Source organism: Chlamydotis macqueenii, chromosome 3 (assembly GCF_036417535.1).
Source record: "Chlamydotis macqueenii isolate bChlMac1 chromosome 3, bChlMac1.mat, whole genome shotgun sequence".
NCBI classification, from domain to species: Eukaryota; Metazoa; Chordata; class Aves; order Otidiformes; family Otididae; genus Chlamydotis; species Chlamydotis macqueenii.
This window is the reverse complement of record NC_141558.1, coordinates 85,913,304-86,347,219: the sequence shown is the minus strand read 5'-3', so window position 1 is coordinate 86,347,219 and position 433,916 is coordinate 85,913,304. Positions and strand designations below refer to the sequence as shown.

Genomic DNA, 433,916 nt, shown 5'->3' with positions numbered 1-433,916 from the left:
GCAGCTACAAAGATAAACGGGCAGCTCTTCCTCACTGCTACTCTGCTTCAACACACAGCACTTAAACCGAACCAAGCAGCTACACCCTTTGCTGCATAAGCCCTCCATCTGGTGCCATCTGCACCTACTAAAAAACTCTTGTGGTTTAACCCAGCAGGCAGCTAAACACTACACAGCCATTCGCTCACTCCTCCCCGTAGTGGGATAGGGGACAGAATCAGAAAAAAAAAGATAAAACTCATGGGTTGAGATAAAAACAGTTTAATAGGACACAGAAGGAAGATAAATCATTATAATGATAAAAGAATATACAAAACAAGTGATGCACAATGCAAATGCTCATCACCCACTGACTGATGGCCAGTCAGTCTCCAAGCAGCGGCCCTCAACCTCCAGCCAACACCCCCAGTTTTACTGTTCAGCATGACGTCACATGGTATGGAATATCCCTTTGGCCAGTTTGGGCCAGCTGTTCTGGCTGTGTCCCCACCTAGCTTCTGAGAAGCTGAAAAGTCCTTGACTTAGTGTAAGCATTGCTCAGCAACAATTAAAACATCAGTATGTTATCAACATTATTCTCATCCTAAATCCAAAACGAGCACTATACCAGCTACTAGGAAGAAAATTAACTCTGTCCCAGCCAAAACCAGGAAAAACCCCAAGAACCCAGCTCAATTGATGTGTCCGAAATCTGCATTACTACAGTAGTACAGTAGACCCAAGACAATGAATTTCCTGCAGCCAAGGGTAACTAAAAAGTCATTTAGCATGAGCAGAAGACCCAGGAACAATGAGCTAGCTAAATTTAATTCAGCGTGTTAAAACATCATTTTTTTGTTGTCAGATTTGATGCACAACTTAAAAATAAACCATGAAGAGCTTCAAAGACAATATTCTTCTCCCCTTTACAAACAAGAAACTAAACAGAAGGCAGCTGCCAATAAGGTAGCATTTGTTTTAGTCACATAAATAACATCTTCCATAACCTCCATTTCTTGATGTCAACAAATGACAGTAATAGAGAAAACTGAGATAACAGCAGGTCTCCATGAGCCCAGAGGTAACACTGGGTCTCAAGTGATGGACAGTTGAGCACTGTGTGCCAGATGGCTTTAAAACCTGTGCAGTGGCTCGGCTCATCCTAAATGGCTTCTCTTTACTGTAAAATGCAATGGTACGTGTTTACTACACTGTGCAAGAATCAAAGGGAGATGGTTTGTGTAACAGCTCTATTTTTTTTGTTTTCTTTTTAAGTGAGATGTGTAAACCTGTAATCCAATTTTTTTTTTTAAAAAAGCTCTCCCTTTTTACAGCTTCCTTTACTAGCTACCAACATGTTTTATATCTACAGGCTTTGAGAATTTTCATGATTGTTTGATTTAATAGCTTCAACAGCAATTGTGGGGTTGTTCGATGTCTGTAGATATATTCGATTAGTTAGCATGGGGATGGCCTTGGTTCCTAATTTGTTCCATTTCTGTCTTCTCCAATACATTTCTATTGAGATCAGAATACCAGAAACCAAGTCAAACTGCACAAGTCAATCAATGTCGGATGCTGAACCCAGCAGATGAAACTGTGAGAAGTGCCTTTGAATAGCAAAAAGAGATTTTTTGTTAATTACAGTTATGCAGCACCCTCTATCACTCGCATCTCCTCCCCATCCAAACAGGACATCTGAGATGGTGTATTTTGGCTAGGCTCTTTTCTCTCATTTGGAATAATTTCACTGACTTTCTAAAAGAGGCACCCAGCAGGTAAAACAATTACCCAGAAGGTTTCCCATTCAAAGGCAAGATAGGTTACAATAGTTAATCTTGGGCCCACACCCTCTATCTCTCAAGCAATTCTGTCATTCTAGATGCAAGTGAGAAATCAGTGTAATTAGTACACATTTCTCAGTGGTAGCTGAACTGTTCTACCTTGTACATGCCATTTTTCCTCCCTGTTCTAAGTGCATAGCAGCATCTTGGCTTCAGCAGTATAAAGGGAAGATCAAGTCAGTTAGTGATGAGAGGGAAAAAAGCAGATCCTCTTGTATATAAGAAGAGGACAGCAAGTACTGCACAGATTAAGTGGCTCATTACATTCTTTTTCATCTTAGATATTAAAAGGCAGGAAAAAAAATGCTAAAAATCATCAGAAGTATTTGCTACGAGTCTCTACAGTCATACCAAAGTCTAAATGCAACAAAGTACTATTAAAAATCCCACGTGAAGCCTAGGTGCCCAACAATTCCAGATCAGAGAAGTTAAACGCTTCACATGCCATTTAGAATGCCACAAGCATCAGAGATATGCCCTTTGGAAATGATATGAAGAATCAATACATCTCATTATTCTTTACACTAGAAAAAATCCAAACATTCACTCCACTATTAAAATTTTACTGCTAGACCTATCCTCACTTGCAAAGGGCCCAGTCTCAAAGAATTTGTTCTTACAGAAAGAAAACCTTGAATATGAAGAGCACTTCACTTCTGCTGAGTTTCCTACATTGAAGTAAACAAAGCCCGACCCTTTTCACACAGAAAAATCATCAAATGCCTAGATTAAACCCAGATTAATCACTATCCTTCTGAGCACACTGGCAACACTACACATTTCTTTGGCATGAAAAAAACCAATCGTGTTCAAGTGAGATTGTTGTCTCCATCCAGAATAGAACTGCAAGTGATTGAGTTACCATGGTGTACAGCAAATTACAATGTCTCCATTGAGCAGCAGTAGCCAAGGCCATGTATGCCCTTAACCCATTGCAAATGCAAAGTAAAACCACTTCCACCTGGTTCAAGCTAAAAACTTGCACTAAGTTACCATTTATCACCAGCGATTCAGTAACACTTCACAGGCATTCTCCTCCTCTTGCAAACATAGTCCTTCACACACAGTACCTCAAACATTTGTTATCATATGAAAATAGATTTAGGGAGGCAGCACTGAAGTTGTTTACATGGAAATCTGAACAGGCCATGGGAATAAGACTCTTGATGCCTTGGGAAGTTTTCAACTGCAGCATAAACCAGATGCAATTTTCATGTCATTCATGAATTATGGCACTTCAAGAAGGACAATATCCCCGGTTATCACACCAAAGCGTTGTCTGCACTTGAAGAAAGAGGAATGCCAGCTCCTCCATCAAAAAAAATACACTCCTTGCAGCACAAGATTTTCCCTTAGCATTCTCCCACCTGAAGAACTGACCAAGCTTGAGCCTGCATTACCTCACAGAAGTTAGCAGAATCACAACCTGTGGCAGTCTGCCAGTATGCCAAGTGAAACACTACTCTGATCTGTGCTGTCAGAGTGTCTTTTTTTCCAGCCTTGGATGATTGTGTTTGAGCTGGAGCCTCAGCTCCAGTGACATCTTCAAAGAAATCAACAGCTGCAAGGTATTACACACATTACTACAACAGACTAGCACTAAAATGGCTGTGAAATGTCACTGCCTCAGCATGAGAGATACTGTAACCCAACAGGGAGATGTGAACTGCAATGGACAAACAAGACATGCAAAAGGAATACAGCATTCGCTGATATTAAAGGGCAGTCATTCATAGTGTCATCGCTCTTTTCCTTCACCTGTGCAAGTCTGAGCCAGATCCAATAGCTTTGTGTAAGGTCACTAGTCAGGATGAGAATAAACCAAGAGCTGGTGTTTCTAAGCCAGCCTGACTTCTTACATTCAAGGCACAGCCCCACGTTTATATTGTGTCCATTATCTTTGGGGTGGAAGACATCTCCCTAGACCACAAAGTCTCTGGGATTCTAGATTAACACCAGGGATAACATGGCAGAACACAAGGAACACAGAGTTCACAAGAAGAATTTCTTAAGCAGAGCAGGTACACGCAAAGAATCACAGACCAGGATTCACAAACCCCAGCTCTCTGACACAGCAGCCACCTAAGCCCACTGACAATGCTAAGGAAGAGCACGAAAAACTAGACCTGCACAAAAATTTCAGCAGGTATATGTTCTGCCCAACTCATAGGCTGCAGCAACTGAGGCAGGCCTCAGCAGCAAGGTTTGCCAGCCGTAATGGTGTGGAATGGCAAAGGGGCCCATGCTAAGAGCTAACAAACTGCAACTGGCACTGTGGGAGTGCGGTGGCAGCAGTCACAGCTAGTCGTGGCACAACAGAAGCCTAACGTACTGTGGGAGTCTTGGGTGGTGTGGAGGATGAGACAAGCAGCATGACATGTACCTAAGAAACTCCCGGGATCCAACAGTCCAGTTGGCAAAAGCAGTGTGAGGGCTCTGAGAGTTTTATTTTAACACAGGTGCTTATAGTCTACAGACAGTTTTACTTTAAAGGTTACAGGTTTCTGTACTCTTACATCAGGGATGACCTGGGCCTGTCTACACTGCTGAAAGGAGCTAGACAGTAAAAGGAACCTACTCAAAAAGCAGACTGCTGTCTAGACTTTGAAAACAAACCAAATTCTGCTTCAGCTTTACGAAGAACAGCCAGGTGACTGGGAAATAAATGAGAAAAACAGAGGTGAGGTCACAGGATGAAACTATAGAAAGAGAGGTCTAGTCCAACAGAAGCTGCACACAGGAATCAGAAACACTCTCCTCTTCCAAGTGTTTTCTGTACTCAACAGCTGGAGGTGCAATATCTGCCCTTTGCAAGAGCTAGGCATGAGCATGTGCATCTCAGAAGTGGGAGAACAGACCTCAGGGTAAACTGAATAGCTCTGCCGTAGCTGCTGCTCAGACTCTGCATCTTGAGAGACCTAAGCTGGAAAGTACAACCCAGTTAGCTCTGCAGTTTAACTCTGCAGTAGAGGAGCTGTAAAATGAGAAACATTCCACTCATTCATCAGCTTAGGAAAGTAAAGAACTCATGCAGAACATGGATGGCACAGATGCACTTCGCCTCCCTTGTTTGTGGGTGTCAGAGACCTACGGCAAGTCCTTAAGTGTCAGTGTAGGGGGTGCTCTGAGCTAAGCACTCTCCCTACTATCCCAGATGTTAACTGCCACTGGGCTAGGAGAAAATCTCAGAAGCAAGTTCTTCCTTCCCCCAAAAGCAGCGCCCCTCTTACTAGAATACACAAAGAATGCAAGGTTAAGCCCGAGTGACACACCAGAAGACTTCAAGAATAACTGCACAGCCTAAACATGCCAGACACTGCTTCCTAAATTTGCTTCTGCAGTTGTTGAATCATCGGAAGAGCTCTCTTCATACCTGCTGCAGTTTAATTGGTTTGACCACAGTGACCAGGCTGTATACAATATTCTATGTATGGAAATACAGTATTAGTACTTCCCTCTTCTGATGAAAAGTCCTCACTAAGCATGTCTGGAAACAGGAATACAAAAGCGGTATCATCACAAGGTGCAGGTACAGCGAGCTCTGTCGTAACACCCACTATCTACATTCAGTTTATTGACAGTTCTTCTAGGGCAAAGGGCTGGCCACTGTCTTCCTCAGCCCACTCATTCCATTTGCATTACTACCACACATAAAGCAATGGTCTTTACTCCTTCGCAGTTCAGTTACTTCCACCTACAAACTTTTCTCCTAATATTGAGGTAAATTTAAGTGCTCATCAAGCCAAGTGTGCCTCAGACATACCTTTCCTGTGCTGCCCTTTAAACATGAAGGCAGCCACACAGTAAAATTCAAAAAGCCATTGAAAAAACTCGTCCAGTCTCATCTTTGCTGCACTGCCCACAAGATACATGACAGCGGTTGGACAGACCGTGCTGTTCCAACACTGGTCACTTCCCAAGCTGCAATTTTTTTTCCCCTTCTACTGCTACCTGGTGTTCCTCCAGCCTCTTGTACCCCTCTCCTATTTTTCTATAATTGTTCAAAGGTCTTTAGGACAGGGCTTAACTTTTCATTATACACAGCAAAGTCTCGAGTGTGATTAGAGCTCTTTGATGCAATGATACAAATGAATAATAATAGCTGCAGAATGGTGGTAATGCTCTCCAGTTTCGATGGACATGCTGTAAAGATTACTTGATGTTTATAAAGTTCTTTGAGAGGCTTGTACGAAAGTCAAGGTAGTGATGCACAGGATTTATTATTCTATTCAGCACTTCAGTATCCAAGGCTAGCATCTATTCTAGTTGAAAAAGATTTTTACTGCATTGTAAAATGGAAACAAAATGAAATATATACAGTGCACGGTGCTTTATATATAAGGCACAGGCAGCACAGAAACAGAATTTCATTATTGAAATGGATGTAGCTGAAGCTGTTACACACAGTAGGTAAAAGAACAGATTCAGTGACCTCTTATTCCATTTAATCAAAATTGTTAGTATATGGTTTTCCAAAGGCCAAACAAAATTTCTGGGTTTTTTTTCTTTTTTTTTTCTTTATAAGGTATTTCATCAGTTTGTAATAAACCTTTGTAGTTGCTTTTGATGTGAATCTCAAGCAGACTTGACCAGCAACAAAATGAAAATAAAGTGGATGTACATTTAACAAACAAAACCACAGTTCTTCTGTAATACTCTGTGCATTTAACCACCGGATCATAACCATTCAAAGAGGCTGCATTCCCTCTTCCCATCACAAGCTTCTGTTCATTTCACAGCATCCCCCACTGCTCTATTTAGACATGAATCCCTGGTAAGCTCCCCCCCCACCCCAGTTCTGTGCTTGCTGAGCACAGAGGGTAGATGATGCTGTTTTAATGGTGCTAGTTATGCTATATGTGGTCTTGCTGTTTCTAGGAATAGACATGCTCAGATGTCAATTAACATCTAATTGCAGGAATTAATCTTGTTCCTCTGCCTCAGACGCCACAGAGATCAAACCAAGCGCGTTTGCAGCTCTATTTTTAATTTAGTGGAATTACAGTTTTTTCCATCTGGTGAAAAATAATTAAGTGACATGCTGTCCAGAGAATATACAATTCAGGGATCTGGATGTTTATGAAGAAATGAAACAAGCAGGGAGAGATCATAACTGTTTGTGCCAAAGGAAAAGCATCTTCATTGCTGCAAATCTTTCTTCTCTTCTTCGCACTTTCTCAGCAGTATTTTCTTCACACCTTCCTGCTCGAGTGATCCTCACAGAGATAGTGAGGATTATGAGAGCAGCTCCGGAAGGAGCTGAATTTACCACCCTGGCAGATAATCTCTAATTCTCAGGGTCAGCCTGTGCATAGGGGCAAAACAAGCATGGAAAGCAGATAAAACAAGGAAGTGGAGAGAAAGGCTTTAAGAACAACAACAAAAAAAAAATCAGGCAAAATGTTTTTGCAGCACTCCCTTAAAGCAATCACCTATCTTCTTTATTACCTGCTGAAAAGAAAAATTGAAGGCCACAGACAAGACTTTGTACTGTATTTTGCAAGTCTTTGTATTGAATGAAGCCAAACAGTTTTCAGCAGATAGCTCCCAATCTTAAGATACTGCCCCCAAAAAACAAATCCTATGTGATAACAGCGAACCTGCAACAGATGCCAATCAGAAAGCTATCTGAGCCTGACCCTCTAAAACGGCTGTGGGAGATAACTCTGTCACAAGACTGCACTCTGGGACTGGGTCACACCACCTTCTTATATTAAACCTAAAGCAGCTGAAGCAAGCCTTATGTCCACCTACAACCCAGACTAGTGATCTATATTTCCTACTGTATGGAAAGGGACTTTGATGGCTCCTACAGTTTTCAGAAAGAACCGAACCATTCCTTCCTCATTCCTAGGTTAAATTGGTAAAGTCCTAGGTTAAATTCCAACGTCCACTGGCATGACACATAACTTCACTCCTTTTTCTGCTTATGCCAGTCCAATTATTCTCTTGTCTCCTCAGGACCAGTGGCTACATCAGAGTTGACCTCACCTAAGGCCATCGCCCCTTTGCTTCCTTTTTCTGTCATTTGCCAAATAAAGCATGCCTAGTAATGAATATACCTCAACTTCTCCTTTTACTTCCTCCTACTAAAGGAGATGTGGAACATACCCACTTCAATGCCTTCATAATAGCTCAGACTCCCTCTAGAAATGCAACTTAATGCAGAGGTGTATCCATGAAGCTTTCTGACACCTTTACGGGAGGTCACTCCCTGCGTTAGGAGTCCATTTGGAGTGGATGAACATCAGCCAGCCCTGCACCCATAGATATTTCAGAATTTACCAAGAAATAAAAAGGGTAGTGGAGGAGTAGCACCATTCCATCACTGGCTTTCAAGTCCCACTTTCTTACTTTAAAAAAAAAGGAATCGTTCCCAGAGCTTTGGCCACCCAACCCATCTTTCCCATATTGCACTGTAGTCCTAAACATGACAAGTGTTGGTGGAGATTTGCCATATGACACCTGATTCAAGAAACTCATGGTTCCTGTAGAAGGGGAAGATGCTCAAAAACGAGACTCAGTTTGGTGAGACTTTCCTAGGAACAGGTCAAATTTACACATGCTTACATGTGAGCGAAAGGCAGACAGGCTGTTTATAGCAATCCGCAGTAAAAACTAAGACAAGAAAACCAAACCCATTTATTCAATGCACACCATTAGTCTCTTAATTTATATTCCTACTAAGAAGCAATAAACATCCTTCTGCTGCCTCCCATTCCCCTCCCCCAGCCTTCCCATTAGGAGCTCAGCTGGAGGCAAGGAAGGAGTGGGAGAGGAGGGAAACAGAGAACCTATTTGCATAAGCCAATTCCTACTTCTCAAAATACTGATACATAATTCTGCCAATACGTGTCAGCCTTGACTTATAAACTCCATGCCCCGTACAGTCCTTACTTGTTGCTGACAGTAGAGCTCCAGACTGCTAACACCACATCTCAAGAACAATTTGACTTGCTTGCAACTTTTTCTACTACCTTATTCCTGGAGTTTTCCCCTGTCCCTGCTAACTGGACCCCCCCACCCCCCAAACCACTCCTCACCAACAATCCATACCATTACAATCCAGTACCTTGCTGAAGCAAAATAATGTGATCAGCGAGAGAACTGAAAGAATCCATTCCATGCTGTTTCATCCAATCCTACAGTAAACATTTTTTAGGAGACTGATATTGCAATAAAGCAAGCACATAAAGAAAAGTGAACCCCACCCAGCACATAGGTCTTAATTCTCTGTTCAGGTGAAACCCCCACAAAACACATAAATCAAGGACTATTGTAACTGGATGGTAATTACCTCATTTGCATATTTACACAGAATTTTCTGGTCAGAAAAAAGCACTTGCTATCTCCTTGGAAATATATCCTATAGTATGGAAGAAAAGAAAGAATACAGAATTAAAACTCTCAGATAAAGAGAATAACTTTAATGTAAACCCTAAGCACAGAAACAGTACTTTAAAAAGTAAGCCATGCACAAACAAAAACATTCTCACATTCAGAATCTCCTTTCTTTCTTCACAGACCACAAAGGCACAGACAGTGACACTCTGATCCAGGAGCAATCAGCTTACTTCTTCATAGTAACAGATACACACCTGAGCGCAATTGGAACAAACAGTTAAAGTGGAAGCTTTCTCATGCAAACGTGAGAAAAGGAATTCAAATTGCTAAACACAGCAGTGGTTCGGGGAACGTGCCACAGGCATGAAAGTAATGCCAAAGCCCACCTGCACTTTACACAGTCGTTGTAAATAACAGCCAAGGTTTTACTGAGTGGGAGAAAAAAGTGTTTAGATGAAAGACCGAAAGATTCCACTTCTGACTTAAGTTGCAAAGCAAACCAAAATGTGACTTACATTCCTACCTCAGTTTCCCATTTATATAATGATGGTACTAATATTCAGACGCCTTTTAAAAGTATTTTATTATTTTTGTTTGACAGATGCAACATTAAGTTTATTCATGATAGTCATTTCTATTATACTCATTAGCTCTACTTGAAGACATCACAGCTTTATTAGAGACACCAAAACTGCTTCATAAATTTCAATTACCTAGTACAAATCATTATTACTATTATTTTATTAGCTTTTGTGTAATTGCCTGTTCTGCATACAATTACAAAGTTAATACATGTAAATCCCACTTTAGAAGTTCTTTCTGTGCATGCTTAGCACATGTGTGTGCTTACATAAATTTTTTTTCATTAGCTTTAAAATATCTATTTTGAAATTTTCACTGAGCTTACACATACTGGTGTGATTTAGACACTAAAACATGATTTTTTCTTTTTGTGATATTGCTTACTTCCAAGGCAGCCAGTTGTGGCACTGAAAAAAAAAAATACCTTACCATTTAGATGCATGCAGAAATATTTATATTTACAGGAAAACTTGGGGAAAAAAAGGATTGCATGATTATTTCTTTGATTTTTTTTTTTAAGAGAAAAACAAAGAAAGCCTTGTAGTTGGGTCTTAGGCATAATTAGCATATCAAGATCCTAAATTACCAATCAACAGCTTGCACTCAGCTGTTGCCTATTGACAGCAATGCTCTGCTTTTACAGAACACCTGAGGACTTAAAACATGCACCTGAGAGAAGGCAGCATTCAGTTTTAAGCATTACTCCAAGGACCATTACTAATTGGTAAAGTAATTATGTGTTCTCTGAGGCAGGGATCAGAACTCTGGGCTCCCAGGTCATTGAAGTACTTCAGGTGAGAGCCAAATTTCCTTTTCCCGTGTATTGTTTTCTGCATGATGACACAGCTTCCGTAACACAGGTAGTAAGTACTCTGCCCTCTTTCCCAGTAAGCTACAAGCTTAGAGTATTTCTGGGAGTAGAGAGAGATGTGACTTTGAAAGTTGAGAGCTTGCAAAGAAAACAAACTCTCACTTTCTGCACAGTTTCTCTGACAAGGTGTTATATACCAAGCTTGACACCTCCATCTCTTCTACAATGAGGATATGTTAAGGAAAAAATAAAAGCTCTCTTCTCTTTGTAGGCATCTTTGCGCAGTGAAGAACTCCAAACGATTGAAGACGAGATTTAGAACAATAAAACACTAATCAGAATAATAAAATTATCAAATATATATCCTAGCAGGAACCCTGCCTAACAATTTAATTCTCGTATGAAAATATAAACTACTAACCTTGAGAGAAAGAACAGCAGAGTCATAAACTTAACATAATAAGATACTTTCAGGATGCTCTAGCAGGAGTTAGATAAGTTAAATGGGAACATCCTGAGGGGGTACAGACACACTGGCTGAAACCAATATAAGGGGGCTTGAGGAGTTTAGGAGCAACTGATAGGATTCACAGACACAGTGGCTGAAACCCAGATAAAGGGATTTAAGAAGTTTAGAACCAACTGATAGGGTGGAATAACCAAGGAAATTGGGAACCAGCAAAGATAAGTCAGCAAGAAACCAGCCTGGCAGCAAGAACAAAGCAGGACAAAGGTCTGAATCCACGCAGCTGGACATAGTGATGAGCAGAGAATGACCACCAGAGAGACTGTGACTCCTGAGCACAGACACGAGATGGACGCAGAGACCGGGAATAACCTGTCGTGGGAGGAAACTTATGATAATGATTTCTCAGAAACCTAATTAATATATAACCAAGTCCGCGGGAATTCTATCAATATGCATGTCTATGATGCATAAATGCTGTACTTGTTGCTTAACACGTTGCACATGTTTGGAGGAGCGATCCCCGGTGCTGCCCAGTGCTGAATAAACACACCTACTTTACAATCTTACAGATTGTGGAGTCTGTTTTCCACACGTCACAATAATCCAAGTGTTTCCAAATTAAACACTTGAACACTAGAGAGAGACAGGATGGATGATAAACCCCTCCACTCAGAATTTCCTACAGGCAAAATTCCTCTGTCCTGTGTTCAAAATATTGTTCTGGAAGTTATTCTGCTATATCCAGCTCTTCCTACACCTCATTCAAGGAGCGCAAATGGAATTTGATACAGATTTCAGATTCAATTCCAGGGACAGGTGATTGAGAAATAAAACATTCTGGCTTTTAAAAGTGCCATACTTCATGGTGCTGAATTATTTTTGGTATCTAGGTCTTAGAAACTGACATACTGACTTACTTGCCTTTCTTAACATTAACAAGCATCTGAAGGTAAACACAGCAAGTTGTTTTAAAAAAAAAAAGTGAGGTAAAAAGGGTATAAAACTAAATTGATGGAAAGCAAAAAAACACCTGTAATATTAGAACAGAAGAAGATATTTCAGGTAAGACTATAGCAGTTTTACCTAGGCAAGGGTGAGCAGGTCCTGTACAGACCCATACCCTTCCCTGAGCGTGGCACAAGGAAGCAAATGCAACCTCGAGAGCCATGACCCATGGCAGTCCCCAAGAATTAGATGGGAAATTACAAAACCATGATTGGATAAGCAAGAAAAACAACAGATAAAACCTGAAAGAATCACAGGGCATCTCTTGTAAATAAACATAATGACAACAGAATGACTGTCAAATCAAATTATACAAATTACAGATTGTAATCTGTAGCTCCAAAGCAGCCTGATTGATTACTCAAAATGAAACGAGAAGCAGGAGGAGGACACCTCCAGCATATCAAGCAGCTCCTCACCCAACAGCTGCAGCTCCAGCAGCATGGCCAGGCCCAGGGGCGAGCTGGGGAGGAACCACCTGGGAGGTGTCTTCATTTACAGCGTGACATTAACAGACCCCACGTTACTTCTAGCTCTCGTTTCCGCCCAGTGTGGTGCAGCCTTGGGTACGGGTGCAATGACCCGGTTGGGAAAGCATTGGCAGGGATGGTGTGTTAAGGAAGGGGCATAGGCCATGGCAGGGACCGGTTGCTGTACGCCTACCTACTGCTGCCGTGGTGGAGCTGCTGAAGCTAAAAAAAAAAAAAAAAAAAAGAAGAAAAAGAAGAAAGTAGCTTATTTCACCAAGAGAGAAGAGAGGGAAAACAAGCCAAAAACGAACCCTCGCACCACCACTACCACCGCCACCTCCTCCTCAGCCCGGCGGCCCCACCTCACCTCAGCCGGGGGCCCGCCGGTCTCCGGCTCCCTCTGCCGCTGGTCTGCGGCTCCAACCGCTGCCGTCCCCGGCTCCGCAGAGGCAGCCACCTCGGTGGGCACTGCCCCGGGGTGACGGGCGCGGCTGGAGCCCTTGGGGGCGACCGTTAAACGGCCGTTGGAGCCGCCTCGAGCAGCGTCCGGGGGGAGCTTGCGGTTGGCGGAGAGGAGAGGTGCCGGGCAGGCCCGGGGGAGCCCCGCGGAGGGGACGACGGCCTTGGGGCGTCTACCGGGGGAGGTGGAAACGATCGGGGCGCGGCCGAGGGCGAAGAACAAAGCCGGCAGCGATTGTGGAGAGGACGCGGGAGAGGGGTCGGACCCCTCGCCTGGAGCCCGGCAGAGGGAACGGGACTGCCGGCGTGGGCCGGGGCGCGGCCTGAGGGAGGGCGAGCGCTGCCGGGAGCGGGGTTGCCCCGGGCGGGGGCCCCTCCGGTGGCAGCGGCTCTCCCGGCGCTGCCGGGCCGGGCCCCAGCTGTGCGGGAGGGCGGGCGATGGCCTCTCCGGGGAGTTCCCTCCGCTCTGCCCGGCCCTCGCCCCGCGGAGGTCTCCCGAGAGGTGCTGCTGTGCTGTGTCTTTCACGGTGATATCTGATCCCTCTCCCTGGGACACATAAACCACCTTTCTTGTAAAAAGTAATCTCATTTTAAATTTGAATGGTCTCCTTCAATAGAATAAGTTGTTTTTATCGTTTATTCTGTCTGTACAGAACACACCAGATTTGTTGCTGGAGATAAAGCTATAGCAAAGGACAGTGTTTCACAAAGATATCAAAGGATTTCTCACAAAGCAGTGCTCAATATACACTTCACATTATTAATACCGAGGAAAGAAATAGATGGCCGTTGTAGATCATCCATCTCCAGAGGGAAAAGGACTTTCCACAGCAAGTTTTTATGTAAAATTTCCCCCAGTGCTCAAAGAATCCCAATCAGTTCTTTCAGCTGTATTTCACCGAGTATCACAGAACAGAATAGGAAACGCTTAAATCCATGATTGGCATTAAGCTCGCAATGTCAACCTTAACATGCCGCTGTTACCCATCTGCCGGGGTGTGTGGAGATCAGAAAGCATTACACACTTGGTAGGTTGCTTTCCCTGCACTCTGCTTGCCCAGCAGTTTGGGAGCATTTGTTTGGGATACTCTGCAACAAATTATGTGAAAGAAGCAAAACCAAATATTGCCTCAGCTTCCATAACAGCATGAAGCTTGTACTTTAGTGCAGCTAAATCTTCCTTTGAGGTCTTGGCCAGACAAACTGTTATTTAACTCACCTGCTTTTATTTTTTAATAAAATTGTCTTTAAAATGTATGAGGCGCATCGGAGGGGACAAGGTGTACAAGGACAGAAAGTGCACTGTCAGCCAAATAAGCAGCTAAATGCAATAAATAAGTAACGAGAGGAAGCAGAAGGCCCTGAAAGATGGGCCCATAAAGGTGTGGGAATGCTCAAGAGAGCAGTCTTGTAGAAAGGCAAACACTACAGCTTTGCTCTGAGACAGCCACCCAGCACAGAGGACGCGGAAGAGAAAGCTACCACTGCTCAGGGCACATGCAGCAAGACTCCAAACACAAGCACAGGCACTTCCAAGGCTAGGAATATTAATGCTTTACATGGAAGCAGTCAGACAGATGTTAATTGCAGGTCTCCAGGGAAAGAAGAATCAGTTCCTATTTGCAATGATGAGCTCTGTGTGACTGTCCTAGAGGGATCAGATAGTCTGCCATTTCAGTCCACTAAAAATCTATGGTATTGCTTTGTAATGACTGAGGCCAATTCAGGGAAAATCCCCTCTTCTTCCTTTCCCTTCCCTCGAGATGAGAAGGGCAACACCCACCTTTCCCTAACGCCATGTGCCCAGCAAGTCAGAGGTGCTACACAGGATTTCTAAACCTTTACAGAAGGGGCAGTAAGTAACGTGCCCAGGCTGCTTGGTTGTTCATAAGAAGAATTAAAGTGAAGATGGGGGTGGCAGGAGGGACACGACTGTGGCCTGCCACAGCTGATACATACAGAAGGACATGGGGAAAAATCCCAACATCCATCTGTTGGAAAGTGACACCATCATGAAACTGTTAAATTGGAGTTGATGCCATTATTTCCAAGTGTTTCATTGATTTGTTACATCGCCAGAAACATTATTAACTGCCCAGATCACTCTGTGCCCTTGGCTTTGCATTTTTCTATTTAAATAGATGGAGACTTGGGGAGATATTTTCAAGTAGAGGAGCTGTAAATTTAAGCAGTATTTGATTTTCAGAGGTGCTGAGGTTTCTTAACTGCTGGTGAAATGAATTGGAGGGGCATTTGCTCAGCACTGCTGAAATTAAGGTGGTTTTGTTCAGGTAGTGCATCAATTTGAAAAGAAATGCCTAGTTTACACACCCAAGTTGAAGATTTTGACCATGACTTTCATCAAGCATCAGTCTAAGGTCAAGTGCAAGATCCATGTGGCACATGGAAAAAAAAAAAATTATTTCTTTCTTCACAAATGTTAAGAGCAGCAATTTTGACTCAGCTTTTCTCTCTCAGTAGCACATGCTGCTCTGGAGATTAATGGGCCTGCTCTGTTATGTTAATACTTAGGTGCTCATTAATAGAGTTGTCCCTTTTGGGGCAGGGGGGTGGGAGAATGGATAGCTAAAATTTCTGACACTGGCTGTGGAAAGCCCTTTTCTGTGTTCCTTGAGAGGGGGAAACCTATAAAAAGATTTGTTTTACCATGAAAATGCAAAAGGGCCTGCAGTACATTAATTTTTCATATGCAAAAGATAGAAACAGGTTGCAAGTTTAAATAATTTACATAGAAGAGGTAACACTCTCTCTTTTATGTAAAACTCATTCATTTTTCAAATACAGATGTTTCTGAGGAACAGACTACTGCTGGCTCCTGAATACTTTGTAGTGGGTGTGGTTTTACTGGCTCAGTGGAAATCCCAGGTGATAATCCAGCCCCTAATGCCAACTCATCCCACCACAGCAGGATCAGGTGAACAGCAGGTGAGGGAGAAGAAAGCCCCCATCGGTCAAGACTTTTACAGTAAAATGCACAGCTGAAATGCCGTAAACTATCCCCTAAAGCAGCCTAAATCCCTTCAGTGATACCTTTTTGAATTTATTCTTGAACCATCTGGAATTGATATTATAATTCCCAGACTCCCATCTGTCAGGATTTTTGAGATACTGTTTCACAGTGTTAGGTGAACAGCAGGCTTGGCTGTGCTTTAGTCATCCTGCTTTCTGGGGTTAAGCTCCATATAAGGCAGAGGAACACCCCCCTCCCCCCCAAACCGTTTCTGGATACATAGTACAGTATTGTTGAATCTGATGTTTATGATTAATACTATGCAGAGTGTTATGAATGCAACAGTCCTAAACAGAGAACAAGAACAGAAAATTTTTGAAATGCACAAAAACCCATTCAAAATAAATCACAATATCAGAAAAATGGGAGACTATCTATTTACAAGTAGTCCCATCTTTCAGAAATCTCCATCCAAATATCAATGTTGGAAGCCTTTCTTTGCCAAGAATTCACTCTACTTAAGAGTCTGAATCAGAAAACAAATTCTCCTGCTGCTTTCAACACCTTTCCCAACAAGAAAGAGCATTACAAGCATAACAATAAAGTGTATTTCCTAAGGCATTGCTCTCACACTAGGAAAAGCAGCTTTGGAAACACCACCACCTCAAGCCTCCCACCACACTGGGAACGGCATTAGCAAAGAAGCTGGCAGAAGAGGAGCGTCTTAATCTCCGCTGAGTGGTGTTGGGGTGTAACTAGTCACAAAGGTCTTTCTACCATGCAAAGTCTTCTGATAAGGAATTAGATCAGTGTCTCTCATCTTTGGCTACAGAATGGCCTTTTTAAAATAAAAATGTGCAAAAACAATTGTTTTCAAAATTCCCCATTACAAAACCATCTGACAGATGGCAGCTGACATGGAATGTGGCTGTTTTGAGCTAACTTACACATCTGAGGAGCAAAAAGCATTCTGCACTTGGGATGGATAGTTAAATCATGCTTACACTATTTGCTAATGATTAGTTTGTGAGAACTGCTTATATGAGATACTAGCTGTTTTCCAACAACTATATGACCTCACAGAACAAGCCCATATCAATCTGATTTTAGATTGCAAGCATTACAGTGCCAAACAGTGATGGCTATGAGTACAGTCCCTCTGCTAAAATTTCTTCCCACAAAATACTCAGTGAGTAGCTCTGGGTGCGAGATCCACTTATAGAAACTGTCATCTGCTCAGAAACAAAATTCAAACTCAGTGGGTAAATAATTTGTTGCAGACAGCTCGGGTAGAGCGACAGTGGCAGGCTGGACATACTGTCGCTGTTCTCCTCTGTACCCACAAAAAACACTTGTAAGGGTACATGCTGCAGATCAACATAAAGGACAAGCAGAACATCAGGCATTTTCTTTATGGGAAAAAGTGAACGTGATGCTTTTGTCAGCTGCTTCCAGTAGACGACATGAAGCTGTGGGCAGGAAATAGGAAGCACTAATAGAACAAAGCTTTTCTAAAGGGCAAGTCAAGCAAGTGCTCTCTATAATTTCCAAAAGAACAAGCACACATTTTGCAGGCAAATCTGCTGTCCAGCTGGATCTGTTTACCACCTGCCTTATCTCAGAGGCACAGCTGAAATAATAGCAGGGATTTTTATGCTGGTGAGTTGCTCAAATATGGCTCATTAAAACTCAGGGTGACTTGGGAATGTGAAGTATTTGCTATAAGACACAGCAGTATCAGTGTCAGGGACTGGCAATTAAGAATGGCCTTGTTGCTGGCTGTAAGCTGGCCGTAAGCTGGCCAACAGTGAGGCCCATGTGCTCCAGGGACGTGGAATGGGACTTAGTTTCACTCTGATGAAGGGGCTTGAAGAGGATACAGAAAAAAAGGGAATATTAATAAATCTGAGAAGCTGCAGACAAACAACCTCATCTGCATCTACATCAGTGTCACTGTCACATTAGATGGTGGCCAAGAAAAGAGTTGCTCTTCCAGAGCTTTTACAGGGAGCTGAAGCTTCCAGGCAGGCTGGAGAGAGAACTGCTATGGCACTGGGTACAACACGGGGCTTTTCTTATTAAAGATATGTGATTAGCCTATTGCTTACTGTACTTCCTAACCTTGGTGATTTGAAACCTGTTTCATGCTGACCATGCCCAGCTATGATCCCAGTGCACAGGACCTTGCTGTGAAGGCAGCTGGCTACCCAGGAGGGATGATTACTGATTCCCTCCCCATCACCCTCAGCCAGAAAAGGAAAATAACTTTTTTATCTGATCTCTGCAGAAAACTTGAAGCCTTCAGCAGCCTTGTCAGTGAGATGAAGTAGATATTGATCAGTAGGAATCTTGCCACTGGTATCTCTGGTCCAATCCTGCCAGCCCTCAGAGCACACTTGGCTTTTGCATCCTCCAAGGAAGACCCATACTTTTCTACCAGCTCCTGAATCATCTTATTGTCATCACAAACACAACAGAGTAAATGGTTATTCAGTGAAGTTGGGGACTTTTAACCAGGACTTTTCTATTAACATTCATTCTGAATCCTTATTCACAAAGGTGAAATGTTGGGCTTATATTGTTTATTGCTTCACCTTAAGTAAAACAATTGATTCTTCATGGAAGAAAAGTACTGGCACTGAGGTGTCAATCAAAATCCTAGTCTCTAAGCCACAACTGTGTTAGCATGTGGGTACCAGAAAAATAGGTCAGAAGAATCAATGTGCCTTTACCCTTCATTTTATAGTAATAAAGAAGAATTTCTTATTCTGTATCTCACTTACTCTTCTCTCTTTTGTCTCTCTGAAGTAGGGCAACAGAACATACACACATTGAGTTACCCAAATCCAGTATTTAAGACAGCAGAAAACTGATTATAGCACTATGCTCTACCAGCTCTCCAGAGATCTTGTAACAGTTCATGGTTGCTAATTCAGCCTCAGAAACCCCAGTGAGATAGGCTGGAGCCATTATTTTAATTTTTAAATATGAGGAAACTGAGACAAGGTGAAAGGCTATGACTCATGGAGTATTGCTTCAGGAAGACATCTTAGAAATGTGGAATTACTGGATCAGAGCAGACTGGCTTATGAAGGCTCAGCCCCCATTCTCACTGAACTCCAGAACAGTGTGTCTGCCTTGCACACACTGGCAGTTGCCACCAACAGATAAATCAGAGAAAGGTATAAAATCCCATCCTTCCCAGGGCATACACTAATCACTTTTATAAAGAGCTCTGTCTTCATCTTGCTTACTTACTGCGTGTACCTTAGGTTATTAGCTGTACAGCAGCCAAGCTTTATCAGGCCAGAGAAAGGTGCCTTCCTCCTGCAGCTTGCTTCATGTCATTTTGTGGCACCCTCCTGGAAGACAGCTGTGGGGGTCCTTTAGATGGAGAAGCTAGAGCTCGGTTATCCAAGTTTCTAGACAAGTGCTGTAACTGTTTTTTTTTTATATATATATATATATATATATATTAGAGGCACCATCGCAACCACAATATTTTAATGAATTTGTGACTGCAGTGCTCTGTGCTGAACTCAGAGCTGTTTCTGTGAGTTAAGTATCTCTCCTTTGTGCCTTCTAGAGGAGATCCTACACCTGTTATGTCTGGTTCCTGTTTCATTGCTCTAGGCATTATAATTCTGGATATTCTTTGAAGGGTAAAAAGAAGTCTTCAAGTGGATTTTTGTGTTCCCAGGATTGGACAGGCATTGGAAAAGCAGGCTAGTTTTGCTTTTGTTTTCTGCAACTGCAATGCTGGACTGAAGTACCTGAAGTTGGACACCTAAAAGTCTTTTGCACTAGCTCATCTTGAGTCCAAAGGAAGAAAAAAATTGTGCTCTACATTCAAGCTTTGTGAAACCAGAGTAACTAGTCCTTTATTAGGGGAAAAAAAAAAAAAAACAAAAACAAAACATGCTTTTAACTTCAGGTTCTGTGTTTTTCCAAGAACATCTAGAAATTGAAATCCATAATATTTTGGATTGTTTGCTTTGTCTGAGAGCTCCTTGTTTTAACTCATCACCCACTAAAATCTTCTTTGCCTCCTTTCTCTAGGATACATCAAAGGGATGAAATAATTAAGTAATTCTGAGGGGAGGGATGCTGATGTTCAGTTTTCCTTTTCCCATTAGAGAATCACGATAGTCTATTAGTGCTGTTAGAGAGAAAATACAGCTCTCCTTCACAGTCTTTAGAATGACAAAGGAGCTAATTTTAGTGGCTGGTTACATATTCATTTTAATGGAATTTTCCTCCCTCCCTCATTAGGCAAGAAGGGGAATGTTTCAGATTACTGCTGTCCCCCCCCCAGTTTTCCATGTTTTTTTCAGGGAGGTGGATGTATCCAGGAGGAAAATTAAAACTGCTTTGGTTGTCTTTAAATATTTGAGTACCTGAGATTCCCTTCAAGATTTTTCATTTAGCTGCCTCTCCTTCTGCATATATATTTTGGTTGATCTAAGAAGCTTATCCTATTTTTCTGCTGAAGACACCGATAGTCATGTATCTGATTTACCATGACAGTGTAGAAGACAGGCATTTTTCCATGTTCAGGTCAAGACACCTTTGCAATCCTTCTTCTCCTGCATCTCCATTTCATCGTCATCCTAGCCTTGCAGAGCTGTAATTTGCAGAAATTAATGCCATGGACATTAGTATACAAACACCTCTCTGTTTTCTGGCATTGGATTATTCAAGCTGTGGTTTTTCTCTAGTATGGCTGCAGAGGTAGTTGGCTCTGATACACTTTATATTATAGATTAGATGCAGTGGTGGAGAATATAGACATAACTCTTACAGGCCTGGAAATCACAGAGCTGTTCTGTGTTGCATGGAGCCCCAACTATAAACCTTGCCAGATTCCAAACATCTTGGTGCCTGCGCCACACTGGCAGGACCAGGTGGACTATCAGGAATAGCGTGCAGGGACAACTTCCAGAGCCACAAGTAAGATGGAGTACAGCTGTGCACAGCAGCTCTGTGTAAGCTAAGTCTGAGCTTGCAAAACCACAGCCTCTGCACCTGCAGCTCCATGCTCCTGGGTCCAGGGCTTGTCCATTCAAGCCATGATGTAGCTGCAAGCCTGGATTAATGAATCCTCTCTTGGAAGACTGGGGAATGCCAGTGTAACTCTGCCAGCCAGCCAACTCTGATATGGCCAGATAATAAGCTTGACTGAACTCAGATCTGCACTGGACACAGACATTGGGTATATTACGCTGTGCTCTCAGGTGCAGCCAGTAGTACTTGTAGAGGTTTCTCATCTCATGAGTTTCTGCATTACCTTGCATAATGGAGACTTTACTATAGGATCTCTCTCCCATCTCTTATCTGATGGGATTTATGGATATGGGAAGAAGAACAAATATGGCAGCTGAGATCTGTAAATTTGCCAAACAGTGCCGCTGCAGCAGCTCGGCATACGCGTTTCCATTCTTAGCTGAATGCATTTTGCAAGAGATTCTAAAGATGGGAAACTGTCCAGATATGACTTTATCAAACACAGCTTCATTCCTGGCTCATTTGTTGCCTCTGGTGCTTTACTTGTTTACACAGAGATAAGATAGAGAGATTCAACCTGGAGTAGTGCCTGCCTTACATTTCCAAGAGGCTAGGGAATGACCAGGCAGAGTGCCAAGACTGAGTACGCTACTGGAGAGGCCACCTGACACAGAGAAAAATGGACTGGTTTCTCTAGCAGGGGTGCAAATTAATTAACTGTAGTTTGTAATACATTTGATATGCTTTGGGCCTTTCAAGTTCAGGAAAAATAACACTTTGGAGGCAAATAACAGTAAATAATTTTTTGAACTAGCTGATTATGGCTATTTCTCAGCTTCTAGCTCTACTCCCAAGTCCTTGGCTGTCTTTTTTTTTGCTTCATTTGTGTGCATGATTTCGTTCAAACTGATTTAACAGAAAGCATATTTGCATGCACATTTCGTTTCACTTCAGTTTCTCCAAAACTAAGCTTCTTTGGCATTTTTGGCTTTCTGTATTCTGCTTTTTGCTACAGCTTCTCAGTTTTCTCTTTGTTTTGGCTGAGATACAAAATCTGAGATTCTGAGCCGCTTTGCTTATTGAGGTTCAACTTTTTGTAAGACCCAGAAAATAACTCAGTTTCTTCAGGGAAATTCTGTTGGCTCTTTTCCTTTTTAATGCCTCTTCCATCTCTTTCTTAGGGATCTGTACTGCCCTTTTTATTTATCCTAGTTCTCCACATCTCTTTTTTTCCTCCTATTCTGTCTCACTTCCCCCCACCCCAACCTTTAATTTCTTCTTTCTTTCCAGCTTCTCTCCACTGTGGAGTAAAAATTCCTTTTCTTCTCCTCAGTCCCGCCGGGTTTTCCACTTAGCCATGCTTTGCACAAAAAGCCTTGCACCTTTAAAATGCCTTCTACCTTTAGAGTAGAAAAGTATACCTTGGTGTCAGCCATAATATTTGAGTAAGGCATGGGCTTTTGAGTGTTATACTTAAATTTTGCTACCCTCTGTGCTGCCTCCTCTTTCTGTACATCATTCTTCAGTACTGTCCTAACTTTCTGGGCAAGCCATGAGGAGCACACAGTCATGTTTATTCAGAAGTCCCACTTGAGAGATGGAGTCCACTTCATGGTTTGCTGAGGCTTATAGGAAGTTTGGAGGTGATTATTAGCTGATTAATAATTATAGGAGAATGAATAATCTCCCTAGGCAAATCATTGTCCTGCCACTAGCATCTGACAGGCTGAGAAATCCATTTGAATGCAGAGGCATGCTCTCAGATTCACCAAAGGGGGCATTTCAGGGGTGGATGTTTGAAATTAAAACTATGTTTTGGCAAATAAAATTTGTATCACTAAAATATAAGCCTAGAACTTTCCATCTGCAGTCAAATTACAGTCATACAAGATCCTCCGCCTGCCTGCAGCGACCAGTCTGGCTGTCAGAAATGCGAGTTTATTTTGAGTTTCACTCTTGAATCTGTTGGAGGAGGCTTAGCTTTACCACTTTTGAGATTGTATCCGACAGGGAACTTCAACTGTCCTACAGCTATGGCTTATAAATCCCTGACCTGACATTGTAATGAGCGATGCTTGCTTGCTATTTCCCTGCTACAACCATTAGAGAGTGCTTTCTCTTGATCAGAGTCCACAACATTAATTCCTACAGATCTCAGGCTAGCTGGTGGGTTAGTTAGCCTCTTCTTTTTCTGTCGTCAAAAGAAGAGTGTAGCATGAATAGAAAGAGGCCATGAAAATGGAGAACAGTGCAATTATTTCATGATTTTTACCAGCTGTTAATCATGCCAGCAGTTTTTTCCCACTCTGCTTCATGTGCTAAGCCTCCTCATTTCCTTTAATCATGAATTAGTGCCCTTGTCAAGCAAAAAGATTCTCCCAAAGTCCAAGGCTCTTCTGAATTTAGTGACTGTCAGCCCTGACAGCCTTTCAGCTAAGTTTATTGGGTATATTTAGCAACTGCATTCACAGTAAAGCAGTTTGTCACCAAGCTGAGATACCATATTGATCCCTCCTGGTTATATTGTGGGATAGCTACTTTCCTGACACCTACTAGTGCCAAAGGGAGACTTGCACAAAATGCATGTCATAAAATGATTGCCTAGAAGAGCAGTAGTAAGACCCAGGAAGGAGGAGACAAAAAAAACCCCAAACCTGCAGAGTGTAGAATTTATTAATCTAAACGCTCTCTTTCATTTGTTGGTTTCTCCTCCCTCTCTCAGCAGTTTTTTTCTCTGATAAAGATGTTCTTTCCCACCTGCGTAAATTGTAAATCTTACATCACAGACTGAATTTAGTTGTGCTGTTTAGTGGAAGTACACCAGGCTGAGCGTGAGAAGTAATACATAGACTTCTGTAAATGTCTTTTTTTTTTCCCTTAGTGAAGTCATAGGTCTTGTTTGGTAATCTAAATCCTACTAAAGGGAAATTTAGACAAAACTGTAATTGAAACACAGAATTACAATAGTGAAATATGAAAGACAGCTGCTACAATCTCTTTTGCCTCTAGGTATGAATGAAAAAAAACCCAGCACCCCAAGTTTCGTACGTTGTCGGATAGCTGCAGCAAATCTTTAGTAAAGGCCATCCCAAGATGGAATGTAATGGCTGCTTTCTCTAGATTTAAAACTGCGATGAAAACAGGATACTATGTTTTCTACTGAGAGAGACCACTGTTCTATGGATTCCATTTTCATGTAATAGACATTTGGACAAGTCCTTTTAAATCCTTAATCCAGTCTCTGGTATATAAAAATCAACTTTTTCATTTGCTCGCACAGACTTAACTGCTTTGCCACAGACCTGTTTTGCTACCTCACCTATTATTTTGTGTTTAAAATTCGATTTCGAGTTCCTTGAGACAGGAATCCCATAATATATTTTGCACTGTAGGGGTGTTTAGAATACATTGAGGTGACTTTTAAAGTGCATAAAAAAGAAGAAAACATAACATGGCAATGATTCTAAATTTCATGGGCCTTCATTAATGCATACCTGTACCAGTTTTTATTTGTTATACAAAGGACTCTGGGTTAGACTTGGAATTAAAGATCGCAGGTGGGCAAACTGTGAGGAAAGACTATAAGCGTAATGTTTTTACAATATTTTAGTTATAAGGATCTGCTAGTAGGGTGTTACCCATATAAGTAAAGACAAATCTTTCCACCTGGCTAACTGATCAGAATAGTGTTTTCACCACACACATGAGTTAATAACTGAGCTAATTAGCTTTTTACAGTGTTTCTCGGGTATTTAAAGATCCTTTTGTTTTGTGAAAGAGGTTGGGAAAGAGGTTGCTTTCAAGCCATACATGTTCCACTGTTTCTGTCTTTCTCAGACACCTGGTTTTGCCATTGCTGGGACAGCAGTATTTCCTTCTGCTTTTACATGGGGTTTTATTCCAAGCATTTTCTGTAATTTTGCATTATAGAAACTGCTGTTGATTCAGCCACAGAGTTTAACATTACACTCTTAGCTCACTGTGCCTATCTAATCTAGCTAGGCACAGGCAGCGTTCATTCCTATGGTACCTGAGTGCCCAGGCAGAAACTTCCACAACAGTTTTCATTAAGAGTAAATAGAATAGTAACCAGACAGTTGTGCAGTTATGAGATCAAAAGTGTCTCTCAAATGTGCCTAGAATCCACACTGGCTGTGCCACTCTTTTGATTGCTTTTGCCAGAGTTCATTTTCTGGGTGACATGGGACAACAAGAAGCAGAAAGAATTTCTGAGAAATCACTGCATTCTCAGTCTCTGGGCAGTGACAACAGCAGCACAAACCGACCTTATCTATCACTGATGAACACTCCCCATAAATACAAACAATGCAGAAAAGCAGCTGATATTGCAACTTCTTTGGTAAAACTCTGTGATTTAGTGTGTAATACACTGGCACTTACTGTGTAACTTTAATACAGAACTCCAGGATTTACAGTGGTTCACACTGTGCGAGAACATTGCCAAATACAATGTGTGTGAGGCAGAATTGGAAGAATAGAAACCGTGGGTAAATATAATACATGGTCTTTGCTTGTTTTAGCTACTTTATTAGAGCTTTGATATGTATTTGCCAGTTACTGAGAGACTTGGGGAGCTGGATCAAAGAACAGGCTCTCGTGTGTGCATCTGCATTTTTCCAAACATACGTGTGCATATATTCATACATACACGTGCATACATTTATACATCTGTAGCCTTATTTACCTTGAAAAGTGGGTGAAGAGTTGGACAGGCTTATACAGTAGTAGTTGTACAATCAATATTTATAACTAGTTAATTCTTCTCAGAAGAAACTCTGAAGGGTTTTTTTTAATTGTTTTTATTACTCTGCTATTCCTGTTTTTGTTATTGTAATGCTATTGTATATCTGATGCTTTGGAGGTGTGAAGTATAGAGTATAGGCAGTAACTGTAAATACTGCATATGCCACAGACCTTAGAATACACCTTTTGCTGATTTACAGCCTTTGGGTACCCACCATCTGCCTGATTTTAACTAACATGAGGAGGGAGAAAGGAAGAGTAGATTTGGGGGTTGAGGTGCAGAACATGACAGTTCTTTATATATTTTCTGTTTTGAAACCACCTGGAAGATACTCCAAAGGCAGTTAAGGTAATAAATTTCTCACACTAATGTTTGTTACCATTAATTCATCTTTGTTGACTATGTGCATACACTGTACCTCTCAAAATCATGGTGACATCTTTCACAGTGTTGCTTTCCAACATCTGATGCCATTCTAATAAGACATGATATGAAACTCCTTTATTACTATGGCTAAGAATAGAAAAATCTAATAGATGTCTCAATTATAAACATTTAATGCAATAAACCATACTATGCTGTGCTGTGGCGTTCTACCAGGAACTGGAAAAAGCAGCATCTACTTTGGTTTGTTTGGGGTTTTTTTTAGCTGTGGTCTGAATTGGTTCTTCTTCAGCACTGGAAACCATTGCATAGAAGCAGTGTGTTGCTCCTATCCTGAAAAGTCCCACCTAGTTTGCATTTCTTTGGACTCTGTTTTAGGATTTGTTGGCATTGACAATAAATCTGGCTTCACTGACTCCTGTTGGCCTCTGCAAGATGAGCCTTTAGCAGGCGGATGCACTTGTTGTCTCCAACTAGAATCACTGCATTACTAACACGGACATTCCCCCAGTACGATGCTGTGAAAAGGCATGGTCTTCAGGAAAAGGCAAGTGAGACAGCAGGACAAGTGCTTTATTATGAACCATATGTTTTAAATTTTTTTCCTTTTATTAAAAATCTTCTGAGCACCCAGATTTGACTTGCTACTGTCATTAAGAAACTTGTATTTTGATGTTGCATGGGTGGAACTATGAAGCAGTACTACATTACTGTAATAGCTCAGCAAAGAAACTTGAGCATGCAGCATGTTGTAAATTTGTTGTAAAGGAAGAAAATATTTCTGGTCACTTCAGGGGAAGGGGAGGTCTCTTTATTGTGATTCCACAAGTTTTGCCATAGAAATGAAGGCATAGTCAGCTGCAGACAGTAGGAAGTCAAAGCTGCCTGCCTGCAATAGCTCCCATCTTTGAACGCTCTTGTTCAATATATGAAGCCTTCTGATCACTCTCTGGTGTTTCTATGCCTTCAGTATTCAGATATTCAACTTAAAAAGCATTCCCCAGTTTAACACAGAGCCCCTGATACATCTCTAACTAGGGAGGATAATTAGATGAACCAGGCATACAATGATGTTCCACTAAGAACAGTCTCTGTCGCAAACCTTTGAAAGGCAAAAGATAAATTCCCACTGGAATACACAAAGAAGCAGTAACCATATGGGGATTGTGATGTTGAATATATCAGAGAAATCAAGAAAAATATATCACAGGATAAGTCAACATATGGCAGGCATCAGCAAGACTTAGACGTTCTCAGCTTGGGCTGTGTTTCTTACACAGGTCACAGAAAAAAATGCTAATGCCTGAGAAAAAATAGGAAAGATCAAAGTCTGCACATGAGTTAAAAGCAGCTCAACATGTGGGCACAGTAAGTAGTACATGAAGCAAAATGAGCAGCTGTCGTAGCTCAGGACCAAGCTACACAGTCTCTCATTCACTCCCCCTCACCCCCCTTCAAGAGAATAGGGAGAGATAATATAAGAAAAAAAAGGCTCAAGGTGTGAGATGAGGACAGGGAGAGATCCTTAAAATTACCGTTATGAGCAAAACATACTCGACTTGGGGAAAACTATTTATTTATTATTATTAATAAAACCAAAGCAGGATAATGAGAAACAGAACAAAAACTTCTCTCCACCCCTCTCTCTTCCTGGGCTTAACTTAATCCCAATTATCTCTACCGCCTCCCCGCCCGCCTCAAGCGGCACAGGGAATGGGGGTTAGGATCAGTTCATCACACGTCACTTTATGCGGTTCCTTCATCCTCTGGGGAAGAACTCTTCACATTCCTCCCCTGCTCCATGGTGGGGTTCCTCCCATGAGCTACAGTCCTTCATGAAACTGCACCAGCGTGGGCGATTTTTCCACAGGGTGCAGTCCCTCCGGAATGACTGCCCTGTCACGGGCCCTCCATGGGCCACAGCCTCCTTCAGGCATCCGCCTGCTCTGGCATGGGGTCCTCCACGGGCTGCAGGTGGATCTCTGCTCCTCTATGGACCTCCATGGGCTGCAGGGGGATAGCTGGCCTCACCATGGGCTGCATGGGAATCTTGGCCAGAAGCGGCATTTCTTCTCCCCTTCCTTCTTCACTGACCTTGATGTCTGCAGCTGTTCCTCTCACAAGAAATGCTTCACAATCAGCTCAGGCAGACGCCTCTCAGGATCTCTTCACATCTCTCTCCGCTTCTCTCGGCCGGGCCGAGTCAGGCCCAGACGGCCGCCCAGCAGGAGGCCAGAGGGTGTAGGCCACAAGGCCCACAAGGCTTGTGCCTTCCCCTCTCTGCCCCCGCTTCAGTTTCTTCATTTCTTTTTTTTTTTTTTTTATTTATTATTTTTCCCCTTCTTAAATACGTTATCTCAGAGGCGTTATCACGGAACATTCTGCTACCAATCGGCTCGGCCCTGGCCAGCAGCAGGTCCGCCATAGGCCTGGCCAAGTCCACCAAACAAGGGGGAAACTTTTAGCAGCTTCTTACAGAAGCTACCACCGTAGCCCCCTCCCACTAAACAAAACCAACACAGCAGCATAATATATTGCAAGCTGATGCTTCTAACACCTGATTGCAGCCACCGGAGTGCAGCCACCTCAGTTCCCCCAGCCTGCAGCCTGGTCTTGTCACCACCAGTACTTGCATCATGAAGAAAAGAGTAATTAGACCTCATATTGCAGGACAGTCAGTCATCACATGAAGGGATAATTAGAATTTCTCTTTGGCCGAAACTTATACCATGGTGATCACCCTATTTTCTGAAAAGGCACTTGAAACAAAAATTAAACTGTTGTTTCCCGCCCACCATCTTTTAGGAATTCTTTGTGATTCTTTATCTTCTGTCCACGACTGCTCAACAGGTCACATGTGTTTTAGAGAACGCTTCCCTCAGTTGAAGCATTGGACACTAGTCCCTGCCAACAGCAATGTAACAAACAGATTTGCCGGAGCAACAGATGGGTGACAACATCTATGCTACGAATAATTTCCTCTTTTTCTGGAGGCAGTTCATACATTCACAAACTGGTCAAATTTGTTTTGTGATGCATCAGTCTATCACTCAGTGAAAGTGAGTTAGCAATTTCCAAGGTAATTCCCCTATTTCCCCGCCAACAGGTCTGACAGGAGCCCCTGGGGAAATAACCATTAAGCAAACATCTGTGTACTTCCTATCTGTCAGCATCTTAACAGCTTCAGAAGTGGGGGCTGACATGAAGGACCTGCCAGCTTTACCAGAGCCCAAATTCTGAGGCAGCTGAGATTAGCAGAAACCCTGACTCAACAGTGATAAAGACCCAGAGATATACTGAACAGCACAAAGTAGCAAATTGCTGTTTTCCTAAACGTATTATGTTCACCTTGATAAAATATATGTCAATTTTTACAATAAAAATCTCCCTTGAGAACCTGCTGCAGGATTAGTATTGTCATCTGTCTAGTGTCATCTGTCTGGTGATGATACATCGTATTGTCATCTTGTCAAAATGATTAAGTGAGCTAAAAAGCTAAAATTTTAGCACTTTCATGAGAAATAAAATGCGGAGAGTTCTTTTTGTTTGTCAGCATCTGCTATGTTTTAGTAATTTGGCTCTGAAAGAGGAGGAAAAGAAAAAACAGTGTGGAGAAAGACAGGTAAGGAAAACCATTAGTCTTGAGAAAATAAGACTGTGATCTGCCCATCAACGTTAAGATTAAAATCACTCAGAAAACAATGGGCCATTTTATTTTCACTGGAAAAAGAAAATGATAAAGCAACTTGCTACTTCACATTCTCAGACATAAAATCTACACAACAGCTGTTACCTAATAGTTTCTACAATATTTTCAGGGGAACAGAATATGTTAGTATCTTCCTTGCCATAAATGGATCAGCTAATACTTCCAAACTACACCGAAATACACCTTTGCATAGCACCTAGCAGAGAATTTTGTCTTCAGTTAGACTACTAGTGAAACTGCGATCTTATGTCACCCTTAATATTTATTAAAAAAAAAAGGGAGGTGTTGCAAGTGACAGTGTGATGGAGGCTGTACTGTAGTTATTTTGATACAAACTCTTAATCAAGTTGAAAACATTTGATATTTTGGATTTAGGTATTACACAAGCATCTCTTCAACAAGAGTCAACCATTAAATTCAATGTAGGACTGCTAGAAGTAACTGTGGGGCATTCTCTAAGGCATCTTAGATTTATGTGCCTACTGTTATGTCTCAGCATGATTTGTCCTGCCAGCTACTGCAATCAGCAGAGAGGACTAGAGATGATAGTCAATACATATAATATAGATATCTACCATCTTCAGTGTTCAGCCTCCTTCCCAGTCACTACATAGTGAGCCAGGATTTGGCAGCCTTGGAAAGCAGATATCTAAGCTATTTTGTCGTCTCCTCATCTTAGAAACTGATACAGACACCAACCTTACTTGTAGATCAGTTGGTTGATGTGGCCCTGAATATTCATGTTTTGTCAGCTCCTTTCTGTCTCATCTCCTTCACACAGATAAAAAAAAACCTTGCAACCATTAGCAGAGCATCTCCTGAGGCATGATAGCCTAAAGTGAAGTGTCAGCAGGCCCTTTCATGAGCTCCTTCATATACATAAATCTGGCCAAAGGATCATTTTCTGAAGACGAATAATAACCCTTCTTCTTCTTTCCTTATCCCACTGAGATAGTATCTGAAGTGTGTAATAGTTAAGCTTTGTGTTTAAGTTATTGGGACAGTCATTTCCCTAAACAGCTACCACTGGGAGCTGTTCAGAGTTAATGCTTGGAAAACAAGAAAGAAAATGCCCTGGAGTATTACTAAACTTGCAGCCTGTGTTTCTGAGGTTGCCAGTATTAACAAGGACATGAAGGGAATAAAAGCATCCTCTCTGAGCAGATGTTTTTATCATCGTAGTCATGTACTGGAACTTCCAAACATTGGCCCATCACCCAAACAGATTATGTGCAAGTATGAGAGACAGCAGAAGTTCTTAAACACACCATCAGACAAACCTGAATCTGGCCAATGCCAGAAGATTATAAGATTTCTTGCTGTAAGTCATAGGTCCTAGTCTAGTTTGAAACAAACAAAAAAAAAAGTCAATTTAATGGAGAATCCAGATCTCATAAAATGTACAGGATAATATATGTATGCTTATGATATTGAAAGTCAAAGAAAGCCTACCTCCTCGGTTGATACCCATGGTATCAATACAGCCTGGGTGGAAAACGGATTGAGAGCAGTCCTGAGGAGAAGGACTTGGAGGGTACTGGTGGACCAAAAGCTGGCCATGAGCCAGCAATGTGTGCTTGCAGCCCAGAAAGCCAACCACATTGTGAGCTGCATCAAAAGAAGCATGGCCAGCAGGTCAAGGAAGGTGATTCTCCCTCTCTACTCTGCTCTCCAAGATCCCACCTGGGGTAACGCATCTAGCTCTGGAGCCCCCAGCATAAGAAAGACATGGACCTGTTGAAGCAAGTCCAGAGGAGGGCCACGAAGATGATCAGAGGGTTGGAGCACCTCTCCTACGAGGACAGGCTGAGAGAGTTGGGGCTGTTCAGCCTGGAGAAGAAAAGGTTCCTGGGAGACCTTATAGCAGCCTTTCAGTGCTTAAAGGCAGAAGGGGACAGACTTTTTACTAGGGCCTGTTGTGACAGGACAAGGGGTAATGGTTTTAAACTAAAAAAGGGTAGATTTAGACTAGATATAAGAAAGAAATTTTTTACAATGAGGTTGGTGGAACACTGGAGCAGGATGCCCAGAGAGGTGGTGGATGCCCCATCCCTGGAAACATTCAAGGCCAGGTTGGACGGGGCTCTGAGCAACCTGATCTGGTTGGAGATGTCCCTGCTTCTTGCAGGGAGGTTGGACTTGATGACCTTTAAAGGTCTCTTCCAATCCTAACTATTCTATGACTCTTGCTCCCAATTCCAGAGAAGTGAAAAGAACACTGGAGCTTGCTGGCTGTTCTAATCAGGGGCTAATACTAAACCATAATTGTGCCAAAACTTTCCCTTGCTTTTCTTATGACTTTGAAATTACCAACTCTGTATTCATTTTTCTCTGCCCAAATACTTCTACAGGTCTGCAGTTGTGAATGATACTTTTGACAAGGGAGCTGTCTATATTTTCTTGCATTTAAAAAAAACCCTTTTCACTAGTCCTGTATGAGAACATGGATTAAAAAATTGTTTGTGTAGTAATGAGATGTTTTAATTCCCTTTCAGTCGATTTAACTTGAATCAAAGTACAGAACTGTCAGTGGTAGGACGCCCCCCGCACTGGAGGTAAAACGGCACAAAGAGGAGGAAAGCTGCTGGGAGCAGGACAAGAAAACAGTACCGTTAAACATATGGGAAAGAGTGAAGTGTACATATCAACTGGAAAGCTGTTGACTGGGCGTATTTTTATACCCCTACTCTTATCTCCTGTGTTTTTGCTAAAAAACACATTTCATCTAACAGCTTCAATTGCAAAGGCAGTGCTTTTTATCCTTCTAGTATGTTTTAACCTAGACAATACTATGACAGCATTAAAACCATAGATAACTCCTTTCCTTATTCCAGTCACTTCCAAGGGTAGTTGCTTCTGTCTGATGTTGTAATTAATAACCAGAGAAATCAAAATTTAACTATAATGTAAGCTTACATATTGGCAGCAATCTTCTTCTGATGCTATACAGCTTAGAACATGGCTAAAAGAGCATCATGACGTATTTTCCATTTATATTAATAAAAACTCATTTACCTGCTTATTAATAGTGAAACTATTAGCTCAAAAAATACTTGTGTAAAAGTAAGTGTCACCTCCATTATGTGATGCTGAAGTCTGAACAGTGCAAGTAGCAATAAAACTATGTCAGCACCTTAGCAAAAATAACTTTTCACCCAGCAGTTGATAACAGAATGTGGTAATGTCATGTCTGAATTAAAACAACAAGGATATTTATGTAGTAGTCTAGCACAGAGCACGCAGCATAAAGAACACATCTGTCAGAAATGCATCTATTTGTACCACATTCACAATTCTTAAAAATACACATCTTACGTGTTCATTTCATTAGACTGTTAGAAAGACAGACCTTTTGAGATCCCTATAGTAGCATCAGTTCAATTCACTGCAATGATGGATTAATAGTAAGTTGCCTTATTAAACAGAATGGGCTTGTGGAACTGCACCAGGGCGCCTCAGGCATGCCCTAAGCCAATTTCTAATACTCTTACCATGCCCCTCATTGATATATTCAAGTACATTTGTTTGTGCATTATCTCTTCACACGTTGTGCCTAATGAAACTATGAAATTAGGCTGCAAAATGGCTATTTGTCAAAAATAAATACCTCTGAATAGAGCTCAGACTTGGTCTCATGCAATGTCCAAGGCAAGGGCAATTAGGAGTAGTTGTTGCTAGAATAATTTTTACTTTCATATGGTTTTCAAACAGCAATCCTGGAATCTGCTACAAAGCTCACTACCTAAGAATACAACAGTCCACATTTTCAAAGCTCACAAATTCTCTGAATCAAATTAGGGATCTCTCATTAGCCAAGCGTGTGTACGCACACAGCTGAGTTGCTTGTAGCCATTTGCATACATCAAGTATGCAGAAATATGTGCAAGTATGCATGATCCACAGGCAAAGAACTCTTTATATTAAATAAGCACAGCTGTGTCTCAACCTAAGTTGTGGCCCTGTGCGTGAGCTCCAGGCAGTAGGTCACACAATCTGAGAATAACTGAGGCACGAGGCAGTAGCTAAGGGCAGACAGGGGAGCAGACACACCAGAGAGCAGTTAGCTCTCCATGACGATGACCAAACCCCTTGGCTATTGTCGTAGTTCAGCCTCAATCGGGACCAGACTACGCAGTCTCTCTCTCTCACTCCCCCCACCCTCCAGTGGGACAGAAGGGAGAACTGGTAAACAAAAAAAAAATGAGCAAAAACACGTGGGTTGAGATTGAACAAAAAGTAAATTTAACAGCAGTAACAGAAGAAAACAAAACAGTGATGGAATACAAATACAGTATAATGGCTTACAACAAATCTCCACACCTAGTTTCTTCCAAGTACCAGGAGACTCCCCTCAGCACCCTCCTCACTTCTATACTGAGCATGATGTCAGATGGGATGGAATAGCCCTTTGGCTAATTTGGGTAAGTTAACCCCAGCTGTTAGCTAATTAGTTAATTATCTCAGCTGGGTGCCCCAGCCATAGGGGCTACCAGCTCCAGTTCTCCACCCAGCTCAGGTGAATATTAACTCTATCCTAGGCAGAACCAGGACAGCTATTCCATAGTTGTGCTTTCTTGGCTGGGGGGCAGGTTGATTACCTGCATACAGCACATGCAGGCCCCGAGCAACGGCTCCTGTCTTCTAAAAACCACAGCACAAGCAGTAGTGAAGGACTATGAATGCAAACTGGGGATAAACAAGCAAGTCTCAGTGTGTGTATGACCCGACAGATCTGAAAACGTAAAAGCTTTTCCACAGTGCACAGAAGCATGGGTCATCTCCGTTTCCTCGTCCATAAACACACAATGGGGAAACTCAGGATGACTTTTGTAGAGGAAATAATCACCTCACAAATACACTCAGTGCCTTGAAGAAGTCAATGAGCACAAGGATAGCAGGAATCTAGTTGGTATATTGTATTTAGGTTTCCCAAATCTTTTGATAAGGTTCTTCACAGAATCTCACTCTGCTATGGGTTACCATCAGAGACAGGATATAAGAGCAGGGAGACAGTATCACTCGCCAAATGCTCCAAGAAAAACGGAGCTGTCATAGGATACAGAATGTCCTCTCATAAAGAAATAACTGTTCAATAGATAGGAAACCAACTATAACTTTTATATTCTAATAATATCTCCTCTTGTGAATGTGATTTTATCCTGGGAATGGTGATATTTCAGTGCCAAGCATTACCACTGTCTCCCGTATGCACCTGCTGTGAATCTTCACATTCAAAAAACAGAGGAAGGTGTTTGATCAAACAGAGCTACAGAAGCAAGCCTTTCCACAAACACGTTGATAACAGCCAGCCCGCATCCTCTCTGCAAGCCAGAAGGGAACCTGCGCAGCAGTCAGACAGTTTGTTTCTGAGGGGAGAGAAGATTTGTGAATATTTCAGTTTCTCCCTGAGTCACACAGCTTTCCAGAAAAAAGCTTAACGATTTAAACGTCAGCCTTCAAATGCAACATCTTAAAAATCCGACAACAAAGAACAGTTGTTCATAAATGAGACTAAACTTGGCGCTGCATAGACTAGACTTTTAACTTCCCAATGACTCAGCTGCATTAAGGGATATTTTTGTGATGCAGGCACTCTTATTAAATGGGATATGCTGTTTTCCGTAAACCCTGGTTCTTCTGATGCTTTTGAGACAAAAAAAACCCACACACATTTCCAGCTGTAGAAGGTAAGCATATTATTGGGGAATAAAAAGGGAAAGAGAATAGCAAAACACAGAAATACAGAGACTCAAATAAGATACTACACAATTAGCTTTTCTGTGCCTTGAGCTATAAGACAACTATTGCCTACTTGCCAGGAGATTTAATTTGCTTAGCACAGCCCACAAGGATATTTAAGCAACAGTTAACAGAGGGCAAATTACAAAATGAGTAACTAACAAAAATGTCCTGTTTATGTGCATTTTGCTCCGTATTGTGAAGAGAAAATGATTGTGATTTGATATGTATCCATTCTTTCCAACTCATACCCAAACGATGTGTCATGGTGTTTAAGCTTCAGTTTCCACTGCTCATTAACAAGGGAGTCCATCACTTGGAATCAGAAACAACTTTGAAATAAACCCTCAGGCTGTAGCATCCAAACTGACTCTGCACTCTGCTACTGTTTGGAAAGGTAGCTGTATTTCCACTTCAGTCTGCACTCTTGTCATGATCCCTACCTGTTGATGATTTTACAAGCCTAGGCACAAAGATAAACTGGACTCTTACCAGAGCAAGGAGAAAGAATATTTCTTCTTAGCTCTGCTCTCATCTAACCTTTTTTCCTCCTCTCTATGCTTTGTAAGTGTATTTTTTCTTCTAGTATAATATATCCAACACTTGCTACAAATTGCATTATCTTGAACACAATGACAATTTTGCCTGAGGGCTGCAACGGAAATTTCCCAAAGCCCCCAAGAGGCCTCTGATATGTTAAGATAGAGCAAAAAGCATTTACCTTCTTTTTAACTTGGGCACCTGGCCTGGAAATCCAGATGGCTTCAGCATGTCATGTTTCTCATTGGCTGGATGATACAACTTTCAGGCTTACATCCAGCCTGTACTCTATTAGACAAAGGCCATCTCAAAAGTAAGGCTTCCTCGCATCAGTATTCCCACGTTAGAAGTGTCACAATTTAGTAACTGAGGTGAGTGGCAGCTTATGCTCCAAAATCCACACATCTGTTTTTTAGAATGAACAGTAGAATCTGACACTTAAAAAATCCCATTTTTACACTCAAAATCTAATAATAACTGTCAAACTTATTAACTATTGTATGGCTAATCAACACACAAAAGAAATAAAATCTAATTATATTATGGCATTGTATGGTTTGCTTGGTACCTCAGCTTGATCTCACAGCTTGGCATCGGACTTCCATCTTTCGAGTCTGACCTCTCCGCTTTCTAGTTAACAAAGGTTATACACATTTATGAAAGGAATAGCATGACACACCTACAATTGCTTAAAAGATTATACGATAGAGGACTGTATTGTTGTTACTGGACAACAGTCACTGCTTTAGGGCATGAAGTTCTGAAATCCAGGCAAGGTTTACAAAAATTCTGTTCAATATGTGAGGCTGATAAGTCAGGCAGATGAAGGCCTGATATTAATGAATCAAACACTTGGTGCTTCCACCTTTCACGGCAGTCCAAAGGAAATCAAGTGCTAAATACCTCTGGAAAATCAAGCCTTTTTTGGTTCACTTGAAAACAGAATTTCATCTCAAAATATTTGCCCCATTTTTTTTTTTTTTTTGTGAAATAAAGTGAAATACTCATTCATACACTTCTTCCAGAGAGTACCGTGGGACATGCTGGTAGCAACCTCCAGCAGCTGTTGTTCTCAACATTCCCAATAGCCTCATGGATGCCCACTGGCCTAAAAATCACTGCAAAAATCACTGGCGTTTTCTATGTTGATATTAAAACCACATCATTATGAATTAATACATCAGTGATGACGACAGTCAGTTCCTTGCCATGCTGGGAAATCAATTCAGTTCTGCCAAAACTCTTTGATTCACACATGCAATATGTGAGCAGCACCAGACAGGCTCTACCATTATTTTTAAAAAACTACAGACGAGCAGTTAAACACAAAAGATCACTTTATTTCTCAAATCACACCCTTCTCATTCTTGAAAAGGTGCATTTCTAATTGTCACTATTTTAAATATATTCTATATTTTCCTGTGAAGTTAAATACTTTAAAGAAAAATCCCCCAATAAATAAATACAAAGCACAACAGTTTCACTTTATGATTTCACTTTGAGCATTGTCTGGTCCTGTATCCACTCCTGTGAGTTTTGCTGCTCTTTGAAACTCTGAAATCCAGAGCCAGCCTTCCTTGCTCTCCCGAACCCTCTCCTTATCAGCGGTTAAGACAATGTTAGAGCATGCACAGAATAGCTTATAGCATCTTGATGATTCTGTAACTTTCATTACAAATACACACATCGTTACTAAGGATATAATTGTGATGCTTCTTTTCTAGGTGCTTATAGACAATTCCATCTTACAAAATGCTTGTTTGATGACGTGCACGGCTGCTAGCAAAAAGGAAATCAGTACTAACAAGATTTGCTGGGTTGTTCAATGGATTAACTTACAAAACCAGACAATTCCCAAAGTTATTGATTGGATTACTGCAGCACAATCTGCAACCATCACTTTACCTGAAACATAATTAGCCCAAATGTTTGGCAATGCGTATCTGTTGCAGTATAAAACGTTACCAAGGTTGTCGGAACACGCCATGTGGGGTTTGTTCTCCTATGATGAGCGCAGTCCAAGGCAATAGCACAGCTCCTGCCAATAGCACAGCCAGGAATGGAGGTCTGACGACGCAATTTTTACGACGCAATTTTTGTCACAGTAAAGGAGAAGTGAAAGTAGTCCAGTGCAGGCAATGTCATGTTCCTTCAAAGAGCTGGGAGCAGAAAGTTGAAGCACTTCCCAAGTGCTTGAAGCTGGGCTTCTGAAAAATTTTTCTTGAAAGAGGTATCAGTACGAGCCTGAATCAGTGTGGCTGTGAATTCATTCGTTATGTATCTCACTCGAGACAGTATTCCTGAAAATGCGATCAGGGTTTGGCAGGCTGATTTTGCTACATATACATGCAATTAAAGAACATTCAGAGACTATGGTAAAGTCTGAAAACTTTAGCTGAAACTCGTACCTGTGCACAAGGTCTGAGGTAATGTAGAACCACTCTACGTTTAAGAAATATGAGAAAGAAGGAAAGGGATTTAATGCACAAAACTTTCAAGATGCAATGATAATTGCTACAGAGAAGGGGAGCGTAACCATATAGTTTTAAACTACTGTCTGTTAAGAAAAAGGAGCAGTGACAGAAATGAGGGGAAAAAGTTCATTAAAAGCTGAACTTCTATTTAGCCTGGGTCCTTATATTTAATTTATGATCTCTGAAGGAACATTAAAATTCACTCCAGAAAGAAAACTAAGGATAATAATGAAATTGAGCACATCAGAAAGGAAAGAAAATTTTACAAGATATTGGACCAGGTTAATAGACATGGGCGCTGAATTGTGAAGTAATCCTGTATTTCTCAAAATGAGTCGACGTGCTCACTGTGATGTCTGAATCTCCAGACAGCTGAAGAAATATCTTCACACAGGAACGCTGAAAAGTTATGAATTCTTCCAAGGCTCGCTTTTGACGATGCAGTTTATTTAGAAAACAATACTTATATACAACTAACACACTGAGCAATGCACAGCTAACAAATTGAGTGTATAACTGGTGCATATGGTGAGAGAGAAAGACTTAAATTTATATTTAAACGTACTTAGATATGCCTGCACAAAGCCTGAGTTACTTCTGAAGTCAACAGAAAACCTCTTTTCTCTTAAAGGTAACAAACAAATTGCAAACAGATTATGGAAATACAAGCTCCAAAAGGGCTAGCATTTCCCATATCCAGAGACAGTTAAATTTAAATTTTGCTCACTCGCACTGGACAATTTAGTTGTAGTTGCCTTTAAAGTCTGATGTGAATGAACGGGGACAAGGATATTTTATTCAGCATATGATAAAGAGGTAAAAATAAATACATTTTAAAAATCCTTAATATTCACAACGTGGAGGAAAGTTCCAGGGAACACCATAGCAACAGTGATACAACGCTAGGTAGGGAGGAAAAGAAAAGCAATAGCAAGGAGACTGGGGGAAGCACGTAGGAAAACAGAACTAGACCACAAGAACCACATCTTCGTGTTGCTCTTCCCATAAAAGCTACTAAAAGCCTTGCTCCCTACGTTCTCCTCCCTTTTTTTTTTAGCACTCACACTCAGATGAGTGATAGATTCCTTAACAAAATTCCCTAAATTAAAAAAAAAAAGGTCATATAGAAATATATCTTTGCGAACAGTCACTTCAACTTGGGTAACACATACATTTTCTTAGCTATATGTGCACAGCTGCAAGTCCATACCAGTCTTTCTCCTAAACTGCGCCTTACAACTCCAGCTCTTGCTATAAGTGATATGCTTCTAATCTATTTATCTAAGTTCCATAAACTTTGTATTATTGCTTAAAAACATTCACTCAAAGTATCTACCTCTCAAAATGCGTGACGTAATTCCTGAAATAGATCCAAACTACTTAGCACCAACTAAAACATCAGCGTGTTATCAACATTATTCTCATACTAAATCCAAAACACAACACTGTATCAGCTACTAGGAAAAAATTAACTCTATCCCAGTTGAAACCAGGACATCATGCAATACCGATGCCGTTGTTATTAAAAATGGCATAAACAAACTTACAGCCTGTAGAAAGCAGGAGAAACCTGCCCCTGTTCTCTGGCAATGAACCTGCCGTGATTGTTTCAAAAGGTGTTTCCGAGTGTGACAATCTCTATGAGAAATTCCCGCGAGGAATTCTACTATCTTTTAGCAGCTGAAAATAACAAAAAAAACCCCAACAGACAGCTATAGAAGATGACAAAAAACCTGTGGTCTATGGCCTGACCATGCTTCAAGAGCACAATCTAAAGCTTTTATGTGCAGACAAAAACTTCTTAACATCTGTTGTTAAACACATTTATTGCATTTTAGGTATTAACCTTAAATCACCTAGTGACTATAGCTCAGGAGTACAGAGACAACAGGCAGGTGATGTAGACCCAAAATGATACGAATGAAATGAGTGATTTCTGGAAGGTGTGCAAGTTCCCTGCTTCCTCTACAGAAAGAGGCTGCAATAACTACTACTCACTCGGATTACATGGCATATCGTTTTAGACACACAGACTCTCATCTAACAGTAATACTGCCCAACTTGATATTTCAGGAGTCATCTGGAACTTTTTGGACACATAGCATTTGCTGTAAGAGACCATATAGGTCAGTTCTGTACAGTCCTCAGACTACTTAACAGGACTGAGGTGTTGATGTATATCTGCCAGTTTTCAAGAGTCACTGGATAATTCTGAAAATCACGAGAATCTAGGTTACCTTATTTCAACTCCGAGATGAGTATCTGGACAAAGAGAATAACATGCCAAGATGATAAATATGAAATAGATGAGTAAAAGTTGTAATGAGGAAAAGTTCCTACATTGCACCAAGAGTGCAGTTCTCCTCCTCTACAACAGCCCAGGGCCTATAGCAGCAGGAGGCACTGGAGAGATGTGCTTACACCTGTGCACGGTGAAGTCACCACTCATTCAGGTTTTAGCCAAAGTAATCTGAACTTCAATTCCCATGACATTTATGTAATTAATTGATTCCTTTTTTTTTTTTTTTTCAGAATACTGATTTGTATTATTCTATTAGGCTCGAAGGAACAGGAAAAGAAGTAATTCTCTGATTCCTGGTTGGGTGATAATGTCTAATATAAAGGATGCATGGAGCCTATTCTTCACTTCCTTCCACCATTTGTATATATCGTAGCAATTAAACATATACAGCATTATAAAACAGTAGGCAGTCAGTCTGTTAGCAAATGACAGATACTTGCAGTTTCCTCCTATTATACTACAGTTTTTAATTTGGCCTTTCTTTATTTAAGAAAAGTTGCAAGGTGACTATTTTTCTAGTAAGCATTCTCAAAGTTAAACACAGATCCAGACTCGATCATGGAATACAGGTGGAACTTCGACTACCTCACCCAAAGCTTTGCAATGAAAACTTGTGAAGAGCCAAAGAAAAGCCTACAGGGTTTTTTTTGAGCATTTAACAAAAGTCATACGAAGGCTCACTCTGTAACGCTGCAAGCCGTAGCGTACAAGGTAGCTATGAGGAATATAGGTGTGCTCTTTGGACTGCACCCCTGTCTTTGAGATGAGCATTTAACTTCCTCTATTTTATACACCTCACTACAGCCAAATTGCCAATACCTAACAAGTGGGCAAAAACCAGCTTTGGGCCTGCTCACCCCTTGCCTTGTTTAGACATTTGCACTTTTTAAGCAACCATAAAACAGAGTCAGCATCCTGCCGTAACACAATGGTAGCATTTCACACCTGCCTGCACAGAATTTTTTGTTTGTTTGTTTTGGAGCTTTAGAATCTGTTCTAAATTCAAGCTAAATATTTAGCTACTAGATCAATTTAATATGTATGAATATTTAGGTACTCCTAAAAATTGACCCACGACTTTTATTTCTATATCCTGAACAAAGCTTTGGGGAGCTTCTATACTTATCTGAGTTAACTAGTACAACTGACAATAGCAACAATCACTTCAGAGAAAACTAAGGATTCTAACCTAAATACACCATTAACTGAGAGGCAGGGACGGGAGCCAGGCCTCAAGCATCCTCTGGGATCTACCAATTATTCTTTCTGAAGCATGATTTGGTCCTCTGGCAACTGGTATAATGACATACAAGCCTTAATGTTTACTCTTAAATACATTAATGTACTGACTCTGATTATTTGCTGACTACTCCAGACACAACGAAAAAATTACCAATGCATTCACTTGTCCATTTGACAGTGTATTAATACCTATCAAAATAAAAGCCATTTAATACTTTCATAGAGAAATGCAATGTATAGCATGTCTACTTTCTGTGAAATCACATGTACATCCTAATTCCTTATTGAGCGTCTCTGAGTGCGCATCACTGTATAACCAGAACTACCAGCACACAGCAATCAGACAAGAACAGCGTTAACTTTGTCTTCTAGTTTTTGCACGGACTCTAGATGTACAAAACAACGCTGAATAATGAGTAGATGCTCACATGCATTTGGCTGTAAAACTTAATTTAGAGTAGAACAATTACAGACATCTTTTGCTTTCTTTCATGGAAACCAGCTCTCATCAAGTCAGATACTAAACTGTAAATTCTCCAATTTGATGTTATCATTAGTAAAGATGAAGATGCATTAAATTCATTTGAATTTTTCAGTAATGTTGAGAAGCACTGAGCTCTTTCATGAGTTGTCATAATAAACAAGAAAAAATTATTTTCATGGGGAAAAAAGAAAGAAATGGATCTCTAAAATAAGGAAACTGCAATGAAGAACAGTTCCTTCTCTAACAAAATCAGTGGTTTCACTCTGTTGTCTTTTAAATTAGACTTTGATTAACTTTGCTCATTGTAATTCCATCTAACATGCCGTTTGAACTTGTTTTAGAGCTGATTGGCAATGGCTTGGAAACAGTTGCACAGTTTTTGCTCACTTCAGAAATTAATTTTCCCAGATAACATCAGTTTTAAGGAGTTGTATATGGCTGTACATTTCTGTGAATAAAAATATTTTAAATGCACTTATAATAAGTGAATTAAATAGACTTTTAGAAAGAGATTTGTAGAGCTCCATGAGTTGAGCCTAAGTCTGAACTCAACCTATGAAAGAAAAACTGAGAAAATGAGGCCTGGGGAATGTAGAGATGCTAAAGTACTAAATAGAAATAACGTCTCAATAGTGACAATATAGTTAGTTCTATTATGTAGAAATCTAACAATGCGTCTATTTTAAGGTTTCTGACAAGAAAGCAATTAATACCTGGTCAGTTCTGCTCTACCCCTGTTGCAAATAAAATATGAATGTAAGTGATAACACAGTTCTGAATAATTATAGTATTTAATCAGTCTGATAAACTCTGATATTAAGCCATAACAGCACAATTTATTTCCACTAAAAGGAAAAAAAAATAAAAATTCAGAAGAATATAAGAACTACCTCTGAAATTGGGAGTCAATAAATATAGACAATAATTAAAAAGAATGAGAACATTCACACCAAACCACAAATCAGTTCTGTGTGATATCTTCCTTTGTTCCTATTAATACTTGCTGACACAATGTTTCAGACAGAGACCTACACTAGGCAATACAGGTATTACGAGTGCTTGTTGGTGGGTAGTGTTAGAAGATCAAGCAGAGTTCAGGTTCATTAAACATTTCAACATTATTTCTTTGAATACAAAGGTAAAGGGTTCCCTCTGGAAAATGTGAAGTTGTGGCAGGGCTTATCTTAAAAGCCTGGGAGCTCTGTGATCACACTGGACTCACCTCAGTGACAGGTTCTAAGAGTAACTCTAACAGAAGAAAATATAGACTGAGAGAAAGGCCATGTGTGACTGAGAATCAGTCTAATGCTAAAAATTTCCATTCACCTGTATGATTTTTATTTTGATTGATTTTTGGGGGTGAGGAACTGGAGAGTCTATGGGACCTGATAGTTTTTGCTTTGGGAATCTCTCAGATCTGTTCATTCAGATTCTTGGCAGAGAGTGAATGTCATGGGAAATAAATAGACATTTCTGTTCAACAGTGAGTCATACGACAAGATAAAAAGGATTTGCAGTAGGTTATAATCTACAAGACTTATTTGTATCATAAAAATTAATTGTGCACATCAAAGATAACAAATTGAAAATTCTGTTCCTTCTCTGAGAGCCTAGACTCAGAACAGCTGGCACAAACTTATTTTCTTTTTTTTTTTTTTTTAAACATTCTCTACAATGGTGACTACTAAAGACTAACAGCTAGGAAGTTACGCTTTTTGCTTATCCACAGCTTAAGAAAAGCAAACTTGTTTGATTAAACTGCAAAGAAATACCACCACTGACACGGAAGGACTTATCTACCAAAGACAAGACATGCTCCATGCATCTCAGTAGTTCCAGCATGGACTACAATCAGAATAGGAAAGTTTTCTGGTTTTACTTTCCAAAGGAAAAAAAACCATACCACTGTATTTTTGGACTATACTTAAACATGAGAGTTGCGTCCCCAGTAGCTGGTCTCAATTCTTTCATGCTCCCAAGACTGTTAAGCCAGAAAGTAATCAACACCCCAGCCTCGGTGCTGGCCAGCACGAGCAGTATCCTGCCTCAGAACTCCAGACCACCTGGGCCAGCCATGGCACACATTACCAGCCACCTGTAACACAATGGGCATGCATCTTCACCCACAGACATTCACAAGTCAGAAGACAGCAGTGGGAAGGGAAGAGGCTATATGCAAATGCCAGAATTCAACTGCAATTTGGCAATGAAAAATACTACAATATTATTGATAAAGCCTAATCAATTTTATTTGAAAGAAGAAAAAGGAAGCTTTCTCCTTTGAAGTTTCAACTGATTCATTGCTACCACTTGTTATATTTCTTCCTGTTTTTAGCACAACCGGTATCCAACAGGGAAATTCTTTCAAATTAAGTAGTGTAATAAATTAACATACTATTTGCTATGTTGATATAACTCATTTTATCACTATGGTTATGCAAAGGAAAACCGTATTTATTCTACACTAGCTTTGTTTCTTTCTGACAAGGCTATTTGTCACTACAGGAAATTCCAAGTTCATAAAACTGGATAGCTGACATTTCAGTATAATATACTTTGTGAGGAATAACCACCCTTCTAATCAATTTTGCCAATTACATCTGTGTTTCTCTTAATACAAAATCGCTTTATTCCATACTGAAATACCAACATGGAGCTCTTCCTAAAAGTCACATAGATCTGGACAGTAAGAGACTGCATCATCATCAGTGTGGAAACACTGTAGTATCATGTTTTATGAAGATTATGAGAAAAGTTTATGGACACATGGCCTTTGAATTTTTAGCTTCAGACTGTCAAACATTTTTCTTGTTGGAAAAAAAGTAAGTATCTGAAAATTTTTCTTTTTGTATTCTAAACAACTGCCTGTCAGTGACCAGATGCAGTTCCACTTTTCTACACCAAACATTTTTCATGATCTGTTGCGAGTTTTCTGAGAAATATAGGTAAAATTTAAGTAATTATCCTCAAGATTGAAAAATATGTTTTTCTTCAAGACGGATGCTTGGTTTAGGAATGTCCTTTTTGAATGTAATAAATAACAATTTTGTACTTTGAAAAGTCAACTAAGGTCAAGACTAATATAGCATCCATTAATTAGTTTGTTGATATCATGAAGGCTTTTCTTGTGATCCCACTGATGAATGAGGGAATTTGCATCTCAGCAGGTAAACATGTTTGATATTTCCTTAATCTACTGCACAGCATTTGCTACAGCCAAAAATAAAAGCCAAAGTTGAATACAGAGTCAAAACAATTCAGAAAACAGATTACTAGTTACAAAAGAATATGAATGAAGAATAACTTAAAAATAACATATATTCTGGACTGATGTGTTCCATAAGCATTTTCTTTGCTAATAGAAGCCTTCAGGGAAGAAATATTTATTTCATATGCCTTCCATTCTGCTTGAGTCATTTTAGATTTCCACTGTAGCTCTGCCTTTTATTTTCTTCTGTTCTCCTTGCCTTGGTTAGATTAGAGAGGTAGGGTGTTAACGGGGAACTTGATGAAGATTGAAGATCTATTTTCTCCCCCCTCGGAGACCAGCCTGATTTGAACAAACTGAGGAGAGTGAAGCAGTCTCTTCATGTCCTTGGGAAAAGCCTTTTCCATTTCAGCATTTCAGCTTTCAGACATGGTCCCCTTTGTTCACAGAGAAAAAGACAGAAAAGGTGCCAGCACAAGAAGGTTCTGAATAATTTTACACAACGTCAGCGGAGCTGAAAAAGCTCCTTTTCAATCTCCTTTACGGTTGGTGAGCATGTGAACGCGAGGTGGATCCAGGAGGGGAATGCAGGGAACTAGTGCTTGCAGCTCGAACAGGGCGAGAAACAAGCTGTTGTCCACCAGTCCCCATCTCTGTTGTTGCCACTTCCTTACTACTCTCATCCTTGTGGGCACTGTTTTGTGCTGGGCACTCAAAATGCACACAGTGAAACACCTGGAGAGAACAAAAAATGAAGACAAAGCAAAACAATTAAATGTTGGCAAAAGCATAATCAAAGTGAGATGAAGTTGGACTAGATGACCTTCGAAGGTCCCTTCCAACCCTAACTATTCTATGATTCTAGGTCTATATGAAAGTATGCAGGTCAGAACAGTGCCAAAGTACTTAGTCAAATTAGAAAGTTCCATCATGAGGTCAAAAACATCTATCCATAGGCCATAAACATAAAGTGACACAAGCGGAGCAAGAGAAGGCCTTCAAATTATATCAACCTTTACATGTGGCACTAAAAATCAGAAATATGGTTCCAAATTGGATAGAGATACTTGTAAATTATTTTTTTATTTGTCAAGTAGCATAAATATCTACTACACACTATTGGATAACAACAACAATTATATTGTCTTAAACGTATCTTATGATCTAATGAATTCCTCAAAAGACTGAATGTTCATACACACTAGAAATGAAATTTAAATCATTACCAATTTCATTCTAATTCAAGATTGCCCTCTGCTGTAACAGCAATGGCAGCTCTACAGACATATCCTGGAATATGCAGAATGGCATTCAGAGTGTCCAAGGAGGCTCCTGCTTCATCAGATGAAATATTCCATTTCAAACAGTGATAATTTTCTGATTTTCAAAGAATACCTGGCACCACTGTACAGGTGACTGTATCTTAGAGCAAGAGGATCGTCTATTTAAGCATTTTTTTCCAATTTATTTTCTACTTTACTTACGCTTACTTGTACTTGTTCTTGAAGTGCCTGGAAGAAGGGGGAGGAATTCTTTAAAATTGTTACAGAACTTCTTTGCACATGATTTCTTATTGCTATGAATTGCACAGCTTTGCTACACACTAAACAAATAAATATTTTCTTATACTGATTTAAAATTTACTATTTTTTCCATGTATTGCAGTTTTATAGCTCAAGCTTGATGAATATTAAAAAGTAAATTTTAAAATTATTGTTTTAACTCATTCTGTATGCTTTTATGACAAGTTCTATCATTCTTCTTGCAAGTAGATCATGTTTTTAAAGTTCTTCTCACAAAAGTTATCTCTTATAATCTTAACTGTCTTTTCCCAGACCCTTTCAAGTTAATTTGGGCAAAATAACATAAACAAAACCTAGGTATACTACATATTCATACAAGACTACAGAATATTGTATTTTCTATCCTTTCTTCAATACAATCAAAAATCCTACTATTCTTTTTGACCATCCCTCCTCAAGTGCACACTGAGCAAATGTCCACAATGACGTGTCTGCAATAGCCCCATGTCTCTTCTGAGGAGGTAGCTAGTTAATTCAAATTCTGACAGCATACATGAAATGAATAAAAAAATATTCACAATCACTGTTTTTTAAATCCCCTTTATATTTTCTTGTGTTTCTCGGTGTAAGAATTCTTGCAGTTTTTTATGCAGACACATAGCGATGAATGTTTATATTTCTATATATACACACATGCTCACATAAAGATGTGTCGCTATGCCTTTAACCATACGCATACGAACAGATTACAAATCTACACCCATATCCACACATATATAGGTGCACAAAATGGTTTTTCTCTGCATTTCTTCTGGGGAGTTTTTTCCTAAAGCCGAACTAATTTCTATGGTAGCGTGAATTCTTTCCATCTGTTACAGTTCTTGAGAAGTTAATTTTTTGCATTCAGTTACACGTCTTGAGAAGTCCCTTTTATACTCATCCCATTCCTATGTTTTTAAAATAACTGTCAAAAGTATTGTCATTTTTCCAGATGCACTTATCAGCACCAGGATTTGCAGAGAACACTATTAGACTATTAGAACACTATCTCATCAGTGCACCTCTGTAACACACTGCTCTCCTTGAACAGCAGCACAGTCTAATGAATGAGATGGAGGTCTCCAAGTCAGAAGATTCCATATTTCTACTGTATCCTATACCAATATTATTTCTCATTTAAAACTCTGCTTTATCTAGTGATGAATGCTTTTTAAAATACAGTATGGTTTCCAGTGAAATTTAGCTGATATTACTCTAAAAAGTCTGAAGTATCCAATTCTTAAATTGTAACTTTCATTTTTACTGATTCTTTCATACTAAATTCTCAAGGCTTCTCTCAACATTAACAAGCCTGTGATTTAGAACATCATTTTCAGTTACTCTGCCACTTTAACATACAGATTACAGCTTGTGAAAGAAGCAGAGGACAGAGAAGTATAATTGAGCTAATCTGCTTCATTCAATATTGGAATTACATATGTCAGAGCAGTATTACTAAAACAAACAATCCTGTGTGTGTTTCTCTCAAAGGGCAGAGATGACAGTGCAGCATCATTCTCTGATCAACGGCATGTTATACTTCTCATGGATATTTTAAGGAAGGTCTGACATAGAAAGGAGGAAGGCCAAGTACATATACACTGGTGCAGTAATTTGTAAGATAAAGCTCGCACATTAGCAACTCGGTGTCCTTTCCAGGTCAGTAATAGTGGAGAGGAATAACAAGATAAAACTCAAACCATCAAAGTATCAAGTGACCTCTCTGACAAATAAATGAAGACAAGGTCTAAGGAAAAAATAATCCCTTTATTTCTAAAAGTAGGATGTCTGGAAGCTCATGAAAACAAAAAGTTACACTGCTATCATATTTCAGCACACACACACAAAAATCAAATGCCAGGTCAAAAAAAAAAAAAGTGAACATTATGTCTTTCAACAGTTGAAAAACATGGCAAAGGAAAAGATGAGTTTAAAAGATGAAAACACTCACAAAATGGAGAAATTTTATGGGATTTTTTGCAACTTCAAAAATCAACGCATCCCCTTGGAAGCATGCAAATTGTGCTTTCGAGTTCAAAGGTATATGTTGGTAGAAGAAGTATGGAGTGTTACATTAAAACTCTTTGATGAGAACATGCTGCTATTAGCATCTTTTGTTTAAAATAATTTTTTTTTTTAATATAAAATACAACCATCTGTAGGTAAATAATTCTAGAAACTGCTTGTGTTCTTACTGAAGAGACTACTGAGCTCTATCAACTCCAAAGTAAACTAAGATTTTTTTATCACAGTGTTATTATTTAAATTCATTGTATTAAAAATACCTTACTGCATTCTTTGGAAAATGAAACTTTATGACAAAATATAATAGATCATCTGTTTAATATATATCAAACCAATGTAAGTTAGTAATATGTGCATTCTAATAATGTTCCTCCTCTATAAGCTTTAGGAGAAATAAATTGTTTCAAAGAAAAAACCAAGTGTGTGGTGTACAGATTTTAAAAGAAAAAAAAAAAAGAGGGAGAAGACCTATAACTGGATACCTGTAACCTTCATTTGCACATACTGATCTTCACTATAGTTACACGATGCTCCACATAAAAAACTACCCAGGATATTAAATTTCTTGAAAATGGTAACCAATGTGAAATTAGAATTATGTTTAAAGGCCTATTACTCTTCAGGGCTTAAAGTAACCTTTAAGAATTAAAAGTTGGAGGATAATATTTCTTACAGGCTGATTTACTAAATTTACACAATGCACCTCATTCTTTTTTAATAAAGAGATGAGAACTTACAGAGAATGGCGTGAGAGCAAACAGGACTGTCCATATGGCTCGCTAATGGAAAAAGCCTCTTTCATGCATGTACAACAACCCTGGAGGCAGCTTCTCACTACGTATTTCTGAGAACCCACTAATTAAGACTGAACTATACACCACAAGAGAGAGTGCTTAGAAAAGAATAAATTAATTGGTATTCCGAGTTCAGTTTATTGGTCAACTGTGTGCTGACAACTACTGGTGACATCTGATGGTGCCTACGTGGGCAATAACTGCTCTAAAATTGGACACAAACAATGACATTCGACCATTCTTTCAATGCCTTACCAAAGAAACATCACACGTGGGATGCAGACACGCATGCATACACAGAAGCAGCAGCTCTTGGTACGTCTTATCATCTCACTATATAAAGTCCTAATCTCACAAAGATTTGCATATATTCCTAAATTCACATACTGTGAATTGTTCCCCTGAAGTAAACTGTAAGATCTGGACTTTATCTGAGACAATACACAACAATTATGAAAGACAGAAGCAGAAGTATAGAAAAACAGGATGATGTTGCACTTGATCAGTTAGGGTAAAACATATTTTTTCTGTATAAAATGAACTGAAAGAAATCTCCTGGTTTGGCCAGTGATTTACTGATAACTGATTTACTAGATATGAAAATTAATTATAAGAGAATCTTATGCAAATAAGATTTTATTATGAGGAATGAGACTCTTCTTATGTTTTATTCATTCAGAAGATAATGTAAAGGTGATAAAACCAAGTAATCTGAGACTATACGCCTTTCTCTAGTGCACCAAAATGGTATTTTCATCATTCAACAAAATAAGGAATAATTTAAAACCAGATGCGACAGGAATGTTTGATGGCACTGTGCAAAGCTCAAAACCAGGAACTGTTTACTGTACTTTGTAAAACTCCAAAATATCCCTGACAGTGACAACAGCCCTTCGACTCTAGAGAGTCTGGGAAGATGATAACACAGTTCACAAATACTCAAATAAGAAACGCATTCATTCTTATTTTGCTAGATAGCTAGAGCAAAAAAAAAAAAAATGAAGTCCATTTTAGAAGGCATTATCAATGTCACTGTAAGATATGAAAAACTGTGCTGTTGTATGCTCATGAAGAATATAGGTTTTCTTAAAAGTTCCTTACCTCATTCGCTGTGTTATGAGTTCCGACTATTCTGATAAAAGATGCAGGCTGCTTATCAAAAGTGATTGTTTGCCAGGATCTACAAAACAGTCCAGAAAGACATACAAATATTAAACACTGTCACAACAGCTCGCAGTAAAACATACAGAGAATCCATTCAAGTGACAGTATGTATTATCACTTAATAGGACAAATAAACACTTTTCATCAGCTGAATTTCCAGTACTCCTTGTTCATTTTTATTTTTAAGTGCCTTAACTCTGCTTATGTGTGTTCATACATACCTTATACCACCATGTTTTGTATGCAGGAATAATACTTATACTGTTGCTGAAAATGGCAAAAGAAAATAAAAAAACTGAATCAAAGTCTATAATCCTTGAATAAAATTGACTGTATTAGATAAACAAAAGATCAGGTAAAGAAAAGTAAATGTGTTCATCTGTTAACTACGCATGAGAAAACATCTGAGTTCGGGTAAAGAAAATTACAGCTGTAGCAAAAACACCTCACCCAAAAACTCGGATAAACTCTTCCCACTCTATAAGTAGAGCAGTGGAGGCAGAGGAGCCAGGCTTCCCTTGTGTGGGCCAAGGTCCTTCCAGAGTGACATGAAGCATTCTTTGCTGTTCAGGCTGTCTGCATCTCCCTGTCCTGACACAGAGGCCGTAGGGAGAGCAGATCACCCCTGCCGAGGCAGACTGTAACTTTTTGGGCTAGCCTGAGACACTAGAGGTAGATTTGGGACCACTGTAACATTCCTTCCCCATTCATACTCTCCTGATCTTGGTGAGGTACAACACCACCTCAAGTAGCCTAATACACAGCAGGAAAAGAACACCAATTCCTACCACACCATTGTGCTTACAGAACACACTGACAGTTAAACAGAAGAAGCAAGAAGAATAACAGGAAGCAGAGCTTTCAGTTTGATGTCAGTTTTCCACTACACTAAGGTAGTACTTGAACACATCAGAATTTAAATGATTTTATATTCATAAAACTTGAAAGTTAGCTAAAGAATTTAACTTTTTAGCAAAACTAGACTCTATCACAGAAGGCTTCAAAAATAAAATGTAGTAAAGTATAACTTGATTAACTCACTACAGAAGAAAAACATTGGATACTTTTCCTGAATGTGTTCAGAATTGTTCATATAAGAAATAAAGGACCAAAGCAAAACTGGAATAAAATACCACTCACCATCAGTAGACTCAGGCACTTGAATTTTCCCTTAGCAGGAAAATCTCTGTCACAAACATAGCATTTCTGGGTTTAATTTAGTTGACTACTACTTTTATCACTGCTGGCAGGTTATATTTGCTTAAAGAAGATTATGAGCCCAATCAAGACCTGATTTCAAGTAGTTTACTGGTATTACTGCATGAAGTAATGGATGTAATTAGAGTTACTCATCATAATAGAAAGGTGAGGTCTGTGTCAGGTCTCAGAGGTACAGCAGTTATCTGTCTAATGGCATGGTTTATTTATATCCTTACGTGGCTATATCCTCCTTACTTTACAGCTCAGGCTGTTTCTTCAAGTTCTAAATAAAATATAAAATGAGAATGGACGATTTTGTTGACCGTCTCAAGGTCTGAAAGATTGCTATTATTTAAACATTTTTTTTTCCTAAAAAGGAGAACAATTCTTCTTGAGTTTCCTTCTCATATTACTCTAGTATAGCCAGTCAGTTAATCTTCATGGCCAAACATAATTTGCTACGTTGAAGTAGAGTCCCAATGATGAGTGGCTGGGACAGTAAGACGACTGCAACACTGCTTCTCATAATGCAGTACTGCCATGGTTTGCATTACGCATATGATTTTGCATTTACATGCACGCACTTTATGCAAGGAGAATGATGATGTAAAAATCAGATTTCTCTATCTACTGATTTGGAAAATATTCTAAAGCTATTTGAAATAAGAGAGTTTAAAATCCTAAAGAAGCTATTAAGACCAGCCTATGCCTTCCTAGCCTCCAAGGTAGAGTTTGTATTCTGTCACAAGAAAATAGGTTAATTAAAGATCATAGAATAGAATATAAGTGACTGTAATTACTTGTAGTACTTCTGAGCACCGGTCAGATACACACTGCAAGAGTTCAGCGTAGATTTTCCAAAGATGGCAGTAAATGCCACTGCCTGTTGTATGAAGTGACAACAACGAAGCTGATGTGTCTGTTCAGGAATACAGCTGAAGAACATGATAGGTATTAAGAGAGGTTGAGAAAAAAGCCTCCAAAGATCCTTTTGACAACACACCTCTAAGATCAGCTCCTCCAGGAAGCTCCTAAGTTCTTCCACTTCCCATTGCATTACAAGTCCTTACTTTCTGCCACAACGCTGTTATTAGGATTGGATTATAATTACCCTTTAAATGAAATTAAAACATGACAGAAAACAGTAAAAAAAATTATTGAGAATGTGAGACTTGAAGGGAGATAGGATTTTCAATAAATTTGGCCCTAAGAATATTTACTGGTCTGGTATGTATCCATTTTATTCCTTACGCATTGGAAAAGGAAAATCAAAATTATAGACATTTTGTAGTACAGTTATTAAAATTCAAGAATATTGCCACTAGCAAATTAGTACTTGATGGAATAATGAGAAAATTAGGTTTCTTATTTCCTTAGCAAAAAGGAAAAATCAAAGTAGAAAACAACCCAAATGGATCTGGAAAAAGTCACTTTTGAAATAATGAAGGCAAACCTTCTTCACTAGAAAGTTGCACTGACTTCGACTGAAAACACTACATTTGAGAACATCGATGTATACAAAGCATACCTGTCCAGTACAGATATAATTATGCAGCAAGGAGATAATTTATGCAGTGTAACTACACCCATATGGGGAGAGATTACTGACAGAACATTATCAAGGCATATCTGCCCTCTTTTTTTTTTGCTGACACAACAAATTCAGTAAGACTTCTATTTATGTATCAAGCCATAACAATTGTTCTGTGTTGTTCCTCAATTAAATTAAAGACATCATAGGTAAGCCTTAAGATTCTTTTAAATAATCTTTTTTTACTACTAGTTCTCTCTTCTGGTACTACTGTAATAATTTCTGTTTCTCTGTACAAATTTTATTTTGCAAAATATGCTATTTGTGTAGTCATGCCACACGCATGTGCTTCTTTTATACTTTCCTCACAAGAGCTACTCTTTCTATCCTCAAAATAGCTTTTGATGGTCTTTACAGAAACTTCCTCCAAACTTTATACATAGCACTGGTACTGATTCATACGTAAGTCACTGTATCCCAGGAACAGCAGCATTAAAACATATCAAAAGCACCTAATTTTTGGTCTGGGATTAGATACTCTTTACCTAGGGCATGGTCATAAAGAAACTACCAGAACTTACTTCTCCCATAAAATGACATTGTTGTCTTTGGACTTTCTGTACTAAGTACTGTAATAAGTACTAAGCTGTACTTATTAGTGACACTATAACAAACTGATTTTTTTAAGGGCTTAGCTTTTTTAAATATTCAAGAAGTGTTGATCTTTTTTTTTTTTTTTTCCTGCTTTCACACCTGTCTTGCTGGTTGATTCATTTTAGATTTCCTGCTCAATCTGCAGCAGGCCTGGACATCACTTTCACAACAGCAATAATCACTACCTCAAGCTGAGGTTTACATCTCTAAGAGAAGACTTGGGACTAGCAGCCTACTCAGTTTTATATCAGGGTCCTCAAGCAGAAATGCAGCACCATAAGTTGTTTGGCTAGCAAAGGTCTCCTGATACCTCAGCTCCATTTTCCGAAATAAATTAGCCTTGTTACAGTCCTACAGTGTTTTATTTAACAGCCTACATCTCACCTCAGCCACCTGACTTCTAACTCTCTCGTTCTGCCCAGCTCCCCTAAGGAGATGCACTAATTGATGATTAGCATTCCAAAGCCATGCTTGCATCCTGTGAGCCTGTCATATTTAATTACATTTTAACTATATTCATCTTCTGTAACAGCCTGAGCATAATTTAGATAATTATCTTTTTGCTCTCTTATTCTCTGACTCTGTCTGTTTCACTTAGAGCTCCTTGCAATGAAAACCACTTTCTCTCCTCAAACATATAAACAGACTCTTGGGCCCAGTGCTTTCATCTCTCCAACAGCAACAGCTATCACTGAAAACTCAATGGCTTTGTTCATCCTGCAATCTCTTCACCATATTTTATTCAGAGGAAGAAGAAAATCATTAGGAACCCCTCCGCTTTCATGTTTCTTCCTGTCCCATCCTTTATTAGGCTACTGCAAGAAGAATGCAAGAAATACTGATGGCCAGGTAAATTATAACAATGGCTTGCTATTGCTTAAGCTATCCTTAGCTCCAAAATAGCAATTCACCTCTTAGAGATTTAATGGCTTTTCTCAGCATTTGGAATCCTTGCCTAGTTATTTCTACGAAAAGCTGCTATCTTTCTACAGATTTATTACATATAATAGGATATAAATAGTGACCCTTCCCTGTTTTTTCCTTCTTTTCCAGAAAGAACAAAGTAAGAAAGAAGTGGAAGCTTATCTTTTATTGAGGTTTTCTAATGAGCCACTGGCACTGCAGAATACCATCACACTGTGAGATCACCAGAACAGCACTCATTACAGCTGAAAGCAAGTTCAGGCCAAAGATGTAAGACAAAAGAGAAAGCTGTTACATGTAACTAATGTTCATCAAGCTGTAATAACCATACCATACTCAAATCATGGCTTGCTTTAGGCTAACCATGTACATTTTGTGCATGCACATTGTGTCTCCTCACTTCTCAAGGTGACACACAACCTTCATTTTTTGTTCGTCACTCCAAGAAGAAAAGCAAAGCAGAGTTGGAAGCAAATGTGGAAATAAACAACACACCCTGAAAAATGTGAATTACCAGAAAGTAACTTCCCTTTTGCTTTCTAATGCTTGTCCACACAAGCCTCATTCTATACTAAGTGACAAAACTACTTAGCTTATTTGGATGTGGACCTTTTCAGCTGTGACTACAGTTTTTTAAAAAATGAAATACAGCATTCATTACGATGGAATAGCGAGGGGATATTTGTAAAAGCAGATGACAGGAAAAGCAAAGAAGAGTTGTGGTGTCTTTACGTCAGTACAGTCACCAGACTGATGCATGGAAAGACAGAAGCATGCATTAAAAATGCTATAAGAGTTATTGTTACGGAGACATTTTTCTTTAGAAAATATCAAAAAGGTCTACAGCTACTTTATAAATTGCCTATTAAAAGCATGTTTTCCACCATAACAATACTAAATAAAATGAAGCAATACTCCCTCTCCTGTTAAAGCTGTAATTTAACATACTAATTCAGAGAGACAGAGCCATAAAGCACACAAGTCAAACTGGGTAGCTGGCTCAGCCACCCACTTTCCATCCAGCCTCCCAAGCCACTGAGAGGGAAGACAAAGTATGAGAAAGAAATATTGTGAGGAATCAAAGGTCATCTATACTTTGCTTTTTAAATTAAAATCAAATTAAGTGCAGTTCTACCCCCGTCTACCTCAACTGAAAAACTGAGACCTTAAACTGAGTTTCCATCTATTCTGCCTGTCAAATGTGATTGGTCTCTCCCACCAATCCAAACAAAATATCTGTCCTCTGTAAGAACACTTCACTGAACTGCTGTGTTTTATTTTATATAATTTATTGTAGAAACCAAATGTGAGCTGGATAAAGCACACTTATTAGAATAAAAACTCTGACATAAAATAGATTTAATGAAGTCTACACCGACTTTCTGACATCTTTGCTTCTAATACAAAGACTCCTTAGAGTAATTCCTGCTTTCACAGCTTCAGTACTGACATATTTGCTGTTTTAGAGAAAATATTACATAAAGAAAATGTTAAAATACAGTCAAATCTAGCAATGGTAAAACTGAATGTAGTGATTATTTTTCTAACTAAATGTAGCAACCAATTTTCAATATATCCACGTGCCAATGTAAGAATCCAGTGGCATTTTTGCACTGTATAAGCCATGTAGTCATATCATTTAGCTAGCTCACACATTTTTTTTCAATTCCAACAGGTTATTTTTCAGTACTCCCAGAAACACAGTTTATATTTAAAAATCTTACACAAAATTAAATTATTAGCAATTTGCTGGCAACTGTCTGGCAGAATGCCATGAGTCAAATTTCTATGCCGTGTCAAGAACTGTGCATGTAGTATCTACACAGACACCCTTGGGGGATGGCAGTGATCCGATGAAGGCTGTGAACTTGAGTAACTTGACCCATGAGTTCATCTAACTTACATACTTCTGTGTGCAGCAGAGCATACAAGCAGAAGACGAGCATGCACAGTCCTAGAGGCTGAATTGGTTTCGTTGTGCTTGCTCATTACCAATAGTTACAGCTCCTCATGTTCATGGAGATAGCAAAGATACGAAAAGCCATTCAACTCATTAACATACCCAGTAATAAAACTAGCAACCTGCTTTTAACTTTGAAGGCTTCTTCCTCCCATAATCCTACAACAGATTGTAAGCTATTTTTATTATACAACTTTTCATACAAATGGGATAGTTGATTATCAGCATATAAACCAATATTTTTAGAGATATGAGAAAGAATCATGCTCCCTATTAATCAGTTCCTTTGCAGCGTGTAGACTAACATTGTATTTATCGCACTTCTCTCTTACAATCCCTTGGGTGTGATTTCATGGCCCACTCATAAAAACTTCACATTTACAGCAACCGCCCTTCTATTACTGTCGATAACATCTAATTGACATGTCAAACCTCCAAGGAATGCAGTAAATTGAACCACAGCCTCAAAGAAGAATAAAACAGTGGAAAAAAAAGTAAATCAGCGTGTGCTCCTCGTAACAGCAAGACAAATGTACTAAGGTTTGCTAATGGAAGGGAGGAAAATGAACCCTTTCTGCTACTACACTGAATTATCTATTAACCTCAAGGTCAGAAAACAAAACCTTTTAACCTCAGACTGAAACTCGCCTAGAAAAAAACTTGAACCTGTATCCATGACTGCAGTAATTTTAGATCTGAGACTAAAGTGAACTAAGACAGACAAAAATAACAAATACACCTTTTACTTCTATTACCTTCTATAAACCTAAAGATACAATAATTCTTCCATTTTGGGATTCATGGATATGATCTGTCCTGGTAAAAATATTACTGTCAGTAAATCAATGGCTTAATACTGCATGTATCTCAACATAGGATATTTGTAACACTAAAGAACATACTTGTTTTGGCCAGCACAGGAAAATTTATATTTTTCAGAGTTTTAATGAAATTAGAACCTGAATATCAACAATCTAATCAGGGCAAATCTCTAGATTTGATGTGTTAACATCTGACTGGCCTTCTGACTATACAAGGAGATGTCAACAGTTGCTAAATTTAATGGCTTTGCCTGTAAGAAAGGGCTACAGACAAAATAGTAACTTACCATCTAGTTCAGAAAGATTTGGGCATTTCCTGTTCATTGGGTTATTAGATGATCTTACGCAACAATGAATTTCAAACTAAACAAACATAACTGCAAAACAACGGTTTGAGTATTAGGCATTCCTTTCTTACCTCAGGCAGATAAATGGGCCAGTTTCACAAGAGACATCTGTAATCTGGATAACCTTTTTGTAGTAATATTTATTTATAAAGGTGCTGAGAGTGTGCATGTGTGGGTGCCTGCATGCATGTGGGTATGTGCATACATGCACAGACATTTTCAAAAGACAGAATATGTATTGGGTCTGGCTGAGACGGAGTTAATTTTCCCCACAGCAGCCCTCATAGTACTGTGGTGTTGATAACACACCAGTGTGTTGGCTACTGCTGAGCAGTGCTTGCACAGCATCAAGGCTGAGAACATGCTAGCTGCGCAGCAAAACAGAGCAAAGCAAAACTTCAATGCATACGGCACATGTAGAGCTGCAGCGAAATAAGTGTATGGCAAAACATTCAAGGGAGACGAAGAAACACTGCAGTTTGCAACTCCTTGCTACTCTGTTCAAGCCTCATTCAAAAGATCCATGCATACTTGTGGCTGAAAAGCAACCACAAGGAGCTGAAGGTAAAAGTGGAAAAAAAGAAAAGACAAATTAACAAAGTGAAAACCTTCTTGTGATCCCGAATCACTATTAAGAAACATAACTTAAAAGAAGCTAGATCTTTCTTCAATCAAACTAGACTCAGCTAAAATAAAAGCTAGCAAATGAAATGTTAGACACAGAGCTTCCACGCTTCTGAGAGGCTCCTAACACTCTGAAATGGAATACAACTCTGGTTTCCCTCTGTGAAATCTTGCTTCTTTGTGCTTAATAAGGCCGATCTGTGAAGCTGGAGTCTCTTTCTTCTTTTGCCTTATTAGAATCTTTCAAAATGTGAGCATCTAAACACAAGGCAAAATATGTACTTCAATGCCTCTATCGTTCAGGGCTTTTAAGCTCAATAATTACACAAAATGACCCTTTATATCTGTCTGACTTGCTCCAGCAGGCATTACTAGCGGCATAATGAACAGATTAATGAGAACCCTCAGTTTATTTTTGTGAAGTGAGACTTGAAATTGAGCTTAACAATGTAGCAATTTCCCAGACATCTTGCTTGAATATATTTCATCTTTGTAGTGTAGGAATGTGGCTACACTGAGTTCGACAACTCTGAAAGAGGCATTTGGATTTCACAGAGCTGCTGTGAAATTTGCTTCATGTAAAATAGGATGAACTGTGGTTTAAATATGCTCTGTTTGACAGAAGAGGTAGAAGCACAGTTTTGCTGTGAAATTAACTTCATGTAAAATAGGATGAAGCGTGGCCAAAATACCCTGTTTGACAGAGCAGGGACAAGAGCAGTTCCTTTTACCCTGTTCCAGTCCATCACTTGGGAACTGAGGCGTGAGACAGAATTAAGAATTTATACTACAATTAGCAGGAATGTTATTTTTATCATTCTAGGTATGACAGGACTGTAGATGCATGCAATACTGATGGGAAGCAACAGAAAAAGCAAAGTGAGCATACAGGCAGCTGGAAAGGCAACAAGGCTGAGAAATGTTCAAGATCATAGAATTGTAGAATTGCTTAGGTTTGAAAAGACCTTTAAGATCATAGAGTCCACCCATTAACCTAGCACTGGCAAGTCCACCACTAAATCACGTCCCTAAGCACCGCATCTACAGATGTTTTAAATACCTCCAGGGATGGTGACTCCACTACCCCCCCAGGCAGCCTGTTCCAATGCCTGATGACCCTTTTGGTGAAGAAATTCTTCCTAATAACCAATTTAAACTTCCCCTGGTGCAACTTGAGGCTGTCTCCTCTTGTTCCATAACTTGTTACTTGGGAGAAGAGATCGACACCCACCTTGATACATCCTCCTTTTAGGTAGTTGTAGAGAGCAATGAGGTCTCCCCTTAGCCTCCTTTTCTCCACACAACCCCAGTTCCCTCAGCCACTCCTCAGAAGACTTGTGCTCTAGACCGCTCACCAGCTTCGTGGCTCTTCTTTGGACATGCTCTAGTACCTCAATGTCTTTCTTGTAGTGAGGGGCCCAAAACTGAACACAGTATTCAAGCTGCAGCCTCACCAGTGCGGAGTACAGAGGGACAATCACATCCCTAGTCCTACTCATCACACTATTTCTGATAGAAGTCAGGATGCTATTGGCCCTCCTGGCCACCTGGGCACGCTGTTGGCTCATATTCAGCCAGCTATCTACCAATACCTCCAGGTCCTTTACCGCTGGGCAGCTTTCCAGCCACTCTTCCCCAAGCCTGTAGAGTTGCATGAGGTTGTTCTGACCAACCAAGTGCAGGACTCAGCACTTGGCCTTGCTGAACCTCTTACAATTGGCCTCAGTCCATCAATTCAGCCTGTCTAGATGCCTCTGCAGAGTCTTCCTACCCTCAAGCTGATCAAAACTCCCACCTAAGTTGCTGTCATCTGCAAACTTACCGAGGGTGCACTCCATCCCCTCATCCAGATAACTGATAAAGATATTAAACAGAACTGGCCCCAATACTGAGCCCTGGGGAGCACCGCTTGTGACCAAGTTGCCAACTGGATTTAGCTCCATTCACCACAACTCTTTGTACTTGGCTTTCTACCTAGTTTTTTATCCAGTGAAGACTATGCCCATCCAAGCCACGAGTAGTGAGTTTCTCCAAGAGAATGCTCTGGGAAATGGTGTCAAAGGCTTTATTAAAGTCTAGGCAGACAACATTCAGAGTCTTTCTGTCATCCACTAAGTGGGTCACGTTGTCATAGAAGGAGATCAGGTTAGTCAAGCAGGACCTGCCTTTCGTAAACTCATGCTGACTGGACCTGATCACTTGGTTGTCCTGCATGTGCTACGTGATAGACCGAAGATGATCTGCTCCATAACCTTCCCTGGCACCGAGGTCAGACTGACAGGCCTGTAGTTCCCTGGATTCTCCTTCTGGCCCTTCTTGTAGATGCGCATCACATTTGCTAACCTCTAGTCAGCTAGGACCAGAAAAAATATAGCAGTGCCTGAAAACTGGAAATGCACATAGCACATAATAGGACAGAAATATGAAACACTGGAGAAGAGCAGTTAACCTCGAAGTTGAAAATTATTCTTGAAAAATCAATCAGAAGACAGTTAATAAATTTTGTTAATGAATCTTGTATCCACAACCCAAAGGGCTTTTCATGTGAAAGTACTAATTACATTTATACAAAAACTATAAAAAAAAAATTGAGGGGAACTCAGTTGAGAATTTAGGATTTGAAATATCTATTATATAATAAAAACATAATAAGCAATGGAAATGTGAAATTCAGTTTGGAAGTTTTTAAACATTCATCATAACAGCAGTATAGTCTGAATAACAAACAATGAGTCCAGTGAGGTGTGTGGGGGAAGATACAATGCAATATGTTATAAACTTTCTGAAAATGAAGTCATGCCATCCACAAGAAAGTCATCAAACTGTCCCAAACCAGCCATATAGACAGTTGATATCAACTGCCTTAGAACTGACCATCAATAAACAATATTCCTAGTCTCCCAAATTCTATCAGAGTATTAGATTCTTTTTTTTTCTTGCTGCAGAATTGAACATAGTATGTCTGCTGCCCATGGAGTAGCTCCATTTCACAATAACTACAGAAGAGAACTTTAAAGAATGATACTGAGTTGATAACCATCCTGATAGCCTGTTTCATATTTGTCTTTATAGAGTTATTTTTACCAAAAGTGTCATTAACTCTGAGGTCTGACTCCTACTGGCCTTTGGTATTTTCTGTTTTTCATTTGACTTTCAGACTCTTTGTCAGCAAATTCTTCTAGCAAATGCAGATCTCTATTGTTTGACACTAACACGCTCAAGCCTACTTATCATAAATGTTTTAAAAAACAGAACAGAACATGACTGTTTTTCATTACTGTCATACTGTGTAGAGAAAAACAGCTTATTGTAGAAAAGAAAAAAAAATAGCGTCCACAGAGCATTTGAAAATTGACAATTACACAACCAGTATGCATTAATTGGTTCTCACTTAGGGAAGGTAAGCAAGTGTCCTCTGTGAAGATAATACACATTCAGTTTCTGTCTTCAGCTTTTTAAAACTGGCAGAAAAGGAGGCTAAGAGTAGCCTGTCAGTTCCTGCCTTTGAGCATTGAATTATTAATTTACACAAAATTCTACATTAAAAATACCATTAAAACAACACAAAGCAGCATACTGATAGTTTAAAGGGGAAGTTCATGCTTCTGTAGACTGCCAAAACCAATATATGCTATTTAAACACAATTTCATTTTCTTTCTCATAATTTTGTTTGCCACTTACTGATCATCAAAGGTGTCTATTGAGGTCTGTGTTTCCTACATTTATGGTTCATCGTACCCCTTGTGCCAGAGATTCGGCAAAATGATTTGGAGACCTCACAGGACACTTGCGAGGCAGCATGCTCATGACTGTCACAAAGGTCTGTAACTCCACTGAGGGACCAAGTAGACTGAAAGCCAGGCAGCAAAAAGCAAAGGAAAAAAACTCTTATCCATAAGTCTCTGAAGACAGGAAAGTGCACAGAGAATATCACTACCAAAGTAAATTTTCTTATTCCAAGTATTCTATCTCTTCTAATGTGGGCCTCTGAAATTTTGTCAAGTTTTAACTCCATCCACTTTCACTTGCTACTGCAGCATGTCATGCACAGAAAAGTGAGTTATTTTTCTGAAGTCTTTAATATATTAAACACAGACCTAATGCCAGAAAGGGTAAACCTGGGATTTCAAGACCTTATCAACAACCTAGACTGCACTCACATCTCTAAAATTTGTAAGAGAAAGACATAATTTGGAGTATACTTTTTGGAAGGAATTAATATTTCAGCCTCACACTAATACAGGTATGATGATTCTTAGTTGACTGTTGCTCTGAGAGGTACTTGTAGTCAAACAAGCAACCACAGTCCCAGGCGAGGACATAGCTACCTCTCATTTTCTTTAAACAAAGACACATAAGCCTAAATGATGACAATTTTTATACTAATGTAGGATTAGCCCTTTTTGGGCTGGGATGCCCAAGTATTAATCAAAAAAAATTAGGATTTGTCTGAGACAAACAACAGTTGCAAACTTTGACCACATTAGAAAAAGACTCGTTTAGTTTCTTCCAAGTGAGAGAAGGGTGTGGCATTCATAAACATACTGCAAACAAAGAGATGAGGGTGTTGCTTGCCTCCCCTTACGCTGTAATCTGGTTAAGGCAAATTGCTGAATACAGGAATTTTTAACTTCCTGCCTAAATCTGATGATGAGTCAAACCCAGGCACAGTGCACAAGTTTGATTCTTGCTTTTCCTCCTGAATCACTTGAGTAAAAGGCACTTCGAGGCAGATTTCTCTCTGTTGGAGCTGTGCTGTTTGCAGACAACACCAAGGTATTCATGGTAAGAGGAAAGACAGAGAAAGGGAAAAAAATTCTCTTGCATCCAGCAAGAGTATCTTTATCATTACACTATGATGGTAAACCAAGCAAACTGCACCACCTTCACAATACTACAGCATCTGTTAATTTTTGTTAAAATCCAAAAATCGAAGTCTTCATTTCCTCTTTTTGTTTTTGTTATTAAAATGACATAAAGTTAAAATAAATTGTTTGTTTATCTCAGGTAAAAAAAATCCACATTTTCAATTTGGTTCAAGATACCTTTTTCAAATTTTTCTTTTTTAAATTTACAGAAATTAAATCAAACATTCCTACCAGTAACTGGTTAAATATTCTCTTTTTCATTAAGATGTCTCCTTCACCATAGCGAAATCTTGCCCAACAATTTTTAAGCGAGGGGCTTCATTCAGAGTATGAGCCACTGAAAGATGACCTCTCTTCCATTCTACATTCAACTATTTTTCAGCACAAAGAATACGGCTTTTTATGGTCACAGTACCACTTTCCAGTATTTCTCAGTAAAATACAAGTGGTCCAGCTCTGACTGTATACAGTGATGATACTCTACTTTGCAAAACAGTTCTAACATTTATAGCACTTGACATTTATATAGTATTTTAAATGTTTTGTACACTTAATATATATAAACAGTTTAATATATAATTTATAAATATATAACTATAAATATAATATGATATATATTTATTTTCTATATTATACATATACTTATTTATATAATATTTGGAGTTATCAACCTGCCATTACAATCAAAGTAATTTTTGAGCTGAAGTCACTTCAGTATTTCTGCTAATTCTACTTGAAACAAAGAGAGATACATCTCTGAATTAATAAAATTAATTTTATTTTCTGTTGGCACAAACACATGATGAGTGGGGGCTGTCCCCACATGACCTGATGACTTCAATTTTTGTCCCAGGAAAGAAAGCATTTCTTATGGAAAACTGACTTGAGGAAAAGGAGAGAAAGAGACTTTTTTAAGTCCAAGCTTCTCTGGGGATCAGCCAGGAGATCACATCCTATCAACATTCACTGAATGCTAAGCATACCTGGCTTCAGAATATGTACTGTATACATTTGCAGCCTATCTTCCAGTCCTATAACAAGTATCTGGGTCATTCTTTACTTGGAATTAGAACTATCAAGAGGTTTAAGAAGGCTATCAACACTGAATTACTCTTCCACGCTAGAAAAATGGGTTTTATTAGTAGACCCGGTAATTACAGAAAAGCCAACAGAGAGTATACACGTGGAAAGTATTTGTGCTTGATTTCTCTTGATTTTAGTATACAAATGAAAAGGTTTTTCCTCTTTTAAATTCTCTTTTTAAGTAGCTTTTTTTTTTTTATGGAAAGGTCCTGTTCAAAACGAGTGGTCCATGCACAAAGGTCAGGTACTCTGCTTTTGAACAGAGACAGTCAAGCTTAGGTAACTGGTTAATCTGTTATGGTTTGGTCCCTACCCTCACTCTCCCCACTTCCTTCAAATATCATACAATACATTTATGTGATTTGATATGGGAGAAATGCATTTGATTAAGAAAACCCTTTCAAAAAAGAGAGCATTCTCTTTTCCTCTCCTACCATGCTCCCCAAGGAGGGATGATTTGACACCAGGGTCACCATAAATATGTGAACTCCAGAGAAACATGTTTTAACTTCCAGTGATCACAAAATCAAGGATATGATAGGCAGACTGTTTCTGAGAATGAACAATCAAACTGATTGTTTGAAGATCCAGTACTTATGTGGATCTTCAGAACTTCATTTTCATTTGAAAGTCTAGATATTCAGCCACACTAAATGCTGTTACCCCCTAAAGCCGTATTTACAATGGTCTAGAGTTAGAAATCTATAGGTTATGTAATGATCGTTCTTTTCTCAGTCAAAGGCTCACCTATAGAAGTACTGAACAAAAGGGTTAAAAATTCCCAGTTTTCCAGTTCTGACTTTGAGTAAATAAGTGGAAAAAATTAAACTCACTTGCAAGAAATTTTTGTGCGATCAGCCACCATAGTCCACTGCTGCTGATTTGTTGAAACCTCAATGTAGTAGCTGTAGCTCCGATCATCACAGTCCCAAAGTAGCAACCTAAGTATGAAGAAGAAGTTGAGTGATAATTAAAATAAAAATTAAACCAAGTTGCTTAAGTTTCCCAGTCCTTTATTTCCTCTTCTTAATCCTTTATAAATGTAGCTGTTTCTTTTGGAATGTGCCTCTAACACTCAACAAGGTCTTCACTGTTTCTGTCATCTCAAACTTGAGCATCTCTATTCTTATTATCCTAACGCCAGTAATAGACTTACAGGCTTATAATAACCATCCTACTAACATTAATCTATTACATTCATCCAATTACTTTTCATTTATTTGAAAGTCAATAAACGAACTCGTTTATTTGGCCTGTGACATTGCCTGCCTTATATCTGAATCAAAGATCTGTTTGGAAAGGTTAGTTTAAGAGGGGAAAGAAAGATTCTGGTGACTAAAAAGATTACATTGTTACATTGTCTTCTTAACTGTATTGTCTTTTTATTTTGTAAAGATATCAGAAATATTTTTTAAAAAGCAAGTAGGAAAATGGGAATTCCCAGTCCTGACTCATCATAATATGTGGAAAAATGCACCGAATTGTTGGCCAAATTGCTAAAAAGACAGAAGAAAAAGGAAGATATCAAGGTCTCAAAGACTCATTCCATACTCATTCTAACAAATATGCAGCTCTTCAGTAAGGACACTAAATGACATATTGAACAGCCTTCAATTTCCATCCTTGTCTCAAAGAGAGGAAAATCTAAAGCATTAGGGATGTGACTTAAGTATATAATTCTCAAAGAAAACATCTGGTAAGTGTTGTATCCTCTTTACAACTTCTCTTTATATGAGGATTATTTCCGTGTTGTAAGAGATATTTGAAACCTCATTCCTCAATTTAATTTTATTTCTAAGAATATGAATTAAAACAAAACTAAGAACCTTGCCCTTCCTCTCCTCTTCCCCTCAGCGTAATTCACCGATACAGGTACTTCAGAAAAATATCCAGCATAGAATGCCTTCTTTAGCAAAAAACAAGAAAAATTTAATCAAAAACAAAATTTCAAAACTCTATTTTATTTGAGTTAGAGGTAACTGAAGGCAAAAAGCAGCATGCTGCATTTACCATTCTCTGAAATAATGCTCTCTCATCAACCCATCCAAAGTTTTTGAATGGTAATATTCTAAGTAAACAATTCACACTATGGAAAATTATGTTTTGCTGATATTGTTTTTGTTAAAATTCTTATTATCTGAACCCATACTCAATATATCAATGGAAAATAAATACTCGAATGCAATATATTGGCTGTTACCAACTGCTCCTGTCTCTTGATCCTCAGGTTCTTGTCACAGTTAGCTAACACTTAACTAAAATTACTGCTTAAATCTGACTGTTTGTTACAGAAGTAAATTAACCTGCAGTCAAATAACCAAAGCACAGCTAGCTATCCAAAATATCTACAACTGCACCGATGACCTAAATGACACACAGAGAAGTGTGAAAGCCAGGCATTACCTAGGAACCTGGGTTCTTTCTCCAGCTATGAGGAAGAACTTCCATAGGTTCACATTTTTCAAAGTGCTATAGATAAGGATCCATTGATTGTCAATTAAAATAGTTGAGACATATATAAGAAAAGGAACTTGTGTCACACGACAGACTTTCCCAGGAACACAGTTTCAAGCTGTCTCTCTTTAATCGCCCTTCCAAAGGGTGCCCAAGTTTTATATTACAAATTCACTTCTTCCAGTTGAGAAAGTTTTTCTTGCTTTCAGCTACTACCTCTGCTGGGAGGAATATAACTGCAGAAATTATTGCTCGCTTTTAACATTTAAAAAACCCAACACTACTAGAGGCAGAAAATGACCTAGCCAGTTGCTGAATGCAGAATCCTTCCTCTTTCAGAGAGAGGCTGTCCCAAACAGGAGCTGGATAGTCTTTGGAATTTGGTTACTAAGGCCATAGGTGTCTGTATCTTTGCCCTAAAAGCCAGTGCTGTTACCTTCTTCTCAAAACAATTTAGTTTATCTCTTTTTTTAAAGGTTTTGGAATCCCCAGCATTCAAAGTGGGATTAGTTCTACCAGAAAAGCAGATTTAAAAAACACTCCCTAGCTGCTCTCAACGGAACCCATCTCATTAATATTATAAAAAATACTAATATATCAAAAATAGAGTTAAGAAGCTAAAATTAAATAATTTTAACATAAGTCTTTTAGCACATATTAATACTGTCTATTTGCAAATTTAAAAATTCAGAGCTGATTTAGTAAAAAACCAAAAATAGTTGTCTGTGACATCATGAAAGACTTAGAAAAAAAAAAACAACCAACAACCCACACCCCAAAACAAAACCACTCAACTCCAACCCCTCTTCCCCTGCTTCATCAGATCCTCCCTATTCTACTTTTCTTTAGCTTAAAGGTTTCCAAATATTAAAGAGACTGAATAAGGCACATTTTCTGTTAAAAAAAAAAAATAAAAAGTTTATGGATTAAAATCCTGGATTTGGTAACTACTAATAATCAACAGATCTTGAATTGATTTAACATCTATATTTAAACCAAGTCTTCTAAATGATAAAAAGAGGGAAAAGCAGAAAGATACATAAATTAATTTTCCTTTAAAAAGGCCATTACACTGTAGCTAATTATGCTTTTCAATAGCACCCTTTTCATCACGGGGGCTCAGTGCTGTTTCCTTGATCTATGTTTTCAATGAATTTCAATGTCAGAAGCACACTAGTGACTGTAATTTCAACTAGCAATATTGTAATTAAAACACAACTGGCTTGGCTTTAGAGGAAAAGGCTAACAGGACATTTGTGTTCCTACTAAGAAAGTGTATAACTGCTCTCTTACAAAACAACCTAGCCCAAGTTAAATAAGTTTAAAAAGCATATGGCTTAGAACTATTACAAACCAAACAATGAGTGAATTAAAGTTGGCAGAATCTTTCCCAAAGTGACTTAGCATGAATGCTAAGTATAGATTTCTGTTTCTTTGGGACTTGTGAAAGAAAATAAAAAGTTCTCGCTTCACCTTCCTGCAGTAGCTTTTTTAGCTGAGACTGGGGAGGCTGATGACAGAATGTATTAGGAATTCATGCTGCATTAAATGCCTGGATAAGCAGCAAAAAACTTTCAGGTGATTACATGAATATTCACCAGTGCACACCGGGCACAAGGGCCGCTTATTGTGCCAGGTTCAGTAATCTTCGAAACACGTTCCAAGCAAACTACTATGCTAAACTTTTGCAGAGAGCTTGCTGTGCACCATCCTCGCTGCCCTAAGGATCTTGAACTCCATCACCTCGTGGTCACTGCAGCCAAGGCTGTCCTTGAGCTCCACATTCCCCACCAGACTCTCCTTGTTGGTGAGAACAAGGTCCAGCATAGTACCCCTCCTTGTTGGCTCCTCTGTCACTTGCAGAAGGAAGTTATCATCAATGCATTCCAGGAACCTCCTGGATTGCTTGTGGCCTGCTGTGTTGTCCTTCCAACAGATATCATTTAATACAATACTGTTATTTACATCGTATATTGAAAATACTTCATTTTATAAAAGAAAAGCTTTTCAAATATAAATAGAATTTCATATTACAGGTGTGGGAAACTCATTATATTGGCTACCTGTTACATCAAAAGATGCCACAGTACTTTTTTTAAACAGTATTTCCCTAAATGTCATAGGTTTCCCTATGATTGATTGTTCTGCATTCACACAAGCATTTTGTGCTGTCTCTGCTTGCTTTTTATTCCTAGATTTCTGCAAAAAAAGCTTCTCATTGTTCAGTTCAGACTGCTGTATAACTACATACAGCCAAGGTGTTAGCAGAATACCAAACAATAATAGTCGTGCACCTGACAGGATGATACTTACTTTTTGAATACTATAAAGTCAGTAGTTACCATATACAGTATAAATATTTGATAGTACTGTGTTCATAAAGTACTTGCATACTTACAGAAACCCAAAAGACAGAAATTAAAACATGAGGTAGCGACACTTGTCAAAAGATGGGGAAAAAGATAGGAAGCCCCAAACTGTACAGAAAGAGTATTTTTATACAATTCTCTTTGCATTTTTGCCTCTGGTTGTCTAGATGCCTGTTCATTTTCTACAGATATTTATGTTTCAGCAGTTATCTTGCAGGAAATCAATCTTTTTTTCAGGATGCTACAAAGGAGACAGAATTCCTGCATATTTGGTATGTGCTTATATGACAATTCATTCTGTTACAATTTCACTCTCGTCAGGCAAGCTCCAAAAATGGGCAGCAAAGAAAGAAAAACATCAAAAGCAGAAGTGGTATGGAAAACTAGAAAGTGTAAGAGATATATATGATGATGGTATAAGCAAACAGAAAACACATTAAAGCTAATTGATACTGTTTGTTAATTTAAGAATTACTCTGAATATGAAAAGCAAAACAGTTGGTTACCACATTTTCATATTAGTAATAAACTCTTCAAACAGATTAAATTAGGATAAGTGGTTAATCTACTTTTACAAAGATGCTAAATACTTATATTTATTTTAACAGAAAAGCCACTATAGTATGGAAGAATTCTGTCTCTGTCCAACACATACATTATAACAAATTCTGTTCTTTTTTTTTTTTCCTTTTTTTTTTTTTTGTAAATTCATAGGGAATAAAAAAAAACCAAAACCCTATGAACTTATCAGCCAAAGATTGTGGCATAATAGTATTATATTTCTATCCCAGATAAATGCAGGGAGAGTTAGACAGAGAGCTGTTGTGATATGGCAGTCTTTTCAACACTAAAGTTTTAGCCATTTAAAAGTTAAATTATGTTTACTATGTTAAATACACCAATAGCTGTCTTTCTGTTCCTAGTTAAATACAATAGGTTTTCTGTCATTGATAAGAGCCTTTTCAGAGAGGAAAAATAGCAAGGTTATTTTCTGTCTAGACAGGCGACAATGTGGAAAAACTATCTAAAGTAACATATTTTCTCTATTAACTGTTCCAAGTATCTGGTAAGCTGTAGGAGCATTAAGACTCCAAATGTGAATATTAATAAAAGAAAAAACCTCTTTAAAATGTTTTAATTTCTATAATCTAAAAGATAATATTTAGTTACAATTATTTTAAAATATTTTTTTTCTAAGCACAGATTATCATTACATCAGTTTCAGAATTTCCGAGTGACTTTTGATGTGGAATTCAAGAGTTCCTAATTTATCTACAAACACCTGAAGCAGTATTTGATATTAACAAGGTGTCCTATAGCATCCCTGTATCCAAGCTGCGATGCTACAGTTCAGATGGGTAGACTACAACATGGGTAAAAACTGGCTAAACTGTTTAGTTCAACAGGTAGTGGTGAACAGTTCACCATCCACCCTGAGACTGGATGCAAGAAGAGATCCACCAGAGTCTGTTCTGAGACCTATCCTACTTGATATCTTTATTGTTGACAAAGGAGATGGACAAGGAGGTAGAATGAGCCCTCATCAACTTGTGGATGACAGCACACTGTGGGGTGCAATCGGTACACTCGAGAGTACGGCTGCCATTCAGGATGACTGATTGCCAGCCTCTGGGAAGACTTAAGGGCATAGGCAAAAAAGTATCTCATGAAATTCAACAAGATCAAAAGCAAAATCCTGTACCTCATACAGACTCATCCACTGCAGCAGTAAATGTTAACAGTCTGACTGGCTGAGCTAAAAAGAACATGGGAGTCATACTGAACAGATGATGCCATTAGTTGCCTGTGCATCTTCTCAGTAATGAAGGTCAGCAGCATATGGAGTTGTAGCAACAGGAACTGAGCCAGCAGAACAAGGGTAAGAGATTATTCCTCTTTGACACTTATTAGAACACACCTGGCATACTGCATCCCATTTTGGACTGAAGTACAACACTGACAGATCTACGCAAGTTCAGCAGAGGACCATCAAGATGGTCAGGAGATTGGAGCACATGCACTGTGCAAGAGGCTGAGGAAATTGGTTTCTTTAGTGTAAGAAGGCTTGGGGTTGGGGAGGAATCTAACAGCACTTTTCAATACCTGAGAGTAGGTTATCAAAAAGACCGAAGTGCACAATGAAAAGAACAAAAGACAATGGTCAAAAATTGAAACTGGACATTCCAGATGGACTAGAGGCATAGGAAACCAGGAACTACATGAGAAGGAAAAAAAAAAAAAAAAAAAAAAAAAAGCACACTGTGAGGATAACTGAACTTTGGAGCAGGCTACCCAGAGAAGTTGTGGAGCCTCCTTCCTTGGAGGTTTTCAAGACCTGACTGCATAAAGCCTTGACTAGGATGGTTGTTCTTCAGAACTGACCCTGCTTTGAGGAACAGGCTGGACTAGATGTATTCCTCAAGTCCCTTCCAACCTGAATAGCTTTAAGAGTCTAAGACAAAGGGATGAATTTTGCAAAAAGCACGCACACAAGATATACTCCTGAAACACTAAGCTCTCTATGCATTTCTAATGCATATTTGAGTACCAAGAGTTCTTCATACTCAGAATTTAGTTACCATGGTAACATGTTCTGACTTGCAGGCTCTCTCCAGTGGTATTCTGATTTCTATAGACTAAAAGCATCTACTATCCTTTTTTCAAAGGCTCATATATTTAATGTCTCTGATACAAATATATTTAATGGTACATTCATGTCTCTGAACTTAAAAGATACGTACTTTCATTCCTAATTATTAATATAGAATCCAAACCCACAGGTCTAATGACTCAGTTTCTGGTGGTAGAGCAATTCATGTCATTCTGCAGTCAGTTAGTACAGCTAGCCTAAGGAAAATGCTCCTGGAAATTATTTTTCTGTTGGGGGGAGGGTGAGATCAGGGGAGTTTTCAAGCAAACAAACAGCTGGAAAACAGGCAACGAATACATTTCAAGCAGTTGTGGAAGACATTCTGTTAAAAACAATCTCTTGCTTTCATTAAGATGAAATATTAAGACTTTTTGCTCTCATCTATGTTTATATGTAATTTGATTTCTGTACCAGTCACAGATCTCTGGTACTAAATAAAGAGACCGTTGTCAACATCTTTAGCATTGCACAGTACAGTACATGTTCTAGACCCTTGCTTGCCAAAGCTGTAGCTGCCACACAGCAAAACCTCACTTCCCCACTCAGAGTGGCATCTTTCCCTCACCCCTTTATGATCTCCAACATATGCAGTTACTACTCAAAACACTTGTTCTTCTAGGCAGAACACGAAAAGATGACATAGTGCTAGCATTTCTGTCTCCAGGCAATGGAGGTAGTCTCCTCTGTCAGGAGATACCCCAGATGATGATGTTTGTTGTTGTTCTTTAAGGCAATCTGTTCATCTTGTTTGTACTCTACATGCAGGAAAGCTGACAAAGAAAGATGAGATTCTGATCCTGTATCTGTACAATGCAAAACCACATAAATCACTAAATGCCTATTAGTTTAAAATTACATAATGTTTGGTGATTTTTTTTTTTAAATTTGTTCTAAACACTTGTCGATTATACAATTATCATTTCTTGGTAACGAAAATCTAGTTCATGTAATACACTATTTAGTAATGACACTTACTCCAAATCTTGTGGTCAAGAATGAACACTAGCATAGTATTTAATATAGGAAAGTCAGTTTTTTGCTCTGACTTTAAAAGATGGTATGAATCACCAATTGAAATATAGCAGAAAATGGTAAGATAGGACAAGAGACTATGAATTGAGAAGCTATGCATTTTAGTTAACATATTCTTCTCTTACTCCTTCATGCGGTCAAAGCTTCTGCTGCTACTTTAATTTAAGTTTAAAGTGGCATGAAAATGATGTATTTGTATTTTCAATTACCTCTTTTAAGAAATCTGAGTACTCTGTCTTCCTGGTTTTCTACTTGAGATGCAATACTTAACATTAAAAACATCAAACTCAAAAGCACAAAACATCGTGTGTGGAAAGCTGCCAACTATACTTAACTTGTTTCACACAGAGAGAACAATGCTGGACTTGCATTATGCATAACATCTACAGCTAGTACGCAGACAAAACAGTACTTTTGTGAGGTTAGAGATTTGCCTGGATGTCTGATTTTAAACTTTATCTTCAAAGTTTTATAACCATCATAACTATGCCACAAGCCAAAACAAAACCACATAAAACATAAATTGGCAGTTATAAAAGAGCTTTCAAGTCGCACTTGCTCATCAGATTTAAGAGGCAACTCTAATAGGAGGACGGCACCGAGTTAGTTCCTAGTGAGACGTACCTATGTACCTGGTCTCTGTTGCGAGCCAATACCTCACCTGGGGTTTCAACCTTTGCCCACTGGTACTCTAACTTCAGAAACCCTTCTCTTTTTTTTTTTTTTTTTCATTGTCACAGAGAATACAAATTAAGTTCCTGACAACATATTCTAAATTTACAAAGAATAGGAAGCAATTAAGACAAAGTTTTGTATGCTCAATTTTATGAAACAAAAAACCTATTTACAGTCAGAGTATCTGAAGTCAGCAAGAATATTTTTTGTCTTCACCTTTGAACAATCTCGCTCTCCAATCTATCTCCAAGTTTTCTACCCTGGACAACAGTTTGTTCTTCATATGTATACAGACATTCACTGTAGAAATAGCCCAATGAACTTCAATCCAGATCTAAATACATTAATTAATCCAACACTGTAAAGCAACATTCAGGTTACTGTGTCCTTATACACTCTATGTTCAGGTAAGAACTGGTACTAATTGTACAGTGAAAAGGAAACCTGGCTGACTCAAGATGATTGTTTTCTTCAATAAAGGTTTCTGTTTTCACAATGAGGCGGATATGAGGAACTGCACCTACTTCAACCACAAGTGAGGCTGCAATTAAATGTCTATTTTAGTTTAAGTATATACGTTTAATCTTACAATTTGACTATTACTATTATTATGCCTCTGAAATGTAATATTTTCTGGAATTATACTGCTATATGTTGAGATGTAATTCACACATTTCATTTTAACATGCCCATTATTCTGAAGTAAGAAGCGAAATGACAACTACTAAACTAGTCCCCTAATTACTGTTGTTTCCAAATGTCATATATTCTAAAGAAAATAACTATGTTCAGCAAAAGTTTCACTGCTGCCCTTAATTTACAGAAAAAGAAACCCTCTTACCGTATTGATCCAATCATGTAGGGCTGTGCTAGCTGTACTACAATAGCTCCGCTCCCCAGCTGATGGCACGTGTACCCAGAATCCCAATCATAGTTTTTTGTGTCTCCATTCAATAAGGCATTGCGACTGCGACTTACACCCTCAATCACACTGGCACAATCTGCAATCGTTGCAACATTTTCAGCAGGAACTGTGAATAAAAACACAAAGATGACAGACATACAGTCAGAAAACAGTTCAGTTACCAATGGTCTTTATTCCTGGCAAATATTTGGGGAAAAATAAAAGAAAAAAAAAAAAAAAGGATGAAAGTATGAGCAACATAAGGAAGAGTTTAACTCTTATTTAACATGAACTATGAAGCAGAATCAAGAGGTATAGAAAACTTTTATAGCATTGATATTGGAATAGCTTGATAAATTAACAGACAGATTTCTGTCTTGGGTGATATGAAAGCACTTTTAATAAAATTTGGAAAAAAATTCTTGCCCAGCAAATCTTTTGCAATTTTCAAAGAATTTCTTCCTGTTTTCACAATGAATCCCCCAAACTCTCCCTCCCACCCTCCCAACCACCCCCCCCCCCCGCTGCACCCCCCCCCCCAAAAGGAAAAAAAAATAAAAAAAAAAAAAGGAAAAAAGAAAAGGGAGAAAGAAATAAGTGGGAGATAGTTTAAAGCACTGATCTGGACTGTAGGAAGTCAGTAGTCAAAGTCTTTTAAACCAGAACTCGAAGTCTCACAGCTCAGGAGACTATTCTCAACATGTTCCTGTTGGTACTTCTGACAGTATCTCTGACTGTGATTAGAAATTGCACCTCAGAATTTAGAAAATGAAGATGCTTTTTAATACTTACAAAATCCTTCACTACAAGTATTGCACTACAAGACGGAAGGAGAGACTAATAGGTCTGCCACATAAATGCAACAGCAGAAGTATTTATCTTTCAGTTAAGAGTCAGGAAAAAGGTATGACTGAATGACACAAAAAATAAATTATAATATTCCAACAGCAAAAGAAAAGAAGCTACTTGGAACCCATCCTCTTAAAAAAAGCAAGACCGAAACACAGGATAATGATTTTCCTCCAGGAGATAGCGATGGAATTATTCAGTAATATCCCTCCCCACACACATACTAATTTAATCAAAGATATTTTTTGGATAATTCTTTTTTCTATCCTATATGCAGCCATAAAAAAATGCCAGCATACAGTAGCCTGCTATGCCAAAGAACGTCAAAGGTATTACTGTAGAACATTAAATTTGCCTTCTTTCATTCACTTATATAGTTATTTGAATATTACAGGGAAAATTAGCAAGTTAGGGAACGTAAAAGAATTTTCAAATTAGTAAAAGGATTCCTGGGAAAATCACAATGAGAGGAAGGGAGTTGCAGTTAAAAAAATGTAATATTACAATTCCAATTGTACAGGTCAGTGTTAACTGCTACCTTGTGCTGCAACATCTGTAATGAACTCTTTCTTTCTTTCACCTCACTCTGGCAGTCAGTGTACATATGCAATACTGTGCTTCACATGTCAGCATCGCCTAACTTCAGTTCTTCCTTCTCCCTGATACATCCAAAACTGAAGGCTCTAGCTTGGAAATTGGTGTTATAAACGGAACTAGATAAAGGATAACATAACCCTTTATGAGACGTTTTTAGAAGCAGGGGAACATTACATACTCGGCAATAAAAAAGTGTAGTATTGGGAGTTATTCTTCTCTAGCAAAGGATGTAACTTTAGTGTTGGTTTCTAGAAAACTTTTCAAGGAGAGGAATGCTCTTCTTGCACCTGCTTAGTTCTGCTTAATCTGATTTACATCCAATGCCAAGCAGTTTCCCCCTTCCTTTCAAATTCAACAGAATTCACAGTACAGTTAGAGCTTGACATAATTTCAGCAATTTCATCAAAGATCAAGAAGGCAGCAGGTCCTCTGGGACCATGCTGTAAGGAGGTGTATTTTCTTGTGCACGGAGTACTTCTCCAGCACTGTTTTACAAGTGCTTCAATACTTATTTTTAGAAATACTTATTATTTCCCTTTGTTAACATTTAATTCAAGTATGGTACTTTCTTTCTGTTTGTAATTCAGAGATAAACCCAAGCTTTTCAAACATCACCTTCCAGTAACGTGACAGATGAAGATAAAGAAACCTATTTAAGATGTCTTAGTCAGGTCCAGCATTTTTCTAAAAAGGTCAGTTTTTAGCTAACCTTCTCAAATTTTCAAATATATAGATGTCTCTATATTCTCTCTCTCAATTAAAAAAAAATATTAACAAGGCTGAAAAATTATGCTCTCTGAATATGTAAAAATGAAGGTTGCCTGCTGAGTCTGTTTTTTTTTTTTTGGAAAACATTAAAAGCACTGATTATTTTATCTAAATGATAATAAAAATTCTTTCAGCACAAGCTGTATTAAGAAAAAAGATTTTGTGTTTCAACTCTGATGAAGGACAACCAAACTCCATGGTAGTGCAATTTAAAGGACAGAAGTAGTAGTAAGTTACCAAAAATTATCAGAATGACAATGATCAATTTAACAAAATTTCCAAACTCACAATACAAAATTGATATCTCATACTAAACATTTTTGAAAATCAGAAAAAGAACAACAAACAGCCAAAACAAGAATGGTACAAAAAATTAGAAATATAGAAGATGTGCAACCAATATTATTTCAATTTTCACAAGAAAACAAAATATGTGCAAATGTACCATTTTAAGCCCACTGCACACTGATAACTTAATTACATACTTTTAATAGTTGTCTATAAAATATGTATTTAAAATACTATAACATCTGAAAATGGCTGAAATATAGCTATGTGAAATTTCAGAGCTAATTGTAAGTCTCCAGCACTCAAAAAAGAGATGGTTTTCCTTGAAGTGCTAAGATTCTGTTTTAAATGTGCTAGTGGTGTCAGGAGCACAGTTTTAAGAAAACCACCAACCAACCAAAACACCATGAAACACACAGGAAAAAAGTTCAAGCTGGTTGCCAAGTAATAATCCAAGGCAGTGGAAAGGCAACAGTTTCTGAAAAAATCTACGCCATTATCAAATATACTATCATCTCTTCCTTGCTCACAAAAAAATTACTAAACTTATGGTATTATTATTCTAGAAACCTCTTGTTTCCCTATTAATGAAGAGAGACATTCAGAAATTCCCAGATTCTTATGGGGGAGCAGGTGGCAGACATTAGAAGTACTTCACTGGGAACAATCTGAATAAAGCAAAGACTAACAGCACAAACTAAGAGTACTGGCACTGAAGTAAAATTTGCCTTGGCTTCCTTTTCTTCCCTTCTCCCCTTGCAGGAAGGGAACTTCTTTATCTTCTATATATTGCTGCTTTTTGTAGGAAGAGAAGCTACTGAAATCTAGGTTAAAAAACCAAGTAAATATGAAGCGTCAAAATCAATGTTCATGTTGAGGCTCTACGGCATACTCCAGACACCCTCTGGGCTATGTAAGGCATTAATTGAGCACAGTACAGCTCAGTTTATCCAATATTTTACCTGCATGCCCTCTGAGCATCATCCTGCTCCTTTACACATTTAAATTTCTGCACTAATCCGTGACCTCCTAAGATGTTACCCTGATTAGTCAAACTCCTTAACAATCACACAGAAACTGTCTTAGTGTGTTTTTAATAGAATTCTGTGGTCTTCCCTACAATGGTTAATGAGAAAGTGATTCTAACTAATTGCTGTGTGCAGAAGGTGCCATACTGTTCCTTCTCTCTAGGGGGGACTGCCACTCCCTATTTTGAATGTTCATTATCATCTTTTATATCCGCTTGATATATTTATTAAAAATACCATCTGGTGGGGACTGTGCTCTGTGCTGTATTTTCAAGTCTTCTGGTTCTCTTCCTTTTTCCCATTAGAATTTCTGCTCTAATTTAGGTCACTTGTTTACAAAAACATACTGCGAAAATCAAGTCTCAGTCTTGTTTCTATTTTTTTTTTTTTTTTAAATCTACCAGCTATCCAGCTTTTACAGTAACCAATGCTGTAAGAGAAAACAAAAGAGGGAATTACAAATATGGAAATTCTTCTTTTCCACTCTTCATGCAGTAGTTTTACTCTGATAAATCTGATTTGCTTTCATGGAGCAGAAAAGATGCGTGTTAGCAAAGCATACACATTCTGCAAAAGGAGAAGATGACTGAGGTTACAGGACAGCAGCATCAAAACATTTATTAAAACTTATTTTCTTGTCTTATGCTGCAGTATGGAGCGATGAACAGCTTGGCAGTATATTTAATTCTAGTAATAGTATTTTTATAAAGGACTGTAATTTTCAAGGCATGGCCTAAGGGCCACCTATACAGGCTATATTTAAAGACAAGACAGATATGTTATTCAACTGTCCTTGGAGATCCTCCAGGAGAAAAATGTACCAGGAGTGTGTGGTAGCCTCAGTCGTATTTATTGGTCACTACTTAAGCTTTTTGTTTCTTTTTTTTCCCCTTTACTTGATTTTTCATAGGATTTATGTTTCCCTGAGGTACTCAGAAAAAAATTAATGCAACCATTAACTGTCTTCCGTATCAGAGTGTAAAGTACTTCCTTTCATCTCTCATTCTGGACAGGTCAGATTTGGCTTTCTGTCTATCCACTGTAGCTTCACTGCCATCAATCGGTTAACATGGGGGAGAAAAAAAATGACAGAAAATCCTCAAACAACTCTTTGCAACACAGGAAGGAACAGAACAGAGTGGGTTCCTGCACCAGCTCACAAAACCAGCCATTAATGAACCTTAAATTCAATTACTAAAATAAACGTACAGAGAGATAGCAGATCTACTAAGTAGTCTTACTGTATAGGACAGCAGTAATTTTAAGCATTATAGACTGTTGAATATATTTATACAGCTCTCTAGGCAACAGTCAGTCAGAAGTTCTCAGCTAAAGTGTCACCACTGCAAGACAATTCTTCATTTTACTGAATTCTCTTAAGACACTTACAAAGCCATCACTTTGTGAAGAAACTATAAACAAGAAATTAAACTGGAAGAAATAAATTTTTGTTTTAGTTAATATGAAGAATTGAATTTTCTTTCATGCTGACAGCTGTTAAATGCTCAGCTTTCAGCCTCTCTGTTTTTAATAGTAAAATTGCATTTCTTCTTCACTTAAACATCTACTGAGCTGACAAAAGTTTCCCCTTTAGAAAGTGATGGTTAGAAAAAAGAAAGCTGAGAGCAAAGGAAAAAAAAAAATAGAATTAGGGATGTCATGATTATTCCAGGGTTTGATTTTATTGCATTAAATAATTAAAAGGATGTTGGGCATTTTGCTTTCATTATTTTCCACATGCCAAGAGATTTGTTAAGTCTAATCTTTATTCAGTATATGAATTAGCACTTGTTTATTTGCTACATGGTAGAAAATATTAAGTCTACAGACTTTTCAGTTAATTAAAAGTACAGTCACAAAATCCTGTCTCCTCTTCCACACACTCTTTCTTACTTTTTTGAGCTGAAACTTGTTGATGGAATTGCTATATTGAATCTTCAGTCAAGCAATATCAACTTCAAGCAAATATCAACAGCATTTCCACCTGTTTCAGTGAAAAGCTTTCTGCAAGCCATATTCAGTCAGAGAAGAAAACCTCACTAATATCTGTCAATGTCCAACTGTCAGTTTGGATGAGAATAACTTAAGAGAAGGCTGATTTTTCAGTTGGTATCTGCTAGAGTTTGTGATTTCTGATCCAATAATTTAGAACAAAAGCTTCAGGTCATTAGAACTGGCCATACTTTTAATTGCCAACCAATTGGATGGCTACAGGGCTCTTTCATTAAACCTTCTGCCTGAAGAAGGCTTTCAGAAACAGCAATTGTTTCAGAAGAACCCTGGGAAGTACGCAACCTTTGTTGCCGCACTGGAAATAGAAAGAAAAGAAAAGAAAAAGAAAAGTAACTGGAACCATATGAACTGATCTGTGTTAAAAAACGAGTAGTAGTAACTAAATTGACCACGTGGCTGTCCTTTCCTGTAGAAAGAGGAGAAAAAAATCCCCGCAGTATTTAGATCATCTTGAAACTTTCAGAATTTCCTAAGGCTATGCTTGCAGCAGAGCTGACTTACATTGCTGGGTAAACCTGCACGGTTTTGAAAGAAAGCGAACCTTTAAAAAAGAGAAGAAACAAAATATGATAGCTTTGTGTGGAGTCAACATTAAACTAGACACAAAAATAGCATCTCTCACTGCTTGGAGAGAAATAGGGCAATCTTTTACAAAGCTGAACCACACACTAGGAAATTGATATGACTGGTTTCTCTCTGTTATACATTTAATTTTTTTTTTCAATAACTACCAGTGAGTAAAAGACAAGTGAATGATTATTTATTCATTTCATTTTTCCCCTTTTAAAACAAGTTCTCCTAAGGCACTGAACAGCACACAAATGAAGGTTCACAATGATTCCTAAGTACTGAACAGCATTCCCCAGAGGGTGAGCAAGGACATTCCCGTGTTTTATATCCATCTCCTGCTCTTCAGTCATTAGTCACTGTTCTCCCTTTCTCGTGTAATGTACAGGTTACAAGATAGCCTGGTAGACTGAGACAGACTACAGAGAAACACAACTTCGTATAAAAGCCTTCTGCTTTGCACACCCTATGACCTTAACCAGGCCCAAAATAAGGCGGTCGGCTGGTGAAACCCGCATGCCTGCATAGTCCTTAACTGCCCTTCAGCACTGAGTACTGATTGAAGGACTAAGCAAGGTTATCAGTTTTTTCCCTTTGAGGCAGAAAAGAGGAATTGGATCCTATATTTAGGTGGGAAAAAAAAAAAGCCCAAACCCAAAGAGGCATTGCATAGAAGGCCACTGTTGGAGCTTGTCGCCACTGAGCACATCAGAAGCTTTTACAAAATGTCACATCATACTGGGTACCACTTCTGCCTCCAAAGGAGTATGTCTCTTGCTTGTGAAAGTTTAATTTGTTTTGGATTCTAAATCAAATATTAATGACTAAAAACCATTCATAATTTCAGAAACGCAAGTTCATTAAAAGCAAACATTATGCTTTTGACATTTAAAAATATTTTTATCTGTTAAATGAAACAGTTACGTCAATCTCTAATATACAGAACTGTTAACTAACTTACACATTTAGAAAGAATATTATGCTAAAGGGAAAATTACATCTCAACCCTAGAGAGAATAATTTCACATGATTGAATTAATTTCTGTCACTTAACCTTGTTTCACAAGACAACAAAGTGTAAACCAACACTGAAACACCAGGCAGTACTAGGAAGAGCATTTTCCTGCTACTTTTACTTCAAAACTGCTACTCAGCTACCAACAGGGCATGTCAACACCGCATCGAGTATTGTATAAAGTAACTGTATAAACCACCTTTCATATGGACTTTTAAACGTACTATGTCAAGTTAATATTTTGTGATGAAAACCTTGTACATAAAAGCATGGCAACTTAAAATTGCTGTTATCATGAAACAGTGCTTCATTTTCATTTGTTTACCCGCCTTCTAATCTTCACTTTACAGTGATGGCCATTACATAGATACTATGTATCTGTGGTAATATATCTGATAAATTACCCTCTTTGTATATAGAGCTTTCTGATGAAGTTGAATAGGTTTAAAGAAAAATAAATAAATAAATAGTCTTAACTCTTCACATAGGATTCCTAAGCTAATACCTCAGTGGCCTTATTTCTTTGGAATGAGGTTTCAAATGACAAAGTCTTTGCATGTTACATTCAGTGTTGTTTTGGTAGAAGTAAGGGTCACAAAGTCTTTCTGAAAGAACCATACAGCCTTCAAGGGCTGACCAACATTTCATTTTCTCAATAAAACACATTACAGAAACAGCAGCTGTACTTGTTCTAACCTAGTTTAATACCATATTTAATACCACACTACATAAACAATGAACCTAATATTACCTAATACTGCTTTTCAAGGGCTGAGGATGAAAGCTTCTATACTCAGTCAACCTTAAAAGAAACCTACTCTGATTACTGCACTTTCAGGTATTCTGTGGAGCTTTCCTAACTGCTTTCAGTTCAGTTTACCCTATCTAGTCACTGCAGAAATAGAAACAAACATTACAAATCCTCACTAGAGCAATAAAATAAATGTGTCAACTACCCCATTGGCAGTCACACAAATTTTTTTTACAGAAGTGGAACTGGGACAGTCTGCTTAATCAAGGGAGCCAGATAGCAATCTACCTTAAAGTAACCATCTCAGGTATGTAAAACAAAGCACTACATGGATATAAGGTCACTTTGCTGAATCAAAGCTGTTGAGAGTATTTTTGAATAGGTAACATTGATAGCCACAAATTTTGGCGGAACAGCCTTTGTGCTCCTGTCCTATTTCACAATGGAACTGCCATCAACTAGTCCCCAGATTTTCTCATTTGTCCCTTTCCCACCTTAAATTCTGCAAGGTGATGTATCCAACTGCTGCTGCCTTATTTACAATGTGGAAGTTGGTCCCCATCCCTCTTTCAACTAACTACTCATTGAATACTTACTCTTTTAATTTCCTATTTATTGTATTGACTACCATCCCTTCAATATAAAAAGCTCTACAGACTCCTCTTTGCTTACTGTAGACCTTTACTTACATGTACAACAACTTGATTTAACCACATGGAATGACCGCATAGTTCCACTGATCACCATGAACAACAATCCATAGTTACTATTATGTAATAGAAACCCTATTTACCTGTAAGATTCTGTAACTACAAAAAAAAAAAATCATAAGCAGATAAATTTTAATAAAGTCATATAAAGTCTCCATTCCCTAGACTATCTTTGAAACTCATGAAATGCTGAAACAGATCAAAATAGTTCACCTCACCAAAATACTCACGAAACTACAAAATATCATAGAGTATCTGAAAGACAAGTCAACTACGGTACAATTCCGTGAACATTCATGAATTCACTACCTTGCCTACTGTTATGACCAAACAATCTCCATGTTAACATAAAAAAGCACATATTTTGACTCCTAAATTAAGTACTTCCTAAATAACACTGATAATCTTAAATAAAATCTGTATAGATATATGCATCACTTATTTGCACACAGTAACTCTGATTTTGTATGAAGTTTTAAGAAGTTCATAGCTGGTAGTGCAAAATATGAAATTTAGCTCAAAGGTTTTATCAAACTTGAAATATTTTGTTTCTCCCCTAACTAGCTTACTGAAGATAGATGTTTTCTTTAAACACAGTTCTTCCTTATTGCTTATTCTATTTTCTAGTCAATAGCAACCGCAGTACTACTTGCAAACTCCCTAAAACAAAGGGAAAACTTTCTGTTGGCATTATGGGACAGCTTGTACACTTCGGTGCTACATAACATAAAAATCAGTAAACTGTGATTTGTCAGGTTATTTATTCCATGCTTATAAAAAAAATCATGAAATTACACAGCAAACCCCACAAGACCAGGTGTAATCACGCGATGCCTTTGTATAATGCATAGGGAACAGGCTGAAGGAGTTGGGTCCGAGTTTTTCACAGCTAAATATTATCGTTTCCTCAGAAAAAAACTGTAAAAGAAATATGTCTTACTAAAATCTTCCCTCTCACTCTTTTTGAAAACTTTTTTTTTCCCTTCCATCTACTACAGGTGCATACTTAAAACTTAAATATATGTTTATAATCAGCATGAACTCAGAATTTTGCTGAAATTCTCAATTTCATGCCAGAAGTAACAAACTGTGGGAAAACCCACCTACACAACTAAAAAAAGGTACACAAAACTCTTCCCAGTGAATTTCAAGATCTCACTTGTGTGAGTTTGTATGGAAGAAAGCACAGAAATCACCCTATTTGGTCTATTAAAAAAACCTGATATTAAATCTTACTTTGACACAGTTTATCATTCAGTATTGTTGGTATGTTGGGGATTTCTAGCTTCAGTAATGCAGTACTATGCACAGATTCTCCCAATTAGTATTATATAAGCTGTCCAGAGCTCCAGAGGTAACAGAGCTCCATCAATGGGGCGTTCTGACAATAAGGGTAGCCAATATAACGCTCTGTCACGGCTAAGCGTGTCTATGACCCTTTAGGGGAAAATCAACACCAGAGTTTACTTTCAGCAGTTAAAACTAGGCTGTGTAAGAGGCCCTAAATGCCCAAATCCATCTTAAATGAAATAAATAGCTCTGGTTACTCCATCCTCATTACAGAATTCAGGCTAACCTAGCAGGAGTCAAAAGCAACCATACTATGATGCGCAAAGAAGAATCGGATTAGCAGCACAGAGTGACTCAATTACCAGTAGCTTTGTCAGCAGCAGTTGATTTAATTTGAATTTTAGCATTCCTGCAGCATCACTAATTAATCCACAGAACTGGAATTTCAAAGACATCACAAGGACTAGCCAACTAATTCTATGCTTAAAGCATCATTTAACTCAAGTTATAGATTTCTGTACGGAAACAGAAGGAGAGTAAGAGCGCAGCGATGGCCACTCTGAAAAGGCACGCATTTGCAAGAGTTCACGTAGAAGGAAAACGTTTTTATCTCTTACCAATCAGTCCTTTTTCAAGGGTAAAGGTTTTGTTTGTGAACATACATTCAAATGCCACAATATGGAAAACTTTGTTCACTGTGTTGTGGGTCCCAACAACTCGAATATACCTATAGGGGGAAGCAAAAAAAAAAGGTAAGTAGCACAAGTTAAGCATGACAAACTTCCACGCACTAAAATATAAACAATTGAGTTGGACTATATTATGCAGATCCATAAAAACTGAGTAACTGTTAAAAAAATTAAAATAAGAAAAGGAACAAAAAGAATATAAACTTCACAGCAAACTTGCATCTACTCTGGATGCTGGCTCCAGTACAATCCAAGAAAAAGAAAAATATTTAAAGGGCTGTGAAATCTGTCAAAAATCTTTCTGGACTAATATGTCAAGAAAAGCAAAATGAGGGACTTCCTGGTTCAGAAATGGTCTGTTAGTGCAAATGTGTTCTCATGGAAACTTTAAATAATAATAACAACAATCATTTAAAAATTCCTTTGCCAACTACTTTTCACCACAATGAAAGACTTCATACAGCCAAGACAAACCCAACAAATCAGTGTGGCTTCTCTGCAGAGGCAAAAAAATTAATTGCATTTTAATATGACTGTTTCTAATTCTAACACTGGATATACAGGACATCAATGTCTTTGTTGGTGTATCTTTTATTAGTAACAACAACAAAAAAATCCAAACAGTCAAATGTTATGAAACAAAGCTAGCTCTGGGTTTCCTTCCTGGTTCTATAACTTCTGCTTCTAGACTCTAATTGAAAATCAAATAAAGCTGCTCTTGAACACTGGGACCTATTCACCTCCTGTATTACCCTGGAGGCTTCACCTTCTATAAACAGCCATTAGCCTTGTTCAGTTGGATTCCCACATTTTCTGAAGAGATCCAACAGTTCTTACTATCAATTCTGAAAAATCCTAAATGGAATATTGTACACCATCTCAATAACTGTTGATCAAGCAATGCGGAAAACTACTTAAACCACATACTATTACCCCACAAAATGGGTTACCCATGCTGTAGAAAGCTTTGTATTACAAGAATTCATTTCAATTAAGAAGTATCAGAATGTGTGACTCTTAAGCAACATCCTCAGTCTGTGGTATAAAACAAACTTTCACTTATATAGTCATAACTCATAGACATTACTCATACTCATTTGTCTTTACAATACATAGAAAAAAAATCTTCTAAAACAAATTTTTAAATGCACTTATCCCATGCAAATGACTGCAAGAGACAACTAAGTTACCTGAATATCATGACATCACTAAAATTGCCAAAGATTTTGACCTGTGCTCCTTTTAGCTTATGTAACAGTGTAATTAAAAAAAATCCCGCTATTATTTTTTTTTGCTAAAAATAACAAAATTTATATACAATATGCTTAAAATTTAACTTTAAAAATTATTTTAATTATCATCACTTGAAACAAAATGATATGTTATTTTCTTAATATTAAATTGCAGATCAATTAATTATCACAGCGGCAAACTTGCTGCAAGTCATTATAGATAGAAAAAGTGAAAGTTTCAAAACTGCAGAAAATATTTATTTTTCATAAAGAAGGTGAACCTATATTCTAAGAGTAAAGCAGAACTTAGCCCTCACTATGTAACTGTGACAAGTGCATGCAAAGAGCATCGCAGGAATCTCGGTTGACAGTCAGGGCAACAGCAGCTCTTTCCCCAGACCTGTACGTGTGTACCAGTCAGTTGCTGCAAGGTGGTATGTGAAATGCTGTATTTTGGGATTCACAGTATGAAGGTAAAACCCTATCAGACTCAGAATAATTTGCAGTGCTTTTGCAAGTGAGGCACAGTCAGGTACAGCTCTAGCAAAGGCACAGTAGAAGCAAGACCCCAAGGTTTCTACTCAGAAAGCTGACCCTCTGAAAAACTGACACTGAAGGTCCACTGAAAGGATTATCATTAAATTATTAAAGAGACTAACAGTTTGCTGTTCAGAGAAAGTTAACCTGAAGTTTGAAAGAATCTTTCTGTTTTAGAAGGTCTGGTAAACATCTTCAGCTAAGTGTATGCCTCCTCCTTGAAGTTACAGGAACAGACGTAGTTGGTCCAGTGTTTTCAGATTATTTTCTTTTTGTCAATTCACAAGCAAAGTATAAACCCTAAACACACAGGCAACTGGGGTCTGACAAGAGTACATGTTCTCATTCTATCCAGCATCAGAAGCACAGAATTTGACTAAACACAGGAAAAATCTTGGAACATTTATATGCACATGCAGAGGCTGGCTTGCCATTGAGACTCCTTTGCCTCTCTCAGGCAAGAAAGGTATTGATGGAGTTGTGCTGCTTGGACAAAACATGCTCTCAGCTAACCAACAGAGCATTACTAATGGAGATACTTTGACAGACTTTAGTTACGCTTCCTTGCTTTAAAGAGTTTAGAGAATAAACAAAGTAACAATATTAATAGGAAAACAAGAAACTGCTTCATAATTAGCTTTAAAAGCTAATTTATTGTTGTGGTTTAGCCCCAGCTGGCAGATAAGCACCAAATGGCCGCTTGCTCACCCACCCCTCTCCCTAGAGGGATGGGGGATTAAAAAATAGAACAAAAGGTTTATGGGTCGAGATAAGGACACAGAGGTCGTTCAGCAATTACCATCAAGGGCAAAACACACTTGATTTGGGGAAAAGCAACTTAATTTATTGACATCAAAACAGAGTAGGATAATGAGAAACAAAATCAAATCTCAAAAACACCATCCTCCCACCCCTCCCCTCTTCCTGGGCTTAACTTTACTTCTGAATTCTCTACCTTCTCCCCTCGAGTGGCACAGGGGGAGGACAGGGAATGGGGGTTGTGGGCAGCTCATCACACGTTGTTTCTGCAGCTCCTTCCTGCTTGGAGGAAGGACTCCTCACACACTTCCTCTGCTCCAGCATGGGGTCCCTCCCATGGGAGACAGTCCTTCATGAACTTCTCCAGCTTGAGTCCTTCCCGGGGCTGCAGTTCTTCATGAACTGCTCCAGTGTGAGTACCTTCCATGGGGTGCGGTCCTTCAGGAACAGACTGCTCCAGTGTGGGTCCTCCATGGGTCCACAGGTCCTGCCAACAAAGCTGCTCCAGTGTGGGCTTGCCAGAGGGCCACAGCTTCATATCCACCTGCTCTGGTGTCGGGTCCTCCATGAGCTGCATGCAGGTGGCTCTCTGCTCCACCATGGACCTCCATGGGCTGCAGGAGGACAGCCTGCCTCACCATGGTCTTCACCATGGGCTGCAAGGGAATCTCTGCTCTGGTGCCTGGAGCACCTCCTCCCCATCCTTCACTGACCTTGGTGTCTGCAGAGTTGTTCCTCTCACATATTCTCACTCTTTTCTCCGCTGCTGCTTTTCCCAGCAGGTTTTTCCCCTTCTTAAGTATGTTATCACAGAGGCACTACCACTGTCACTGATGGACTCAGCCTTGGCCAGTGGTAGGTCCATCTTGGAGCCGGCTGGCATTGGCTCTACCGAACACAGGCAAAGCTTCCTGTCTAGCAGCTTCTCACAGCCCCCTCTCCGCTACCAAAACCTTGCCATGCAAACCCAACACATTTATTTAGATTTATTTTTTCTGATATATAATTTTAACACTAGAGCAAACTTTTTGCCATGGGAAAAGCATCTCTATCATACTGCATGCTTCGGTTAAATAACGTATCACTCGGTGGTCAGCAAAGTTTTCTGCCAACAGGTAGAAAGAAACAAAGCTTATTCTTGTATGCTAAATAGCCTGTCAGTTATTTTGAACAATAGGTGACAATGTTTCATGTTGCTGGAAAGCTCAAATTTTGTGATAATGTAAAACAAAATCCCATCCATTGAAATAATCATAGAATCATGGAATGGTTAGGGTTGGAAGGGACCTTCAAAGGTCATCTAGTCCAACCCCCCTGCAAGGAGCAGGGACATCCCCAACCAGATCAGGTTGCTCAGAGCCTCATCCAGCCTGGCTTTCAACGTTTCCAGGGATGGGGCATCCACCACCTCTCTGGGCAACCTGTTCCAGTGTTCTATAACTTGCATTGTAAAAAATTTTTTCCTAATATCCAATCTAAATCTACCTCCCTCTATTTTAAAACCATTGCCCCTTGTCCTGTTGCAATAGGCCCTACTAAACAGTCTCTCCCCGTCTTTCTTGTAGGCCCCCTTGAGGTACTGGAAGACCACTATAAGGTCTCTTACATTAATGTAATGCATACATTAATCTTCTAAAGGATATTATTTCAATGTTCTAATATTATTGCAAGGTAGAATGTAATGATATGACAAACCCCATCCTTTCTCCCCAATATAATACATATATTTTATTCTTTCCTTATCTCTCTCAAGGTGAATGATCAGCACTATTTCCTGCCTGAATCTTTAATTTCTACTAAGTAGAAGAAAACAAGTAATGTAATCTTCAAAATTACTTTAAACACCCTAACTTCTAAAATCACATTCTCAGATTTTCCATAAAAATTGTACCTTATTATTCCACCTAATGCAAGATACTAAAGCAACCATGCCTGAGACTGTAAAGATAATCTTCCTTCAAATAAGGCGGAATGTATTAGAAATGCTCAGTACCACCAAGTAAACAAGCTGAATCTGAATTTCAAATATCACCAATGAAAAGTGATACTGAGGGTATCTGAACACCTTTTTCAGAAGAGTCAGATGAAGGCATTGTAAATACTGAAGTAGTACATTTTAATGAGAAGAACACTAAACAATGGCCTGAAAACAAAGAGTTGGCTTCAGTGAGGAAAAACTGCAATGTGGACAACTTTAATATGAGTGACGAAGTCTTAATTCCAAGCATACTGATTTCAGAAATTTAAAATGTCTATCATAAGCTCACGACAAGCTTGGAAATTTGTAAATTTTCCTAAGCAGTTTTCTGCCAGACGGAAATGCAACCGAGTCATGATTAAAAATAAAAATATCCTTCAGGCAATCAGACTATGTGTGCCATCTCATCATTTCCCTGGAGCAATTTATTATCTAGAATGTAACAGTACAGGTAACAAAATTAATATGAACAACTTTTCAGCACATGCACCTTTGACAAATACTTAAAATGCATGGAACGTGTTTTGTGTGATCACACTCAGTTTTTAAAGCATATTGTAGTGGTTTTGGCTGGGACAGAGTTAAATTTCTTCACAGTAGCTTGTAAGGTGCTGGTTTGTACTTGCATTGAAAACAGTGTTGTGAACATTGGGATGTTTCAGTCACTGCTGAGCAGTGCTTGCACAGCGCCAAGGCCTTTTCTGCTTCTCTCACCACCCCACCAGCGAGTGGGCTGTGGGTGCCCAAGAAGTCGGGAGGGGACACGGCCAGGATAGCTCACCCCAAATGACAAAAGGGATACTCCCTACCAGGTCGGAGGGATGTTCAGAGTGATGGTGATGCCTTCCCAACTAACTGTGTGATGGAGCTCTGGCTTTCCTGGAGATGGCTGAAGAACTGCCTGCTGATGGGAAGGACTGAATGAATTCCTTATTTTGCTTTGCTTGCACATGCAGTTTTTGTTTTATCAGTTAAACTGTCTTTATCTCAACCTGCAAGTTTTCACACTTTTACCCTTCTGATTCTCCCTCCCATCGTGCTGTGGGGTTTTAAGCTGGAGGCAGAGCTGCCCACCGGAGTTAACCCGTAACACCGTGATACAGCTTTTGGCTCTGAATGGCAGAGCAGCAACAGGCAAGGCTCTCAGACAAGATCTGAGGCCACCCAGTGAATCAGAGAAAAGCATCCAACAGCTCCTCATGCAGCAACCACAGGTCATGTCCTCTACACCGAGAAGTTACAGGTTGAACATCCCGCCCCATCCAAAGGCTGTCGTTTTGAAATGAATGTAAGACATCATCATGAGATCAAAGGCTATTCAAGATTGCAGAAGTGAACAATTTCAGTAACGCTGTATCTTTCAGAGTTCAACTTTGTAAGTTTAACTTCCTTAACATTTACTTTCTATTTACATGTTTAAACAAAAACTACATCCCATAAGAAAATAAATCAATCTTGGTTAACTTCCTATTTTCTTTCCGGCAACTAAGGAAAAAAGAAACAAGTACTTGCAGCGCTGGATGTGCTGTAGTAACTTCTCCACTCTCTACCTTCTGTATGCGATGAACAACAAATCAACCCTTATGGAAATAAAATAAAATCTTTAACTGCATAACAAAACATTTGATTTTATCTTGATTCCTTTAGGTACTTAAGAACAAGGTCAAACTTTACATAGTTTTGCAATTACTTTTCACCTGTTCAAGTAGTGAGAACAAACACGTTCATCTCTAAGATGAGTGGTTTTCTCCCACCTCCAACACTACATGCTTGCAATTACTGTAGTCCTCTGAATTAGTAAACACAGACAAAACAAGCTGAAGATCATATTTTTAACAGATGACATTTCTTGAAATACAAGTTATCTTTTCCGATAATTAAATCGACATAAATGCTAATACTAATTCTTTTCAGTAGCCACACAGAGTCATTTTTCTACAAGTACTTGGCAAGTATGTCATTAATTAAAAAGGATCACTGACCAGACTTACTTGTGTATGCTGAATTACAAGACAATTTAAAAGCTTTGATTACCACAAGGTGGAGAGGGGAAAAAACCAGCAGAAAGTCAAAACTCTAACAGAAATCTTTAGAGTACTTTGTTAGTGGGTGACACAAGCTTGGGCAAACTTGATTAAGCTGAAACATAGGAATGATGAAAAATTAACTGTATAATCAAAATCCTGGTGTCAAACTATGAATTTTAATTATATTGCTCACCGAGGAAGAACCATGGCAGACAAAACTAAGGAGGACAGATACTAAAAATACAGGCAGTTTTTCCAGTGAAATTAGATATAGTTCACTTTTCTGTCAGGAACAAAGTAGCTTTACACAACACAAAGTTATCTATAAATCTGTGTGTGACAGGAGAGTAAAAGAACCACAATTCAAGGGCTAGACTAGCTTCTCTGTCAACGGACTTTAGACTCAACTGGTAGACTAGGGGGAAGACAAAAAGAATTATTCTTTAAAAAAAACCCCAAGCCTCGATCACGTTGGGGTCTTTAAAAGTACTTCCCTGGCAGGGGAGCAGAACTGCAGCATGAGAATTTTGCCCCTTTAGAAGACAATTTATTTCAGTTTCTGGCCCTGTTTGAGAAGTATTTAAGTGCTGTAAGGGTTTCATCCACATATCACAGACTTCTGTAGACACAGTCATGCTACACTTGGCCCTGAGACTGCCACGGCAGGAATACAAAAAAAAAAAAAAAAACAAAAACAACCAAAAAACAAAAAAAAACCCAACAAAACAATCGGTATTCTATTTCTTTTTTTTTTTCCTCCCACTAACAAGAAAATTATTTTAACTAGAGGGAAACAGCATGTTCTACTGAATCTAGATAGAATCTTAAAACTACTAAAATTTGAATGTACTACTTGGGTTGATTAATTAGGCAGTCACATGACACTGCCCTCCATCCATCCTCTATTTTTCTCAGAGCAATTCTTCACCTTTACACAAAACTATGACTTGGGCAATCTGTTGTGACTACAAACACCCACATTTCTGAACAACTATATTATGTTTTACTTCTGCTCTTTACATTTGTACAGCTGACACATTTAATTTGGGTAACAGCCGCTGCTGAGCATACCACTGATTCAGCTGGGGATACCCTGGAGGACTACTAATACCAAAGCTCAGCTGCCTGCATCAGAGCAGTACCTAGGACATACGCGTCAAAGCATAAAAATATGCATACTCTATGATCTGTTTTAATCCTTCACTATAATAACATCAGCAAGATACAGAAAAACTCTGGAATATATTAAGCACAGATTTCAATCCCTTGAGAATATTGAGACAGAAGACTAAGTAAAGAGAGGTAAAGGAAATCAACTGGTATTTTACACTGATATCCACTCTAAGTTACTATCAAAGCAACTCAGAACAGCAACAGCAAAATAAAATAAAGAATTAAATCCAGTATGTACAAAATAGGCTCTTAAGAACTTGGCATTTCATTTTAGTTCGTGAAGCATTTGGTACGAGACACCAGGGCTAGTCCTATATACTTCTTATCTCCTCTAACTGCTTAGAAACCGCTAACATTCACATTCTGATCACCGTCACAGAGATGCATGAGATACAGCCCAGCACACAAGGGCATTAGAAGACATTCTGTTTGTCTTTTAGTGAAAAGGGAAACAGTGCTATTCACCGCCATCTAAACCCCATTTATTGACAACTGTGTAAAACGTATAATCCTTCAGACTCACACAGCTGAATCAACAGACTCCTAGCAGGAGGATAAAAAAAAAGCAAGAAGGAAAAAAAGAACCCTATTGCCAGAATTATATCATGTGAAAAAATACAGTGGGCATAAATAAATATATAAAATAAGGGATTAAGCCAGAACAAACATAGAAAGCATTTCTGTCTTTTGACAGGAGGCAAGTTTTCTATTAGAGGAGAAAGTCTAATAGAGTCTCTTTTATACGAAAGGAAATCCCTGCTGCAAATACAGAAAACAACAGTGACTAATCAAATAAAACACTTATATGAGACAAAATCATTGAACTGCAGTAGGAAAAGCATAGGTAACACCTGCAAAGCCTGTACAGCGACAAATATTTTCACCTTTGCAACTGATGCAAATACAAGCAACAGTGTAGTAGTTCGAAAACACAACGCATTCCTCTTTGTAATTTGCTAAAATGTGTATCTAGATATTTTATGCTGCAGCATTCAAGTGCCTAAAAATATTGATTTACAATAGTTACACAGGATATGTAATTGTTTGTGTACTACATATAAGCAGCATATCATCCAAGTAGCCAATGTTTCTGAACATATTTAATCAAATGAACACAGATGTGCATGGGAACATAAATAACATTTGCATGATGTGATAATACACTTTGTATTTTGAATGTAAGAATAATAAGCTTGCAAAACGGTAATGTTTTCATTACTGGTTTCCAATGTTTATTTATTTTTTTTTTAAACAGGAAACCCTACATTTAAGGTAAACTTGCTTGAATCTGAATCTTCACATTGCATGCATCTACAGTTCCATTCAACTTCTCAAATCAAATCTTCATTCTGCAGGTTTTGTTTCATGTAAGATCTCAACCCAAACCAGTTCTCTATTTCCCAGAATCTGTCTAGATGAGTAGGTATCTAATTTCACCTGATCTCATAATAGACTTCCCTTGCATGAATTCAAAATCTATATGGAGAAGACAGTAAGTTTTTGATGCCATGAAATCTGTATTTAAACTTTATACTTGATTCAACTTCGCAGTCAAACCCAACTTAAATATCACCTTCCTTAATCTTTATGCCATCTCTGTTGAACACACAAAATGGGACCCTAATAAATTATTTTTCATAGAAAAAAAAAAGTTTTTTTTTTTTTATTTTAACAGAGAAGAAAGCATTGTTTTGGACATGAGATTGAGAAAGCAGATGTGAGTTTGCTCTGTGTGCCTTCCAGGCTGGTGTGACACACAGACAGATTCTTTCCAAAATGCACATAATCTTCAACAGGACTTCTTTTCTTTGAATCACAGTATATCCTGATGTGGTTTCATGGCTTTGGATCCATTTAGCTTAGGCTTCATTATATAGATACATTGTAGTCTCCAGAGTTTAAAACATATTTAATAAAACAGAAGAAAATACTGGAAAGTTCTGTTCAATGAAATCTGAGAATGTTTTCCATTTTGCCTAGCTTCTCATGTTCCTTCAGCCTATGAATTTAACATGCAATAATTATTTCTTGCTCCAAGGACACCTCAGCAAGAGTTGTCTAGGTTTTGACTGGAATCAGACAATAAATGACATGATAAAGAAGTACTTGAAAACTATTAGAACAAAGCAATCCAAAAGCAAATGGACCAAAAAAAATAAGGAGAGGCAGAACAAAAAAAAGAAAGAAAGAAAGAAAGAAAGAGATACCAACCCACATCAGGGTAGATCAACAAAAAACATAAAAAGCAAGGAATTCAGAAAGTCTTCATTTAAAACTATAGTGAAGATATACACAGAAAATTGTGTTTAGCACTACTGCCTCAAGAGCTGACAAACAGTGGTAAAGAAGAGTGAATTTTCAAAAGAGGACAAAAATGATTTAAAAAAAAAAAAAAAAAAGATGGCAATGACCGAAAGAATCTTTTTTACATAAAGCTTGTTTGGATGAATCATTATGAATCAGAAGTGCAACAACTCTAAGTATGTGAGCACATAAGCACAGGATAATAAGAGAAGACCTCTAGGGCTCTCAGAAGGGGATCATAAATGCATATGAAGAATAAAATGTTAAAATAAATTAAAAAAAAAAAGGCAAAAAACCACCAAACAAAAAAAAAAAAAACCCAAACTTTTAAACTATTGAGAAATACATCCAAGGACACATGCAAGGAACCCTACCATTTCTTACATTAAAATTATCCTGGAAAAGTGCTAAGCAATACTCCAGTGGAATTAGCTAAGTACTGGTAACATAAAAATGACTGGATACATCTTTTTCAACAATAATTTTATGATTTGAAAATTGTACCTATGGAGACAACTCTTTATAGTTGGAGATGGTTAAAAAAAAAAAAAAAAATCGATGCAAAGTGTTGCTGGATCAATTTGTCATTTGCTGTACAAACACTTCTAGAATGCTGAAATGCAAGGTAATTCATTAAGCTCAGTTTGCCTTATACATTTAAAACATTTATGATAAACATTTAGTGTTAATATTCAAGTGGTTTAGATCTGAGGCAAGGACGGCTTTGTTAAATGATTCCTTAACTAAAGAAATGATCACAAAGTTATTAAAGCCACTGTACTACCCAGTGATTTACAGATAAAGGTGCTAACAGTAACAATGTCAGTTATAAGAAACATCAACTTAAATTCTTTAACAGTGGAGTTTTTGTCTTTGCAGGAGCAAAACTCCTAAAAAAAAAAAAAAAGTCACACGTAACGCCCTGCTTAAACTAGTGGAATGTGAGTTCTGATCGTTTTGGTGTTTCTTTTTAATATAATTAAAAGTGTGCAACACTTGTTCTGCTCCTGATACCATACCGTTAAACCAATCTCTTAACTATGACCACTCTTTACATGCATTTTAGAAATTGTTTAGTGAAGACTCAGATTCACATGGAAATATAGATCAGACACTATGAAATGGAAGAGAAGCTTCACTGGAAATTATAAGACATTTTTTTCAGATTGGTGAAAACAAGTGTTTGTTGTGAGATAGATCAGTGAAAGTATCAATCAATTATTACTAAATTCATCAAGTTCTGTGTTCTATGTGAAAAATATGACATAGTAGCAATTAGTAGTATCACCTGCCTCTCATATAGATGGTTGCTACCTCAATTAATCAGTGTCTCTAATCTGCATTGCTTACAGTTTCCAGCATATTCAAGACCTAACTGCTAACTACTCCAGGTTTGAACTAAGCAATAAAATAAACAACAAAAGAAACAGTATTTAGGGACAGTGTAGCAGATGGAAATCTTATAAGCTTCATAGGTGTAGTTATTTTTAAAAATCAAACTGTATTTTACTGGAAATAATAGATAACATGGCAAAAGAAGATAATAAATTTGCATTACAAGTAGGTCTACATTAACCTGCACAAACACTCCTACACAGCTCAGGAGCAGTGAGATGGTAGAAGAGAAGGGCAATGACTTCCAATATCTGAGTATGGATAATAAAATCTCCAGAAACTCAAGTTCCTGTGAGAAGAGTTTAATTGTGTTTATTTTAAAGAGAGTATGCAAGATAGACAACTACTTTAATGTAAGGATTTCTTGTTCTTGCTGCTTCTCTCTTCTTGCACTTTCTTTTTCTTCTGTGATTTGTTTTAGCTGTAGAGTGGAACCACATTTATCATATACAATTTGCCACACTTTTCTTGATGATTTAATAAGCAATTAGGAGAACTGTTTGATTAATTCAGAACAGTACTTCACATCACACCAACTCAACTGATTACAATGGATATTAGTTCACTGAAACACTACCATCAGGCTGGAGAGGTACATCGGGTGCCATAGCCCCAACCAAATTTTATCATTTTGTTAAAATGTAGTTCTTGCTCTCCTACAACACAAAAATAATTTGTTTGACATGTCTATGAACTACACCACTAAAACTTGTGAGCAAGTGAGCAGACTTGCAGAAGGCAGAAATATATTTACTGAGCTACTGACTTCAGGTCTCTTCAACTGGTTCCTTAACCAAAGAACAATTTGGGTTAGTAAGCAGTCAAAGAGTTCCCTTCATGTGGTAAAACATCTATAAATAATATGCTGTTTTAAATCTAGTGTCATAAAATCTTAAATCAATTTGGAGGCTGTCGTAGTTCAGCCCCGATCGGGACCAGACTACGCAGTCTCTCTCTCACTCCCCCCACCCTCCGAGAGAATAGGGAAAAAGGAAAAAGGCAAAAGGCTCGAGGTTTGAGATAAGGGCAGGGAGAAAATCCTTCAAGTTACTGTTACAGGCAAAACAGACTCAACTTGGGGAAAAACTATTCATTTATTACTAAAACTAGCAGGATAATGAGACAGAGAACAAGATAACCTCCCTCCACCCCTCCCTCCTCCCAGGCTTAACATTATCCCTACTACCTTCCCCCGCCGAGCAGCACAGAGGGGAAGAGGGAACGGGGGTTGCGGTCAGTTCATCACGCATTGTTTTATGCTGCTGCTTCATCGTCAGGGGAAGAACTCCTCGCATTCCTCCCCTTCATGGAGTCCCTCCCACAGGCCACAGTACTTCGTGAAACTGCTCTGGCGTGGGTCGTTTCTTCCAAGAGGTGCGACTGCACCAGAATTCTGCACCTCCAGAATGCCTGCCCCAGCGGGCCCTCCACGGGCCACAGCCTTCTTCAGGCATCCGCCTGCCCCCATGTGGGGTCCTCCACGGGCTGCAGATGGATCTCTGCTCCTCTGTGGACCTCCATGGGCTGCAGGGGGACAACCTGCTTCTCCATGGTCATCACCACAGGCTGCAGGGGAATCTTGGCCAGGAGCTGCATTACTCCTCCCTCTCCTTCTTCACTGACCTTGGTGTCTGCAGCCATTCCTCTCACAAGACAAATTCTTCACAACAGGCTGGCAGACGTCTCTCAGGATCTCTTCACATCTCATTCACATTTCATCTCCTCTCCATTTCTTGAAGCTGGGCCGAGTTGGGCCCAGTCGACTGCCCGGCGGGAGGCCAGAGGGTGAGGCCTGCAAGGTCCACGAGGCTCGTGCCTTCCGCTCTCTGCCCCCGCTCTCCATCTTCACATCTTCTCTCCTTTTTTTTTTTTTTTCCTGTTTTCCCCTTTTTAAATGCGTTATCACAGAGGCGTTGTCATGGAACATTCTGCTACCAATTGGCTCGGCCTTGGCCAGCAGCAGGTCCCCTCTAGGCCTGTCCGAGTCCATTGAACAAAGGGGAGCGACTTCTAGCAGTTTCCTACAGAAGCTACCACCTTAGGCCCCCCCTCACTAACAAAAGCAGAACAGAGGCAATGGAAGGTTACCAGAATAAGTGGTAACCAGAAAAACAAAGTAAGACTTAAAACAAACAAACAAAAATATTTAAAAGTAAAGTGTAACAGAAAATAAAGTTCTCAGCTCTCCAAAACTTGCTCAACATTGAGCAAGCTGCAGATAGGTTCCCTCTAGGTGATACTTATCCATCGTAATAAATAAGCACCTGAAAATCAGTCATTAAGTTTCATTCTGTTGAACCATACTTTAAGTCTAACAGCTGAAGTTACTATGCTCTTAAAAAAATTATAAAAACCATTACATTTCCATAAATCAGTTTGGTTGTGTGTGCTCTTTGGCTCACACCTTATCTTTAAGCTAATCCTTTCCTGCACTGGAATAGTTTGCAGATGATTCCAGGTCAAATAAAAGATGATTGAACATCTTCACCAATAAATGCACTAAAGACAAAGATGCAATAAATCAAACTTTGGCATGTAATTCTGTATTAATGTAACTCCTTCAAGCATTCACCAAAAAGCTTCCACTATTTCTGTGAATATATGCATCTCAAGCATACAAGGCAAGCTGGTGCTAGAAGTCCCTAAGAAAGAGAGCTGAATGAAGGAACTACCTTTAATTTTGTCTCAAGACATTAAACAATGTATTTCCAGTGAAAAACTAAGAAGTTAGGATGTATTTACATTCAAACAGTGTTTCACAACAGTTATTGCACTTTTTCAGGAAAACGGAAGAGTTACAGGTTGTCGCATATTATCACCTGCAACAGTGGTGGAATAAGTATCTTACTGGGGTGAATTTAGTAATTTGTCATTTATACAACACCTTCAGGTCACTACAGCTTAATGTAACAGGACACTAAGAACAAAATATATTTAGATTGCATTGCAGTGAAGGAGATTACCATTGTGAACACTTCGACTGAGAGAATTTCATGAAAGTAACTGAGCACCAATATTTCTATCAGTAACAACAACAAATCTGCCTTGATCTTCCCTTGTAATATCTCTCCAATTCTGAATAACAGATCCCGCAGAACATTGATAGGACATGAAAGAGTGAGTATCTGCTTGTGCACAAATATTTCTAACATTTGCAGGATGACTGCTTCTGCAGTGAAATAAGCTTCATGGCCATGGGAAAAAAAAAAAAAACAAACCTGAAGTAATAACTTCCTTTGCTACAAAGAATCTTTTATTTGGGAATCACCCAGAGCTTTGTCTGGGTACCTACTTAGAAACAGAATGCATTAAGCCATCATCCTTTTCGCTGTCTATATATTAAGGAATGCCAGAGAGAGGTTTCATCAACTGTTTCAAAAAAGTAACATAAACTCACTGCATATAAAAATTTTACTGAAAATGCTGCAAGTTGCAAATTGATTGGCTTAGAGCAAAGTTATGACAAAATACGGGCTCCTTAAATAATTTTAATTATCTACCTGAGATCCTTTAATGCAACAAACTAACTTCTCCATAAACCTGTCTTTTTCAGCCCAGAAGACATGTAGTACTCAGAAAGGATAAGCCTTCTTTTCCCAGCTTAATGCTGTCACTGAAATATTTCCATTACTCACGAAGGTACTGTATTTGGCCTTAATGCAGGTAAATATTCTTGATATTTTTTCCTCTATTATTAAATTTGGTACTATGTTCAAGATGAAAATTACTCAAATGTAGCTCTAAATACCAATTTTTTCCTCTCTCTATAAAAAGAAAACAAAAAATATTTTTTTTATGATCCATCTAAGCCCTAACCACAATATCCCTAATACCACCGTATAAACTTGGGTCCAATGTCTCTTTTCACCTCAATAGCAGTCGGAAAAAGAATTCTGCACATCTCTAGCACTGACAAATCTGAGCTCCAAAAACAAAACCAAGACATTCAGTTTAATGGGAAGTTGTTTTCTTTCACCTCTGTCTTCTTTTGAATATTGCTGAATTTACTTAGCTAACACTTTAAAATATGACTCCTCAATGAAGAAATAAACTACTATACTTGAACCAAAAAGTAAGAAGTAAAAAAAGGAAGGGGGAAATGTATTTTCCACAGCAGGTGAGACAGTGAGAATGAAATTAGTGATTTAGGATATTACCTCTACAATTTTACAGCCTATCAGAAACCTGCAGTTAACATTTGTGTTGGGGAAAAAAAAGTGCTGAGCAGGTGTACACGCCTGCATACCTACCCTCGGGCTATCTGATAGCTCCACTCTGTCATTACCTTGTATCTGGCCTTCCCCAAGTGGCTATGAGCATACACAACTCTCTCATATTGGAAATCCAATTAGATCATTACATCATTACATTGGAACAACTGCCATTGCAAGGCATTAACTTGTATAGTATTTTCTTCAAGAAGACTTTTACTCTAAATATGATTCTTGCCTCAGAAGTGACAGTAGTGCTCTGTGGTAAAGAGTATCTTTTAAAGGAATCTTACCATGCAGTTATGTAGACATAACCTTCATTAGCATATCAATTCAATTTACGTGAATGTGCCGGATTGCCTTTTAAGCCACTTTCTTAAGCTGATCATTTGAACTCAGTACGACATTATTTTGATATGCCGTTAAAAGAGAAGTTTATGTATTTTATTCTTATATGTTAATGTAGTGAAAACATGTTTCAGGAGGCAGCTCTTCATTATAGTTCAACACTTTATTCCTAGCTGCAATTGATGTCAGTTATGTCTATGAGGCTATTATCAGTCTAATATTATCTTTTCCTCCATAATGTTATTATTCTCACTATAATGACATAAATCTCTGTTTGGAAATAGAACCAGTCAATATTATTTACTGCTGCATTTTCATTAACTAGAAATTTACAAGGAATACAGAACTGTGACTTATTTTTGTCCTTCATAGAGTAGAACTTTTAAACCTCAGAACTAAGTTTCCTCCATCACATGCCTCTTAGGCCTTCCTTACTTATGTCTAAAGTCAAATTTTCACACTTCATTTCCAGATCTCTTACTACACCTCCTCCTCTCAGCTCATGCCCACTTTCATTCACCTTGGCAGCTCACTTAGTGTTTCCCATTTTCCTACAAGGCCATGTATCCTGAAATAGATGATGTATTTGATATATTCAGAATGAATCTTGACATACATAGAATACAGCCTCCAAATTTTAGGTGAAATCAGTAACTAACCTGCGTACTTTCCACCATAAAATATTTAAGAACTCTATTGCTTCCATATTTAGCAGGTAATCATGGTATTGATTTATGTAATGTATGTCCTTTCATGTATATCCTATTAATCTATTTCACATCTGATCATAGAACTTCCTTGACTTCCTACAGCTCCCAACGGCTCAACTGCATCAACCCCAAACTCAAACTTCCTGACCATGTGGTTTTTCTCATATTATTTTTAAATTGCTTTTTAAAACATTACTCCAGACAAGGCTGATCAGTGTTTCTACCTAAATACACAGAGCTGACTTTCACTATCTCACTTCCATATACTTAACATCAACTCAGGAAAAGGGATAGATAAACTAAACAAGTCAACAGTTTCAAAATGTTAGTGAAACATTGGTTTACAAAAACCTTTTAAATTGATTTCAGGGAAAAGTCCAGGAACATGCTTACTTAGTAAATGCGACTGAAACATAGGGAAACAAAGTCATGGTAATTTTAATGCCACAGTACCACTGGTTTTACACCCTACATTGTGGATTTTTGTTTTCCATATGTAATGATCAAGGCCATATAACAATCACTGTGTAAAAATGGTACAATTACATACTACTTTAAAGGTGTATGTCTGTACATGACAAACAATTTGGGAAATAGATAACAAAATGCATAGTGCTAAGAGAAATTTAATTAGCATAAGAGACTTAACATCTTCTTCAGGAGAGATATTTAAGACAAACAAAACAAAACAAAAAAACTCAACAACTAAATAACCCCTAAGCATGAATATAAATTAAGGAAAGAGTAAGAAATATTAGGAAGAGTGAGAAAAACAAAAAAAAAAAGAAAATTGAGAGAAAATTAATAAATAAGCAGTTTCATATTATTCTATACTTATCTCATTCCAATGCATCCTTTTAAAGCTTGCTTTAAGGTAATATAAAAAAGAAACCTTTTCAGCATAATTGGTTATCCCCTTTAGCACAACAACCTCATGTTTGAATTTACCTGGCTGGCACCCATCTGTGCTACATCAGGCCATTATGTGAACCGTGAAGTGGTATTACTACAGTTCTTTTGTTTCCTATGATACAAAACCTTGTTCTCCTGCACAAATGTAGCATAATTTTGAAAATATCTCATCAGACATGCATTGCAAATGCTAATTTGCAACAATTTCAATTATTTTATTATAAATAATACACTATTGTTGTAGAATGTCAGTATTTTAAAAGGTAAACTCTACGCATATGCTTTTAGTTCCACATCTACAGCTTCAGTTTTCCACCTCCGTTTCAAAGCAATAATGCTGCACATACATAAACAGAAAAGGACATCTAAAATGAATAAATAAAAAGTTAAAGTATGTTTTATTACACTGCAAATGGAAAGCACTGTAGCTGCATCTGTACTATGACTCCAGCCATGGTTTTGTTGCACATTAGTGAAGTCTTCTACAAATGTGTCTATTCTACATCAAAAACTTCACCCTCGAAATTACTCACATTCTCGTAAATACTCATGCCAAAGGCCTGATACATTTAAATTAGAAATCAAAGTTAAACCTTCATGACTTCTGAAATATTAAACCATTGTCATAAAAAAATACACGTTTAGAAATATTGCATCAATTTTATGCTGTGATGTCCCTTTCCAGAAAGAGACATTCCAGATCTGCACTTAGATAAAAGGTCTGGACTACAGACCAAACTTTATTCAAATAAAAGGCTGAGACTGACAATCTGGTGAACCCTTGGGCCAGGAAAAGCAGTCTTGCTTCCACAAGAAGCACAAGTTCACACATGGCTAACGTACTCCTTTCCTTTTAAAACAGAAAGATTGCTTGAAATATTCTATTAACCATTTTTCTCCTATATTTATTCATGTGCAGTGCCACAGGATCACAATTAAGCTCTCCACCAGCAGGATAAGTAAACTTAATTTTCCTTATTGCAATGGATTAATACTCTTTGGCTTGTCTTTTTTAAAAACTCTCTGTTCAAGATCTGTTTAACATCAGTATTCTCCACAATACAGACAATTCATTAATATATTGATAACCAACACTGGCTTACACTCAGTGTTCTTACTCTATAACAAATTCAGTCTGAAAATTAACTTTAAACCTGTCCCATGCTGTACGAGCATGTTGTTAGCAAAAAAAAAAAAAAAAAAAAACCAAAAAAAACCCCAAAAAAACCCCACAAACGCCCCCTCCCCCCACTCGTTTCTGTACCAGTGGAGATTAGAATAACAATACATCCTAAACGAGGATATATTCAGGACAGAAGTCATTAGCACTAGTCATCATTAGCATGCTCCCTGGGCAGAGGACAGAAACACACCAATGCTACCACCCACCTTTTAAGTCCCCATGCTTGATATTTTGTTTTCAAGTCGAACATTTACCCCATGGCCACCACATTCAAACATAAAGAAAAATAGTTTCTACAACTGCATCTGAAAGCTAACTGGTGGAGACTCCTGAAGGGGAAACAATTATGTCCAAAAAGTAGCACATCAAAAGTGGCATCATAACAATTTCCACTTCTCCCACCCATCATAGAATACATGATCATCTTCACCGGGGCTCCCCACTTAAAATTAAATAGGAGGTGTGTGTGTATATATATGTACACATACACATCTATGTACATATATATCCATACGCCTAAAATCTCTAAAGAAGTCAGCACAAAGCCACACTTGACATACTAGCTTACAAGCTTCAGATTTCAAAATAAAAAGTTGATTTAACACAGCATTCAATTGCAAAGATCCAATAAAAATGTTTTAAAAGCTTGAAAGAATAGGACTATGCCCCTCACCTGCTCAAAGGCAATCATAAACTAAGGGATGCTCATGTGATGAAGGTTAAAATGACAACATGCAATTGATGATTAAAGGAACTTTATATATATTCAGGCTCTCTGATTTTTTTTTTAAGGTGGAAAGAGGGGAGGGCTAACTTCCACAGAAATGTGCGTCAATCAAGCAAAACTGAGAATATCAAATACAGAGATAAATCATTCTTGGATATTACTGTTTTGATATTATACTTGAAAAAATATTTTTTCAAGGTTTTTGGTTTGCCTGTAGGGTTTTGTTTCGTTTGCTTATTTTGGTTTTTTAATAGAAATGTCTTGACTCAGAATGGATTAATCTTACAAAACAATGCCTTAGCCTCTTTCAAGCAGGAAAGAGGCATAAAAGGAATATCCTGGAATTTAATTGAACATCAATAGTATGCCAGTTAATGTCCACATTCGATAAATTTATAAGTTAAAATACGGAGCAGATAACTATCTAACATATGATGCAAGTTAATTCCAACTTGCCAAATCCATTGGTTTTGACAAGGACAAAACTCTTATAGGAAACAAATTCATTCCCTTTTAATGACATCAACACAAGGCAACAAAATATTTGCCATAATAATAAAAACTTCATCTTATTTAAATCTGAAAATATATGACAATAATTCTAAACCTACCACTTGACAAGAACTATGTATTATGATTATTTACTAACGGCTTGGGCATTTTTTATCCCCCTCAATAGGAATGAATCATTTTATGAAGGTACACAAGCCTACGAGTTTAACAGCACAGAATACAATAGACAACCAAGGGGGAAGTTTTCAAGTACCAACACGAAATTTCAAAGCAAACTGCTTCCGCCAAATACATACATGGCATTGTGCAGAAATCCCCAGTCACAGAAACAGGACCAGAGGTTACAAATTTAAAGGACAAATTACAAAGATCTTGTCATTCCCAATCTCACACAAAAGAGAACATGATAACGACTTAATTCTTTTAAACTATATTGGGTTGGTGTTTTTTGCCAACCTTAAAATAGCAATGTAGCGCTTATTTGATTCAAAGTCTCGGGCTGTTTCTTTTTTTCCTTTATAATCCTTGCTGTGCTGAATTTAATTGCCTTGGCAACATCAGAACACTGCCTAATCCTAGTAGGTCAGCATTGATCGCTCTAAACCAATTGGTTACTTCATTACAGAGAAAATGAAGTAAAGAGAAAAGGCAGGTGTGCTCTCGCAGAGTCAGCTGGACTTCAGCTTCTCTTCCCTTCTTCTCCCTCATTAACTAGCAACCAATCGATCAGGAACCTGCTCAGTACCCACAAAAACTATTCATCACTTCTGACATGGAACGGTTTGAACAGATCACTAAAGTAAAGAATATTTGAGGTATAGAGCCTTTAGAGCTCATACAGTTTTTAAACCAGTGTCCAAGAGAAAGGAAAGGAAATGTTACACTCCTATACAGTTCTAGTCTAAACCGCAAATTCAAAATCAAATCTCTGTTAGTTATTTGTCCAAGACAAGAATCTATGGTGTAGGGTACCTAATTTTAAGTGTTGTTTATTGTGAAGAACTTTGATGGATAGAAAGACCACAGCTGGGAGAGAGAGCGCAGATGTGCGCTCCCAGCTTCCAGCTCAGTGTCTTCTGCACTTCCATGGTCTGTAGTGAAAGAAATTCAAAATGCCAGTGAATATTCATCCTAGGTCACTCCTACCTCCATCTTTTTAAATATTTAAACACTGCTTGTATTTCTAACCATTTCACATCACTTTTTCTTAACAGTCCCTTTGCTATCAACCTCCACACTTTATTTGCCCATACAATTGCAAAAGAACTCCTTTACCTCATTTGACAAAAATGATGACCTGTTCAAATTACTCTTAAAAATTACTCTTCTTGAAAAAGTCATCTGTGCTGATCAGCTCTTACTCTAGTCAGATATTCATGTGTTTCCTCTCTTTCTCTGACTGTAAACTCTGCAGAATAAAACTTGTCAATATGCTTTGTTCACTAGAACAGGTTTGTAATTTCACATTACTATTGGTTAAAAATACAGCCACCAAGGTGACTCAGGAGAAGAAACCAAAGAGATACTGTAATAAATATGTAAACAGGGAACAAGATGTTAGAAAGGGGGAAAAAAACCTCACAAATAAAACACCTCAAGAAGAGAACTAAACAGAGCTTAAGAGAACAAGAAACTAATAAAGGGAAGAGGCAGCAGACAAACAAACTGGGTGAAGAAACAAAGGAGAGTGGCACTGCTTTGATCAGGAAAAGAAAAATTCCAGTGAAAGATACTGCATAAAAAATTCACTTCTACTAAACTAACTGGAAAAGAGAAACACAGAACAAATATGCTACTTTCTGGTATACTGAATGGGAGGTAAAATTTAAGGAGGCAGTAGAACATAGAGGTGTGATCCTTTTATTTGCAAATCAGCATAGGAGCCATTTATCTGCCAGTTATGTCTATCATCTCACAGATTAAAATAAAAAGGTTAGATTATTATTTTGAACAAATCTATGGAAATGAATTGATTGAACCTATAGAACATCATAAAGAAAATCAGATGTTTCATCTCTGCTCTTTGTAATAGAAACATGATGTGACCAGTGAAACTTATTTCAGTTGGGTAGAATTTTATCCATTACATCCTATTCATCCCAGACTACTATAACAATTGTCAATTATACTGTAAAATGAAATTACCAAGGACAAATAAATTAACTAATTCTTTTGCTAAATGTTTCCTCCCCTATGGTAACATACAGAATCAGCCTGCTTTCTGCTGTTGTTTTTCAATCTCTTCCCACCCCCCCGCCCCTTTTCTTTTTAAACCTTTGAAGCAACCGTCCCATGTATCATTCAAAGGCCTTGATTTCTGAAAAGATGATGTTGCTATTCAGGAACACAGTCTCTTGTAAAGCAAATCAATTTACCACTACAGTACACTATATAAAGGGCTATTCACATGACCTAAGTTAGCAATTTGGACTCTACCTGAGCTCCAGAGGATAATTCAAGTTCCCCAAGTGTGGCTGGGTTATCCTTTTCATTGAATCATGCACACACACACACACACACACGCTCATGAGTAGGTATCTAACTTGGACAGAAATCAGATGATTACACCTGCTGGGACCATTTAGCAACACATAAATAGCCATACAGATGTCAAAAGAGAAATATGAGCATGCTCAACAACTATTTTAAAGACTGTATGATGCGGGAACTTAACTGACCTTTCCCATAAATAGAAATTATCTTCTATCTGTAAAAATACATTCCAATGGATTTGTGACAACCTTGCTAAAAAAAAAAACCAAATACCTAAAAATTTGACACACTACTGCAGAAAAAAAAAAAAAAAAAAGCAGGATCATTTTTCCTTTGGCATTTTAAAAAAAATCAGTTAAATCAAAGATTCCCAAATTCTTTGGACAGGATGACCATGACAATCCTCCAAGTTTCACAGACCTCTGAATACTCTATCAAATTTACCAAAAAACCTAATCTTTATGAGTACCAGAATAAGGGAATTCTGTTTTTCCTACTGATGTGTGTCACAGATTTAATTGTTTTTGACACATTCAAACTCCAAATTAGGTTTCTCCAAAACTGGAGTATTTATAAAGCCTTTTACTATCTCTGTCTGACCCTCTTCTGAAGAGAGATCCTATGATATCTGATAATATTTAGGCCTTTTTCTAGTGAAGGCACCAACAGAATCTCTTTACTATATTTGGTGTCTGTCAGTGTAGACTTAATTTCTTTATGGAACCAGGTACATACACTGTAAAAGAAGTGTGCTTCACCATACTATGTCCCCACAAACAGTAATCAATAAATCATAGTTTATATACCACGGAGCTAGATTATCCCATGAATCACTTCGGACTCACGATAGAGATGCTGACAACCAGAATGCAGAAGAAATATCAGCTTTTAAGAAGCAATACTGTACTGACCCTACAGTCACCATGCTGCTTTTACTCAAACTACCAAACTGAGTCACACATAATCTAGATATCAGAGTCCAGAAGTCACAGAACAAAAGGCTTAAAAGAGAATTTAAGATGGTATTTACTCCATCTTTCCTGGCACATTGTCACAAAGAAAGATTAAACCACATTTATTACACTCCAGACAGATAAATATCTAATCACTTGTTAATTCTTCACTTACGAAGCTTTCACAGGCTTCACAGGTAACCAGTATTTAGCCAGCATGGCAGTGTTTCTTAGTGCCAAATCCAACTTCTCATTGCTATAATTTATGTCTATTACTTCTTGTCTTATTCCTTATAAAGATGAAGAATATATTCATCTCTTATTTTGTACAAGTTTTTTACCTCTTGAGAGGTTTTTCATGCCTCCTCTCAGATCTCTCTTCTGTAAACCAGCAGTCACGAGTTTGTCCATCTTCTCTTGTAGTTCAAACTGTGCTGGTTCTTGGTGTTCCCTTCCAGACTCTTCCTACACTTCTTGAAGTATGACATGGTAACCTCCTCAAGGGTCCAGAATTAGCAGCTGAGATATGACTAAACTGAACAAAAGTTGCTGATCTATATTACAATCTGTACTTCTCAATATATTCAAATAATATTTCTTTTTTTTTTTGCAACAGCTGATACTGCAGTCCTATGTCCAGTCTGGCATTCACTAAAAATTGCTGAAGTGCTATTCAGCCATTTGCTCCTCACCATCAATCTTTAAATCACATTCTCCTGCACATGTACAGATTCTTGCACTTGTTCTTAGAAAACTGCTTTCTATTTATTTCAGGCTGTGTCTCGAATATGTCAAGGCCCTTTTAAACTCTAATTTTGTCCTTTCACATAACTGCATCTCCTCTCACAGTTTCATGCTATTCTCAAATTTAAGAAAATATGGTGGGTTTTTTCACTATCCAAAGCATTACACATATACTGAGTAGTATGGAACACAAGAAAGATCCTATAAAAATTTCACTTCTTACATAATTCAATTTTCCATTTCCATATAACTATTATTACAACAGGTGCTGCTCCAGTTTTTATCCACTTTACCACATTTTCATTTAGACTATGTTTCCCTTGTCTGCATACTGAAATACCACGTTAGTGTCAAAAGTTTTACTAAGCACAAAATGTAACATGTACTGATTTCTTTCTTATCCATGCCCTGTTTTTCTCCCTCAGAAGGAAACGAAATTGACTATCTGTTTTTGACAAATCTAGTTCAGCTGACAGTAATTTTTTTTATCTTCTAGTGCCTACAAACAATTTGGTTCAATTACTTGCTCCAATATTTTTCTGGAAACTGAAATTGTGCTGTATGGCACAATTCCTCAGCTCCCTCTTTTTCCTTCTTTTAACGATGGGAAAAGAACAAACTTGGTGCCCATTACCTATTTTCCATGAGCTCATAAAATCAGTAACTTTTAGAAGTTAATAGGTATAAGTTAAAACTACTAGTTCGAAAACTGTTTTCTTGGGATTAGAAAGCAATTTACGGATTTATATAAATAAATAAAACAGGAATGAGATTATAAATTACAGGTACCAAGAGAATAAATTTATTCCTGATTCTACAATTATTAATTGTTAACTGCAGCTATTACTGCCAAGAAATTGGAGGTTTACATATTGCAGATTTTTAAAGACAATATCTGACAGTTATAGTTTAGCTTATTAGTCATATTTCACAATTCGCATAAAATTTTATGAATGATAGAACAAGTACTGTTGTTTAGACTACTGTTTCCAAATTCAGGGGCCCAAGGTAAGTGAGTAAATAGAAATTCAGCTGCGTCAATAACAACTGCTTGCGTGCTTTGCAAGAGAGCTGAGAGCTGCCTTCCCACTTTAAAAAAAGTGCAAAACACATTTCAAAACAGGCAACCACTTCAGTAACACCAGCCTATGGTGATGTTAACAGATCAGCATCTTTCATCTTGGCATTCTTAAGGTTATTTAGATGCTGTAATCTTTGGGCAAAAGAACAGACCTCAGACATCTGTGAGACAAATTCTTATTCCTGAAAATCTATACTCTAATTAGAGAGATACTTACAATTTGGCTGGGGCAGTTGAAGTTACTGCCCCCCAAGCAGAAGTTACAGGCTCTTCATATGAAGCCATTTTCCTCTGCATTACAAGAGACACGGTATACATAATTGCATCTCGCAGAGACACTTACACTCTACCAGAGGAAGCAGTAAGTAAGAAGCTAGTTAGATAAGGAGATTATAATGTATTAAATAATATAAATGTTTTAATATATAAGTGTAAAGAAAGAAAAGCTATGTTTGCTCCTTTAGATATACCACATATTTCCTGACAAGAATAGCCTCACAAAAAGCAAGAGGCTAGATAAAATCCACTAAGACACCTCAGAAAAAAGTTAAGTACTTTAGTAAATTTAATTTTCAAAATTATTATATTATCCTTTCATGATCACGACCAGGTAATAGAAGAATGCACACTATTCCACAAGACAGATTAATTACCACCTCTTCTTTTAAAATCCTGTTATTTTGCATTTCCTTCATGTGACACATAGATCTTAAAAGAAATCAACAAAACATACCATGATTTAAAAAATATTATTTCAAAAATTGTCAGCCTGAAACAACAGAACGTAAAAATAGATGAAGTTAGAATTTTGGGGAGATTTCTATCTTCTGATATCATGATCTCAAAGATACCTCAAAGGTTTTCCTTGGATTTTTTTTTTTTTTTAAGATATTGCAGTCCTCCTAATGAGGAAGGATGTTAGGTGAGAGACAGCAACAAAATTACAGTGTGAGTTTTCAAAGATGACAGGCGGAAGAATAATAGTTTATATTGCATATAAATGAAATCATGTGTTGATAACTGTGCATCATACCAAAAAAATATTAAGCTAAGTCTTAAAAAAAACCCCAACTTTAAGTAAATTCAAGTTCTTAGTTTTTGAATACCAGATCCCTCAAAAGCAGCCATACCTAGGACTTTCTGTAAATGTCCACGTATTAGAAAAATAACCAAATATTAAACATTTTCTCTCTTATTACTAATTGCACTACAGCAAACCATGATTTAGATAAATCAAGAAATATATATTCTATGAGTTAATTATGTGGAATACCAACTTATGTACACACATTTCGCTCTCCAACTACTCTTCCAGTAACTTGGAGAACATGGTCAAGAAAGAGCAGGAAAACTGTCAGCTAAAACTTTAACAAGCATGGAAACAAGCATTTCTAACCAAGGAACAGAATTTGAATGTATTTTTGGAAAACATGGTTTACTTTAATGAAAGACCAGTGCTATCCTTACTACAGGAAAAGGCATATTCTTTAAGTAGTTGCATAATTATATCTTTTTTTCAGTGTAAAATCCAGTAAGTATGCAAGGATATCAGTACCTTATTACATTCATTCCCAGTTTATTTTTTAGGCAATTGTCCCTTTGCCTGCAGCAGCTATTTACTGTTTCTAATTTAAAGGCACCTATTGCATCTCAGAACAAGATTCAAAATGTACATACCACAATCAGAAGCGGCACCATATACTGCACTCTGAAGAACACTATAGTAGAAAACGACCAACAAATATTCTGGGGCCTAGGCCAGCTGCTGGTCATGCTAAAGAACAACTGCATGCAAAACCTGTCCCAAAACCCAATACTACTACTGGATCAAGCAGCACATTGAACAGCATCATTGCTAAAAGAGTGACACAAATTTGATTTTATACAACAGAAATGAAATAAAAAGATTAAAAATCAGAAGTACTACTGAAGTCTCAGTAACTTCTGTTCCCCCTCTTCCACCAAGCAGGTCAGCTGTACTACAGACTTAAACTCTACTCACTTCTCTGTGCAGCATATTGAGTCTAACCTGGTTTGCTCAGCTCCCATTGCATGAACGCTGCTATACTGCCTGCATGTACTTGCACCTTCCTGATACTGAGCCCCAAATAAAAATATCAAACCCAGTTCTGCACATCAGTGCCTCAGCAATTGTAGAACCATGACCAGGAGAAATTACGGGTGTGGGAAGAACAGTATGTCCGTGTGGATTTAACTCAAGTGCATGAAGACTGTTCAGGCCATATCCAGGCTAACTTCTACAAGGACGCTCAATGTTTTCCACCCAAGTTTATCATAGTGGAAAAGCACAACACTGGTACAGATATTATAAACAAAGGAAAACAGGAAAACAGAAAAAGAGAAGTGACTGCACAGCTGAAGCTACCTGGTTAGCCAGAGTGGGAAGGAACACACGGCGGAGGCTTCCAAGCAGGTCTGCAGAAAGCAAGCTGAGCCTGCACAGGGGCTAAGATGGTGCCCTCAAATAAACCACTTCAAGAGGTCTGCATTGAACATGTAGTAAAAGAAGATTAAAAACCAGACACTAAAAAAATATTATCCCTGACATTACCGCCCCCTCCATTTTCCTAATTGATAACTGCACTTTAAGACAAGGTAAATGTATATTTGAATTCCCGAAGCAAAAAAGCAATGTCTCTCTCTTTTTCTGTAATAGTACACTTTACTTCACTGTAAGAAATAAAGCCTGCATGTTGTTAAACATAATACCATAGAATCATGGAATCATAGAATGGTTTGGGTTGGAAGAGACCTTAAAGATCATCTAGTTCCAAGCCCCCTGCCACGAGCAGGGACATCTTGCACTAGGATCAGGTTGCTCAAAGCCCCATCCAACCTGGCCTTGAATGCTTCCAGGGATGGGGCATCCACAGCCTCTCTGGGCAACCTGTTCCAGTGCCTCACCACCCTCACAGTAAAGAATATCTTTTCTTTGTCAACAGACTTTTCAAACTATAAAGTTACAGTAACAGTTTTCTAGCTTCAAGGTTTCATCTTCCTTCATTTCAGACAGACTGTTAATAAATTTTAGTACTAGAATTTCAAAGACTGAAAATATCCATATTCCATTGAGGAATTATGGGATCTATTTTTCATGTCATTATCAAGAAGAATACTAAAATGAAAATAAGACACTGATCCACAGTTAATTTTCACCCTGGGATCATACTTTCCTCTGTAGCAAATCTCTTCACTATGAATTCAACTAAAATAGCAACACACATCTACTTATCTTATTATTCTGCTAATAATTCTCTATTATTCTCTATTTTTAATACATACATATACATTTTTCTGCCAGCAGCCAGCTGTTCCTCTGTGAAATAAAGATGAGCTCTTGTCTTTAAGCACACCTTACTAGTTGACAATCCAGTCAACAGGGTTAAAATGCAAGAGACTGTCTAGACTAAAGTAATCAAACTGTGAGAAATTCAGTGCACTCTGGACATTTCAGAAGGGTCCCAACCACCAAAGGTTCAGTGACCCCATTACATTCTTTGCTGAATGTAATGAAAAAAAAAAAAAAAAAAAAAAAGAAGGGGGGGAAGGCTGGGGGGAAGAGACAAAAAAAAGAGCAAATATTACAAAAATAGTAAGAACAAAAACTGGTGTGAAAAGTTGGCTGAAATTTGCTTGGTTTTCTACTTCATTGATATTTTTGTTTTACTGATGACCAAGAGACGGTAATCCAACAAAAATCATCCTTTAAAAACATGTACACAGGCATATACTTTCAATTTTCAAAAAAACATTTTCACATTTCAAAGAGTGTATTAGCTCCTTTTTACTTAGTATCTCAGTCAAAACATGCAAAATGCACCAAGCAAAGCATATTTGGAAATAAAAAATTCTGAACAACAAACTAACACCTGAAAGTTATTTTCATATAGGCTGCTTGACAAAAGAAGCTTCAAGACCAAACACTAGATTCGTAGCTTTGATGCTTTGTAGTTTCATGAAACATCAATAAATGTCACTTTTGAAAAAATACTGTAAATCCACAAAATAAGAATTAGTTATATTTATTTTAGCACTCTATTGAGTGTATGTCTAAGACTTTCTCTGCTGCTGCTCCTATCATCCATCACCTCGGGTGATAAAAAGGTGTTAAAAAAGCCATCAGCAACAGATTCAGTATTGTTTTGCTAGTTACAATGTTGTCATCTCATTTGTAACACAAACTCTGGCTTTGATATGATAAGAGATCACATAACAATTAATCTGTTCAATCTTTGTCTATGTCAAATATTTACCTATTCTGCCCACTACAACACTATCTTACTGATAATATGGATGCAAGGATAAAATGAGAGCTTACAAAACTCATTCTGCAGCTTCCAGTAACAGCATTTCATCTCTAATCCGTACTTTTTTTTTCTGGGACAGCAGAAAGGAAACAAGTGGGCAGGCAAATTTTTCCAATTGAACTTGTCCTTCAGTATTAAGACACTCTATACATTTAATGTCCTTCCAGACTCAACAAAACATAATTTCCAGACTCATTCAATGGCACATTATCATTTCAACTTTCAGTATGTTTATTTTAGCTCCAAGAGATAAGGACCCAGAGCAATCACCTCAAATACGTCACTTTCCTTATCATACTGTCCTCAGCTGGGGGTCAATTTTGGTGATGACATAAAGGATGATGCTATAACAGCCTCAGATACTATTGACTTAGCAGGAATCGCAATGACTCAAATATATTGTCCTCTCAGAGAAAGAAGATTAACGTTAAACACCAAGATGCAAAGAACACACCAGCATTACTGCCAGACTCAGAGAAGTAACACAGCTGCAAAGCTTGCATCCTAAGTGTAAATGCCTAACTTTGCAACATATTTAAATCAGTTTTATTTTTAAGCTAAAATTATTATCTTCTGGTAAGAGACAGATACAAAGTCTATTTTCAATTAAATTCGCTATCCACCACATTGTTTCCGAACCAGGAATATCATATGGAAAGAATATTTTTCACAGAATACATTTGATTCTGAAAATATCAATGCCAACTAAAAACCCAAAAGAAAACCCCTTAAATCTATCTTTCAGAAAAAAAAAAAGCAGGACTTTGCTAAATAGATTTTTCTTTTTCTGAAGGAACTGGATACTCCAGCAGATACAGCAATAGTCTGTGATACACAAAAAATTTCCCAAATTCAGCACATCACATATTATTTTATATGTATTTACATTTCTGCTCTCTTAACGTTAGCTGTACAATAAACCAAACTCTCACTATTTAAAGTGTAATGCTTAAAAATCTGTTAAAAAAAACCCATCGCTATTCACATTGCTAACCAAAATTCTCAATGAAAAAGATTTCTATGAAAATGTACAGCAGAAGTTTTCAATTTACAAGGAATTCAGGAAAATTAAAATTGATCTTCTGAAAGGGAATGGAGTATCCTTTGTTTGTTATCACATTAGCCTGATCAGCACAGTAATACTTAAGAGTAAATCTTTTGTATAGTCATGTCAGTACCAAACCCAAACTATACCTCTGACCAACACGACTATGCTGGAAGAACTGCAGAATGGGTGTAATGTCTATGTTTGGAAGAACTGTACAATGGGTGTAACTGCACCAGCAAAATATTGTTAGGAAACCAGTATAATATATAGCAGGAAAACAGTGTTTTCTTTACAAAGGTCTGATGGTGGTATATTTACATTACAAACTGTTAAAGACACAAACAAGCCACTAAAATTTACTTGTAGGCTTAAGCAAGAGCAATCAAAGGCTACTTGATTTCTGCATGACAGAATCATCGTGCTGATTTAAGATCCTTAACTGATGTATACCACTCTCTCACACTTAAGTTGATTCACTTTGCAGTCCCCCTGCGCCACTCCCATGTCTGTGCAGCCTGAGTAGGAGCTTTTTACACCCCTCATAAAGGTTAATTTACTATACCACATACCACCAAGTATACTGTGTCATAGCATATAAAATCTGTGCCAGAAAAGAAAATGTTGCTTACAAGATACACATAACAGTAAGTTGGTACTGCTGAATTTCTACCAGGAAAAAAAAAATAAAGGGGGTTGGGGGGGAACCTGTAGAAATTTGGCTGGATTCCTGAAAGCAAATGTTTTCATTCCCTGTTTAATTTAATAGCAATAGCTATCTGTCACTTAACTCAAATTCTGATAATTTTCCAGTGGAACTACACTCTTTTTTTTCCTCTTCTCTTGCGCAAAATTGTTGGCAATAGTAGAACCTTCTGTTTATAGTATTTTGCTCATATTTGCCTGTCATCCATATTGAGATTTAAATAATGAAGACTACAGGTATTAGTAATGTTATGTCATTTTATTTGCAGTTTCTTCTGGCTCAACAGATGCACAGTGTGCTCTTCCAATATGCCATGTTTTATGAAAGTTAGCTTAAGCCATAGCAAATTATCAGTTGGTATCTTTACTGTGCAACTGTATATAGGCCTGGTCTAAAGCTGTGGAAAAGTAACTTCTGCTATTCTTAATACCACATAAGTCTGCAAATAAAGGTGAATAGAAGCATTAAATCTCTGTATTGCATATAAAAATCCCGGAAGTCCTGCATCCTTACCGGAAAGATTCCTATGCATCTGATCCCAACACACCTCAGTTCATTCAACGAAAACTCTTCCATATGTTCCACATCCCAGGGGCTACTACATCTCAATTCCCCACCGAGTTACTCATTCACCTTCCTCCATGGAGCCTCAAGTGCTTCCACTTCTTCTCAGTGCCTCTCTTCTTAAGACATGCAATTCATGTGCTTCAATCATTTGTTTCTATGCTAAGACAGGTAATGCAGTACTCTAAAGGGCAGAGCTCTGAGTTCATCCCCATCTTTTCCCCTACATTTACTGATGTTTATTCTTCTCTAGAAACAGTAGGAGATTGTGTGTGTCTACACATATATATGAAACTTAGGGTTAGATGTATAAGCTAGATGATAGGAATGTTCTATTGCCTAGAGGACAGGATATTAGCTGTTGTTTTAACTTGTGCACTAATTTTTATGGGAAAATCCAAGACGGAAATATGAGTGATTCAAAATCGAGAAAAAGCTCCAGCAGCATAGCCAAAGCTAAGCTAGTATTAGCATCAAACGGTGCCAGTATGATTCTCCCTCACTTATTGCACTTTTAAAAAGCATTTATAGCTCTTCTGAAAAGCTTCAACTCAACAAGACCAGCTAAAATGTCAGGTGGCAACAATCTGAAATCCAGCGAAAAGATCTTAAAGTCACATTTAGTTATATGATCCATTGCTGTTGCTTCAATATGCAATGAAGAAGGTAGTAAATCAGAACACAGGTCTACAAACTGTTCTGCTAACTTTTTTAGAGAAACTTTAAAAAAAAAGAAAAAAGCTACACTTTTTAGTCCTGCTGAAAAAAAAACATCTACAGCAGTGGTTTTATCCATTTTACTAAGTGCCTTCTGGGGTAAAAAGGCTATCACACACCAGTAGTAGGGTTTAGAAACTTTTATGGCTTCTGCATGAAATAAAATACCTAACAAAATACCTAAAATACTAACAAAATGTTGATGTCATTTTAACTGAATGAAGTCTGAAGTATTTAATTTAGAATCCTCTTAGTAATAGTAACTAACTTCCTTTATTTATACTCTCCATGTCATTTATCAAGGTATTTCATAAAGCTTTGGGGAGTCATAGTAGACATACATATGCTCACAAAAATCAGTAAACATTGCATTCTCAACTACGCTTTAATTTAAACATATTTTTAAAATTATAACAGAGTTAAGACTCTGATGTAGTTAATGCCACAAAAAGCAAGATTTTTTTTTTTTACTAGCCAGAAGGGAAAATTTGATGCTTGCAGTGTAGTTTTGAGCCTGCTAGGTTAGCTAAGTTTATCCCAAGAAGCGGGCCATTCACTTGTCAAAACACGATGTACACTCCCTGGTTCCTCACAGTAAAATATAATACAAGTCAGCAAATGATGTATGTATACAGTTGGAGCTGAGACGTTCAGGCTGGTGCAGAAAAAAAAGTGTAAGACTGACTGCAGGGCACTTGCTCCATTACTGCTGAGGACAAAAGTACAGAGTAAAAGAAGAATAAGACTACAGGAAATAACAGAAGAAAGTTGCATGTTTCAGGCTTTTGGATGCTGCATTGTTGAACTGGGAACAGTCCTTTCAAGGGCTGCAGAGCTCTGATCTGATGCTCAAAACTGAGGTAAAGCAGGTTTTTCTCAAGTGCCCATCAAGTGCTCCCCAACATTTCATAGAATCATAGAATGGTTTGGGTTGGAAGGGGCAATTAAAGGTCATCTAATCCAACCCCCCTTCAAGAAGCAGGGACATCTCCAACAACATCCATCCAAAGATCAGGTTGCTTAGAGCCCCGTCCAGCATGGCCTTGAATGCTTCCAGGGATGAGGCATCTATCACCTCTGGGCAACCTGTTCCACTGCTTCACCACCCTCATCATAAAAAATTTCTTCCTTATGTCTAGTCTAAATCTACCCTCTTCTATTTTAAAACCATTACCCCTAGTCCTATCACTACAGGCCCTGGTAAAAAGTTTGTCCCCATCTTTTTTACAGGCCCCCTTTAAGTACTGGAAGGCTGCACTAAGGTCTCCCCAGAGCTTCCTCTTCTCCAGGCTGTGGCTTCACTTGACAGTCAGAATTGTAAACTGAGATCAAGAGAAGCTGGGCAAAAAACATGAAATGGCAACTACATTAATGAAATACTGTATAATACAGTATAATAAAACATAAATTTAAGGAGTCAAAGTAAGGTTATAGATACTACCTTGATTCTGGCATTTCTAATCCAATTACTGGATTTGCAACTTTGCAGAGACAATTTACACTGAAAATTCAATAGTAATTTCTGAATTTTAAAGCCAGTATGTCAGTCTATCATATGGTACAATATTATCATGCAGATGAGAACAACATACACATTCATCATGCAGACTTGTTAACTAAAAGCAACTAAGAACAGCAGCAGGTACTCATTCTCCATCCAGATCAGTAGGACAGGTGAATGGGACACTCCGCCAATTTTAGACATTTGCTGCCAACAGAGGAATGCCAACATTCAAAATTTATTGGTGCTATTTTAAAACTAACTGGATGAGAGATACAGAGAGCAAGTCAGCCAGTCACTCACCTCCTGGAACTACTCCTACCCAACCTTTTCCAAATCAGTGCCTTACATGTTTATTAAAGTTCAAGGTATCTGAAGGAGCTATTAGTTACAAATAGGAATGTGACACAATTATAAGTTCTGGATTTGGTTTTTCTTTTGCTTCGTTTGTTATGCTCATACACATTTCAAATTTGGAAACGTGAGGTTTGTTAGTTTGGTTGTTTAAGTTAGCTTTGTGCTAAAAATCCTCCTGTATTTCAAATAAATATACAAGCTTGGGAGCATATCATCAACATATTTACTATGAAACCAATTAAGATACACATTATCCATGTTGCTAATTGTAAACTGCAAAATAAAGGTAGAAAAATACCATCACCACTGAAATATAAAGATCTGAACTTCATACTTAACACATTGATATTTTAACTTATTATATCTGTCCATTCTGTTATTAGGCCCACGAATTAATAAGAATCAAAATGAAACAGTGAACTATAATAAACTGAAGGACCAATTGTATTTAAAAGTGCACCTTTATCCAAAGCTTCATCTAAAAACAAAAGATTAAGTCAATACTGTTGAAAAGTAAAATATTTTAAGACAAATAAAAATGAAATACAGTAAATTTGTTCACACTACCAATACAAGATATGATTTCTAGAAACCTTAACAAAATACCTATTTAAATAATATTGATTAAAATAGGCAAAAGCCTAAGTGCTGTTCACACTTTAATGCATATTCTGACCTCCACATGATGACAGGAAAAAACCCTATCAGTAGATTATTGCATAGCTAAATATAGAGTATAATTTTTGTGTTACTTCCTGATACACTCAGAGACAGGCTATTGAGTGGCTCTGCAGATTGCTTTGCAAAGGCAAGTACAAAACCTCGTGAAAGTCGAATATCTCATTCCTCACAGTTTTGCTAGAAGAGCCAAGAAAGGGAGGGCAAAAAGGGATTACTACAGTATAGTGCCTACAGGCACTACAGCCTACAATTTAACAGTAATTCGATTGGACAGGTTTGTTCACAGAAACAAGGTTTGGGAAAATGCACTTCCAAAGCTTCTCCTCATCTCTTCCTCTCTATCATCCATGAAAATATGTCAACACAACCTCTGAAGAAGAAAGTAGATCACTTAATGCCATAAGTTTTTGAGATGAAGAAGTCATGCAACTATTATTTAGGGCATTAGTCATGACAACAAAAACCACGAGGAAAGGGAGATGATGAAAAAGAAGCAAGTTTCAGGTTGAACCAAGTATCACATGGTAAGAAGAATTTCCCCTGTTATCAACCACACAAGTCACAAGAAACCACAATGTTTTCCCCTTTATTTCAGGGGGTTCAAGGATGCAACATACAATCTAAGTACCAGCATTTCTAGCATACCTAGAGAAAAAACTTCATTTTTACTGACTTCCCACATAAACTATTGGGTATGCAGCAAATAACCCAATTTTTCTTTTGGCAATGTATGCACAATGTTAACTCTTACACATTTATGTAAACATATGAATGCACCTACAATCTTGCCTACTCAGAATGCTGTTGTCATAAAGCAGGCTCATGAGACACACCTTGACTATACAAAGCAAAAGCTGTTGCACTTCACTTACAAACAGTACAGCAGAAGTAAAAACAGATGAGCAGCATGGAAGTATCCATGACTTGCCTATCCTGAACGCTTCAGAAGCTTGTCCTAGAATTTTTTACTCCCATTCTTATGAAGTCATATTGTACTGCAAGATGAGAAAGCAGATAAGCAAGGAGGAGAGTATGGTTAATGGAAAGTCCTTCACCAGCTTCTCAAACTACAATATTACATGGAAGCTGATCAGCAGAATTGCTACTTTCTTTTTTTTTTTTTTTTTCAAAAAAAAAAAGGCTTTAGTGATAAGTTCTCAGGTGAGTCAAGCCCGTGAAACCGGTCCAGGGAAAATGTCTTTTACACGTGCACTGAAAGCTTAACTTCTAAAAACCTGTATGCAACACTTCTATAGTTCTTGCTGATCACTTAACAAAAAAGAAGAGAGAGAAAATGTGTATGAAGTAGAGCTGCCAGGTATTTGAAGTGGGAAGCCCTTAAATTCCAAGGGTTTGGTGTCTCCAGGACCACATAAAACAACTAGGAGCCTCTCCTAAACAATTCACATGAGTCAGGGGGCTCTTTTTTAATTCACCTCTAACATTATACAATACGATTTTTTTTTCTGACTCCCTCTCCAAGACAATCCTGGGAAGCTAAATTCCTCCTTCCTTATGTCCTCCTTTCTCTTCCTCTAATTTCTCCTACGTAAAGCTGGCTGATATTTAAGCTACAGCATATTTTTTTTCCCTTCTTCTTTTATTACCAAATACTTTCCTTCAAAGTTTGGGAATCTACATGCCATCAAACACCAAGGAACAGAAGAGAAAGGTGTCAATGAAAACATAAATATGCTTATCTCTTCTAGCTTATTTCCAGCAATAACTGCAAAGTTGTCTGATACAAACATGAATTTCAAAATACAAGCTTTTAGTTAAAAGTAGATAAAATAGTACACTAGACAATGTCCCCCAATGACATAAATTTCATGTTTCAATTAAAAACAAAACAAAAAACCAAACCGAAACAAATGCTTCAACAACTAATGGTCAAGTCATATTTACCTGACCAACAAAAGAAAAAAATGAATTTCATGAAGGTAGAGTCCCCTGAAATAGAAATTTCAACTGTGGCTACTCTTTGCATTTCATCTACTTCTATAACACACATAGTGCAGAAAAAGCAAAAGCTGACATTTTCTCAAAGTCTATTGGTATTCAACAGGGTTACTGTTAATTTTAAGAACAAAGAGCTCTACCTTTCTGCTTGGGGAAAGAAATTCAAGTCAAAGACAGAATTAATACAGCAGTCTAATCATCTGACAAACAGAGTTAGAATAAAGTAGCTCAATACAAAGTTTAGTGATAGAGACCAGTAGCTGCAGTGTGGACTCAGTTCTACTGACCACAGATGAGTCTACTGTCAAAACGCATTCAGTTTCAGAATAGTGTTACAGAAATATTTCACAGAAAAAGACTTTATTTGAACTTTCTGAAAACCAAATACTCTTTGAACCAAGCATGTTAGATTCATAGATATTTTCCTTACATTCAAAGTATCTCAATGTGACTGTTCGTTATCTCATTATCAGGTACCTCAACTTTCTATTGCTGAGATTCTGGTTACTCCTGTCATCAGTCTCATCTGCTAGCCTCAAAATAAAATTATCAAAAACAGCTGAGCTCATCTAGCAACTTCTCTACTATCTGAAAGGGAACGTTTCAATCCATTTCCAATTTTATTAAATCAAGCTTCCCACCACTTTTTCTACTTCCACCCAAGGAGATCCACCTCTTTCCTTGCAAGTGCTTATTCACTTAATCAAGTTAACTCATCAGGAAGCAGAAAACTGCCCTGTCATAGATCAGTGAGTTGAAGCTGTTCATGTAGAGGCCAGTCACGCACCAGAGCCAGCACAATGGAGAGAGGTGACTATGCTCACCCAAGAATGGGGAAGAAGATCTCCCATTCTTTTCAACCTTCCCAATATCCAGCTGAGGATTGTACTTCCACACACAGCTAACCTATCTTATGAACCAATTAGTATCCTAAGTTTCTTCCAAGTAGTAGGAAATAAACATTTCCTCACTACTGAGAAGAATTACTCTAACAGTGAGCATCTCAGGAGATTTAAGTGAGGAGACGCGATTCACATCACCAACTTTGAGCACTTCTCACAGCACTGCTTTGAAGCAGGGAATGAGCAGAATTCATACGGTGAAGCTGGGGTACTCAGGCACCTGAATAATAAATAACATACTTAAATCACACAAGGCACCTAAAGCAAAGTAGAGAACTGTACCCAAGACACTTAACTCCCATGTTAGTACTTTAAGCAGAATAACCTGACATCTTCCTAATGAATATGACAGCCAAGGGTCATCAACTGAGATACGATAGATGCAACGATATGGCTATCAGAAGCCAGGCAGCTGTACTTCGAAAACCACCTTATTCAGACCACCAGGTCATACTAAGCTGCAGAGCAACTGACCTAGATGGAGCATCACGTGCACGTTACTTGCTTTCCCATTTTTAAGCTACCCTAGCTATTTCTACATATTCTTATGAAGTTGAACCCACATAACCTCAACTCATGAAATTTACTACAATTATTTACGACTTTGTGAAATCCAAGTAAGCATCAGAATCCTAGATACAAACACTGTTTTTCAGAAATACTTCATGTCTTTTTTTCCTTTTCTTTAAAAAGGGAACAAAATAGGCATTTACTTTTGAAATTGCTAAAATGTAAGACAAAATGCAACATAAATTTATCTGAAGCAATGAAACACATACAAAACATTAAAATATATTACTAAAGAGACGTTTAACCAAGGAAATTATCCTTTGCCAAAAATTTAGTAGCAACACCTATTAGTTCTTTCCACAAGACACAACTTTTCTTATTCATGCTATGCCATTTCAGCTCTGGTTAAAATATAAAAACTCTTTAGGAAACGTTAAGCTGTAAATTGTGGTGTAATATAGTCTTATCTGTCAAACCGTGGTAACGCTGCATTTCTTATCAAACAACCTGTATGTCATCCGTTACTATGTATGAAAACTCACCCTAAAATAACTTCACAGCTGTCAGAGACGATTGTGAAAGTCTCTGAAATGCATGAATGCAAGAAATGCATTCAAATACATAATCACAATAGGTTGTGCTGAGCTTTATATCATGTACCTGTTTATGGGAAGACATATGTCAACATTCACTCTTACTTTCATTGCTCACTCTGTCCTAAGCTTTCTTAAATATTGTTTCTCTGTGTGACAAGAAAAAAGGGGCACACTGAAGTGTCCTGTGCACCTGGAAAATTGGGTTAGGTGGCTGTACTATCACTGCTGTTCCTCACCTAGACGAAAGATCGTTAGTGATGACTCTAAAGGAAGCTTCAATAAAGAATCCTGATTACCACAACTTTGAAGGTAACTAAATCAGAAATAATAGTCCTTATTAAAAGGCTTATATCAACAATTTAAAAATGGCAAACAAAATAGAGTAATAAAGATTAAGGTCAGTATGATGGTCTGGTTGAAGAGGCTAGAAAACTGAAAAGGACATATGTCTATAAGCATTTGATCATCACAGAAATGCTTTAAATGGGGAGAATAGTGGGAGATTTGGCTGACGTATTGTAGTTTTAAAAACATACATCAAACTTTCAATTCAGTAAACCAGATAACTAGTTTTACTTTTCACTCGTGGGCACCCTCAGATGAAGCATTCTAAAGCTAACCAAACCATAGTGACAATACACATGCCATGATTTCCCTCCCTCCCTCAAAAGAAAATAAATGACCAATTTTTTTCTGGCTGTACCTTCATTGTCAATAATGAGGTTGAGGAGCATTTTTTCAGCTGCTGTAGCTATGGACTCCTGATAACAAAACACTGTACTAGTGAGCACTCACACAATGTAAGCTATTGAATCCCAAATAAGAAAAGCAGCCAAGGCTCTTACAGCATTCTAGCAGTTATCTAATTTCAGTAAATTGAAACCTTTAAAAACAGCACAATAAAGTCCTTTTGTACACCTTTATTAGCTGAACCTATACCAAAGAGCAAAAACATTCCTGGTGCGATCCCTGGGCTTGAATGCTGAGGTTTTAACTTCAGCAACGGGAGATAGGAATTCAAGTACTACCACTGTCAGGTAAGCCAACATTTTAGTCCTTTATTTGGCAATTACACTGATTTTGTTATTTCAGCAATCACAGCATTCACTTCAGCTCAACAGAAGAAGTGTATAGATTTAAAAAGCCTATACAATTGGTCTGCAAAATCAAGATTTAGTAGAAACAGCATCTACATCAAATCAGCACTTACTTTAAATGTTTTCTATAAGTCTACTACAAAAGAATCGGGAAGAATTATAAAGAACTCTAAAACTGAAGAGAAAGAAGAAAATACTAGATCTGTTGAGAAAATACTAAATTTAAAAAGGAGGTCTTCAAAGTTAAGTTTACCTTCCAAATATTTTTTCCTAGTAACTTCTCATGAATCTGACTGCAAAATAAGAATTACAAAGTCTTATTTTAGGGGTTTGGTGTGGTTTTTGTGTTGGTTAGTGGGGTTTTTTGTTAGTTTTTTTTTTTTTTAAAGACATATAATGAAATTAATGTTAAACACAATGTCAGTAGCATTTTATTTTGATCTAGTAAAATAAGGAATTATCTGAAATTTAGTAAATTGTAACCTTAAAACTTGAAATAACTTGCAATGAAACCGTTACTGTCACTCAAACAAGTTTCTACAGTTAAAGTCAGCATGTTAAGTGTAAATTAATTTGCTATTTGAAGAATATCAATCATTTATCAGTTTAGTGTGAAGAAGGAAAGATGCAACTAGAGAATTTTTTTTCTGGAGAGAGAAAAATTTAGTTATTGCATAGCCCTCTCTAGTGGTAAATGGTGTTCAAGTCAACAGTCTTTGGAACAATTCTATCCGACTAAAGAATTTATCATTTAAATTACAATACACTTTTATATGACTGAATATCCATTTATATCCATTTACTTTGGTGGAAAAAATACGGTTATTTGGGAAAAATGCCTGAGTTTGTATCGTTTTTGTTATTTTGTACTGTGGTGTGTTTGTTTTTTTTTTTTTAACTACTTTACAATCTCTCACACACAACTTTTCTCATGGCAATGTTTCAAATATCATCTTTGGGAAGACTAAAGATGCTGAAACATCTTACATGCTTTGTACAACATTTCATGAACAACAAAACAGAAAGCATTTGCATAACTCTCCATTTACATTCTCTGACTTCAAGCATAGTCCATAAGGACAAAATACTTGGAACTGCTTGAAAACACTTTCTACAACCTGCATATATACTTCCTCCTGAAATATATTCCACGAGGTTGGTAACACACAGGTTACAAATGAGGATTTGGATACCCACACATGTAATTAAATTGTATTTTATATATAATAAATTGTACCTATGCATATAAACACCAGGATCATCTATTTCCATTAACGTGAACAAAAATGATGTCAGCTGTATTATTTATGTTGTATTTTAAAAGTAATTTCATTAATATTAGCTTTGCACATATCAACACAAATTTACTCATCTGTCATCTGGGAAAAAAGACATGAGGTTGGTTTCTGCTAGAAGTGTAGAGGAAGTTACTGGTCTTCCAAACAGCTGACTCTCTCTTCTTCTAACAGCAAATTTTCAACAGGGATCCTTATGCTCAACAGTGCAAATTTCCCATTATATCAGTGATGTATTTAAAAAAACCTTCTAGTATTTTTCAAATGTAAGATCAAGTCATTTCCATATTCATTAAATAAATTCATCTGAAATTCAACTGTGTTTGAAATGGAACAAGCCATGTCTTATTATTTAATGACTCAGGACATGCTGGTTTCTAAGCTCTCATTTTATGCTAGAACTTCAGATCAAACCTGTTTTAGCTTTTCTTTCTGGTAGATTAGTAAAATACTAGTTTCATTTCAGCAACAGAACAAGGGCAGATAATAATGGTTAACGCATTTTCATGACAAAACTGTATTTATTCTGTTAATAACTGTATATTACAATTCTGAACCATTAAAAGTGAAGTTACACCATAATAAAATATCATTAAAATAGAAATATTATAAGCATCTGACTTTCAATGTACTTTGTAATAAACTCCAAAGCAAGATTAAAAACCTGAAAGCAGACAAAGATTCCCCCCCCCCTTTAATTTTTTTTTAAAGAAGATGTAAGGATTAGCTTAGAAAGGATTAGAATTATAGTCAGAGTCTAGGAGCTGTAGCAACTTACCATATTTGTTAGTTCCTTGTTTAAAGGGCCCATTCTTAAGCTTTAATTATCACATGCAAAATTATGCTTTCTAAACAAGATTTTTACACAATAAAATAAGTTTAAAAGTATTTATCGGGCCCACTTTCTATCTCACACCCAAACCTCCAGATAGAAAACTAGAGCTCTGCTGGTTTGGTGTGGCATGTCCCTGAACAGGCTCACTGAGCTTTCCATCAGCTAGGAGCAAACAGTGCACTGCAACTGCTGACAGCAAGGGCTGAGTAGGCTTTGATCAAAGCAAATGCAAGAGCCATAGATACAAAAGATTCTGGCACATGAAAAGGATTTACCTATCTAAAAAATAAAAAAGTAAAAAAACAAACAAACAAACAAAAAAACCCCAGTCTTGGTTCAAGAAAGCAATCCAAACAGCTTACGTCCAAGGAACCACCCAGTGCTGGAGCAATGTACAACTCACGGGAAAGCCTTCAGCGAGATGAGTTTCTCTGCATGCCTAAAACTTACACTCACAAGCTCTGAAGTATTATTGACTTCCGATCCCTTTATCCAGCTGATGTTATGACCTAGAGACTAGCTAGAAAAGTCCTAATAAACCAGAATTTTTCTTAATAATTTTTTTTTTTTTTTAGAGCTTTTTATATTATCTAGGAGTAAGTAACTCCTGTTCAGAATACAGGCTGTCAGAACATCCTTCTGAAGACTCTCACCGATTTTATTAGGAGTTTCTGTTAGCCTTTTCCAAACTTATTTTACTGAAGGTGAAGGTGCATTATTTATTGCTTTGAAAAGCTGCCCTGGCAGTAAACATATATTTCTGGCACATCAGTATGATAGTTTCACAACTTCCATAAAACAACACAGATACAAAACCAGCCCTGGAGCGTACCAGTATCTAATAGGTATCCAGACAGCCAGAGAACTACCCCAGGCACAGCATGAGGATTCCTTTTGAACTCACAGCTCATGGCAGCTTTGGAAGTACAGCTTATTGCTTCAACAAGCATTGTATTATAAACATTTTGACGCTTTAAAAATCGCAGAATTTTTAGAATCTAATAAAAAACTTTAGTTCCACAATAAGATAAAGCACTGATCATCGTCAACATGCAAATTTAAAACAGGAACTCCTTCCCCATAAAGAACTTTTCCTACTATCTAGTCTGCTACAACAGTTTGTACCATTTGGTTTTCATAAGAATCCTTGTTAAGTCTTTTTAAAACTTCACAGAAAACATTCTCATTTCAGGTAGTCATACATTTATTCTAAATTAGAAGATTTTAAGCTTTTCTGATCTTTGAATTAATTTTAAGGAGTACATAACAATTACCTTGCAGTTGTTTTCAGAAATAAGACTATAGGAAAGGAAATTTACCAGTAGTTCATTCTGAATTTCTTGTTACATTTTATTTGATTAACAAATTCTAGTTTTTAGATACAGAGCCTTCTGGATAGAAAGAACAATTTTAAGGAGTCTTGCATTATAAAAGCATTTGTCTTAAAGTAATATTACACGTAGTATCCAGCTAACTAGATATTCAAAATTCCCAGATTGATCTTAAATGTAAGCAACCTTTTGAATTTAACGTTGTATAAGCTGAGTATTATACTAGCATACAATGTGAATAAAAAAAACAATTATTGATTATACTTGCAAAGGAGCTTTATTTAACCTTCCTGAGAGTAACCTCAAAATCCTTCTATATAGGTTTATGTGTGTCTTCATGTATGCATAGATACATAAATGTGTGTATCTCTAGGTGCTTTACACTGCCATTGAAAACACTGTGAAATACTGTGAAAATACTAAAGGCAAAATCAATTCTACATTTTTTACACATTTTTTATTACAAGACAACACCAGAGAAAAGAGTACAGGAATCAACTGCTTGTGTAAGAAAAACAGCTTTATTGAACTCCTACTTATTTTATGTCAGTAAGAAGGCTTTAAATTAGAATTCAATACCCTATATGGGGTTAAATATGTAAAAGAGTTTTGTTTGCTAGTCAAAGAAAGATGTGACTGTGTACATTTCATGTTAAACCTTAAAATTACTGTAAGGATGGAATACACAGTTTCTCACAGGCATACTGGGTTTTGCTATAAAAATACACTGTACATATATGATAGTTCTTATATGCCTAAAGCTCCAATATAGTGTCTTGAACTGTGCAGACTAAAAAGCCCAGTCTCTTGCTTCCAAGAGGTGATCTTACAGTATTTTGATAGGAATAGGATTTTGAAGTGTTAGCACAGTGTATCAGAACTGTGATGAAATTAAGTATTTTGCTGGCACCTTTCCTTACCATCAAACAAATGGACATCCTGCATGTAAACTGTCAGAACAAAAACGACTTGAGGTTTTCTGCTTACATTCCCATCTCAAAGCTGATCTGTCGCTGCATTGCAAATTTTAGGATAACACTAGAGCCTAAAAAGCAGCAGTTTTTAAAATTTGATATAATCATTTTTATCAACTGGCAAGCAATATAATACCAGTTTTCATCCTCCAGCCCTTGTACTCCTTTCCATGTGAGAATGCAAATAGCCCCAGTTCAACAGAAAACAGAAAGGAGTCCAACAGCAGAGACAGAAACCCCTTTTTGGGCCCTTAATGAGGTCTCCAGAGCCCAAGGCAAACCAATAACAAATTGTACTTTCCACACATTGGGAAGTGGGGGCTGTGAGGGGTGAGAGGAAGAAAACTCTGGAGCTTGTCATTTGAAATTAATTGAACTTAGCTGTGCCAGGAAAACATTAGTAATAAACCCTCCCCATCTAAATTAAAGTTTTACACCACAAAAAAAAAAAAAAAAAAAAAGAAAAAAATTATGGCAGTAATTTTATCTTGGGTTTTTCAAGAAGAGCTTGCTGATTTTCTTGCACTCAGTAGAAAAATCCCAGAGGAACAATGGAGGCAGCAATAAGGCAGACTTCTGAAAAGACATCACTTAATTTCTCACTCCTTTCCTTGCACTACTGCTCCTCTTCCACTTTTATTTAACTGAATATTAACTCTATCACTGCAATCTGCTACCACCAGGCAGTAACCCTCATGCTCCAGCATTCTCCTGAGAAGGTGTTAGATCTCTGCAGGTTCATCACTCATTCTATCATCCTAAAAGCAGTCCAGAGATGCTAGACAACTTGGGATTAACAAACTGGCATCAAAGATCAAAATAGAAAATATTTTAAAATATTGAATCTCAACTTAGGCCACGGGATAAACTTTCTATATAAGAGTAACTGACACTGCACTTATTCCCTACATGTCACAGAAATAAAGTGATCTTGGATTTCGCAACTGCTGAATACAGGTTTTGCTTCACTCACTTATTCATCTTATATCTTATTAAAAATCCAACAACGAATATTGCATCTATTTAATATACAGCACCCTAACCCTTAGTTCAAGCACTAAAAATAAGAGTTTGCGACTTTAGTCTGTTCTTGAAACAAACGCAGGTTAGCCAATATCTTTTAGCTTTATTTTCCTCATCTGCAAAAGGGTGAGCTAAAGGAATTTTTAAACATTATCTATGCACTCGACAAAACCTAAAGAAATTATCAGTGGCATCCGTTATTGCTTCACTCTGTATCACAACAGAAAATGAATGTATCTATAGAGCTCACCCATATATCTACTGTGTCACTGAACAGCTTACGCTGAGATGCTTTTGGCATGTCAGGAAAATGACTACCAAAGCTCTTCAAATCAATTATTTAACAAGTTGAAACTCACATATACAGCTTCTCTCATTCTTTAAAACACACTGTTCAAGCAAACTGAAGCCACACCTTTAATAGATCTGACAGGCCTCATCTTAGGTCCACTGCCACCAAGCTGCTCCCTCACTCTGCACAGCAGTGATTGTGCACAAAAGCACAAGGCCTGCTTGAGGGTCCACACAGGCCAGAAGCTACTCCCTCTGTGGGCAACGTGGATGGTCAATCCATTCTGGAAGCTGAGAGAGTGTAATAGGATGGACGTGGTCAAACTGTGACAGTTGTGACAATTCATTTCAAAATTAAAGAATGTGCCTTGGGACTATTTAGTTCATCAATGTAGATGTAGTTGTAAGGTTTCAAAAGTCTATTACAATAGTAATTACAATAGACTTAGAAACAGACATACTTTCTAGGCAGAACAATAAATTCTGTAAGTTTTTTCAGCATTCCTAAGCATTCTCTAGGCTTGCCTTGCACAATCCATGTTTCTACGTTTTGCACATCACACTTGCTCCAAAACCAGTCTTCCGTATACAGCCTGCTTTGCCCTTTGGCTAATGCCCTCAGTTTAAAAGGCTTTCTTTACTTTAAGAGCTTATCCTCCTATTCCTCTCTTCTGTCCAAGCTTTCTAAGCCTCTCCAATCTCTTCTGAGACCCACAAGCTACACAGTTCTTAAGATCTTATTTAATCCCCCTGATCAGGCTAATACTCTATTTTTGAAGAAAGTCTGGAGAAAGTCAGCTGCCTTTATCTAGGATGAAATAACCATGTTGTTATTTCAAGTAAGAGCTACAAAATTGGGATCAAAAAATACCACAATTGCTTCCCTTTAAATACAGTAATTATCTGTCTGATTTTCTCATAGTAACTTTGAGAATAAATCAGAGTGACACTGACAAGAACTGTGTTATCCTGCATTTATGTATTAATCCAATCATATTATCAAAAGATGCACAAAAATGCTTTACAACTAATCTTGGCTACCTGCAACATATATCTGCCATTTCAATTGCTGAAACAGTTCCAGATCTTACCTAGCACAAATATCACATCATTTTCACATCAATGAAACATTCCTTCCTAATTCCGTTGACATAATTTCACCCATTTTACCTTAAGTTAAGATTGGTACCTATGAGCTCTTGTATCATGGCTGACTATAGAATTCACTCTCCAAGTTTTCCTAAGCATGATCCAACTGACATCAATACGCTGCCAGAACAGCCAGTTGCAGGGACGGATTAAGGCTTGTCCTGCACCAAGTATGAAACTTTTCCTCTTCTTTTTTCCCCTCCCTCTTCTCCGCAGTATGACCCAGGTCTCAGTTTTACTGGGACAAATTAACAACAAGCTCTGGCTGTCTTTACCACCTCTGTCTACACCTGAGAGCATGTTTAGGCTATTAAGCTATACAGGGTATATTAAAAACAAAGGAAAAGCACAAACATGAGATTGCTTTAAACTGTTACTATCTGGCATTACCTCAGCAGAGAACTAAGACCATCAAAAACACAGAAGAAAAAAGATTGATGTGACAAGATACAGAAACCCTACAAGAAGCAGTAGAAAAAAAAAAGGAAGACAGTAGCTCAGCAAAATGAAGGCTTAGCCTGCTCCAGGAAATGACAAGATCAGCACCTTCCTGCTCAACTGATGATTGGCCTGCAGACAGTCACTAGGGGACTGTGCTGAGGGCGAGGAGCATATTCATGTTTAGTTTAAGAGCACGCTTTTCTCCGTTAATTACTGTGCATATGAGCAAGAATTATTCTTCACTCACAAACTGGGTATGATCCTGATGTCAAGCATCCACAGTCAGAAAAAAAGATACCTCACAGTGATCCAAAGATTTGATAACTGCACCATTTATCTCTACCACTGTGGAGAAAGTGGGGGAAAAGAGAAAAGGAAGTCTCAAGGTTGACCCTTGGAGTTCCTGTCTACACCTAACTCAGGAAATTGTTTTTCTTTCATTAAGAAGCTGGCAGAGTTTCCCCACACACTCAGCATGAGAGTACCAACTCCCAGTCCAAGCATAAGAGGTTAAGATAAGAAAGTGAGAGCCCCAAACTCAGCCTCAAAAATCACCACCTCAGTGCCAATCTTGAGCTCCGGGCAGAGGAAGACCAGGAAGGCTCTCTGAAGGAAGATGAAGTAGTGACAGATGGTACAGCATACAGGAGTTGTGTCTTAGTCACTAGTGCAAGAAACCAGCTGTCTTAACACTGGGTCTTCTGAACCAGAATGAATCACCTACAATTCAGCCCTGGCCTGGAAAGAGGATGCAAGCTTTAAATAAGAAATTAATAGTTTTTCTAACCATAAACTTCTCCAAAAAGATAGAGGAGGAATGTGAACATCAAGACATTGTTACTGTGCAAGTGAACCACTACATTTAACTTGCTCAATAGAAATTGCAAAGAGGAAAGCAGATTCAAAAAGAAAAATGTCTTCCAGCTGCAGATGACCAAGCACACCAGAGAGCAGGCACTTGTTCTGTTTGTACTTTTGGAAGTTGTCAGAAAATGTATTCTAGAAAACAGGCTGCAAAAATTACTCCAGTGACCCTGGATTAAATTATTATTCATTAAAGTTTTAATGTTACAGTAACTATAAATGACATTTCCTCTAACACAAAAGTGTGGACATAATTCTACAAAGAGTAAAATTTTCAACTTTATTTTTAAGACCAGCCTCCCCCTGTGCCTCTGTTCTGGTTTTGTTAGTGAGGGGGGGCCTAAGGTGGCAGCTTCTGCAGGAAACTGCTAGAAGTCGCTCCCCTTTGTTCAGTGGACTCGGCCAGGCCTAGGGCGGACCCGCTGCTGGCCAAGGCCGAGCCAATTGGTAGCAGAATGTCCCGTGATAACGCCTCTGCGATAACGTATTTAAGTAGGGGAAAACAGGAAAAAGAGGAGGAGAAGATGTGAAGCAGCTGAGCGGGGGGCAGAGAGGGGAGGCGCGAGCCTCATGTGCCTTGCAGGCCTCACCCTCTGGCCTCCCGCCAGGCAGCCGACTGGGCCCAACTCGGCCCGGCCCGGCTGCAAGAAGTGGAGAGGAGATGAGAAGTGAATAAGATGTAAAAAGGATCCTGAGAGGCGTCTGCCAGCCTGTTGTGAGGAACGGCTGCAGACGCCAAGGTCAGTGAAGAAGGAGGGGGAGGAGTAATACGGCTTCTGGCCAAGATTCCTCTGCAACTCGTGGTGAAGACCATGGTGGAGCGGGTTGTCCCCCTGCAGCCCATGGAGGTCTACGGAGGGGCAGAGATCCACCTGCAGCCCGTGGAGGACCCCACGCCAGAGCAGGTGGAGGCCTGAAGGAGGCTGTGGCCCGTGGAGGGCCCGCTGGGACAGCTGTTCTAGAGGGACTGCACCCGTGGAAGAGATGACCCACGCCGGAGCAGTTTCACAAAGGACTGTGGCCCGTGGGAGGGACCCCACAATGGAGCAGAGGAGGAATGCGAGGAGTTCTTCCCCCGACGATGATACAGCGGCGTAAAACAACGCGTGATGAACTGACCGTGACCCCCATTCCCTTTTCCCCCCCCCGTGCCGCTCGGGAGGGGAAGGTAGTAGAGATAATGTTAAGCCCGGGAAGAGGGAGGGGTGGGGGGAGGTTATCTTGTTCCCTGTCTCATTCTCCTGCTAATTTTAGAAATAAATGAATAGTTTTCCCCAAGTCGAGTCTGTTTTGCCCGTGACGGTAACTTTAAGGATTTCTCCCTGTCCTTATCTCAAACCTTGAGGCGTTTTTCTTATATTATCTCCCCCTATTCTCTCGGAGGGTGGGGGGAGCGAGAGAGAGACTGCGTAGTCTGGTCCCGATCGGGGCTGAACTACGACAGCCTCCAAGTACGGCACAGCATATTCTAATTACATAGTGGAAATTAAGTCCACTGAAATTTTTGCCTATTTCCCTCCTACATCTTAAAATTAATAAAATCTGCTACTCATAGAAAAGCTCACGTGTATTTCAGAATATCTGGATAAGAATTTCCCATTTTTTTTTTCCTTGATCTTGGTAGTTATTCCTTTATTTTAGCTACCCACTGTACCTCCCATATATATTAACTGTTATATAGAACTTTGAAAATATTTACCTATACTCATTACAGAAGAATTCCACTGTAAAGCATCATGTCTGTACACCTGAAACATCATGCACAAGTAAATACAAACTACAAAAAAAAAAAAAGTCTTCCTTCTCCTTCAGTGATGCTGATTTGTACATATTCCTCTTTTACGACAAGTCTTGCATGGTTAAAATGAGACACACTAGTCTATTCCATCTTCATGGAACTTTTGCTCTTAGCCAACTTCGACAAAACCATTGGGCTGGAAGTTATTAATAACTGAAGAACTGACATGTTGGTAGATAACCTTCTTGACCCATAAACCAAGATATCTACAAAGTCAACATAAAAGTTCTCCTTAAAGACTAAGTAGGTAGGAAAGCTCCACAGAACTGGCAAGTGATTTATTCTAGCCAAAGTCTGAAGTGGCACTGACTCATTTGGAAAACTAAATTTGTAAGAAGAAGGAAAAAAGTGTGCAAGGAAAAAAAACCAAAATATGTTCAGAGTACCCTAGAAAAAAACCTCTTATCTCCTTTTAGAAAGGCCACAAGAAATAGGAAAAACACTGCAAAGAGAACTAAAAAGCATAGTCCCTTCCTATCAGCCTGATACAATGCACCTTGTATAAAAGCAGTCTCCATCGTCTGTGACTCCTGTGGTGACCTCTGTTTTCTCTTAATATTGCAACTACTTCGAGTAATTTCCATGGTAACCACATATGGTTCCTAATTTTAATACCCCAAACAAATTTTTCTCTGAACCATTTAAATAAAATACATAATTTAGCTCCTTATGCAGATTATAATTCACTAAAAGCTAAAATGAACAAGATATTCAAGTCCAGTTATGTCTAAAAAAGAAAAGAACATAATTTTCCAGTTTTACAGTTGCTTTCAGAATTCTGCCTGAAAGATTCCACTTGGCAGTCACTCAGCTGCTAAATATTACTTCTATTCCATAGATTTTGAATACGAACTACTAAATCCATTAGATCAATAGTAATTCCTCCCACTTGCACTTAAGAAATTGATATAACGACCATAACGTTTTCATACTGAAACATCTCCTTTTTAGGTAACAGAGAAGAGAACAAAGATACTCAACTTTTTCAACTGCTTTACAGCAGTTGCATACAAGGTAAGCCATGAAGCTATGCAATAAAGATTACTTTATGAATTTCACCAAAATGGCAATTTTAAATAATGTACGACTGAGCTTACTTTAAAACAAAGTGGGATAACAGATGTTCTTTGGTGCCTAAATGCTTTCTTCTCTCTGTGTTTTTTTCTTTTAAATGCAATCACTAAATAAATTTGGTGGTTTATTTCTGAACAGCTCAAACACTGGTCATCAACAGTACAAAATGAGAAAAAGTGTCAAGTAAGTTCAAACAGGAAATATTTAGAGAAGATATATTTTAAAATCTGATAATTTTAAAAGGTTTTTAATGATACACCAATGAAGTCCTTCAAATGCTCAAGAGGCCGGTCAAGAACGGTACTTCCTCTCACTCTCCCCACTTCCCTTAAAAAAGTTTAGTTGCCATCATCCCAAAACACACAGAACAATGCATCACTCTGCAACATTTTTAACTGAAGTCCAATAGTTGCCAAAGCTAAGAGAGGAAACAGGCCAACCTGGGCAGACACTCAGTTTGCATTTCATGAATTGCTTTAAGCAATTTTCCTTAGCCAATGAGTTGGAGGATTCTTTAACGGTACTTTTTGGAAAAAATGTGCACTAAACAAGTTTATAGTACAGAATAAAATAGTTCAGTCAATTCCCCAGTTGCTAAATGTCTTTTTAGATTATTTCAGACACAAACTAATATTGTGTCTAAAATGTATCTTTTGAGAACTCCAATTCAGAAATTTTTATTTAATTTAACAAGACCATTTTATTTTAAAAAGTGTGTGATAATTCAGCAGACTTGTCATAAAAACCCACATAAAACCAGATTCTCCCAAAAATTCAAGTATCTCATCTTAGTCATCTTATTTCTGATAATCACAAATACAAACCAAACACAAAACAGAAGCAAATGCCAATAAAATGTAGACTGTCCATTGCCCCTCGAAAAAGACATCTAGACTCATCAGCATTTAGAAGATGTATTCCAGAGTACAATCATCTCCTCAGTTTACCAAACATAAACCTAATGGACTTTGATTGCACCCTCAGCAAGTTCGATGACGACACCAAGCTAAGCTGTGCGGTGCAGTCGACATGCTGGAGGGAAGTGATGCCATCCAGAGGAACCCTGACAGGTTGCAAAGGTGAGCCCATGCAAACGTCATGAAGTTCAACAAGGCCAAGTGCAAGGTCCTGCATGTGGATCAGGGCAATCCCAAGCACAAATACAGGCTGAGCAGAGAATGGACTGACAGCAGCCCTGAGGAGAATGACTTGAGGGTGTTGGTTGAAGCTCAGCATGAGCCGGCAATGTGTGCTTGCAGCCCAGAAGGCCAACTGCATTCTGGGCTGCATCAGAAGAAGCACGGCCAGCAGGTTGAGGGAGGTGATTCTCGCCCTCTACTCTGCTCTTGTGAGATCCCACCTGGAGTACTGTGTCCAGTTCTGGAGCCCCCAACATAAGAAGGACATGGACCTGTTGGAGTGAGTCCAGAGGAGGGCCACGAAGATGATCAGAGGGCTGGAGAACCTCTCGTATGAGGGAAGGCTGACAGAGATGGAGATGTTCAGCCTGGAGAAGAGAAAGCTCCAGGAAGACCTCACAGGAGCCTTCCAGTACCTAAAGGGCTTCTACAAGAAAGATAGGGAGAAACTCTTTAGCAGGGTCTGTTGTGACAGGACAAGGGGTAATGGTTTTAGAAGAGAGGAAGATAGATTGAGATTTGATATAAGGAAAATATACTTTACAATGAGGGTGGTGGAACACTGGAACAAGTTACCCAGAGAGGTGGTGGATGCCCCACCCCTAGATACATTCAAGGCCAGATTGGATGGGGCTCTGAGCAACCTGATCTGGCTGGAGATGTCCCTGCTCCTTGCAGAGGGGTTGGACTACATGACCTTTAAAGGTCCCTTCCAATTCAAACTATTCCATGACTCTATGGTCTGTCAAAGCACTCATGTTTTCTCTTTCACACTTGCCATATCTAGTGTGGATGTTTGATGTACAGTAATCCTAGGAGGTTATCTGAGCAGACAAGCCATTCCGTCACCTCTATGTCCTATCAACATCCTCTCTACTTCATTCGTAACACTTCTTCCTCCTCAAAAGTGTAAGCAATGCACATCTAATTAAACACAGAGCACTGTTTCTGAAGATACATTCCAACAGTAATTTTTCCCCCAAATCAATAAAACAGTCATTTCCTGAGCATAAGCCTTACTTGCACTCTGCCTTTGTACAAACATTCCTCCAAAGAAGTATTAATCTCTTCCATCACATGCATATCTCCAGCTCATAACATGAACACTCCTAACAGGAAACAACTCCCAAAGGAAAGAAGAATTATTCACATCATTTAGCTTCAGGCATTCAACTTGTAGAGCTACGTTGTGGGAATAGTCACCTGAGGTTCCCCAGCACTATCACAGAATACAAAAAGGCTCCTCTAAAAGCTACTAAAAACACCACACTTGGGTTCATGCTCTCATGCTTCCTCCTGGAAGAGGTTCTCCACTCTTTATTAAACATATATGCACTGTAGCAAGATTAGCCTCCTCCAGGAAATTGTGTTTCCTTACACTGGCCTCTGGAATTATGCTGCTGTGAAGCCAGCCAACATTTATCCTTGTCAGACTATTTCTGTGAAATGTTACATGGTTCTGTGCTGTAACAAACTTGACAATAGTGGTCTCCAAAAAATTCTTACATACTAGAAAAGTAAATATCTAGCAGCATATTCTTCTGCAGAGCATCTCGGGTCACGTGAAAACTAAAGTGAGCATCTGCACTTCTCCAGCATTCACACTGATGATAAGAAACAAATAAATACACAAACAAAGCTGGCTTAAGAACAGTCTTCTAAATTTTTCATTGAAGATGTAGTAACAAGAATTCTTAATAATTAACCAATTATGAAAAACATTTTTGTTAAAGAAAAATGGACTACTGGCGTGTATTTTGCCATACTATTACTCTATAAACCACACCATGCAAGCTAGAATTTAGTAACAAGTGATTCTCAAATTTCTAGCATATAATCATTTTCTAGCTACTTTGCCATGTCCATCTGCAGGAGGGAAAAATGTGTCATTTGAATGATCAGGAAAGGTTGGCCTTGATTTTCTTTGCATTCATGTAAGTGACAGGAAAAGTGTGGGTAGCTGCAGATACTTTTCCTGCTAGCTTGCTGGTGTGTCACTACTACAAACCCCAGAAGCTCAACTTGCACATGGCACTGTGAAACTTTCAAGGATCTCTCATTCTCCACATAATAATGTCAGTCTGTTGTGGAAACAAAGTATTCTAAATATGCTGCTGACTCCAGTCCTTCTTAGTATGTTAATTTCCAGATACCTGTGGGGAAGACCAGTTAGAAGCCAGATGGGATAGTGCTAACACATGTGCAAGTGCCAGAAGACTGAAGAGCCTTCAGTATCTTCCCAGAGCTCAGGGAAAATAGATTATGTAGATGAGGCACAGGTAACTACAAACTTTGCATAATACAAAGAATAAAAAGGTTTTATGAAGTCTGAAAAAATACATTTCCTAACAGTGAACAGCAGCTTCTGTTAAAATGATGAATTGCATGCTCTTCTGTCTAAATTACATGAGACTATAGTGAACTCCTTTTTCTCAACTCAGTATTCGTGAACGTGTCTGACTACTGTTGATGGTATCAGGAACATTCTCCTATTACTAATCTGCAGTATGTCAATCCGCACCAAGAGGATAAAATACATTTATAGTTTCTAGTTTCACCCAAGAGTGAATTATTTCAATTTCATTCATTTTCACTCGAAAGAAATAATATAGATTTGCCATATTGAAACAATTTGTTTCCCTTTCATTTACACACTTATCTATGAAGGCAAGATAAAATATGACACAGGACATCATCTCTCTTTACAGCTGTTATACCTGCTTTGTAATTTACTACAAACTGGAATCATCAGCAATAATGTCTCCCAGTCCTTCACTCTGTTTTGATCTACTGAAGTTTTAAAATCAGTTTTCATCTAAATAGGTATTAAATCCTTCCGTTAAAAAAAAGAGGAGATGAAATATAGCCTGCATGGGAAGTGTCTACGCATATACACATACAGTGTTCTACTTATCTTTAGTTCTCCTACTTACATCAGAATCAAGAATACTTTCACACAAGAAAAAAAACAAACCAAAAATCCAAAATAATCCTTACCCTCCAAATAAAACATTAATATCACTACTTAAAATTAAAAAAAATTAATTTGTCTTACGTCAATTAAAGCCTTCATAAATACTAATTTTACACAGAAAATTGTCCTACTACTGATACTGTAATAAGAATAATTTTTAAAAGCCAAGCTCAGTAGTTCTTAGAAGTGAATTTCATCAGACAACAAACTTATTAATATGCACTGAAGAACAAAACTGCATGGAAACACCCTAAGGCACAATTAAGATTGACTGTATGCCTTAATACTTCTAATATACTCCTATTTTTTTAGGAGTATGTGTCCAAACATACGACATTTAAACTCTTAATTTCTAGACTTTAAAAAGCTTTTTACAGAAACAGGAGTGCATTACTTTCTTTTTAATTAATTGCTCTTTTAAATAAAGCTACTTTCAAACTCCATTATCCAAATTTTGATGGCATAAAAAAGAGCAAGGGTGTCTGATAAGTTAATGTGAAAAATAACATGTAATGTCAAATCATACGGAAAGTTAGTATAAATTCCCCACACACATTTGAAAAATCAAGTCTCTCATTAGTTTGAAAAACTAGAGTTTTTTTTCTAAGGGCCATTCAGGATTTTTCCAATACAAGTTAATAGGAACCACTTAAAAATAAATCTGCAAACCTCATGAACTTCAACAAGGCGAAGTACAAGGTCCTGCATGTGCGTTGAGGCAATCCCAAGCACAAATACAAGCTGGGTAAAGAATAGATTGAGAGGAGCCCTGAGGAGAAGGACTTGAGGGTGTTGGTTGATGAGAAGCTCAACATGAGCTGACAACGCATGCTTGGAGTCCAAAAAGCCAACCACATCCTGGTCTGCCTAAAAAGGAGTGTGGCCAGCAGGTCGAGGGAGGTGATTCTCCCCCTCTACTCCACTCTGTGAGACCCCACCTGGAGTACTGCATCCAGCTCTCAAGCCCCCAACATAAGAAGGACACGGACCTGTTGGAGAGGGTCCAGAGGAGGTCCACAAAGATGATCAGAGGGCTGGAGCACCTCTGCTGTGAGGACAGGCAGAGGGAGAGCTGGGGCTGTTCAGCCTGGAAAAGAGAAGGCTCTGTATAGCAGTCTTCTACTATCTAAAGGGGGCTTATAAGAAAGACTGGGAGAAACTCTTTTGCAGGGCCTGTTGTGACAGGACAAGGGGTAATGGTTTTAAAATAGAAGGGGGTAAATTTACAATAGATAGAAGGAAAACACAATGAGGGTGGTCAAACACTGGAACAGGTTGCCCAGAGAGGTGGTAGATGCCCCATCCCTGGAAACGTTCAAGGCCAGGTTGGATGAGGCTCTGAGCAACCTGATCTGGTTGGAGATGTCCCTGCTCCTTGCAGGGGGGTTAGATGAGATGACCTTTAAAGGTCCCTTCCAACCGAAACTATTCTATGCTTCTAAATGAATGGACAAGAAATCTATGAATATAAACTGAAAGGATCAGAGGAGCATGGAACAGAGGATGGCTGGACTTGCAGGCTCTATCTGACCAGCACCTCCTGCTCTCGAGGACACAGGGAGAGATGCCTGTTGATCTGAGTCAACAAGGCACTTAAGTTGTTAATGAGAATGCAGCTTGATTAGCCAACTTTGCAATTTGCCACTAAGAGATGGCATAATTGAACTGAACAGAATATAGATTTAGAAATCAATATTCAATACACCTTCCATCACTGCTGTTATTCCCCAATACAAACAACAAAGAAAATGGTATGAACAAAAAGTAATGAAGCCACTACTTTACTGATCACTAATGATGTCACATACAGTATCTAATATTTCCAAGATCTTTGTTACATCTCCAGTGAAGTACGGAAATATTTGTCCCAATCTTACAAACGAAAAACAAGCATGAAAGCATAAAGTTGTAAAAATTGTTTTGTGGTAAAAATCCAAAGTCAAATGCAGAATCTGTTGTTTTACAAAGATCACTCTTTCCCTCTTTTAGAAGACATTACAAATAATAAACTAACTCCTTTCAGTAGCAGCCTAAAAATGATAAATCACATGTGATTTTCCTGTAGTTATCCCTACGATAAAAAACACTATCTTTTAAAACTGTTTTTCACTTGAATTGAGATTTCTTTTTTCCTCTCAAACATGTTGTATTATCTCCATGTGATCTCTCTCTTCCATTGCTTTTTTTCTTTCACTCATTCATTTCTGTCAGTTGAAGATCCCTATGCACGCTTTGACAGTGTGTCTTATTTCTTATAAAGTTGATCCACTACAGGACCTAATTTGTTAATTTTTTTTTTATTCATTATTAAGGTCTTTTCAGCCTGATTTTTCATTTTCAACTGTTTATGTCCTATCTTCTCCTGCATTAGAAGCTGAATATTCCTTTCACGGAACAGAAAGCCATTTAAAAGCTGCATCAAATGGAACCATCAGCCTAATCCTCCCAATCAAAATTGAGATGAGAAAGAGCTAGTACAGTCCAAGCTCAAGAAGCTCATGCTCAACAACAGTTCTACAAGCTTCCTTTGATGAGAAAAAGGACACTGAATAAAGCAGTTTATGGCTTTCTTGTTCATACATCAATTTATACCTTTAAGAAGAGCTACAAAAAAAGATAACTTGAGGTTTGTTTCGTCTAAACTATATTTTGTTTTTAAAAAGGGAAAAGAATGTACTATACTTTTTAATAATTCATATCCAACAAACTGGACTGGTAGGTTCTCTCACATTTCTCAGGTATTTCTATACAAGCCATACTGACCCCTCTATGTAGACTTTTTCAGACAAATATTTTCAGAGGGTGAGCTGTCTGGCAGGCTGTCATTGACAGCTTAAATGCACACTAGATTTTTTTCTTTTCCTCAAAGCCAAGTTGGGCTCTTTAGGTTAGGATAACTGAAATTGCAATGGCAGAGACACAGAAGGAATTTGAAAAGAAAAAAGCTGCCTTGATAAAGTTCTTGATGACAAATGTTACTGATTACACCTGTACAAAAACAAGCTTCTCTATCACTAGCACCACATATGGAGCTGAAATTAGAAGTGCAAGTTTAAGATCAAAACTATACATAAACTGAAGTGAAGAAAGATCTTATACATCAATAGCAGTCCATTCCTGACAAGGCAATTGCTTTCTTAATCCTGTGTAGATGATCTACTTTGTTTGAAAAAATTGAGACTATCACCTTATCTTAGGAAAAGAAAAACATGTCAGATTGAATACATACTGGAAAAGATGACATTTAAACACTGAAAGATAGAAAGACAATCAAGCAGTACTCAGCCACTACAACGAAAACTTCTGGAAATAATTTCCTTGTACTTCACAAAGTTAAAAAGCAAGGTATTGGAAACATGGCAATAAAGATTCCTCAATATGATTACCTGCTACCAGAAAGAGGGATTAGCTCTTCCCTCCACCTCCAAAAAAAAAAAAAAAAAAAAACCAGAAAAGAAAACTGCCAGCAGTGAAAATTGATTTGTGAAAATAACATCAGTGAAAACCCTCAAAGGTCTAGAATGACATTTCAAAATTGCTTTCTTTTAATAATATATTTCTGTAATACAAACCAAGATAATTTTTACTTATTTCTGGACATTACATTATCACTGTATTACATACAGTATTAAAATAGGCAAAATATTTTAAGATTTCAGTTATCCAGAAATTAAGGAAAGCTAATTTGTATTGTGCAGCAAGGTGTTTCTTCCCCTAAACTCTGAAATACCAGCCTCTGTGCACAGTTAGAAATAAAATATTTACACAACAGTCAATGCTTCCCAAAGCACAGTACAAATAAAATAACTAATCAACATGTTGTCTGTGTAACCATTTGTATTTCTCAAGTGTGGTAACTAAGGTAAAGATAGTTTCAGCCACTGAAGTTTAATCATTCCATTTGCACGAAGTTGTTTTATAAGGATATTACTGACTGATGAAAAATTTTTCAAACGCTTTTCAGACTGACCGAAGGCCTTATCAGAGCTCCTGCCAGCAACTCTTAGCCTATCTATTTCAATTAGGTCAGCAATGCAGCAGAGTTGCATTTTAAGTTAAAACAGTATTCAAAAGCCTCTTTTGGATGTCTATGTTCTTTTTCTAAACACCATTGTTCTCCACTAGGGGAGAAAGCAGAATTGCTTACAAAAGCTAGCGCTAAATTAGATCCGCAGACACTGCTTCCTTTTCAGTTTATTTCAAGTACCTGGGACAGTCCTTCAACTGCTTTTTCCTCAAGACTTCACCCCTCACTTGTTTCAACATCTTAACTGAACCATATTTGGACTGGCTTTTAGCAAATGATTATTATGAAGTTTCCACCAAACACAGGAAAACTGCAAAACAGGTATCTACTACAGACAAGGATGTCAGAGACCTACTGGTAAGGCTGAAAGTGAGACATTGCTGCCTAACCAGTAACTAATTTCAATGCGTGACTCTCTCAAGTGGAAAGAATATAAAATTACTGTACCATCACCAGTATAAAACACAGGTATTTGAGGTTGCCTAATCAAGAAGAGATTTAAAGAAAAAAATCTTGTTTAGCCTGTACTTGAAAAATCACATCTCCTCAGGTCACAACCTGCAAAATAATTGTGCACAACTACCAACATTTCTTAGTTTAGAACTGCATCAGTACTGAAGCATTTACTCTTTTTATATTTTGCTTTTTTTTCAATGCTCAGGAGACAGGGTCTACTATTTAATTTGTCTCCACTCAGGCAGAGGATTACAAATGGTGTAATCATTAGTAGAGCAAAAACTGGTGAAGCACTGAACAAAAACCCGACGTAGTATCATCAATGCTTAATAAAAAAGAAAGGCAAGAAATTATCTCTGCACCAATAAATACATTTAATACATAAGTACACCTTCTAAAGTAAAAATAATTCTACACTATACTTTCTATAGCAGCCAAGTACTTTAAGGGAAACACAGAATACTTAGACATATTATACCACTACTAATTCAACCTACTAGTATTAGAAAACATTTTTCAATTTAAAACAAATTAAAAAACAGGAAAAATGATATGCTTATACAATTCCCCCCACTTACAAGCATTATTCTACAGGCATCTATCAGTTCTTTTAATCAAAACATGCTTTAGGACCAAAAATGTACGCAGTAATAATTAATATTTTCCTTTGATTAGTCACATTATAATATCTCAAGAAGAGAGAAGACAATAAAATAGTAGCAAATGCAGATAAAAATTGACCCCTTTCTTCTTTCATTATCTTTTTCAAATTCTGATATTACTGACAAAATAGTATTACATTTTAAACTATAAAGTGGTCTGGTTAGCCAAATACTTCCCCAATTAAAACTCAGCATCATCCAATGTCAGATGAAACATGGGAAATGAATTGAAGAGTTTCCTTCTGATTTAATGTACAGTCTCCTTACTTGCTCCCTCTATAGCAAAAACAGCAAATCAGAACGATGCCATAAATCTGGGAAGGTTAGTACACAAGCACAACATGTACTAGGAATAACAAGTTCATGAAAGGAGTTTAAACAGAAAGACATTAAGTCTTCTAAACTTTTATTATAGTGACACCTTGTGGCTACATTTGACTTGTTTTGAGACTTTTCAATATTCATTTTCTTGCAATTGCTTTAATGAAGTTCTTCAAAATTTGCAGTCTAGGACAAAGTAAAAAGATGAAGCCACAAAACAAAAATGAACAGATGGAAAAAGTAAAGAAGATAAAACAGAAAATGACATTGCCCCTTTAAAGATATTTAGAGCTATTAACATGTACTTAATGTATTTGCACTTTTTTATCCCCCCAAAACAGCTGTGGCTTAGAATCACAACTCTGATTGCTATTTCAATTTGAAAATCTATCTTTTTTTTTTTTTATTGAACTATTGTGGCTTACCCATATTCAAACTGATATCCACACGGGTCATGAAAAATACCCTACAAGCAGCTCTTCTATGATTTTTATCACTGATTTATTGAAATGCAACACAATCCAACACTGTCAGGACTATGGACTGAATAAGTACTATATAAGAAAGTTAACTTTTTAATATAATCAAGAAGATGGTATTCATTTTTTCAGGTTAATGACAGGGTAAACAGTTGGCTTAATTAACAGGTATATATTAAAAATACTTGGAAATAGGAAAGAAAAACATTCCCTTCAAAAACAAGTAACAAATTACACAAGGAAAACAAACACTCAAGCATTCTCTCCTACATTGCCTAACTATTAAAAGAGGAAGCTGGAGTAACTATGAACCCGACACTTGTTCCTAACTTTGACAGCAACCTGCTTAAACAACTATTTTTATCTCCTATATTCCCTCTAAAGAAAGTCTTCAGCTATACAAGAAAATTGCTATCTAAGTGCAAACAATAAAAGTAGGACCAAAAGTAAAAAAAAAAAAATACAGTATCATATTAAAAAAGAAAAAAATTACCCTGTAATACTGCTCTCTTATTTGCTTCTTCTGCATAGTATATGGCTGTTCAATTTTTACAGGTGGCGGAATGCTTTCTAAAAGCATTTAAAGCAAAAGTTAAAAGTCTAAAATACAATTATGTCAATAAAAAGCCCAGGTATTACACCTGGCATTTTCTCTTACTAAAAAAAACTCCCCAAAATACAGCAACACTCTCCCACCTGTTACGCTAAGCTTCCAAGCCTTAGAAATAATCTTCCTCGTACAAATTAGTTTGTATATCTAAATTAAGGATTACATCCTACAAACCACAAATAAATCATCTTCTGTGTGTGAGAAAGCATAAACAATCTACTCATCTCCTTTTCATTATAGAATTTGAGAGTCCTTGGTCACTGCCCTTCCATTTTCCATCTATTAATCTAAACAAAGGCTATGGCTGGCAAAAAGTTATTCTGAACCTATTAAAACAGAGACTGGAGCATACAAGTAAGCAACAGGAAGAAGAGAAGAGTGTAAATAATCTTATTACGTTACTTACTTGATTCTGCCTAATCAGTTTGAATGGCTTGGTACATTCTTTGCCAAGTAGAAATTATCTTTCATGGGAAGCACAATAACTCCGTAACTCTAATACTATTGTCAATATTCCACAATCTACCATATATAAAAAAAAAAATCAAAGTAATTTTAAAGACCATGACACACATAATACAAAAATTGACTTGTTAAGGAGACTAAATTGGTCTTAATTAATTGTTGTATAAATTACTTCTTTTATTTAACAACTAACTGCCAGAAGCTTGCATTTTCTTCATCCAGCTAGTGTAAAAGACACAGTAGTTGTACACTTGAAAATGGATAGATTCACTTAAGAGAAAAGTGAGAGGTTTAAAAAAAAAAAAAAAAAGACAAAAAAACCCCAAAAAACCTAAAACCAGAAAAACTCAACCTGCACACGTGAAAATATAACATACGCTCCATCAATTTTTATGCTCATGGAAATGTCCAAATAGCTTCTTAAAACTCAGGTGAACACCTTAGTTCAGCTCTTGACAGCTCTCACCTTGCATAACTACTATTTATGTGAAAGGTAACTCAAAAAGGCAACTAACCTTGCCTAATGTTACAGGGCTCACATTCTCTTTATAATCTATTGAACAATTGCTCTGGTGTATCAGACACAAACAGGCTGTCCTTCAACAACACGCACAGAATATGGCATGTTTTACTCCTTCGCTTAGAAAAAAAAAGGTGGGTAAATAAAAAACCCAGCCAATAAACTTAGACTCCAATTCTTTGCTGCTCCTCAAAATGCCATCATATACAGTGATACTATAAAGCACTTTGAGCCAAAATAAACTTTTTTTTAAATAAAAAACCCAAACCACAACTGGTGGTGAAAGATACTTAGTTCATCATCATCTACTGAAAATGCATACAAATTGTTAAAAAAATTGCTACATGGTTCCCCAAGTGGCTGCTTGCAAAGAGATTATTATCTGCATTACTAGGACAAAAAGGGAATAAATGTTAAAACTAATAGCAAGAAGACAGAGCAAAGCATGATGCTTGCAATGCATTCCTCTGTACTGTCGCCCATGAACAGGAAAATTTTATCACTGGGACTTGTCACACTGACTCAAGAGTATACAACAGAAACAGTGTTGAGCAATATGAAAACATAACTAGTTTTGGATGTAAAGAATGTATTGATTAACCTAGTGCTAATAAATGTGAATGATTTGCTGAGTTACATTACAGTCTTCCTTTAAAAATGGAGCAGCCACTTACATCTTCAAATGGAATAAATGGAGGATTTTTTTCCATTATCTGTTGATAATCTGGTAACAACTTCTTTCTAGACAGAGCATATAAAACACTTAAAACATATCTGCTCTTTGGTAAGAATGCATAACTTATCTGTAAGAACAGGACATTAAATATTAAAAGAATACATTCTGACATAATCTCCTATTAGCTCATATTTTAAATCGGTGCTCACAACACTGGAGATCATCTCTTTGTTAGATGACAAAAAACTGCTATGTGTGTGTTTTAGGACTTCTGTTTTGTGTATGTTAGTATCCTAGAGATAACTAGTTTACCTCATGTAAGTAAACAAACTACTTTAAATACATAGTCACAAAACCCTGAAATTAGATGTAGAAAAAGGTAGTTTGCTACTCCTTGCTTACTTCTTTCTAAATAGAATATTAATTAAAAGCCAGATAAATAAAATTCTCAAATACTAATATGCATGCGTAGATAGCCTCCTCCATTCAAAGCCTCTCTTCTGAAGGTTATTTGGTCCAAATCCCTTACAAAAGCAGAGCCAACCTTAAATTAGACCTAACTATTTCTATTAATACAAATAAATAAATACTAAGTTTGCATAAAACCTAAAAAAATTGTCAGCAATTTCAGGTCTCCAATTACATTTAAAATAGCCTTTTCTTTTTATTTGCAGGAAAAAAATACATAAAAAGAACAGTAAATTACAGCCACAGTACTTTTACTTTACTGCACACTTACTGTAACGTAGGCTTCAATTCACTGATGTAAAGAGAGATTACAGAACAGCCTTATCTAAACTACCCTGAATTATCACGTTGACTCAACAACTGAGAACTCATATTGCCTTAAGGTTACTGCTCCTTAACAATAGGTACTCATAAATTTATGCTGCTACATGACTTTCTCTTTCGTTTTTTCACTCACTCTTCAAAGTAGCTGCACCTCCAGGGAATTCCCCAACACTCTGTGGGTATGATAATGAGGAACACAGACTTATAGAAAATAACAGGTTTCCTAGGGATCATGGAGCAGAATAGGAAAAATTAGAGGCATGAGGACTATGCAACAAGGTAATCTGTGCTGTATTTATGCGGACAATGGTATACTTCAAATATCTGCTAAAATAAAACTTCAAGGGGGATGTCTCCAGGTGTGCTTGAGTTTGCATTTAAGTGGAAAATACATAGCTATGCATACAAAAACACCACATGAAGTGAACTCTCTCCTGATAACCTGCTCAGGTAGAGGGCAAGTCATTCTAGTGAGACTCCACCTGGAGTACTGTATCCAGTTCTTGAGCCCCCAAGATAAGGGGGACTTGTTGGAGTGAGTCCAGAGGAGGGCCACAAAGATGATGAGAGGGCTGGAGCACCTCTCCCATGAGGACAGCCTGAGAGAATTGGGGCTGTTCAGCCTGGAGAAGAGGAGGCTCTGGGGAGACCTTATAGCAGCCTTCCAGTACCTAAGGGGGGCCTACAGGAAAGACAGGGAAAAACTCTTTAGCAGGGCCTGTTACAATAGGACAAGGGGGAACAGTTTTAAAATAGAGGGAGGTAAATTCAGCCTGGACATCAGGAAAAAAATTTTTACACTGAGGGTGGTGGAACACTGGAACAGGTTGCTCAGGGAGGTGGTAGATGCCCCATCCCTGGAAACATTCAAGGCCAGGTTGGATGGGGCTCTGAGCAACCTAATCTAGTTGGAGATGTCCCTGCTCCTTGCAGGGGGGTTGGACTAGAATCATAGAATGGTTAGGGTTGGAAGGGATCTTCAAAGGTCATCTGGTCAACCTTTAAAAGTCCCTTCCAACCCAGACCATTCTATGATTCTATGATTAAAAGATCACTGGAGAACTAGAATGTACAAAAGGTCCTTTTGTGCCAAAAATGAGTAAGGTACCACTTAAAACTCTGAAATAATGTTTTCCTCTCCACTCTTCCCTGTCTGCACTTTCAGGCAAGGCTACAAAGACCCTTCACCAAAACAGAACAACGATGCTTTCAAAACACAGCACACATACACAGATGAAGACAGCTGAGGCAGGGGATGACAAACAGATAAGCAGACAACGACACAGAAAAATCCCTTTTGGTCAAGTCTTTGGATGAGGTCAAAGAGCAGCTGCCCTTTTGAAAGAAGAATAAGAAAAGGCCCACTGTAACATCCTAGACCTCTTCAAATCTTGGTAACATGATGGAAGCAAAAAGGTATCCAATCCGTCCACTTTGTACCAAGTTAAGACCACATAGACAGAAAAAAAATATCCCCAGGAAATTTAAAACACCTATAAACTATATGACGTATTTCATCGTTGCTAGATGACTTATCACAGACACCTTTAAGCAGAAATTTATTAGATGCACACGCAAACTAAGGAACCATTTCAGAAAGAGAAAACAGTAAAACCAGGCTCAAAAAGCTTACAGGGAAAAGGTGAGACTGTATTTGTATCAGGAAAAATAAATTTCAAGTCAGTTACATTCTGTATGAATGTATTAAAGAATAGGGAGGCTGAGAGTGAGTTATCTGAGAAGGAGATACACACAAGTGATCCACCAGATTCTTTCCTCATAGACTAAACTGCTTGCCAGCAATCCCATGTTACAGAGCAGGAAAGATCAGAGAAAGAGGTCGTTCTCTGGGAAAAAGAAAGCACTTCCCCTCCTTGGGGATTCCAAGAGTTGCTGTGCTGATTAAAAAGTTTGTGTCTACAGAATTATTACAATATAGGGCATTTCCCCTTTGAGTCTACGACCCAAAACTTAATGACAATAACATCTTCAGAATCTAAAGATTGTGGCCTCTCTATTAACGAGCGCGGCTCAGTTTTTGGATAAGACAGTTTCAATGTGATTATAAGCTTTTTCCAGAATTCCCGGCACCTACAGTAAAAAGACATCATCACCTTTAATAACTATTAAACCCGTCTAGCTGCTTTGGTTTACACAAAGCATTGCTCAAATCTCCATAGTCCTAACTCTCCCCTTTCACTTTTTTCACAACTATTTAAAACACTCTTTCAATGCAACAGCAGAAAATATACAAAATATATAAAAACACATTTCCAAGTTCTATAGCAAGTATGTAAATCCATTTTAAACATTTTGGCAGTCAAGGAATGACATTTATTACTGAGTGAAAAAACCACATCAGCTGCAAGAGGAAAACTTGAGTATGACCACAAAAAAAAAAAAAGAAAAAAAAAAAAAAAAGAAAGGAGAAAGAGGTATGTAGAGACAGAAGCACCAGGGTTTTCAAAACGGGATGTCTGCAATTTATCACCTATAGTTATATTAAAAAAGCATCCACCAAGACAGACAAATTTATTTATTTTTTTTAAGATAGCTAGTGAAAGTTGTGTATATCATACACTATCAGAAATACATAATGCAGTAGCAAAATCCAGCAACTTATTCTGGTATCTACATTATGTAATGATAGCCATGCAATATTACATTGATGAACTAACCTGCAGACACGGGCAGGAAAATACAGGTTCTGCCAGGACCGGCAGAGGTATTTAGAGTGATCAATAACCCGAATCCAGTCTAACTCATCCATGGACACCTCAATGTAGTAGGAATAAGACCTGTGGATCGTAAAAAAACAAAAAAAAAAAACAAAAAAAAAAAAAACAAACCACAGTCAGAATATAAGCAGCCACATTTTAGGTTATTGAATTTTACACTTTCTTCTGGATTTTCAGTTGTGCTGAAAAGGTGGCTATTTGTTCCTATTCACAGACCTATATCTAAGACATCTAAAAGAGATCCTCATCTTCAAACTAGCTTTGAAAATAAATTCATATTCAGTTATGTTAAGACATGTTTTCAAAATGACTTAAAACATCCTAATGCTCACAATCTGCAGTAATTAGATGAGACCATTGTCCCTTAAAAAATGCAATGGAGACTTTCACCTCAGCCATTAAAATAATCATTTGTATTCCTTCTGTGTGGAATAAGTCTAAAACATCAGTGATACAGTTATTTCTACTGTCATATCAATAAAGAAAAATAAACACTGAGCAGATAAAAAATGCAAATTCAAAGCCTTCACTTGAAAAATGCAAATTTACTTTATGATCATTTTCTTACTGACATTCTTCACTTCTGACCCTTTCAATTCTTTATGATACATTGTTAAGCCTGTCACTACTTACATATCCCTAATTACCTCATAAAAAAAAAAAGTAGTCAAGAAGTAATCTTTAACTTCTTCTTGCTTATCAATTATGTTTAGCTTATAGTTTGCTGTTTGGAGAAAGCAAACTCTAACTAGAACTTAAAAGTCACAGCTATTTCTATATTATACCGACAACAGTGACAATTAAAATGAAGTGGAAACTCCACTTCTGGATCAGCAAATTGTGAAATATATATTTCAGAATATATTCTCTCTCTTAATGTACTAGTCCACAACATTCACAAGCATGTCAAAAGCAGAATGTTAGCACTTATCCTCCTTTCACACTGATTTCTAAAAGAAGAGTTGCTCTTCCAGAATTCTACATAGATATCTTTTGTTAAACAATAATGCCTTTGTTAATTTTTCCAACATTTTGCTGAGGACTTAGAGGGTTATAGGTCTAAATTGGTATCGTTTAAAAATTCATAAAATGTTAGATAATACTGTTAATACCAATTTATGCACTTAGAAAGGTAATGAAAAGTCTTTAAGATGTCAATTGCATAACGGACTTTCACATTTGCACCAACCAGATGTGTAATATTCACAATCCACTGTGTTTTAGCAACATTATTATTACTAGCCTACACCTATTTGACTGAACTAGGCTCCAGCATCTTAAGAGATTAATCAGTTCAAATCCAAACATTACTGTCTGTCCTCTCTGTGATGAGAATTTAGGGATTCTAACATCACCATCGCTAGACTAACGTAAATTTGTAACGAATATACAACACACTATTTTTTTTTGTTTCTGAAAGTACCAAGCAAATAGAAGTTATCTCAAAACTACAGTTCTGTTATCATACACAACACCATGCCTTTAATTTTTCTTAAGGATAGCATCTTTTTTTGCAGAGGTAATTTGGACAGCTAGTCTCTTCAGCACTTTTGTATCTAAGATTAATCTGTTAATTACACCTCTAAACTAGAAGTGCAAAACACACCAGTTAATTTGTAACTGGTTCTGTTAAGAATGTACATTATCTCTACAAAGATATCCAACAGATCAGAGCTTCACAGAGACAGTTAAGATGAATGAGTAGTTTAAAGAGACGTTCAACAAGAAGCCACCAGTCACTTGTACAGTTGCTAAAACATCTCTTTTGGAGACACTATTCATGTATCCCATGAAAAAGATGCATATAAGTGGTTGGTAACTCTTAGACTAAAACAGTATATAGGTTGGAAAGGATCTCTAGAAAAAGTAAAGACAATCATAGAGCAAGTTCCTTGAGGTCTTGGCTAGTAAAGTTCTGCATACCTACAAGGGTTGATATCCATAACCTCTCTGGGTAAACTCTTCCCAAGTTCAACTACTCCATTATGAATTATTTTCCGAACATTTAATAGGAATTTATCTTGTTGCTTGTGTCCACTACTCTTTGCCCTCTCAGCCTACAGCTGTAAGAGGAGTCTGGCCCTGTATTCTCTAAACTCTTTCAACAAAACAAGTGAAGATAGCAATAAGTTCCTCCTTCTAAGCCTTCTTCTCTTAAAACAGCAAGTTCTCTCAGTATCAAATTGTGCATCGTGTGCTCAAGCCCTCGTTATATTGGTGTCCTACTGAACTCACTCCAGTATGTCAGTATCTTATACTGAGGAGGCCACAACTACACAAAGTAATCCAAATGCTTCCTTTTCCATTTATCTTAGACAGTTGAGCTACTGGGGAGAAAAAAAACTTGACAATTCAAGTAGCACATTTGATAGGACGCGAAAGAAAGTCCAACAGCAAACTTTCCACAGAAAGCCAACATGTCAAGATGGCACAGAAAATAGATCCTAAGCCACTGTACCCTCAGTATTTTATGAAGACAAAAAGTCTACAGTAGAGGTCCATCTTGTCTGATATTTGGCCAGCAACAATGGTTTGTTCTACAAATTTTACGGGAAGGATCCAGGACACTAAGCTACAGATAATTTTTTAATAATCTGTCCCAAGGAAAAGGGGTTTTTCCCTGAGTTTCAGCAGCTGTTGATTTGTGCCTTTCAGACGAGGGGCATTTTACCAGTTAAAAGCTCTCTAAAAACTGCTAGAGAACTCCTTATTATTAATATATCTCTAATACTTTCAAAAATTTTATAAAATTGGTTGATAATTGGTTTATAAATTTGGTTGATCTTCTGAGACAAGTAGTTTAATATTCCATGAAGTAGTTCCTTGCATCTTCAAAGTTTTATTTTTCAATCTTTCCAAAAGGAATAGAGGAGAAGCACAAATCTCAGTTGAACTGAATCAGGAGAATTTACTTGAAACAATTAAACAGCTAAAACTTCAGGCAGTTTGTTTTCAATTATTAACAACTGTAATTCGTATTTTAAAAATAATTTAATTTAGTTAAGAAAGCAAAATGCAACTCTTCTGCAATTCTAAACTGTTAGTCTAGAAGTAGTATAAAATTAATCTTTTATCAGAACAGTAATAATGCGTTAAAAGTATAAGCAGTTTGTTTTATTGTTTTTAATAGAAAATTGCTTATGAATCTCTGCATGAGCTGTCTACTAAATTGTAAAATCTTTGTCGTGGCAAGTTGTAAAATTAACACATCCAATTTGTCAGACAGAAACAACCTTGCAATTTTCCTACTTAAGTACTCACTCAGGTATTCAAATATGCATAATTTGATCTTTCACACATTCCATAATCATCTAAACTAGCTGAGCATAATTTGGCTAGGGCATCCATGATAGTTCATACTTCACCAGTCTCACCATAAAGCGACTTCCATTAACTACTGTAGTCAGTCAGTAACTCACATTCTAAGTAAATTTTACTATCTGTGAATTATTGTCAACTTATGTTATTTCTTAATAACTTTGATATAGCAAGAAAATCTGAACAAAACATTCCTTCAACGTTTGGAACGTAAATACATAAAAAATAAGATTTCTGCAGAAGAACTAGAATATTGTTTTTCAAACAAAAATAAAAGCAGTTGAAAATTAAGTGGCAAATAGAAAACAATTAAAATTACGTAAACTTTCATTAGTAATATAAACTATTCAATGAAGACACAGTAAATACATTGAAATACTATGAGGTAGTTTAGTATTACAAAATATGGTCTGGTGTGTAAGTAACCAAAACTGCATTTAAAAACAGAGTGTTTTCAAATAAAACTTGTCATTGTCATCTCCAATACTGTATCATGCTGTTTTTGTAAAACATTTAATGAAAATTTTGCAATGATACATTATCACTAGTACAAAATGCATTAACTTCCCTTTTTACGTCAACTTGGCACCTACCGACTATCTCTGTCCCACAGAAGTATTCGTATGTGGTTGATTATTGACGGTTGGCCTAGTTTAATTTCAATTCCAGAACGGCAGTCATCATCGATCGGGTGTCGAGAGAAGCCGTGATCCAAATCATAGTTCTGAGTGTCCCCATCTAATAAAGCAGACTTCAGCTCCCCTTTCACAACCTGCGCTCCATACTTCATTGTTGCAATATTTTCGCCTGGTACTAAGAAAATGAAATAATTGATTAATATTTACGCTATCATACTGCAAATTAGATGTTCTGAACATCAACTGCATTAGATCAGAACAAAGATATCGCCAGTATCCCTTCTTGGCCACAAACATATGCTAAAGGGGAAAAGAAAAAAAAAAAAAAAAAAAAAAAAAAAAAAAGTACCACAAGAGAGGCAATTTAACATTTTGCTTCTTGCATTTGATGTCTTTTATGCTAATAACAACTAATGATAATTTACTACTATGTAACATTTATATTCTCAGAATCCTTCATGATTTTACATAACTCTGTTGTACCTTCCTCATTCAATCACCACTTTCCTCCTGGTTTTAAAGTTTTGGTCTATTTAGTCTTTCCTTATGATCAACCTCCTGCCATACCTCTAATAATATTTTTGCCCTTTCTTTCCAATATTTTTTTGTTCTAGTTTCAATTGAGTTTTGGGTTTGTTTATTGGTTTGTTTTTTTTCTGAAGTGGGAGGAAACGAAATATCACATAAAATGTTCAAGATGTGAAGGCACCATGAATTTGCAGAGTGGTATATACAGTGGTGTAGCTATACAAGCTATTTTGACAGCTCTACAAGCTTCCAGTACTCTGCAAAGCTAAACAAACCTGATTGAAATGGTAAACTTTTGGCTACTTCAGCTTTTAAGCAACATGGTAAAGCAAGTTTTTTATGCCACCATTTCACAGTAATAAACCTGTCACTTCCTAGGAACTGATCTTCCATCAAAATAACTGGAGATAATGATCCCTAACTCCAACTTCAAAACAGTACATTGATGAATCATCCTGTTAAAAAGACATCTTTAACAGTCTTGTTTGAGAAGAGGCCCTAGAAAACACGATCTGAAAGCTAAATGATGAAAAGCTGCCCCTGAACTCTTTGGGTAGGTTGGCAACAGAAGTATGAATTTTAGATGTTAAACTAAACATCCTGTTGAAGAACTGAATTTGAAGTGGTAAAATTTTAACTATATTGTAGTACTACTACATAAAAACATCAAATGCACAGTTATGAAATTGCAAGTGGTCATCAATGTTTCCACAACACAAAAAGTCCTAAGAGCATGAACTAGTACTAAAACAACACAGAAATTAAATTCTCTAAAAAGCTGTGATTTTGACAAAGCTAGAAATTTTGAGATTATGAGCATATTATTATTAAGATATAAATATGCAGGAAAGAAGTTAGAAAACACACATTTAACTTTTTCAAATTTATCTACAGCCCTGTTAACAGAACGTCTTGCATGACATACTTGTACAATATCCTAATACTAAACTCTTATGTTTAAACATGAATAACTAACTTCTTAGAGAGAACAAAGGAGAGACGCAGTTGAGAAAGCAGTTATGATTTTCAGGGCCCATCATGCATGACTAACAGACTATAGTGCAGGCTCTCAAAGAACATTTAACTTAATTCTTTGCTGTGAGGCAAATACTCTATAAATCATACATTAGACAGCAAACAAATAATATCTAAGGCTCTGTTATTCTTTTTGAATTAACAGAGAGCACAGACAAAACTCAAACAAAAGGGTTCTCATACTTTTTAGGCTTCCATTAATACAATTTTGGAAGACTTGTTCATACTATTTGGGCAAGCATGTAAAGAGTAACAGAAAAATTAAAAGTACTGGAGAAAAGACAAAAAACTTAATGAAGTCGAGAACAAGTCACTGTCAACATGAAATCAATTGAATATCATATATCCCACAGCCAACGCATTTTTATTTTTAATGTTTTTGCAAAAGTTTTTGTATTGAAATAGCACTCCCTCTAGGAAAATACACTCTCATTACAACATTCACGTTTGAGCAGTATCTGAGATACAAAGCAAAAAAATATGTTGACTATTATTATTTGAGGAATAGAAATGGCAAGAACAGTACCTAACAAGGTATTTAATTTTGTAAGGCTTTTAAAACACATAATAATAGATAAAAACTCAAAGCACAAATTAGCCATCTCCTCCAGACAACTACAGTCACTAAATGAGGAGGAAAAAAAAAAAAAAACAAACCAAAAAACCTGATGCTTACTTAACATGCCCCGGTAGTTGAGGTCCATGTCCCGACTCTCGGAACGAATCTTAATGGCATCTAGGATGGCATCAGGTGACAACAATCCAGAAGGCCTTACAACATTCAGTAGTTCTGTTAGACTCATTAGGGGCAAACGTACTGCTTGCATGATTTCAGCATGGTTTTCCTTGGGGTTATGTTTACACCAATTCATCAAAGCTTGAAAAATGTCCTTCTCAGGAGCTGCAAATGAGTCCCTCAGTACAATACTCAGAAGAGCAGGCTGGAAAAGGAAAAAAACAAAACAACTCAAATAAAGAGAAAGGGAAAAAGGGAAGGGAAAAAAAAAAGGAAATCAAAATAAGGCAAAAATTAACAGGTATTTCAACTTGCAGTTGAAAGAATCTCCAAAGGAGTGAGTACCTGAAACTGTAGCTTGTTTTAGTTACTTATGCAAGAATTACAGTATCCATTATGTAAATAATAGGTAATATTACAAACCCACTAGGAGAAATAAGTCACAATTGAAATGCAGGGAACTACTCAAACCAATTTAATTCCAGTTACTACTTCAAACTTAGTTTGGAATATAAGAAGTGATTTGGGGTTTTGGTAGCATAGTTCAAAACATTCCTTTAAACTTAGGCTAGTATAAGAACACTGATGAGAAAAATCAAGTGTGGCTTGGAATTACCTTTTTAAACCATTTCTAACTACTTGTGATTTCCCCCTCGACCCCTCCTCTCTACCAACTTAGAATCAGCAGACAAAAATCTCAGTGGCTCTTATTCATACAGAAAAACTACTGACTGCAAAATGACAACAAAAACAATTGAACAGTTTTTCGATTTTCACTTAGCTAGCAGAATAATTAGGCATTTGCCTAAGAAAAGGATAAATCTCGTATATACCAAGATTGGCTACGCCAAAGATGTCATAAAGTATGTGCTACCTGATGAACGACGTTTGCCAACTTCTTTACCGAAAATATGCTCTTAAATGTCCAATCTAACAAACTGTGCATGACAGAGTACATCAGAGAGAAAAATGGTTTTTTTCCCTACACAACTAGTAAGTTAGTCAGCAGGACAGAGTGTCTTGTATTTACTCAAGAAATAGACCCATCACAGCCTGGGTCTCTGACTCAGGCACAAATATTTATCCACATCTAACAACAACAACAAAACCAACACACAAAAACCCAAACCATCCTACAACACCACCATATTATGCAGTTTCAGAACATGATGACAATCAGCAATGTAAGTTACAGCAATCTCCAGAATGCTTTAGCTTACATAACAGAAAATCACCCATCACTGAAGAAGTCTATACCAGGAAATTAATAATATGGAGTATTTTCTACTGTCTTAAAATCTTTACGTTATTATCCCCTGAGCAGCACACAGAAGCCAAAGTATATTATTTCATTAACAGATGGAAAAAGATAAATTAAGATTAGATTTCCTGCTCCCACCTTTTAGAATACTCCATCAGATTTACTATGTTTAGCTATACCGGTTTGTCAAAATTAAATACCTAAAAATTCAGAACAGATCACCAGGAGTTTCAGTTCAGCTTGGCTTGAACATTTCCAACTGTCACATTTTCACTAGTGAAACTAGTGAATTTAGTGAATTTTAGAAAATTAAACCTGTTAACTAACATATAAACTTGTATTTGGTGCCCAAATAGTATTTTATAGTATTGGGGCACAAATAGTGCTATTTTGTAATGAAGTTGTATACAGATTAAGATTAACATTCCTGGGGAAAAAAAGTGTAAACAAAAGATATACCTTAGAAAGTGACAGGAAGCCTTCGCTGGAGAGTACCTCTTGGGCATTTCTATCCATGAACATACAGCACATACAAGTTAATTTGGGAAGCGAATAAAGACTGGCAACATCAAATGTCATACAGACATTCTGAATATTAAGTATTGTGCAAAGATACTCAGATGTAGAATCTTCCAGTTCTGGGAACCCATATTTATGTGCTAAGCTTAGGAAGTCTAGGAGAACCTCCTCTTTCTCATCTCGTAGCGTAGCACGACCAGTGTAAATATATTTCAATAGCATGGTAAATGCTTCTGCAGTGGTGTCCTGAAGAGGAATTTCTGCTTCAGGCTGAGATTCTCTCATTCCGCCATACAACAATGCTCTATAAGGAAGATAAAATTTGAGAAATTTATATCCTGATAAAAACTAGGCAAAAAAAGTAGAAAGAGAAAGGAATAAATGACTATGTACAGCAAGGGGAATACAAAGGGGACATTTACAAAAGAAAAGCCCTTATATTTGGCATTTAAAGTGCAGCTCTACTCAAGAATAATATTCTAATGCATGATGTTTTTATCCTAAACAACCGCTGCTCCATCTCCACTTTGAATAACAGCTTGCGGAACAGAAATAAGATTCTCATCTATTTCTTTTTTTTTTAATACAGAACTATCAGTGAGGAAAAAAAAAATAAAAATTTCAGAAAGGAAGTGAAACCAATCATTCACCATTATAACAGCAGTGACAGATTAGCAAATTTCGGCATTCTTGATCCTTTGTTCCTTACTCTAAACCCAACACACAGCAACTCTGGTGAAATCCTGAATCTTGAGAAAAATCCAAGTACTCATAATTATTTTTTAATATGACAGACTGTTTGAACACAATTTGCATTCACACTTTAGTTTAGTTATTAGCTTATTCCTCTGACAAAATTAACTGGAGAAGGATTATGAGGAAGTTCTATTAATTATATTTACAGTGAAAAATGCCCAGCTCTTGAAAAAGATGGATTATTATTATTATTCAAAGTTTTAAAATATATATTCTATCCTGTATCAGCCAGATGTCTTTCAATACTCAATTACAACATGTCAAGACTAAACTTTCTAATCAAGTGTATTCCATAGATGCACACCATCCATACTCTGAGAAATTAAAACAATCTTACAGCACAACTTTTCTGTTCTGAAGTTATCTTTCTCATGAATTTGTGAAACTACCTTCAAAATCCAATTTAATGAAGGTCAAAAGAATAACATCATGACACGGTATTTATCTTTTTATATTTGGACACAATGATTTGATGTGCTGGGAAACATTCACACAGAAAAGGTCACACTCAATGGACAGATGATTACACCCTGAAAAGTTCACAGAGAAACAATGTTTATCTTATCTGCATGAAAATTTCCTGCAAGTCTGATGAAAAGCTATACTTCACCTGAAATAATGGCATCTAGCAGCCAGGATCACTCTGTGTGCCGGAAAACGTTTCTTTTCTACAATAAAAGTAACGTCACTATATTCTTCCCCATTCATTAGAGCACCAATATGCTCTGACAGAATGTGAACGTGGTCAATCTCACCCACAGCTGTGTAAGGACGAAGCGGATGGCTGTTACTCATCTTGGAGGGATGGTGATATTGGTAGCCTAAATGGAAAAATAAAGCAACCAGTATTATAAAGGACACAAATATTAAAAATGGCAAAGATCAAGCTGCAATTATGAAAATAAAAATTAACTAGGGTAATTACCATATATTACAAGAAAAATTAAACAAATGGGTTTTCTATTAAAGCTCATTTACAAGAGTCTTTGATGCAGCTTGTATTAACAATTCTAGCTGACAGAAAACACTTCAGAGAATTCCGCCACCTTGCTGTTCTGTCAGTCCTTTCAACTTAAAATGAAAAAGCTTCTACAAAAAAGCTTCCAAAAAAAAGGAATTAAAAATTTTTAAAAATTAATGAAAATTATCATTAGAAAGCAGTTTTACCTGAATTAAAATGCACTTAAATTATAAAGAAATAAATAATATGAACAATTAAGCATAATCTTAACTCCCAAGTCTATACTAAAATCAGTGACAAGTGAAAACATTAGTGTTTTTGCAGAATTCCAATCAACTTCCCAGAACTGGGAGAAAATAAACAATTCAGATTACTTCTAAGAAATAACAGACAAAGTCTGTTAAACAGTAAAGTTTTACAACATACAATTCAATTTTCTTACCCTTTACACTCAATTTTCTTGATGCCTTCTTGTTCCCTCATATATGCAAGAAAATAAACCCCCTAACAGCTCTCAGTCATAACAGTCGAAGACTGTCCACTAATGTACAATTCAGATAAATGCATTAGTCATATCTCCTATGGAATTCTTTTGTTACTTCTTAACTCACAAGAGGTTTTAGTTTTGTGGTTTTGCTTTATTTCAGCAACAGAGGCTTTCTGTAATCTCAGTGGCAGAAGCATCCACAGGAGAATTTAAGTCTTAAATCACCTTCTATCGTTATATTTCAGTTTATTTTTAAATAAAAAAAGGTTGGTTGTTTCAGATAATAACCATCCATATTTTCAGAGACACTTTCTATGCTTCAAAGACCAGCCACTTTTCAAAATGGGCACATACTCACTGCTGAAGAAACATAGTGTACCAAAAGAAGCAGGAAAATTATTAAGTCATACTCTGCACACTGCTAACACATAAATCTTTTAACTGAAATATTTATGATATAAATGCATTTTAAGCTATATTTTAAAAATACGAGAAAATATCCATCTGTTTTCAGTCATTTCTACCCCAATAGAGAAAAGAAAACACATGCACACTAGGTTAAGCATTATTTGCCCTCCTGTAACATCTGGAAACACTTAACCCAAAATCAAGACACTGTAGAAACACAGTCCCAAAGAACTAGAAAAAGTGACAGAAACAGAAAACAAGGTTTGAGAAAAATACAGCATACTAAATTGATAATATAGATCACAGCACAAATGTGAACAAAAAAAAAAAAAATAGCTTTCCTCAAGCTGCCTCTACTACTTGAATTAGAAGCTGCGTGCCTGCGTAGCCGTTACAGTGTGGAACCAGCAATACTGGCCGAGATACTGGAGGCAGCCTAACCATGGGAACACAGAATACTGTACAGTCGTTCTTCTATCCTGACATGACAGTAAATTAATTTACGTGGTTTTTCATAATAACAGACTGTTTCTTCCATTTGCACTGGTTAATTTACAATTAGCTAAGACAACTCTGCACTAAACAGATTTACGCAACATACACTTCCAGTAACATTTACTTTGTAACAAGCAAGATTAACTTAACTGACATCAGTCCAGTTGCATCTATTTATAGTAGCAATAATATTTACCACAACATAATTATCTCAGTTTATAGACAACAGTAAAATTGAAATGTCCTCAAAATATAAAACCTTTTATTACACCAAAGGAGCAAACAAAGGGATGTATTTGTTACTCAGTTTCAAATCGCAAGTCTCAATACTCCTTCAAAACTTCTGCACCTTACAAAACTATAATTGCTGTTGTTGATTTTCAGTCACAATAGCCAGGCAACCAAGTTATGTGTGAGTTACATGCACATTATCAAGCAACTAGCTCTCTTCTGCTAGTTCCAATTCTGACTAATTAGGGAAGTTCATTTATGATACTTCATACACGTACAAGTACAGAAACATATTGGTTTTAAAACCTATTTTTAATTTACTTTTTTCTACATTCTGCTTCTTTGTTTCCTTCATCCACTCTTGTCTCTAAAAAAATAAGAACAGGTACTATCTTAACAAAACTTAAGAGACTATAAAAGTGGCAAAGATAAGGGAATGCCATCAGCTACACATTAACTTCACTTCCAGAAACTGTGGGTGTTGCCACTTACCAACAGGGTGAAAAGTTCAAGAGAAAATTGTTTCCATTTCAGGTTAAATAAGTAAATAAAGTCAGAAGCACACTTGCGTCTCAAGGGTACATAAACCTCTCTCTGGAACAAGAATCAATGTATAGAACAGGGCAAAACCTGAACTGTGGACACTTGCTAATAAGCTGGTGATGCCAGTCCTTACAAACTTCAAGATCCCAAACTACTGCAAGCAATGAAAGTAGAAATTTGGAGCTTACACACAGGGATTTCTAAGACTAACTTGATTCAATATTTAATATTCTGCAAATTGCTGGTACAATGTACTATTTTAAATTGCCAGTTTCAAACAAGAACATGCTGGTCACGGGAAATACAGGACTCAAAACGATGGCTATGAGCCTCTAGCTGAGGAGCTTTTCAAATGCTTGAATTACACAAAGTGTTGGAAACTGGTAATTTTATGAAAACTACGTACATACCTTACATGCTTTCTGTGGGTAACACTAGTACATTGAAGAAGCACTCAAAGTCTACAACTATGCATTTCCAATGCAAGCTTTGTCTGTATTGTGGATTTTACACAAAAAGCAGCGCAATGAGAGTCTCACCTTCAAAAATATAGAACCAAATAACACGACTTCAGATCTTCCCAGACTGGATTAATGAATGGTATGAATTCAGTTAACCCTTGAAGTCATCTGCACATTTCTTGTTCGAGGAAGTAAAAAGCAATATATACCGCTTTAATTGTGGCAAGCTGCTATGAGCACACAACTTCCCTGGACAGCTAAACACGTATTTTTCTAGTTGCAACTCAAAGTATTATTTATGATAAAAAAGATAGATGCTGCTGGAGGCTTGGCAAAACCCTTCCTGGTGATTAAAGAACACTTAACAAACTTCAGAAAAAAAGGCCACACCATTTACCAATCTCTTGTCAGCACCATAACCTGCTTCCAGGAGGTATTCAGAACTAATGAACTGCTTCAGGAGTCAGCTGCTGCAGCTTTGTTCATGCCATAGAACTAAACAAAGTAAACCAGTCTTCTCAGTGAGTCTGAGGCACCATTAAAACTTCAACAATCTCAAAAGGCACCAGTTAAGTCAGAAGGCCCACAAATCACTTCTGTCCAAGATCCCACCAGAACACATGCTTATTGGTGGCCATCTTCAACAGTGAGCACGTGAAAAACATGGCCTAGTATTTATTAGATAAGGCAATATGCCATATTACACAATGTGTGTCATGGCTAGAAAAACAACAACAAAAACCCTACAGTTTTCAGCTTGCTATATTTCTTTTTAGTAAGTAATCTGTAACAGGTTACAGCATACAAAAATACAATCTAGGAAATGCAGCAGCAACAGGAAAAACCCCAATGACATCTTTACTAAACAACTCTCAAAGCAGAGCTGCAATAAAGACCAGTACTCACTTTCCCCTCCTCATTTTGGCTACCACTAAAGAGTCCTCTCAAAAGCAGTGGTATTTCAAGGAAACATGGAAGGTTTGTTTTTATACCAGGCACAGAAAAAGGAATTTAAGAAATTGTTCATGAATAATTTGGAATTTTTTTTTTTTTTTTTACACAACATGAGTGACAAATGTTTACATAACTGATAATTCTATTGTAACTTCAGAAATAAATGCAAGTAAACAGACTATTACTAGAACTAAAAAAATAAATGAAATAAGGATTATAAACACCGAGCAAATAATTTAATACCCTTGAAACACTTAATTCCTCTAGCTTGTACCTAGCAAGACAATACAGATTTTGCCAGAAACACACAAAGGGAGTTTTCTTAACTATAACTCTCTTACACTGCTATTTTATCTAGAAATAGGAATTGGTTCTCAGTTGAATGGAAGGTATTTCAGTAGTATGTCAGTTTTTTAATTCTTTCCTATACTTTAAATAAATTTCAGCAAAATATTACTTTAGTTACGATTTCTATTACCACAGACTCATAGAATACGGCAGGTGTGACAGTAAGGCTACTGTACAAACATCAATGTTTCAAATCATATGGTTTGGTTTTCTAATGGATATACACATGCATTTTAATACTAAAATATTTTGTTCTCGTAAGTTCTGGTGCAATAAGCTAACATCTCAGGAAACAGGAATTTTTAGTAAATATTTCAACATATATAGAGTTTAACCCAAGTAAATACTTTGATTGTGTCAGAACCCTCACTACAGAAACTCCTTTGTACTTCTAAGTAACAACAATACAGTTGAGTGTGAGTGAAAATTGTAACAGAAAGGGAAAAAAAAAATGTTCTGATACTTAGTATCCAATAATAATAACATAATCAACACAGAATTTATAGCTGTAGAATATGAAAGATCAAGGAAGTGAAATTCACAGAACTTCTAAGTCTCATCTCCAATCCTTCTGTTGTGAAAGGACTGAAAGAAAAGCAGATGTTAACTCTGGTTAATGGTAAATAAACACATCATTCAATGACAGCATTATAAACAATTTAGTACCAAAAATGTTTTGACTGAAAGCATATGGGAAGTTATGCACTGCTCATCTGAAAAAAACATTCCCATTACTTAGATGCTGTAGTGCTAATGTTTTATGTTCTGCTCAGAGATGTATTCCTCTGAGAGAAGAGCAGTAATAAGTTTAGCTAGGTACAGAGAACAATACATTAAGGGCAGATTATTTATTAACACATATATAAAATAGGTATTAATGCACTCGATACAACCTAGTTACATGGCATACAACTAAACTCTTAAGTTAAGATCTCAACAAAATACATTGGTCCACTCACCAGTAAAGCTATCTGAAGACCTACAGTGGATGTAGCCTGTAGGCAGATGACCAACTTCCTGAAAATTAGGGTTCTTCGCCATTCTGAACAACAGACAGATTGAACAGCAAGCTCATAGAAACACTATTCAGCAACATCCAGCTGCACAGCAACAACAGTACCATTTCCTGAAACAATGCAGAAAATACATACCATCAGAAACTGGGGGCATGTAGCCTATGGCAAAAGTGAGCGAGATGTATATTTGTCAGTTAAAATTTTTATGGAAATAAATTCTTACAAAATCCCTCCATTCTATGAAGAACTTCTAGTAACATTAGAACACAGCATTAGAATTTCTGTTTTTTAAGCCATCCTCATTTAATTTTGACCACTAATTTTTCTAATCATCAAAAGAGATGGTAATATACTGCTATTCATTTGTTCATTATAAGCCTCAAAAATTTCATCCTGACAGTCTTGCTACAGCATTAATGTCCCCAAGAACATAATTTTCCCACGAGTGTCCTAATTAAACCAGGTCTATACAAACTCTATCAAACACTTTTTATTCCCGACACATCCAAAGTTCTCTAAGTGTTCTTGCCTAGCTAAAGGCTTTGGGGTTTGGTTTTTTGGTTTTTTTTTTTGGAGGGGCGGGGTGTGTTTGGTTTTTTTTTTGGTTGATTTGGTTTTTGTAATACTCCAGGCAGTTGCAGATCTTTCTCCTGTGCAAGACGTTAATTTCACAAACAGAAAAACAAAACTGTAGGCTGAGGAAACAGAGAAGCATAGAGGCTTTATTTGTTTAAATACATAACTAACATAATGAGCCTCTCTCAGCAAGTATAAACTATTGTTATTCTTCCCATCATAACTGACAGCAGGAAAAATAAACTGTATTTAATTTGCTAAACAGGTGATACCTTGATCTACAAATTATCTCATAAGAGACTCTCTAATCTTCTTTAAAGTATATGTTTAAGGGAGTAAGGTAGGAAAAGGAAGAAAAAAATATTTTCAGGTAGTCTCCTGAACTGGAAAGTAACCATACCTTAATCCAGCAAATTACAAACAGGTATTTGACAAAGACTATCTCCTGGCATTAGAGAATAACCTGTAATATGTAAATATTTGTTCCTATAAGTAACGTATATTATCAAATTGTCTTGTATTATCAAAATGTATTCAAAAGCTATTTATGAAAATTCTTGTCTTCTTTTTTTTTAGATAAATATGAGTGAACAGACTCCAACAGAACAGTATACCTCAAGCACCTGATTAACAGATTTGTGACAGAAGACACGCTAAATACACCTGCATTACAAGTAGGCTCAAGTTCAATTTTAAAATGTATAAAAAATTAAGCGATCCCAGCACAGGGCTTTGGGAGGGGTCTGCATGCTGCGCTTCACAAATAACACAAGCAAAGAGCATTGCCGGGCAAGCAAGATGAGTGACAAGTTAACATCACGTTGTTTTTTTTTATAAAGTCTGATAATATTGCAGCTTCTTCTAAGTCAAAAGTAATGTCCATGAATCACGGCAGCGCGTAACTTGCAAAAGTAGTTAAGCACTAAGACGCCAGAAGCAGCTGCGAAAATAGCGTACTATCAAAGCGTCAAAATATTGAACCAATGTGTGCGTGTATATATATACACACGCCAAAAAAAACCCGGCCCCAACAAAACAAAGAGGCCAGAACAGGGTTTTTCAGGGCGCGGGGGCTGGCGGGTGAGGCGGGCGCATCGCACCCGCGGAAGCGAGGGCGGCAGGGAGCCAGCGACCGCCCAAGGTCGCGCCCGGCGAAGCCAGGGCCACCGCCTCCCGAGTCCGCCGGCGCCCTCCGCCCGTCCCGCTCCCTCCCTCGGCTCGCGCCAGGTGAAACCCCTCCGTCGCCGGACAAACCCGGCTGCTGCCCGCCGGCGGCCCGCGCTGCCGGCACCGCGCCTCCTCGGCCCGCGCCCGGGTGCGACCCGCCGCGCCCGCTGGGAGCCACCGGCGGCAGCACGGCCGCCCTCCGAGGGGCCGGAGCCCAACGCCGGGCAGGTTCCTGGGGAGCCGTCGGCCGGCCGGCAGGAACCCGCTCTGCCGGGGGGACGGGGACGCGGCGGCCGCCGCCGCACCCGAGCGCAACCCTCCCGCGGGACTCACCGGCCCCACCGATGACAAGGCCTCCACCCCCTGCCCCGCCGCCGTCGCTACGTCAACCGGCGCGCTGACGTCACTTAGCAACAGCAGCCGTCCTCCTGCGTGCTGACGTACGCGGGCACCCTCGGGAACGGCGCGGCAGCGGGTCCCGGTGGCGGCGTGGGCTCGCTTCGGCCTCCGTAGTTTCGTTCGGGCGGTGCCTGGTTTCCTTTTCCGGCCACAGAGCGGCAGGCGACCGGACGCAGAGCGGCACCGGCGGGGCCGGGCCGGGGAGAGAGCGCTGGGGGGGGTGCGCGGTCAGGGCGGGCCCGCAGCGCTTCGCGCTCCACCTCCCCGCGCTCCGGAAAGCCGCGGGGCCGGGACGGCTGGGGGGACCGGGACGGCTGGGGGCCGGGACGCCCGCCGGCACCGCGCCTCGGGCCCCCTCAGCGAGTTGGGAGAGCCTGGCGGCCGCTGCAGCCCCGGCGAAGCCTCTCTACACGAGGGTTAACGTGGCGGTGTTTTCGGTGGGACCTTGGTGGCTGCATCCCGCCCGCGGGCAGCAGCCAGCCTGCCAGGAGAAGCCAGCGTTTGTCAGAAACTGGGCACTTGTTCAGACAACAGGGACGTTTAAATGCCCAGCCCTTATGAAACGGCAGCTGGTGTTTAGCACTCCCCGTCGTTCTCATGTGCTGTTACCCGGCTACATCCGAAATACACTTTCCTATGTTTTAAACGTAATGGTGGGTGCACTGGGCAGTCTCTCGCCGGTCAGTTTTTGTGTTCTGCTTCCCTGAGTAATGAGAACCCCTTCCTGCCTGTAAGGAGAATGAGGGCTTCTCTCTGTGTGACCATTAGATTAATTTCTGCTGTACTGCATGAAGCTAAATTTAGGCCCTCCAAGTAGCAGAGCACTACATGCTATTTAATTCCATGCTTTATTTAGCAGAAAAGACATGTTACCCTGGAAGAAGTAAAAATAGCATTGTCTGTAACCAGTGAGAACATAATTTATAAAGTTTTTACACTTCTTTAACATCTGCTGCAGGCTAAAAAAAACATCCTTAAGTGTTTTTCTTTAGTAGATTATTCCTGGTTTTCATAACTGAGAATACTGGTTTTAACTAGTTCTCAGTATGGCAAGCAGCAGCAATTTTTTTTTAAAACAAAAAAACATACCTTGCCCACTTCATGATATTGCTGTAACTAATTTGTAGATGCCAGTGTTTTTTTCATAGTTCCCTCATTATTACCTCATCATTTATCACATTGTCTACACTTTGTCAAGCAGGTAAAAAACCCAAGGGTCATTCAAAGATTAGCAAACACGCTTGACTAACTTTTGAGTAATAAGCAGAGAACCTTCGGGATAGCCTGCTCCTCCTCATGTAGTTATCCACTGAACTACCTAAGCACACCCTTTGATTTACTCATCTGATTTACAAACTATCCCACATTTAATTACTGCATTCCATACAATTGGGTCAATGGCTTTTCCAGTCACACCTGTACTTTGAAATGTACTGAAAGAAGTCTGAATGAAACACTGTTGATAAAAATGAACCACAAAGTTCATGCTTGTAAAATTTTTGAGATTTTCCTTGCCAACATCTTGGTCACAAAGCTTTAGATGAGATATCTGTATTGATGGAAATGAAACTTAGTTTTAGACAACTTCACTTAAGCTACTATTAGTTTAAATAATTTTCTACTCACACAATCTAATGAGAGATTCTGAATGGTAAGGAACTGCAGTTAGCACTTGTGCTCCAAGCTCAGTTTTACTTAAGTTCCTCTTTCAGAACACCAGCAGCAGAAGGGATCTATATGAAAAACACAGTTTAGCCATCAAAACCTACGTAAGCTGCAATCAACTGCTATAGCTCTCGTGCTTCTTGGCACTATTCTCATCCTACTAACTTCAGAAGATATCATAAAGTCACACTACAACAGTCTTCAAATTAAGAGTTTTCTTAATTGCTGCTGTAAGGTATTCTGCAATATTGTGTAGGGTGAGGTTTGAGTCAGCTGCGCTGACCTCACTTTCTGCTAAAAGGAACAGCTTTATTTACTCATTCAGGAAACTAAGGAGTCTTGAACTGGCACCTCCTTTCTGCGTAATAAACATGGCATAAAACTAACCCAGCATTCAAGAAACTCTTTGCAATTTTATTAAGCTGAATTAGCCTGCCTGGGGCAGGGGGTGCAATGTCAAAAGCCCCACATCTGGGAGGACGAAAACTATGAGATCACATGATGACAGCTGTTAAGACAGCTCACTTACTCAGGAGATCTCACTACAAACAGTAGTAACCATATTGTCCCTATCGAAATGACCTGACATAGAGGAACACAAGGAATAAGACAGGAAACAGACTAGGTATTAGTTCTGGAAGTACAGGAGGACAGAAATGGAGAATGCAACCATGAACTAACGGTGTTCAGGGAGAAAAAAAAGGCAACTTGGCAAATACTCAAGAAGGGAAAGCATCTGTTGCACATGAATGACACTGATAAGGCACAACCTAAAGCACAGTATCTGTAGATACTGTAGAGACCAGCCAGAAAATATCATACAAATGAAAATTTAAAATATCAGAGTTGCTTCATATACAAACAGAAAACTGAAAAAAAGATTATCTTTTGAGATACTATGTCCGCCTTCCAATGACTTTATGACATCTGTGGGGGATATTAAGCAGAGCAATAGTTTTCACATTCCTTATTCCAACACCTAAGGCTTACATGAAGCATATAATCTATTTTACTCATTTCCAAGGGTAAACAAAATATCTTTTATTAAGTTGTATGAATGATTTTTCATGCAGAGTTCTGTAAAATTACCGAATTCATATATGCTATGAATACCTTGTTAAGATGAGGCAGACAATTAAGGATTTTTCAGATGAGGAGAGCAGACAGTAACACTTAGCACTTAAGTCATTAACATCTACATTAGCATAGTAGAAGTCAAATGCAATACTTTCTACATTTCTGTTTTAACTCGTAAGCCAGGGAGTTATTGACAGTTATTATTAATTCTGCACATTATCATTAAGTTACTAAAACATCCTGCTAATCAAGTCACACAGTTACTTTCTTCACTACTGTACTCCCAATTCATATTCCATCTTTTATCACCAGATTTCTTCTCAAAAAGGAATCCATGAAGCAAAACAAATAGCCTTTCAGTTACCTAGGATTAAAAAATTAGCAAAGCAACAGGTCATACTGTTTTAAAATTATTTTGTAGTTTTCACCAATGCTTTATTTGGAAGAGAATTGCAATGCCATTACACTATTCAATAGTCAGATAACTGAAGACTTAGGAGGAGTTAAGTGCTACCTGAACCACAGTAAGAGAGTGCAGAGGGTTTTTTCTTTGTTGGAAGGAACACCAGGATTTCAAAACCTGACAAGTTCTGCACTGTAAATAACAGATAAACCGTGTAAAATCAAATAATCAGTGTAACATATGGAAGTGTTACGTGTTGTCCTGCTATTTACAGGTATCATTTCAGTAACTGTCACTCGTTTTAAGGGCAGATCAAAATGTCTACTAGTAGAAAACTGTTGTTTCAGATACTCGTTTTCATTAAATTCCTAATGCAGAAGGTAAAGAGCATTTAAGTTAAATACGGCCCCAGACTTTCATTGAAACAAAAATTATGAGCAAGTTCTTTGTAGTGTTGGAAGAGACAAGAAGGATCACTGCACGTTAGCTCTTATCTTAGCTGCCAAACAGCAGGCAGAAATTGAAAGACTGAATTCTTTCCGTAGGACTGATTTATTGCCTCCAGTTTCTTGTTCCAGGCAAGGCTGTTTAAGGCTGCTCCTTAAAGAGTTTTGCTTGGCATAATGTAAGTAAGATTAGGGCTTTCATAAACATGCTACTACTCAAGTCAAAGTTAGTCTGACATTTTATTTTCTAGCATACAAGACAGGGTATGAAGCCTTCAGGATCTTTTGACTTCATAAAAAAAAAATATTCTGAAGTTTGGAGTTTTTTCCTCCTTGTTGAAGCTTATCAGCAGTAGTAACATAGGATTTTTTGTTGTTGTTGTTAGTTTAAGTCTAAACAGTGTAAGATGCAGTGAATATTTTAGTGAATATTTTTAGATGCAGTCACATATTTTTATAGGGTTTAGTGAAATATTAACATAATCCATGTTCAAGAGGAAAGTCTGTTTAAGCACTCTTCCAAAAGATTTGCTTCCACTAATTGGAAGCAAATTGCCATGGCATCAAAGGACAAGAAAAAAGGAATTCATGTATACTGAGGTCCCAGGGGATAGTTTCAGAGGAGACTCTGAACATGACTGATTCCTCTTCATTAAGTGAGAATTTCACAAACACTGTTACAGATTTTCTCCAGGGGACTAAAACTGTGCATCTCTTATATAATATAATTCATTAGAACTAAGTGAGAGTCACCATGTGGTTAGGATTCAAAATTTCAATCCAGTAGCCATCAGGATCCTGAACAAATGCAAGTCCTTTCATTTTACCTATTAGAAAAAAGAAAAAAAAAAAACCAAGATAAAGTTAAGACTACATGACTAGTTCTTGAGGTCAAATATGCCTACTTTGACAACCATTTTCCTTTTTTTCCCTTTTGCATGAGAATTAGTTCAAATTTAGATGGCTAATTCTGAAAACATCCAGATTAGTTTTTAATCAGCATTAGACCTTGGTATGCTAAATTTTCAACCTTACTCTCAACAAAAATGTAATTTAAAGTCACTTTGAAATCCTATCTTTTGTTGATTGAAATAAGTTTTCTGCATGTGCCCCTGTAAGTGTTCATTCTAAACTAATAAAAATATTTTTGTGCTCCAGGATGTTTTGACATATTTTCTTGAACTGGCGTTGCCAGTATAAAATTCTGTGTTCCTCTGCCCTGTTCCATCTCCCATCATTCCTGCCTCCACACTGAAGCTTTACATTACTGGGTTTTGTTTGTTCCCCTCCCCTTCCCCCATGTGATTTACTGTACACATTTGCATCACTTCATAAAACAGCGAAATGTAGGGCAGGAATGTTTTAAATTTTACTGTTGGAAAAAATATTACTCATTGAAACAGGGTCCCCATAAATTGTCTTAAGCAGTAGATCAAGATAGCACAGCTTAACATGTTATCTGAAAGTGTGAACCACACACTTTTAATTATACTTGCTCTAATAGGCTATTTACTGTAACAGAACCAACCTAATATATTCCAGTTACAAAAACTTCTGAGAGAACAGATGTTTGAATCAGTAATGTAGGAAAAAAAAAAAAAAAATAACATTAGGTCTCTCAGCTTGTTCCACAAACAATGAATGTGAAGTTCAAAACTTCTTTCTCCTCCTTGGCATTTCCTGCATCAATTTTATTTCTTAACGTTAAAAAACAGCCTTTGCTCTCCTACCCCTCCCCACCTTGACGGCCTCAGGAGTCCTTTCCTGTGATTTTTTCCATTTATAGCCTAAGCTTCCCTCCCCTCCTACAAACTTGGAGCTGTGCAGTGGTAGAGAATCAAAGTTAGGAGCTTTCACTTCAACTCTCTCAAGGTTCACCAGGTGCTGAAAAAATTAAAAAGGGCCCCAAAACTCTAAAATGCTAGAAATACTAAGTTCAATTCCTAAATCACATCATCTGTGTTCAAGTTAAATTTTCAGGCACACTTCTTACATTTGCTTCAGCTGAGAACACAGTGAATAATATGAAAATCACTTAAGTTTCTTCTCAATTAGTTGCTCTTATTCCTCTAGCAAGGAATCTAGAAGATCAATATGTGTAAACTGAAGCTTCACGTACTAGTGTTACTTTCAAACTAAAAAAAACCCATCATTAGTACAGGCAACAGTCTAATTTCTACAGACAGAATGAAGAAGTATCACAGATGTGTACAAGCTGTTGAGTATCAGATGTCCGTTTTGGAACACATCAGTCCTAAAACTCTTATGAGGTCTCTTCATGAAAGAGAATCCAGTTGAAAAACGCAAGACTTCTCACCACTGATTTCTGCATTTTAGGCTATTTTGACATAGACATCCTCTGTTTATGTACTCTCTAGACATTAGAACTATACATTATGCATTTTTTAATAAAAGTTATACAAGTCAAATATGATATGGACTAATGACACTATTTCTACCAAAGCTGACAGAACAATCAAATAAGAACAGCTAAATAAAAATAGCCAGTAAATTCAAGAATTACTCAGTTTTGATGGCTGGCAGTAATTATGTCTTCCAGGTTACCCGATTTTCATGTGACAAGCAGCAAACAGATATGTAATGTGGGAATTCGATCCATGTTAAAGTAAATTCTGTAATAACTCTAGGCAGTAGCGCACATAGTAAACTATGACATCAATAGAGCATGTCAATTTTAGGGAAGGTCAGACTACATACAGAAGGCACGTAGCTAGATAACTGTTTAACAGCTTGGTAACTCTTGTTACTAAGATGGATCTATTGCCAGTTTTGCCCACTGTGTAAGATGGTGCAGGGGTAACTGGTTCTCGCACCTTCTAAGGAGCGACAACTACTAAAAACATATTACCCAGCTTTCCAGCAAGATCTACTAGACAGAATATACTCAAAACAAGGCGAAAATTGACTTGTATTTCTGATCAAGATTTACCATCATCTGGTTTCTTCACAAATTTCACTCCTAGTTCTTCAAACCTCTTACAAGCTTTATGGACATCAGGGACAGCAATTCCAATGTGTCCTGTGCAACAAGGTAAAAAGAGTGAAGTACACTGTTAGTATTGCTGGGCGTTCTAAGAAAAAGTTTGCTCAGCATTTCATCTTGTGCAAAAAACTTACATGTTGTAGTTCACATAAGATATGATGTATCCAAGAAAAACACTGCTTCCAGAAAGAAGAGCATTTTGGATATTAACATTATTATCCTTCAGAAACTTGGCTTTTTGATAATGTATTTTAAAATTGGAACTTCAGAGTTAAAACATCTCATACTACTTAAATTAGAATATTATCTAGTCTAGGAAAAAAAAAAGATTTTCAATCAAACTGTTTTATCTGTAATTCCTGTCTTGAAGCATGTCCATATAACAGGATTTTGTTGCATTTGCTCAGTTCAAGGAGTACAAGGAGTTTATCATTAATGTTGTATTTGCAGAGACTAATGCTAGCACTATGCAAGGCCTGAGCTTACAAACCAATTCAGAAGCTTTAAATGTCAAGTGGCTAGATAGAGTATGAAACTTATTTCACAAGCCAGTGACCTTTTGAGCACTCAAAATACCAAATTGAGCCACACAAATACTATCCTCAGTGCTAGAGACGAACAGAATTCCCCTTCTAGTTTAAAGTGGGTAACTAGTGGATTACAAAATAGAAATCCAAATGTAAATCAGTCTAAACACCATGATAATCTGATACACAAGAGCAATTACTGTTCTTCACTCAGTAGTTACTATTAGCATGTGTTTACTTGCCAAAGGATTAGATTCTTTATAAAAAGTGGAACTGTGGCTCATCACTCTGAAACACATTTGTTTACCTATTTTCACTATCTCTCACAGCATTCATGCTGGAAGGGAGATAAAGGATGAGATGCAAGTTGCCTTCTTTCCTAGTGCTACTATATTATCTTCAAAGTAAGCTACTAGAAAAGTGTTTTCATCCATACAAGTTTAAAATATTTTCTCTATTAGTTCTCATAAGAATAAAGCCTACCGTGTATACTTACCCAATAACTTTTGCACAGAATTCATACAGATGTTTTTTTGGAACCTCCATTTTCCCCCAATACACCAGAGGAAAAATGTAATCACAATAAAATAAAGCTTAAAAACTACAAATAGTAGTTTTTAAACTAAAGACCTACCAAATCCTCGAGGATCTGAATTGCCATTGTGATAAGACTGATTTTCATCATTTTCAGTGCCCCAGTTGCTGTAAGAAGTAATTATTACATAGTGAAGAAAAGCATTGAAATTAACAAATCCTAAATGCTCAGTTTCCTCAGGAGGGTAGGTTGTTTCTCCTAAGAAACCAGTGAACTTCAGCTGTTGGCTGCATTTATTAAACTATCAAGATCTTCCCCCGTCACCAGTCTCGGGGCTAATCCAGTCATGTTCACAGCCCTTCACCAGTATTCGGTTCTACATTTGAATAAGTCAGAGACACCCCTGTCTCATTCAGATTAGAGAGAAGGCTGTGCTGCATGAGTCAGCTTATCTACCCATCACTGGGAAACAAACAGTGAGGGTAGCAGGTCCTGAAGCTAAGCCAGACAGCGGGTTACTGGGAGATTCTTTCTGCACAATTACAATTAGTAGCATTAACTAAATTGTCCAGTTTACAGGAAGTGTATGCTTTGACTTAATACCTCTTTTGATTAGATTCCAAAAGCAATAGTTATCCATTATTAGGAAGCTCTGGGGATCCAAAGAAAGTTCTAACCACATTGGGTTTTCCCCAGTTCTGTGGCTTCCCTACCCAAATGACATGCATACTCAAAATACAGCAAGCATTATTTCATATTTATGTACCACTCTTCACCTAACAGTTCAAAAGAGCTCTGAGAAGAGCAAGATTAAGCTTGCCAGGTATCCAATATCTCTGCTGTATTTTAAGGCTATAAGACAGTGAAGATGTTTCCACATTGATTACATTTTTTACTCAATCCAACAGGATTTACACTCATCCACTTCTGTTTAATCGCTGTTAGCTAAATGTCATCTCTCACTACACTCATACTTACTGTGTCAGTTCAAGTGTAGCTTTTCTAGAGAAGGTCCAAGCTGTTCTCTCAGTTTTATCTTTCGGGATATCATTTTTATCTTCATACGCCAGAAAATAGAGTGAGAACTTCATAGCAGGAAAGTCAAATTTTTGAAGCAGTCTAAATGACAACAATTATTTTGAAACAGTAACTTAAAAAGGTAGCTTGCAAATAAATCAAGACATTTCCCTCATGGAAGAATTATTGTTGTGACTTTCTGCCATTCTGACTGTAATCCACATCTTAATGTAGCTACATTTTGAACTACCAAATAGAAACATTCCGGAACATACTATAAACTTAAAAAATTAGAAGAATCAGATGCTCAGAAGCCAAACTGTCAGTAACTGAATTGCAAAGCCAGTACAAAAGCTTACGTCTTGAGGTTGCACCTGTTACTTCTCCATATTTCTTCAGGAAGATTTTATGTTTATCCACTTTAAAATATCACCCAAGGAATAAAAATATTTACTTTGAAACATAGTCCTTCTGGGGAGCTCACTGGCACCAGACAAAGTTTAAGGACACAGCAGGATTAAAAAACAAACACACCTTTAGAATAAATATTTTTACAATTTCAATAGCTAGGTATAATGATAAAATGTTTCAGATGTGACAATTTAATCAATTAAAAAATACTTGAGTTCAGAAAAAGCTGCTTATAAAAATTATCCCTTTGCTAGATGCAGGAAGTTACCCACTTTCCTGTGAAATATTTGATACATCACTATTTTCACCTAATTTCTAAAGATGGTGTGGCGTACTTCAAATAACTTTTATGCGGGACATTTAACCAGAACAAGTAGGCATGCAAAACAAATATAATTAATTTTTCAGCTTACTAGGTACTTTCATTTTCTCACACTCACATCTTCACTGAAGTGGAAGTAGTTTATTTTACTTTAGTCTGGAAAAATTTTGAGATGTTTAAAAATATGCAAGAATTTTGTTTTTAAATAATTAATTTCAAATGCCAAGAATGTGCACAGAGCCTTAGCATAAACACGTTAGGCTACTGCAAGGCATCTGCCTCCCAACAGCCTTCTCCAAAAGACTGAGTTTGGACCTTGTCTCCAGCTTCCATTGCTTTGCGCTCTTATGACAAGAGGTGGTCATAAGCCACCTCTGAGAACTAGCAGAAAACTTAATTTCAAGATTTATAGCAACGACTCCTGATTATAAGCACTGTCATAAAAGTTACTAGTTAGCCACGGGCTCAGCAAGGAGGAAGTAAGCAAGATGTACAGAATAATTAATGAACTATTTAAGAAAAAAAAGAAAATTCTAGTCAAGGCCAATACTAGTTCATTTGCAACTTAGGCATTAACTGTGTTGTGAGAGTTCTCAGAGACTGCCAGACTGTCCAACTGGGCATCAGCTGACAGGCCAGCATCATTTATGTAGTTAGACCAATTAGTACAATTACATCAAATAACAAAAACGTTCCAGAGGAATAGTAGGAAAAAAATGAACTTATTTGGGCATACAACTTCTACTCACGTCATTCCAAGAACTCTTGTATAAAAATCCAGTGACTTCTTAGGATCCTTCACTCTTAACATTGTCTGTTGGAACAAAAAATCCTGTGGGGAAAAAAGTTTTATTATTCATGCATCAAGCAGAATTTAATCATGTGTATTAACAAAGATGCCAGTTAATAATGCATCTAAAATGAGCAGATTTAGAAATAGAGTCCTACCTTAAGTATAAATAAAACATTTGTCCTGATTCTAGACATACAGATTTGTGTTAAATAAATATGCCTTTGTAACATAATGTTTAAAACAAATAAACCATTCCATCACTTCTATCATTCAATACATATTATTAGTGGTATCAAAAAAGGGCACGATTCTTGTCTTTGTTATTCTTTCATGGAGCTGTACTGCATGCGAACCACTTTGCATGCAAGCATGCTAGGCACAGGAATATATTATGTTGGGCTAGCTACAGACACAATCTAAATAAAGCTAAACTTCTGAACTCATTATATCTATTATTTCATTGCCCTGTCAAGCTTGATGGTATTGTGACAGTAAAACTGGCATGCAATTCTGTAACGGTATTTTCCTCAAGCCACAGGGTAACCTTATACAGCAAGGGCTTATCAATAGCTACATGGATGAAAAGTGAACGGTAGGACATCCTTGACAGATATTTTTTAAAAAAAAGAAAAAAAAAGACGGATATAGAACAACTGAAATGCAATTAACAAGATTCTCCTAATAAAAGTGTTTGGGGGTATTTTTATTGCAACCCTGGCATGTACTGGCTTGCAGAGCCCCCAGAGCAGCCAGTCACCCCGAAGCCGCGCTCCTCAGCCCCGGCCTGACCGACTCAGTGCAGCAGCGCAGATGCCGTCCCGGAACGGGATGGGCCGGGCCGGGGGCCCACCACGACCGGCCCCGCGGGTCCGTCCTTCGCCACGGAACGTGAAACCCAGCCGGGATGGCCGACGGCCCGAAGGGTCTCCCCACAGACGGCGGGGCGGGGCAGCGCACGCCGAGCTCCTGAGCAGCTCCAGCTCCCTGCCGAGCAGCCCCTGGCCACCCCGACCCTCCCCGGCCCCACGCCGCCTCCCACCCACTGCACATCTGCCCCCCAAAAAGCTGGCGAGAGGCACCGGCGCTGCTGCTGCTGCAGCCCCAGGGCACCCTCGACACCCCAATCCACCCCACCTTCGTGCTAGCATCCGGCTCCGAGCAGGCGCCGTAGGCTGCCTCGTCGCTCAGGCCGCTGAGCTCTGCTGGGGCCGCCATGTCGGGAGAGGAGGAGGAGGCGGCGGCAGGAAGGCGGTGCCTCGCTCCACCCCGCCCCGGGCCGGGGGGCGGCCCTGGAACTGGGCTGCTGTTTGGCAGGGGATACCCCATGGTTGCTGCAGAGGTGCGTGGTCGGGTTCAGCGGTGCCTGTTCGTTAACGAGAAGGACCTCCCCTGCCAGGTGTGGAGTTAATGAGCTGAAGCGTGGAATGAAACCATGGCTCCTCCGTGTTGATGTGGCGACGCGTCCCTCTCTCTGCCGCTGGCCGGCGGGGAGCACCGTACAAACGGAACGGTGCCTGTTTTGTCAATCCTTCTGGTTGGCGGCATCTTTGGGTGGCTGGGAAACCCGGACTTGCGCCTTCAGCCCGGTTGGCAAACACACCCGCGGTTTTGGTATTGAGCGATGTCGGTTTCTGCCTTCGCCTGCAGACGCTGGGAGATTATTTCAAATTTGACGCCTTTTGGAGTTACGCAGTGACATTTTAGTCTAAACAATTATTTCAGGTCTAGAGGAGAAGAATAATCTTTCCTTCAAGCACTCGGCATGAAAAACAGGACTGAATATTCTGGGGAAAAAAAAATACACTTTCGTTAGTTGAGAGAAAAGCACTTTTGCAGTGCAGCATTCTCACGGCGTTACTTAAGTAACTCCCGTAGGTCCATTTAAAACCAACCCCTGAACAAGGGAACTTGCGGTCTGTCGCTGCGCAGAGCCGTTCGGTGCAGAGCACGGTCTTCACGAGGAGATAACGGTTCCGCTCCTGGGCGGTCCAATTTCGGCGGGGCCGCAGCAGCGCCTCGGGGCGGGGCGGCGTGAGCCCCAACACAACCGTTACGGGCCGCCGCTAACGGCCAGCGCGAGTCGGCTTCTGCCTCCGCCGCGCTGCAGAGCCCCAGCCCCGGGGCCGAACGCCTGCCCGCGGGAGCGCTGGCGCGGAGGCGTCTTCCCGCGGCAAGCGTTGGAACCGTTTGCTCTCCCTTCTGAGGGGTGGCAGCCGGCGGTTGTGCTGATGGGGGGCTGCTCCCTTCTCCCCGCGTTGTGAGGCGCAGCTCTAGCCAGGTCAGTGAGGCCCTTTCCCTGCCTCTCTCTGCCGAAGCCGAAGTGCCGGTTAAGGTTCCTCAGCTTTTCGAAAGAGAGCCAGAAGTCAGTATTCCTGATGCTCTATGCTTGGGATTCTTCCGCTTTTCCTTCCCTCCCTCACCTCATCCTCCTACTTTCGAAGACGTGTGCTGGAAACCAGGCTCGCTTTTCTTGCATGAACAGGTCCTGTAGACAAGGTTTAGGGCACTCTGGAGGGGAGGAAAGCAGGTTTTAATATAAAAGTTCATCAGCTGTTACAAGTAGGATAGGTAGAGAGCAGTAGTTCCTGCTGTTGTTAGAAAAGTGTGAAAATCTCTGCCACCAGATGTCTTGAGTACAGATACTTGGAGGGTCAGGGCGGATAACAACATACAATGTAGTCTTTGTTTTTAAGGAAAGCTGGGAGAACCCCACCTCTCTCATCGTGAGCTTTAGGGAAAGGTATCCATTTCAAGACGACCGGTTAAAAGGCAAGGAAATTATCATCCAACTAATTTAGACTTTACATTTTCCTTTTTTTTTTTTTTTGTGACTTTCCGAAGTTGTTTTTTTCATAGTATTTCTACCTCAAGAAAGAGATGAACATTTTCTATGATGGGTGATTGCATGCCAAAGTCCGTAGAGCCGTGGTCACTTTGCTAGTCATGGGCAAAAGTAAGACGTTTGTAATATAGTACAGGTGTTACTTTTCATGTCAGCCTTCCTTCTGATTTTTTATTTCCTGAACCAGGCAGTAGTATCTAAAAGAATATCTAACACGGTTACATGTGTGGTTGGCTGCTCTAAGGTTTTGCAAGAACTACTAGGTAATTCTTGATGGTTATTTTAATTCTTATAGTAATCTTACTCTGTGTAGAGTAACAATTTTCATGCTTTTTTTTTTTTTTTCTCCCAGCGTGTTATACTGGGTATGACCTTAATGCCATATCTTAACATTTGTTTTATAAGATACTTTTCCATTATGACATCCCTGTGAAACTGAACAAGCTATTTTTAGAGGAAAAATTAAACACAAGGTAAGGACTTTAGGAATAGCTCTACTGATTATTACAGTGCCTTAAAACTAGTTGCTCAATCCATACGTGGATTTTAGCACACTGTATAGAACTTTTAAATTTTTTTTATATATTCATAAGTATTAAGATATACTGAATGGGATTGATGGCAGCAGGCACATGCAAGTGGATGAGTGTGCTCCATAATAGGAAAACATGGAGTAAGAGGATTTAAATGCTTCTTTGTAGACCTGAGTGTAGGCTTGGGATTCACAAAGCAAACCTTTGTTAGGCTTGTGGAGTAAAAAGGGAAAGAAAATGGAAGGAGCCACCTTTGTATAATAGCCTGCTGCTTAGCGGGCAGCCATGAGTATGTTTCATTTTGGGATGTTTTAGAAATCCTTATCTAGGATGATTAAACTGCTAGTCCTCAGCCACCTGGAGATGGACTGAGAAATTCCTTTCTCCTGTTAAAGAATGCTGTCTCTTCCCTATGAACTGCAGTGTTCCAGGGTTTAGGCACAGAATTAAGAGAAAGTCTAATTCTGTTTCATTATGCTGAAGATGTCTGAATGCTAAATTATTTTTTTTTCCACTGAAAAAATACTACCCAGCACCCTCTATCTTGCGTTATTTCTGCAAACACACAAGTTAATGTTATGCATGGTGGGTCATTTGTATAAAAATCATGTGTAAGTGCTTATGTGAGCGATCCTCTAAGGCCTGATATGGAAGTGTATGCAAGTCTTTTTGTATGTTCAGTTGCTGAATATGTGTGTATATTTTACAAACTAAAATTTAAAGAAATCATTTGTATTCTAAACCATTTCTATGTCTCAGTAACCAGATATTCAGTGAAAGTATAAATGTTTTTAAAAATATATAAATTATATAGAAATATATACATACATATATATATAAATATAGAAAGTAAATTATTTTAAAAATATCTTTCTATAATCATCTTCAGCTTGACACTTGTAACCAGTCATAAAATGTATATAAATGTCTGTTATCTTAAGAACTTGAACAGGACTCAATGAGACTATTAAATTTATATACATGACAAATGAGTTTTGAGATGCTCTTATTTTTCTTGTTTTTATTCCCTACCTTGCTCTTCCTTCTGGCCTTCTTGAAAAGGTAGACTTGAAAAGTCTGGATTGTTGTAAATGAAAAATTTTTTTTTCCAGATTTCAGAATGGAGGGAGTGCAAAAAAATAATAAAGAAGGCTCAAACATTGGAGAAGATGCTGGGCTGAGTCTTGGTGCCACAAATAGTGCTAGGCCTAATCTCACTGCAGAGAGTTCCATGCCAGCTCCTGTTACATCAGAAGATGCTGTAGCCAGATCTATTAGTCATACTCCACAACTAGCAAGCTTTTCCTCTTCTCAAGATTCTTTACCTGTTGCAAGGTTATCTAGGTTTCGCCGAAGCACTAGTGGAGCATCCTTGCATGCTATTTTAAAAGAAAAACAGGTTTAGTATTCAACCTTAGGTCTTGAAATAGATTTCTAGTTCTTCTCTCAGATGATTGAATTCACTTTATATTGATTATTTATTTTTTCTTTTTCTTTCCTTTTTGTTCATATTCTATTCTTCTATTAAATTATTCCTGGTACAAAGCGAGTCTTTGTTTTTAATGTTTGCAGTATTTTAACATTTTACTTCAAAGTAATAGAGGAAGGAATAATTTACAGCAAAGCTGTACCCAGCTTACTTCCTGCAAATATTTACCTACTCTAGATACTTTAGTTTTACATTGATTTGTGACCTTTCTGTATTAATATAAATTGAAATATTGGTTGTGAAAAATAAAACCAGTTAATATGGCACACAAATATCTTAAAATCCAGCTTTAGTATACTTAATGTTTGCTTTTCCTTGATGTATCCTCAGAGTTGACTTTGTGTTTTGTAATAATTCTTAATAGTTTGTTCTTTTGTTAGCCTCTGAAAATTTAGATGTTTTTAAAGGCTAGGGCAGTTTTGTAGTCTTATAATACAAGATAGTATATTTCAGTAGTAGTTGCAAGTTAAGTAACAGGTAATTGCTGCAATAACTTTTGTGTATTTTTAGTTTGAAAAACATGTTTACTGTTTTAGGCTCAATACAGAGAAGCAAGAGAATATAGAAGAACAAAGGTTGATGCTTCCTATAAATACATATTTGAAGTTCTCAGTATCAGGCTAGGTTTAGACTTAACAACTGTGGAAGAAATGATTTTGGATGCCCCTTCGGTGAGTCTGTTCTGTATGTTTGTTGATTTAAATTTTTAATCAAAATAGGTAGCAGATTGCCTCTTTGATATGAAGTATTATCCATCATTTAGATTGTTTCTGCCAGAAAATGTGATTAATAAGGCACACAACTTATCTAAAGTGATACCTGACTAAATCATTCAGCTTAATTTCCTGGCAGATTTGCAAATATTCCCAGAGTTTTTGATTGTGGCTTTTTCATCTTACTTACCCTAAGGAAAATATAATTACTGCTGTTATTTTGACCCAAGGGATTCTTGTCACATCCACCAGTTCTAACAAGTTTCATCCATCTCAGCCTGACATTGTTATATTATAAATATAATAGTCTTTATTTGTTAAGCTAGTCCTCACTGAAGTGCCAAAGATTCTTCAAAAATACGGGAAACTTCTTAGGAACAATTTGAAAATTGAGTGTTATTTAGTAACAAGAGGGAAGATGAATCCTGCATCATTTATTTAATGTAATTACATTTGGAAAGACCCATTAAATAATTCCCAGTTTTGAGTGCTTTCTTCATTGTTGAATGAATAAAAGATGGGATAAAGTGTGTTTGCGGTGTGATAGATCCCAAACCTGTGGGACTTCTGAAAGCTCAGTCATTCTTTATGTGTCTTTAATGCTGTGTCTTTCATAGTGTTTCAAGTGCTTGAACAAAAGGGAGCAACGAGTTAAACAGTTTGTGGTGTTGTTTTTTTTTTTTAGTAGGGTATCAAAACTCAGTATGGCTGTATGTGAAAATATATGGTCCTTGCCTTCTCTGATTGCTTGATGACACAGGTGACATTATACTAGGGGTCTGCTACAGGCCACCTGACCAGGAAGACAAAGCAGATGAGGCCCTGTATAGACAGATAGGAGTGGCCTCATGGTGACAAGCCCTGGTCTTCATGGAGGGCTGCAACCACCCCAGTATCTTTTGGAAGGACAACATAGCAGGGCATGGGCAATCCAGGAGGTTCCTGGAATGTGTGGGTAATAACTGCCTTCTTCAAGTGATAGAGGAGCCAACAAGGTGGGGTGCTGTGCTGGACCTTGTTATCACCAACAAGGAGGGGCTGGTGGGGAATGTGGAGCTCAAGGGCAGCCTTGGCTACAATGACCACAGAATGGTGGAGTTCAAGATCCTTGGGGTAGCGAGGAAGGTGCATAGCAAGGTCTCTACCCTGGACTTCAGGAGAGCAGATTTTGGCCTCCTCAGGGGTCTGATTGGCAAAGTATAATGGGATAAAGCTCTGGAGGGAGGAGGGGTCAAGGAAAGCTGGTTGATATTCAAGGATCACCTCCTCCAAGCTCAGGAGCGATGCATCCCTGCAAAGAGGAAGTTGGGCAAAAATGCCAGGAGGCCTGCATGGATGAACAGGGAGCTCCTGGACAAACTAAGAAACAAAAAGGAAGACTACGGAGGGTGGAAGCAAGGACAGGTAGCCTGGGAGGAGTACGGAGAGATTGTCCAAGCAGCCAGGGATCAGGTTAGGAAGACTAAAACCCTGATTCAATTAAATCTGGCCAGGGATATCAAAGGCAACAAGAAAAGCTTCTATAGGTATGTTGGAGATAAAAGGAAGACTAGGGAAAATGTGGGCCTTCTCCAGAAGAAAACGGGAGACCTGATTACCCGAGATATGGAGAAGGCTGAGGTACTCTACGACTTTTTTGTCTCGGTCTTCACTGGCAAGGGCTCTAGCCACATTACCCAACTCACAGAAGGCAAAAGCAGGGACTGGGAGAATGAAGAGCTGCCCGGTATAGGAAAAGAGGATGTTTGAGACCATCTAAGGAATCTGAAGGTACACAAGTCCATGGGACCTGGGGAGATGCATCTGTGGGCCCTGAGGGAGCTGGTGAATGAAGTTGCTAAGCCACTGTCCATCATATTTGAGAAGCTGTGGCAGTTCAGTGGGTTTCCCACTGTCTCAAAAAGGGGAAACATAGCCCCCATTTTTAAAAAGGGAAACAAGGAAGAGCTGGGGAACTGCAGGCCAGTCTCACCTCAGTGCCTGGCAAGATCATGGAGCAGATTCTCCTGGAAACTATACTAAGGCACATGGAAAATAAGGAGGTGATTGCTGACAGCCAACACTAAGGGCAAATTGTGCCTCACCAATTTGATGCCCTTCCATGATGGATTTACAGTATTGGTGGATAAGGGAAGAGCAAATGACATCATCTACTTGGACTTATGCAAAGCATTTAACACTCTCCTACACAACATCCTTGTCTCTAAACTGGAGAGACACAGATTTGATGGATGGACCGCTCAGTGTATAAGGAGTTGGCTGGATAGCTGCACTCAAAGACTTGTGGTCAATGGCTCGATGTCCAGGTGGAGACCGGTGATGAGTGATGTTCCTCCGGGGTCGATATTGGGACCAGCCCTGTTTAAAATCACCGCAGTGGGACAGTGGGATAGAGTGCACCCTCAGCAAGTTTGGAGTGAGTCCAGAGGAGGGCCTTGAAGATGGTTGGAGGGTTGGAGCACCTCTCCTATAAGGACAGGCTGAGAGTTGGGGCCGTTCAGCCTGGATAAGAGGAGGCTCCGGGGAGACCTTACTGTAGCCTTTCAGTACTGAAAGGGGACTTATAAGGAAGATGGGAAGAAACTCTTTAGCACGGCCTGTTGTGACAGGGAAAGGGGTAATGGTTTTAAAATAGAAGGAGGTAGATTTAGACTGGACATAAGGAAAAAAATTTTACACTGAGGATGGTGAAGCACTGGAACAGGTTGCTCAGAGAGGCAAGAGATGCCCCATTCCTGGAAACATTCAAAGCCAGGTTGGATGGGGCTCTGAGCGACCTGATCTAGTCGGGGATGTCCCTGCTCCTTGCAGGGGGGTTGGAGTAGATGACCTTTGAAGGTCCCTTCCAACCCAAACTGTTCTATGATTCCATGTTATTTTTGTCTGGTAGAAAGATATAACTTAGCATTCAAAACTCACCCAGATATAGAATCATAGATTATGTCTCATTTCAGCAGACAAATAAATTGTTAGAATTTCACCTCTTCACTTGCAAGCCAAATTTAGTCCCAAATCAGATATGATTATTCTTTGTTTACTGATATTTATATATCATAAAATGTACTTAAATAATATGATTTTTTCTTATGCTTACACAACATAGAGGTTCTGTAAGTGTTGTCAATCAATTAATTTTTTTTTTTTTTTTACAGTTGCTAGGTGGTATATAGTTTTAGATCGTATTGACTTCATGTGAAATGTTGTTCTACATTGAATTTGATTAATTCAGACGCTTGAGAACCTTTCTATTCTCAAGGGTTTTTTTGTAGCTTTATTTTGTTTTCTTTTGTTTTTGCTGTCATCAGCACCATCTGAACTTTTTATGGTTTGAAATTTTCCAATTTTCAGTTTTAGCTTATTTATAAACAGTTTAGGCTGCTGGGGCTGTGTCAACATTGTCTTTTAATAAATTGTCAGTAAATTCCCATATACATATAATGTCTTTGACATCCATGAGTTAAGGTTTACCCTTTAAGGCGTTAGCCTGTATGTGTGTTCATGCAGTGAGTGTTTGTATCACATGAAATTGAACCAGAAGCTATTTACAGAAGCAGTAGCTGCAGGGACAGCTCACGTCTTACCTTCTGTGTAAAATCATACAAGCCCAAAAGTTCCTGTTCACCTTTCTCTTCCTCTCAAGTTGGAGTGCTTTTTGTAGTAGTGAATCTTTCTTTTTCTGATTTTTGTCACTGACCTTTCAGTATTTCACCAATTTTTCCTTTCTTTCACTATTCTTGGGGGGAATTTTTCTGTATTTTTCTGTTTTAACCCTGCTATTCACTAGTACCTGTTAACCAAAGTGAAAGCATGCATTTCTAGAGCTGGCTTGCTTTTACTTTTATTTTTCAACAATGTTGTCTTCTCAAATGACTAGGTTTAAATTCTGTCCACCTAGATGTCACTCATTTTCCTATCACTGTTCTGATTCAGATTTTTTTGGTGTTTATTTTGGGGAAAAAAAAATCATACTTATAAGACATATAACACATCTAGAGGTATATACTTTGTACTTCAACAGGTGGTGCATCTCCAGACATACTTGCTAGCTGAATTTCTGACTTTTTTTTTTTGATGAGGAGGAAACAGGAGGTCTTACTACCAAGGTTGAGCCCTTCAGTTTGACAGTTTGAATGCCCAGTCACAACTTGTTGAGTTAGTCATCCTTGCAGATAATTACAGAGACTGTGAAAGAAGCTGGACTGAGCAATCAGTACCTTCTGATCTCCTCCCAACCTTTTTTCAGAGCTTTGTTCACTTCCTGCTACATCACATACCCTGGTTTTACCAGGACACAGAAATTGCCTAGGGAAAATTCAGATTTTGGAAACCCTAGCTATAATTTTGGGCAAGTTCTTCAGAATGATAATCCATAGACAAACAGTGTTTATTTCAAAGCTTTGCATGCTTACTATCCAAAGCACTTTGTATAACATGACAAAATCAAAATAGCCATCTAGAGACCTGTAGTGTTTTAGGGTGGCTAGTTTATGGATAGGTACAGCAAGCTAATTTGGGGGCAGCATGGTCTCACTCAGATGGTCTTGCTCATTGTCCTTCCAGGGACTGGCAAAATATTTGTGGTCATGAAAAGGTTTTGGAGCCAATGTGGCCAATTCATGTCTCCAGAATAAAATCCTTGTGTGTCACGCTACTCCTGTTTTACAGATGAATCGTTTACATTTAGAGGTAGACTAGCACTAAAAGGGTATGTCAAGTCATGCAAATTTGCTGTGTATGTTTCTAAGTTTTGATATTACAGACATACATCTCTGTGAGTGACAGAACAAGACCATAAGCGTTTGATACACAGTTACAAGAAGCTAGGCCACCTGTGTGTGCAGGTTCAGTACTTGAAGGAAATATTTGAAATATCCATTGTGTTGTTTTGTAACTCCTCACAATATTTGAGGATAAGCATTACATGCCACCAAAACTTTGAACAGTTTTACAATCAAATTATTTTTACATGGCTTAAGGGCACATAAAAGTAATAATTTGAGTAACAAGTATTCATTTTTTGATTTACAGTTGGAAGCCTTTGATTCTTTTCTTGCCAAGGGAAGAAGTAAATCACTGAAAGTTTTCTATCAAGAAGGAGAAGCACCAGGAATAGGTAGATTTCTAGCAACATTAATATAGGCAGATATAATAGTGCCTTCTGTTGTTAATTTTGTTCAATGCTTCCTGGAATAAAATCTGCTTTTACTTCTTCATAATTTTGCAGTCCTTTGCTATAAGGACTAAAAATTTCATATTTTAAATGCTTGCTTTAAGTCTAATTGTTTAGAAAAATTTCGGTCAATTTCAGCCATTCTTGGAAGGAGGGCTATAAAAAGATAAATTCTTCTGAAATCTTAAAGTGATTGCAAGATTTTCTTACAGGAATTATGCCACCAATTCATTAAAAAGGACTTTCACAAGACCTGTTTGAATTTGCATTTATTATAAATATTTGATTTTTTTTTCATTTTCACATGCTTGCTAGGGAATTAGATTTTAGTGTCTAAAATCACTAATGATTTTCTAAGCACTGAACATGCTGTTCCCTTATGTATTTATGTGAAATGATCAAATTGCATAGGATCATATTCACAGAGGACAAGAGGGTATCTGGTCCCTCCATAATCTTTATTTTCTCACTTAGGCATGACATCTTGTGCGATAGGGTGAATGCAGATAAACAAAGTACCTCAGTCACTGCAAAATTAACCCAGAATGATGGGCCTGAGCAAATTCCCTTTTCAGTGCAGTATGATGTGCCAGAATTGCTTTGTAAGACATAGTTATGTGTTTGGTGTAGATTTTTAATTGTATGGTTAATTACATCCATGGATTCTGCTGGTTTTGCTTCTCTTACATGCAAAAGAAGAAAATAAATTATTTCTACATTGAATTTTATTTCACTATATTAATTTTAAACATTTTATAATACCCTTACTTTTAAAAATAGTGACATCTATGAATTTCTTTTCAGAATGTGGTCGGACAATACCAGGAGTTGTACAAGGAAGTAAAATGATGCGATTTTATGTGGACAGTACACCAGACAAATTCGTAGGACTATGCCTATTTTTCATTCGTTGTAAGAATGACAGCTCTATAAGTGCAAAAACGATACATGAGGTATTCTCTCATATATTCTAAAAACTAAATACTTTAAAAGTAGCTATTTTTGTTTCATTACTTGTTTCACTATTGTCACATAACTGAAGTTACTGGTAACTGCATTTTTTTGAATGTTAAATTATATCATGCTCTTTGCTCTCCTTTTTGGGTAGACAGTGAATAGCTGTGTTACTTCAGCAAATACTCAGAATATCTTGTGAATTCCATGTCTTATTGGCCTCTTGTCAAATAAGTCAGCATTTAGATTAATTTCTCGTTCTCCTTGCTGTTTTTGAAGAAGTTAAAGCTACTAAACACATTTTAGGAAATGTTTAAACTAGAAGTACTAGCTGAGAAGACTTTATTGCAAATACCAGGAGAGGAAAAGTTTACTTGTACCTGTCTCTTTTATGTATCTTTGAATGGATGAAATACACATTTATCCTATGTAAATTATGTAGCATGAGTTATTCTGCTTTACAACTGTATAAGACAAATTTTTAGATAAGTGTGGCCTTCATTCTCGTTTATAGACACATCTTAAAACTCGAGCAGTGCTCAAGGGACAGTAAATTGATAAGAATCAGTCCTATATCTATATATTCTAATCAATATAATTTCAAATTCTTCAGATGGAAACTCTATTATTCATTTATAGGCTTCATGTTATATATTAAAAATGTTTTATTTCTTTTGAGAGCTGAGAAGAACTGAGAAAAACACTAGTAGAAGTAAGATACAAGATCTGTCTATCAAAAGTCTCAATATTGGTCATAAATATTACTTTTGCATCAAATTCCATAATGAAGTGATGAGAAAAGGAAACTTATTTTCTAGGAAGTTTGTTACATAAAGCATGTTACTATTTATTGATTTGAAGGACATTTAAAATATTAGAATATTACAAGTCTTGTAAAGTTTACTTTTGGAGATTAGAAAAAAATTTCATCTGATCCAAAGAAGTATACATTCAGTCAGATGATTGCTTCTAATACAATTTCAGATATGGACATTCAAAACGTTTTTGTTACTTCCATTTCATTACTTAGTTTCTAATTATAGATGGGGACACTTTGAATTTTAATTGCTATGTACTATTAAAAAAATGTCCAAACTTTCTGTATGATAGTGAAGTAACTGAAATAACAAAAATATAACCTGGCAGCCTTTTAAAACTGTGTTAAATCATTATTGACAACCCTTTTTTTTAATTTAAAACAGTATCTTATGGTCACATTGTAGGTATCAGTATTTTGTAAATATTCTATGTCCTTAAATTAAGGTTTTTGTTGGCAAATTAGAATGCCTTTATAAAAAAAGACACTGATTTTATAATACTGTTTCCAGCCTAAGTTACTGCATTACTAACAATCATTCTGTTATAATACAGGATATATTCTTTGGTGTTTTGGATGCCACGGAAGGACTCTTACATGGTATTAGGAATATGATAGAAAAGATTTTTCTCCCTGCTATCCTCGCAACAAATAATTGGGGTGCTTTAAGTCAGACCGAACAAGATACAAAAGTCAAACAGAATTTCATGGAAAAAATTAACAAATACCTTTCATTTTTAGAAGGTAAGCATTGCATTTAGGAAACAATCAAAGTAGAGGAATTCTGCTTAAGAATTTCTGTTTTTAAAGGCAGCAGCTCATAGGTAAGGAACTTGTCCCATACTGTGAGGATAAAAAAGAAGAGATCAATTACTTGCATAATAAACACATGGGTAGATTATTTACTTAATAAAATTCTCTAGTGATATGTTACGTTTAAGGAGGAACACTGGATTTAAAATAAGAATTTTCTGGTTTATGTGAGTGGAGTAAAATGGCTATTATATTGAAACAACGCTGATTGCAGACATGTATTTCCAAATTTAAATTGCTTGTACTGGTAGAAATTAATTTTAGAGTCTTAATTGGTTCTGCATTGTACTTGCTTTTTTTTATTTTTTTATTTTTTTATTTTTTTCCCCAGCGGCTATAATAAGCATTGAAGGAACTGTTGAGTTGAAAAAAATAGATTACATTGATTTTTCTGAACTCCAGTCTCTTGAGAAAGTAATTGCAGCAGTTGATAATCCTGACATGGTTCGCCAGCTAGAGGAAGTACTTATGATATGGTATAGGCAAATTGAACAGGTAAGTTGTTGTTTTAATACGTCAGTCCAGCATGAATAAGGTTAGGTATTTATAGATGATACATGAGACTTGCCTGAAGTTAGTTTAAGGCTTCAGCTGCATCTCTACCTGAGTGAGACAAGTCCTTCACTTCTATACACAAGTGAAGTTAAGTAAGTAGTCCTTATCTCTAGGAACTTACAGTCAAGCAAGAATAAGAGTTTCTGAACAGTTAATACATAAATAGTAAGAAGGAGAGGACAGAAAAGTGCAGGAGTAATAACACTGGTGAGGACCACGTATATATACTGTTAGATATACTCTATACATTACCTGTTAAGTTTCTGCTGCCAGTCATGGTGTGAGATACTACTCTTAGCAAGATCTTTGACCGGGTCCATTAGGGCATTTTTTAATCCTGTGTGAATCTTACATGGTAAGGTCTCAGTTATCCAAGAAATTAGTGTCTGAGACTTCCGTAATAAAGCACAGAATACTTTGTCAAAATACAGAATCTGTGTAGACTAGGACATACTTTACTATGTTTAGTGTGTTTAGCTCACAAGAATAAAAATGTTTCTTTTCTTCTTTATAATGATTTGTCTATTCTCTGTAGTGGGCGTTTGGGTTTTTTTTTCGAATTGGTTGCAGGTTCTGATTGAGAGTAAGCAGATGAGGAAAGAAGCTGATGATTCAGGTCCACTGACTGAACTAGAGTACTGGAAATGTATGTCTGCTAAATTTAATTTTATTATTGAACAAATCAAAGGACCAGACTGCAAAGCGGTCATTAATGTTCTGAATGCTGGACATTCTAAACTGATACAGGTAATTATTTTTTTCTGGTTTTAAGTTGTTTTTACTACAATAGACAAAGCTTGCAATGTTTATTTTGTTTCATTGCATCTAAGAGAGATTTCCTGAGGAGAAATAAGAGGAGGAAATTTCGGTATGGTTCTGCTGTGCTTAATATATTAAGAGAAAGAACAAGACATTTTTAGAGATACAAATAAAAATTACTATAAATTAAAATAACTTTTATTGCCTGCTTTGGCAATGCCATTTAAAAATTAATTTACCAAGATTTACTTCTGGCAAATCAGTGCAAGTTGAAGAAATAGTTCACTATATATGAAGGATTTGCAGTACTGTTTTCCCTCTAGATGTGGCAAGATTTAGATGTCAGAATCACAGATGCAGCAAATGAATCGAAAGACAATGTCAAATACTTACGCACACTTCAAGAAGTTTGTCAGCCTCTTTATAACTGTGATCTTGTAAGTATGCCTTTTGTCATTCTTTAAGCATAGTTTAGGTATTTACCTAACGTAATGCGCAGAGCAAAATAAATTATCTTTGTATTTGCATAAAAGTAAATTTTTTCCAGTTTACTTTTCTGATTTTCTAATTTTTCTGATTTTATTTTCTAAATGCCTGTCAAGCTAAGTAGTTAAAGCAATAGTTTATTATATATGACATGAAAAATAGTATTTTAAAATATGTTTTTTATCAGTAAACATAAATACATGTGATTGCCTAGTAAGTCAGTCCTACTGCCAATATAATTTTTAAAATGAGCTAAAACAGGTACATATTTTATAATACAAGAATCTCAAAATTTGTCTTTCATTGAAAATTCCATGTGTCAATGAATAATCACACAGCTGTAACCAAAGTACCAAAATTTCAGTTATATGGAAAATAATGAAACCTAATGGAGTCCTAAATGGGTAAAATAGTATTTTGATATTGAAAACAGTATTAGCTACTTCTATTTGCAGAAGTACCACCTAGTCAGAATTTAAATAATTGGTTATCCATGTACACAAGTCAGCCCTAGTTCAAGGTATCAGTTATTAGGTGTATTAACTATTTATTATTATAACAGGTATATGTTTCTAATGATTGTTGCAGAATAGGATGGAAGGAGGAAATACCCTAGGAAAAATTGCTTGTTCTGCTTTGTTTTTTAATCCTCCTTGTTCTGATCCTACCTGCCTCCTGTCCTCTGTCAGGAAGTGTTGCATTTCTTTTGAATTTCTGACAGCTTAGGATCCTACTTCAAAGTTTTAACTGAGGGGAAGCAAAAAGACTGTGATAATATATGACATAGAGCTGATACTGCATGGAATAAGTAGGAAAGCCATATGATAAACAGTATTACTAAAAAGCTATTATCTTAATCTCTTCAGAGTATCACTAGAGGGTGCCAGGTACCAGGCCATTATGATGAGCTTCTTCATAGGTTATTAAGATAAAATTTTCTTTATCTTAAACAAAGACAGATGTCATCATTTTACTAATACAGTATAGTTAACTATAGTTCTTTGTTTAATCTCGAACAATTTGTATATACCTGAATTTCTATTTCATATCTTGGAACATTGTTCCAGAAATCAAGATAATTTAGGTAGGATTTTCTATGATATTCAACTTAAAAATAATGACATCCAAGTTAAATAAATTGTGTTTAAAAAGAAGTATTTTCTGGATGGAGTTGAATTTAGTATCTGATATTGAAATGTATTTTAAATATTAGTGGATCAGGAATGGAGTACATGCAGATTTAATATGATATTTAGTGTGTGCATAAAATATGGCATTTAGTGTATTGCAGTATCACACATAGTCACATTTGTAGCTGAAGTGGGTTACTCTATGAAAATTTAGACTGAGTGTTTAACTCAGGGCTTTGAATCAAAGAAATCTCTATACAGTCCAGTATTCAGGGTTTTGTGTTTTGTCCAGGATTAAGAAAGAAAACCAGTAGACTTAGGTTCTGTTTCAGAGTAGGAGTGGGGGATGGACAACATGTGGATGCAGAAAGTTGATTTTGTACCATATAGGCTTGTTTTCACACTCTTATACCAAATGCAAATGCCTGCTATGTCTATCCACAGTATTAGTGTGTTACTTTGAGTTTGCAGCCCAAACTTAATTCCAGGAGCTTGTCTTCTCTGTTGAGGAGTGACAGTCAAAATAATTTTTTCTTGGTGTTCTGAATTGCAACTCTGATAAGTCCCCAATAATCTTAATGAATTATCATTTTTTACCTTTTTTTCTCTTTTTTTTTTTTTTTCCAAAATACTTTGGAAGTGATTGAATTACAGAATACTTGTTTGAAATACAGAATACATGGTTTGATTTTAATTATATGAAAAATGATTTAATGAAATGTGTGAAAGATGTAGATGTTTCATATGATGATTGAATGAATTAGGCACTCATTAATGAAATTAACAGTATGACAATTATTTAATGAGCTTTGTGAAATGCCTGAATCAAAAATTTTATGTAATGTTTGTTATCACAATGTAATTGCGTGGAGTATATTTAATAGCTGTACTTGAAGGAAAACAAAAGCATTAATCACAGATAAGCACTGTCAGCAGCCAGAATAACACTTCCTTTTGTGCCAAAAAATGCAACCTGTACTTTTTGAATCAATGTTCAATGTCAATCATACAAATAGTGTATTAAAATATTCATATTAGTATCTTTAATCTGATTTCTTACCAAATCATCTAAGAGTTTTATTGTTTTTATTAGTTGAGGTTTAAAAGTTTATTGAGCATCATTAGCTTTTTTTACAAGAAACCTTTTCATAAGATGCCATGGCATTTTGAAGATTAGTTCATGTGATTTAGGGAAAAATGTAATTTAGAAGTTGTCAATAGAATAGAAATATAGTTGCTAAGAATAGAAAGTAAAATTTTTCTCAAAATTCTGCTTTAAGGTGTCCATGACACAAGGAATACCAAACTTGATAAATGCTATACGAATGATTCACAGTGTTTCAAGATATTACAATACTTCTGGGAGAATGACATCATTGTTTATAAAGGTAAATATATTAAGTATAATATTAATTACTAAAATTATGTGATTTTTCAGAAAAAAAAAACCCCTCATTTTGTTTAAGTAAGTATGACATTTGTTAAAAAATGGTAATAAATAGTGGGTGTCTGTGTCTGCATGGGAAAGGAACAGAAGTCTATTGGTCAGGCAAGGGTTGAACTTGGATTAGAGACTTGCCTTCTGGAAGGAACTTAATTGTTGTTCTTGGTTCAGAAAAGTTCTTTTTTTTTGCTTATCTTATTGATTAATCTCCTAATCTGAATTAATCTGCTCGGTTGTTTCCTAAATCACTGAATCCACAAAGATTCTTTTATTATCAGCCTTGAAGACCTAATTAAGCAGATGGCCATCAATCTGACTAGGCTATTCCTCCAAAAGGTATGAAAGACGAAAGGTTCCTAGAGGCAAGTCATACTTGAGAATTTAGTTGAATCTCAGGTCATAAACTTTGACACCTTAAACAGAAAACTAAGACCAGCTAGGTCATTCTACCGATGTCTTTTGCAGAATCCAGGTATTCACTACAGGGAAAGAAATCCCTCATACTTAAAATGTACGCCACCAGTAAGCACATAGGGGAAATTCACCGTAGACCATCATTACACCACTTTCTTTTTTTTTTTTTTTGCCTTTTTTTTTTAATTTATAACAACACTCCAGCTTTTAGTGTAAAGTTTTGTTACAATTCAATTTCAACTAGTATATTAAGAATTATGTGGGGTTTTTTGAGGCTGTATTTATCCATGGCTAGGGCTGTTTTCCATACATAGATATTAGATATAGATTATACAGCAATATATATTGTTTTTTATACGTTTGTGTATTGACAGTTGCTAGTGTCTATTATTTAATGGTCCAAGAGATTGAGCATTTCACTACAGAGGCTAATAACAAACTGGTTACATGAAGCAGTGCTAAGAAATAGCAAGGAAAAAGCTGTGTTTTAATACAGCAGCTTAAGGTCCCCATTACTGTTTGCTTCCATTTAAAGATCACCAGAGGCGACGCTGGCGGTCTTGTCCACAACTTCACCAGTCATTGTATTACAGTGTGAGGCTGCCCTTGTTGCCATACTTTTCAGTATTTATTCAATTAGAGATTCTTAAGACCTGCTTCAGTACTCTCATGTGTCAGGAGAACTGTTTTGAATTATTCACATTATTTAATAGACAAAAAAGATTATCCACCTGTAGCTGTTCTCTGAGATTTGTTTTCTATATCTGCATTCACTCCTGTACTCCTCTCTCTCTTTCTGTCATTACAAACTTTGGATTTTTGTGGTTGAAAAATAGAAGAATGTTCTCTCCTTTTCATAGCCATGGGAGACCAATGTAAAGATATACTGTTAGGATAGAAAACTCTTTAATGGCAGTTTTTAAATAAGGATGCACACACTACAAATTGTAAAGATGATAATGTAAGTGAAGAAAAGTTAGAGTTAAATAACTTGAGACTTACTTGTTTTCATTTCTCTGTGCTAGGTTACAAATCAAATGGTTAAGACATGTAGAGCATATATTACAGATGGTGGCTTGTCTCATGTCTGGGAGCAGGAGACATCAACAGTCATTGGAAAAATTAAGGTTTGTATTTTGGTGTTTTATCATTTACCTATCAAACCCATTGATTTCCTATTGATATGCAGAAGGAAGTCCATATCAATATGTATCAAGTACTTCACACCTTTTTACTGTGCTATTTTATGATGTTTTTAGTGTTTTCCCATTTCTTAGCCCACTGGCATATGTTGAAATTAGAATTGGCATCATCTTTATCAGGGTGATCTGTTACTGACCTTGGAACTGACATCTTCACCGTATGTGCAACTAAGGAATTTTGTCATTCTGCATAATCCACATTCTTCCCACCTGGGGGTGTCTGATATGGTACCATCTTCCTCTACCGTTGGGAACCTGGTATTTGAATAGACCCCCTCTTTGTTACAGTACCTCCTTGCAATACCAGATTTCCTTGGCACACCATTAGAGTTCAGTGCTAAGAGTCTCCCTCTTTTTCAGCTGATGGTGATATATTAAGAACAAATTAAGCACATGCAATATACCATGGCAAAATACATCCAGCTGTGGGGTTACTGGTTGCCAATACTGGCTTCATTTCCACCTTCTCTTCTGCTTTCAATGATAATTAAGCACTTTGGAATGACAGTAGGTTTGAGTTCTCCAGTCTCTCACCTGTAAGCATAGCATAATGAGTATGATATTTATTCCTTAACTTTTTAGAACTGCATGTTTCTATTGAAGGAATATCAGAAATGCTTTCATGAAACAAAGCAAGAGATTTGGGAAACTCTAGGAGAAAAGACGTTTGAAGTATCGGAAACGTACATTTTTGGAAAATCTGAGGCTTTGTGTAGGAGATTAGAAAAAGTGAGTATACTGTGAGCTGTTGTTATTGGTAGAGAAGAAGGGCTTCTCCAAAGAACAATTTACTAGGTGGACACTTGTCAACATATGTGCTCTTAATCATCCTGTGAAGGAATTTGTAACTCTTTATTGAGAGCTATTAGGCATTTCCACAGAGTAACTCATCCCAATACTTTAGGCAATTTCCTCAAAATGTCCTTCTGAATTGTCAATTTATCTCTGTTAGTGTGGAGAGAAACAATGTAATGGATTTAGACTTAGATCATTATTTTAGGAGGTTTTAAATTATGTGAAAAGTATTACACCTTTGCTTTTTTGAATGGTATCCTAAGGCATTAAAAACTCCTGTTACTGACAAACACAGTTCTTCAGATGATTCAGCTGCTTAGTGTGGTCTTAACATTTAGCTTGCTAACCTGATGAAACCATTTTAAAGTAGCATTCGTAGAGTTTGTGTGGAAAAGACAATAGGTGCTTCTTGGTGTACAATAAGGTCAGACAAGGGATAAAGAGGGTGGTGGGGCAGTCATCACAGGGTGGGAATTCTGTGAGTCTTTAATGTTTTTCGTTATATTAATCTCTATGATGGGTTTTTTAATTCTGTGTCTTCAGTATGCATAGGTCATGTTTTAACTTTTTTTTTTCCATAGTACCCTATTAAATCTAACAGTCAAATATAAGGAAGAAACCCTTTACCATCAAGAAAAATTAAGATGACTTTACTTTGTATTAGGTTGTGGTGAAAACTGATGTTGAAAACTAGATTAACCATACTCTATCGAAGATACTTGACTTAGAAGCTCAGAAGCAACACATTTCTGAATGCAGTAGTTAGAGAAGTGGCTATTGCTTGTTTTATTTTACTCAGGTTTTGGTTTGTAGAGGAAATAACAAATAATTTGTTATAAGCATGAATATAATGCTTATATTTCAGATTACAGAGGTGATAACTGTAGTACAAAATTTTTGTGCACTGAGTCTGTCTACCATTGAAGACATAGATACTATGGCAGTAAAATTCAAAAAGATCTACCAAAGTGTTCAAAAGAAACAATATGACATCCTTGATCCACGAAAAACAGAATTTGATGTGGATTTTGTGAACTTCATGGCAAAAATTGAAGATCTGGAGGTAAGTAATATTGCTAACTATAACTTACTTGGGGAAGAATCTCATCATTACTTAGTCAGTATCTTCCTGAATGTCAGTGAGACTTTGGACTGTGAATAGGCTGCATTATTCTTCTTCCAAACACCATAGACTTTGTATTTGTCTAGAGGGAGACTTTTTCAATTTTTATTTCTTCTTGCAAAGATAGGAAACTGTAGAATATATCATACAGTCCTTACTGAAGATCAGTCACTTTGCAGCCAAAATAACAAAAATTATGAGACCTGAGAGAATGATCTACATGGAGATGGTTTATTAGCCTGGAGACATGTGGTTAAGTTTGGGCAGAATAAAGCTGCAACTGTTTTCAGTACATGATTTGATTCTTTGCTAAAATTGTCTGTCATTTTAAGAGATTACTTGACTGACACTAGCTATTTATTATATTGAGCATAGACTGGTGAAGGCTGCTATTTTGTGCTTTAAGCAGTAACAGTTTCAAATGCTACTATGTTAAGAAATTATCAGACATCAAAATACTATTCTATATATAAATTATATATTCTTTAGATACAGATACAGGCATTTATGCGTACCTGTTTTGGAAGAATTTTGTCTTCACAGCATGCACTTCAGTTACTTCAAAGGTATTGGCAATTATGTTTTAAAATATTTTAAAGTAACTTCAGTTTACTGATTAGCACAATTTAAATAACCCGGCTAATTTTAGAACAAAAGGCCTAGTCAGGAATTTTTCATTATTGGTGTTCTGAACTCTGTAATAATCAAAAAAGGTGTATTTTAGCTTTCTTACGGGAATCAGTGTATTGTCAAGTTTCTTAAAATATAACTGTATTACCGTTTATTTTGTATATACAAGAGAATACTAAAAAAAAAAGTAAAAAAACCATAGCAGGAACAAAAAAACTCATCAGGGCACAACTTTTCAAAATGCTTAAACTTGCTCAAAGCAAAAAAAAATTCCCAAATCTGGTAGCATTTAGTAGATTTGGGCTTCTTTAATTTTATGTAACATTCATGTACCACAAAATAATAATATAAAAAAGATTTGTGTTCTAGAAATATTATTTTGGGTACTAATTTTTAATACAGGTTTCAAAATCTGAGAATGCCATGCCTTCAAGAAGAAACAGTACATACAGTTGGTTGTATTCTTCAACATTATGTAGCAGAACTTGAAGCTACTGAAAAGGTATTTAATTTCTTTGCCATAAATTTAAAACATCATATTAAAATACAAGCAAATATTTTAATATGAATAATTTTTTATTTATTCTGCCTATGACCATCAATGCTCAATTTATCATACGTGGCTTTATATGTCTGCAATATAAACATCTGCATCAGAACTATAAATCCGTACTCCCTTTCTACTCAAGAAAGACATGAGTATTCTAGAGTAAATTAATCTGATCTATTTTACCTATAAACCTGAAGATTTATGTAATTCCCTTGAAATGACCATTTTTCTTCAATGAGTATAAAGGGAATTTGGAAAACCAGACTGATGCAAATACTTTTTTTTTAGAGATGTTTACATTTTGTCAGATGAATGACGCATGTTTACATGAGGAGCCAAGTATCTGTAAACTCTGCACTTACTTGAAAATCATTCCTCCAAACAGTGACTTAAAACTCTAGCCTTGCATAGCTGCTCTGAACCACTCTTTACGGTGTCCTCTCCCTGTCTACTCACTGTATACAGCACTTCCTGAACCTCTAATTACCGGCTTAATTTGATGAACATACTTTCAGCAGCACTGCCTGCTTAAGAAATCACTCACCACACCCCTGACTGCTTTTTCCCAGCCAAAAGAATAGGTATATTTCCTGAGGGGGTTTCATCCATGTCGGTTCCTTTCTTAAGTTCACCGTGAAGCTTGGGTTTCTTTTGTTGGCACTGTGCAGAAGACAGTATAGGGGTAAGAAGGCGTGCCAGTAAGTGAAGAGTCATGTCTGCTTAAGCAGTACAGCTGTTTGTGTTGTCAAAGCAAGAGTTTGCATGCCTAAAGTTGGATGAATACAAATATTCTTCTTTCTTCTGTTGAAGAATATGTCACTGATATTCTGACTAGTTCTAACTATTTATTAGATATTACTGGATTGCTTTTGTCTTTGCCAAGCAAGTTATTTCTAATAAAAAGCCACTCCCACTACAGTACTGATTCTAAAGTGCTTGAATAATTTGTCAGTGCAAATTTGGTATGTGCTAATTTTAGGCCAAATTTTTCTTGACTGTAATGCAGATATTAAGTGAGTAGGGCCCCTTTTTTTTTGCCTCAGCTTGAGTACAGGTAAAAGCATGGGCTGTGTACCCAGGATTCTCTACATGCATTTTGATGAGAAAAGAGCATATCATAGAATCTTGGATTATCCTGAGTTGGAAGGGGCCCAGAAGAATCATGGAGCCCAATTCCTGAAATGTTAGCTATTAGTCAGATTTATATGTCTGAAGAACAATGTTGATATTTCTATTCAGGTAAAACCTCTCAGTTAACAATATATTTTAGGTATCAGTATGTGCATCTTAGAAGAGTAGCAAGTGGGGGAAGCAATACATTTTTCTCTCAATGAAGTGTTGTGTGACTCCATGCAGATTTAATCTGTTGGGGAGGAGAAAGAAACTGTAGTATCAGAGGAAAGAGTTAAACATTTGAAGAGATTTTTTAATCCGTGTGTTTAATGATATTGTTCTTATCATAGCTTTACAGAATTCAGAAAGATAACCCTCCTCTTGCTCGAAACATGCCGCCTGTTGCAGGAAAGATATTGTGGGTGAGACAGCTATTCAGGAGAATAAGTGAACCAATCAACTATTTCCATGTAAGATGATGTGGGGAAAAATTAAGTGTTTTGTGTAACTGAACTGTCTTGCCTCAGTAGAGTGACCATAATATTTTTGGCTCTGATTATGTCATTTCTCATATGCTAGGCAACCTGTTTATTTGTATGTGAATAGTTAAAAAAGTATGCTCTGCAGCAACCACGGTTGTAGATCCAAGATGTATTGTTTTTTTGACTTAGCACTGAACTAGTATCCCAAGCTGGAAATACACACTGAATTGTTAATACGTCTACCTTCATATTGCCCAAAGGAACATTTCACCATTCCAGCCAGTGGTGCTTTTCTTCTTTTTGTCATGGAGCAGGGAAGGACTTGTATGTAAGACCTGTGTCTTGTATTTTAACTGAGTACCCACCTCTTCTGTTCCTCTATCCCCATAGAGTTCTCTATGGAGAATCATGTCTGTTTACCAAGCAGCTGCTAGGAGTAGCTTAAGGCATAAATGTGGACTGCCTGACATCCTGAAATTGTCTGGTGTGTATATTCTAGTAGCACTGAAAAAGCAAGTTTATTAGAAGGACTCACACAATAGCTGCAGTGCTGTAACTGAGAATCTGATCACCAGTTTCACTGTAGATGATCTCTGAACTAGTCTGAGAACAGGGAATTCCAGTACTGAGCTTCTCAGTTCTGCATTTTCTGCACCAATAAACATACAGCTGAAGGTTGGTACCAGCCGCATAAGCTTTGACATTTATGGCCCTTAGGAATTTCTCAGTACTGGATTTCCTTCCTTCATTGGAATAGTCAGAATCTTGCTATACTAGGATCCACTATAGCAATAATATTTCTTTAAATGTTTGAGTGATTCTCCTACACAGTATCTAGAGTCTCCTGCCAAGTTAACTTCTATGTGAGAGAGGTCTTCACTTTCCTGTTTCCCTCAGATGGGATTAATAGTCACCTAAATCTGCTCCAAAGAAAACAGACATAAATATCATTACTGATTAAAAAAGGATATTTTTTAAAAAAACAATTTTTAGTTACTGTTCAATTTAGAGTAGAACTGAGCATCCATTTCACTGGTAGTTGCAGGTGTTCATCACAATATAATAAAGTAATTGCTCTTACATATGTTAAATATTTAGTATTAATTACTTGAAAGTTCTTACTGACTTTATTGCTCTGTATATTTGAATCATAAGTATTTTATACAGCTTTTAGGAACTCTGTAAGTATAATTTGTAATAACTTGTGTAATGTATAGTCAATAGTAAAATTGAAAAAATCCAAATAGTATGGTTTTCTCTTGATATGGTTTTAATTTGAATGTACTGTGTTTTGATAGAAAAAGTCAAATATCTTGGCAAGTCCAGAAGGTAAAGCAGTTGTTAAATTATACAACAGAATTGCCTATGTGTTGGTGGAATTTGAGGTAGTCTATCATAATGCATGGATGAAGGAAATGTCACAATTACAATATCGTAAGTAATTGAATGTGTAATTGGCTTTTAAAAAACTTACTAAATTCTAAGTTAACACAAATAAAATCAGATAAATTTTAAAGCCTAATTTATCCTTTAAATATGCAAATTAACCATGATCCAATAAGCAGACCCAATAATACAAATTTTTGTCCCTTACTGACCTTGAAACTTGATTTTGATGCAGAGGATTGCAGTGGTACACATGACTGGAAACAGTAGTGAAACAAACTTAAGGCACACAGTTGTTTGTTTTTTAATTCAAATTCTTTATGTATACCATTTAATAATTCTTCCTATTTTCCTTCCACTATAGTAATTTATACAGTTGTATTATCACAGTCCCTCTCAGGACGAGTATTACTTTATGCCTAGAAAAAGAAATGTTTGATAATTGAGCTTTATAATTTTAAGAGCAAAGGAGAGTCAAAGGTTTTGAGTAGGCTTTTCAGGTAAATTGTAGGCACTCTGTGGGCTTCAAAACTAGGAATAGTTCTGTAAGAACAAAGTCTTGCTATCATACCTGTGGTGTTTTCTGGTCCTTAGAAAATGAATTTAATAATTTTTCTAACTTGAGCTAAGAAAAATATGCCACAAATAAGACAGGATCTGATACTTGTTTAGCTTATGAAGGGAAAGGCTATTTATGGCAGAAAGCTAATATGGTGAAAGTTAGTTGTATATTTTAACTGAAAAAAGTGAAGCAATTTCACAAGTAACCATACATATTTAATCACTATGTAGTAATATTAGAAATCTGTTTACCATAATAATTTATGTAACAGAAAAAAATGTTTGTCTTAGAAACTGATATAAAAATGTCTTTACAGCCTTACAAGCTACAATATTTGCACGTCATCCTAAAACTGGGAAGTTCCTGGTTAATTTTGATCCCCAGATTCCAGAGATTGTGCGAGAGACCAAATGTATGATCAAGTTGGGTCTGGAAGTACCAGAGCAAGCAAAAAAGATAGTAAAAATAGAAAATAACCTGAAGTCAAACAAGTTGCGTTTAGAGGTAAACTTAAAAACTATCATAATTACTGTTTAAAAAATAAGACAAAACATCTGATTAACCATAGATTTTTTTTCTATTGTTAAATAAAGATTAAAGCTAGGTATCAGGTAGTTTAAGGTATATTTGTGGAATGTACAGGTGAACATAGACAATCTCGTTTGAAAAACCTCTACTAACTGCTGTATGGGCTAGTATGTACTTAAATATAAGCATATTTATTTCTCATACCCCATGGCTTGTTAAATATATTCTGATGATGAAACAATTAGAGCTATCCAAAATATAGTCATTCTCTGAAAATCAGAAAAATGCAGTTTTACAGAGTTTTTGAGAAGCAAAGATTGGAATTTTTCTGTATTGAAAAATATGGTGAGCCACAAAAACATCAAGAATTGAGCAGGTTACCTACCAGAGAAGTCAGATTTCTGATACTTGTTGTAGTATTTGCTAATGTTAATAGTGTTTAGAGAAGCTTGTATCTTGGGATGAGGCGTACCACACAAGATTTGTGTGTGTAAGGCATAAGACAAGAGGATGATTTAAAACTGAGTTTGTATGTGACTTTAATTACATAAAGCATATGATACTCAGTTTCAAGAGGGTATTGCAAGTTACACTCACTAAAGCTCAATCTGTCTTTAGCTCTAGAGAAAGTTAATACTTTCTCTGTCTTTGTGCATAAAGACTAGGAATGCATTGCATGAAGACTGCTTTTATTCTTCCTTGTGTAGCATGATACGGATTCATTACATTACAGAAGTGATGTACGTAGGTATGTAATGTCTGTACAAAATTCTACACTTGTTTTTCAAATGTAGTCTTGTACTGCTTTCCATATTTTTTTTTTCTGATTATTTGATTGTCTAACAGGTTGTTCAGTAAGGAAAGCACTTAAAATATTCTTGATACTACTCTTTCTAATAATTAACAGGATCTTCTCCAATATTATGAAGATTTGTGTCAAGAAACACCAGTGATTTTTGTAAATCTAATGGCACCAAAAATGAAAAAGGTTGGTGTTGCTAAATGCACTTCAGTATACTTCAGAAGTTAGAATAACTTAATAATAGTTTATAATTTTAAAGTATTTAGTTGGATCTGCATGTTGTGAACTTAATGAATTTTACCAAAACCTTTAAGACCAAAAATTTGTTCTTTTCATTCCTCATATAGTACTCAAGTAATGTATATTGCAATAAAATAATCTTAGTGTCTGTGAAACATAAACCCAGTAGAACAAAGAATATGGACTTTGTGGGTCTATTTATCTACACAGATCTCTGTCTTTGATATGAAAGTAAATTATCACTTACTTCAGTTTTAGAGGTTTTCATGGGAAGTTGTGCATTTCATTTAGCTGAAATACTGAATGTCATGATCCTCGTCTTGGAGAGAATTATTAGCCTTGTGAATTCAGTCAGTCTCTTCAGTGATGTAGAAAGGTTATGTGCTAAACTAAAGGTACTATTTTATTGGAGATGCAGAATGTCTATCCTAAAAGACATTTTATTTTGCCAGACACTTGCAAGTGTACATATGTGGTAGTTCTAAGTATCTCTTCCCTGTTCGATTGTAAAAACACCAGAAGGTTGCAGAGTTTACACAAGTTTGTGTAACTACATAGCTGACGTGCCGAAGTGTGAGAAACAAAAAACTTATCCTAGCTCTTAAGAGTTAAATAATAAAAGACAAAGAGAGAAAGTGATGGTGGTCTTTGCTTCAGTGGTACTACTGTAAGCATAATTATATATTAGAGAGAATCCTAAACCTCTGTATTTTAGAGGAAACAACCTGCAAAAGAGAAGGATGAATATTGTGCAAACAATAGAAGATGGAAGTGTTTTTTGAGAAAGGGAGAGAAGTCTTTGGTGTATAGGAAGAACAGAGGAATGCACAAATCCAAAGATGGAATGAACCAATCTAACCAATGGCTACACCGGTGCCATAAGTTGACAGCAACTCATGTGAAGCCTTAAACTGTTTCTAGATTGGCTGTGTTGGTTACCAGTAACAGTACCATCCCAGCTTTGTGAAGTTAAATATATTCCCCCAAAATAAATATTCCAAGGGGATAGTAATGTCTGTATTTTCAAATAGCTGTGTGTCTATTTGAGCTGAATTTGTTGTTTTATCTGTGATATAGACATAGCAAAGAGAGGCATTAAGATTAAGAGAATGCATGAAGTCCAGGCAGTGACTTAGTAAATGTCAAGATGAAAGAGCAGCTATGATAGGTGGCAATTAATTAAATATGAGTAGAATTAGTTCAAAGTTTCTCAGCAATTAAGCAAAAATAAATTTCTGTCACTTCAAGGATGATGGGAATGGCAAAATTTAAAATTGTGGTGGCTGTATACTGGTAACTCACTGAAAAGTTTTGGAGTGCTAGGCAAAAATTTCAGGAGAGCTCTGTGAGAGTCTGGAAAGGTTGATTTTCCAAGCCTGGTGGTAGTATAAGATTTCCTGTTCCTCGGAGTCCCATCTCCTTCGAAGGTACAGAATCTGCAGTGAAGGAAGGACCTTGGTGTGGATTACCCAGTAACAGGGAAAAGAGCCAATTTCAGCTACATGCTGAGCATCTTGGTGGTGACAAATGAATGTTTGATGAAACAAGACTACGGAGAACCAAGATTTCAGTAACAGAAATAGTAAGGAAGAGAGGACTTTTAAAGTTAGCATTGAGACTGTGTCAACATTTGGAGAGGATCAGTGTGGTTCAAAAAGGGATGAATGAAAAATGTCATTAGATAGATACATGAGGTTGAAAGACAGGTAATTATGCTGTTGAGGATGGTCAAGATATATGTAAAAGGACAAACTGTAAGATCAACAGTGGACTTGATTTTAATTTTAGAAAGTAGTGGGAACTACTAAAAGACACTACCCAGGAGAGCAGGAAGGGGGAGATCTTTGCTGAGTATGTACGCTTGACAGATGTGTACGGAGCCTATAGTATGCGCTACCCTCCCCTGCCCTCATATTGCGTAAAGTTATTTGATATTTTCCTCGAAAACTTGTAACCTTTCTTGCAAAACTTTGACACAACTTTTTCATTCATCAGTTACATTAGTGATTCTAATAATAATGACATTTGGTTTAGATTATGCTTCTTTGTTTTTATCTATGAAATTATATTTTTGTGCTTAGATGGAAGCTGTGTTGAGGCAAGGACTTACCACATTGACTTGGTCATCTGTGACACTGGAAAGTTTCTTTCAAGAAGCTGATCAAGTTCTGTATATATTTAAACAATTTTTGAAAAAGGTATACATCTGATCACTGTATAAATGAAATGACAGTTTAGAGAAATTATTTCCAATACACTGCTCTTCATATTGGAAATTAATCTGTACGTATTTTTGTACTGCTTGAAATACATAGAAATTTTGTTTATTTATTAAAGTATGTTATTATTTTGAAGAATTATGTAGTCAATGATTCTCTCCCATTATTACCCTCAAATCTTTGATTTTTGCTTCCATTCTATATTCAGTAGAATATATTTCCACTTGTTGTCCTCAGATTCTGTGACTACCACTCTGATTTTCAGTCAACCTCTGCTTCTTTTTGAGTGCTTGTCCATGAGTGCAGTTGCATGCAACATACCTCCATGTAAACACTGTCTAGTGGAGAACTTTTTAGCATTAACTGTATTTATAGCAGGCATGCTGTGAAACTGTTTCCTCTTTGTGCAGTTCATAAAATAATGAAGGAGACCATGGTTTTCCCTCATGGTTCTCTGCGTGCTGAGTCTGTGCCTTTTTCCTTTCTTAGTGTTTGCCACATTATTTCTGAATTCTTTTGATTCCTTTTACATGCTTGAGGACTTGTATTGGTTCTTCTTCTCAAGACTTTACCCTGATAGTCAGATCATCCTTCTGGCTTGACAGTTGAACTATATGGCTATGATCACTCCTATCAATATCGTAAATTGTGTCTCCTGTGATAGATTTAGTCACTGGTGCGTATATCCTCTTCCTTTTCTATCTGGCAGAAAATCATGATTATGATCAAGTGCTCTGTTTGCTTCTGAAACCAAAAAATGCAAAAAAGATTGGCTGTGTAAGAAAGTAACAGTTCTCTGAGCCTGAGTATAACGTGGATTGGGGCAATCCCAAGCACAAATACAGGCTGGGCGGAGAATGGATCAAGAGCAGCCCTGAGGAGAAGGAGTTGGGAGTGATGGTGGGTGAGAAGCTCAACATGAGCCAGACAACAATTTACCCTTGCAGCTCAGAAAGCCAACCACATCCTGAGCTGCATCAAGAGGAGCGTGGCCAGCGGGTTGAGGGAGGGGATTCTGCCCCTCTACTCTGCCCTGGTGAGACCCCACCTGGAGTACTGTGTCCAGTTCTGGAGCCTCCAACATAAGAAGGACATGGACCAGTTGGAGAGGGTCCAGAGGAGGGCCACGAAGATGATAAGAGGGCTGGAGCACCTCTCCTATGAGGACAGGCTGAGAGAGTTGGGGCTGTTCAGCCTAAAGAAGAGAAGACTCCAAAGAGACCTTATAGCCTTCCAGTACCTAAAGGGGGCCTACAGGAAAGACAGGAAGAGACTGTTCAGTAGGGCCTGTTGTGACAGGGCAAGGGGTTGTGGTTTTAAAATAGAGGGAGGTAGATTTAGATTAGATATTATGAAAAGAAATTTTACAATGAGGATGGTAGAATGCTGGAAGAGGTTGCCCAGACAGGTGGTGGATGCCCCATCCCTGGAAACATTCAAGGCCACGCTGGATGGGGCACTGAGCAGCCTGATCTAGTTGGAGATGTCCCTGCTCCTTGCAGGGGGGTTGGACTAGATGACCTTTAAAGGTCCTTTCCAACCCTGATGGTTCTATGATTCTATATCTGAAATAACCATGTCTTTTGTAGATGCACTCTATGTTCTTAAATATGTAGGTTGTGTACATTTCTGACTTTCTTACCTCTCCCGTATCAGTACAAAAAGATGTAAACTTGGTTAGACCCTTGATTTCTGTGGAGGAGATATTGTAGACAAATAGGGAAAAAGTGATGTAAAACAGAAGCATGAGTGATATTGTGACAAACAAGATGGGATATCACAAATGCAGAATATTTCAGGTAAAAAATTAAAAATTGGACAGAAGTAAATTTTATTTGGATTCTGCTGTGACAAAGCCACCTCAATATATTAACTGAATGCTAATAATGCTGTAATTTAGAATAAAAAACCCATTTAAAGCTGTGTTGAGTAAAAGAAGGGCTGAAGTTTAAACCATCAAGCAAGTTACAGAGGCACCTCCCTTGCCTTACAACTAGAATTGTGGCCAGTATCATCATGAACAAGAATCTGATAATCTTATGTTAACATAGATTGTTTTGTTACTCTGTTTTATTTAATCTGGCAGCAGTATATCCTGCATAACTGTAATGATCTGGGATCTGACTTAGTATTACTGCCTGTCTGCCTAAATCTGCTGTTAAACCAGCAAGGATTCTTCAGGAGTCTATCATGGATAACATCATGAAGCAAGAATTCTCTTCTATTCCATCAATTCCTAAGCTTTCAAGACAGAAGAAAAACAAGTTTAAAGAAGCTACTCTTAGTCTTGAGAGCACTTTCTGATGAAGTTCTGCATTCATAGAAGATAATTCCATTGTCACTCATTAATCCAAGAGTAGACATCTCCTTGAGCTGTCAAGAGAAGCTCATTAAAAAATTACATCATTACTGTTACGATGTAGAAGTAGTCTTGGCTTATACTGTCTGAATTAATTTTACTTATACAGTGAATTTTAAAATATGATGCTGATAACCAGAAATATGTGAAGAAGTAGGTGGAAATACCAAATTCCTCTAAAGATTTCACTTTCTTAAGGATTCATATGTCTCAGTTTCCCAACATGGAACCAGCAGATACTTAAGAATTATAAAATTTTTGAAGAGTGCCTGAAATGCACTTGTCTACACTACTAATCTTTTTAGAATTGTATTATCACACTGTGCAGAATTTAAATACATAGTCTTAGCAATCAAGTTCATGTTTTCTGTGGCAATGGTAACTGTATAATTTCCAGACTTACATCTATTCTTTCATTGCTCATATTTCTAATTGTCTGCAATGGAACACGTTAACAAAGGCTGAATTTTTTGTAGGGTACTTGTCTCCCTAAATTCCCTCTGTAGATAATAGAGGATAATTCACAATAAAAGCAGACTATACTTAGTCATTGTAAATATCCTCTAAGTCACCATAACTCATGAGGCATTGCTGTGCTTCCTTTTTTCTCTACTTCTCTCATGTGGAGGTCTTCTATATTGATGCTTTTCTCCTAGGATTTTTTTCTGTTAGGATTGACTTTCTTAGAGGATTTTCTACTGTGTAAAGTTCTTGCATTTTTACTGAGTAAAAAGATACAATTTTTATTTTTCTGTAAAACATTGTATACCGTTAGAACTCTCTAAAATAGAATATATTCTGCTTTAAATATAAATGTACAGTATTAATGCAATTTTCTCTTTTTAGGTTAATGATTTCAGTGAAGTGCAAATTGATTTAATATTAGAAGAAATATCAAATACTCTTTTAGTTGTCTTACCAGAAGATGGTCCCATCAAAGTAAAGAATATGTTGACTTGCAATGAGGTGTGTGCACTTTACATCTTCAAACTTGAATTCTTGAGCATGTTAGAAACAATGTTTTAGTAAATTAATATAAAACTAGGAAAGAATTATACTGACTGTAGAAATACAGAGTTTTTAAAATTAAAATATTTTAGTTAAAATATACTATATGAAGATAAATTGATTCTTAGATATTTGAGATACTGAAACTGTAGTATTTCATAGATAATTTTTACTTATTTAACTGCTTTACAATTAGATGAGATTATTTTTATATGAAGATAGACATATGCACCTTTTTTCCCTTATTTTTTGCAAACTATTTTTTAAAAGGAGAAGGCAAAAAGCCACTTTCCAACAAGTATATTTGAGAATTTAAAAGTTTTCTTGATGCCAGATGAGGCTAAAACTGTATTAAGTTAGTTAATTAGTGCAAGTAAATAAAATTGTTAAGGATAGTTGAAAGAGTATATGGGTAATTTCAGCTTCAGACTGTGACCTCCATTCAATATTCAGGGTTTTCTTCTGGCCCTTGAAAACACCATTGTATTTCAAAAATGGAATTTTTTTAAAAAGCATTAAAAATATAGTGATAATATAGCAGAGGTTTTTTATAGTTTTGAATAAAGATTTTAGTTTCTCAGTTTTCTTTTTAAAATGTTATCGTTTAATTGAAATAGTCTGAAGAATGCAGTATTCAGAGAAAATGTTTTGGCTCTCCATGAAGAGGAACAGTAATAATGTGATACTAAGATAATTCATTGATATTTTTATTTAACAGACTTACACTAAAGAATGTGCTGAGTTACTGAACCACAAAAGCATGTGCATTGAAGATGCTGTTCAAGAACTAATATCTATATTTGAAAAGAATTATGAAATTAAACGTTCTGAGAAAACTTCAGAAAAACATGTATTACCAGGTAGATAATGTTGATTATTTAAATAAAGATTTCTGTCCCTAATTCTGTAGATTCAGCTAGTACGTATCAAAATTGAATAGTTTTAGCTAATTTTTTTCCAGCTTCTCCCTCCCACTACTTTTTAATCTGTGTCCAAGTTGTGCCTTCATTTACCACTGTTAAACTAAACCACTAGCCTATGAATGCAGAGGTAATTCAGTATTGATGGGGTTTCTGAATTAAACTCTATCCTTCGATTTAAATTATGAAGGTATTTGCTCTAGAGGAAGAACATTACTGTTCCATTTATCTTAGTCACTCATTATATTTTTTTTTTCCCCACCTCCTCTCTGTAAGTGAAATACAGTGTTCCTCTCTTCTCAGCTACCTCAGGTATTTGGTACTGTCCTTCTCTTTGTAACTTTTCTGCCACAGTAGAATTGTATCTCAAACATCAGTGCTTTACTGGCTGGCCAGTTTAAATTAGTACAGTTGATTGACTATCAACAGTTCCCAGTGCTCTGGGGTGTGTTACAAATATTTTAGGAGATCTTGTACCATTATAGGAGAAAAAGTTTTTTGTTGGAGAAAAATATTCTGTTTTTAAGAAAAATGTATTTTGAGGCTTAAGCAGTAATGGAGCTCCTTTTCCTTGGGGGTTCAGTTCCCTCCAGGTATAGAGGCATAGTCAATGTTAATACTCCAGATAGATCAATACAATGCAACCAGAAAAACCTGATTAAAAGGTATTTTCAAATACAAAGACATAATACAGGTCTCTGTATTTTGTTAAATTGTTCATATTGGTTTTTTTTTTTACTGTTTCCAGCTGATGCATCCATATCTACCTGCCTATCTTTAATAACATATTTGTAGTGCATTGTGCTTGTTAGGCTGAGGCATACAGCCTGAGCTCTTAAGCAGATTCCTGGTGTGAAAAAAATGATGTGTAATAAAACCAATTAGCTGATCCAGGTACTACTAAAATAAAAAGCAATATTGTTTTGCCTGTAAAGAGAAGGGGACAGCATGCTTCAAAGAAGAACACAATGTTCAGTTAACAAAAATTGCGTATTTTTTAAATTTACAGTAAAAGAAAAACATGTAGTATTTGGAAATATTGAAGAGGAGAGAGAAAATAATACTTCTGCAGCTCTTCATGGTGATAGTAGCAAAGACAAAGATAAAGAAGAAGAGTTTAAAAAGGTATTTTGTGATAAGAAGGGATTTTTTTTCAGGCCAATCAGTTTATTAAACAGTATCTTGAGTTTTGGTAGCTGAGTATCTGTGTTTCAGAAACACATCACACAGAGAATATCATACATCATGTGAAAATGGTGAAATAGTTTCCCTAGCAAGTGAGTTTAAGATATATTTTAGCTTTCAAAAGTATAGTCCATGTTATTCCAGTTATTAAACAAATTCTCAAGATGTGACTGGTAAGTGTAAAGGTCTGGAGAGAATATTATACCTAAGCTGTAACATAGACTTTCCTTATTGGGTGGACAGTAACATTCATCCTTTCTCTTCGTATTCGGCAGAGAAGGGAAGAGAAATGGAGAACAAAGACTCACAAATTTGCAAGCACAAATGCAACAATGTTACAAGGCTGCATTCTGTTGTTTTGTGCTAGTGATCATTACGTGTTGCTGTATTTTCATGTTCTTAATCCACTACAGTCAGATTTTACTGTATTTGTCTCTTGTTTGAGAAGGGTACTTATGCACCAGTATTCTTGGGTAATTCATGATGATTTTTTTTTTTTATTTAATACGGAGATCTTTTCTGAATGTGTATGAGACTTCAGCCAGATCTCAGTATTCTGTCTCTGAATAAGACAAATTGAGTTTCCTCAGATGCAATATTCTCTTTTTCATGCAGATTTTACTTATTTACTTACAAGCTATTTTTCTCCCAACTTGTCCCCTTGTGTTTCTCATGCGGCTTACAGCATTAATTCCTTCAGACTAGAACTAATATATTTGACTTAAAACCTTTTGAAATAATCTTCAGGTTCCTGTCTGAATACAATGCTAAATAATGTGTTTTATTTATTACAGAAATGTAAAGAGATGGTTGCCTGTTTCAGTCACCGGCTGCTAGAGAGCCTCCAGAAAGCCACCCGACTGACTTTGGATAGTCTTAAAAAAAGAGTATTTGTTTCAAAGTAAGTTGCAAATGGAAGATTCCTTTGATATTATTACCAGAACAAAGTTATTTCTCTGTTAATGTAATAATACAAATATACATTCAAACACCTAGTGATACATGCACATGTATCATTAGTCAAACAGTTCCAGACCTCTTGGCCCTTTTAGCTCAAGCAAAACCTGGAGAGGTTTCCTTGGAATTGCTTTTCAGATGCTTTTAGTACAATTACTGTCCAACACAAATGACTAGAGCTTAAATGACCTTTCTAGGTCATGTATGGCAGTGTGCCCATATGTTCATCTCATTTCAGATTATTTCTGCAGCATGACTATGCACTCAGAGTTGTTTCCCCTGAGTTAAAGATCATCTATGCACTCTATGAATTCTATATAATAATGGCAGGATCCATATGATTTTGTCATTCTCCTATATTCAGTGTAATTTCTGTAGATCCCTCTCTGCTCAAACAGGCATACACTTTAGAGACAGAATTGCTTCAGTATACTATATTATATATTGAAAAGCCTACTTAGAGTTCTATTAAGTGAATTTATTTTAAGCAGGTAAAGTTGACGGTGTTTTGTCACTAATGTGTGTTGAAGCTTGAATTACTCTTTTCTTTTTCTGAGGACATCTTTCATAGAAATGATCTGATTGAAGTCAATAGGAGTTTATTTGGGTCTGTCCTTTATATTTGTCTATGGTATCATATTGTTGAATCCTCCCTTATTTGGCCACGATGTCATGCATGTCATAGCATGTAGAAATCGTACTTTGAACTTTGGTTTTAGTTTTGAATGGGTTCAGGTAATGTATTTATCATTTTGCACTAGCTTGTCATTTTTGAAACTTTCTTTTTTCTGTTCTGTTGAATATTTATCTAAAATGTAATGAGGCAACTTTTACTCTTGATAGGCTGTTGCGTGAAATGGTTGGTAAAACCTTCTTATGCCTTACTCAAAGGGCTGTCAGAGTTCTATCGTTCTTAAATTGAGAGATTAAAATCCAGAATTAGAAAATATTCTGGATAAAAAATTCTGAAAGCAATGACTGGATGCAAGGTAGCCTTTGTCTGAATGATGGAGCACTGACTATTATCTTTACCCTTTAAAGAAGAAGCTACTGTAAGTTTTGTCAAGTAGTTCATAACTTAATGTGAAAATTCTCCCTGAGGGTTTGTCCAGAAAAGGTAGCTCAAAATTGTATTTCTAAGATAATTTGAAGGGGCTTAATGGTGAAGTATTTGTGACATTTTTCAAAATTATTTTCAGCAAAACTACATTTGGGAGAACAAAGTTTTCTGTTCATCCAAGCGAATCTGAAGAGGTTACTTCTTTTCTAAAAGCGGAAGTACACCTTGCTATTCCCAATGTGGTAAGTTATGTGTCATGCAAGTAAGGTAAAATACACTGTCATATAGTTATCTCTGCATTTGCCCAAGTGCAGGATGTGAGCATACTTCTATAGAACCGACATCTATTCTAAAGAAGAATAGTTGCTCAGGCCTTGCACTGCACTGAGAGCACTGATGGAATGTGCTCGCTGTCACAGCGTTCCTGGTTTCTGTCTTAGTGGTACTTGCAGAACCTGGCCTTTTATTGTTTGTGTGTGTTTCAGCAATTATATTGCAATCTGTTCGTCAGTGTACTTTGCAGGATGATTACAGTTCTTCACATGTGACAGTTGCATTGCTGGAATAGATTTTTCATGTTTGTTTTTTATTTTAATTGTTTTGTTCCTTGTGTGACTTAAATCCTTTGTTGAATAAAAATAATGAACATTGTCTTTGCTCAGTTTGGCTTTAGTCATCTCAATAGAAAGTAAGATAACCAGAAGGATGAACACTGAATAAAAATGAGAAGATTAAAAACCAGGAAAAGAGCTGTGGACTTCTGTGTATGTGCTGAGAACAAAAAGGCAGCTTGATTGCAAAGAACTAATGCATACATTTGTTTTCCTTTTGTAGAGTAAGATAACTCTGTGTCGACAATATGTATGATGTTTGATTTTATATATGGAAAGGTAACTTAGTATTATCCAAGTTCCTTATAAATATTCAAAGTTTTATATTCCTGAAGTTATAATGAAAGAATGTTCTGTTTTAAGGTGATATTCCTTTGACATTGAACCAGCATTCATATTGGCATTCTGTTGTACATTCACCTTGTGTGTGTGTACACATGATATATAAGGTCTGTGAAAGCGTAGAATTTTTACTGAGCCAGACAAACTGTTAAAGTTACATTTTCCAACTTCTCTTCTGGGGCAAGTTCTGCAATTCACTATGAATGCAGTAAAACTGAGGTCTTAGAAAATGACGATATCAGTTGCATTTATTTAAACAATATTTCAACTGTTTTAAATAGGTAATGGTTCCCAGTTTAGATGATATACAGCAAGCCATCAATCGTGTGATTCAGTTAGTACTGGAAGTAAGTCGTGGAGTTGCTCAGTGGGGACAAAGACACTTGCAAAAATCTAGTTTAAAAGCAGAAGCAAGCACACAGCAGGTGTCTTCATCAGGCTTTGGATCACCAGGAAGAATAGCCAAAAAAGGCAAAAGTAAGTGTGGTGTGTTTTTTTTTTCTTATTTCAACTTTTTACTTTAATAAAAATTACATATATAAATACTTGTGAATAAGCTCACTTTTCTTCAGACAGGCTGACAGTGGATTATTTTGAATTAGTGTGTTGGGTTTATTTATGTTTGATTAGCTGTATTTTTCAGAAATAGCATTTCAGGCTTACATAAGTGTTAGCACTCTGAGAAGCAATAAGAAAAAAAGTCTTAGAAAAATTACTAGATTCTGAATCTCCTATTCAATTTGAGGCAAAGTAAGCTTGTTAATTTACCTTTTAACCTACTTACTGTGTAATGTATCTGTAACAATACAGTTGAAACCATAAACAATGTTTATAGACAAGCTCTCATTGGAATATTGAGATAGAACAAGAGCTAGTTTAGTAATTATTTTTCATTAAAGATTTTAATCGCTGACTACATTCCTAGAATGGATTATAGAAAACTTCAGGTGTTTGCTCATGTGAATATTCAGGTGGTAAATAGACCTGTATCCATTTTAGTCAGATACTTTTTTTTCCTTTATCTTGTTTCTAAGCATCTTTCCATGTGCTTTGCAAGCATCCACAAAAGCCCAAATATATTTTTACCATCAGGTTCTTTTAGCTGCTTGGCTGAGCCAGTGATCTGCGATACAGTTGTATCTTCATTGTGATTTCTTCTGGGACTTTATTCTTCTACTGAAGGGCTTTGTATGATTTTTAAACTCAGACAATTGTAGCCTTTTCCTTTGCTGTGTCAAAGTACAACATCAGCACATAACCAGTTTCATCACCTTTAAACTACTCATCAGCAACACCTGGGGGCATCTGTTAACGTTTGGCCGATGAGATCTGTGGAGTACACTGGCAGGGATGAATCAATCTGAGACTCTGTTTCCAGTGACCTGATCCCTGAAAAAGTCTTCAAACTAAAAAAAGAACTTGTATTTGCATTAAATCCCCTGCCTCCACACCCATTAAATAATGTGCGTGGTGGGAAGAGTGGATTTTTCTTCTCTATTCTCTTAAATCTGCTTCAAAATACTCACGCGTTATGACAGAAGAGGCTCATTGGATCTCAGGGATATCAGTAGCTATATGGACCCTGATTGTCTCAGCAATTTCTCAAAGATGAAGGAGGCACATGATAAATTGCATTTTATTTTCCTTCTATTTGAGCTTACTTGTAGTTCTTAAAGGAGACAGGGCTCCTGTTTCAACATCAACGTTGTAACTGAAGCAGCAGCTACCGGTGTCTAAACTGCCTTTGAAAGCGCATGCGGAGGCAAGAGGTTTAGGAATATGTCTAGATTGTCCTTTCTCTTTTTTTTTTTTTTTTTTTTTTTTCTTTTCCTCTTTGTTCAGTTCTAACCTCTTTCAGACAAGACTCAAAGGACTTTGATACCAGCAGTTTGTAAGACAAGTGCAGCTCCAAAACATTTACAGACTTTATTTCTGCACTCATTAATATGTGACTTGGCAAAGTCTAGCAATTAGATTACAATTAAAAACCTTTAATTATATGAATTTAAAAAAATATGTAAAATAACACAAAATGCTTGAGGCATTGTTGTGTTCTAATTACAATTAAATTACAGTGGAAAAAATTGAATTTGTGAATTAAGAAGGCTATTTTTCTTTCCATCTAGTAACATTTACTCTAGATTGAATTTGCTTTAGCTGTATAGAGCCTGGCCTGAACTAGCACTTGGTACTTTCATAGTAAGCAGTTAGACAGGTACTTTCATAGTAAGCAGTTAGACAGACATTTGAAGAAGGATATTCAGCCTTACTGAAGAGCATCATTGCTTAACTTGGCATGCATAGGTTTAGAAGAGAATTCTAACCGGCTTTTAATGGTTCATTCATTTGCATGTAATTTTATTTTACAGAAGGAGGTGAAGATATTGTGCTTGTCAGAAAGCTAAGAAATTTTTACTCGGGCGTTGCAGAACATGAAGACATTTCTCAATTAGTTGTACTCCTCTCTTCTTCTATGGATTCTATAAGAGAAGTAGCTAGTGACATTTTGCAGGACTTTCAGAAGTATAAGGTGCTGTGGATAGAAGACAGAGATGCCAAAATTCAGGTGAGTTTAATGATGATCGCCTACAGGACTGTTCTTCATTAATATTATCTTTTGAAATAAGAAAACATTGAGAAAAAAATCAAGGAAAAAGATGTATAAAACACATTAACAGCTGAAATTCTTGTTTTGTCTTTCACTAGTAATAACAGTATATTTCCTAAGCAGAAGTAATAGCATACTGTCTAATTTTTGTGTTGTGGTTTGTCTTTTCCTGCTTCTGTGCCATTCTAGATACTGATAAATTGGTCCTAATTTATTAATTGCTGTAATTTTTGTTTGTCGAACTCTGGATTTTAGGGCATGAGAAACTACCCTAGTCTGACATAATGCATACCACAAGTCCTAGAAATTCCCACAGCATCAGTGCTGATAATTGTGCACTCTTCTCTGTGGAAAGCATTTACTTTGAGTTTAATACACATTTATATTCACTACCCTTCCTGTAGTTATTTAGGAGGTGAGTTCTGCATTCTCTACTCCAAGAAGAATCCTCTATTCAGTTCTTGGTTGTTTGGGTATACTACAGCAAGAAAAAATTTTCAGGAACTGGAGATCTCTGGGACTTCTGCTTCAGAGTATTTCACGCTTCCTTCTACAATAGAGTTTTATTGTAGAGTTTGAATGTAGAGGTTCAGTAGAAGAAAGTTGGCTTCTGTATCTACTTTATTTAACCTTGGGTTAATTGAGTGTTCTATTTTTATCTTTTCTATTTAATAGACTATATTTTTCATAGATCTGTGAGTATTGCATCACCTTGTTTACTACAGGAGCGCTGGTGTCTTTTGAGTGTCACAATGCAAGTTGTGCTGTTTCTGTGGGCTAAAAAACCCCACTTTGCATGCAGATCTGAGAATTTGCTGTTAGTCTATTAAAATCTTAAGTAAAAATTAAAAGTTTAAGGAAAAATTAAAAGTTTAAGTAATAAATATTATTAGTTTGATCTAGTTACTACTGAAGAAAAGGAGACTGCTACAGAGAAAGCTTCGATAATAAAGCATTAAAGTGTTATATGCAAATGCCCTAGTTTCTACATGCTTTCTTTAGCACTATACTAACCTTTCCACTGCCTGTCTGGGTACTTTCAGACAAAGAAATAGAAGTGGGAAACAGCTTTCAGCATTTATTACTTGCTTATTCAATGTAGGCATATTGAATGAATATGAAGATATTTCTCAATTAGTTGTGCTCCTGTCTTCTGCTATGGATTCTATAAGAGAAATAGCTAGTGACATTCTGCAGGACTTTTAGAAGTATAAGGTGCTGTGGACAGAAGATAGAGATGCCAAAATTCAGGCTCCTGTTACACAACATTTCTAAAATGCAACTTTTCAGAATCACAAAACTTTTCTACACTTGAGTTCTGCTCATGAAACAACTTAAAAAATGTATTTTATTGTGATTGTTTCACATATAATTGGGCTAATGTTGTAGTCTTTCTGTACGTGTGAGTGGCATGTATTTTTTGATCTGTTTTGTCACCTGTTTTCACAAAACCGGTAAGCATGTAATATGTCTTGGATATCAGTTTCTGTGTTAAATTTTATCAGAATTTTCCAAAAAGCTTGAGAATTACTGACAGATAAATTAATAAACATGAACACCTCATCACATGTATTTTACTATGTTAGCAAGGCTACAGAAGGCTAAGACCAGGTATAATATTTGTATACATTTTCAGTAATTCCCAAATAACTGTTGCCACTTGTTTTACCAAAATTATTAAAAAGGACATCTGTTTATTGACATTTTAAATTACACACAGCAATTTTTGGCTAGCTGTCCATCTCTGACTGAAATTAAAGAAGAAATACTTCACTATGCTATGTTTGAACAAGAGATGGAAGATTTAAAACCCATTATTCTTCTTGGTCCAATTGAATTGCATACAGGTATGACATTTTCTTATATTTTTATGTATGGTAAGATAATGAATATAATAGTCATATTATTTGGTTTATTGTCTGAAATAAATGCTTACAACATGAATAGAAATTACTGAAGAGACCTCCCTGACTGATCAGCCAGAACTCACTCAGACCCTTCTGAGAAATCTGGCTTGAAAAAACCCTCCATTCCTCTTGCTGCCTTCTCCTTGGGGTGTCTAGTTTTCCTAATTGCTGTTAAATAACCATATGTGATAAGGTGGGGTTTTTTTTACAGAAAAAAAAAATGTAGATCGAATATTTTTTTTTTTTCTAAAATGTTTTTTTTTTTTAAATAAGGACCACTGAAAACAGCTTTAGCAGTTGAAGCCAAAGCTTGGAAGACACTCCTCTGTCGTTATTTAAATGAGGAATATAAAAAGAAAATGACAGACATGATGTCATTCATAACTGAATATTTAAAGAAATTGTCTCGACCTCTACATGACTTAGATGACGTCAGATTTGCAATGGAAGCTTTATCTGTCATACGTGATAATAACATACAAATGGATATGACTCTGGGACCTATTGAAGTAAGATGACTTTTAATTCTTTTCTTGATTAAAATATTATATAATAACAGTCATAAGATAAACTGAGAGCTCAAACAATGAGTTTACTGTCCTGAAGGATCTAGGCTGAAGAAGGGAAACAAAGTAATATTTTTTGTTATTTTTATTATAAATTATGACTCAGTATTAGCTACTTTGCTAGATACTGTATAAATGCAGAACAGAAAAAAAAATTTCTCTCTTAAATAAATTAGAATATAAATACAATCTAAGAGACAACATGCAGAAATAAGTAGATGAGAGCATGAGAGAAGGGAGCAATATTCTCCCTTTTGCTGTGTGCTTTTCCCTTAGCCTTAATCCTCCTCTTAACTTTTCTGTATCTACAAACAATCATCCTGATCATCTAACTCCTTTAAATATAACTAGAATGTGTTCCTGGAGCCACACATCATGGTACCCTGTCAGCAACTTACAGCATTCTTTTAGTTTTCCTTATAAGAAAGAAGCTAGAAGCAGCTCATTAAATTTTATATGTACTTGGTATTTATTAGCACACTCTGAAATAGTCTTCTTAATGGAACACATTTGTTTTACATTTTTATCCACCTTTTGGAGAAGATATTGTATTGCTGTATAGTAACATTTTATTTCCTGAAGACTGTTCTATTAACATGATAACAGAAATTATTTTCAGTGGATTGTTGTCACTTTTGCTAGTTTTATGTTAAGAAAGTGGGTTTTATCTTAGCAATTTACGCAGTGGTTTGTAAGCCAGAAATGGTACAGAGACTACTTGAAGGCAAATATAACTGGTTCTGTGATCCAAAAGAGGTAGAGGTTAAACAAGTAAAGGAAGGTTGTGAAAAATAATTTCAACTTTTAAAGTAATATTCAGATCTCCTAAATGTTATTTCTTAGTTTGACTGTCTTCAGGCTGACATCTAATTCAGAGATCTTAAAACAAGCAGGAGGAACTGAATTCAGCACTGTCTATTTGCTAGGTTTTACATGTGTAGGAAATGATGCAACTCAGTCAGCCTGTCCTCACAGGAGAGGTGCTCCAGCCCTCTGATCGTCTTCGTGGCCCTCCTCTGGACTGTCTCCAACAAGTCTATGTCCTTCTTATGTTGGGTGCTCCAAACCTGGGTGCAGAACTCCAGGTGGGGGTCTCACAAGAGTAGAATAGAGGGGGAAGAATCACATCCCTCGACCTGCTTGCTACATTCTTCTGATGCAACCGGGGATGCGGTTGGCTTTCTGGGCTGCAAGGGTGCATTGCTGGCTCATGTTGAGCTTTTCATCCACCATCACTTCCAAGTCCTTCTCCTCAGGGCTGCTCTCGATCCATTCTCTGCCCAGCCTGTATTTGTGCTTGGAATTGCCATGACCCAGGTGCAGGACCTTGCACTTGGCCTGGTTGAATTTCATGAGGTTTGCATGGGCCCACCTCTCCAGCCTGTCAAGGTCCCTCTGGATGCCATCCCTTCCGTCCAGTGTGTCAACTGTGTCACATAGCCTGGTGTTGTCAGCAAACTTGCTGAGGGTGCGCTCTATCCTACTGTCCCTGTTGCTGACAAAGATGATAAACGGGGCCAGTCCCAGTACCGACTCCTGAGAAATGCCACTCGTCACCGGTCTCCACTTGGACATCAAGCCATTTACCACCACTTTTTGAGTGAGACCATCCAGTCAAATCCTTGTCCACCAAGTGGTCTGTCCATCAGATCTGTGTGTCTCCAGTTTAGAGACAAGGGTGTTGTGCAGGACAGCATCAAATGCTTTGCACAAGGCCAGGCAGATGATGTCATCCCTTGTCCACCAGTGCTGTAACTCTGTCATAGAAGGCCACCAGATTGGGTAACCTGATTTAGATGACTGTGCTCTGAGCAAGGGGTTTGGACTCGGTAATCTCTGGAGGCCCCTTTCGATCTCAATAGTTCAGTCTACACCTCCCTCAGAAGCTGAACAGGAGAGAATTCTAAGTGTAGATATCTGCATGGAATAAACAACCATGTTTATCAGCTGTCACAAACTACACAGAATACAAGTCGTAGGTCAAAGGAGCAACTGACAGCACACTGCTGTTTGTCTGCATTAGCAAATCTTTTGCCTAGCTGTTGGGAAACTAGAAAATATGAAGATGATCTTATTTTTAAACAGTGTCATGTGTGTATGAGAAGCATAACAAAGCAGAAAATATGCAAACAAATTGCAAATGAGAGCAAGTGATAAGAAAGGTACATTCTGTAACAGATACATATGCAGGTATTTGATAGTTTGGCAAACATATAGTAAATATTTTATAGGTGATATGGGAAAACATTTTAAAATGTTTAGCTCAGCATGCATAATTATTCAGAGTTAGGAAAAATTCATCAAACTCATTCAGGTGGAATGTAGATCATGGAATAAAAAGATAATTGAAATGATAAAATTATTTATATTTTTAATATTAAATTTATTGTGTTTGTATTTTTGTAGCATTTTATCCAAGATATCTTAAAAAATGTATTTTTTTTCTCTTCTTCCCTAGTTCTTCATTCATCATTCTTATTTAAAAAAAAACCAAATAAATATTTTATGGTTAAAGTACATGAACAGATTTTTTAAAAACATCTTTCTTACAAATTTGATCTGTGTTCCTGCAAATGAACTTAAAATGCATTGTTCCAAAGGTTTTATTTTTTCATCTAGGAAGCTTATGCCATTTTAAATACATTTGAAATTGAGGTTACAAAAGAAGAATCAGAAGGAGTTGATTCACTCAGATATGTTTTTAATAAATTACAGAAAAAAGCTGTAAGTATATAAAACTATGTTGTTTTCCATTTGGCTCCATATTCTGTTTTGAGTATAAATGACAGTGTGGGACCAGTTGTCACTCCACTCTGTCTTCTTACCCTTGGCCTCAGTTGCACACTAGTGTCTAAACCTTTGAGTAGTAAGTTCATTTTCTAATTTTATTTTCATAGAGGTCTTTAATATTTAAACATTATTGTAGCTTTTGCATATGTGCTTAAAACCTGCAGGAAAATTAGAAATTTATTTTGTCTCTCTGCTCTTTCTGCTATTCTTCATTTCCAATTTTTGTGTCATTCTTGTCTGATCAGGAAGATTACTACCCTTAGATTACCTGTTTTTAAGAAGTGCATACTCTGCCCATGCCCTTACCCCTAAGTGGTGATTGTACAGTTACCTTTATTGCTTAGGACAGCCTTATATCCCTCCAAAGCTCAATGTTTATTGAATATTTTCTGTAGCATAGAAGGTTAGATGAAATTATGTAGATATTTTGTTGGAACAATTAAGTTAGATCCTGCCCCACAGATTAATCACTCTGGAAAGGACTTAAGAGCTCAATAGTATATTTTACATTTGCGTTTCATGCAGCTCTTGGTTCTTTCTCTCAAGCTTTTGAACAAAGAGTAAGAAAGTTGTTAAAGAGAAGACTGAACCATCCATGAGGACAGGAACCCACAACTTTTGGTTTTGAGGGGGGTTTTTTTTGGTGAGAGGGAAGAAAGGAAGAGAACGGGATCTTTTTTCCCCCCTTTTCTATGTTGTTTTGTTCCCCTGCTCCCTTGAAATGAAACATGTTCACTTAAAGGTAGAGGGGAGATGTTGTTATAGTTTTTGGTTGATTTTTTTTCCTCTCCACTTTTCATCTGAAAAACTTAACATGTAGCACCATAAAAGGAAAAAAAAATCTATTTAGCTTCAAATAATTGATTTTTTTTTCAAAATTTTAATGCTTTTTGTTTATAATGTTGTTTTATATGTAAATCAAATGTCTGATCCTGATTTTTAAAGAAATAACTTGATTTTATACTTCTCTATGTCAGGCCAGAGTTCAAGAGGAGTTGGTTCAAGTTCAGCCCAAATTTAAGAGTAATTTGCTAGAATCAGTCGCAGTTTTTCGTGAGGATGTGTCAAAATTCGAAATGTCATATGAAATGGTAAATGAATTTAGTAGTTATGTGTAAGGCTTGTACTTAGTTTTTCAATATTTTTGATTTGCAGCAGTTGGGTGCCAGAATTTTATTCTTCTGAGCTACTGAGTGGTTGATGCCATGGTTACTAAGCAGTCAGCACTGTAGGTCAGATTTTTCAGTATGAGGAAATAGCAGTGCACACTGCTCTGTAAGAAAAGAAAAGAATCCCTGGTGGTACAACTTGCCATTAAATCTTAATTTAGAAGTTAAATTAAAAATTAATTTAGAAATTGTAGCACATGTTGTGGCATCTTTACTTACACATCAACATCAACAGTCTCAGGTGATTCACTGGGTGTTTTATTTTTTATTTTCATCAAAATGCCAAAATATGAAAAATGAGAAGTCTAGTCCTATTCAGTTTAATTAAGCTAAAAAATTATCAATTTCATAAAAGTTATAATTTCTTAAATTTACCATTGTAAGTATTGCATTACCAAGATACATGACTTGATTGGATTTTGACTACCACGAAAAATACACATTTTGTGTTGACCTGTAAATATACAATTGTCTTCAGTCACTTTGAGAACTAATATTCAATTTTTCTTAACTGCTTATTTGAAAGGAAGGACCTATGGTTCCAGGTGTTCCACCTCAGGAAGCCAGTAATAGGCTACAGATCTTTCAGGTAAGAAACTGTTGAGTTTCCAAATGGTTAAAATTAGGTCTACTATTGCTAGAAAAAGACACATTTACAGTCTTTGGTAAATGTGTCTTGATGGACATTCTGTATAGTATTATGTTAACTAGATTTTAGTTTCTGTCAAGCAATGTTTTCCTTAATGTGGAAGGATGTGTAACCTTGCTTCCATCTTTGCATTTTTGTGAGCAGAAATTATCAATTGAAGTAATAAAAGCAATAGAAGAGGGAGGCATGACAACTTGATAATGACTGAAAAGAAGCCAGGTTACCTATAAGTCACATAAGACAAGCTTTTAATCTTTTAAAAATGATATTTTCTGTTAGCTAATTGTCTTTCAACTTGATACTTGTTTGTTATGAACCTTAGTTCATGGGTTCATAACCAGTTTTAAATTTATTTTTAATCCTTCTTCCTTTCTTTACAAGTTGTAGTAACTTTAAGATTTTTTTTTTCAACAGGACTTTTTTCAATCTCTTATATATCAATTAGACTGTATAAAAAGTATATTTAGTTTGTGAAAAGCACTAAGTAACTAACGGAATGTACTTAAACCTCCTAATGCATCTAATTTGTACTGAAAATTGAGTGATTTTGGTTGAATTTGCTGTATTTATTGTTTTGCCAAGAAAATGCCTTGTACTTATGGATAGTAACTGCCAAAATTATTCTTGTTTCCATTTTTCTATGGTGATCATATCCTTTAGACAGCAGTTATATTTTGAAAGTAGTTGTATTTTTTGGTACTCTTCAGTGTTTTTTTCAGTCTGTGTATTTTACCATCTGATACAAGTATTTTCTCTTTTTTTTTCCTCAACGATGTGGAATTCATTTCACATCATATTTTTATAAAATGCTTCTTCAAATTATTGCTTCTTATATAAACTTTCACTATTTAAATTCAATGTATGGATTTGAGCATTATATTACATGAGAACCTTCAAAAGTTTAGAACAAACATTTTCAGACATTTAAATATGCTTCTAATAGAATTACTTTAAGACAAGTTTAGAACTGTTTAAGATTTATTATTAGACAATTTAAAATTAAAACTTATATTCTAAGCATATTTTAATTTTGTCTGTATGAATCCTAATTTTATCAGGCTAACTTCGATGAGTTGTGGAGAAAGTTTATCACATACTCATCTGGTGAACAGTTGTTTGGACTGCCTGTCACAAACTATGAAGTTTTGCATAAAGTCAGGTAACTGTGGAAATACAGCTGTCCTAGGTGTTTATTAAGTATGTCAGAAAGGCTTAGGGTACACCAAACGGGGAAATATGACAATGTGGAAGGTTTCCATTGCCTTAAATTATATTTTAAAAAATCAATACAAATTTTTGAGGTTTAATGAATTTGCCAATGAAAAATAATTGTATTTATTTATTATGGTAACAGAACCGTACCAGATTATTTTATTACATGTAAATACTATATAACGGAGCAGAATACCATGTCCTAGAAATATGTGTATACTTATATATAAGTAGGTGAGTAAATATAGTATTACATATTAAAATATGGTACAAAGAACCAACAAGGAAAAGGCAGGGAAATGTCAGTGCATCATTATATATGAAAAATATAGCTAGAGCTTTTATGAAAGTCTAAATTTTTTGAGCAGTTGCACAAATGAGAATTAGATTCCAAAGTTTCTGCACCAGCCATTTCCGTGGTTTGATGATGACTCACGCCAGATGAGGATCTGACCCTTCTGGGTGTTTTTAGGTCAACATTTTGGTGAGATTCAGAGAGTGCTTCCAAAGTAAATTGACTAATTGTTGCCTCTTGCTGCAGTCTGCTTTGCACTGCAGAGCCAGCTCAGGGTACATAAGCTAGGTTCCTTTTGGATAAATGGAAGTTTTATAGAACTAGACTAAAACAAAGCTTCCCCCAAATATAGTGTGGATATTTGGACCTTAGTACCAGCTGTCTGTCTGCTTTTTTTTTTTTTTTTTTTGTAGATTTCATTCAGTAAGTGTTCTTTTCTGCATTAAGAAACATAATCTAATTGATCTATGTAATTTTTTGGTAGTAATATTATGTATACCATGTGTTTAACTATTGTGAGATATCCAAATAGCTGAATGAAATTATCAGTATGATTATTTTTATTTCCCAGGAAGGAGTTAGGCTTGCTTCAGAAATTGTATGGATTATATGATACTGTAATAAACACTGTCAACAGTTATTATGAGATACTTTGGGCAGATGTAGATATTGAAAAAATTAATGCTGAACTTCAAGACTTTCAAAACAGGTATGTTAATAATGTGAATTATAATTGATGTTAAATGCATTAAGATTGAGGTAACTTCAGTAAAGCTATTTGATATCTTTAAATACAAAACTTCCATGAATAAGATTTATCATAAAGCAGGAGGAGTGAAACTGTACTTTTAGTTAACCAGTCTTTTACCTATAGTTTTGATAATCGAAGAGCATATGATCAGTTGAAGAGTCGATCTCCTTAGCTAAACCAATCAAGAGGTTATGAGAACTGAAAATTTATTTGTAAAAGTTAAGTTCTTGAACTGGGAGGATTAGCCCATTGATTTTAAGTCATGAATACAATAAAACACTTCAGAGTCTTTTAGAATATTTTATCCTTTTAAAAAAACATTTCTGCCATTTCAAATACTTTAACAGTGCTGAGTGTCTTAAATAGTATGAATTTGTAAAAAAATTAAAAATATTGCATTAATACTGGAAACTTAAAATGGTTTTGACATTGTTGAGAGGATTAGATGTAATTAGTTTGATTCAGAACTATTTTCTGACCTTTTAATTTGACACTATTTTTAATATTTTCAAAACTACAGATATTATTTTGGAAATAAATGTAATACAGATGACTAAGCCAAGGATTATTTTACAACAAAATAACTGCTTCATTGAGTGCAGTCCCCAACTCTCCTGCTACCTAAACTAGGCAAGCTCCATTCTAAAACAGCTCCAGCTTTCTTTGCAAACCGAGTCCTCCTATTAGAGCAATTTTCAAGAATCTTTCATTATTAATGTCTACAATAAAGCGTGACTAATTGATGTACATTTGTACTCATGCCAGTATTTGGTATTTTAGAGTCTATCTATACTACAGTTATAGAGCAGGGCAGGTCTGTTAAAACAGCTTTAAATTTGATCTTAGATAATGTTATAAACTAATTGCTGAAATACAGAGGTCCACAAGAGCTAAATTGTATTACTCTCTGAAATTTACATTTGTTTAAGGTAGTTCAAATAGAAGTGTACAAAATGGCAGTTACTTTTGTAACTGCAGTATAAGTAGTTCTTTCTTAGGCTGTTAAGTACATATGCCACCTATTTACCCATCATTTCCTTTCATTCTCCGTTTTGTCAACATATCTTAACTTTTGGCATTACTTTGACAGTTTTTCCATGGCTTATTACACTGATGGGTTCAGGTAACCCAAAAATAGTAGTATGACCTTCCTGAACTAGGGGAAGAGGATCTGTACTACACAATGTGTAATTTTTCACTTGATTTTTTTTTTTGGTATTGACTTCTAGTCCAGTGTGTCATGGCAGTCTAGTAAATATATGTTTTCCTGAAGGTTAACTGATATATCAAATATGTCATTGTAAGGCATAAAATAGGTAAATAAAGAATTTCTGTAGTTTTGAAATTGCACATTTGACAATCAGAGTTGAAGGCTAGATTTTAGTTTCCATTATTTCCGAATCTCCAAGGGGGAAACATTAACCAGAGACTAATAACCTTTCAAGGAAATAAGTGCCAAAGAGTATTTTTCTTTGCTGAATTTGAGGTTACATATGCTGTTAGAATTTCAGGGATTAATCTCTCAAAGAACTGAGATGTTGACAGACACCTAATTGGCAGTATCTTGTCTTTGTTTGAAACAGTATCTCCTGGTTCACAAGACTCAATAAGAGTAACAGGGATCCCAGCTCTGGAACTTGAAGGATGTCATTCAAAATCTGCCTCTTTGCTCTACCTGATTCATGTGTCCAAGGTCACTGAACCTGAAATTCATGCTTTACAAATGAATTAAGAGAATGGCTGCAAACAGATAAATTTATAAAATATTCTGGTGTTTTGCCTGGTTTCATTAAGAAAAACGTGATCTATGATGTCACTTTCTGACCATGTCTTTGCTCCTCTTTTTCAACATTCTTGGATATTTTTTTTTTTCAAATCTAGTGGCTAGATTTGAGAGGCAGATTTCACACAAAATAACCTTAAATGCCTATGAGTTTTCTAACAGTGAAAACTTCACAGTAGTCCAAAACCAGGAGCAAAATACTTTCCCCCCTCAGGGAAGGGCAGGCAGGTATTAAACATTCTGTTTGACAGCAACAAGGGAGCTAATCAACATGAATGTACTGGCAACCACACAGCACCCACATAGCTTTAAGCAAGACAGACTGCTGTGTTGTACCTGATTACAGAAAACATGAAATTATATCAGTGGGAGGTAGGGAGATAAGTGACAAGGATGCAAACCCAAGGGAAATATGATCCAGGCTTTATTACTTTTCCTGCTAAGGATATATGTTATCATTTACATTAGGACATTCCAGTGGTGGGTCAACTGCTTGATTCTTAGTGTGTAGGCTCTATAAAACTGTGGTCAAAGAGGCAACTATTCATTTAACTGTTTTATTGGGGTTTTTCCACATTAGAAGTATATAATTTTAATTTTCTTGGTGAATAGTTTCAGGACCACTAACCAAAAGTAGAGAATGTGGTCATATCTTTCTAATTTTCACGTCTTTCTCCAAAGTGGTATGTTAATATGTGCCATATGTATTACTAGCATTGTAAATTGAAGTAAATATTTTATTTGTAGAAGGATTACATATGTGAAATTTAACTATTTTTTTCTTTGTCTTTTGTTTGCCAATAAAGAGTTTATGATGATAAGCAGCAGATAAACTATGTTTTAATGCAAACTGCAGTATGTCTGTTTATTTGCGAGGAGAATATCAGTGGTTAAAACTGTTAAATATTATGATTTGTTACTAGGGAATTTGCATTAGTTTTTCCTAAAAAGGTAGACTGATTGACCCAAATTGGAATTTTGCATAGAAAACATTGACCTTAATACAGGCTACTTCATATCTCCTTGTCTGTTTTTAAAATGTTTCAATAATTCTTATTTTGACAAAAGAGACATTTACTACTGTGTCAATTTAACTCAACTGTAGGTGCTGTAGACTACCCAAAGGACTCCAACACTGGCAAGCGTTTACTGAACTCAAGAAAAAAATTGATGATTTTAATGAGTCTTGTCATTTGCTGGAAGTTATGAGTGACAAAGCAATGAAGCTAAGACACTGGAATCGTATTGCTGAAACAACAGGACATCAATTTGATATAGAATCTGATTCCTTTTGCCTTGGAAACATCATGGAAGCACCAATTCTTGAACATAGAGATGATATTGAGGTAAGGACATACATTTTTCCCCCTCCTTGTTAATTTTACATTTTAGAATATTTATTAAAAATAGTATGATTACTTATCAAATGATCACCTTTTAAAAACAATTTTTACTTCATTAAAGTCCCTGACTTTCAATCAGACCACTCTAGTTTAAAATAATTTGTATTTTATTTAGAAGTTCTTATCCAAAGAACAGAGGTAGCAGCTGGAATCTTTGAACACTTATTTCTAGATAATCTCCTCACATTCTTCCTGGCTCAATTTTCTTAGCTTTTTTTAAACAGGAAAAAAAAAACAAGCAAAACTTCAAATTATCATGGTCACCTAATTTTTTATTACTTTCAAGATTTCTAAATAAATCAGAAATTTTAGAGGAAGGCTCCATGCTTATTAATATTTAATATAAATACTTTTCTAGATCTTTATGGCTTCTTCAGAACCATGCAATTTCAAAAGATCCCCCACATAACCTGAAAAAGCTCTCAGTGTAATTTGCAAGTTTTATAGGGTAAATATGCATGCAAAAGCTATTGTTACATTCACACTTGATTTATATGGAAGCATTCCAAGGTGATCTGCTTAGTTCTGATTTATGATCTGATTTGAATAGAATATTGGACTTGATGGTCTTTCCAAACTAAACTATTCTTAGATTCTGTAATTCTATAAATTGAAATGTGATAAGATTGAGAGTTCATCTGGTGATGAGCCTACATCACTACCCTAAACCTTGCAGAAATTATGATTGAGACATCTTGTTACACAGAAATAACAACATGTGAAGCTACAGAAATGGTATATCCATGCATTTCCAAGTGTGCACTTTTCAGTTAATTTGAGTGAGTAAAATTAGTATTGTGATCTCTGCATTTGTGTGACATATTTCTATAATACTTTATAAAATTTCATGTATTTTTGTAAAATATTCTATTACTAGATGTGTAATATTAGGAAATATTTCTGAAGAATGAAGGTGCTAAAACATTATTCTTTCTTTGCAGGATATATGCATATCTGCTATAAAGGAAAAGGATATAGAAGCCAAACTATCTCAAATAGCTAACATTTGGGGAAGCCAAATTCTGAGTTTTTCATCATTCAAAGGGAGAGGAGAGTTACTGTTAAGGGGAAATGAATCATCAGAAATTATAATGTTGATGGAGGACAGTTTAATGATTCTTGGCTCTTTACTGACCAATAGGTACTTTAAAATGCATTGTGTATGGTATTTACAGAAAAACACTAAGATAGAAACTGTACTATTATTGGGCTAAATCAGCAGTAAATGTGTATGGAATATTATTTTTAATGAAAAAGAACATTGCGGTGTCTAATTAAAAACTTCCTCAAGTGAAGAATTTCATGTATTAGTAGCAATCTATTGTCTCAATGTATTTGAATGTAATCAAGCTGGCAGAAAATTTCCAGAAGATTATTCTTGATCTAAGTGAAAGAAGTGTTGTTTGTGGGTTTTTTCATCATTGTTAGTATTTATTTTATAATAGCTTTATTTAGAATTAAATAATTTCTGCTTCTCATCCTTTTTTTTTTTTTTTAGATACAATACACCATTTAAAAAGGAAATTCAGAGCTGGATTTATAAACTAAGCAGCTCTACAGACATAATTGAAGAATGGCTGGTTGTGCAGAACCTCTGGATTTATCTTGAAGCTGTTTTTGTAGGGGGAGATATTGCAAAACAGTTACCCCAGGTAAACTTTACAATGCTTGCCCATTATTCTTTATTAAAAGCTATATGTGTAATAACTTCCAAAAGATTTTGCTGTGAAGGTACTTAAGTTTTTGCTATATATAGGAAGCAAAGCGTTTTCAGTCTATTGACAAATCATGGATGAGAATAATGCAACGAGCTCGTGAAAACCCGAATGTAATTAGCTGCTGTGTTGGAGATGAGACTATGAAGCAACTTCTCCCTCATTTACATGAACAGTTGGAAGTATGTCAGAAATCACTTACAGGGTATGAATTGTTTGATTTTTAATGCATTATTATTTTGTAAATAGTTTATATGAATAGTATTTCAGTCTTACTTTCACTCTTATGTAGAAAAAAAATGGAGAGCTGAAATATTCTAATCAAAGTTTTGTTCATTTTGAAAGATACTTAGAGAAGAAAAGACTACTGTTTCCTCGATTCTTTTTTGTTTCTGATCCCGTCCTTCTTGAAATTCTTGGACAAGCAAGTGATTCTCATACAATCCAGGTACGATCTTAGTGATTTTTTTCTGCTTATCATAAAAAAAAATAGAATATGGAAAAGCATTTAATAAACTGAAACACAACTATTTTCTTCTTAAAAACTTTCCTTGAGAAAAATTTTCATTTCTTACTCTTTAGATATCTGTAATTTAAAAAAAATCTTCAGAATTCAGAACACTAGAATATGATCCCATCAAGTGATTTGCTGGTGGTTCCTTTCACAACTGAACTAACAGAAGGGATTCTGAGACCTTCCTAGTTTGCACATTGCAAAATTCATCCAGCTAGTCTGGATTGTTCCCGAGGATTGACTGAGATAAGATAATTGATCTCACACAGTAGCTGACCTCTGTTCCGCTAGATCACCTCTGGAAACTGTAAAAAACCTAGCAAATGGAGATAAAATCCTACACAACCATTAAGACCTGTTTATGTTTGTGATACTGGAGTACACTAAGGGATTGTAAGTGAAACTGAGAACTGTCCTTAAATTGTCTGTATCTCAGTATGTGACAAATTTTCATATAAGTTTTTAAATGTTTTCTCAGGAGTTTCCAATACCACAGCAGAGCCAATTAGCTCGGGCACAGTTTTAATTTTCTTTAATTATTACCTACAGATGGCCAGAAATTTATCTGGAGATTCAGATGAACCTTTGCAGGATAACCTTACTTGAGATTCTTTGTGTTTGCTAATGTTACATATTTACATTGAATGACTTTTTAATTATCCTTACAGCCACATCTGCCTTCCATATCTGACAATATAAATGAAGTAGAGTTTCACTCAAAGGATTATGATCGCATACTGGCAGTCATATCAAGAGAGGGAGAAAAAATTCCAGTAATTATCTGAATTATTTTTTTCCAGAAATGTTGTTAATAGATAAATCATTCTATTGTTGAATATTTAAGTATATATTAAATTTTTATTGTGATTTACAAATGAATATTTCAAAGATTGATGTAACAAAACTGTAATGTCTTCATTAAATAAATTTCTAGTATATTTATTGAAATTCAAACTGTAGTTGTCTTGAATAAAAATTTAGTAACTATTTAGTAACCAGTGTTCTTGAACAGAAGTTTGTTAACTGTGTTTTATTTTGTACCTTTTAATTTTATTAATTTTTCAGTTGAATACTCCAGTGATCGCAAAAGGACCAGTAGAACTTTGGTTGCAGAATTTATTGTGTGTGCAGCAGATTTCATTGCATGGCATAATTAAGGCAGCATATTACCAAATTTGTGACCCAGGATATCAGTTGCTGAGTTTTCTTAATCACTTCCCAGCACAGGTGAGATGACAGGATGTGGATTTGTGTGCACGGTCTGGGTTATGTGTGGGGGCAGGTGGGATGTAAAGAGCGTACGGGATTGTCTGAATGAGGAAGTTTTCATAGAGGAAACAAGAATATGGATCTACTCAATAGAAGGCAATCCTTAATGACTTGAATTTTTGGTGCCCTTTATATAGCATAATATTTTTATTGTATGGTCAATCTAAAATGAATTTGTTTTAGACTCTACTGATGATAGCCCAATGATTCTAAAATGGTGTGGTATTTCTTGCTACACAGTCTCTCTGTGAACTCACTACAGGTTTAGGAGGACAGAAAAGTAGACAGAATGGGTTAATCAAATTTTTGGGTCTTAGTGCTTTGTGAATGTAGAAATGTGAGGAAAAGAAAAGATATCTATACAGTTCTCATCTATCCTGTTTTGTGATTGGTGTGACTGATACTGTAAAGCAAAATCAATCTGAGACTGTAGTTTATGTGCAGCATCATATGACTCCCCATATTTACTTGGAAGCATAATATCTTGTAGTTCAGTGTGCTGTAGCCTGTACTCCAGTCATGACAGCACATTAGAAGATAGCAATCCATGTCATGTTCAGCAGAAATGCACAGCATTTTTTTTTTTGTGTGTGTTCTTCAATTAGCTACGAATTGACAATGGGAAATTTTCAGAAGAACTTCTCACAATTTAAGATCTGTTTTATGTTTGGTACTGGAGTACACTAAGGGATTGTAAGTGAAACTGAGAACTGTCCTTAAATTGTCTGTATCTCAGTATGTGACAAATTTTCATATAAGTTTTTAAATGTTTTCCCAGGAGTTTCCAGTACCACAGCAGAGCAAATTAACGCAGGCACAGTATCCTGGTGAGATAGTATCATTCTGGATGTAGTGATAATTTGGGACTCTCTACACCATAATTTATTGTTACTATTATACTGAAGGCTTCTATTAGGCAACTAGTGTTCAACAAGGGATTCTTTTGTATTTTTTTTACATATTAAATTTGTAGGTTGGATTACTGGGAATACAAATGTTGTGGACACATGATTCAGAAGAAGCTCTGCAGAATGCTAAAGAGGACAGAAAAATAATGCAAGTAACCAATAGGAGATTTCTAGAGATTCTGAATATGTTGATTAGCCAGACCACGCATGATCTTTCCAAGTTTGACAGAGTGAAATTTGAAACGCTTATTACCATTCATGTGCATCAGCGTGATATTTTTGATGATTTGGTAAAGTACAGATTTTGATTTCTGACAATTAAATGCATTTTCTGTCATAATATTTTTTCTTATTTGGTAGCTACAGTTACACGTGTATGCACGTGTTTGTAAGATAGAGATGTCCATAATCTCATCATAGTAAAAATAGTAAATTTGTGCTTAAACTAAAATAAAATCCATCAGTTATGTCATCTAAATATTTGCTCCAAATTTTTACACTTTTCTTAGAATATTTCAGTTTTCCAGTTCTTCCTACGGAATTGTTTTGACAGACAAATACCTTTTAGTATGTCCTCTGAAGAACTGTTGTATTACTCTTACTTGCATAACTAAAAATGTTGAGTCTGCTGAATGTGGTGTAGCTTTATCATCATAGATAATTTCCTCATGGCTTGTTAAAGAATTTCGGTAGTTGGCACTAGGCTGCACTTTAGCTCCACCCATTCTACAGTTACAGAAATGATAGCAATGTCTTCCATATCTCCTAGTTTCTGCTTTCTGTCTTTCCTATTCTCTTGGAAAGCAGGCTACTGTGATTCTCTTTCTGTTTCCTAAGGAGAATACATAGAAGATAAACAAACTGCTACTAAAATCAATAGATAATGCCAATCCTATACTTGGACTTCTTAGACTGTGCTAAATTGTTTACATTTCTTTACTCTTTGAGGAATGCTATCCCTCAACACTACGTCTCTCCCCTGTTTTTCTGCAAATGACACAAGCTTATTAGATTCTACACAATTTACCTTCTGTGCCTCAGTCAGGTCCATCCTTCATCATGCCTTTTATTCCAGTGTGTTTGGTGGGTTTAGCAGTGTGTTTGTCATGTTAAGAGGGAGGATTGCCAGTGAACCCTTTATGTTTGCCCCATCTGTCAGTATCCCAAGAAAGACAAGACCCTTACTTCCAGCCAGTCTGTCCAAACCCACTGGACAGCCCACAGTATGGAAGGGTGGTTCAACTAACCTATTCAGGGATCCATGTTGACAAAGCCACTGAGTCAAACCCTCTTATTTCAATTATTCAAGGTCCTAGGAATTTGCACAAAGTGAATTTTATTACACGAAATATAGATTCGTGACAGGATAAGGTTCGAAAATTGCCAATGATAGTATGCTGACTGCAAGTACAAATTACTAATGACAGCTAGCTTAGGTTAGTTATTTTAGCATGCATAGAATAAAGTTCTTACCCAATAAGCATCCCTGTAGAACAGAACACAGGTTCAGCTCATCGACTGATCCAAAAAGTTACAATGGAGTCTTCCCTAATTTTCTCCTCTGGCCCGTTTACTTTTATACTGTTTCTTACATTAAGGTGGAGTTTGACTAGAATCACTCAACAGTAGTCATATGTTCTTATATTGCTAATTTGTGTAAAACTCTCTTGCCTCATTTCTTAAAGGTATAGTAAAAATATTTAGAGCACATGCCCAGTGAGGGGTGGTCTCACGTTAGAGGTGGGTAGGCTTTGGGATGGACATGTTTTTTACCATTGTAATGAGATTATAATGAGCAAAGTTCATCTAAAGGACACAGTTTCGACAGAGTTCTTGGCTCAGCAACTGACATCCTTCTTGTTTGACAGTTGCAATGCAGTTCATCAGCTACTATATGGCTTATTAGCCACCAAGTACCGTGAAGTTCCTGTCTGTGCAGGGGGTGTAACAGAGTTTGACCGCAGTGTCTCATCTCCACTCCACTCCACTCCACTCCACTCCACTCCACTCCACTCCACTCCACTCCACTCCACTCTCCTCCTTCTGTTCGTCTTAGCATATGCTAAGAGAAGCAGCATGTGTTGCCTACGAAACTGCTGTAAGCGAGCATGCCAACCACATTCCTTCCTGGAAGTAGCAACTGCATTTTACCCTAAGAAGTTCTTCTATTAGGATCAACCTTAGAGAAACTAATTTAACCCCCTCCTAGTCGTTGTCCCATAGTATTGTTTGCTGATTTCACTTGGAGAGTGAGCTGCACTACTGAAGCATTTTAAGATTTATTTGATTAACCTAGATGTTGTAATGATCAGGTAAAGTGATCAGAACATTTTAAAATATCAGTTTAGCATACATCTGAACATATTATGTGATGTTTATGTGTATTTCAGTTTACTTATATAGGAACTTTAACCCTGAGTAATCACTCATTATTCTCATACAAATAAGCATTTCATCACAATTATCAAAGACAATAAATGTGGATACTCAGTTCTAACATACACATTTGTTTACTTTCTTTTAAGGTAAAAATGCACATCGAATCGCCAACTGATTTTGAATGGTTAAAGCAGTCTAGATTCTACTTTAAAGAGGATCTTGATCAAGTCTTGGTATCCATTACAGATGTTGATTTTGTTTACCAAAATGAATTTCTGGGTTGCACTGATCGTCTGGTTATAACACCTCTTACAGACAGGTTAGAAAAGCAATTATACATGATGAATACTTTTAATATATATAGTGTTTATTTCACATATATCTTCAAAGAGTTACATTCCTAATTAAATCTTATGTGGGCTAGGTCATTCATGAAAATTCTTCTCATACATTTACTTAATTATATGCTTTTAGAAAAGGTAAAATATAGTCTTGCTAATTTATACACTTAGCAATTCCTTGGAAAATTTTATCACTGCCTGGTCTTAAAGAAAAGACTTAGTAACAAAAATGAATTGCTTTAAGGTTATATAGTAATGTATAGTTTAGCAGTACTTCTATACTGAAGAAAAGCTTAGGTCAAATATTTCCAGTTCTATAATAAGGAATTCTAGAAATATTTTGTGGCTACCAATGTCTTTGAAAGTCTAAGACAACCAGTCAGTGTCTGCATTAATTTTTTAGCTCATCTAATAATCTAGTTTGTTACAAAATGTGAATAACACCAGATTTTTTTTTATTTTATAAGTAATGTTTAAATGCTATATTTTGTGACTTTGACCACTCTGAACTTCCTGTACTCATGGAAATAAATAGAATGACTATGTAGAAGTAATTTTTCAACATAAGAGCTGTAGAATATATTGCATAACTCATTGTTAAGAATATATTGCATAACTCATTGTTATCTTATATATACACACATGTATCTTTAATGTAATTTAATAAATTAACATAAATTAACATTTCTAGGTGCTATATAACTTTAGCACAGGCTTTGGGAATGAACATGGGAGGAGCTCCAGCAGGACCAGCTGGAACTGGTAAAACAGAAACGACGAAAGACATGGGAAAGGCTTTAGGAAAATATGTAGTAGTCTTTAATTGCTCTGATCAAATGGACTTCAGAGGTTTGGGTAGGATTTTCAAAGGTAAGTCGTCTTTGTGTAAGATAGAAGAGACCACCACAGGTCATTTAGCAGGTACAGTTAGAGCAGGTTGCTCAGGACCTTATTCATGTTGAGTTCTTAGTATCTCCAGGGATGGACGTTAAACACCTCTGGGCCCCTGTTGAAATGTTTGGTCATCCTCATGGTAACATTTTTTATACTTCCATTGACTTGGAATTTCCCACATTGAAACTTGGGTCCATTGTCTTTTCTGTCTTGTCTTCCACTACAACTCTGAGAAGAGCCTGGCACAAGTTTCTCAGTCTCCTATTAGCTAGTTATGAACAGCATTAGGTTTTCCCTTTAGCTTTCTCTTCAGGCTCAATAAATCTTATTCTCTCAACTTCTTCCTCTATGTCATGTCCTCCAGCCACTGAACATCATGGCAGCCATCTGCTAGACTCATGCAAGTATATCAATATCCCTCCTCTACTGATAAGCCCCAAAGTGGACACAGTACTCCAGCTGTTATCTCACAAGTGCAGAGCAGAGGTGAACAATTATTTTCCTCAACCTGCTGGCTACACTCTTGCCCAATATGCAGCTGGCTTCCTTTGCTACAAGTGGATAATTCTGATTCATGCTCAATTAGCTGTTAAGCAGGACACCAGGTCATTTTCTGCAAAACTGCTTTTTCGCCAGTCAGCACTGAGGCTGTGCTGCTGCACGGAGTTACTCTGTTCCACATAAAGGACTCAAACTTCATGAGGTTTCTGTCAGTTCATTTTTCAAAGTTACAGTATTTGTATATACTGAGAAGCAAGGGGTGAAACTACTAATTATTTTTTTTTTTATGCCGCAAATAGTTATGGTATAAAAGTGTCTAACACTGTGGGTTTATAAACATATTGCCCCTTTGAAAGTCAAGCTATATAGTTTTTAAAAAAGTCTTTGAGTACATGATAGAACCCCTTTAAAGTGGTTTAGCCTTAACTGTGTAGCAATAATGTACCCTGAATGCACTGGATAAATTTTTCACTTTTAAATATCTGTCTTTCTGTATACATGAAAGAAAACTGCTGCCTACTGGTACTGTAACATAATTTGGAAAAAAAATGTTGCTACAAATTTTCTCATAAAAAAGTTGTTAAAGAAACAGTTCTCTTAGTTACTACCAAATACATGTTACTTTTCCAAAGTGAAATTAGGCAACAGTGAAATTAATCTGTTATGAAAATACTATTGTTATTAATATAGTCCTTCTAGATTCTCTTTCCACTTAATTTTCTTTCTCTATCTTCCTCTTTCTTTCGCAGACAAGTTCACACAGAGCATTGTCCACTCTTTGCATGTTGTTAATGTCCTGTACCATTATGTGAAAAACTTCTAGATTATCTGGACTTAAAATGATAATGCTTATGCATAGAGACATATGATTTAAGATTAATATTTTCTGTCTTGTGAGATTCAGAATTTTATTAAAACTCCTAGTATGTGCAAAAATAATGTCAATTTTTAATTTTAACTTTTATGATTTATAAGAGGCAAGTAAAAAGCAATTTAAAAGCATTGTGAAGGCTGGAAGACCCAAATGAAAAGAAAAAACTTGAGGGTTTTTTTGTTGCAACATTTAGTCTTTTCTAGTTCCAAGTAATTATTTTTATTTTTTTAGATTAACAATACAGTTTTTTGCAAATAGTTGAATTGCCGCTTTACGATAAAAGGCTACATTCAGATAAAGATCTGGAAGATAGATTTACCAAATGCCCCAAGATATCAAAAGATTTTTTTTTCTGATTTTGATTCACTTTTAAGCATTTTTTATGAATCAACTTATATTAATTCAGATTAATAGGAAAATAGTAAGGTGGAGTGGAAGAAGATAGGTCTTGGCCACAGGGCAATAAATAAAACTAATCTTATTTAATTGCTTGAAGGAAAAGTCATCTAGTTCAGATATCTCAAATAAGCATGAAGAACAACAGATAATACATTTTTCTGTCCCTGTTTTAGGTCTTGCACAGTCTGGATCTTGGGGATGTTTTGATGAATTCAACCGAATTGAGTTACCTGTCTTGTCAGTAGCAGCACAACAAATCTATATTATTTTAACAGCAAGAAAAGAAAGAAAAAAGCAGTTTATTTTTTCTGATGGAGACTGTGTAGATTTAAATCCAGAGTTTGGAATATTCCTAACAATGGTAAATTTAATAATCATTCCAGAGAAGTGACAAATTATACTATATACAATTTAATTCAGTGGCAAGGTGAAAAGAAACAATCTTGTTAAATAAGTGATGCTGTTGTTATAGAATTAGACTAAACCACTGGAACACAAAAATTATCAGATTATTTGTCAATTACATGCCTTCATTTTTACTTTAAGATTATCGAAAAGATTTGTAATTACGTCTCTTCATTACTGTATTGCAATTAATTATGTAAACTAAGGGTTTGGTCAAACTTCCAGAATTCTCTGTGCTCACTGACAGGACTGAAAGCCTAATATGCTTTACTACCTTGGCTTGAAATGCTTTAACAGTGTTAGTGAGAAAGATACTATAGGAGAAAAAAAATAAAAGAACATTCATTTAAAGCAGGAGATACAGGAAAGACATTTTTCAAAGACATATGTCTTGTCTAATGGATTCTTTACATGGATATATAAAAATAATTCTTCAAGCTGATTTACAGAAGTATGATGATTCTGGAATAAACTGCCCTCCTTGCTCCTTGTACTGTGGTAACAACAGATCTTTTCAAAGCCTGTGCAAAAAATTATCAGATACTTTGATTTGTTGATACAAGTTGTGTCTACACTGGTAACTACAATGCTGGATGTCAACTTTTGTCCTTCTCTGGCAAAGAGGCCCATTCTACTCGGTGTCAATCATGGAATCAATGTTGGCATTATGACAGAACTGTGCTTCTTATATCATGAAGGTTTTATAGGTGATATCTGAGATACATTCTTCCCTTTCTTATAATGACTACTTGTGAAAAAGACTTGTGGTATATATAGGTCAAAGTTAGGTCCCACAACTGAACAGATAATCTATGCAAAAAAGGCATGCAAGGCAGTAGGTATAATTTTACACCAGCTGCCAACCATTACCCAAGGGAGAACCATGAACTCCTGAATTTAGAATATTAAGTGTCAGAGTATGCTCTCTTGTTGCGATAGTGTTTCTGAGGTTTCATAGTACTAATTCCTGTAATCTCATGGGCAGGGAATTTTATAGTGTATGTCTCCTAATGCCAAGGCAGGTGGCAATCCAAGATGACTTTATGGGAAATTAAAATCTTCATCTGCATGTTTGAGTGCAGGTTAATAACTGAGGAGGCCATAAATATCTTTTGACTGCTTCTAAATTTTTGAATGTCACCTGTTTGATGTCAGAGTTATTCTTCATGTTTGCAACAAGTTTCCAGAAATCTTCTATTAGTTGAACTTTCTTGGTTATTAAAATTATCTTTCATATGATTTTATTGATAAGTTTTTTTGTTGACTGTAGTTTTTTTTTTACTATGTCATTACAAAATAGTCTCTGCATATTCTTGAGCCATTATTAAAATCAGTTCTGTCACTAAAAGAGAATTACAATTTCTTATATGATTCTTACTTCAGCGTAAAAGATTCACTTATAAATTATTAAACATTCAGTGAGATTCTGTACTTTAAGCCAGCCTTTCAGGCACAAGCAATAGAGAAGGGCATCCTGATATTTCTTCACTGTAGACTGCTTATTATCCTTTTTTCAATTATTATTATTATTATTTTAGCTCTTACTAGATGCTGAACTTTTAATATGTTACAAAACCGACTTCTTCTGCAATATGGTAATGAAAACTTTATTTGCACTGGGAATACACTAGAAGAAATGAACCAACTTGATTGTATTCCATGAAATTTTAAAATTTTAATTGCTGGCTTGTTATGATAAAGAAATTAAGTTATTACTCTGGTAATTATGCATAGGTTATTAAGTTCATAGTTATGGTTGAAATTTTTTCTTCGCTTTTTAATCATTACTAGGATGAGAGTTCTAACTCTGAACAAATCTAACTATTTATGCATGAGTTTACTTTTATTGAATAATAAAAAGGATGGGGGTTTTGACTGTTGTAAATAATAATGCAGTATGTTTTCTTATATAGAATCCTGGATATGCTGGACGTCAAGAACTACCAGAAAATCTCAAAATGCAGTTTAGAACTGTTGCAATGATGGTTCCAGATAGACAGGTACAATTACTGGCAGAACTGAAAGAAAAAATGTATTTTATTTTTGCTTACCTAAAAAAACCTAATGGAATTTCTAAAAAAAAATAATTCTATTTCAGATAATTATAAGAGTTAAGCTTGCAAGTTACGGATTTATTGATAATGTGATCTTGTCTCAGAAATTTTTTGTTCTTTATAAACTCTGTGAAGAGCAGCTCACTAAGCAGGTAGTGTTACATATTCCTTTCTTCTTTGTCTTCATATTTACACAATACAACATCTTAGGTTTTGGTTTGTGCAGATTATTTTTGAAGCATCATTTTTATGCTTTTTACAAAATATTGAAGTAGTTTAACTATAATTCAAACAAATATCTCTATAATTTTTTTAACAAATAACCATGTTAATTCATGTATATGTAGTCACATACACACATTTGATTATTTGTTAAAGAATGATAGTTCATGGCAGCCGTGTACAAACTAACCTAGTAATACAATTTTTCTGGAAGGATTATCTAGAGGTAGTGAAAGTAGTTGGAAATTGGAACTGCAAAAGGAATGTGTCAAGTTTGGTTTAAGTTGCCCATAACACTGCTTTGATCTGAGGTCTTGGCTTTAAGCTCCCTTGGTAGGAAAGACCCAGTTTGGAATGGAACAATTATTTTTTTAGAACCTTGCTATAGAGAGCTACAAGATAACTGCTATATGGCATTATATATGGTATGGTCAATTAAATTTGAATTAGAAAAGAAAAACCTTATGGCCACTACGCCCCACCACCACTTTCCTGAAAATAGTCTTATTATCTTCCATTTATTTTAATAAAATAATTCCTAAACAGCAGCAGCAATTCCTATTTTAGCTACCTTTTTCAGTCAAGGCAACTATGCTATACAATATGCAAGCAAAGTTTGATATAGCTATGAAATAAAGCTATGGAACTTTTACTGATGCATAAGCCTTTTTCTACTCTCTAGGTCCATTATGACTTTGGTCTGAGGAATATCCTTTCAGTACTTAGGACTCTTGGATCTCAAAAGAGGGCCAGGCCAAATGAATGTGAATTAAGTATTGTTATGAGAGGGCTAAGAGATATGAATCTTTCTAAGCTGGTAAGAATCTAATTTAATATTTTAGCACCATGTATAGGCAGGTCTGCTAGATATTTCATGGGGGTTTGTAGAAGATGATTGGAAAAAATCTCAATCATCCTTTTCTTTAAACATTGAAACATGGTAATCATCATATTATCATTAAACAGCAATGAGAGTTTATTAGACTTGGAAACAGTGCTCAGGGTGCAAAGGTTCAAATAGATTAATAGTGGCTTAGCTGTGGGTATGACATTTTATGTACTGATTTGTGTACAGACTGACTACTGTACAATAAGTAACCTGAGTAATTTGAGTATCCACTAAATTAGACTTTAAAGATTTCTTTCCAGGCAGGATGTTCTTTTGAATATATGCTGCAAATGTTTTACAAATGAATTTTACAAATAGATTCCAGCGTCTACTCAGTGAGAGATTTATTTCAATTTGTAATTTATTCCTCACATGGCATATGGATGACATTTTCAAAATGCTATTTTTGTAGTGAGTTGTCCTGTTGGCTGGCTGTGTTTATGAACATAGAATCATAGAAACTTAAGCATCGGTATTTAGCAAACATGTTCTTACTGTTTGTTATTTTAAAATAGAGATTAATGTTGGTTTAAGAATATTCTTTGGATAGCATGCTTTAAGCTCTTAATAACTTTTTTTGTTTCAGATAGATGAAGATGAGCCTTTGTTTCTGAGTATTATCAGTGGTCTCTTTCCGGGGTTACACTTGGACAGTAGAACCTATGATGAACTTCAGGTTGCAGTAGCTAATCAGGTTGAAGAGGCAGAACTGATTAACCATCGACCATGGAATCTTAAGCTTATTCAGGTAAAACTTTTTTTTCCAAAACATTTTTAACAAACAGGAGTCAGAACACCGTGTTGGTAGATAAGCCACTATCTCACTCAAAGAACTGTGTTTCTAATATGGGAAAAACCAAAGGCTGCGTGTACACCACACTAAGGAAGACCAATCCAAGGACATTTTTATTTACATAAATTATCCAGAAGAAGAAAAAACCTTAAAGCACACTATTAACCCAGACTTTCCCAGATATGATGGTGCATCTAAGTTACCTGAATGAAGCAGCAAGGCACCTATGTGGGTCTCTGAACATTAGTTTCTTACACTAGAGTAGGGACAATAGGGCATGAGAAGGATTGAGAGGCATTTTGAAGGCCAAAGCAGTAAATAAACAGCAAGAAGAAACATAGCCATGGCAGAAATCCTGCTGAGTAGGAGGAGAGAGCTAAAAGACCCTTGTAAGTGCAAAGAAAAATGTAAAAGGTATGTATTTCTGACTTAAATATGTTTTTTGTAATGAAGAAGATATTTTATGGTGAGTTTGAGCAGACATTGTGGTAAACAAATGTTTTTCTCACTTAAGTTTTGCCAACCTAATACACTGGTTGGGTAATCATCCAGCTTATCTGTATTGAGTTGAAAAAGTTTACGTATAGGGATGTATAGAGCATATATATTTTAGCATATGCTGTGACAAACTTATGGAAAGTTGTAACGAGGTTAAGAAACATGCATGCAGGTACTATAAAATGAAAGAACCAAAAATAGTGTCTGTAACAAGAATGGCACTGATGTAAAAAAGGAACTGTTTCTCTCAAGGACGTGCATGACTGAAAGCTTAAAGCTATAATGAGGTTTAGGGGCTTCCTAGACTACAAAGGATGTGAACAAGCCCAGCTACTATCAATTTCCACCTGTAGTGTTCAAAGCCATCATCCTTCTGAAGTGCATTAGCCAATTGAATACTGTGGAAAGACCCCACCTAAGTGGAATATGTATCTCTGTTACCTGCATGAAAGAGTTTTAGTAAAAGTGAGTAAGACAGTACATAGAATCTGATGAAAGGCAGTGTAGCAAATAGTTGTTGCAAACAATGTTTTTTATATAAACCAAAAAGTTGCTTAGTTTGGACATGTGTATAATGTGAATAACACTTAGTTCTTGGCACTTGAGGAATAGAGAATTAGACCCTGTGTGCTGGCTGCTTGCCAGGAGTGTAGTATGTTTTGTTTACCTTGTGTTGGTTTACCTCTTTAGACCTGGAGTCGTGTTCTGATTGAAAAGCAAAAGAGAGAAAATTGTTAAGGTGTTGCAAGAAATTATTTTGACCTCAGAATATTAGTAAGACATTATGCTTAGTAAACTAATGATTAAACTGTAATTTTGGATTATGGTAATTTGTGTTTAGTGTGGGATAATCTTTATGACGAGTTGTTGATTAATTAATATGTAAGTAGTTAATATGAAGGAAAAAAGGTGCCTAATTGGCTTTTTGAACCTGTACACCGATGTAACATTTAAATGGCTGACAGTTGTATTTCTGACATGCAATCAAGTTTGAAACTAGCTTTGAATTTATTGTTAACGACAGTTAACTCGTGTTCTGATATCTTTATGCCAACAAAGACTTCCCTATACATATCCTTCTTTAAAGACCAAACTTAACAACTGCAGCAGACTAACAGCTCAAGAAATAAATAATTAGACAATCACTAAACAATTATAAATTGACAAGCTGGAAAGGTGACTAGAGCATTGTTGCTCTTTTGTCTTTTTGTTATACTATTTTTTGAGAACACACTTTAATTATTGATGATAATGATGTTTTTAAACATTATGATTTGTTGGTTTCCTGTGTTCTGTGATTTTTTTTTCTGCATGTAGGCAACAAGGTGTCAAAGCTGATTCTTGTACTACTGTGCTTTAAACAGTGATCATCTTTGCTTTATTGGCTATATTACTCATGGAGATTGAACTTGTAGCCTTAATTTGTGAAATTGATTCTTTTTTAAAAAAAAATCCATTAATTGATGAAATTGAATTTTGCTTTGTAAAAGTTGTCAACCAGAGAAGGATTACGCTGTCTTCCAATTTTCATATTTTACTTATCCCTGTTTTTTTGAGAATTCTTAGACACTGTTAATGGTTAAGACTAATAACTTTTACCATTTCTAATGGCTGAAAATTATATTCCTCTAGAAGTGTTTATTTGTAATTTTGCTGATTGCCAAGATGAGAGTATAGCTACAACAGCTGACACTTAGGAACATTTTATTCTCTGGAAATGTGTTTACATCTTCTTGAAATTCAGCCTTAGAATAGAGACTTTCTGAAACTACAGGCCTTGCAGTGCTAGGCTTATTCATTTGCTGTACAGTCTTAAATTAGAAACTACATAATTTAGGAATCTGCGTCTTAGGAACTAAGTATCATAGAATCATAGAATCAATCATAGAATCATAGAATAGTTTGGGTTGGAAGGGTTATTTAAAGGTCATCTAGTCCAACCCCCTGCAAGGAGCAGGGTCATCTCCAACCGGATCAGGTTGCTCAGAGCCCCATCCAACCAGGCCTTGAATGTTTCCACAGATGGAGCATCTACCACCTCTCTCAGCGACCTGTTCCAGTGCTTCATCACTCTCATTGTACAAAATTTCTTCCTTATGTTTAGTCTAAATCTACCTTCTTCTATTTTAAAACTGTTATTCTTGTCCTGTCATAACAGGCCCTGCTAAAGAGTTTCACCTCGTCTTTTTCACAAACCCCTTTTAGGTAGTGGAAAGCCACTATCAGGTCTCCCTGGAGCATTCTCTTTTAAGCTGAACAACCCCAACTCTTTCAGCCTTTCTTCATAGGAGAGGTGCTTCAGCCCTCTGGTCATCTTTGTGGCCTCCTCTGGACTCACTTTAACAGGTCCACGTCCTTCTTATGTTGGGGCCTCCAGAGCTGAATGTAGTACTCCAGGTGGGGTCTCACAAGAGCAAAATAGAGGGGAAGAATCACCTCCCTCGACCTGCTGGCCACACTTCTTTTGATGCAGTCCAGGATGCGGTTGGCTTGATGGGCTGCAAGCACACTTTGCTGGCTCATCTTAAAGCAAACTAGATGTAAATCAAGAAAGGCTCTCTGACTTTTGTGCTTATTACTAAATTTGTGAAAATTTCCAAGCTGAAAAACCAAAACTGTTGTGTGATTTGTTGAATGAGAGCAAAAGATACAATGCATTACAGTATTCTACAAAGTGCAATATTCTGCTTTAGGTTACTTCACAGCAACTAAAATATCATGTCTCTGTCTTCAAACCAGAGGTATATTTATGGCTTTGCTCAGACTCCACGTAGTTTACAGAAGGTATTGTTCCACCTTCTGCAGGCTGAATCTATATTATCCTTCACACAGCTTCACACTGATGACCAACAGAATTTTTGCATGGGAGAAAACACTTTTGACTATCCTGCTTTAAGTCATGTTCACCATTTTATTCACAGCTTAACATTTCTGGTTGCCAGACTAGTCATATGAAGATTGGTTGTGCCTTAACAAATTTCATCTTCCACTGGGAATAAGAAGTTTGAAATTATCAAGTTCATGGTGGACTTGGTCTTAGTTTAGTTTTGTGGTGCTTGTAGATCTTCCTGCCGGACTGATAACAAACCTTGCAGCTTACAGAGGAAGCAGCTGTGTATGCTTCTCCTTACAAGGTTCTGTCATCCAGGAGGACTACCACTCTTTTTGTTCCTTTCAGTTGCTCCAAAAGGAGATACTTGTGTAGGCAGACTCTGCCACTTCCATAGTAAGCCTAAAGCTAATATTAAAAGAAAAACAGAAAATTCAATAAAGAACTGTCCTGAACCTAAACCTATCTGCAATCCTGTAGGAAGTGCAGTCCATATGTTTATTTCATATGCTCAGATATTTTAGCACCATAATGATTAGTCATTCTTCTCTTGCATTCATGTTTTGCTACTATTCATTTTTCTTTTTGAATAATATAGAAAAAAATCTGGTAAAATTCCTTTCAGTTGCTTTGAAAAGTTTGGGCAAGATTTAGTTCTGTAAACTGTTCTATAGTAAACTTGCTTGGTACTTAGAAGATTAGGATGTGAAGGTAGGTACTATTCCACAAAACACTAAAACTCAGCAAATGCCTGTTGATTTCAATTCTGAGCACAAAATTTGTATGTCTAATACATTTATAATCACTTACTATAAAATGCATTAAATGCAAGCAAAAATCTTACAAAGGCATATATTTCTTAAAATATTTTGATTTTTTAAATAGTTGTATGAAACTTCTCTAGTACGTCATGGGTTGATGACACTTGGACCTAGTGGATCTGGAAAAACAACAGTCATAACTATATTAATGAGAGCACTGACAGAATGTGGCCAACCTCATAGAGAAATGCGTATGAACCCCAAAGCTATTACTGCTTCTCAAATGTTTGGAAAACTAGATGCTGCAACTAATGATTGGACAGATGGAATCTTTTCTACACTGTGGAGGAAAACACTGAAAGCTAGAAAGGGTACGTAGATACTTCATGTGTGGTATCATAAAAATACCTCTTGAATGATACATTGAAAAAAGCTTAATGAATTTGCAAATGTGATGAAGTCTCCTCTTCAGAGAAACTGTAGAGAAAATAGAGGAGGTTACAGTTTACCTTTCAAGAAAAGGCAACAGTTTAAAAATTTATTATTTCAGTAGTGTATCTACTTTTAAAAATTGTTCATTTCCTTGCCACTTCAGTTGTACAATGCAGATGTGTTATCTGGAAGCTGATAAATTATAATTTAGATTTACTTATACTAATTGCACTAGCTTTAAAATAATATTTTTTCTGTGGTTTTTCGTACATCGATTACTCATATTTATATTTTAGTATTTTAGAATTGGAATACTGAAATTCCTTGTCACAGTAATTCATTTGTATCTGAAAAAATGAAAATATTTGTATTAAAGAAAAAGAGTTCTTCTAGGGAACCTTCCTAGAAGGAGATTCTTTTTAAAATAAAGTTGAATTTTCTGTGTTGGAAATGTCTATATTTTCTGTATTGGAAATTTTCTATATTCAAAACAGAGCCAGAATTTTAAAATTTAATTGTCAAAATTTAGACATTTTTATCTGTATTTATGTTTCAAAATAAAAGAAAAACAATTAGATTTTCAGAATTGATGAGTGATGATAGTTTTCATTAACTTAACTGGGATCTGTGAATATTCAATACCTCTTGTTTAGTTGCCCCAAAATATCCATCTCTTAGCAACAAAATGCTAAATTCCCAGTCTCCCCTGTGCTGCTCAGGGTGAGGGCAGGGGGAGGAAGGAGAAAGAGTTAGACTATGCTGGGAAGGAAGAAGCTGAGTCTGGAGAAAGAAAAGGGAGTAAGTGAAAGGCCTTTTAGGTTTTTGTCTTGGTTTTTCATCTTCCAAATCTATGTTAATTGGCAATAAATTAATTTTCTGCAAGTCTGTTTTGCCCTTGGCAGTAGCTGGTAAGTCATCTCCCTGTCTTTATCTCAAGCCTCAAGCATTTTCACCGTGTTTTCTTCCTCTGTCCTGTTGAGGAGGTGAAGTGAGAAAGTGGCGCGGTGTCTGTCTGACAGGCAGCCAAGGTAATCTCACCACAGATATTCAACATTATAAAGATATACTTGTGCCCTCATTTGCTACTAGTTGTTTCAAAAATAGTTCCTGAACTAAGTATGCATTTTATACAGTACTGAGCATCTGTGGAGATGGCAGAATTTACAACTTATAATTTAAGTCCTAGACCATTGTTTGTAAACTTATTTTCTTAGTCTTTCAGCATGTTGATATGAACTGTATATCTTGATTTTTTTTTTTTTTCCCAGGTGAAAATGTGTTTCTGATTTTAGATGGTCCTGTAGATGCAATATGGATTGAGAATCTAAATTCAGTTTTGGATGATAACAAGACCCTCACTCTAGCAAATGGAGATCGAATTCCCATGTCTCCTACATGTAAACTGTTATTTGAGGTCCATAACATTGAGAATGCCTCTCCAGCAACAGTTTCTCGAATGGGTATGGTCTACATAAGTTCTTCTAACCTCAGCTGGAGACCAATATTGCAAGTAAGATTATCATTGCTGGCTACTCCTAACTTTACGTTATTGTACGTTTTATACAGAAAAATATTGTGGATGTTTTTCAGGCATGGCTGAAAAAACGTTCTTCTCAGGAAGCTGAAGTTTTACAAAGTTTGTATGATAGAATCTTTGAACCAGCATATACATATATGAAATTAAACCTTAATCCAAAAATGGAGCTTCTGGAATGTAACTACATTATGCAGGTAAATTGCAGAAATAGCAAAGAGAACATTTGATAGCAATAAAATTTCATTTGAAAAGATTGTTTCCTAACCAAGAAAACTTCAAACTCAGTATTTGTTTCTTAGGCAATATAAAAGGAGCTGTTAGAGATGTGCAGAAGAAAACTTTACTTCTCTTTGTTGCTTCATATGTAGGCCCTAGACTGGAATTTGCAGGCTTCTGTAAGTTTTCAGAAGTGTATTTTTAATAAGCTAGTGATCTCATTCCATTTCATTTAATACTAAAAAAAATTGTAGTAAGGGTCAGTCTAAACCTACTGGTAGTGTCAGCAGAGAGAGGGAAGAATCATTCTACTTTTCTTTTTATCTCCAGATGTAATAGCTGTGATTTGTCCATCAGTTCTTCCAAGGTCAATGTAGTAATTTTTGCTTGTCCCTTCCTATCAATGGAATTCTACCTTGAGTGGAGCCGAGAATTTATCAATTGTTTATTAATAATAAAACTATGTGTTTGGGAGATTTTGCAAGACTGTCAGTCCTATACTTTGTGTCTCCAGCTGATTTGTTTATGATTCTATTGTAATCTGCAGATTCTAAATCTCCAGACTTTCCATCTGTCCATGTACTCTCAGTTTGGACATTCTCATAACAAATTCAGTAGAATTAGACAAGGTAATATTTTGGATAACACTTCAATTTAATATTAAACTAGTCCATTTGCACCCAATATCTCTCTACTGTTCATTAGGGATTTAGCTTCAGATTTTCAACAGTTTGAAGTATTTTGCTGCAAATTAATAGCCACAGTAAATCATAGAATCATGTTTTGGGTTGGAAGGGACCTTTAAAGGTCATCTAGTCCAACCTCCCTGCAAGAAGCACGGACATCTCCAACCGGATCAGGTTGCTCAGAGCCTTATTCAACCTGGCCTTGAATGTTTCCAGGGATGGGGCAACCACAGCTTCTCTTGGCAACCTGTTCCAGTGTTCCACCACTCTCATTGTAAAGAACTTCTTCCTTATGTCTAGTCTGAATCTACCTCCTTCTATTTTAAAACCATTCCCCTTGTGCTACCACAACAGGCCCTACTAAAAAGTTTCTGTCCGTCTTTTTTATATACTGCAAAGATTAGCTGTGCAGTATCAAATGGAATTAGGTTATATATAGAATTGAAGTCCACAGGAAGAAAGTATGTAACTTGCCATTTTATGATGATAAACAAGATGGATGTGCTATGCACAACATTTTTAGAGTGAGATATTATTATTTTCTACATTTCTTACCTACAAAACTTCTAACTGAATTGATGTTGTCTTCATGGAAGACTTCCTGGGACTAGAAGTTTCTATGTTATTTTTGATTAGGGCTTGTTAGGAAGCATGAGCAAGTCAGCGCTCTGCTCATACTGCTTGGTCAGGGAAACATTTCCCTGATTTAACGTGTATTGAATATTTGTTCCTGTGAATGAAAATATCTAGTGAGTTTCTGTCACAAGTGCGACACAGCAAATAACCCTTAGTGTATCCCTATGCAGGGATTTATCTAAGAACCAGTGAGACTAGATCTTTTACCCTACTTTGTCATTTTGTAGATTCACTTCCTCACTTGCTTCCCTCCTCCAGTGTTACATTCACTTAGTCTTGATCTTAGTCTTGATTTCTTTTCCTAACAAGGATTTCATTCTTGGTGTGGAAGGCATGGCAAGTTGTGTTGGTTTCTGTGCAGTGCAGACGCTTGCAGCTACCAGGATTAGGCATTACTTGACAAGGTTTCTTGGCATCACCCAACATTTGTCTACGTGCATCTCTCTGATATACAAGATCTTCCCCTGTTTCCAGGGTCTTTCCTCCAACCAGAATCTTCACCTTCGTATGTCCGGGGCCCTTTTTTTCCAAGACGACTTACTTTGGGAACACTTCTTTTCCATACTACCTCTCCTTTCCAGAACCTTAAGATGCCAGTTTTGCCATAAATGATCTATGTGCAGAAGCACTGTACCTTATCAGCCTCCTGATTGATGCTTCTGTCTTGTATCTCTTTATTACATATGGGATTGAGGACATGCCACTTTTGTTTAAGGCTGGTGTTTTCAAAATTTATAACCATCTCAAACCAGTTGCATCTAGAAGATAGCAGACTTATACTTGAGTTCTAAAGTTCCATTTTGGATGTTCACTCACACATGCATTTGTACCGAATTATCTGCTGTTTATTAGTATTCAGAATTTAACCTGTTTTTTCATCTACAACAGCTTTATAATACTTTTATATAAAAAGTGATCTCACCTTTGCTTTCCTCCTTGTAACTTGAGGTGACATTCTAAGTGTATATATATTCCAGCATTGTTCCTGGATTTTTTTTTCCTGCTGTTTTTACTTATATGGTTTTCTTTTGGCTGTTTACCATCCTCTGACTCACTTCATGAGATGGACAAATATACTTTATTTTAGGAGATTCAACACAGTTTTTGTTTGGGGTTATCCTGCCTTACAAGTCTATTGGAAAAGTCAATAAACTTGCAGCTAAAGGAGGTCTGAATGACACATTCTGCATGAAGGAACAAAGGTGCTTGGCAAAGTTCTTTACCAGGGATTTACATGGAAGCTAAGGAATCATAGCAGAAGATAGGACGTTCATTTCTAGATAATAACCGATTAGATGATAGGAAATGTGTGACTGGAGTATCAGTTCTTAGGAAGGACAGAGGTTATGATTGATTCTGAGGTACCTTTGCTGGAAACCATTGCTGTTCAAAATGTTCGTAAACAATTTGGAAAAGTTTTAGGTGAACAAGTTTACTGATGATGCTAAATTATTCAGGGTAATAAGGACAAAACAGCTGACCATGAAGAACTGTAGACAGACTTTATGAGACTGAATAAATAGGCAATAAAATGCCAAATGAAATTCAGTGAAGATAAGCATGAAGGGGTTCACACAAGGAAAAAACAGACTGTTCAATGCCATGAATAGCAAACCTATGAAACATCTTGCCAAAGGGTGTTATAGATGATAAAAGTTTATGTAGGTTCAAGATCAGTCTTGATATTTTCAGAGCGGAAAAATCCACAGAGGATTACTAAACCCAGAAAAAGAATAGTTCATACAGAAAGCCCCAAGCTGAAGAGAGTACCAGCAGCAAGTACCACCCCCAGTACCATCACAAGCCACAAAATTTTTTCTTTATTTTTACTTTTCTCTAAGTGTCTGCTTTTGGTCACTATTGCCAATGAGATGCTGGGCAAGCTGAAGTTTTAATCTGATTTGTTGCAACATTTGTGTGATTTTATAAATCAGTTTAATTTTGTCTATTTTTCTTTCTCCAAAAACTTGTTATGGAGTATTGCTAATACCCAGAGCATCATGCAAAATTTTAAATTCATTGTATTTGTGGGAACAAAAAGATTTTGTTCAGATAAACTGGGATAATACAGCCTGTCCTGGAAATAATTAGATAAATCAATTGTCTTCTAAAGAAAAGAAGTGACATCATTTTAACATTATGCAGCATAACTAATACTGATTAATCATTTTTTTCAAATTGAATTTTAAAGTAATCAAAAGTATTCTGTTTAGGTCCTTTAGGCTTCATTAAAACTATATTGTACTGCATTACTTCCCAATTCAACTGTGAAATCCAAAACAGCATAAAGAATAATAATTCCAAGAGCTGATTGAAAATCTCCTTCATTGTTAAAAAGATGTATTTTGAAACAACGTGCTTGACACTGCCTGGTATAGAAAGGGAATATGAGTGATGTTATCTAAGACAGTTAAACATCTTGTTTCATGAGTGATATCACAGAATTCTAGATCGGAAGTTACTAGATTTCTGGAATCTGGAATCTAGTTCTTTAGAAGTAGAGTGAAGCAATCATAAAATAGGATATTTTAACATAATTTTTAACACAAAATAGAAGTTAATGTGATAGATGCATTAATTGACCGTAATTAAGATAAATATGTTAGACAGATGCTGAAAATTCTTCCATCCTTAAACATGGAAAGAAATTACTAGGCTCCACCTACTTTTGGAGTTCTGGAGATCCCACTAGATATTATAAAATTCCTTAAAAAGCTGTTCTGTTCCCCTGGCTTTTAAGTGGCATTTGTCATACAGCCATAATTTAAATGGAGAGTTCATGATGAAATTACTTAAGTAATTTTGAAATCTAGTCTAGTTTTATAGAGATATCTTTAATCTATTTTCTTGGTTTGTAGTTCTGAATCTTATGTTATTTTTTGGTAACCTGTATTGGTTTTCAAATCATAATTTAAGGTTTGAATACATATAAATAACGCATGTGCATATGTGTATAAAAATAAAAAGTTATTACATAATGTTTTCTTAATACATGTTATTTTAAAATATTTTCAGTCTATTAATCTTCTGGAAGGTTTGATTCCATCAAAGGAAGAAGGTGGTTTATCAACTATATTTCATCTGCATAAATTGTTCTGCTTTGCAATAATGTGGAGTTTAGGTGCCCTTCTGGAGTTGGACAGTAGAGATAAACTCGAAGCCTTCATTAGAGCACATGATAACAAATTAGACTTACCAGAAATCTCCCCTGGCAGTAGTCAAACAATGTATGAGTTTTACGTTACTGATTATGGTAAGAAAAAGCATTAACATTCCTTACATTCTTTTTTATACTGGTGTTTTAAAACTGAGTATAGTTCATTGGAAATTTGAAATTACTCTCTTAGTCCTTATTATACAGTCATATGAGCAGAGATTTTTTTATGACAGTATAATAGAAATGCAGATTCTGTATGCAGCACCTCTGTGAAGGTGAGAAGTCAGAAACAAGGGATAGAGTGCTCATTGATAACATTTTCTTATATCTTTTGTTTTTAATTTCATTCTTAGATATTTGTACTAATGTAGCCAGTCTATAATTTTTACTTAATTTATACTTAAGCTAGTTTAGTCAAAATTAATATTGATTTTATATTTAATTTCCTCACAGCTAGTATTTTTTGTTTAAAAATATAATCTGATTTTAAGTCCACTTAATAATAATTATTTATCCATGTATGATAATCACTAATAAATCTTAGAGTTTATAAAACTGTAAGAATAGTGTGATATTTTCTAGTTTTAATAACACACATGGAATCAATTTCATAAAGAACTTACTCTTCTTTCAGAGTATAGTCTCACATGACTACATCTATTTCTCTTGTATGCAAATTCAGATATATTTTTTTTTGCCAGCAATGTTGATTTAGTGTACACATACATAATCTGTATTCTCCCATTCCATAGTTTTTCATCAGCAGTGTGAGAATGAGTTTCTAGGTAAACATACTTTTGGGTTTTTTATTTAGATAGCTATATATAAATTCAAGAAATATATCCTACTTAGTAGGATTTTAGACTAATTAGAGGTCATAACAAAGTATGTACTTTGTCAGATGCATTTTAGCGAGATTTGAGAAAATTTATCCCTTTGTATACTTTGTAGTACTTCATAACATCTAGGGTTTGTTTTGTTGTTTTTTTTTTATCTAACAAACTGATGAAAACAATCAAAATATTGTGAGATTTTCCTATTTTTTGCCATTTCAGGTGACTGGGAGCACTGGAATAAAAGGGTTCAGGAATATGTTTATCCAACAGACCACGTCCCAGACTATGCATCTATTCTGGTTCCAAATGTTGACAATGTCAGAACTCAGTTTTTGATAAACACAATTGCAAAACAACAGAAAGTAAGTATGGGATTACTTATTTAAGTATATGCCTAATACATGAAATAGATAGAAACCTACTTATAAAGTAACTGGGAGTTGCAGTCAGTCTTCATATTGTCTTTCTCTAGTCATTGCTTCCCAGGCACATCATTATTTACATATTGCTCTATTTTTATTTTCTTAACATAAACTTCTGTGCATGGACAAAATGGTTAAAATAACCTTCTAGTAAAATATTTTTTTTGTCATAAAAGTTTAACTCCAAAAAGCTATCATTTTTCTCAGAGAAAGACATAAAACCTTGTTCTTAGTCTTTACACCGCATTCATTTTTCTGATTTGTGCTTTCTTGAATAAGGAAACTAGGAAAATAAATTTCACAAGGCAATTCACAAGAAACCTGAAATTCCTAGCCTCTACTCTATTTTTTTTTCTCTCATTAGGAAAGCTGTAGTTAATAGCAGTAGCCACAGCTATAGAAAACAAGAAAACACTTCTACAGCTTTAATGTATAGGACCAATCTGGTATCATGGCTTTTGACTCAGGCCACATTAAACAATAGTTATTAAAACATATATAGGCCTATTTTCAAACAAAGCAAGAACTGAAAAATACATTCTTTCCTTTAGCATAATACTCTTAAGGATCGTAGCAGCTTCCTATGGAAATCTGTGTCAATTTGTGAAATATAAGTCAATGTACTCCCTTCTCAGTAGCTGGACCCAATATTAGAAATACCACAAATGCATGTTCCAGTGCTGGTACCTGTTTTTTTTTTTTCTGTAAAATTCTGGGATGTGGACAGAAAACCTGTTGATTTGGTTTGCTGAAGCTGTTCCAGAGGCCATAATGTGGCTGTGCCTTTGGTGTGTCAGACACAAATTATGAAAACATTCAAAATCTTTATATCTGGAAACAAATAATTAATCTTTGCATGTTAGTGCCTTGGGAGATATTGATTATATTTCCAGGGACATTCTTTTAGCCATCATTGCAACAGAAGTAACAAACACTGAAATCTTCAAAAAGAGTATTTGAAACCTGGCATTATCCACAATTCTGTTTCTGTGGTCTACAGTTTATATCTTCCTCTCTTCAGCTGAAAAGTTTCAGCATTCAGTGTGCAATGGGACTTGTCTGTACTTCCCTGTTGTGCAGAATATTCCCCTCTATGGAAGCAGTCAGCTTGCTTGGTTTTCAAGCACTTTTTATTTGGTAAGGTTTGATTTAATCACCCTGATCTAGTTGGGGATGTCCCTGCTCCTTGCAGGGGGGTTGGACTAGATGACCTTTGAAGGTCCCTTCCAACCCTAACCATTCTATGATTCTATATCTTTTTTTTTTTTTTCTTTTCTCTCCTCTGGATGAGATCACAGCAGCATGAACTTTATTTCCAGCTACAGCTGAATTACATGTACTAGATGATACCAAAGTGGTGTTTCACAGGTCTGACTTGGCTTGTTGGTTCTGTGAGTTTGTTGCTATCATTTGTGTTATCATGGTTAATTGCTCACTTGGATGTTCAGAAACAGGGTGAAGAATGAGACCATGTGGTATCATTGTGGCTGTCTGTTGGAGAGCATTAATTTAAAGCAGGAGCAAGTCAGTCAGAAGTACGTGAGCATTTCAGATCTCCTGCATTATCAACTTCAATGCTCATAATCATAAAGAAATACATACTCCCTTTTGCAAACAGATTAAATTCCTTTCATGGAGTGGATGTAATAATGAAGATAATACCGTCTGTCAAAAACATAAGAAGCATGAAAATCTGAGCTAGAAAAAAAGAATGGAGGATTCTTGCATGTTTGAAAAAAGAGCAGGGTTTTTATCTAGCTCACCTTCATGAGATAAATGGGAGATTTCTACAAAAGGTTTAAGAGAAAGGAAAAAAGTATTAATGCTTTGGTTCAGTAACTTTCTGATTTAGATTCAGATTTTACCAAGATAAGAAGAAAACCAGGAAATACTTTCTTCTTTCTTAACACATTTATTGCTCCCCACCCCACTCCAGGAAATTACAGTTAGTGTACAGATTACCCAGAAAATAAGATATGTAATGTTATATATTTTAATATACATTATTAAGAGAAAGCAGACATAAGATAGTTGCTCTCAAAATACCAGCTTGAAATAAGCATTTTCTGCAGCTTTAATTTGAATAAGCCATCAGAGAGGAGTAAAAATGCTTTGAAAAAACGATGTGTGTATGTAGTGAGGTATGCATTAAGGTGTATGTGTGAATTGTAAGAGCCAAAAGTGCTGTATGAGAAACATCAAATGCTGCTGTTTTAAGTACCGCAGTGATAAGGCGACAAAATAATTATATTCTCATCAAAAGTGAATTTGTTTCCAATAATAAAACAATTATTACGGAGAAACTGATTTTAGGAAAAATGCTAAGATTTCCTAACCATTCTGTGGACATCCTTGGCCAAAATCTGCTTTGTCAGTGCTTGATATCCTAAATGATTTTAAAGGTCCTATGCAACAGTAATTATCTTGTTATTAAAAGTATTCTGAAAAATATGCATTGGTTTCATATTCCTCCATGGGTGTTTAGGGAAAGAATCAAGCATGCCTACGACAGGCAGTTGATGAAATTCAGGACAAAAAGCACAGGTCAAGTTTGGTTCAAATTCTGAAAAACGTACTGCTGTCAGAAGACACATGGACTCTTCCAGGATCCAGAAGGCTTTTGTTGCTATGGCAGTTTATGTCAGCATAGTTAGGCTGAGGAACCTGGATGTCAGACTTAAAATTCCAATTTAAGGGAAGAGGTGGAGAGGAACCAGTGTTCCTTAAAGGAAGGATGATGTTCTCTTGAGGGAAGTTGAACAACTGCCTGCTTTGAAAACGGGTGATTTTCCTTTGTTGCTGTTAAGTAGGAGTAATTCTCAGTTCCTTTTGTGAGTGGAATGTAAAACACGTTTCAGAGATTTGCTGTTAAATTGTTTCCCCTCCTACCAGTTTCACTGGCCTGTCTAAAGTGGGTCATGAGCAGTGCAATACTCACTGCAAATGAGTTTTATGTATCTCCTCACACATTCAGTTTAGAAAAAAAGATTGGATCAGGTATTTTAGGCAATATATGTTAATATAAGAGAAACTTCAAAAAGGACTACGTTTCCAGAGATGGAAAGCAACAGTCTTTTATCCACCTAGTTGTTTCCTAACTTTGCTAACATTTACCACAAAGCAATAGATATTTCTGGGTCAGTTAAGACTTCTGTACACAGTTCAGCATCTGTAGTTCTTGTAATTATCATTACATCATGTCTCTACAGACGTTTAGAGTATCTCTTTTAGTCATGTGCTTGAGAGGGGATATAGCTAAATCTAATCTAGACTGTATTGTTTCTTTAAGGACAGTGCTGGGAAGAAGGAACTATCCTTCATACCTATAGTAAAAGCAAATAGTAGAAATTTTATATTCAAATTAGATGTCAGAGACTACTTGCCATTATAAAGAAAGTCTTCTTAGGGTCATGCACTACAAGAGGCTGCTGTGGTAAATGTGTGAGAAAGTGGAAGAAGTTAGGCAACTGGAAGAAAAACCTCTAGTGCGTTCTTGCTCTTTTGACTCCATAAATAATTTTTCTTGGAGAATCTGGATGCGATGAAAAACACATACTGTGTCACTGCATATAGAGACAAAGGAAGAACCTACCAGAATAATATATCATTCAAAATTAAATACAGAAAGTATCCCTTTCTCTAAAATAGATCTATAATGCATATTTTATTATAAGTTTTGATACTACTTATGTGATTTAAATATCTGTTACAGGCGGTTTTGCTCACAGGAGAACAGGGGACTGCAAAGACAGTCATGATTAAGGCATATGTGAAGAAATACAACCCAGAAGAGCATTTGTCAAAATGTTTAAACTTTTCATCTGCCACAGAACCATTTATGTTTCAGGTAAAATACAGACTTTAAACAATTCTTGCGTATAATTTCCTTGATAAGTATTTAAAGTGTACTTAATTCTCATGATAAATAAGTGATTAAAGGCATCTTTTTCCTCTAAGTCACTTAATCACATCAGAAAATTGCATAAAAATAATTTTTGCAGATCAGAGTGAAATGTAGTCACTCACATAGATATACATGTATTCATGATTGCTGTGTGCTTTTTCTTTAAGGAATGCTAATAATCCTTTTTTTTTTTTGCTAAAGATCTTTCCTTTGCATTTTATTTAATGAAAATTTTTGGTTATAGTTCTTCAGGATTTTTCCTGATTCTTTAGTTTATCACTATAATTATTATTTTCCTTAAATAAAAAGCAAATTTCAACTTATCATATTTTTTCCTCAGCTCAGTAGTGACAACATCAAAAATCCAGTCTTTAAGGTCCTCTAGCGTTGCATCAACATCATAGAGATTTCCCTTTCCCAATATAACTGCTAAAAATCTAAATAAATAGAAACAAATACTATGGATAGTTTTTTTCAAGTGATTGAAAGGATGATTTATACCACTGTGCTATGATTCAGTACTACTAATTTGCTAGGATGTGATCCTGTAAGTTGAATTGGCTTCATTACCTCCTCAAGGCGGTGAATTCATGGTGACAATCAGCCAGTAGGGTAAAGTAATCATCTTGGAATATTTCTTGGTTGAAAAATCTGCTCATGAAGCAGATCTTACAAACTCCATCGCAAAATCAAGCATGTTTTTTAAAAAGCTAATGTAAATGTTATATTAAGAAAATGATGAAAAGTAATGGCTTAAACACCTAACTCTCAGAGTAGCTACTGAGCTTTTCTGTTATGCATAAGATCTCTGGCCATGGTTTCTATCAAACTGAGAGACAGAATAAGGCAGGCATCCTTTCATGCATGGAAGATTAATTTAATAGTCAATATCTCTGTCTCGGTGTCCTTTACTATACAGTGTATTATGGGTCCCTAGAACATTACTGTCTTGAAAACAAAGCCCATACTTCTTCATCTCTGGTACACAGAGTTTGTGAAAGGATCTTATTGTGTCTTGTCTCTGCTACAGTCATGTATCACAAGATATACTCTTTGTTTACAGGTAGCTAGCTGAATACATAGCTCACTGCTGATTTCCAGGAGAAGTGTAGCAAAAAAACAATTGGAATATTTTGAAACACTTGGAAGACCCACACTCAAAATATTTTTTTTAAAAAAAGTTTGAGTTATTATTCTGATGATATTTGAAAGATTGGGTGATTTTTGGATGTGTTAGATGTGCTACAAAGTTCTTAATTTCTTACGTAATCACTTTTCACTTTCTTTCTCTTAGCAGTTTCTCTTTTTCACATTAATCACATGTCTGCAAAATGACACATTAATGCTATATGTGTTCTATATGTATTTATCTTGGAACACTCAGCTAATTATTTTCTCTTGTGAAAAAATAGGACAAAAAAAAATTGGACAAAACTTGTATCTGTTTTCTGTTTCAAAAATACTATTAATACTATCTATCTTTATGCTTTAATAATTATCTGCTATTAATAATACCTATCTTTGTGATAGCATATGCCACGTTACTCATGTAAGTTGACATTTACACTTGTAAAACTAAAAAATTATTTGTCTAAAGAAAACATTTGCTACTATCTTGTAAGTTTTTTTTTTTCTGCCATTTTTTATGTTCTAGCTACCTTTAGAAAGACTGTGGAGTTATAGAACTTTGATGTCAGTTACATATCAATATCTTATTAGACTATTGCATCCTGCTTCTTATTTAGTTCAAAACTCAGAAGATTATTGCCACCAAAATGTTAAAATATGGCATTACTTAGCTTAGAAAACATCTAGGAAATCACTGTAAAAGGAATCTAACTTGCCTCTATATGGTCTGCAGTTGTACTGCAAATATAAAACAATTGAGCTTAGCTAGGGGAAATCCAAAGCAACCATAATTTCCAGACGTTCCACGACAAATTCTCTGAAATCAGATTCCAGTCCTCTTCAGAGCTACCCTTTGGAAGGGAGATTGTTAAAGGCCTTTCTAAATAAGTTCAATATTTATAAAAATTATACTGTAGATAATGAAAGTACTTTTCCTGCTTGTTGATATTCTAGCTTGCTTATAATGAATACAATTTTGATTAATCCTTCATTCCTCAAACTATCTTCCCGCTTTCTCTTACTGATTAGTGAAGCAAGAGAAGAAAAAGATACGCAACAGAACTCACAACTTCTGATCTGTTCATTTTCTTTTCTCTTCGCAGTTTCTCTTGCATTAATCTTGACATGTTTGAAGACAGATGCAATTCACAAGGAGGTGTAATGTTTCCTACAGAGATAATGCATCATACTAAAATTAATGTCATTTTAGTTTGGTGACTTTATGACAATAGTTGGCTTCAATGCTGATAATAAAATAGTAATTTTCGAGTTTGAAAACTTTTTAAAAACTTCTCTGGTAAGCAGAGGTGGGTTGCAGGACATAATCCTAAGGCCAGGGAATTGCAGAGGAATGAGTGTGATGAGCAGGAGAGTAGAGTTCCTTAATGATGAATCAGAGATGAAACTACTAACAAAAAGAATAAATCACTGGATAAGAGCTGTAGCAGAAAGCAATAAGTAACATGTATTTTAACAATACATTTTAAATATTGTTGCTTTTGATGCAAAACAAGAACTTTCTTTAATTTTTAGAGGGCAATAGAGAGTTATGTGGACAAACGCATTGGAAGTACTTATGGACCTCCTGGAGGCAGAAAAATGACTGTTTTTATTGACGATATCAATATGCCAGTTATCAATGAATGGGGAGATCAGGTAAACTGTTTTTTAACAAATACAACTTATTCTCAAATTATTGCACTTTTTTTTTGTATACATGAGAATCAATGGACTTTCTCAATATTTGAAGTTATTATTAATTATTGGAGATGCTTTCTAATTATGATACATACATGAAGGAAAAAAGAGAGAAAATTAGATTTACTGGTGAGACATGTAGGCTAATGGTGTCATATCTTACATTATCTCTACTTTCTCATATTTTTGTAAGACTAAATAAAAACATCACTGTACTAAACTACCATATTATTAAGTCCAAGACTGACATTAATTTGAGAGCACCAGTAAACAAACTTTCTGCAAAACACAAGTGTGACATCTTGGAGAAAGTAATAAGGATTATGTCCGAGGTAAAGGGTAACACATTGGCTTTGCAAATTGGATTAAAGATTTTTGGCTTTTGATGAGCGCATATACAACTTGGGTATGTAATGTTCATATCCCTGTATAGACTGAAAATCAGGCAGAAGTGTCTAAAAAATCCTTCCCAAAGTAAGTCTGAAATATTTCCAGCCCAGGATGCTAGGTCTTCTGGAATGTCTGTCTTAACATAAAGATGAAGTGTGCTTGTCATTACTTTTAAAAATTTGCTCAGAGTAAATAACAAATTAGAAATATGAGGCTTCTGCACTTTTGAATACTCGGGCTCTCTGGCTTCTGTGAGGCTTAGTTTGGGTTAAAGCTGCCATTAGCATTGAGCTGGTTTGTTAACAGTGTTGGTAGTAGGTCTGGTTGTGAGACTGGGGTTGGGCACGTGTTTCTGTGGCATTATGGATGTAAATGAATCTATGTAGACTGAATAGTTCTTCCTCTTCACTTTAGAAAGCTGCTTTTGTCAAAATGGAAGCCAAGTATGTGTTTTTAGTACCTCTAAATGGAATGTGGCTTTCTACCTAAATGCCAATATATGTCAGTTCTTTGGTTTGCATCATCTGCTCTCACCTGAGAGAACTTTTTTTTTTAAATTTTTTTTTTTTCCTAAATTGAAACTATCATTGAATAACCCACAACACTGAGCTGCTTGACCATAGTGGTTGTGTTTAAGGAAAAGTCCTCACAGGCCCAGGCAGTGTTCAATAAAAGGAAGGATCTCCATTATGGAAGGATCTCCACTACGTCTTCCATTATTGCTGAAATATTTTAAATGGAATGACGGTTTGTGATCGGTGCCCTGCTGCATATCATGTGGCTTTGTTAGGGTATTGCTGAATATCATTGGAGCCTTTGTTAAGGCTTGCTGAATATCATTGGAGCAGTTGCTATGGGGGCAAATTCTGATGCCTCCTGATCCAAACAGGTTCTGTAGAGTGGAATGTGGGGTGAATAACCTTTTCAGAATAAACGGCTTCCTGCTTCAAAAAATAATTGGTTGTTTTTCTTCAGAGGAGGCCAAAGGGACAACTGAAAAGCATAGTTTGAACATTTAGAGCTGAATGTACAGCAGCAAATTATGGAAGAAACCAATTTTTTTCCAGTTCATTGTCTTAACTATATTTAGTCAAAAGGAATACAAACACATTTTGTTGCTATTATATGGTAGTACAGCAGTTCCTACTGTTTAAGATCATGTAAACCAAGATCTCTCATGTGACTAAGGAAGATAGTTTAATCTGAGTTTATATTCAATGGAAAACCTCTCTCTAGGGCTGGCATTACAGTTACAAGAAGAAATTAAATTGTCAGAAATGAATTTTTTTATTGTTTTAATTTCTAATTTGTACAAGTTACATAAACTTACAGGTAACAAATGAAATCGTTCGTCAGATGATGGAAATGAAAGGAATGTACAGCTTGGATAAACCTGGAGACTTCACTACAATTGTAGATGTACAATTAATAGCAGCAATGATACATCCTGGAGGAGGCCGTAATGATATTCCCCAGCGTTTAAAAAGACAGTTTTGTATATTCAATTGTACATTGCCATCCAATGCATCCATAGACAAGATTTTTGGTACTTCTTTCTCTTGTTTTACTATATATTTTTTCATAATTGACTTAAAATGTATAAAAGTATGTTCTGTTTCTCACTTCTGTCACATGAATTCAGAGTACTTCCAGTGAAAAAACTGAAGCTGTATTACAGTAAAAATAATGTCATGGAAGAGAAGTTAACTCCTTTAAATGCTTGTTTCTCTGATTTTGGACAAGCAAAATAATTAACAAGAAAATAATAGCATATCCTGGAAGAATGTGAGCACTCCTATTACTATTTAGGTTACCATTCCGCTTCTGCACTGTCTCAAATGCCCTCTGTTGCTGAAGTTCTCAAATCTGTTAACTTTGTCAATACAGTATATTGTTAAAAGCCAGCAGTCACTGTCAGTTGTTTCTAAACTGGTTCAGAAAAGCCATGGACAAGAGAGACAAAATTATTTCATCTGTGATTTAAAAGCAAATTAATGTTTTAAATAACTACTTCTATGTCTTGCTCACAACTTACCTTATTATATCCTACATCTTCAGATTAATTGTATATTGCATTTTATCTTTTCAGGTATTATTGGCTGTGGATACTTTCATTCATGTAGAAAATTTAACTCTGAAGTATGCGATATGGTGAAAAAATTGGTCCCAACAGGCAGAATATTGTGGCAGTGGACAAAGGTATAAATTACAGGGAAATTTTTATCACAATGAGTTTGAATAGAGTGCTTATGTGTAATTTATGCACATATTCCTTAAGAACATATCTATAACAAGACAAAAGCCAGGAGAAAGACGGGCTGAAAAAGTTTTGGAGGTACAATCTGGAAAATATTGGATTTTAGAAGACAGATAAATTTTATACATGTTACCCAAAGCTTTAATCACTATAACTAAGGAAGAGGGAGTGAAATTCTTTATAAATTATAATTTTTAATTTATAAAGCCCAAAACAACATATGAAATAATTACATGTTATAAGAGTTGGGGTTTTATATTTAGTGCTGGATCCTACTTCCAAACAAATGAAATATTTTTGATGACTTCTTAGAAAGAGTTTGCCCACAGTATTATATGTGAAAATTAGTAGGTTTATTATTGTATTTTGTATGTGTTATTAATTATAAATTTGTAATGTATATTATTCTTGATTCCTTCTAAATGTTACTGGTTTTGAATATGATTTTTTTTTTTTAGACAAAGATGCTGCCTACACCATCTAAATTCCACTATATCTTCAACCTTCGAGACCTTTCTAGAATTTGGCAAGGAATGTTAACTATACAGGCAGAAGAATGCAACAACAGTACTGTACTTCTAACACTTTTTAAACATGAATGTACCAGAGTAATTGCTGACAGGTATAGTAACTATAGCATTTTATATTTAGTAGGTTTAGCCATTTACTTAATTTATGTTCATACAACTATAAAACTTCTTATATGATAAACCTTATTAGACCAATATGAAAAATTTTATGTTATTTTACATGCAGTCTGCATTGGGGTATTATCCCAACAAATGTCCTAGTATGTACCAATAGATTAGACCAGTAATTGCATGGAGAACTCCAAAATATAAGCATGCTTTATGTTCTAACCTACATTTTTTTTTCCCTTATCTTTGGCTACACTCAGTCAGTTCCCTTGTTAAACAAAAAGAGGATTTTATGGTGTCCTAAATTTACTCATAGAGAATAATTTAAAATTGCTTTGGTCTCCTCACAGAAAAAAGTGTTGCATGCGTATGATTAAAAAATGGCCCATCTCTTCTAAATCTCCTTTAAAACCAGATACACTTAATAGTTGTATGTGTTAAAAATCCAGTAATATTTCTACTTTTACGATGTTTCAGTTTCATATGAAATTCTAGGTGTAGCACTGTAGCTGCCAGTAAAAACTTGACATATATTCACCACTACTGTGGATTTTCAGGAATATAGTTATTTCTTATTCTTATGTCCTGAGGAAGGGCCTTCATAATTTTTATAAAATTAATGCTTTATAATTAAAGCATTGAAGTTGAATGTTGACTCTTAAAAATATGTAAATGCATTTTATTACACTGTATTTACTTTATAAAGTTATCAAAAAGTGAAAGGAATGAAAAATGTTTTGCCATTGACAGAAGAGGGCATATTATAATTATTTTACTTATAATTACACCTAAAAGCCTTGAATTGGCAAGTGCTTAGGAGTTAACTGCCATGACCAGAATTTTTTCAATAATCAACATAGTTGCAGAAGTCTAAAGTGGAATTTATCTATTTTAAGATGCTGACTACATAAATGCAGTCTGGTGCAGATGATTTTGAATGGTAGCAGGCAAGAGGTGTACATGTTTGCATTGTATTCAAGCACGGTCAGTCTTAATTGCTATTATTCTAGTAAATTATCAAAGTAAAGCAAAGAGCAAAGGCATAAAAGGATTATATAATTATAAAAGAATTATAAGGAATTCCATCTCTGTTTTCAAAACATAAGAGGGACAAAGTGAAATCCTCCTAAGTGTACATTGGTATGTGGATGTGAGCATGTACTCAGTTGAAACAGAAACAAAACAAGATGTATAAAACTTAGGTATGAATTACACGTTGCCAAAACTAGTGGATGAAACAACTGCTTTCCATTTCAAGTAAATATTAGAAACAGTTCCAAACAAAGCATAGACTGTTGCCAATCAGTTTTGCTTGCCATCCCTACCTGTATCTTCTGGAATCCCTCATTTTCTTCCATGAGAGCTCTGAATCAGCTGGCAGATACCTTCTCATTTTCCCGAGGAAGGTGCATTAACAAACTTGAGTTAAGAGCCAAGGAAGTAAGATTGCTATTATGAGCAGTTCCAATATCCCAGAGGAACTCTAATTTGAAAATTCTGCTAACTTTCTCCTCTCTCCTTAGAAATATGCGCTGAATTCAGAAAATGCTTGCAGGGAACCTGATGGGAAATCTTATCAATCAGTTGTCAAGAGTATAAAAATGAAGGCCAGAGTTTTCTGCTGAATTTAATAGTTATTTCTTTATAATCTGAGAAAGCTTACTTAGTGTAAATCCACTACAAAGTCTAACATTGCTCATATTTCTAAGTACCTGAACTACCATGTATTATACAAACATATAAATGATCTGAAATTTATGTATATATATTTATATGTGCAATAGAGTGCTGTTGATATAAAAAGGGGGGAAATGTTTCATTTGAAGCTAGGATCATACATACTGATGAAAAAGTATTGTCATACAGCTTTGAGTGTATAATTTTCTGCTTTAAAGTTAGGTGCAGTATCACTGACATTTACTGAAATTTTCTTAATTATTATTTGTTGTGGGGAATTTTAAAATATGTGAAAGATATGGGTTTGTACGGATATGTTATATATTTGAGAGAGAGAGAACGTAGTCATGCAGTCTCTTCTTCCATGCTGCTTTTAGATTCCATAGTGGTTAGTATTATAATGTCATCACTGAGAACCTCAAACAATAATGAAGTATATAATGCATATCTAGGCTGTCTCTATACCACAGTTCTTCAGTATTCTTTGTCTTATTTGAAAACTCAGAGCACTATGTGCAGCTTTTTCACGTTTATTCTATTTTCTTCTCAGTTGTGTCACTGAGAAAATAAGTAAAGATTTTTTTTTTTTCTGTAGTTTGATATTCACAGTTGCCATTCTCTTTTCTGGGGTCAAGGTGATTCTCGCCTTTTATGTTTACCAGTTACGACTCAGTACCATTCTTGATTGCTTCTCAGTAGTAATCTGTATAATCATAGTAGTCAGAGATCTTGATCTGTATTGAAACCATCTTGAACATATCAATGGAAGCAGATACAGTTGTTTAAACAATTAAATGTAGCCACTAGTATTTGTGTTTGTAGACTGTTTCATTTCAATCTGCATTACTCCTCTGCCCAACCTCCCCCATGTATATCCCCCTCTGTTAATTATGGATTTTGGTGTTAGAGGGATTGAAAATCTAGTCAGGTTGTAGTGACATATACTATCTTCCTTTCACTATTCCTTATCTTGTTGGAAGTTTCATAAGCAGTACTCTAATAACATAAATTAAGCTATTCTGCTCCAGCTTCAAACATTATAAGGGTCACTTAGCCATGATTATTTGGGAAATCATTCAACCTTTTTTATTCTTTGTCATCTGAGAAATTAAATGGTCCGTCATTGCCTAGTTCTAGGTGAAAGTTGGAAAATCAAGTTGTTTCTGTGTTTTATGTTTTATGTAATTGACTTTTATACTTTAGAGTATGGAAGCATTTCGTTTCTGTGAATATTTCCTAATCCATTTCTGTGACTATTATCTAATATGTATTGCCTAATATGTATTTTTCTTTGAAATGTTACCTTCTTTTTTTTTTGTATTTAATTATCTATTTTTCTCCCTGTATAACTAGAAATCAGGTTTTAAAAAAATTGTACTAATCTGTGATTTTTAGATTTATTACTCCTGAAGATAGGGCCTGGTTTGATAAAACTGTTACTAAAGCAATTGAGGAATATGTGGATAAAGGCTTAAAAGAAGTTCTCCAAGCTGAAGCATATTTTGTAGATTTTTTACGGGAGATGCCTGAACCAACTGGTGATGAACCAGAAGATTTTGTGTTTAAACCACCAAAAGTCTATGAGGAGGTATTTAATTTTGCACCTAAAGTACTAGACACTGAAGTTTTCTTTTAATTATTAAGAATGTTATATTGCTGAACTCGTAAAATACAGAACATTTTGTTGAATGCCTACCACATTATTTGTGAAGATAGATCTAGATTTTTCTGATTAGTATGCAATAAATCATTTTAGTGATGCAAAAGGTAATAATGTCATATAAATGTAATTTATTCATTCTTGTTCTCCTTGCTCCCTTTTTTCCCCACCACTAGCAGAAAATTTCTGCTTAAACACAACTACAATTACTACAGTGAATTAACAAGATAATCTCATTATGCGTGGCCAATACATGAACTCAAGTTTGTGTAAAAAGTCAGTGTATTTTTAAATTCTGAAGGACCATGCCAGTATTGTTACCATTTAGTTGGTTGGTTTTTTTTCCAGATTCCAAGCTTTGAATTTCTTTGTGAAAAATTGCAAATGTATCAGAGACAACACAATGAATCTGTTAGAGGATCATTTCTTGATTTGGTGTTTTTTAAGGATGCAATGACACATCTTATTAAGGTTTGGGATTTGTTACTTTTTTTTTTATTTGTTTAACTGTTGCAACAACGTTCCTGATTTGGGCAAGCTATGCTTATAGTGCACATTCTGTAAAACTACTCTTATCCTCAAACTTGCTTGCCATCGTTGCATAGTCATTTTCAAGAACTAGGAAAGAGGTCTAGGTATTTTACCTGTTTGCATGTTTTGTGTTTAATACCTTATTTTATATATTTTGTTATGTTTCTATGTATTCAGAGGTATGAAGATTTCCTGAATAGGAAAGGTGAGGTCATAAAGAGGCACATTCATATTTTGTATATAGAATGATTTTTAGTTATTAAGAATTCAGAGAACACTTCAGAGGGATCTGTACCTGACAAGTGACCAAAACAATGTGAGGTAGACTCTGACCGGATGAGAGACATGAAAAGAAATATAAATCAGGGCTGCAGTAGAATCAGAGGTAGGGTAAAGGAAAGTCTCAGTTTACGATCAGTTGAATCCCTATTCAGAAAGGAAGATATAAGGAAAGAATTCATCTGAAGTCAGAATCTGATTCACAAGGGAAAAAAAAAAATCTAAGCATGAGATTTGTTTGAAGTCCTGTGCCTCATATTTAAGAAGTTGTGTTAGTTATCTCGGGAATTAGTTTAACTTGATGATCCATTTACTGAAAGACACATAGAAGCCACAGTGAAACCAAAACAGAAGGAGATATTCTCCAGTTGACCTCAAGTGAAGTAAATGATTTTGTTTGCTTTGCATTTAAACAGAATAACATAATTTTATTTTTAAATACAGTTCATGTGATGCGAGGTGAATTGAAAGTCTCTGATACTTCATTTCCATTGGCAATTTTTTAACCAGAATATCTGGGATATGCAGTTAGGTAGTATAAAGGAGCTCTGCTGTCATTATGGTGACAATAAATTTAGTCACCATCATAATTTCACATTTAGACTTCTATTTTAATATAGTTATCTGGATAGGCTCAGAGGGAACTGTGCATAAAACCAAAATTTCTTTGAAGGAAAAAATTAATAGAATTTGAAGGCTTGATGTAGATGCCAATCTTTTGCATTTTGTACATAGTTTACATAAGGAGCAAAGTAAACTGTAGCATCTTAAATGTAGTATTGCACTAACATATATTAGAACCAAGGAAGATGTGATATATATACTGTCGTAGTTCAGCCCCAATCGGGACCAGATTATGCAGTCTCTCTCTCACTCCCCCCACCCTCCGAGAGAATAGGCAGAGATGATATAAGGAAAAATGGCTCGAAGTTTGAGATAAGGACAGGGAGAAAATCCTTAAAGTTACCGTTACGGGCAAAACAGACTCGACTTGGGGAAAACTATTCATTTATTACTACAACAGCAGGAGAATGAAACAGAGAACAAGATAACCTCCCTCCAGCCCTCCCTCTTCCCGGGCTCAACATTATCTCTACTACATTTTCCCCCGAGTGGCACAGGAGGGGGAAGAGGGAATGGGAGTTGCGGTCAGTTCATCACACGTTGTTTTACGCCGCTGCTTCATCGTCGGGGGAAGAACTCGCATTCCTCCCCTGCTCCTTCATGGGGTCCCTCCCACGGGCCACAGTCCTTCGTGAAACTGCTCTGGCATGGGTCATCTCTTCCATGGGGTGCAGTCCCTCTAGAACAGCTGTCCCAGTGGGCCCTCCACGGGCCACAGCCTCCTTCAGGCATCCGCCTGCCCCCATGTGGGGTCCTCCACGGGCTGCAGGTGGATCTTTGCTCCTCCGTGGACCTCCATGGGCTGCAGGGGGACAACCTGCTCCACCATGGTCATCACCACAGGCTGCAGGGGAATCTTGGCCAGGAGCCACATTACTCCTCCCCATCCTTCTGAACTGACCTTGGCGTCTGCAGCTGTTCCTCTCACAAGAGAAGTTCTTCACAACAGGCTGGCAGACGCCTCTCAGGATCCTTTTTACATCTTATGCACATCTCATCTCCTCTCCACTTCTTGCAGCCGGGCTGGGCCGAGTTGGGCCCATTCAGCTGCCCGGCAGGAAACCAGAGGATGAGGCCTGCAAGGCCCACAAAGCTCATGCCTCCCCCTCTCTGCCCCCGCTCAGCTGCTTCACATCTTCTCTACCTTTTTTTTCTGTTTTCCACTTCTTAAATAAGTTATTGCAGAGGCGTTATCATGGGACATTCTGCTACCAATTGGCTCGGCCTTGGCCAGCAGCGGGTCTGCCCTAGGCCCGGCTGAGTCCACTGAACAAAGGGGAGCGACTTCTAGCAGTTTCCTACAGAAGCTACCACCTTAGGCCCCCCCTCACTAACAAAACCAGAACAATACAGATGTGTAAAACAAAGCAATAACATAGTAAAATTCTAATCTAACTTTTGTATCTGGGACACTTGTTAAGAAAACTATCTCAAAGGAAACATTGAAGGTAGATAAAATAAAGGATAACACTAAATGATAGTTTAAATGGTCCAAGTCTTTCAGACTCTTAAAATTAGGAATGTAGTATGTTTATTCTTCTAGCTAAAATTTTTAAATGGATATTTTTAAACACATTCAGAATGATACCTTCAGCTTAAAATGGAGCTCAAAATTTCTCCCTTTATGTATTTAAATGCTATGTGTAACTAATTACAACCACCCTGTATTCCTGCATGCAATTTTTTCACTAGGTACACAAAATTCTGAAAGAATGTACAAGTGTTCTTTTGAGAGGAAAAATTTTCTGCAAGTATCCTTTTAATAATCTTTACTTTATCCTCTAGTAAATAAAGTGTAGAATATAACAGATTTTTAATTTTGCTAATTAATGTTTTGATTTACATTTTTAAATGAGCTTTTCTTCCATTTTTTCCTATATAGATTTCCCGGATAATTCGGACAGCATATGGAAATGCTTTACTTGTTGGAGTTGGTGGTTCTGGAAAACAAAGTCTTTCAAGGTTGGCTTCCTTTATTGCTGGCTACAAAATATTTCAGATCACTTTAACCAGGTAAGAAATGCAAGAAATGTATAAATCCAATCTGTGCTATTGCTTACTCTTTACACAGTCATAACCTTTTGTTTTTAACAGCCTTTTTTTTTTTTTTCATTTTGTCACCATTTAAAAATGTGGAAACCAATAAATTCTTATCTGATTTCTGTACAACATTGGATTAAGTGTGAACTGAAAAAGCTGGACCATGTGTTAGCTATTCCTGAGACAAAATATGTGTATTTACAAAGGATGTTTGCACTATCATTTATAAAACACTATAATCTGAAAATAGCAGTATTCTGATTTGTTTTGAATTAACAGGTAATGTTTCTTCTTCCTCCTAGGTCCTACAATGTAAGCAATCTGTCGGATGATTTAAAATTGTTGTATAGAGCAGCTGGATTAGAAGGACAAGGCATCACTTTTATTTTCACTGATAATGAAATAAAAGAGGAGTTATTTTTGGAATATGTTAATAATCTGCTGTCTTCAGGCGAAGTAAGAGTCTCAACATGAAAGGCAATGTACTTCAGAAGTAGGAAACTGTAGAATTTTTTCCCACTAGTTAATTTATTTTTATTTTCATAATAAATTGTAGAATAAGTAATGATTAACTCTAAAATATCTCAACTTTTAAAATAAGGAGTGCTCTTGGTATGGAGTTTCTTTGCTTCAGCAGGAAATGATAAAGAGCTCTGATGGGTATTTCAGTAGCCTTTATTAAATGAGTATTCACTGGCCAGTGAAGATCTGTACTTTTCCTGAGTTAGACTTCGTAGTTTTTAATGGAGTTATATGAAGTCTAAATCAAGGACAAATTTGGTTTTTTATCTGTCTAAACTGAATATATGCAGAGAGAGCACTACAGATGTAAACACACTAAACTCTATAATAATTACATCCATGTAATTTATTTTCTTATAAATTTTAATTTTATAAAAAGATTTCTAATTTATTTGCTCGGGATGAATTGGACGAAATCACCCAAGGATTAACACCTGTGATGAAAAAAGAGATGCCTCGGTGTCCTCCTACCTTTGATAATCTTTATGAATATTTTTTAACTCGGGCAAAGAAGAACTTGCATGTTGTCCTCTGCTTTTCTCCAGTAAGTTTCTTCTTCATAGCTGTCTTCCTTACTTCCATTAGCAAACTATCCTATAAGGTGTGACAGAATTATTCAAGCTTTGTATTTTTAAGGAGATTTAAAGATGCATTAAAAGGTTACTAAAGTCTGGTTATAATAACTGAGATAACAAAAGTAACAGTACAGTTGTCAGAATGTAATTAATTTAATTTAAAAATTAAATAATTCCTTACATGTTAAAGTATTTATTTTTTTTTCCTCCTGACATAGTCTTTCCTAATACCAATCAATGAATACATCTTTGTGAAAGTCTTGCTTGTTACTTGGAAAGAAGAATTTAATGGAAAGAAGTTAACTGAAGTTTTAAAATATTAAGAAACATTTATATTTGTCATTAACTTCTTTGTTCAAATGTCATAAAATACTGAATGTTAGAAATTTAGCAAAATAGTTATATAAAAGAAAAAACTATGCAGGGTATTTTAAGCAGAAAATTAACGAGAAAAAATATGGACTATTTAGTTGTTTGTATGAATTAAACATTTTTACTGACCTAATTAACATTTCGTAAATTAACAGTGGTACTCTCTTTAGGTTGGTGAGAAGTTCCGTGCACGTTCTTTGAAATTTCCTGGTCTTATATCAGGGTGCACCATGGATTGGTTCAGTCGATGGCCCAAGGAAGCTCTTGTAGCTGTAGCCAGTTATTTTCTTTCAAAATTTAATATGGTCTGCTCTGCGTCAGTTAAAACACAAGTAGTGGAAACCATGGGTCTTTTTCATGATATAGTTTCAGAAACCTGCGAGAATTATTTCCAAAGGTACTATTTTATACAAATGCAATAATTAATCTCAAAAATGTTGCTACTGATTGTATTTTTTACACTCAAAGTGTTATATGAATCAATAAGTGTCTTTTAAGGCTAATACAAAAATAAATCTGCTGCATTAATATATGCAAAGGCCTTGAAAAGTAATTACAGTTATGTTGCAAATTCTTTATCTTCGTTCCCACTGTTCAACAATCTTTAGCATTGCTTATGTGGATAAAACCAATGTAATTGAAAATAAGGGCTTGAATTATGAAGAATTTTGATTTTGACTGAATTAAGGACTTGATTTATATAATCTTTTGCTTTGTTGGAAGTATATCAACAGTATGTACTAAGTTGATATTGCCAATGTACTACTATGTTTTAGGTTTCGAAGAAGATCTTATGTAACACCTAAATCCTATCTCTCTTTCATCAATGGCTACAAAGAAGTTTATACTGAAAAGTTAGAGAGTATTAATGAACAAGCTGAACGTATGCGAATTGGTAAGCAAAATAGGGGAAAACATATATTTCCATGTATAGCCTCAAGTGATCTGTGTTTTTAATATTCAACTGCTTTTTCAGTGATCACTTAAAATCAGTTCTGCTAGATCACAGTTCAAAACTGGTACCATATGAGGACAATTTCCAAGCACTCCAGCTATCAGTCATTCACAATGATTCTCTTACAAAAATGCCTCAGAGAAGCTGCCAGGTTTATAATTCATCTCAGCATTATATGAAATGTTAATATTTCCAATTTAGCATTTGTAATAGAAAGTAGAACCAGAAAATGGACAGAGAGACCATCTTATTTACTAGTGTAGCGAGGCAGCTCTAAACAGTTATTAATTTATTTCTGGACTTGTCTATAGAAATTCTTGTGATACGATCTGAACACTTCATGGTTGATTTATTACAGATTTTTGCTGTAGAAGTACCTGTTATTTGAGGTCTTTTTATAACTAGGTATCTGAAATAAGAAAAAGTATGATTGCAATTTTAATCTAATTTTGGATATGTTTGAAATGACCTAATTTTTTTTGCATTAGATTAGTACTTAATGGGTTCAGAATACATTTCCACTTTCCTCTGGTTGCATCTAGACATGCTTTTCTATATCTACAAAGGCAACTGAACAGCTTAGGAAACTTGATCTTTATGGGAAAAGATTCAGTGTATCAATCTAACAGAGCAGAGAATTCTACATTATAAGATTTTCCATACAAAGGTAAAAGGATGTAGCATTTAGACAATGATTGACAATGCAACTGGTACACTGTGCATGAAGAAAAAATAAGAATGTGTAGATATTTATTTTATTCACAAACTGCTGAATTAGAGTGGACTGTAAAGGAGTAAGTGATCCTCAATATTTTCACATTGTGCAAATTTTCTTGTATGGATCTGTTGCCAGTTCTAGAAATCAGAACTTAGCATTAGTTGTGCTTGAGATGAGAATAAAATCTGAGAGCTTTGAAGATTTCTGAGGGTGGGCTTTTTTTTTTTTTTTTTGTATTCTTTCTCCTGTTCTTCTGTTCTCAGAAAAAAAAAAACGTAAAAGAAGTAACCTAAATAGCTTCAGCACTGTCAAGAAAGTTTAACATGTAGATTCTCCTAGCCTCTTGCATGACATTATCGCTGATTCCTTATATGGTCTTCAAAATGACCCTGTACATGTACATCTTCTACTGCCGCATCTTTGTATCGTTGGTGCTCAGAAAATCGTATTTATCAGCTTATGGGCAATACTCATGCCAGTTTGAAAATATTCTAGATAGTTTCACTTGCATAGAAAAGATGTATTACAAAACAACAGAAGTGCTGGTCATCCCTGACTCCAAACGTGCTTCACTGTTTACTGCATCCTAAGAAACTTTCTCAAAAACTTTGTATGAATTATTTAGCAACTATCTCACACAACCATCCTTTAATCCTTAGTCTTTCATCACTTAATGTCAAAAAGATCTAGAAGGTTAAACAGATTATCCTTGAAAGTTGTTTCAGTTTGTTATGAGATTATCTGAAATGGGATTTACATTTTATGTTATTAACCTCAGCTGAGATAATGTCGCTCTTTTCATTTCCTTGTGGAAATGTTTTTCCTTTGTGTAATGATGTCTGGGCCAATTCAAGATGCTTGTAAAGCAGCAAAATTCTAAGAAATACCTTGATAGATACTGATTTCTAGAAAAGCCCCTGGCTCAAGCACACCGAAAGTATGCTTGTCAGCACTGTAGTTTTTGTACAAGCAATGTATTTTGAAAGATGGAAGTAATTGCTTCTGCTTTGTCACTTTGGATGAAAAATCTTGTAAGACAAATGAGGAAAAAACTGAGGTCCAATGACAATTACAGCTATGTCTGAATACTTAAAATCTTGTGTTTTCTCTAAGAATCGATCTAGGGGATCCTTGGTAGAACACCACATGTGTAGATAATGTATTTTGATATGGAACTGTTGTTCTACAAGAACACCTCAGTTTAGATTTGACAAAGTGGGCATGTCATCCATTTGACCAGCTTGTTGCTAGATCTGCTGCTAATTAAAAGTTACAGAAATTACATCCTTGAGATGTTAAGAGTACTGTGGCTTAGTATCTTAATAAAGATTTTCATAATTTTTCTATATTCCCTACTTTTCTGCAGTCATCATTCAGACAAGTTACGAAATACATTGGTAAGGGATAAAGATTGCTATGATTCTCTCTATAGTTTCAAAATATTTGCAGACTTTTTAACTTGCTTTAGATAAGTTGTAGTTGATATCAGTAAAGTTCTTACTTGGAGTTCTACATATCCCTCTCAAAAATACTATTCCTGTTTTGAATGCCTAAATTGGGCATTTGCTTATGACTACAAGCACTAAAAAAAATGTATCTGCTGGTATGGTACTGTTGTAATGTTTCTTGTGATTGGAAGTATGCAGAGAACCTGAAGAAATTATAAAAGTTTCCTGTTTATATCAGAAGTTCTTAATTCTTCTTCTGCATATTCCCATTCTTTATCTGTCTATCTTTCTTCTCACTCTAGGATTATAGCACAGAAAGGGTAAATGAAATGCTGCTGAAATGCACCAAAGGGTATCACTTTCCCTTCATAGGTTCTCTTTCAGAACTTCTTTTTACAGTGAAATGAAGTAACAAACTTTTTGGAAGTTGCTGTCAGAGGAGTGGGAGTAGAACTTTAGTGTGTACGTACCTCTATCCCTCAGAGTATTTTCGGCAGTGGTATATGTTTGGGAAAAGGAAGCATTCTAAACCATCTTTCTTGTCTCCCAGTCACTGTCTTTCCATGAATATACCTTTGAGCTTTATTGTTGAGAGTGGCAAAATAACCTGTCTTTTGGTGAGTAATAATAAAGAGACTGTACAACAGCAGTCGCATGATCGTGAGGCAGCTGTGTCAGAAGAGCAAGAAACATGCTAGGAGAGAATGCATATCTGTGTGAAATGTGGTAACAGGAAAGTCCAAACATGACAGAGAAACACTGTACATCAAATGTATAACTGCAAGTGTTCTCTCACTCTAGCCAGTAGGAATAGAGGGAGATAAGGCAAATGCTTCCAGGCAAGTTGTAAGATTTTATGATTCAGTAACAAAGAAGAGAGGAGAGAGCTAGAGAGGCTTCAGCATGCAATGTGGAGCTCAGGAATAGCCAAAAATCTGTGCTCAAATCTATGAGCAAGGGAGGAGAGAGAAAAAAGAATGCATGAATGTATGGGAAAGACTGAATATATAGTAATTATAGACAGAGCAAACGTATCTCTTTCTGGGAAACTCTTAGTGTAAGGCTGAATGGCCTCTATCAGTGGTTGCTTCAGCACATATAAGAGTGGGACTGGCCCTAAGCCAGGTGGGCGCATTTGCTTTTTTGTGCTTTTCTGCACTCTGTCACCAGGAACAAGAGAGGATAGAATCAATAGGCAGGACCTGGAGGTTGTAATCTTGCTATGAACTTTGGGTCCACTTTTGGTGACTCTGCTTCTTCCTACTTCTTCCTGGAAAAAACTCCCTATTGGAAGGCAGTTATGGATCCTAATATTTATGTAATTTCCTCATACACAAATGCAGCATCAGTCTGATTTTCTGATTGTCCTATGACTTTATGACACAACGTATCCTTGACATACCCTCTCCTTTTTTTTTTCTTTTCTTCTTTTTTTTTTTTTTAAGAAGTCTCTATAATGGTGTAAGGATGTATTTTATTGCAGGTAGTATCCCAGGAATACACTTTAGGTACTGTTTACAGCTATAACAAACTAAAACTGAGAAGTATGGATTTCTCTTTTGAAGAATCAAGCTTGTTTATAATAATTTTGCACCTTGTGAAATTACTTGTATCTATGAAAAGTGAATAGTAAGCAAAATCATGATATTATGACTGCTTACACCCACTTTCTGTCTTTTACACAAATTTAAATGAGAACATAAGGTACAAGGCATTTTGGATCTAGAGCTAGATTATGTTACCTAACTAGGAAAAAAGTAGTCTTCATTTTTCCAAATTTTATCTTTTACTTAATAGGTCTGTCTAAGCTGATGGAGGCCAGTGAATCTGTTGCTAAACTCTCTCAGGAGTTAGCAGTTAAGGAGAAGGAACTGGCTGTGGCATCTATTAAGGCAGATAAAGTAAGTACTTGAGTGTTCAATAGCAAAAGGCAGCAGATAGCACTAGGGTATATAGTGGAATAAAGTGCTGTTGCAGAATTTTCTCATAATTTGTACAAGCCAAAAAATTTGCATTGTGGTCTAAAATGAGATTTCACTCCTCTCTCTGTAGCATGTTAATTCAGCATTTGCTTCTGAAAGTGAGGCACTTTAAGACTGTGACAGAGGTTGAGTGCCTTCCTTATTCTCCTCCCATTTCTTATCCACTCCTCTAAGAATTTGGTTTCATTTTTTGTTTAATTTTTTGTGTGTGTGTGCTTGATTGATATTTATTAAAATAGAGGTTATTTGTGCACTTATTTGCACATAAGAAGTTAATAGATGGTAAAGGGACTTTACTATTTCAAAATTGCTTAGAAAAAAGTTCATCACAGTTCAGTTTCATATTTTGTCTTTTACGTTAACAAGATGTCAAGATGTTCATGAGATTGGTGGTCTAGTAGAAATCTAGTTTCTAAAATGACTCTCTGGAAAGGTGTGTTAGGGAATCTATTCATATAGGCATTCTCTTATCTGAAAGATACCGTAATGCCGTGTTCTAATATGCACTGGAGAGCAAACTTTTGGCCAGTAATGCCTAAGGGTCTGCTTACATTCTTTAAGGCCTTTTATCTCATAAGAGAAAATTCTAACAGAAAGGGATGAAGTTACACTTCTCGCATTTCAGGAGTATGACAGATATGCTGGTAGCGATAGCTTCATTTGTTATTTTTATTTTATATACATTTTGAAATAGCTCTCTGTCAAGAATTCACATAGCTTCTTAGTTGTCAACTTTTTCAGTAGGGCACTACCTATGAGTGTTCAGAAGTAGATGATATATGGACAAATAATAAAAGAACAAACTTTTGTTTAAACTACATGTAATATTGTTCATATTCTATACATTTCTTTCTTTCCCTTACTACTGAGCCCTGTAGAAACCAAAATTGTATTTCACAAAAAAAATACTTGAGGGATTTGGTGATTCTAGTTGTCATTTTTTTTCTCACAGGTATTTGAGAAAATTATTTATGTTCTTTTAAATGCATACACAGTGCTAGCCTTGAGCCTATAGCTGATACTGGTTAGAAAACATTCTGACACCAACTCTGTCACACATGCACAAGAAAATTAAAAATATATGTACTGAAGAACCGGACAGAAATGGATAACTTTAATCTGTGAATTTACATAGGGCTGTTCTTTGAATAGACTAATTAAAAGTGAATCTTTTTAGACTAAAGGAGTAAAAGAGAGGCTGAGGTGCAGATGGTTTGCCATCTTCCAGTAGTTTTATTAGCTGTACTGTTTTCATTTTTATCTGCAAAATTATAGTGAAAAAAGCAAATACTTGTATTGAAAAAGTATACATTCAAATATGTTAAAAATCCATCATAGGATTAAAAACTGGCTTTAGAAGCCAGTTCTCTTCTATCCATTATAAAAATAATTCATTTTTCACTCTCCAGCTGCTGCTGAGAGACTCATATGATATTTCTTTGTGGAGACTCTGTAAATTTATTCACTTTTATTCCATAATTACATAATACCATATATAGTTAGGGTTAGTCTTATATTTTTCTGTATAACAGCCTTCACAAATCTGTTTTCTCTTGTGTCTGGTAACTTAATCAGTTGTTAAATTTTTATTTATACATTTTATATGTTTATTATTAATTCCAGGTACTAGCAGAAGTCACAGAAAGTGCTGAAGCTGCAGCTAAAGTAAAAAATGAAGTCCAAGGTGTGAAAGACAAAGCACAAAAAATCGTGGATGAAATTGATGTAGAAAAAGTGAAAGCAGAGAGTAAACTGGAGGCAGCTAAACCAGCATTAGAAGAAGCAGAAGCTGCACTGAATGTGAATAAAATTCTTAACATTTTGATTCGTTTAGTACTATTTGAGTCACTTGTGAAAGAAAGGCTAGAGCCACCAACATGCAGTTGTCACTTGGTTTTCACTGCTGTCACCAACTCTTCACAGTTGGTAGTCATGTCTCTGAGGAATATTTACGGAGCTCGCATTTTGCTTTAAACACATAGAAATTATTTTATAGTATGCTTCCACCCTAATTCTTGATCATTATGAAGGTGTAAATCTTTTGAGAAGTTACAAATGCCTTTAAGAATATATGTTATTCTGAATTCAAGAGAATACTTATTGTGCTAAAAGAATGTTTTTTCTTCATACTTAACCAGTTGTATCTTTCTTTTAAGAGGAATAAAAGACTGTCCTTTCACCAAAAACAAAGTTAAATTTGTAGAGAAAAAGGAAACAAAGGGGATTCAGGGCAATCAGAGTCAGGGCTAAGAAATTTGGAGGCATTGCTGCACTACATAATTTAATTATTCTGCTCTGAACAATTAAAAAGTAAAGAACTCTCAAATCAGAAATCATTGATGTGTTATATTTTTAAGGCCTTCTGTTCCATTCATCAGAATTTATGTGACAAAAAATATTGGGTGGAAAAAGCCAGAAAAGGAGCATTGTTTGCTCTTACACTGACATTTAGATAATGAGATAAATGTAGCTTCCAAATATAGTCACAAAATTCACTTCTAGAATGTGTGGACTCATACATTATCCTGTGGTTTCTGTACTGTGTCTGTAACTACTTCTAGACAAGTAGTGTCATGCATGTATTTTGTAGAAACAAATTAATGTTAGCTTTCAAGTTTGTAATAATTTATTATTTTTGTATTAGTTACTGAACTAAGCCAAGTGTCAGTGATGCTACTAGAAAATGAAGTAAAGAAGCAGTATCTCATAACTATAATAACTTAAAAACACTAAAAAAACACAAAATCCATCTTAGAATAAATGATGACACTTAACCCTTAAAAATCCAAATTACTATTTTATCAAGGAAGCTGCTTTTCATGAAGTCCTATGCAATTTTGCAATATACTTTTCTTCAGTCACTTAGACTGACAAGTTAAATTAATATTTCTGTTCCATGTATTTAAAGTTGATTTTTGAATGATGTCTTTAGCATTGGAAAAATATTCTGGTCTAATACATATTCATTAAAATTATTACATTTTCATGAAACTATGAAATTTATTGAAGTAAGCCTAGTTACTTGCCTTTTTGTGTGTGTGTGCTTAGTACAGACTTGCCTCAGAGAAAAGTATGACAAACAAACATTAAAATAAAGGGATTGAATGGGAAAATAGAAAATGGTATTGATGCAGGATTCTGTTACATTTTTCTTTGAATAGACCATCAAACCAGTGGATATTGCTACTGTTAGAAAACTTGCAAAACCTCCCCACCTAATTATGAGGATCATGGACTGTTGTCTGCTACTATTCCAAAAGCAAGTAGATCCTGTTACCATGGATCCAGAAAAGCCTTGCTGCAAGCCATCATGGGGAGAGTCATTAAAAGTAAGTAGCATTTTCAAACAGTGTTTCTTAAATGTCAGAAATAGCAATTTGCATATCAGAGAATTTCTGAAACTGTTTACTCAAAACAGGACAGAATTTTGTAAAATGGTAGCAAGTAGTAGGTGATTTGCTTGAAGACTTTTGCAGAGAAGCTTTAGATTTTCCTTGTCCTACTCCTGGCATGTGACCTGATGGCAAGTAAATAACTCATATCAATCATGTTAACCATAGATGAGATAAGGGCATTCTGGAAAACCCCTGTTTCTCTTTGGGAACTTGTAGGTTCACATTTAAACAGTCTTTTCTGGTCCTACCAGACTCCTTGATTGTTTTAAAGATAATTTGACTGAGTAAGAGATACTAGGGTTTCCCATTCTGCACTTCATTATTCATGGCCCAAATTCCTTGGTCAGACAGCCATCTCTTCCTTCTGGACTTAGATGTGCTCTCAGGATACTCTTTTATTTCCATGCCTTCTCCTGCCATTCTTTAAATTGTTCTACCTCTATTAGTATATTAACTTGCCAATATTATTGCCTCATTTTTTTTCTTTCAAATTAAGAAAAATTCCATCTTTTGAATATGAATAGAGCTCTTGCTTTTTATTTAAGCTTTTCCAGGAATTAAGAAATTAAGAAATCATCAAAACTTTTTATTTTCCACAAACATAATGAAATGGGATACACAGTTATTTCCAGAGGTGCCTTTAACATGTTAAACATTTGTTAGAAAAAAGTTAAAACCAGAAGAATGTAGATCACATTTCACAAATGCATCATCAGTTGTTTTGGCATTCTTTAGATAAGTTACAAATATATCTCTGAGTCTTTATCTTGGTTCAATTTTTTTTTTTTTATGAAATGCTGCTGCTTAAGTGCTTTTTAAATGGCAATACAGGAATAAGGGAGATGGAAAGTATATCAATAACTTTCAAGCCTGGTTAGTGGAGTGTAACTGCTTAAAACTTTAAAATAATTGAAGGTATGTGGGAGGAGTTGCAACAGAATAGCACATTTAGAATATTAACTCTATGAATTACTTCTTTTTACAGAAGAATTTTAGGAACATTTTTTAACATACACACCTATGAACAAGCTTTTGAATGTAAAATGTGCAAATAGCTTACAAATATCCTGTTTTGTTTTTTGCAGCTTATGAGTGGCCCATTCTTGCAGAGTCTACAGCAGTTTCCTAAGGATTCAATCAATGAGGAGACAGTAGAATTTCTCCAGCCTTACTTTGACATGGAAGACTATACACTGGAATATGGTAAAAAGGTGTGTGGTAATGTGGCAGGACTCCTCTCCTGGACACAAGCCATGGCAATATTTTATGCTATTAACAGAGACGTCTTACCTCTTAAGGTAATACATAATCTCTTTGTGTTTGCTTTCCATGTAATTTAATTTCATTTACTTCAATAGAGTAGGATTTTAAAAATGTATTTAGATAACTTTATTCAGACATAGTTGCCTGAAGACTTTAGTGGCTAAGGATGATAAGAGCAGAAAAACCCCATATTGTCTTTTGATTCTAGACAGAATACAGAAAAAAAAATTAGCTTAGATTAAGTTTGTGTGCTCTAGTTTACTGTATACAGTGAAAGCTGTTTCAGTCTTTGTTTTTATTATGTTATAATTAAAATTGTTTTCAAAAACTTGTACTGGGAGATCTTAATTCCTTCTCTAAAATGTCCTGCAAAAAGAAGTTTGCAGCTATTTTACCTTCTTTGCTTTCACATGATGTCGTAGAGGAAGTGGAGGACTGATATCTTGCCCAGATTTTGGCATTCTGAAGAGATTCAGAGCTCACATCAATAAAGGAGTTATGTTGCAATAGTGGGAACCAAACTGAGTAAAACATTTTTAAGAGTTATTTTTACTTTAGCGTAGATGTTCTTTTTGATGTTTGTGAACATTTGAATAAAAAATTATGTGATAGGTAAAGTCCATATAGAAACTCAAATGCAGTGATTGTTGCTTTTTGGATTCTAAAACAAGTATTAGATCCCTACGTGTAGCACAGTTTACAAAAAACAAAGTAAAAGGGGAAAGAATCTGAATGGTGATTCCAAATCTTTTCCACAAATTTTCTCACTGGTAGAAGTCTTATTTACAAAAGCAACAGTAATGCAGATAGATGATTCAAGAAAATTATTTAATAGATTTCCTGTATTCAGCATAAATATCAGTTTAGGGGCAATGGGAAGATTCACTGTTTTAGGACCATGTTTTTCTAGTGGGTAAAAGCTATATTGTCAGCTGATAAGACTAATCTGCTGTTGTGATTGTTGATCACTACAGAATGTACAAATAAAAAAGAAATAATAAAGCATATAATCAAGGAAGAAGATGGAGTGATTGTTCCTCTAGAATAATCAATATGTACAGATCAGAAACCTTACTGCCTTAACCAGCTTCTTTAAATGTAATTTTTTTAAAAGAAATAAAGTTGACAATACGTAGTAGGAACCTTGAGTGCTACATTGTTATTTAAAAAAAAAGTAATATCTGCAGTATATATGACATAATTTTTAGATTAAATATTTTAATATTTATATAAATATTAGTATAAAAGCTATTTTATGTATTATTATCTCATGTTTACCAACTAAGCAGGCTTAAAATAATTCATGAAAGTATATAAAAATCTTGTATGATTATTGTCTTAGTATTTCTTCACTTTGCAGGCTAACTTGGCAAAACAGGAAGGATACCTGAAAATAGCTAATGCAGAATTAGCAAAGGCTCAGGAGGCGTTAGATGAAAAGCAAGCTGAACTAGATATAGTGCAAGCAAAGTTTGACGCAGCAATGAAGGAGAAAATGGTGAGATAAAAGTATTTCCGTGTTATGAAAAATGCTTGCGTACAATACTGTTATGTAATCAGGAATTGATACAAACACGCATTTAGGGCCTGCTACCTTGAATGACATGGATGAGGTTCAGGTACAAAAAAGAAGAGATTCAAATCTATGTTCTCATATTTCCTTCTTTCTGTGAATAGGAACATATTAGACAATAGAGGCACTTAGAGTTCTCAAGAATGAGTTATAAATAAATAAAATAGTCATAATAAATATAAGAGGATGAAAAAATATATAAAATAACTTTAGATTTTTGCATTTTATTATTAAATTAAGTATACCTTCTTTTTTCAATTTTAGGACTTACTGGATGATGCAGAAACATGCAGAAGAAAGATGCAAGCAGCCTCTGCACTTATAGATGGACTGAGTGGAGAGAAAGTTAGGTGGACTCAGCAAAGTAAAGAATTTAAATCTCAGATTAAGAGGTATCAAATTCATCATAGAAACAAAACCAAAATACATGTAAAACCTGAACAGCTAGCAAGCAACTTAGTAGCTTTAATAGTTGTACTTCATTTTCCTCCTGGAAATTTTAATGTAGTTACACAATTAAATGAACTATGCTGAAATTTGAGTTTTTCTCCCATAAGTGAATACCTGACTGCTGAGTGCTTGTATTTAAGTTTAGAACAATATCTCTGGTTTTGGAATTTATTTCCAAAGAGATTATTTCTAGTGCAGTTACATGCCAGTATAACTGGTGCCTCTCCTGCCCCTTTAAGACTGCACCTCATTCTAATATTTCCAATAGGCGGGAGGTAGGGTTGATCTAAGGCTGACACTGAGAAGCAAAATGGAAGGATTCCTAGCCTAATACTGTCTAGGAAAAGAAACATCCCTTTTTATGGCATATTTGAATAAAAGTAGCAGGCCTAGAGACCAGACAGTAACTCTTATCCTATAGTCTCTATGTTGAAACACATGCGGGACAGTAGGCCTTATTCTGAAAAACTTGTGAGTCCCCATTATGTTGCTGTCCAAATGACAAAATGTTGCACAGCCTAGATCCCATCTGTCTAGAAAACAGAAATCTTGTCAAAATGGCTGCTAAAGGGAAAGAACCTGAAAGTCTAGGCTCAGCATTCTGCGGAATGTTTCCATAAATTTCCTATGGGGAAATTGGGCATTTGTGATAAGGTCTACTTATTCCGAGATAATTAAGTTTGTTTCTTTTGAGAAATATTGTATTGCAGACATATTTTAAAGAAATAAACCAATTTCTTACTTCAATTATGAAAGAAGGGATAGTTGTCATCAGGGCTTTATTACTTTGTAGAGGTGAAGTTAATGTTTTCATACAATAGTACTCTTCAGTTTTGCCACACAAATATTTTGGAAACATGAAGAAACTATTTGTTGCTCCCAAGAGCAACAATTCTCTCCTTAAATTGTCCTCAGAACAGAGGACATTTTTTTTTGTTTGTTTTAAAAGCTGACTGTGTAAATCAATAGAAATTGAAATTGTACATCACCTTTTAATTATTATTCTATTCCTTTCCTAGACTTGTGGGAGATGTACTGCTCTGCACAGGTTTTCTTTCATACTGTGGACCTTTTAATCAGCAGTTCAGGAAGCTTTTGCTTAAAGATTTATGGGAAGCAGAGATGAGAGCCCGTAACATCCCCTTTTCTGAAAACTTGAACCTCATTTCTATGTTGGTAGATCCGCCAACAGTAAGTTCTTAGTGCTTGGTGGGTTTAATTTTAATTTCAATTAACATATTATGTGCCTGTTAACCAGCATTATGCTTGCTTAGAACAGAACTATAATCCCCAGTATTGCTGTACAGTGTAGTTCTGTGGTTTCCGAATGTTCACAATTTCCACTAAACATAGACTTATAGAATCATTTAGGTTGGAAAAGACTTTTAAGATCATTGAAGCCAACTGTTAACACTACCAAGTCTAGCACTAGACCATGTCCTTAAGCACCACATCTGCTCAGCTTTCAAATACCTCCAAGGGATGATGACTTAATAGAATTCCTTAGTGAAATAGAGAAAGCAATACTGTCCTTGTTTTTAGTAGGTGGAGAAATGGGGCATCAAGAAACATTTAGAACATCCTCCAGACTGTTTGTCCTGAAATACAGACGGCAATTGAGATCTTTCCCAGTTTATATGCCCTGTTTGTATCTCTTGTTATACAGTAGTCCTTAGTATTTATATCCTGACCTACTGTTTCTGGAAGTTCAGTATTGAAGTCTGTGGTGCTAAAAGGCTGCTAAACAGTTCTGTGACATTTAAGCTTTGAATGGTTTTCTGGAAACATTTGTGATGATTTTTGGTTTCTTACTTCTCCACACATAATAAAATTTGGAGTCTGTAGTTCTTCCTGGGAAACAAATTCTGTACTTTGCAGCTCTATTTGGTGTTTTCATGGGTTTCCTAGTTTACTATTGAGAAAATGAATATGCAGTAGAAATACAAATGACCAGTAAATTTAAGTTTACATATAAGTACTTGTGATTGGCCCTGTGTACTTGTTAGTCTTAATTTACCATTGTGCCTTTCAAGCAGATTTCTGAGTACTGAGCAATGTTTAGATAGATGTCGTAGTTCAGCCCCGATCGGACCAGACTACACAGTCTCTCTCTCACTCCCCCCACCTTCCGAGAGAACAGGGAGAGAAAATATAAGGAAAAACGGCTCGAGGTTTGAGATAAGGACGGGGAGAAATCCTTAAAGTTACCGTCATGGGCAAAACAGACTCGACTTGGGGAAAACTATTCATTTATTACTACAAACAGCAGGATAATGAGACAGAGAACAAGATAACCTCCATCCACCCCTCCCTCTTCCCGAGCTTAACATTATCTCTACTACCTTCCCCTCCCGAGTGGCACAGGGGGTAAGAGGGAAGGGGGTTGCAGTCAGTTCATCACATGTTGTTTCACACCGCTGCTTCATGGTTGGGGGAAGAACTCCTCGCATTCCTCCCCTGCTCCGTTGTGGGGTCCCACCCCTACGCCACAGTCCTTCGTGGAACTGCTCCAGCATGGGTCATCTCTTCCAAGGAGTTCAGTCCCTTCAGAACAGCTGTCCCAGCGGGCCCTCCATGGGCCACAGCCGCCTTCAGGCATCCACCTCCCCCGGTGTGGGGTCCTTCATGGGCTCCAAGTGGATCTCTCCTCCTCCGTGGACCTCCATGGGCTGCAGGGGGACAACCTGCTCCACCATGGTCATCACCACAGGCTGCAGGGGAATCTTGGCCAGGAGCCGCATTACTCCTCCCCCTCCTTCTGAACTGACCTTGGCGTCTGCAGCCGTTCCTCACAACAGGCTGGCAGATGTCTCTCAGGATCTTTTTTTACATCTTATTCACTTCTCATCTCCTTTCCACTTCTTGCAGCCGGGCTGGACTGAGTCGGGCCCAGTTGGCTGCCTGGCGAGAGGCCAGAGGGTGAGGCCTGCAAGGCCCATGAGGCCTGCGCCTCCCCCTCTGCGCCTCTGCCCCCGCTCAGCTTCTTGACATCTTCTCTTCTCTCTTTTTTTTCTGTTTTCCCCTTCTTAAATACGTTATCGCAGAGGCGTTATCACGGAACATTCTGCTACCAATCAGCTCGGCCTTGGCCAGCAGCAGGTCCGCCCTAGGCCCGGCCGAGTCCACTGAACAAAGGGGAGCGACTTCTAGCAGTTTCCTACAGAAGCTACCACCTTGGGCCCCCCCTCACTAACAAAACCACGACATTAGATAAACAACTCATGTATTATAAACAAGTGACATATTGCCAGTAAGACAGTGCACTTTCAAGTACCTTATTTTGAGAACCCATCACCACAGCAATAGATCACATATAAACTAAAACAGTGGGTTTGACTGTTAGCTTTTGGTTCTGTCAATATTATCTGCATCTGGTTTCAAAAATAAATTTTATGTTAAAGAGAACATTTAAAAAAGAATGCATAAAGTCTTTTAATTCACTGTGAATGTGTAAGAAACCAGAGAGCAATACCAGAATCTTCAAGTTTTCTTCAGTAAATATTAATCCTCAAAAACTTTTTTAGCCTGGTTTTCTCTTAATTGTTCCCAACATTTAATTTGGCTGTCAACCTGCCTTTTGACTTTCTTACACTTTTAAAACATGTTTTTATCACTCTATCTAGTTAAAAACATCCATAAAAATAAAATCCTGGAAATATTTTTCCATCTGCATTAATCACTTTTTAGTAGGTTCAGATACGCATCCCCTTTGGCTTGATGTCCCCATTATTTCTTAGAACAATCGTAACTGAAGGATAATTCCAGCGAGATTTTATTCCAAGCTACTTTTTTTTTATTATTTTTTTTTCTTTTTTTTTTTATTCTTCAGATTAGTGAGTGGAATCTTCAAGGACTGCCTGGAAATGATCTCTCAATTCAGAATGGTATCATTGTCACTAAGGCAACTAGATACCCCCTTTTGGTAGACCCACAAACTCAAGGAAAAACATGGATTAAAAAGAAAGAACAGGAAAATGAATTACAGGTGAACAGTGATTTAAAGGAATAATATATTCAAATATTGTGTTAGGGTGTGTCTGCATTTGAGTCAGTGTAACTCACACAAGTCTGAGATAACTTTAACTTGTATAGAGACTGACAGTGATGTAGATGCATCAGCAGGGAACTTGACAAAAGCTGTAAATTCCATTCAAGTATTTGGAAAAGATTATATGGTAAGTAACTACTGGTATGAAATGTAGCAAGAAATATCAAAGAGAAGGAGGTAGTCTTGTGTCCAAAATTAATTGGTACTTTCCCTATACAGAGGGCAAAGTTGTAAAAAGTGTAGCAAAAGAGTATAATATTAAACTATCAAATGAGAGTAAATTGGGCAGCTATTACTAAGATTACAGACAAAGGCAGGATAATTTACAGCCTTAAAAATGTAGGCAAAGTACTTAAACTGATACAGTCCAGAATTTAGAACCCAAGATGGAATTCATACATGAAGTTACTGCTGGAAAAGTAAATTGAAGACATACAATTGAAACCAAACCCAAGACGAATATGTCTATCCTAATGTTACTGCAATTTTAATAGCTCTTTTATGGCTTATGCCAATAGGATTAAATATCTGTTCATGAAATATAATACAAAGATGTTCACATGTCACCTGTAGTTTGCATCACAAATGAATTTTTAACAAATGAAGTAGCATGAGAAAAGGAACCTGCATTTTATAAACCCTTAACCTGAGTGTGGCAGTCTCACATGTCCTCCTGAATCTCAATAAATTTTGGAGGTTTTAGGATCTTTAGATTTTGAAGATTTTAAGTCTTGGAATAAAGTGAATGTGAGTTTCTTGCTTATCATTTTATTGCTAATAAAGCAAACTGTCAGAACCACAGAAAAGTTGAGGTTGGAAGGGATCTCTGAAGATCTAGTCCAGCCTCTCTGCTCACAGCAGGATCTACTACAGCAGGTTGCCCAGGACTATGTCCAGTTGGGTTTTGAGTACCTCCAAGGATGGAGACTTCACCACCTCTCTGGGTAACCTGTTTCAGTGTTCAATCACCATCACAATAAAGGTGTTTGTCTTTCTCTTCTTATGTTTAAATGGAGTTACCTATATTTCAATTTGTGTTCATTGCATCTTATCGTCTTACTGTGTGGCACTAAAAGGAGTCTGTCTCCCTGTTCTCATTCTCACCCACCAGGTGTTTATATACATATATACATAGGTAAATACCTTTGTGAGCCTTCTTGAGCCTAAATAGTCGCAGCCCTCGCAGCTTTCCCCTTATGTCAAGTATTCCAATCCCTTAATCTTAGTGGTCCTTTGGTGGATTCACTTCAAGGTCTCTCTTATGTGGGAGAGCCCAGAACTGAACAGAGGACTCCAGATATGTGTCTCCAGTACTGAGCAGAGGGGAAGGATTGCCTTCCTCAGCCTGCTGGTAATGTTTTTCTTAATGTAGCCCAGAATACTGTTGGCCTTTGCTGCAAATGCAGATTGTTGGCTCATAAACAACTTGTCCACCAGGACCACAAGGTCGTTTTCTGCAAAGCTATTTTCCAGTAGAATGGCCCTATTTCGTAGCTGTAGAGAAAATCCTGAAAACAATGTGAGAACTTTTCGAAAGTCCAAATATAGGAAGCAATACAAAATTAGTGTTTTATATCTTTATTAATGCCTTTTAGTCATTTCATGTATTATGAATCCCATTTCATGATATTTCAAATATCTGAGTTCATAAAATTGTAACAGCAATTCATCTGTTAGACTGAATTCAGGTTTCCGGAAAGAATTTCTCAACACTTCAAAGCTAAAATTAGAAAAATAGTCCTCAGGACATAGAATAGAAAATTAAAAGTTAGACATCTCTGATTTAAAAAATGCACATAACATCTTCAAGTCCCAGTAAGCTGTACCAGTTTTACTTGGTACATTTTTACTCTCATTATGAAGTTTTACAGATTCCATTACAGCTAATCTTTCTTTTAATTCACCTCTTTATGATACTTTTCATTGTATACATAAGAAGTATTTCTGCATAAATTGCTGCATGGTCAACATTTATTACTTTCTTTAAAATGCAACTAACAAAAACAATGAAAAATTTTCATCGTTAGATCTGTGGTTTTCATGTAAGACTTTGAAAAAATGTTTTTAACCTTATATCAATTTATAATTTGCTTTTCGAGGTAACAACTTTGAATGACAAGTATTTCCGTACACACCTAGAAGATAGTCTTTCACTGGGACGATCACTCATGATTGAAGATGTAGGTGAAGAGTTGGATCCAGTCCTTGATAATATATTAGAAAAGAATTTCATGAAATCTGGAACTTCTTTTAAGGTTAGTAATCAAACAAAAGACCTAGAATAAGTAGTTATCTTTGAGATTAATGGTAGTATACACTTTTATTCCAAACCTCTGCTGAATCAGGTGAATTTTGTATTCAGTAGAGTAGTGTGAAGAATCAAACAACTAATAAAATACAGGAGACAAGGCCTCAGCTGAGTAGTAAGTTCATGAATCTGAAGTTACTACTGAAGATTCCAAACTGGAACCAGTTATATTTCACCTATTAAATACTTACAATACTTTCTAATAATTTTCAAGCAATTTCATTTAATGTCTTTTAACAGAATTGAAAAGAGCTCTCTCTTCCTAGTGTGGAGCCCTGGTTATAGTAACTGCAGAATCTTTAATCTGGGATAGAACTGTTTTCTGACGGAAGAAGCAAAAGAGGATGAAGTTTTATTAATAATATTAGGTATATTCCCAACCTTGAAAAATCATTAGTCTTTCTAACCTTCATTAGATGAAGAAATCAATCCCAAATTTTAAAAACAATTTCAAACAATCCAAAATAAAATGACTGCACATGCTCTATATTTCCATATATATTTTTCTCAAATCATCTTAATTAACTGGCTGAGATATGAGAGAGATGGTAGACCAGATTGTTGATGATAATGAAAATAAAACGATTGCTATTTTTGTGAGGTAGTTTTACTTTGAATGTCAGAGCAAACAGTATACTTAAGAGAGTGGTTTGGTCCTACTCCTTCTTAAGCCAGGTATTTGAAGTGGCCTTGGAGAGTCACACGCAGTGACCAAATTTCCTTGTGCATATGCAGCTTTCAAGTTAGATTGCTGATTTGGAATATCTTAACTTTTGTGAAAATTTCCATGGAAAACTCTCAATACATTTGTAGTTCCTTTAGAAAGATTATTTAAGATCTGCTTAGTCTTAATAAACATAGAATTAATTTCCAATAATTTATGTTCCGTTGTTGGATCAAATAATTTCTTTTTTTTCCCTGAACACAAAAGAAAAATTATTTCTACCATCTTCATTTGAGGTGTGATTAGAAGCACAAAACCTAAATCAAATTATTCTGAAGCCATTAATTAGAACCCACAGTGGAAGTAATCCCTGTATTTACCTAGAGGGGAATGGTACTTTTACAACATACCCTAACTGCTACCTTTGGTCCTTGATTGTTACTCTCATGACAAATTTGAATTGTGAATTAAACTTACTTACTTTGGCATTTCAAATAAATTTAAAGTAATTTTTTTTTTCTGGTCAATATTATCGAGTCGAATAAAGTTTGTTTTCCTCTGCTTAATGCTATTCTAACTTACTCAACAGGTGAAAGTTGGTGATAAGGAAGTAGAAGTTATGAGTTCATTTAGACTGTACATTACTACAAAGCTACCCAATCCTGCTTTCACACCTGAAATTAATGCAAAAACATCAATTATTGATTTTACTGTTACAATGAAAGGACTTGAGAATCAGTTGCTGAGAAGAGTAATTCTTACTGAGAAACAGGTAAACTAACAGTACACACAAACTATAGTGATGCTGAACTTTTTAAATATTTAACTTTTTCTTATGTAGGGAAAAAGAAGTACTCAAATGAAAAAAAAGACATCAGCCATTTTCTAAATTTTTATTCAGATTCAGTATAAAAATTTCCAAATAACCTAGAGGACCTTCTACGTATGGCTCTCAGTATGACACAAACAATTAAGCACAAGCATTTGTCATTGATAAGGTACTTCATAAGATACAGAATAAACACTGCTTAAAAAAAAAAAAGGATGTTATAAAAACTCATTTTAGATACCTTAAAAAGTAAAATGCACATTTCATTAACTTGAAAAATGAGCAACTGAATTTTAAGTATGACTCATAGTTAGAGTCCATAAAGTGTCATGTCATTTTCTTGTTTTTAATAATAGGAACTAGAGGCAGAACGAATTCAACTCATGGAAGATGTAGCTTTTAATAAGAGAAAGATGAAAGAACTGGAAGACAATCTTCTGTACAAACTGAGTGCAACCAGAGGTTCTGTATCAAAGTGTAAAAGAATTAGGATTAAGCAGATCAGGCAGATTAAGATGAATCACATTAGAACTTTTCCATACAGAAATTGATTTATCCATCCAAGATACAATAAGAGAACATCTAATGGTAGAAATTTGAAGTATGGTGATTTACTGGTGTATGAGGGATTAGGTACTATAGCATGCCACTGTATACAACCCTAGACACTAATTATTTTTAACACCTAAACAAGTTTTGTGAAAAAAAAAAGAAATCAATTTCTTGAGAGCTTTCTGCCCCTCAAATAAAATAAGGTATCTGATCATGGGCAAATCCTTGATCATTATAAATGCAAAGTACAATGAGCTAGCTTAAATAGTGTTGAAAGTCTTTTGCAGTATGTTAGGAGCCTGTACATGATCAATTACTGTCTCTTTGGTGGAAAAAGAAGGTGGTAACTTCCAGTAAATCAATCAGTAGGTACTTGAGATGGATGAATACTGTTGTGTGACCATTGCCTTTAGGACCCTAAGTCTTTTTGATTTTGAGTGTACCAATCAACAGACTTTAAAATAATTGAAGTACTGTCTGTGAATATGTATGGTATGTGCATAAGAAAGTTGACTTCTCTAGTACATGCTGCAAAACTGTTGGTATAGATACATTTATATTGCTGTAAGTTGAATGCATTTGTTCAGCATGTTGAACATAAAAATAATTTTTAGTGTTACACATCCTGTTTGGCCTCCATTTAAAAAGCTTTCTGTAATTCAGTAAATAATTTCCTTTTTTTTAAATAAATAATTCCTGTAATTTGGCCTTTAAATTTTTACATCAGTGAAGTGAAAAATTGTTATAAATATGTTCTAAACATCAAAAATTTTACTTTTTAGGTTCACTAGTAGATGATGAATCCTTGATTGGTGTTCTGCAAACAACTAAGCAAACAGCTGCTGAAGTAGCTGAAAAGTTGTCTGTGGCAGCAGAAACTGAAGTGAAGATTAACACTGCTCAAGAGGAGTATCGACCTGCTGCTACACGTGGAAGCATTCTTTATTTTCTTATTACAGAAATGAGCATGGTCAATAATATGTATCAAACTTCACTGGCTCAGTTTTTGAAGTTATTTGATCAGTCCATGGCCAAGTAGGAAGACACAGATTTTTCTGCTATTCAAATATTTTTCTTTCCAATGTATTTGCAGTTATTAACATGCTTTCTTTGTGCTTTGTTTTAATGATTCAGATCTGAGAAGTCTCCTTTACCTCAGAAAAGAATCTCAAATATTATTGAGGATCTTACCTTTGAAATTTACTCATATTCTGTCAGAGGCTTGTATGAAAACCACAAATTCCTCTTTTCCCTCCTCCTGACATTAAAAATTGATCTTGAGAGGGGACATGTGAAAACCAGTGAATTCCATGCACTTGTTAGAGGTAAGTTCTAAAAATTGTGTAATATGTAGAGCTAATTTCAAATTTTTAAACTTTTATACTGTTTCAAAGTATGGGTTTTTTTGGCTGCATGGTTCCTACCATGTGATTCTGTGGGAGCTGCCTTGTCCTTGTCCTTGCTGTGGTCCACTGAAGTTAGATGCAGTTCCCTATCACAGTTCTACCTCCGCCATTTACCCAGGCTGTGTTCTATCCTGAGATCAAGATAATAGTTCTACTTCTTTTCATTAATTATTTTAATAATTCTATATTTTTATATTATATCTGTATTCTTATTTTTATAAATTAGTTTAATTCTTGCTCTCTTGCTTCTCTGCTTTGATGGAGTTGAATAAAGCTGTCTTTTAAGTTGCCAGAACAAATCCACATAAAGTTCAGGAGGTCCTACAAACAGTCTTTTATCAGTTTCAGCTTGAGATTTTCCTGACTTTTGCCAACAAGCTAAGACTGACGTTTAGAGAATATAATGTGTTTCTGTGGCCCAATTGGCCAGGTCTGCTTCCCTGTACCCTGTAAATTTGTGCCTCTGCTGAAAAATGAGATCAGGATTGCTTATGCAGAGGCCCGTGTGTTTGAATTTTACAGTGTTGAAATGAATCTTGCAAAGGTCTAGTGTCAAAGTAGCGAGCCTGGATTTGAAGATCACTATCTGCCTTTAACGAATAAAATGGGTAGGGAACAAGATTAAATTCACTTTCTGTTTTGCTTTCCAGTTTTTCATAATGTTTTTTTCCTTTGAGAATGGTATTCAGCTACCAATTTACCACTGATGTCAGCAGGGCATGCTTGGAAATGCTTTTAAAATTAACTGTCTGCTTTAGTAAAGCATTAGACAAGGAACTATATTTCTTGGCTTCTCAGCTCAGGGATTCTTGTTTTGCCAGAGGAAAACATACCTTGGGCATCTGAAGCAGAAAGTGCTTTTTAAATTATGAGAATCTTTGATAAAATACAGGAGTACTTTTGTGTAGAACATATGATTGCAATTTCCTGCCTAGCTTTACCACAGTTGATTTGATAGTGAGAAATTCTTCTGGTGTATAAAATGAGACTGAGAAAATCTTCTAGTGTATGAAATGAAACCAAACTAACAATATGTTTTCTATAATTATTCACATGATATTTAATCAGGTTGGGAAGTGGGCAGATGCTTAGCCAAATTGTCCTAGACTCTTAGGTATCTTCTGCAGTGAATGAATTGTTCAATTTTCTTCCTTGGATGCGCAGTTCTGGGTGCAAAATGAATGCCATGTTAGGAAACATCATTGGGCAGCTGAAAATAGGATTTATTCGAAAAATAAATCTCTCTTCCTCTGCTTTCCACTTCTTTGCAGGAAAGCTTTCATGGCTTATCATCAGCTGTATTATCAGGGAATGTCTCAGTGAAATAAGCATTGCTATTTGAAATGAAGAAGTCTCTAGAACTCATTATTCAGCTAGTGTCAAGAGATTAGCAACTCTAAATCTTTCCTTCTGCTAACGTACATGAATTGAATTTAATTTTATTTAGTGTATTCCATATAAAGCCAAACACTAGGCCCTTCCTGAATGTTTTAGTGGTGTACCTTGAAGATAACCTTAAGTCAGCAAACCAGAGAAAGCAGGTCCACAAATTGTAGGAAAATAGCTTCCCATGATGGCGGCATAGAATTTTTGTTAAAACCATAGAAAGAAACAAAATCCAAAATATATGAGAAAATCTATGTTGTTCACTGACAATCTTGTAGGTATCTTGACACTTAGGTAGGCTGTGTCCTTTGTCAGTAGAAAGTGGGGACTGGCACAAGTGAAGAATTTGATCTTTTCTAGCAGAAAATATGTGTTACTAAGAAGTTCCAGAAATACTAGAGAGCATGTTACAGAGGAATTGCAAAACATCTTTGTCTTTGTTGACTTGAATAAAATGGATAAATATTGCCAAGTAGGCTATTTTGTAGACAATTAATGATTACATTTTAAAATTAAGAAAGGTCTTTTTGGCTACAGTGATTGTGATTCTCTCACAGAATTCAGTAATGTGCAAAAATATTCCTGTTGGCCTATTGTATTAAATTTGCAAAAGATGTCATTCTTGAACAGGGTATCATTTTATAATAATAATGCTAATAATGGATTCGAGATTTGTGTAAACACTTTTGGTTATTCTCTCTTTGCTTTCCATTATTACATTTTGCTGAGACAAAGAGGAAATTCTGGGATCCCTGCATGGATCCTAGGTGGTTGTTTCAAACCATATATCCTAATGCCAAAGACATAAGAGGATGCTTGAAGGGAACTTCAGCAGGTAGTTACAGGAAATGCAGGAAAAATCAGTATTTGCACCTTCAATTTCATGAAGCAACCCTTTCTTTTTGTGAGGTTACTGAAGCTTGTCATCTCTGGGAAGGAGAAAAATTGCAACAGTAGGAAAACTTCATAATAAAAGCACACGAAGTAGCTTTGCATTTTTATATGACAGAAGTAATTTGGATTTGTACATAGTAACTTCACATTCTTGAACAAGAATTTGCCCTTTATTGGGCCCTTCAGTAGTTCATGAAAGCATTCAAATTGTGTATTAATCATATCTAATTCTGTTTCTTTATTATATCTAACTGTATCCATATGTGGAGGAAAGCATTGCGCAAATTTTTCTAGATGCTGGAAGTTTTGACATATGCCTATGAATGGCAAAATGAAAACCAATAAAAGAAAAGACTTTTTCATGCATTCCATATTTAATTCATTAACTTAACAAATGACTAACCATGATAACTTAGCAGGATTTATCAAAATATTAGATATGTATATTAATAGCAAGAATATAAAGTATTACAATGAGAAAAAAAAAATTGTTTGCACTTTTGTAATTCCTATTCTTCATTGAATAAGTGTGCCTCAAAATATTAAGGTTTTAAAATTTCCACAAAAGCAAAAACTTCCCTAAGACCTGTTTACTGCCCACTCATTGAAACTTTTACTTTCTTTTGATGTTAGCTGTTCCTATTGGCATACTAATGTCCAGATTCAGCAAGGTGAATCTTCTGTTTATACTTAAGGATGTTCAGGTAGCTAGGAAACTATTTAGTCTTTCTGAATCCTGTGTTTATTCTTTTAAAAGAAGCAGAGCTACTCTTTCCTGAAAATCATCACTGATAATATAAATAAAAGTCTTGCATGCTGGAAGCCTGCAGGAAAACATCTCAAAGAATCAAATCTTTCCCCATAAAGTCTGTAATGTAGGCAGAACAGACTTTAGGAAAATCATAAAGAATTTGTTGCATTATAACATTTGCAGCACCATAAACTCTTTCTTATAATGTGTCAGAGCTTTAAAATAAGTCTTAGTTCTTTAGCTGCGTCAGAAATACAATATATAACGTCTTCTCGGTAATTTCTTAAATTGCAAAATTTGTGCTTTATTGAAGAAATTAATATTCTAATCTCCTTGTCACTCCAGTGATTGTTGTGTTAAAACCTTTTGATAATCTATAGAATAATTAGACACAGTTTGTAAAATATGAATATATTTGGGATATATTTATTAATATATTAATATATTAGGTGTTTTACATTATATAACTGAAAAAGAACTACCTATATATTTATGTATGTATTTTTTGGTAAGCATCTATGAATAATTGGGAAGTATTGAAATAATTACAGCTCATATATATAGACTGTATACACACACATACATGCTCACATATGTATAAGTGCTTAAAAAGAATAGTTACTATTCCAAAGTGATTTTTTAGTTTGTTTGTAACAAGTTGGTGAAATTTGTTATACCAATGACCTAAATGAATAAATGATCTTAGTTCTGGACACCACTGGAACAATACCCTCTAGTTTTCCCAAGAGGTAAAATTAATTAATTAGTGGTGGACTGGGGATCAGGCAGATACAAAAAGAAGAAAATTATGGTAAAAAGTTAAAAGTTAATCTGTTTAAAATCGAATTGCAATCTTATCCCAGATGTATTTCTCTGTATATCCTCTTCAATTGCTTATCAGAGGATATGAAACACGTGCGCTATCTACTGGCTATCCAGGCTTTGCTAACGTGTAACATTCTTTAGATATTATAACTATGCATTTCATTAGAGAAGAGGAAGAAGTTTGCAGTTGAGAAAATAAGACTTTCTTTTCAATTTCTGTTCCTTTTAGGAATAGTGGGATAAAATATAGACTGTCTAAGGGAAGGTCTTTAGGGGAATATTTTTATCTTTCAGATAAATACAAAATAATCTTTACTGTACTGTCAGCAGTGATTAAAAGGAAAAATTATTAAATACTTTAATACATACTTCAAATATAATCATTATCATTGTATAAACTTATAACAATAAACTAATATGGAACACTTGATCTAAGATTAGAAGCTGAGAGAACTGGGCTTGTTCAACTTGGCAAACAGAAGGCTTAGGGGAGACCCAATAGTAGCCTTCCAACCATTAAGAAGACAGAGCCTGGCTCTTCACAGTGGTGCAGAGTAGGAAGATGAGAGACCACAGAAATAAACTGGAAAAAAAAAAAAAAAAAAAAAAAGAGAGGGTCAGAGTGCCTGTAAGGGGAATTTTTATCATTATGATCATTATGAAGACAGATAAACATTAGAATATATTGTCTAGAAAGGTTGTACAGTCACCATCCTTGGAGGTTTTCAAGACCAGACAGAATAAAGACCTGATTTTATCACATAGCTGACCCTGCTCTGAACAGGTTGGACTAAAGACTTCTTGAGGTTCCTTCCAGACTAAATTATCCTATGATCTTATGAAATAAATGCTAAGTACACAAGAGTGCAATTAGTACCCCAGTGAAAATAACATGTGCCAGAAAACATAATGTAGAAAGAAATGTCAAATATATCTTGACCTCTGGAATGTCATGTGTATTTCATCAGAATGTTTTTATCTACAGGAGGTGCAGCATTGGATCTACAGGCTTGCCCACCCAAACCTTTCCGCTGGATTCTTGACATGATGTGGCTAAACCTAGTGGAATTGAGCAAACTTCCACAGTTTGCAGAAATTTTGAATCAGGTGATATCTAGTAATTATCTTTTTAATGTTAATAACCAGTTTCCCAATCATAATCTCCCATATTTTACATTTAGAATACACAAGAGAAATATGTAAGAACAAGGTCAGAGAGGATACACAGTAAAGGCATAGAAATTAACAGTTAGGTAGCATGAATGGGGGTATATTTATTTCCTCTATGTTTTTTTTTTATCTGCTTTATTGTATTTTGTATTATAGTCATTGAGGTAGAAAGAGAAGAAAACAGGAGCAAAGAACTAGTAAAAAAGGAAGCCAGTGAAAGAGAGACAGAAATAAGGAGAAAGGATAAAAAAGTAGAGGTATCAAAAAGGAAGAGAAAGTTAATCTATGAATGTTAGGTTTTATGTTACAATGTTTTATGTCTTAAGTCTGATAGATTTTTACAAGTAAATTGTTTGCTGCTTGTTTTTAAATACTCATTTCCATTCCAAAGTTAACATGTTATTCAGATATGACGAGCTAGCTATAAAAATACTATTTATTTTATTAAGACATACATGAATTTACACGCACATAAGCTTATGACACGTTTATCAATTATTTTCATTACTTTGGTAAACTTCTCTTACTTACTCCCTAGGTATTTATCATTCTATACCTCCTAAGCACTCCTCATTAATCAGGCTGATAGCCAGGACACTAAGTTCTTGCTGTTACAGCATTGTTCAGCCAAGTCCATGTTGTGACAGCACTTAGTGCCCTGAAGGGTAGCAGAAGTTTGATCTAAATAATGTACCTGGAAGTGGTTCTGGCTGTTTTCCAACTCTGTATCAAGGCAAGATCTGGATACATACCAGCCCATATCCTCCAGGTTTTGGTTTCTGAAGGTATCAAAACCAGGATACTGAGTTAGGAGAAAGCTGGAGGAATTCTAGTTAGGCCTTCACTCTAGGTTGTTAGGGTACTATGCCCCTGCACACTTGCTGACGTTATTTAAATGTAGCCATGGGGTTATGAATTACGTATTTTCCTTTTAATTTGTAGATTGTAATGGTTCTGTTATAGGACATTTCTAGAATTGGTGCAAACAAAATTTTAGACTCCGAAATACTTAGGCAACCATGTTACCCCAAAAGGCTTATTTTTTGACTAATCTTTTATCACTAACTTAAAATCACCATGTATTTACAAGTTGAAAAGTGACAATTAGGTAATTTTAGTAATAGATAGAGATGGAATCTGGGAGGATGCCAACTAGGATATCAATTAAAAAATGCAAATATGGAAATAACATCTTTTTAAGACTTATTTGAATCCATTAGATGTGCTGTTTTATTTGACTCATCATATTAAGTACAACTGTATCATTATTCATTTAGATACAAACAGAAAACAATTTAAAGTAAGAAAAAAAACCTTAAAATTTGTATGCTCAGCTTAATGATATGAAAGCTTAATGATTTTCCTAAGTCAACTAAAGTTCCTTTAGCTCAATAATGTACTTCTTGTGGCCAGCTTTAAGAAGGTACCTCCTCTGAATCCTTTCCTAGCATGTGCCCAGGTTGATGTCAGTTAATGTACAACTGAGCTATTTGCTTATAAAGTAGTTTGGTTTTTTTTCCTCAGACTTGGATTATAGTTCAGAAAGGGACATTTGATGTTTATGAATCTCTCTGAATGAGTTTCACTGTAGAAAATACATGGTTGGAAGAGGTCCCTGCATGTTCATTTCTACTCCTCTCTCAGTCCATTCTTGGTGTAGGTTGTTCTGAGATAACTTCTATTTGAAACCAACTCAGTCAACTGGACAGAGCTCCTTGGTTTTTAATAGGCATATGGAATTGTGTTTCAGAACAGATGGTATCAGTGTGTTCCTTGTTCTCTTTCCAGTGATCTGAGAATATTGCAGCAGCTGACTCTACTCGGTCACTGCATTAAAGGCTTGACTCGATACCAGTTTTCATTCTGTTCTGTCCACCAGTATCCCTTGTCCTATTAAGTCATGGGTTCTAAGAGGTGCCTAAATAATGATGATATTTGTGGTCAGACTTATTCTTTCTCAAGTCAAAAGCTTACCAGAGCCTGTTATTTTTAATTTGTGATTCTTTGGCTAGCAGGACTGTACAGGGACAGATTTTTCTGTTCCTCTGAGTACTTTGTGATCAAAAGAAATAAATTAATCACAGTATGTTTCTCTTGCAGCATAGAATCCTTCTGCTAATCATTGTTTTTTTTCTTAAGTAGCTGCATGTGTTCAGGAGGGGAATCCATGGATAACTGAATAGCTTAAGAGCCTGCATCTTAATACTGAAATTTCTGTTTGTAATACCTTAACAGTGATCCACATGGCACATGTCTTAAGTGCTGTAGACTCCTAATGTTACTTGTAATATATCCCAATATAATAATAGACTCTTATTAAAATATACATTTAAAAGGGGATTTTGCTACAGCTGAAATACATTTATATATGTGTTAATGTAATAAATTTAGGTAGCCCGTAATGAAAAGGGATGGAAAAGTTGGTTTGATAAAGATGCTCCTGAGGAAGAAATTATACCTGATGGATATAATAGTTCACTTGATACCTTTCGCAAGCTTTTACTCATCAGGTGAGCATCTTCAGAAAATTTGGAAATGTGTACATGGTTGCATCATGTGTCTCAGTCTATCAATATGCTGTTATCATAATAGCATAATATTCATTAATTTCTGGGTTATATGAAATATGATTTAACTCACTCACTTTAGACCTATCCTCTGAAGAGTCTAAAAAAGTTATTTCTAAAAAATGTTTTTTATAACTTTGCTTTTATGTCATGACAAATGGAAACTGGGAACTACATTGCAGCCTTCTCCAAAAAGCCACTGAAAAAATGGAATAATTCAGATAGTTTTCAAAATTAAAAAAATATATATTTTAAAAGGAACTTTTAAAAATAACTTTAAATAAGTAATTTTAAAAAGATATTTGTGAAATGCAAAACAGGTATTCAAAAGCCCTATGTGAAAAGTGTGCTAGAAATTATTTTATTGCATCAGCTAAGATCTCTGTGGCAGGACTTGAGATAGAATGGAGTTCCCCAAAGCAGCATTCAGCTGCATTATGCATGAGTGTGTATCTCCCTGCATTCATTGTATACTTTCCAAGTGCTGCAACAAATAAATCAGAGACACTACAAAAAACCCAACAACATTCATTACTAGAACATGATTTATCTTTGTAGTAGATTCAACCTGTGCAGTAAAAAAGACCAGAATCTGGTGGAAGAAATACTATATTGTTCTCTGCTATACAGCCTGTAAGGGAAGGGGGAGCATCTTAGTCCTAAGCCTTTAAATAATGAGCCTATAAATCGAAGCTTTGCAAAGTCATATCTTTAACTGAAAAGTAGATATTAGGGTTTTTTTTTTTCTCATGGGAAAAATAAAAACTTATCCCCAACACAAATGCAATCCAGTGGAAAAGAATTGAGTCTGTACCCTAAAAAGCTAACAGACCCAATGAAACATCTGCATAATTTTACTAAAGAGCAAAAACAATCTTGCATTTCCCTACTTGGGTCCTCAGATACAAAACCTCTGTTTAAAATGAAGAATGTCCCAACCTGATAAAGGTACCCAGACCAGGAAATTCTAGTGCAAATAGTTTACTAAAGGCAACTTAGTTTACTAAGTTTACTTAAAGCAACTGAAAAGTATTAAACAGTCATAAGTAGAGGGAAGACTACTAGCACTATTCTATCTGTAAAGACAAACCTACAAACCTATATATGAATGTGTGTGTGTATTTATATATACACACAAATATTATAAAGCAAAAATCTCCATTTGATAAGAATAAAATTTCTAATTTAAGTATGGTCTTTGCAACAGGAAGAGGCATTCAATTTGTATCTTGGTATATTTTTTTATTTCTAGGTCTTGGTGTCCAGATCGAACAGTTTCCCAAGCCAGGAAATATATTGCAAATTCCTTGCATGAGAAATATACAGAACCAGTCATTTTGAATTTAGAAAAAACTTGGGAGGAAAGTGACACACGAACACCTCTCATCTGTTTCTTGTCTATGGGATCTGACCCAAGTATCCAGATAGAGTCCTTGGCTAGGAAGCTTAAATTAGGTATGAAGTAATTATTCATTGCCATGTGTTAAGATACAGAAAGGTAATGTAAGTAATTGCAGAGATTTTTTTTTTTCTGAAATGTATTTATTAAATTCTGTTGCACTAACAATTGCTCCTGAAACATCATCTTAGAGACAAAATAGTATTTTAAATAAAAGATGGTATGCTGAGGATCATTCTGTATGCAGTTGGACAGTAATGTTCTCAGGTTTTTTTTTTGTAAATTGTTATCATGCTTCCTAGTGATTATATTTTTGATTTTTTAAAATTCATAACTATAAGACAATATTAATTAATTATTTGTTTTTAATTCTGGCATGGTGACAACACTGTTTTCTTGTTTTAACTCTTAACTGCAGGTAATGTAAAAATCAGCAACCTGCTTACAAGACTACTTTAGAACAAAAAATACTCACAAGATCTGTGTTTGTGCATTCTGGACTTCATGGCTACATTATATGGAAATTTTTAAAAATTATGCATATGAACTGAGTGGGAAGTAGATATATATATTCATTGTATGAGTCACATTAATATGTTCACAAGTGTAATTTTACAGTTGTGCATTGTGCTCATTTATGTGGTTTCATTCCCTACACTTAAAGAAAAATCTGGGTTCATATTTCAAATACTGTGGCTTACTTAATTAAAATTTGGCACAAATTCCCATTGACAATAATAACATTAGTCACAGTCTTTCACTTCTACAAACACTGTAAATATTGTGGATATATATTTTAATGTTATTTTACAAAGTTTCATTGTTTAGAAAATTTAAACATAGTGGCATAATATGATGGTGGAAAGATTCTGCTTTCATCAATATATATTTTTGTATAAAAATGGAGTTAATTGTGCTGTATTTATATCACTTTTTTGGACTTAATTTGAATCCTTACTTTTTCTGAAGAATGTATGTTCATTAATCATATAATGTCAAATATGTTGTAGAATGTAGGACCATCTCTATGGGTCAAGGACAAGAAGTTCATGTACGCAAATTAATACAGATGTCAATGCAACAGGTGGGAAAAGAACTCTGAAATATAAGTTGATTGTCTGTTTTAGCACTCTTTTACACCTCTTTTGCGTGCAATCTTTAATATTTTACATTTTCACCTTACTATCAAGCATATTTCAGGGTAAACAAGTCTCCTAAAAACATTCTACTATGGGTCATGCACGTGCCAGTGGAATCCAAGTCAATACTTCTGCCAGCAGTAATATTGAGCAGCTTTTCAAAGGCAGAACATTAGCTTCTTATCGCTATGCAGTTATCCAAAGGTAAAAGGACATCATGTCCTAGTTCTATCCTGCAGGACTTGCAGATCCCACCTCTTTACTGGAATTTTTTTTTTTTCCTCCCCTATGAAAGCTACCTAGAAGTTGCGTAGTTTCTACTAGATAAAATGGTGAGTGCATACATAGCTTAAAGCTGTAGATCATAGAATCATAGAATCTTAAGGTTGGAAGAGACCTCCAAGATCATCAAGTCCAACTGTCAACTTAACACCACCATGCCTACTAAATCATGTCCTGAAGTGCCACATCTACACATTCTTTGAACACCTCCAGGGATGGTGATGGAACACCATCCTCCTTCAGTAGCCTGTTCCAGTGGCTGACCACTCTTTCAGTAAAGAAGTGTTTCTTAATATCCAATCTAAACCTCCCCTGCTGCAACTTGAGGCCACTTCCTCTTGTCCTATCACAAGTTATTTGGGAGAAGAGACCAACACCCACCTCCCTACAACCTCCTTTTAGGTAGTTGTAGAGAGCAATGAGGTCTCCCCTCAGCCTCCTCTTCTCCACACTAAACAATCCCAGTTCCCTCAGCCACTCCTCAGAAGACTTGTCCTCCAGACCCCTCACCAGCTTCATTGCCCTTTTCTGGACACACTCCAGCAACTCAATGTTCTTCTTGTACTGAGGGGCCCAAAACTGCATGCAGTATTCGAGGTGTGGCCTCACCAGTGCACAATCACTTCCCTGCTTCTGCTGGCCACACAATTCCTGATACAACCCAGATGCTGTTGGCCTTCTTGGCCACCTGGGCACGCTGCTGGCTTATGTTCAGCCAGCTGTCTACCAGCACCCCCAGGTCCCTTTCCATCAGGCGGCTTTCCAGCCACTCTTCCCCAAGCCAGTGGCATTGCATGGGGTTCTTGTGACCAAAGTGCAGGACTTAGCGCTTGGCCTTGTTGAACCTCATACAGTTCACCTCAGCCCATTGGTCCAGCCTGTCCAGATACAGAAGGATATACTAGCTCCTAATACTGCCTCACATTTTCCTCACATCTGTGCTAGTGAGAGGGTCTCTTGCTCACCAGCAATTTTTTTTTGTTCTTTATTTCTTTATTTGCCTTTTGGCTAAGAGTTCCAGGATGTCTAAGAATTTCCAAACAATGTTTAAGAATTTTTCCTCTTAAATACTGTAGTATATTTTGTCACAGCAGTTGATATTCTCAAACAGCAAAAACACAAGTCTAAGCAGCAGCTCTAGAAACATAGTCGTTGACACCTCCAATACAATATAAAAGTTACACTTCAAAGAGTTATGAACAGTGTTGCAAATGAAGACATACAGCCAGAGTTGCCTGTAAAATCAAAATATAAGGAATTAGTGTTATGGAATCATAGAACCATTACGGTTGGAAGGGAGTGTTAAAGGTCATCTAGTCCAACTCCCTGCAAGGAGCAGGGACATCTCCAACTAGATTAGGTTGCTCAGAGCCCTGTCCAACCTGGCCTTGAATATTTCCAGGGATGGGGCATCTACAATGTCTCAGGGCAACCTGTTCCAGTGTTACACCACCCTCATTATAAAAAATGTTTTTCTAATATCTAATCTGAATCTACCTCCCTCTGTTTTAAAACCATTACTGCTCATTTTATTACAACAGGCCCTGCTGAAGACTTTTTTCCCATCTTGCCTGTAGGCCCCCTTTAGGTATTGGAAGGCCACTATACAGTCTCCCCGGAGCCTTCTCTTCTCCAGGTTGAACAGCCCCAACTCTCTCAGACTGTTATTCCAGTATTCTGAAGGACTAGAATATCTCTACTAATAGAGAGTAGAAGATTGCAAGAACTATGTTGATATATGAAACATATTTTTCATTTACCATAACGGACAGTTAGTCCTTACTAAATGCGGAGTACAGCACTGCTTGTAGTATTCACCTGAAGAAACTTGAACTGACTTGTGTACAGTAAAAGATCTGATTTGTACCATATTACCTATTTTTTAACCAGTGTATGCTTTCATACCTACAGTGGGAGTATTCCTCAAAAGTTAGATAAAAAGTTAAAGATATATTCATTATGAGACTTAAAAACTGAATTCCTCACAATGTGTAACATCCATTAGAGTCTCTGGGTTTCTGTCCTCACCCATGAGAGTTCTGGAAGGAGAAACAGTGAAAAAGAGGTCACAACAGAGGGCACTCTGCAAGAACAAATGTACTTTTGAGACTGTTGCAGATTCATTATCAAGATTATTTCAGATTTCCATCTGAACTAAACAGTTCTTTTGTCACTTTATTCCCCAATGTTTAATCACAATGGGATGAGGAAATGCTTCTTTCTTTAGACTTCTGCAAAGTTCTGTCTTCTTAATCTGCCTGAAGTGCTTCAGAGCCTTTCCAGGACTTCCTGTCTTTCATGCAGAAAACAGAAAAGGTCATGCAGTATCAATTCAGGAAATTCCAATTTTATTCCCTGCTACCTGTGAGATATCTTCACTTGAGGCAAAAAAAAAAAAAAAAAAAAATCTCTTGCCACATTATATGTATTCATTTGACCATAGTACGGTCTGCTTCATTTGTGTTTCTCTATTATGGATAATACTTGTATATGGCCTTTACTGCACACTTGCTAGACATTACTGTGTAGTCAAAGGTTCTCTAACTAATGCAGCCTTGGTTATGGAAATTCTCTCTATTCTATCCCAATAACCTCTTAAGTCCTACCAAATGTTGTGACACCAGTACTGGGATGTAGACGTACACCACTTATGAATTTCTGGTTCATCACAGTGGTGAAAACAGAGGGATCTCTGCCTTTCTTTGCCCTCAATTAAAATCACGACGATACTCAAAACAGCACTCTAGTAGAGCTACTAGTAACAATTTTTGAACTAAATGCCTTGGTGGTGTACACATTTCACAGAGGGAGGGATATGTGAACATCAGATTTGCAAGAACAAAACAGAATTAGTTAATTTGAAGACAAATATCTGAGGTTTTTTCCTACTTCTTGCCAAGAGTATATAATATGATTAAAACTGCTGTGCTATGTTACAGGTAGATAATTTTAAAAAACTGAGCCTGATTCATTTGGAAATGTGACAAATTGATTAAAGGTCATCCTCAAAAAAGTGGATCCTCATAAAAGAAGGAAAAAAAACCCCTTCATATAATCTTTTTTTTTTTTTAATATCCATCAGTTCACCATAAATATTTCAATTATATTTTATCATCAAATGTTATTTATTTCTTCTTAAATTAACTAAACCAAAATTGCCAAAATGAAATTACAAGCTGTAATGAAATCCACACATCACTGTTTAGAACTAATTAAATAATGCCCCATTTTAATATCAGACTTCTGATTTATCAGGCTTCTGAAGTGATGCTACAAAAGCTGATTGAATTTGAATTCATAAGCAGAGGTGTAGAGATATAATAATCAAAATAGAGCTTTCATGCACCTTCGGAGCCGAATAAGATCGATGTGTGGAGGTTGAATTTCATACATATGCATTTATTGCAGATAAACTGAAAAGTTTTAGAGTCTTGTTACCACATCTTTACACTTGCTTTGGATTATGTTATTAACAAAAAAGTTTTTAAAAATATGTATTCATTACATTTCGGCTGTTACTTTTCCACTCACATTCTTTTAGATCTGATGGGCAGCATTGCTTATCACTGGTTTCCTGGAAGAGGACAGGAATTACTTCTTTTTGCCACTAGGTAGCACTGATACTTCACTTAGAATATTGACTCCGGTTATGTTATTTTCATTGTGAAAAATAGGATGTGGAAATAACTTTTCCACTAATTTTCCTATTTGCTTTAACAGTGCCAATACAAAATCAAATACAAATACATATTCAGGAATAGAATGAAAGTAAAAAAAACTAAAAAAAAACCCTCAAGCAACTGAACAAAAAACCACCCCAAAAACCAAACATGCAAGACCAATTTTGATTCTAATATAGACAGTTGGTTTTAGCATTATGAATAACTTATTCTAAATTTTGTATGGTGATGGCCAATATTCGTATTTAGGGAGGCTGGGCGTTGCTTCAGAATTGTCATCTTGGACTGGATTTTATGGATGAACTACTGGAGACACTTCTTACTGCTGAGATACAGAATGAGACATTTCGGGTTTGGATGACTACTGAACCGCACCCTAAATTCCCAATTACGCTGCTACAGGTTTGTACATGTATTTAATTCAGGTATCTCATGCCATCAAAATTATCCAGATTAAGTATGTAAATGGAAATTAAATAAATGGAGGGGGGAAAAAGAAAAAAAAAGCCCAAGAAAAAATGGACTTACCTTACAATGCAAATATCACTTTAAAGAGGAAGGGTTCTTACCGGTAACTGGAAGGTCTCAAAGATGCATTATGTATTTGTGAATTCACACTAATTCTGTACACAGAAGCATGTGCATCAAAACTATCATGCTTTACCTGTATCCCTTTTTGCACAACCAGATGCCTTTGTGAACAGAGTAATGCCCACAAGTGCTCTTAGATTCTTCTGGATTTTGCTATCTGAAATACAGGATAAAGGGGACAGAAGACATATGGACAGCACATGTCAAAAAACATAATCTACCAAGACGTTACCTGTTTTTCTTTGGATAAACTAAAAATGGTTGTTCTGTAGATCTCTAGGAGACATTTTTCATTAGGAAAATTGCCTAAACTTTTGTGAAATGTACTTAAGTCATAATGCTAGTGTGTTGTCACTTCTGTGTTCATAGACTTCTTTCCTCTTAAAAGCAGTGAGAGTCTCCTTAGAGAGTCATTCTCTTTAAATAAAAACAGATAACATAACTGAATATCTAGGATGTGAAGGAGGGGAAAGGGTTCCTTTCTCAAATGAATCTAGGAGACAGTCTTCAGTAGGAAATGTATGTCACCATGGAAAAAAACTGTATATGGAAAGCTAGCTATATGGACCTACATTCTCTTGTATTCTCTCAACAGAAAATGAAATCATCCTGTATCTTCAAGGGGTTTATGAATAGTGAGGTATATAAATGTACAGTTTGCTAAAAGTGAGAATAGAAAACTGAGAGGATTGCTAGATGAATCTTCACTGCATTTATCTCCAGTGTTTCACATGTGATTTCCCAGTCTATAGTGTCACATTGCTTGTTAAAATATTAACATATTCAGGGATTCCAGAAAATTAATAACTGACAGACCGAAGGTCAGCTTTTTCACAGAAGAAAGGAGAGAATAATTTGGTTTTTTATACCGAACATTCATCAAAAACTAAACAAGATACCCTTTGAAGTCTGGAAAGACTGGTTAGTGAGTGTTCCATTCAGTCCAACACTCTAGTGTGTTCATGTGCAGACAGGTCCTTGCAGAAGGCTGGAGCTCATCTCTGAAACAGCTTGCCTGGACTCTGCAGTCCAGAACTAAGTTTGTGAGACTGAAGTTGAAAGGTCACTCTTTAAAAATAATTGAAGTTCTTTACCACAAATATGGAGATAGTGAAACTGCCAGGTGAAGTAGAAACAGTTCAGAGCCTGTGGGCAGCCTGGCATTTACTAACCTTTCAATGCATGCTGCCATGTTACCCAAGCCAAGCAGACAAGTACTTACTGTTGGAGCAGAAAAATACTTTTTCATTTGGATTCCTCCAGCATTTAAAAGTGTCTCAAGGAATCTGGATTCTGGTAAGGCTAGTCTGTGTCTGAATGAATAGATTCAAGTGTGGTCATGAACATTACCCAGCACTGGAGTGTAATAGTCCATAGGGGTAAGTAGTTACAACATTCTCTGATGTGAAAACCTGTGCTAGCTAGCACTCTTTCAAATTATTTGCAGGTATGGTTTGACAATTAAAATGTTGTAGAAACTATTCCCAGTAGGCAGTTTGCATGAAACTTAGGGGCCATATTCTAAGGGGCTGTGACAGTTTACTACCGTAAATGCAGATTCCATGCCTGCTGACTTGAGTGCCTAGGAACGTTCTCAGGTGAATCTAATTTAGTGCTGTAGACATAGCCACAGAGTAGCCACTGTGAACACAAAGATGTGATCTGAGGCGAGGTGAGATTTCTTTGTATTTACTGTGAAGTCCTGGGACCAGATATACAACAGAGTTCTTGTAATCTATTCTGGATAGTTCTCTTCTGTCATTCAGACTTTGAATCAGGGTTAGAGAACCTGGCAATTACTTCCAGGTTGTTGATGAAAATTCTTACATCGATAGACAAATGCCAGTGATGGTTCTGACCAACATAAACTGAAAGTCTATGATCAAAATCTTAAAGTAATGTATATTAGTTTCATGGCCTAATCTAATAGGTACTCCTTTTGTATAGTTCATAGCAAAACTATGTATCAACTCTGTAGCTACAATGCTTCAAATATTTACATTTTATCTATAACATAGTTGTGACATTTTTGTATGTTGCTAATTTTGTTCAGTAAACAAACACCTTTGTCTTTTTCACATGACAGATTGCTATAAAGTTCACAAATGAACCTCCCCAAGGTGTACGTGCCAGTTTGAAAAGAACATTTTCTGGAATTAGTCAGGATCTGCTGGATGTTAGCAATATGCCTATGTGGAAACCTTTGCTTTACACTACAGCTTTCCTGCATTCTACTGTTCAGGTATTTCTCGTAAGATTTGCAAATACTGTTTGTCGTAGTTCAGCCCTGATCAGGACCAGACTACGCAGTCTCTCTCTCACTCCCCCCACCCTCCGAGAGAATAGGAGGAGATGATATAAGAAAAAAACAGCTCAAGGTTTGAGATAAGGACGGGGAGAAATCCTTAAAGTTACCGTCACGGGCAAAACAGACTCGACTTGGGGAAAACTATTCATTTATTTCTAAAATTAGCAGGAGAATGAGACAGGGAACAAGATAACCTCCCCCCACCCCTCCCTCTTCCCGGGCTTAACATTATCTCTACTACCTTCCCCTCCCGAGCGGCACGGGGGGGGGGGGAAGGGAATGGGGGTCGCGGTCAGTTCATCACGCGTTGTTTTACGCTGCTGTATCATCGTCAGGGGAAGAACTCCTCGCATTCCTCCTCTGCTCCAGCGTGGGGTCCCTCCCACGGGCCACAGTCCTTCGTGAAACTGCTCCGGCGTGGGTCATCTCTTCCACGGGGTGCAGTCCCTCTAGAACAGCTGTCCCAGCGGGCCCTCCACGGGCCACAGCCTCCTTCAGGCCTCCACCTGCTCTGGCGTGGGGTCCTTCACGGGCTCCAAGTGGATCTCTGCTCCTCCGTAGACCTCCATGGGCTGCAGGGGGACAACCCGCTCCACCATGGTCGTCACCACAGGCTGCAGAGGAATCTTGGCCAGGAGCCATATTACTCCTCCCCCTCCTTCTTCACTGACCTTGGCGTCTGCAGCCATTCCTCACAACAGGCTGGCAGACGCCTCTCAGGATCCTTTTTACATCTTATTCACTTCTCATCTCTCCACTTCTTGCAGCCGGGCCGGGCCGAGTTGGGCCCAGTCGGCTGCCCGGCAGGAGGCCAGAGGGTGAGGCCTGCAAGGCCCATGAGGCTCGCGCCTCCCCCTCTCTGCCCCCCGCTCAGCTGCTTCACATCTTCTCCTCCTCTTTTTCCTGTTTTCCCCTACTTAAATACGTTATCGCAGAGGCGTTATCACGGGACATTCTGCTACCAATTGGCTCGGCCTTGGCCAGCAGCGGGTCCGCCCTAGGCCGGCCGAGTCCACTGAACAAAGGGGAGCGACTTCTAGCAGTTTCCTACAGAAGCTACCACCTTAGGCCCCCCCTTACTAAACAAAACCAGAACACTGTTATAATATATGTAATCACTTTAACACATTCTGATATTTATTATAGTTTATTATATGTTGCAGGGCTGAAGCTTTAATTTCTACAATCTGTATTTCAAGGTTCTGTAGTCTCGTAATTGTTTTATAAATTTTACACAATTTTCATAACATGGGCATTTAGAATGAGGATTTTTCTCATCTAATTTTATATGTCCAAAAGTTAGTAATTCTTTAAATTAATTACTTAATATAAAATCTGATCATCCGCATAGACACAAGACATTTCAAACCTATAACTGATACATTGATTATTAAAGGTAGGAATAAATGATTCTGTTGCTTTTTCTATAAATATTTATTGCTCAGGGTATAACTTAATAATAAACTTTATTCTTTATTGATGTGTATGTGGCACACAGCTGTTTCCTAGGCTAGCTTTCTTCTTCAGTTCAATTATTTCCTCCACTATTATGATTATTATTGAAGTTTAATAATGAAACAAAATTATGTGTTGTTTCATAAACTTATTTGGTTTTTCATTGTATTCCTAAGGAACGACGCAAGTTTGGGCCTTTGGGTTGGAATATTCCCTATGAATTTAACTCAGCAGACTTTACAGCCAGTGTTCAGTTTATACAAAATCACCTCGATGAATGTGACATCAAGAAGGTGAATACTAAAATGTGCATACAGTATTTTAATTGCTTTGTACAGCATCTGTAATTGTTTTTTTTTCTTAATGTTACTATTTATAATAGTTTATTCATTGCTATTCTTTCAGTGCAGCTTTTAATGATCAATGTTTCAGGTTCTGTATAAATATTTCAGTCAAGCTGAAATACTTTATGTGCTATCATCCATATCAAAATATGTAATAGTGAAGAACTTCAGAATTTGATCTTCTTGTTTTCAGTACCATATCTAAAATATTAACAGGTCTATACAATACCTATTTTGGAAAGGGAGCTAAGATATTTACAGAGTTTGACAGAGCCAGTCAAACTTCTCCATGGCTGCCATTTGCTCTTCTACTATTTGTCAGGGAATAATGTAATAGAATAGCCATTACTTGTAAAGCAGGACTTTGTCACTAGAGAAAGATGAGAAACTGGGGGAATGGGTAAATAAAAAGAGAGATGTGAGGCAGTAGCAACTGTGAGTGATTTCAGTCACACAAGAAATAATAAGATGTATTTCTAATAGCAGAATCAAACCCAACTCTACTATAAAATTCTACAGCTGAGTTCAGAAAATATATTGGAAATTAAGTATGTTTTGTTTTTTTTTTTTTGCAACCAGGATCTTTTTAGCTTACATTTCAGAGCCTTATGAGCTTCAGATGATATCAAAATTACAGACTGGATACCTTCTTCTTATGTTTTGTAACTACAGTCTTGTATTTACTTTACTTGCATCCAGGGGATATCATGGAAAACAGTACGCTACATGATTGCAGAAGTACAATATGGAGGCCGAGTCACAGATGACTTTGATAAGCGTCTTCTTAATTGCTTTGCAAGGGTGAGAGACATTGAAAATACAGTTATTTGTCATTTTTATTGGCAGCTGCCACATAGAAATCAGAAGACCTTTCTTTCTGACGAATGCGCACTTCACCAGTTTATAAGACTCTTCAGAGTGAAATGAATTTTTCAAAACATGATTCTTTGGCAGTGAGGTTCTTTCCTTTGGTTTCTTTTTAGTGAGGAGGAGAAACTATTAAAAAGGCTTAGTTGGAACTCAAACTTAGAAGACATAGCTTTTAAGGATTTACTCATGTATTCAAGTAAAATTAGATGTAGTAGCTAAAACAAGAACGCTAATTCTCAAAGAATAAAAGTGAGATTAAAAGAACTCTGAGTAGCAAAGTAATTGTGTTTTTTTCCTCTGGATTTTTCACAGGTATGGTTTAATGAAAATATGTTTGACAGCACTTTCTGTTTTCACACTGGATATAAAATTCCAGTGTGCAAAACCCTGGAAGAGTATTTTGAATACATCCAGTCACTCCCTGCCATGGACAGCCCAAAGGTCTTTGGTCTCCATCCTAATGCTGATATTACGTAAGTAGGTCTCAACATATTGAAAACAAAGACCCTTTATTTTAGTATCTGGAAACTAATCCCTATGAAATGCTTAAGTAAAATACATTTTTCATAGGAAATCTAGGACTCATGTGAATTTCACTATTGAAATGGAACACTTGATGTGTATGTACATGATTATGAATGCAGTATCTTCAGCTACATTTTACACGTTCTTTTAAACCAACTGGAATTCTTATTACTTACTCCTCATGGTTTTAATTTTTTTTTTAATTTGAAAGCATTATAAAACTTTTATATGAACACTATGCAAGGTTCTATAGAGTTCAGCTAGAGAAAGTTTCTAATGTTTGCCTTCTGTTCCAAGTAGTATATTATTTTTGCATGCACACTCATTAAATGATTCTCTGGATTGTCATTTGGTTTACAGCATGCCTTTGGATGTAACTACAATATTGCCATTCCCATTATTTAAAAGAGGCTTTTCAACCTCACCAAGTACTAATTCCATTTAAAATTTTATCTTTGACTTAATTCACTTTTTGATTCCAAATAATCTGTGTAACAGCTTGGCTTTTATTTCCTTCTAATGTTATATACCCTATGAAAGGATATGAATCATCATTGTATCTTTTTCACTGGAGTTCTTAATAATTCTTCCATGAATTATTGCATTTTCATTATGTCCACATTCATTGTTTCTTAACACAGCTTTTTGTATTTTTAAACAAAAAAAAAATGTAATTCACATGTCCAGCTGCTGTGGAAACCTAACATCTTCTAACACGTTTGGACAAAACAAGAATTTCCCACAATTTTTCAGTCTCAAATTTGAGAGGCTGATGCTGTATCGAAAGCTTAGTCCACTAAGCATGCTGTGAGAACAGTACACAGTTCTCTGCCTAGCACCTACCATTGTAAATATATACTTCTGAAGAAAATAATCTAAGACTAGATTCTGTTTCATTTTCTGATACTTGCAAAAACTCACTGATTAAAGAAGAGCCAAGATTTGCCAGACAACTAAACAAAGTCCTAAAGAGATATATGCTTCAGATCCAAAATTAGACCTGTAGGAGGGCTAATTTATGGGAAAAAAACTTGAAACTAACAGTGTTGGGGGAGCTTAAGTGAGTAGGAACAGCTCGTTCATTTCTGTTTAGTAACAAGTTTTTCTTTTGCTTAGTACATCAGCACATTCCTGCTACTTTAGTCCTTTTTCTGGAGATTTTCATTTGTAGGTATTTCTTTAAAGTTTGGGGAAAATGTTCAACAGCTTCATGCTCCTTTCCATGTCATCACAGCCTGTTATAGGCAACTATTCACATCTACTGACTGCCTGAATTTCATCTTAACACATAGACCAAATGGATTAGCAACTCATACAATCCCATAAAAAGTTGTATTCAAATTCTCCTTAAAATATCCTATCAAAATCTGCAGAGTATGCAGAAGGCTGACTGCCAGAATTGGAACCCTGAGGTAGCCAGGACCTCGCCATGTTACTCTCACCGAGGACAAGAAAGACCTTATCTCATACTGGTTTAGTGGTACAATTTTCCAGTTCAGCAAAAAGCTCAATCCATTGGTTCCAACTGTAAGACTTAACTGAATGTCAATACTTTCATCCACTTGGGATTAACACCTGAAGTTATTGCAACTGATTTTCACTTGCTATGTGAACCATAGGCTCTGCAAAGGCAACACAGTTAACAGGTACCTGAGCAGGCAAGGAATATTATGACAATCTTCTGTCAAAACCCCTTCTCCAATTGGTTCCATACTGAAGCTTTACATCTAACTGAATTTTTATTAACCGACTGAAAACAGAGCAGAATCTCCCATTATCCCTTTGTGAATTTGAGGTTTTGAATACTATGTTGCAATAGATATTGCTGTTTTTCACACAAAGCTGAGATAACGTTTCTGTCAAACTGCATTTGTTCTTAGTTTTTACTTCCAGTACAGAAAATTCCTGATAGCAGAGGCTCCAGCTATCAAACTATGATAGGCTGTTGAATCCAAACTCTGTAAGAAAATATCCTTAACAATACTTTTTAGAGCAAATAAAAATCCATCGAAAATTCCTTCTTTTTTTTTTCTTCTTATGACACAATTAGTTTTGCAATACTGCTTCAGGGAAAAACAATGTAAACAGGTATAAAGTGCTTTATCTTACATACTTGTTTTTAGGCAAAATTGACACTGTAAATAGGATTCATTTAATGTTGCTTTAGCTTCCTTTATGGTTACCCAAGACTTCCTTTACTCTAACAGAAATAAATAGATCCCTGTAAAGTGCAATTTCTCTGATCACAAAGCAGACATCTAAAGTACATGAGGTGAATCATGCTTCTTTGTATTACCTGTAAGGGCAATCTAGACAAACAGCTGTTATGTAGACATCTACACTTAGATGTCGAAATGTGATCAGGGACACCCCATCATGTATATCTGATTTCCTTCCCAGGAACATGGTACTTCCTCTACAAGCCTGTGCAATCTTTTTTTTCACTATTGTTTGCATCTGCCTCAGCATTTTATTTGCAATGTAAAGGAAAGTCAGGTTTTCTAAAGCCCAGGCAAATTTTGTTTTGGAGTATCTTTTATATTCACTGTGTCCCACTGTTATGTGAATGAAATTTCTTGTTTCTATTTTCTCCTCACTTCCACACTGGAATATTATTTTTATTTATGAACACATTGAGATGCATATTTTTGTCTTTTCTATTTTTGTTTACAATAAAAGTCTTCTTGTTCAAACTACTATTGCTATTCATGTTCGCTTCTTTATACAAGATTCAGATGATCATTTCTTCGCTTCAGAAGATTCCTAGCTTGTGTCGTTGAAGAAAGGAATATTACTTACCTTTGATTCTGCTCCTTTGAGGTTATTTTTCAAAAACTGTTCCCTGCTTTTCCCCAAAGTTTGTTTCTATTTTTGTTCAGATTTGCGCAAAGACAATTCATTTTTATAATTCTATAATATTTTATAATTTAATTGATGGGACCTATTAATTATGGGACCTATTCATTCCCCATAGAAAAGTCTGACAGCAGTAATGGAAAAACAGTACTTACAGTGTGAAGAAGGTTCACATCTCTTTTATCACTAGTAGTTAGATCAGTGAGACCCAGAGTAAGGGTTACAACCACCAGTATGTCATCCAAATTAGGAATGAAGCCACGGGTCCAAGAGAAATTTAATTTTATCGAACTTTTCTGTTCATATGTGGTCTTGAATAAACCTATAATTCATTAAATGGGGCCAAAAATGGAAAAAAGCTTGAGAGTTTCACCAGACATATTCCCCACCATTCCGACATTCAGAAGCAGAGATTATATCCTCTGAGAAGCAAACTGCCAATAGGATTTCTTCTCTTTTTCTCATTTATAGTCTTTATAATTGCATTCACAAACAGTTTATGTTGAAAAGCTGCAGTATCTAGCTTCTGTTGTCTTATGATACTATCTCCAAAGCTTAGATGCTTTAGGACTTCATGTGTTCTATCCTGTGGCGCAATGATTGGTTTCATTTCTTATATAATTACATATGACAAAGTAATAGAAGGAGATGGGTGTCATATGAAGGTCAAAAAGTAAAACTGGCATGCAAAATTATGCTTTGAATCAGTATAAATTTATGTTCTGAGTCAGACTCAGTCTGTGTGTTCCTCATGTGGCTGATTCCATAAGGTAAAATGAGGCAATGCCAGCACTGCAGTACCAACACATACACTGTTATGTTTTCTTTCTTACTCCCTGTTGTAACTCTATGCCACCGGATAGCATTATAACAAAAGTACTCCTCTAATTCTGCTTGTGTTGAAGGACTGATGTGGTCTACTTTCTTTTACTACCAAATGCCACATGAATTAATTCACTTTTTTGTATTGACTTAGAACATAAATTTACATTAACACTGTCCATGCTGTACTATGGAATAGAAGGTTTTAATCTTCAATATGGTAAATCTAGCAGCTTTTATCATTAATCCTGAAGAACTGCAAGGCAGAATGAATTTACTGTTGAATAAAGGGGCAGCTTGCAGAGTTATGCCTCCACTTTTTCCTTCTTCTGCATTCCACTTTGAAGAAGTAAATAAATGAGGGAAATAGTCTTCCTTGTAACAAAACTTTTGTTGCTTTTTCTCAGCAAATAGCTGTTTAGAAGTTCAGACATATGCCATTTTCTTCCCTTTCTTTTGAATCCCTAGAAATCATATGATTGTTTTTTCTGCCACCTCATATTCTCAAAGGTCGAGAAGCAGCCTGCAGAACTTTTTCTTCTTAGCCCTGAATTAGAAAAACAGCAACTGTATAAGAGTATGTAGAGGGAAGTTCACGTAACCATGGAAAACCACATGTTCACTATCAGTGTGTTCAGCTTGGTGCAAGACGCAAAGGAAAACAATTTCTTTTGGAAGTTTTGATTTAACATGATGACATAATAGGTTTTTTCCTCAACTTTCAAGTTGTATGTTCTACAAAGTATCCTTTTAACTGTTAAAAATCCTATGTAATTTATAACATATTTCTTATTGTCCAGATACCAAAGTAATACAGCAGCTGATGTTCTAGATACTATTACCAACATTCAGCCTAAAGAAAGTGGTGCAGGACCTGGAGAAACTCGTGAAGCAGTTGTTTATCATTTAGCTGAAGACATCCTAGAGAAGCTTCCTCCAGATTACATACCCCATGAGGCAAGCTAATCTTAGTTGTTTTCTTACTATTCTTTCTGTTGAGTTTTCATGTAAGACATTTCAAAAAAAAAGAAATCCTGAACTGTAAAGAAGGATTGTATGGTTAGTAGCAGATTCAAGCAAGGAACCAACATCTTTATTGCTATCAGCATGAATTGATATAAGGCTTTTTTATTTAAAATCAAGGCATCTAACAATTGATCATGGAGATATATCGTGGAGACTATGCTTGGACTTCTAGCGCTGTGTGGGAAAACACAGAAAAAAAATCAGTGTTGACTTTTTGTGACAGCAGTCTCCTGGGCCTTCTGGGTGAAATCCTATTCTAGCAAAATCATGAATAATTGGGTAGTGTCAGACAAAAAATAAAAATAAAAATTGCAACAATTTTATGGGGATAAATGTTAGTTGAATAATGTGAAGTACAAGTCTACTATTTACTTTTTAGAACACAAGAAAGTTAAGATGTCATATATGACAACAGTATTTCAGCATTTCGGATTTAACTAAATTCCTTCTTCTGCACTTCTGTATTTTAGGTAAAAGCTCGTTTAATTAAAATGGGACAACTTAACGCTATGAATATTTTTCTTCGGCAAGAAATTGACCGAATGCAAAAGCTGATCACAATACTCCGCAGCAGTTTGAATGATCTTAAATTAGCCATAGAAGGAAGTATTATTATGAGTGAGGCAAGTAAAAGCATGTTTACTATGTATGGAATACTCTGTTTTAAACTATTACCTTGGTTGCTTTAGTTCATATATTATAACTTCATTCCTTCAGAATTTGAGAGATATACTTGATAATATGTATGATGCTCGAATTCCTCAAATATGGAAAAGAGTATCTTGGGATTCTTCAACACTTGGCTTCTGGTTTACTGAACTTTTGGAAAGAAATAAGCAATTATCTACTTGGATATATACAGGACGACCAAATGTGTTTTGGATGACCGGATTCTTTAATCCACAAGGTAAGGGTACTGAAAGGACTTGAGTAATAATGTATTTAATAATAATTGAATAGTTTTAACTACGTATCTAATTTAATATTATACCTAGAAAAAATGTTTTCATTACTGTCAGAATATGTTGCAGAAGCCAAAATGATAAAAGGGTTCAAAAAACAGATTAGATAAAGTAATGGGAAACAGATCCAATGGCTGCAATAAACATGACTGTCCAGACTTAACCTTCAAATTGGGAGGTCCCTAAACTCCAGATTGCCAGAATATTGAAGAACATAGAATGGAAAGGATTTATGTGCCATTTTGCCTGTTGTAATATTATTTCACTAAGCATCTGCCTTTGCCTAGTGTCAGAGACAGGATGCTTGTACAGATGGTCTTTTAGTCTGACACATAAATGCAGTTTGTATATTACAAGAAGGAAAACACATAAAGAAAATATGCTTTTCCTGTGGTTTCAAACTGTTTAACTTGTTCTAAACTGTTAGTTGTGAGTATGGAAGAGTTTAATCCAGAGCAATATGTTATTTATATGCTGTACTGTAGCAACAGAAAGAATTTTTTTACAGTAAGAATAATCATTCAGTGGAACAACCTCCCCAGGGAGATGGTAGAGTCCCCATTGCTGGAGGTTTTCAAAATGCAATTGGACAGGGTGCTAGATAATCTCATCTAAGCTCTCTTTCCCATGAAAGGTTGGACCGGGGGTCTTTCAAGGTCCCTTCCAATCTGAGCTGTTCTGTGATTCTATAAACATACAGCTATACCAGAATTTATAGCAGTTAGCTATCTTTCACAGACAATCATCAAGCTGTAGTTTTCATAGTGTTTTCATTTCATTATTTAATGAAGAGTTTGTCCAAATTACTCAAAGATATACTGGAAAGTACAAGTAAGTGTTATCTATCATTACCTGTTATAGCTTGATACATTTATCATTTTATAGGAAAGAGGAAGAGAAACAGATTGTAACCATCTTCATGAGTAACAAAACTTATTACTTCATTAGATGCATATTCACAGAAGAATTTCATTTAGCCTACACATACAAAATTATCTGAGAAACTTCTCCTATATAACAGCTATGAGGTGGTTTGGGTTTTGTTTTTCATTAGGATTAACCTCTGAAATCCTTGAATATTTTATGAGTTATCTTCACTTTGTGATGCTCCTATTCTTACCAGCCTTTCTATGACCAGGATTGTAAAAAGTACTAATATCAAAGTCTTTTTTGGAGTTGCTCTCAGAAACAGTTGAGGTGCCTGGAGCACATCCAATTTATCTTTAAAAGATGGTACTGAGATGCCAGTCAAAACATCATTCCATTTGTATCATAAATGGCACAGGTGGTAAGCATACTGATCTCTGGTGAGCAGAGAGCCATACTCATGGAGTTGTAAAAGAAGATAATGGATCAGATTCTTTTGACCAAAGGAAATATTTAGCCTAATAGCAAACAAAATTGAGACACAGATGGTCTTGAACTTGATTATTTCTTCAACCTTTATGTTAACCTCTACATCCACCCTGTAGATGGAGAAAGAACTGTGCTCAGTGTCAAATGTGTGCTAGGGGTGAGGTAAGTATAGTTACTATATCCATAATACAGTAGGGCACAAGCAGTCCAGGGCACAAGCAATCCAGGAAGTTCCTTCTGCAAGTGATAGAGGAGCCAACGAGGAGAGGTGCTATGCTGGACCTTGTTCTCACCAACAAGGAGGAGCAGGTGGGGAATGTGGAGCTCAAGGGCAGTCTTGGCTGCAGTGACCATGAGATGGTGGAGTTCAAGATCCTTAGGGCAGCAAGGAGGGCATGCCACAAGCTCTCTACCCAGGACTTCAGAAGAGCAGACTTTGGCCTCTTCAGGGATCTGCTGTCCAGAGTACCATGGGATAAAGCCCTGGAGGGAAGAGGGGCCAAGGAAAGTTGGTTAATATTCAAGGATCACCTCCTCCAAGCTCAGGGGTGATGCATGCAAACAAAGAGGAAGTCGGGCAAAAATGCCAGGAGGCCTGCATGGATGAACAAGGAGCTCCTGGACCAACTGAAAAACATGAAGAAAGGCTACAGAGTGGGGAAGCAAGGACAGGAAGCCTGGGAGGAATACAGAGAGATTGTCCGAGTGGCTAGGGATCAGGTAAGGAAGGATAAGGCCCTGACAGAATTAAATCTGCCCAGGGACATCAAGGGCAACAAGAAAAGCTTCTTTAGGTACATCAGGGATAAAAGAAAGACCAGGGAAAATGTGGATCCTCTCCAGGAGGAAATGGGAGACCTGGTTACCTGGGTAATGGAGAAGGCTGAGGTACTCAATGACTTTTTTGCCTTGGTCTTGACTGGCGAGGGCTCTTGCCACATTGCCCAAGTCGCTGAAGGCAAAGGCAGGGACTGGGAGAATGAAGAACTGCCCACTGTAGGAGAAGAGGAGGTTCAAGACCATCTAAGGAACCTGAAGGTGCACAAGGGGGACCTAAGGACATGCATCTGCAGGTGTGAGGGAACTGGTGGATGAAGTTGCCAAGCCACTGTCTGTCATATTTGAAAAATCATGGCAGTCTGGTGAGGTTTCCACTGAGTGGAAAAGAGGAAACATAACCCCCATTTTTTGAAAGGGAAACAAGGAAGACCTGGGGGAACTACAGGCCAGTCAGTCTCACCTCCAAGATCATGGAGCAGATTCTCCTGGAAACCATACTAAGGCACGTAGAAAATAAGGAGGTGATTGCTGACAGCCAACATGGCTTCACTAAGGGCAAATTGTGCCTGACCAATTTGGTGGCCTTCTGTGATGGCATTACAACATTGGTGGATAAGGGACGACCATCTGATGGCATCTAACTGGACTTGTGCAAGGCATTTCACACTGGCCCACATTACATCCTTGTCTCTAAACTGACAAGACATGGATTTGATGGATGGACCACTCAGTGGATGAGGAATTGGCTGGATGGCTGCACTCGAAGAGTTGTGGTCAATGGGTTGATGTCCAAGTGGAGACCAGTGATGAGTGGTGTTCCTTAGGGGTCAATATTGGGACTGGTCCTGTTTAACATCTTTGTTGGTGACATGGACAGTGGGATAGAGCGCACCCTCAGCAAGTTCACTGATGACACCAAGCTGTGTGGTGCAGTCAAGACGCTGGAGGGAAGGGATGGCATCCAGAGGGACCTTGACAGGCTGGAGAGGTGGGCCCATGCAAACCTCACAAAGTTCAACAAGGCCAAGTGCAAGGTCCTGCACATGGGTTGGGGCAATCTGAAGCACAAATACAGGTTGAGCGGGGAGTGGATCGAAAGCAGCCCTGAGGAGAAGGACTTGAGCGTGCTAGTGGATGAGAAGCTCAACATGAGCCAGCAATGTGCGCTTGCAGCCCAGAAAGGGGCTGAGGGAGGTGATTCTTCCCCTCTATTCTGCTCTGGTGAGACCCCACCTGGAGTACTGCATCCAGCTCTGAAGCCCCCAACATAGGAAGGACATAGACTTGGAGCAAGTCCAGAGGAGGGCCAGGAAGATGATGAGAGGGCTGGAGCACTTCTCCTATGAGGACAGGCTGAGAGAGTTTGGGCTGTTCAGCCAAAAGAAGAGAAGGCTCCAAGAAGACCTTATAGCAGCCTTCTAGTACCTAAAAGGAGGCCTATAAGAAAGACGGGGACAGGCTTTTTAGCAGGGCCTGTTGTGATAGGACAAGAGTAATGGTTTCAAACTAGAAGGGGGTAGATATAGACTTGGTATAAGGAAAAAATTTTTTACAATGAGGGTGGTGAAGCACTGGCACAGGTTGCCCAGGGAGGTGGTAGATGCCCCATCCCTGGAAACATTCAAGGCCAGGTTGGACAGGCCTTTGAGCAACCTGATCTGATTGGAGATGTCCCTGTTCCTTGCAGAGGGACTGAACTAGATGACCTTTAAAGGTCCCTTCCAACTCAAACTATTCTATGATTCTATTATTCCATAATACTGTTCACCAGGAAATTTTTAGTTAAAAAAATCAAATAATACACTAAAGCTCAAAAATTGATTGGTGTGAAGCAAATCAGAAGTTGGACTACCCTGTGCTGCCACTGCAGGAAAATCTAGACAGATTGGACTGGTGAATCAAGCTCTAAATCTATCACAGTATTGGCAAATACATTATAATATTGAAACATGAGGAATATATTTTATCACTTTAGTGAAAATATCTATTTATAGTACTATAACGTATCCCAATAATTGTATTTAAACCTGTTGTGATTTTTTTTAGCAATTATCAGTGTTTGTCTCCTATAAATTACCATTATTAAGAGAGAATGTATGTTAATGGTGGTGCAATATTCCATTCAGTAGACATGGCACTTGGAATGAATAGGCTTGTAAAAACCCAAATATCATGTTACAGAGATATAATTAATTTTTCACAAAATTTAGAAGCCTAGATCACACTGGGTTTTTTTTTTTGTAAGAATATATAGTACTTGAGAAATGAATACATGTTCATTTCATGTACTACATTAATTATATTTATATCACATATGAATTTTTTAGCTGTGACAAATAGCTTCTAATTGGCTTTGTTCTAATTAGCATGTTAAACCATTTCTTAGATCTTGAAATGTCTTCTACTGCATGCCCATGTACTTTCACACTTTGTCAGTATTTCAGTTGGTATTTTCACCCCCTTGTAGATACCTGAGGGCTCACAAAATGCTAGTCTTTTCCTTTGTACCCTATCAAGAAGGAACTGATGCCATTTCATCTTTATGTCTCTACAGTAATCACTCTTAAGTATGCAGTTCTCTATTGTTAACTTTTCTGTCTTCATCTCAGTCTCTTTCTGACAACTCCAAGTAGTTCTTCATCTGGTAGCATAAAATAGCAGCTATTGATTTTTTGGTGACTGCATTGTCATCTTCTGAGACACTTATACAGAAACAAGGACGTATTTGCTATGAGCGCTTAATTTTTTTTTTTAGCTTTTTCCTTTATAACACGTCCAAAGGACGTCTTTGCTGCTCAGTTATTTGTCATCTTGTGCTTATACTATTCAGCCCTTTACCTCTCAAAACTTTTTTACTGCAAACCTCTGTAAAGTCTGTTCAAAATAATACTCAAAAAATCACCTAACTTGCTGCTTGATTGTGTCATCCTCTACCATAATTTCTGTCTAGGACTCCCTTTTCTTCGCTAACAAAACATATCCTTTGTAGGCACTGCCTTGTCTAGATTCCCCACACTCATATAGTTATTTTTAGTATCACATTCAGACACACCTTTTCTGTTTTCCATCAGTGAAATTTATTTTATTTTTCTACTTCTTTCATTTAAAATAAAAATTACCTTTTTCCTAAGTTGCCTTTACATAAATATCAGCTCACATAATTGATATCTTGTCTGCCTTCAAATTCCTTCTTGAAATACAAATCTACCATGGATCCTGTAGTTGATTGCATAATTATAATTTGTAAATCAGTATCCCGAGTAAACTGAATAATTCAGTCATACAAAATGAAATATGTTATTTTATGTGCCATTTAAGAAGATTTTTCTCAGTGTAACGCATTCTATGCCACTTTTGTCATTTGTTCCTATTTTGGCCTCAAAGCAAAGTTTGCTATCATTAGTTAAGGTGCTCATTTTCAATAGGACTCTGAATATCTAACATTCAGTGCAGAACCATGCAGGTAATCGAGCAAGATTTTTTTTTGTCACGTGAGATACATACTGAATCTCTGGCTTAATTTTTCAAGGATTCCTGACAGCAATGAGCCAAGAAGCAACTCAAGCACATAAAGGCTGGGCTTTAGATAGAATTACAATACATAACGAAGTGCTAAAGCAAAACAAAGAAGAAATCACAGCACCTCCTTCCGTATGTATGACATGCAAAGATGTTTCAGTATTAATTTTGGTATTTAATTTATATTATGTATCATTCAGTCGTCTTGGATTGCTAGAGGAAAAGGTTACTATTCTCTTCATCTCACTGATTTTGCTCGGCATAGAAGATAAATAAAAATAAGCATGAAGATTGTAATTTTACTTTGCAGTTACAAAAATACTTTATTACAAGAACCATTTAATTGTACCACCTCTTAATTCTTGGAATTTGTAGTAAACTTTAGATCAAATTATATTATGTACAGGCTTTATTAAACAACTTTTATTGCCATCCATTTCAGAAGCATTATCTTCTGAAAAGTGATTATATTATAGTTTAAAATTAAATAGTTTGAAAAGATTCAATATCAGATTTTTTTTACCATAAAACCTATATTCCTTTTAATGGTTTGAGCCAATGCTTATTTTAAAATAGAGATGCTTTATCTTGTGTGATGTATCTGCTTACTCTCCACACAGGAAGGAGTATATATCTATGGGCTATACTTGGAAGGTGCTGGCTGGGACAGACGAAATAGCAGACTCACTGAATCTACACCAAAGATTCTTTTTGTCCAGCTGCCTGTGGTGCATATGTTTGCTGTTAATACAACCAGTCCTAAGGATCCCAAGCTCTATATTTGTCCTCTTTACAAGAAGCCCAAGAGGACAGATCTGAACTATATTACAGTGATCTGTTTAAGGACAGCAATGTCTCCAGACCACTGGATATTGAGAGGAGTGGCTCTCCTGTGTGACATCAAGTAAACTGTTGTTCATACCATAACAGAAACAGAATATACGTCACATGTAACCAATTACATGTGTAATTTTTCCACTGCTTTTTATTTGGTGGCCATTGGTCATTACACTAGAACTTTCATTTCAGTCTTGCCTTAATGAATTTTTTTCTCTGCTTCCAGTAAATCCAGTTTGTCTTGGCTACTTGGTGGTAGTTTTAAAGTAAAGTTTTCAAAACAAGTTCACTGACTGTAGTATTTGATGTTTCCATTATATTACTTTAAAAAGGAATATTTGCTTTAATAATACAATTAGAAGTACAATAAAATGTTATTAAACCTTAAAAAAGAAAAACTGAGCTTTTTCACATTCTTTCTCATATATAGCTTTTAGCTTGTGTTTCAGTGTCATACCATGACAACAGAAGACAATACAGAACATAACAGAATTTCCATTCTCCTAGACAAAGGCTTTAAAATATTCCTGGATTCTGCATGATACATACATTATTTTATTTGACTCTACAGGAAACTTTAAGACAGAAAAGTATATTTGATTCCTGTTTTTTGCTTGGGGTTTCTCAGTGTTCACTTGTTCTTGTTAAACTATATAGATTAAGCAAAACTATGCCAGGCGTGTTTGTGTCTGGAATATCGGATGGACACCAGTACGTTCTCTGTCCAGTTTAAATGTGTGGGAACATAGCTACAGATGTAGAGCAGTGCCAACTACTTAATATGGATGTTTTTTTAATTAAAATAGAGAACCAGATTATCTACAAGTACAATCTTCCTGTGTCCCATCTTAAGTCTAAAATATAGGCTAGGATCCTTGCAGTGGCTATCACAGCATTATTCCATGACAAACCTGCTGAACATCCATGAACTTTCCAGATGTAATTAATATGAAACTAATTCTATGCATGTAGTGCTAAACAAGATACACAGTCTACACTATCTCTTTAATAATCTGCATAAAATTTGTTCTTCCTTCAGGTAAATTTATTTGGCAACACAGTTTTTCACTCACACCCCATGACTGAATTATGTTCTTCCTTTTGCAGTTTGAGAGTAATCAAATGCATTTGCTGTGGCAAAGTGTAGCTACTACTTGATGAAGTCCTGGGGCATCTGATGGGATGGTAAAAGGCTCTTCTTGAGTTAGAATCCTATGGCTTTCTGTTGAAGGTCACCATCCCAGGATATTCTCTTGATGAATGGCTGTGGCATATAGGAAATAACAATACACAGATAGAAAATGATGAGCAGAGTAACAAAAAGGAAGATCTCCAAATGCTATTAAGTAAAATGTTTCTTCTCTCTTTCCTCTGTAGACTTAGTTAGATCCAAATACAACAAACCAGCTAAGGTGTTAGGTAAAAATACACAGAAATTGTAAAAGTTAAAAGTTTTACCACAGAACTATATATACACAGAGCAAGGGGTTGGGGGGGGGGGGGGGGAATCTGACTGTGCAACTCCAAGAGATTTTGCTCCAACTAATACAAAAATTAATGACAGTACTTGCAGTGGATTGAACCTGACCAGCAGCTAAGTACCTGCCCAGTTGCTTGCTCACTCCTCACTACCCCAGCAGGACAGGAGAAAGAATTGGAAGAGCAGAAGCTGAAAACTTGTGGGTCAAGATAAAGACAGTTTAACAAGTGAAGCAAAGCTGCACATGCAAGCAAAACAAATCAAGGAATTTATTTATTGCTTCACCACTAGATTTCTTCCCACTTCCTGGGAAGACGGGCCTCAGTGCACACAACGATTACTTGGGAAGACATGCAATAAGCACAAATATCCCCCTTCCTTCTCCTTTACCCAAGCCTTTGGTGCCGAACATGTCATCATATGGTATGGAATATCCCTTTGGACAGTTTGGCTCTGCTGTCTGGGCTTTTTCCTCTCCCACATTCTTGCACACTCCCAGTCTATTTGCTGCAGGGGCAGAGGGGGAAAAAGTTCAGATCCAAAAAACAGCACAACCACTATAGTGTAATTATTGCTAAAGTTTTTTCCTGGTCTGGCCTTTCAGGTTAATTACAATGTGTAACCCTGTGAATGCCTCCACAGGTAGAAGATGAGCATTGCCACATTTACAAGTGAAAGACTGGGAAAATACCAGGGAAGGTCCAAATCAATAATGTGCTGAGTTACATAACTTACACCAAAGGCGATTTTATTCTCTATCCTGTATAATATCAAGAATAGAGATGAATAGTATATTGTTGATCTCAACTACTTCATATATTGCATCAGATTCTTGACAGCATTTCTTTCCTCTGTTTGTCAGAGCCTATTCACCATTTCCTATCTCTCTGAGCCTGTCTGGGGATTTGTTCCACTCTGTTTTGTCAATACCATGCATTAGCTCATTACTTCCAGGTTACAATGGATGTCAATTTCCGTATAGCTTTCCAGTTAGCTTATGGAAATAATTTATGTTTTGTGACAGCAACAATCAAAAGGCTCCTTTTTTTTTTTGTCTTTGTGTGCTTTAAGAATATTCATAAAGTATTTCCCTGTCCTACTCATATGTGGGATAGTAAATTCTTACACTTACTTTGGTGACAGCCAGCTCTTCAAACATCTAACAAGGTGCAGTTAATTACTTGACTCATCACAAATTATTCCTCCCAGATGACATAATCGATAGGAATTCAAGACCTCAGTTCAAGACCTTTCACTCCCAGGAATACTCTATACATCCAGAATATTGTAACAAGCACTCACATTCCAAAATTAACTCTAACATAGTTTTTTTCAAGTTACTGAACAAGTTACTTCTTGAACTTTTTTATGGTCTTTTGCCATTCAAGATACTGCTGTTCAAGTTGTGAGACAGTATTGTGGTCCCTGGATTGTCAAAGACAAGAATGCCATGTCAGCAAAACACAAATATTTAACAGATGATCAAAAAAAGACAAATACTTGAAATACAACATTTAACTAGTCTCTGTGAAAGCAAGGGCCTAAGTCATGAAATCTGTGTTTGAGAATGTGAAGAAGAACATGTCCAGCATTAGCTTAGAGAGTGCATCCATAGTCTGTTGTTCTTTCCTCACTCAGTGGAACTGTCACCCATTTCCTCTGATTTTCAGAGGTAAGTTCAAGCAGGTGAGATGAGGGAAGGCACACTCTTTCCTGCTGCTTTAGAGTGGACACGTTAACTGGGAGTCATTGATCTGCCAGTATGTCAAGGTACTCATTCTTTTTAGAAGTGTTTGTTCTTAGGTGATGATTCATGAGAAGTCTGGAGTATGGCTGTATGATGAGCTTTTATATGACAATGGGTTGAGGTGGAAATATGGAAAAAAGCTTGTAAATATGGGGTAGGGGGTGAAGGGATTTGTTTTCTGGTCAAGTAGCTAAATCTCACAAAATCACTGATTGGAATGAGCTTGTTCCAATCAATCCAAGAAGGTAACATTTCAGCTAAACTTTAACTTAAAAGATTTGTTAATTCCATAGAATAATTTTCTTCGTCCAAACCCTCTGTTTCTGCCTCTAGATTTCATACTGCTAACATGTATGACTCATTTTTATACCTCTTTATTTCCATTACAATTTCTAATTTATTAGATAGAAATATATGCTAATAAGGTCCTTGGGTATATCTGAACAGTCTCTAACTTACTGCATTGACTGTTTAATAAAGGAATTACTCAACTAAGGTATTAGTTAGGTAGATGACTAGTAATTAACAGATATCCAAGAATGCAAGACCTGACTTATCCAACTTCCACTATTTTTGCATTCTCAAATGTCTAAAAGGATTAGTGGTTGTGTTCTGCCAGGTTTTTTTGACTTTGACTTAATCCTTGTCTTGCTGATAGACCTACCATTTGCCTTGTATATTTTAATTCTTTTTTATTAATCAAGATATTATTCACAGCATTCACGTGAGGCTCAATCCTCAGGAAAATTATTTTATTATTTATCATAAATACTGATATCTCACCCAAAATGTATCCTTAATATCAGTTCCAACATTTACCTTAATTAAATTACAGTAATAATTATTTTTCCCCCTAAGCCTCATTTAGCGCCATGGAAATGTGACTCCACTCTCTGGATATTAGGATAACATTACCTTTTTATCTTTCTACGACAAAATGACACAGTTAAAATAGGTCCTCTCTGACCCCTTGCCTTTCCCCCAACACCTGCCCCAACTCCTAGACTTTCCTTGTGGATCTGCAGCTTCTAATGTCTTACAATATCAACAAGTTGACTCCTCCCATTCACCTTACACTCCATTTTTGCAAAGCAATCTTGGTAGCAGGTCTTAACAGATAAACTCTCTGTAGCTTCCCAATTATATTCACTAATCAGTAATTCCTCCTACCAGCGTTTATATTTGATATTCAGATTAGTCAAGTGGTTGTTCAAGAGGTTAGCTAATTAAAACTCCTAATATTAATTTCTCAAAGTCTGCTGGCTAATCACCAAAGTGAGATTTCCGTGAACAGATACTCAAAGGCAGAATGACTATTTGCCTTACAGACATGGTAATTCAGAGAACTGCGTTAAAGAGATAATTGCCCTTCTTCCTTGCAGCTTCAGGTGACTTATGAGCAGGCTGCTGTATAGTGATGTAAACTAATGATGGTTAGGGCCACTCTTTTGGGGGGATGTTTATGATGTGAAAAGCTGCAGCCTCAAAAGACACTGTGATTGTGTTTGTGATCTCCTTCTCACTGAACACATGAGCACAAAAAGTAAAATTACTGTAATGTAAATAGCTCTGTAAATAGAAAGGATTTAATCTGCATATTTACGATCTAGAGAATTTATTCCAAAGAGTACCCCTCTCTCTCTCTCTCTTTAGTCATAGCCATGATAGCACTGGGAAACCCATGAAACTGGTTTCCCATCTCACTCATTCATCCAGGGAATATTTTTTGATCCAAAATGCTAGACTATAAAATATTACCTCTTTCTCAAGAGACACATCCTGTCCCTCTTCAAAGCATATTTTTCTCAAAAACCCATCAGATGCCACAGACAAGCTACTAAATTATTGTCTCAGTATTTGGGAAGCCTTTTACTGAGGGAATCCAGGTCCTAGCTACTAGGCATCTAGCAGCAGAGTAGACAGAAATCTTCCCTGTCTCTTTGGAAAAGACCAGCATTATCATCATTGCACAAGACATACATCAAACTGTACAAGACAGTTTTCCTTTTCGTGTCAAGGTTTCCCTTAGTGAGAATATATGGAATGGGGTGATTTCCAAATAATTTCCTCGCAGAAAAAAAGCTACCACTACAAAAGAGGGAGAGAGGAGAGCAATATTTTTGTCAATTTTACTTAATAAATAATAATTTGACTTTACTCTTTCCTTCCTTTGTTCTGTGATTCACAGCTTCCTACTTTCTTCTTGCGAAAAACTAGGAGAGAAATTGAATGTTCTACAGAGTATTTGTTACTATCATTTCCTTTGCACAGGCATCTTTTAATTTTGTTCATCCTAGCAGCCTTCTATAGTCCAAACTACAATTCATAAGAAAGTATTCTTGAACAGGGTATTTTTAATTAGGAAATTTTAAGTAGGAGTCAGGTATTATCGTAAGAAAGTCAAACTGCAATAAAGTTGTTTCCTATTATATCACATAGCTGCAAAGAACCTTTACATTTCTATACTTCTAAGGTTTTTAAATATAGGAATGTCTGGGTCAGACTCACAAATTACTAAACATAGAGTCAACAACATTTTATGGAAAAGATTTAAAGCAATTTCTTCTTTATAAGACAAAGAATGTAAGCTTTGTATTGAAATTAAATACCTATCTAAATCAATCCCTCCATATAAACATTACATAGAATAAATTCCACAAGGCAGCTAGACCCTAAAAGGAGATACATCTATTTCAGTTAATTATTTAGTTTACAAAACTTCAGTTTAAAAAAAAAATCTTTACACTCATTTATTTGTTGTCATCAAGAAATATATAGCCTGAAGTGTACAAGCCGTTCTATCTGACAGCTGAAAAATGGAGCAGTCCATTTTGCACAAGCACTGCTCATTCTTTTCGTATCTTTACATACAACCAGGCCCTCATGTCTGGAACTGCAAACTAGCAACAACTTACGTTCATTCATTCCGAGTCTGCATTTGCAATACTATACATTATAGAAAACTGGGTGATTTCAACCCCTGCTCTCCAGCACTGCTTAGCTACCATGAGGCATTTCATGTACTGAGCACGTTCTCCTACATCTGGGCAGATAACTTAAGCAACAGAACAATTAGCACTTACAAGCACTAAACTAAAAATAATGAGACGTAATGCATAAATATGTACTATGGCCAGTAAACAGAAGAAATTCTCCTGCTTCCTATTGCACTACACATTTTGAAATTTTGTACATTGATCTGTCGTAAAACTATTTGCTGTAGCCATGTTCTGATACAAAATACTGTAAGATCATTTTGAATATTACTAAGATGCGTATATTACCCACTTCACAAACTCCAGGTTTCAAGGTACAATTCAGACGATTTAGTTTCTCCAAAGATATTAAAGTACGTATAGCTCCAAGACAAGTTGTAGCTTATGTGTTTGTAATTCTCATACTCTCATTTGCATACTACTGCTCAGAGCTACCCCCCGCCCCCCCACTCCCCCAGGAAGTCTATAGAAGGATTCCACTTAGATGAACTCTATTTGAATTAAAATTCTACAAACACCATTCACATTCAATGATTCAACACTCAAATTCTTCTGCTTCCTTTCCGAAACACATATTTCAAATTTCTAAGTGATTCATTTGAATAACTTCATAGGTGGTGGTCCTCAGCTCAGACACTTTAGCTTTTACTGAGCTTGGAAAGATTTTTACTGACAGTTCCTCTCGGCTTTGTAAAATGAAAAATGAGCCAAAGCGTATTCATTGCTGCGGCACACTACAGTTACAAAACACAAAAGTAAATAGCTAACAGCCTTCTAGGCATGTGAGCAGCTCTTACACAGCCACTGTACAGGACAGCAACTCCCTCAACTTTTCATATAAATCCTGAGGTTGGGTGAAATCCTTCATTCTCCAAATCTCAGCAACCCTGTACCCTGCAACTTCAAATATACATTTACCAGGTAGAAAGGAATAAAATCTCACTAGGAGTTTAGATCCATTTGCACTGTGGTTGTTTCCAAGTATTGTATCTCTCTATCCCATAAACAAAATTGTTATAAAAGCAAGTAACTACTGGTCATGGAGAAGCACGACGTGCATAACTTGCACTGAAAACTGGTAACATTCTTTAGGATACTGCCCAAGGCAGCTTAGGAAAATGTCTGTTACTCAGCAAATGTCACAGCAGAAACATGCAGTTTCTCCATGAAACAGATTTTTCTCTTCAGAAAGTTTCAGAGACAAAGCATTCAGTCTCATGTGGGGCAGGGATGTTACTTTCTGCATTTATGGGGCTAGTTGTCAGAGTTCTCAAGCATGAGAGAGCCCAAACCCTTGCAAAGGCTTTGTCTCTCACCCATGGGAACCTGCTGTGGCAAGCCACTGGTTACGCTGTTTCTGCGGAAAAGGATTATCAAGGGAGGTTATTGAAGGAGACACTGAGCTTTCTCAAAATGCAGTTTAGCCCTCAAAATATAGTAAATTGCATTAATAATGCTCAACGGTCAATACAATAACCCCTGTGTTGCAGTGTAACTGCAAGGTAGCTTCTCCTTAATACATCTGAGAGGTTTGGTCCAGCCTAGAGGTAAAGGAAGAATAGAGAAGTTATGAAGTCCTGCATTTTAAATAGCATTTCCAGTCCTTCAGCTACGGAAAAAAAAAAAAGAGATGTTTGCCTCAGCAAACAAAATTCCTAAGTTGTACAAAGCTTCCTCAACTCCTTGCATTGCATTTTTCAAACTGAAAGGACGCCAGCAGCTTTCAAATTTGGATGGTGCCATTTTAATGCTTCACGTGGCTATTTTCAAATTGTTCTTTTACTACATTAACACTGACAAAAGGTCAAGTTAAATTTTACTATTAATAAAACTGTGAATAAATTTAACAAAAATCCAGCAGACCCAGGCTTTAGAGGCAACTTTCATCAGTATTTCACCCCCCAAAAGATTTGAATTTATTGGACAAATGCCTTTCCATCTCTAGGAAAATGACCTCTCTTTTATTACAGTTATTTAAGTCAAGAGGATTTGTTCAGTCTACTGAAATTTGATAATAGCTTCTTAATAGGCGCAATAAAAAAGTGCCTGTTCAGAGTTTACACTGATCCTTTTTTTTTTTTTTTCTCCAAAAACATTCATGTAGATAACACTAGTGTATGAAGTCACAATACCTAAAAAGTTACTTTTGTTTATTTCTGGAAAGCAGAATTATTCCAGAGAAATACCTCTGCTTCCAAAGCGATATATGTCACCCTCATAGCCCTGATAAGGTGCTTCAACAGAGCCATGAGCCTATTAAGCTCTTGTGAAAGCAGCTGGCCCTCTGCTGCACAACGGGTGCTGGGAGTCATCTTGGGAGCAGAAGTCTTAACTGGAAAACTTGATCGATACGCGTGGTGCAGAAGCAATAGAAAGCAGTAGAGATCTGCATGTGAGGTAGGTGCACCTTGCTAAAGGCTGGTGTGCTCTACAGGTGGAAGAGGTTTCTTTCCCTTTATTTAAAAATTTCTGCTGTCTGGCCTGAAAGAAGATGGAAGAGATTTTCCTCAGTTGCCCAGTAGTTCTGTTGGTTTATTGAAAGCAGCTGTAACGTGCACGGTCTTCAGGTGCCAGGAGGTAAGGCCAGCCCTTAGGGCACTTCCAAATGCAGTCAGGTGTTGGGCTTCAAATAAAACATTTCTGTGAGGTATAACCAGGCTTGGGAAGGGTCCTCTGTCAGACTTTCAGGGGAGTTAAACCACAGAAAGTTGTTAATTAACAGCCAACTGTTAATTTTCCTAGTCACATTTTTCAGCAGTCTGGTATTGCAGATGCTCTCTGCTTGCTTCCTTCAAGGATGTGTGATAACTGAAGGTAACAGAAATACAGTTTTTTTACAGAAGTTTTTCATCTTTATGTGTAATTTGCCTTAGCACAAACATAAAAAAAAATACAGATTCAGGTGAAATAGGGTGGCTTTCCCCGTCTCATTATCTTTATCCCTTTGAGGCAAACATTAGGTATGGGTTTTAATCCAGGGGATCCCTGATTTCTTTAAAAATCAGAGTCTTTTCATTGGTCCGGGTGACATTGCTGTGGCTGAACATGCTTTTTTCAATTAAATCTTTATTCTTCATTCCTTCTTATTGTTCCCTAAGTCTTCAGCAATGTCTGTAGCAGACATAATTATTCCACAGGAACAGAGTATTTCTTTTACTGGGGTAGTAAAAAAAAAAAAAAAAAATCTCCATGAGCAACATAAAAAACATCACCTGAGGTAGACACTACGGGTTTCAACTAACTTCGGATGTTTGGGGATCGTGTATTTTAACAATCCAAAATGTAAGTTCTTTCTTTCCTCTTTGGGAGCAATTTTTAAATTTTTCTTCAATCTTTGTTTTCTCACTTGAGAAAAGTTTAAGGAAATATCTTTTCAGCCTTCAGTCAACCCAACCACTGTGGCAAATCCTTTCTGCCGGGAGTTAGCTGTTGAGATGTAACTGCTGTCCTGCCAGTTCACAGGCTGAGCAATTTCATGATCTCGCAGCATCGACGCTCTGAGCAGTTACATTCCCAAAGCATCAGCCTGATGTTGTGTTTGAAATTAATATAAATCATTCATATTTAAGCTATTAACTTCTTTATATTCCAGTAGCATTTAACAGACCAATGTGAAATCTCTTTCCCTGTTGCCAGTTCATTTGCAATGTCTCCTTCCAAATCTGTTAGGTTCTATATACTTTCTTCTTCCAGATTCTGGTGTATGATCTCACCAAATACACGTGATTTAGTGAACATTTAGTATTACTGATCGGTGCAAAGTCAGTATGTAAGGACAATAATACAAATTGAGTACAAAGCAGATTCAGAGCCTTCTTTTGCTAGACAAATAAGTATTCTGAATTTTCCAAATCTGCACATCATATTACTGCAGGGACTGACCTGTGCCCTGACTTTAACTTGGAAACCAAGCTCTGATCTGACGTGCAGCTCTGCAAATTGATGTTATAAATGGGTAACTGCATTTACTGTTATTAAAAACTAATAAAACGCGGACGTCACGAACAGCATGAAGGCCACTAAGATGCCGAAGCCCGGGCAAAGTCTGATTAAAAGAAAAGAAGATGAAGAGGTGGGGGTCAGGATGGCAAAGGCGCTTTCTCGGCTATTTTTTTGTTTTTCCTTCCCCTCCCCGAAACAGCCCTTCGCGCTGAGGACAACAGCACCCAGCCCACCCGCACCACGCAGCGACCCCCGGAGTCCCCCCCCCTCCGCCCCCGCAGCGGCGACAGCGACCGCGACCCATCCCCGCCGGGCCGGCCGCACCGCACCGCACCTGGGCCGGCCCCTGCCCCGCCTCCGCCGCTACAAAAGCGGCCGCCGGAGCTCCCGCTGCTGCTGCTGAGCCTCCGCGGGGAGCGGGAGTCTCGCCGGGCCCCCGCGCATGGGGGGCGGCCCCGGACATGCCCCCCTCCCCGCTGGCACCGCCGCTCGGCTCCGTTCTCCTCCTGCTCCAGCTGCTGGCGGCCGCGGGAAGGGCCCTCCCCGTCAGGCGGGTGAGTGCAGAGGTGGTGCCGGCCGCCCAACTTGCGCGGGCCGGGGTTGCCCCCTTCCCCGCGCCCCCTCAGCGGTGGGGCGGCGGGGGCCGCCCTCCGCCGCGGATTTCCGCGCCGCGGAGCGAGAGGCGGCCGCGGGGGAGCGGCGGGACGCGGCTCCTGGTGCCCAGGTGCTCGTCAAGAACGAGTCAGAAGTCAAACGCGTTACTTTTTGGGTGCGCAGCGCGCCCCCGCAGCGGGGATTGGTGCGCGCGCACGCGTCCCGCGCAGCTCTGGCGCCCGTCGCGTGCGCCCCGGCGGGGGCGGGGAGGGGGGACCCTGAGGGGAGGAAAGAAGCGGGGACGCTGCCGCTGCGGGGGAACGCTTCCCCCCCGCCCCGGGAAATAACACGCGGGTTTGTAATGTCAAACGAGTGCAGCGCCGTGGGAAAGCCAGGGCGGGGTCGCGCCGGGCGAGGCAGACGGGAACGCGGTAGGAGCGGAGGGGGAGCGGGCGGGAAACCCCCGGTCTGAAATTGGACGGGACCTGCCGGGCGCTGGACCCCGCTGTCTCGCCGCAGCGCCGGGCGGGTTCGCTCCTGACCCTTTCTCCGGCCGCTGCCGGCTGGAACAGACGGGGCCGTGGGGTTTTTTCTCTTCTTCCCTGGGCGCTTGTTGGGAGGGGGGAGCTGCCAGCCCTGCCGAGCTGCGGCCGCCTCGGGAAGAGGCAGGAGCTGGGCCAGGGTGGGAAAACGAAGTGTGGTTTGTTGCGAAGAGCGATGGGGAAGAGGGAGGGAAGGGTGACAGACGGAGAGGTGCAGTTTGGTGTGGCTGGGGACAGAGGAGGACAAGGGAGACTGGTGAGAGAGGGGAGGTGACGGGAGGGGGCTGCCGCAGCTGTAGGGAGAGCGAGGGTGGACTTGAAGCCGAGGATGCGGGCAGTGGAGGAGAAGGAAGGGATGGTGAAGCTGGTGATGGACCCAGCTCACTCTCTGTGCAGCTTCCCTTCAGTTGCTGGAAGGTTTTGAGGTTACTGGTTTATACAGAAGATCACTAAGATGATCTGTTTGGTTCCCAACTGTGTCTGAGTCTGCAGTGTTGTCTTAGGCATTGGCTTCTGGGGTGGGATTTTTGGGTGGTTTTGTTTGTCCTTGTTATGGCCATTGGCCCTTAAAGAGGCAACAGGTATGAGTTGCATCAGGGAAAATTCCAGTTGGGAAAAATATCTGATCAGATACTGAAACAAGGCTGGGGAACCTCCATCCATGGAGGTGTCTGTTGTTTGGCAGGACAAGGTGCTGAGTGGCTTGAGCTTGCACTAGGGAGAGCAAACTAAGGAGGGGGCTGCCAGAGGCAGCGAATCCAAGTGGAGCACCTTCCCTAGCAAAGGGGTCCCCTTTTGCTGGATGTGGAACTGGGGGGAGGTGAGAAGAAAGACGCTTCCCTGATCTTGACACTACGGTTGCCCTTTGACTTCAGTCTGGCAAGAAAGCGAGAACTCTTATAGCCTCTTCTGACACTAGAGGGTCTTACCTGACAACTTGTCTAGAGCAGTGATTGTGCCTGTTGTATGCTGAGAAAATGTACAAAACACTCTGCTCAGTCCTAAGTGTACAAAAGCGTGGAGCTCTTGCTCTTGAGAGTCTTTTCTCATGCTCTGTTCAGAATAGCGTTAGAGGTGATATTTAAAGTAAACTGGAAATAGTGCCGGTTTTAGGCACTAGTGGATAGTAAATTCTGGGTAGTAACAATCAGCTGCAAGGTTTTCTGGTTTAAATGGGCAAGACAGGTGTGAGAGGAAGGTAGAATGATTTGATATGAAGGCGGGGGAGGAAGTATTTTTTTCAGTATTGTGACTCCTGTTTTACTCTAACCTTCCCTCTCTCTCCCCTCAACCCCTCAAACAAGTGAGAAGGGGGAGATGGAGAAGAGAAAGCTGAGAATGGACTTAGGTTTTTCTTCCTTCTATGTACAGAGTTTTTATTTGGGGTGATGCTGCTTACTTGCCATCATCTTAAATGCAGAGTGACTGGGAATTGCTTAATAAGTCTCTAGATCTCCATTACTGCATTGAGCGTAGTAAAATGACCAAGAGCTGGTAGCACATGGCTGCATTGCAGAATCTTGTTACTAAGGAAGAGCCTGTGTCCTTTCCCTGCTTGGCCTGGAGCAGCCACGTCCTGCTGCTGACAGAGCCAAGCACAGCTGGCTGCTAGTTTCCTACCATCCAGTTTTCTCCTGGATTTGGATTTCAGATCCTCATTTTCTATGTAGCACTTATGCTCAAAGATTTCCTAAGACAATCTTGAAGGAAGCAGTTTAAATGTTAGTGAAGAGCAGATAGGAGCTGTGCCACAGTTCTTAATTGGGGGTTGTGTTTTTCAAACTACCCCAGTGCTTTCATTCCACAAGCTAAAATGTGAATAATGCAGGCTCCTGGGTGCAAGTACAAACAAGTGAGTTTGGAAAGGTTACAGATCTTTTGCTCTCCTCGGCTCTTGTTTCTGAAGTGCTCTTGTATGGGAATAGAAAAGTACTCTACATCAGTAGAGTACATCAGTATCAACATTAATTAGAGCGTATTTGATTTTTAGGTATGTGTATGTTATTGGTGCTCCCAATTACCATTATTGTTCATGCCTATTTACATACAGTTGCTAGTCTGTTCTCCAGACCAGCAGTCAGCGTGACTTCTTAGATTGCAGGTGTTAGGGGTGCACACAGTTACTGCTACTCACTCACCCTTTTGGAGCCTTCTGCGACTGCTCCTAGTTCTGCTGCATCTGCTGCTTTAACCACAGGTATCTGGGATCACGTGGCTGTCCCTTAGGCTGCTAGCTTTGAATCCTGATATGCCATGAGGAAAAAATGCAGTGTGAGGGGGGTGGTTTTGAGTGCCTTGTTAGTCTGCTGTGCTCTGCCCTTGGCAGCACAGAGGTCCTGTGTGTGTGAATGTCCCAGCACGGACTTGCAGGACTGTACCTTTTTTGACTTCTTGACTTCTGGTGCGTACCTGAATGCTGAGAGAACTGAACTAAGGTTCCTGACTGCCACTGTCCTGTAGATTTGTGTCCGTTAGAAGTCATTAGGGCTCTAGAGCTTGCCTGGAAAACAAATGGAACAGTGACCTGGAAACCAGTGACTCCATGCAGAAGCAAGGATGGGGGGGTGGGACTGCATCTTGGTTAGCGGGCCTACACCTGGGCAAAAATCCCTCCATACTTGGGCTGGCTGGAAGTTCTGAGTTTTTCTTTTTCTTTCTCCCAAAAGCTTGCACAGAGCTGGCTTTCTTGTTGCCTGCGCTCTGAAAATCAAAATGTTCTAGGCCAGTCTCAGCAGCATGTACTGGCAGTGGTATAGAAAGCAGTGGAGTAAAGGGTGAACAGAGGAGGTCTCCTGCTGTGCCACCTTGCTGGAGTTATTATCAAGGATACTTGGCTGGCTCCTAGGTAATGGGCTTATTTCCCAGGAATATGGCCAGGTTCTTAAACTTAATATTTGTAGGCCATTTAAATTCATGACGATATTAATATGGTGTAAATCTTTTAATTACTGAATAGCTCAATCATCTAAATCAACAGATTAAGTTGCTATCCTAAATGACTAAAACCTTTATGTATTCATAAAATAATATGGGAAATTTTTTTTTGTTGTTTGCTTTTTTCTTTAGAAACAAGTCTAATTTTCTGGAAACTTTATAAAGCTAGTGACAGATGGCCTAACACAGAAAATCTGATTATGCAAGCTAAGAAGAAGATATTTATTTACTTGTTATAATATCCCAAACCGAACTGTATGGGGAGAGGGGGGAAATGACATGTATTTTGGGCTGAAGGAGCCTAGGATATCAAGTCTCCAAGGGGCAAAGGAAAGGACTGTATTCCATAAAGCAGAACAACTGCTTTGACTTGGCCCTTGGCATTGTTTTACAGCTCTGATGTCTGGTCCAGGCAAGTTTTAGTGAAACAGTTGTCAAATCTTTCTACCTTCCCCGTATTTCTGGTGTCATTGCCGCACCCTTCCCCACCACTCTAGGCAGCAGTCTGAAAGAGTTTGGATGAAAGTATTTGAGATAAAGCGTAGGCAGATACAGCTAGGCGTGGAAGGATGTGTTTCATGACTGTAATAGCAGTGAGGCACTTTTGGCTGTCTTCTGGAGGGTGGGAGTTTTAGTTTTGCAAGGCTCCATCACTTTGAGAGTACAGGTTTTTCTTCTCAAAGAAGTTGTAGCTCTGTAGCTGCAATGAAGTTCAGTGAAACTGGGTCTGTTCTACAAAGCACAACCAGTTGTCTGCTGGCTGTTAGAGAGATTTTTTTTTTTAAAGGTATTGTATCATATCCTGTTTCTGTTAGCTTGTCAAACTAAATTGAGCTTTAATTTGCTGTTTTGATTGATTGCCAGTTATTTGAGATGACAAACCAGGAGGGGCTGTTATTTCTGAAATCACAGGGCCTTTGCTAGTTTATAACTTGGAGAAATCCTTCGGAAAACGGATTGTTTCCTTCTGCAGTGATGTACTGGAATGACAGCTATTATCTTTGCATTCGGCTTCTTTCATTAAAAGCTTCTTGTATTTCTTTCCCTCTGGTAAACCAGTGCTGCCAAGGCTGTCTGCTCAAGTTTCCTTGGCACAGTGCATCAGTTCCATTAGTTTGTGTCTTAACAAAAGTAAGTTTACACAATAGCAGATGTTTCTCTGCTATGGAAGAAAGTTGTCTGCTCAGTAGATAAGAGACCTTCTGTTTAAGCCCTACAGTGTTGTTTTCTTGTGAGGCTGAACTAAAACATCAGGCAGGAACTCCTATAATTAAATCAAATCTTCCTAACCTAGCTACCCATGAAGAGACGAGTTTGGTACTTGGATCCAATGCTTCCCATCAGAAGAGGGGCAGGGTAAACAGTGTCTAGGCATCTCTAGCTTGCTAAATGACGCCCCTTCAAATGTTGTAGTTTTATGCAAAATGCAGCAAATTGGAACTTGCTATAAGTGAGTATAGATTTGCTTCTGGTGGCTGAATACTGTTCTTTTCTGGCTCTTTTTGTTCAGTATTGGAAACTGGTGTTTATACATAGCAGCTACACTGGCCTATGATCTGCTGGGTTCCAGTGATCCTTTGGTGTGAGCATGGAGGAGCTTACAAAATGTGTGTCAGTCTTCATAGGTAGTAGGAGAATCTCCAGGCACAATTGCAGCAGCATCATCTGTGGTTTGTAAGCATGGAAAGTCCACCTCATCCACTGCTGAAGGAAAGTAAATTACTCTTACTGCCATGAATTACCGATGCAAAGGGAGACTCCCTGCAGCTTTATCTGGACTTCAGTAAGCCTTGCAGATCGTGTTCCTGGGATACAGTGTGGCAGATCTTTGTGGAGGAGAACATGAGTGGATTTTCCACCAGTTGTCTTCCCCTTAATCTTATGTCTTCCCCTTATGGTCTTATGTTTTCAAAGAAACAAACAACCACCCCTGCCCTGTGATGTTGTGAATTAATCGATACAGCTTGCGAAGTGCAGACATGAGAATTTCTTTCCCCAATGCTTACATGAAAACCTTGTGAGCAACCCCCTGCCCCAGGTTGAAGTATGGCTTCTTAATAGTCCAATAAATACTGTAGCTATGTATAGAATAGAGACAGGCTTAATTTAATTGAATGAACAATTTAAAAAAAATGGTAACTGGATAGAGGAAATTGCAGTTTACACATATGGAAAAGAATAGTTCTTTCAGCTGGCCATTTTACTTGCGTTGTATTATTGCTGTTTCACTCTAATTGATTGTTAATGGATTGCAGTCTTAGTGCAGTCTGGTATTGACTGCTGTTTTTCTTGCAATTGATTGCATTTCATTGTTAGTTTACCCTCTCACCATCTATTTCCTAGCTTCTTTTATGCTGGCTTCCCCAATTACTGTATTTTTCTGTGTTGTGCTCTTCTGTCCGTTGAGCTCATCTGTGTTCTCCTGTTGTTTTCTTGCCCTGTCTCACTTATGCACATGTCCTGCTCCTCTCCCAGTGCCACCTTTGTCTTCAGGACAATTTTGGAAACTTGCATTGTTGTCTTGATGTGTAATTTTAGCAGTTGTTTGCTGCTGCCCTTTTCCTTGCTCTCTTGCTACTTCTATGCACTCTCTGCTGTACTATGGGAGTAGTTCAGGAAAGTGAACCTGCTTTCTGGTTGTGCCTTGAAAGTAGCTAAAGGGTCAAGATGTGTGTGGAAGAAGCTTCTGCAAATGTTAGACTATGAACTCCTGTCCTGGTTCTGGCTAGGATGGAGTTAATTTTCACCTGAGCTGGGAGAGGAACTGGAGCTGATGGCACCTGTGACTGGAGAAAACAGCTGGGACAGTTTACCCAAATTTGCCAAAGGGCTGTCCATCCCATGGGACATTGTGCCCAGTGTATAAAGTGGGGATGGTGCTGAGGGGAGGTTCCTGCTATTCAGGAGGGATACAGGTATCAGGATCCACCATGAGCTATTGTACTGTAAATTACCTGCTTAAGTTTTTTTTGTTTTTTTTTTTTTTTTCCTGTTATTGGGATTTGTTTTCCATTTCTGTTTTCTTTTCCTCTGTTGTTCTCTTTAAACTTTTTTTTTTTTATCTCAACCCACAAGTTTTGCTGTCTCTTTACCAATTCTCCTCCCTGTCCTACTGTGGGGAGGCAGGGAATAGTGAGGAGGGAGGGAGCAACTGTGTGGTATTTAGCTACTGAGTAGGGCTAAACCACGACACTTTGGTAACCCCTCTGAGATATGCAGTTTTGGTGCTGCTCAGCACTTCAGTCTGAAAACTGAGCCACACTGAAAGGCCTAGCACCAGGTAAACCAAAATGCCTCTGTGACAGCCTAAGGGCAAAGCTGGAGGGAAAACAGTGCTCTCCTATATATCCTTCTGTAAATGGGAAGAAGGGTGGCCACTGAGACTTTTATATTGAATGTGTCTCTGGTGCTTGGCAGAGGCTTAGGGAACAGTCCTTCTGTGCCAGACTGTTTTTGTGGCAGCAGAAGTAGTTTAGACTGACTTGCTCTTATGTGTGGACAAGCCAAATGCAGGCAAGAAGCTGAGCCTGCATTAAAGAAGAGCTGCCTCTGGAGTTCGCTGGCTCTTGTTCAGAACAAGTATTTCTCTGGTGCTTTGAAAGGTGGTCCAATTACTTGAGTGTATTCTATGTTGAGGAATGGCAGCTGATGCCATAACCAAGCTTTACTGTGCTGTCTACTGAGCTCTGATAAACGAGCAAGACCTACTAAACTTCTTCCAAAGGAGTGTGTGGATTACACCTCTTAAAATCAGGCTCTGAATATTTCAGGATATGTAGCATCGATCTTCCTTTTCCACTGAATTCTGCTAGCAACAAACTTCCATGTGTTTCTTTCCCGTAGGAAAAAAAATGGCCTTATTCTTCTATTTGCTAACATTCCTACTCCCTTTCTTCTCTATAGATATCAACACTGCTCATGGTATTGACCAACATCTGGATGCTGTATTCATCCTTATGTATTGTTTCATTCTGAAAATGGAAAAACTTTTTTTTCTCAAAGTATATTCTGGTTGTTTCATTGCAGCTCAGCTCTTTGCAACTATGTTTCAAAGCTTGTTTTTAATGTGACCAGATCATGAGTTAAATTTTGCATTTGTTCTTTCATCAGTTCGATCTTCAACAGTGCTATATGTGCTGCCAGCAACCCAGCAGATTTTTTTTTTGCTCCCTCCCGTGAAGGAGGCTCATTCAGAAGGTAAAGTAATGGTGGAAACCTTGCTCTCTTCGGAGGATGTTCCTGATCTAGTTTTATGCTTCTGCAGGTGCCTGGAAGAAATGCTGAAGTATGGGGTTAAGGTAACTATTAAGCTGTAGTGTGAGAAAGTAGTAAGTACTGCCTTTCAGACCTTCTGGTGGGAGAGACTGACATGCCTGATATCCATGGGCTTCTATCTAAAGATTCGTTTCCTGACATGCATGGACTCCTGGCAATGCAGTTAACCTCTTCATAGATTTTCTTCAAGATGGAAATTGATAACTTTATTTGCTCCTCTGATATGTCTGGTGTTGTACAGAAGCTACTGAAAAGTTGCTATAAGACATTTTGACGTACAGAAAGGGTTGGGTGTACAGCAGCATTGACAAGCATCAGGTGTCTTCCTTTATGCTGAATTGGAGGGGGAAAACCAGGAAACTTTCAAAAGACTTGGTTTGTAAGCTACAGAATGCTCTATTTAAATTACTACTTTATGAAGTTCATTTAATTTACTTGTCTCAATTTGATCTTTGTGTTGTTCAGTCAGAGTGAGCCCCTTGGGAGCTGGAATAGGGTGACAGGGCAAGGTACCTGTCTGGTTCGGGAAGTCCAGAAGCCTATTGTCTTTATGGCTGGCTGTGGCTCCTGGACAGACCAATCATTGTGCTGAGGAGTTTTGTACACAGAAATCCAAATTCTGTGCCTTTCACACAGAGTGAGAATTTAGACACTTTAATTTTTCACTCTGTTCCAGTAGGTGAAATTGAGTAGGAAGCATGAAATTTAAGGGAACACCGACATCTATGAAGCCTCCCTCATATGCCCTAATATTGCTAGAGGTGCTACTACTGCTGTGAAAAGAGACAGACCCTGGAAAAAACCCTATGCTTCCATGTAAGTAACTTTTAAAAATGTTATAGATGTTGGTACAGCTACATGTGGGCTACACATAAGAGACAGAGCCCTGTATCACTGGATGAATGATGTTCCTCCTTCAGTCCCATTCCTCCCAAATAAAAATAATCTGTACAAAGCTAGTTCTACAGAATGAATGAAGTTTTTCGTTTTTATCCCTTGAGATGGGAAAATTAAAGGTATGGTATTTGATTGGAATTATTTGAAGTAGTTATCAGTCTTTGCTTTTGTCAGATGTGGTGTCCTCTAATCTATTGCCATTTTCATTACCGTTTCTTAATGAAGAAAAATTAATCAAGTACCATTTGAACTGCATCACTCTAAGAATAACAAAGATCCCATTCTTTTTTAACTCAGTGACACTGCAAGAAGTGTACACTCTGGAAAAAAGAGGGAGCTATTATGTGCTGTTTACGATGACACTGCATAGTTACAAATTGCACATCAAATAACTTAAGATGTATTTGTAGTGAACTTCTTTCAAAAAGACCCAAATCCTTGATACATAGGACTTTTCTAAATGAAATATGAAGTGTCACAGAGATGGTACAGGAGACATTCAGTTATTAAGGTGGTCAGAAACATCCTGTTCAAACAGTATTTCAGAAAATTAAGTTCCAGCACTTTTAGTGTTATGATAGATGTGTTTAAGCCTAGATCTCAGCACTCCTGTTTATTAGTTGAATTTGGATAAAAGTTGATACAGGAAACTCTTCAAAAACTGCATTCAGTCTCCTTCAGCTTCTCTCCATATGGACTTGTAAGAAGCAGCTATTGTTAGTTAAAGGATAAACTTGAATTCGAAGATATCTGTAGAGTAACTCAGTATGCTCTGAATTTGTTCATTGCTCTTTGGGGATTAAGACACCTGGTGGTAATAAATGAGGGTATTAAAACTTTCTAGAATAAAACTGATTCTTTTACTAATGAGACTTAAGTATAAAATAATGTTAGCTTTGTAGTTTGAACTCAATTTAATGGCCATGTGATAGCAGAGATAGCTGTAAATTGCAGGAAACAAAGCTGGAATTTGAAAGTGCTTTTTTTTTTTTGTAGATTTTTGTTTGGGTTTTTTTTTTTTGTTTGTTTTACCTGTTTTGATGTCTAAGCTATGTTGGTCTCTCAGGACCGGAATCACAGAATAGCTGAAGTTGGAAGGAACCTCTGAAGGTCATCTGGTCCAACCTCCCTGCTCAAGCAGGGTCACCTGGAGCTGGCCCTGTGATGGAAAAAACTTTTTTACTTACTTGTGTGGTAAGATAGCATCCATGCTGATGAGTCATTGAGCAGCCAATGAGCTCTATATTTTCTAATCTATTTTCCTACTTTGTGTTGGGGCATCCCCTAATGATTCAAGGAAGGTTTTATCTTGCTTCTCACTGCTACCTTCTTTTGCACTCTGCCACCCTTCATCCTTCTTAATTAACTAGGGACTAAGCTTACATGTGGTATTTCACTATTCAAAACTTCTATTCAAGATGCAAAAATCTAGTAAATCTCAGTACACTAGACTTATAATCACCTGATTGGCCTCAAATAGACCTTTATGTGATTGCACCAGCAATTAAACATTATATGAGTAGGTAATTGGGCAAATGATTACATGGACTAATCTCTTCCCTTACATACTAATTCTAGAGGAAGCTGTTACAGTTGTAGACTGTTAGTTTTCTGTAAAAGAAGCTTTGAGTTAGTGCAGCTTTCACTATTTCTACTTGGTTTTGGCAAAAGGATGTCACAGGCTTTCCAAATGTGAACAGCGGTTTCTTGTTTGGACCTTTATGATGATCTTCCAGGATGCTCTTTCTCTTTCCTGAAGGAAGATAATAGAGGGGATTTTTTTTTTTTTTTTTTTTTTTTTTTTTCTCCAGGGGGTGGTGATGTATTGTGGGGAAACTCTTTCAAAACCTGTTCAGGATAAAATATTTCTTGTTTTCAACAGAAAACTGAAATGTCTGTGCAGGGATGGGTAGGAAGTACATGTTTTCAGCTACGAAAAGTAGTTAGGGTCCTCTTTGGGGACAAGGCTCTGTAAGTGGGAAAGAGAAGATGGGTAAAAAGCTGTGAGCATTGTTGCTGTAGTAGCTGTGGTTAGTCTGAGCAATCAAGGGAGATGTGCTGTCTGAGACAGTGGTTGCTGGTGGCAAGGGGTCTAGCCAAACTGAAACTTGTGGCTCATTCACAAGCCATTGTTCTTTGTTGGTGTTTTCTTTTTATCTCCTATAGTGCCTACACTTGCAGATAAAGGCTTTCTTCTGGGAACAGGGAATGTAACACTCAGGTGAAAGAAGAAACAGGTGGCTCAAGATTTGTTTAAATGCCTTTGTGGTCTGTGTGTGCAAGTCTGGTGGAACATCTTGTGGATGATAGATGACAAGAGTTGTCCAAGTTTGGGATTGGGGAGGGTGTTTGCTTTTTTCCTTGACTATCTTGCACAGAAAGATTTTAAAGTTGCAAACTTGTAATATCTTCCCTCTTCATCTTAGGGCGGTTGAGTTAGGTGATTAACATTCCTGTGGGCATATGTTTTAATTACTGAGTAGGGAAATGGGTTAGTGTTGTCTTGCACTGTGCATAGAAAGTAGGAGTGGTTGTCACTCTTACTATTAATAACAAGGTAGCATGACCACAGGTGCATGTTGTAAGATGACTCCTTCCAAATACCTGTTTTGGGGAAGGAGTGGTAGTAATGAGCTTTCTTCTGTGTCCATTTAATTTACCAAATCTGTGTGCTTGGATGCTAATATGATAGGTGCCTTGAAAATAGCTGTAATAGCTACAGAAGGCAGAGGAGTATGAATTGTTTTTTATGTTGAGTTGGGCTTGAAGGTCTTTTTCTGAAAATGTTCTTGGTTTCTGTCTAATTTATTTTGGGGGAGAAGGGGTTACAGCTGCGCTGTAGACATCTTTATCAGTGAGACTATTTGTAGTATTAAACAGTATACTCTTTAGAGCCAGGCACTTAATAACAAACTAAGCTGTCAGTTGGTGCTACGTGTAGTACTTGAGGAACTTAAAGGCTGTAATACTGAGAGAACAAAGCTAATGTAAACATCCGTTATAGTTCATGAGGTTAACTTTCTACTTGCTCAAGCTTTCGATACTTAGTTTCCTTCATGTCTGTCCCTTGTTTTGCCCTTTGCTTGTAAAGTTCTCCTTGGGTTCAGCAACTTGGTTCACTGCCTGGCTTTAATCTTTGCCGTGTGCTGTCCCCTATTGTCTTTGAAAACACTTTAGTTTTTCTTCAACAGCAGGACTTCCAGTCCTCTCTAATTTTGGCTTTGCCATTCTATCTGGGCTGCTTGGCATAATGCTTAAAAAAGCTTTAAAGAAAATTCATACATTCAAGTAATTCATGAATATGCGTGTACTTCAGAGAAGGGGAGGGAGAGAGAGCCTATGTACTGGCTGCTCAAGAGAAATTAAATTTGCAGTTAATGTGCTAGAAAGAACTCACATAAAAATCTTGAATTCCAAATACTTCTCCTGTCCCTAGCTTACATCCAAGATGATATCTATGTTGATGCTACTTTATGGCCTCTGGAGTTTTTTGGTTTGTTTTTAATTTATAGCTGTTCTTATTCTTCCCTCTTTTCCTTATTTTTGTCATGCTGGAAGTATTTGGAGCAAAATCAAGCTCTGAAAATAAACATATTTATTATACTGTTCAAAGTGTCTGTATCCTGCTCAATGGACAGCTGGGATCAGCACAGAAGAAAAGTGTTTCTTTAAAGGCAGCATGGGCAGCAGACTGTATCACTGGGAAATGAGAAGATAATTTCATGGTAAACTTGTGGCAAGTTTGGAACACAAGTACAGGATGACAGGCAGCTGAAATGGAAATATTCAACTCCCAACACCATTGCAGGCTAACTGTTTTGTGCTTATTTTGCCATGCTCATCTCTTATTTAGTTTTATGATCCAAACTGGAAAAGAAACTATTTGAACAGTGAGGAATGGAAAGTGTCAGCCCACTTTGGTCTTGACTAAATCACTGTAGCTTTCTCTTCAGCATTCTTTTCCCTCTCATCTGTCTCTTCCTCCACCCCGGCGCCTTCTTAAGTTTTTGAGTATTTCTGGTCCAAGTAATCTGACAAGAGAAATGTTCTGCGGGTTAGTGTCCTTTCCATTAAAAGTTTTGGTGGAAACAAAGCAGATAAGCTGGCCAGTCTGCTATGTGTTTGTCTGGTTGCTCAAGCTGCTTGTCTAATGGGCTGCTCCAGGGACCGTGTCCCAGCTCTGGCCAGAGTTATCTTCCTGTCCTCCATATAGTGAGTTACTGCCTTTTCTGATTGTGTTACTTCTTTCCTTGAATTCCATAAAATGAACGCATCTGAACAACTCTTAAACTGAGGTCTTTAGAACATTTTTATTGGTTTTTCTTTTGGTTTTGAAAAGCTAATGCTTGTCACTACAACCCAGGAAGGCTCCAGTTGAGTACAGGATCTCAGCCGGCTGATCACTATACAAACAAGTGTTTCAGGTGAAAAAAAAGACTTTTTTTTTTTTTCTTTTTAAACAGTCTGTATAGCTAAAGGAGTCTTCATCTTGGAGATAGGAAGTGCAAAGAATAAAACTTGAATTCGTGACTCGCTCTTTTTAATAATTGGAAACTATTGTGTAAATGATGTTGGGAGGTTTGCAAGCACAACGACCTGTTCACAGGTTCTGAATAAATATTAGCTCTTGTAAAGGAGGAGAATACACCTCACAGTGACTTGAACAGAAGCTGTTCCTTCAGGTTGTTGGACCTCAAGGTTTTTCAGCCATAGTGTCCTGCTGAAGGATGCAGTGGGTTGTCTGTTACTTAGTCTTTAAGTCAAGATTAAGTATGTGTCTGAGTGGTTTTTTCTGGTTAAGCTAGCATGTGTGAGATGGAAACAGAAGTTAGTGTGGGGGTCTAGAAGGTGCTGTGCAGGAAATTGATTATCTTAATAGATCATTCTGGCCTCAAGGTCACCATAGTTGCCCTGTACCATTTCTAGTGGCAAAAGGTGAAAAATCATGAGTCATCTAGTAACAAGCGTAGACAAAGAGACCTTAAGGGCTATTTCTCCAACAGCTGAAGTCCTCAAATCTTTGCTTCTTTGAGTAATAAGCATTGGACTTCTAGCCTAACATTTTTATACAGGTAGTGGGCTTCACTTTAGGCTCCTTTTAGTTTGAAGATGGTAGATATAATTAAGATTGTTCTTATGCCTCACTGTGAGCTGTGCTGCTTTTGCTTATCTCTGCTTCACAGCAACTCATATCCTCTTAAAGGTTTTGCCTGTTTAATTTTACCCTGGAAGAGTTTGCCTGTCAGGTTCACAGTGTGATGGCACAAGTGCTTATGCTGGCATAAGGAGAAGAGGGGAGAGAGATGGAGGAGGGAATTGCAGCCTTTCTCTGGAGACAGAGAAACCACTTATTTCAACAGCCACGCTGGCTTCTGCTGTTTCAAATGCTGATAGTTATACTGTAGGATGACTCTGTGCTCAAGAAGCACATCTTAAGGATGAACTGAGATGTAAGACATAAATCCTTTGCAGAGTAAGCTAAATCAGAGTAAACTTTTCCTCAGAAATGACAACATGTGATGTAAAGCCACTGCTATTTAAGTTCACTTTTTTTTTCCTTTAGCTATTCTGTGTGAATCTATTCTGTTCCTAGAAGTGCCGCTTAATTTAAGGTTAATGTTGGATGGGAAATATATGGCTGTGAAACTACTAATATGGAACTAATGGAATGATTTTTAATTCCTTTGAGTGACTTGTCCATTTTCAGCTTTATTACTGTACGGCCACAGCTTCCTTTGGTGCTTTGAAGATTGGCGATGGAGGAGAGGAAGCTTTGTGCACAACTTAAAATATTCATTTTGACAAAGGTTAGAGACTTGACTGGAGAGGCAGCTCTTTCTTCTGTGTTTCCATTTGTCCAGCTGGGATCACAGCTTTCTTGAAGCTCTCTGCATGTTTTTCTTCCTTTGTCTTATGAAGTTGTTTCACCCTGCTTTTGGGCTTTATCCTGTCTCTTGCTTTCTGAAAACCAGTGTGCTTGTTGTCTGACCAGTAGTCTTCCTCTGTTGCTCACTTTTCGCCTTTCTTTTGAAGGTCTCCCTAAAGAAGCATGGAAAGAAATGTAAATCCAAATGTAAATACTATCAATTGCAGGTCACTTCTGTAGCTTGAACCACAAACCTCTTTAGCTCCATGTAACTCTCCAAGAGTATGGGAAGGAATGAAGGGCTGAGCAGGAGGCAGGCTGATTTCTGTGGAGAGTTATGACTGTCTCTGAAACTGGCTGTTGTGACAGCAGACCTGTAGGGCTGAAGGCTGTGGTATCTGCCAGAAGTAAAGAAATAAGATCTGATCCTGGGTCTCGTAAGGATTCTGAAAGAAGAAAATAATATTTTCCACATGTTGGCAAAATGATTGTCCTGGTTTTGACTGAGAGTTAATTTTCCTCCTAGCAGCTGGTATAGTGCTGTGTTTTGGATTTAGTATGAGAATAATGTTGATAACACACTGACACTTTATTTGTTGCTAAGTAGTGCTTATACTAAGTCAAGGACTTTTCAGGTTCTTTTTCAGGTTCTCATGCCCTGCCAGTGAGGAGGCTGGGGGTGTACAAGAAGCTGGGAGGGGGTGCAGCCAGTAGAGCTGACCCAAACTGGTCAAAGGGATATTCCATACCAGATGGTGTCATGCTCAGCATATAAAGCTGGGAGAAATTGGCTGGGGGTTGGCGATGGCTACTCAAGGACTGGCTGAGTGTCAGCCTGTGGGTGGTGAGTGGTTGCATCACTTGTTTTTCTTTTTTGTTGTTTTCCTTTTCATTACAATTTTTTATTATTATTATTATTTTTAATTTTACTTCAATCATTAAACTGTTCTTATCTCTACCCATGATTTTTCTTACTTTTCCCCTTCTGATTCTCTCTCCCATCCCACTGGGGAGGGGGAGGGTGAGCAAGCAGCTGTGTGGTACTGAGTTGCTGACTGGTGTTAAACAACAGCATTGATGTTGTGTGGCTCTAACTGACAAAGATCAAAGCCCACTAGAAGTGGTGTGAGGATGGGGTACGGATAACTTTCTGCAAAATTGAAGTTTATATCTTGCATCCAAGTTCCTCTGCTGTGCTGCTTTCAGGAGGCAGAAGCATGGTAGCATGTGGGATTGCCTTGCAGAACCAATGCATAAGACCCTCTGCTGCTGATTCAACTCATGCAGTTAATGCCAGGATCTCTGGGCAGAAGATGGACTGAGTATTAGTATCTGAATATTATATATGGAAGATTAATGCATTTGAAGTAAGAATGTAGAGGATTTGGGAGAAGAGTGAGCTGATGTATGCACAATACTGAAATGGGTTGCAGGCTGCTTACTCATTTCTTACCCAGTCAGAGATGGAATTGGGAAAATTGCTATTTTGGTTTTTTGAGACTCATGGTGTAGAATGTCTGAAACTGGCCCAATATTGACTTCTGAAATAAACATTTGAGGATTGCTTCTTATTAAATTTCTTAAACTACAAAATCCTCTGAGCTTAAGGAAAGGGTGTACTGAAGCAAGATTAAGCATACAGAAGAATTCATAATTGTATTAACTTCTATGTCATCTATAGATGCAGCTGTCATGGTACTAACTTCAGAGAGCCGATATTGTCATCTCCTTGGGGAACCAGGGGAAGACAGAATTCCCAGACTCTATTTATGTCTTGGTCACCTGTTTACTTGCTGTAACACTTAGCATCTATCTTTCTGCTCTGCTTCCAAAATGAAGAAACTATAGTCTTCTTTTTAAAAGGGGTATTGTGGTAGACTAATTCAGATTTGAGGAAAAGCCTGACCTGAATCCTGTGGTAATAATATGGTTCATAAATTGCTTTGCAGTCCTAGAGTAAGGAAAGTCTGCTACAACTTAGCTGCTCTGTGTTTCTGTAGTCTGCTTCCCTGACTGAGAGGGACTATAGGAAAACTGGGAAGTAGACCCATTCTAGATAAATTTGACAGGTACTTTTTCTTGTGTAAAGGAGAAGGAAGGGAAGGTGCTACTGATATTGCCAAATCATTTGACTCAAATGTGATAACATACCATTGTTATGATTAAATATTGTTTGGAATTCCTTGATTTCAGCGTCTTCAGCCTACTTAGTCCCATGGAAACTCTAAAAGCACTAGTCCTATATTAAAGATACTAAAAAAAAAAAGAGAAAAAGCTAATGTCAATTAAAGTATTAATGAAAGTTTCTGATTTTATTGACTTTCATTCCTGCGTCTTGCAAATACATTAATTCTGTCTGATTGTAATTTTAAATATTGTAGAAGATGGTGATAGCTGTCCTCAGAGAATGAAAAAGCAGAAAATTCAGGTTTCAGGTTGGAGCCATTTTGGTTTTGCCTTCAAGGAAGCTGAATTGGCCTCTGCAAATGAAAGCAAATATAAAACAGTGCAGAAGTGAATGCAAACATTGTAGTGTATTCATATCTTCTGTTGACTCTTGCTTCTAACATCACTTCTGGGGAAAGATGACTGTACAGCCTTTGCTACCAAGACCTCACAAATATAGCAGGATGATGCTTTAAATTGCCTCTCTGCTTAGAGACTTTCAGGAGCACAGCCCCCCACCCCCTTCCCATGTAGGGAAGGTAAACTCATAGGCTCGTAGAATGGTTTGGGTTGGAAGGGACCTTTAAAGGTCATCTAGTTCAATCTCCCTGCAAGGAGCAGGCACACCTTAACTAGATCAGGTTGCTCAGAGCCCTGTCTAGCCTGACCATTAACATCTCCAGGGATGGGGCATCTCCCACCTCTCTGGGCAACCTGTTCTAGTGTTTCACCAGTGTTCTCTTCTAAGATATGTTTTAAAAGAAGGTAGAAGGAAAAGGACATGGGAGGTTGGATGGAGGCAGGAATACAAGTTCCATGTCTGAGTGGTCTCTGGAAACTGATGTCATCTGGCTCCCTCTGCTTGGGAACAGGGCTCTGAGAGTACTGCTGCAATACAGTGTGGTGCCAGATTTTTTTTCTCCTAGCTTCTGCCCCCTGTTGATCTTGATATCCAGGGACTGCATGATGTTCCCCCTCAAACTTTGGATAAAGTAACGTGATCATCCAATGTGAGCTTAACTTCAGGCATGTTGATTTACTCCTTGTTTGTCAACCTGTTACTTCTGTGTTTCATGTGATCAGAATGCAGTCCCTGGGTAGCATCTCAGTGCACCTTGTTTTGTCTTGTTACTCTCTCTTTTCTTTGACCATTTTAATGCTTTTCCATATTGGGCTGAGTTGAGACTTTAGCCTTTATGCAACATTGCTCCTGTCTTGTTTTTGACAGATCAAGCCCTTGGAATATAACGCTTGGCAGCCATATGGGTTGAATGCTGAAAAGTGTAAGACTATATGCAGACTGTAAAATACCACACTGCATCCAATCAAATAAATGTGAACTCTATGGTATACACAATGCAATATTGTGAGGATGATGTTGTAGGGAGTTCTAGCCTATCATTGTGCTATGCAAAGGTTCACCTCTGCATTGTCTTTTCTTTAGTATTTGGAAGGAAAACAGATGACATCTGGAAAATGAACTTTGCTGGCAGAACTTCTCTTGGATGGTCTGTTTTCAAATGTGTCATAACTGTAGATGAAAATGCTAGCAATTTGCAAAGGTGCCCCCCCCCCCTTGGCAAGGGGATGGTAGGTGGGGGAAAAAGTAATATGGCAGGTAATGGGACAGTGGACCTCGAGCCACTGTGACAATGAGCTGCTGAGGGAATTAATTCACATTAGCTGAAATGTAAATAAACTACTACCCTCAACTAGAATGGCAAAAGCCATACCAATTAGAGTGCATTCTTCTCTAGCATCTCTATACAGGGGGGTTGGACTAGATGACCTTTGAAGGTCCCTTCCAACCCTAACCATTCTATGATTCTATACAAGGGTAGATGTAGAACCCATGAAATTATATACCAGAGGGTTTGGTTTTGTTTGCTTTTAATAGCTTTGTGGTCATTGTTTATTTTTTTTTTCTATGAAATCCTTTATTTTTGAATTGGAGAGCGAAGTTTGTTTAAAGGTAGATTCAGATTAGATATTAGGAAAAATTTTTTTACACTGAGGGTGGTAGAACACTGGAACAGGTTGCCCAGAGAGGTGATGGATGTCTCATCCCTGGAAACATTCAAGGCCAGGTTGGATGGGGCTCTGAGCAACCTGATCTGGTTGGAGATGTCCCTGCTCCTTGCAGGGGGGTTGCACTAGGTGACCTTTAAAGGTCCCTTCCAACTCAAACTATTCTGTGATTCTAAAAAAAGTGTAAATGGAATGCATTCAGTGATAGAAAGGTCTATGAAGGTTATGTCTGTGCTGGTTTTTCTTATTGAGCTTGTTTCAGGGATCCTAGTGATGAGATGACAAACTGGTGACATTGAGTCATAATACCAGGTTGGAAGGAACCTCAACGATAATCTAGTCCAAGCTTTCTTGGCAAAAACACGGTCTAGAGAAGATGGCCCAGCACCCTGTCCAGCTGAATCTTAGTGTCCAGTGTTGGGGAATTCACCACTTCCTTGAGCAGATTATTCCAATGGTGGATTGATCTCATTGTGAAAAATTTTTCCTCTTGTGCCCAATTGGAATCTCCCTAGGAGTAACTTGTACCTATTACCCCTTGTCTTTTACATGTGACTCCCTGTAAAAAAGGAGCCTCCATCTTCTTTGTAGCCACCCTTTAAATACTGGATCATGGGATCATGGGGATAAGGTCATCCTTAAGCCACCTTTTCTCAAGGTTGAGCAAGCCCAATTCTCTCTGCCTTACCTGATATGGCAGGCTTCCCAGTCCTTTGATCATCTGTGACCTTTCCCTGGACCCTCTTCAACCTGTCCACATCTCCTTTTTTTTTTTTTTCTTTTTGTACAGCAGGGACCAAAACTGAACACAGTGTTCCAGCTGTGGCCTGACAAATGCTGAGTAGAGTGGGATAATGACTTCTTTATCTCTGTTGGTGATGTCCTTGTTACACAACCCAGCATCCTGTTGGCTTTCTTTGCTGCAGCAGCACACTGTTTGCTTATATGGACCTGCTTGTCCACCAGGACTCCCAGATCCCTTTCCACAGAGCTGCTCCCCAGACAGATAGGTCCCAGCTTGAGCAGCACTCCTGGATTATGTCTTCCCAGGTGCAAGACTTTATACTTGTCCTTGTTCAACTTCATAAGGTTTTTGTTAGGCCACTCTTCCAGCCTGCTTGTGTCTTCCTGCAGGGTGGCTCTCCCTTCTGAAGTGTCCACTTCCCTGCTCAGTTTGGTATTATCAGCAAACTTCATCAAAGTGCACTTCATCCCATCATCCAAATCACTTATGAAGATATTAAATGATATTTGGCCCAGTATTGATCCCTGGGGGACTTCACTTGTGATAAGTTGGCAGTTTGAAAATGAGCTGTTTACTACCACCCTCTGGGTGCATCCTGTCAGCCAGCTCCCCCTCCACCACACAGGCCACTTGTCTAGACTGTAATGCATCAGTGTCTTTAGGAGCAGGCTGCGGGGAGCTGTATCAAAAGCCTTGGAGGAATCCAGGTAGACAATGTCCACTGCTTGCCAAAATCAACAGAGTGGGTTACTTTGTCATAGAAAGCAATCAGGTTTCTCAAGCACCATTTGCCTTTGGTGAATCTGTGCTGGATTTTCCCAATCTTGTGCTTCATTTGACTTGTTATAGCTCCCAGGAGGATTTGTTCCATAATTTTCTCAGGGGCTGAAGTAAGACTTGATGGGCCTGTAATTTCCTGGATTCTCTTTAAGCCCTTCTTGTAGATTGTAGACTTCTGGTCTTCTGGGATGTCTCATGATCTCCGTGATTTCTCAAAGATTAGAGAGCAGCCTTGCAATGATGCAAGCCAACTCCCTTAACACTGGATATTGTCAGAGCCTATTGATTTGTAGGGGTCAGGCTCCTTTAGTAGTTCACACACCAACTCTTCCTTCACTGATGGTGGGACTGTGTTTGCATCAACCTGGATTTTTGTTCCCAAGGCCTGGGGCCCAACACTGCTGGTAAAGATGGAGGAGAAGGAAGTGTTGAGAACCCCTGCCTTATCAGCATTGTTGGTGACTATTCACCTCTTGTGGTTAACAGCAAGGCCAGTATTTCCTTTCTGATTCCTCTTGTTGTTTACATACCTGAAGAACTTTTTTGTAGTTTTTAACATCTCTAGGCAACTTCAATTCAAGCTGAGCTTTTGCTTTTCTAACTGCATCTCTGCACACCCTGGCAATGTCCTTGTAGTTCTCAATGGGTATTCATCAGCTTCTCCATCTCTGGTACATGTCTCTCTTGGTTTTGAGCAGACTCAGAATCTTGCAGTTAAACCAAGGGGGTCTCTTGCTCAGTCTACTTCCCTTACCTTTAAAGGGGATGAACTGCTTACTTGAGTATGAATGTTGCTATAGAATCATAGAATGGTTTGGGTTGGAAGGGACCTTAAATATCATCTAGTTCCAACCCCCTGCTATGGGTAGGACAAGGATATGGAAGGATATAGGATTAATGATCCTGGGGAAAAATAGCTAACACTCTACACCTTGCCTTCTGATGCAGCGCTGTCTCTCATTTTAAGAATGAATGACTGTTAAATAGTCATTTGAAAAGTTGTGGTAAGCTCAACTCCCTTGGGGCACTTTCCTGAGAAAGGTTAAAAAGATTTAGTGTTTTTTTGCCTACTAAAAATACAGGTTATTTACAATAAAGTGATTTTCTTTCAGTCCCTGGGGTTATGATGATTACTTCTATTGTTTTGGTTGTGGCTTGTTGATTTTTTTTTTTTTTTATTTGGTTTGTTTGTTTTTGTTTTGTGGGTTTTTTTTGTTTTTGGTTTTTTTTGGTTGTTTTTTTTTTTTTTTTTGTAAAATCCTCTTTAATTTTTTTTTTTTGTGCTTGGAAACTGAAATGTTGCAGTTCTGTCTCTGTGGGACTGCAGGCTCTGTCTGTCCCTGCTCAGCCATCTCTGGGACTGGACCATTCCTGGCCATTACAAAGAACCTAGTCCATTACAAGCTTAAGAAACGGATCCTTTTAAATTCACTTGATCTGTTATGTTATAAAGAGCCAGCTTAACTAATTGCATTTTAAATGATGGCAAGAGGAGCTAGAAGTCCAGCTTTGACAGATGTTTTTTGCTTTCTTTTGCTTCAGTAGCTCGGAGACCTTCAGGATGGGTCAACTGCCCAAATGTAGGCATCTAGTGCTGCTGCAGTATTCAAGACTCTGTACAGGACGAACAGATGCGATGTAGGGTGCAGGGTAAACCTGTGCTTCTCTGCAGCTGTGGCAGGAGACCAAGCAAGGCACTTGTGCGTGTTGAGAAGAACAGTAGGTGCCTGTGATCAGATATCTGAATTCCGTCTTAAGTCTCCCCTACTTTTTCAGCCCTCACTATCCCTGTGCTCCATTGTGATAGTACATGATAGTGGTGTCCCTCAGAGGTCTGTATTGGGACTGGTACAGTTAAATTTTTTTATTAATGACATGGACAGTGGGGATAGAGTGCACCCTCACAAGTTTGCGAGTGACACCAAGCTGTGTGGTGAGGTTGACCATTCTGGAAGTAAGGGATGCCATCCAGAGGGACCTTGGCAGGCTGGAGAGGTGGGCCCATCTGAACTTCATGAAGTTCAACAAGGCCAAGGCAAGGTTCTACGCCTGGATCATGGCAATTGTCAGTATCAGTACTGATGGATGAGAAAATGGATATGAGCTGGCACTGTATGCTTGCAGCACAGAAAGCCAGCTGTATCCTGGGCTTCATAAAAAGAAGAGTGGCCAGCAGGTCAAGGAGGGTGACATCTAGTCTCATGAGATCCCACCTGGAGTGCTATCTCCAGTTCTGGGACCCTTAGTATGAGAAAGACACGGACCTATTAGAGTGCATCCAGAGCAGGGCTGTGAGAGTGATTTGAGAGCTGGAACACCTCTCCTATGAAGAAAGACTGAGAGTGCTGAGGCTGTTCAGCCTGGAGGAAAGAAGGCTTCAAGGAGACCTCACTATGGCCTTTCAATACTTAAAGGGGCCTTATACGAAAGATGGGGAGAAATTCTGTAGCAGGGCTTGTAGTGTGATAGGATAAGGGGTAATGATTTTAAACTAAGAGAGGGTAGAATTACATCAGATATAAGAAAGAGAAATTATTTAATATGAGGGTAGTAAGGCACTGGAACAAGTTGCCCGGAGAAGTTGTGAATGTCCCATCCCTGTAACTGTTTGAGATCAGGTTGGATGGGGCTTTCAGTAACCTGATCTAGTGAAAGATGTGCCTGCCTACGGCAGGAGAATTAGAACTAGTTGATCTTTAAAAGTCTGTTCCAACCCAAACCATTCTACGATTCTGTGTTATTACAACTCTTAATGAAATGCTGATTTCCTCTTCCAGTAGCATAAGCTATATTTGGTTTTTAAATCTGTGAGTGTAGATCTAAAGCACTCTTATTTTCAGCTTTGTAGCTTCCCCTGCTCTTGCAACACTGCTCAACTTTGCTTTTGTTCTTTCCGTAGCGTTACTAGTGCTACACCTTTTGTATCTGTCTAAAAATGCAATTTGAACTCTTTATTCTGCTGTTTTGTTTGCTCTATTGCAGAGCAGCATCAAATTCCTCTTCTAAAGAGCACTTCACAAAGCGTGTATCTAGATTTGCAATGCACAGTAAAATCTCCTTGTACAGGAGTCCTATGATAATTTAATTCTCATGAGTGCTGGCACACTGTCTCCCACTAAAATTTTGGCTTTGCTTTCTGCTCTCCAGGAGTTTGGGAGTTATAGCTGCTTTTGAATTTACTTTTTTTTTTTTCTTCTGTCTCTGCATAGTTCTCAGTAGTTTCTTCTGTCATGTTTATGACTGGCTCATGTGATACATCTTTGACAGCAACACTTATCAGAACAGATCAAAAACATTGTAATGAAAATAACATTTTCTGGTAACAACAGCTGTCAATATAAATGCACGTCTGCTTTAACTGTAAGCATACAGATTCATGGGTCCTGCAGTGACTAAAGAGGAAACCTTTTACCAGACTGCAGAAACATTTCATGGGGCAGAAAAACTCTGCAGGTAACTGTTCTCATCCCAGGCTTGTCCATCACTGAAGACAGAAACAATAAAATAACCCATGGAACTCAGATTTGTACCACATTTTCAGTCTATCCTCCTACGTACAGGATAAACACAATAACTGTATTTATTTATGCCTCTAGAAGACGATACTTAATTTTGGAGCATGCTGAAATATTAGGCTGTACTTATTCCCTTGATTTTGAGACTGCATACTATGCAAGTTGATTTAGGTGTTTAAAAAAGTTTGCTTTGACATATATGTCTCTGAATGCCAAATACTTTGCCTTGATCCAGAAAATGCTAGGGGCCAAGAGATATTATTCTTGTTGAAATGCACCTTGTCAAAACAAAAACTTTGGGGATGGGAAAAGTGGCCAGTTTCAAAGCACGAATGAAGCATCCCAGGACAGACCTGAGATGTTTGGTCCTGGAGTGGAAACCCTAGTGGTCAGGGTTGAATTCTCCCACCTGTTCAGACAGCTTATGTATTTGGAATGATCTGTGAAATGATAAATCATCTGAACTTGATGGGGCAGCTTCAAGAGAAGTACTGAGAAGCAGTAAGTTTTGATTCTGTTCTTTAAAATGCCTTATTTGAGACTAGGGGTAGAAGGGGTAGAAACCTGCATTTCCAAACTTTCTTTAGGAAATGCGTACGCTTATCCTTTTTTTTTTTCCCTTAATCTAGCAAGAATGGTTTTTAACAGTGAGGGAATGTGGGGTCGTGACTAGTGCCCTGTGCTATTATAAGCTGCTATGGGATTGAGCACAGCCAGTTCTTCCTTCTGAAGCTGCAAGTGTGCAAAAGAGGAAGAAAAAGGCGTGAGGGCATGCAGGTCAGGATGAGGGATCATGTGGTGCAGTGGTTACTTTAAGCTGAGAGAGAGGAATCCTGAGATTCAGCCTCTGATTTAAAACAACAGCCACCACCACCAAAAAAAAAAAAAACAAAAACCAAAGAAAACAAAAAAAACCCTCCATACTGGTATTTTTATACGTATTTTTGTTATTTCAGGATACTCTTTGGATGAGCTGAAATACTGTTTTGCAGCTGCTCTGGCAGAGAGTGAAATGGAATGGAGGGGATCAATCTCAGTGTTCTGAGAAGTTATTGAAAGCCCAGTGTTAATTGTTCAGGACTGGAGTTGTGCTGTCAGTCTGGGCTAAGCAGCTGTGAAGAGACTGGCAGAGGAGGAGATTCTCTTCTCTGCATTGATTGGGTGTAAATGCCTGATGAGATGCTTGGCATCTTTGAGTTCAAAACCTTGATGTCATGAAACTTGAAGTCTTAAATCATTGACAGAATAGAGGGAACTCCATGGTTAGACAGCTGGTGAAACACTGTTTTCAAGATTTCTCTTTACTGAAGTCCTGAGACTTTCTGTTTTTCTTGAAGATCTTGTTGTAAGTGCTAAGCTGCTGCAGCCGAAGAGAAAGCTCAGTTGGCAGATGTCATCAGGGAGTTTCTTGCTGAATCCAGTAGATCATTTTTGTGGGAGCTCATAATTTGCTGCTTTTCACTAACAGGGAGGATGCTGAAAGGCTTCTTTTTCTGGCGTTCTTCAGCTACTGAAGTCATTGGTTCATTAGTAACTAAGGAACAGAAGCGTTTACAGGAGAAGCTCCTAGAAGCTGGCAATAGACTTTTCTCTGAAATAAAGGCTATTTTGATCCCTTGTTTGTTTTTTTTTTTTCTGAGAGGTGAGAGATTTGTCCTGAGTAATCCAATTGCTGGTGAGGTATCTTGTGAAATATGACTTGGGAAGCATAATTAATGTTATATCATCTAGTCAGTCAAGCAGCCTTGCAGAAGGGACCAAGAATAATGACTTCAGCTTAAAGGGTCACTTAGTCTTGCGTAATGTCAGATGACTAAGTTAAACTTGATACTGGGCGATGGAATATATGAGGAGAATGCAATAGATAGAGATCTGGGGGATGTCAGATATCCTAAAGTAGAGTCACATTTTATGATCTCTGGAAAATGTATTGCTCAGGTGTCCTGAATGACACTTCTCTTGTACTGTCTATAGTAGAGGCATCACTGTCACTTTTATGTCCCTCCTTTGACAGAGCTTCAGTACTTAAAGGTGAGTAACTGGACTGTTGGAGCTGTTGCCTGTAATGGGTTCAGATTTGATCATTACACAGAAGTTGAACTAAGTAGTTATAAAATCAGATTAAATCTTATCTCTTTGGGGGAGTCGGGGGGAGCTTAATTAATAAAGCCTGCTCCCATGCTAACACATTTCCAGAATCTCTTGGTTTTCAAGAAGCATTATACTTGAAGGACTGATCCTCAATAGGATTGCTGTTGAACAGCAGGTCTAAGGACCTGTTAAAATGAAGCTCAGTGTTGGGATTTTTGTGAGGGTTTTTGTGGTGGTGTTTAACTGATGCAGGAAAAAAAAAAAGAAACAACTATTCTTACAAACTTGTGTTTGGAGCATCAACATTTGCAGGATGACTTTGACAAATTTATAGTAACTACTGAGAAATTGGATCTTGACTGATGGGCTTAGGGAGGTATTAATAGCATCCTGCAATTCATATGCTTTCATATTTACTTCAGCTTAGAAGTGGAGAAAACTGGTGACAAATTGCAGGGAGTGATAAGTTTGTTCTGTGAACAGCTAGCCCCATTGCAGAGTTGAGCTGTGCTACAGCCTCTGTTTTTAAAGCTCTGCTCCCAGAGGTGCTGTTGTGGCAAGCTGAAGCATCTTCTCAGATGGGAACATGTTTTCAGGAAGATGACTGTATTTAAGCCCTACACAAATTAATTCATTTAAGTTTGAAACCTGGAAATCATCCTCTCTTGGACAGGAGGAATTTTATCCCAATAAATACAAGGTGATACTGTGTTATAGCAAAGCCTTCTGGGGTAGCAATGTTGCGTTCGGCCCCATTTGGGCTGTGAACTGAGGACAAAACTCCCGTACATTCAAGCTTATATCCATGCTATGAATTAAATAAACCTGTTAGGTGGCCAGCTTAGCTTCCACTCTGTGTTGGCTTTTATTGATGCAGACCTATAGCTTATGCTGACATAACAGATGATTTAGTAAGACCCGCATTATACAGGAAAGAATGTCAAGTCAGAATGAGCATAAAGCTAGTAATGTGCAGACTTTACCTATCTTGGACTTAGTTGCTGATGCTAGGAGGATAGCTTTAAAATAATGTGTCATGCTGGACTTCTAAAAAAAATGGCAGTAAAGTTTAAAAGTACTTGCTGGTGCTTATGAGAAAAAGCAGTAAATGTAATCTGAACCCTCCTCTCACAAGGTAGATATGTCATTGTTACTATCCGAGGGAAGAATGCCAAGGCCATACCAAAGTGTCGTTCAATGCCAGGTTGCCTAGCTTTTGCGTTTGAAGACTAAGATTAGCATTTTGGAGGTCCCAGTGGGTGTAACATTACATATGAGCCTTCAGTGGCAAGTTGAAGTCTTGCATATTACCCTGAAATGTTAAAAGCATGAAAAAAAAAACCTGTAATGTAAGTGTTCTCATTTAAAACCAGAAAACCAAAGGCATAAGAAATAAATATAAGGAGGAATTTCTCATTCTGTTGCATGTAAGACTTTTTATATGGTAATGGGAGAAGAGGGAAGACTATAACCCCAGGAGTCACTGGCTCCTTTTGAAGCTCTGAGAATTCTCCCTTCCACTCTGAATGGTGCTATTTCATGGTGTATTTTGTCTGGTCTGAGCCCCTACAGGTTTAGATTCTGTGTGCTCAGATTTCACTGTATAAGAATAGTGCTTTTGTATCATTGATCACCTTGGATCTTGTGTGGATGCCATTTTTGTCACAGTAGGAATAGTTCCAAAGATGTTGCAAAGTTATTAACATGCTTCCTTTTACAGTAGGGTCTATGAAGACAAACGATGGCTACAGAAAGAGGCTTTCCTATAAAGCTCTTAAGGATTTGTAAGGAGTTCTATCTTCAGACTATTGAATGAGCTAATTTATCACTAGAGATTAATTACACTTAATTATACACTGAAAGACTCCCAGTCTCTGTGCTCTTGCCTGTCTTAATTTTTCTGCATCTGTTTTTATGCTCCTTAGGCTGCACCGTTACTCACCTCCTTAATCTCCTTCATCCATTCTTGCCTTCTGACTCCTCCTCCTTAACCAGTCAGCCATGTTTCCATCCTCTTCTCCTCCACTATCCTTCTGTGATATATTTTCACCACTGCAAAACTACTACTGTTTTTTCTCCCATGATTGAGTATAACTGGAGGGGAAAAAAAAAAAAAAGAAACCCAACCCACAACTAAAATGCAAGGATCAGTGCTCTTAGCAACAAAAAAAAAATACAGTCCTCTGTTTAATAAAGCTATTTGAACTTTTGCATTTTGCCCCGAATTTTGGATACTGACCCAGGAACCTTGTCCTTGTATTTATGTGTTTTAGTGCTTTGTTGCAGAAGGAATTAAATAACTTTTGAACAAAATATAGTGTCTCTTACTTGAATTACTACTCACACTGCAAATCTGCTGCACTGTAACTTGTGATTCTTCTTCACATGGGCCAAAATCTCTGGGAAATGGAGACAGACATATACTAAAATAAAACTTAAGTCAATCTGTCTGATAACAAAATGTGATATTTAGCTGTACCAGAGTAAACTGTTGCATAGAGAACAAACTATGTGGTCTTGGGGATTTATATTTGGTTTCTTTATTGCAACAGACTGTAGATAATAGAAAATTGTCTGCCAAATCAGTCATCTCCACAAAAAGGCATGTCTAATTACTTCATTCTTATAGTTTGCTAATCTCCTTGTTAAAGTTTTCTTCTCACATTACGAGAAACCAATGTAAGTAGAATGTTTCTACTTTTTTCATTAAATGGAGGGATAGAGGCTTGCTTTTTCCTGAGCTGCAATTAAACTGGTTATTCCTGCATTCATGAAGGCAATAGATGAAAACTTGATTTAGAAGAAAATACTTTAAGGCTTGCTGACTGCAAAAGAGCTAATTCTCGTAGTGTAAATAGGTTTAAGATATTTTCAGGCTATTTTAAAAGGTAGTCTTATTTCTAAGTGAAACTTTGTATGCATCTATGTTGTAATGAATTTTAAAGCTAAATTTGGATTAACTTGATGTGGTCATCTGCATGCATGATCAATAGTTATTTTTTGGTAAGATGTGTGACAATTAGTAGCTTCTGAAATTATTCTGAATCATAATTTAAGGGTTCATCTTGAAAGTGTTCCTTTTAATTTATTTATTAAAATGTAAAGGTGCTGATGAAAGGATGGTGAAACAGTCCTTTATAATGTCAATAACCATTCTTGTAAAATGAAGACCTTTTAAACAATGTGTAACCTGAAAGGTACTTTTTAAAGACTGCCTGAGAGAAACTTAGATTTGAAAGTTGTTCTCTCTCCCCCTACTCTGGTCACCCATCCTTATTCAGCCTACATGGATCTGTAAATGGCATTTTGGTTTGAGTTACTGATTGTGTTTCTCTACATACACCTGTAGCCGTAATTTAGGTGATAGTTTGGTTTTTTCCTTCAGGTGTGTTGAGCATAGATCACTATGCAACAGGTTTGTGTGTTTCCATAGGCTTACAGGGTTAAAATTCAGTACAATGCATTCCTTTTACACTAGGGACTTTAGCACAGACAGACTTTGGCAGCATTTATTGGCATAGATAAGATGATTTAAATCGGGGCGACAAGGGTCGGAGTTTCAAAGATCTGCAGGCTTGTGCTTGTTTTGACTTCAGAGAGAGCTGGCTAAATTCTTCTAAAATTATGGCCATGAGGCCCTAGCTACAGTTAAGTTGCATGTAAATATAGGCAGTTATTCTTGAAACACAAACCAGGTATGTACTAAATCTACTTCTCATCACGTGTGCAAGACCATCCTTGTAATTAAATGGAACGTCTTCATCAAGGCAGAAACATGATGTATGTGGTGTTTTGCTTTTTTTCCCCAACACTTTTTTTTTTTTCCCAGAAGTATACAAGAGAAAAGGACTTGAGAGGTCTGTAGTCCAAAAATGCCAATTCTACTTCTGTTCTTGTATTCTAAAGTGATTGCACTGGTGGTAAATTTAAGTCACACTGGTTGTTGTGGACAGTGTTCCCTTTTGGCTTTTTTGAATGCAATATAGGTTTAAAATTACTTCTTTTAAAACAGTCCTTCCTATGTCCTGGCTTCCTCCTAAGCATCTGAAAAAGGTTTAGAAGCACAAATGAAAAAAAAAAAAAAAAAGGCAGTTGAAGCTGTGAGGGTAAAAACAACAGCTAATTTCCTTTGTGTTTACATAATTTGTACGTACTTTCCCCTTGCTCCTTGGTACTTGGGGTGGTTGATGGTGGAACCTGCAGCCTGTCAAACTGAGCAAAAAAGGAGATCCCTGCTCTTCTTTTTTCTGCAGTTTCAGAAAAAAATATGCTGGATGCAGAGAAAAGCTGTTGTTCATGGAAGAAAGCTGAGCTGGAAAAGCTTTCATCCACAGTCTGGAATATCCGCTGAATACAGTGAATTAACTTGGTCTCATTTATAGGGTAGCAGAAATATTGCTGTTGGAAGGAAAACCTCTCCTAAAAGGACTTGCTGCTGTCCCTGTCTTTTTGTGAGATAATAAATCACACCATCAGGGCATATTCGAGAGAGCAAGGCTAGTCTCAGTTGAGGTTTCAATGAGGACATGGTATAGTTGTTTGTGGTTTTTTTCAGTTCCTTGTGGTATAAATAGAAAGGGATTTCTTTGGTTGTAATCAGGCAAAAGCATGGCAGCATGTGGTACCCTTTATGATATGAAGTGCTGTTTTGGATGTGGTAGTCATTTTCCCACCCACCTATTCAGACTGCATGAAAAATGCACAGTTTAAATCCCCATAGTGTCTGAGACTCATGATTTCTTTTTCAGAGTTCAGATGGGTCACTTTCTGGGGTTATGCAGAAGTGGAAGGAGTATCAGCTTCAATGCCTGAAATACTTGTATGAGGCACCCCCCATTGTGGCAGGTAAGTCTGCTTGGTAAGGATAGGATGTATTAATTTTTTAAAATGCATGATAACAGTTAACAAGGGAGTGATTATGAGCTCGAAAATACTTCTCTAGCTTACTTTCCAGTCCATTTCTTCTTTATCCCATTTGCTTCCGCCTGCTGAGGAAACATTTTATAAGAACAATTTCATTGTGAAGATGTTAGTCTTTAGATCCAGAGTGTTTTGCAGTGGCAAGTGGTGGATGTAACACATCAAAGCAGCACACTAATGTAATACCCCTGAAACTTTTTTAGGAGTCAGGGCTGAGAGGGCACACAATTGTTAGGAAATCTGGGACCATGCCGTTCACGTTGACCTGGCAGTTTGTAGGCTTTGAAGTTGATATAAAGTATTTTGAGCATTGCAGAATGATGAAACGGCTTTTTAAAAAGTGCCTTAGTGAAAACGAGCATGCAGCTTGTCTCAATACTTGAACTGCTGTAATATGCTGCGAGCAGCTGCGATGTGCCAGCATCATGGTGTTCAGAGGACACTGATGACTTGTCAGTGATGCTCACAACTGAACACAGTGTGGCCTTTCCTATGCTTCAGTGCTTTTGTGACATACTGAGAAAGATAAGATAGGTTTAAAATTCTATCTGTGAAGAATTATTTCAAAACTGTTAATTTTCCTTCTCTTAACTACGTTATTATGGCAGAGTGAGAGCAGTAGCTGATGACAACAATGGCAGGGAAACATCCATCTCCCTCCACTCCATTATCCTGTTGAGCAGTTGAGTGCTGCCCTCTAAGAATGACAGTTTAATAAATCTGGAGTTGAAGTATTCTCATGTTGATTAAGCTGTAATGCAAAGTTATGGTTGTGTGGGGGTATTTAATTGATGGATCTATATATTAGGCTAGATGTTCCAACTGCACAACTGTGAACCATTCTCAGGAATGATTATCTACAGTATCCACAGCAAAAATGATTTTAAATTAAACTGTGACACATAAAGGTGTAAAAGAGAAAAGATAGAAATGGATCAGTATTGATTTACCTTTATGTCCTTTGACTGAGTCAAAGCCTCAATCTGTTCTTCAGTTGTTCTCTGAAACAGCAGTTTTCTGTTGTGTGGGTACAAACTCTTGGACAAATAAATCTCACTTAACATCAAGGCTTAAATGCATGTGTATGTGTTTCCTTTCATCTTCTGCTCTTCAGTCTTCTCCTCATTGTAGTATTAACACAAGGCAGTGGCATGACCTTCCCTTCCATCTCTCTGCAGAAGGCAAGTTCTGCAACAGAACATTTGACAACTACGCATGCTGGCCAGATGGACTCCCTGGCACCTATGTGAATGTCAGCTGCCCCTGGTATCTCCCCTGGGCTAATGCAGGTAAGAGCCTTTCCTTGTAGGCGCAGCTTTAAACCAACCCTGTTTTTCTTGCACAGTCTTAGCAAGGATAAAATTGACTCAATTGACAGAGTGCAGTCAGTTCTCTGCAACATAGAAGTAGGAACGGGGCTCAGTATGGTACACTTATCTCCATTTAACAGGAGAAAATGAAAATGAGAGAAGAGACTGTTCTTAAAGGTTGCATTTAGTCTGGATTTTTGTGTTCTTATCTGTTCTTGCTGCTTGAATAGTGGTGAGTATTAATAAAATAGTACTGTGGTGTTTGTTGAAGACGATCTAACAGTCATAATGGTGTAGTTTGAAAACTGAGATAAAAGTAACAAAGATAGACGGTAGGTCGTCCTGTACTAGATAAAGCCAAAAAGGTCTCAAGTGAAAGTTTTGTGCTGGTTCCTAAGATAAACTTACTTCTCATAATACTGCAAGATGGAGGCATTGTCAGTGGTTGCAAAGACTTTTTTTTCTCTGGAGAACTGAATGTCACCTTTGGATTTTACACCCTTGTACACGTGTATGCTTGATGCCAGTTGCAGGCAATGTATATTAGATAACTTTGTCTAGTATTCTGTCTTTGAAACCAGTGATTTATAGAGCTTGTTCTTTGTGAAGACCTTTCTACATTCTCAAGTCCAGATAAAACAGTTTATTGACTAGCTACCTTGGTGTGGTGAATTGACTTTGGCTCTTGTTAAGGGATAGAGGATACTGGTTAATGAGGATGTATAAATCTGATGGATGTAAAGATGGTTTAAGTGTGGAGTACGCGTTGTAAGTGTTGATACAAAGGGATTTCAGGAATGAGAAAAGGAATGAGAGGCATGGTCAGAGGATATTTAGATGTTTTGGATAATATGGGACCTGGGCATGAGATGAATTGTATGGAACAAGGGGTGGAGATTGTGCTGAATCTGACTGGGATGGAGGTAACTTTCTTCATAGCAGTACATGTGATGCCGTTCTTTGTATTTACGGCTAGAAGTAAAGTAGGCTGGGGGTCTGTGGGAGGTTGGGAGGTGGGATAACTAGGACAGATGACCTGATCTGACCAAAGGGATTTTCCCTACCACAGGACATTATGGTTAGCAATAAAAGCCAAGGGAAGGGGGAAGAAGTGAGTGGAGGCACTCATGGTTATGGTGTTTGCCTTCCCAAGTAATTGTTGTGTGTGCTGAGGCCCTGCTTTCCAAGAAGTGGCTGGAGATCTGCCTGCTGATGGGAAGCAGTGAATAAATTCCTTATTTTGCTTTACTTGCATGTGCAGCCTTTGGTTTCCTTATTAAACTGTCTTTATCTTGAAGGAGTGGTGGGGTGTGTGTGTGTGTGGAAAATCTTCACACCAAAATCAAAATGTCATCATAACACAGACAGAGGTGGGCGATTTACACACACAATAAACCTCCACCTCTTGTCCCTTCACTGCTTTACAACTCCAAACGATTCTCCACAGTTATTCCCTTTTCTGGCAATGTCCAGTTTCAGTTTTGCCCATTATCTCTCCCAGATACTGTCTTTATCTTGACCAATGAGCTTTTCCATCTTTTCTCCCCCATCCTATTGAAGGAGTGGCGGGATGGGCATTTGGCAGCCAGCAAAGGTCAACTCATCACATTCACGGTGGTATCTCCAGGGGCTGCAAGGAGGTCTCTCTGCTCTGGTGCCTGCAGCACCTCCTCCCCTTCATTCCCTCAATCTTTTCTGACCTCAGTATTTGCAGGGCTGTTTCTCATTTTCTCATGCCTTCCCCCCCACCCTCATCCTGTACTGCCAGGCAGCGTTTGGCCCTTTCTTATATACATTTCCCCTGAGGTGGAACTATCTTGGCTGAGAGGCTCAGCTGTGCCCTGTGGTGAGTCCATTTGAACCAGCTGTGTCAGCACAAGGCAGCTCCATCCTTTATTCACAGAGGCCATCCTGCAGTTCCCCACTGCAACACCTAGACACAGATGCCCAGTACACTTGGTAATGTGCCATAGCACTTAATGACTTACTGAGTCAGAGGGATGCTTGGAAATGTATGAATTTTGTGTGGGGAGGGAAAATGTGAAGTCAACTATTGCAATCCTTTAACTAGCTTTAAGCTTGTATCAGAGGTAAGTCTCTAAACCAAAAATGGCTGAGTCTGGATTGCTATTTCCACTTTAACTTGGTGCGTATTTTTTTTTATACTAGGGTTTCAAGGGAAGAGATGGGAACCAACATTATGGTGTACTTAGTGGTTAAGGACACCCATGGTGTGTGGGGGAGAGATCATCTGCCTCTGTGCTCTAGGGTCCTGCTGCCACTTGGTTACCTCTTCAGCCTTGCCTGCTTTTCTGTGACCTGCGTGGTTTGGCAGTTTTATTCCTGTTTTGTTTGTGCTGAACATCTATGCTGGGGTGACTTCCCTGCCTGCCCCCCAACCCTGATGTATTGCTCTGTATTCTACTATGTGACTATTATGCTGCTGTGTCCATACTTCTAACTTCTGCACATCGTTTCTATTATCTGAGCTATCTTGGTAGTAACTGCCAATTTCATAACCTCTGAAGTTTAAATGATGTTTGCTAATCCTCTTCAGATTATTAATAAAGATGTTATGTTTTTAAAATGGGTAACCAAGCTTTTATAAATGTATGAAATTAATATTTGCCTCATAATTGACATAAAATTATCAGGCGCTGCAGAATTTTTTTCCAATAATGCTAATCTTTAGATCTTTTAGATGCTAATCTAAAACTCTTTACAGGATTCTATTTCTTTCCTCTAAACCTGTTTACTTGCACTCTTTAAGACCCTGGACACAGTTATTTGACTTCCAACCGCTCTTGAAACATCACTAGTGGAGAGAGCCAAGGTTTAACGCAATACTGCAGATTAATAAATTATTGGAATGCGCAATAGCTTTCATACTTTTGGAAATAAGTTTTTTTTTTTTTTAAAAAAAATTAATTATCCTGAAAATAGTGTTTGTCTCAGTGAAAAGAATAGCATTTTGTATAACCCCTTGCTAAGGGAGGATTGCAGAAGTCATTAAACCTCTGGATGTGTTCCTTTGTGCATACTATGCATATACCTCAATCTCTGTTTTATTAGCGAGGAACAAGAATGGAACAAGGAGGCCTTTCATGTCTGATATAAAACAAGAAGTTTGTATCAGTGCCAGGTACACAATTTAGGAGCCTGAATTACAATGACCTGATACTATTTCATGACATCTTGTGGAGTCATGTTCAAAGTGAATGCTAATGGGTGGCCATGATGAAGAGGAAACATCTTTATAATGGAAGATCTACAGCAATAGAAAATTGGGCACTCTGTGACTTGCAATAATCACTAAAGCATACTTATTCCTTGTTCTTGCTTAGCCCCCTACTTGCAACTTGAAATAGGTTCTAGCACTGCAGGGCTTTCATCTCTTCACCTGATGAAAATGGAGAAAATGAAAGGATGAGACCTTGTTTGGGAAGTACCTTCAAAATGTGTTCAGTGAAGGTCACCATTAAATATGAAGTGCTTTAGCCAAACTTATTCACTTAAAACTGTTGTTTATTTGATTAAGAGTTGAGTTTTCAAGCATGGAAAAAGTCTGCTGAGAGACTCCACACCATACCTCCGCAAGGCCCCTGGTCAATAAATTGAAATATTTGATACTGATTGTGTATTATGGGGTACTGAAATGAAGCGAGCATTGAGTGCAAGTGTCTTTATGACCTGGCCATTTCCATAAAAAGTGTAGAAGAGTTGAAAGCAGAGACAGGTGAGCCAGGAGGCCTTTAGAAACACTGATTGTTCAAGGATACGATTAGGAAAGCCAAAGCCCACCCAGAATCTGACAAGTGATGTGAAGGGCAGCAAAAAGGGCTTCTAACATATATGAGAGAAAATTTGCATCCACTGCTAAATGGGGCAGGAGGATCTTGTGACAAAGGATGGGGAAATAACTGAGGTACTTGCTGCCTTCTTTGCCATGACCTTTGCTGGAGGCGAGTTTTACCAGTATTATCAGTAATCTCAGGCCTATGACATCAGTGGTAAAGTCTGGAGCAAGGAAGATTTACCCTTGGTGGAGGAAGATTATGGAACACTTAAGTGGGACATGCACAAGTCCATGTGACTTGGTGGGGGTGTACTAACAAGTGCTGAATGAGCTGGTTGATGCCATTGTGAGGCTACACTTGATTATCTTTGAAAAGTCATGGCAATTGAGAGAGATTCCTGAGGACTGTGATTGTCACTGCTAGCTTCAAGAAGTGTAAGGAGGAGAATCTGAGGAACTATAAGTGATCGACCTTACCTAAGTCCCCAGGAAGGTGATGGAGCAAATAATCCTGGAAACTGTTTCCAAATGCATAAAGGACAAGAAGATTGACTGGGAGTAGTCAGCATGGATTTATGAAGGTGAAATCATGCTTGACAAACCTGATAGCCTTCTGTGATGAAGCACAGTAGATAAGGGGAGAGTAGTGGATGATGTTCATCTTTACTTTAGTAAGACTTTTGACACTTTCTCTCATAACATCCTCATTGGCAAACTGATGAAGTGTGGATTAGACAAATGAAAAATGAGATTAACTGAAAATTGGCTGAGTTGCTGGGCATATAGAGTTGTGGTCAGCAGTCCAGTCAGAAATCGGTCCCTACTGGTGTGCCTCAGGGACTGCTAGTAGGGTCGGTATTGTTTAACGACTTTAATGAAGATCTGGATGATGAGACTGAGTGCACATTCAAGTTTGCAGACCATAAAAAGACTGGGAGGAGTGGTGGGTAAGCCATGTGATTGTGCTGCCATTCAGAAGGACCTTGAGAGGCTGAAGAAATGAGCTGAGGGGGATCCTGTAAAGTTCTGCAAAAGGAAATGCAAAGTCTTGCCCCTGGGGAGGAATAGCTGCATGCATCAGTACTGACTGACTGGAAAGCAGCTTTGCAGAAAAGGCTCTGGAGCTCCTGGTGGACACCAAGCTCAGCAGGAGCAGCAATGTGTCCATGAGGCAAAGAACACCAGCAGCTTCCTGGGCTGTATTAAGAAGAACATCACTGGCAGCTTGAGGGGATGATTCTTCCCCTCTGCTCTGGCGGATGAGACACATCTGGGGTGCTTTGTCCAGTTCTGGGCTTCCCAGTATGAGAGACATATGGACAAACTACAGCAAGTCCAGCAAATGACTATGAAGATTATTAAGGGATGGGAGTGTGTCTCATGAGATGGGGTGGAGAGAGCTGCTATTCTTCAGCCTGGAGAAGGGAAGGCTCAGGGAGGATCTTATAAATGTGTATAATCACAAATGGAAATACAGGAAACTTCCTTTAACTATAATTATTTTACTGTGAGGTTGGTCAAACAGCTGGAGTTAGTGACCCAGAGAGGTTCTGGATTCTTTATCCTTGAAAAAGATGGTCAGAGCTTGACTGGACATGGACCTGAGCAACTTGCCTTAGTTCACAGGGTGTTGCACTAGGAAATCTCTAGTCTCCTTCCAATCTTGGCTACTTCGTGATTCTCTGTTGTATTTTTTAAGATGGTGAGTCTCAGTAACTAGTTATGGTCAGGCATTATAAATTGCTATTGGTGTCAACTAGAATAGGAGATGGAGGAAAAGAATTTGCATGGTAAGAGCTTGTAATGCTGAAGCAAACTTTACACTTTAACAGCTTTTATTCTTGTTTGCGTCCCACTCTTTTTGTCCTAGTGGCTGTCAGTCTTGAGCCTGCCCTTCTGCAAATCTTAACAGCAGATGTAGCTCAGCAGGTTGACTAGCAGAGTGGCAAGTCGAAAATAATATGGAGAACTTTTTACCTGCTCAGCAGGTATGTACTGTGTCACTAGTCTGACACCACATGATGTTAGCAGGTTCCCATCTCTACATGCTGCCACTGAAGTGCTTACTGAGGTGTAACTTTCTTGTTTCTTTAATGTGACGGCTTTGGAATCACCTTCAGCATTACAGCTGTAATGCTCTCTCCAGGTCTTTGGATTGCTGATTTATCTCAAGGTACAAGAGCAACTGTAGGGAGATGGGAATCTATTCATTGTAAAACTTGAGAATAAAACTGGTCTTTTCAGTGCGGTATGTCTATTCAGGCTTGTGTGCATATGGAGACTCAAGGCCAGTTTTCTGCTAAGCAATGTATGCAGTTGCAAGGTTTTGTCTAACAGCATCTCTCACCTTTTGATGGCAACAGTTGTCTTCTGCCCTTTTTGAAAGCGCTGCTTGCTAAGGCAGCCTGTAAAGTACAGCAGAGAAACAGTGCTGTCCCACTTATGCAGCAGATATCTTTAGAAACGTTGATCCTGGGACTTTTTCTTGTGGTGCTAGCTTCTGTGTGTAAGCATCCCTGCTAAACTCAGTATTGGCATGCTGTCTGCAAGGATGGACTCTGAGGGCTAGGAATATGTCTGTGATAATTGGTTAGAAGAAAGATCACAACATTAGACCCAGAGTTTATGCTCAAAACCATGTATCCATTTAGTGTTGCAGACAGGCAGGTAAATGAAAACTGAATTTTTAGAGGAATTTTATAGCTCCCAGTGAAGTATTGGGCATTGGGTTGCCAGTGCATTTTTGGGATGTGGCCTGATAGTTAATTTATTACATGTTTCTTCAGTGGCACTTTACTGCTGCCTTTTTTTTCTATTTTGCTGAATAATTGCTGAATAAACTCAGCATTTCTGTAGCTGTGCAGCAAAATGGATTGGTAATTTCAGTTAACTGAAATGGAACTGGTGTTTCCTTATTCCTTTGAGTTTTCCCCTCCCATGCAGATCAGTTTCCTGATTGGTGTGATTGCAGCTGTATTAGCATTTATCTACTTCAAGTATATTGGTCATCATAGCATTGCCCTAACTCAACAAGAAATAATGAAATAAGGATATTGCAGGTATCTGGGTACTCATATCACACTGAAGCCAAAGGAATTGAGGTTTAGAGTAGCCTTTGCTTCAATTCAGGTTAAACTATTGCCACTGGAATGAGAAGTAAGTGGCTAATGTGTCTTACAGCACAGTGTGGGTCTTCAGTATCATGCAAATGAGGAGCCCAATCACTGCTGGGCTGTAACAAGGTGGTATGGGTTCATAAAGTTACCTGTGTCCCTCTAGTGCTGTATAAAATAGCTTTGTGCATATGGCAGGGAAGCCCTTTGGGACAACGAGGAAGCAGTGTCATTGAGACAAACAGAAGGAAGGTGGAGGTGAATCAAATTTTGGTCAAACAAAGCATTCTGTTAAGGATTTTATAGGTAAAATTCATAAACTTTCTCTTTGGGAAGACTTCTTGTGTTTCAGAGTGGTGTTTTGAAATGCTTTGAAAATAGAAAGTGAAAATGTCTCTGTTATCAAAACAAATGCATGCTTACTTTCTGCCATGCTTTACTGCCTCACCTTCCCCTCCACCCCCCAAAAAAACAAACTAAAGTTTGTGGTAAGACAAGATTGTATTTCTTCTCCTTATAGCCTGCTTATACATCTTTGAAATGGCAAACTACAGCAATTTCAAACCTGTATGGGCTATCTCGCTCCAGCTCTTTGTTTTGCTTCTGTTTGCTCTTATGCAACTCCCACCATTGGACAGGTCTTCATGGGGACGTGCTGAGGTAGCAGGAGGGAGGTTTTGCTAAAAGGATTTGTTCTGTGAAGTTTCCAGCACAAGTTTTGGACTGCGACCAAAGCTTGTTGAAGGCAAATTTCACGTACTTCTGACTGCCTGAGTTGAAGCTTTTGTACCATATGTCTCTTGTATCTTGGGCCAAATCTTGGCTGTAGTGAAAACCCAGAAAGCCCACTCAGTTCCTGATAGCACTGAAGTTAACACCAGGTAAACTTTGCACATCTTGCTGTCCACGTCGTAGTCAGTCAGATTACTGTGAGTTATACTTGAGACTTGAGCAGTGGCTGTCTCAAAGTCCAATCAGTGCAGCAACCTCCAAGGGCAGCAGTATTCCTGTTTAAGGGACGGTGGGCACCTTACCTCACTGCCACTGGCTGTGTGGTTTTTTTTTCTTGTTACCCTCTTATAATTGAGGGCCAGTTGCCAATAACACCATGCGGATTTGGAAACCATGGAGCTGCACAATTTGTCTTTCAATTATGCCTCCTCTGGGGTTCTGATATTTTATTGTTTAATAGCACTAAATCCTTTTTAATTAAAAAAAAACCTTCCTTCTGGTTTCAGAAATGTTATGTGAACAGTAGCCACATCAGTTGCTCCTATATGCACTGGGCTGCACAAAGACTGGCTGCTAATTTGCATTAATGCAGTTGTGGGTGTTATTCAGATCTCCACTCAAAGTCTTCTGAACTCTTTCAAGGCTTTTGTTTCAACTTAGGACACATGCCTTTTTTTGAGGTGTCTGATACCTCAATCGGCTTGACTGCTAGTCTATATCTATGTTGGTACCTTGCTCTGGCACTGTAGTGAATTTTGAAGCAACCTCCTGATTGTCCTACTTGCTGTGACTGAGTTAGCTGGAGCAGTTTTGGGGTGTGTTTCTTTGGAGGAAACTAAGCCAGAAGCTGTGCCCCAGGTGTGCATTGGATTCTCTTCAGTCCTTGATGGAGACATAAGACCTAAAGATTTGTCTGTACTACTATGAAGTCTTCCAATATGACCATACATGGGCCACTGGAGGATTCCTGAACTACCAAGCTCTTGTTAAATCCTAAATTTTTCTTGTGCCAGATGAAGGACCAGATAGCTCATATGCCTTTGACTGCTGTTAGTCATGAAGCCTCAGTGTAATTCTCTATGCTCTCTAGATCAGCCTTTCTCCCAGTTTGAAGTCTTTTATTTTGTTTAACTAATAACTTCCATTGTCATTCACCTTTGCTTCAATCACTTGTCTCCTGTAATTCACTTTATTTTCTACATTAGCCTACCTTTACTACATTATGTGTTGCAATGGTGACACGTGCTCCTTTGTTCTCCCAGTAGACCAGGCAAAGTACAGCCTGGGGACCCCTGGAAACAGTACAGCTTTTCAGCCTGTGACGTGAAAGACCTGAAAGTCTCTTTGTTGGCAGAATAACCCAGTAGTAATATCAGATGATCTCTGATAGTAACCTTGTGGCTGCCTCTGGCTGCTAGAGATGCATTCAGAGTCTGATTAAATCTAACAAGATATCTGAGACCACAGCTGTACTTCGCACAATAGTTTTGCTCAGTGACAAAGATTGTATGAACCGAGCTTTTTGTGGCAATGTGGTAATGCAGAGGAGGCCAGGCTACGTCTAGGTGCAAAGACACATCCAGGTCAGCTCTTTCCCCTTTCCCCTGCCATAACTTACATTTGAGGCCCTCTTTCTAGCACTCCCCAGCCTCTCTGGTGACACGTCTTTAGGTAGATGTGCACTTTGTGTAAGGCTTTGTGTGGAAATGGGGCATTACCTCAGAACTGCCGAGTGCTGGAGGTTACCAGTCCGACCGTGAGGACTTTTATGCTTTTTAAAAGCAATTTTCCTAGTCCTGTGAGGTATAACCAAGCCTTCTCATGGTACACCAGAGATGATGGAAACTGCACAGTCCCCACCCTGCATTAGTGCCTAGCTTAGTCCCGGCTAAATCACGAACTCAACAAGCCTTAATACTTCCATCCTATGTGGTGTCTTCCCCTCCCCAAAAGCTGAGGTTATAGACTTACACAGTTGTAATGGCATCGTGCACAGCAATACTGCAGATCTCATTCCCTGCTATACAAACAGCAGAAACACAAGTGTTGAAAAGGATTTTGTTTGGGATCCGAGAGGTCCATCTGTAGTTGCTGTGCCCACCAAGAAGAAAAGCTGAAAAAGGAAAGAGAGCATTATCAGATTTGTCAAGGTGTTGCTACGAGTGCTTTGGATCTGTGGCATTGCCACATTGTGACCCAGGTAAGAGAGGATTACAAGTAGACTTCTGCCTTGGCAGGGATTTTGGGTTGTTGTCGGGTGGTGGAGGTGGCCCATAGCGTAATGCCTTCCCCGCAGCAGAGTGCTCCCAGGCTGGGCAGGCGGCAGCATGGTGGGGAGCAGGCTGCTGGTAAGCACTGGTTTGGGGTTGGGGGAGTGATATAACTGACTTCACCTATCTGTAAGTCTTGTTCAACTATTATCTCATGAGCCGTGTAATCCCACCCGTCTCCTGAGCCCACCGTCTGCAGGCCATTGGAAAAGCTTCTGCACCTAGCTTTTTCCTAGAGTGATTTTGTGCTTTCCTCCCTGGCACCCTCCCCATCAAACATGGTGATGGAGGACTGTCATCGAAGCTCCTTGGGCATCTGGTGTGCTGCAGGTTTAAATCCACTGTCCTGGTCCTCTTTCCTTTCCCCAGTGTTGCCCATGTTTGGGCACTGTTCAAACTTGGAGAGGGAGGGAGCTTAGGAACAGAATGCCACAGTGTGATAGGCAGAAACAGAAAGAAGCTGCTTGCTTTTGTTTGTGAGACCTCCTATGGGTAATCATGCTGGAGCGGTGAAATGTCACCTGTGTGAGGCAGGCCGAAGGAAAGAATGCATGTTGCTTTCTAGAGGGGTCTGCGTAAAGCCCTACAGCTGAGGAGGCAGACATTTGTGTGAGAGTTTTCCTTCAGACAGTTTTGAAGTATATGCATGGCTGGAACATTTGGTTCGGGCGACTAGATTAAACCTTGTCTGATCTGATTTCTCTCACTTTTTCTTTCATCGTCCAGTTTCACAGTTTGAGATCTTGTTAAAACCAAGATAGTAAGCAGATGGGTACGTGAGCGTATAGCTAAACTGCCTGTTTGTCTTTTAACACGCAAGAAAATGAATTTCACTTCAAATATTGGATATAGTGAAGATGATTAGGCATTTATTACATTTCTTCCCTTCTTTGCTCTAATAAAAACAAGCTTCCAGAAAGCTCTCCGTAATGCTGGAAAAGTGTGTGACCTTTTTTCAGTGAAGATGTTGCTTTGTGTTTGCTAACCCATAAGCAATTCAGAATTTATACTTCCTTGCACTAAAAACTAATTGGCAATCTTCATTTGCTTAAAAAAAAAAAATAATAAAAAAAAACCAACTCTAGTCTTTCAAGTTCACCTCTGCCTTTGTTTGTTAGGCTCTAACTGGTAGTACACCAGAGAACTCTGGAACATATGTTGCTTGTCTCAAGGTTAGATACAGGGACTGTTAGAAGAAAAACACTTAAAAAATCTTGAACAGATAGTTATTATTACATGCATCTGTTGTGGGCCATGTGGCAATGCCATTCTCCATTTTATCAATTTTATTTATTTAAACAGATGAAATATATGTTTAAATAAATTGCTTGTTAACTTCAGGTTGAGGTACCTGTAACAGAGCAGTGGCTTATGAACTTTCAGCTGGAGTGAGGTATGCGACTTCCTTTTGGAAGCTGTATGCTCCAATTCCTCTTCTGCTGCAAGCAAAACACGGGCATTCTTCATCCAATGTGTGACAGGAACAGAAAGAGACTTTGCACGTGGCCACACATTGAAATGCATATATGGGTGATGGGAGCAGCTGCATGTTTTCCATATGTCAGGTACAGATCTGGTTACCTGAGGCTCCTTAGGAAGAATTTAGTGTTCTGCATTGCTGGACATAGCATAAATGCTGGACAGCCTTGCTGTAGGATATCAGTTTGCTGTGATGTGACTGTGTCTGTGGGAGTTAGAGCAGTTGGCAGGACTGCATGTTTTCCAGCAATATTTCAGTTACAAGTATATAATGTTTTTGTTTTGTTAAAGTAATTCCTTGACACGTACTGTCAAGGATGTCAAGGCTTACCTCTGCAGAAACTTAACTGAGCCTCCTTCAGCGACTGTTTGTGAAGCTGCCCACAGCTGATTTGTCTGTGAATAGGACAATTAAATAAGAAATAAACACCGTTTCACCTAACTACAACAAAGCTACTGGACTACCTCTGTGCCTTGCCCATGCTAGTCTAGCAGGTAGCTTAGCTTACAACAGACATATTTGAGCTCACCAATTACCTTAAACTTCATCTATGCTCTTATTACAGGTCTTGCATAACTGAAGTATTTATTATCTATCCACTTATATTTGTTCGCAGTACCAGTATACTCTGTTAAATGGAGGGACCTCAAAACTTTCTTCACATTACTTGCTCTTAAGAACTTACAATTTTTAATTACAGTGGACAAAGAGTAATCTGAACCAATTAAGGGCCTGAATAAACATAGTAGTTGTGTGTGCTACACAATTAAATGCTGTGCTGAAAACAGCTTATTATCTTTCTGGCTTACTTAAATGTTGCTGATTAGGAAAGTTGATTTCTCCTTCCCCCTTCTCCCCCCCGCCCCCAAGTCACAAAGATGGGATAAAACATGAATACCTGATCTTAAGCCCACACAGCTGGAGAGCAATTTGCTAGAAGAGCTGTATGACCTATAGCCCCCTTCTTCCTCCCTTTTTCAGGAATCCCTGGCACTTCACCTTTGTGTGATGGGAAATGCTCCTCTCGCATCCAACCTATCTGTGTTGTCTTGTGTAACAAATACACTTCTGGTGCAATATTGAACTTAAAGGTTTCTTCTTTCTCCAGAGATCCTCAGCTGAATTAGAACGAGCGTGCAACTCAATCTTCTTATATATCTATAAAAGTAAATGCTCTGTGTAAAGGCGAATCACACTCTTTGCCCCTTGAAGTTATTAGCTCTGTGTCTGAATTTTTTATAATATTGTCTTGACACTTGACAGAGTAGTCATGCAAAAAAAATGTTGACTGACTTAAAACGTACCTGCATGTAAATAGTAAAATTATAGAACATCCTTCCTTTCACACCATTTCACAAATGCAGCTTTAACTTGAAAATGTGCTAACCTGTACAATGACTGCACTTGTTAATCATGTACACAGTTTTATTTCTTTTGCAGTATTACCCTTTTCCATTCACACATTTTGCTGGTAACTTTCCCCTTGAGAGTTTTCTGTAACAGACTAGATTTTCCCTGAGAAACCCAGGTCCCCGCTATGAATTTTGAAAATATGTCTAATCCTCCTCAAACAAGCTCCAAATGTTAACTATTAGGATTCCTATACCACACTTTAAATTTCCTTTGAAGAAGAACAAAGTTTTTCTGGGCAACATGTTTATAAGAGAACCTGAGTACATGACAAGTTCAATGACAATAATAATGATAGTGGCAGTTGGCACCTGGCCAGACTCATCTGACCTTTCTGGAAGTCATTTACTTTGTGACAATTGGAATAAGCAGAAATAAATTAGGCAAGAAAAGGATCAAGTGCTCATCAGCATATTTCCTCTGAAAGCAAAAAAAAAAAAAAAAGTATTCCACACACAAAACCTACCTGATAATTGTCCTGGAGGTTAATGAAGCAGGGTATCAACAATTTCCTTTAAATGAAAGTGTGGGTAAAAATGTGGAAAACATTATGTTTGTGTAGCTGATGAATGATGTTGGGCCTCTCTAAGGTTTTAAAAATGTGAGGTAGGGTTGGCAGTAGATATTCAAGGAAAGGATTGCACCTTGGCAGGAAAAGAGAAGTTTAAGTCAAAAGGATTGTATGTCCATCCAAATACCTTTCAAGCAATGAAAACTGAGTGGAAATGAAAATGGAATTAAAAACTTGGAGAAGGTTACCAGTGGAATTGTGTAAGAGTTACTGATTTTTAGATTGAGGGTATGTCCCAGCTTTGGAATGGAGGATCAGAATTGGAGACTGGTGTAAAGATTGACTTTGTAATGGAAAGGTAAATCCAGATGTAACTCTGCAGCTTTAGTGGCCTCCAGTGATTATTGACAGGAAAGATGGTGGTTTCCATAATAAAAGCACTTCGTGCTTTTAAAATTATTTGTAAGAGCTTGTATTTAGTAGCTTATAGGTTTCAGAACTTGGCTTGACTGTAATTCAACACAAAAGAAGTCTTTTTTTAAGGCTGACATTTTTCAAGAACGTTTTGTCTAAACCTTGTTCTGTATTTCAGCGTGTTGATGGAGAAAGAGGGCTCCTATGGTATTGGTGATATGCCTTTTGCAGCTCATGGGGGTGAATTCCTTATGTATGCTCCCTAAACTTCCTAGAGTTTGTACCTAGAGTCTCCAGAGGCCACATGAGAGTGGAGCAGTGGTCCTTTCTCCTCAAATCCTATGTGACTGTTGGTCCAGACATGCTTTTGGTGCATGGGCTGAGCAGGACTTCTTGTGCCCTTGCCGGCCGCAGTAGGCTCCAGATTGGAGAGCAGAGGTGCTTCAATTGATTTCACCCCTCCTCACTGCTTTGCTGGAGCAGGAGGAGCTGCTGGCATGTGATATGGAGGGCTGAGGGATGGATTGATAAGAAAGGAGATGTGAGAGACTGGCATCAGGTTGCAATTTTGTTTAATTACAGTGCTTTTCGAGAACGGCAAGTCAGAGTAGGAGATGAGAGAGGAACAGGAAGGTGCAGGGTGAAGAGGAAGAGTCAGCAGTAGGCAGGTAGGTCAGCAGTGCAGAAGTAAGCATTGCAGCAACAGGGGAGGCTAGGGAGGAATAAAGCTGAAGAGGAGAGAACCAAGAAGTAGAATGTAAGTAGGGGAGAAGGAGGAATAGTGTGACAGTAGCTAAAAGGAGAGGGGCAAAGGAAGCAGAGAGAAGGAGTTGGGAGAGGAAGGTAGAGAAATGTTAGTGTTAGGATATACCTGTGATGAAGCTTGAAGCTCAAAATCGGTATCCCCTGTTTGCGTAGCAGAGAAATCCATTGACAAGGCATGGGGATGTATTGATGTGGCACAGGGCAGTGTCCTGATCAGTAGAATCAAAAAGATTCTTATATTTGAGCTAGCTAGGTTTGGAGTTTTGTTGCATAGTACTACTTCTTATCGTGTAGATGCAGCTTATCTCTAATGCTAGGAGCAGAGAGTATGAGTGACGTCTGTAGGAAAGCTTTTCCCAGTTGATATGATTTTTCTTTACAGCTTCAGATGCTCATGTATACAGAAGTAATAAGCCTTTCACCAATGACAGAGTACACAGCTTGCTCAATAAAAATGGATGTCTTCACTCTTCGAAACGCGTGAGATGCTTCATTGTATTTGTTCTGCTTTGAAGTATCCAATTCCTTTACTTTCTGTAGATAGTGGGTAATACATATGGGATTATAGTCATTGCTAAATGAAGTTTGATGGTTTGAGTTCCTTTTTATGACATGTTTTGCAGTTGCCTGTGCTGAAAGCTTCCAGTTATTTAGGATTTTTTTTTGGTTTATCTTTATAACAGTCCTGGGAGATATGATAAATTAGAAGTATTGAATCATTGGTTCTTTATACCATTGTTTTTGAGGATAACTGAATACCATTAATTTCCCTGTTGCCAAAGATTGGCAGTTTGTTTGCAGCACCTGACATTGGTTTTAGCCTGCATCTTCTGGGGCTTCTTCTTTTGCTCAGAAGCTGCATCAAACTACTGGTGTTTATTTGCGTGTGTACTTCCTTCTTCCTCCTAGCTGTGCATATTTAACATACTAGTTATCTGTTGCTTTTTCTCAAAGTTCATAGAATCATAGAATAGTTAGGGTTGGAAGGTCATCTAGTCCAACCCCCCTGCAAGGAGCAGGGACATCTCCAACCAGATCAGGTTGCTCAGGGCCTCATCCAACCTTGCCTTGAACATTTCCAGGGATGGGGCATCCACCACCTCTCTGGGCAACCTGTTCCAGTGTTCTACAACCCTCATCGTAAAAAAATCTTTTTTTGTAATATCTTTTCTAAATCTATCTCCCTCTATTTTGAAACGGTTACCCCTTGTCCTGTCGCAACAGGCTCTACTGAACAATCTTTCCCCATCTTTCCTGTTGTTTGTCCTTGCTTTAGCTCATCATCATATGCTGATGATTTGCCTAGTTGTTTCCTTTTCTTTTAGCTTGTTTTTCTCTCACTGTCTGCATATTTTGTTTGTTTATTTGGGTTTTGTTTTTTTTTTTTTTTTTTTTTACTCATTTTTATAAGTCCTTGGAGCATGAGTGGAGTAAAATAGGTTCCTTCCTCTAGTCTGGGAAGAGTTGTGTCTTTTGTAGCCTTTTAAGAAAACTTTTTATTGCATAATTTTTCTTTTTGTTTTAACATCTTCTAATAAGATGTCTTCTATTAATTATATTAACTAACTGATCCAATAACTTTAAAACACAAAACCTCTTAGCACTATTTTTACAAGTTTATTATACATTAAACTTCCAGTCACGTTTGTTGTTGGAATAAATTTATTCCAATCCACTTCTGTTTATTCTGAACAGCACCATTTTAATGGTGCTTTTTGGTACCTTACCAAACCTTCACAAAGCTGTACCATTATAATAAATACTTGTTTTTCATAAACAACCTTATTTTATTACATTAATTCACATATCTTTTATAGTTCATAAATACTCTCTATTAAACCTAATGCATACATACATGTGTGTGTTTTTTATGAGTTGTCTTTTAAAGTATATTTCAAAAAGTTATGTTACATTTCAGTGTGGTCTAGGGTAGTTAATGCTTGGAGAGTATAGCTCCTTTTAGGGTAATACTCTGTTAGAAAACAGTATTGTTTTTCAGAAAGATATTTTAATTTTTAACTCCTACCCAGTGATGTATGAGGTTATAACTTAATGAATGCCTTACGATTTGGCATGGTCTGCTTTACTCACACAACCTTTATTGGTCACCATTAGGCAAGTAGTTTTTAATTATGAAGCTATATTCTATCATTTTTCCTTAGACCTCTTATTCATTCACTATACAGAATGGATCTGCTTGTGAGATCCGTAGTTAAGGGGGCTCTTCTCTGCAGGATCATTGCTTTATTAACCGTGGGAGTTTGTGTTGAGTGAGGCAATGTATTGCAGAGCTGGCAAGGATGATCTCTGCACTAGGAGAGCTGAATGCCCATGCAGAACAAATTTTGTGGCTGCATAATTTTCTTTTTTGTATAAATCTGACTTTACTGTGTGACTGGAACATGCTCTTTGGTGTTTGGATCATCTGTGTACACATATGTAATAACAGCCCTTAGTGTTCATTGGGGAGCTGAATTGGTGGTCTTTGAGCGGACCATACAAATAAGAAAATACTGTATTTGGCATAGACTTGACATCTCACAGTGGTAAGAATGAATAATTTCCCATTTAATGATCTTCCTCAGAATTCTGTATTCTGAAAAAACCCAGCAGATTCTGTTGAAAACTTATATGACTGTGTACATAGAAACAGTGTTACTGGGTGGAACCAGATCCCACATAAGTAGCTTTAGCTTAACATTTCCCTAATTCTTGAATGTTTTGGTTTGTTGTGTTAATTTCATTCCAAAATGAATATTTTAAAGTAAGAATTTATATCATAGAATAGTTTAGGTTGGAAGAGACCTTTGAAGGTCATCTAGTCCAACCCCCCTGCAAGGAGCAGGGACATCTCCAAACAGATCAGGTTGCTCAGAGCCCTGAGCATGGCCTTGGATGTTTCCAGGGATGGGGCATCTACCACCTCTCTGGGCAGCCTGTTCCAGTGTTCCACCACCCTCATTGTAAAAAAAAAATTCCTTACATCTAGTGTAAATCTATCCTCTTTTAGTTTAAAACCATTACCCCTTGTCCTATTGCTCTTGGTAGGAGTGTGGATGCATGACTCTTTTGTGACTCTTCTTTACAATAATATTTTTTTTTATTGGAAGAGGCTGGAGGGATTCTTGGATCTTTCAAGCCAGGAGCTGGTGATGGGGAAAATTCTCAGTAGGGATATTTGAATCTGTTTCCCCACCTTTCACTGAAACCACAGAATAAAACTGAAAATTATTCTCTTCCTGCTGCAAGAACTTGAAGTGACCACTGACTTTCTGCCCTCACGGCAAAATGCAAGGTGTAGCTGTTTTTCAATTTTTTTATCATCACTAAAGCAAAGAAGTTGGGATGACTAATATGCTATGAGGGAGGCGGAATAGTGGGAAGGGATACTAAATAAAGTACTCGTAGTTAAACTGCCTGTTGAGGTAATATAATTTCAGATGATGTGGCAGTGAGCCCAGCATAAATGCGCATTTTGATAAATGTGATTCTTGGACTGTAGTGCAGGCTGGAGATCCTCCTGCTCCCCGGAGGCTTCACGATCAGGCTGCTCCCTGGTGTTGTATTCCAGCTGCACGCTCATGGGCGAGTGCTCGAATCCTGGGTTTAGGATATGTTCACTGTAAGTGGCACCAGAATTGGGACTGAGTGACACTTACACAGTAGCTTTTACAGCCAAGAGCGGCTCCTTTCAGAAGAGCAGTGCTCAGGTCATACCAGATGATACCTGAACAGAGCTGCTGATGGGGGCACAACCTCCTAAATTCTGATAAATTGTTGTCCCTATCAAAGAGCAAGTGGCTCATTTTGGGAACAAACCTGCTTTGAAGGCTGTTGTGATGCTCTCATAGTACAGTGTCTCTATTTTATAGAGAAAATCATTACCTTTTCCAAAACATTTCCCCTGCTGGAAATAGAGAAGAGAGATTAACAGAGGAGAGGTCTATAATACTTGACACACAGCAGCCAGACAAAACTGATCTCTCTTGTTCTTTTTCTCATTCTCCCATCTCTCTGCCTGAATAGAATTGCTTGGATAGGACATGCTGTAATTTGTTTTTACAATTAATAATGTTCCAGTTTATCCTCAGGGACAGTTGGGTGAGTAATCTCACACCGACCTTGACACCTTGATGTTGTAAAATGCGAATCAAGTTGGTTGTTTTAAGCAGAGAAATAATTTATTTTTTTTTTTCTAGTAGAAGGGGGCTAATAAAGAAATGTTTGTGAGCTTCCTGCTGATGTGATAACATTTTCTCCATTTATAAAAGGGTTTAGTTCGATATAGTACTTGATTTGATTTACAAGCTCATCGGAGAACTAGATAGATGTTATTAACTTCAGTTCTAACTCTTGGGCTCTCCTCTCTTGTCTTTTATCAGTTTACAGACAGTGAGTTTTGGGCCTCAGTCCATGTTTTAACATGTAATTCTAATGAGGTGTGATTGACACTGTTCAAATAAACTGGTGTCATTCAGCTGCTGTTCCAAAGGTTGTGCAACTTTGTGAGTGCGTGCACTTAGCTTACAGATTAAATAAAATCAGATTCCATATGCCCTGGCTGTAGATTTTATTATTATGTTGTTGTTGTTGTTTGCAGAGGATGCTAGCCAACTCTAGAATGTAATAATCAGTGCGATTTGAAATATTGACTATACCGTAACAAAAAGCATTACAAGGCAGGAAAAAAGTATTGTTGGGTAGCAAGGAGGCAGCAACTACTCGAACCTTCAGAAAGGATTGTTCATCGTGCTGGTCTATTAGAACTGAAGCTGATCGTTTTATGTTTGGTATTTGCACTGCATTAAAGGTAAGAGGGCCTGAGTCACTCTGCAGAATTCAGGCATGGACAAATGTGAATCACCTCTGACTAAACCACCTGCAAGCAAGAAGCAGTAATTGCTCAGCAGTTGAGGGGGAAGCTGTATGCGTGCCTTCCTTCTGTCATGGCACACAGGCAACCTCTGAGCATGTCACTGGTAGTTTGCCTCTGTATGTATTAATAACTTGACTTTTTTTCAGCAATGGCTTCATAGGAAAGCTGAAGGAAATGAGATTCCTGGTGAGCTTTGGATCAGGCCCACGGCAAAGAGAGAATTTGTACAAATACTATCCCGTTATCTGTTTTAGGAGGTTGAAGATCTCTGCCATCGTAAGCCATGACCAGCTGTGCAGAGAGGGAGTCATGAAAAAAGTCCATGTAAAAAAATTATTTTAAGAAAATTTGTAGGTAGCTTTAGTGCAAGCCACATGCTATCCTCTGAGCAGTAAGAATGGTAAGATCCTTGCAGTGCTTGAATCAAAACGTCCCTGATTAAAAGACAGTGAATTCCTTTGGAACTGCTTTCACTAAGCAAAGATGAGAATTTAGTTTGTACATGAAACAAAAAAGACCTCAAGTCTTCACTTCAGGTTTTTATCAGTTATTTTGGAGACACACCAGAGCTGAGTTTCTGGCATTGAGACTGTTGTTCTCTGTCCCTCCTTTCAGTGAGGCAAGTCCAGGGAAGACAGGTCAGTTAAGGTAATGTCTCTTCTGAGCTCTCAGTCGTTAACAGCCTTTCTTGTGTTTGGGCAGTAGCAGGCTTGTGATGAAGCCTGTTGCCCAGAGGATGAGTAGACGGAGGCTGTTTGCCTTGTGCTTCTAGGAAATAGGGAAACCAGGAATGGCTACAGGATTATGCGGTTCAGCAGGAGTCTGCTCCAAAGGTGCATCCTGCAGTGGCCAAACTGCATGAAGGCCAGGGCTCATGGGAGTGTGGCTCTGGGCCTCCGTTTCTGTGGGGCTTCTGTGGCCGATCACGCAGCATGCAAAGGTGTCAGCACCCCTGGGCTGGGTTTGCCTCGCAGGTCCTGCACAGTGCTGGTGTTGGATGTGCCCAGCTGCAGGGGATGAAGGGTCTTGCATGTGGTGTATATCCATCACCGAGCCCTTCGCCAGCCCCTCCAGCAAACCTCTGCTGATCTGTCTGGGTTCTGTGGTGTTTGACACATAGCTGGAAAGAATCTGCTTCCACAATGGTGAGATGTGTTTTCACGTTCCTGAGAGTAACTGGCTGCCTGCAGTACATCAGCCCTGTGCTCTCGTTGTGTCGTGGTTTGTGCCGTCTCTCAACTCTTTTCATGAGCATCTCTGTGTATCAACCAGAATCTCAGTGCTGCCTTAAAGTATAAGTTTTCTTTTTTAACTTTTTCTATCTCATAATAATTTTGGCTAATAAATGATTCCATAGACCAGATATATGCACTCTCACACTCTCATACACAGGCTCATCTATTTGGTTTTTTGGTTTCATTAATTATTTTGCTTCTTAAGGCTCCTCCTGGATACAGGCAGCTCCAGTGGTCTTCAGTTGCCTCTGGGTTCTGCGCTGATCACCCCTGTTTTGGCAAACAGTGAGGCTACGACAACCTGACACAGCTGGGCTGTGGCTGCCCAGAGGTCCATAAGAGCCGTCAGTCCTGTTTGAGTGTTTGTGATGTAGATGTGGCAGGAACTCTCCTTTCCTGTGTAATAAGATTACATTCATTTTTTCTTCATATCTAAACAAATTGCCTTGTCTTTCTGTCTGATGGCAAATTTCATATTTTTTTTTTACTGTAAACTCTTTTGTTCTACAATATATGCCAGGCTTCAGCATACTCAGATTTTCCTCCTTATTATTTCAAAATAAGTGTTACCAGTAAAACGGAAGTTAAAATGTGTCAGAATGATTTGAAGAGAAAATAAATATGCTGAGGCTAAGCTTTCATCCCAATTAGACCTTCACAGTAAGAAATACTCTGGGTTGGGGGAAATTCACAGAGTTTCAGAGAATGTGAAATGTTGGTTTTGTTTTCTTTAAAAAAACCAAAACAAAACAATTCTGCTTTAGCAAGATTTTTCTTTTTTTCAGGAATGTAGTGGAATTTCTTTCTATGTAAGATTGTTTCTCGTAATAATTTTGTTCTGTAATGTATCTTGGTTACAGCTCATGCAACAGCAGGCAGACTGAATTTCTGAGACCTGTGACCCACTGGACTGTAACCCTGTGGATTTCACCTTCATTGTCTTCTAATATATAATATTTACTGATTCCTAGAACTGCCTTTGCATGGATGTTTTGAATGGCTTATTTCAATTTGCTGTCCATTAATCGTGAGGAGGGGAAAAAAAAAAAATGCTTTCCTAGTTGCTAGCTTCAATCAGGTGTGAGGTCTTTAACACAGTAGCAACCTCTCAGCCAAAGGAAGGGGTTGGCCTGTCAGTACATATTGAGAGCAGGTGACAAAATATTAATAGGAGTTAATGGATGTGAATGGATATGTTGCATGTACTGACCTAGTCTCTCCTTCTGTTTTTGTGTAAACACATGCAAACAGATATCCCTAACAGTAAGGAAAAACCTCCACCAGGCATAACTTAATTTTTATATCATCTTTATACTCTTACTGGTGTATTCAGTGTACCAGTTACAAAAGCAAACGATCTATGCTTACCAAAAACATTATCATTAGCATACTCATTAGAAATGGCTTATTAGAGTATGAATGTCTTTATTATTTTTTAAAACATCATTCTCACTTAGAGTACCTACTATTAGTCTAGCACTGAAAATTATCAAACAAATTGCCTGTTTTCAACTAATATGCAAATAGCCTACCAAGTTCTTATAATTTCAAATAAGTTTTAATATTTTCCCATTGAAGAAAAATGCTGAGTTGTAACGAGTTCTAGTTTGCAGTAATGAGGGAGCTGACAACAGAATGAGGCTGCAGCAGGCAAGGCTGGGTTTGAGCAAAGGCTGTAATTGAGGGGTGTTTCGATACCCATGTAGAACTGAATCCTCAGTGTTCAGAAATATTCAGATACTCGGCTTCTCATCCCTCAAAACGTTGGAAGTGCCTGTTTCCAAACATTGCCTTGGTAGAGGTGAACACTGGTTGAGGGATTGACCCAGCACTGCTTTTTGAGGGGTAGCTTCATAACACAGAATAGGCCAGTTTACTGGGTCAGAAATGTGATTAGTAAGAAACTTCATTTGCAAAGTAGCCAGAATTGTTACTCTAGCTATGCTCTGATACAGGGGCATCTCCAGGTTGCTTACGGACAGCTGTAAAAGTTCTTGGACTTCCCCAATCCTCCAGACCCCCCCCCTAGAGAGCATTTATTTTAACACACTATGATTGAGTGCTGCTTCTCCTTTGTACTTTCATTTTGTTGCTTCAGTCTGATGTAATTTTATTGTGAGCTGTTCATCATACCTGCTTTTAAAAGATTAAGTTGCTGACTGCTTCGGAAAGGTATTTTATTTGTTGCTGGGTTTGTTAGTCAAACATGTAGACAGAAGGAATATAAAGAGTACATGGGTAGTTTAGGCAAAGATTTATGGCTTCATTTTGTGGCACAGATGTTTATATAAGTATTTACATTTTGGGGAGCTTGTTTTAGCATACCTGTTCTGGGGTTTCTCTGGCTCTGTGTGAACTCAGAGGAAAAAAAAAAAAAAAAAAAGAAAACTGCATTTACTCTTCGTGTTGCTTTTTCCCTGTGACTTTTGTAGCTGAGACTTAACATTTCCAAAATTTGTATGCCTTAAAATCTAATCTTTCAATGAACTGGAATTTATGTATGTTGTAAAATCCACACAAAGATGGCAGCAACTATTTCAGACTGTTATTGCCGCTGAACAGTTAGCAGTTTTCCTGGAGTATGTGGCGTCTGATCCCTTTGCAGCCGTGTCTTCCCAAACCGCTCCCTGGCCCGGAGGACGCGCAGCAGCAGTGGCTGCTGCAGGCAGGGAGCAGGCAAAGCGCTACCCCAGCATCTCTGTGGCTTCCCCCTCCAGCCAGGAAAGTGATTGGTGAGGAAGAAAGGTTGCACCGAGACTTAGATTGCTCTGCGCACCTTGGTCCCACAAACGGTCCCTCCCGTTAATGCTGTGGCTCGTTTTGCTTCTGGCAGTGCTGCATGGGCAGGTGTACCGGTTTTGCACCCCGGAGGGGACGTGGCTGCTGAAGGAGAATTCAACCCTGCCCTGGAGGAACCTGTCTGAGTGCGAGGCCTCTGACCAGGTAAGAGTTTCCATCTCTTCCTGCTCTTATTGTTTAGGACAAAACAGAAGAGAGGAAAAATGTATTCGTTGATGCCCACGTGTTTTTGTCTTGTCAAAGTAATCTTTACCAGTTCATCCTGGGTGCCTCCCTTCAGTGACCCTAATGGTAAGGGACAGCAGGCCCCTCCCCTTCAACAAAGGGAATGTGGAGGGTAGATGAGAGCAGGTTTAAATGTATGTGAGAGAGCCAAGAGAAGTGAACCAGGGGGTCCCAGCTGCGGTGCAGTGCAGGGGGCTCAACCACAGCCCACCTGAACTGGAGGAGTGACGTAACGTTATTCCTTTGCCTTTTCTTCCATTGGCCTGTCACGACAATAAAATGACCGTTTGTTCTCTCTGTCTTGTTAGCAGCTATTAAGGTGATTAAACTGAACTGAAGGATATTTGCTTTTCACCTTTAGGCAGGGGGCAGTCCCTGTTTTTTGTTTGTTTGGGGTTTTTTTTTGTCTTTTTACTTTAATTTGCCAGGAGCAATGGAATTAGGCTTGTCAGTGTTATTTTCTTGCCCTAGTGCTTTATACTCTGCAGGGAGCTGAGACACCTGGCACCGAATGAAGGAGAGTGGAGGGATTTCCAGGGGATTTTTGACAGCCATTGGCGTCAGCTAGCGCACCATGTGCGTTCCTGTGACACGTGATACTGTTACTGCTGTGAGCCTCCAAGGGCGATGCTTTTCCTCACGTAAATTGAGTGCACTCTTTCTGTCTCAGGGTACTGGGAACTAGTAGGTACCTAGCCAAAACAGTTCAAGTATATGAAATTCCCAAGTGCTGTGGGATCTGTGTCCTCTGGAGTTCCTGTTGTTCAGTGCCTTAGTCTTCAGAAGGAATAAATGGCTGCAGACTAGGAGATGAAAAAAAGAGATATTTTGTGATTCTCCAGATGTGTTAAATTTAAATTTTTCCTTTAAATTTGCAGCCTTATTCTTTGTCCCTTCCGTGTTCTGGGGTATTCTAGCAGAGCACGTTATCTTAACGTAAAGCATAAGCCTAGTCGTTTGACTTTTCCTTGTTTGCCATTATGGTTTCTTCCAGAGCTGTGTTGAGACATGCCAAGGAGAAAGACACCTAATGGTAACACTTGGACACTTGGCACCTGCTTCCAAGTTTCCATTAACTGATCTGGATTCAGAAATCCTGCGTACATGGTGTCACTCCTTGAAATGTGAACAGCTGTTTGGTTTTCCAGCTGATGTATATAGAGGCTCTTAATAACCTACTTTGCTTTATGTTTTTTGTACATAAGAACAAGAGGTTGTTTTGATAAGTTTGTTGTGCATTATGTTACAACTGTTACTAAAACAAAGGATTTATAAGTGAATCCTTATAACATGATTTAAGTGTGTGATGTCGTTTTGATCTGCATAGATGTTTTGTCAGGTCTCAGTAGTTTGCCTGAGCTTTGATACTGAAGAGATTTTTCTTTTCTCTTTGTAAGAGAGCTCTCATATCATTCCTTTAGAACATTAACCCAGCAAATCCCTGAGGAACAGCCTGTATATTCATCCTAAATCCTCCTGGCTGTGCAAAGTACATCTGAATAACTGTACTTATTTCTGAAGTACAAGGAATATATTCCTTTGTACAGTAGAGGTCTCAGGCGTCAATTGCAGAATTAGCATCTTGAAGAAGGGAAGTGAAATACCTGAGTCTATTTAGACAAAGACATGTGCTTAGAAATGAAGCAGAACAGAGAATATGAATGTACCTCAGAGCCTGAGCAATAAGCCCGAGTTATAGCACAGACCTGCCTGTAGCTTTTCAAATACTTCTTTTCTCCCTAAAGATTTTGGCCAGCACTTTCAAGTAAGAGTCTCAATGGCCATATCTTCAACAGTGAATCTGGAGAGAGCCCCAGCCCAGGACTGTCAGGGGGGTGTGAGCATCCCTGCTGCTCTCACCTGCGTAGCCTTGCTCCTTCCCAGGCAGTGCTGTAACACCTAGGTCATGAGATGGTGTTAGGCTATTGTTTGTTACCAAGAGATTGCCTAGTTGAGGCAGAAGAGAGACTGGGGGCAGAAAAGAAAGAGTTTAGTTATGTGAATGCAAGGCATGCTTTGCCTCAAAGTCAATGAATGGGGCCTGACTTGTTTTATTTCTAAGCATAGATGTAGGCAAAGGACCCCCGCTCATTACAGCAGTAAGGAGATTTGCTTTAAGTGTTCAAGCCTGAAAACATCAGCTTTGCCATTTTTTACTGCAGGGTTGTGTCTGTGTTTCTTGCTATCTGTTTAAGACTTGCTTGTGTGGTAATTCATGCCTGTCCAATTTTATTATGAAATAATGCCATGTTATCTATTTTTCTAGCCTGGCTTGCAAAGCCCAACTGTTTGAGTGAACACCTGGGAGCAGCTGGGGACTTAAGATTAAATTTTTATTTCTTTAGAACATAAAAAAAGGGGAAGACTGATTTGATATGTGCATTTAAACTTGAAAGTAGGAGAATGACTTCTGGTTATCATTAAGAAAAGTTAGAAAACATCTGGGAGAAAAGAACTGAAGCCTGTGAGCTCTATCTTTTCTCTCCTCCCTCTTTTTTTTTTTTTTCTTTCCTTTTTTTTTTTTTCTTCTTCTTTATATGCTCTCAGGATGCACCGGAAGAACAGCTCCTGAATTTGTCCATCATATACACCATTGGATATGCTCTTTCCTTCTCTGCCCTTGTAATAGCAACTGCCATTCTTCTTGGATTCAGGTAACTGGTGAAACTCTGAGGAGAGTGGAGAAAAGGTGTTACATTTTTCTTTGACAGAAACATTTGATTATTTTATTCGTTTCTTCCATCACCTCATTATTTCTCCATCTTATGTCACTTCTCTGTTCCTTCCTACAGTCATTTTTTCTCAAAATGCAAGTAAAATTCCTATATTTTTGCAATGTTACCAGTACAAATGTGGGCACGGATGCTTTTTGTCAGTTGAAATATTTTGTTGTGATATTTTTTATTCCAATGAAATTTCCACTGGAAGATATTGAAAAAGAGAGAGATTCCAGCATTCTCTCATGCTGCTGCCTTGCAGAAGGGGCACTAGTCTGGGATGTGAGAGGACATTTAGGACAGAAGTTTTCATATTGCCTTGCTTGGAATTGCATAGAGCATAAAGCTCAGCCTGGCCTGTTTCCCAGCCCTCGCATGCACAGTTTGTTTCAAGGCAGAAATTGATTTTTGAAAGAGTTTCTCTTTTTGGAGAACTTTCAGAAATACTTATATCTTTTGCAATATGGAAGACAACCTAATTTTGAAACTTGAAAAGTTTCTATTTGTCGTGGTTTTGTTAGTGAGGGGGGGCCTAAGGTGGTAGCTTCTGTAGGAAACTGCTAGAAGTCGCTCCCCTTTGTTCAGTGGACTTGGCCGGGCCTAGGGCGGACCCGCTGCTGGCCAAGGCCGAGCCAATTGGTAGCAGAATGTCCCGTGATAACGCCTCTGCGATAACGTATTTAAGAAGTGGAAAACAGAAAAAAAGAGAGAGAAGAGAAGATGTGAAGAAGGTGAGCGGGGGCAGAGGTGCAGAGGGGGAGGCGCAGGCCTCATGGGCCTTGCAGGCCTCACCCTCTGGCCTCTTGCCAGGCAGCCGACTGGGCCCGACTCAGTCCAGCCCGGCTGCAAGAAGTGGAAAGGAGATGAGAAGTAAATAAGATGTAAAAAAGATCCTGAGAGACATCTACCAGCCTGTTGTGAGGAACAGCTGCAGACGCCAAGGTCAGTTCAGAAGGAGGGGGAGGAGTAATGCGGCTCCTGGCCAAGATTCCCCTGCAGCCTGTGGTGATGACCATGGGTGGAGCAGGTTGTCCCCCTGCAGCCCATGGAGGTCCACGGAGGAGCAGAGATCCACTTGGAGCCCATGAAGGACCCCGTACCGGGGGAGGTGGATGCCTGAAGGCAGCTGTGGCCCGTGGAGGGCCCGCTGGGACAGCTGTTCTAGAGGGACTGCACCCGTGGAAGAGATGACCCACGCCGGAGCAGTTCCACGAAGGACTGTGGCCCGTGGGAGGGACCCCACGCTGGAGCAGGGGAGGAATGTGAGGAGTTCTTCCCCCGACCATGAACCAGCGGCGTAAAACAACGTATGATGAACTGACTGCAACCCCCATTCCCTCTTCCCCCCTGTGCCGCTCAGGAGGGGAAGGTAGTAGAGATAATGTTAAGCTTGGGAAGAGGGAGGGGTGGGAGGAGGTTATCTTGTTCTCTGTCTCATTAGCCTGCTGTTTGTAATAATAAATGAATAGTTTTCCCCAAGTCGAGTCTGTTTTGCCCGTGACGGTAACTTTAAGGATTTCTCCCTGTCCTTATCTCAAACCTCGAGCCGTTTGCCTTATATTTTCTCTCCCTATTCTCTCGGAGGGTGGGGGGAGTGAGAGAGAGACTGCGTAGTCTGGTCCTGATCAGGGCTGAACTATGACACTATTAAATAGCTGTCACCTGATCAGATTGGCATTCTGGGTTCATCCAGGTACGCACCACAAAATTGCATGGAGTGCCTCAAAACTAAGAGACTATTGGTTGCGCATGCCAATGCTACACTGTGTAGATTTGGTTAAAAAAAAAAAAGAAAAAACTCAGTAATTTTTTTTTCTTTCCTCCCCTGCCCCCCCCCCCCCCCCCCCCCCCAATAAATGCAAGAAGTATTTTGATTCCAGCTAGACTTTCCTGCAGTTTGGGGATGCTGAGCACAGGAGACTGATGTTTAGAAAATGTAAAGATGTAATCCTACTCTACTGTGGGAAGGAAGTCCCTCTGCCTTGAAGTCCTGCTCCTTGCTGCTATATATAGCCAGGTCCCACCATCCCTCTTAGACGTCAATGGGGCTGCCTCTTAAAAAAGTTTATTTTTTTTATATCCTAGTACTCTTATTTGAAATCAGGTCAGGAATCTTCTGTGCTCTGATCCTTAAGAAACTTCATTCCCTGACTAAAGAGTTATTGTCAGTAATGATTGTTTGCTCTGGTGCCAGCACTCTGTTAGGAAGGCAGTCCCTCTCCTTTCCTCCCTCCTCAGTGTTTATACCTCTTACATATTTAAAAAGATCAATCATGCCTGTTAGCCTCTAATTTCCAAAACCAAAATGATGCAAACCTTCTAATATTGTACCACACCTTTTAGCATTGTATTATCCCTCATCCTTCCAGTGGAGAGGCACAGGGTAGCGATTTCAAAGAAGGTTATAAACGCCTACAGAAATGCAGAGACTTGCTCACCCTCTGTGAATGCCACATGATAATTATGATTTGTACGTGTTGTACCTGTGCAACTTTGGGACTCATCTGACAAAACACCAGATGGTCTTGAAGTCTCCAAATGTCTCCCAGGATAACTGCTTTTTCCTTGTTTCACCCATCAATGACACTTTTTGGGTAATCTCAGCAATCCAAAAGTAAAGGTCACAGAGTGCAGCCATATACTTTTTGAAGGAAGGGAGGATGTGTATGTTTTTGGTAGGGAACAAAGAGCAAGTTTGCTACTAAGGACTGGTAGGAAAGAAGGAATTTTGATACCCTGACTCTTGTGGAGAAACACTTCAGCAATTTAACTAATTTTAACTTCAACTGTGAAGCAGGGAGTGGCAAAGTGTACAAGAGTGTGCGCTTCTGATTTTGAAAATGAGGGGCTAAGAGCCTTGTTAAAACTATGCCATCAAACCATTTTGTGATTTTCCTGTCTAAATTGTCTCTCTGGAGACAACTTAGTCCTGGATCTCATGAAATACGTGAGACCTCCCGCTATGTGGATTGCAGTCACTAACTGTAACCTCTGCTTGTGGCCTCTCCGCAATAGCTGTGCAACTTCAGTAAATGGAGATTGAAATCTAATTCAGTGGCACCAAAATGCTGATGTTCTCCACTTTTGTAATCGGAAGGCTTTTTTAAGTTCTTAGACTACAGAATAACCTTTATATTTGTTTTTAATAATAATACAACAGAGGAAACAATATATGTCTAAGTGTCTAATTTTGCATCCTTTGAAATAAATGGAGGAAAAGTCTGTAATTTCAGTGATGGAAGTGGAATTAGGTCTATAACTTCATGACTGAAACAATTTGAATAACTTGCATTGCCTGTAGCAGAAATATTCAGTAACTACTTGCAACCTATTTTCTTCAATTGGTTAATTTACATAATTTTTTCAGTCAGATTCAAATGCATAGCAATTCTGAAGGGTACCAACAAATAAATTTTGAGTTAAAGGAAAATAAATATTAATCATAGGTAAGTTTTGAAATAAGCTGTGACTTAAAAGTAATGCAAAAATAATGTTTGACCTATGAAAAGAAATTTCTTCCTCTTCAGTGCAAAACCGATACAAGTTTATTTTGCTACCCAAGTTTAGAGAGCTGTAAAAATAGAGATTTAAAGCATATGTTCACTGAAAGTCTTGCTGGGACAATTGCTGTTTATCATATCTCACCTGTATCTTTTAGCCTCAAAAAAGAATCATGCCCAATGTAAATTTCTTTGAATCAAAGTGTGTGTCCTTGCAGTGCTGGAAGAAAAAAGTTTGTGGATAAGGCTGGTAAAAAGTTGAACAGCACCCTGCAGTTCAATGCCATTTACATGACTAGAGTTTCTTTTGCTATCCCTTAACATGCTCTTTTTTTGACAAGTAGCAATTTTATTGTCTTTGCAGCTGACTGCTGAAATTCAAGAGGATTTTTTTCTTTGTTTTTGTGTTTTCAATTCTGAATGCAGAGGTGAAAATTCTGTTCCTTTTAGTTCTACAGAAAGTATTTACAATTCCCTTGGGAGGCAATTTGAATACAGATTTTACTCTTGTTGTCAAAGCAGTAATTTACAGGTGGATGTTTTTTCACTGTGGGTTTGAGCACAGCCAGAAGCTTTACTACACTCCAGTTCCTGAGCCTTGCCAAGGTAAACCTGTGCAGTGACACTGGGGTCAGTTTGAAGAGATTAGATTCAGCCTTATGTGAAACCTGACTTTTTTCATCCTTTCAGATATGTCTTCTGAAAATGACCTTATTTTTTCACCTCTTAAACTTTTAAAATATTTTTTTCCTTACTGATCTCCTTCCTTCCCCCAAACTTTCACGCTTAGGGCTGAAGTTTTGAATGTCTCTTCCTGGATAGTGATTTCTTCCCAAAGACAGTTTGAAATCCTTGCAGCCATTCTCAGGTTGTGAGATTCCCTCTGGTATGTCCTGATTTCTAACAGGGGTCACTGTTTCCTCTCTGTCTTATCTGTGATGTTGCAGCTCCTACAGAGGGAGTGAACAGTGACTGATTATTCCTTTTTACAGACATCTGCATTGCACGAGGAATTATATTCACCTGAACCTTTTCACCTCTTTTATCCTCCGGGCTATATCTGTCTTCATTAAAGACTCAGTGGTGAAGTGGATGTACGGCACAGCCACACAAGAGCACCAGTGGGAAGGACTTATCTCCTTCCAGGTAGGGGCAGACACTGTGGTGGTTCTTGGGATACTGGAGTCATCACTGTGGTGTGTCTGCATGACAGCAGGTAATTTCATTTTGTACAATGAGACTTGTACAAAAAGTTGTTCCTCAGTCCATGGAGTTTCTATGAAACTTGTAGCACAATGTTGTAGTTGTAGTTGTGCCACCCTGGGTTTAGCATAAGCAAGTAGTTGATGCCATGGCATGTTTCTCTGCCTGTGGGAAGTTTGCCCCTACTAAACAGAGGCAATGTGAAGAGGTGGATTTTGATACAGATACAAATACCCATATCTTCTTCCCATGCTGCACGTTCATTTCTTCTAGCAGTGACAAGGCATTCATTTCCCTAAGTCAGCACCTTTTGTGACAGAACTGTCCATCTTGTATAATGACCAAATCAGTTGGTAATTCTTGGAGATCTTTATAATCTGTTAATGATGTAAAAAAATGAAGCATCTGATTAAAATGCAAATTTGAAAGCATTTAGAAAAGCTTTGGAGGAGCAAGCTAATTAAATACTTCAAATCAAAGGGAGAAGATATACAACTCTTTTGTGAATATGATGAAAGCATGCCTTTCCCCCTTCAGATTTGGAATACAAAATGTACTTGAATCTTCAAAGAAAGGGATTTTCATTATCTGTGTAACTCTTGTGATTCTAGAACATGGATACAGCATTTGCTGCTGCAGTACGGGGTTGGGGTGGTAAAGGGGGATGTCTTCTGATGCATACTTAGTACCCACTGTTTTCTGACACTGCCTAAGGCTTAAGCACTAATACCACATAGTGAATCTCATAAGATGCTTGATAACTTCTCATCTGCAATGTTTCAATTGGCAGAAAATAATATTGTAATACATATCTTAAATGGTTTGGAAATCTTCGCATCGGATTGTCAGTCATTCCCTCCTTCCAGAAAAACCTAGGCTTTATGCTTTCACACATGGTTTATCCAATAGAGGTTTCATCAGATCTGGTGGATATATTAATTACATAATCAGGTTTCATTGTTATCTGAAGCCCTGCTGACCACCTCTCTGTAATTTACCAGCTAAGAGAGATTTTGCACTTAAATGTGATGTGCTGGGCAATATTGCTGTCCTATCAAAAATAGTTTGTTTTGGAAAATAGTCAACATTATGGCATCCACTATTTACTTTTTAATAGAGAAATTTTCAGCTGCAGAGTAGAATATCAGGGGAAGTGAAAAGATTCACTGACTGCAGTTGATACAATACTTTTCGCTTGCTCTTCTTTTCATCTGTGTTGTGCTTTTCAAATTATAATCCATTGCTTATTGATGGAAAGTGCAGAACATGTAATTTTAATTTTTTTTTTTAAGAGGAATGTTGTTGAAAGCATCTATCTGCTGTGTAACAGGACCTGTTAATGACTGTCCTTTCAGTACTTAAATGTGATTAATATAGCAGGCATTGTTTTGAAGAGCAAGTAAGAGTAGGAGAGAGAACCAGTCTTTTTTGAGTTAGTATCCTTTTTTTTTTTTTTTCTCAGCCACTCTTGCATTCATTTGAGCTGTGCTTTCTTCTGTCACAGGAATCACTCAGCTGCCGCTTGGTCTTTGTGATGATGCAGTATTGTGTAGCTGCAAACTACTACTGGCTGCTGGTGGAAGGCATGTACCTGTACACGCTGCTGGTACTTTCAGTCTTTTCTGAACAGAGAATTTTTCGGCTTTATCTCTGCATTGGCTGGGGTAAGTTGATCTTTCTATATGTCTGCCTGTAGCTGCGTGCACCAGCAGACGGTATAGTAGGAAAAAACCTTGTGTGTCTATCCTAGTGCTGCCCAGTTCAAGTCCTGCACTCTCCATTCCCTTTTTGCTCCTGACCCCTTATCATGTTTGAGCTGGAAGGTGCTGGGCCAGCACAGCTGCTGGATACTTGCAGGGTAGAGGCTGTGAGCTCATAACAGAGGGGCTGTGGGGAGCTACAGGAACTCCCTAAACCAGTGGCAGACACATGGTAGTAATCCTGCAAGACATCAGCTTCCCAATGCAAAAGATGTGTGGGTGATTCCAGGTGAGTCTGGACTTCCCTGGACTGCCCTGCTTCATCTCCTGGAAGTTTCCCATTACATTCAAAGTTGTGTTGATTACTTGTGGTGCAAAACAGCAATGATGCCTTGTATCTGGCCAGGGGTAGCAGTAGAGAAGTGGTGGCAGCGTGAGCTAGTGGGGGATGCAAAGAGGCTGATGAACAAGAGGCCGTGAGCGGGGAGATGTCAGGCCGGTTATGTGGGCACAGCAGGTCACGTAGTGATTGCTGGGCAAAAGAGCGGTCAGGGTGTGTGTGCCATGGGCATGTGTGTGCTTGAGACTCAAGACTCTGATGCCTTGAAATCAGATGGTTGAGCCAGAGTCGCCTTCTGTAGAAATGCTAGAGCTTTGATTCTTTCCCTGTTCAATTAGTCTGAAAATATATTACTGTTCAGGATTAATCCTATTTTTTGAATGATCTCTTGTGTGCTTTTATTGCATTCTCTCCCTTTTCTTCCTCCTCTCCTTTTGGTGGAAATAAGGTGGCTTCTGGAAAGCTGAAAGTAAATCCAAGTAAATACTGCAAGTGCTTTAACAGATACTAGTTTGAACATTTAAATTGTTTTGACTGTCTATGGATTTGCCAACTGTGAATATTCTAGCAAATTAGTTCACTGGTAAAGTGCATATAAATGGCTTACTGTGAATTACCCAATTCTACGTAACAGTGATACATGAGGATCAAAGGCTTTCCAGCACTTTGGGAATAAATAAATGCAAGTTATAGCAATTGCCTGCTGGAGGGTTTTAGTTTAAAGTTCTATATCTTCCATTATTGTTTTATATAGGACATGCAGCAAAAGCAACAGCATCTTGTATAACATTTGAACTATGTATGTTTTAATTATATTTTATGAATAGCCATACCCTCTCAATCTAAAAAAGGATGGGGGGAGCTATCTTGAAGCACTGACTGAGATCATGAGAGGAAGTGGAAAAGAAATTAGAGCAAAATTATATCTAGCCAAATTCTGAGGGTATTGTGGTGGTTTTTGTAAGGAATAGGATGGTTTTGGTCTGAATCATTTCTAGTTTGTCTCCTACCAAAAGCAGAAGGCAGAAACAGAAGATGCTATTTTAGTTTTGTTCTTCCTTTACAATGGAAGTTTTGCTACTGTATGTTGAATTTCTGGATGAATTTATGGAAATGAGTGGCAATGTCAGAACTTGGCATTAGATGTACGGGTTTCATCCAAGCTTCCTAGAAAAGCTCTGTCTGTGCCATTCAATCCTCATCTGTACAGTTTCTTTCTATTCCAGCCACGGCTGCAAGTGCAAACCTTGCCAATGATTCTCTGTCTTCAAATGCAGAAACATCTGCTGTTTCAGTGATTTCAGATTAGTTATACCATAACAGTTTTGTCTCTAACGAGTAGAAAGAGATCAAGATTTTTTTTTTCCACTCTTTCTTGCTGCTTCACTGATGTTACCTTTTTGCAGGTGCTCAGATCCCTCACCAAGTGCCTTTCTGTGCTATGCAATGCTCAGAAGATTTTCTTTTTTTTTCTTTTCTTTTCTTTTTTTTTTTTGAGCAGTAAGATAGCCTCAGCATAATGTCAAGGCTTCAGAAAGCCAGTAGATTCCCGTTTGGGCTGAGGGAGTCCTACACTTTGAAATAGTTTATGAACTGTAAAAATAAAGCTGGATCAAAAAATAAATATCTATTTGATTGTCAAAGCTGATTAGATACCCTGACTCTTTGTTCTGTTAATGCATTGTCGTCTTACAGGATGATTTTTTAACTTGTTCATGAGTCATCATTTCATGAATATTTAAATTTTAAAATTTTGTATATGTATGGTTCACAACCTCAGTGGGTGTTAGTCATTTCATGTTGTTATTTCTTCTAATTATGGCTGAACTTTGTGATCACTCACAGATCATATGGTATTGGTTTTGCCATTTGGATAGCTTCTGCAGTCCCCCATGTGATCACATATGTTTAGCTTGTACTTCTCTCTAATGTACCAATGAATAAAACTGTGTATTCTCCTCAAGGTTTTTGTCCACCTGAGTGTTTGCACATCCTCTTGGTTGTGATGTTTACCCTGTTATGCTTCTTTTGGGGAACAACAGGTCTCAGAACAAACAAGAAACTTGAGCAAATTATTTCCTCAGATAATCGCAAGCAAAACTGTAATGTAAGGGCCAGCTTTCAAATAAGTAAAAATGTCCCAATACCTATTTCTCTCCAAGCTTTTAAATTGCTATATTAATTAGTGCTATATTTTGTTATAACAAGAGAAAAAGTCCAGGCAATTATGTAAACTAAAAAAGTACTTCTCTCATTTTATATCTAACATGATAATTTTATCTCAATTCAAAACATTGAAAAGAGTAAACCTACTTTTCAAGTAAAAGCATGTAAAAGAATACCATACTTAGTCTGTGTTTTCCTAGGAACAGTTAGCAGACAGTGAGGAGTGTAAAGAAAAATTAATAAATATTTCCCAAATGTGTTTTTGCTACATGATAATTTATTAATGTTATTAGATGGTAGTCCATTTAGTATCTGTTCAAATTCTTTGCTGTTGAAGTGTTTTATAAGGGGAAACATCTGTTTATCTCATTGTTGTACTTTGCCAAAGCTAAAAAAGTTATAAAAATCTTGATAGACCTAAGGAAATTAATGTAATTTTACAAATTGGGAGTTATTTGTATCAACATCATGTATATTGATAGGTTTCTATAAACCTTTCTGATTACTTGTGAGGTAACTGTATTCCTGTAATGGCCATTTCCTTGCCAAGATTTCATGCCATACTAGGCTTTGAGATGGTTAAATTTTTCCTATTTCATTTAATGTGGAAAATTACTTGCTTATATCTTCTTTTTCTTTGTGAAAGCAGACTTTCATACATTTGTGTCAACCCCAAGTTCCACATATCTTACTGCAAAAACAATGGTTTATGCCACTTTCAAAGCTGATGACGGGGTGGGAGTCGGGGGGGAAAGCAGAACACTAATAACATCGACAAGCAAAATTCTTAATAAGCTAATGGCAGAGCAGATAGATAAGTTGTTCCCTTCAGTCTGGAGGTCAGCACAACAGTCGCTAAACAGGATGTTGACTCAGATAGTCATTATCACTTGCAGAAAAAAAAACTGTGTTACTGTATTTTGGTACCTGGTGCTTCTTTCCTCTGGCATAAAAGAAATCCTTGCCCACATATCTTGCCTTCTAGTGAAAACTAAACATTTGCAGAAGGAGGTGGGAAAGAAAATAATGTAACTACAGAGATCAAGACGATTACATTTTTTGGCTTGTTTATTTCTTGGGATGTACAGGCTGCTCTTAATCAGGGTGTCCAGGACTCCAACTCAGTGTTCATCTTGCCCGAGCCCAAGTGAAGAGTTTCTGAGCTTGACATTGACTTCAAGCAGCTGTGTCAGTGCTGCACAGAGTAGCCTCTGGAGAAGAGAAGTTCATACTGTAACACTGCTGTATGCATCTTTCAGCAGCTTGTAGTGGAAAAGGACCTGTTCACATTCAGGAGTGGGGAGGTGAGAGGAATGGGGTAACGACAGCAACATCCCACAGTGACTGTGTGCGACATCCAGGTGGGGAGAATGACAGGAGACAATTTTCAGTGCAAAAAAAAAGCTAAGAAATGTTGTGGTTTTGTTAGTGAACTACGACAAGAAGGAAATGCTAATAAAAAGCTAAACATTCTCTGAGCTTCCATGGCAATTTTACACCCAGCTGCACTTGCAGCAGGGAAACTGCCATAAAAAAGAAATAACCCCCTTCCTTGCAAGCCTTGGCAATCCAGACTTGCTCTAAGGATGAATACTTTGAGGGAATGAAGCTATAAAAGGCAGGAAGCCTAGCTAGGGTGTCAAAATCTACTTCTTGATTGCAAGGAAGATCTGACTGGAACAGAGCCAGTAAGAAATGTTCCTTCTTAAGCCCAGTATGAACTCAGTGCAACAACAGGGTGCATTCCTTGCACTGACCACTTCCTGTCTGTTTTCAAATGAAAACTGTTTCAGACAAAGATGTGAAAATGGGTTTTGTGTCCAGAGTGAACTTTGTAGGAAATGCATCTATCAGGAGTTTCTCTTAATTTTCTTCACTCTTTGTCTTCTGGATGAAACTCTTTCATGCTCTTCCTTTTTGAGAAAGAATAACATTTCATCTTTTCTTCTCACATCTTCAATGCTCTAACTCTTTCTACATCTAGTTATATCTCTTTCTACATCTAGCTATATTTATTTATCACTTCTTGCAGTTCCTCGTGACATACTTCTTGCATTCATACATCAAGCAATTGATCAAGTCAGACTATCCTGGATGGTTTCTAAGAGAAAGAGGAGGACTGGACTTCTGACAGCAGTAGCAGCCTGATTTCTGTGCCTGATTGTCTCAGAGGTTGAACTTCTCACCATGTGGAAACCAGTGATGTCACATTACGTGTGAAATATGAACTTATACACAAACTCATCAGTCCTAAAATGCGGTATTCAGAATATATCCTTATTTAAGGGTCTCAGCAGGATGGCAGTGCTCTGGTCCTACAGAGAGAAGTTATCTCTAATCAGCATGTGAGGATGAGGGGAGCCTTTCTTGCTCCTAATACATCTTTCTTCCCTGAAATTGCCTTTAGGTAAAGTGTGGTACAATGCAAAGCTAGAAGTGTCGTGTGTCTGTAAGAATGAAAACTTGCTTGCCTATCGAGGTAAGGGAAATAACATGGCATGGAATAGCACCACCTGGTGACACCTTTCATGGTAACTGCTACTTGGTGGACTCCAGAACAAGCTTGAGTTTTTCTGTTGTGTTACCAAAATATCTTAGTCCCATTAGTTGGAGTGACTGATTTCTGCATCCTGTTACCAGGGCATGGTAGCTTCCATTAACAGCTCCACGAATTCCTCTCCTCTCTGCTTATTAGGGACAGCGGAGCATTGTGAAAGTGTCAGCTGAACAGTGGTTCCTGTGCAGAATTTCTCAGAGCTTTCTTCTTTTATCTACCTACCCCATCCTATTATCGTTCTGGATAATGCCTAGTTTTCCAAATTTTTTTTTCTTACTTGCAGACACTTGGCTAGGTGTAGAATATGTAAACTAGAGTGAGAATAAGTAAGTCATGCTGCTTATTTATGCAGTGGGATGTTAAGATGTTCCTTTGGCAGTTCCATTACTTTTTCATCATCTATAATATATATTATTATCACAGCCTGTAATTCAGATTCCCTGTCCTTTGTCATTTGAAGTTGAATGTTATTAGCTGAGCTGTCAGCATGCTTATTTCCTAGTACACTTGACAGATTTCTTAATCACTATGTGGTGTTCGAAGATTTTTGGTTAGTTATCAGCCTGCAAGAATTAACACAGCAGAGAATATTATGAGCAGGCTGTTGCAGTTTCTGGCATCTTCAGCAGTGGTGCAGTACAGACAAAAGTAGTTATTACCCTTTCCAGAATTCAGACCTTTCTGTGGTCAGTTAATCTGGGAGAAGATCCATCTCAGAGGTTTCTTTATGACAAAAAGTAAAACCAGAAAGAGTTCAGCCTATATCTTAAATAAGATATAGGGTGCAGTTTTTTCTCAGTTGTCTGATATTCTTTAAATAGCAGCAGCCAGAGAAAGAGGTGTAGCACTGAAATGCAAATGCACTGAAAGAGCGGTATGTTGGGACCCCAGGACTAGAATACAACACTGATTCTGTTAATGAATGGTAGTCATCTATAGAGTTTATTCAAGGAGCTGTATACGTTTTGCTTCTGCTGCCTGGCTCAAGCCAGCCAAAGTTCTCTTGACTGAGTGAAGTAACCAGTAACTTGCATTTGTGCCAGTTAATGCAGATTAATTAGGTATCAAGATTGTAATTTAATCTATAGAGAGCCTCAAGTGATCCTTGCAAACTACAGTTATTGAAGAGACGCTGCAGATTTGTTCTTTTGTTGTTGTGAATGACTTCTACAGACTAGAGGTGGATTACGCAATGTTATTGGGGTGGTCTCTCCTTAGATCTTGACTAGGGCTTTGGAAAACTGGATGTGTTCCCATCTACTGAGAGTGTGTCCCAGACAGTTTTCAGAACCACTCATTTCTTAGGACAAGACTTTGTGAATTTGGTAGATGTCAGATGATATCCATGTAGAATTTGCATTCATGTTCAAAGCTTACATGTATATATTGCACTGTTAAGTCTTAGTGTCTCAGATTATAGTCATTGCTAGCAATACAGACTTTAATGTGACTGATGGTGTTGCAACAGCAAGGCACCAGGGGCCTGCATCACAAGTGGGAGAGGATGTTGAGTAAGTCATGTTGTACATGCTACCTATTAATTTGTATAATGTTTGCATAGCAGGATGCTGATGCAGTTCAATGATGCCAGCCTCTCTCTAGCTAAGCTTTTTTGAAATATAGTATTAATAAGATATTCGCAATTCAAATGTCAAGTAATATGATTAAATATGGCGAGATTTCTAATGTATCCAGGAGTTGGAGATACCCACAAATCTTGATTGTTTTCACTCGATATATCAGTTCCCTCCACTGACACACAGCCTTTGTGCTCTCAGTGTTCATGTCTTATCCTATAAGTTTCATATTAAGATGTCTTAATTCTCAGCAAAGTCAAGAAAGGAATAATTCAAACTATAATTAGTTTCTATGAATCAAAGGCTCATTTGTGTGTGGAAGTGATTTGCAATGAGCCGCCTTTTAATCTCTTATGCCACTATCAAAGCAGCACAGAGTTCTCAGTAACTTTGCTCCCCAGATATAGTGTGCTCTCAATATCAGGTACATCCATGGAATGTGTTCAATCACTTGCCCCAATAATATCTACTCAATTCATTGTCTTGCCTATTATTCTAATTATTGGTACTTATTTCTTGCTGCTCTTTTTTTATTTTTTTTTTTAACTGAGGAGATTTTTTTTTTTTTTTTGCATCTGTCGTATTTAACTGTTCTGGTAGTAGAGAAAGAATATAGTACAACAAGAAAGAAGGTTTTTACACACACTACAGATAGTACTTGTAGATTTTCAGACTGCAAGAGATCATTGGTTTTCCTGTGGCTTCTACTGTCAGGAACTGTGCAATTACTGCTGCACATTGATGTTCTTATGGTCCCTTACAACATGGGTTCTTAAGAATGCAGTAACAAAGCACATTAAATGTTGCCCTTCCTATACAACGTGCGTATAGCATCAGACACTGTCTAGAGAGGTACACAGAGGAATTACAGACCATCTTGATCCATCCCTAGGCAGAAATTCCTCATCCTGCTCATTGAACCTGCTGTCCTTTCTTGTAGGATGTACATGTATTCCCTGTACTAAGTGTTGTTTGGTAGATGCACTTTAAAATTATTTTTGAAGACCTAGGCATTTCATCAATTAAAGAAATTTGAGTCTTTAACGTTGCAAAGCAAGTAATGACTGCCAGCTTATTTGGCTTTTCTCTCTTCCCTTTATGCCCCAGATAAACTGACAAACCATAGCACATGCACTGTCAGGTAAAGGTAGGACCAAGCCTCTTCTCAAGACCAGATGCATCTGCTGTCTTTGCTGCAGCCACTCAAGGCCATGCCAGTACCACAGCCCCAACTTGGGGCTTCTCTGCGCTTGAGGCTTGAGCACCCTCGCTACATGTCATGTGCCCACGCTCCCCTTTGTCATTGGGGGTTTGTGGGGCTGAGTGTTCTCCAGCCCTGATGCCAACAGGTATCCTGAGCTTGGTGCTGCCCAAATACAACGTAGTTGACCAATAGGCAGAAATGTGAATGCAAAGGTCTGGGTCACAGTGTGCTGCATGAATATAGAGGCCAGCAGAGCTTCCAGAAATTTTGTTCCCTTGGCCCCTCTGTGAAACTTGCTATGGAAAAGCTGGTGTATGCTGAGCATAGGGGTGATGGTCTGTTGTTGTTCATTTGTCATGCCTGTTAGGAGCTAGGTGGGGGCCCAGGCAAAATGAGTTACATGTGTCAGTTGCTTGCAGGTTAGATTCCTCCTCCCACTGTTGACAGCCATCTGTGCTGGGTAGGGGCTGCAGCTGTGACACCAGTTAATTACGTTACTCATCATTATGTGGGGGGTTTGTCCTTCTCTCTGCTTTTCCCTATCTCTTAATGTCAGTGTCAACCTTGTCTCCTCTCTTCCCAGGTATGCCAATGCTGTTTGTTATCCTCTGGGGAACTGTCAAGTACCTTTATGAAGATGAGGGGTTGGTTTAGTTCTGATTTTTCTAGCTATCTTATTTGTGCTGTGTGTGTGTGCCAGCAGGTCATTGTTTGCTTTCTGTTCGGTGTGGTTTGCTTTGGCGATGTGCTGAAACCTCACGTAATTGCTTCTGTTTTGTCTAAAGGTCTTGCATAACATTTCAGAAAGGAGCATATATTTCTTTCTGATCAGAATTTTCTGCATGTCTGAATGAATCTATCCTTTTGTAGGTCAAGCAAAGGTATGTTTTGTTTTCCTGTAGTTACAGTATCAACAGTAGAAGTCATTATACCCAACCAAGACCACTCCTGATACTGTGCCTTTGGCAGTAGCCTTTACAGTCATGCTGCAGAGGAAGGCAAAAACCTCCCACAGGATTCTGCCAGCGATTTGCAGCGGTTAGCTTATGCCTAGCAGCAGAGATGTGATTGCCTGTTCTTATTTAAGCTTCCATTATTTAGATCTTCTTAAAATAAAGGCACATTCTCTGTCTGCTTACGTTAGTCTTCCTGAAGTCAACTGTACCACGCACAAGACTGCTACAAAACACAAAATACTTTTCATCCACTTTTACCATAGTAGCTGTTCTGAAAAATTGCGTTTATGCTTTATGTACCAAATAGCATTATAGTTTGTTGTTTGTTTTTGTTTGTTTTTTATATAAACAAAAGGGAGGAAAGTGGCTTCCTCTTCTTAGTGACAGTGACTGCCTGAAAATATTTGAGTAGCTTTCTTTATGATGAAATAAATAACTTTATGCTATTTGCTTTTTATTCTAAATGTGCTATTTATTGAGTCTTCCTCTTAGTTTCCAGCCAATCCAGCTGGCACTTTTTAGAGGATGCTCTTTTTTTTTTTTTTCTTTTATTTTTTTTTCTTTTCCCCACCAAGCACAATTCTTGCTGGAAAGGTGCTGCAATTGAAAATTCAGTGTAGTCAGAGCCACCTGCAGACTTTTTTTCTGGTATTCATGAGTACTAAGAACCAGCTTTTTTAGTGTCTTTCATAATACTGAACCAGTTCAGTCAAAGCTGCCTTTTCTGGTTTAAGTAATGCTAAGATTTTCTGACTTTCCTTTTTAAGGTTGACTTGATAATATTCTGTAGCAAGATTGTGGCCATACTGATGTATTGCAAGTTTTGGTGAAGTGATGAGAATGGGTACAGAGAACGTGTGGCCTCTGAACAGGTGGCATCCATGGGCATGTCTTTCCTATTGATGTAGGAAATGTATTCAAAGTGCTCATGCTGAGCCTTCTACATTATGCGGTGCTCAGAGCAGATTTATGTTTTCTGTTAAGGAAAACTGTCACTCACTGCCTTCAGCAGACTTTAAAAGGGGCAATTTTACACATTATTGAATTTTCTAAATCTTGTACAAATATTTGTGAAATACAGCAATAAATAACCACGTGCAGCAGCTTCTCTGAAAGGCAAGATTTCTGTGCCTTGGGCGGGCATTTGCTGGAGCAGTCAGGGCTATCTGTCATGCTGTTTGCCATAGCGCTGTCATCACGGATGTGCAGTGGGCTGTAAATCTCATTTGTGACTTAACTGCTTCCCTGGTTATGAGGAATAACTGGAAGCAAATGTGGTCAGGGCTGGGAATTTGAGGCAGTCCTGAGAACGTAGCCGTTTGAATGAAGGGCTGAAGCTTGCAAGACTTACTTGCCGACTGGGTCCTTCTTTGCTTACATTTGTAATTGTAAACTCCTTTAGAAAGCAGTTGCTTCTTTTTAAAAGTGAGCTATTAAAAAAGACTTTGTCTAGATTACAAATAAAGTTAAAGTCAAGCTGTTCTTCTTGGATGTTAGACTAAAGAGCTGATACTTACACATCTTTGTTTCGATCTGCAATTAATCATGGGAGAAAGACAGCCAGCTTTCAATCATTTTAAAAAATTGAGCCATTCAGCTGTACTTCTTCAGAGTAAAAATGTAGTGTTTTCATTTTTAGAAAAAGAATTCCAGATTGGTAAGCAAAGGCAGAAACTTCCCAGTAGCATTTATTTCACTGGACCAATTCTGCATTCACAGCTCTGAGGCTGTTACTTGCCAAGCGTTTTCTGAGTAGTGCTGAGCAAACTGCAGAGAGGGATCTCAAACACAATAGATGTTGGTGTATTTATCAGTGTGGCAATCCCAGAAAGCACAAATGGACAAGAAATCATGTAGAGATCAATCAGTTTTATTTTCTGGACACTTTAATAGCTGTGACACTTTAATTGGGCTGTAATGGCATTTTTATTGCACATATTTGTAGAAATTTAAAAGTAGCTAAAACTGCTCCATGCCATAGGAAGCAAATTAATACACACAGAAAAGTAGCAGAGTTAACGTGAAGAATAATTTCTCAGCCTCTGTCATTATCAGGAAATTTTAAAATTGTCTCTGCTTCCACTGCAGCTAGTTGGAAAATTAGAACTCCACTTCCAGCTACGCCTATTATCCCGCTTTTCTTGAAGGGTTCAAATAAAATTAATTTTAAAGGCTCCATGAAGCCAGCTCCCAGTCACACATACCAATTAAGAAGTTCTTCTGTTATTCAGATTGCAGCTCAGGTACGCTGACTGCCCACAATACGTACATCTATTTTCTCCAGTAGCTAAAATACAATTGAATTGTAGATTGTGAAGATGCTGGTTGCAATAATATGGTTATTATATGCATTCAACTGAAACTGAAAGGAAAAAGGAAATCCTGAGCCCTTCTTGGGCTTCCAGTACCTGCAAGGGAGTATGGAAATTGCCACAGCCAAGCTGCTTTGCTTTCTCCTCTAGTATGTGAGCACTTGTGGGTGCGGTGTTGTAGCAGGAACCCCTACCTGGATGGTTTGCTAGTTTCTCTCAAGTTGACTATCCCGTTACAAAGTTGGGGAGGGTTTACTCTCCACCAACATCTCCCAAGCTGACGTTTCACAAGACTGTTAAGAAAACTTAAGGAAAATTGAGCATACATATGTTTTGGCAGGTGAGATTTGGAGACAAAGAGAAACTTCTTGTTTTGTGAAGGAACCCGTTTTCTGTAGTGCTGTTTCATAGTTTGTTTCACAGCCTGTGTAGCTCAGAAACCTGCTGGCTTTCCTGATGCCTGTTGGTTTTGAGTAATGCTGAGCAATATGGCAGGAGGCTAACAAAGTTATCTCATGGAAACATTAAGAATGCTATCGGTGCAGCAGCAGTGAAGTGGTATGTCAGTGGTTTAAAAAATGCCCCAGCACCTGGGCCGTTGTGCACACACATGGCCCATCATACTGTTGGAGGTGGCTGGCTGTGGCCGGGGTGCGACCCAAAGGAAACAGATGTACAAACCCCCCGGTGTAAAGATCACTTCAAACCAGTGATCCCAAACCATGGCTTTCAGGCATCATGTTTCTTGTGACTGTTTTCCAGTATTACTCAAGGACACAGGAATTTAAAAAGCTAAAATGAGACTTATGGAGAGAATGAAGTATTATGTTGCCTGCAGCAGGTTTTTTGCTTGGCAGAGGGCTCAGCTGGCCAACAAAAGTTGGGAACTATTGCTCCTGTCTTTGGTTTTACTTGCTTAAAACTTTTAAAACTCCTTTGGGCTTGAAACCTGTACATATACACTGAAGGAACTGGAGTTTGCTGCCTTCATTGCCTTCTCCTGGTTGAAATTAGTAGGTCCTTTTGGAAAATAAGGACAAATAAAATAGATGACTGATCTAAATATTGATACGAGAAAAGTGATAGTAGGTAATGGGATAAAGAACTAACAGATGACCTGACATTGGAGACTGAAGAGTAATAAAAAATAATGCAGAAAGAGTAGGATAGGAGCCACACAGAAAAGGTCTGACTCAAAAACATTTCCCTCCCTTTCTCCTTTCTGCCACAGGACAAGTTTGACCTTGGCTTTAATGGACTAAATCTAAGCAATTATTTGATGATAATTCATAGTGAATTGTGGAGGAGAGCTAGCCATTAGCAGGCAAGAAAGGCAGGCAAGTAGTATCCAGTTGGATTATAATAGCTGCAATAGTACAAAGCATTCAGTGTTTCTAAGAAGCAACTGCATCTGTTTCCATGTCAGCATGATGTGCTTTCCTGGTATCTAGTCCTCAGTATTGTTTTTCCCTCTGCATTGCTGTGACAGAATGAAAAGCGGGATATTTTAGTAATATACTGAAACTTTTTCTTCTTCTTTCTCTCTTTTTGCCATCTGCCTAGTTGCTGGACCAGAAACTATAATATGAATTACTGGCTGATCATCAGGCTTCCCATTCTTATCGCTATTGGGGTGAGTATGGGGCACGTGCAGCAGGCTGGCAGATTTCGGTGAGGATGGGACAGGCTATAGTACAAAGACCAGATGGGCATATGACTGTTTTGCATGTCCCAAAGGCTAATAACCTTTGCAGGTATCGACATTTTCATTCAGAAATGTGATTTTATGAAACCAAATTGGTTCCTGTCACTGGAATTCCTAACTAGTATTTTGTTTGTTTTAATTTGGCCACACGCTGTCATGTTGCAGTGGCAGCACATGATAACAACATAGGATGTCGCAGCAATCCAGGTAAACCCCCCCCGTGTGCAGAAGGCTGTGGCAAACAGTACAGGGAGGGGGAAGATAATATTCCAGGTACTGGGCTACAGAAAAGCAGGAAATTGTGTGGCTTTGTGGAGAAATACCACGTTCTGCAACCACAGTGCTGTGGTAGTCTCAGACCTCCAGACAAGGCAAATGGGACAGCCCCCACCTTTACTGTGTCACTCCGCAGAGATGTAGGTAAGCTCCCCTGCTGTTAGTGAACTGCCTGCGTTTTCGAAGGTGACTTGTGCATTTGCAGAGGCTGTATTTAGAGCACAATTCTTTAGCAAGGAGTTTAATTCTGTGGCAAGTTCTGCAGCTGCAGTGGAGCAGAATGCACAGAGACCTACACAGGCATACACAAATCAGCTTGTTTGAACACTTATGCACATGTGTTGCTTGATGATGATATAAATCCTTCTTTCATTTATCCAGGTAAATTTCCTGATCTTTATCAGAGTTATATGCATCATCATCTCCAAACTACAGGCTAATTTGATGTGCAAAACTGACATAAAATGCAGGTATGTCATATGGTGGTTTGACACTTTTCATGCTCATCAAAATGGAAGTACACAAGGAGGTACACGAAAGGAGTGGACTGACGAAGGTGGTAAAAGATCACAGGCCCTGAGTACGGCACATGTGTGGTGTCACACATTGGTATGACTGCTTGGACAGCCAGTCTCTAGAAAAGCCTCCTGATGAAGCCAGGACAGGTGTTACACCTGTGTTAAACAGAAGGCTTGATTTCTTGAGTTTGACACTTTACAGTCTTCCATAATACTTCCATAATACTATGGATGAATATTAATTAAGCAGATATTTTTTAACTACTTGCAGCATATGCAAGTATGATGTGAAGATCCTTGAATGCCTACAGAGGAGGACAACAAAGTTGGTGAAATGGCTGGAAGGAATGTCCTGTGAGGAGTGGCTAAGGTCTTAGGCTTGTCTAGTTTGGAGAAAAGGAGGCTGAGGGGCAACCTCATTGCTCCCTACAGCTTCCTGAAGAGGGGAAGTGGAGAGGAAGGTGCTGAGCTCTTTTCCCTGGTATCCAATGATGGGACACATGGGAATGGCTCAAAGGTATGCCAGAGGAGATTTAAACTGGACATTAGGAAGCATTTCTTTACCAAGAGGGTAGTCAAAGACTGGAACAAGCTTCCTAGAGTGGTGGTTGATGCCTCAAGCCTGTCAGTGTTTAAGAAGCATTTTGACAATACCCTTAATAACATGCTTTAACTTCTAGTCAGCCATGAAGTGGTCAGGCAGTTGGACTAGATGATCATTGTAGGTCCCTTCCAACTGGAGTATTCTATCCTATTCTATCCTAATTTGAAAAAAAAAGAAAATGAGTGATAGAAGTAAAAGCTTTAAGTTCAATGAAGATCAAGACGGGGGTAATTTTGAATGTTGCTCCTTTTTCTTCTTGCTAGTCATGATTGGCACAAGCTTTCAATCTTGAATGCATAAGATGTTTCAAGACAGATGTCAGGATTATCAAAGAAAGATTCGGTTTTTATTTTGCAGGCTTCACCTTTTCTGTGTCTGTATTTTTCCTGTTATTTAATCACCTTGCTAAGATTCATGGTCACATACTTCCTTTCTGCATCTTGGAGAATACTTTTGTATTGCAGTCTGAAAAATAATGTAGAAAAAAAAAGTTAGCTATTGAATTAATCAGTGTGGAGGAGCTACGTGCTGTGGTAGCTGGACTGCTACTGGTGGTGGATGCAACTAGTTGGATGTTGCGTATTTCACTGCTGTAGCTTTCTAAGCTAGACACAGCATGCATTTTGATGCATTCTTGTCAGAGTATAGAGTTGCCTTGTATGTTACTTCCCTTTTTTGCCTTACATGAAATTTTGAAAATCCTAATGCATATTTAGAGCTCAAAGCAGAGAAAAGGACTCATTAAAATGAGCTGTAGGCTTTGCTTTCATACCTACTGTTTTGGTGGTTTGGGGTTTTTTTTGTTTTTTTTTTTTTTTTTTTTTTTTTTAAAAAAAACATATGTGACTTTTATTTGCCACAGCAAAAATTGCAGTTGTGGAAGGGGGGATTTCTCAGTTCTGATGGCTTGAAGCCATTTAAAAGTCTGACTGTAAATTTACTTTGTCAAGGGAGAAAGCCCTTGCCCTCTTGACTTCTGCAAACAGCAGGAAAGTTTGATGCAGGTGAGCCATGTGCATGTTCATTCATTTATTCATGTTGCATGTTAAAAAATCTGTTGTGTAAACAGAAAGGCTTTATCAGAAAAGGATTTACCCAGCAAGAGAGCTTTTTTCACTCATGAAGACTATAGTCTTGGTGGTCCGTCTGGAGATTGGTGATTATAGCCAGAAGCTTTGGGGAAGTCTTTTACCCCAAAGAGTTCAGTTCATTGGTATGCTTCTGATGATAACAAGACTTATAGTCAGAGATTCTTGTATCAGAAGGTTTTTTTCCCCCTTCTTTTCTGCTCAAAGACACTGGAAAATATTTTAAGTGGAGGGAAGACAGAACTGGTATGTTGGAATGTGTTATTTTAAACAAGGACCAGTCTAGATGCCCTAGAAAGTCACTAGCTTAGATACATTTTTGTGTAGAAAGGAGAAAAGTGTTTTGTTCTCAGGCCAGTCTCTCCTTCGCCTCTCTCTTGCTGCCCATTCATTTGATGGAGAGAGAGAGCGAGCTCACTGTTCAGTATGGCAGCAAATCCCTTTTCATTACAGAAGGACTGGAGTTGTAAAGAAACTTGTCCCCTTGTTCAGGGAAAGGATTTTCTTTAGGGAGGCCATAATTACCTAGGAAGCCTTTTCATTGGACTTTGCGTGGCTTCTTGTTTAAGGCAGAGTTCTCCACATATCTCATCTAAAACAATTAGCATTCATTAAATAAGCTAGAGGATTACTGTACATCTACACAATTCCCTTTTTTTTTTTTACCCAGGCGGTGTCTCCAGAGACAATTTAACATCAGCCTTCCACTTCTACCTCTGTCTCAGGCAGGTGATAGTGGAGCAGAGCCTCCATCACAAGACTTCCTAGTAAGCTGCTCATTTAAACAAGCCCTCTATCTCCTAATGCAATGGTCTGCCTAATTCCACTAGAGATCTGCATTTCTGCTGACCTGTGTCTGTAAACTGTTTAATTTCAATAGTTGCTTTGATTCAGCATCTCTCGGTCCTTGTGTATCAAGGACACTGACAGGCCAGTGGATGGGCTGATAGGTGCCTTGCAGTTGGTATGTAATAACCCCATGCAGCAGCACAGGATGAGCACTGACTAGGGAGAAAGTAACTTTTTGGAAGACCCAGGGATGCTGGAGGACAACAGATGAACCATGATTCAGCAGTGTGCCCTTGTGACAGCCTAGGTTGACTGCATACTGGGCTGCACTAGCAAAAGCATAGCTAGAAGGTCAAGGGAAGTGACCAATCCCCTCCTTTCAGCACTTATGAGACTGCTTCTGGTGTCCAGGCTGAGGCTGCTCAGTACAAGACAGACATTGTGTCCTGTTCCACCAAACCCATGGGACTTGCATCAGTTTTGCACCAAGCTAATTCAGGGGCTGGACTAGGTGACAAAGGCAGAGTGCTGAAAACTGGGTTTATTCAGTGTGGAGAACAGGAGACTAAGCATGGATTTAATTGCAGTCTTCAGCTACCTAATGCTGGTTATACAGAAGGAGGAGCTGGAGTCTTTTCAGAGGTGCACAGTGAAAGGACAAAGGGCAGACGTCACAAGTTATAGCAGGAGAAATTCCAATTGCATGTCAGAGGTGAAAAAAAATTCACAGTGAGAGTGGTCTGATGCTGCAAAAGAGGCCCAGAGGGACTGTGGAGGACTTTGGAGATAATCAAAACTTGGCTGGACACAGCCCTGAATAACCAGCTGTGAACTGGGGTTGGACCAGAGACTTCCAGAGGTCCCTTCTAACTTGAATGATTACATGATTCAGGATAGCAGCCAAAAGCCTTAGGGCACACAAGATCTACTACCTACTGACAGCCTTGCTAGTGGAGTAATTGTATATCTACCGAATTGTCTCAAGACAGGTCGTTATGAGATGTTGACAGGCCCTGTCGCCCAGGATAGCCCTATAAACTCCCATGTGAGGCTCAGGCATCTTTCATTATTCTGTTGGGTGGCTAGCCTGTATGTCTATCAAAAGAGAGTTAAGGACCATTCTTGTGAATCTTTTCCTGTGGTTATATTCCTGAGTGTTGCTCTCTCACTGGTGAAAAATGTTTTATTTCAGGCTGGTTTGTCTTTTCTCGTTTGCTAGCTGTGTCTTTGAACTTGCCATTTAACTCATGGAGTCATCACTCACTTTAAGACAGTTTAACTGCTTTTATGAAGTGTTCTGTGGTTATGGTTAGTTACAGCATTTTGAAGATTTAAAACACCACAGAGGTGGAAGCAATAGCAAATATTCCTCCCTTTGCCAAGATATTTTTAAAAGATTCCAGTCATTGATAGATCATTTTTTTTCAGGCCATCAGTAAGGTAGGTTTTGGTCATCTTTCTCACTTAGAGGTCAGGAAAAGGATACACAAGAAGACATCTCAGATACAAGAAAGCACATGACTTGCTCCTGAGTTTGGAAGGAGATTTTCCAGGTGAAATGCAGCTAGTAGCTGAATACAGAGCTTTTCTCACTGCAGTGGAGTGGCAGGGACAGTTAAAACATGTTGAAACCTACTAAGGCTATTTTGAGGATTATTAATTTATTTTTTTTTGCAGCCTCTGTTTGAGGACCCTGCAACACCAAGTGGTGCAGTGACTTAGCAAAGTTGACATTGTGTCAGAAGCAGAATGCAGAAACAGTGACTCCCAGTGATTATTGGGATCAACCTACTCAGTGGCATTGTTTTTTTCTTTTTTTTTTTTTTGTGATCTTAGGCTGGCCAAGTCTACATTGACTCTGATCCCACTGCTGGGGACCCATGAGGTCATCTTTGCCTTTATTACTGATGAGCATGCCAGAGGGATGCTGCGCTTTGTGAAGCTTTTTACAGAACTCTCCTTTGCTTCTTTCCAGGTAGCACTCACACTATGCCCATGGGGATAAGATGGTTTTTAGCTGCTGTTTGGGGACCTGCTTTCTCTCTGATTCATTGCATGTTCCATGTTCTTTATGTTTCTCAATTTAGCATTGGATATTACAGGATTATGACAGTGGCAGGGAAAGTATAAGGACTAATTTTTAATAGCCAACTTAGTGTCCCATACCTTATTTTCAATGTCTTAAATTTACCACAGTAAACTGGTATTCCCATTCACATATTAATATCTACTTCCTATGAGACATCTCAAGGCAATAATGAAACTGTCTATGATTTCCTGTAATTGTATAATGGCATTGCTGAAAGCAAATTTTGTGCTTTCCTCAGTGTTTTTTATACACCTTGGACAATCCGTGCTGTGAGAGGTAGCTATCTGCAGCTGTAACTGCATGCAAGGAGGATGTAGGTTTGCTGTGATTTTTATTTAGCTATTGTCTTAGGTAAGGCCATTTCAAGAGAGTCTCCTTGTCTAAGGGAACCATTATTCTTCTAGTTTCCCTGCTCACCCACTCATTCCCTGTTTATCAAGCATAGAGCTGTATTTAAGATCACTGTGAATTGTTCACTTAGGAAGTGTTTATCACTAGAAAACAGGTAAGGAAAAAGAAGGGGAAAGGAATCTTTAGAAAAAAAAAATAACAAGTTGAAGAAAACAGTAACTCCTTTTTCCTAAGATCATGTCCTTTGAGACGTAGTTTGGTCAAACCTCTCCTTCGCCATCAGAGCTGTTGGGGGCCACAGATTGTCTCCATCTTGTTTTTTTTCTCACCATGGGACATGCCATTGTGGAACCTCTAGCCCTCTGCAAGTTTGTTTGGCAAAGCAAGGGAACTGCTCTTCTCACTGCTCTTCTGGTTTTTGTTGATTTCAGGGGCTGATGGTTGCAATTCTCTACTGTTTCATCAATAATGAGGTAAGAGAGAGACTAGTTGTTCCAATTTGCCTTACCAGCATCCACTATAGGAAAAGGAAATTGAAAATGGTCTTGAACTGCTAAATTGTCCTTGTTCAGGACTTTTACTTTTTTTCTACAGACCCTCCTTTGTACAGCTACACAGAATAACTCATCAGACAAATGCTGTTGGAAGGAATTCAGGCAGTATAATTTAGGGCCAATATTTGTAGACATGAAATCTTGCAAGTTGTCTTGCTCACAGTTGTATAGATTGCACTGCTGGAGCTTTTCTTTTATTAAGAATTACAGCTTGCTCTTCTTAATCTATCTCATAGTTCTTCTTGTGTGTTTGTTTTGGTGAATGTGGGAGTAGAGCCTGTTTTATTCTGAGAACTCAGCTCAGCTAGCTGGTGCGGTTGGAGAGTGGCTAATGCCCACACAGTTTGGTTTCCCTGTGGCCCAGCTACTTGAAGACATCATCGTTCTCTCATTCACACTGAACTTCATGGAGTGGTGAGCTCTCCCACAGGCTCAGGAGAAATGTCAACAGGGCTTTGAGTTAATTGATTTTAAGTACAATCTTCTGTGGCTTCTACTGAATCCCAGCCCTTTTGAGGGAAATAGTACTGTTCTGTGTCAGCATTGTAGGAATCTCTCATGTTACCTTCAAGTGATGATGATCATTCATTCATTAATTCAGCAGCCAGGTTTGTAAGGAAAGCAAACACTGCTAATATGGCAGCACATTATTACTTTTAATGTGCATCAATTCGTTTTCCACTCATGCTAAATCTACTTTTAAATATGACACAGTAATTCAAGATCACCTGTTGAGAGACAGGCCTCATCAAGGAATTGGAATCGGTGGAAAAAAACATCCTACTTGTGTCATTATGGCCAGGCTGGACTCAAAAGAAAAGTAGCAGGCAACCTGAATTAAGTCCTGACTGTTCACTTTTGTAGTTTGTGGGTAAGATTTTGCTTAAGTGAATGTGTTCATTGTACTGCTTATGAAAGTCAGAGGTGGGTAGCAGCAGGCTTTGCTGAAGCATGAATTAGAGAATATTTGTTTCAAATCCCTTGTATAGCTTTACAGATGTACTTTAATCCTGAAATGCAGCACTGCCTGTTGATGCATCATGTACTTCTTTTGATTCACTTTGGCCTTTGCTCATACATCCCCTGTGCAGCAGCAGCCAGGCCTCTCATGAGTAATGCCCAATCATTTCCTGCATGTGATCCAAGGGCAAAGTTACATCATAGCTCAAACTTTATTACACACCCTGAAACCAGTAGGCTTGTTTCATTTGAGGGAACTTACTGTGAAGTAGCCTACCTACATTTCTAAGTGGTCCTCCAGATTTCTTGTTGCTATAGTTCTCTTGCCTTTGTAATGTAATTCCTAAAATCTAACCACAATGTGCTCAGCTTCACAGAAAGCTGACAGACAATGTAGGATGAATTATTTAGCTTGTTCCAACTCTTGTTAAAAGAATGGAGAAGGATGTTGTCAAGTCCAGTCATCAGCATCCACAGAATAAATCCACATAAAGAGTTTGATTAGGTGAAGTCTCTTGTATTACTTTCCTAAACTATGAGAATTTTTTGCTAAACTAAATGAGAAACTGTTTTTCTTTTGACAGTCCATATCTGCCCAAAGACTACCCTTGTTTGCAATATGGTCTTTATTTTAATTTTTATCTGTGCCTCGTTGACTCCTTTTCTTTTTCCTTAACTATACAGAACGAAAGGTTTTGCAAGACCTGGTGCCAGATCAAGAATAGAAATGAAACTAGAAGTGAGATTAGTGTCTGTTTCTAGTATCTACTTATGGAAAAACATTAAAATATGTACATATTTCAGTCATATTTTACTGGAAAGATTCTGGATTTTCTCTGATATTGCTCTGAATCCAACAGCAGGGTCTTATCAGATTGCCTGTCATCACCAATATTCTTTGCAAAATGAGCTGGGCTTAATATGACCAGTTTTTCTGCAGTTAGTGTTGCTTTCTATAAGAAGTACTGTAAACCATGGAGATGCTCCCTCATTCCACTAGAATTAGTTTAAGCTGGTTCAAGTTTCATTTTCTGTAGTCTTGCCTCTCCTTTTTGCCTCCTTCCTATCACAATGGAAGTACATTTCATTCTCTTCTACCTTAAAGGATCTGTCCTGACTCTAGGACTCCTGAATTCTTTTAATTACTGCCTCATGTTCCCTTTTTCTTTTATTTTATTCTCTATGTAGACTATCTATTGAACTATCCTCCACTAGCTCCATTCCATCCCATTTCAGACGTACTTTCCTTTCACTATGATTTGTTGAGACTTTTTGCCAAAGCTTAAGTTTTTTGTAATCAAATTCCAGACTCATTGCCACACTCTTAACATCCTTGCCCATCAGCTGCTCTCTGTGAGAAGTCTTCTTCACCTTTAACCCCCCTTATACCATCTTTTCCAAGTTCTCATACCTCTTCCCTTTCTCTGTTAAAATACTCTACATAAAAATTTTCCTTCTTTGCCTTTGTCAGGGGAGCTTTCTTCTTCGTTCCCTTTTCCCTATATAGCTTATTTCTGGGGAATCTTATTCAAGCGTGGAAGTAACTAGGCTAAGTATTTTGCTGAAAGATCTGTAGATCTACTTCTGTGCTCAAAAACTGCCTCTTTATAAAATAAAACTTAACTTATTCCTTCAGTCATACATTCACAGCTGTCTAGGCAAAACCTCTGTTCAACACAGACAGCAGAGCTGCTCTTTACCCTTTTCCTAGCCTCTGGAGAGAAAACTAATATTCTGTCATTCAGATCCATTCCTAAGACATCATCTCTAATGCAGTCTTTTGTTCAGGTCTCCCCATTCACTTCATCTCAATCTTGCAGGCTGTTTGTAACATAGCTCTAGGATACAGTTTGTCATGTCCAGCCAGACTAAAGACCCATTTCCTCCCTTTGATTCTGAGATACCTATTTCTATTGCTCATTGACTTATTCTGTCAGTAAGTACATTCACGGGTCTTTCAGGATCTGCTTGTAAATGTCAACCGCTGCTTTTTCCCAGTGCTGCCTATTAAACCAAGTATTTTCCATGCCCACAAAAGGTACCAAGTACTGGGGTGGTAATATGGTCAGTTTTTCCTCTGCAGACAGTATGGTCCCTGCATTTCACCATTTCCCTTTCTGTCTTTATCAGGCAGTTCTCCCTCATTCTTCTGTGACAAGCTATCCCAGACATACTGTCTTTTTCTGGTGTCTTTGTGCAGCTTTTGACACAATGACCCACCATTATCACGGTAAAATACAAGCTTCTGTCTCAGCAGCTTTTCTTCTGTCCTATTTATTTGTTATACCAGAGGGACAGATTCCATTGTCAGAAATGCAGAGATGCAGCTGGTTTCCACGTGCCTGTGCCAGGACAGTATTCAGAACAAGGGCTGTAGCCCAGAGCGGACAAGCACTGCTAGAGGTAACCACCAAGGGAATACAATTGGTTATGTAAGGCTTTGCTCCATTTTTTTAGGGCTGCCGCTCAGATTCAGTATTTCACAATGAACAAGCAGGTAAGAAAAACATACAGCAACTGTTTTCCTAGGAAGTTTCCCTCAGAGTATGAAGGTTTCAGCAGCCTGGGTATGATGACAAGCCTGCACTGGAACTGCCATCATCCTCTTTAGTCTGTCAGTGGTCAGTACCAGACCCTAAACAAAACCTACAACCAAGTGACCTGCCTAGTGGATGACGGATGGCTGTGGATATTATCTACCTGGACTTTAGCAAAGCCTTTGATACCATCTCTCACAGCATTCTCCTAGAGAAACTGGTGACTCACAGCTTGGACAAGTGTACCCTACGATGGGTTAAAAACTGGCTGGATGGTCGAGCCCAGAGAGTTGTGGTGAACAAAGTTAAATCCAATTGGTGGCCAGTCACAAGCGGTGTTCCCCAGGGCTCAGTCTTGGGGCCAGTTTAATAACTTTATTAATGATCTGGATGAGGAGATTGATTGCTCCTTCAGTAAGTTTGCAGATGACACCAGATTGGGTGGGAGTGTCGATCTGCTCAAGGGTAGGAAGGCTCTGCAGAGGGATCTGGACAAGCCGGATCGATGCTTTAACAAGACCAAGTGCCAAGTCCTGCACTTTGGTCACCACAACCCCATGCAACGCTACAGGCTTGGGGAAGAGTGGTTGGAAAGCTGCCTGGTGGAAAGGGATCTTGGAGTTCTGGTTGACAGCCAGCTGAACATAAGCCAGCAGTGTGCCCAGGTGGCCAAGAAGGCCAGCAGCATCTCGCTTGCATCAGAAACAGTGAGGCCAGCAGGAGCAGGGAAGTGATTGTGCCCCTGTACTCAGCACTGGTGAGGCCACACCTTGAATACTGCGTGCTGTTTTGGGCCCCTCAGTACAAGGACATAGAGTTGCTTAAGTGTGTCCAGAGAAGGACAACAAAGCTGGTGAGGGGTCTGGAGCACAAGTCTTATGAGGAGCAGCTAAGGGAACTGGGATTGTTTAGTGTGGAGAAGAGGAGGCTGAGAGGAGACCTCATTGCTCTCTACAACTACCTGAGAGGAGGTTGTAGGGAGGTGGATGTTGGTCTCTTCTCCCAGATTACTAGTGACAGAACAAGAGGAAATGGCCTCAAGTTGCGGCAGGGGAGGTTTAGGTTGGATATTAAGAAATACTTCTTTACTGAAAGAGTGGTCAGCCACTGGAACAGGCTGCCCAGGGAAGTGGTGGAGTCATCATCCCTGGAGGTGTTCAAAGAATGTGTAGACGTAGCACTTCAGGACATGGTTTAGTAGGCACGGTGGTGGTAGGTTGATGGTTGGACTTAATGATCTTGGAGGTCTCTTCCAACCTTAAAGATTCCATGATTCTATGAAAAAGGAACTCTCCAGAGAAGGCTCACTTGAGTGACCCACCTATAGTGAACTTACTTCCAGGCTGAAGAACACACTATAATGAATTGATTACAGTAGTTGCACTCCTGCCATTTTCTAAATAGGGTAAAAAAAGGTTCAATTTTACGTCCTCTGCATTATGTGTTAAAAGCTAATGGAAGCTCTTACTTCAGTCAAGTGGCAAGAACTTTGCCATGGAACAGGAAGACCTAAATTCTGTTCTTGCTTGTGCAGCAGTTACAAGACCCTGAATAAACTTCCAAATGAGTACAAAGGTTACACAGTTTAACCCAGAAGCTCTGACTGGATGAGCATATTTTGTAACTTTAAAAAAGCTAGTATCTAGAATGAGATGCTGTAATTGTTATTTAAAGAGAAGGGGAAAAGTACACTCTTTAATGTCCTTAATTGTTGTTTTTTCAATTCTGAATAAATCTTTGGTTTTGTATGGAATAAAAACCCCATAAATATTCAAAGAACAAAAATAATCCAAGACATAATACTGCTTAAATCAAACCAGAAGTTAAAACAGAACTCTTAAGAATATCTGTGGTGACAGTATTGAGCAGGAAGCCAGTCTTTTCAGTCATTTCATGGCTGATAAGCAAAATCAACTTAATTGTTAGTACTGGTAGGGCATAGAGTACATTCAGTATTGCAGCTGAATACAATTTAGAATAAAATAATGAAGACAAGATTTCCTGGTTCATAAGAGAACTTTAATTCTACAAGTAAAAGTGAATGCTGTCATTATTTAAATACAGAATACCATACAATGGGCTAATGAGATAATTGGATAATTTGAAGCAATAATATTGCAAGTTTAAAGCATTGACAGCTTTTCTCAGTAGTTTGGTACCTTTATTTTTTACTTGCTCCTTTCTAATGGAGTAATTTAAAGATCTGATTAGTTCTACTTTCATTCCTTTTGTTTCATCCTTTGCTTCTGTTAGGTTCAGATGGAGTTTCGGAAAAGCTGGGAACGCTGGAGACTGGAACATTTGTATGTCCAGAGAGACAGCAGTATGAAACCTCTGAAGTGTCCGGCCAACAGCATCAGTAGTGGGGGCACAGTAGGCAGTAGTGTCTACGCTGCCACTTGTCAGGCCACATTCAGCTAAGATTTCTGCAAGTGAATCAGACTGAGAACAATGAACTGTGTAAAATACCTGAAAACCCTTAAATACCCAAGCAAGTGGCTTAAGTATGCTATCTCCAGCAAGAAACTTAAGCATATGCTGCTCATTGCCTGCAGGCTGTCAGACAAAGGTTTCTAGGGAAAGCAACCTGCTAATGTAATCAACACATCAGAGGAAAAAAAATGATCATGTCTAAAGTAAGTTAAGAGTTTCTTCCTATTTGCACACAAGGCCTCCAGGTGTCCAAAACTTAAGCATAGCATTGATCCAGTCTGAAACCACAGGGTCAATGGCTTATTACTGTTGAGTGGGCGAGCTGAGTGATCGACTGATTAAATTACAAGGATACAGAATATGATTATTGCTAAAAAATACATTTTATGGGGATCGGGTAAGGTGCTATCACCAGTTTTAGAGAAAAAGAACTTAGTGGGACACAACTTGCGTTTTAGGGAAGAATCAGTTTTGTAGTAAGTTTCCCAAAGCTAAAGTTGAAAAATATGCTTCCCTGTTTTCTGGATAGGTGAAGAACAGCATCCTGAAGGTCTATCAATATAGCAAATAATGCGATGTACACTTCAGAATGTTCTTTTTAAGCTTCACTTGAAAAAAAAAAATAACCAAAACCAGTATCTGGTAGGGGCCTCTTCTGCTATTAATAGGTGCATGTTATCTCTAATGACACAGATAGAAATATCCTCAGAACGCACAGCCCTTCCATTTTTTTATGGTACTCTGCCTCTGCAGTTGCCAACAGGTATTAACAGGGACATGATAATGACTTGTGCTTTAAGAGGACATCTTCTTTCCAAGCTATACTCTGCTTCTTGTGGGTGCAAACACACAGGAGTCAGGTTGTGTCCAGAGCTGGCCTTACTAGGCTTCCCCTCCTTGGAGAAGACTCAGTAGTTCACAGCATGGGCTCGGGTTTTTTTTGTTTCCCCTCCAGCCCTGTTTGTTTTCTCCAGCCCCGCGATGCCCGCCAGGTGCTGCGCCATGGCGGCGGGTTCAGCACGGCGGACAGCTCCCGCCCCCCTTCCCGCCCTCCCCCCCACCATCAGCGGGACTCAAAAAATCCCACCCTCCCCCCTCCCCAACCCACGACCCTAAACTCAACGGGCTCTTCTGTCTGTCTGATTAAATCTGCGAGGGCTCATGCAGTGAATGCATCCCACTGCTAATTATCTGTTACCCTCCCTGATGTTTACAAGAGTTGCTGGGGAAAAGAAAAAAAAAAATGAGGTACCTTTACAAGCAGGAACGTGATCCACTGCATCACCTAATAACAAGCTTTACATATCTATACTCAGCTTAGTTATTTGGGCTCCCTTTACAACAAAAAGGCAAGGTGCCAAAGCCTGGCTCTGAGAATATCCCAGCCCATAGCTGC

General features: G+C 37.6%; 4 protein-coding genes across 6 annotated transcripts; 2 read left to right on the top strand and 2 right to left on the bottom strand.

The window, feature by feature from the left end:
- Positions 1-44,082: 44,082 nt before the first annotated feature.
- Positions 44,083-170,125, bottom strand: BTBD9 (BTB domain containing 9). Of its 2 annotated transcripts, none has more exons than XM_086745919.1 (12): positions 169,941-170,125; positions 167,808-167,974; positions 162,571-162,781; positions 161,145-161,508; positions 159,365-159,629; positions 157,081-157,300; positions 153,110-153,229; positions 85,921-86,030; positions 75,365-75,554; positions 66,177-66,284; positions 51,268-51,346; positions 44,083-46,520 (listed from the first exon to the last, which is right to left on the bottom strand). In XM_086745919.1, exons 2-12 carry the CDS (start codon positions 167,887-167,889, stop codon positions 46,326-46,328), a joined length of 1,944 nt encoding a protein of 647 aa, XP_086602045.1. In that variant the 5' UTR covers positions 167,890-167,974; positions 169,941-170,125; the 3' UTR covers positions 44,083-46,325. The 2 variants fall into 2 exon arrangements, with proteins under 2 accessions (XP_086602045.1, XP_086602046.1); XM_086745920.1 differs by lacking the exon at positions 169,941-170,125 and adding an exon at positions 169,064-169,083.
- Positions 170,126-172,687: 2,562 nt separating this feature from the next.
- On the bottom strand, positions 172,688-181,442 carry GLO1 (glyoxalase I). The gene is made up of 6 exons (XM_086745514.1): positions 181,341-181,442; positions 180,163-180,245; positions 178,642-178,782; positions 177,763-177,830; positions 176,548-176,637; positions 172,688-174,424 (listed from the first exon to the last, which is right to left on the bottom strand). Exons 1-6 carry the CDS (start codon positions 181,419-181,421, stop codon positions 174,336-174,338), a joined length of 552 nt encoding a protein of 183 aa, XP_086601640.1. The 5' UTR covers positions 181,422-181,442; the 3' UTR covers positions 172,688-174,335.
- A 3,259-nt stretch (positions 181,443-184,701) lies between these two features.
- On the top strand, positions 184,702-332,001 carry DNAH8 (dynein axonemal heavy chain 8). Of its 2 annotated transcripts, none has more exons than XM_086743430.1 (93): positions 184,702-184,780; positions 184,835-184,980; positions 185,607-185,741; positions 190,812-190,896; positions 191,758-191,906; positions 193,279-193,468; positions 193,869-194,032; positions 194,663-194,839; positions 195,175-195,288; positions 197,748-197,855; positions 199,351-199,452; positions 200,110-200,256; positions 201,188-201,385; positions 201,935-202,011; positions 202,478-202,577; positions 204,089-204,208; positions 205,519-205,654; positions 206,485-206,672; positions 207,604-207,684; positions 209,820-209,936; positions 213,163-213,282; positions 214,043-214,184; positions 215,254-215,369; positions 216,224-216,330; positions 217,586-217,688; positions 218,681-218,876; positions 220,772-220,965; positions 222,728-222,854; positions 223,188-223,423; positions 226,100-226,204; positions 227,248-227,361; positions 227,966-228,028; positions 229,147-229,247; positions 230,167-230,304; positions 233,235-233,475; positions 234,474-234,673; positions 235,031-235,184; positions 235,289-235,452; positions 235,593-235,695; positions 236,430-236,534; positions 236,827-236,988; positions 238,004-238,228; positions 240,464-240,636; positions 241,350-241,528; positions 243,500-243,687; positions 245,645-245,731; positions 245,830-245,937; positions 246,690-246,824; positions 247,483-247,644; positions 251,903-252,149; positions 253,479-253,720; positions 253,801-253,941; positions 258,301-258,538; positions 259,498-259,640; positions 263,413-263,547; positions 266,266-266,388; positions 268,153-268,366; positions 268,910-269,019; positions 269,536-269,699; positions 272,788-272,980; positions 273,401-273,523; positions 276,369-276,499; positions 276,829-276,982; positions 277,428-277,592; positions 278,166-278,392; positions 278,772-278,890; positions 282,914-283,017; positions 284,722-284,898; positions 286,260-286,427; positions 287,579-287,791; positions 289,117-289,254; positions 289,594-289,721; positions 290,799-290,970; positions 293,609-293,764; positions 295,927-296,082; positions 297,389-297,571; positions 297,985-298,090; positions 298,963-299,215; positions 299,315-299,505; positions 304,428-304,549; positions 307,004-307,122; positions 308,432-308,634; positions 309,589-309,662; positions 313,929-314,081; positions 316,357-316,512; positions 318,210-318,326; positions 319,077-319,178; positions 319,560-319,720; positions 324,251-324,407; positions 324,947-325,099; positions 325,194-325,383; positions 331,104-331,225; positions 331,714-332,001. In XM_086743430.1, exons 1-93 carry the CDS (start codon positions 184,702-184,704, stop codon positions 331,999-332,001), a joined length of 13,992 nt encoding a protein of 4,663 aa, XP_086599556.1. The 2 variants fall into 2 exon arrangements, with proteins under 2 accessions (XP_086599556.1, XP_086599555.1); XM_086743429.1 differs by adding an exon at positions 216,985-216,993 and having other exon boundaries at positions 184,702-184,980; positions 215,260-215,369; positions 217,604-217,688; positions 220,769-220,965.
- Positions 332,002-342,529: 10,528 nt separating this feature from the next.
- On the top strand, positions 342,530-433,551 carry GLP1R (glucagon like peptide 1 receptor). The gene is made up of 13 exons (XM_086744445.1): positions 342,530-342,649; positions 373,277-373,373; positions 374,627-374,737; positions 398,194-398,303; positions 400,932-401,038; positions 405,594-405,747; positions 407,309-407,468; positions 415,932-415,992; positions 420,180-420,249; positions 420,979-421,067; positions 425,433-425,571; positions 426,468-426,509; positions 432,341-433,551. Exons 1-13 carry the CDS (start codon positions 342,557-342,559, stop codon positions 432,506-432,508), a joined length of 1,401 nt encoding a protein of 466 aa, XP_086600571.1. The 5' UTR covers positions 342,530-342,556; the 3' UTR covers positions 432,509-433,551.
- Positions 433,552-433,916: the final 365 nt, after the last annotated feature.

Excerpts from the sequence above, each read along its gene's own strand:
- BTBD9 (XM_086745919.1), bottom strand. The coding sequence starts at position 167,889 with ATGGCGAAGAACCCTAATTTTCAGGAAGTTGGTCATCTGCCTACAGGC. Across the intron at positions 159,630-161,144 it reads GCTTCCTGTCACTTTCTAAG|CCTGCTCTTCTGAGTATTGT; the intron begins GTATATCTTTTG and ends TTCCTTTTCCAG. Across the intron at positions 157,301-159,364 it reads CAACTACCGGGGCATGTTAA|TACCAGGCGAAAATATTGCA; the intron begins GTAAGCATCAGG and ends TCATTTTCTTAG.
- GLO1 (XM_086745514.1), bottom strand. The coding sequence starts at position 181,421 with ATGGCGGCCCCAGCAGAGCTCAGCGGCCTGAGCGACGAGGCAGCCTAC. Across the intron at positions 177,831-178,641 it reads GCTACACTTGAACTGACACA|CAACTGGGGCACTGAAAATG; the intron begins GTAAGTATGAGT and ends TACTTCTTACAG. Across the intron at positions 176,638-177,762 it reads TTCAGATCCTCGAGGATTTG|GACACATTGGAATTGCTGTC; the intron begins GTAGGTCTTTAG and ends CTTGTTGCACAG.
- DNAH8 (XM_086743429.1), top strand. The coding sequence starts at position 184,702 with ATGGAGGGAGTGCAAAAAAATAATAAAGAAGGCTCAAACATTGGAGAA. Across the intron at positions 227,362-227,965 it reads TCGAAATGTCATATGAAATG|GAAGGACCTATGGTTCCAGG; the intron begins GTAAATGAATTT and ends CTTATTTGAAAG. Across the intron at positions 276,500-276,828 it reads TTTCAGATCACTTTAACCAG|GTCCTACAATGTAAGCAATC; the intron begins GTAAGAAATGCA and ends TCTTCCTCCTAG.
- GLP1R (XM_086744445.1), top strand. The coding sequence starts at position 342,557 with ATGCCCCCCTCCCCGCTGGCACCGCCGCTCGGCTCCGTTCTCCTCCTG. Across the intron at positions 421,068-425,432 it reads AAAACTGACATAAAATGCAG|GCTGGCCAAGTCTACATTGA; the intron begins GTATGTCATATG and ends TTGTGATCTTAG. Across the intron at positions 426,510-432,340 it reads ACTGTTTCATCAATAATGAG|GTTCAGATGGAGTTTCGGAA; the intron begins GTAAGAGAGAGA and ends TGCTTCTGTTAG.